The sequence below is a fragment of the Neurospora tetraspora genome (genome assembly GCF_033439725.1).
Source record: "Neurospora tetraspora strain CBS 560.94 chromosome Unknown B0H65scaffold_3, whole genome shotgun sequence".
In the NCBI taxonomy this organism is placed as follows: domain Eukaryota; kingdom Fungi; phylum Ascomycota; class Sordariomycetes; order Sordariales; family Sordariaceae; genus Neurospora; species Neurospora tetraspora.
The window spans coordinates 4409315-4947174 of record NW_026944385.1 but is presented as its reverse complement, the minus strand read 5'-3'; the positions used below and the strand labels follow the sequence as shown (position 1 = coordinate 4947174).

The window sequence follows — 537860 nt, the reverse complement described above, 5'->3', positions numbered from 1 at the left end:
CTTGAGTCCAGTCGTTTGCTTCGACTAGTTCTTGGATCCAGAGTTCGCCGATGCGCCGTTTTTCCTTTTCGGCGAGCGAGTGGTGGCTGCGCATGCCGTCGATGACGGAGGAGGTCTCGTCGTAAAAATCATCGCTTTGGGTTCGGTCGGGAGTTTCGGAACCGCCTAGTTCGGATGCCCGGTCAGTCGCAGATACAATCTCGGGATGTTCGTCGACCAATTCCCATGCTTGTCTGTACTGCTGGCGTTCTAGCAACCATCCAAGGTGATCGGCCAAGTCTCTCTTTGTTGCCAAGATGCAGTCGTACGGGCTGTGGATGAAGATCTTGATGCCTGGTTTGTTGAGGTTTGGATGGATAGCAGTACGGAGTCCGCCCTTCAATGCCGAGTTGATACTCCCCATGTAGTTGGACGGGGTCTCGTCGCTCTCCCTGCTCTTGATGCTGGCGCTTGAGCTGAAGAGGGACTTGGGGTTCAGCGCAACATTGAGTCCGGTCAGACCAACGTTGAGCATGTCGGTACCGAAGCCAGCCAAAGTCTCCAAGGTGCCTTTGCTGGCTGCAGTGGCGGCTACATTGCGAGCCGGAAGAACGCCGAGGTGGTAGTCACTAGCAGTCAAGCGTTCGAAGCGGCTGACGCTCAATCCGTCCTCGTCAACCTGGGCTTGGGAGGTAAGGTCGATGAGGCGTAGTTCTGGTGGTGGGTTGTTTTGTCTGCGCTTGATCCCTCCTGATGGCTGGCTTCCTCCAGATGCTATTGATGCGGTGTGTTTATGACCCGAGTCTTCGTCTTCGTCTGGTAAGCAGTATGCGAGCACTAGTAATAAGTTTTGGGTATACAGCGAGATGCCGGAAATGATGCAATCCATTCGAAGTCTGTAGCAATCTCGGGTCAGTTTGGTCAACAAGACGGCCAGAAAGCACACTCACAGCTTTACAATCTCTGCCCGTCCAGCGGACCTTTCCCCAGCGTGTTTGCCGACGCCCATGCCACCGGGATGAACGTGAATGAACCAGATTGTGCCTCCCCATCCTACAACCAATCTCTCAATCTTCTTCTCAGTCCTTTGGTGTTGTTGCTTCAAGATAGCAGCCGCAGGCGAAGCCGGCACCTCTTTTTGACCCTTGCCCGGTTCATCAGGCTCGATGGACTGCTCGTCAATCCACTCGGCACGGCCTTTCCAGACGCTGGCCATGGTATCCCACTCGTCTGTTTGCGGCCGATCAATGTGGCCGATTCGTTTCCATGCATCTTCTTGATCGGCACTTTCGAGATGGAGCTTCGTCCGCATGATTTTGATACCATGCTCATTCAACCAAACAACATATTTCCCCGACAGGGACCACTTGATGGTATTGATGGTACCCTCACCCGAGTGCAAAACGGTATCCTTGCCGGACCCTGCGCCCACCATGTTTCCGAGCCATCCTGCTGCCTGAGCAGCGGCTCCTGTCGTAGTGGCCGTACTCTTGCCCTGTGGCGCGCCGACAGTCAGGATGAGCTGTCCGGCTAGACCACCAGACAGATAGGTCCTGTCGTTCTTGTAATCGGGGGAGAGGGCGACGGCTTGTACAGGTCGGGCAAAGTTGCGGAGGGTGACGTCCTTGACATCGGTCAGAGACTGGACGCAGATGTTGCCGTCCATAGAGGATGTCGCGATGTGGATGCTGTTGGAGGGGGTGTTGGGGACTCCATGGGCTTGGGCGTCTCGTTTGCGAGCGGCGGAGGCGGGGTTAGTCTGGTGGTGGCTCTCGGCGGAGGCGCTTCCCGGGCGCAAAGGGCTGTTTGTCTGGGAGAAGACTCGGGTGAGAGGTTTCGGGTCGAAGGTAGGGAGAGGTGGTGGGTAGGGCGAGATGGAGAGGCTGGTGACGGAGGCGCCGTGGGCGTGGTAGACGCGTAGGGACTGGAAGGCGGGCAGTTGGAGAACGTGGATGTTGCCGTTATGCGTTCCTACTATCTGGACACAAGTCAGCAAGTGTTGATCATGATAGCCATGGGGTCCGTCTGTCTAACCATCTTGTCGCCAGCCGTCAAGAAGGCGCTTGTCGCGTCGCCATTGCGATACAGGGGCCCGAGGTGTTGGGTCAGTCGGGCATATTTGAGTCTTGGTTCCTCGTCCTCGTCCTCCTCGTCGTCGTCGTCTTCCTCGTCGTCATCCTCGGTTTCTTCATCCTGGCGGTCCCCATCGTCCTCAGACCCTTCCTCTAAATCTGTGCCCGTTCCCGTTCCTGTCGCCGTCGCCGTCGAGGGAGTCGTGGTGCCAATGGTGCTGCCAATGGATCGCTTGGGCCGCGCCCTGGGAGACGTCACGATGGTGGTGGCGGGCGTGGTGTCGGCCGTGGTGTTTGCCGTGGAAGAGTCGCCTGTCTCCGGCGGGACCTGCGTCATGTTGATTGGAGCCGGGTCTGCTGTATCATGGCGTAGAGGTAGCTATCTGATTGATCGCAAAGTTGTTGGGAAGTGTTGAGAATGGAGTTGCGCCTACTGTGGTAAGGCGCTATTCGTTGGGTTCCTAGGCCTGGGCTAGTCGTTCATCGCTGCTGCAAGTGTTGGTTGTCGCTGTCGGTCGGTTCCAGAGCCGGGGAACGGAGTGGAGGACCGCTACGTCAGTAAGGGCAGGTCCACAGGTGAGTGGTAAACGCTTATGCCAGAAGCTCACTCAAAGAGAAAGGCCTGGCATATTCGTTTAGCAAATGTGTCACTTGAGCGATCCGCAAGGGGTACAGCGCGCACAGACCATCCAAAGTCCAATCTGTGGAGAGCTGCAGGTGCGGGACAGTCGCGTCTCACAGCGCTATCAGACGCGATTTCCAGTGGTGTTGACGCTGCTGAGAGCGGTTGCCCTGCGCAATTGACAGGAGCTTCCATCCCACCTTGACTTCTCCTTCCAAACAAAACAAAAAGACAAATGCGCCAGCTTCGATCACAAACACCTCAGCCTGGACCCAGTCCGCACTCGGTTATGTGCCAATCCAGAAAATGGCTTGACTTTTCCTCTCCAGCAAACGACCAAGTGATTTGACGACAGACAGACATCATGGCGGCGGCCACTTCGCTGGGAGTTCACCAGCCCATCGGACTGCGACATGCCATTGACGAAGGCTTCCTCCCTCCGAACCCTCCCTCTTCGTCCTACACTTGGGAGATATTCGTCGACCGACAGCCTCACGCCGACTGCGAAGACGAGCTGTTGACCACCGATACCTGCGTCATCTGGTCCCGCGGCGGCATCTTTCGAAAGAGCTTCAGATTCGATATGGAGAACGAGAAAGTCACCCAGGCTCTCCTCACCTATTTCCCTACCTCGACAGACTCCCACCCCATCGTCAATGCTGCCTCTTCGCGGCCCGAGAAACCCACGACCGGAAACAAACCCGAGAAACATGACGCGAAGCCACTGCTCGCCCGAGCCCTCGTCGTTTTCCTCAAGACACAAGCCCACATCTACTTCCTCTCCGGAACCAGCCATGTCGTCCACATGCCCTTCGAGGTCGAGTCGGCCTGCGCCGCTCCAATTGGCGTCATCATTCAACGGAAACAGCGAGCGAACAACACCCTGCCCGTGACCTTGCGACTGCCCAAGGTTCCGCCGAACTCCTTCGTCTCGTCACAGCCCTCGTCCATCTTCAGCCATACCGGTGCCGAGTTCTCCATCGAAGGCCTTGGGCGACCCAAGGCGCTCCCCTTAAAGCTGAGCAGCACATTGGAAAACATGTGGCAGCCACCCATGGAGACCCCCGACAGTCCTTGGCCTCGTCTTGTGTGTCTGACAGATCCCTTGCTCGAAATCGGTTTGGTAGTCACCCATCCGGAAAAGCAAAAGACAAACAAGAGACGTCAAGGAGGTTCTCCCACTTCCAACTTCCTCAGTTCAGCCGAAGAGATTGTCCATGTCGAAGCAATCAAGATACCCGGCTATGCCTCTGCCTCACAAAGCGAAGCCTGCATTGCTGTTACCGTTAACAGAGAAAACAGCATGTACAGCGTCTGGCGCTTGACCTTTCTGGAAAATGAGGATCCCTTCATTGGCAAGAGGAAGAAGAAACCCGTCAAGTCGACTCGCAGACGCAGTTCCATGGCTCCTGGCATGCCTAGCGGTGCCAGCACCCCCGTCCACCCCTCCATCAGAGATAGCTTCGGTGCTCCTCTGCCCGGGAAGAAGCCTCGCAAAAGCGTCAGGATCGATGAGCGGGAAAAAGAAAAGGACAAGGGACGGGCGCTCGAGGGTGTTTTGAATTCTCTAGACCCCCAGAAAACTGATGACGCTGCCCGCAGACAGTCTCGTCGAGTAAGCTCTCTGTTGGCCAGAGCTGACTTGTCCGCATCCCAAGAGAGGGCGAGTTTCTCCGAGCAAACACTACATGCGGTGCATGGCGGTAGAAAGGGAGATTCACTAGGCAGTCAACGGACACGCATGAGCGGTGCCTACGGCGGTTTACATCTTGGCGGTTCCTTCAACCATGGTCTCAACAGCCTAGCCGAGGCACCTGTCGACTCTCTACTCGAGGAGCTCCGTGCTGGTGGTGACTTCGAGGGCTTCCACAATATGGGCTTGGATGATCATGAGTTCGAAGGACTAACCCACGAGATGCTCTTCACAAAGGTCCACAGTTTCCCCATGGACAACGCCAACGTCCGCTACTCCCTGGCCAACAAGCCAGTCAAGGCGCAGTCCAAAGTGTTCATCCTCGTCGGTCCTCCTACTGCTACTGACGAGCAGGGTCGTGTCCAGATTCTTCTTGGTATCCAGGATGTTGTCGACAAGAGATTGCAGCTCCTAACACTGCACGTTCCTCATCCCGTCCCGGGATCAACTGTTGAGCCAGCCACGTCAGGACTCTTCTCCAAGATTCCCATGGTCTTCAGCGAACTTCGAAGGGCGCAAAACGTCATTGACTCGTGCAAGATCTCAGATGGAAACGAGCAGACCATCCTCATTCTCTCCGAAGACAAGGCTGGTGGCAGAGAGCTGAGCTTGCAATCTCCATGGAGCCAGCTCACCACCGTGGATGCGACCCTCCTTCTGCTTGATCATGTCAGCAACCTCAGCTACTCGGGAACTCATAGAACAAGGACGGCATCGTTGGTCCCCAAGCCAGGCGGGATTCGCCTGTCCCAGATCCGCATTGATGCATTATGCCACAGTTCTCCCCGTGGAGTCATTGATCTACTAGATAAGGACGGCGCATTCCATCGCATCCGCCTCAAACTTTGTCCATCCTCTTCCCAGGTCCGCAAGGCCTTGGACGTTTGCAAAAGTGTACTTCCTTCTTCACATGCTGATCGACTGCTGGCCGGTTGGTGGCATACTACACAGTGGCTTCGAGTCTTGAACCGACAGGAAGTAACCACTCCCGACCGAGAATGGTCGTCCTTTGTCGTTCTGTTGCTGGCGAGTTTCATGGCCCTTGGGCATACGGACGAAATATCGTTGGCCAGGCTCGGCCGTGGCGTCCGTGTTTTTGAGCCGAACAGTAATTGGGAAGCCATGGAGTTATACGCCACCCCGGTGGCATCTGCCGATGCACCGTGGATGCGGAACAAGGGCTGGCAGTGGTTGCTGGAGGATGGCCTCCTTGACACTATCCCATCTAGCCAAGGCCCGCAGCCACTGAGCTTCATGGCCCGTCATGTCGAGCTTGCAAAAAGTTACATTGCATCTGCCGAAGGCATGGCAGCGTTTGGTGTTAATGGCTACCTCCCAACAGCCGTCGAGAGAGATCGCGACAGTCGCAATAAGGCAGCCTGGAGCATGATGCTTGCGCTTCACCTCCTCGTGGAAGAACAGACATTGAGTGTCTTGTCCCCTGAAGAAGTCTCGCCTGGTCAGAGTGATCTTAGGGCGCTACTCTGGCAGCTTGCGAGATGGCTTGGATGGCAGCAGTACGAGGAGCTCTACAGCCTTGGTCTACAGGCAGATCTGGGCACGGATGATTCAGGTATGTTGACTGATCCACGGCACAAGAATCCTTTGACTGACATGTTTGCAGCTTTTCTTGCCCAGTTGGCTATACCTCCACCCGTGTTCAACCCTTGTGTCTTAACCTGGATCCGGCAGCATTTCACCACCGATGATGGCCCCGATTTCCTGACGCTTCCTCAAGTCTACGCTACGGCCACCTCTGACGTTCGTGCAAGCAGTCCGAGGGAGGGGGCCTGGCGTAATATGACCCCACGCACCTTCATGTTCAAGAAGCTCTTTGAGCTCCTGAAAACAGCCAAGGACCGTTTCGAAGCAGTAGCAGCCATGCATACCGCTGGTTTCACCCCTCAAATCCTCGAGACGTTACCAGAAGCCATCTTGACGCCTTTACAAGACTTCATCTTTATCTGTCAGCCTAACCCTCCTCTGTCTTGGTCCACTGAGCTGCTCAAGCTGGTAAACCGCACCGACGTCAGCACCATTCTCAAGCAAGTCAAGATGTCGAAAGCGATAGGGTCGGAACTTCAGCCACCTTCACACACGGCGAAATGGGACTTTCGTATGCTGTGTCAGCATTTGGACGACTTACAAGAACATGGTGAGGAGACTGATGCCTCGGAGAGGCAACTGGTTGTTCGTACCCTGTTCAGGGAGGACAGGAGACTCAATGAGGCCCAGAATCTCTTGTCTTCGGGCAAGTCACGCGTGCTCCGGCTTGATCCTAAGCCAGAGTGGTCTGAGTCAGAGTACCTGGAGAAGCAAAAGGAGCTAGTTACCACTGTTGCGACCAGCACGCTTGCTATCCCACCTGGACGTGGCTTGCTGTACTACTCCTTGCGGTACCCGCTACTCACCCAAAAATATCACATCAGTGGTTTCAATCTTGCATGCATCATCCGGCCTACCAACAATACCGTCAGTGTTGACAAGAGTCAGTTCACTGAAGAAAAGATCAACTGGGCTTTCTTCCATCAGGGCGTTGCCGGCGGGCTTGCGATATCGCCACAAGCCAAAGCCATCGACACCTCTTGGATCCTCTACAACAAGCCCGGCCAGGACCTCAGCAACCGACACGCAGGCTTCTTGCTCGCGCTCGGTCTGAACGGTCACCTCAAGTCAGTGGCCAAGTGGGTGGCGTTTAAGTACCTTACCCCCAAGCACACCATGACTTCGATCGGGCTTCTCCTCGGTCTCGCCGCCTCGTACATCGGGACCATGGACTCTCTCATCACCAGACTGCTGTCTGTCCACGTCACTCGCATGCTCCCCCGAGGTGCGGCGGAACTGAACCTCTCCAAGCACACCCAAACCACTGGCATCATGGGCATCGGTCTGCTTTACTGCAACAGCCAACACCGGCGCATGAGCGAAATCATGATGTCGGAAATTGAGCACGTTGAAGACGGCGAGGAAGAAGACCCTCTCCGTGACGAATCTTACCGCCTCGCCGCCGGTTTCGCTTTAGGGTTCATCAACCTTGGCAAAGGCAATGACCTCAAAGGCCTGCGCGACATGCGCCTCACCGAGAAGCTGCTTACCATCGCCACGGCCACCAAGCGCGTCGAACTCGTGCACGTCCTGGACCGCTCCGCTGCCGCCGCTGTTGTTGCTGTTGCCTTGATCTTTATGAAATCGGAGGATCATATCGTGGCACGGAAGATCGACGTCCCTGACACCGTGCTGCAGTTTGACTACGTCCGTCCTGACATCCTACTCCTCCGCACAATGGCCAAGCATATCATCCTCTGGAAGGGCATCACACCTTCCTTCTCTTGGATAAAGACAGGGCTTCCACAGGAGTACCAATCTCGTCACCGCTTGACCTCCACCACTCGTCTACAAAGCAAGGACCTCCCCTTCTTTTCCATCCTCGCCGGTCTCTGTTTTGCTTTGGGCCTGCGGTTCGCCGGGTCAGGAAATATTCAGGTCCGCGATCTGCTGGTGCACTACCTCGATGAATTCATGCGCCTCGTCTCAATGCCAAAGAGCAACTTTGATGCGGAGCTTGCTCGCTCAAACGCGCGCATGTGCATGGACATGTTAGCCCTTTCCTGCGCGACGGTGATGGCGGGCACCGGCGATCTGGTGATTCTCCGCCGGCTCCGGGCGCTTCATGGGAGAGATGACAAGGAAACGACTTACGGGAGTCATATGGCTTGTCACATGGCTATCGGAGCCTTGTTCCTCGGTTACGGCACCGCTACCTTTGGGAACAGCGACCTGGCCGTCGCGGCGCTGATTGTTGCTTTCTATCCCATCTTTCCGGCAACGGTTCAGGATAACAGAGCTCACCTGCAAGCCTTCCGCCACTTTTGGGTGCTGGCAACAGACCCACGCTGCCTTGTAGCCAAGGATGGGGCCACTGGTCAGAGTCTGAACGTCCCTGTTCTCATCTCCCTTAGACGCAACAGTCCATCAGCCCGCGCCGCCGCGGCGAACTCTGCCATTGACTCTCTCTTCGAGTCCTCATCGGAGGGTGTCGTCATCCGCCGCCAAACCCCTTGCCTGTTACCACCCCTAGACGACGTCCTACGCGTCACGACGGATGCTGGGCAGCAGGGCTACTGGAACCTGACCATCGACTTCGAAACGAACCCCAGTTTGGTGGAACAGTTTAAGGAGAACCAGACCCTGTGTTTGAGGAGAAGGCCAGCGTTTGAGGCACCCTTTCCTGCTACTTTGCGTGCTTTGGGACGAGGGGTGGGTCCGCTTGCAGAAGATGGGCAGTCGAGGGATCCGTTTGAGTGGGTTTTTGGACTGAGTGCTGGTGCTGAGGGTAGTGAACTGGATGTCACGAGTGGCACGGGTGGCAATGCTGCCAGTGCTAATGGCCACGGCATGGGCAGCGAGCTTGGAGAGTTGGCAAAGCTGACCCACGCTGAAAGAGCAGTGGTCATGGACCGCCTCGGCTCCGGCGGCGGCGTTGGCGAAGGCGAAGGCGCCACGACCTTCGTCGATGCCCGTCTTGTGCTTGAAAATGATCTGACCGGAGGTGGCATGCCGAGCCGAGAGAAACTCCTGGGTCTCCGATTGTTGTTTGAATGGATGGAACGGCGGCAATCACTGGCTGTTCAGTCCCCTGCTTCTGCCGCTTTACCTGCGTTGGGTACATTGCCCGAAACACCGGCGGCGGATATTGCGACAGCGGGCCGGACAACTGGGAAGGGGAAGGCTAAAGCCCGAGCAGCACATGCAGGGCACGGACCCACGACCAGGAGCAAAGGCAAAGGGAAGAAGGCATCTGTCGAAGAGGAGAAGGATCATGGTTTGCCGAACTGGGATGAGTTGCGTGAGGGCTCTGGCTATGGAGTCGCGTTAGGGAATAGCTGGTGGATGAGGGATAGTGTCATTGAGGATTTGAAGGGAAGGGCTTGGTTGGTCGGGCGGGAGGGAGAGGCCTGATATTGATGAGTGATGGATATGATCATGAGTGATGAGTTATGGAATTATACCTGCTAGTGATGGGAGGTGGCATTGTGGGAGTGTTGTACCGTAAAATGATCCGGTTCCGTCGGAAAGATCGCAGTGTGCCGACGACGAACCAACTCGGACAAATTATCGTATAGCCCAAGTTTTAAACTAGCATCTACGGTAGTGGAAACATCGATGATGAGTTTAGGGGTACGGTACCTTGTATTGCTGTAAGTGAGTACCTCTAGAGTAAGCATTCTATTTGATGTATTTATCGTTCCTAACCTCCGCCGTCCACAATAGCCCTGTCCTTTGTATCTCTGCTACCGGTTATACCGTAGTACTAGCTTCGACTATAAACCTAGAGCTAGACACAGCCGATTCTACAACCTCCCCACCTTGATGGAAACAACAACTCCCCACCCCCCTACACTCTCCCATAACCCAAACTCGTTCTCCCTCCTAAACGTGACTTCCTCCGCCCTAACCGTCATAGTAATCCTATCTTCCTCCAGCATTGCACCATGCCTAACAGGCGTTATGACCCGCTCCGTCGGTGTTGGTGTCTGCGGCTCAGACTTGGAGGAAGATCTGCGGAAGAAGCTACCAAAGCCGGACTTCTTGGAGGAAGGGGAAGTCGGGGACTTGGGTGACTCGACGGCAGCTTGGACGGTTTTGCGGGCGAGGGTTGGCTCGGGACGAAGTAGCGAGGCGATTCGGCGAGCGAGAACGGGGGTAGCGAACCAGTTCCATGCTTCCTCGGGTCCCAACTGGGAGCGAGAAGAGGAGGAGGATGTCTCGGTCTCGAACCTGCCCCACTCTCCGAAACTGTAATCGCTCGGCCGGGCCGAGCCCGAGCCCGAACCCGAACCCTTCCCATCGCCCTTCCGGTCCACCGTCCTCCCCTTTTCGTCCGTCACAACTTGCTCAAGAGCAGCAGAAACACAAACAACCGTCACCACCTCCCCCTCCTGCCTTCGCTCTTTCTCCCCAACCAACTCCCACCCCTTATCATCCCTCGCTTCCCTCTTCCTCGCCAACTCTCTTCCCGTAGAGGTTTCCTCTCCCGAGGACTCCACCCCCGGTAATCCCTCCGTCGGCACCAGCACCAACTCGGCCAACTTCGGCGTCTTGGGCAAGTTCACGACATCTTCGATGAACCACTCGATGTGCGGTACACATTGCGCTACGAGAAAAGCGTCGCGGGAGGACTGGGCCGTGGAATGTGAGTGTTGAGCGGAACGGAGGCGTGATGGTAGGGTGCGGAGATGGGTGGTTAGAGGGGATTCGCCTGTTCGGATGGGGATCGGAACGGAGGAAGTGGTGGATTGAGAGGGGCCGGAGGGAGACCCGATGGCTTCGGTGTAGGAGGGTGGAGGGAGGAGGTCGGGCTGGGAAGACCCAACGTCGGGAAGATGAGGTGACTTGGACATCTTGATGGAATGTCGTTTTTTAATGGTGAACAGACAAAGTCTTGATGCCTTTTAGCCCGATATTCACTGAAATATGTTCGTGCGAACGTCAACCGGTTCGGTGCCGGCAACCCGGATCAGAGGTTGGTGCTTGGGAATCTGAGAAGGAGAACACAGGGCAGTCGAGGCGGAGCGATGGCGATATCACAGGGCTTTGCTCCTCGCTCGTGATTAGTAGTCTGATGCCCGATTTTCCAGGTTCAGCCTAGAGAACTTCTTGTCGATGAGATGTCGGCTTGTGATCTTGCCCCTGGGGCTGTGAAGTAGATTCAATAGGCTGGTTGTAGGTAGGGGAGAAATACACGACTGATCGTGAGTGGTTTGTGAATAAAGCCTGCAAACGAGAATGTCAATACTATCGACTGCCAAGATGATAAAGTCGTCCAAACACGGCAACCTTCCGGCTGGTTGTAGTGTAGAGGTAGTATTGATGTTGTCGTACCTGGTACAGGTCCAACGGTCTCAACTTATAAGCGAGACACAGCCACAATCTGGGCGGACGCCAATCCCAGTAAGGTTCTTTTTAGTGTTCTTTGCCCTTGTATTGACAGCGACTGCGCCCTAGAAGTGGTCACTGGACCGGGAACAGAACCCTTATGCCAAGAGCAAAAGGGGAAAGGGGGACGGATAAACGGCTTCAAGGTCGGTGTTGGTTCCAGGTAGGTAGATATCGGTGCCTTGGGAAATGCCCAGTCTGATGTTGGGCGGCAAATAGTGGCTGGTAGTCACCTCTAATCTCCTGTATGCGCCGGAGCCTGATTCGAATCGCTTTGCTGTCCGCAATTGCTACCGACGAGGTGGTGACTACCACAGTAGAAGTAATGAAGGTTCGAATCGGAGGTCTCGGTGAAGAGCTGAAATGCAGGTCGTTGTCCTTTGGGGGTAACCATTGCGGGGGACCGTCGGATTTAGAGGAACATTGGAAGGCACGCATGTGCGCACGGACCTCTAGGTTATGGTATTTAATCTATAATCGCGGTAAGAAACCGTTAATTAGTAGATTAATTAATTATATTCCTTTATTTATACCCCTAATGAACTTTTTATAGCAATCCAGTACGGATTGTATTGGCAATCTACCTAGGAGGCAGTATTATATTAATTGAGGGGGATACTTTAAAATGCGCTTTATTTAATTATTATTACGATTGAACAACGTACGAACCTACTGCGGTACGATACGAAGAGGCGCGGCTAGCGAAGGTTACCTAATAACGTAACGCGTTATTCGAATATATATAAATTATATTATTTTAATTATTTTATTATTCAGTAACTATTATTATTTATATTTAAACATAATTTCTACCAGAATATAATTCGAGACCGATAATTATACGATTATAACCGTTAGGTCCCCGAATTAATAATACAGTAAGTACGTATATACGGAGAGAATTTAATTTAGGTAAAGATTTGCCAATTCGGAAGAAAATTAAAGTAGAGAATTCATATTTACTTAGAAAATATATACTAAATTATCAATAAATTATTAATAAATTTTATATTATAATTATAATACTAAAAAGAATACTGGTTTACTATTCGATAAGTATATATAGAGTAATATATAATTAGAAAGGTATAGAACAGTTAGGTCTAGCTAATAAAATTCGGGTGCCCGTACTAAGATTTAATTATTTCTTCCTAATATATATATATCTTACTTACTTTACCTACTTAAATTATAATAATACAAATTCTAATAGTATATTAGAATAATCTACTCTTATTTATTACTTATATTTAGTTATATTTTATTCTATTATTTATTATATATATATATATATATATACATTGTATAATACGGCAAATTACGGATAGGTATATGTAATTATATAGACCCCAACGCTATACTATTTTTATTTTAGATTAATCGTTTTTAATAATTGCGTAATATAAGTTTCGATTTAATTACAATTTAAAAAGTAATTACCTAATTTTTATTTAATAGTATATTAATACTTTTTATTTATATATTAAATACGTTTATTATTATACCTATACTAGCGTCTAACTTATCCTTAACTTCATAACCCTTTACTCTTCTTATTGAACCCCTATACTTAATTATAAAGAAGTTTTCGGGTATATTTTTAGGCCTTTCTAAAGAGAACCCGGAAGAATATTTAGAAAATATTAAAACTTATATTAACTGGTTAATTATTATTACCTTAGAAGAAAAGATTCGTAAAAATTGTATCACGTTCTATAAAGGATTGCGAAGTACCGCAAAGGAGGGATAGTATCTTAAATTATTTAAAGCTAATTACAAATAAAAGCCGTTAAAAAAATAATTCTTAGTAAAATTTAAATTCTATATTATAGATTATAATTAGAAAATGAAATATTAAATTAATATATTTAGTTATAAAGTAAGCAAAATAATTTAAACTTATATAAATAGAGTTATTAAATTATTATATAAGTATAATAAATTATAGTTTAAAGAATTCCGCAATCGATTATATACCTGATTTATTAATAACCGCGACCCGATTAATATTAAATTATTAGAACGTGTCGGAAACCAATTCTATAGAGTAGGATAAATCGATTTAAGGTATTAATTAATTAAGAGGAATATTTTGAATAACGTACAGGAAATTATTATCGGTTACGATATTCGGCTAAATAATAAAGCGAACCCGTTTTTAAATAATTTTTAAGCTATAGAACTAATAGGCGCTAAATTAAATAATAGTAATCTTACTATAGACTAACTTTTTAAAGGCCCTTAATAAAATAATATTTCGTAAATAAATTCCAATAATTATATTTTAGCCGCCCTCCTATACTTTTAGATTGGGTAATTATATTTATGTATTATTCGGGCAATTATATTTCTCTTAAATATAATAATAATAGTAAATAAATTCCGCGATATTAGGATAGGCCTATATAACCCAATTATACCCTATACTACTCCTTATTCCGGGATACCCCGGAGGCGTATAATTTATGGCCGCTAATTAAATTCCCGTTGTTTAACGTAATTTAATAGGTATATTATTAGGTTTTGGACCGGCGGGCTAATATAACTAAATTAGGTATAATAATAATACTAATAATTAAAGTAAGGCTAATCTTAAAGTAGAATATAGTAATAATATAAAGAATAGTAATTATAATATAAAAGGATATTATTAACGGAAAAAGGCTGACTTTAAATATTTTAATTATTTAATACCCTATATTATCTATAAATATTTAATCCCCTTACAACTTAAATATAAATATAACGAAATCGCGGATTATATTATAATTAATAAGCTAATGTTAAGTTGTTTAAATTATAAGCCGGTGGATAAATAGGGTAATAAATTACAAACCGTAGCGATTTTGATTAAAAAAGTAGAAAAGATTTTAAATAAAGAAGAGGAAAAGACGGGAATAGGGGTAATAACAGTTATTAGTCGGGTTCCTACGGCGTTATTTATAGAATTAAATTTAAAGAGGAAACGAAATATAGAATTTACGGAAGAAGATATATGTATATATATAATATACCGTCGGAACTAATATATTATCTGGTACTAAAGGAGATTAACGTAAAATGGAAGGAAGAATTAGAAAAGGATAATAAATGGTTTAAATAAATATATAATAATACAAAAGGGGAACGAATACAATACGATATTATTCCAATCCGAAATATAGGCCCCGATTTTTATAATCCTTAGAATATAGGCGAATAAATAAAGAATTAAATAGTTAAACCGGACTAATCCTTTATATAAATATACGATCGAGCCCTATAAGTATACGCTAGAATAATTTAGGAATTCAGATTATAATAAGTAGTATATTAAGGATAGAAAGTTACGAAATATACTCGATTACTTATAATTAATAAAATAGGCTTAGATAAAGTCGTTAACGCAGAATAAAACGTAAAAAATTAATTGAAAGATATATCCCTAGGATATATTTAAAATTTTATAAAAAAAAGTGAAATTAGTAAATATGTAATAAATATAAGAACGTTAATAAATATAATTAATAAGAATACAGCTAACCGGTATAATATAATAATAAAAGGAATTAAAATACTTTATTGGATTATAATAGCAGATAGGCGTTCGGTCGTGATTAATAAATATATATATTTTCCTTTAATAATAAAGGGTATTATAGTAAGGTTATTATATATATAACCCCGGGAAAGAACCCTATTTACAATTTATTATTAAACGCTATTTAAATTTATTATATTGAAGGAATTATCGATATTTATTATCGGATTATTATTATACGAGGTAAAAATAGGATTAAAAAAATAGCAGTACTATTGGATAAATTAAGAAGGATTTAAGAGGTAGATAAGAGTAATGATAAGGATTTCGATAAAAACGACTACTAGGACGAAAAGGAAGATATTAAAGTCGATTCAGATTTAGCATATATATTATTAATAAATAAAATAAAAGTTATAATACAATATAAAGAAGAATATATTATAAAAAACGGGGAGTAAATTTAAATTTAGGATAGGTTTACAAACCCGAAAAATTAAAAATAACTATAATATTATATTTAATAGAATTAAGGAGGGCGAAAAAGATCTAATAATATATTACAGCGTATATAATTATAATAGTAATAATAGGAAGAATTTTATTAGAAACGGATTTATAAATTATAAATAAATTATTAAAGGTAGGAAAGTAGAAGCTAGGAGAAGGGTATATATTTAGGGAGCCGGGATTAATAGAGGATAGTTTTCTATATTAGGCACTACCGCTAATAACTCTAATAGAAAGAGGGGGAGCGATATTATAATAGTACGACCGTATATATTTACTTTCTTTAAATACGGAAATAAATTATTTTTATAATATTAATAATTTATTTATTTTCGACGATTATAAATAAATAGTATTAGTATTGGCGGGGAACGATAGGAGGTTGGTATTGGAAGTATTAACCGAAGAAAAGAATAGGATTTAATTTAAGAAATAGATATTTAATAAAGTATTAAATAGTAAATAGAAAGAAAAGATATACTTCGAAAAATAATACGAAGATAAAGAGGATCCGGATTAAAAATAGGGAAAAATAGTAAAATATAATAGAAAGGTAAATTAAATATATTTAGTACAGTTAATTACGGAAGGGTACGCAATAAATTAAGAGATCCGTAAGGACGTAGGATAAAAATCCGAAATTCGCAATATTATAATTGAATTAATAAAGGTAAGTTAAATAAAAATTAAAAAAAAAATAGTATAATCAGGAGATAAGTACGTAATTAATAAATAGAAAGAGAAGGTAGTACGGTTAATTTATATTTATTAAGATATTTTTATAATAGAATTAGCCGATATTAAAACGATAGATTTAATTTAGTATATAATTAATATTTTACTAAACATTATTCTTTATTAATTAAAATAATTAAAATATACACTAAGGATAAAAGAGTTTATTAGTCGGATTTTACTATAAATAGTGGCGGCAGGATAGATTATATTAAGTATTAATTCGTAGGGCGTTTATACAAAATTCTTTCTTAAAAATAACAGCGACCTACAGGTAGTTATAAATTATTGCCCAATTGATAGAGTAACAGTAAAATGCTAATAACTAATATATAATTAATTAGGACTTTCTAAATATATTACAATAAAAGAATATTACATTTTCTTTTAAGCGGACAGTATATACGGTTATTAGGGGGTACTAATAGCAAAAAGATATAAAAATAAGACTATTTTTATTATACTTAATAAGTAATATTAGAATTTAAAGATATTTTAAAGAATAATTAGCTCCCTATATATTTATTGTACGTTAATTAATATAAGTTTTAGGGTATAGTTAACGGAGAGTAGTTTTGAAGGATTAGTATTACTTAATTTATTTAGTTATTACCCCAAATAGGGGGTATTATTCGATTATTGTATTAACAATTATAATATATTAGTTATCGGATTTAATATAATATATAATTTCTTAAAATATTATTATTTCCTCCGAATTACATTTATCCTTATTAATATTTTACCAAAGAAGATTATTTTAATCGTTATTAAAATTATAATTATAAGCTTCGAATTAGAAAGAGGATAATAGCGATTTACTACGAAGTATTACGAACGGTTTACTAAGTAAGTAAAGCCGGAAAATTACCTTCAGAATAAGAAGGAATTGGTTATAACATTATATTTATTATTTTACTTACAGGAATATATTCTTAGACGAACAGATTATATTAATATATTAAAATAAATTTATATAAAATAAATATAAAAATAGATATAAAAAGGGAAATTATTTATCTAGCAGTAATAAATATTGTATAAATAGAATTAAGGACTAAAATAGGTTAAATCGTTTACATTCTTATATAACAAAATTTAGAATTATATTATTAAAACTATCCTCCTTAGAATATAATTCTATTTAAGTAATAATATATCAAATACGGGTACGGGAATAATGTTAATATAATTAGCAATAGCCTACGTAAGAATGGAGATTACAGATAAAAATATAAAAGATATTAATATTTTATTATTTATATTATATTTTTTATCAGACGCCGAAATACGGTACTATATAAGGGAAAGGGAAATATTACGTATATTCCGGGCCTTAGTTAAATATCGTCATATCCTCCTCGAATTTATGTACCTAATAATTATTTATATAAATTATAAAGACCTATTAAAAATATTAAATATTAAAAGGGATCTTACTAGTCGGATTATTTATTAAATTAATTAATTAAGCGAATATAATATCAAAATCCTTTATCGGCCCAGGAAATCGTAATTCATTAATATTATTAACGGTTTATTATAGTTATTTAAAAGGACGGTAAATACTCCGGAATATTATAATAAAGAGGTACTCCTATTTCAATAAATAAAAAAGGCGTTACTAATACATTTAACTCAATTATAACCCGTAATAAAGACCGAAAGAACAGCGTATATAACTATATTTTAAATTACCTTTAAATATATTAATAATTTAAATTAACGGTTATTTACTAAATTTTAATATACAAATATAATTACTTCCTTAATTTATAGTAAATCAGTATTAAATACTTTAACAAATATAGAGAAACGTAACGTTATTCGGAAATCGGTTAAATATCGGTTAATAGACGCCTATTTAGTTTATTTAGAAGGATAGGGAAATTAAAATTTATTAATATAATATATATTCTCGGATAAAGTGCCGATAATTATTTAATAAGTATATAATAATTTTAAATATTATTTAATTACTATTATTATACGACGGCTTCGATTAAAATATTAGTAGCCTAATCGATTAAAGGACATTATATTTTATATTTTAAAATACGTAACGTATATAGTAGTAAGTTCTAAATTACTTCGGACGGTATGATTTATACTAGTGTTATTATTAATTCCTTAATTAGTAGTTAAGATAAATTATACGGGCGCTATTATACTTAAAGGGAGAGGAGGTTAATTATATATTTATTTATAAATTTACTACTTTTTATAATTCTTTATTATTATGGTAATAGGATAATTAACGAACTTTGAAATTATTTAAATATAGAAACGGATAATTCTAATATTAGGATAATTAGAAGAAATCTATAGTAATAATAAAACGGTATTTTAGAAATTATAATATAAAAATAATTTATAAATTAATATATAGTTTTTAATTATATAGGTTAATAGAATTTTATATAAAATCATTAAAGGTAAAAATATATAAATAAGCTAAGGATTGAAATTATTAGGCTTTAGAGGATTGGTTATTAATATTAGAAAATTTAATAGAAAATTCTAATAGTTAAATACAAGAAGGTAATAAATATAGCCCATTATAATTATTATTAGGTTAATAGGTAGAATAATAATTAATAGTAATCAATCGGGCAATAAGGGGATTAATAATAATAAATATAAATAAGGTATTAAATTTTATAGGCAATAGTAAAGATTTAATTAAAGAGGATTTAGAGAGCTTACGTATAAAGGAAGTAAAAACGATCTACGAAAATTAGAATAAAAGTCGGGTAGATAGAATTAGGGACGTTATATTTAAAAACCTTTATATAATAGAGAATATAGTATAAGAATTAATTACAGGAATTCGGAATATAAAATTAGAATATATATATAAAAATGATAATTTAAAAAACTTAAATAATAAAACGAAAGTACTAGTATTTATATTAAAATGGACGGGGCTATAGGAAGTAATCGAAATAATATCATTAGTATCAGTAAAAGTAGTAAATTTAAATATAAGGAAGAAAGTACGAAAAGTTTATATAAATAATGCTAAATTATAAGAAGTAAATAAAGTAAAGGAGATAGATTTATTAAGGGAAATAAAATTATAATAGAATATAAAATTAGAAAAAGAGGTAAAGTAAGTAGAAGAAACAGTATTAATAATATTAAAAGAAATTAACTTATTTAAAGGATTAAAAATTATTAAAGAAAAGGGGCGTAAAAATAAGAAAACAAAGTTATAAATATTCAATAAAATAAATAATAGGAGGAGAAGGAGGTATAGAAAATAGGATGGAAAGAAAGAGGGGTAATAGGTATTTAGTACGATAAATAATAAGAGGAGGAAAGAGGAAGTTAGTTTTATTTTAGCGTACTATAATTTATCTCTTATACAGTTTTATTTTTTCTTTAAAATATTACTATCGATTAGCATTATTAATATTATTAGGGTACTTTTAAGTTAATTCTATTATTATATTATTATTTCGAATCGCTATACGTTTTAGGGTTATATATTACTTACGGCGATATACGAAATATTATAAGTAATTACTTTTTGATTATATTAGTTTTACTACTACGTTACACTCTTTTTATTATTACATACGGCAATATACGAAATACCACAGGTAATTACCCTTTAATTATATTAATTTTACTATTATATTACAATCGTCCTTTGCTATTTACAATAATATACAGTTTATTACAGATAATTATTAACTAATTTTATTAATAGACTACGAAAAATATAGAGGGATTCGACGTATATAGTAAATACATTTTTTAAGAACGCAATAACAACGATAATATAATCCTAAGAAATTTAGGCAATTCGATTATTTATACAGGTAACTTATATATTAATTAAACCATTATTCCAGCGCACGGGGAATTAATTTTAATTAAGGTTTTTAAAAAAGAAGAACTATATATATATTACTAATTATTATTATTAACTATATTAGAAAGGGAATATTTAGAACCGGGCCCGATTTGTAAATTGCGGTAATTTGCAGTATTATATATTAATAAGCGTATTCTATATATTATTTATATTACGTTGGAATATTATATTAGAGAAATTGATTTTCTCCTTTTGCGTTCGGGATAATTTTTATATAAAAAATATATTTCTTAGCAATATTATCTAGGTTTTTATTTTACTATTACAATTATAAATTATATTTATTTTTTTATATTAAGAATTTATATTATATATTTAAAGATTTTAAGGCCGAATAAATGTAATATACTATTATAGAATAGAATAACGATTTTTCCGCAATCCGAATACCTAGTATTAAAGTATAGGAATTAGTAGAAATTTCAACCCTTAACCCTAAAAAGAAATCGATAATTACTTTCCCAATATAAGCGTAACTAATTTATATAATTAAAGGGGATAGTACAGTAATAGTCCGCTAGGATTTAATCGGAGCGATAGAATTTATAGCAATAATCGAAGAATATTATAATTGCCGGGATTATGTTTAGTTAAATAAATACAGTAATATCGTTTACTAAAGACTAATATATACGGAATTAATTAAAATAATAAAAGTTGTAGTAAATTAATTACTTTATTAAATAAATAAATATCGAACCTTATTTATTAACAAATTTAAATCGCTTTTAAAAAGTAGTAATATAGACCAATTAAAATACATATTGAATAAGATTAACAGGGATTCGTAGAAATTAAGTACTACCTAATCTATAATTAATAGCGAAACGTATATAAATACAACTAGGAAACGGACAATTATTTTTATTATTAACAGTTTAAAATTATTATATATATTAGTTCGAATAATTAGAATTATTATTTAGTAGGTACTTAATATATTAGCGGGAATATTCGGAATTTTACTTAGTATTTTATTATTTAAGAAGATTTTCATTAAATTGGTATAATATTAATATACTACCCTTAAATATTAGCTTTATATATTTACTATATAGCTCGATTGGATTACTTAATTAATATTATTCTAATTAGGATAGTTTAATATTATTAAAATTTAAGATATATTAAGAATATAATTTACCATAGTATAATATTTGTAGTTAATTTAGTAGTAGAAGTATAGTCGATTATTCCGATTTTAATACTTCTAAAGATATTTAAGTATAATAATACAGTATTACGATCCAGTAGGAGTAAAGTATATATAGAGGGATAGAGATTAGTATATAATACAGTAGATAGATTTATTATTAATTTCTATAGTTAATAACCTGGGTATACGGTAGTACCCTTAGGAAGGAGGGGAGCCTTATAGAAGGCACGTATGTGCGTACGGACCTTTAGATTACAGTATTTAGTCTATAGTCGCGGTGAGAAACCGTTAGTTAGCAGACCAACCAATTACACTCTTTTGTTTATACCCCTAACGAACCTTTTGCAGGGATCCAGCACGGATTGCAACATTTTGCATGATATTTACTCAACGGGATACCGAAAGTCCTAAATAGCTGCAAATGGTAAGCCCGGAACCTACAAGAGAAAGTGGCAAGATCCAGGCCACGGCGGCACACAGTTGACCAGGACCGTCCCCGGGTTAGGTATGCCAAGGTGCCAAGGGCTGAGCCTCTACCAATTACAATCCAGCCCTTGTAGGCATGTTTTGTGAGCAGACCATTTCCCGGCGCTTTGTTCGAACATACTCTGTTACCCTACCTCGTGAAAAGGGCAGTGCAACACCGCGAACACCAACAACTCTTGGGCCAACCAACCGTGGCTTTGTGGACGAAATGGAAGAACCTTGTAGACAATCAGTTTGACGGTCACCGGCCTATACCCGATCAGGTACCGGACAAGTACCAGCATGGCCATCATTGAGCCACATGCGACTCCAAGGGCCAGGTATTCTTACTTGTAAGTATATTAATAGGGAGAGACTCTCCCATCTCACACTTCTTGGAAAACCTACCCAGCCCAAGTATCAAGCAGATACACACATTCAGACAAGATGGCCTCCTACAAGATTGCCGCTCCCGATGAGTACCTTGCCATCACTGGCATGGGTGTCAATACCCGTAAGTTCTATCTTGGCCTCTCCTATAATGCTCACGACGTCAGCATCTGACAAGTACCACCAGTCAAAATCACAAAGGCAGCATGGGTTTGGCCCTTCCAGCGCTGCATGCGCTTCAGCGTGCAACCCCACGACTACGCCATGAGCCTCCAGGCCATGACCAAAGAAAAGCTCCAATTTCTCCTCCCCGTCGTCTTCACCGTCGGTCCCGATGTCAACCAACGAGGTGCCAACATCCGACGACTCGGTGGTGGCGTTCATGATGAGCCAGGAAAGCCCGGCGATGAACATGACGTGGCCATGGCCGTCTCCGACTCGGTAGTTCGCCGGGAAGACCGGGGCGATGCCCTTATGAAGTTCGCCATGCTCTTGGCCGACTCAGGCCGCGACAAGGGCCCCAACAACCATGACTTCCTCGAGGGCATCGTCAAGGGCATCATCGAAGGTGAAGTCCGTGTGCTCGTCTCGGCCATGACCATGGAAGAGATCTTCTCGGAGCGTGAAGAATTCAAGCGTCGCATCTTCCGCAACATCCAATCCGAGCTTGACCAATTCGGCCTCAAGATTTATAACGCCAACGTCAAGGAGCTCAAGGACGCTCCCGGATCGACCTACTTCGCCTCGCTCTCGCAGAAGGCGCACGAGGGTGCAACCAACCAAGCCCGTATTGACGTCGCCGAGGCCCAGCTGCGCGGTAACGTCGGCACGCAGAAGCGCAAGGGCGAGGAAGCGCGCGAGATCGCCAAGATCCAGGGAGAACAAGACCGCGAGCTGGCCAAGATCCAAGCCGAGACGCAAGTCCAGAAGACGGAGCGGGACATTGAGAAGGCGACAGCCGAGGCCGTTCTCAAGACACGCAAAGTCGAGCTCGATCGGGACGTGCAAATCGCGGGTATCCAAGCCGCCCGCAAGACCGAGGCCGAGGATGAAGACCTCAAGCGTGAAGTGCAGATCAAGCGCGCCGCCGCCGAGATGGAGCGTCTCCGTGCCACGGACGTTGTCAAGGCGAGCATCGCCCGTGAAGCCAAGCAGCAAGCGGCCGACGCCAGGGCCTACGAGATCGAGAAGGAGGCCCAGGCCAACTTTGAGAAGGACAAGCAGGCCACCGAGGCCACCGCCTACAAGACCAAGGTCGGCGTGGACGTGAAGGTGTACCAGATCGAGGCAGAAGCCAAGGCCAACTTTGAAAAGGCCAAGCAGCACACCGAGGCGGGCGTGTATGAGACCAAGGTTGGTGCCGACGCGCAGTCGTATGCGGCCATCAAGCTGGCGGATGCAGAGCTCCAACAGAAGCTGAGGGCGGCGGAGGGTATGAGCGCCATGGCGGAGGCGTATGCCAAGATGAGCCACGCGTTTGGCGGTCCTCAGGGTCTGCTGCAGTACATGATGATCGAGAAGGGCACGTATGTCGAGCTGGCCAAGGCGAATGCTGAGGCTATCAGGGGATTGCAGCCCAAGATTAGCGTGTGGAACACGGGCGCCGAGGCGGGCTCGGGGGGCGAGCAGAGCAGCACGGCGACCATGAGGAACATCTACCAGATGCTGCCGCCGTTGATGACGACCATCAACGAGCAGACGGGGATCACGCTGCCAGAGTGGCAGTTTGGACGGATGGCTGGACAGATGTCGGAGGTGGAGAGACGGGGACAGGGACAGGGACCCAACGGGCAGAAGTAAGTAGAAATGTCCTTGGTTTGGCTTTTGTTGGGTAATGGATGATACCACGGTTGGGTTGGCTTTTTTCTTCTGTGGTCTACGTTGACCGTGTCTTGTCGCTTGAATCTTTTTCCTTGAAATGGTGAGACAGATAGACTCCTCGTCGGTTAGGGTGCCGAGGTGGAGTCCACCCTCTGGGGGCCTCGCTTACAGCCAAGCCAACCGACTCTCCTCGTTCTCGAAGGACGGCCCCACATGGCTGGCCCCCAGAGGCCGGGGTGGCCAATGCGTGCACCTAACCGACGAGTTACTACCTAACCTTAATGCTTAAATGTGTACCAATTTGGTGGGGATTGACCTTAAGTCTTTCTTGTTCCAATTCCGTTATTATCAATCTTTATACCGTACCAAACATTTCATTGTAGAGGTTCAGTTGGGTCAAGCATGACGGGAGATGAGGATGGCCTTCTGGAACCCGTGGTTGAGCATGATGTGCTGATGGTTGTCGTGAATGCGTGGCTGGAAACGGATGATTGATCAAGGCAGGATGTCAAATGAGGAGTCGGCGTGGTGGGGAACCTGGAAGAGCCCGACGGACACACTTCGGGGTAAGGTGGGGTTTCGCAGGCCATCAGCCAATCGGCGTCTGCGCTAACCCTACTAAGCGTTCCTTCCCCATGGGGGAGCACCACTTACAGCTCCTCCCCCGCAGTCAAAGATGGAGTCGATGGAATGGACCCCCTCCAGGCGTCTTTCTTACATGGACTTGTTGACCCCCAGGCCACGTTTTCCCGCTCCTGGAACTGTTGTTCTTGTTTGTCACAAACAGCACACTCCGTCTCAAGCCGGGCAGCAGCAAATCCCAAAAATCCCCCCAAATGCGTACCACCTCGCCGAACGAACACGAACTCAACCAACCACCATCACTTGCCACTGGTGATCAGTGCCTTTTTTTCCCCGCCTTCCACCCCGTGTTGTGGGGGTGCTTGGCAGTCCCGAACAAGAACAATCCCGGACAACCCCGGACAAACATGCAGAATCGGCCCGATGTTATAGGTCTATCGACGCCGCAGACACCAAGGTTCGCGAACGGCGGCAGTAACGGGATTGGTCATTGGCTTGTCAATTGGCCCCAACATGGAACTCAAATCCCCAGACAACGAGACTCAGTCTAGAATCAGTCTAGAATGAACGCAGCATGACGACAAGTCCAGTCGAGGCCGATGGGGAACCTTTCGATGTCTCGGGACTACGTCTACAGATTTGGCTAGACACCATTGACAGACAACATGTCCAGCCTGACGGGACCCCTATCATCACGAACAATGGTTCCATGCAACTATGGAACCAGCTAGACCAGCCTAACTCGTGGTAGGTTCCAGTCGCCGCTTCCTTTTCCCCATCCGCTGCCCTGATTTGTCCCGGTAGAAGATTTAACCGACTGAGACACAACATGGCTGACATCCCCTCTTTTCTCCAAGGTACAGGTGCAACAAGAGTCTGGATTTGTCTTTATTTATATTGCCACGAGGCCCTCGGTGTTCCCTTTGAACGGCACAGCATCCTTCAACCGATACTCTTTATCCCCAAGGCCCAACAACTTCCAATGCCCTGCCGGTGATTTGGAACTTCACTCTCCATTCTTCCAACCCGTGTTTCCTCGTCCGATACCTACCCCTACACGGACGAATAGTCCAGACAACAACGACAACCACCGAGACACACCGTGACACACCGTGACACTCGACACCATGTTCTCGAGAGAGTGGTGGAGGAAGCGCTCCTTGCGAGTGCGCGATGACAAGGTCACAAAGGCAGCCGAACTCTCCCTCCGAGAATCCCTCCTTCCCCTCTGCCTTGTCACCATCCTCTTCTTCCTCTGGGGTTTCAGCTATGGCCTGCTTGACACCCTGAACAAGCACTTCCAGGAGGTACTCCACATTACAAAGGGGAGATCTGCTGGTCTTCAAGCCGCTTACTTTGGGTATGTCTTCCTCTCCGTCACTACCGCAACCTCCGCTAACCACTCTTTCTTCCCCCAGTGCCTACCCCCTCGCCTCCCTCGGCCATGCCGCCTGGATCCTTCGCCGCTTCAGCTACCGTGCCGTCTTTATCTGGGGCCTCTTCCTCTATGGCCTCGGCGCCCTTCTCGCGATCCCATGCATCAAGGCCAAGTCCTTCGCCGGCTTCTGTGTTTGCATCTTCATTATCGGCAACGGCCTGGGCTCTCTCGAGACGGCCGCCAATCCGTACATCACTGTATGCGGGCCGCCCAGATATTCGGAAATCCGCATCAACTTCGCCCAAGCTTTCAACGGTATTGGTACCGTCGTAGCCCCTGTCCTCGGATCGTACGTCTTCTTCGGTTTCGACGACAATGTCGCCCTCCAGAACGTGCAGTGGGTGTACACGGCCATCGCCATCTTTGTCTTTATCCTTGCCATCATCTTCTACCTCATCGAACTGCCCGAGATCACCGACGCAGACATGCAGCACCAGGCTGCTGAAACCCATGCTGGCGATGCCGACCAGCCATTCAGAAAACAATACCGCCTCTTCCACGCTTCGTTTGCCCAGTTCTGCTACACAGGCGCGCAGATTGCCATCGCTGGTTACTTCATCAACTACGTGACGGAAACACGCAAGGACACCGACTCCGCCTTGGGAGCTCAATTCCTAGCTGGTGCCCAGGGGACCTTCGCCATAGGCCGCTTCGCCGGGGCAGCCATCATGCACTTCATCCGCCCGCGCAAGGTTTTCCTCCTCTTCCTCACTGCATGCATCATCTTCATCGCCCCTTCGATTACCCAGAGAGAAAACACGGGCATGTCCATGCTCTACGTCACCCTCTTCTTCGAGTCGATCTGCTTCCCCACCATCATGGCCCTAGGTATGCGCGGGCTCGGTAGGCATACCAAGCGCGGGTCAGGCTTCCTTGTCGCTGGTGTCTTTGGTGGCGCCGTGGTCCCCCCGCTGATGGGCGCCGTGGCGGATATGCATGATACGGCGATGAGTATGGTTGTTCCACTGGCCTTCTTTTCTGTGGCGTGGACGTATGCGCTTGCCGTCAACTTTTGGCCGTGGTATAGGGATACTTGCGATGCGTTTACTACGGCGGAGATTGGTGTGAGGGAGAGGGAGGATGGTGTTGTTGGCAAGTCGGTCGTGGACGAGGAGGAAGCCGTGGGGATGGAAAGGCAGACAGTCGGGGAGAAGGGGCTGTAGTGACGAGGCTAGTGAGGCTGACCCTTGAGTGTGGTTTGGATTTGTGTTGAAGAGTTGAAGATACCAGTGGAGAAGATGAATGGAGGCCGGCCCAAGAGAAAGGGACGGTTGGATAGACGCCCTGATGATCAATGAATATTATAACTGTTATACATACTTCTGCCTCTCACCACCGTGTTCTTGAAAGAGATAATGAGTGTTCTTGCATGTTACAACTCTTGACGGCATCATCCAATACCCGGGCAGTTATGGTTTGGGATGACAATCTGATAGGACGAAAGAGAATTGTGATCTTCCTTTCATCGGGCGCTACACCATACTACCTCTACCTTACCTTAGTAACTTGTAACTATATCCCTCCACCTACATTTACCATGGAATCACCCTAGAAATATCCCTTGCCATTCGAACTTCGGTGTTCCATCAACATGCTCATTCTCAGGTTGTTGGTTGAACATGTTATATGGATATCAATCACACCTGCTCGATCCTAAGCAGCACAGTGATTGCCAATAAAGTGCCACTTCTCATTTTTGAGGGTTTCTCACTGCCTGATCCCGAATTTCAAGCACAGATAACGATTATACGTGGATACACATGCAGTTCCCCGGAATATCTTCCATCGTCCATTCCTTGCACTCTGCTTCTCAGTACCGACATTGATCCTTTCTTGTCCATGCTTGCTCGTTCTCGTACAGTACCGATGCTCATGTTGTACAACTCGACCGGGAGTTATCCCGTAGTCCAGCAGCAGTTCCCCGTCACGAGGTAACGTATGCCGGAGACGAGCATCTCAAGCTCCTAACGGCATATGCGATAACTTGGAACCTAGAAGGTATTCCCGGATGACTAGTGCCTGTATAGGTATCCAGCGACTTTTGTCTCCGCCATTTTTAATGGGTTCAAGCTTCCCCCTTCCAACTACTGAGTTCTTCCTTCTCCGCAAGTTCCCCGTTTCCCGGTTTCCCCTGACTTTCATGATTGATCACTCCGTACGAAACAAGCAAACACCCCATTACCAAGCGACCGTTCGATCTCTTCCAAATTTAATTTCGGAACTTTCCATCCTCGTCTCTCTGCCTTGTTCTGTCACTTGCTGCTTTCCTCGCAGTATTTTGCGCTCTCATTTGCTCTTCCGGTTTCCCCGGTGCTGTTATCACGGCACTCTCCGGCGGCAGGCGGTCGTGGGCGGTGGCTGTGTGCTTGGGATGCAAGCCATCACTTGGAGAAACTTCTGGGGAAGAAGCAAACATACAGTGTCTGTATCGGTTTCTCCTTGTCACCAAGTCTTGGCAGTTATGTAAGTGGTAGAGGTATGGGAGCGTGCCGATTCGAGAAATGAGTACTCCAATAACATGTGAGATCCCGAGGATGCGGACATTTCCGCCTCTCACTTTCGGTCTATGTTGGTATTTTACTGTGCCATCGGCGAGGTCCTGTATCATGGAACATCGAGCATCGAACACTGGGCGCAGTGGAAAACGTGGTGTGGCGGACATGCTCCTTCCTTTGTTTGTTTGCTTCCCCCACATTTTGGTGAGTTTTGTGATTGCTTCCATGTTCGTGGCTGTTTAGACGCCATTCGAAACATCGTATCATCAGCCTTCAGACTTTGGCTCGAAATGATCAGTAATCGCAGCAGGGATAGTATCGGCTGGGGCATGACGGGACTGTCAGGACACTTGCTGCAAACTTCAAGCTCTGGTAGCTTCAATGGTGTGAAGGATGAAAGAGAAGCCTAACACAAAGCATCATCATATGGTGATCGACAAAAGAGAGACCACATGCAACAAAATAACATGCTTACCTAGGTAAGGATTGCTTATACCTTTTGAGGTAACCAGGGTGTGCAAAGATGATGGACGGAAGGAAGTAGAAGTTGGAACTATAGCACTATGAACAGCTTCTATGAAGGCAAGTTAAACTTCAAACAGCGAAGACTCCAAAGAACTCCATGTTGCGAACATGACCTCCTCTTGCTTCTTAAACACGATGTCCAACTGTACCTTAACCACCTGTCCAAAAAGTCGCTCAAGACATGAACAACTGAAAGTCAGAAACCCTCCGTCATCCAACCTTACGATACCATCATACACCTCCACCTGCTTCAAGTCTTACTTACACCTTACCAAAGAACTCCTTTCCCTCCTCCAATACCAATTCCCTCTTCCCCTCCCTAACCTTGTAACCCAGCTGGAAGTCAACCGGCTCCAAGATGACATGACTATTCGTCTTCTGCGTATCAATCGGCACCTCCTTGCCCGTCACCGGACATGTCTTGGGCGTAACGTCAAACGCCCAAAGAAGCGCCGCGCCAAAGACGAACATCTCGTCGTCGACAATGTTCTGCCCGAGACAGGTGCGCCGGCCCCAGCCGAAGGAGTGCATGGAGGATCCTTCGCGGAAGTTGGGGTAACGGGTGAGAGGGGCTTGGAAGCTTGGGTAGGCAGGGTCAAGGTAGCGGGCTGGGTTGTAAGTTTCTGGGTCTGGGTATTTCTGGGGGTTGCGGTTGATGGTCCTGGGTGGAAGTGTTAGTGATACTGGTTACATGGTAAAGAGGTGCAGGGAGACATACCATTCACAGGCTAGCACAATTGTGCCCTTCTTGATCTTCACGCCCCTAAACTCATCATCCCTCTCCGCCTGATGTGGAACGCCAAGTGGGACTCCACTCCTCCATCTGACCGTCTCCTTCAGGCAGGCTCTGAGGATGGGCAGCTTCTCAAAGTCTTTCATGGTCGGCATCCGGTTGCCGCAGACCTCGTCAATCTCTGCTTGCGCCTTGCGCTGCCACTCCGGGTGCAGAGCCATAGCCATCTGGAAGAACTTGAGCGGGCCAGAGATGGTGACGACGCCGACGAGGTTGAGGAAGCCGATCATGCAGGAGGCAAAGGTCTCGTCCTTTTCGGGTTGATCGAGTGGGTCTTTCTTCTCGTATGCCTCCTCAGTTGCTGTGGAAGAGGACTTCTCGGCGTTCTTGACATCTGGACCTGGGGCTCTAGCGGTGGCAGGCATCGATGGCGCCGTATCCTGCAGCATCTGCTCGAAGTACCTATAAGCCCAAGTATCACTTGGCAGCTCACCCTTCCTCATTCTTTCTTTAGCCTTCCTAAACAGGCCCAACCACCATTGCCTCAGCTCTGACTCTCTCTTGACTTCGTACTTGTACCATGGGTTAATGCTGGCTGGCAAGGACCACAACGGCGTCATGGTGTTGGTGATGGGCCCTGAAACAGACATGCAATGCAGCGTCTTGTCGGCGCTGTCCCCGTTCAGGCGGCCTTGCGTAGCGTCATCCCAGGCTAGGCGGCTCATGACACGACCACAGTACTCGCGCGTGTGGTCAAGGAAGCGATCCGGATCGAAAAGCAGCACGACCAGGAAGCGGCGCATCTCCGACTCAACGTGCCCGTAGAAATGGTGCTTGTAGGCAGCGGCCATGGCGGCGTGGGCCCATTTGCGTTGCGACTTCCAGGTGTCTATTCTCCCATCAATACATGTTCCATCATTACCTCAGGCAGTCAGGGGAAAGAGAACTCACCATGACGATCCATCAAAGCACTATAAACCACTCCCTCCTTGTGGCCAATCAAGCTCCGAATCTGCGGCCGTCCAGAGTAGATATGTCCCCGTTTCACCAAAAGCTCCTCGGCAATCTTCTCATCTGATATAATGAGGAAGGTGGCGTCCGGGACCGAGGTCGTGTAGATGGGGCCAAACTCGTCCGCCCACTCCTTGAACTTGAGCCAGAGTGAGAAGCGTGGCAGATCGTGAATGCGCCCGACAAGGGGGAACTGGCGCGGGCCGGGGAACTTGGCTTTGCTCCCCGAAGAGCCCACCAGGCCAGCCTTCTTACGCCATGATAGGATTTGCTGCACGACGGATATGAGGAGAGACGGGATGGCGAGGTAGAGAATTATGAGGGTGAGGTTGGATGTCTCCATGATGGGCTGAAAGAGATGACGGCCGATGGTAACTATGTGGGTAAGGTGGACGTTCCGTCCTGTCTTATGTGGACTGGTCTTGTTGTGTAGCTCACAAGTGTGAGGCGTCGAGTAGGGGGGGTGGCCAAGTCCAGTGCCTTTCTTTCACTGTGTTCTCTGTGGGTGAGATATGATCGATGGGATTGGGGCGCGCTTGGACTATAAGCGACGTAGCAAACAAAAAAAACCCGAGGGCTGAAGAAGAACGTCAGGCCGAATTAGGAAAAGAGTCGCGTGGGGATGGTGATGAAGTCGATGAAAGACAACAAGTCAACGACGACAGATACACTCTTGGTATGATTCCCCCTTTTGCTCAACCCGGAGAAGAAGTGGAAGAGAAAACCTAGGTCTAAAATGGGGGAGGGTCGGAGGCCGGGAGTAGCACGCTTAAATCTTTTCCATGCATTCCAGCCGCAAGACACACACGGAGACCGAGACATCTCTGTTCCAGCAGGGAGGGACACGAGAGGAAGTCGAGGACTGGGTGCGGGCCCAGCGGTGACAACTCACAACCCCTTCAGTCCAAACCGACTGCGGCGACTGGGCAAGGTCGTACACTACCTTCTAGATACGCCCCCCTTCCTCCTTTCCGCCTTTTCCTTCCATTGATCGTGACTGAGACCCTCCTTCGGCGTTGGCGCCATTTTAGAAGAGATTGGCTGCCTGCCGTCCAGTCGACAGTCGTTCGCTTGGAGTCAGACTTGGAGAGAGTCCGCCAGTCCGGAGTGATTCTTATCAGGCTGATCTAATACGATGGCAGCATGGCACAGGAGGTATCAAGAGTTCCTGGTTCGTGGGAAGCGAGTAGAGGTAGCTGGGTAGGATGGAGATAGCTGCGTAAGTACCGTACCAGGTATACGGGCATCTAAACGACCAACAAGGGGATATAGGTAATGTTCCAAATTGCTTGGCCACCGGACCGAAACCGCAAACGGTACGTGTCCGAGAGAATGCTTATTCAGCCTAAGTATATCTCCTCATCGCGGACAGGGCACCACGCTAGGAGCTTGCAGTGCAGGAACAGCAGTAACGAGCACAATGGCCGGGCACAGCTCGAAGCAGAGTTGGGCATTCCAGGGTAGGTGTAGGTATTGCCGCTTGCATCCATCCACCCCAACTGTTGTCGCCCATTCCCTGCACTATATGGACTACGAGAATGGGAGTACAAACAGTAAGGTACACAAAGCCAAGAGAGGATGGCTGAAGACTTCCATCGCTGAACGACATGAAGTCAAGACACTTGATAGTCGAGGAGTTGCCTTTTCGGGATCAAGCAGTCCAATCCGCTCTGAGGATTTGCTGCTCCCTGTTCCCAGTTTATGGACGCCACAGCCGCTCTGACAGCTTCGACATTGGACGAAGCTGCTGTCTAGGGAGAGTGTATGTCTAGGTCAAAATAGCAGGGAGCATGCGGCAGGAATATGACAGGGGCATCCCCGGGGTATGGGTCGGAGTGAAGTGAACAAGAGGATTATGTGTATTCCCGACGCAAAGAATTCCAAAGAAAGATGGAAACGTAGCCTGGTCCAAATGCCGTCTTTCGTCTTTCGGGAACAGGACGGCAGGACCACGTTTTGGGGAATGTCCGTAGCCTGGGGTGTGCGAGCTGTGTTGTTGGACGGCAAATGGTGCCAAAGGACCGAAGCGAATTAACTTGCACACCATGCACCCTTTTTAGGCGCAGCTATGATTCGCGCACACACGGGACAGCAACCCGCACGATCCTAATGCAACATAAATAAACGACCCGTAAAGCGGAAACAACCTCATGATACACTGCTATACAGAGGCCCCGGGACGTCATATCGATCCCAGCAACGGGGACAACGCCTCCCGGTCGGAGTTTACATAGCACATCTTTCAAGAACCTTGCGCTTACTTGCATGCTCGGTTAGCGTGCCTACTGAGGCTTCAAGCAGCGAGCGAAATCGATATCCCTGACTTCATTCGGGTGAGGCAAGGGAGACCCGGGCCCGAGGAGCCGAATGGGCCGTCCACGGAGGGGGGAGAACGGGGGGATGTGAGTGCAGGGCAGAATCAGCGGCTGAGATGAGAGCAGCAGGTCCAAAGATACGACAATGGCCATTATGAGTGAGGCTGCGCTGGCAGTCGTGGTTGGCTCAGGCGCCGCCCCAAGATAGTAGGTAGGAGTCTTCTTGATCGGACCGGTTTCAACGTGGACCACAATGAAGCTGACAAGCGATGGGGAGACCAACATAGGGCCAACAAATCATGTCATGGTGATGATCGCTTGATGGTCAGAGGTAGAAACTTCTGCACCCGAGATAGCAACGCGGTGTGACCATGGCATAGCGGAGGTGAGCTTGGCACTTCCCCCTTGCTCCCCCGTTTCCTCCGCTTGTTTTCTTTCTACCTTGAGAAGGTTTCAGTTCAACTGGGGCCTTTCAAGATCGAGGTAACTGCCGTGTTCAGGAACAAGTACCCTGATATGGGTCGGTGAAGCGTAGTGCGGCCATAAGCGGAGAACGACACGTGCCTTGCGTTGATGCGGAAGCAGTTTGGGTGAGCAGACCGGCAATCACACATTACAGTCCAAAGGCTTCCTGCTTTGGAGTGCTGCATTGACGTCGCCGGGATCTGTATGGCATCGTGACCACTTGGTGTGCTGTGCCGGGAGTGAAAAAGGGTGATTATGTTGCACTACATTGGGATTGCCCCGAAAGTCGGCATGATCTCAACGCCAGCTTGCTCACCAAAAAGCCACTGGCGTAGTATGTTTTCTTGGTGCAGTTGAATCAACGAAAATACCTGGTAATTGACCTGCTCCTGTGAGTTCAGCTCCGGATCATTGCACTTGGGCTGTTCTATTGGGGTTGAAGACTAGAAGGATGTGGTATGTATGGGTGGTCCCTGGCATACTTTGACAGCGAGACAGTTTCGAGCACAGCAGACTGTCGTCTAAGGGACAATGTGACTTTCCACAGCAGGTACCGTCGTCAATGGCGTTATGAGCGCGTATGGGTGCAGTGGGAAGGGGATGCTGGCCTTTGGCATCGTCCGTTACACAATGGCTTAAGCAGCGACCCTGTATGGGTGGAGACCGTCCACCTATCAAAGAGGCCGACGCCGACGTCGACAGGCCTTCTCGGGCTGGTATCCGTATCACGCACATGCAGCGAAGAGGCTTTGCGGTGGCGCCCCGTCTGCGTCTCCCATCGGGACCGAGAGATGCATCAAGGCCGAAGTACCTAGCGATATGAATGCCAGTGGAGGTGTTGATACCCAAGACCGCTGGTGGGGAATGAAATCAGAATCTGCTCTTCTTGGATTCAAGCCTCTATTGTTGTCGTCGTGACGATGGCTTTTCCCTTTGGAGGGCGACTTGCGGTTGTGATTGGAGGATTCTGGTCGCGGTACAACTCTTCAGCTTCTCGGTGGTGATGTGGGCGCGATTGGCTGCGGAGATGGTTACTGTTGGGGGGGGTACTTTTCCTCCTTGACTCAGGCATCGGGGAGTGATCTCGCATGATCTCAGCCATCCATGGACCATGGACCATGGACTACTGTGTAGACACCCAGGGACCAGGGAAACGGGGCGGGCCGCGCAGGGATGGATCATAGGGTGAGGGAGTGAGCACTGGGAGAGGTAACGTTAGCAAGGGCTCAGCCAGAAACTGTGAGAGAGTAGCCAGAGTAGCGAGAAAAGCCAGAGCAGTCAGAGCAGCCTCATGACGCAAATGGCCACTCATGCGGTGAGTTGTAAAGGGTCCCAGGTGGTACGTAGGAGCTGAGTATACCTCCTGGGAGTTTAGTGCTGACCAAGTTGATGGGTCGATATTCAGAACATGACGGGACATGTGAAGAAGCTGAGGGCGCGCATGGTGGATGTAACTCGAGATCCATTTAAGGAGCATGCCCCTGATCTCCTGAAGCTGTGTGGCTTTTCCCTGAGTTCCCTTAAGAGGTGGTTGTCGTTGTCTCCCTCTACCCGTGATGTTTGTCGATATCCGAAATTAAGTTGAAGACTGACGTCGAGACAGACAACAACACACAGAAAGAGCCGCAATCAGCAACGCAACCTCCACATTTTCCTTATCCAAGGCGCCGGTCAGGACGGGAACCGTTGTAGCGTTACCCATGGATTAGGAGTAGGCGCTTCCCTAGATTGGGGCATACAAGCATTGGTGTATGGGTGGACGCCCTTGTCTGACAGGATCCAGTCTCTGTCATCATCCGTCTCACGTGCACGCTGCTTGTCTGACGCTGACAACGTCCCAGTGCAATGGACCATGGTGTGATTTGGAAGACCAAGGGAAGCAATTGAGAAAGAAAGTAAACAGAGGGAAGGTTATCGTTCCACCGAGGGACCCCTCTGTGCTCCAGGGATGAAAGTCATGTCATGGCTTTGTTCGAGGTTAAGACATCCAGATGGAGTTTGATGAAAGATGGAAGGGGACGAGAACTGTTCTGGGCGGGAATTGTTAGTGGGATGGGGGGTTCGCTCTGCAACCTAGAATGCAGTAATGTACCCAAAAAGCCCCCTTTTGGGGCCAGCTGAGTTGCGAAAACAAATATTCAGCACTGCGTGAGCGTGTCAATGAGTTTTTTTTCTAGTGATTTCCTTGCTGAAAAGTGAGAAAACTTGGATGATTGTCAGAATGGAGATGTTGGGAGGTACTTCAGAGGGGATTTTGCTGTGAGGTGCTATTCCCTTTTGGGCCAGTTTCTTGGACCTGGATACCGCTCTCCAGTGGGATGGAAGAAGAAGTGCACAGGCCACTTTACCAAGGTGCTTCTTAAACGCTTATGCCAGGGCCTCGACGTTCCAGGCAGCAGAGTCGAGTGCCTGAGCCATGTAAGTGGAACTGATCCTCAAGAGTAAACGGTTTCGATAGCTTGAGAAGTATCAACTGATTGCTTCTTAAGCTCGTACAAGTCATTAAATAGATTCTTATCCTCCCGCCATGGTCGTGGGTCTGTGTTGGATGTGCCTTGCAGCGAACCTGTTTGTAAAGCTCTGGTATATGCGTTTAAGACTCGGGCGGGGCAGCTGACGGTACGTACCTTGGGTTACAGCTCCCAAGCGCGGGCTGGTTGGGTTGATGTCATTTCGTGATATCCTCGAACACGATCGCCAAACACAAAGTCAACAAAGTCAACAACATCCGCATCTGCCATCGCTGGCAGCATACACGCCCGGCCAGGATGACGACCACCCACGTGCTGTCGCTTCCCTTCCGGAAGTCGACCCAACTGTCACTATCGCGCGCCATCCAGCAGTACATCTCCAAGAAATACGACCAACACCCGGACATGTTCCGCCATGACCTCGACACCATCGATACTCTGCGCCGCGACGCCATCAACGTCCGAGAAGCCCACCCGAGTGGCATCAAGAAGCTCCAGACCTACGCCGCCCAGCTAGTGTGGATTGGCGGCAAGTTCCCCATCGATGTCGGCGCCGACTTCACGTGGTACCCGGCCCTGGGCTACCACACCGAACACCCTCTCGTCCAGAATAACCTCAAGTACGAGCTGATGAACGTCCTCTACAACCTCGCCGCCCTCTACTCCCAGCTGGCCATGGCTTCCAACCGCAACAGCACCGAAGGCCTCAAGACCGCTGCCAGCTGGTTCTCCCACGCCGCCGGCGTCCTCACCCACATCAAGACCCAAGTCCTGCCCGAGCTGCGCATGCCCAACCCGCCTGACGACATGGACGAAGCCACCCTCGAGTCCCTCACACAGCTCTTCCTCGCCGAGGCGCAAGAGTGCTACTGGCAGAAAGCCGTCATGGACGGGTACAAAGACGCCTCCATTGCCAAGCTAGCCGCCCGTGTATCCGACCTATACAACGAAGCCGGCGAGGCCGCTATGCGCAGCGAGGCCATCAGCTCGGCCTGGATCCACCACATGAGCGCCAAACACCACCACTTCGCCGCCGCCGCCCAGTTCCGCGCCGCCAACGATTGTCTCGAGCGGAAGCAATACGGCGAAGAGATCGCCCGGTTGCGGGACGCCCTCGCCTGCGTCAACGAAGGACTCAAAGAAACCCGAGGTGGCTACCTCAGCAAAGCCGTCGTCGAAGACCTGCAAGGCCTTAAGCGTCGCCTGGAAGAGGACCTCAAGCGCGCCGAGGTCGACAACGACCGCGTCTACCTGCACATCGTGCCGCCCAAGACCGAGCTCAAGCGTCTTGACCGCGCCAACATGGCCGTCGCCCGCGTGCCTCCCCAGGTGGCCAAGCCGTACGAGTTTCTGGGCGACCACAACGCCGAATTTGGGCCGGCTTTGTTCACCAAGCTCGTCCCCTTCGCCGTACACGTGGCCGTTTCCATTTACGAAGAGCGTCGCGACAGGCTTGTCAACAACTCCATCATTTCCGAGCTCGAGTCTATGACATCCAAACTTCACGAGATTCTTTCCTCTCTCAACCTCCCCGGTTCCTTGCAAGCCCTCGAAAAGCCGCTCGGCCTTCCCGGCACCTTGGTCCAACACGCCGACGAGATACGCCAAGCCGACGCCCTCTACCGCCTGCAGCAAGGCTTCACTGATATTGAAAAGCTCTGCTCTTCGGACCTAGCCATCTTCGAAGAAGGCCGGTCCCTCCTTCTCGCCGAAGAGGAGGAAGACTCTCGTCTCCGCCTCAAGTACGGTACCGAACGGTGGAACCGCCCGCAATCTCGCCAGGACCCGTCCCCCAATGGCGGGGCAAAACTCTGGCGACAGGCGCAAGATATCGAAGGTTACTTTGGCTCTTCGACAGCCTCGGACCAGGTAGTCCGCGAGAAGTTTAACGCCGTGAAGGACACACTCGCCATTCTTGCTGGGTCGGACCGATCAATAATGGATTTCATCCCCAACTCGCGACGGACGGACATCCCCGAGAGCTTGAAGCCGGCCCTCGGAAGGCTGCGAAGCGCCTACAACGACGTGCAGCGTCTCGAGTCCCGCCGGCGCAAGCGCGTCGAATCTTTGCGCGCCCGGTCTCGCGCAGACGACATCAAGCCTGACATTCTCGTCGAAGCCGCCCGCTTAGAACGCGCGTACCCAACCACCGCCATAGCAACAGCACACTTTGAAGACTTCTTCGAGAAACGCCTCGACCGGCTATACGAATCGGAGCTGGAGGCCGTGGAAAGGGATAAGCAAGAGCAGGAGAAGATCGTACAGGAGGTCAGGAGGGCAAATAAGGAGTTTGAGGCGCAAAAGAGGCAGGTGGATAGAGCGGGTGGGGGCAATGGAGAAAGAGAAAAGGCTCTCCAGAAGCTGGATGCGGCGTATTACAAGTACAAGGAGATTGTGAGCAATGTGGAGGTCGGGAGGAAGTTTTATAACGATTTGAGCCAGATTGTGGAGCAGTGGAGGGGGTTGGTTAGGGGGTGGGTGAGCGAGCGGAGGAGGGATGCGAGAAGTCTTGAAGAGTATGTTGCCTTTTCTTTTGGTCTACCCTTCTTCTTTGTTTCTTTTCCCGAGCGTGTCTCCCTCTTCACCTTTTGTTTCCGGCAAGCTAACCAAGTCTCAACAGGGAAATCAACATGCCCCCTCTGTCCTCCCTCAACATGCATCAACCATCTTTTTCGTTTCAACAACACCAACACCAACAACCACCACCACCACCACCGCAAATACCTTTCCCTGAACCCATCCAGGCTCATCAGCCAATAGTTGAACAAGCGCACATCCATAGCTGGGCAGACAACGTGCCACAACAACAGCCGAAGCCAGTAGCTCCTGGGGCGTGGGCACCAAACATGGGGATAAAATTCGGATCCCCTGGGGGTCAGGGGCAGCAGGCCCAACAAGAGCAGGGGCAACAAGGACCGGTAAACGCTACATGGGATCCTTCTCAGGGGATCCGGTTTGGGTAGCCGGTAGTTGTGTGCTAAGGTGAGTTGATGGGGATAGGAAAGGAGACGGAGATGGGTCAAAGTCGCTACCGTCCGCGACTGGAGTGCATGTTTGGGAATATCATTCGATGGGTTTGACACATCTAGTAAAGGCATAGCATAGCGGGATTGGAATTCACTGTATCTTTCTACGGACGGGAAAATGCAAGACTAATTGTGGTACTCAGCGCATCTACTCGATTTCAAATCCTTCTTTTGGACTTCGCTCTCTCGTGTATCAGGTCCATCCCAAAGTTAGAGCTTGGAGGGCGGTTTGTATGCAGACGACTGGGGGCAGGTTGAAGAACCGCAATCCTTCTTGATCCTCTGGACCTTGTACCAGTGGGAACCGCCACTACCGTTGCTGGGAACGAGAGTGCGGATTTCTTGGATGGTGCACCTTGATTGTTGTCAGTTTCACCGCACCGGCCGCCTTCCGACCTCCAAAACTTACATTGTGTCTGCGTGTTATGACTTGCTAAATTGACGAGTGGTTCCTTTACTGTTATCTTGTCGAAAAGCTTGTTGATGTGGATGGTGGGATTGGGAATGACTACCTTAGTATTACGTTCGCGGTCATTGCAGAGGATTTATACCATGATATGTCCATCATTATCCGCCACTCCTCCCACCGGTTCCCCCTCTTTTCGCGTTCCTTAATGCGTCATGCCTCATGACCGTCCTCGTAACTATCGCCTCGTAACTCGAAACAAGACCTGCGCTAGGGCAAACTGGAGGCATGGAGCTGTCAGTAAAGAACATGAAGCTCAGCAATTGCAGCAACAGCATCAATCCGAACAGCAATGTTTGCCTTGACTCCTCTCAAGAGAACCTCGAATACGTCAGGTTCTGTGTCTAGACCACCGATGTGTGTTGCGGTGAAATCTGGTAGGCGTTTGTCATCGGCATAACCCATAGAGAAGCATCAAGCAAATGACTCTTACCTTCACTTCACTCAACCGCTCGCCCAGTGCCAGCCCTTCTTTCCAGCGGAAGCATCGTGTTGAGTGGACTTGGACCTGCTCCAGCTTTGGCAAACTTCTCGGGTTCGAGTTTCAATGAGCTGAGAGAGGTGTCATGTACAACTTGAAGCCAAACCATCGTTGTTCCCATCTCATCTTCAGGTCAGACTCGGAAGAACGATGCATAAAGATTCGTTATTGGCAGGCGCAAACCTGGAAAGAATCAGCAACGATAAGAGTTAAGCAAGCAGGAGTGGAAGTTACTCCTCGCGTATAAAGACACTTCTCCTTCTCGAGCAACGATCAACTTCTTCTCAGCATCATTTACAGCAGCATCACTTCCACCCCACCACAGCCAGAACAACAACATTCGCTAAACGCATCACCAAGAATACCATTAACCTTAAACCAACAGCCAAAATGTCAGTCCACAACCCTCCTCCGTCCTGTCCCCTCTTTCCTCAACCCTCGTCCCCCAAGTTTCGAGAACAGACACTAACACTTTGACCTCCCCAACAGGTGCCACGAGGAAGAAGTCCGCGAAGTCGTCGCCACCTCCGGCAAGGATAACTGCAACACATGCACCAGAACCACCAAGGTCAAAAAGGACTGCGGCTCCAAGAGCTGCCCCCAGTCGTCGTCTTACGAGCCTCCCTCCAGCAGCTCGGATAAGAAGTAGGAAGAGACGCCGTCGCTGTTTAAGAGTGTTTGGGAGGAGTACAACCTGGACGTGAATCGAAAGCAACAACATAAACGCGGTGATGTGGGTTATGAGATTGATGATGGTCCGGAGACTCGTCTGGACAATAAGCGCCCCGCGCCCGCAGAGTTCACGGGTCAGGGTGGATCGAAGAAGGGTAAAAAGGAGGAATAAAGGAGGCGAGAGTAATGGGGGGGAGAAAGGGTATGAAGGGGATACGGACAAGGGGTTTCGGGGTGATGGAGGTGCCCATTTGAAGGAAGAAGCTATTTGGAACTAAAATCTAGATGGCGCGAGGAACTCTAGGGATGGGACACGGAGAACATGAAAGGAAACAAAGGGTGGCAGCGTTTATGTTTTTTTTTTTGGGTGGGTCAGCGCAAGTCGAGTTGGAACGGAAGACATATCATTGATGACAGCCTTAATCGAAGCAATGGTCAGCCTTCGAATCCATATTTGCCCCTCGGTTTTGACCTTTGTTCTTGATACTCACACTTGTTGGTGTAACAATGTTGGTTATAGGCGGGTGTTGGCTGTGGAAGATGGCGGTGGCCGGCCTGTTGGTTCTAAACATTGTATCGGGTCGTTGGCAGTGCGTGGGTGTGTAAAAAAGACGGCATCCCTGATGATGCCGTTGGACAACTGACCTACATCCAGTTAAACGCATCATGTTCTTTGATCAATGCTCGGTAGTCCCAACAGGAACCCTTTAGCGAGATATTTTGAGGAAGTATAAACGTCCATCGACCTCTACCGACTGGAAACTCAACCTTCGGAATCAGGAGTAACGCATCCGACCACACAACTAGCAGACTCACTCATAACACAATCAGGAGCCACTATTTCCTCCAGACAATCCTAGGCCACAAGTGCATTACCACAGACAACACATAACGATCAAAATGTAACGTTCTCAGGACCCTTGACACCGTATACGGGTTTAAAATTCCAGACCAAAGCAGAGCCATCCTGCCGTTTTCGAGACAATTCACTAACGCGGCCTCCACAGGTGTCAACAAATGGTAACCGATGAGGGGGGATCGAAATGATCGATTGCACTTCGCCCGACTGCCCGACATCTGTTCCATCCTCCGAGTCCTCGAATAGTCAGTAAGATATCGACAAGAAGATGAGGAGCAGCGAAAGGAGCAGCAACTGGAGCAGGAGGGGGGGCCACTGGGGCACTAAGCCAATCTATCTACACTGCCGCTGAACCCGACCTCACGCACACGAGGACGGGAGTCTTGAGCTTGAGGTTTCGATCGAAGCGGTGCCGAAGGGATATGCTGGATACAACTTGCCGACATGGTAGACTGCCTAAGGTAGCTATTGCAGGTGATCAATGGAATGGATGAGATCAAGGCCCTTCTTAGAAGGTTCCTAGAAGGTTTTATGCGCTGGTCGCAGGATGGATGTGATTTTCCTTTGTCGAGGGGCAGAGGCAGCTGAGGTTTTTGGGAACATCAACGGCAAAAATGTTCAGTTGCAACGGCTTGTTTCCAAGCAAATGTCTCTTCTTCCTGTTTTACTGAAGATCGGGACACTTGCTTGGAAAAATACAACTGAATCTGGTGGATCTTCGTCCCTTCCTTTGCTAGCCGTGACCGTCATGGTGATAACCGCAAAACCGAAGGAAAGAACCATCCCGTCCTCCCCCACATACATCCCCCACCTTCCAAAAAGTAGCAAAAAGACATACAACACCAGGGTATTCGACCGTCACCGACCCGACTACTAACCTGGCCCTCACTGGCTTATCTAGGGGAGAGCGGACGGGATCCCGAGTTTTGCCCAGTGGGTGTGGTCGTATGTGAATGCTGCTGATGCCCGTCGTCCAGATGATGGGAGAGGAACCATGGGATGGCTCTTATGAAGGGTGGTTCGTATTTAGCCCGTAGACAGGAACATATGCTTGATGTGCTATGGAATAACTTCAAGTTTGGCCCGACCGTCATCGACGAATGGGACTTTGGTCGTGTGTGATGACCGGCCGCAACTTGCAAGGAAGAAGCTAGCATTGAATGAACAATCACCGTATCCTCCAAAGAACAAAAAAAAAAATAAAACAGAGGTACGAAGACACGTAGTCCAACCAAGCCTTCTTACCTCATCATTCGCAGACTCCAGTCCCAATCCCCATTCCAAAACACCAACCCAAGCATCAGCGTGGCCCAATCGGCACCAACGGGGAGATACCTTAAGCAGTCAGCACACGTCCCCCGCAAATCGTATCAGCGATCACTATCATCACACACAAGCAGCATGCCCGAATAAGGTTGATCATACCTTGCAGGACTCTGCTTACTTCTGGTACATCGCAGATTTACGTCTGACAGACTCGGTCCCGAGAGGATGAGCCGTACGGACAACCCCAACTCGACTCCTACCGTCGAGCCGTGAGCCGTCGATCCATGTTGAGGCTGAAGCTGCGAGATACCGGCACAGAAGTTTAGCCGTCGTATCCGATGCTGTTGGTTGCTAGTACCATGACGACGGTAGTGCTTAGAGGTCTTGGTGTGCAATTCTGGGTGTTGTTGTATCAAGATGCCGGAGTGGTTGGTTATTGGTGGTGATGTCGTCGGGTGGTAAGCACGGGATGGTTCGGCTGGCTTTGGGTTGAGCTGTTACTGCACTAACAGCCCTGGCCGCAAACTGAAGAGAGTGGGTCCCACTTTCTGTTAGTGCACGATGCAAACCGTCCATGACTGCAGGAAGGAGCAGACAAGGTGAAATGTAACATATTGAACAGTTCCCAATAGTACAATTACAAGTAAACGTTTTGCTATGAGAATCATAACTCCTGTCCAAACAACCACAATAAACATTGTAATCTCAACCGGTACCTGTGAATATACCTTCATGTCCTGTGGATGATCTATCCTAATCCCAGCACATCTCATTTCCATTTCTATCCCAGTGCATCATCATCATTAGAAGGTATACTATTGTTAATCGACTTTCCTTCACTTCTCAATACTCACGACATGCTTACTCCGTCATATTAGGCAACCAAACAAGCTCCACCACGCCATCGAACCGGCTCATTGGCGTCGCGCCATCTGCCAGCTTCCACCTCCAGTCGTCGTGCTTGCGAACATAGATCTGTCTGACCTCCTTGACCTTTCTCCTTTCTCCCGTCGTCTTCTTCTTCTCCTCCTTCGCAACCCCATCTTGTCCCTCCTCACCTTGATCTCTCTTGTTCGCCCCCTCAGCACCCTTCTCCTCCTCATCCTCCCAGATAATCTCGGCCTCCTGCAAATCCCAGCTCAACTTCCTCCCCGTCTTGGCCAACCCCGCGCGCTGCGGTCCCCACTTGAAATCCAAGTTCCACCCCTTATAATCCGGCGCGGAGCGGAAAGTCCCCTCAAGCTGGTCGAAATCCAGATCGTCGGTGCCCTCAGGGTAATACGCCACTGAGAACCCGTTGCTGATGACGAAGTCGTCGGCGGTAAGGAAGCGCTGCATCATGCACTCCTCTCCGCAGAGGTGCGAGACCTTGGTGTAATGGAAGGGTAGAGCAGAATGCCAGCCTCCGCCGCGGTAGTGGTGCAGAGAAAGGGGTTGGATGCCCGACTCGTAGAACCCAGACGGATCACCGAGCATGTCCAGCTGCCAGAGCGAGTCCAAAAGGGTGAGGCGGACGGGTGAGTGTTCGTAGATGCACTTCCTCAGCAAAACATCACCCTGGGGGCCCCAGCCGGTGTTGGCTTCCTTGATCTTCTCGGCACTCTTGCACTGCGAAAGGTTCTCAGTGACGATGGCAGCAAGTGGGACGGAGAGGAAGACACCGGCGCCGCCAAAGGCTTGCTCTCCGTGGCGCATGACGTTGTTAGAGTCTTCGGAGAAGGTGCCGATGTACTTGGGCTTGGTGTGGTCGTAGGTTTCGAACTGGGCGATGAGAGCGTGCAACGAGGGGAAGAAGGTGTCGTCGTCGCAGGTCACGAGCCACTTCTTCTGGGGGCGCAGAGGGTGGTTGTACAACGTGGGAACGAGAGTCAGATAGCGGACGGCCATTTCGTCGGAGGGCGAGGAGCGGTAGACATCGACGTCGATGCCGACGGAGGTGAGCTGCTCGTGCACGTCGGCCATTTCCGAGTCGGAGGCGCCCATCAGCATCAGAAGGAGCTTCCCGCCGTTCGAGGAGCCGTTGTTGTCGGTTAGCCAGTACTTCCACTCGTTGGTCGGGTTCGTCTTTGGGTCAACGAAACGCTTGTAGGTGGTAGAGACGCCGAACATGAAGTCGGAGGCATTGGCGGTCGAGGGGTAGGGCGAGCGGGAGACGGGCACGACGAGAGGGGCCGGGCAGGCCTCGGGCTGGTAGTGCTTGTTGACGTCAACAACCTTAACGTGATCAAAGAGGAAGTCTTGGTCGAGCTTGGTAAGAGACTTGCGGGCGATGGGCTGACGCGAGACTTGGATGTAGCGGCGTGTGTACTCGAAGCGGTCTTGAAGCTTGTATTTCTTCTTCCATTCCCTCAAACGGTCCATGTCGTAGTCACAGTGCATGTTCCCGTGGGTGGAAACGTTTGCCAGATTGTTAGGATGATCTGGCTGGTGATTCCCAGTCATTTCGACCGGAGTATGGACACCGTCTCCTCCCCATCCTGATTGTTGGTGATTGCTACCGAGTGGTCGTTGAGAGGATACGGCTTCCTTGGCAGTATTGGCCGTCTTAAGGAATGCTGCCCGGAGGTCGATTTCTCCGCTTTGTTGTAGAAGTAGAGTGCCGAAAAGGGATATTGTGATGAAAAGGACGAGCGCCTTGGCGAGAGGGTTCCGCATGTTGAAGCACCGGTGGGGTGCTGGTATTATTGCCCCCATTTTGGACATGTGTGTCTGTCTATGTGGCTTGTGTATGTACGATATTGTGGTGTCAGAGGTCGACCGCGTGTTGCGGAAGACGCAACTAGTGATTAGAGAGGGTTCCCTAAGTCGTGTCTCGTCTCGAGGAGGAAAAGCGAGGGAAATGGTATGGTCTGAGACTGTCTGGCTCTCGTGGCGATGGCGGCCGGGCGGTCACGTATATCTCGGTGGTGGCCTTGAAACGAGAGTAATGGCCTGTAATCGAGTACAAGTGACGACTGTTTGTTTCCCGTGGCACGAATCCGGCGTGCTGCTTCCGTTGGTGGTAGTGTAGTTGCACGATGGAGGAAGCACAGGAGGGAAAACGAAGGACAGAAAGAGAAAAGTGGGAAACTGGGAGGACTGGGGCAAGCGAGTGTAAGTGGGAGGACTGACAGACAAAAAGGGGTAGAAGAAGAGAAGAGGAAACCCTTTCCCTTTTGTCACACAATGCCCGTTATGTTTGGGATATTTCCCGAAACAGTTTAGGTCTGCATCAGAAGGCAAGACATTCTGGAAAGATGGATGGGGAGAGAAAAAAACGGGGACTCCCTGGACATCAAGGTTAGGTTGGTGGAAATGGAAGGAAGGAGTGGAGACGTACCTGGGTCGGGTGGACGGGATGGAGTGGGGACTGCTACCTAGGAACATCTTCGCTTCTGGTTTCAGTCCGTTTGTTTTGTTTTGTTCAGGCTTAGGGTAGGGCTGGGGATTGGGGGTTGTTGGCGATGGGATCGGAAATGAAAATGTCACGATGCTATTTCCCGAGTCAATGCCTGGCGTCTGATACCTCATCGTGCACTGCAGATGTAATGTCCGAGCGGCAGTCTTTTGTTTGGGACATGGTATCTCAGCATCTGCCGTGCCTTCTTGAGCTTTGGATCTGGCTCAACTCAGCAGAAACTGCGTGTGTGTTTGGCCATCAACTCGGTCTGGTAAATTGATACTCAGGTCGTGGACAATGTTCCACGGTTGACCTGCCTCTGTTCATCTGACCGTGCTTGGCTTGTGTTCCCTGTCAAATGCTGTGGGATGAACTCGTAGTTTTGCTGCCCCTGGCGTCGTCTGAAAGTGCTCAAGTACGCTGCAGACACTGCAGACTCGAGATAACCCACCGATCCGATCTTGCGTGGGACAGACATGGACACAGAAGCTGTGAAGCAAGCCAATCCAGTCGCCCGAGTTCCTCACGTTCTCTTCGTGTCGGCCATCGAAATATCAATATCCGGACATGTTACCACTTCAGGTTGATTCATCCAGACAACGTCCACGTGTTTCTCGTCGTGTTGGAATTCCGTGACTAACCGACGGATTGGATCGACCACTTCCAGGGAATTCCATGTTTTGATAAGGAGATATGGAGAGATAACAACTACCGTAGTAGAATGTGAATGGCGGACAGAAAAGAGAAAGAAACGGTGATCAGGGCGACGTGGAACGCAGTGACGTTCGTGAACGGAGCCTCATCAACGCGCTAATTGGCCCGAGTGATAGCAGGAGTGGAGACGTCGACCCACCGTGCCCCTGCGCCACCGCTTGTCGGCTGTGGAACCCCCCTGTCACTGAACCCCCACTGCCGCTCACGCCGCTGCAGTGCAGTGCCGATGGCGCGCCTGCCATCTCGAGAATTCAGGGCGTCGTGCGCTATGTACAGCGGCAACCCGTGCAGATCGACATCGCTCCTTCCTTCTTCCCACAGAAGGAACGTGCCAGTGCCGAGCCATTGTCTTCGAGGTTCGCTGTTGCTTTTGTTTGGCTTTTGGGGAAATTGGGGAACGAAATTATTTCCAAGATGCAAGTTTTTTCTCGTCTTCAACCACAGACATGGAATCTCTTCCAGCTGAGGGCACATGCAGCAGACGCGCCATCAGGTCAGTGACAGCCGTGCCGCACAGCGTCGTTCGTATATCCATCCCACTGCAACATGTTTGGACCCGACACGACACCGCCAACCGTCAACTGCACATCTTTTTCTCTCCTATCCTGATGCTTCCGCGCAAGCCACGCAAATCCACGGATGATCAGTTGACTTGCCCTGGAAACGCTGTCACTGCCAACATCCAACCTCTCGTCAATCCCTCCACGAGCCATCCTCCAAGGCATTGGCTGCTGATCCCACGAGCCCGGCACTTTCTGTCTGTCGATTCGACTTGTCGTCTCCTTGCTTTCCAAGTGTTTCTCGAGATCAACGCGACAGCATCATCTACCGATCACTTTGAGTTATTCTTGCCCAAGAGGTTGTGTTCATTGAGTCGCTGACATGTGCTAACATCGCCAAGAACATCAAGCTTTCCCTGTCCCGATTGCCTTCCCGCGGCCCCGTTGCCCCCGAACAAACGACGCCCCTGGTCGCCCAACGGCTATCTCCGTTTACCAAAGAAAATAACACCAATTTCCGTTTCCCAGCGCATCCGACCAACAACCAAAAGTCACACCGAAGGAGTCCAGGCCCGCGCACCCTTCCCAAGTCATCAATCGGCCTATCCGCCTACCGTCACACGCTTCCAAGGTCACCTTGCTTGTGTCTTGTTACCTCCGAACAGTCTGGCGACCATGAGCATTGCACTCGGTGCCCGTCCCTCCATCTTCAAAACGGAGATAGCTATGGTAAACTCTTCGTGCTATTATTGGAATACCACACTGCAATTCCCTGATACGGGGTTGCTACCCAGGCCAAGGAAGCCCCTGGATCGACACGCAGATCACCATCAATAATACCGCACAGTGGAGGACCCTCTGTTTCAAATTGTTATGATTGCCCTCCGTTACAAGGCGTTCCAGAGGACGTCGCCTCCCGTTCCTAGACTCCGTTTCAGTCAAGCGGAGAATTCACAAAGACAAGATCACGAATAAGGCGCTGGAGGTATAAAAGGAGGACGACCCCTTTTTATCATCCATGCCAAATCCCAGTGCAGCTGACGCATGTTATACCCTTCAACTGTGGTTCCTTTCAATAACATCATATCCAACGAAACTTATCGCACCTGTCGCTGGCGATACAATCGTTTTCGGACAAAATGCACTTTAATGAAGAATCGGCAGCTCTCACGTCCTCGCCGGCATGGTGGTCGACGGACTACCTACAAGTCACAGGCTCATCTCCGAATCACACACAAACTCGAGAGCTCCCGGGATAGCGGCATATCCAACACCATTGTGCAGCCAAGCCACTGAGATGACTGTTTCGGACGTGGATCTTGATGTCTGCTCCCGTCGGCGTCCAGCGCTTGTCAAACGACGGAAGTCATGTATGTCTCGGGTACCTGCATGGTTTATTCTGGCTGATGGGAGATTTTCACGTCCATTCCGCGACTTGGAGGTGTTCTGAAGTGTCTTCAATGCGCATCGTCAAAGTCATGGCAAATGCCGTGATAAGTAATCAACACCAGCGAGCAAGTGCTCGTTTTGCGCTGGCCACTTCGATTCCTTTACTAACTCCGAAATATGCACCTCTATCCAAGAGTCTACAACCTGCCCCTTGTGCCATACATGCACATGTCGTTGGATCTCCATCACACCTACAAGTGAAGATCCAACCCAGGCCTAACATCCAGGAAAACAACCCTTGTCTCCGCGTCGTTATCATCGCCAGGGCGGTGCACCACGAATTCCCACCCGGAGCTGTTCACATGGGCCGCTTTTCCACTCCGGCTGATCAAGTCCAAGAAGCTATTCAGCGTCATCTTGGCCGCTTCTGACTCGTTGATGTCGAGAGTCCATTGCAGTGTTTTTACCCATGGTCTACCGCCCATCTCAATGTAGTCGTTGCGTCGTACGGCAGCGCAACTGTTATAATTGGCAGTGTTGAACCCGGAGCAGGAATGGCAAGGGATCATCCTCGGCTTCTCTCTTGGTGTCTGCGGTGAATCTGGCATTGCCTCCTGGCTCTTGAGTAAGTCGATGGGTTTGATAAGCTTGCATTTCTTGTTTGGAGGTTGAGCATGGTCCCGACCCAACCTGCAGTCGTCATCATCATCTTCTCGAGATCGTTTCCTCCCGGCCTGGCCTGCCGTCACAGCCCCAAACATGATGCTGCGTGTAGCTCCAGTTCCACCACCATCACTCTGTCGAGTTCGACCTTCGTTTTCCTCTTCTCGGCTCCCCTTTTCCGCAAAGGCATTCCTGATTTCCTCTTCCAATTGGGCCAAACTCTCCAACTCCAGCATAACAGCCTGATGATTTTCATCGTTCCCCATTCCCACCTCTATATCCGAATTTTTCAGGCATTTCGCATGGGATTTCTCGACAAGCGAATCCACCTGCGCTAGGTCCCATATACCCGAGCCTTCATACTGGTTCCATAATCGACGAGCCTGCCAGGTAGAGATGCCGATCGCGTCGTGTAGGATATTTATAGCGTTGTCCAGTGGGTTTGGAGACGGAAGGGAAATAATGGATCTCGTTGAAGGAGGCTTGAGGCAGAAGTAAGACATTTTGATGCCGGCACCATTCCCGGTACGATTGTGGGCCTCGCCCTGCGGGATCAGGGCAGGACATGGAGGGAGCGGGGAGGAGTAGCGGCTTGGACCGGTTGGGTCTTGCTGTTGGTGGCTAGGCTTCGAAGAGGCGGCATTGGCGATGGACGGGAAGTACAGAGAAAAGGGCATTGTAGGGGAAACATCGGAGCCGGAGGGATATGCTGTGGACAATGTTGGCGTGCTCCTGGTGTTGACAATATCTGAAAGGCGCCTCAGCACCAAGAGGGTCTGGACATCTTCGGGCAGTTCGGAAGGGGATGACTGTGCTGAGGGCATGGGCTTCGTGTGAGTGTCTTCTCCCCGTTGAACCCTTTCTTCTCTTTCGTCCTCTTCATCCTGGCCCTGACCGTAATCTTCTACACGTGTGCTCCTCACTTGCTCGGTCTCAACACCACCCAAAAGCTTTTCAAGGGCTTCATCCAATTCTTTCCCGAAGTCAGACCCACCGCCCAACAACACCTTCAACAACCTCATCGTCTCGCTTATCCCCCGCCGAATCAGTAACCCCCGAACTACCACTTGCTCCCGGAAGCAAGGCTGGCAGTAGACCGTCCCGCGGGCTGGCGGCCAAGGTGAGTAACGACCATGACATAGGGGGTAGAAAGCAGTTTTGATATTGGAAAGAGGTCGGGATGGGGTCTGGACCTGCGGCGTTTCCCCTTCTAGATTCACGGGTGGTATGGAATCTTGTCCTTTCGGCTCGAATATCAGCTCGGGCTTCGGGTCGTCGTTGCTAGTCTTCATGCTGGAGACGGAGTGGTCTAAGCCTGAGATGGGTTCGGACTCAAACTCGGAAGATTCCGAGTCGGCCGATGGTTTGTGTGTGCCATCAATGGCGAGTGTCCCAATTCTTCTTCTTCCCGTCTTCCTGCTTGCTGGCTGCTTTTCTGGTTTCACACTTTCTCTCGTTTCCTCGCTTGCTTCAACTGGACTCCCACAATCCAAGTCCTCCCTCGTGCCAGTCACAGGTCCAAATCCTGGGGAATTCCGGTTCACATTAGGCTGGTCTTTCTTCTTCTTCATCCCCTTCTTCCTCTTCTTGTTCTTGACGTCCAACTCAGAGGAGGAGTACTCAGAACTGTACCATTCATCGCTGTACTCGTCACTAGTGGTGTCCGATGGGCGGAAGGATTGGTCGCTGGTGTGTCGTCTGAGGATTCGGGGCCGTTTTCGCTTTTTGGTCATTGCGGAGGCGGATTTTGTTTCTTTTAGCATCAGTCTTATGACCTCGTGCTGCAGGTCGCTAACCGTCTGCAGGGTCTTGGGTGCTTTTGGCTGGGGATTTTTCCGTTTCTTTCTGTCTTTGCCCTCTTCCGAAGAGCTCCAACTGGAATCAGTATTGTTGCTGTCATCGTCCGTTGAGGTTGTCCCTGGCTTGTAGGAGGGATCATAGATGCGGGGAGGCTTGTGGCGGTTCCTCTGCTTGATCTTCCGCCTGCCGAACTTGGGAGGAAGGCATGGGCGTGCCTGGCATGGAAGGAGTTTCTCCTGGGGAATCACGTCGTTTTTGGGATTGTCGTCGAGGTGGGCATTGTCATCATTCTTGTCCTTCGGACCATCACCGCGCTCTCGCACGCGAACTTTTTTCCTTCTTTGTCTGCTCCCGCCATCGGTAGAGGTATACTCGTCACTGTACTCATCACTGTCGTCTTCTTCGTCTCTCGGTGGCTTATAAGACGGATCCCAAACGGACTTACCCTTTTTATTTATGGGCTTTTGCATTTCGTCACCATTCCCTTTTGTCAACATATCCCTCTTATCTTTCTCCGGTGATTTCTCCCGCTGTCTTTCCGCTACTCTGCCCCCCCTCTTCTTGACCTTCTTATTATTCTTGCCTAGTTTGAGTCTTTTCAGCGCTTCTACCCCTTCGTCAGACCCGTCATCTTCCTCATCGTCGTCGTCGAAACTGGATTCCTCGCTGTTCCTCGAAGGTCGATACGTTGGATCTTCTATGCGTTTGCGCTTGAGCGGGTTTGGGATCGGTGGCGGCGGTGGTGGTCGTGTTGGTCGTTGTGGTGACACACAGGTGAGACTAGAGGTAGTAACGGGTGAGAACTGTTCCTGCCCCTTGACTTGACCGAAGGCGGGGAGATCACCCGGCACGAAGTCCCAGTCTGAATCCTCCTCGGACTCGGAAGAAGACCATTTGTCCGGGCGATACGAGGGATCTTGTTTCACTGCTTTAGGTCGTTGTTTGTTCGCGGGCTTGCTTGCTCTGCCTGCTGGCTTCTTTACAACGGCGAATACGTTCAGCGTTGGTTTGCGAGGCCGAGCGTCTTCCGCTTTATCATCCACGACTAGCAGTTTCCGTACTCTGGCTTTGAGGTTTGTCCGGTCAAACCGCTCGTCTTTGCGAATTTGGGCCACCGCTACTTCGTCCTGAACTTGGGGCGCTTTAGCAGGCAACGTGGTCGTTGGCTTCGGTGGATCCGCCCAGAACCGTTTACCCGCTAGGAGTTGCTCCTTCCCTTTTCGTCGTCGCCGCCCTGTAGGGTTTGGAATTGGCGGTGGTGGAGGTGGAAGAGGCGGGACGCCATGGAAGAGGGAGGCAAAGTCAAGGCTGTTGGATGGCGACATTGCGTTGATGATGCTTTCAGGTATTCAGCTGCTTGTTTTGTTGCATGCTGACGTCCATGGGAGGTCAAAGCGACAAGTTGGCTTTATGCAAGATGGTAAAGGGTAAATGTCGTGAGGAAGTGGAAGTTTGGAACATGGAGGGAATGTGAGGGATTCGCAAAAACTTCCGCCCATCTTCCAAAGTGAGAACCCCGTCAGTTCGATGTCATTTTGTGTGAGTACATGGTACACTGGCGAGACTGGGTTCTTTGTCTACCTACGTGACCATTCTTTGAGGCCGATCACCACTGGTATAAAGGTAAATGCTCCTAGAGCCATTTCGGCGTTTCGCTTTGTCCGGGTATCATATCTGAAGGGGGAAAATCTGTGGCTCAACTCGTCATCGCGGCAAACAAAGAATGCCACAGCCACTACCGGCTTCGAGGACCATGCAAAAGCGAAGCATGAAGTAGGGAGTTGGACACTCTCAGTCGCTCATGTCACCTATAGGTAGAGGTAGCCTTCTTTTTCCACAATTACGACTTATCAAGCAGAGAATGGCGTTAACCTCACGTCTGCAAGTCAACAAATCGCATTCGAGCCCCCATGCAATTTGCAATGTGACCTTGATGTGACAACCACATCTCAATCGAAGGTAGGAGTGAACGAACGGAGTGCACATTGAGAGAAAGTTCAGGGTGACACATCAAGTCATCCGGCTAACTAAGCTCTGGCCAAAATAGCATCTCACATAGAACGTCATCGCGTGACTGATGGCACAACAGACGGGAACACGGGAACTTGGACTAGTACGAGGGTAGAGGGTATCGAAACTTCCATTAAGTGCAAAAAGATCATGGAAACTACAAGCTAAAGATAGGGAATGCTCAATTGCTCCATCCCGTAGGAACTAACTCAAGAGTAAGGGGTAAACTCATATGAAACGCAAGAAGGAACGTCCAAAATGGCCAAAGCAGCCCGGAAGAAAAGGCTCATCGTACTGCATCCGTAGTCCACGCCGACAAGAAGTCATGCCTCTACTGCTGGCGCTTATGATCACCCACATCAGGCCTGTACACACCATCCTCGGCATACGCAGGCGGCAACTCGTCCGTCACGCCATCAGTCTGGGGAGGATGCGCCGGATGCCCAGGGTACCCAGGCACGGCTGGAGCTGTTGACGAAGACGACCCGAACTCCTCATACGAAGGCGGGGGCGGTTCGGAACCATGAGCATGGGCCGCCTCAGCAGCAGCTTCGGCGGCCTTTGCGCGTGCAGCATCCGACGCCTGTGGCCCGGGAGCGGGCGGCACCACACCGGCAGTTCCTGTTGATGGGCCAGCCGAGTTGATGTCGAGACCGCGAACACCGGAGGTTACGCCACTAACTTCAGCCGGGCCGCTTTCGGTGTATGCAGAGGCAGGAGGAGGAGGGGCGTGGTAAGCGTCAGTTGGGTGCTGGTTCAGTGGGGAGAAGTGGCCGCGGGCACCGCCGCCGTATCCTTGGCCCTGAGGTGGCTGCTCAGAGAGGAGCTGGGGGTTGTAGAGGTAGCCTCCTGTTCCTGCGGGCGCTGGAGCGGGACCACCGGCTGGGCCACCGGGAGGCTTGCCAGGAGCGCAATAGCCCTCGGGAGACGGCTCAGACAGAAGCTGAGGTTGGTAGGGCTGCTGTCCCTGGCCTGGGTACGGCTGCTGAGGCTGCTGAGCAGGAGTAGGCTGGACGTGATGCTGCGGGATGTGTCCCTGGGGCATGTGTACCGTCTGCTGCTGCTGGCCCTGCTGGCCCTGCTGGCCCTGCTGGCCCTGCTGGCCCTGCTGACCCCTCCACCCCTCAGCACCCTTCAGAACCTCAAGAAGACCGTTGACTACGGGAGGAGCGGCCACCTCGCCCTTGAGGATCTGCTGAACGGTGACTTGTCTACCGTAGAATACGGCGTTGGCGTCCTTGCGCTCGGTGATGACAGTACCGTCCACTTGCACGCCGGCGTAAAAGCCGCGTGACTTGACGTAGCTGTAGACGGGCTTCTTGACGGCCTCGACGAAGGGGCTGGGCTTGCGGTTCTTGTTGGCTTGCTTGCCGGCCTCCTCTGGGTGGTCCGGGTCGAAGTCGGGATCAACAGGCGGGTTGGTGAACTGGGTGTTATCCGAGGAAAGGATGGGCTTGCCATCGGCCGTTGTTGGCCTCGACGAAGGCTTACCATCCTTACCCTTGCCCTTATCCGTCTTCTGCCCCTGTGGCACGCCCCAATCCAAAGCACCACCGGCGCCCCATGGCCCTGCGGTAACAGCCAGGTCGCTACCCAGGCTGAGACGGGTGCGGGTGAAAGCCTCGAGGGCCTCCTTGGAGTTGATGACGACCACGCAGTCGTAGATGTCGAGACCGACGACGAAGCCGGCGCCGATGCTGTGGACGTGGATGCCGGACGGAGGGGACCAGCTGCCGTCGGGGAGGCGAGCGATCAGGACGCCGGAGCCGCTGGCGCCCGTGACTTGGAAGCCGGCGCGGACGGTGGTGAAGATAGCCAAGCCCTGGGCCTTGGCGATGACCTTGGAAGGAATGGTGAGGAGAACACGCGACTTTTTCTTGGCGGTGGCTGCGTCAACGGGTTTTGTTTCGACGGGGGGCTTGGAGGCGGTTTCGGCGGCGGTAGGCTCGACTTTGTTGGCGACGGGGAAGGTGGTTTGAGGAGGGGCGGTGGTGGGAGCTGCGTCGCTGTAGATTCCGTCCTCTGCAAGTGATATGGTTAGCCGTTGATGATTGTAGGAAGTGTAGAGGAAGGTTGACATACTGCAGAAGCTCCTCAAGATACGGGCGGCCTTCTCGACCTCCTTATCCATTGGGCCTGGCAAGAAAGCCTCGGAGCCCATCTTGTTGGCTAGGGCGTTGATGGGAGCGGCGGCCTTGGTTCCCCATCCTGCGAGCTTCTGACCCCAGGAGAGCTTGACCTTTTCGTCTCCAGCCTTGCCAGACGAGGTAGGTCTAGGAGGGAACGGAGGCGGGTGTTCGTCGGTCGGGGTAACGCCGTAGATGTCTTCCTTGTTGGAATTCGGGGGAGGCGCATATTGGGGATGCGATGAGTTGTAGTCGGGAATGGGAATCTCGTCGGGATGGCGAGGTTGTTGGCTCTGAGGGGGAGCTTGTTGAGTTGCAATAGAGGAAGAGGGAGCTTGGCCGGGAGGAGGGCCGGGAGGAGGAGGGGGGAAGTACTGCGCTTCCAGCTTTCGTTTCTCGTCGTTTGCGCTCATCGTTATGTCGGTCGCGGTAGGTTCGAGTATAGGTCTACGGAAACGGGAACGTAATCGATGTCAAAGGAGGTGATATGGTGATGTTGTTATATCGTCGGTCGAGGATCAGTCGATGTTGTCAACGGCAGTTGTTGCGGGGTGTGTGTGACTGCGATAATGGAAGGAATACAGAAGGGGGCTTAGACGCTGTTGTCCACTGGAATTGTGGAATGGTTCAACACGGTTCAAACAAACAACACTCAAACTTGGTTGGATTTCCTGTTTGTTTTTATCTGAAACTGGATTACTCGAATTCGTAAGCTGTTGTGGCTTTGTCCTCGTCTTGACCGGTCTTTGCTATGCTTCTGTTGTTCTCGTGATGCCCGGATTCTGTTGCTGTCCATCAGGGTCCATGGCCATGATGTTGGCCGGGCTTGTTGTGGCGATAATTGTTAGTGCACAGCTCCCCGCTCTTATCAGACGACAGACGAACGCGTGGAGGTTGATGTCATTTCTGTGGCTGAGCAGTGGCTGCCTCCCTTTGTCATCCACAAACGGGGCTTGGCACAATGCCAGTCTTGGCCCGACCACAATTGCCTGCCGGTACTTTTCCTGGGTGGGTGTGACCTTCAATCCTCTCTTCATCGCGTTCAACCATCACATCTCATCTTCAACTCGACAAGTCAACGGCCGCAGCTGTGTGATATTCTCATCCACATCATGATTCAACACGAATCTTCGAAAATGACGACTATCGAGCAAAGTATTGACTCCCTAGAGGGGCCTCCACAAAGTGGCCACTGGATGTGAAGAGACAAAGAAAGACTGTATCAGTCGACTATTTTGCACATTCGATGGAAGCAACAGACCAGATGAAAGAACTCGTGAACGCCGTCGCCAAAGCTGGACACGGGGATCGCGGAGCCGAGTCTTCCTCACAGTCCACCTCACAGTCTTCTCATCCATGGACTTCAACCTTGAGCCGGACACTCAACCACAATTACTTCCTCGATCAAGTCAACATATGATGGCCGTTTCAATCCAGATGTGACCTCAATGGACGATACCCCGGCCTCATAGGTGGAATATTGACTCTCTCCGCGTGCTTTCCCCGCACATCTCCAGAGTACCATCCCGGCATCTATATCACGGTATAGTTGCCATCATATAGGGCCGCTTTCAGTTTTCCAGGTAGGTATAAACAGCGAAAAATCCCAGGCATGTTGACGGATGTTCAGTTGGCAATGGAACGCCATCACTGCTCAACATGAGGCTCATCACTATTCTCGCTGGCCTCGTCGGCTCCTCTCTCGCCGCCCCAACCAACCAACCCCACGGCGATGCTCTCGCCACTCGCGCCCCATGGCCCAACGGCCCCCTTGTAACCTCCGGACGCTGGATCCGCGATGCCTCCGGCACCAACCTGACCTATGCCGGTGTCAACTGGCCTGGGGCAGCCGACGTCATGATCCCCGAGGGTCTGCAGTACCAATCCATCGCAACCATCGCGTCCAAGATCAAGAGTCTCGGCATGAACGCCATCCGTTTGACCTTCGCCATCCAAATGGTCGACGAGATTTACTCCAACGGAGGGAAGGATATTACCCTACAAAAGGCCTTCACCCAGGCCCTCGGGTCGACAAACGGCCCCAAGGTGCTCAACCAGCTCCTGGCCAAGAACCCCCAGTTCACGGCGAGTACTACCAGGCTGCAGGTCTTCGATGCGGTGGCGGCTGAGTGCGCGAAGCAGCAGATCTTTGTCCATCTGGATAACCATATCTCCAAGGGCACGTGGTGCTGCTCGACTGACGATGGAAACAGTTGGTGGGGAGACACGTACTTTTCGGCGGCCAACTGGACGAGAGGTCTTGCGTATATGGCTAGCCATGTATGTCTGCCATGACCCCCTTTCCCTTCAATCTTAACTCCCATTGACACCATTTTGACATGCAGGGCAAGCAATGGACATCACTCATGTCCATCGGCCTCCGAAACGAACCGCGCGAGCCCACTTCAGGCGCGGCCAAATCAACCTACAACTGGCAAACCTGGTATACGTACATGAGACAAGGCGCCGAAGCCGTGCACTCCTCGAACCCGGACCTTCTCATCTTTTTGTCTGGCCTGTCCTTCGACACCTTCCTGACGCCCGTCGTCCGCGGCACCGCCTTGACCCCGGGAACCGGCAAGTTCAGCTTCAACGACTTCCCCGGCTATGCCAACAAACTCGTCCTTGAACTGCACAACTACGAGAACAGCGCCACCAACTGCAACAACCTGCAGAACAACTTGTACAACAATGGCTTTCAGGCGTTGACGAGTTCTGCAGTCAATCAGTTCCCGGTGGTAATGACTGAGTTTGGGTTCCAGATGGATGCGAGCACGTGGAAGGGAACGTATGCTAGCTGTTTGGCAAGCTATTTGCCCGCCCAAAAGGCTGGCTGGTTTATCTGGGTGCTGGCGGGCTCATATTACATCCGGTCTGGGACGCAGGATCACGACGAGGGATGGGGGCTGTTGACCCACGATTGGAGCGCATGGAGGAGTCCGAGTTATGTCAACGGGGCGTTGATTCCCATGGTCAAGAACACCCTCAGCTAGAGGCTCAGCTAAGCAGCAAATACACTCTGTCCCAGCCATCTCTCCGAGCTCACGCCTCCACCTTTTCCTCCTTGCCCTCCTCCTCAGCCTTACAAGGCTCCTCCTCCACGTATACATCCCAATCATACTTCCTCCCCACATGATCTTCCCTCAACTGCCTCTGTCCCCTTCCATACACCTTCTCTCTCGCCGTCCATGCCTCCGCTTCCTCAGGCTCCTGCTCCGCATAAAGGCCTCGTCTCCTCAACTCCGGCACCAACAACTCCACCACCTCTTCAAACGTTCCCGGAGTCGTCACATACGCAACATTGAACCCATCTATATCCGCCTCGCGAATCCACCGCTCCATCTCATCCGCCACCTGTTCCGCAGTCCCCACTGCCACCGGTCCCAGCCCGCCGATGGCCGCGCGCTCGGCTACCACGTGGGGTGTCCATTTGGGCACTTCTTCCGAGGGCGTGGTGAAGTTATCCAGAATCGACAAAATCTTGTTCTTCTCCTTCGAATCCGACGCCGAAATCTCCTGATCCAGATCCTTAAACTGGCTGATATCAATCCCCGTCCATCCAGCGAAGAGGACCAGTCCGCCGATGACGCTGGCGTTCTTGCGGGCTTCTTCGTACTTCTGCTGCGCTTCCTCTTCCGTGCGACCAACAATGGGAGTGAACGTTGCGAAGACCTTCAAACTAGCTGGATCGCGACCCTTCTCCTTCGCCAACTCCCTCAACTTCTTCACTTTCGGGGCTAAGACCGAGGGAGAATGGGAAGATACGAAGACTGCCTCTGCGTGGGTTGTGGCGAACTCGGATCCTGCTGAGGAGGTGCCGGCTTGGAAGAGGAAGGGGGTGCGTTGCGGGGAGGGGGGCACGATGTGCGGGGTGGAGAGCTGGAAGTATTTGCCGGAGTGGTTTATTTGGCGGACTTGGGAGGGGTCGGTGTAGGTGTCTAAGGACGGGTTGAGTTGGATGGCGGAGGGGGTCCAGGATGCGTTCCAGAGTCTGGGTTTGGCCACAAGTGTCAGTCAAAGCCTCCAGGAAAGACTGGGGGAAGGAAGGAGACAGAAAGGAGAAGGTCAAAAGGGAAGGAATGACAAAGGAGAGACCGGGATAGGTGTTTTGTCCTAAAAGAGAAGGAGAAGAGGGCAGAGAAAGGGTGTAACGTACTTGTACAACACCCTCAAGTACTCGTCAGCCTGCTCATATCTCTGGTCATGCTCTATCGGGTTTTCAAGACCAATTGCCTTGAAAGCGCTCTTCTTCCAGCTCGTCACGATGTTCCAACCGATTCGGCCTTTGGTCAAATGATCAAGCGTCGAAAACCGCTTCGCCAGCAAGAAGGGAGGCTCGAACGAGGTGGAAGCCGTGATGCCGAAAGCGAGATTCTTGGTTACGGCGGCCATTGCTGAGATGGGCTGTTCAGGACTGCTGTTAGCGGTGTCTCCTTCTCTAGGAAATCCCATGCTGCAATACCAGCGTTCATTATGGCCACCATGAAAAAAAGAGAAGAAAAAGAGGAAAAAAAATGGTAGTTGGTCAATGATACCCAAAGGTATCCCCTCGTCGGTCACAGCTCGACCTCGTTAGCCCAGGTAGACTAATGTTGCAGTCATATAGACTACAGGCGTGCCTGAGCGATAGTTGTGTCGAAAGCTGCCACCACGGGATTCGAACCCGTGGCCTTTTGAGCAGGAATAAGTATGGGTGTACTGGACGTAGCACCAACTGCCGCTCGACCAACTACCCGCTGTTGTTGGGAATCTACTTGGGACGGGAGCCTATCAGGGACGGAGGGTGCTGGTGCAGTGTGGTGCCTTGGGGGCTCCATTGGGTGCCCTTGACCAGACGCTGTCATCCGATGTTGGCAGAAATTTCGCCATCCTTCCCGTGATTTTATCACGTCTATCCTTCACCCTTTCCCTCTCCCTAACCCCCTTCTTCTCATTGATCTTCCACTTTCCACCAATGAACTCGACTTGAGAAAGAAACCACTTACAATAACAGGATCTCCCACCGGCCACTGCGCTCCCCTCCTCACACATTCATCCAAGCTGCCTTCGTACGTATCATATCCGCCATACGTATCCGCCAAGAAAAGCGCGTTGATGCCTCCCTTCTCCAAGAGTTTCGCCAGGTTGATCCAGTAGTCAAGCGACTCAAACTTGGTGGTGGAGCGGTCCGATGGGTTCTTCCATTGCCCTGGCGACAGATGGCCGGGGGTGAACATGTCGAAGGCGTTGAGGAGGATTTGTTTCTTTGGGGGTTGCGTGTCGCCATTGGCCGTGGGGTTTTCGTGAGTGTCTGCCATGTTGAGTGGTTGTGAGGGGACTGTGAGTGGTTCGTGGTGATCACAAAGCGTGAAAGTTCGAAGTTCAGGATGATGTTGACACTCAACTTCAACAGCAGTTGTCGTATCGTTGATGGCTCAGCTCTTTGAAGGGTTCATACCCCTCATATACCAGGCCGAACCCTTGCTCAGGCTCTTATCACCGCGATGTCACAACGGGATGTCGACATTGCGGCACCAATCCCTCGGATCACAGTCCCGTGCGGGGGTGCATGTTGTCATCAAGGGGTGGATGGCGCCATGCAGATGGTACCATTGCATCAGAAACACCATTCCCGGACGCGAAGCTCGCCATGTCACCGGTCATGGCCAAGACCGCTCACCTATGGATCTCTCGCTTCGTGTCATGGGCAGAGATTGATGTCCCTGGTGAAAATTGGTCGAGGCAGCACTCATCACAAAAGCATGAACGAGTGACGAGCACGGCTTGGAAGGTGCTTTCACTCTCTCGTATCACGGTGGACGGAAACACCCTGCTTCTCCCCGAAGTTTGTGCTGATTGATGAATGGGAAGTACAGCATCGTCACACAAGGACTGGGCTCGACGAGCTTCACAGGTTGCTGATCGAGTCAACTATCACCTCGTCGGATTATGGTCCGGACACAGTGAACCTTCACACAGACGGGAGTTTTTATGAGGCTCGCGATCGTGCTTCTGCTGATTCACCGACAGTCAAATCGCCAAACTCTCCGGATTATGTTCTATCTACAGTGCAGGCCACCTCTACAAGGCTGCGGCTCCTCTAGCGTGTCCTAACCACTCTTCTCCGGAGTCACGTTCACCTCCTCCTGTCCCTTCTCCGAATTGGATGCCGCCGTAGATCCGGTCTCCGCATTCTGCTCGGCATCAACCGGTTTACTATCAGAAACTGTTAGCCTGGCTCTCACAACTTGCTCTGGGGACACAACTTACTTGGACCTCTTCAAAGCAACATTCAAAAACTGAGCCGTAATGATCAAGCAAACGGCATTCGCCAAGACAAACGAGTATCCCTTCTTGAACTGGGGTGCCTCCTTGGTTGGGAACGTCAAAAGCTGCGTCCAAGCGGTCGTGCTCTGCGCCACCGTGTTCAGCAACACGATGGCAAACGACCTTTCTGCTGATGACTTCCCCATGACGGCATTAACCCAACCGTACAAAACCGCGGACATGGCCACGGACGAGTACGTCGTCATGAACGCGAACCAGAGCGCCGACTCGGGGACGTTCCAGATGACCAGGATGATGAGACCGATGATGTTCCAGATATGGGCAATCGTAATCGCCCACGCCGGTCCGACCACCAGATCCGAGATGAAGCAGATGAAGAGGACATAGAAGATGCCAATCGCCGGACTTATGGTTCCTAACTCGTTGACCTTGGACTGGCTGTAACGTCCCAGACTCTTCAACCAGAGCAAGTACCCTCCAGCCGAGTAGTTGATGCTCCCATTCCAGAAGAAGATATCCAGCAACATCAGCGCCCAAAACTTCCAATTGTTTGCCAGACTCTTCAGTGTCGACAGCTTGAACTTGGGGTGGACGACGGAATGTCCCACCCTCGCCAACCTCTCCTTTGCAATCTGCACATCCTCGTTCTTCAGGAACCACTTGTTCGGATGCTCCGGCGTGCCAGGCAAGATGAAGTAGCCAAGAATGCCAATAGGAATGGTAATCACCGCGCAAATGATATACATCCACCGCCACCCAGCCAGACCATTCACTCCCTCCAACCTCGCACTCGCCCCAGACTGAATCAGACCAGCTGTCAGCGTCCCGAGCGTCAATCCCGAGTAGAAAACCCCTCCACGTCTGCTAATCTCATCACCACGGTACCAGCTCCCAAAGATGTAATGCATAGCCGGGTAAAACGCAGCCTCAAACCAGCCGATCAGAAACCGGTAGGCGGCCATCTGGGCGAAGGAGTTGGCGCGGTATTGGGCCAGAGTGAAGAAACCCCAGGCAATGTCGAGGAAGGGAATCGTCCAGTGTATGGGCAGGTAGGTGAAGAGGAACATGAAGGGGATTTGGCCGACGACGGCGCCGACGGTGTAGAGCGTTTGCAGCTGGACGAGCTCGTTGCCGTGGAAACTGAGGTCTTCTTTGAGGCCGGCTACGTAGGCGTTGTCTGTGGAAGCGAGGAGCGGTGTCAGCTGGACTCCCTGTCCTTGGTGGGCTGGAAAGAAGAGAAAGAAGGAAGGACGCACTGAGGTTGGCCTGGTCAATGTACTTGATCCAGTAGGCAAGGAAGGCGTAGGGGACGATGAGCAGGTCGAGCTTCATGATGAGACGCCGCTCGCGAGGAGTGTCGCTGTCGGCGAACCATTTGATGTGGTACCATTTTCGTTTGACGGTGTCGAATTGGTGGTGGACCGCCATTGTGTTTGGTCAAGCTGTGCCCCTTCCGAACTCTGATGTCGAAGTAGGACGGACGGCAAGAGCGACTTGTCACCTTCAAAAGCAGAACGAGCGGGCACAAGGACATCAACAGGAAGGCTGGATGTGGTTCTCTTTAAACATACAAAAGAGTGTTACATCAATACCTGTCTACCACCCACGGATATGGTCTAGACGACACGCCAAGTCTTCCCGCCACGCAGGTTGATAACACCATAGCGTTGGGTGTGCACCGACGGGACGGACGACCCTGGAATCCTGGGATTGACTGATGGTGTGCAGCCTCGACCTGAAACTGCCGTACGCCCAGCCCGACGAACTGAATTGTGCAAAGAACCAAGTAATTGCGGCATTGAAAGAGCTGGTTACGAGACATTGTCGTCCTCAATCCAGATCAGGGCCAGCCACGTGAATTCCGTCGAGCTGGGACTTTGCTAGCCCTACAGAGACGTACCTCCGAAGGCACTCGCAAAACCTCGTGTTGCGATATCACCATCTTCTTCAGATCAACTACCATGTTCGCTTAAACCGTCACATACCCGAACTGCTCGTCGCCGCTCGAGTGTCTCGCCAAAAGCCAAGAAGCGAAGAGGCAGAGACAGCAAAGTGCCGGATTTGCAAGTTCAGGCGTGGGATGTCGCAAGCGCTAATCACCATCACGGACACTATCCTGCTTGGAGGAAGGAGCACTATCACATACAGCACTGGATAGGTGATAGGGTAGTACCCGTGGGTGTGAGCCTGGCTTATGTAAAGGAGGCTGGCCAGACTACACCCACTCTCTGCAAGAGAGTGGGTGTAGTCTGGCCAGCCTCCTTTATATAAGCCAGCCTCATACGCACGGGTACCGTTCCCAAACTCCATTCGAGAGTGGCTGAAGGAACAATCGTTGTCTGTTGACAGGGACGTTCCAGCCCCTGGAAGAAGAGTGGGGTGGGGGTCCGGGTTAGGGTTGACTGAAGCTTCCTTCCGGCTTTCTCTCCCTCACACTTGCCATGGACACTCGCCTTTGTTATCACCATCTTGACGGTTATCGCAATGCACCTCACTCGTAACTGCGAAAGCAATACCCAATAATGGTTCCGCCAATTTTCTAGTCTTTTCTCATCAAAGGCTTAGAGAAATCCGCTAACAAATGACACCTTAGCCAGCAACATCAATCAGGATAAGCCAAGTGGGTCCCCCATCCCTTCGCTAACAACAGTCCAGGGTACAAAAGATGGCGTCATCCAACCTCTATCTCACCTCAGACACGCGGCAGACGCGATCAGCATCCTTTCAGCCCTAGTTCAGCAACCAAAGCCACCACGACCACCGGTCTTCGGAGATCAATCAGTGGGGGTTACACGCACCCAGAAGCCCAGATTGACATGACCATCGACCCCGCGAATGGTGTTATGCTTGGAAGGCTTGACGTGCTTTTGGTGAACCTTCGGAATTGGGGGCGCACAACGGCAACTACAACCCGAGACGCGAATGAGACGGGAGATACGAGAAGGAGCAATACACCTCGGATACGGTACTACCAGACGCGGTGCATGGCGATAACGTGAAAGTGGGGGGGACTAGCCACGGAGCATTTTGGGACTAGCCAGCTAGCCTTTGCGTTGGCAAGAGGCCCGGGAGAGCCGGAGAGGGAAAGTGATGGCGACGAAGGAGTGTCGATAATGTGATGCCTTGTGGTGTGAGGGAGTGTTATGAGTGTCGTGTCTGCTCGAATCACTCACATATACTTGACTTATTGCGTTTGCGTGCTGTTTGCGCTTTGTTCGTTTGGATTACTGCTCGACTTTGCGGAGAAAGACGACGGAATCTTCGACATCCAGATTACTCACATTCACAATGGCAACAACAACAGAAGCGAACGTGAACGGTGAGGTCGTACCGGTAGTCGAAAAGCTGGGCGAACTCTCGGTGGCAGAACAAGAAGTCGTCACTTTCTCATCACCAAGCACAAGTGAGGCCAGCACTCCGGGCACACCAGAGACCTCAGTCAGCTCTCAACCTCAGTACAACTTCATCCCTTTTGAGCCACATCCGGGGTACCCCAAGTCTCGCATCAGCATTGTCAACAGGTTCATTGATCAACCACGAGAAGTCCGGGTTGCTGTGATCGGTGGTGGTCTTTCTGGCATTCTTGCTGGTGTTCTGCTTCCGGCCAAGGTCCCCAATATCAAGTTGACTATATATGAGAAGAACCATGACTTTGTGAGTAATTCCTTTACTTACCTTGAGCTCTTCTGCTTACACTGTACCAGGGAGGTACTTGGCTCGAAAATGTCTACCCCGGAGTGCGATGTGACATCCCTTCGCACGTCTACCAGTCAACCTTTGAGCCCAAGCTTGACTGGAGCGACCAATTCGCTGGCGGCGCCGAGATCCGTGACTACTGGCAAGGTGTAGCAAAGAAGTACAATGTCTACCAGTACGCACGCTTCCACACCAAAGTCGAAGGCCTGAACTGGAACGACTCCGAGTCCGTCTGGGAGGTAACCATCAAGAACCTTCAAACCGGCGAGACAACCACCGAAAAAGCCGACAGCGTCATCACTGCCATCGGTCGGTTCAACGCCTGGAAGCTTCCCGACTACCCCGGCATCGCTGACTACAAGGGCATCCTCCGACATGCCTCACACTGGGATTCATCCTTCGATCCATCCGGCAAGGCCGTAGCCGTCATCGGCAACGGCGCCAGCGGTATACAACTCGTCGCGAACCTCCAACCCTCCGTAGCGCGGCTGGACCACTACGCTCGAAACCCTACCTGGATTGCTGCCTCCTGGGCCGGCGACGTACGGCAAGCAGGACCCCAGCCCTACTCAGAGGAGCAGATCGCCCTGTTCAAGTCCGACCCAGACGCCTACCTGAAGTTCCGCAAGGATATGGAAGACAATTACTGGCGCCGCTTCAATGCCTTCTTCCGCGGCAGCAAAGATAGCACCGAGCTTCGCGAGCGCTTCACGCAAATCATGCACGAGCGGCTCGCCAAGAAGCCCGAGCTAATCGAGCACATCGCCCCCGACTTTTCTCCCAACTGCCGCCGCTTGACGCCCGGCCCCGGCTACCTCGAAGCCATCTCCGAGCCCAACGTGGAGTACATCCGCACACGCATCCGTCGCTTCACTGAAACCGGCATCGAAACCGAGGACGGCGTTGAGCGTAAGGTGGACGCCATCTTCTGCGCCACGGGCGCCAACGTCTCGCAGGTTATCCCCTTCCCCGTCGTTGCGAAGGGCAAGAACCTCCAGGATGCGTGGAATCCTGAGCTCAAAGGCAAGAGCGACGAGCACCACGGCTTTCCCTACACCTACCTCGGCGTGGCCACGCCCGGCTTTCCGAACCTGTTCTTCCTTCAGGGACCGCACGGTACGGGACCGAGCGGAACTGTCCCGCACAGCACTGAGACGCAGCTTACGCTGCTGGCGAAGATCCTACGGAAGGTGGGGAGGGAGGGCATCAAGAGCATTGTCCCTTCTAGAAAAGCAGCGGATGATTTCGTCGAGTACTCGGACGCATTCTTTTCCAGCACAGTCTTGACAGACAACTGCAGCTCTTGGTACAACGGCGGACGGCCGGGGGCGAGGATTCACGGTATTTGGCCCGGGTCAGCGGGGCATTTGACGGCGGTGAGGCAGAATCCCAGGTGGGAGGATTGGGAGTATGAGTATCTCGGGGAGACGGGAAATAGGTTTCAGTGGTACTTGGGTAATGGGTGGACGAGCAGGGAGGCGGATCCGCAGTCGGATATGACGCCGTACTTGAGGAGGCCGGGGGAGAAGGTGGAGTTGAGGGATGTGCATGAGAGTTGGTGGAATTTGCCATGATTGTCTCTACCGTAGTGGGAAAATGCGTTTTGTAACATGGCTTGTTTTCTAGACAAGCCATGTTTCTTTCAGGGGATAAGCGCTGTAATTTAGTGGATTTGTTTTTGGAGTTGGGTCGGGTCCGAAATTTGAAATTTCTCAAAGTCTCAAAGTCTCAAAGTCCTACCTTCCCCCAACCTCCAACATCCCCTTTATCAACGGAAAGAACCAGCCTTTTCCTTCAGAAACAACCAATTGGCTTAGTGGCCAAGCGGTTCTTGAAGTAGTTCTTCATTTCTTCGTACTCGTGACATGCTCCATTCGATTCCTGTTCGTGACCAATTTTTTGAAGCTATTCCGACAATGCCGACCTTCACCTTAGTAGTCCTTGAAAAGCCCACTAAAGTATAGAAGGTTATACCCTATACTTTTAACTTCTAGGGGCTTAGGAGACAATCCATGTTTGAAAAACAATTCTTGTTTTCTTTACAAGTATTGTCTCCTAGACAGGCCTTGTTACAACTCAGGGTCCCTTCTTTGTTGTGTTGCTTTTGGGAAAACAAGAAGCTTCAACTTTCTACGCGTCTGGAGAGGGGTACACTCCACGCACGCCCAAAAACTCCCCAGGTACGCCCTTCAAGTACACCCCCTTAAAACACTCAAGAAAAAGACTCCGTACTTCCATTTACATTGGCTTTTGTCTTCGATATACACTTTTCCGTCCATTCTCCAAGACGACATGACGTTATTCTAACTCATTTAGTCTTATTGAGGATGTGTAGAGGTACTAGATAGTACGCTTCATATTCGGTACATGTACTGTCGAAGCCAAGTATCAAGCCAAGAAACTGTTAGAGGCCAGGGGATCCACTGGGCGTGCACATGCCCAGTTGGGTTGGGATATACGGGATTTATCCAGATGCCAGAGCTTCGAGTCTGCAGAGCCAATCTTACACACATACACACAATCAAGCTACGTTAAACCTATATCGATTATTACCTATAATATTACAATTAAGAATTTTATTAATTTAACCGTTGAAACTATCGCCAATAATGACAACTGACTAAACGACTACCAATAATATCTATAATTAAAATTAATAGTATTATTCTCAATAGCCCTAAGTATTAGCCGGCCTAGGAAGATACTTTTATCTCTATAGCCTAAAACCTTAATCTCTAAAAGTATATCGATCCCAATAACTATATACTCTAGCTAACTAAGCCTATAAAGCCTAATATCGCCAACTATTAAGGAGAAGTCCCAATTAAAGAGATTAAGAAAATTAAAAGGATAAAGAATTTACCCTATTTACTACTACTAAATTTTACAACTCTTATTATAAGCGTGATTACTATAATTATATAATTGAAAAGTCGGATTGGCATGTAAAGGTTAAGACCTTTTCTAACTTAGGTACTAAGAAAATTATATTAAATTATTAAATATTTAAAATTATTAAAAATAATTACCGGGAGATTAATTTTATTAAATGTATTAATTTATATAAGTAGTATAATAATTTTAATAAATCTATTGCTTTTAACGACTGTAAAGTAAAAAAGTTCGCTCGGGCTAAATTTATTAATATTTTCAAACCCCCTAATAAAGCTAACCGTAATTAGTATAATTAGACCTTTTATTAGGAATTAACTATAGCTTTCTATATTATTAGAGGAATTATTAAAATAAATAATCTAAATTTATAGTTCCTAAAATTCTATATAATTATAAAATTAAGTCCTTATATTACCTACGTAAATAATTACTAATTTTAATATAATAAAGAGATTGAGAGAAACCTTAATTTTAAAATCTCTTTCCGTACTATAATTAAAAATTTTTATAAAGTAATAATAGCGAATATTACTTAAGGAAAAGGTTACGCCCCCTTATTTAAAAGTATTACGTTCGCAATTATATTAAATAGTAAACCTATTAAGGAAAATGTTCCTAGTAACGAATAAAACCCTAGCTCGGAAATAAAGGAACGGGGAAAGGTTATAAGTAAGAATAATAAATTTAGGAAAAATATTAATAAAAATAAGCGTACTTCTTCCTCGTCCCTACTAACGAATAAACGATTGTAACGATCCCCGTATAAACTCTATAAGTAACCGGGCTATAATTTAAATAAATATTACTATATTAAATTATAGTTAGTTTATAAACGCTAAGTCGAAAGTTTTATTATTAAAAAGCGCGCGTTCATTAATTTAAAAAAGGATAAAATATTTAAAGAGGCTGTTAATTATTTACGAACGTAGTAAGACGACGAAGATTAAAATAATTAATTCTATAAATGCCGGGTAGGTAAAAGTAATTTTTTAATACTTATAACGAAACGCGGCGTTATATACTTATTAAAAGATTCTATAATCTTTAATTTAAGTATAATAATATATATTTTTAATAAAATTAATCAGTTTAAAGACTTTACCCTATTAAATATTAGTAATTATATATAGGCTAGAAATAAGCGGATTCCTATCGAAGGGTATAATACTAGTATAATCATAATTTAAAACTATTACGCAAAGTGATGCTTCACAAGTAATGCTAACATAGAATGATAAAGTAAGCAACTAGTTATTGGATAGAACAATAATATGTAACGGTTAATAATAATCTTATTAAAGGAAATTAAATATAAGTACTATCGAAAGCCTTAACCTAGGACCTCGTATACGATTTTATAGAGTATAAGTAAAATAAACGTTAGGTTAATATAATATAAATTGATAATTTAATTAATTTTAACGAAGGTTAATAGGGAGAATATTCTTATATAATATATCCTACTCAATAAAATAATGTTACGTTCAATAGAGTATATATTAAAATAGAATAGAGTATTTAGGTACCTACCTAGAATATCCTATAATATCTCCCCTTTAATGAAAGGAAAAAAGTGTTTATTATCTACTAAAATTATTATTAAGTATAAAATAGAAAATGAGAATTATCGCTTTCCTTACTATTAATAAATTATCCTTTTTATATCCTATATAACATTTAATTACCGATAACTATTTCTAATAATTAAAATATTCTAATATAAAAACCGAAAGATAGTAAGTAAATAGCGTAAATAGTAAGGACGGTGGAAATCCTTAGTAATAATTATAATGAGACGAACGAGTATTAACGTTGTCATTATCCTTAAAATTATTTTTATTAAACTTAGGAAGATCTTAACGTATATACTTACGATTCAATAGAGAATTATCCTACCTTTAATTTTCTATAATACTATTAAGATATAGAGAGTAAGTAATTGGTATAGTATTGAAGCAATTAATAGAATAAGTAGTTATAGTACCGAATTTATTTATTATATTAATAAAATTAAGTATATTACGAAATAATACATTGTTAGAACGAACGATAGGAAAAGGAATAATATTAAGTATAATATTAGTATAGTGTATACGTATAGTAAATGTTAATAAAATAATGTAGCGGATATAAAGTTGTTAGAATTCGATAAGTTTTCGGCGTATATCCGATAATTCTACTTTTAATTACTCTACTACTTTTCCTTAGTAGAGGTTAGAATTTTTTTAAAAAACTCTTATATTTTTCGAGGGCGGTAGCGACGATATTAGGATTAGTATTTAGGTTATTTATTCTAACGGTAATCGGGACTTCCTTAATAATTTCTATTTTATAAACGATTTCAATTTTATATATAGGAAACTTATTTATAATAAATTTGGCTAGGGCTATTTAAATATAATATAGGTAGTTTAAGTAATTTAGTAAATTACTCATTTATTCGGGTAAATTAGTATTATAATTAAGGTATTAGATAGCTAATAAAGTAGCTTTTAATAGGATTTTATTAATAAAGGCGGGGTTATTATTATTACGTTTTTTTAGAACGCTATCAAGAGCGCTTTTGATATTATATACTAATTTACTTTATAAAAAGTTATATATATTTATAAATTCCTTCCTATAATTATTGGTATTTATTTTGTATATTTTAATAACTTTCTTAATATTTATACGTAAGTAATAATTAATTTCAATATTTAAACCCTAACAATTTTGATTGAATATACTAATTACGTTTTCGAAGGATAGGTAGGATTTACTTTTACTATTAGCTTTATTATAAATATTAATATTATTACGCGATTAAATAATATATAATATAATTTTACGCGCTTTTTTAAGTGTTATTTTAGCGTTAGATTTATTAGAAAGGATAGTCGGAATAATTATTATAGGAATTGGGCGTAGGATAGCGATAGCGTTATTAATTAAGAAATTTAATTCGCGTTATTCTTAAATTTCTAAAAGATTATAACCGTTAAAAGTAATAAAGCGGCTTATAAGGTTAATAGGTTTTAAAATAATATTACTAAAATAAATGTAATATTAAATTATATATAAAATATAGTGGATTTCCTCTATTTAATTATAATAAAAGGTAAAATTACTATGAACGATAGGAACGGTTAGAATAAACTCGAAAGTTTTTTCCGAGTACGAAAACTATATACGAATATTAGAATAGCCGAATAGGGTAGTAATTGAGTTTTACTAATTATTAAATTTATTATTAGGAATAAAGTCTTTGAAGATTAGTATTAATAATATAATTAATATAAAATGATATAAATTACCATTTAAGGCTTGTAAAATTGTTTGGTCGAGGTTAATCTGAACGTTGGTGTAATCGACTGTATATTATAAAATATAAAAAGGTAATTAATTATTATAAAGGGTATATAATAGTGGCCGTTATTAGCCTTTTTATTATTAATAATTAAAATACTATTTAATACGTAAGATTTAGTATTAGGGTAACGGTTAAATAAATTATAGGGGCCGGTAAAGTTACGTAAATCGGTAAAATGGTTAATAATATATTGAAGGCGAATATATTAAAAGAAATTGTATAAATATTCGATACTTATATTAATAATACGATAAGTAATAGAATTGAGGATTATAATATATAAATTATTAGTACTAAAATTAATAAATTTATAAGTATAATTAACTATAATATAGCGATTAGAGTACTTTATTATAAATATTAGCGCCGGGAAACGTTAGTTTAATTCTAAAATAAACGGAGTTAGTAAGCGATTTTGCGATAAGGTACGAAGGTTATTATTAGGGTCGCTATTATTATTAATTTAATTATTGAGACCGTTTATAGGCTCGTTGTTAAGAGGTGTTAAAGGTATTTTAATATCCTCTATATTAATAAGTAATATAATAAGTAATAGGTAGAGGGATAGGTTTGGCGAATAAGGGGGATTGTAAGGATAGGGTAAATTATAATGAGGTTAATAAAGTAGAAAAGAAATTTTGGAAGGAAAGAAGGATTTTGAATTATATAAAAAGTTATATATGTATTAATATTTTTCGATTCTATTCGAAATTATATTCCTAAATATTTACCGGGAGAATTATTTAACCTATACCATTATATTTACTTATACTTTAGCAATTTTACGTACTACTATTATTTTATTAGAATAAAATAGAAAAAAGAACGATAGAATTGTGAAAATAATGCAGTATATTATAAATTGACAATATTAATTAATAATTTTATTAAAACCGGGAATTTAATTGAATAATATTTTAGAAATTTTAATAAGTTAAAAACGAAAATTAAAGAAAGTAAAAACGAGGAAAGTTTATTAAAAGAAATATTCGTTTTTTCCCCCTGTATTATTAACAGATGTTTAATATTTTTACTAAATTTAATTTATAATTGCCTATTTTAATAATTAATATATTAAATTACTTTTTGACGAGTGCTTTAAAACGGAAATTCTAATAGGTACTTTATATCAAATTCTTTTACTTTTTCCTTCAAATTCCTTATAAATTCGGTATATAGTTCTTATATATTATTCTTATCCTAATATCTAATTCATTTACTAAAATACTTAATATCCGATAGACCCTAATTTCTAGCTACTAAATTTTCGATTTCCTATTCCTTTTAATTGTTAATTTTTATAGGTTTAAGAGGCGATACTTTACGGTTGAAGGGATCCGGACTTTAGGCGGGCTTATAAAAATAAGTTATTGAAATAATTGGATACGTACGTTAATTGTTGGGTAAATTAAACCTATAAGCTAGAAGGTTAATTTGTTTGAAAATTTTATAAGAACTTATACAATTTATGAATTATTTTTTCTTTAGGTTATTGGGTAAATGATAACCTTTATTTAGTTGTAGATAAATTTTGTTTTTAATTTCGAACGTAATTGGAGAATATTTAGCATTATAACGTTCTTTAGTAATTATATTAGCCCTATTAATAAGTTCGGCTATTTTAAATTAATATTTTTAATGTAGTGAAATTAATAATTTTGTAGTCGATGCCTTTTTTATATTTAGGACGAGAAGATTAAATATAGCTTAAAATTTAAATTTATATACTAACTCGTTAGGTAATAGTCCGATTATAGATTGGATAGTATTATTTAAATTATATTATAAGATTATTAATATTAATATTTAAGGAAGAGTATTAGTAGTATATTATATATAGATTGCTATTTCTATTATTTAGTTAATACGTTCCGATTATACATTAATTTAGGTATAATAAATTGTAAAGAAAAGTAAATTAATAATTAAAGCTTTGAAAATATTGTGCTAAATGCCGGAAACGGATTTGGAATTACGATTATTAATAATAGTAATTAGTAAATCCTAATTATAGCAATATATAATTTAGAATGGGATTTTGGCTTATTTACGTACGATATAGGTTGAGTAATTTATTAATAATAGTACTTTTTTATTAAATTTATAAGTAATATTATATATTATATTAAATTTATTAAAGTTAAGGATAGATTATATAGTATTAGTAGACTTAATAGTTAGTATATTAATAATAAGGTTTATAGTAATTATATAAAACGGGTACGAGAATATTCGAATAAGTATAAATTCGTTGAGAATTGGTTATTGATTGCGTTAATTTTAGTAATATATTTTGTAGTATTTAATGTATTCCCGAATTATTTATATTTTGCGTTATATATAAAATTAAAATAAATTGTCTATTTTTTTATCAATATTGAAATAATACTTTTTATTATATATTAATTCTAGTATTTTTATATATATAAGCGAAGGATATAAAAGTATCGTTCGTTTTAATAATTAATGTTGTAAAAATTTTTTATTTCGAATAGGTAAGGATTAGTAGGCAAATTAGGGTATTTATTGGAGCGGCGTATATAGAAATAGTCTAGAACGTTAGCCTTTTTAATTAATTAGAGAATTTTACTATATTTAAAGTTTGAAGGGTATATTTTAATTAATTATTGTTAAAAAGTAAGAGCGATAATTGGTAAAAAGTCCGAATATTTAGAGAAATTTTTATGTATAAGAAAGAAAAGGCGGTAAAACTTTTGAAATAGTTAAAATAGGATTAAATATTAATAAATTTATGAGAAGTATTATTATTATTAATTAGTTCGGTAATAAGTAATTTTAATAAGGCGTTGGGAATAATATTTAGGGGATTTAGGATATAAAAAATATTTAAGTTAAATTATAACGTTTAATTAATGTAACGGCACTGGCGGACTGGGTCTGGATGCCATGCACGAGGTGGCTACTGGAATGAGGTACATGGAGGATTCTGGGCATAGTACAGTCCAGGGGATGCGAGCTATTCAATTAGCTATACCAAGACTAGTTGCAAGGTAGATTCTAGTACGTATAGGGTTTACTATATAAGTAAAGGAGATGCGAGTAAAGGGATTGGCTAATAGCGACCCGTATATAGGTCCCGTTATTGCTTATATAACTAAGGTATTTATTTAAGTATATATACTTATACTTAATTCTCTTCCTCTTTTGTTTTCCCCATCTAAAATCTTCTATTATAAATAGAATTTTAATTTTACTTTCTACTTACCTATATTATACCCTTGTATTATTTTAGATTAACCTAATAATTACTTAGGAAAGTTAAATCCCAAACCGAATACGAAATTAAAAAGATTTATTATAACAATTTGAGGAACTAAATAATTATGATAATATAATAGTACTACTACGCCAAATACGTAATAGCGCTGGTAATTATAAAAGTACTGAATGGACTAATAACTACAATAACGACCGTTATAAAGAAACTTCTAACGATATTTCGGACAATAACTACCTCTTTAAAAAGGAAGGCGGAAATAGTAATAGAAAACGAAGCTCTAACTCTCTAAATCCTAACCCTAAATAAAAGGAAAATATAATTATGAAACTGATGCTTAAAAAGAAAATCACTATTAATAATAAGCGTAAACCCAACCTTATTATTAAAAATAACGCTTATAAGGCTGTATAATTTAATAAAGAACGCTATAATAGTTTTTACCTAAATAAAGAACACTCTTGCAATAAATCTATAATCCTTCGTAAAAAATCCTTATACCATATATATTATCAATTAAAATTACCTAATAAAATACTAGCCGACGTAATAATTAAAGCGGGGGATAATAATAATGAGCCCGAACTATCTTTCGACCTATTTAATTAATATATTACAATAGTAGTCGAAAATATTAAAATCTTCAATATTCGCCTAACCAAATATAAAATTATTAATAATTTAAAGTAAAAAATGAAAGAATTCGCTAAATTATTCATCCGCAACTCTATCCCTAATACCCCCTTCCAAATACTATTCCCCTCGGACCTCCCGTTTTCTAACTACTTAACTAAAAGAAATTTACTAAACTATACCGTAGAAACCCCTAATCTATATTCTAAGAATTTAAATTACTATCTATTATACATATAGCACAAAAGGAATAAGTATTAGAATTTTATTACCTCGTTTCCTAGTTAAATATTAAATTCAAAATTATTTACGATTAAGTCCCTATTTTAACTAACCGCTATAGTACTACTACCCCCGTTATAGTCTAATAATTAAAGAATTTCCTTATTAAAAAAGAAGAAACTATCGAAAGATTAAAAAATTTTATTACCGACCTAAACATTTATAAAGTTCTAGCCGCCCCGGCCGCCGTTCTAACTACTAATAAATAAAGAAATTAATTACCCTAAGTAAATTAAATTCCTTCCTAAAGGAAATATCAGTTATAAAGTAATAAAAAAGGATAAATAAAAATATAGAAAAGGATTTAATTTAATAACTTTTTTAGGAAGAGAACTTTTATTTATTTAATATACTTTAATTAATAATAGAATATTTTTATCTATATTTAATACTTTAATTAATATAAGAATAAATAATTATTCATTTATTAGTACCGTCTTTATAAAAGAATTAAGAGAACAATTATTATTAAGATTTACAAGTAATTTCCTAATTCGAGGGATCAATAATTACCAAGGAAAAATAAATTAGAATATTAAAGAAATTATTAGAACTGCTTTAAAAATTTAAAACCGAATTACCCCGCTCAACTACTTTATTATAATTAATATAATATATAATATTATTATCGGCTAGAAATAGCTCGACCTTTATAATATTTAAATAAATTATATAAGCCGCCGACTATTCTATCCCTTAGAATAGAACCCGGACCCTAACTAATTAAAATATTTTAAAATCTAAAGCTACCCCTCCGTAATCAACCCTATACATTAAAAAGACGCAAAATACTATAACGTATTAATAATTTAAAAAAACAAACGATAAATAAATAGTAAAAATAATAGCTAGACCACCCCCCGCCTTACGAATGGATATACCTTCTCCAAACCTATCCTTACAAATTAACTATTTTCCGACTATTATAAGAAAGAATTCAATTTAGAAATCCACAACTAATACTATTATAAAACCCGTTAATACTAAAAGTATATCGAAAAACGGTTTTTAGAATTAGAAGCCGTCTCAATTTCTAAATTTAAAACGGGGCCTATTATACCTACTAATTTCTAATATACCTACAATAATACAGGAAAATTAAATTACGTCCGCCCGTATTATTTCCTCTAAAACCCTACCGTAATTTTTAAAAAAACTAACCCTTTAAATAAAATAGAACGTAATTAAATTAACTTTATCTACTTTCTAATATTATTTTTAAAATTTAGGAAACTCTATTATTAAAGATAACCTACTAAAGGGAAATAGAGATCGGACACTTAAAATACTTACTAATTAAAATACAATAGTACGGATTAATATAAATATTATCCTACCTAAATATATATATTAAATAAAAATCTCTTTATACATTCTATTTAAAAAAATAACTAAACTGCTTATTCGACTAGTATTTTGGAAATTAACTAATTCATTTAATAAAACGAATTATTAACAATCCTCTTTAAAAACCTTTCCCCTACAACGAAAAGGAATTCTATAATAAAACCCTCTAAACGGTCCTTCCCAAATACTACAACAAAATCGAAATCTATAGTAAATACAATTCAAATACGTTACTTAAATATTAGCCGTACAATTATAAAGTCGAACTCAATAAAAGCCGCCGACTAAAGGAATTCGGTTATAGCCCTCTATATAAAATATCCTTTAACGAATTAGAAACTATACGTAAATATATTCTAGAAAACCTATTAAAGGAATTTATTAAAGGAAACTCCTCCCTATAAATAATATTTATATTATTTATTCAAAGAGTTAATAAAAGTCTCCATTTCTCCGTAAATTACTAAAAGTTCAACGCTATCACTCGAAAAGATCTATACCTATTATCGTTAATCGAAGAAATATTCGCTTAAATAATTAAAATATAATAATTGATAAAAATCAATATCTAACAAGCATTCTACCGTATTCATATAAAGCTAAAAAACAAAGAATTAACTATATTCCGTACCGGTATAAAGGCTTTTAAATACAAAGTACTACCGTTCAATCTTACTAATAGCCTGGCTAATTTCTAGAATTCCATTAATTCCGTCCTAAGTAAATATTTAAAAACCCTTTATACAATTTACAATAACGGTATCATTATCTATTTTAACACTTTAGAGGACTACTATTCTTATATTAAAAAGGTCTTTTACTAAGTAAAAAACATTAAATTTTAAACCGACTTTAAGAAGTATAAATTCTATATTATAAAGACCAAATTCTTAAAATTTATTATAGGACAAAACAGTATTTCCGTCGATTTAAAAAAAACAAAGGTTATTAAGGAGTAAGCTATACTCTCTAACTTAAAAAGAGTCCAATCTTTCTTAGGGTTCTATAACTTCTACCGAAAATTCATTAAAAACTATAATCGCATAGCGCATCCCCTTGCAAACTTAATACAAAAGGAAGAAACATTTATATAAATTAATAAATATTAAACTACTTTTAAAAAATTTAAAACACTATTCGTAGAACCTCCACTATTAAAATATTTATACTACAATACCAAAACGAAAATGGAAACAAATACTAACGACGGAATCCTAACGGGAATATTATCCCAACTATAAAAAAATACTAAAGAATAGTACCTAATTACTTTCTTTTCGGAAATTATATAAAGTACCGAATATAATTACCTTATTTATAATAAAAAATTGCTCGTTATTATTAAAACTCTCTAAACTTAGCGATTTAACTTTGTTAAATTATAATAGAATAAACTATTTACAATTATTATTAATTATTAAGCTTTTAAATATTTTAATACTAAGCGCCTCCTCAGCCTCCAACAAGCTAAATAGGTAGAATTCCTATTTTAATATTACTTCGAAATTACTTACTAACCTAGAATAAACAATACGGCCGCCGATACATTATTCCGGAAATTAGAAAATTTTAAAACCTAAAAAAATAAAAAGGACGTATACTATACGCTTTAAATATTTAAACTCGTAGAGGACGGAAAGGTTGAAATATCCGTAATCGCTACGATTTTAATAAATAAAAGGTTTTTAAAGGAATCGGTCCTAATTATAATATTAAATAAAGAAAACATAGAATTAAACTCTATAAAACTAGAAGGATACGAACTAATAAATACGCTTATAAAAATTAACTAAAAAAACGAATCCTTAGAAGAATATCGCGTCTACGCTTATAATTCTAACCTTAATTTTATAATATTAGCTAACGGACTCCTAATATACTAAAATCGCTTAATCGTCCCTAAATTTAATAACCTACATACACACATTATTAATAAAGCCTATTTAACGCTAACTACAGCCCACCTCGGAAGAAATAAAACCCGTATAGTCCTTAAAATATAATACTAATAGCTATATATAGCTAAAAATATCGATCACTTTGTCAAGAACTATATAATATATAAGGCTAATAAAATCCCTAAGGATAAAACGCCCGGCTTACTATACCCAATTCCCCCGCCCGCTAAAAAATAAACATTTATCGTTATAAATTTTGAAAAAATACTAAAAGATAAATATAATTTCAATAATACACTAATAATAATCGATTAATTATTAAAATCTTCTTAAATTACCTCGGACATAGAAAATACTACCGTTTGTAACGCCATTCAAATATACTATAAAGGACTATACCACATTTATAATATACTAAAGAAAGTAATTTCTAATTAAGGACTATAATTTATATCTACATTTATGAATAAAATATCTAAATTAAATAGAATAAGGTAAAAGCTAGCTACCGCGGAATATAATTAGACGGTAAACTAAATAAAAATTATAAATACTTATATTAACTAACGCCTTCGACCGTTTATTAACTACTATTAAAAGAATTAATCTAAAACTATCCTAACCCTAAACGCAATATAAAATAGCCTTCCCTAAAATAATATAAACTTATCTCCCAATACAATTATATTTAAATACCCGATAAGGATAGCTTTTAATTAAAAAGCCCGTACCTAAAATCCTAACTTCCTCTATACTAAATAATTAATTAAGGAATAAATGTAGAATTATACCTAATATATATATAATTATATTAAATTCGTAAGAGAAATAATACTAAAAGTATAAAATAATGAAAATTTTAAATTAATAAAAAACGAAGGGAGCCCGATTTCGAATTAAAAAATAGGATTATTATTATTAAGCGGCTCCAATCTATAATTACCCAACTTGATAATAAATTCAATTTCCCCAATATTGGTAACTATTATAAAATTATCGAAAAAATAAAATACTCCTACTGCCTAGAATTACTAAAGAATTAGAAGAGTACTAACGTTTTCTATATAGACCGTTTATAAAAAATATAATAATAACCCGCTCCCAAAATAAATACCCAAATACACCGGCTTAATTATAAATAAAGACGAAGACTCCGAATAGGAGGTTAATAAAATAACAGCTTCTAAAATTACTAACGGAAAATTCTTTTACTAAGCGGATTAAAGAAGCTAGGACCTAAACCTAGAATAATATTCCGCCTTTAATTTTAAATACGTACCGAAAATACTTTAAGACTTTTATAAAACCAACCCAGATACCCCAGGCCTACTATAATAATTAATAAATTAATTTAACAAAGATATAAAACAATACAACGACGACGAATACCTAGAAGCGGAAGGAGTAAAACGCTTACAGCATATTACGAGAAGGAAATAAGTACAATTTATAGCATTCTATACAAATATTTAATAAAATTCGCAAACGAATTTTTTATATAAGGGAGGGTAATATAATAGCATTAATAGACTGGATTTAGGTACTATATACGAAGTAACTACTAGAATAAAATATGTAGAGGATTCTAAGTATAGTACGGTCTAAAGGATACGAACTATTCAATTAACTATATTAAGATTGGTTATAAAATAGATCCTAGCACGTATAGGGTTTACTATACAAATAAAGGGAATACGAGTAAAGGGATTGGCTAATAGCGACCCGCATATGGGTCCCGCTATCGCTTGTACAACTAAGGTATTTATTTGGGTCTGCACGCTTGTACCTAATTCTCTTCCTCTTTTCTTTTCCCTATTTGAAATCTTCTGTCATAGATGGAATTTTAGCTTTGCCTTCGACTCACCCATACTGTCCCCTTGCAATTAATAGCGTTAGTAAATCTAGGGTTAATTTTAATTAAATTTATAATTTATAAAGAAGTATATATAATAATATTGGTAATAAAACTGTAATTGGTAATAATATTTATATATTATTCGTTAAATTTTATTTTATTCCTAAATTTCCGGATGGCTTAAATAATAAATATAATTTCTATTTCTATAGACATGTATTTCTTTTCGGCCGAAGTTATTAATTTTAATAGGAAGTAAACCGGTTTAATTATAATTAGGGGAATTTTATTTATATTAAGGATAGATTTATTGTCCTATAAGTATTTAAATTAAAAAACGTAAATTCTGTATATTATACCATTATTGTTAATTTTAATAAATAAAATTTCGCTTTTATTGTAATAGAATATATATATTTAATTATATAAATTTTCCTATATCTTGTGAAAAGTTTCGATCTCTTCCTTAGTTAGTATAAATTTAACCTTCGATGTATAAGCTTTTTTCATTTATTTTATTATTCCTAATTATAAATTTTCTAATTTGTATATTCTTTTAAATAATTCGGTTCTTTTATAGTTAAATAGTTCTTTTTTTAATAGTGAAATAAAGCATTCTTTATTTTAATTATTTAATTATCCCGAAGTAAATTTTAAGAGTATTTAAGGTATTAGGAAAATTAAATTTTTAGAAGGCTTTAATATAATTTTCGGTACGTTTATAATTTTCGTTATCAATAATATTATTAAGTAGTTATATAGAGGGGTAAACTATAAAAGATTTATTAGCGTTAATATAGATACGGTATTTATTAAGGAAGTTTGTTATAATATTAATATATTTTAAATATTTTTCTTTAGTATTATTGAAAATAATAATATTGTTAATATAGGTGCGAACGAAGGAATAATAATTGAAGAAAAATCGATTTATTAATTGTTATATAAAAGTGCGCAAGTCTTTAAAATTTATGAATATAATATTAAACTATTTAAAATCATGCGGGTTCATTACTATTATCTTAGTATAATATTTTATTAAAATAGGCAATTAATAGAAGAAACCGGCGGTATTAAAGATTAAAAATTCTTTTTGCTGACTATAATATTGATAATATCCTTTTAGTCGGGTAGCGGGTAAACATCTAGAATAGTAATATTATTTAGTAATTGTAAATTAATAATTATATAACTTTTATCGACGCTATTAACCTTCCGCTATATAATGAATATAAAGTAAATAATAGGCGTAGGCTATAATATAAATGCTATTTTCCTTTAAATATATATTTTAGTATATTCCTCATTGAAAAATCCGTAGTTTTTAGCTCTAAATACGTAAGCCCTAACGATTTTCTATTAATTTTACTATCCTTCGATGAAATTAATACGTATTTTATTCTCTTTGTTTATTGGAATAATGCTTCTATTTTTAAAAATATCGATGTATTTATTCAAGAAGCTCTTTAATTGCTAGGCAAAATCGGGATTATTATCATAAATATTAATATTTATTTTGGAGGGGATAGAATTAATATTATTAAATTTATTTAACGTATAAAACGGAACGTTAAAAGCCTTTTTTCGAATAGTAATTTCTTTATTATTTTTAGTAATTTTATCGATATATATAGTATATTATTTAAGAAAGAGGCTAATTTATATTTTAACGATTAGGTAGGTTATATTTAATATATTAAAAAATATAGTTTTTCATTAATTTTAGGCGAAGGATGTATAATTATACTGATTCGGGTACTTACGGGAATAAAAAGGTTATTATTAGGGTAATTGAAATAAAGAATTATTTTATATATTTTATTATTTACTATAGTATTTGATAAATTATAGAATTAGGCGTAGAAATTATACATAGGACCTTTATTTTAATAAGATTACTAATTATTAAATTGGGCATTATAATATATTTAGAAAGTATTTAATCAATTAACTATAAGGATAATATTTCTTTTAGCGAATATTTTAGTCATTAATATATTTTTTCCAATTTCTTCTCTTTTAAAAAAGACCTCTCCTTATACTTTTATACCAAAAATAGATTTAAGAGAATAAAGAACGGTATTAAAATTTATCTTTACGCTATAGCGGCGAAAAAAATCAGTTCCTAATAATATATTCAGACTAAGTTCTTTATTAATTAAAGTAAATATTTAGAAATAGCCGTCAATTATAACGCTGTTTACCTTTCCTTTTATATAGAAATTAAATTTAGTAATAGTATTAATAAATATTTTCAAATTAATTCCTTTTATAATATTCGGCGGGATTAATAAGTACCGAATATTAGGTAAAGATTTTTGAATAAACGTACGGTTTACTATAGTTAATAAATGAACGGAATTAAAATATATAGTAATTATGGGAATATTAGGGTTCGATTTAATACCTCTTTATAAATAGGATGTAACTTTCTTTAAATTTAATTTTCTATTTTATAAAGCGATATTTAGGATGATTTTAATTATTTACCCTTCTATAAAAGTAAATAAATAATATTACTTTTTATATTATACTTCTAATAATTTCAATTTCCGTCCGTCGGCTAATATTAATAATTTTAATATAATATTTACTTCCTTTACTTTACTAACCCAATTTAATATAGCCTAAAAGCTTTCGGTAGTTATTATTCGATTTTTAAACGAAGGATTAAATAATTTATTAAACGTTTGAATTAGCTCTAAGCGTTTAAGAAGTATTATAAAATTAGAATCGGATAATAAATTTAGTAATAGGAGTATAATGTAATCGTTAAAGTTAGTACTTTTAACAGGAATAGCGTCGATAATAATAGCCGGAATTAATAAAAATAAGGTTGGTAAAATAAAGGATAGTAGGATATCCGAAAATATAATATTAAAGGGAGTTAAAGAACCGGTAAAATGAATAGAAAATTTATTATTATATTTAATAATAGAAATCTTTATATTAAATATAATTATGTCTTGTTCGAAATTATTTATAAAGTAGTTACTTTCGTTCTATAAGTAATAAATTTTATTATTAATATTAAAACTATCTATAAAAACGGTTATAGAATTAACGTAAGTATAATAATTATTTTTAAAATAATAATACTTTTCGAATTTTTTACCCTAACGATAATTACGATTACTATTATTACCCAAACAATTACTATCGTATTTATTAAATTTATTATTAAACTTCTTAAATCCTTTATTATTAAAGTAAAGTTTCGTATTACCTTTCTTAATAAAATTATTATTATTAAATTGAAAGCTTCTGTTGAAAAAATGTTTATTACTATCCTTATTTCCCTAAAAATTAGAATAGATAGCCATTATAGCGTTATTCTCCGTTATATCGTTAGTATTATTAATACCGAAATGAATTAAATACGGACCTTTAGTAAAATTTAGGAATTTACTATAAATAACTAAAAAGGATTTTTAACGGTATTAATATATTGACCGATAGAATAACCTTTACTAAATTTAGCGTAGTAAAACCTTAATTTATAATATAAATTATTTTAAAAATAAGTATAAAATTAAAAATTAGTATTATTACCTTATAAATAAACATATTTAAATAATTCCGTAGAGAAATCGCGCAAAGCCTAATCGTTTTTTATATATATTTCGATAGTAAATTTATTCGTATCGAATTACTTTTATATTTAATTTAATTTAATACCGAAAATACAATATAAAGCGTTAGTAATATAGCTAAATTTACTATAAAATTATTACGTTCGGTATAAAATAGGGTATTAATCTACTAAGAGAGTATAATATTTTATAATAATTATTAAGAATTATTAATTATAATTTCGCGACGTTCGTTATAAATAGGCGAAGCGTTATTAATTATATTAGTAAATAAATAATAGTTAGTATAAATATTAATTTTACTATTAATATAGATTCTTTATTTCTTTTTATCGTTAAGGGCGTTAGAGAAGAGGGTTAGGGTTAAAGACCGCGCTTAGGTCGGCTATTGAATTAAATACTAATTAATAAGTATTTATAGGATTTAAAACCCCTATACTAATTTTATTATTATTATATAAATCGTGTATTTAATAAAAATAAAATCTTTCCTAGTAATAGTATTAAAGAAATTTATAATACCCTTAATATTTCCCTTAAAGATTTAGCTATATATTTAAGATATTTTTATTAAATAGATATTACGTAAATAAACGTCCTATAAATCGAAATTATACCTACTGTAAATAACGGAATTCCTAGCCCTATTATCTAAAACTTTCCTATCGAGACCGAAAATATACTAAGGGAAAAAGAGTAATTAAAGTGTCCAAAAATATAATTGTAAATAAGCCTAAAAATACTATAAGGATTTCTAAAGCTTTTATTATCGCCGCTTGTACAATCGTCGTCGGATTTCTAAAATACAATCTTAAACTTAAAGGATAAAAAAGAGGGCTATCTCCCTATACCTCCTAAAAGCCCAACCGCATTTCTAATAACCGACCTCTTTTATTCTAACGAAAATTTATAGCCAATTTTAAATCAATACCTTTACTAAGCTATATCGTTCTTATTTACAAAATGCAATCGATTAATAAAATTCTAGAGAAATAAAATCGTAAACTAAACCTTCTTAAAAGAAATAAAAAAGAGGAGTATCAATATCGACCCTAATTACAATCCTAAATCAAAAATAACGAAGGAAATTATTAACCGCTATAAAATAAAAAGTATATTAAAGACTTTCTATTGAATTAATTTCCTACCTCTTCCAAAGTACTATAATAGATTTAACTCTTATCCCTTTAGAAAAATCTTTAAAATTATTAAAAAAGAATACCTAAACGAATATAAAAATAAAAGATTTTAAAAATACATTACTATTAGGAAAATAGGAAATAACGAAATATTTATTTCAATATAAATATATATTTATAAATTCGACCAAAACGGCCGGTTTTTTAAATATGAACTACGTTTAATTATAAATTTAAAAATATCGTATATAAAATATACGTAGCAATTTTAACTATTAGGTCGTTTTATATCCTAATAACTATAGCCGCTTACTTCAATTTCGATTTAATTTAGTATAATATAAAGAACGCCTTTATTAATACTATATTTAATAAAGTAATATTTATAAGGGTTCCCCCTAAGTATATTAACAAAAATTAAATACTTTAATTATTACGTATATTATATAATCTATAAAAATCTCCCCTCCTCTAATAGGAGGAATTTCCTAAAACCTTCGTAATTATAAATATAAACCCTCTCCTTATAAAGCCTAACATCTTAATTAAAGATAATATATTCCTTTTTTTCTACGTTAATAAGATTATTATTACTTATAAATATAAAAATAAAGAAATCGCTATAACTAAAGGAATAATAACCGCTATAGAAAGGAAATATTAATTAATAGATAGAAAGCTACTAAAATAATTCCTAAATATTGAAATTATTCGAAACCGAGAAAAAAAGCTAATTTAACTATTACAACGCAATTATATCTAAAAAATCGCGGAGAAAGGTAATATATAAAGAAATTATTTTTTATGCCTATAATTAAGGAAGAATTCCTATTTTACTAAAATAGCGTAGCCCCGTACGAAATTTATGTATATTAAATTAAAATCAATTCAATTCTCTATATCGCTATTACGTTACGACTAAATATAGCCTTCCCAATTTCTAGATTCGCTCAATTCAATTTAAACCCTAATCTAGTATATTATATAATTATAAATAGAATACTCCTCTACCTTCTAATAACTTAGAATTATACCCTTCAATTAAATAGTAAAGACTGCTAAAACTTTTATATTATAATTAATTCTTTATTTACAAACAATTCTCTTAATCCAAAGAATTTATAAATATTTATATTTAAATTATTAATCGCTATTATTAATTAGTATATTAATAAGTATAATATAATTATAATTTTATTTATAAAAGTTAAATTACTATCCTTTAATTAAAGAATTAAAGAAATGATTTACGTCCGCCGTTTCTTTAATAAATTTACTTTAAGATTCGAAAATTAAAAGGCTACGCCTATAAACTATAATAATAAACAAACGATACGATTTATCATAAAGTAGGGAATTCGGTTCGTAACCAAACTCAAATATATTAATATATATAAATATTAATTAAAGTAAATATCAAAAAGGAAATTAGTAAACGTAATCTACGTACTTACTAAAAAGTAGATTGTGGATAGCTTTATAAAGAGCTTCCTTCCTATAATATATTTAAAATTTATAGAGCAATTAGGATTCGTAGAATTATAGCGGCTATAAATTCAATTGCGAAAGCTTAGTAGCAGAAATATCGCTATAGGCCGCCCGAAGGGTATAGAGGATTCTATAGAAGAGGATTTAAATAATAAATCGGTAAATATAATAGTAAATATAATAAAGTAAAATTCTTACGAATAAAAGTTTAAAAACTATTGTAACGAGGAAGTAATTTGGGAATAGTATTATTTCTAGCTAGTTTTAGGAGGATTTTAGGGCATTTTAGGGTATATCTAAGTAGATCTAACGTAGTTTGTATATTAGATTTAAGGGGGTGTGTTAGAGGCTAGGTGATCTATTAGGCGTGTACGTGCCCAATTGGGCTAGGATATACGGGATTTATCCAAATGCTAGAGCTTCGAGTCTACAGAGCCAGTCTTACACACATACACACAATCAAGCCACGTTGAACCCATATCGATTATTACCCATAATATCACAGAAACCGGCTCCTTCTCGGACAAGACACCCTTCTACCCAGGCACATCTCGAGTTCCAGGGTCCAGACAAACTTATGACCCCCAACAACAACACCATCACTCATCACTTTCACCAAATGCGGATCCCATTTGCAAATCACAGTTGTAATCCTGCAATCCACAATCTTCGAAGCACTCAAGCACGTTTTTGACCCAGTCTCTGGTGAAAGAGACGGAAAGGGTACTAGTCCTCACTATAGTAGAGTTAAACCCCTATTGCGTGCTCCCCTGGCATTTTTGCAACACGGTTGACCAACCCTTCTAGGGCGGATTGGCACCGTCCATGTCTGCCATTGTGAGCCGCGTATCTTGGCAAGCTGACCTCTCCGATTCCACGGAGACAGCACGGAGACGAACTGAACTGTAACATCAACCAGACCGGGACTTTCAGCGGTCTGCAACGTGAAGTCCACAATTCATAATCAGAGTGGGATTGTAGCTCATCGTTGGTGATGCAACATGGAGGGGCAGGATTTTCGTGCATGCCATGCATTATACGGCAGTGGAGGAAGGGGAGTAGGGAGGTGAAAGGAGGAAGGGATAAATACATTGGGATGTTTACATCTCAAGCTAGACCTTGGCTTTTGTCTTTACAGCATTGTGTCAGAGCTTTGATCCTCTTCGTCTGTCCCACAGACTTCCAACAGCAGGACGACCAGATACACAACGCCGACAAAATGGTGTCCTCCGGTCTCTCAGACGAGTTCCCTCCCGGCTTGCCGCACCGGGATATGAGTGAAGTCGAACCTCAAAAAGACCAGCCACATCCAGGTATGTCCAGTTGAAGCTCCATCTTTCTGTCTCTTCAGCATTGGAATGGAACACTAACACCGTCTTACAGTAAAATGGTACCGGTCATCAATGTTCAACATTACCATAGTCGGTCTCTGCAGTTTCTCCTGCCCTGGCATCTGGTCCGCCATGAACTCCCTCGGTGCAGGCGGAGCCGCTTCTCCTAATCTCATCAACGCCGCCAACGCCATCACTTTCTGTCTCATGGTACTCTCCAGCTACCTGTCCAGTGCGTTGATGTACTTTATTGGTGTCAGGGGTGCTTTGATCTTTGGCTGGTATATCCCTCCCCACATTTTCCCCAGTATCATCCCCTTTCTAACACACCCACAGCATCGGCTACGCCCCCTTCGCCGCCGGCCTCTATACCAACAACCGCTACGGCAACGAATGGCTTGTCCTCCTCGGTGCCGCCCTCTGCGGTATCTCGGCCGGCGTCTTCTGGGCCGCCGAAGCCTCCATCGCCATCGCCTACCCCGAGCCCTGGAACCGTGGCAAGGCTTTGGGCTACTGGCTCTCCTTCAAGCTATTCGCTCAGATGCTAGGCGGTGCCATCAACCTCGGTCTCAACGCCAGCAACGACCAAGCCGGCCAGGTGTCTTATACCGTGTTCTTAGTTTTCATCGCCATCCAAGCTACTGGCCCGTTTATCGGCTTCCTGCTCAACAGTCCCGACAAGGTAGAACGCAAGGACGGCAAGAAGGTGGACTTGACGATCACCCAGAATCCATGGTTGGAGATTAAGGCTACCACCAAGCTCTTCTTCACCAAGAAGTTCCTTCTCCTTCTCCTCTGGATCGGCAACGCCGTCTTCTCCGAGTCCGTCTTCTTCACCTACTTGGCCATGTGGTTCTCTGTCCGTTCGCGGGCTCTGGGGTCGTTGATGTCGGGCATTGTTCCCGTTATTGGCGGAAATATTCTGGGGTACTGGTTGGATCGGGATAGCATCTCGTTGAAGATCAGAAGCAGAGTGGCGTTCTGGACGCTGGTGATCATCCAGGGCGCGTGGTGGACGTGGGCGACGGTGTTGGTGACGAGGTTCAAGGAGACGAAGCCGACTTTTGATTGGACGACGCCTGGGTTTGGAGCGGCTTTTGGAGTGTTTGTGTTTCTGGCCATGGGCTTTCAACTCAACTATTTGTTTTTGTGAGTTTCCTCCCGGTTCTTTTTCTTCTTGGGTCTTGGGCTAACAGCATTGTGCTAGGTACTTCATCGTTCACAACATCGCCGAGAGCGATGAGGAGATTATCCGCTATGCTGCCCTCATCCGCGGTACTGAGTCCGCTTGGGAGGCTCTCAGCTACGGACTGGAGTCTTTGACTTTGTTCACTGAGGCTGGCGGTGTGTACATGAGCTTTGCCATCTGGGCAGTGGCCATCTACCCTGCTTGGCATCTGCTCAGACACTTCGGCGTTCATAGGCCTTTGGTTGGAGACGAATCATATCCGGCGATTATTGACCGAATGAATGAGAAGGGCGTCATTAGCTCGAAAACAAGTTCGGGTGATGAGGCAGGTAATGAAAAGACGGTAAAGGCTTGATGAGAGAGGATGCTACACAAAGATATCCCTAGACTAGGCAGTTCTCGTTGATATAATCTGTTCAAACGCAACATTTCGCTGCCAACCCAGTTTCATTCCACCTGTAATGCCTTGATCGTTCTTTGAAACCGGTACAATGCTTCTTGTAAGGTACCTCTACGTACGGGTCAAACGAAATCCCCGATGATGTGTGTATTTGCTGAAGGTACCTTACCTAGATAGGTATTCTATATCATGCACATTCCTTTCATCGAACACCGACCCCCAAGCTCTTTCACTTTGCACGAAGTGATGGTGACTCTTCCACCAAACGGTTCTACCATCACAAGCCAACGAACCTGAAGATGCGGTGCTTAAGGCTCACAGGTACAAAGCAGTTGATACCTCTATACTGACAAATATGGTATTCCAAACCTAGAGGTAGGTAACTTCTATGTACAAAGTACCCAAAAGAAATAAAGACTACCTAAAAGATCCCTGCAGTTTCCACTACAATTAAGCCCAAATCAAATGCCAATCCGTCCAGACCTTCACTTTCCTCTCAAGCCCCATCAGATCACGTTCACCCCAGCCTATTCAGCAACCCTAACTACCAATTTACCACCACTAATCTCTCCCCTCCTCATCCTATCCAGTCCTTTGTTGATACTCTCCAACCCTTGCTCAACGTCAATAATCTCTGGTGCCTTCACCAACCCCTCTGCCAACAGCCTCTCCAACCACTGACACAACGCCCCACCAACTTCGGGAACTTCATGAAACAGCTTGATCGGCACCGTATGGAACATGGTTCCCTCAGGTGCTTGCTGCTTCGGCAGACCAGTAAGACCAATCAAGTGCGCTCCCAGGAGGGTCTCTTCCTTGGGTGTACCCGGCGGGGAGGGTGGCGCCTCGCCGGCTGGTAGAGGAGGAGAGTCGATGTTATCGGGGGAAAGGGCGTGAAGCAGCGAAGTAGCAGATTCCCGACCGCGGGTGTCCACGCCAAAGCGGAGTTTGCCCTTGAGGTTCTGGCGGATGATCTGCACCGCCCTTTCAGGGTCGTGGCTGTCCACCAGCAAGTCAGCCTTCAGTACTTCATGGTTCGATAGCCTAAGGCCATGCTTCGCCTTATCCACTGTCGTCACGACCTTCAATCCCGCGAGCTTCGCCAACTGAATCGTCAGGTTGGCACTTGTTGAACTTCCACCCCATACCGCAACCCAATCCCCTGCTTTGGCCCTCTCATGAGAACGAATCCCGTCCAGGCATTCGGAGCGGATGTCCTCTGCTAGGGACTCCTGAGGTACGGATGAGCGGAGAAGTGAGAAGAGATCAGGGCCGGAGAGGATGGAGGAGAAGTCAACGCCCATGCACACGCCGAGGGAAAGGGCGGCAGCGACGAAGGCAACGCCGAGAGTGGAACCCTCTTCAGGGGAGAGGGAGGGTGGGATGCGGACGGTGTTGTAGTCGAAGGAGATGACGTATTGTTGGTAGGCGGCTTTGCGGAGGTCACGGTAGTCGGTGGAGATGGCAAGGACCTAAGGGGTGTTAGTGGTGCACCATGGGATGAGACCTTGACGGGATAAGACGATGGGGCGGGATGAAAGGTAAGGTAAGGGAGATGAAGGTGAGATGAAGATGGGATGAGATGAAAGCGACATACCCTATCCCGTGGCTTAAACCTCGACTCTTTCCTCGAAGTCTGAACAACTTCACCTGCCAACTCACGACCAGAGATGTATGGTAGTTCAGGGATGGCGAAGTTGAAGTCACTTCATGAGTGTTAGCAGTCATTTCCTCCCAAACATGGGACGATGTGAACCCACGGTGCCTTCCAATCAATGGGATTAAGCCCAATGGCCTGTGTCCTCACAAGAACATCGTGCTCCCCCTCTAATTGTGGGACGGGATAGTCCTCTGTGAGCTGGTATGGTTGCTTTGCCGCGTGCAGCAAGAGCACTGTCTGCTCCTCTGGTGTCGGTAGAGGCTCCATGTCTGTGGTACTCGTGCCGTTGATGCCGCTGCCGATGACAATGTCGTCTTCCGGTAGTTGCTCTTGCTGTTCAACGTGCTGTGCCTGCGGCTGTTGGACGTTTTTCGTAGGTGACGAGCTGTTTTTGCGGAGCTTCTGCAGGGACAAACGTTTGATGAAAGACATGATGTTGCTCAAGTCGCGGCTCAAGGTGCTTGCGTCATCCAGGGTCGAAGTGTAGCAATTGAGTAGTGTTTAAGTAGTGCGTCGGAGTACAGTACTGGTACCTGCGTGACTTCCGGCTCGTTGTTTCTGGTTTTTTGACTTGTTGTACTGTAGCAAACAACATGAAGGGTCGAAAGTTAAAAGAATTTATAAACCTTCTGAAACTGACGGGGAAATCGACGGCCCTGCCAGAAGGGAACTAGCCACCGATTGAACAAATCGAATCCAACACGAACACTCCGGACCATCTCCGTCGAGTGCCAGACAATTCGGTCTAGTGTTCAATTACGCCATCTCAGTCGGATTCGACTCAATTGATGTGTGCATCTCTTGGGAAGAGCCAAAGGCTGCCGTTGGGCAACCACCACAGCCCGTTGCCCACCTTGATTGCAGCTCTGCAGCTCAGGCAGTCTCACTCTGGTATGAAGGACAATGGACCCCCACTCTTGCTCTTGGTGCCATCATCGCCAACGGTAGAACGGGTACCGATAATCGGGAGCAGGGGCAAAAGCGCAAGGGGGGGCCGTGATGGCTGTCAATGTCCCGTCGGCAGCGCCAACATGAATCCCTCGGGTATCATTACAAAGATGCTATCGCCGTACAAGTGAGCCTAGCAAATCTGACAATGGGTTAGGGCGGGTTGCACAGTCCAATACTGGTTTTTTTGTTAGCTCGAGACCTTTGGTCAACTTCCCTAGGCCTTTTTACATTTAATTGATTCGTTTCGTTCCATGATCAAAGCGTAATCTCACCTTGAATATGCCTTGACGAATCTTATTAATGCCTTCTCGATCCGTACTTAGCCATTCAATTTGTCCTTATGAGGTTTGGGACAATTCGGGATGGATATCGTCCAATATACCAGGAGTACCAAGCTAACAAACAAACCAGCATTGGACTGTAGTGTCAGGAACAATGAAGCACTTGGCGAGAGGTCGGGGTTGCTGCCGTGCTGATGAGCACCATCCCCGCGTCAATCACGCAATCGCCACCACTCCCGGGCAACCGTTTTCGAGCACGACACCAGTAACGAACTCGGCAACACGGTAGCAATATCGACTATCACGACACTCTTTGACATCCTTGAGTGATTGATAGCGTCTTGGTAAAGCAGTTTGGGTGTCCCTTATAGTGGCGAATCGCCTTGGTCGTCGTCGTCATTGATCGTTTGTTGTGTTTGAATCTGGTGAAAGTCAACAAACCCCTTTTTCGGAAACCCTTGGCGACGACAGCTATCTCTGATTTCAGTGACTTCAACGACGTGCATCAATAGCCACTTGTGCGCAAAGTGAAACAAATCCTCACACTCCATTCACTGAGACCAGACACTTCAGCAGTCATGTCCAACCAAACAGGCGAGTCAGGCCAAACTAGGCCCAAGAAGAAGCTCATCATCAATGCCTTCGTCGAAATGTGTAAGTCGGCTATTCACTCCATGACCCACTCCGGCCTACTTGACCCCTTTTCCGCGCTGTAAATCATGGAGCAGGAAAACAAACAACACCTGGAACATGAAGCGGATGACCGGGTCGATGTGACTTCAACTTCACTTTGCCATCACTAACCCTGTATTCACCTTGAACACCAACGTCTACCATGAGACCAATCAACTGACATCCGCCAACAGGCTCCGGCCATCAATCCCCCGGCCTCTGGCGCCATCCCTCCGATCAGTCCCACAACTTCACTTCCGTCCAACACTGGGTCGAGCTCGCCAAACTTCTCGAATCCGCCAAATTCCACGGCATCTTCATCGCTGACGTCCTCGGCGGCTACGACGTCTACCGGAATTCCCTTATCCCCGCCATCGTCTCCGGCGCGCAATGGCCCGTCAACGAGCCCTTGTCGGTAGTCCCCGCCATGGCGGCCGCGACGAAATCCCTCGGCTTTGGCGTCACTGTTAGCACCAGCTACGAAGCGCCGTATCATTTGCACCGCCGCCTGGCGACGGTTGATCACTTGACCAACGGCAGATTGGGCTGGAACATTGTGACAAGTTACCTGGACAGCGCAGCGCGGAATATCGCTGGGCGAGAGAAGCAAGTGGCGCATGATGAGCGCTACGAACAAGCGGAGGAGTACCTGCGGGTGATGTACAAGCTCTTTGCGTCCTCGTGGCGGGACGACGCGGTTGTGCTGGATCGCGAGAAGGGAGTGTACACCGACCCGGAGGCTGTGAGGCAGATCAACCACGAGGGAAAGTTCTTTTCCGTTCCCGGGCCGGCGATTGTACAGCCCACTCCCCAAAGAGTGCCGCTTCTGTTGCAGGCTGGAACCTCCAAAGCCGGCAAGCTCTTCGCGGCGCAGCACGCCGAAGCCATATTTGTGAGCTCGCACGCGCCGCAGGTTTGTGCGAAGAATATTGCTGAGGTGAGGCAGTTGGCCCGGGAGAAGTTTGGAAGAGATGGGAACAAGATCAAGGTCTTGAGTCTGGTCACGCCGATTCTGGGTAGGACGGAAGAGGAAGCGAAGGAGAAGTTGGCCGATTACAGGAAGTATGCGAGCACGGAAGGTGCGTTGGCCTTGTTTGGGGGTTGGACGGGCATGGATTTGAGCAAGTATGGCGATGATGAGGAGTTGAGAGAGGTTGAGAGCAATGCTGTGAGGTGAGTTTGTTTCCTCCCGTTGAGAGGTGAGGTGAACGAAGTGTTAACTGGTTCAGGTCGACGGTGGACGCCTACGCCAGGTTCTCGCCGCCTGGCTCAAAGTGGACAAAGCACACCGTTGCAGAGCACGTTTCCATCGGTGGTAACGGTCCCATCATTGTCGGTACAGCAGAGCAGGTGGCTGATGGCCTTGAGGCCTGGATAAACGAGGCCGATGTTGATGGCTTCAACTTTGTAAGTGATCCTTCTCAGATATCCATGGACTGTACCAGAACTAACGCCCACTCAGGGATATGCCCTCTTCCCGGGGTCTTTCCAGGACATCATCGATCTTCTGCTGCCCGAGTTGCGGAAGCGTGGTCTCTTCTGGGACGACTATGCTGTCCCCGGCGGAACATACCGTGAGAACTTCTATGGTGCTCAAGGCCAGAAGTATCCGTTTGAGGAGCACATCGCGTCCAAGTACCAGTGGAAAGCCGGTGTACCATCTGAGGAGCACAAGATTCCGGAGTGAAAATCCAAGCCTAGCCGTTAACGACTTAACGTTGCCACGAAAAATGAAAGCAGCATGTGTTGAACCAGAACCCAGCTTCAGCCTTACAAAGGTGGATATCGTTCTTCCACATGGGACATCATGTAAATACCTAAGCCTGTGAACTTCACGTTCACTCCCTTCCTCACTTACTCTTAAATCAGTCAACTTCACCAAATCGTCTTCCTTCCCTTCGCCTCGCTTCAACAGCATGTATATCTTCAATCGGTCCAGAACCGCTTTTCCTGTTCAAGTGGGGATATCTCAGGTAACAGAAAAAGCTGTTCGATGTCTTGACAATGACGAAGGAGGACATCACTGTCCTCCGATGTACAAGTATTCGGTAACTCGTTGTTTATAAGGCGACGAATGACAACATCAGGGTCCTCGGATGTATTCTTCAGATACGCCCAGATTTCTCCCCGGGCGCGCGTGACTTTGGTAAATCTGAAACCGGCCTGGAGCTCCGTACGACTATACACCCATTCGTTATTAAAAATTGATAACCCGCCCTCGGTTTCTCCCATGTCTACAGCTGATTGCAAGGTCTCTTCCGACTGATGCATGGCTTGAATGGAGCGTTCCAGGTAGTCGATCCTTTCCACGGACAATGTTCTGTAATATGTGTTCGCCAAAACGTATTCCCGATATTCGAGCCTTTCTGTCGAACAAAGTGGCCGGAAATATGTCTTCGCCAAAACATATCCCCTCTCCGTTTCTTCTTGTTCCGTTGATCGATTTGGGATGGCCCGCATCGTGTGTTGACGCAGATAAGCCACAGCGTATGCCGTAAGAGGGTATCGAAGCACATCGAGAAGATCATCATTGATGGATATATCAACGGCCAGAATATGATCCAAGCAAACTTTTGCCCACACTTGGTAAGCGTCTCCAAGTTTTGACAACCCAGACCAGGTATACTTGTTACCGCTTTTTCCAAGCAGGTAGTCGCGAACAGATTCGTGGATGAACTGAACGGTTGGTTTGTTGGCATTGTACCACCAATAATATGGATATACTTTGCTGGGTCGCGTGACTTGTGCCAGTCCGCGGGAAGAACTGTTCACCCAGCGCTGCAAGGCTTCTGGGGACATGGGTGGCTTATTCCTGTCCCACCGCTGTAGAGGGCCTTGAGGTTCCTTTGCGCGCTGGATAGCAACAAACAGCTCGGCGGGCTCAAGAGCTTGTTCTGCACGCAAAACCAATTGGAAAAGGAGGACGAGTTCCTCGTTATCACCTTCATCATTGGCCAATACTTTCTCAAACACTGCATGTAAATCGGCAGGAATCTCGTCAAGCCGCTTTCGTAAGGCCAGAACATTCCCCCTGGCGTATTCTCGGTTTAGCATATGGACAACAAGCACGACCCACAAGAAGATGCCCGAATATTTCCGGAGAAGCTCGGCCTTGATCTCCGCCTGTGCTGCCCCAACGTAAAGCTTGGCCTCGATATACCGAGCTATGTCTTCGTCATGATTGTGTTGGAGTTCCAGAATTACATCGATTCCCTTCCGAGAAGTGACGGATGGATAATGCCGACTGGCGAAGCAAATCTTGAGGTCGATGTCCTGACTGTCGGCCAAGTCCGCCAGGTCTTCGAAAAAGGATACCATTTTCCGGACCTCGTCCTCCTCGCACTCATCCAATGCGTCGATCCAGATTTCGATAGCTTGACTTTGTGCCATTTGTATCGCTCGTGTAAGTGTTTGCGTAAGTGATGCGACGGTCCAGTTGTCCTTGAGTATATACTCGGACCCTGTATTGCCTAGATGGTCTAGGGAGGGCCAAAGGTTGTCCCTGCCATCCAACAAAGCGAACAGAAGCCCCCGATAGCAACCAATCGTGGACTTTTCCAGGTAGGCGCCTCTTGCATTGAAGAAGAATGATAACAATATGTTCGTGGATCCTCTGCAGTGTCTCGTTGAGTGCAGGTATTTCATCAGTGTCGACTTGCCCGTGCCTGGTTTCCCTTTGATCCACAGAAACCATGAACTTGGCGAGTGTCTTCCGGGTTTCTGCCAGTCAACATATTCCTGCTTTGACAGGAACCATTGGCAAGTATTTCCGTAAGTAGCTTCAATATTCATGGATCTTGCCCCAAGTTGATCAAATTTAAGGCTTTGTACCAGTTTCTGTCTCAAATCCCTCTTCTCGTTGGATTCGTCGCCCGGTTCCATAACTGATGCTGCGACTGGTATTGGAGCTGGCTGTGGCAATGGTGCTGTCAACTTTCTAGGTTGATCGCTCGTCTTGTTGAATGGTTCGGTTTGGTACGTCGTCATGTGCGTTGACAAAAGAGAATTCTTCGAGCGTAATGAGGACTGTCTGAGTCTGGAGTGATGGAGACAACTTGCGAATCTGAGAACCAGTTGGATGACGAATACCTTTGAGTATCTCTTGCAGACAGGCGGCCACTTTCTCATACTCAGGGTCACTCAAACCATAAAAGCGACACATATCCATGTGATTGTCACTTATTCGTCTTGGTGTTTCATTCACGGGTGGGCCTAGGCGAGACGAATGATCCTCAACAACCTGAACCTGGCATTAGCTTCAGCTGGGGAGAGGTGGGGGTCAGCCGCTTACCTTCCTGCTGAACAGACTTGACACCCCATACTCCTCCTGGAAAGTGTAGACGATCCAGCCTCGTTGTGCTGCGAGCGTCTTGAAGTCGTCCAAACTCAGTTGTTTCTGCAAGTTGTTCACGTTGGGCATCAGAGCGTCGACGATATGGACATTGACGTCGACGCCAAGTCGAAGAGCAGAGCCTGAGAGGAGACGATGGAAGGAACTTCGCGGATCAGCCCCTCGATGCGGCGTGCCAAAGAATATGATGGCGACAGTGGACCGGAAAATATCTTCGTAGCGGGCGGTACTGGCTTGATCATTCTGATGCTGACTGGCCAGAGTGAGGGCTTCTCTGACAACTAGCCCACCCAAACTGTGTGCGATGAAGACCAGCGGGCGAGATCCTTTTGCGTCTGACGGTCTCTTATCCCTCAATTGCTCCAAGAGTTCCCGAGCATGGTCTTGAACGGTGTTTTTGCTGATCTGGCCTTGAGAGAAATGTCGTATCTTGGCATCGTAGCCAAAAGTCATGACCCTGGCAGACGGTAGCGTTGTTGGGACCAGGTCCTTTGGCCAGAAGACGTCCGCTGTTTGTCCGCTGTTGTGAACATTGTGGCTCGGGGCATCGTTGTTTGCCTTTCTTCTTTTCTCGGCCTTCTTCTTGTCCAGGGTCCACGTCAACCTTGGATGACCGGTGAAGCCATGGATGAAGATGATGCTGTAAACCGCGTTAACAAATGTACCCCGAGCTACGGTTATTGATGGATGAGATTGGAGTGGCGGACTCACTCAAGCTCGGGCTTGATATCGCTCGGTTCAAAGAGCAGCGAGATACCCTGCGCTCTGACCATCGTTGCTGACTCCGGAAGAGCATAGCCTGGAGCTAGGTTGGGTATGTTAACGGGGCAGCGCTCGGGAGAGGCTTGATGTTATGATGGTATCCCCAAATGATTTCCATCTATGAAGACGGGCATGTTGAAGGTTGAAGGCCCGAAGCGGGGGCAACATCGTATCGATTGGGTTGTCAGCCACAGCAAGGTTACATCTGTCCTCGAATGGTTAGATGGATGTTGAGCTGCAGCTTGTACCGTGTGAACGTACCTGGAAACTGTAACGGCCAGGCCATTGGTCGTTGTGTGAGAAATGCGATCAACCGACTGGAGGCTTGAGTGTGGGATATTGATTGGAGGGGTGAGGAGAACGAAAAGGAAAGAGAGGAAACAGGGGGGAGGACTACAGTCCAATACTGGTTTGTTTGCTAGCTCGAGACCTCGGGTCTACCTCCCTAGGCGTTTTTATATCTAATTGATTCGTTTCGTTCCATAACCAAAGCGTAATCTTACCTTGAACAGGCTATTTCCGACATCTAATATGTCATATTGAATCTTATTAATCCCTTTCCGATCCGTACCTAGCCATTCATTATGTCCTTGTAAGATTTGTGACAGTTCGGGATAGATCTCGTCCAGTATGCTAGGAGTACCAAGCTAACAAACAAACCAGTACTAGATTGTACATCGTGCACAAGGCTTGGTCTTTGCTGATGGCCCTGACCAAAGGATGGTGAAGGGCAAGACGCTTTTCATTGAAGAAGCATAAGTACTTGAACGCAAAGAAGGTACATGGTCGAACAATTAGCAGGGGTGTAGTGGACGACTGGTAGACGACGGTTGCTTTGGACGGGCGTCATGTACGAAGATTGTCGAGGGAAAAGAATATCCGGATGGTTCGAGGAAGACGAAAGGAGAAGGATGATGAAAAGAGGGAAAGGATGAACACAGAGGAAGGAGTGAAAGTCTTTGTCCCGTGGAATAACCAGGGCTGGCTGTCATATGAAGAGTACCTACCTGAAAAGATGGTTGGTGAGTGGAGACCTTCATGCCGGAAAACGGAGGGAAGGAGGGAAGGACCATACCTCAACAGTTAATCGCCACAGCTTTTGTTGGTAGATCGTAGTTGCCATGGTAGAGACTACCGCGTGATGAATGATATTACGGAAGGGAAAGACAACCCGACTGATAAGCGAACAGAAAGCAATGAGCCATAACCATTTTGATACGCCTGATGAGAAGCCTGTAAAAAGAAAACACACACTAAAGAGGTATAATTACACCGGTTGTTGTCATGACGTGAAAACCTCCTTGTCCTGATTCCCTTGCTACCTCTACCACCCGAGTCCATTGCCCACGAGAAATAGCGACAAATCCCAAACGCTGATAGACAGACTATCAAGCAGAAGAAAACGGAAAAAAGGTCTATTCTTCGAAATGCATCGCTAACCCTTTTTGGATCTCCACTTTCTAATCCTCTCATTGCGCTGGAAAAAAGAAAGACTGGGAGGGAGGGGATCTATCCGAGACTCGCCCTGGCCAAGTTGAAGCCCAGACGCTGAAGCAGTTCGCCTGCCATGAAGCGGCGAGTTACCCTGACCATTTGATGTCCAGAGCGGTCCAATCGTCGGCGATAGTTTCGGTCACATATTCGACGAACACATCAGTGCCACCTCCTCGCCTTGCGATTGAGCCCCTGCCACATTAAATCCTCCCCAGTCCTCTCATCGTTTCTCTTTTCCTGCCGTGTCGACCCGGGTATCCTTTTGCCGCCACCATCAGTCAGCCCCCCACTGCCGCTATCATCAACCTCCTATCTGGCAACAGCAGCAGTCAGGACCTGCGTCCTGAAGAAACCGCCCTTGGTGCGCTCAATAACTTGCTGGTACACTGAGCTAGGGGGGTGGTTCATGACGACGGTGCCCTCCTTGTAGTCGATCTTGGCATCGAGGCGGGTGTCGCGAATGAGGTTGACGATCCACTTCTCGGCGTCGTCGTTGTTGAGACCCAGGCGGGCGCTAAGGTCCTTGAGCGAGATACGGGCGTGGATCTTGCAGTAGCTCTCGAAGATGAGGTGGCGGGCCGAGTCGACAAAGTCGTCGGCGTGGGCGAGCAGGAAGAAGTCGCTCCTAAGGACCTCCTCGGCGAGCACGAGCTGGTGCTGGGCCTCCTCAAAGTCAAAGTCGATGCACAGGGCGTGGACGAAGCGGGTGACGGGGTCCTGGTACTCGTAGGCCTCCTGCTTAACGATGCGAACAATGTCCTTCATCTGCTTCTGCTGGACACCAGCGTTCTTCGCGCGGCCGCGGTTGGTGATGACAGCGACGGTGAGGTAGCGGAGGATCCAGGGCGAGTTGGCCTGGATGGTGTTGATGAAGCCGGCGTTGAAGAAGAGGTCGAGGAGGGGCTCACGGGCCTTGTCGTAGTTGAAGAGGGGGAAGAGGGCCCAGTGGACGAGCTGGGTGCGGTGCTGGAGCTGAGCAAGGGGGTTGTTGGCGAGCCTGGTGTCGATGCTCTCGCGCACCTTTTGCAGCTCCTCCATGGCGGACTCCCAGCTCATGCTGAGGATCTCGCAGGCGAGACGACCCCATGTGGCGTACGAGACCTTGTCGTTGTCGGTGGAGAGGACGCGGAAGCGGTAGAGGAGCTCGGAGGCGTCGGCGTAGTTGCCGCACGAGTACTGGAGCTGGCCAAAGTCGTAGAGGGCGTTGACCATGTCGATGGTGACCTGCACACGGTATGGTTAGACATGTACAGCCATGTGCTGATGGATATAAGTAAGACGTACGTCGTGCTCCTTCTTCAAAAACTCCAAGTTGGCCACCTTGTCGGAGCGCAGGTTGTTGACGACATCGTCGCGCTGCAGCAGCTCGGTGATCTTGGCGGTCTCCTGCTCGTACTTCTCGAGCTGGTGGAAGACCTTTTGGCGGCGCTCGGCGTACTCGGCGGGGGGCTCCTTAAGGCCCTCGAGCTCGCAGTAGAGGTTGGCGACGTAGTCGGTCATGTTGGTCTTCTTGAGGAGGGCGTACTTGGCGGCGAGGATCTCGCGAGCCTTGTCGGTCTCATCTTCCTTAAGGCGGCCGGCGTTGAACTCGAGGAGGGGGAAGATCATGTGGCGGTCGAGATGGGGAGCGAGCTTGAGGACGAGGTCATAGTTGGCGGGCGCGGCGTCGCCGTTGGTGGCGGGGGATGTGGAAGCCATCTTGGATGTGTGTCTGTGACTGTGTATGGGTGGTGGTGATGATGTTGATGGTGGTGATGACAGACACGGAGTGGACGACAAGGTCAAGTCGGGTCGGGTCGAGTCGAGGCCTGGAGGGGGGGGGTATTACGGTGGGATAAGATAGGGCCGGGGGAGGGGGGAGGGTCGGTCGACTATCAGAAAGGAAGAGGAATATGGAAGGCCGTGTCTCCAGGTTGCCAGGTGCTTTCGATATGCGATCCGCCAAATTTCTCTTTGTGAACTCTGAAGAGTGGCCGTCCAGTGGTGGCCCGTCAATCTTTGGTGGGGTCGAAAATTGGGAAAATGCGGTTCAGTGACGAAAAGCACGGGCCATCAAATTGTGCCGCTGTGTTTTGGCTCAATTCACAATTGCAGCTGAATGCGGTGTCCGTTCTTTGCGGCACGGAGGGGTGGTTTTAGAGTACCACAAGGCCTGGAGCTTCAGCGAACTTTCAGCACTCCCGGCGCACATCCGGACGGCAGAGCAGGCGGGGACCCCCGGGCGGTCAATAATTCTGCCGATTACCGACCAAATTTCCAGACGGGAAAGACCGACCCGCCGCGCGGAGGACACGGCCCACGGGACGCGGGACCGATCCGACTCCAGCGAGCCAGCAATTGAACGCGAACCGAAACGGGGACCTCTCGGCCGCAGCGCAGGTCCAGTTCCTAACTCCAGATCCCAGCCAAGCCTATCAGATCCCGTTGCGACCGAACCCGGGCTCGATTCGACCTCCAACTTTCGCGACAGCCTTCCTTCATACTTTCTCAACCACAACCACACCACACCACACCACACCACACAACAAAACACAACAGCCATGTTCCGCCCAACCTTCCTCGGCCTCTCCCGGGCCATCGCCCAGCCCGCGACGACCCTCACCGTCCGCGCCGCCGTCCTTCCCGCCTTCCAACCCCGATTCTACTCCTCCTCCGCCGCCGCCGCATCGCACCCAACACCAACGACACCATCCCAGCAGCAGCAGCCCACCATCTCCACGCCCACACAACCCACACCTATCCAGACCCAGACCGCTGCGCCAACAGAATCGTCGAAACCCGTCGCGAAGCCCTACCTAGTAGGCCGCGCCTGGACCCAGCGCCTGCCCGTCTACCACCTGGCCAAGCGCGGTGGTAACAAGAAGCTCACGCAGATCAAGAAGGTGCAAGGTGATGGCCAGGCCTTGCGCAGAGATCTTGCGCAGTTCTTGGGGCTGGAGGAGAAGCTGGTGCGGGTGAAGGTGCCGACGGGACATTTGGAGGTTGATGTGAGTTTTGTTTTGCATTTTCTGTTTGCTACTACTATATGCGAGAGAGGGGGGAAGTATGACACAAGGAAGGGAGCGGGGAGATGGAATAGAAATCGGGAAAGAGATGGAAAGTGGGGGAGAGAGGCAAGGAAGGGAGAGGAGGAAGACAGGTAAATACTAGTGCAGAGGTTAGAGGTCAGGGGAAAATGGGCAAGAAAAAAAAGAGATGGGAGAACAGAGGAAAGGCGATCAGGGAAGCAAGAAGAGAGTAAAACTTGAAGCGGAAAAGAAGTGATGCTAACGGAATACAAAACAAAAACAGGGACACCGCAGAGAGGAGGTCGTCAAGTTCCTGAACGGCTTGGGCTTCTAAACAAAAAAGATGTTGCGGATAGACACACCTCTGGGGAGCGTTCAGCCACACACAGGTCAACATAACATGACGAGGATCAACCAGCCCATCATCGAGACCGAAAATCGAGTAGGAAACAGATCAATTGATGCTCAAGACAACGGGTTGGGGCGCGTGCTGGGGCCTATACCGGGGGGGTACTCCAATACTCCATGACCGGGACGAGTATTGCCGAGCAGACAAGACGCATACATGGGAGGGTTGTGGGTGTGGGCTTCCGAGGGCGACCTCCAAGGGGTAAATAGGAGGGGTTACTTGTACGATGGAGGAATATACCACATGTTTGTTGAGACAATGTATCACCAAGCGGGTTGTAAGGAACGGGTAATGGATATACAAAAGGCGGTCGAATGGTATATGTCTGTCTATACGAAGAAGAACCCTGTCGTCCAAGTTATGAGCTTGGGCGAGCAGGTTCATGTATGGTTGGAGGAGGCTTTGACGAGGCTTGGTTGGGGGAGAGTTCTCGATGTAAAAATACAACACAACGAATGCTACATTTCGCACAGTTCACGGCAGGTTCGCGACAAGTTAATAATGGCCAAGTGATACACAAAGCTCCGCTGGTTTGTATGTATGATCAAGCTGCCAACCCCTGTTTTAACTCTCTTCAACTCTTTAACTCTCTTCGCTTGCTTCATTGACCAAGACTTCGCAAAACTCCTAACCAGCCTATCCCATCCAAAGCCATAATATTTATTGACGAAAACAGACAGCCGCCTGCTCTCAAGACAGACAAAGCAAGGCAAAACTCCTCTATTATGTACGATTTTTCTTTCTCTGTTCTTCTTCGATTGGTTCCCACCCTATCCCCCACTCCTTTCCACTTGAGTTCTCGCTTCTCCCTGTTCCTCTTTCTTCACTTGCTTTTCCTTATCCATGTCACGTACCCGTCTCCCGTATCCATCTCATCGCCACGCGTCTTCCTCTTCCCGCCTCCTGCAGCTCCATTGGCATCTCATCTGCATCATGCACCTCATCCCAATCCCAACAGCATGCAACCCCCTTATAAAAGACCCCATCTCCGATCAAACCCCATCCATTCATTGACTTCCCCAAAGACTTTAAAAAAAAATAACTCACTCCCACAAACCACAAAAAGTAACCAAATCCTTCAACATGCCCTCCTTCCCCCATTCCGCCGCGCACATCTGCAGCGCTCCCAGCAACGTGTCCTTACCAGGCAGTACAGCACACGCCGGCAATCCATCTTGCCTCTGCCTTTCCCATCCTCCTTCCCATTGACTTTCCTCCCCTTCTATTCCTTCCATCCTATCCCCCATCGCTCCATTCCGATACCTGTTACCCGAAGGCGAATCCTTCGCAGCCTTCTCACCCAGCTTCCTCAGCATGCTAACGGCCAAGCTGACAATGTACACCAGATCCGCATCCCGCTTGTTATGTTGCTGGTTCGCACCGCCGCGCCCTGTAGGCCTGATGGGACCGACCGGTTGAGACTCGTATTGCATGCTGAGTTGACGAACGAGGTGGAAGAGATTTTGCACGAGGCCATTGCCGCAGGAGAGCCATACTCTGGCGACATTGACCCCACCGCTGGCAACAGCTGGTCCGTTTTCGGCTGCGTCGGCACCTGCTCCAGCTCCGACGGGACCGTCGGGGGTAATGGAGGCGAGAATGTCGGCAGCTAGAAGTCCTTGCATGAGGAACGGCTTCCTGACTTCGATTAAGGAAGGGATGTTGGCGGGGCGCGTGTTTGGAGCAGAAAGGTCTGGGATGGGCGAGATAGCGAGGGCGAAGGTGCGGGTTATCAGCAGGTCTGCTGGCGACGCTTGGCCTGGTGAGGGGGATTCGCTGGCGAAGATGGTTTTGTAGTACATCCTGTTCGGCTCGTCGCGGGCCAAGAGTTTGGCGAGCGAGTCGATTGCGTGTGGGAGGTATGGGTGAAGGGAGGGGTCGTAAGGCGTGAAGAAGAGGATTCCCGGGTCAGAATCGTTGCCGTCGGGTGAAGGAGACATGCTTGGAGCTGGCGAGGGAGCGAAAGCAAGGAGGAATTGGAGCAGGCAAAAGGCTTGTTCCCTCCCTGGCATCTCCACGCAGCGCGTGATGTTGGAGAGCAGGATGACCAGATCTTTCATAAAGTCCAGAGTGTTGACCTGCGTGCGGAGCAACATCTCGCGCGTGCCGAGGTAGCGGATGGCCATGCACAGGAAGCGGATGACGGACTCGTCGGCGAGACAGGCCTGATTCTCCTCGAGGAAAGAGAGGTTGCGTAGGATAGTGGTGATGGCTATTAGCCTGTCGGCGGCGTGGTCGAGCTCGTACTCTTGTGAGCCGAAGAGGGGGACGCTCCGGGGGGCGAATTTCTCGATGCGGCAGGCGCGGACGACATCCTCATAAGAGGTGATGGTAATCTCGTCGGAGGCTTCTTCCGAGTTTTCGGCTAGCAGATCAACTTGCTCCTCAGCGCATTCTATCAGTGTTTCTACCAGGTCGTCGCAGTGTCGAAGATCAAGCGGGAGATATGGCTGAGGAGGGTCTTGCTTGCCACTTTCTGGTGATGTGGCCGATAGCGTCCCCAGCACATCCAAGGCAAGCCGTACTTCGCCGTGGATGCCACTTTGGATGCTCTTGGTTAGAGCATGTACGTCGATGTTCCCTAGATCGGTAAGATGGGGAACGTCTGGCTTGAACTTCCTTAACTGTTCCGCAAAATGTTCTACCGAGCCAAGATCCACGCCGCCATATGTGGTAACTTCTCTCGAACAAGGTATATAGACCTCTGGATCACGGGTCGGCTTGGGGAACCCAGGCGCGGCCTCAACTCCCTGCCCTGGAATCGCCTGGTTCTCTGGGTGGGCAGACCCTGGCATCGACATGCTTCCAGCCTTGTTGTGAGCCGGCGACGGCATTGGAAACTCTTCTGCTGTTGGTGTAGGTTGTGAGCTCCTCGACAGGCTGTTACGCGGGTGGCCCATCGGACCGGCGTTCGCTTGTTGTTGTTGCCCGGGATGCGGCCCAGGAAAGCCATTGACATTCGGTTGTTGCGCAACTGGGGGCTTCATAGGTGGCTGTGGCCCGGCTGGCATCATCTGGTTTGGCGGCATCTGTGGCATCGGCTTCATGGGTTGAGCTTGCTGCATGTTTTGCGGATTGGGCATAATACCGGCCTGCCTGGCCCGCTGTTGTGCCGTCCACGCCTCTTCGAACTTTAGGATATTCCGTTCGTAAACAGTCTTGATATGTTGCGGCGCATTAGGCACCTGGTGGACAGGATACCCGAGCATCTGTGTGATTTGCGGCCAACCGTTCGACTGCGTCACGTTGCGATACCCTCCGAACTTGTGGTATACAAGCTGAAATAGGGAGGCCAAGTTTACTGGGCGACCTTCAACAACCGGGCTTATCTCCAATGGCATGTTTTTGCTGTTCATGAACGCCGTCAAGTTCTTGAGGAACGAATTGGGGTCCCCCCTTCCAACAGGTTGCTGCTGTGGGTGCTGTTGCTTTTGTTGAGCCATCCCCTGCTGGGGGCGCATTCCCGTGGGAACCATCTGTCCTCCTCTGGCAGCCATCAAGTTACGATGCGCCGCCTGAGCTCGCGCTTCAGCTTGAGCTTGTTGAACGTGAGCATGTTGCGCCTGAGCTTGAGCCGCATTGTGTGGTTGCATCATGTTCTGGCCGGCCATCTGTTGTTGCATTTGCATGTTTGCCTGTCGTTGAAGTTGCATCTGGTACATCAGCCGTTGCTGCTCCATGGCGTTTCTAGGCTGGGGCATTTGTTGCATATGTTGGGGGAACATCTGGGCTTGCATCTGGCCGGCCATCTGGCTAGGCATTTGTCCTGGCATTTGTCCCGGCATCTGGCCAACCATCTGACTCGGCATCTGACCGGCCATGTGCCCAGGCATCTGTCCTCCCATTTGGCCTCCCATTTGGCCTCCCATTTGGCCTCCCATTTGGCCTCCCATTTGACCTCCCATTTGACCTCCCATTTGACCTCCCATCTGCCCTGGCATCTGTCCTGGCATTTGTCCGCCCATCTGTCCGCCCATCTGTCCCGGTATTTGGCCGGGCATCTGACCGTGTAGCTGTCCCTGCATCTGTAGCTGTTGCGGCATCCCAGCCATCTGTTGCTGCATCATCTGGTTGGCCATGGGGTTCGGCGACGGGCTCGGTCGTGCTGACACTTGGGCTTGCGCGAACTGCTGGGGGTTGAAGTTTTGGGCGAAGTTCTGCTGCATGTAGTTGGGCTGAGGCGTGCCGCCGTGGTCGGACGGTATGGGCGAGTTCTGCGGGAACTGTTGCGCGGCGGGAGAGAAGGGATGTGGTGAGGCCGTGGCCACTCGCTGGGGGACGCTGCCGGGGCGCATCTGGTTGCTCATTATGGGCGAGGGCGTCGCATTCGCGGAGCCGTTCGGTTGCAGATGGGGATATGGATTCGGCTGCCCTGTCGGCTGCTGTTGAAAACCTTGAAACTGCGACTGCTGGGGAGTGTCGGCGCGTGAGGTCGGAATCATGCCGGGGGCCTGGCGCGGCGATTGGCCTATACTATCCTCCCTCGGCCGGGGGCGCTTGGAGGGGATGATGGGGTTCGTCTGGTACATGGCGTTGTTGAAGGCGGGCGAGGCATTACGCATGGGGCCGTTCTGCATGGCAAGCATCTGGGGGTTCGCAAACTGGGCGGGGTTGATGGTGTTTCCCGGGTTGACGTTGAACTGGGCGGCGACCTGGGGATTGGCAGCAGCCATGAAGGCGGCCGGGTCGATAACGCCGGCGGCAGCCATGTTGTTGGTCATGGCGGCCGGGTCGTTGAGGTTGACGTTGGCGTTGACATTGAGGTGGGGGTAGCCGTTGCCATTGTGGTTCTGGACTGCGGCATCGTTCATCCAGGAGCTCATGTCGGGTATGGTTGGAGCTGGAGCTGGGTTAGATGGATCGTGTGGTCGAGGTCGAGGTCGAGGTAGTCGAGGTGTGGGCGGCGGCGGCGGCGGTTAGTAGTGGCAAGTGTGGGAATCGGAACGGTCACCGTCGAACCCATCAGCTGTTACCGCGTGTTTTCCTTCGGTCAAGGGTCAGCAAGGCATATGCCAGGGCACCAGCATGGCCTAATGAGGAACTGATTGATGAGAATAGGGCGTGTAGTGACACGGCAGAGGCTTGTCGCGATGGAGCACTTCGGTCGCAGTCGCGTCGCGGGTTGGCGCTCTTTGCGTGGTCGGGAACGGGGACGGGGAACTGGGACTGGGAATGCGGACTGGGACTGCGGCGGACTGGCGAGCGAGAGACTGGGACTGACTGGCACTTGCTCCGGACTGGGTGCTTGGTCGCTTTGGGTGGGTGCGGTGCTTGGGTGCTTGGTGCTTGGGTGAGCGCAGTGGCAGCAACTGATTGATGGTGGTAGGAGACTGGAAGCAAGAGAGTGTCAAGTCGGTTTCTGGCTGGACAGAATCACGCCCGTGCGCTACAATGATCCCGTCACTTTTTGGGTCTTGTCGGCTCTGCTACCGTTCTTGACCTCTACTGAGACGGCAGGGGCAGTGCTGACTCGGAGTGCTGACTGCTGGCGGGAGACTGGCGAGCAGCTGACACGCAATATTTCGGGGATGCGCACCAGTTGTTTCTCCAATTCGGCAGCTGGCAGGAAGCTCTAAAAGGCTAAAATATGAGCCGAGTGCAACCACCGAGGAACACCAGACTGCTGCCATAAAGTGATTGTGAATATTGGATGAGATGACAGAAAGGGGAATCTCAGCGCTAGCTGGTTCACTTGATCAACAAGGGCTAGTTTTCGCACCCAAGAACCACTTGACAACTCTGAGAAATGTTTCTCTTCTTGGAACTTCATGTTGTCTTGACTCCTCTTCAGTGCTGTGTTTATCCATGGACGAGACAATAGCGAGGTCTGCAACTGAATGTTGCCAACCTTAACGCCTCGACTTGGCCGGACCTTGACCCGAAAGTTTCCATGCTTCAGAAAGCAGCAAGAAAATTGAAGGCACGAGATGTTGAGTTTGTAAGCGTCCACTTGGATTAAGTGAGGTTCTTAGGTGTCTCCAGAGACTCGGGTTGTGAAAGGGGGATGCAGAACTTGACGACTGGAACTGCTATCGGAAACCGATGTACAATGTGATGTTGAGTGTCCCTGATAGACCGTTGTGCTACTTTCAAACGAGCCGTGGAAGCGGACCAGAGGTATAGGGGCTAACAAACACAAAGTCTACACTATGTGATTGTTGAGCTCCAGTGCATGTATGCTGGGGTCAATCAGGAATATCCAATGCCAAAAGATCACAAGGCTGTAGCTCCGAAGCTGGTGGGCGTAGTTGACTCCGAAGCGATACGTAGACAGAAGGGATAGAAGTGATAATAACGAGACCAGAGTCTTACCTGCGGTCTGAAGGTTACCAGCAGATGGTGTGGGTATGGGGGGTTGCTCAAGCGCGGTCGCGGTTTGCTCTTCTATGGTCTGGTCGGTTGTATTCTTGATGGTGTCCAGCCAGCTGTCCGTCCAGGCTTACGACCGACGGAGGAAAAGCTGCGGTCAACGAAGTGAGTAGCAAGAAGATGCTGCTTCAGTGGTGAGTCTGGTCAGCCCCCCGACCAAGTCATTTCCAAGTTTCACAACAGGCTAGCGCAGCCATGTCAGCATAGCCAATCATAGCCAACGATAGTGACAGCTAGTGAGATACCTTAGTAAGCTGCAGGTGTTGGTGTGAACTCCCGTCCTTCACTAGCAGGGCCGTACCAACTTTTCTTCCTGTGAGCACGATGGCAACGAATGTCCCAGCTGTGACATCTTGCCTTCGATGTCCGGCAATGTCGAAACAAATCGCCTCATGGACATCCCGGACGACTGTCTTGAGCCGGTTGTCAGTATGTCGTAGCGACAGCCTCGTGGACATGGTGGATGTCGATGTCGAAACCCGTTGTTCTCTCTGGGTTATGGAGTTTTAACCATTATCTCATCCTTTGTTTGTCTTTTTCTGCTCGATTTCGACTCTAGGCTGCGGCAGTCCGGCATCCCTTTTTCTTCTGATGATAAACGTTCGAAACGTGAGGTCGAGGCCTTCTGGAAGCCAAAGTGTGGCCATGATGAGGAACTCGATGTTGAAGTGATGAATGCTGTCTGTCCATGGTGGTGCCTGGATTTCGTTACGGAAAGACATGATGTGGGTGTACTGTAGGGCGGAGGCAGTTCCGTTCATATCCGGTTGTCTTATCGCTGTTCGAGTTCCTCGTGTCAAGCTACAATGTCAGTAGAATGGGAAATGGACGTTCCTTTCCCAAGGAAAGGGTTCATTCCTCCTCTTTAATAGTCCTTTTTTCGCTGATTCTTCAAGTCGCTTGACCGCTGCAGCTGGCTCCGTCACGTCGTCTCTCCCGCTTGCCGTGCGCTTTGGTACATGCTGCGTACCCCACCAGCCACCAAGTTGAAGTCCGGCCGAACTGGATTTGGTGTCGACCGATCAACATGCCCGAATCGGGTTTCATGTCGAAGTTTCATTTCCATGCCAAATGACGTGGATTTGTTATTTGACTTTGGAAACCATCTCTCTTCGTGGTGAAAGTGAAGGTGGTCGCTTGATTGCGAATATCTGATCCGTTGGTGGCCTTTCAGTTGTGTGTCCTCATCCCTCCACATGGGCTCGATCAGTGGGCCAGGCGTTGGTGTTGGTGGACAAGGTACCTGGACTGGTCACCCGCATCACACTGCCGGATAGACAGCCATGGGGAGTTGGGCAGCCCACGCGACGCCATGTGCCTGATGGATTTTATCGCTTTTCCTGGCAAATCTCCGTGCTGTGATGGAAGTCATCGACCATGATGAATTCGGTTGGAAAACAGTTGTCGTTGTCGATGTGTCCTTCGCGGGTCTCCTTCGTATGAGATGTCGTTCATTGCAAATGCTCTCCGTGACCATCTGCACTAACAATTTCCAGTGGAAGAGGGTACATGGTTGGTGTTAACGGCGATGAAATTTATCGTCAATCAATCCACAACCATGGTCCGCACATATTCGAAAAGGGGAAATGATGGAAAGAAGTGTCTGAGGAAGCGATAAACAATGGAAAGAGGAGAAAGAAGTGATAGAAAGGTGGGCGATGGAGCCATTTAATGTTCTGCTGCTTTCGGTGGCAGAGTCACTCACCCCTTTCGCACCACGAGCAATGCCCGCCATGTGCGGGAGCTAAAAATCCCCGCCCCAGCACAGGGTCGGGCGGGAAGACATCTGCGAACATGCAATCCCCTCGTCATCTGCCCGACAGCTTTTGAATCGTCCCATTCCATTCTTCTTTTCCTGGTTTTCTTTTGATTCGTGTTCATCTGCTTTCAGCTTTCAGATCAACACACATAATGAGAAGCATCACATGGAGGCGCAAGTGAAACTGGGCAGTCTCCTCCAAGGCCGGGCAACACGCACACGCACATCGCCGGCGTACCTTGGGTTTGTGACCCAACAGGTACTTGAACCCGACACAATGGATACCTTGTCGCTTCATCGTCAAACTTGTTCAGAACATTCAGGAACCGCCATTCCAGATGATGTGGCCATTGTCGAGTCGAGTCAAATCCTATGACAACCAGAACTCACAAAAGCGATCGAAATATCTCAACATATTAACCGATATTGCTTGTTGAGGCACCCGATGGTGGTTCCCACTCACTAGCTTTTCATCTGAAAATTCCAGGCGCATTCTCGAACATCAAACAGAACGTAGTTTTCGAGGGTTTGATGTCCCACACTTGGCTGGAACATCAACTGGTCTGACGATACCGATACACAACCAGCATCTTCGCGGATATGAGCATTACCCAAGCTTTTCTGTGTGGCCATTCTCGAATCCGTCTATCTCACTGCCTTCCATTGTAGTTTCTCTTTTCCTACCTCTGGAATACGCAGTCATCTTCATATCGTTCCGCTTTGGGTCAGCTATGCACGACGTCTGTCCGACTTGTCCCACCACCCACGCACTTTAAGGTCATACAAGCGTTGTCGGAACTGTCTTGTGCCTCATGTTGAATTCCGGTGCGACTACTACGATTATTGTTTAAGGTACCTGGGGAAAGAAGCATGAAACTGGGCAGTGCCAGGTTGTTAGTGGCACGGGCAAGCTATACATGCATGTAAACACATGTGAGTAGTTGCTTAACTACAACAAAAGTGCAGTTTGAGCCCGGGGGTAAGCAAGTACTTTTCAGCCGAAACAGCATTGAGAGATAATGATGCTTCGACTTCAAGGGGTGGTCTTGGTCCAAGAAAAGAGACACATGTTGCGACGAAGAAAAGCCGTTATGATGGAAAGCCGATCAAGACATTCGCCAAATCAAAAGAAAGCACGATCAAGCCCGAATTGGAAGGCGCAAGTCCAACAGTGAATGAGATAAAGTATCCGTATGTGTATAAATGGTTCAATCAAACATACATATACAACGTACCTTTTTCCAAGATTCCTTGACTGCTTCGGCATGTTTCTCGTAATCCCGCAGACCCGGAGGGCCGGACCGGATAAGTGGGGTAGAGTCGGAGGTGTGGGGCCGGGACCGGCATACCTATCGACCAACATCCCGAACGCCGGGAAAACAGTCTCTGAGACCTTCTACCTACAGGTACAGTGCCCGGCCTCATGGCTAAAATGCCTGGAAGAGACCGAACAGTTATTCTTCCATTTAACGCTGTTCTTGACGGCTCTTCACTTACGGATGTTCCTACAATGAACTGTGTCTATGGTCTGTGCAACCTGCCATTCCTGGACCGATGAACAGCTCACAGTTCAAATGTTCAAGGATTACAACTTTGCAAAGGAAAAAAAGAAAATAAATATCAGCTCCGAGGTGCCTGGCTTTTGATTCCCATGCAGAATGAGGCATAACCTTTTGCGCATTTTGTTCCGCAACGAAGCAGCCAATTTCCATCCCCTTCACCCCTGCAATTTTCCGCTGCTCTGTCCGTCCAGACCCCAACGTCTTGGCGCCAACAACATCCAACGTCAAACTCAACGTCAACCCTTCTACTTGACATCAAAACCACGGTTTCCGATTTTCTCCAAAACTGCCACTCCTTTACAATCCAATCTCACAGCAAACCGGACCTTAACAGCATTTTCAACCAACATGCCCAAAAGGAAATCCACTCACGCCGAGCCTGAGCCTGAGCAGGCGACGCGTCGACGTTCTTCGCGGTTGAGCAAGGGTGTTGAGCCAAACGAGGAGGTTATGGCGCATGTGAAGGAAGAGAAACCTAAAGCAGCCATTACTGGGAAGAAGGGTGGTAGGAAACAAGCTACTGTCAAGGAAGAGGGGAAAGAGGAGAAAGTAGAGGTAGAGGTAAGAGTGGCACGGAAGAGCTGATGAGTCGCGTCGCGATCATTGCTCTCCTCATTTCACTTGAACCCAAGTTCACATGTTTCAACAACGCCAGATTTCATCTGACAATACTACATACAACCACCTTTACTCAATGACATTACCCATAACTAACCTTCCTCCTAGTCACAACCACCAACCAAGCGCTCCCGCACCACCAAACCCACCCCATCCGCTTCCCAACCCCCGGTGGCAGCCAAACCTCCCACCACCACCACAAGCCGGCAATACTGGCTCCTAAAAGCCGAACCCCAAACCCGTCTCGAAAACGGCCACGACGTGCGCTTCTCCATCGACGACCTCGCGTCTCGCACCTCCCCCGAACCCTGGGACGGCATCCGTAACTACTCAGCCCGCAACAACCTGCGCTCGATGCGTCGCGGCGACCTCGCCTTTTTTTATCACTCCAACTGCGCCAACCCGGGGATCGTAGGTGTCATGGAGATTGTCAAAGAGGCGGAGGAGGATTGGACGGCTGTTGACCCTGGCGCTGCGTACTTTGATGCGAAAGCCAAGATGGCCAAGGAACAGGGGAAAGAGAATCCGTGGAGTTTGGTGCATGTGGAGTTTAGGGAGAAGTTTAAGAGGGAGCTGGGGTTGAAGGAGTTGAGGGAGTGGGGAGAGAGGGGGGAGCCGTTGGAGGGGATGCAGTTGTTGAGGCAGAGTCGGTTGAGTGTGAGTCGGGTTGGTGAGGGGGAGTGGGAGTTTTTGATGGAGAAGGCTGGGGGGAAGACGGGGAGGGGGGATAAAGGGGAATGATAGGGCGATGGGAGAGGGGAAAGAGAAGGATGGGGAAAAAATGAGAAGAGGGAGTGAAGTTGTTGATACCCCTTTGGTGATGACGCATTTTGAGGCGTATTGGCATTAGGATAGAGTTCCGGATAACAAAATGGAATAACACAGTCACGAAACCAAGAGGAGCAACAAAACTGACTCGAGTGATAAACCAACCATATAATGCAAAAATCAACGACGAACTAATTACTCTTTCATGGGTATCATCAACCAATTCTACCTCTAAGCCTTCTCTTGTCCCAACTCCCCCTCCAACCCCTTCTTTGTAGCCTCCAACCCCTTCTTTGTAGCCTCCAACACCGTCCTGATCGCGGGATCCAAGCTCTCGATCTCCAGGATCTTGCTGGCCCAATCCACAATCTTTCCAGCAAGCGCCTTCTTCTCCTCCGTCTGCTCCGCGTACGCCTTGCGCAGCCTGGCCAACGACTCGCGCAGAGCCTTGGGGAACTCCGGCGTGTTGATATCCACGCCAATAAGCGGTTGCCTGATAAAGCAGCTCGCAGTGCACGCCGACTTGGGGAAGCTTTCCTCCATAGCGGACAACACGTGCTGGGTAATCTTGGATTGGCAAGAGACATGGCCAAAAGTGGCAAACATGTCGAAGAAGGCTTCGCATGCTACAGCGGCGTAGAACGGCTGCTTCTTGGCAATGTCGAAGATAGCCATTGGGATGGCGCCCGAGAGAGCGGGCGATTGTTCGAGCTTGCGGGTGGCTTCGGCGTCGAAGACGGGTTTCTTCTTCTTTTCGCCGGCATCGGGGTCGGGTAAGATGAGTTCGTCACCGTCGAGTTCGTCATCCTCGTCCGAGTCGTCCAGCGCGATGTGATCACCCTCGATCTCAGTCCCCTCAGTAGCCTTGATAGCTTCGATCGGGTTGACTCCCCTCCGCACTCCCTTCCCGCCCTTCTTGGCCTCTATCCTCGCCAACCACTCCATCTCGCATCTCGCATACTCCACCCACAGGCTAACCTCCCCAGTACAGAACCTGCACCCTCTTAGGAAATACGCCCTCGCCCTCTCCATATCGCCGTGCACCGCCGCATTGCGTCCCGCCATCGTCCACAGCACTGCGCTCCTCGGGTGCATACGGATAGCCTTGGTGATAACCCGGCGCCATCGCTTCGTGGCCTTGATCTCGGCGGCAAAGTCGAGGTAGGCGATCCAGAGCGGGATGCATCCGGGGTGTTTCATGACGGCGCGCTCGAAGATACCGAAGACACGGGCCTCGGAGGGGCGGGGGTTGGAACCACGGATCTTGAGACGTTTGCAGCGCTTGGCGCGGAGACGGTCCATCGAGCGTTCCCATTGGACGTAGGAGAGGAAGTCGGAGGGTTTGGTGCCCGGGGAGAGGACGAGATGCTCAAAGTCGGAGCGTTTGGTGACGAGGGAGCGGATTTCATCCTGTTGGTAGGGGGTGTTAGAGATGTCTAGACTGGGAGATAGAGAGGGGGTTTGGTAGAAATGGGCTAACTTTGTTGAAGATTTCCTTTTCCTCGAACTCGCGGAGCTGGGGAGCTGCCCGTTCGAGGTAGAAGCGTGCCTTTTCCGCGACGCTACCCATGATGTCGGATTAACTGTGACCGATCGTTGGGTGGTGACGTGGTGGTGGTGATCGTAGCAGAGTGCTGTCGTGGTAGTTGAAGTGCTTAAAGGCTGCCTGTTCCCGGTGTTGATGTGGCTGTCGATGTTATCTCGGTATCACCAAACAAAACAAATGGAGTTGCACTTTGCAGTTGTTGTCTGCAGTTGCACAGGCCGGGTGGGACAGAAACTTTTTAGTGGAGACCTGGAGACAAGGATGCTTCAATCGATTGCAGTGAGTGTTGCAGTTGCTCACCTTGCGTTCACCGAAACCGGTGGTCTGTGCTCTCTTGTGCAAGGTTACCCCACCCGCCACCACAATCCATGTTGCACTTGATTTCATGACTTTTTTTCCTCTTCCCGTCTCTTTCCTCTTTTTGTTGACGTGAGCGGCTTGGAATTTCTTGGAGAAGGTTGGGGTTTGTCTTGGCACTCCGGATCTTTCACACGATGCACCATTTCCGGAACGTGCCTCGGTTTTGGGGCCGTTGTGGTGGTCTCTGGCGCTGTTGCACACGGAAAGTTGAAGTGGTCCGAGTGCCCTGTCCGGGACTAGTGGTCTTGGCGGTACCCCGGCCATGTTGACCGAGTGTGGAAGTGACATTGGAGGATCCCGCTCATGGACTGGCTTATGAGCGGCACTAACAATTAATTCGCCAATCGACGGTCGTCAATCGTCCCCGGGCCCGTACCTTAATCGCCGGGCTGCCCGTTAGCGATTGACAGGGACCTGAATCGCGATCCTGCGCTTTGGCGTCTTGTCTCTTGTGTGGTTTTCTTTCCGAGGCAGTTTGTCATCGGATCTTTTTTTTTCTCTTTTCTCTCTTTTCTTTCTTCTTGCTTGCTGGCCATTGTCTCAACACTTTCCTTTCTGGCCTCACCCTCTTCGTGGCTCGTCATTGTGTTTACTCGATTGGCGATCAGAGGCCCTGACATGTTGTCCACCAAATCCCACTAACTCCGGATCCGACCCCTCCATTGCCAATCTTCTTAGAGAAACCAGCCAAAGTGGAAGTTGCGCGACAAGTCGAACCTCCAAGCCCGCGATATCTCCGCGACACAACAACTGCCAGTCTGCCACCATGGCGTCGTCCAAGTACAAGGACAAGGACACCGGCGTCGTGCTCTCCTTCAACGGCCAATGGATCAGCTGGACACACACTGTCGTTGCCTATGGTATGTCATTGTTTACTTGCGGTACTAGAGGCTATTCCCAGTATGCACGTCATATACTAACAACTCCAATGCGACACCAGCTGCCTTTCTTAGCGCCCTCATCATCGGATGCGCCCTCCACTACCACAAGATCGTGAAGAACGAGTGGTATGGCTACCCTGACGAGTGGTTTCCCTCCGTCTCTGCCACCATTGGCGACCGATATCCCGAACGATCCATCTTTATGATCTTTATCGCCATCACTTCCGGTACGCTCTACAATACAACTCCCCAAACCACACAATGCGCCTTGCGCCTCCATGCTAATGTCCGGCAGGTCCGAGATTCGCCCTTGTTGGACTCTGGTATCTCTTGACTGCCAAGCCCGGCCGTGTCCTCCCCAAAGCGATTGCGCTTTGCGGTGTCATCCGAACTCTTACTTGCGGCGGCTGGACCTACATCACCTCGACCGACGACCATGACTGGCACGATATCCTCATGATCTCGTACATTGTCTTTACGATCCCTTGGACCACCGGATGCATTGCGCTTAGCCCTCCGAACGCAAAGGCGATCAAGTACAGGAAGTGGATTGCCGGTAGCTTCTTTGGCTCCCTGGTTCCCTTGGTCTACTTCTTTATTCAGCACAAGGTCCACCGTGTGGCCGGAGGTATGTCACAGTTCCGAAGACACTCTTGCGACAAACGGAACACAATGCGCTAACCTTTGCGCCTATGCGCCGCACAGCCTACACCATCTACGCCTTCTTCGAGTGGTCCCTCATTCTCTTCGATGTTGCCTTTGATGCGGTAACTGCTTTGGACTTTGACACGTTCGAGCTGGTTGTCAAGGATGTCAAGGGCGCGAGCAAGGGGTACGTCCAATGGCTCCCACGATAAGCCTCCGTTCTCTCTGTTTTTGCGTGCTTCTGTACATACACCACGATGTGTGCAATGCCCAAACCAAAAAGACAAGCCAGATTCTAAAACCGACTTTCTGAATAGTGCCAACGCCTCGTCCGTTCTTACTGCCGTGCTTGAGAAGGAGTAAGCCAGCCATTGTCCCTTTCCTCTCCTCCCGTTCCCGTGTTTCAGCGCGATCCAGACACTAATTAGTATGGTACACAGGAAGGAGAAGGCCACTGCTGGCGTATACTCTGCAGGGTTCAACCTGGGCCACGCTCTCGACATTGCCGCCGATGTTTACCATGGCGTACGTACAATACCATATACCACAAGCCTTGAAGGAGTTCTGTCTGACATGGTTGTAGTTCGTCTTCTGGTCTACCCTGACCAGCTTGGGTCTTGTCATTTGGTGTAAGTCAAGGTTCAAATCTCCCTGCTCAGCCAAGCATACTGATCTTTGTAGACTTCCCTCTCTGGCACATGGGCATCTCTGGCTATGAAGCCCTCGTCATGACCACCATTGCCCCCATATTCCTCGGCATTCGGCCTTTGCGCTCTCTGGTTGTCAACAACCAACGCCTCTTCCATGTCCTCTCGCTTGCTGGGTTGGTGGCCTACAAGATTCACGACCCTGTCTATCGCCTCTTCACCGTCGGTTTCGGTGTCTTTATGGGCTGCCTTGCCTGGGCTGCTACTTGGTCTTCTGACTCTGTGCACCCTTCCAGACTCGAGAGCCGCGTCGTTGCCTGGCTCGCTGGTCTTCTCATGTCCTCTGTTGCCAAGTTTGCGTGGTACACCAACAACCCAATCTGGCCCGTCATGCACGCCGAGAACGGTGGGTGGAACGGTACCGGTCTTGTTCTTGCCGTCTTGGCTGTGCTCAGGTTCACTCGCAAGGCTCCCCTTAACAGCTGGGACATTAACGAGCAGAAGAATGGCTCTTCGCTCCTCTCCGCCTTTGGCATTGGTGGTCTCTTCTTCGCTATTCACTCCCTGCTCTCGGATACCAGCACCATGATCCTCTGGGTTTGGGGTGGCTTCCCTGTCCGTGGCCCCGTCTCCAACGTCCATGCCTACTACACCATTGCTGCCATGACCAGTGGTCTCCTCATTGGTGTCTTCAGGCCTGGCATGGTTACCAACTGGACCGCATACGGTGTTGCCTGCGTTGGTGCTGCTATGCTCACCTTGTATGAGCAGTGGTTCGGCTACTATGGCGCCTTGATCCTGACCACCTACCTCATGGCCATCGCCGTGCCCTTGATCAGCAAGGCTGCCAAGAAGAGCCCAGCTGTCACTTTTGGTGTCGGCTTCCTGTTCTACAACCTCCTTGTACTCTTCCACGTTTGGGTTGTCGCCTACGCTTTCGTCCCTGGTGGCCCCTACGTCCGCGAGCACACCGATTGGATCATGATCGCTACCATGCTCACTATCGGCGCCGGTGTTTTTGACCTTATCTCCGGACAAGCGAACCGCAAGTACGCTGCGACCACCGACCGTCGCAACTCTTCGTTCGGCCACCGCAAGTACCACGTTGGTATCCTCGGCCTCCTCAACATCCTTTTCCTCGTCGCCAACTTCCTCCGCTTCCCTTCGTATGACTACAAGCCTCACCATGCTGACGACCGCCTCTTCACGGCCGGCATTTGGACTATTCACTTCTCGCTCGACAACGATATGTGGTCTTCTGAGTACCGCATGCGCGACCTCATCAAGGAATTGGAAGTCGACGTCATCGGTCTTTTGGAATCTGATCTCCAGCGCATCATTATGGGTAACCGCGACACCACCCAGTTCCTCGCCGAAGATCTCGGCATGTACGTCGACTACGGCCCGGGTCCCAACAAGCACACGTGGGGCGCCGCTTTGCTCTCCAAGTTCCCCATTCTCAACTCCACCCACCATTTGCTTCCCTCCCCCGTGGGCGAGCTGGCCCCCGCGATTCACGCCACACTCGATGTCTACGGCTCCCTAGTGGACGTCTTCGTTTTCCACTCCGGTCAAGAAGAAGACCCCGAGGACCGCCGTCTCCAATCCGAATACCTTGCTAAGCTCATGGGCTCTATCCCCGCCGACCGGCCCGCCGTTCTGCTCTCTTACCTTGTCACCAAGCCCCTGGAAGGAAACTATAACACGTACGTCTCCGACGTCTCAGGCATGCACGACGTGGATTACACAGACTGGGACCGATGGTGCGAATATATCCTTTACAAGAACCTCCGCCGCACGGGCTACGCCCGCGTGAGCAGGTCAACCATTACAGATACGGAGTTGCAGGTCGCCAAGTTCGTGGTGCCCAAAGATGAGGGGGATAAGGGCAGGGTCTTGGCGGCGAGTGAGGAAGAGAGGGATAGGAGAGTGGAGGAACAGGATGTGCCGGAGGGGTGGAGGTTCCCGGCGTTATTTAGGGGAGAGGGTGTTAGGGGGCATCAATATCATGTTTTTGATGAGCCTAGGTATTATAATTTCTAGGGGAGGTGAAGGTAGAGCGTGAGGGTGAGAGATAGGAGTCAAGGGGGAGGGATCTGCTTGGGTTTGTCTTGGTTAGATAAGTGGACGTTGGGGTGGATCGGGAATGATTTGACGGGTTAATGATGGATGAAGACTCGAAGAAGTTGTAAGGAGATCTTGTAGTAATTGCATGTTATGGGTTTATGTGTTACCTATGGATCTGGTTTGGACCAATGGTTCCCTGTATTCTCGCCATGACTCCGGTCGGGTACCCCTTCTAACATCTCACAGGATCTCGTACGGTGTAACTTCCACTTCACAAGGAATTCCCTATCAAGGAAGTTGAAGCTGGTGTGCGGATTCTGGTCGCGGCTTACCGGTTGGACACGGCGACACTGCCAACTTCAGGCTCGAGGTATGTTCTTTCCTTCGCTACCTACCTCTATGCTGTCTCGCTGAGTTTCCCTTGTCGATGGAAGGAGCTGACTTCTTGGCTTGAGAACTGTAGCTGATATCGGGTCTCGGGCTCGTCCCCTACCAGGCCACTTGCCAGCACGCACGATTTCGGCGACAGAAAGTTGGCGCTCGCCCAAATCTCTGCAACCATTTCCGTCATCATCATCAAGTTTCTTCGCATGAGTGCTTCCAACCGGCCGCCGACCCGAACACCTCCGACTATTCGAATTGGCATGCTCATGGGATGTTCCTACAGTCTTCCCTCGAAGATGGTGCCCGCTTCCACACACTACATCTGCTTCCTCATGTTCCTGTCGCGGCATCCCGTCTCGATTGCGCTTCTCACAGCCGAGTCGTTGAGGTTACATCTACATCTACACGTCTGCGCCACACGCCCACATGTGGCGGCCTGTCGGATACCTTCCAATCGTCGGGAGTTAAGCCTCTACAAACTAATCCTCAAAGAGCGTGATGCAGATCGCTTACATGTCAGGCTCCCTTTCGGGCACGCTTCAATCAGGCTGGGACATTTCGTGGAAGGCGGGGAAGGTTCGCGGTTTTCAGGAGCAACCTTTTCGCATCGGCGTATCTCATCTCGATATTATCGTCGCTGGGACACAGCAATACCTCAGCGCGAGAAGTCGGGTCTCACTGTTTCGGCACGTGCCCTAGGATCTTCACAGACCAATGTTGGTGTGTTTGTTCGCTTCGTATTTCGAATGAGACCCATCCAGTATCACATCTCGCCCTGAGGACAGTAAGGACACCTTGAACCGTCTAATTGTCGACCGAGGATACATCGTCACTTCATCAGTGTGTGAGTCGCCACACTCGCAGTGAAATTAGGCCTTATCATGATCAAGACATTACTGAACGTAAGAAACATCCAGCAAAATTGAGCAGAGGTGGTGAGCTAACACACTTTCCAGGGGCGTATTGTACTCAGTGTCATTGGACTCCCAACCCCTACCGCTACCCGCATGCGTTGGGCCACTGAACCAAGATGGTTTATGATCGTGGTATAACTGTTCTTTATGAACCAACCAATACAGAAGTGGAGTATGTCAAGCACCTCTTGATCTTGTTGCTGCTCCTGTGCCCTTGTCAATACGGACCTAAGTGCTAACCAAATGCTGCATATAGTATCGTCTTTGTGCACGGGTTTACCGGCCGTCCCAAGTCGACCTGGACGCTCGATGCCGCAAAAGTCAAGAAACGGACCAAGACTAACCGAGGGAGACCTAGCGGTGCCGTTTTCTGGCCGCAAGATCTGCTCCCAGCCACTGTGCCGACCGCTAGGATCTTCACGTACGGATACGACACCAAAATTCGTCACTTCCTCCAGGGGCAGATAAGTAGAAACACGGTTCAAGATCATGCGTGGGACTTGTTATGCGGGTTGGAGGCCCAAAGAAGGTCATTTCAGGAAGAATCCCGTCCATTGGTGTTTGTCGCCCACAGCTTGGGCGGTGTGGTTGTTAGGGACGCTCTTAAACAAGCCAGCCATTGTCAAGCTACCCACCCTCACCACCACGCTCTCTTTCTCTCTACCATTTCAGTCATGTTCTTCGGCACCCCTCATCGAGGTGCCGATCCTCGGAGCGGCTTGCACCGCGTCATCTCAGCTTCTGCCATCGGGATTGGGATGAACGTTAACAGGCACATCATGGACACTCTGCTTCCAACCATCGGGAGAGCAACCGACGTCGACGACTTCAAGATGCTAGCATGGGAAGCAAAGTGGACCGTCTACTCATTCCAAGAAGAAACCGGCGTTGGCCTCCTTTTTGGTAAAAAGGTTTGCTTTCCCAGAATCCCAGCTGTCCCCATGCTTTTCCCAATTGTCCCCATGCTTTTCCCAGCTGTCATTATGCATCATCATCTTCTTTTACGAAGCTAATCTATTTCTCTTAGGTGGTCGAAGATAGTTCGTCTTACCTCGGCCCGCCTGTAGCCGAGACCATTCAGCACATCAGTGATAACCATATGGACATGTGTCGTTTCCATGGGCTGGAGGATCCAGGCTATCTCAAGGTTGCGGCAGCCTTTCAGCGGATCTTCGCCACTGACGATACTCGTGGGCTTCGCGTTCGCTCAACCCCTTCGCCACCTACTGGATTCTCAGGGTCATCAAGTAAAGGGCCTCACCCCACAAGATGCGCCCAGGCAACCCCTTCTCCGTCTGAACAACCTTCAGGTGCTTCCACTCGGCAACAGTTGCAGATCAACGTTGAAGATGTATTGTCTGAATACACACACCTGACACCTGGCAAGAAGACGTTGCACGATAAAAATCTGTTATCAGCTGGGCAAGAACAAATCCTTCGGTCGGTAAACACAACGCTTCACGCGCCCGCCACAATATACGCATCGTCCGATACCTCTCCATCATCATTGGATACAGAGTGCCAGATGGACATTCACCCGGAGGGCGAACCTAATATTGACCTGGCAATCATGAAAGAAATGAAATACCTGGAAGCCAAGAATAAGAAAATTGACCTGGAAACCAAGAAAAAATTGTTTGATATGCTCAAATTCGATGAGCTTGGAGCCAGAATGCATGACATACAACCCGCTTTCATGCAAACATGCCAGTGGTTTCTGGACAACCCACAGTATACCAAATGGAAAAGGGGCAATGAGGGGTTGTGTGACTCAGGTTTTCTTTGGATTAAGGGAAAGCCGGGTACAGGAAAATCGACGTTGATGAAGTATTTATACTCCATCCATTCCCGTCAATCGGACTGCACGGTTATTTCCTTCTTCTTTAACGCCAGAGGCGCGGAGCTAGAGAGGTCGACCCTTGGTTGCTATCGAACACTTCTATTCCTCTTGCTTGACGGCCGCGAGGAGGTCTGGAAAGCAATGGACCATATTGACAATGTAGGCCGCTCCTATATTGCGGCCAACGGATGGAAGATCGGATTTCTTACCGAGACAATCACAAACGCCGTGGAACTCGTGGCAAAACAACATCCCGTCGAATGTTGAATAGATGCCCTAGATGAGTGTCAGGATTCAGAGGTTGAACAGATGGTCTCTTTCTTCGAAGACCTGGATCAGTCTATGCTATCCAAGGGACTGCCCTTCAGGGTCTGTTTCGCATCACGGCACTATCCGACAGTCGTTCCGAAGAAGGCCATTGAGCTTGTGCTGGAAAAGGAAGAACATCATGCACTTGATATTTCCAAGTACATCGCAGCCAGACTTCGACTGGGGGATTCAATTCACAAATCGGAAATTCAAAGCAAACTGCAGGCAATGTCTTCCGGCATTTTCCTCTGGGTTGTATTGGTCATCCCGATTCTCAACCGGGAGTACGCCAGGGGGAAGATCTCAGCGTTGAGGAAGCGTCTTGATGAAATCCCCCCGGGTCTGGACGCTCTTTTCCATTCCATCTTGACTCGGGATGAAGATGATATACAAGAGCTACTTCGTTGCCTCCAATGGATTCTTTGCTCAATACGCCCACTCAAACCCTTGGAGTTATATACGGCCATCCAGCCCAGTGCCAACTCATACTCCAGTAGACATACCAAAGCAGTTGATCCACGTGGTTCTACTCGGGTAACTGCCCGCGAGGATGAAATGTCTATTGAAGATCTACAGCACTACGTGGACAGTGTCTCCAAAGGACTTGCAGAGGTAACCAGTTCCTCCACTGCTCCTGTTTAGTTCATACATGAGTCTGTTGGAGACTTCTTGTTGGGCAAAAGCGGTAGATCCGATCTTCTGTCGAGAATCAAAGGCTTTAATTTTGGCAATCCCGGAGACATTCACGAAACGCTTAAACAGGTTTGCTTGGGCATATCCTGGCAGCGTACTCGACAATATTCTCAGACGATCCTTCAGGATCTCTCAACTCATCAGCAGACCACATGTTGAAACTCGACATCAGAAACTACTCTTTCCTTTACTATGCTGTGACGAATGTTTTAGGTCATTCTGATCAGGCCTATCGCGGAGGTATCTCGCAAACGGCCTTTTTGGAAAACTTTCCAACCCGTGAGTGGACCTGCCTCTATAATGCCTTGGGCGACAAGGAAAAGCACTACGGATTTAAGATATTCCAGACTGTGCCCTCTATCCTCTACCTTCTCGCACAGTTCGACGCCCATCACTTGCTCCGAGATCATCCGGAACTTCACAAGCAATTCAGGGTTAGTTGCGGAGGCTGGAGATATCCTTGGATGGTCGCAGCTGAGTATCGCAATATTGAGTCACTTCGACACCTGGTCAACGCTACGGATGTAAGCCCTTCATCTCATCTTACTTCTCAAGAAGTCGGCTATTTGCTTGACGGAATGTGCCATTTTGTGGGCAAACCTGTCCAGCTCAAGGTTGAGGAAGCGGATGCTGTCACAGCTGCAAAACTCGCAGCGTTTGGTCATGGGCCCCTTCTGGAGAGCTTCCTTGTACAAGTTGGTTCACGACACTGCGAGTGCCAAGCAAGCCCGAAAGACTTCAAGACCGTAGCAAGACCTTGTCCTACAAAGATCAAAAGCATTGTAAACACTCGCTTGACAGAAGTCTTATTCCAATGGGACAGCCACTCCGCATTTCCGGACTTCACAAGGACCAGCTGCAGGCGCTTCAAAAGTCGCTTCAAAAGGACCAGCTGCTGGCCAGGGGACACCAGTGACAGCGGCTTCGAAAGTCGCTTCATACAAAGAACCGGCTGTACCGTCATTTTCTGGGCGCGTACTGCAGAAGCCATGGAAGTGCTTTTAGCTTACGGGGCCGATCCAAACGTCCAAGATGAAGAGGGCTGGACTGCAGTGCATACCGCGGTGCATCGTGAGCTTCTCAGGCATTGGAACATGATTGGGGTGTTGAAAGCCATCTGCTCAGTGCAACAAGTCAAGCTCAAGCTCCCATCATTAAGATGCTCCGTTGGATCAACCCTGGAGAACAGCAGCAGCCACACTCCAGGTGATTTGGATTGCTCGATTCAATCCCTTACCCCTCATTTCGATATTAACATCCGGGACAGAAAGGGCAGGACAGCTTTGTCTCTGGCAGCAGGAGATAGCAAAGCATTCGTCGCTAGTCACGTGGTCCAGCTATTGTTGGACACGTTTCCTAACATTGACATCAATCTACCAGATAATGCCTCCCGGTCTCCACTTACCCGGGCAGCCATCGGGGCCGATATAAGGACCGTTGAGGTCTTTTTGAGCCGCTACTCAGAGTCCGCTCTTCAGCATCTAAATATGCCAGACAGTGAAGGCCGGACTATCGTATCTCACGCAGCTGCTGCAAAAAGTGTTTGTAGCGTGTACGTTCTGCGTCTACTTCTTGCAAAGCTCCCTCAAATAGCTCTAGATACACCGGACAACAACGGCCGAACACCATTACGATGGGCGCTGGAGAGAAACCATGAAGTCCCGGGCAGCGAAACCCTGGAATGTATAAAGCTCCTGCTTGCCACAAAACAAGTTAACCCCTTTCATTTGGGTGAAGATGGAATTAGTCCTTTTGGTAGGGCAAAAGAGCTGCTTACCTCTATGGTTGACGGTTACGAAGAGAAACAGCCGGCTGCGGTCAAAAAGGAACTAGTGCTTGAAATGATCAACATAGCAGCGGATAAGGAGACAATGGGCAAGTTTCAGCTTGACGATAAAGATCTCGATCGAATTGAGGAAGAGATAGCAGAAGCCCGGACGCTGATCGAGGAATGGGATCTTGCAATCACGGAAGCGGAGCGTGCACGGGCAGAAGACGGAGAACAGAGCGAGTTGGATGAACCTTAGGTAGGGGAAGATAATGGAGCCAGGACTAATGGGATGAGAGGGCATGAAACATATGGTTCAAGCGAGATCGTAGGGGTACAAATTCTGTGTTTAGCGAGAGACTGGGATATTTGGCATAGGTTATCAGTCGTACAGTCCAATACTGGTTTGTTTGTTAGCTCGAGACCTCGGGTCAACTTCCCTTAGGCGTTTTTACATATAATTCATGTGTTTCGTTGTATGATTAAAGCCTGATTCATTTTGAATACCTCTGTGCTAATTTCGATGTTGAATATAACATGTTAAATCTTGTTAATACCTTGCGGATCCGTACCTAAGCATTTCCGATCCGTATTTAATTAGAGTAAACCTCGGCACACCTACCCCAAACCTACATACACTCAAATTCTAAAAAGAGTAGGCCCTGTACAGTTGATAATACTTAATATTGTAAAGCTCATTTTTACGTACTAAATTTCGTCTTCTCAATACACGCTAACATTACCACTAACGAACTCTAAAACTTAATCAAATTTTTTATACTTTTTTTAATATAGTTATTTACACCCCTTTTACACAATACATTTATACGTCGCACACACACCACTCAATACCCACCCCTATAACTACCCTCAACATATATAATCTTACTTAAATTAATTAATTTATGGGAAGAGGAGGTACGGCAAGGAGAGGCGCCCATTAAAATATCCTTTAAACTTTCGTCCCTTAATAATAATTTTAAATTTAATGACTAGCGCAGCGAATAAAGCGGTTAATCTATAGCATTTTATACTAAATACTATTAAAATATCACCAAATTTGAATAAGTTATAGGGAATTATATAGTTAGGTAACCCAATCAACAAAATGACTAAGGTGATAGACATTCAAAACGCGTAAGAATACGGCTAAAATACGATAGTTTATATAACAGCTAGTCTAGGGATTTTTTGGGTATATATAGGTTTAGGGTAGGTGTGCCGAGGTTTACTCTTTAATTACTTTAATACGTCCTTATAAGGTTTAGGAAAATTCGGGATAGATCTCGTCCAAAAGACTAGGAGTACCGAACTAACAAACAAACCAGCATTAGATTTATATAGCGTGAATATTAATGGAGACCAGCGTTGGACATTTGTAGAAAATACATTAGTGTAGCACATAGATGGTACCTAGCCAGCGGCTGGTTATAAATCAAATCAAAGGACATCGCGCCAGGACCTTATTGAACCATACGGAGGAGGTGATCACGTAAGACGACGGATGTAGTAGTAAATATCTTAATTAATTAAAGAGAGAGAAAGAGCAAAAGGAAAAGGAAGACAAGGTCCGACTTATATATAGGGTAAATATATATAGATCGTATCCACTTATACCAAAAATACCAAGAATTAGTAATAACTTCAATACTCCCTTTCAATCCAAATATAGATTGCCCTATAATAAAATAATAAGTAGAAAAAGGCCGAAAACGGCAAAAGTAAGGTTATTTACAAGTATTTCTCTCTCGCCCAACACAGTCAGCACTAATAAGACCCAATAGGAAAAAGGATTGCCGCCGTAAGGGTTGACATAAGGATGGTAATATAATAACAAGTATAATAAATTTTAAAAACGAAAATAAAAAAGTAAATAAAAGATAAAAAATGCAAGAACTTTTAATATAGAGGTCGTAAAACTATACAAGCAATACCAATCGATTCGTCTTAATATAACAGTCAAAATAAATATACTTATAAGGCCGTACGAAAGCTAAAAGGTATTAAGATAGCCGTAAATCGATTTTTAAAATTTCCTATACTAGGGAATTTCGTAGAAATTAGAAAATTGCGACTTAAGCTGTCGATTTATATATATACACCTAACTAGGGGGAATAGGATTTATAACTAAAAGATTAACTTAATATAAAAGTAATAAAAGATAAAATAGCAATATAGTAACTAACTATCAGGTATAGAAGGTCTAGTAAATATATATATACGGGGAAATAACTGGTTAAATATTACAAAAATATTAATAGGTCTTTAATAGTAATGATAGGGTAGAAGGTTCTAATAACCTTAACGCCTAACGGTACTATTTAAAGATACTTTAAAATAGAACCTTTATAAAAATATTAATAACTTATTCTTTAATAATTATATATTAGAAATTTACACTCCTAATAATTTACGCTTCCCCATACTATATTTCTTAAATACTAATATACTTCGTATAGGAATAGTATTATAAATTCTTCATTAGAATTATAGTATCCTAATTATTATAACGGATAATAATAATGAAATTAATTATAAAAAATAAATCTAATAGTAATCTCCTAAATTAAATCGCCTCTTTAACTACTTATATTTATATTATAACTTCTATTTTATAAAGTAATAAGGCGATAATTTATTAACGTTTAAATTATTAAATAATAGCTACACTACTAATATAAAATATATAACTATTTATAATCTGTTTAATAAAGGTATCGCCGCCCTAATCGGTATTTAAATAATTAATAAAAATAATAGAAGATAAGCTACAATAAATAAAATAAAAAGTAAAAATACTACAAAGGTATTTATAAATACGTTTTACGGCTAATATATAACTTAAAGTTAATTTAGCGAAATATTAACTATAAAAAGATATTACGAAAATAATATTCGGACGTATATTGAATATTACGTATATAAAGGAACCGATAGTATTAACGTACTAATATTTATTAGTATTAGAAATTTTAAAATCGTCGGTAGGCTTAAAATGTTTATAAATATTTATAGGGGTAAAGATAATACTATAATTTAATATACCGAAATTATTAAGTACTTTTTCGAAATAGGCCTTTTAATTAAATTTAAAAGTATAATTTAACTTATTACGGATTATAACTATATTTAAATAATACGAATATCGATTTATATTAATTATTTTAAATCGTTCGCTAAGGGTATTTTTTAAAGTTTAAATGTCGGATTTAAATAGGCCGGTAATAAATAAATTGTCGATATAAATAGCGATATAGGTAGTACCTTTATAAAAAATAACATTATCAATAGGTAGTAGAATAGAAGCGAAGCTATAGAGGAAGGTAGTAAATATATTATATTAAATACGTAAATTCTATTTTAAACTATGGAAAGCCTAATTTAATTTATATATTAAAATTTTATTACTATTAATAATACTGAGAGGTTATTCTACGTAGATTTCTTCCTTAATTAAATTATAGAAAAAAGTAATTTAAACGTCTATTTATTCCAATTCTAAATTAAAAGTAACAGCGAAGGCGAAAATAAATTTATAATTTATAAATCTTATAACCGAAGCGAATATTTTATTATAATTAATCCCTTCCCGCTATTTAAAGCTATAAATTACCTAATAAACCTTATAATAAAGGACTTTACTATTAAAACTAATTTTAAACTTATAAACTTACTTTCTAATTAAAAGCCGACGGCTAATATTATTAAAGACGAAAATTTAGATTTGGTTCTCGACGAATAATTAATATTCTACTTATATAGTAGCTTACTAATATTATTAATCTAATCGTTTTATAACCTTTTAATAATTTTTAAATTCGGGGGCAAATAGGGTAATAAGAGTAATAAAGGCTAATAAATCGATATTAATATACTTATTAATATTTTTTAATACTAATTATTATTTTTCGAAAATAGTAGGAACCGGGGGGTATAATTTAAAGTAACGATTAATAATACTACATTAATAATTAGGGTCGAAAAAACCTAGGTCGCCGCCGATATAAATAGTATTAAATATTAATATAAATAGTTCTAGTAAAGAGGGCTCTAATAAGGACAATTCTAATAAAGACGGCTAAAATAATCAAAATGGAAATTAAGATAACCGGTCCAAAAATAATAGAAAGAAAGATAATTAAAATAATGGTAACAATAGCGTAAGCGTATTAGAATTTCCCTCTAACTATATTAATAGAATTTTCTCTAAATTTAAAACCCTTTCTAAATAAAAAAATAAAAAATAAATAAACTAATAGTAAGAACGCTAATAAAAGTAGTAGCGGGGTAAATATAAATATTATTTATATAGGAGGCCTCAGGGGTATTAAAGAGAAATTTACGAGGGGTTTATTTAAATTTATTCCTAAATAGCCCTATACTAAATTAAATAAATTAGGAAAAGAAGCGTTTAAATCTATAAAAGAAATACAAAAATTAAACTCTGGCGCGTAAATAAAAGAAGGTAAATTAACTACTAATTCCGGGAGAAGGTTTAGCGAAATATGAATATACATTTTATTAATAATTTTATTATTAATTAAAATAACCTTATTTTTATTTATAAAAATAATATAATTTAATAAACCTTCGTAACCTAGTAACTTACTTCGGCCGGCTATAAGTATTAACTTCCTTAAGAAGTCTACATCGGGTAATTTATAATAATAAAGGGTACTAATAAATTTTAAATATAATAGATTAAATTTATAGCCGTTCTATATTTTAAATAGCATTTTATTAATAACCTTATGTAAATACCTATTCTTTAAATAAATAATTGTTTAGAAAAGGATCGGCTATAAATAACAGTTAAAACCGCTATCCTCTAAAACGGTAGTGAAGCACTCTTGCAAAATCCTATTAAAGCGCTCTAATATACTATTTTATTCGTACTAATTAATTATCGAATATATTAATTATATAAAACAGTTCGTATACTATAATTAAAATCGTTTACTAATATTTTCACTAGCCCGATTAAAATAAATATAATAAATTCTATATTCTAACTTATCGAATTCATTATACTATTACTCCACTACGCGAAAAATCTCATTCTTAATCTTAATAGCATAAACCTAAATATACTACATAAAATTGATTATAATAATAACCTAATACTATTATCCTTATAGACCCTTAAAATAAAAAGGGCTATAAATATCTATATAAATATATTTAAAGGGCCGACTCCCCTTACGTGCTAATTTCTTGTAAAGAATTTATTTTAAACGGCCCAATACGTATTTATTATAAAAATAAATATCGGGGATAAACTAAATACTAATAAATTAAACTATCAACGTTACTTAATCTTCTAATCTTCGAACCTTCTTATAATATTTCTATTCAAAAATACTGGGACAATAGACGAGGGGGTTAAAATCACTAATAATATTATACTTAAAATATATTACAATATAAATAATAAAGGCGTAACGCTAAATAATTGTTATAGGGCTAGCCTATAATATTCTCGCACTATATTAACTACTTCGTATACTATACTAAAATGGAGCAAAACCACACCACTAAAGAGGAGTAGCCCACTACAAAGATTTGTAGAAGGGAGTAGATCTAAGGATCGTAACAATCTTATTAGAATATTCGAATAAAAATCTTATACTATAGTTATTAACTACTAAAAAGGAAGTAGGAGGAAGTAAAACTTTACCCCTAAAACCTTCTTACTTTAGTAAGGAGTAGATTTAAAGGTTAATCTTTTAGAAGAAAGGGGTTACGAATATATTCAACAGGTTAATTTTAATTCGGGGCGAAATTCAAATATATTTTATAGGTCGAAATAATATTTAATTTAAATTACTTATCTTCTTTCCTTGATTCTCGGGAAAAGAATTCGTCCCTTTATTCCCGGGAAGCAATTATTCTACCCGTCAACCTTTAACTTATAATGGAAAATCTAATTAATCCGCTCCTCTCTAATTAAACCGCTCTATTCCTAATAACCCCTTTATACTATATTAAAAAAAAGAGAAAATGCTCTAAATTAAACTTCCCTTTGAATTTATATTTAAATCCTCCTAATAAATTCATCCTAAAATAAAATAACCGGCTCTTAATAAAAGATTATTGTAAGAAGTAAAAATATTCTTCTTAATATATATTAATAAATTTATTCCTCATTATTAATTCCTTCTTCATTCTACTTTATTTATTCTCTATTTCGGACAAAAACTTATAATCTCTAATCAAAAAATAATTTCCTAAATTAACATGTAGGATACAATTCATACAATAATTTCTTTTTCCTTTTCTCATTCACCAAAAGCCAAAAAAAATAGATTTAAAAAAGAAGAGGCGGTTTTCGAATAAGTAAAGTAAAGAAAGAACGAAAAAAATAGAAAAAATATTATATAAAAATTATCTTCCTTTCGTACAAATCTACTCTATACTATAATAATTTCTAATCTTCCCTTCGAAAATAAGTAAAGACCAATCGGCCACTTTCGTTAAAAATAATAAAAAGAATAATAAACAAATACGAAAAAAAAGGGGCAAATATTAATAAAAGGCATTAATATTTCAATTTTATAGCCTAAATTCGCTTCTACGTAAATATATATCCTCAAAAGGTTAATATATTAGGGCTGGAGCAAATCGGGAAATTCATATTACAGAACTAATAGGGACTTCCCTTAGCTAATAGCGCGAAAAACAAAAAAAATTCAAAGTAAAAATAATAAAAATAGTAAAACAATTCAACAAAGAAAATTAAAAAAGTAAAAATAATTAAAGAAAAGTAAGAAAAACTCAACGGTCGGTCGGTCGATTATTATTTTTCAATCGGGTACGGGGTTAAATACCCGAAGGTCTATCGCTCCGGGGGCTATATCCGGATACTAATATATTATTCCCCTTTATCGTTCCAACCCTTCCTTAAAATAAATATCTTAAGGTTTATTCGTCCAATTTATTATTTAAACCCTTCTTTAATAACCCTTCCTTAATAATAAATAAAGTTTCCATAAATATAAATTTCTTATTCATTTATCCTAAACTATAATCTAAATACCTAAAGGTTTACCTTTAAATAAAATCCCTTCAATTTAGGTATCCTTCAATACCTTTTCCTTCCTCCGCTAGTAGATACTAAACTTTATTACCCTCTTATCCCCAGTAGTACCCTATTCGTTCTTTACTATAATTGGGAAGTATAATATTTTCTTTAATAATTCTTTTAATATTAATCCTTCATTAGCTAATTTAAAATCTCCTTTACCTTCTCTATCTTCAAAAAAAATCCGTTCCTCACTAAGTAGGAATTTATCTACAATTAATATTATTCCGTCTTTAACTACGAATTTTTTAATCCTCTAAGTACTAACAGGTTTATTAATTAATATCCTATCTAAAATTACTATATAATACATATTCCCTCCTTAAAAAGTTTTATAAATTTAATAAAGACCTCTCCAATAATAAATTAACTTCCTTATAATATTTATATCTATTTAGTAAACGCTATTGTAAATTAACATTAAATTACCGATCTCAATTTAACTATTCTCAAACTTAATCTTCCTCTTATTATATTTATTCTACTAATTAATAGTAACTTCCTTCGTTATAATTACTTTCTTAACTACTTATATAAAATAATTCTTAATCTCCTTATATATTTTAATTACCGTAGCGATCGATTCCTTCCTAATCATTTGACAATTATCCTTTTTCTAATTTACAACGTACCAAGAAGGAAGGTTAAACTTAATAAAAGTAATAAAATTATATTTATATATTAACTAAACAGGAATATACCCGTAACTCCCCTTAATTATTATATAATTAGTAAATAAAACGTAAAATAAATATTTTCGCCAATTAATACCTTTCCCATTTATTATCTTCGCTAATAAAGAAATAATTATCGTATAGCCCTACTCATTCGCACTATTCGCCCTAAAAATATAAGGGGCTATAAAGTACTTAAAAGTTTAATATTTCTAAAATTTCCTTAATTTGCCCTTTAAATTCAAAACCGCTATTAATTAAAATTACTATTGAATATCCCTACCAAAAGAAAATTAATTTAAACAACTCATTAATTTTTTAAATTGTAACGTTTAATAATAAAGTAATTTTAATGTAACCGGTTAAATTATTTCAAAATTCAAAAAAAGGCATCCTCTTCCCATTAATTCCTAATAAATACTAAACATCTAAAATCTATTTCCTAAAAAACTAAACACTTAATCAAATTTACTAGTAACTATCTTCGAATTATTTAGAATTATATTTCTAGCAAACTAGCCAAGAATAAATTAATTCTTCTACTTCGGAATATATACTTTTTTAAATAATAATATTCAATAATACGCTAATATATTCCTTCCCGACCTCTATATCCAATCTTATTATAATAGCGGATTATAATTAACTACCTTTCCTTCGGAATATTAATAACCCTTTTAAAGTATTGAATTTTAGTATTTAAATGTAATTAAAAGATTCGTTTTTCAACCATAAATTTAATAGTATTATTATAAAATTAATGTCTTATAACAATTCCTTTTAAACGGGAAAAAATCTTATAAATTAAAGAATATTTAACAATCCCCTCCGACTATTTAACCTAATTACTAATAAAACTAAATCTAAGCTCGTCTATACTAATAATAAAAATAAAACAAATTTACGTATTTATAAAATTATTAATGTTTTCTTCGTATTCTTTTTCGTAGAGGTTAAAGGGGTTTAGAAGTTTATAAAATAGGCTATTAACTACAATATTCTTATTCTCTAGGATATACTTTATAATAAAATTAAAGATTTTAATCTAAGTAATCTACCATATTAATAGCGCCCCAAAAATATGCTAGCAATACTATAAAACTAATATATAAAAACTTAAGCATTATTTTCAATAACAAAATAAATCGCGAATAAATACCTTCTTAATCGCTTTAAAGCATAAAATAATCTTCGAAATTCTCTTTTAATAGTATTGTATCTTTTTTTGACTACAAACTAAATCCTACTCTTATAGTAATATAAATATCTTTTTCCGTCGGGGCTAATCTATTCCAAAATTACTCCCTATCTATCGATTAAAGTGTTAACTATAAAATAAATTGTATTATAATTCTTATTATCGTCGTAAATAATAATAACTAAAAATAGTATAATAATAACTAAAAACTATAAATATTGTATAGCGAACTATTTGTTCTCAATCTATTACTATTTAACCCCCTTCTTTATTAAAGTGTAAAAAAGAATTACAATAATACTAAAGCCTTTAATCCAAATCCTATAGTAATTAATAATACTAAAGAAGGCCCTAACCTACTCTAACTCTTTTCCTTTACAATTGTACTAATATTTATAATAAATCTACTTATTAATTTTAATAACTTTATTTATAATAAATATGTAACTATTAAATGTATAGAAATACCTTACTAATACAATTTCCTTCTAATACTACTAGGACTTAACCACAATAATTACCCATCCTACTAATTTAACGTTAACTAATACTTTATTAATATTTATAAAATACTCTAACATATATTTTCGCATTCCTTTAATACTAATCTACTCTTCGCTATAATCACTTCGAAATCCTTTAATATCAATATTATTAAAATAAAGTTAGTAAACATCTAAAATCAAATCGTAGAATATTTGGACTATAGCTCTTATAATTAAGTAATAGAATTAATACTTCTTTATAATAAAGTAATCATCCGGAAATAACCGATAAATATTAAAAAAATTATAAGGTCTCAGCTTATTTCGTCAAAAGGGATTTAATTATAACTAAAAAAAAAATCTAATAAGGATACTATCTTATAACCCCCAAAAGTTTTATTAAACTCTTTACAACCCGTATCACAGGGTAACATACCTATATAGTATGCACTTCTGATGTTCATTGGCAAGCGAACATCGTCCTATCTTTTATAGTTAGGTTTGGTTGTGTAGGTATATATATCCCACCCTATTATAGTATATTCGTTTAATACGGCAGGTTCAATTCCCAGTCAGAGTATTTCGAGGGCGGGTTTTTTCGTGTAGTTTCCGTCCCTTCGAGGCAAACATATTTAAGGTTCCCCCATTAACAAAAATGAGCGAGTAAGAACCTTGGAGACAATCGTATAGAAAGACAAATGCGACCGTAGCGACCGAATATCCTAATTAACCCCGTTGGAAAGGTGTACCCTCTAACAAGGCCGTACCTTTCAGATAATACTATATAGAACTTTATAATCGGTAATCGCCTCTTGACCAGTTTTTAGTATCGGCTTTTACAGAGCCTCTTTTAGGGGAAGGTAGTGTTATAAGGTAATATGCCTATATAGTATATATTTCCGATATTCGTTAGCAAGCGAACATCGTCCTATTTTTTATAGTTAGGTTTGGCTGTTTGGGCATGTACATCCCACCCTGTTATAACCTGGTAGCGGATTAATATCCTTCAAAATCACTTTATGAATATATTAAATATCGTTAATTCAGTACAAACCTCTATCTTTTTTCGTAACCAAAAACTCATTATTTTAATATACTATATAATTTTCTTCAAGGATCCCCTTTTTAACTCAATCTTTTAATAAATGGTACACTTTAATATAAAATATTTTAAGGATAAGAATAAATTTCATTTACCAAACATAATATAAGATAATACACATTTCTTAAGGGAGAATAATATTTAAATCTAATTTCCCATATTCAATAAAATCCCAAACGAAAACTTATTCCTAATTATAGAAAATATAAATAAATAATTTAATCTCCCCCGCATGGAAAATATCCTAGACCGTCCTAAATATAATTTGAAAATATTCCTCTATTAGCGTTGATCTCCCAATCAATTCTGTAAAGCGTAATATAATATAATAATCCTATTCAATACCATAATTTTTCAAAGCGGAAAAAATCCAATCCTATACTACTTCCAACTTTTTTACCTTCTAATTAAAGTCGCCTCCGGGCTTTAAACCATCCGAAATAATATTATCCACTAAATTTACCTTTCAAATTACCCTTTTATATATAATATAAATCTATACCTCTAATCTTCCTTTAAATATAGCAACCTTCCGCGGCGGTATAGCCAAAACCTTCGCAAACTCCCAAATTAATAACCTCTGCACCCAACACCTTATTTAATAGAATATAAAAACTACTTTTATAAATATACAATCTAAATTATCCCCTAATTTTTCTAAACTTCCTCCTTCTATATAATTATTATAAACCTAAATACCATCTTCTTTTAAAATAAACGGACCAAACCCGTTACTTCGTATAATTATTATCTAAACCTCTTATAAATAATAATATTTATATAATTCCTACTATAAAAATTCTAACAATTCCTCCGCAATAATATCCATCAATACAATAATCTACTTATCATTCTCTTTAAATTCTATCTACTAGGAGGATTCTACTCTTACCAAAATACCCCTTTTTACAACCCTCTATCTTAATAAATCTATAAAGGCTGTAACCACTATAAAAGAATTAAACTTACTACCTACTTTCCAATTTATTTTTCAAAACCTCGGAATTTATAACTAGAATAACGCGGATTACTATCCTATTAATTATAATAGCGGTATAATTCCTTCCCTCCTTATCGTATTTTATATAATATTAGCGTCCTAGAAGAAAAGAAACCCTTAAATAATTTCGTAATATAATAAAGTTTATTTAATAATAAAAAAATAAATCTCTTTACCCTTATCGAATAACTAAACTTTTTTACAAATCTTACTAAAAAATCCCTTCCTACTTCTATTACTATTAATATTAAAAATCTTAATAATTATATTCTAAAAGCCGAGCTCATTAACTAATACTTTATAAATAATATTATATTTAACTCTAACATTTAATAAAATAATAACCTTCTTACACCCTTTATATTTAATAAAAACGAAAAAGGTAAATAAAATTACGGAGCGAACAATATCCCTATTAACTAATTTAAACTTTTTAACGAATTTAATCTAATTTATTACTAGTGCTATCTCATCATTTAAAGAAATAATCCGGGTAAGAAGAAATTTCCTCTAATTATTAAAATTATTCTATTCTAGTATAAAACAAATCTCGTTAGTATAATCTAAGCGCCTAAACAATAATTCCATTTCTCTAATAAAAGCTTTTACTAAATTTATTATAATTTCTACTATAGTAACCTACTTATTAATACCTATATTATAAATTTAAACCCCTTTAGGAATGATAAATACGAATTTATTAGTTTTAATATCATTATTAAGGGTATCGCTACTGTAATATTCAAATTCCAACTTAAAGAAATTATCCTTACCATAAAAACTACTGGAAGATTATTGTACCTAATTATAAATAACTAAAGTATTAATAGCGCTATCCTTAATAATATCTTTAATAATAACTATAACTTTAATATTTATAAATTTAATTACTATAAAATATAATTCCTTTATTTTAACGAAATTGTTGTAAATTTTAGAATTTTTAATAAGGGACTAAGTTACGCAAACTTCCTTTATAAAAAAAAAACCTTTTGTAAATAATATTATTATTGGGTCTATTACTATTCGGGTTAGGGTAAATAAATTAATTTAGGCCTTATCCTCTAAAATAATTCCAAACTATTTTGGAACCTTCTTCAATACTTCTATAATAAACGGGCGAAATATAGGCACGAATAAGAAGGTAATAATAGAACCTACAACGGCATCTTCAATCCAGAGACTTTTTAATTCTCTAGCTATAATAATTACAATTTTTTAAGGAGGGCTAATCTCCTCCGTATCATTAATATCGGAATTTATCACTTTAATCACCCTAATAAACAAATTTATGTTCATTTTAACGGCCCTTATCTATATTATATAAATAATTACCATACGCATATAAACTTCTAACGAAAACTTATAAAGCTTAATAAAAACTCCTATTTAAATACTATTAATCGTAGTGAAAATAAATTTCCTTTTACAAATTTCTTCAACTTTAATTTAATTCTAACGCTATTTAACGCCCTCTAAATTTAGAAGTAATTCAAAATAAAGAACGAAAGTAAAGTTCTTAAAGTTATTCTACTATTATATATTGTATTCCTATCTCTTAAATTCACTATAATTAACGTATTCAAAATTTAAAGCCATTAAGGAATAAATTACTCTACCTAAACACCCTTCTCAAAAAACTTAGCGTATAATTTATTAAGTAAGAAATTATTATATTCCATCACCTTACCCTTATAAATGGCGGCTAATATAAATCTCTTCCGGTTAATAAGTTTAAAAATAATAATACCGTACTCGCAATCAATTTATTTTTCGTTACAATTATAAATAGAATAACCGAAGGTACCACACTAATAATATATTTATTAATACCCTCGTCCCTAATTACTTCTACTACTTTTACTACTATAAAAAACTAAGACCTAAAGAATATTAATTTAAATAATCAAATACCTAAATTAAATAGGCCAATAAGTAATAAATTACTAAAAGAAAATAAAAGGTTAATAAATAGGAAGAATACAAATAATATTATAAGTAATTATCAATACTTCTATACGGGCGGCTAAATTATTTATAACCTTCCTATTAAAGACTATAATAAATTTAATAAACGTAATAACTTTAATAATAATCCTTTTAGTAGAAATCTTAACAAATTTATTATTAAAAGATTCGGAAGAGGAATGCAAATTAATAACCTACTTACTCTTACCCTTACGTTCTTAATAATCATCTCCTCCTTACTACTACTAGAATTAAAAGAATTATTAGAATCGACTTTATCGAACTATTCAATAATAAATTTAATTAAATCCTAAAAGAATTCGTTCTATTCCATCATATACAAATCCTCCTACAATTTATACAAGAAAATAATAATTATATAGTAAATTTTAATATATAATTTCTTATAAAAATTTTTAATAACATTATAATTAATACTAATATAATTAAATGAAAACTAATAAGTAAGTAAAGCCGAATAAATAATTATAATGTCTACAATCTTAATCTTTTAATAAAGAACGTACTTAGTATAGAACTTCTTTAAAATAGTAAAAGTACTATCAATTTATTCGGAGTCCTTAACTTTATAAATAAATGTAAATTCTTTTTTAAATTCTTTCTAAATATAATTCCCTTTAAAGTTAAGGTATAAAAGAAACCGTTACCAACATCCTTAAACTCCCTCTTACACTATTAAACCTAAATAAAAATCTTAAATTAATCGTCGGTAAAATTGTAAATATTAACTTTATTTTCAAAGAACTCCAAATACTCAAAGACCTTTTTTACTATCGAATCTCTTCTTCGGGACGATATTTCGAACAAAAATAACATTATTAGTAAAAAAAAAATTAATAATATTAAGATTTATCTTAAGAGTATATGAAGTATCCTTAAAAGTATTAATAGTACTATTAAATATATTTATTAAAATGGTATTATTAATAATAAAAAGGAAATAGGAAGGAAGGTTATAAAGTAATTATTTAAAGTAATTATTAATATTAAAATAATAATTTAATAAAAACCTAATCTATTATCTTTTATTAATAAAATCTTCTTTATAAAAGTACTTCAATACCTATAATATCGTTATTTGAAAATCGGAATCTTATATCGGCGCTAATTATAAAAAATCTAATAAATAATGAAAAGGGTAAACTAAAATAATATTAATTACCTCTTCACTGATTAAATTCGCTTTACTAATTAACGTTTTAAATATTTCAGAAATAAAAAGTAAAATTTAAATTATTATAATAAAAATTTGAATAATAATTTTAACGAAACGGAAAACGAATTCTATATAAAGTAGGCAAATATTTAATTAATAAATATCCTCTAATAGTAAAGGGCGGATTTATACTCCTTAATAATTTTCATATTATATTTATACTAGTTCTTTGTTTAAAACTTTTATTTATATCTATTTAATTTAATTCTTTACTAATCTTTTATTATAATCAATCCTATTCTTATAATAGGGAGGGGTATTAATTTAATTTATTGAAAATAAAAGTCTAGAGTATTTTACTAACCGTGGCTAATAAATCGTAAATTAATCGAAAAAATAACGATCTATATACATCCAAAATTAAAATCTTTATTAAATCGAATAGAAAACTTCTTTACCGAAAAAACCGATTGATTATTTACTATTCGATTTTCGGCTCTTAAACTAACTTCCCGAAGGTTATAAAAATAATTTCCGCATTTACGAAAGGTCCCGGCTAGAAACTTCTCAAATTCGTATTAATTAATTAAATCAAGAATTTAAAATTTATTTTATCCTTATCACCATTTAAAATAGAATAAAACTATACTACTAAAGAAAAGCAGCCTACTATAAAAATTTATAGAAGGGAGCAAATCTAAAGATTATAATAATCTTATTAAAATATTCGAATAAAAATCTTATACCGTAGCTATTAACTACCAAAAGGAAAGTAAGGGGAAACAGAACTTCACCCCTAAAACGTTCTCACTTTAGTAAAGAATAGATCTAGAGGTTAATTTTTCAAAAGAAAGGGGTTACGAATATATTCAACAAATCAATCTTAATTCGGGGCGACGCTTAAATATATTCTATAGGTCGAAGTAATATCTACTAGGGTAACTAATTACTTAGGCGCTATATTAATCAGGAAGACCCTTAGCGGCCTCGGTTAAACTTTTATATTTTCGGCCTTACTAAAGCGACCTTAAATACCTCGTTTCTCTTTAATGTCCTGTTAGGTAGTTAGAAGCGTCCGTACTAATAATACTAATTACCGTACGGCGATTTACATTTATAATATACCTTACAATCCTATTAACCTTAACGATATTCGGGAATTATCGGTAGCAACCTTTAATTAAATAATTAAAAAATGTAAATTTTACATAATTTATATAATGAAAGCCTAAATAGCAGAGGATATTAAGAGGATAAAAAAAGAAGATAATATAAAAGAAGAAAGAACCGTCCTAAATTTTAAATATATTAGCAATAAATTAATCGAAAAAATAATAATAAAAAGATTAGTAAGAAGAAGAGGATAATATAAGTATTTATTCGGTAATAATTTTTATAGATAAATTAATAGCTTAATTAGAATTAGGCATAGGGAGACCTTTTACGCTATAAGAATCACTAATTCAGTATTGCTTATAGGGATAAAGGAGGACTTTCTGGGTTATAAAATTATTATTAACGAATAATTTATAATAGATAGCGTATTCTTAAATAAAATTATATCCGAAAATATAATAAAATTCTATGAAAAAGCTGGTAAACCGCTAGAAACCGACGAATAAATTAAAATAAACCTCGCTTTTTAATATTAGTATTATATTAAAATGTTTAAATAGGAAGGCGCCAAAATACTACCCCCGATACGTTCTTACAATTTTAAAATCGAGCTCCGCCTCGGAATTACCCCGCTAACGGTTCGAAGCCGCCTATTTAACCCTAACGAATTAAATATTATTGAAAATAGATTAAAAATAATTTAGTTAAGAAATTTATCCGGCTATTCTAATTTAAGGCCTCTTTTTTAATCTTATTCGGTAAAAAATTATGAGGTGGAGTCCGCGTTTATATCAATTATAGAGGTATTAATAATATAACCCTAAAATCCTACTACTTATTATTACTAATTAAAAAGACTCTCAACGTTATTTACTAGGCTAAAGTTTTTATTAAGCTCGACGTTAGTATTACTTTTAATTATATTCGTATTAAATAGGGTTATAAATGGTTAATTACTTTTATTACATAGTTCAATTTATTCGAATCCTTAATTATACTATTTAATTTATAAGGCGCGCTAAGCGCTTTCTAAAATTATATTAATAATACTTTATATAATATTCTTAATATTTGTATAATTATTTATTTCGATAACGTTTTTATTTGTTCTAATAATATTAAAAACTACGAACCATATATTAATAATATTTTTAATTACTTAATTCAGGTAGGCCTTAGTATTAATATTAATAAGTGCGAATTCTATACTATATATACGAAGTATTTAGATTTAATTATTACCCTGGGAAATATCGAAATAGACCTATAGAAAATTAAAACCGTTATTAAATAAGTAGTTCCGGAATTTAAAAAGTCTTTACAATCCTTCCTAAGGATTATAAATGCCTATCGATAATTTATATAAAATTTTTCTACTATAATTATACCGCTCTACGAATTTATTAAGAAAGACGACGCCTAAACCTAGAATAATAGTTACTAATCTACTTTCGAAATATTAAAAATAATTTTTATTAAGGGTCCCGTATTAAAAATCTACGATTAAATTAGAAAATAGTAATTAAAACGGATACGTCGAATTAAATTATAGGCGGCACCCTATACTACTATAGGAATAACGGCGTATTATACTTAATAATTTACTTTTTAATTAAATATATAATTTAAGAATATAATTATAATATTTATAATAAAGAATCCCTCGCTATCATTAAGGTATTAAAAGAATAAACGCCAGAATTCGAAGGAGCCTAATAACTTTTCGATATCCTAATAAATTATAAAAATCTATAGACCTTAATAACTAATAAAGAGTTTACTAAGTACTATATACGATAATCCTAATTTCTATCCTAGTTCAACTTCTTAATTAAATATACGCTGGGTTTTAAAAACCTCTGTCCAAAGGTACTAAATTACAAATTAAACGATTATCCTAATAATGTAAAAGACGATTAATTTACGGCTAAGAAACGCCTACTTTTAAACTCCTCCTAGTTCGAAAATGGTTACTTTTCTAACGAAGACCCTACTATAAATTTCTCTCTATACTTATTAGGTATAGACGATTGTAATAATGAATCGATTAATAATTTAATCCGTATTAACTATAAAATATTTATCTTCTTATAAGAATTCGTCTTTTATTTAACTGACGAAATAAAGTGCTAATAGTTACTAATTATTAAAAAGGTCTTTTACTACGCTTTTTCGGAATATTACGCTATAAATAATATTATAAAATAGTAAGATAGGGTAATTATCGACCCTTATAATAAGAGATTCTAATTCCAATTAATTAGCCGCTAATATAATTCTCTCGGCGCGGCCTACCTTAATTATAATATTATATATAAATTCTTATAATACGAATTCTATTAGGAAGGAATATATAATAATATAAGGACCTTCTATAAAATTATTTCCTTTACGTAACAAATAAAATCGTTAAAGTAGAGTTTAACCGGATATTTTAAATTTGTAACCGCCTTACTAATATTATAGAGAGACGTATTTATTAATTATATTACCCCGCTACTAAGAAGTACCTATATCGGTTAAACTTTTAAATATATTATTGTTATTATCGACTGATTAATTAAAATATAGTACTACATACCTATAGTAACTTTAGAAGCGGAAGAATTTACAGACTACTTTATCGATTATATTTATTCGATCTATAGCCTACTAAATAATATCCTATCCGATAGAGGTATCTAATTTATATTACGTTTTTAGGTTACCCTTTGTAAGAAATTATTAATTATCCGCAAATTAATTTTAATTTTCTACTCTTAAATTAATATTTAAATAGAATATATTAGTATAGAAATAAAATAATTCTTATAATTTTATACTAATTAAATATAAGCCGATTGGGTAAATAATTATTAATTGGAGAATTTGCTCAAAATAATACTATATTATCGTTAATGGGTATTTTTCCCTTCTTTACTAATTATAGCTACTACTTATAAATAAGTACCGAACTTCGTACCCCGCTACCTCCCGACCTCTCCTTAGCTTAATTAAAAGAGTATTATAAAATATTTGAATTAGTAGACCGTTTCGAATAAATTTAGGACTTCGTCGTCTAATAAATTTAGTAGACCTAAGAACGATGCGAAAATAATACTAATAAAAAATACGTCCATTTTCCTAAATATTACCCTAATAATATAATTTTATTAAATACAATAAATTTCATTAATAATCGGCTATATTTAAAATTCTATCCGAGATAGGAGGGCCCTTTCTACGTTACCCGAGCGGAGAATTATATAATATAGTTCGTATTCCCTGTTAATATAAAATACTTACTGGTATTCTACGTTTTTATAATATAATTATAGATTAGTAAAAGCCTTCCCGGTTAGAATACGTCCTTTAATATAAAAGTAAATAATAGGCGTATAATGATTAAAATAGATAATTATAAGGAATAAGAAGAATAGGATTTCGAAAACTTTATTAATTACATTCAATTCGGCAGTAATTATTATTAGTATTATTATATCGAATAGAAGGGTGATTATTAACTGACTTAGGAATTTCAGGATTATGTTATCGATTACGAAGAAATATTTTAGCGTTTTTACGACGAATTCTCCGATAAGCCTACGCTACTAAACGTAGAAACTATATTAATTAAACGTATTCTAATACCGGCTATTGCTCTAGTACCGGCTATTATTCCTGTACCTCCAGTACCCCCGAAACGCTGGTCTGCCCGCGTTATTTAACGAACCGAGACCGCCGTTGCCATTATTAATATTATTTAGCCGTTGTTTGATATGGTTATAATTACGATAGGGCCGGAGAATAAGCTTACGGTATATAAAGAATGGGGATTAGAAATAGCGTTTACAAGGATAGTGAAACGTTTAATAGATATTTAGTCTAGTCGAATACTAAAGACGGAATTTATAGATTATATTAAAATATTAGAGGATTATAAGAAGAGTTTAAAATAAATAATTTAGAATATTATTATATATATATATAAACTCGAAGCTACTAGAGCTTCTTTTAAGGCGGGATAGTATTATAGGGCTAGCTTATAATATTCTTATACTATATTAATTACTTCGTATACTATACTTAGAGTATAGTAGTTACGTATAGCTATATGTGTACGCGTATACGAACTAGCCTACTAGGGCTCTCGCCTATATAGCTAGTCCTCTACGCACACCTTCCTTTCCTCTCCTCTGTATAATAACGTATATCTTACCCTATACCCAACAATGCCTCGCCCCGTGATAATAATATAATTATTACTTCTACTAATAAGATTTAAAAAAAAATAATTTCATTAAAGTCTTTATTAAATATAATTATAATTTAAATATTCGGCGGGACTAAGTACTAAAACGCAGTAGTAAGGGAACAGGAATTAGAACAAAAAGAAGAGCGAGAAGAGGAATTATAATAGTAAAGCCCCAAAATTCTATAGAATTAAAGGGTAGAAATAGTACTAGATTTTAAACAAGGCCTAAAAAAATAGTAATAAAAATTTGTAATAAAAATATAATGAAAATTAAATTTTAGAAAAACTTATAAAAGATTTGAGGTACAATAGAAATGTCTTTTGAAAAATAAATAAAATCGTAATAATTAGAATAGCAGCGGGTAAATAGTAATTTTATAGGTCGCGGCCGGAAGTTATACCAATATACTTTATAATTTTATTAAAAATACTATATAAAGTAATCGCACCGAACTATAAATATAAATATAAATATCCGACTTATTAAGAGATTTATAAATTATTATAACGCGAAGTAGTAGCAAAATAGTAAATACTATAGCCGGCGAAGCAGCAGTAATAGTAAAATATATAAAATACTAACTAAATAGCGAAAACGAACGAAAGCGGTCTTCATTCAATAAATTGCACTTCTATTAATATAAAGGTGAATAAAATCTTATAATAGGTTAAAAATCGAATAATTTTAATAAAGATAATAGATTTTTATAAAATATAATAAATTCCGTAATAGTAAAGTATTAGGAAAAATCTAGTATATTTATAACGTAGTAAAATATCCCCGTATCTCAAATTACTAAGGTTTTTTCTATACATATAATATATACGGTAGTCCGTACATATAATCTATACGAGTACAGACTATATACATAACGGCTATAATCGATAGCGGTATTTACGCTTAGTAAGAAACGCAATCCTTTTGGAATACGAATAGTATCTTTTTTCTTAAAAAGAAAAAAGGTAATAAAGGGGGAAAAAGGGAAGGAAGGGGAGGTAGGCAAGGATTATAGACTTAGCTGTTATTTGCGGAACGCATAGCGTGTCCGGGCTTATAACCTATTAAACTATATAGAGGAGGTAATTACGTAAGACGACGGATGTAGTAGTAAATGTCTTAATTAATTGAAGAGAGAGAAAGAGCAAAGGGAAAAGGAAGACAAGGTCCGACTTATATACAGGGTAAGCATGTGTGGATCGTATCCACTTGTGCCAAGAATGCCAAGAACTGGTGATGGCTTCAACAGACCTTACCTAGCTAGACCCGGAGACAAATGCCTTTTTGCAAAGCCACCGGATCTGACAGACCATCGAGACGAGATCGCTGCTGGTAAACATGAGCAAATCAAGAACGTTCAGTTCTTAGAGCAGAGTCGAGAAAAGCAAGCTGAGCTGACAAGGCCATCGAGCTGACGAGCTCTGAATCCATTCCAGATCAGCTGCTTCCACATCACAATTTCTATCATGCAAATGTCATTACCCATCAAGCAAGCGCACATCTTTCACTCCCTCTCAACCGTCACGCTTTTCCTTGGTGAGAAGTGGGCTCCTTAGTCGGAAAGTGGACATAACACCTTGGACTTGGAGGCAACCCTCATGCTTGCGTTGGCGGCCAAGATCTTTCTCTATATATACATAGCAGCTTACCCCCAAAAAAGTGCGGTTAGGGTAGTAGTGCTTTTCGCGGGCGGTCCCCATATAAAACCCCGTACGTACTACCCAAATTATAACGTACGGCCCGAAAGTGCACTTTTCGCCCGCAAAAGAATTATTAGCCCTAATAGAGTTTCGTGCTTTTTCTATTAGTGTACTTTCCGTCCCCAAACTTCTTCACGTTCGCGTTCGCTCCGGGAAGGGCCGCGGCAGGTTTCCTGCCGCCCCGAACACTAGCCTCCATTTACATAATACATATCTATTTACACTTCCATTTGTACTTCTATTTACACTTTTATTTGATTTTTCATTTTCACTTTCATTTAAAGCTATTTATACCTCTATTTATATACTTATTTAGTTGGACTCTCTTCTGAGGGTAAATGTTTCTTTATTTACCTTCTAGCTATAGTCCATCCCAAAATCCAGCTCTGCACGGGCTATAACCCTGGATCTAGCCTTACACCCTCAGGGAAGGGTCGAGGACAGCTTGCTGGCCTCCCCGAACACTAGTATCTTCCACAACGACCAGACATCATCATGTTTTCGCGGCTTCCTTGCGGTGTTGAAATGGGTGGGTCTTGTCTCAGGGGTACGCCCACGAAGTAAACAAACAGAGGAGGCACCTAACGAAAGAAGGACAGCCAGTGCCATTCAGAGAAGTGCAAAACTCACCAATAAAGTCCACCACGAAGAAATTCAGGGTCTTTGAAGTAGATTGGTCTTCCTTCCGTTCGTCCCCCTTTCCCACTTGGCATAATGATGACCACCGGCGGCCGCTGCTGACCAGTGACAACCGCTTCGAAAACAAAGACCCTCGTGTAACCCTAACCCGGATCCAGGTTATGTCGTTCCTTTGGCTAGCATCCAGGCGCATCTCGCTGGCTCGCAAATCAGCAGCAAGGGATATGATGACGATGACCAAAGTGAAACCCGCCGACTGCCAAAGATAGGAAAGTTCAAAGGTGAAAAAAACGTTGGAAAACAGAAATGCAAGAGACGTGATTCGGTCTCTGGTCATCTCTCTTGCCTGGACCAGGATCGAGCTTGGCTGCGTTCACCCCTGGCGCCCATATGCCGCTCCTTCCTGTCCAATGGAAAGGCAAGGAATGGTCAGCATTCCTAACCGCACCCCAGGGTAAAGTGACATGGATCACCTTTCACAACACCTCCCAGCTTCTGATATCAAACGCCCTTTGCTGTTTCTTCTTTCGCCAGCTTGCAATTTCCATTTATTCATGATTCATCGAACCTTTCCTTCCCATCTCAAATACCAAAAACAGCCAAACACCAATTTCTACCATCGCAATTCACAAACCACAATCTCAACCAAAACATCACCGACCCGACCAACACTAACACCAACAACACCATGACCACATCACCAGAAACATCGCCACTCCTCGGCCCAAGACCCACAAGAACCGACCTCCCCCCCTCAGAATACGAACCACACAAATCCCGCCCCAGCTCAATCCGCAGCATGCGCTCCTGCCTCACCAGCTCCTCCGTCACTGCGGCCGGGCCCTGCCCGCGCCAACAACCGCCCTCCGGCTGCGACAGTGCATCCTCCTCCTCCTCCAAAAAATCCAACACCTTCGACGGTCTCTTCCGGGACATAATCCTCGGTTTCTCCGACGGCCTCACGGTCCCCTTCGCACTAACCGCCGGTCTTTCCACCCTCGGCAGCACCAAACTCGTCATCATGGGCGGCTTAGCCGAGTTGTTCTCCGGGATGATCAGCATGGGTCTGGGCGCTTACTTGGCCGGGGTAACGGAAAGACAGCACTGGGAGGCTGAGCACGCTAGGAAGGCGTGGGAGGTTTCGAACCTGCCGCAGTTGGAGCAGTCGGAAATCCTATCCATCCTCGAAGACGATTACGGTGTGTCACGCGTCACAGCCGCAGCGCTGGTGCAGGACCTCTGCCGAAAGGGAAACGAAGAGAATCTTGTCCGGTTTTTGATGGATCTCCAGCTGCGCATGATGGAACCGGATCTCAACCGGGCGTGGGTCAGTGCGGGCGTGATGGGCCTCAGTTATTTCGTTGGGGGACTGATTCCCATGGTGCCGTATTTCTTTATGGAGAGAGCGAGGGAGGCATTGTGGGTGTCGGTGGTTATTACGGCGTTGATCTTGCTTGGGTTTGGGTTTGTCAAGAATTGGGTGACGATTAGGACGAGGGAGGCGGGGGTGTGGGGGGCGGTGCAGACGTTGGTTATTGGGGCGTTGGCGGCGGGGACGAGTTATGCGATTGTGAGGTTGTTGGATTCGGAGCATTAAGGGAACACGGATGGGGGGATGGACTTGGGGATGGGATATCCATGGATGCGAGGACGTTGTTCATGATTGTACACGTATGGGTTCGGCGTTGAGGTCGGGTTTCGAGTCATCTGGTCATGTCGTTTGACAGCGGCGGCGTTCAAGGCGTTTGGAAGGAAAAGGTTGGGACAGACAAGGTCATGATATCAATGAGATGCAGTTCAACTTCAGTTGACAAATGCTTGTGATACTTATCCTCATGTTTTCCCCTCCATTTTCCCATGGCCTGGTGACACTGTTGACGGTCGGGACAGGAAGTTTCAAGATTAACAGTCGGGTTAGGGTTTGACATGGATGAAGTGTAAGTGTTAGTGGTGCTCCCAGGGGAAGCCGAGAAGGTCAGTGACGTTGGTGATGCTAGCAGGTAAGGCCACCCATCCATCTTCGCGATACCTAGAATCAACCTGATGGAAACTCGAATGTTTTGAATCCTGTATCTGACGAAGGAGCCGGAAAGGCGATGGTTAGCAGAAACACCATCATCAATTCGGATGCAACGACTCCCGACTGTCCCTTCATCTCCTGGCATCGACGTCAATGGCGCTAACATCGACCACTGAGAGCGCTGCGCACTGCACCGACCGACCGACCTGGCCAAGCCTGTTATCTGCGCTCCCGCGCCATCGCGTCGGATTCTTGAACAATTTCATTTCCATTCAATTCCGAGTTTGCGACCGGCCGACATGCCCACCGAGCGCCACGATCGATTTCAATCTCGAGCTACACCAGCCGCAATTCCTCGACACCTCCCGCGCCCCTGGCCATTGCGACCCCGCCATGTGCGACCGTTAGTACCCCGCGAAGTCGCCAAATCCCACGAGGTTACCGACCCGACAGTGACCTCGCCGCTTGCGCACCCCAACCGATGGCACCCCTCGGCCCGTCGGACACCGTCGCACGCCTTCCGTACTCCGAACCTCGTATCCCCAGAAAGCGATGATCTTGGCAGGAAATAATCGATGATCTCTCGCGGATCATGACTTTCGGTGTGGTGCTTGGAAGTCATGGAAGACGTCGAACGGCGTCCATGGAACACACAGAAGGCGGTCGATCATCAGCCCGAGAGACCGGTGGGGCAGCCGTTGCAGCGAACATCCCAGCGAAGTGTTTAGCGGCTGATGGGGGCCAATGAACGCCAATGACCGCCATCTCCAGTGGAAGATGGGGCCGGAACAGGGGGCGTGGAGACCGCCAATACGAACCGTGATTTCGACCGGGAGATGTGGTGTGGGAGGCTCGGCAGAGATCCGATGGACAGAATATTGAGTATCTTGATGGATCACCAAGCTGAGCCACAGATCAGCAACATGGATCAACACACTCCAACAGGAACAGACATCCAATCGCCCTGAAACAGAACCTATATTTCTGTCAGCGACCCCAGATTTCCATTCGTCTCACCTCATTCCGGCACCGCCTTTTCCACTTTCTCGACCACCACCACCACCATGGAAATGGAAGCGGTCAGCCCCCGTCCGCATGACCGGTCCTGCTTCCGTTGTATCCACCAGGTCAAAATGTCTATATGTAAACATCTCATCCCACCTCCGTCACCTTCCACAGCTACGGCCTCCCTAACCATCTCACCGTCTCAGCAACACTGACAGCCAAAATGAGCGCCTTCCTCGGTCTAATCCCCCAATACCCCAGTCCAACCCTGGAACCACCACCACCCTACGGCGGTGCATCCTCTCAACTCCGTCCCCTCCGCCACCGCCGACCTGCTTCTTCTCTCCCCAGCACTTACACCCCCTACCCACCAGACGCACCATGTCCGCCCAACCGCACCATGGTCCAGGGGTTCGAGTGGTACTGCCCGCCTGATTTCCAACACTGGCGGCGCCTGACGAAAATCATCCCCACGCTCGCCCAACTCGGCATCACCCAGATCTGGATCCCACCCGCTTGCAAAGCGTCATGGAAGACCGGCAACGGCTACGACATCTACGACTTGTACGATTTGGGTGAATTCGAGCAAAAGGGCTCTCGCAAGACGAAATGGGGCGGAAAGGAGGAACTCCAGCAATTAGTCGCCGTCGGTGCTCAATACGGCGTCTCGGTCCTCTTCGACGCCGTGCTCAACCACAAAGCCGCCGCGGACTTTAAGGAGCCAGTCCTCGCTCGACGAGTGGACCCCAAAGACCGACGGGTGGTGTTAGACAAAAAGCCTTCGGAGATCGAAGCCTGGACGGGTTATGATTTCCCCGGTCGCCAGGGGATGTACTCCCCGCTGCGCTGGTCAGCGCGACACTTCAAGGGAATCGACTACGACGACCTGCGCAAGGAGAACGCCGTCTGGAAGTTTGAAGGCAAAGAATGGTCAGAGGACGTAGACGAAGAAAACGGAAACTACGACTATCTAATGTTCGCAGACATCGATCACCAGCACCCCGAAGTGAAGCGGGATATCTTCCACTGGACATGGTGGCTCAAATCCCAACTGCCCCAACTCGGCGGTTTGCGGCTCGACGCCATCAAACACTACTCCTACTCCTTCGTCCGTGAACTCCTGGCGCACATCGACCGCCACGTCTCTCCCGGCCCACCCGGGAGCCCTGGAACCATGTTCATAGTAGGTGAATACTGGCGCGAAGACTCCGAGTTCTTAGCTCGCTACATCGAGTACATGCACCACCGCCTCTCGCTCTTCGACGTGCAACTCGTCTCCAACCTCTCCCGCATCTCTTTGGCCTCCGAACACCTCCAATCTTCCTCTTCTGCTCCAGGGATCACGTACGGCAGTCCCGACACCGACCTCCGTCTCCTCTTCGACGACACCTTATGCGTCTGGAAACCGCACAACACCGTCTCTTTCGTGGTCAACCACGACACGCAAAAGGGACAATCGCTGGAAACCCCCATCGCGCCCTTTTTCATGCCCCTCGCCTATTCTCTCATTTTACTCCGCGCCAACACAGGAATCCCCTGCGTCTTCTGGTCCGATCTATACGGCTCCTTTGGTGTTACCTCCACCTCCTGCCCATCCTCCGAAGACGCGCCAGAGTCAGAACCGACGCAGTTACCGGACCCACAGCACTGGAGACCGCCTATGTGCGGTGGGCAAGTCCTGCCGAAGTTGATGCTGGCGAGACGGTTGTGGGCGTATGGGACGCAGCACGATTACTTTGATCACCCGCATTGCGTTGGGTTTACGAGGACGGGTCATTATAGTCAGGCTGGCGGCGCGGGAGTGGCGTGCGTGATGGCCAATTGGTGGGAACATGCTAGTAAGAGGATGTATGTGGGCGTGGAACATGCGGGTGAGGTGTGGACGGATTTGCTCAAGTTTTGTCCGGGTGAGGTGGTCATTGATGGGGAAGGGTGGGGAGTGTTCCCTGTTGCGGCGAGGAGTGTGGCTGTTTGGGTTAGTAGGGAGGCTGAAGGGCGGGAGGGGGTTGATGCGTTTGAACTGTAAGTTGCACCGAAATTCCTTGGACGGGTTGATGATGCTAACACTAGGTATGATAGGGACTCCGATGTTTACGGTTTCAACAAGAGGCAGCAGGAGCAGGCGTATGAGAGTCAGAGGGGCCCAGCGGTGGAGGAGGAGCCAGAGGATTGGATGGTTGCTGCGAGGGGGGCGGCGGCCGAGTACTTGGCCATGACAGGATCTAATTAGACGTGGGTGGAGAGCCCGATTGGACATCGATGCCCTGGCGGTGTGATGTCTAGGCCAGTCGAGAGATGACTGCGGTGATGAACAGGCACTGGCTGCCACGTAGAGAAGTATCACAAGTGCATACGAGACATAGTCATAATGTAATGCTTATTACCAATACTGCAAGGAGGAGGTGAATGTTGAGGAAGGGGTAGTGGCAGTGGCGGTTAGGGTGTTGGTCAAGGTAATGGTCAAGGTAATGGTCAAGGTGACTGTGGGAACGGAGGACCTAGGGGCCTTGCGTTGGTCGTCTGTGGTCTTGTTCGAGGAGCTGCCAGCACCCAAATAGACTTCCCCCAGAATATCCTCAACCAACACCGTGCAGAGGTCTGCGGAAGCAGGGTAGTCATATATGTTGGAGCATCGAGTGTTGTCGGGGTTGGGTGAGCAGGCTCCTACGGGAGCGGCGGCGCTGTTGGGAGAAAAGTGGGCCGGGTCATCGGCGTACCTGTTGAAGTCATTGCCAGTATAGATTCCAGTTCCTTGAGGAAGTGCGGCAAGAGAGGAGGGCGGACGATAGAGGAATTTGGATGATGGGAGGGGAGTACAAACAGTGGAGGCGACTCACTAGACAACAGTACCCAGATATTAGCCCTCCTCTTGATCATCACGATTTTTGGGGATCTAGCATCTAGGTGTGGAAGAGCTCGAGGATGCGGAGGCCATCGGGGACCGAGACATCGTAGGGGCCGTTGTCAATCAGACTGGCGGTGTTGGTGTTGCTGGTGACACTTCGGATTGCGTGGGCGCTAGGGAGAGCAGAAACGCCGGGGAGGTCATGAATTCCCAACCAGCCAAGGATGACTGGAGTGCCTTGACGGTGAGCATCTCGATGGTGGTGATTAATGGTGCTGGTTGCAAGGGTACTTAATAGTGAAGATGGACGGAATGTACTGATCGAAATAAACTGAAGGAAAAAGACAGAAGAGAACAGAAGAAGTTGAAGCACGGCTGTGATGAACCTTGGAGAAACTCGAGCTACTAGTTGGTGTCATGGTGGGGAACGACTACTCCAACATTTCACCGATGAGGAAGAAGTCCGGGAAAGAACGGAGGAAGAGAGAAATCCGGTTGTTTCGGGTCACGTCAATAACTTGCCGATCAATATCTTAGCTGCTCAACCCCCTTTGACCGAACGGTAAAATTACTGTTTTTTTTTTTGGAACCGTGTATTCACAGTTTATTTCGTGTAAACGGTTGAAAATCCTTACGGTATTGTATCGCGACGGTTAGATATTTTAATTATAGAAATTTGTACCAGAAAGATATTTGCTCAGCCGTTTTGACATGGAAGCTGTTAAATGCCAGTTAAATAACGCTTTGAAATAAGTAAACTACCAAATTCTAGTTAGGAATCATAACCCTTGATACTTTCTACTGGTGATTTCTTGGGAACCGTAAGAAACTAATTAGTAATGGGGGAATAGTAAAAAACCAGTGGGGAAATTTGGGGTATTTCTACGAGTAAAAAGGAAAGAAGGAAAGGAGGAAAGAAAGTAAGAAAGTAAGAACGACAATAACTACCTTCCACTAGGCACTATAAGGTTTGCATTGGAGCGAAAACTTTGCACTTTTTCTTTTCTACCTTGCAACCAAAAACCAAGAAGCAATTGAGTTAGGAAGTTAGAGAATTAGGAAATTAGGGAGCCGGATAGCCCATTTACTAAGTTATTATTTTCTAAGTGGAAATTGCAGCTAAGTGGCATCGCGAAATCACTACTTTAGTAATAGATATTCAAGCTTTTTCTCTCTCTTTCTCTCTCTCTCCCCCCAAGTAATATAGTTAGTTAATTAAAACCATTTCTTCCAAAAGGAACTAATGCTAATACATTATTGTGACCGTAAATTTTACGTAAGTTAGCCGGGCTTCCAACTACCTGGCCCACTTCTAGAGCAAGCACGGTTTGCACTTTTTCACCATTCCTAGAAATCATTGTGAGTCTTTCAACACTATGCGTTATTACCGTGAATTAACCAAAACTTTCTATAAGAACTGTTCCCTAATATAAACCGTATATAAAATAATTACCGTAGTTCTTTAGTTATTTTTATTATACAGTATAACCCTGCAAACTGTGCCAGCACCGTGAGACCACGGTTAGGTCAGAGGGGGGCCCTTAGGTAAGATGGCCATGACTGCCCCAGTATGACAGAGGGAAGTTGCGAGTATTTATAACACGCCATTGGTTGAAAACATGTCTTAGATGCTCCCTGGAAGTTTGCCTGCCGAGTGGGCGCGCTTATCTTACCTTATCATCAATGCAATCGCCCACGACCCCGCGCCTGCCTTGAGCTCGGCTGTTGTTAACATCACCATCATCGTCCTTCGTCGTACCTGGCGCAAACGACAAAACACACCCATTCAAACCCTGCCCAATCTTGGAACCCTTTCTTGCATCCCCTTTACCAGTACTCACCTCAAGTTAGCTCCCGGGTCATTCGATACCACGGGCTTCCTGCCCCGGACCGTCGCCGCAATCCATATCACACCCCACCCGGCCACCCGCCGCCCTCGATCCCGAACGAATCCAAACCAGCCTGCCGTGCTGTCGGGACATACAGCTCGAATATGTGCCCGAATCCCTCCCGAATGCCCGAATTGGAAGATGGTCGACCAGATACGAAGACGAACCTATGCACACGAGGCGAGGCCCCGCTGAAGCGAAGGATGATACAAAATACGACCACAGGCAAGCTTGGATGGAAAGAGTAGGGGTGTACATTTGCACTGGTGAGGGGCGTTAAATTAGGATCGCCCTGGAAGTCCGTTATCGCCCTCCTCCTTCCCTTCCATACAACTATCTACTGCCCTCCTCGATCCGGGCAAGGTTCATGACGAGGGGCTTTGTTCCCTTGGTTTCCCAATCGCGCAGCAGGTGGTGTGGCGGTCCGGGTACCATAACCGCCCCTGGGGACCGAACAAATGGAGAAGAATGGGACACCATGTCGTGTGGGAGAGTGGTTTCCGGGGACGACAACTATTGGACATGAATGAAGGCCGAACGAAGCAGGGACGGGATGGGGTCACTCGTTACTACCTGTAGGGAACAACTAATCCAGCAGGGTCTCGCATTACACGATACTCTTCCCGAGAAAGTACAATCGGATGGCACAATAGCAATGGCGGAATCATCTCTTCATCTGCGAGAAAATGGAACTTCCACTCGTTGCATGTTGCAAGCCAAACACTTCACGTCCACGGTCCGCATGACCAGGGACATTTTCACCCTACTGGACTGGGCCCGAATAAATCAGAAGCAGACAACAGGTAAGTGCAATTGAATCTTCAAATTAACGACAGCGCTCAATGACAGTAACAAAAGAGCTGACACCCAAAACACGATTGCAGGCAAACACGATTCAGCATCCAACACAAACAAAAGTCCGCGTCCATGTTCCATCACGGTCGCTCGACTCAAACCCTCCTAGTGGCCCAACCTCACGTTCAATATGACATCCTACTCCTCGACCTCGATGATCAGAGGTCGTTGTCTTTTGTCCATCGAAGGCTTGACAGACGATGCAAACGGGGAACCCGGGTTACGCTCCGGCACTGGAATCGTGTCTTGCGAGCTTCTGCTGACTGATGTCGAAGACGAAGACCGACCACTATCACCGACAATCGACAGCCTTCCGAATCTAGTCGTCACATCATCCGAGTCATCCATCGCGCCCCTCGTCGAGATACTGTCCATGCTATCGGGAGAAGCCTGTGCTCCGAGGTGTGGGTTATAAGAAGTAGAGCTTCCCCCTCCGATGTAGCGGGTCTGGCTCGAGTTGGAATCGTGGTGCCTCCTCTCAGCCACATTCTCAGTAATAGTCCTCCGGATCATCTGCCTCAGTGTCGCCAGCATCTTCCAATGGATATTCTCTCTTGTCTTGTTTGCTTTAGCAACATTGACGCCGTCTTCGTCGCAGATATCCGGCGCGCGCCACTCATGGTAGATGTTACCATGACCATGGCGGAATTCGACTCCGCTCGGATGATTGTCGACATACAGTTTGCACAGACGGCAAGTAGGCTTGCTGCAGCCGATATAGCGATCATAGTCCGCCTCGGCAAAGAAGCGCAGCGGTAGGCCCCCGCGCTGTTCCTCAGTGAGGATTGAGTCGAGTAACACCAATTCAGCATGAACATAGGGCTTGCATTTACCCTTGGCGTACGCCTTGATCTTGTCTTCGATGTCTTTCCGCTGCTCTTTCGGGAGATTGGCAATGCATGCTTGAGCCATTTCCATTTCCGGAGGAAAGCGTTTTATGATACCATCAACGGAGCGACGAACACTCGGACAGTCAGTTCGAACGCTAGATGGAACAGCTACAACCTCGAAGTCTTCAAACAGCTCCCGGCGCCGACGCCGCATCGACATGAGCACCGTGACGGCAACAGTGTAGGAGTGAAGGCGGCCAAAGGCGTGCCGTAGCTCGCTCCATGGTGTCTTGGTGGTGGGGTCCCTGTCTGCCCGGGCCTTGTCGCGGATGAAGCCTTGGAAGGAAGAGTTGTAAAGCTGGTTGACGGTCTCCAGAAGCTCCCGCGCTTGGGTGACAACTGTCAATATCCTGTTAGCACGTTGACTGGGGGACAACCGTCTGTGAAGCTTGACCACTTACAGCTCTCTAGACTCGGTTCTTCTCCTGACGCTGACAACCAGGCAAATTTTCTCAGAGAGTTGATATCACGAGCAGCTTCCCGACCTGTATAGCCTGTATGACATGGTATTATTAGCAGGAGAAATTCTCTCCATGATACTAATGAGTGCTCTTACCTTCAGAGTTGTCCTCCTCTTCACATACTTTTGTGCAGTGATCCATCCTTTCCTGTTGGGTCAAGTTCTTGATGTACTGTTTGATCACAGGTCGGTTGAACGCTATGACCCTCTCAAGAACCGCCCCAAACACTCCGTTCAACTGGTCGTCAGGAGTGCTGCCCAGGATGTCCAGAATTTTGACGATGTACCTCTTGACATCTTCTAGCTCCTCGTTGGTCCGCTGGTTGGATGCAAACCGATACTCAATCTGGCCAGGCTGGAGGACAGCGAATGCTGTAACAGTCTTGCCTCTCAGCTCGCTGTCGCAGATCTGGCCGAGCTTGTCAACGAAGCATCGAAATGAGTTCCTCGAGGATTTTCCAATGTCGGATTCGAGGTCGGGCTCCGGTTCCTTGACGCTCTCCGCATGGTACTTGACTTCCTTCAAGGAGTGAAGCAAGAAAACGGCTTCGTAGAACTTGAGGCTGAGACCCGCGTCCAGCGGGACAACATCGAAGGGGAGATCGTCAGTTGACATGTTGTTAGGGCTTGGGGAGTATGGGTAAGGAATATTTCGTGTAAGTGCAGTCGCAACGAAAAGTTGAAGTGTTCTGGTGAACTGATGATTGGAACTAGGCTGAGTCAAGGAGGTGCAAGTTATCGAAGTGGAAGAAGCCGATCTCTTCGAGGGTTTTTAAACAATGGACATCGTTAGATCTCAAACCCTTGAACCAAGTCAATCTTCCCAAGCTCATGGTTTCGGAGGCATTCATCATGAGGCCTACAGCGTGGGCGCGACCGGTTTCGTCGAGATTCGATGGTGATCTCGTGTTCGTGAGGCCCACCGCCGCGGAAAAGACGAGCCAAGAGCATGCCTCCACGCACCGTCGCAGCCTGCGTGATGTGATTGACAACAAACAACAAGGCTCTTAGCCCCTTGGAGGTCGGAACAGGTCTATGCAAAGGTTAGAGGCCCTTTTGCTCAGTTCTTACGCAACAGCGCGAGTCCAAGAAGCAGTTTCGGTTGTTCGGAGACCTGGGTCGAATGGAGGCAGGCAGGTCGTGCATTGGAGGCATGCCATTCTTTATCTACTTTTACGCCTCACCTCGACGATTGAGAGCCTATCACAGTTTCAGTTGCCTCCCTCTGGGCCAATTGGAGGGCGTTGGAGGAGAGACTAGGTCACATCATTGGGCCAACATCATGGCTACACGCTACCAATCCCACTGCGCCAGTGGGAGCAAGGCCCCATCACCGTCGTGGGCCTCGTAGGCCTCTGGCAGATTTAGCCTTGTTGGCCATGTTGACGATGTAGGCAAAACACTTTTCCTGTTTGGGGTCTACGGTTGACGGTGGGCCGCGGTGCATTAATAGCAAGGGTTGAAGATAATGTCTCTACTGGAGGTTTCCAGCCTCGGGAAGCCATCATGGAACCAGTATTTGAACCAAGAGAGCTGCTAAGCAACGAAGCACAGTCTCGTCTGTTCCTCCCTGGCTTCCAGGGGTTCTTTATATCACCTTGTTACTCACACCGACGGAACTCTGCGTGGCTCCAACGGTGTTGAGGCCACCGGCAACCGGGGACACGACTTAGCGTTTTCAGCGTCAGCAACCTCGATATTGTCGGAACAGGAACGTCCTTGTTCGTCTACCGATCGTTCCGATCCCACCATCACATACACACACACACACACACACACAGTCAGAGTCAGATACAAGCGACGTTAACGACTCACTATTGCCATGCGCGACAACCATTCCAGGTCTGACCTCAACTTCTCAGTTGCCGAGGGCGGTTACAACTTCGACCCTTATTCCTGGGATGGCACTGTTGACAACACCGGCGACGGCTTGAGCTATTCCGATCCGGACAGTCCCTGGTCGTCCTTCGCTCCAGACACTCCTCTTGGCATTGGCATCGTGACCTCAGGAATGCCGTTGACTCCACAAGGATCAGTCCTTGGAATCGAAGTGGACCACCCTGAGGAAAACGAACAGTACAGCTTCCCCGTGCACGACAGCGCGGAGGACCTGACGGTCGACCCCAGTCACTTAGATATGGACCAATATCAAGCCACGTACGACACTGGAGCCCAGCATTCAGGCTCATATATCAATACTCAGGCCTGCTCTTATTTCCCTTTGCCTGGAGTTGGGCCTTCGGGCCCCCTTCCTATCTCTCACCAATACTCAACATATTCATTTGAACAACCCATTGAAGCCTATCAGGGCCCTGACATCCCTTTGACTGGAGACGTACAAGACCTCAACCAATACGGTCCGGCAGAAGTAGCAGGAGCCCACCCTCCACCCCGCTACGCTTCATCAGCATAGACGATGAATCCCGAGCAACCTGCGGTTGGAGACTTGGACCCGAATCTAGAAACAGACTCGGGGTTCCTTTTGAACAACACTGAAACCCTACAACTACCTCCGGAGCCAACATATGTCATTTCTGGGCAAGTTGGCTACACACACGGTCAAGAAAGTAATTCTTATCAACACTCGTTTCAACACCATTCTTCGGCCTTGCAACAGCAACAGTCACCACTGTCCCTACCACTTCAACTCTCCCAGGACGTACACATCGCAAACCACGAAGCTATGCGGCAATCTAGCGACCAGCAACAATCAGCGGAACAGTCAACTTTCGCCACCACTGCCACTGGCGAGTTCATATGCACCGACCCTGAATGCAAAACTAAGCCTGTCTTTAAGCGAAAATGCGATCTAACGTGCGTCCTTCTTCCCGTTCCGACACCTCTTCCTCGCCTTCTTTTCCATCCCTTCCTTTGCTTTGTCCCTAGTTGCTGACATGCCTTACAGCAAGCACCAAAACAACCACCGCCGACCCCGCAAATGTCCCATTGAAGGCTGCACCTACGGCGGCGCAGAACAAAAAGATCTCAACCGTCATTTGTGGTCGTATCACCCGGTGTATTCCCGAGAAAAGAATATTCCAAAGGAAGAAACGATGTGCGATTTCCCAGGTTGCGACTACAAGGGGAGAAAGGACAATGTGCGGAGGCACAAGGATACCGTCGGTCACCATCGGGAACAGCCTTGATCACTGCGAGCCTGTTGGGTTCCGAGTGATGAGGATTCTCTTTACGAGTCATGATTTTCCATTTCTCTTTATTTCCGCTTTTTCCCATTATTTTTCTGATAACAAAACCCGTGTTTCGTTGACTGTGTTCCGAAAGGGGCACAGATTTGGCATTGTTAGAGGAGTACCTTTTTTTCACCATTTGTTCCCTATCACTGAGTACGTACATTGCTATCTGTTCCAAAGTCAGAAACAGCACACAATCACTCGTCTCATTATCACAGCCAGAAGCAGTACAATGTTCATTGTTGCGTGCCGTCTATCATGTTCACCAATAGCTAGCTACCTTGACCCAGTGCGGTCCCGGGCTTCCGGCACAACTCGACAACCCACATCCTAGCATTCCACGGGCCTCTTGCAGCAGCGTTACACCACCCTACCCAGTTCCCGGCACTTTCTCCTTCACTCAACCAATGGCACAGGACAGTTCCCCAAGTAAGCACGAAAACAGTAGTCATAGAGTGCAGATTTGGTCCTCATAGAGTACAACTACAAAAAATGCCCAACTAACGTGCACCATTACTGGCACCACCAAAACCTCAAAGTATGCGCGCGCACGCGAACCGAATTGAGAAGAATTCTGACTCGAGCGATAAGAAAAACTTAGAATGTCCGACTCGAGCGACAAGGAAAACTCCGATCCCAAAGCTAACGAAGAGTAAAGATCGTTGGCGAAAGAGGATATCGATATTTTGATAGCGATAGATGGGTATTTTTTATCTAATTCTAAATTACCCTACTTTTCGCTGCCTAGGCACGCCAAGACAAGGGGTCAAAACCACTTTTTCAATACTAATATTTGCGCGAACACTTTGCACCTGCTTCATTCAATCGCGCTCTTGAAAAAAAGGGTAAAAGACCTTAGAGGAAGCTTTGGAGGTAAACGTCAAAAAGAAAGCGAAATTCTGACAGTTGTTTTGGTTGAAATGTCATTGTCCTGACTTAGAAACTTTGGCCTGCGGGTTGCACTCTATGAGGACCAAATCTGCACTCCATGACTACCGTTTTCGAAGTAAGCACGATGATGTGCAGACAGTCTGGGGACAAGTCTTGAGACCGTGCTGTGGACTCGTGGTCGGACTTTTGGGCCTCTTGCAGCATGGTGGGCTTGGCGTTGGTGTGCTAACGACGGAGGCCGGAAGTCGGGTCTTGGATGACGACGAACCTGTGTCTTCGGGGAAAAAGAATTTTGAAATGGATGGTTGGGTGCTTTGGTCGTTGACTTGGGCGAAATTCCGGATGGCCCTGTAGAAGGTAGGTAGGTTTCGCTCCCCGGTTGGGCCGGCTGTTCGGTCAAGATGTCCGCATGTCTCCGGCAGAGTGGAGACTGTAAGAACGTGCAAGTGGGGCCCGTCCGGGGTTCGTGTAACCTCTTCCGGAGTTCCGGGGGTGCCGTGGTGGGGCTTACGGTGTGGGTGGGGCCGGTGTGTACGTTCTCGGTTTCTTTTGAGCGTTACGCTGATAAGTGAGCAGACGCCACAAGTTCCGGAAGACCATCTTCAGGGCACGAACAGGCCCGAATCTGTCTTGGTGCACCTCTTCTCGCCCTATTGCCCATTCGTCAATCGGGCATGTTTCCAATCTTTTCATCGTCACGAGCAACCAAGCGTGAAAGAACTGGACAGCCGAAATCTCGAGCACAAAGCCAATCATGTCAACCGTGAGGTTCGAGTTGATCAGTCCAGGACCGGACGGATTGAGCTCCCTGCCGTTTCTGTCCACGTCAAAAAGCATCGGCAGCGTCATGACGAACATTGCTGTAACAAAAATTATGCTGACCACGAGAAATCCTAGCACCCCTTTGACGAAGTTGTCCAGTATCTTGATTTCCCTCTGTTGGTGGCCATATTATTTGCATGGTTAGCTAAGGTAATCTTTACCGAGCGATAGGATGCATGGGCACAACCGCCCGTAACAATCGGTGAAGGTCAAGTCAGAGCGGCTTACTTACACCTTGCACTTTTGCTCTTGTTGCATGTCTCTGGATCTCGAGCATGGACGAGAGCAGACTGGCCATGATCAGGTTGACCGACGCCAGCATGACAAGGCTAACGCCAAGCGATGCCGTTGTCGGACAGCTGCTAAGTATCCAAAGAATGGCAAAGCCAAACACAAGCAGGATGTCCCACAGCAGCGATAGCGCGCGCGCCCTCGGTGGGAAGGCTTTGGGAAAGAACTGTCTGACCATCCAAAGCGTGGGAATTGCCGTGAATAGCAGCGTTCCCCAGGTGAAGGTTTGAGTACCACCCCAAAGGTCCTTCATGTCGCTACGCTTCCATTCCACTTGGTATATGTTGCTTGCGGTTATTACAAAGGCGTCGTAGTCCCTTATTTGCTTGATGGTGAAAGTAAGGTGGAGGGTGGAACGGACGATGGCCCAGAGAGCGGCGTGGAGGATTAGCAAGTTGGTTGTGAGAATCTGACAGGGCTGGAATCTCTTGGCCGTTTTGCTGACACGGGTTTCCTCGAGAGTGTTGGGATTGCTCTTGTGCTTGAGTTGTTCCTTTTGAAAATGGCGTGCAATGCTAATTTGGCGATAGATGTAAAGGACGGTCAGTGTCGATCCAACAATGGCCAGCGAGTCACCAACGACGATGATCCATGGGCAGAAACCACTGGGATCTTCTAGGGCAAATGGTGACGCGGAAGCCATTGCTGCAGTTTGTGTCCAGGAAAGCAGAGGTATTTGGGCGTTGACATCGATGAGAAGCGGTCTCTGAGACCTGGGTTTGAGGTATGGATAACGGCTGCACGCCAAATACATTACGGCGAAAGTGATGGAGGCACGAAAAGGTTTCTGCTAACAAAGCCTTCCCATTTAGGACACCAACTGGGTTTAATCGGAACCAGTTCTGTTCGCTCACCGGCCCGAAAGGTTATATCACACAACGTGGTAGTACCTTCTAACTGCTGACCGGGGTAAACCATGGTTCTCCAATGGGATCTTCCGAGACCCCCAAATTCCAATGATGCAGAATTTCAAGTCGGAGCTCATGGACGGCGCATCAGTCTTACACCGACGAAGCAGCCAATAACCCCACGGTAGTTCATTATTGAAATTGCGGCACAGGTATCGTACACTCCATGTTCAAATTGGAAATAGGGCGCAGTCTCCAAGCGGCCCCTCGAAGTCCGTGTAGATCTATGGCAAAGCAAGTGGGGGATAATATCGGGCTTGTCCGCTCCCGACACCGGTAGAGGTGATAAGCCCAGATTACGCGCAATCATTCCCGCTCCAGGCCAACTTGAGAGCCGTTGGTAGCATGAAGATGCACGCTGGGAGCGTCTGGTGTGTGGCTGAGACTGCAGGTACCAATCCTCGACTCTCGTCGTCGCAGGTTGGAATGAGCTTTCAAGTTTTGAAGAGCGAGCGTCGGCTATGTTTTGTATCCGGGCATCCCATGTTGTGTTGAATCCGCTTGAGCTCCTAAACCCAGAGATTTTTACACCACCTTCACGGCGAACGCTTCGGAGACGATATTCACCCCAAGAAAGCCTTTCCTTCCCAATGAAGAGCTTCATTCCCTTTCCAGACTTTTCCATCCGTCTTTGCGGATCGCGAGGGACGTTAAAAATACTGTGTGTGCTGTCGTGGTTAATGCTATCTGTCAACATAGTTGTCAGTCTTATCCTGACAATCATGTCGAAACACCGGAGCCAAGACCGGAAGAGCGCGAGTGTGGTCATGATGGACGCTTCGTGCAAGAAGATCAACCGGGTGGATACGTCTGTCCACTTGCTTATGAACATATTTTCAGCTGCTCTTCTTGGAGCCACGGTCAGTCAGCATCATGCAGTCCGCGTTCCAGCCCAAACTGCAAAGCTTCATACGCTAACAAAATTCGCCGCTAAAGAACTTTGCCATGCAAGCATGGGCAGCCCCGACTCGTGTGGACATTGATAAAATACACAAAAGCGGCGGCACCGCTGACGTCGGTATCCTGTCCTTGAGAAATATGCTACATATCCGCCCCAAACGACTTATCATGTGGACAACTATGTTGGTTACTGTGTTGCCTCTCCACTTAGTCTACAACTCGGCCATATCGTCGACCACCTCTAGGCCAGCATACAATGTAGTGGTTGTCTCCCCAGAGTATTTAACGCATCCATTCGAGGTCTCGCAAGACTCAGTCTTTCCCGAGTTTGTTGGCCAGCAAAAAGACCACAACATAACCCACGGTATGCTGTTTGACCTTCGGGATACACAGCAATGGAGAGAGGTTAATGTCAAGTCCGTTTACAAGGATCTCAAAGGGAAGGTATCCTCTTACGGTGGCGTCGTGTTGGTCGCCGACCAAAAGTCTACGCGGGCCACCAGAAGTAAGACGTCGGAGCCCGTGTCTGGAATTCTGTATCACCGCCTTGAGCCAGCAAGTCTTTCCTCAGATACACAGGCATATTGGATGAAGGAAATCACTGTCATAGCGACAACCAAGACGACTACATGGGAGTCTTCACAACGCTCTTATTCGGGAACTGATGAGAATGAATTCATAGAGTGTATGTACCAAGAGAGGTGGGATCAGGTCGATACGCAAGGCTTCTTCTGGGGCCAATTATGCTTTTTTAATCCGTTGGATGCCCACTGTTACATCGACGATTATCGGGGAATAACAAATCGATCTAGCCCATCAACACCGGTCTTTAGAATTCAAGACAACATTTTCGTGAGACGGATCGATCCCAGATGCCGATTACTTGCAGAACCAGTCTTCTGGTGGTTGACAACCTTCTGTAACCTCGTCATTGCGGCCTGTCTCAGCTCAATGGCCTGGTTCTACAGATCAGCACCACTGGTCACCATCGGAGACCCGATCGACTCGTTCATAACCGAGCCTACGTCTCCAGACTCAAAGACAATTCCGATATCAAGCTGCACTTACCACCACACATCGTTCACAAACATCTTCCGGCCAGCACTTCCGCCGCGGGCATACAACCCCAAAGCAACGCCCTTGTGGAAATCAGTTTCCTTGACACGCTGGTCTCTAACCATGGCCTGGTTCCTCTATATAGTCTCCCAGTGTATCCTCCTCTTCAGTAAAGCTCTGAGCGCCGAAAACACATCAGCTCAACGCCTCAAGTCCTTTTTCACCTTCAACCTCAACTCTCTGGACTCCGACCACCTCCTCTACCACAGCGACGGCAGCGACATGGACATATTACCCCGCCGCTGGTGTTTCGTCCTGCTCGCCAATACGCCACAAATCTTTCTCTCACTGACTTACCTTTTCTTCAACAACATCTTGACCAAGATGGTCGCCGAACGGGAGTGGCACTCCTTCCATATCGGAACCGGGACGGGGACCGGAAGCGCAAAGAAGACATGGATTACATGGGGAAAAGAAAAACCAACAGCATCAAGCCCCAATACAAAGACGCTACGTACCTCCCAACCCCGCGGCTCCCAACGCTCCACCTTCTTCCTCAGCCTCCCCTACCGCTACGCCCTCCCCTTCGTCGTCGTTTCTGGTGTTATGCACTGGCTCATCAGCCAGTGCCTGTACTTCACCGAAGTGGATTTCATCGATTTGGACGGAACCACGTTGGACAAGTCAAATCCAACAACTACCACGCTCGGGTACTCGACCTGGGCCATGTTTTGGGTGATCGTGCTGGGGACGCTTTCGTGGGTGGCGATTTTGGGGTCGGCGGTTTTTGGGAAGTATCCGGCTGGTATGCCGATTATGGGGAGTTGTTCGGCGGTTATTGCTGCTGCTTGTCATGCTCCGCTGAGAGGGAGAGGAAGACGAGGCAGAGCGGGTGGTGATGGGGATGGGATGGAAGATGGAGGTGAGGAGGAAGGAGATACCTCGACGGATATCGCGGCGGGCCCGCTGTCGTGGGGAGTGATCAAGCAGGTTGTTGTCAGAGACGGAGTGGAGGTTGAGGAGAAGTGGCTGGGGTTTACGAGGGGAGAGGCAGAGGAGCCTGTTTTTGGGGAGGTTTATGGATAGCAGCGCGTCACCACTCTTGGGGGGACTTGCATTGTTGCGCATTTACTTGTAGGGCCCTAATCCGGAAAATGAGGGACACTCCGTGTAAGTGCCGAAAGAGGAAATTTGAAGCCATCGCCAGCCTTGGCGTTGTGGATACCTTTCAAGCACAAACATTCCCGTCCGTAACTGCTCTCAACCAATACCGTACCAAGATCTCGAATGTCGAAAACGATATTGGATCTTCCATACTTCCAAAAATGGAATTCTAAACCAGTCCAAGAATTACACTAACGCTATAGTGAGATTACATCTACCGGGAAGGTCTTAACCCAACATGGAATGTGTTTCTTCCACCCGCTTCACCAACCTGGGACCTCGATTGCCGAAAAAAAAAAAAAAGAAATAGGACACATCGGACAAAGGACCAAAAGATGCAGAGCATTTCCGCCGGCATCATCCTTCAACATTCTACCCACTGATAACTTGATCATTCCCTGAATAATTCAATCACAACTCCTCTTCCTCCTCCTCTTCCTCCTCCTCTTCCTCCTCCTCTTCCTCCTCCTTTTCCTTCTCCTCTTCTTCTTCATCATCTTCTGCGAACTGCACTCCTCTCTTCTGCAGCTCTTCCTGTAGCAAGGCCATTATACGCTCAGATGTGTTCTCCATAACCGTGTTGACAATCTGGAAGAAGGGAAAAGGAGGTGTCAGCTCATTGATCGACATCTTGGCGCATGCAAAAAACAGACAACCCCGAAAATACGTACCTTGTCAACGAGCTCACGTTTCGCCTCAACAAATTTGCACTTGTGCGGGATGGAAAAGCGCCGCAGCGCTTGGGACATGTCTGGCGATAGCTCGCACGTCTCAGGCTGACCGCAGACTTGGATGTCTTGATGTTCCTGTTGCAGAGGCTCAGAAAGTCCTACGCCCGAGTCTTTTCTGGTGATTGTTGTACCGGCCGGGTCATCAGAGGTGCTGTGGTCGGGATGTTGAAAGCATCCGGGTGGGAAGGCATCTGTTTGAGAGGACATGTGTCCTTCCTCACGGAAAACAGGGGGGCAGATGGACCAGAGAGGCATAAGGGTCTGATATGCTTGGGAAGATGACTGGAAGGAATCGCGAGTGCTGATGGAATGTCCCAGGTGGTGGTTGTGGCTAGAATTTGTTTTTATGAGCCCGGGGTTGTCCAGGGAGCATTGTGTTTCTGGGGAGGAAATCGCTGGGTGATCCTTGAACTCGCACGATTCCTGGTGGCATGCGGTGCTGGGTTGACCTACTCGGCCAGGCATGGTGGAAGCAGAATAAGGATCTGGTTAAGAAGCTGCGCAGTGTGCTATGGCGTCAGTTTTGGAAGTGCTGGAATAGAAAATTACATTCTCGTACCTGCGGGGGAAAAGAATCACAATGAAGTTGATGATACGGGTTCTCCAGAGTTAGGACGGCAACAGAAATACTAATGTATAGCAACGAATACAGCTGGGTTCCAATGGGTTGAGGGGGATATGACGAACTTTTGGAGGGCAAAGGATGAGCACCCAAGTGGAAACACAGAAAGAAGAACCAACAGACCGAGGATGCATGGAGTTACGTCTTTATAAAATTATTTTATGGGTCACAGGATAACCAATGTCGTTGGGCTGGGAGGCCAAAATGACTCCCCAGCACGCTCTATCATCAAATAACTATTGTGACCGTGTCGGTGCGTTGAAGCCGTTGCGGGGATCAGCCATGTATCCATACTTGTGTCGGGTACGTAGAGGTACCTAGTTAGCTTTACAACCCAAGCTGGCATATTGCCCATGAGACTGAGGGGGGGAAGGGAGGTCTTAAAAAAGCGATTGGAATGGTAGAAGACATGTTTTACGTCTTTGACACACCCTGGTAGATCAAAGGCTTGATGCTTCAAGGAAGCGCCAAAGTCCCTCTTCGTAGGGCTGAGTCCGGCTGACTGTGGGCTGATCACAAAGAAATCGGAAAAGTCGGAAGGTGTCAATACGTTGGTTGATGGTAGCTGCATGCCCGGCGTAGGTGCCGCCAACGATGGTGAGGCAGGCTTCAGTGACATTGGTCCCCTGTGCCGCGTCCCCACCGCGATGCACCTCTGTAATAAGCTCGGGGCTTCGACCTTGCATCCCGGCTTACACCTCCACAGTGGTGGACGGCCCTGCTACCGAGAACGAACGCCCCGAGTTACGAGGTATTGCGGAAGTGATCTCGCTTGCGGAAGACCTTAGGGAGTGATCCGTCGGCTTTTTTTGGACTTTCTCACCGGGAAAAAAGGTACTTCGGGTGAAAAAGTTGCACGGACCCTTTCTCACCGGATGCAAAGGAATGGGTTCTGGTGAGAATGGTGATCCCGTTGTTTTGGTATTCGAGGTGTTGAAATTGTAGGATATAGTGGTATAGCGCTATGCTACAGCGGGTTCAGTGGGTGGTGAGGATGGGTGAAAAGAAATGTCGAGTGTTGAACAACCTTTTCGTTGAAAAGCCGGGCATGCCCACTGGGCGACCTTCGATTTTGTATGGCCCCACACAGTCGTAGGGACGAAGGAAGGATGCCGGAGCTGTCGGACGCTCCCACATCATGGTGGTACGTACCTATGCAATTTTCGGTGACCAGGTCCAGCCGTCTCATTGGCCGCAAATTCCCGACTTACCCGTTGGGGATTGGAGGTCAGTTCCTGTCTGTGTTTCCCCAAATGCTATACTACACAGTCGCAATAACTGGCTCGTCTGTTTGAGGCAAGGAATGACGTGCAGCAAGTTGAGGCAGATGCTGGATTTTGGTTCAATGAGATTGGTGGTGATGGCTTTGAGCCAAATGATGCCCGCACAAATGGTGGCTTTGAGCCAGCTCAAAGCCAGCATCGGGTGGTACAAACATGGAATGTCGGCCGAATTTGGTAGGGTGGCGGTCTATTGCATGGCACCCATGACACTGCCCCTTTGAGCCTATCGGACCCGTCAACGAGCGGCTTCACCATTCCACCGCACCCTGCCACCGCGGCTCAAATGATGGCACATGGCATTGAAAAGGAGCTCACCCCGTTGCTCATACGTGAACGGTGACCTTTTCCTCACATCTTCCAAATGGCCGAACTCTTATCCTCCGCAATACGTGGCACTTCCTTGCGAAGTTTCGATTGCGTTCTTTGATTCATCACGGAAAACCTATCAACCGTTCGGGAGGACTCACCATCTCCCGTCTACAAATACATCTCCTACGCGCACCATTCAGCCCCATCCAGGGTGTTCACTTTTCGGCCCATACCGTCAACATGGTTTATCAGATGCTCTGGATCAGCTTTTCAACGAAGGTGCGCGTGTTCATGACGGATTGACGCACTGAGGTGGGCTCACCGTCCCGCAATATCAGATGTGTAGCAAGGGCAGTTACCCCGTCACCATTCGTTGTCCTCATTTATCACCCAATCGGACGTCATTTGCCAGAAGAGCAACTCAGTCACTCGACTATGTCCGAGTTTAGCGAGTTGGACTTCTGTGTGGCTGGCCCGGTACTCTAACCACCAGCACACCCCCGGGCAAACCAGCCTCACAATCTCACATGATACCCAAAGGCTCTTGGCGATATGGATCACAGTTGGGGTTGAACGTGAGAAGAGGATTGACTTTATTGAAGCACGACTGTCAAGGACAAAATGGTACGTCTCAAACAAAAGAAATGCCCCCCGGCCCTTAACCAACTGAGTCCGGAAGCCGCTAACAAATCAATCAGATTCCGACATGGTGGTGTTCTGCAATGCAATTGCGGCGTCTTGCAAGTTCCTAGCAATTTTGGTTTGCAATTCCTGAATAACATTTCGCGCCGCGATCCCCATCTGGCCATTGACGCTCTGCGTGTCCACATTCCCAACCAAGCGCAATTGATCCTGGAAGAGTGCAGCCGTCCGAGACGCCACCTCGTTGAGGGCGGGAGTCAATTCCTGTTACATCAACGGGAGTTAGCTCTGTCCTATTGACGAAAGCCGTCTGGTAGGTATTACTCACATTGAGGTTGTTGTTGATGCGTTGCTTCTTGAGCTTCGCCCATCGCTTCGTCACCACATTCGGCGTCACCGTCACGTTGAACGTGTGAAAGAGCTCCTCGGCGATTGCTGGAGATGTCTTCTTCTTAGGGTCAGAGCCGGTCTTCCGGCCCCAGAGAAGGGTATCTTGCTCAGAGCTCCACTCATGCGAGGTCATTTTGGGCTTTCTCCGGTGCGGATATACAGCGGCGGGGGGCCGCCCCACAGACGGTGTGGGCTGGCAGTTGGATTGAGGCTGGTCCGGCGGGGACGGAGCAATGAGCTGGTCGCATGGCTGTGGTGTGCCCACTGGGAAGGGCGAGAAGAGGACGGAGGGAGTCGAAGGCCCGGGGCGGCCGGCCTGAGATAGAATCCCAGATGTTGACCCTCCTGCGTGGTTTGTGTCCAAGGTATCCAGCTCGAATTGACGGTTATCGACGAAGTCCGGGAAGAAACCGCCACCGACAGCACTGGAACCTTCGCCAGGTCCCGACGAGTACTGTCCGTAAGATAGGCCATCGCCCTGTTGAGCGGAGAAGGACCAGTTGGCTTGAAAAACGGTCGCGAGCGACTGTACATGGCCAACAGCCCCAGTGAGGTAGCCTTGAAATTGCTCGGCAACGACATCGATTCCATCTCCAGGTCGCATGTAATCGCCGCCGTCCTGCGAATGTCTCTGGGTGGAATGGGTTTGCGACATTGTGAGAGCCTGTATCCCAATTAGACTTGTCACGAGTTTTGAATTGAAGTAGAGGTAGACAAAACAGATAGGGACAAGGTTCAGTGACAACTTCGAACTAAGGTGGACACTGATGATTCGAAAACGGTCTGATCTGAAGTTTTAAGGGCAAGGTCTCCGATGGGTTTGTTATTCACACCAAAGAAAAAAGGTGGTCTCAGGGGCTCTGCATTGGCTTGATCCTCGCTCAATGCTGGCTGTGAGCCTACAAGGGCAGTCGTGTCCAGTCAGGAATAGCTTCAAGAGACAAGGCGTCAAGTTTCCCACTTCAAGCCGTTATGAGATTGGACCAAAACTCCTCGCCATACCATGGAACCATCATCTGCTGTGAAGCTCCTCCGATTTTGTTTTCAGTAGAGGTAATCCAGCTGGATTATAATGCAGACCAGGGAAATTTTGCATAGGTCCCATAGCTCGGATAATAGATGGTAAATGGCTGCTGGGCCGTGAGCGCGAGTCCCTAATACGGGCGTTGAGGTTGGTCGCGTCGTTGACAACTCAGTAACGCGACCAACCTAACCATTTTAGTCCTAGCCTGTCAAGATCGGTCGAGATGGATAGTTTAAGGCACTCAAATACATCCGATATCTTACCCAACCCCCCTTCTGGCCCTGAGCCAGTGGACTTTGCTTGCACGGGACTTGCTGGTCATGTCCTGGATTTGGCATTTTATACGCCTCACAGGCTCACAGCCACAGGGCTTCTCGAAAGGCGTTCGCGCACCATGCACACCGCAGTGAAGCCAGGTTCCTACGGGTGAGGTACAACGCCAGGATAAAAGAGAAAAGGAGAGTGTTCAGGCCGACAATTGCTTGCCAATCGGATGCAGTGACATCCGTCAAATCCAGGAACAGGCCCTTAGGCTACTCCGAAGTGAGATCTGTATAGTTCCAAAGTGACAGCGAGGGGGCTGTGCCTCCGGTGAAAGGCTCAACTTCATCCGACCACTACACTGGGTGAGAGGATCAGAGCTCCATTCCCATACCCAAATTGCGAAAGTGAGTCCAAAATGCTGTTGACTGTCATTAGGTAGGTTAGAAAGTTGGGTCGCCTCCAAAGGACATATCCCACATCACGCTGTGCCTCTGCTTGATCGTTCAGGTCTCTGGATACCCTCTTATACCCCCAAAGAACACTAGCGGCAGAACAGATCAGACAGTTTTTGGGTTAGTGGGGACAAGTTCGGTGAAAATCCTGGCACAAAGCCTACAGGTGGTGGGCGTCCAAGCCTCGAGGACATGGTAGTCTAAGCCACCAAGGTTCCCTCCGAGAAAGGCGGTGAAGTCAAGAAGGAGCCTCGGCACACCTACCTCCTTCACCTACTCATCTACTCACCTCTTCACCTACTCACCTACTCACCTACTCACCTACTCACCTACTCACCTCTTCACCTACTCACCTCCTCACCGCACTTTCTCACCACTTACCACTTCTGGTGAACCCTTCCTCACCGGGACTACACCTCTTCCGAATCACTTCTTTTCACTTTATGACGGGATACCATAATCCAAATGGCTGCCAGCCCGCTCTTGCGTAGAGCTATACTGGCAGATTTTCACAAGAAGAGGGTAGTCCGGATGTCGGAGGCACCGGAAGAGCGTGTTATTGTCGAGTGCAAGCCGGCTCGGCAGGGGCCAATCGATTGATGAATAGAATGCAGAGCGCAAACAGCGAATAGGCAGTTCATATGAACGGTTGGGGCTGCGGGTACCGGGATCAATGGGTGGGAGCACGGCGTTGGATGGCGGTTGTTGTTGTTGTTGACATGAGGTTAGCCGGGCGCGTCTGGCGCGGCAAGGCGGCAACGGCGATGGTGGGGTAGTGGGGTAGTTATTAGAGAAGCGACGAGGGTGCGGCAGGCATTATCCTTGTGAGAACCTACCCTTTTGGGAGTACTTTAACCAATGGTGTCGCGTGCCTACTAACAATTTCTTGCGCCCCTTCCACTACCATTTTTCAATGGCTACAAGCTATGCCACCCCAGTGGGCGATCAATCGGTGTCCCTACAAATGAATTCTGTAGAATTTGTCTGTTAAACAAAAACCATAAACTTTTTTTTATCTTTCGCACTCTCGTTCTTACTTAGGTACTCAACTCATTATGGTGGCAAACCCGTTCAACATCAAGGGACAATTAAAAACAAACGTACACGATGCACACAAAGTTCTATGACCAACTGACCAAGCCCATGTGCACCCAGCACTAGCATCACATCCCCAAACATTAAATCTCATCAAGCTCCATACCTTATCTGATTCCACCTCCTCCCCAATGTCACTCTCTTCATCACCTTCCATATCCATCTCCAGGTCCGATTCCTGGTTTTGCATCTCCTTCCGAATCAGCGCGACAATCTTTGGAGCCGCATTTTCCATCACCTTGTTCACAACCTGCAAGTACGCACGTATTAGTTTCTCTCTTCGTGTGATGATGTGGCTCTGGTGGGGACGTACCACTTCAACAAGTTGCTCCTTGGTTTCCGCATAGCAGCAGTTATGCGGAATGGCGAAGCGTTGGAGAGTGTTGGACATTTCTGGCGAAATTTCACATCTGGCGGGGTTACTGCACGATCGATAGGGAGATGGCGATGGGGAGGGCGATGGTGAGGGTGACTGCTGATTTCCTATTGGGTTGATGTCCCCTCGATATCCCGATTGTTGATCTGCGGAGAGGTCGACACCTGAGTCCCGAGATGTGTGGATGTTGGCCTTTCTGTTTGCCGGAGACGCACTGGAGTTGTTCAAGTTGGCGTTGTTAGGAGCAGCGGCTAAGCTTCGTGACCCAATACTGGGCATGAGCTTTTGGCCCCCATATTGGCAATGTAGTTCTGGAAAAGCTCGTCAGGGTAATATCTGGCCTGGGGGCAAGCATGAGATGCGCAGCGGGTCCAGACGGTGGCGGGACTGGCGGCTCTGCGGATTCTCTATGTTGAGATCCAGAGTAAACCGGGAGTAGGGAGAGATAAAGGCCATACGTCGCCCAGGCATGGTTGACACCCCAATGCGCGAGCCGTCAAATAAACCCAAACAGAGCCGCCTTGCTCGAAAGCCAAAGCAAACAAGCCATTGAAGTCATGTCTCGCCAGTCTTTGGGATTACTCCATTTGGGTAGAACTTCGCACCTCCGCCCTCATACAGAGACATGAAACGACCGGTCTGATCCCCTCGCCTTTGGGTACCCGAAAAGATCGTATCGGAAGAGGAGAAGAGGCAAGCCAGGCGTCCGGCGTCATGAACAACCCTTCCTGAAGCAGTGTCGAAGACTGGAGGTTAGTAAAAGGTTTTGTTGCAAATATTGCAAAGATTCCGTTGTTTGAGGAGATCAAGAAATAGATGACTAGGTATGTACATACTTCTGTGTCAACTGCATTATCATACAGCTTCCGAAGCCTCTTTCCGACCACATTGGGGTTTCTGTCGACACCGAACTTATCCAGCAGCTCTGCAGAAATCTCTTGGTGTGGCGTCTTTCGTTTCTTGAGCATCAGGAGATAGTTGTCTTCCTCTTGAGTCCAATCATCTGAATTGGCCTTGGGCGGTTTGCGGTATCGGTTGGTAACAGGCAGCGGTGCCGAAGGTCCTGCCTGGGAGGATGAGCTGGAGGGTGCCGTTGGTGAGTCGTCAGGAACGTTTGAGAAGGAAGCCAGGGCAGGGCTGGCTTCGGTTGTCCAAGTATGCCAGTCCTCGGGTTGGCTTTGCCCAAAAGCCATGGAGTGGGGAAAATCCTTGGGGTTGAATAGAGTGCTTGCCGGATTTGCCTTCGGAAGAGGTGGGTAGGGGTCCAGCTCTGGATAATTCGGGGAACTCCACGAAGTTAAGGGCCCTTGGGGCTCGTACTTGTCGACATGAAGGTGATGGGAGGACGCTAGCTTCGAAGGACGGCATGCGGCGATGGGCATATGTAAGTCGACATGCCCCTGCGCCGTGTTCATGAAGCACAAATTGGTGCCATCATCTAAGGTGGGTCGTGGTATATGTACATGTAGGTTATACCAATCCAAGTCGTAGGGATGTTGAGGTTCACCAGTAGAACTCGGCGCATAGTTGATCTGATGTAGATTTGGGTCGTTGTCCAAGCGAAGATCATACTCCTGGGGCGTTGATTCCATTTGCGACAGGCGGCGTGGATGATTAATTCGTCTCCTTGATGTCCCAAAACCCCTTTTGGCTACCACCCGTTCTCGTGCTAGGCGAATGGACGGTTAAGGGGCAGATTCTCATTGACCAAATATTGGAAGCGCTGTCAATCGGCCGAAACAAACCGCAGCGGAATTATAGGGAGGGCATCTAGGCTAGAAAGGGGGCGTCTAGCCTTGACAATAAAACTAGGACTGTCTGGCTATCTAGGCTAGACACCAAGTCTAGGCTAGATGAAAAATGGAGGCATCTGATTGGCCGAGACGGTCTTATAAGGAGCAAAAGCCTAGCAACCACTACAGCAGTCGCTAGATAACTGCTGTGGTGGTTGACTTAGGCGGGTGGTTGACTTAGGCGGGTGGTTGACTTAGGCGGGTGGTTGACTTAGGCGGGTGGTTGACTTAGGCGGGTGGTTGAGGTTGGTGTCACTTGGGCGGGCGGGCGGGCGAGGCGGACTTCGACTTCGAAGTCCGAAATGATGCTATTCCCGTCGCGCGAAACTCTTCGCGCGAAAAAAGACGACCGCCAGCGGGATCGAACTGGCAGTCACAAGAAAGAAAGCGAACACAAGAACCATTGAGCCACTGGCCCAATTGAATGAGAGAGAGGTCCGTTGTTTCCATTGATGTAGTCGTTTCGAAGCCGGGGAAGGAACTACCGTCGCTCCAAATGAACTCCGAGAAGTTGGGAAGGAAGCATCACCCCCAAATGGACTTGGCCAATCAGAAGCCCCGTTCAACAAGCCTAGATTGAGCGTCTAGCCTAGACGATGCCATCTAGCCTAGATGCCCGCCCGGTTTTCCCGCTACGGAAGGTATGTATTAAATGTGATGAAGATACCTCTAGGCTTCAGTCGTTGTGGAAGGCTCTGAAGGTAGAGAGAAGTGGAGGTTGTGAATGCTTAGGAAGTTGTGTTATGGCCACGATGAAGCCAGGGTCCAATGGCAATTGATGAAGGGATGGGGGATGGTGGGGTGTCGATGTCCCTGTCGCTGTTGGCGTTGATGTTGATGCTGGTGTTGATGGTGATGTTGCCGTTCCTGTGCTGCAGTTGTTGCGGTTGTTGCTGCTGTTGTTGTTGTTGTTGTTGTTGTTGTTGTTGTTGTTGTTGTTGTTGTTGTTGTTGTTGTTGTTGTTGTTGTTGTTGTTGTTGTTGCTGTGAGGGCAGTGGCACATGGAGTGGTGAAGACTAATGAACCATTGAAGTGACTGGGAGTTAGGTAGTTAAGAAGAGATTTAAAGGATGGTCCTTTCACAAGACAGCTTCTGAGCTTTCACCTATCTCCTTCGTTCCTGCCCTAAACTGCCGCAAGGAAGGCAACCCCCCAAGCTCCAGTCCGACTCCCAGGCATATTCTAGCAAGGTGGACATCTAACCACCAGTGGGACTCGTTTCCGGAAGCAATGACGCCAGGCCGTGGAGTGAAGCTTGGCAATCCTCCGGGGGAAGGTAAACAAGTACATGGCAGTGAAGGCGTGTGTCTGAAGCTGCATTTCGAGGGCCAAAGCTTGTCAATGGGTTGGAAGCAAAGTGCACTTGTTATCGGATGTGTTAGCAAACTCGGTGTGTTTTAGGACTGTTGTTCCTGATGACAAAGTGAGGCGGCATGCTTCGGTAACCGTGACGCGTAAGACTCTGGACCTGGAGAGCGCCTTCCTACAGTACATCTTGGTGGGAGCAACACCTTTGGGGGCTGAAGCCTGAAGGCCTCAGAGCCCGTAATTTGAGCCACAGGCTTCTTTGACCAGTACCAGGTGTTGGACCACTGATGGCCTATCATGATTCACCGTCTGCCCCCAAACCTAACGCCTCTTGCTTTTTATCCCGTATCGCGCCTTGCTACGTGGCAAGTCATTCCGAAACTGTGCATGGCGCGAAGCCAGGCATAACTCCGGCGTTCGGCGTGGCGTCTAGCAATATGACATTGCCTTGGGCAGACATGGCGCTGCCAGTCAGCCCACCCATTCCTGGATTTGCATTTGCATTCCCGAAGGAAGCCCTGGAAATATTTGCGTTGACGAGTGTGACCCATGGGTTTTGACCGAGCTTTCAAGTGTAGGAAGAGATTGTAGTGTGAGGTAAACGCTGGCGTATGACAGGTGATCTGAATAGCCGCTGCCTATGGCATGAATGATGCGAGTAATGAAGTTTTGCTGAGTATACTTAAACACCCGCCCGCGGCCCGACTGACTTCATATTAGCATCGAAGTTTCAAGCCATCATCACCTGCCACGATCCAGAAACCAGAACCACCAATTTTGCCCCAGGTCCAAAAGTGAGCTTGCTCACTTGTTCGGCGTGCAGCTTCTGCTGATACCACTCAAGTACAGTCCCTCGTCACGCTTCATTCTCTGGCTTGTTTATTAACTTTTCCACAGCGCCTTCCTTATAAAAAACGCATTCCCATTATCATGCACCTTCCATCTGACCATCTCGAACGATGTGATCTGGGCTGTAGTGTTGAGGATAGCAAGACGGAGAAAGGGTTTACAGACCTTAGTGAGGTTATACCTTCGCAGCGAACATCTGGCCGGGTTCTCGAGCTTCACAAGAACCGTGAAGAATCTATAACTCAGCCGGACACATATACCCCATGTGGATTGACCAGGGAACAAAAACTTCCCTTGAGTGTTGCAGGAGGCACTCTCGCCTCTCCTCCCTCGCGGGTCAATCACGGTTGCGAATACTCCCAATTCGCTTCCTCGTTCGCGTACCCCTTCTCTGGCAACGCTTGCTTGCCTCCCTCAGCCCACTCATTATCACCAAACACCTTCTTCTCCAACCAATGCAGATACCCCAGACGAACTATGAGTCTTTCGCTTTGTCTGCATGGCAATGTCGCTGATCATAGGTTTCCGCCCAACGATGATCATATGGATGGGCACTGCGATGATATGGTCTTCTGGACCTTTGGCGAAGGTTGCGTTCAGGGTTACGTGCCAGCTTCCTCTCAATGCCATCAACGAGGACATATTCCTTTTCGTCCTGCCTCAGAGAGGGGCGCCACACCATTAGGTCCTAGCGACTCCCTGGCAAACTTCAACATGGGGCTTCTGCGGAGGGACCTCTCACAAGCATATCAACACGAAGATCCTCTGCTCGGCATCCCAACCACCGGTCATGGGAATAAGCCCTCCGCTATGCAGGACAAGGATGACTCTGGCCCGGGGAATCCTGATGAGCTGCCTTCGTTTGAGGTTGTAGGTGTATCCAACGAAGCTCCTCGTTCATTGAAGCTGACACTAGAGTACTCTCACCAGATGATGGCCAAGGTGCTCGAAAGCACATCGGACCAACTCCTCGCCTTGCTCCAGCAAGAGCTCGACAAGGACGAATCCGACATTGACAGCGAGTGAAACGCCCTCGCGAACTTTCTTTGCGTTTACGAAAAGACCATGTCGTGTTGCAAACTCGTGTAAAAGGTGAGGGGAGTCTAGAGCCGACCGCTAACTACAGTCATGCTGTAAGTTAACATCTTGTAAGTTGGAGTGATGGTTTGAGGTTGTGATCCGTTGGCCTTTTTGGAAATTTCGACCAGGTGATGCAGGTTTCTGTGGTAGTACGGGAGCGGAGTTTGAGTGACACGATCTCGAGTTCTCAGCCGCAAAGGTATTCATGGAGCGTTGGTTAGATGCATAGGTATAGGCGGGGGCGCTCAGTGGCCGTTTGAAATTGAACTGCACATTGCAAAATCAGTTGGAGTTCTCTCGTTATTTGTTCGCCATCCACAGGCAGTGCCGGCCCTTGTTGTGTATAAATCTCAGCCGTATCAGGCCCTTCGTCTGTATTCGGCGCCGCGGCAACTTCGGAATTTGCTCTGTAGAGTCATATCTGATTCGACTTGGTTCGGGGTCTTGGTAGTGCTAGGGAACGCGGTGTCGTATAGGCGATCCGGTCGTACTGTCGCGTGTATCTCGTAGCGTGAAGCGGAAGCTTTAGTCGTGCAAAGGGAATTGTTACGCGTTCTGGATGTCGTGGACCAGTGGCCCCAGCGCAGTTATAGTAGCGGTTCAAACGTTGCCACGGCGGAACGCGCTCAGGGCGGGACCGTCCCGGGGGTCCGTCTTGCAGAGCACGTCGAAGATGTCGAATCAGTCCTCGTTGGCAGAGGTCTGGCAATCGCACAGGACTACACTGTTTTGTGATGTGGGATCAGGGTCTGTCGAGTAGCAGAAGCCTCGTGTGGGAGGAAGGCCAAAGAGCTTGGTCATTCGCTGGCTGGTATGGCGCACGGATTCTCGGGTTTCGATTCGCGTATCGGACAGCGGTGACGATGATGTCGGGTTGGTGGTTTCTGGTTGATTGTTCAAACTTCACAAGATCTGGCGCTGGGTCTGGTCAGGGACGACTAAGCGCGTTCTTTCGGCAGGCAGCCATCGCCCATCCACATCATCACAAGCGATTACTTGCATATAATTCCCAAGGCCAATATGAACTCGATCAATTGACGAATGACTATTGTACCGTGATTCGCTGTTCAGGCCTTCTCCCCCTCCGGGAACCGCTCCGTGATCTTCACCCACAAGTCGGACTGGAAGAAGAGATTGACATTAAATTCGCGCCACGGGTTCTTGGGCTCCACGAGCTGGAGATCGAAGCGACGGAAGAACTAGTGTAAGGCAGGGGGCGCTGGTCAGTATCGGGACCACCAACGAGTACCTATATCAGAAGGTGGTGTAGTTGCTTACCTCGACGAACACCTTGCTCAACTCCATCAGCGCCACAGGCTTCCCCAAGCACGCCCACCTGCCATAGCCAAACACCATCTCGGTGACTTGCTGCATCTCCAGCCTCTTGGCCGGGTCGACATTCAGCCATCTCTCCGGGCGGAAGATCTCGGCATCGTCGCCAAAGACATCCTTCCTCTGGATCAGACCGCCGACGTTGTGGCCGACGCGAGTGCCCTCGGGAATGAACATGCCGTTGATGGTATCTCCGCCCTTGGGAGGTGACTTCATCAATAAACCCGAGAAAGGAGGTTGCATGCGCAGTCCTTCGTAGATGCATGCCTGTGTTGGTAAGAGGGGTTAGGGTTATTCGCCAGCCATCAAGGTTCTCAACCACTCGGACATACCTGCAAGTACTCCAACTGCTTCCCCTCCTCCGCTCTGACCGGACTTGAAATCTTGCCCTCCCTAACCGCCTTATCAATCTCCTCCTGCAACCGCACATACGCCTTCTTGCTCGTCGCCAAATGGAACATGGTCGACCTGATCGCCACCGTCGTCGTATCGCTACCCGCTCCAATCTGAAAAAGGACCTCAACCTCGCACGCCTGCTGCTCAATCCCATGTCTAACAAAGCTCCCCAACATATCCTTCCGATCCTCCGCCTTCTCGCCAAACCTCCTCGCCACAATCTCCCTCGCCATGCCCATCACCCTCCCCATGCCGTCGGCATCACTATGCTTCGGCCCAAACCACTGCAAAAACCACTTGGACATGAAGATCTTCCTCACCAGCGGGTGCTCCGCCATCAGCGCATTAACCGGCGCCGCCTTCCTGATCGTGCTCATCCACCCGAACAGGTCCGAGTCCGTCTCCAACGAGCCGAACTCCTTCCCGTACGCGATACGCGTGATCACGTCCAGCGTGAAGAACTGCATCACCTTAGCCAGGTCCATCTTCTTCAGCACGCCCCGTTCGTCGTCGGAGATGTAGCGGTCCTTGATGTAGCGAATCAACGTGCCGATTACCTCGTCGATATCACTTTCCAAGCCCGGGTTCTCACGCCCGCTATATCCGAAAGACAGGCGCGCTTTGAACAGATCGTGCGTCTTTGTGTCGGGCTCGTCGAACAGCGAACCACCGCGCGGGTCGAACGTCATGGCGCGGTACCAAATTGATCGGCCCCAGGCGGAGCGGGCGCCGTTCATGTGGCGGATGATGGCCGGGTCATCGGTGATGAGGTCTTGCGGGCCGATGCGAACAAGGGGGGATTGGTATTGCTGGTTGAGCCGGCTGTAGCCGTCGGCGTGGTGGCCGGAGAACCACACTTTCAGCATGAAGAGGGGGGAGAAGGAGCCGAGGAAGGGACCGGGGAAGTGGGAGAGACGGCGGTAGGTGATGATGGTGGAAACCAAGAGGTAGGTCACGAGGGAGACGGCCAAAATGGGTAGGGCGTAGGGCCCTTGGGCGATGGAAAGGAGTTCTTGGAGCATTTTGGCGATGGTAGTGCTTTCAGAGAGAGCCAAACTGCCAGATCAGACTGGGAGGGAACTTGAGCTCGAACTTGAACACAGTGTTGGCGATATAGGCTCGACTTTATACCATTATCCCATGGTGCACGACTCTAAAGGTAAGTTACACAGATTGCTGGGGGTGAAACGATAACGGTTGAAGCATCATTCAATCACAGGTCTCGGTTTTTGTTCCGTGGCCGTTGTGGCGTCTGCGGTGGAAGTGGATGAGTGAGACCCAGCCCTTGATACTGCTAGACTATCGGTGCACGACAGGACGGATTATTTTGCTGTGTCAATAATTGCTTCCAATGACGATAGCAAGCCTATATCTCCCTCGGCATAACCCCCTATTTGCGGCCGCCCAGTCCTACCCAACGCTTCCGAGTGCAACATTAGACACCAGTGGAAGTCGTCCTCCGTTGAAGTCGATAACGACTGTTGAAAGTACGCAGGCAATCCGTTCGGAAGTGCGGTACGTACCTCGCCTTAGATTGCTGATCGCACACGGAGGGACCGACGACCCCAAATTCAAAAGAAAAATGAAGAAAAAAAGAAATGTGTCCTGCCAGGAGTCGAACCTGGAACCTAGCACGCCTTCATGGCCTTAGTGGTGACACACCATCTGTTTCGGCCATTCCTCAGGCTTAGGATGACCACTTTCCAGGACGAAAGAGTGACCACGGAGACTCGTTTATATACCTCTTGCGAGATTGTATCATTGTGCGAAGCTTCTGGTTCTGGGAGGACATCAGCTTTCGCCGATTCCTCCTTGTCATTGCATCACACATGTCCTCTTCATCTCATCCCATCATGGCACCCTCATCGATCGTTCTTCTTTGCGACAAGCACTCTCTGTTACTACTGCCATTGGCATGCAGCTTTGTGGTCATCGTCATCAACGCTGCACCACCCCAATCCTGTCGTGGTCGACCGCTATTCCTCCATCATCTCCATCTCCATCTCCAACATCATCTCCATCTCCATCTCCAACACCATCACCTTTCCAACCTACTAACACCATCGCCATCACCACAATTATCACCTTCCATCATCACTTTCCTCCCTCCTCACTCGCTGCATCTCTACTGCCTCCTCCTTTTGCATCTCCATCAACCCCTCCCCTTCCTTTTCGACCTTCTGCTCCCGCTTCTATCCCCACTCCTCGCTCCCCTCGCCCCCATCCCTCACTCCCCTAAGAACCACCACCTTCCCTCTCCAAAAACCTCACCTTCACACCCGTCAACATACTCATAAAATACCTCTCCATGTCCTCCTCACCCGGCATATGTGTCACCTCGACCCGAAACTCCGCCACTAATCTCGGCACCACCTTCCAGAGAATCAGTTCGGCTAGATGGCGGCCGGGGCAAGTGCGTGCGCCGCCGCCGTAGGTGAGGTTTAGGTGGAGCATTTCTCTTAGTCTTTTCTTTTCGCTTTCTTCAGTCCATGTCGCGGACGTGGATGTGGATCCGGACTCAGACTCGGGTTCGGGCTCGGGCTCGGGGTCGGACTCGGAGTTGGGATTCGATGAGCCGGAGATGGAGCAGGAGCTGGAGGCAGACAACGAGGATAGCCACCGGCTCGGGTTATACACATCAGCGTCGACACCGAAGATTTCCTGATTTCGGTGGAGAGAAACGGGGTTACACCCCACCGTCGTCCCCTCCGGCACCCAGTGTCCATCCAGCACCACCCCTCCACCCTTCCCCCTTGGAACGGTCCTCGAAAGACTCATAGCAATAACCGGATGCAGTCTCTGCGCCTCTTTAATCGCCGCTAACGTATACGGCAGTTGTCTAGCCGTAGTATCAAACGGAACCGTCCCACTCCCACTTTCCTTCAGATGACTCCCAACCTCCTCCGCCACCCTCTCCTGAACAGCCTCGTGCGTCCCGATCATCGCCATACAAGCCGTCAAAGCCGAACAAAGCGTCTCGTGTCCGGCACCAAAGTTCGTCGTCGCCATTCGGCGGAGGTAGGTCTCCGTGAAGAGGTTAGGCTTGGATTTATGCAGCTGTATCAAATCTTCCAGTAAATCATTCGGCCTTGCAGCCTGCTTGGCGGGTTTGTTCTTCTTCGACTTCGACGGTTTCGCCCTCGGATCCAGCACCTCCCCCTTAAGCGCAGCCGCGATCCGCTTCGAACTCTTCTGATAAACCGGCGTAAAAAACGGCTTGAAGCCCTTCGGCGTGCTGAAAGTAACACCCCAAGCGTTGGAAAACCACCTCCCCACCCCCTTTCCCATCTTCCCCCTCACCCCCCCCTCCAAGAAACCAATCTTCGTAACCCCCGGAAAAAGTCCAAACAAACTCTTCCTCTTCCACCCCCTATACCCCTGCGCACTCGTCCCCCCATCATTTTTTTGTCGAATATACCCCGGCGACCAACCCAGCACCACAGCGCCCAAACATTCGACGGCGATGATGTGCATCCACTCCTTTAGATCGACTTCTTGTCCTTTGAGACTGCGCAGTTGGGCGATGGCTTGACCCAAAACGGCGTCGATTTGGGGTTCGAATTTGCGGAGGGAGGAGGTTTGGTAGAGCGGGCCGATGAGGCGGCGTTGGAGGCGGTAGCGAGACATAAAGCGCTCGGAGAGGAGGTCGAGGGTGTCGGGGAGGTGGACTTGGGGAGAGGGGGGGAACTTGAAGGGGTGGAGGGTGAGGGTGGGTTTGGTGAGAGCGGTTGAGACTGTGGTGGATTGGGGTTAGACTTCAAATTCTGGCCGGGGAGAAGGGTAGGAGAAGAGGGGGAGGGGGAAGAGGGGGAGGGGAGTGGCGGGACGTACGGTAAAAATCTGATTTCTCAAACCCACTTCCCGCACCTTTTAACCTCGTTAGCATCTAGTACACTAACAATGGGAAGGAAAAGGGAGCCTACTGTAAATACTCTTAAACGCCTCCTTGCTATCAAACCAGAGCTCATTAGGACCAACTCTCACCAAGGGTCCATACCGTTTGTGCAGAGTCTTGCCGAGCTGGTACATGCGGCCATTGCGGGCGTGGTAGGCGTGCCAGATGTTGGAGAGGGCGGCTAGACGAGGACCGGGAATACCGGCTAGGGGGTGTAGGAAGAGTCTGTAGATTGAGATGGCGAGGATGATGACGATTATGAGGAGGAGAAGTGATGCGGATGTCTTTAGGAGTAGTGAGACCGAAGTCGTGAGGACGGTTTGACATGTTGAGAGGGGCATTGTGATGAGTGATGGTGGTGGTCGTTGGGAGTATAAGTGGGTCTTGACTTATACGCAGGGATATAACACGACTAGGGGGATCGGCCCGTTGTTAGGAAGAGCGATGGCTGGTCCTCAGATCTGCTGTCAGGTTAAGCTATTCAGTCTCCCGCTGTCTTTAAATGAATAGTGGCGCTTCTGTCCGATAAATGAGTAACAATACGAGAGACGCCTATGCTACTTCAGCCGACGTCCAGCATATTTCTAGGTGTTGATGATCGATGTGCGGCGTCGGTGTGCTGCTAGCGTAGGGTGAAAACAGCTGACGGCAGCGGCAATTTGGAAGAAATTTTGCTGAAACATCGACGGCGACAAATTTTGGACATGGTCTGGATTGTTTCAGGGTTAGGGCTACATGAGCACGACCATGGTTGATGATATGCCTCCATCTTCATCAAAGCGAAATGTGAATGGGATGTATGGAACCGTACTATGTATTAGAGTAGCCTGCTAAGTGAAAGTAGTAAATGATCATCACAACATAAACCGTCATTATTTGGGTGCCTCCTCCTTTCTCCTCGAAATATCCTCCACGGAATATCGGCTTACTGAGGAGGTCCAAGGCTGAGGACATCCAGTCCATCCTTCAGTTGTGACTTGCTCGGCATCTTGTTAAGCTGCATCATCTGGGCGCACTGAGCCATGGCGGGATCCTTACCCATACTTGCCATGGCCACAACCGTCTCTCCCTTGGTGTAATAAGCCACCCACTTGCCCTGGTCAGGCTCGCCCTGGAGGACAAGGTCGTCCCATCCATGGTACGAGTTTCCACAGTAACGCAGCTGTGCACCAAGGGCACTCCAGAACACTGGGGTAAAGAACTCGGGCTGAAGGTTGGGGTGCACGATATGGTTGGCCACTGTGCGACCGGCGTTCTGAGCAACGTTGTAATGCTCAATACGGACGTACTTGCCGTCACCACCGGGGCCATGGTAGGGATAAGAGGCAATGTCACCAATGGCGTAAACATCTTTGAGCCCAACGACTGAAAAGTTCTCGTCAACCTTCAAGCTACCATCATCCTCAAGGCGGACAACGCTATTGTCATTGAGATACTCGGTAGCTGGCGAGACACCAACGCCGAGAATTACGATATCGGCATCAAGCTTGGTTCCGTCCTTGAGATGAACTGAGCCAACCTTGGAGGGGTCGGCTGTTGATGGCTCGGCCTTTTCGACGCCGGCCGACATGTAGAACTTGACACCCTTGGACTCAATGTTCTTCTTGACGATGGCGCCCACGCGCTCCCCGAGCACGCGCTCCAAGGGTTCCTTCTCCATTCCGATAATGGTCACATCATTTCCGTTGGACGTGCAAGCAGCGAGCTCCATGCCGATGAAGGAGGAACCGATGATGACAATTTTCTTGCCCTTCTCTCCAATAGCCTCGCTGATGTTCTTGGCGTCGCGGACATTGCGCAGAGTGAAGATGTTGCCCAAGACCTGGAAGCCCTGGAGAGGCAGAAGCTTGGGGGTGCCGCCGGTAGCAAGGACCAGTCTAGAGTAGGGGTATTGTTGACCCGACTTGGTCTTGACCGTTTTGCTGCCAAAGTCGACACCGACCACCTCGTCCTGGACAAAGTCGACGTCTCCGCTCTTGAACCATTCGGCATCGCGCCATTGCAGCTTGTTGAGGTCGGTCATGAGCGTCTTGCTGAGCTTGGGGCGGTCAATGGGCAAGTAGCCCTCGTTGGTGATCACGGTGACGGGCCCAGAGAAGCCCAGCTCGCGCAATCCTTCAACGGCAGCCAAAGCACCGGAGCCACCACCGACAACGACAACCTTGTCGGCCATGGGAGCTCCGGCAACCTTGCACTTGAACTTGGGCTTGCGATGGCCGGCCTTGATCATCTCGGCATCGCCGGTGATGTATACAGCGCCGTCGCGTTCGGTGGCCTTGAAGACAGGAAGAGCGTCGAGGGCGGGGGCGTTTTCGATATCGCCGGTTGTGGTGTTGAAGCAGGCTCCGTGCCAGGGACAAGTCAGCTTTCCGTTGTGGCCGAGAACACCCTTAGCCAAGGGGGCACTAGAGTAGCATTAGTGAATTGGATTCCAAGTCGCCAAGTCGTACATGCCGCAGGTTACATACCCGTAGTGAGTGCATCGTGGGCCGATGGCCTGTGTCTTGCCGGCGGCGTTGAGGAGGAGGACCTTTGCATCCAGACCCTCAACCTCGACCTCGTGCTTCTCGCCGGGTTGGAGGTCGAGAGAGGTGATGCCCTTGAGCTTGTATTCCTGCGCCATTGCGGTATGTGGTGTCGAAGAGAAGAGACGGAGGGTTTCTGGTTGTGTTGTCGTCGGAGTGCGCAAAAGAGAGGATCGGGTCGAGAGAAGTTGTCGCTGGCAGGCCGAGAGGGGTCGAGAGAGGGGTCGGGAGAGACGCGGCAGTGCGATCATGTCATCCGATGGCTGCAGTCCAACGCAAAGACCTGATATGGGGAAGACTGAAGAGCGGGAGAGGGTTAAAGGTGAAGAAGAGGGTTCAGATGGACTGTCCGATACGACGAGAGATGGGATCGGATCAACGAAAGACTGTAATCAAGGAGCCGTGATTGGTTGTCCGCGGTTGCTGTGTGCCATGAACATCACGTCATGCCCTCGGTGACAAGTGAACCTCTTCAGCGCGACATTGAGCTTGAAGCGAGCTCAGATGTGGGATGAAGGACGGGTGTCTTGTTTTTGGACTAACTGGAGGTACTTGGAGATGCACCTTGATGGCCATTCACAATTCACGGCCAGATGTGCAGATTGTGGATTACTCCGAGGTGAGAGTATGAATTACTATTAACATGCTGGGATTCATTTTATTCAAGACTTCGTTAGCTTTTGAGCTGATACCTGGACAAGATTGGAGTTGTTCTGTATCTCAGGGAAAGGCCTGTTTAATGTACCGATTGTTAGACGCTAGATATAGCTCCCGCTCCTAGCGCTGTAGCTCCCGTCTGCGGGGAACTGTCAGAGGCCAGGGGATCCACTGGGCGTGCACGTGCCCAGCTGGACTGGGATATGCGGGATTTTTACCCAGATGCCAGAGCTTCAAGTCTACAGAGCCAATCTTACACACATACATATAATTAAGCTACGTTGAACCTATATCGATTATTACTAATAATATTACAATTAAGAGTCTTATTAATTCGACCGTTAAAACTATCGCTAACAATGATAATTGACTAAACGATTGCTAATAATATCTACGACTAAAATTAATAGTATTACCCTTAATGGCCTTAGGGACTAGCTAGCCTAGGAAGATGCCTTTATTTTTATAGCCTAAGACTTAAGTTTCTAGAAATATATCGACCTAATTAACCGCGTTTTCTAGCCAACTCAACTAGCAAAACCCAATATCGCTAACTACTAGGGGGAAGTTCCTACTAGAGAAACTAGGGAAATTAAGAAGGATAGGGAAATTACTCTATTTATTGCTACTAAGCTTTACAATTTCTATTATAAGTACGATTATTATAATTATATAATTAAGAAATGAAATTAATATATAGAAGTTAAAACCTTCTTTAACTTAAGTATTAAGAAGATTATATTAAATTATCAAATATTTAAAATTATTAAAAATAATTACTAGGAAATTAATTTTATTAAATATATTAATTTATAGAAATAATACGATAATCTTAGTAAATTTACTACTTTTAACGACTATAAGGTAAAGAAGCTTGCCCGGGTTAAATTTATTAATATTCTTAAGCCCCTTAGCAAAACTAATTATAATTAGTATAATTAGATTTTTTATTAGGAAGCAACTATAGCCTTTTATGTTATTAAAAGAATTATTAGAATAAATAAACTAGATTTATAATTCCTAGAATTCTACATAGTTATAAGGTCGAATCCTTATATTGCTTAAGAAAATAATTATTAATTCTAATATAATAAAGAGATCGAAAGAAATTTTAATTTCAAAATTTCTTTCTGTATTATAATTAAAGATTTTCGTAAAATAATAATAGCGAATACTATTTAGGGAAAGGGTTGTACCCCTTTACTTAAGAATATTATATTCGTAGTTATATTAAATAATAAACCCGTTAAAGAGAACGCTTCTAGCGACGAATAAAACCTTAGCCCGGAGGTAGAAGGACAGAGAAAAACTATAAGTAAGAATAGTAAATTTAAGAAGAATATTAATAAGAATAAACGTATTTTATCTTCGTCCTTACTAGTAAATAAACGACTATAACGATCTCTATACAAATTCTATAAGTAGTCGGACTATAATTTAAATAAATATTATTATATTAGGTTATAATTGGCCTATAAAAGCTAAATCGAAAATCTTACTATTAAAAAACGCGCGTACGCTAATTTAAAAAAGGATAAAATATTTAAAGAAGATGTTAACCGTTTACAAACGTAGTAGGACAATAAAGATTAAAATAATTAATTTTATAGTCGCCGGGTAAATAAAAGTAATTTTTTAATACTTATAGCGAAATATAGCGCTATATACCTATCAAAAGACTTTATAATCTTCGATTTAAGTATAATAATATATATTTTTTAATAAGGTTAGCCGGGTCGAAAATTTTACCCCTTTAAATACTAATAATTATATATAGGCGGGAAATAAGCGGATTCCTATAGAGGGGTATAATATTATTATAATTATAATTTAAGACGATAATAGAAATAGAAAGCTCTAATTTCCTAACGTTATTTTAATACCGGATATAGCTTATAACCTTATCTCCTTAAAATAATTCGAAGATAAATAAATCTACTAGGACTATAAAAATAATTATTTATACTCCCACTTTACGGACTGCCTTACTTATTATATATTCTCTAAATATAAGTAATTCATTTTAGAATATATCCTTCTATAAAATAATGTTAACAAATTTCCTTTTACTATACAATATATAAATCTCTCTATCCTTACAGCTCACTGGACGCTAAAAAATCCGGGTAGGGTGTTAGTGCTATTCGCGGCCGGTCCCCATATAAAAATCCGCACGTACTATCTAATTATTATCGCACGGACTTTTCGGCACCGGATTCCTACGTAAAAAATTGTTAGCACTAACCTCTTAACTTACGTTCTATTAACGTACATCCACGCCAGCAAATTCTTCTCCCTTTGGCGTTCGCTCTGGGAAGGGCCGCAGCAAGTTTCCTGCCGCCCCAAACACTAGCCTCTATTTGCACCTCTATTTACACTTTTATTTACACTTCTATTTGTACCCTCCATTTGTACCCTCCTTTGGGTTTTTATTTAAGGGTAAAGGTTTCTTTATTTACCTTCCAGCTATAGTCTATCTTAGAATCTAGCTCTACATGGGCTACAACCCTGGATCCAGCCTTATACCCTCAGGGAAGGGGCGAGGACAATTTGCTGGCCTCCCCGAATACTAGTTATATTAAATAGAAGCCCTAAGAAGGTAAGCCCCTTCGTTAGTATTTTCGATTTAACTACGTAGAACCCGAAATTTTCAATTAAATTAACAAAGTAAGAATATAACGTACAATTTAAAGGACTGGATATAATATATTACGAATTATATATTAGGGCTAAATTAAAGCGCTAGGTATATAGAGAAATTCGTAATTACTTAGAGGGCCCTAGGTTATAATTAGCCATCGATTTCTTTTTTTATAAGGAAATGAAATTAGGGGGTTAAAGATATTTAAGTTTAATAATAATCGTAAATTAGTAATTTAAATTAGTCTAAATATATTATTTAAGTAATAGAAAAGCCGAATCTATTATTACGTATTTAGAAACCTTTTATATAAAGTTATAAATTTAATACTAGATTATACTTCGGGTAATTGAATATAACAACGAAATAATTAGTAATAAAAAGATTATTATTTAATTTACTATTAAGAAAATTAGTATTAAACCCTTAGCGCCTTATATATAAATTTAAAATGGCGGCGTAGAGCGTTTAGGGAGTATAGTTAAAATTAAGGGTACAATAATACAATTAAGTGCAAATTTTCCTTACGAACTATAAATAGAAATTACTAAAATAATTATATATTTATAGAATTTAATTCCTAAAGCGGAATATTATTAAAAATTTCCTTAAAACCGATTCGAAACGTACTACTAATTTAAAAATAGTATCGTTCTTCTATTCGACCCCTTCCCTATTATCATATATTTTAAAATATATAATTATAAAGCCTTTATTCTTATAATAGAAAGTATAAAAGAATAAAATAAATTAATAAAATTTAAAGACTGTACTTAGGTCAGTTATTTAATTAAATACTAATTAACGAATATTTATAGCATTTAGAATATCTATATTAATTCTATTATTATTATACGAAATATTATATTTGATAAAAATAAGGTCTTCCCTAGTAAAAATAGTCTTTCCCTGGACGGAGCCAAATCCCATGTGAGATAGTGAAGCGCCCACGAATCCACATCTCCGGTAACGGAACCACTTTTCCCGGCCACCACTCCCGGCCTCACGGAAGCTCATTGCTCTCAATGTCTCCGTCCTATTGCTCTCAATGCCTCTTATGCTCTTAATATCTCCCAATGCTCTCGATGCTTCCAATACTCTCAATGCTTCCAATGCTCTCAATGCCTCCAATACTCTCAATATCTCATTGCTCTCAAACTTACGCATTTGGCGGACTTAGTCATTTTGGGGACGGGGTTATTTTAGGGACTTGGTCATTTTGGAGGCTTGGTCATTTTTGGGAACTTCGTCATTTAGAACGACGGTCGCATTCGGGAATGGATGACCAAAACTACTAAAAAGCCCCATATCTCAACGACCATTGGACTGCACCAAAAGCCAAAGGTATCAAAATGATCAGAGAAAAGAGGCGAACATTTTGCACCTTGTTGCATTTTGATTCACTCAATGGTTAGAGAGCGGTATCGGTTGCAAGATATTTCGTGGCTTTTTCGAGCTACTATTGAAGCCGTGTCCTGCTTGGCACTGGAATTTCCCTTTTGGGTCTGCCAAGACGGGTATTTTTTTTGCATTCTGACCTGTAATAGACAGAATCGCCGCGCCTTTCGCGCTTCGATGTGGGGCCTATGGACCTACGACCTCTGGTGTGGAGAACCATGACACTTTTGGGCCCCGGACATCGAATCTTGTGAGGGCATGGGCGCTTCAATAATATTAAAAAAATTTATAATACCCTTAATATTTCCCGTAAAGAATTAGCTATATAATGAAAAGACTTTTATTAAATAAATATTATGTTAATAAAGATCCTATAAATCGAAGCTATACTTACTATAAATAACGGAATTCTTAGCCCCATTATTTAAAACTTTTTTACTAAAGCCGAAAATATATTAAGGGAAGAACAAGAATTAAGGTCTTTAGAAATATAATCGTAATCTAGATTTTTGAAAATGCTATAAATATTAAAAATACTATTAGGTCTAGAAATACCATAAAAGTCTTTAAAGCCTTTACTATTACCACCTGTACAATCGCTATCAGATTTTTAAAATACAGTTTTAAATTCGAAGGATAAAAAAGAAGGCTATTTCCTTACGCTTCCTAATAATCTAACTATATTTTTAATAACCGACTTTTCTCGCTCTAATAAAGAATTATAACCAATTATAAATTAATATTTTTATTAGGCCGCATTATTTTTATTTATAAAGGGCAATCGATTTATAGGCCTTTAAGGAGATAAAATCGTAAATTAAACCTTCCTAGAATAAATAAAAGAAAAGGGTATTAATATTACTCCCGGCTATAATTCTAAATTAAAAATAATAAAGAATATTATTAATTATTATAGAATAAAAAGTACGTTAAAAACCCTTTATCGAACTAATTTTCCACTTTTTTTAAAAATACTATAGTAATTTTAATTCTTATTCCTTTAAAGAATTCTTTAAAATTATAAAAAAGGAATACTTAAATAATCATAAGGATAAGAAGTTTTAAAAATAAGTTACTATCGAAGAAGTAGGAGATAACGAAATATTCGGTTTAATATAAATATATATTTATAAATTCAATTAAGAAGGCCGGTTTTTTAAATATAAAGTACGTTTGGTTGTACGTAGGAATTAGTAATTTAAGGATGGCGTACGTAAAACGTACGTAGCGATTTTAATAATTAAATCGTTCTATATCTCAATAGTTATAGCCATTTATATCAACTTGGATTTAATTTAGTACAATATAAAGAACGCTTTTATCAATACTATATTTAATAAAGTAATATTAATAAAGGCTCTCCCTAAATATATTAGGAAAGGTTAGGTATTTTAATTACTACGTACGCTATATAGTCTATAGAGATTTTCCCTCCTTTAGTAATAGGAATTTACTAAGACCCTTATAACTATAGGTATAAACCCTCTCCCTATAGAGCTTAATATTCTAATTAAAAATAATATATTCCTTTTTTTCTACGTTAACAATATCATTATTACTTATAAATATAGAGATAAGGAAATCGCTATAATTAGGGAAGTAGTAGCTACTATAGAGAGGAAGTATTTATTAACGAGTAGAAAGCTATTAAAATAATTTTTAAACATCGAAATTATTCGAAATTAAAAGAAGAGATTAATTTAATTATTATAGTGTAACTATATTTAAAAGATTATAAAGAAGGCTAAATATATTAAGAAATTATCTTCTATATTCATAGCCAAGGAAGAATTCTTACTTTATTCAAATAAGGTAGCCCAGTATAAAATTTACGCATATTAAATTAAAATTGGTTCGATTCTCTATATTGTTATTATATTATAATTAAACGTAACTTTCCCAGTCTCTAAACTTATTCGATTTAATTTAAATTTTAACTTAATATATTATACGATGATAAATCGAATATTACTCTACCTTCTTAAAATTTAAAATTACGCCCTTTAATTAAGTTTGTAAAGACTATTAAAACTTGTATATTATAATTAATTCTTTATTTATAAATAATTTTCTTAATTAAAAAGATTTATAAGCATTTATATTTAAACTTCTAAGCGCTATAATTAATTAACGAACTAATAAATAGAATATAATTACAACCTTATTTAAGAGGCCGAATTACTATCCTTTAATTAGAAAATTAAGGAGGCTATTTATATTCGCTATTTTTTTAACAAATTTACCCTAAGGTTTGAAAATTAAAAAGCTACGTTTATAAGCTATAATGATAAATAAATAATACGATTTATTATAAAGGGAAGAATTTAACTAGTAACTAAATTTAAATACATTAATATATATAAATACTAATTAAGGTAAATATAGGAAAGGAAATTAATAAATATAATTTACATACTAATTAAAAAGTAAATTATAAATAACTTTACTAAAAGCCTCCTTCCCATAATATATTTAAAATCTATAGAGTAACTAGGGCTCGTAGAGCTATAGCAGCTATAGATTTAATTGCGAGAATTTAATAGCGGAAATATCACTATAGGCTGTCCGAAAAGTATAGAGGATTTTATAAAGGAAGATTCGGACAACGAATTGGTAAATATAATAGTAAATAAAATAGGGTAAGACTTTTACGAGTAACAGTTTGAAAGTTACTATAACGAGGAAGTAATTGGGAATAGTATTATTTTTGGCTAGTTTTAGAAGAATTTCAGGGCATTTTAAGGCATTTTTAGGTAAATCTAGCGTAGTTTGTATATTAAATCTAAGGGAGTATATTAGAAGCCAGAGGATCTATTGGGCATATACGTGCCTATCTGGATTAGGATATACGAGATTTTTACCTAGATACTAGAGCTTTAAATTTGTAGAGCTAATTTTATACATATATATACAATCAAGCCACGTTGAACCTATATCGATCATTACTAGTAATATCATAGGAACTCCATCAGTTCCTGTCGATGCCGTCATTGCAGTGGATAGCACAACGCTGCAATCGAAGCAATCTGATTGGTTCAATTGATTTGTTTGATTTGTGTCGCGACCATCGTTTTCAACATGGTGCCTTCCATTTTCGACATGCAAACGAAACACTATGGAGGTTTCCTTCCCTGATGCTCATTTGTGACTTTGCAAAAAAATCTCTGCTCGACATCAACGTCTTGTCCTCCACGACAGCTCCCTCTCCCTCCATCCGCTTCTCCTCACGCTGCGCCATTTCTGTGTCCAGCCAATCTTCCATTTCCAAAGCCCTGCCTGACCTTGACCTCTAGACTTGGTCCATTCGTTCCATACCGTCAATTCCTAATGCTGAATAACCACCTTCAACCACTCTGATAATGTTTCCACGGCTGAGTTCTTCCATCCGATTCAATATTCGAACAACATTCGCTGACAGACATGGAAGTTCAGGTTTAGCCGTTTCAGCGATGCAGTGTAATCCGCCATGACTCCTCCACCTGCACATACCGATCGTGATATCGCCAGGAAGTTCCAAGCTCCAATATCGCTTCCATCATTGCTCCTTTAGTCAGGGCACCAAGTTCGAATTCGCTTTCATTATCTCGACCTTCAGGTCCCTATCAACCATTATGACTCGGGTCCACGTTACAGTCCTACGGCCAGCATGTTCTGGTCCATGAAACCCAACTCCATACTCCCTTCGCACTCGCAACACCCATCACAGCTTGCTCCCCTTATCCTGCCTCTTTGCCAACTCCCGCAACTCCTTGCGCAAAATCTTTCCACTCGGACTTTTGGGTATGGCATCGATAAACACCACTCCTCCCCGAAGCTTCTTGTGGTTGGCCACTTTGCTGGCAACCCAGTCCATGACCTCCTCAGCCTTGAGATTCGCATCGCCAGCCACGACATACGCCCTGTTCCAGCCTTGTTAGCTTCCGATATCCGGCATCATGTCCGATGCTGACGACGAGACACTTACCGAGGAACTTCAGTGTCTTCTCTTTCCACTCCAATCACCGCCGCATCGGCAATCTTGGCATGACTGACCAACAATGCCTCAAGCTCGGCCGGTGCGACTTGCATGGCCTTATACTTGATGAGTTCCTTCTTCCGGTCGACAATATAAAACATGCCGTCCTTAAAGAGCCCGATATCCCCAGAGCAGAACCAACCATCCACAAAGGCTTCCTTGTTGGCTGCATCGTTCTTATAATACCCCTTCGTTACAATCGGACCCTTGACCCAAAGCTCGCCCGCTTGCCCTGGTTCCACGTCCTTACCATCATCGTCAACAATCCGCGCCTGACAGTTCATCACCAGCATCGAAACACTCCCCGTTTCATCATCCATTCCACGCGGCATTACTGTTATTGACCCCGTCGTCTCGCTCAAACCCCACGTTTGACTCAGTTGCGCCTTGCCCTTCCCGATCTTCTTCCGAGCTGCCAGTTGGAGCTCCTTTCCCATGGGAGCTGCGCCCGTCACAGCCCACTCAAGCGAGTCCAGCTGATCTGTAACCAGAGGGCTTTTGGCAATAGCCAACCAGATGGGTGGTACCGTGGCCAAGGTCGTGATCTTGTACTTCTTGTTGTACTCGAGGAACTTGACAAAGTCAAAGCGAGGCATCCAGTACAAGGTCCCGCCCATATAGAAGCTGTTGACCAAATAGCCCTGGACACCTGCAATGTGTGCCGCCGGCAGGTGGGCGATGGTCCGGTAGTCCTTCGCGATATCCCGCCCCCTTGCCTTCTCATACTCCCGGATCGGATCAAGCACAAGACAGGCCTCGCTTACCATGTTGGTGTGCGAGAGCCTACACATCTTGGGTAAACCAGTGGTTCCGCTCGAGAAGAGAATGCAGACAATGCTGTTCTCGAGGGCTGTCGTGTCCGTGATACGTTGCCACTCCAGGGTTTTGGTCGAGATGGGAATGGGTTTCGGTCGCTCCAAGTCAGTGAGTTCAAGGTGCGGCTGTGATCCCAGAACAAGGACTCGAAAGCCAGGGAGGTTGGCCAGCTTGGCCGCGGCTGCAGCAATTTCCTTGGTGTCTTCATTGCACATAATGAGCTTTGCCCCGATCTGCTTGATCTGCCCAGCGAACTCGGTAGCCGTGGATGCCGGACTTGATGACGAGAAGATGCCGCCCGCCGCTATGGTCGAATAGAACAGACAGGGCAAGAGGAAGTGCCCCGACGAAATACACAACACCACATCCTTTTCCGGCCCGTCTTGACCAATGCCGTACCGTTGACGAAGAGTATAAGCCAAACGCTTGACCAAGTGCCGAAGCTGGGCTTTAGTGACCGCTTTGCTGGGATCAGCAGCGTCGGCATGAATCACAGTATCTTCCTTCGCTCCGCATGCCGGTGAGTCTGCAAAGGCGTCAGTAAGGTTCAAAGGCTATTGCTGACCACGGCGTCTTGGCCAGCATCATCCCACGAAGCGGGTGTATTACCGAAGAGGACAGACAACAGGTCAAGCTGTGGGAGGTCTCGCTGCTGCGATGTCTTATAGATGATGCCGGAAGATGTCCTCTCCACGATAGTCGTCATGATGTGTATCGTTCTGTCACTGTGCCAGCGAAAATAACAGAGGAAAACTTCAGATCCAACAGTTGAAGTCCAGTCTCCCGAAGAGCAACGTCTTATACCTGAGGGAGGTTACTCTTACCCCACTTAGACACCGCAAGAACAGAAAGGAGGTTGCCGGCAGGCCATGTGTCTAGCCATGCGCTTTACCGTTTTCGATGAAAGGGGCGTTCTTTGGACGACTTTGACAGCTTGTCGATCATCGAGGCGGCGAATGAGAGGTCATCCCAGCAATCTCTTTCCCCGCATACAACCTCGGCACTCTCGGAATGACTTCAAGCTTTCCTTTTCGTTCTTTGCTACACTAGCTACACAATATGTGCGACATGGTTTTGACACACTACTCCGAGACATGGGCGATTATTGCATCGCAGCCGCAACGCCCGAACCTGACCGCCCGTGTGCTACCCCTGGTCGTCATCCGAACGCCCGGTACTCCACTATCAACCACAAGCCGTTTACCACTGGTCGGGATCCGCATCCGCAAAAGTGTCGCCAATGGCAATCTCATCAAACCAAACCTGACGGAAGGGCTGAGAGCCAGAATAGCCGGAATCGTACCAAGCATTGGCGTAGAGACCGACACGGAACTGGAACCTCACGTCGGTGTCGAGAGTCGTCTTAATGTCGTGCTGCTCGACGACCTTGGTTCCATCATACCAGAGCTTGAAATAGCCGGTGCTGTCGCTGCTCCACTTGACCTGCATCACAATTTTGTGCCAGGCGCCGCCGGTGACATTGATGCCGGTGTCGAAAGGAGTGGTTGAGGGAGAGCAGAGTGTGCCACTCTTGACTCTGGTCATGAGGCGGTTTCCATTGACCCAGACCATGGTGGTGGGCGACCACTCATCGCAGCTGCTGGAGCCAAAGTTGCCGATGAATTGGGCAAGGTTATAGGACTGCGCGGGGCTCGACTGCCAGTCGCCCTGTAGACGGAACATGAAGCCGTAGAAGCGTGTCTCGCCCCGGGCGTACCCGTTGAGAGTCCGCACTTCAGCGTGGTAGCGGCCAGAGTACGAAGAGTCGTATGTCTGCTCGAACTTGAGGGCCGTGCTTCCCTCATAGACCACGTTGGTCACTTCGGAGATCTTGCCCTTGTTTTCGGTCTGTTGGCCATCCCAGCCGCTGAGGGTGCCGTGGTTGCTGAAGATCTGAGTTCCCTGGACGATGACGGGCGTCACGGCCGCGAGCGCGGCGATGAGCATATGTCGGATACCCATGTTGCTTTCAAGAGGAGAGGGCAGTTTCCGGGCGGGTCGGTATCGAAATGAGGAAGTGAGGTTGGATGATCAAGAAGCTTCTCCAGGAATTGACGGTCGGCTCATGGGAGTCTTATACTTTTTCAGAGCTTGACGCGAGCGGGGAAGTTTTCCGATCCTTCAACTCTCACCCGCAAGGACGTGAGTAAGACCCCTTCGCGGCAATCCAATCGCGGCCTTCCCACATTGGGTGCCTGGGAGGGGCGTCGATGGCGTCGCCTTCGCTTACTAAGGTCAAATGGGTAGGTGGTATCAACAACCTCGCCATCTGGTAAAGGGTTTTGCGGAATGGCGGAGACTGACGAGTGACGACAGTAGTCTGCAGTTGCTTCAGCGTCCGACGTCCGCGGTTTTCTCCCGTCACTCTTCCTTCTCAAGCACACACCCGCTCGGTTTCTACGTCCGGTTGCTGCATTTTTTTCTAATGCGTACCTTGTGAGGCTCCAGCAACAGAAGCCTTGGGAGTATCCTCACTATATGGGGATGCCCGCACGATACCTCTACATTTTGCTTGCTTTACCCTACTAGCGTACGGCCCCTCGTCAAGTCGCTGCATCGTCAACAGACCACAAGTCTGCAACAAATCTCGCAGTTCCACCAGTACAAGCGATGGTTCATCGGTCGCTTAGAAGGACGGATACTGGGAAACAAAGAACCATCACGAAGAAACCTAAGGTTCCGGTTTCACAGCCCAGACAGGCGGTTCGAAATTTATCTTCATTTCTTCGAAGATCAAAATCGCATCCAAGACATCATAAGCAGAAATTCCTTTAGTCCTATGCCGGCGTATGACATTGTACCTGTCCTACTACCTGTACAGATACCCAACACTCCACGAAGGTTCAAAGCCCAAGAACCATTCCCAGGCCGACGCAGAACTCCACATCCACCATCAAAAACCCAATCAAGGAACATGCTCCTTGACCTCAGATGAGCCGCCCAACTTGTTTTCGCTGGTGCTACGCCTGCCAAGTCCAGTAGTGTCATGCTCAGCGTGGTTGACCACCTTCTCGGCAGCGGCATTGGCTTGCCTCTGAAGGTCCTCGCCCTCGAACATGAATGTAAGCTCTTCGAGCGTCCGACCCATCGTCTCAGGGAACATGAAGTACACGAAGCAGACCTCAAATGCGAGCCAGACGCAGTACGAGATGAGGTACTTCCAGCCAACGTTCTTGAGACCGATGGGGTTGACGAAGGTGGTGAAGAAGCCGGCCAGACGACCAAAGAGCTGGAAGACGGCAATACCACGAGAGCGCTCGGCATAGGGCCAGACTTCCACCATGTAGGCTGCTTCGTGTTAGTGATATGGACCTCCGAAAGAGGAAGCCGGAGTTTAACTTACTGTAGGTCAGGGCGTTATAACCCATGTTATAGCAAGGCGAGTACATGTAGATGAAGAAGAGGGTGGCGATGTTAGCCCCGTTGTTGGGTTTTCCGATCTTTTTGCCTGTCATGGCGCGCTCCATGGAGATGGTCCACGCAATATAGCACAGCAGCAAGCTGATGGTGCAGGCCATGTACATGACACGACGTCTAATACGAGTGACAAGGAGCGAGACGGTCACACCGCAAATCAAACTCCAGCAGGCGATGGAAACGTTGATCTTTTGGATGAAGGTCGACTCCGTGTAGCCGATCATCTTGAGGAGATCGCCGAGGAAGTATGAGATGAGGGTGTTTCCGGACCACTGGGTGAAGAGACCGAGCATCGACGAGATGAGAAGACGCTTGCGCATACCCGAGGTTCTGAAGAGATCCGTCCACGAGCTCTTGGACACGGTTTCATATTCCAGACGAATGACGGCTTGCATCTGAGCAAATTCAGCGGCAACAAATTCCTCACCGCGCTCCATCTCTCCATGGTACTTCTTCAGAATGTCATGGGCTTCTTGAGAGCGGTCCTTGGTGATCAGCCAGCGGGGACTCTCCGGGATGAAACTGCGTAACGGGGTTTTCATGTCAGCGAATTTGTTCTTTCACCAACACGATCGGAAGTTTCAACAAGACCAATGACACGTACAAGACGAAGGCAAGCTGAAGCAGCGAAGGGCAAACCTGGAGAAGCGAGGGGATTCTCCAGCCCCAATTGCTCGCGATGTTGTTGGTTCCGAAGACAATGGCGGCAGCAACAATCTGACCGACGAAATATGACACGTTGAAGAGCGAGGTCAAGACAGGACGCTCTTTCGGGTAGGCAAGTTCGCCGATAAGAGAGGAGCCGGAGACGATGCAAGTGGGGATGCCGAAGCCGAGGATCATACGGGCGACGATGTACATGCCGACTGTTGACGGCGGTGTCAGCGGGATTCAGAGTCTGGTCGGTACCTAGGAGTAGGTAGGTGCTTACCATGTTGGGAGAAACCCTGAATGAGGGCGCCCACGATCATGGTGATTGAACCGAGAGCGATGGACCATCTTCGACCAAACCTATCGTTGATGATGGGGACCAGGGGAAGAGACAGAATGGCACCAAGAGAGTATGCTGCGCTGATGATGCCTTTGAGAGCTCCCTGCGGATCGTCGAAATCTGCGAATAAACTGTGGTTAGCCACCAATACCACATCTCTCCGTCCATCGACCGGGCTGACAGGCAGAACGAAGGTAAAAGATGAAGTCCAGGCAATCTTACACTTGATCCACGAATTCAAAATCTGGAGGGCGTTGATCATCTGGGAATCGAATCCCGACGTCAACTCGATGCCCATACATGTCGGGAAAAGCATGAAGTAGAGGAATCGAAGGTTGGGCTTCTTGTACCATGGGATCGGGTCCTCTTTCGCGAGGCGAGAGATGACGGGGTCGGAACCCCCAAAGTCACCACCTGCACCACCCATCTTGAGATTATGTCTGTCGATGTCGGTTCTTCTGCTACTGCTGGCAGGAAAGGAGGAGGTTTGGTGTGCGTTGCCAAAGGTTGGCGGATGGTTGGGAAAGCAAGAAGTAAAGGGGAGTCCAGCTGGATGGCAAGCTCGCGGGAATAGGCACGTCTATAAATTGCATCGAACCATGAACCGGCTTGCTGGATTCAATACTGTGGTCCAGCTATAGAGCACCAGGTGATAGGTTGCGACTCCGCGAACCCTGCAATATCGAACCGTCCGGAGGATTACCCCATTACCCCATCCTTGGGAGGATGTATCACGGTCCATGGATCACCGTATCCTTGGGGGCGCGCCTCGTGCGGGGAGGACAAAGAAAGCGGCATGCTGCATTCTGGATCAGGCTCAATGTGACGATGCCAGCAACCTCTTTCTGGACAAGTCGGAACCGCACTCAAGTTGGCGACGAGGAAGAACGGCCAAAATCCTCCAGTCATGATGGTTGTTCCCCCACACACCAAGTCTTCCCCAACCTTACTCTAACCTCTTCCGTCCCGTGTCGTTTGTTAAAGGTTTGTGGGGACCCCATGATTTAAAATGGGCCGCCGTTCTGGGGTAGCGTCCTGTACCGAACGCTTGGCATCTCATGGAGGTCTGGGGTAGGAAACTAAGAAGGCTGGCGGCCGAGCCAGCGGATTGGGTGACGGCAGGGAAAGGTGGGTGGGCTTCCCAGTCTTCAAATACCACATACCAAGCCGGGATCGAGGCTATTTGATCCGTTAGCGTCCTTCTGGATTGTTGATCACCACCCTTCTTTTCGAACCCGATCGGACATGCTCCCACATGTTGAAAGATGCGAGCCAATGCTGACATGAAACTGGCGAGGGCCAAGGAGGGGAGTCCGGGGAGCCAAGCCCAAAGATTGGGAATCCCATTTTTAACCTGTCAGCATCTACCTAACATCTTTCGGGGTTCGAGCAAAAATTCATGTGGCAAGAAAGAGCAGAAGGAAGGATCAGCAAAACGCGGTGAGACGGCGGGCCACCAGTCCAGAAGAACTCAACCGATCTGGATCTTTGACAAGAAATGTCTCGGTCCTGGACGTATTGCTTCCAGAGTCGATCGGATTGCGGTTCCACGCAGAAAAGCTTATCTGGTTTGTCTTTGCTCTTGCGGGAAAGTGAGCTGACAGTCTGACAGGCACACATTGCAATGACCTTGGTAAGTGAAATGGGAATCGACTGGCTTATATGACTGCCAAGTCTCGACACTATCCCGAATTCCCCGTTACGTCTATCCAGTCAGACAATTTTGGCCGTTCTGCTACTACACAATACTACCACGCCAACCACGCCGTACTTCGGCATCTTAACCGCCACTAGTGCATGCTCCCCAAATCATCCCCACCCCCATCTTTTTTAACATCTCGTTTCTCCGCGTTTTGTTTACCAACTTCAGACTGGACTGAACTGGACTGCCGGGACCGATGTTGATGGTCTTTGGCTTGGCTTTGTGCCCTTTCTCCGGGACCGAAGGGAAAGATGGGGGAAAAGCTGTGAGAGCTGATGAGTGATGACTGGTGGTTCACTCCGCCAAGAGGCTCAACCGCTCCAACGGTGATTAACTTCCCATCCTTTTTTATGCTTCCTTCCTCACCTGGGAAGATGGATGGGCAACCTAACCAACGGATAATATGGGTTTCATTTGCAACAATGCTATTGCATGCCCGCCCGCCCCAGTCCGGTTCTGCTGATCCAGCCGAGCAAGTCCTTAGCTCGAACCCAGGATTTGAGGACCGGCTGCAAGTCGCGAATTAAGCATGCTGTAGCTCGACCTGAAGACCTTGCAATGATCAATGGCCGGACAAAGTTGAAGTGCTAACTGATTGGATGGGACTGCGGGTTGAGATTATGTTGCACGACAGAAAGCACTAAGTTCGACCTGGCAAGCCCAACAACCCCGGGCTGGATCTCCCATAGTCCCATAGAGGTCGGAGTTCTCTAGAGGTGTGTGTGTACGCTACCTAACCCAGCTGTCGACTTACATGAACATGGTCAAGTAGCCGTGGTGCGAGTTTATCACCAGTCAGCTGTCACTGCACATGGTCACTTCACAGCTTCACAGTCATGATGATCCCATTTCACCACATATTTGCGAATCGAGACCAACAAAACCGCTTTCGCTGTCTTGCGGCTTGCCCCATGTTGGAAAAGAAACCGAAAGGGTCTTGGCCCTTGGCATTATATCACAACAAACTCACCATGTTCGCCTGGGTGAATACCTACTCTACCTATCTCTCGCCTTCGTACGAATCATCCAAACACATCGGGTCTGTTTTGGACCCCATCTCCTCTAATCCATCCACTAGATCATGTTGGTCGTCGTCCAGTTTATCGTTCCAAACCACCTCATGCTGCCTACATGCCAGGCCACCATGTATTGGACAATGAACGGATACTACACAACCCAAACCTCAGTGTAGTACACACATATGAACCCACCCATCACAGTCACGACAGACGGCAGTATAAGGTATGAACTCCAAAAGATCGTAGCAATGAGGTTAAAAGTTCCGTTCCAGCGGTTTGGTTGGGGATATTAACTCGCATGCTTTGTCTGTCAGTCTGTGTCACTGTGACACGAAACCTTGACAAACAACACATACTTTCTTTAATCGATGTCACACCTCTCTCTACCCTATGAAGTTGCGCGGGAAAGGGTAGAAATGTTGCGAGCCAAGAGGAAGCGAAGAAGGATTCACCAACCGGAGACACAATCCGCACTGCAGCTGAGGAGTTGTTGGAGGAGGAAGGACCAAGCAAGTGAATTTCATGAACTGTTGGTTCGAGAAGAAAGACCGGGAGTCAGAAGAATCGCCGGTGAGGGATGGGTGGGTGATGGACACGTGAGTCTTCCTCTACCTGACGAAAACTTCCATGGATGAAGAGCGACACGATGAGAACTGACACCCAAAGGTGTAATACAAGATTTGGCATCAAATGTCCCTGTCACTATCGGTCCAAGTCCCTGTCGAACCTCGGATGTAATGGGCGTTCGAGAATTGTTGCGCAATGCAGACATCTCGCCCACATGAGTAAAAATCAAGCAGTGGTACGTGTACATGAACAAATGAAGCTGAACAAAAGAAACCGTCATTCCTGCTCTAGAGGTATGTTCTTCACCCTCGTCTCCTTCTGTGTCTCCAAATTTTTCTTTCCTCATACCCGTATCCCACTTTGTCGTCCCTGAATGTTTACGTCCTCAAGGGAGCTTTTGTCTTTCCAAATCTCATTTCCCAATGTCATTCCCCCAACTGTTCTCATCCAACTACCCTCGCCACCTTCCCTCCATTTCATCACCCGCTCTTTTCAGAAGCATACGCTGGTTTACAGCTCAAGCCTTGACCTATCCCTTCCACGATGCCCTCGTATCTCTCTCTTTGAGCTTTACCACCTCGCCGTCCTAGCAGGGTAGGCAGGCATATCACTACCACGTCCCTCAACAGTCATCGTAACCTCTTGCGTCCTCATAATCGTTCCCGCAGGAGTGGGCGTGGCACGACCCGGAACACCAGGCCCTCCCCCATTCCCATTCCCATTGCCCTTTCCATGTCCACCCATCACCACCCCCGTCACCGTCCCCGCCGAAGACCGTGAGCATTCAATTCCATTACCCTTTTGCATGGCGTGAACCTGCATCTGTCCCTTGCCATCATGCCCATGCCCATGCCCATGCCCATGCCCTGCCTCCTGTCCGTTTGTCATCAAAATCAAAATACTCTCCTGACTCTCCGAGGCCTTCGCGTTATGACTATACCCATCCTCTCCTCCCACTTCGGTAGCAGAACAAGTATCCGACTCGGCCGGCGCCACGACAGTCCTTAGTAAATCATCGTCTGGGTACGCTACCTTTGATTTCGATCTCAAGGTATTGTTCTTGGACTTGTTGCCACTGCCGGCTTGGAGTTCCACGTCGGTGGACTTGGACAGTTGCTTGTGGGTGTGCCGGCCGTAGGCTCCACTGGACTTGTAGCCGCGTGACTGAGGGGTGCTGCAGAGGGTGCGCCGGCCCATGAGGACGTCGAGGAGCGGTTGGAGGAGGGGGATGCAGGAGGCGATTATTATGGTGCTGCCTTCGATGCTGTGAGGGTGGGAGGAGAGGTTAGTGATATAGACAGGAGGGAGCGGGACGGGGCGGATGGAGGTTGAAGATGGGGACTGCCTGGACGGTCACTGATCGGACCAGAGGGGAAAACGTGGAAGCGGGAGGAAGTGGTTCGAAGGGGTTTCAGATGGAATTGAAGCTTACAGGGACCAGATGACCAGATCAGTGGTATCCCAGGAGAAATCAGTCCCGGCCAGAGAGGGCAGACGAGTGGATTTGTAGATGGAGACGATTGCCGAGACGGACCCGATGCCCAGGGCGAAGCAGAGGGCGATCTTCTTCTTGTTGTTGATCTGCAGTTTGAAGAGGACGATGGTGGGGTAAACGGCGAGGTAAAGATCGGTAAGGCCGGAGAAACCTGTGGGCGGGAAAGGTGAGTTAAACATTGATCTCATCTGCTCTTCCTTCCCACGCCAATGGGAAGGGACGATCGCCATTACTTACATCCAGCAACCATCGAATACCTCACCAACAACCACGGACTCCAGCACTTTGCGTTGGTAATCGAAAAGTCCCATTGCGCCCGCGAAGGCGTGCACTGGGCAAACAAGATGACGGCGCAGCCAAGGATAGCCACCTGGCAAGTGCCGACCAGCACCCAGAGGAAAACACGGTGCCACCGGCTCGGGTTCAGTAGCCGCGTCAGCAGAGACACGACGGCGAACTTGGGGATGGTGAAGGCGAGAATGCTGGGCGTGAAGCTGAAGAAGGCCCATTTGATCATGTGCTGCTTTTCATCGAGGGTTAAGACGTCGAAGTGCTTGCCGAATCCATAGTGCACGGAGGCAATGGTCATGCCGACGCAGATCCATGCACATGCCTAGAGGTAGCAGGTGGGAGTGGTTAGCATTTGATGATGATGATGATGATTACTGACTGGCTGGCAGATGTTGGGGAAAAAGAGAGAGACTCACTGCTCCGAGGAGGATCAAACAATCATCCACCTCTAGCTTCCCCAGTATCCTCGTCCGCACAAAGAGACGAGCAAACACAAAGACGGTGCTGACGGCAACGATGGTGGTGATGATGGCGATGGCCTCTGGGCCCTTGTTGGCCTGGATGTACGCCTCAGACAGCCCTTGGTTTCCAGAGGCTGGCGGAGCTGATGCTGGGTCAGCCATGGCTGCACTGAGTACTGACTGGCTGTCTGTGTGTCAAGATGGTATTCGTCCTGTGGAAGTAAGACATTCTTATGTCATGCCACTTCCATCATGACATGACATTGATGGCTTCCACAAAAACGTCTTGGAAGTGCATGAGATGCCTGCATGAAGAGGCTTTTTGGAAGAAAGGCGTCCATGTGGCGTTTATTCGCCATTGTCAACTCTCATGCAATGATTTGATACAGATCAAATATCCAGCTTGCTTCTTCTGTTGTTGGTTGTCTCATGAAAATACCTTCTAGTCTGGATCTTTCGAGGATTCTCTTGCGAGGGTTGCGAGGATTGGATTCGGAACGAGGTTGGAGAGATTCAGCTTGTAACCTTAAACCCTTCTCACCATCAACCTGTAACCAACAATAGGTGTTGAGCCCCTGGCACCCGCAGGTGATTGAATGAAGACAAGGAGGCATGGAGGCGAGTCTGCGTGCAGTGGTGTCATCAAAAGCAACTCCGGCCCCCTTCCTACTCGCAGAACCAGAAACCGACAAACTCTGGGTCGATCTTACTTCTTCCAAATCACAATGCTACCTCGGTTCGACAACCCGTGCCTCTCTCCAACCGTCTGGAACCGATACCTTCCAGGTTCCTTGGTGCCCTGCTGAAGGGGTAAAGTCGAAATGCATATCAGGGCATCGCCGGGGACACGAGTACGATATAACCTTGACACGATGTCGTTGCTTTTCGAACCTCATCGGCATGAAAGACCACGTTCCGCGAGGTTTGAGACCTGCAGACCTCATGCAGCCCATCTACCGAATCACAACAGTCTTCGAACGGCGTGTTGTGTGAGTGGCTGGAGTCAAAATCCTCCGAAAATGGAAACGATTATAAGTGGTTGAGAGCACAGTCAAGCGAGCCTCCCTCTTGATAAACAATTCTCAGCTCTTATCACCACCCTTTTATCAACCCTAGGTCTGGATTGATTGATGCAATCCCAGGTCCGGATATTCGACACCTCCCAGGTTCACCTCCTTAACAATGGAGAATATTCCGCCGAATTTATTTCCACAGGGTGACCTGATGCCAGCCCTCCATCCGGCAACGATCCGCGGGCCGCGTTACATCATGGATTTCCATGACTGCACAATCGAATGTTGAGTGGCATGCAACACCGTTTTGTTTAGTGCCCCAGCCCTCATAAATACACTGTGCGTTAACGACATACCCGTTCGTTCGATTCGTTCCTCCGTGTTGTTGCAATGGGCTCGGGTCCTCGGTTACAATCACCGCGCTACACTTGCCTCATTGTTGACTTTGCGACTCTGTGTAGAAGGGGACCTTCTCCGTCACTGATCATTTGCTGGTTTGCTTTCGTCTCCTGCAGGTTCCTTCCAAGGGCAAGAACGGCCTTGGATTCAGGTTGCTTCGTTCATGCAGCTGAGTTCTAGGTTGCAAGAAACTCTCATCTCGATAAACGTGGTGCTTCTCCGTAGCATCGGTTCTCCTGCGTTTCTTTGAGTTGCGTGGCCGTGGTGTGGTCATCACCCAGTTCCAATTCGAGAAAACTGATGCACACCAGCACGGACATCAGGAACAACCCAAGCCTACGGCATCATGAATGATACCTTTTAATTGTAGACAAAGCATGCAAAGCGACATCCACTCTCTCCAACCCTCCCCCAGCGCCCCAGATCCTCAATCAAACCCGCAAAAAACGTGCTATTCCATGTTCGCCATGAGTTTGCGAACATTGACCCTGAGGGCCTGGTGTTTTCCCACATCCACACAGAAAACGCCATTAATCGCCAGCCATGCAAAAGTCTAGACTCTGCGACATCCGATTATGGAGATTGCTCCCAGTACCCCCCTCGGCTCGGCATGGCAGCCCCGTTTGGGATGGGAGATAGCGATACTGCGGGATGGACATGCCCACATGGCGGGGGTGGCATCCGCGTTATCTGAGGTAGCGTTTGAGTGTGGGCTCGCTACAACATCGACCTCTTGCGTTGCCATCCCCATCCCCATGCAATGGAGACAACATAAAGGTCCGGAGGGATCCAATTGCATGAAGATTGGTGTTCGGAAACCGGCAGCGAGCACCTTCTTATTCTGTTCATGATATATCCCCTTCCACATCCTCCCATCCTGAGAAGAAGGTTGACCTCTGAGCCCTTCCACTTCATCACCAACCATCCCATCCACTCGTTTCTTCCACCTCATTCAGTCACCCAAAGCACACGCAGTTGTCAGTGACACATCACACTACAACCTCCACAATGGCCGTCTCCGTCCAATCCCCCACCCGCGCCCGCACCACCGGTCACCGCACCAGGAAATCCACCTCCTCCGTCTCCGTTGCCCCCGTCTCAGGGCCTCAACCCATCGACTCATCCATCATCCACCAACCCAACGACCTCTCCTCGGTGCCCTCCCTCCTCTCCACCATCCTCACCCAAGGCATCGCGGCCGTCTCGTCCCCCTCCGACGACGCCACCCGGCTCGCCCTCCTCTCCTCCGCCCGCGCCTTGGTGCTGGCCCTCGAGAAGCCGCGCGAGACCATGATCCGCCAGTGCTGGGCTGACACGACTTGCTTCGCTGCCTTGTCCATCGGCGTGGACACGGGCGTGTGGGCGTACCTGGGACAGGACGATCGTCCCAAGACGGTGAGAGAGATTGCGAAGCACACGGGCTTTGAGGAGGCGTATTTGGGACGGTTGTTGATGCATGTAGCTGCCATGGGACATATTGTGGAGGTCGGGAAGGATGAGTATAAGCCGACGAACTTTTGTAAGGCGTTGGGAATTGATAGGTTGGGTGTCGCCTATCCTTTGTTGTGAGTTTCCTCCTCTTCTTCTTCTTCTCCCCTCCCTTTTCCGTTCTGTTGTTGAGAATGAGAGAGAGCATAAATTGACTGACGGGAAACAGCACCGGACCAGGTAACACCGGCGGTGTCTTCCGCTGCATCGCCTCCTTCCCCTCCTACCTCAAATCCACCAACCTCACCACCCCGACCTCCATCACCAACAGCAACACCCAGTTCGCCTTCAACACCACCAAGAACTTCTTCGAGCTGTGCCACGACCCGGCCTACGCGCCCATGGGCGCCCAGTTCAACACGCACATGGGGTCGTACGCGTTCGGCCGGCCCACGTGGGTGGACGAGGACTTTTACCCCGTTGAGGAGCACCTGCTTGAGGGCTTCGATGGTGAAGATGAGACAGCGGTGTTGTTGGTGGATATTGGTGGTAGTATCGGTCATGATTTGCAGAAATTTAGGGATGTGTTCCCGGAGGCGAAGGGAAGACTAGTGCTGCAGGATTTGGAGCCGGTGGTTGCGCAGGTAAAGGAGGGCGAGTTGGCTGAGAGTATTGAGAGGATGGCGTATGACTTTTTGACGGAGCAGCCGGTTAAGGGTGAGTTCTTCTGCTTCCATTCCTTGGTGGACTGTTCGATCGGACAGTGACACTAACGCAAAGATCATCATAGGAGCCCGCGCGTACTACATGCACTCGGTCCTGCACGACTGGCCGGATAAGCAGTGCATTCCCATCCTGGAGAACGTCAAGGCGGCCATGAAGCCGGGGTACTCGCGCTTGTTGATCAACGAGAACGTCATCCCTGACGTGGGCGCGAACTGGGAGAGCACTTCCTTGGATGTCATGATGTCGTGCTTGGTGTCGGCGAAGGAGAGGACAAAGGATGAATGGGTGCAGTTGTTGGAGCGCGATGCTGGGCTCAAGATCACCGGCTTTTACCCGGTTGGGAATGGTGTGGAGAGCATCATTGAGTGTGAGTTGCCAACAGAGGAGAGTGAGCTGCCGAAGGAGGAGAGTGAGTCGTCGACGGAGGAGTGTACCTGCGGTGCACCTGTTATAACCGTAGCAGGCGTGCTTTGACATCCGCCGTTGTTTGGCCCACTTGACCCACCAAGACCGTCGGGTGCCGTGTCCGATTCCGGTCTCCACGTACGGAATTGTGGGGCCGATCGCCCGGCGATTACGGGAGTGGTGCCACGCGTTGCGCTTCTCTTGTAGAAGACTGAATGACACCGTGACGCTTCTTTCCAGTGTGCCTTGGGCCGGCATCCCGTCAATCACTTATACTAGAGTTCAGTCCGCCACCAGCCAAGTCGTTGGCACTCCGGCTCGATTATGCCTGCCCAATCTCCGCTTTCAGTGTTCTTGATACTGCAACGGCCAGCCAAATCTCCATTCCTGTCACTCTTTTTCTTTGCTGTTGGCAAACCCGGTTCATTGATGGCCTTATGGCTTCCAAAAATTGGGGTCAATGGCTTCGTGAGTAAGTGGTAACCCAGCTTTCTCCCACGCGGTACGCTACCTTTTCTTTTTTTTTCACTGGGCGCATGGATTTTGTTTGCTTCGTTGTTCATTGCTCATAGTTGTCCAAGCAAGAGCCTTCCAGAAGCCTGGGAATCCTCGACCTTGTTTGGCTTTTTGAAGCTATTCTCAGTTCACCCCCTGACATTGACTGGTCGGGCTGTGGTTGAACAACACCAAGATGAGGTAGCCGGCATACGTATACTGTGGTATGACTATACGCCGCTCAAGGTGGTGGATGGGTTCGAGACTTTGAGTAAGGCGTCTTGACTTGATGCTTTTGTCCCTTGTCCTGGAGCCGGTATCTCGTCGTCGTGTCCATGGCAAACGTGCTTATTCTGTGTGTGTTTTGTTCGTTGCTGTTGACCGTAAGGGAATGAAGCATTTCTCCAATGAAATTCTGGGGGAATTCAGAAGTGGTGATGCAAATTTGAGAATGCGAAGAGCGTGGTGAGATGTTGCTTTTTCCGAGTGTCCAATGTGAGTTTCTGTTTGTGTTTTGATTGAAACCCAAATGATGACGTCTGGAGATACAGTGGGGAGTTGTTTACAGCGGCTCTCGGTGGACCGCTGTACTAACAGCAACGCTAGTATTTTTGGAGGGGATGAGTTATCGTGATAAGATAAGCGAGACACACCCTGATTCAGCACGTGAGCTCGCACAGCTGTTCGAGTTTAGCGTGTCCTTGGACCCCGCGTCGCGTTAACTTTACCTCTACACAATCCTAAAACTCCCAAAGTCAGTCAATTGTATCTCACCACCTTGTGACTTGTACCGATCCGATGCTCATTTCTGCCCATTCCTGCATCGGTTATCAGTTCTGCTTGGACCATCATTACGCCATTTGACGGGCCACTCCGGACCGCCCTTGCGCCCGCCGGCAGTTGAGGTTCAGCCAAGGTACTTACTTGCATCCACGCACTGCTTCCGTTCCGTGGTACAGCTGCATACCTGACTTACACGGACACTGCCCACAGCACCGTATACTTAGTCATTTTCGATCCATTTGCTCGACCATCTTCTCGATTTTTCCCCTACTCCTTCGGAAGAGTACACCTCGTCCTCTTCGCCTCGACATCACATCCTACCTCCGAACACATAACCCCCCCGAAACTCGACAGCCATGGCACCACCGCGACTGCCTGATCTGCCGACCGAGCTGATCTACCTCATCGCCGCCCATCTCCCCAAACCATGCGATCTCTCGGCGCTGGCCCGCACAAACCAACGGCTCTACTGCATCATTAACAACATCCTCTACACCGGAGCAGTCAAGCCCGGCAGCGACCCTCAACCCCTTCTCTGGGCTACCCGACATGGAGTCCCATCTACCGTGGACAAGGCCATTTGCGCCGGCGCCAAACCAGACTACCTCTTCGAGTTCGTTCTCTCCCGCAAGGCCTGGGAACTCGTCTGTATCCTCGAACGCGCCGCCGCCCCCAACCAGAACTCCGACTTTGACGATTGGAACTGGTCCTCTTCCTCCAACACCACCTACGCCAACCCTCAAACCCCGGAGCTCTACCGCGACCTTCACGATATAATAGGTACCATGCGCGCCCCGTGGGATCACCGCCCCAACCCGCCGCCCAACGTATACTCGAACGCCCTTCTCGACCTGTTCGAGAGCGAACACCCCGAAAATGCCCAAGATCACCATGGTTCCGACACTGAACCCCTTTCGGAGCCTGATGGTCCCTTGCCCTTTCCCCCTCCACCCGGAGGAGGCTATGTTGGCGCTTTTCTGGGTAACCTGTTTCAAGCCGTTCACAACCACAACCACAACCCGTTCAATGACGATGACGATGAAGACGACGAAGAGGATGACGATGACCTCATGGATGAAGACAGCGAGGTGGAGGAGTGGGTACACAATATACGCTCAAGGGGAATCACACGCCGTTGTGCCCCCATTCACATAGCTGCCAAAGAGGGCCATAACGCCGTCATCGAAAAGCTGCTGGAGCACGGTGCCAACATCCATCTCGAGGCAGAGTGGTACTGCTCCTGCCGGCCGCCCCTCTCGCTGTGGGAGACGCGCGAACTCGAGGCTGCCGGCACACTGCGCGAGAATCTGGAAGCTTCATACTGGCCTGCCATCCACCTAGCCATGTGTTTTTCCCGCTTCGACACTGCCAAGTTTCTTATTGAGCGCGGTGCCCTTAACAATATCCCCAAGGGTCATCTGGGTTTTACCGTCCTCCACCAGGCTGCTTCCATAGGAAACCTGGAAATGCTCAAGTACATTGTCGAAGCAGGCAAGGCCACCTGGCCCACGGTCGATGTCGAAGACGACATGGGGCTGACGCCTCTGTACTTTGCCTGTGCCAAGGGTCATTGGGACACCGTCGTCCCCTACCTGATTGAGAAGGGCGCCAACATAGACAAGGAGTTCGAGGTGGACCTGTGGGAATTTAAGGCCAAGACGACACTTCTCGGCGAAGCCTGCTACCTCGGCCATTACGATCGCGCCTTGAAGCTCATCGATCTGGGCGCACATGTCAAGCAGCAACTCGAGTTTAACCAGCTAACATTTGGCAGACGGCACCGTCTGGACGAAGCGGGTGACGAGGATGAGGAAGCTGGCGATGGCATCAAGAGGATCCCGCTTCTCCACGTATGCTGCACCTCCCCTCGACCAAAGGAGGATGATGGTTACTACTCGACCCCGTCACGGTCGACAGGCCTAAGACTGGCTAGAAACGAGGAGCCGACAGCCTTGGAACGCGTAGCCCTGATAGTCAAACTTCTGGCTGCTGGCACGCCTATTGACCAAACCTGGGACGACGGCAACGGAGAGACGCCTTTGTTCATGGCTGCGCAGTTTCACGTCACCTCAGCAGTCAGAGCTTTGTTGAAAGCTGGTGCGAATCCCCTTGTCCATGACAAAAATGGTCGAAATGCCTTGATGGCCGCACTTTATCACCCACTTGGTGAGGAGCCCTGGACCACGTTCGCCGAGTGCTTTCCATCGAGTACCCGTCCAGACAAAGCACCCGAGATTGTGCGCTTGCTTCTGGAGGCTGGCGTTCCTGTCAACCATCGGGACTCACAGGGACGTACCGCGTTGCACCTCGTCTTCCGCCCGAGGAGAGCTTACGAACTAGGAGCAGCAACCGACGCCATCTGCAGCATCGTCCGATTGCTGTTTGACGCCGGTATTGACCCATGCATCCGCGATAACGACTACACCCCCGTTATGAAGAACGCACTCAAATGGGATTACGGCCGCGCTGCTGATCTCCTGGTCCAATTCCACGGTCCCACCCTCGGCTCGCATTTGAGCCCCAGGGAGTTCCGGAAATACTATTTGATGATAGCCGAGGCCACCTCTCCCAGGCTCTACGCCACTTATGGAGCTCCTGAATCAGCCTCTTCATATGATTTGCTTCTCGATATCGACAGCTCTCATCACCTCACCTCCGACAAGACCCTTTTATTCGACCTGATCAAGAAAGGCTCTGACAACGGTGAATGCTTCACGGCAGCCGAAAAGCTTGCCAAGCGTGGCCTTCATCGCATGGACCTGACCCTCGACGAAAAGGTAAGATTGATGAAGAAAAGTGTTGACCATGACCTGCACAAGCTGCTGATAGAGGCTGTCAACGTCACCGTCCACGCCGTCGAGCCGTCCATCCTTCGGGACAAGGCCGTGCTCGAAGAAGCCCTGCTGCACATCCTCCGCCATCCCAGACGGCTACACTTTTCTGAACCGATGATCGCTCATCTAATCAACGCCGGCGCCGACCTCCACCGACCATGCCCTTACCAACTGGAAAAGAAAGAATCCGATACCACCACCACTTCCACTACCTACATGCCACCCCTCTACACCGCCATCCGCTACGGCCACGTCAAGGCCGTCAAGTACATGCTCTCCAAGCAGCCCATCCGCGGCAACCCCCACGCCCCGCTCAACCCCTACCTCCACCAGGCCGTCAACCTCGACCCGGCCATCAAGGAGAAATGGCCCATCACCAACCAGCAGGACGAGGCCAAGACGCGCAGCGACATGGTACGCGCCCTCGTCGAGGCCGGCGCCGACCCGGCCCTGCTGAACAGAAGCAAGGACACGGCCCTGTCAATGCTGCTCAAGGGCCTGGCCGCCGACCCAGATCGCAAAATGCTCAAGAGTCTGTGTCATCTGATCAAGCCGCTTAGTCGGGGGGTCGATATCAATGCGGAGAATAAGGAGGGGAGGAGTGCGGTGGAGTATCTAAAGGAGTTGATGGTTTTGAAGGAGGTGGATGAGAAGGATAAGGAGAGTACGAGTACGAGTACGAGTACGAGTACGAGTACGAGTACTAGTGAGGCGAAGGCCAAGGTGAAGAGGATTAATGAGGGGGTGAAGTTGTTGAAGTCGAGGGTGGAGTTGGTGAAGGATCCGGATGAGGAGAAGGGAGAGGGGAGGATGGTGATTAAGTGGTTGGTGCCCAAGGGGACGGGGAGAAATCCGTTGTGTCCGGTGCCTGCTCCTGCGAGGGAGAGGTATGGTTATATGTAAGGTAGGGAGGGGGTTGTGTGAGCTGGGTTGGGTTGGGTGTAATGGTTTGCGGAGGAGTTTGTTTTTGTTTTGTGCGATGGTATGTATGTATGTATGTATGTATCTTGTTATGTGTGTTCAATATGGTCGGGTATGGTCGGTATATATTGTTGTTATCAGAAGGAGACGGATAAAGCGCATCACATATTTTAGGGCATGATGGGATTTTGTAGAGGTAGCGTTGTGTTTTTCGCGTCGTGGGTCTTTCGTTGCTGACGATGTACATCATAGGAGAATTGAACTGTGGCTGGAAATGGTAGTGTTTCCAGCGGGGACTGAGACTGAGGCAGTGGTGCCCTGACTGATGAGCCTTGGCTGTGTGGCGGAAGGAACTCATGGCGTCGTGCCCCCAGGTTGTCGGTTTTCCGCGTACTTAAGCTGGGTCTTCGCCACTTTCTCGTCTTCTCAAAACTTACACCAATCAACCGTCAATCCAGCAAGTCAAGCATCATTCCCATCAACATGAACCGTTCCCTTTTCTACAGGTCTTCCCTTTTCATTCGCCGTGCATTATCGTCAGACCTCCAGCATGGACCTCTCAGCTCACGACGAATACAAATGCAGCATTGGGCTGGACCTGACGATTGGCCCGTCGTTGGTATGCCCACCACGAGACGGTGGCAGCCTGACTACCTGGATGGAGAAACGTGCATTTCGTGGCTTGGGATGACTGGCGTCGGTCGTTCCGCTCAAGTAATCTGGTCCCCGCTCTGATTTCAGCTGATAAGACTGCGCCTTCTTCTGATCATATCAACCCACAGGCGGCTCTGAACTTGACTTCATCCTTCTTCGCCACCTCACTTCACATTCATCACGAAAGTGCATTATAAACCAGACGCCCAGACGTGAACCGTCCGTCTCTGGAACGGCTACGACACCAGAATCACCACTCCAGTCCCCTCGGTGACGGCAACCACGGCACCTATCTACCATACTGCTTCAATCCGGAGCCGTCCCAACCTCTCAGTCATTCCTGGCATCATGGGGGGCAAGATAACTCGCGCTCGGCACGTTTGTGATGGCGAAGGACGCCTGTCGACCGCTTGTTGGCGATTCGTGGCCAAGATACCCTTCCTCCCCGTGAAAAACAAAGAAAAGAAAGAAGGTTCAGTGGATCTCTGTCAGCGCTGCAAAGAGCTTGATCTCGACGGCATCTTCAATGGTCCATGTCCCTCCACAGACAGCGAGATGGTTTTGTTTCTCGGCACACTCGATAAGGAATCTCCATGCGCATTATGTCGATTCTTCTACTCCATGCGACGGCCAAGCCTCACTGGTGAAACGACGGACTTATATCACCTACGGAAGTACAGCCTTGGCCATCTGTTAGACTCGTCAGAATTCCCGGGTGCCACGTGGGCTGTTGATTACGGTTGGGGATCCGATAATTGGGTGGCTGGTCGAGATTACCATTTGCTATCAAGAACGATGGTTGACAGCTCTAGGCCATTGTTTCTCCCACAATCTCCGTCGTCGGACTACTTTGCACAGATGAAGGCTGGGCCATACCCGCAACCGACATTGAAAGGTTTACCCGTCAACGAAACATCTGTCAACTATCCTTTACTGCGTGGCTGGATCAAGGAGTGTGGGAATCACCGAAATTGCTCTTACACTATCGGGTCTCACCACCTCCACGGACCACCAATACGTGCGATTGATTGCACAACTCGATTTATCGTGAATCTACGGCCTGGTGATAGATACATAGCACTTAGCTATGTTTGGGGTAACAAGCCGTTGCTTGAGAACAAAGGCAGTAGGTTTCTGCCAGCCAATGCCCCAAAGGTTATTGAGGATGCAATGGTTGTTATCAAAGAGCTTGGCCAGCAGTATCTTTGGGTCGACCAATTCTGCATCGATCAGCATGACGAGCAGGACAAGCATGCTCAAATCAGGAACATGGATCATATCTACGAAAGGTCTCATGCAACTATTGTAGCATTTTCCGGACATGATTCATCTTGTGGACTCCCCGGCGTTAGCAGCGTGCGGAGAAATACTCAACCTCGGTTCACATCTTCTATTTTGACATTACTAAGCTTCACGCCTAGCCTAACCCAACAATCTTTCGAAGCTTCGATTTGGATGAAAAGGGGGTGGACCTTTCAAGAAGCCCTCCTCTCACGGAGATTGCTTATCTTCACTCAAGAACAGGTATACTTCCACTGTTCGCTTGGGTGGTGGGTTGAAAGCAGCACTCCAAGACCTCGCATGATTTGCGGATTCAATAGGTCTGGCTTCATTGACGTCCCTTACCCGACCAGGCAAGCGATGCAATCCATTTCACCTTTGATCAGGTTGCCTTCTCGAAGATCCGGGCACCAAGTTCAAGTAAAGTCGGGACGTCTCCTTGAGCTTATCCAAAGATTTACGCAACGACAATTGAGCTTTCAACTCGACGCGCTGGATGCTGTCCGGGGCCTGCTTTCACGAGTCGATGCTCTTACCTATTGGGGGATCCCCGTCCACGAGCTCCCTCAAAGCTATAGAGCTATCTTTAACTTCCACGCTTCGGAGGTGAATGCTCTCTTTCTTCAATGTCTCTTTTGGATGCCCCTTCGTGCAGCTACGGGCACAGAATACATTGGCCGTCGTGAAGGATTTCCAACTTGGTCATGGCTCGGTTGGAGGACACCAGTCACTTTTCTAAAGTTCGACCGTGATAACTGCTACAGCGAAATTAAATCGGGTGTCAAAGTTGAACGCACCAGCGGTAAACTTGTCTCGCTGCCTAAACTTGATGAACTATCAGACGACGAGGTGTACCGCTCAAGAGTCCTTCCCGAAAAAACAACTTAGCTGTGGATGGAGGGGCTTTTTTTTTACGCTGGGCTTCCAACCTGGCAGCAGCGGTCATTGTGGTGAATTTCGCTTCTGCTTTGACCATCCACTGGGTTGCTCAGATCACCCATGCGAGTACAACACCCCAGTAAACTTTCGGTTGGATGTGAAGGGCTCTGAAGAGATATCAAAGAGAATGCTGAAGAGAAAGTGGGGTTGTCTCTTGATCTTCTCATATTACACGAGCATGCATCACTTCCTCGTCCTTGATGAAGAGGATGACGCCGCGTACTGTGTTGGTACACTTGGTCTCTGGGATAGGTCCGGGGACCTGCTTGAGAAGCTGAAGACACAAGTGCCGCATGCACAGAGAAAGATTAGACTGGGATAGGAAGTTTCATTGAACTTATACTTGTAAACATTTCAGTCCACTTCGAGCCGTTTACACAATCATCACTTCCGCCATGATACCTCTACCATACAGGGGGACTCAGCAGTGGCAAGAGAAAATCTAAACGACCTACCATTCCCCATCCTCAGCCAGCGCAATTCCAGTACTTCCAGCCATCGACCTTATTTCAGCAGGCAGATGTAGGTACGTAGAACTGCCGTCGCAGATACGGCGACTCAAAAAAGGCCCGTTGGTGACGATGGGTACCGGGCTCGGCACGGCACGGCACGGCACGGCACGGGACGGCACGGCACGGCACGGGACGGCACGGCACGGGACGGGTGGGGTAATACCAGCCGGGGAATCCCCGAACGGCCCGGAATGGCGGGGTATGGCGGGGTTCAAACGTACGTCAGCACTGCCCCGATGCCAAATATTTCTTCTTCACCTTCGACACAACATCAATCTGGCATCAAAATCGTGAATTGAACATCACCAACGTCACAACAACAGGGGAAAATGCCAAGTCAACTGATCAAAAACATGTAAAATTCCAAGCAAACGGACTCCGAAAAGCCAACCCAGTTACATGCCCTGCCGACAACTATCATCCAAAAAGGAAATGGTATCAAACTCCCCGTCGTCATCTCATCCATCATTTCATCTCCCGCATCCATTGTCCATTACTACCTCCCATCTACTCATCCCAAGTAACCTTCATCGTCACCGGGAACGGCGTCACAGCGCCCCAGTCCTCCCTGAGGTAGAAAGTCTGGCTAAGCTCCTCGTTCAACTCCCTCGTAATCTTCTTCAGCTGGCCCTGCGGCCCGGGAGCCCGACGGACGTTGCTCCGCTTGAACAAGCTGCGGAACATCTCCGTCAACGCGATCTGGCTGACCTCGTGGCCAAGGTACGAGTGCGTGCCGAAGAAGAAGATCTTGTAGGCGTCCAGCGGGCGGGACGGGTTGATGTCCTCGGGGCTGGGAAAGGTGGTTGGTGATTGGGCAGCGGATTTCTGTTTGTTCTTGTTAGTACCCTGCTCGATGGACAATTCAGTGGAAGGGGAAGGGAGAGAAGAAACTTACAACACTAACAAAAACCCTATCACCAGGTTGCACCCTCACCTCGCCACCATCCTCCTCCTTGATCGCATCCACGGCACTCGCCTGCCTGAACGCTCCCAGCGTGTTACCCGACAACCGAATCCCCTCCAGAACATACCCAAGCAACTGCGCATCCGCCTCCGCACTGGCCGGCTGCCTCGCCAGCTCCTGGATAGCAGCCAAATGCGGCTGACCCGCCTCGCCGAGATAAAAGTCCACAGCGCTCGCGAACCCCTCCGCGATGCTCGGCACGCTCGACGCAACAATGGGCAAGACCTGGCCGAAGGCGACATCAGACGCGCTCAGTCCGGCCTTGGACAACCGCTTGACGAGGTCGCTGCCGTAGGCAGTCAGCGGGTTATCGTTGCCGCTACCACCCAGCAGAGAGCCAAAGAAGGAAGTCTGGCTCTTGACGCCGGCCTCCAACGCGCCGCCGAGCTGCGTGGCCACCGTGCGGGCCGCGTCGCGCAGCTGGTACGTCTTGACGGGGTCGTGGTCGTAGAAGATGGCGGCGAAGATGACGGCTAGCACGGCGTACAGCTCGTGAGGGGTGTACAAGCCCTTGGCGTTGTTCTTGCCCTGGAGGGAAATGTCGAATACCGTGGCGGCGAACAGCGTGGGCACAATGTTGCCGACGTCGCGGACTAGGTCGACGAGCAGGTGGCCGCCGACGTTGTAGCTCTCGCCGGCCAGGAGGGCGTCGGTTGTTTGTTGGAAAAAGGCCTTGACTTGGCTCGCCCACTCGGCGCTGTACAGCTGCTCGTGGATGTCGCGGCGCTGGCTGTCGTGGGCGTCGGGGTTGTTGTTTAGGGGATGGCCGAGGATGGACTCGAGACCGGCGTGCCAGGACGACTTGTACGCGCCCTCCTTCTCGTTGTCGAGCACGTGCTTGGCGCCCGCGTACGTGGTCACCTGGTGCGGCTTGGCCTGGCGGCCGGGCCGGCTCCAGTCGAAGAGGTGGTCGCGCTTGAGGTCCTTGAGGATCTTCTCGTTCTCGGCGGGGGTGACCATGGGGTAGTGGGCATACACGGAGTTCTCCTTGAAGTGGTTGGGCAGGGCGCGCAAAAAGAGCTTGTAGAAGACGCACCCGTGGTTGACGTTCAGGTCGTACTGCACCTCGTTGTAGCCCCAGTTCGTCAGGTTGCGCGGGTTGTAGTCGACGGTGTGGTGGCGGTCGCCGCGGACGAGGCAGACGGCGTCCGACAGCACCACGCGCGAGATGGTGTAGGTCGGCGCGATGCCCACGCCGGGAACCATGGGCGACTTGTGCTCTTCGGCGACGATGCCGGGGTAGAGCTCGACGAAGTCGGGGTGGTCGTACAGCCGGCGGAGAGCCTCGGACACGCCGGGGTCCGAGTTGATGTCCTCGAAGGTCTCGTAGGGCTTGAGGCCGAAGTGCTTGCGGAACTCGTTCAGGCCGGCAAGGTTCCACTTGCGGCCTTGGATGATGCCGAGGATCTCGACGGCCCTCATGGAAGGGGGGACGTTTTTAGCGCCGAACGAACCGGCCGGATCTTCGATGGCCTCGGCAATGCACTCGGCGAGCTCATCATCGTCGATCTTGCCGTTGGCGTCTCGGGTGAAGTTGCCCTTGCGCTTGGGAATGGGCCGGTCTGCCGGGTCCGCAGGAATCCTACCCTCGAACTTGGAGAAGCCCATGATCAGCTCGTGGAAGTTAACGTCGCTGCCGGGCTTGCCGAAGAGCTCATAGTAGAACTCCTCGATCCAGGCCTCGTCCTTGGCAGAAATGCACGAGTGCCAGCGGTAGCAAAGGTTGAACTCGGCGGACACCACGTTACCGGTACCGCGCTCCGCACCCTCCTTGGTGCCAACGTCAATGCCGGTGTCGGCACGGGGATCCAGTGTCCAAGTAGTGTCGACACGGTTGAGGTTGACAATGTTGCGGACGTAGTCGAGCAGGGTGATGTTGATGTACAGGCCGGACGTGATCAGCCTGGCGGTCTGGAACAGGTCATTGTCGTACTTCTTCCACGCCGCCTCCGCCTTCTCGCCCTCGAGCTTGGGCGACGGCTTGTTGAACCGGCCGTCCTCGTTGATGGCAATCAGGTTGTCGCAGGTGTAGTTGTGGAAACGGTTGAAGAAGATGAGCAGGACGCTGACGCCGGGAGGCATGCCCAGCAAACGCTTGTCGGCGTAGCAATCGACCTTGAGCTTACCGTCCTTGAAGGTACGGATGGTGTCTTGCATCTCCTGGTTGCTGCCATAGAGGGGAGAAAGGTCGAGGTAGGAAGACGTCTTGGACTTGCTCATGTCGCGGTAGTCGGTCCAGAACAGATCGTGGATGATGATGCTAGCCCAGTACCAGAGGATGCTGGACACGTTGTTGGGGTGCGACTTGTACTCGGTGCGCTTCATGACCGAATCGAAGATGAGTTCAGGGTCGGGAAGAGCGCCCTGCCTAATGACGTTCGGCCTCACGGACCGCGCGTAGGTGTTGCCGGCAGCACCGAGCTGGGGAAACATGATGTTCTGCAATCCGGTGTTAGCAATCTGTCAGTTCTTACCACACAGGCGGTTGAGGACATACGTTGCAAGAACCATCGGCCTTCCTGTACTGGTACTCCTCACCAACGTATATCGAAGGGGGATGCTCGAGTGTGTACCACAGCTCACCCAAGAAGGCGTTGGTCAACTCCACTCGTAGCTTGGAGTTGCTGGGGAGGTTAGAGACCATCTGGATGACCTTCTCCATGATCATGGTCTTGTCATCTGTGATCTTCTCGCCCTTAATCTTGGCCACGACCATGTGCTTCAGGGTCTTGAAGTCTGAAAAAGGTTTCCATTGCGTTAGCATTCCTGATCCTTGGTCATGGTCTGCTGGCGAAGGCACAACTTACCTGCCCATCGAAGGGTCATCAAGTCACTGCTGAGCTTGCCCCACTTCTTGTTCTCGCTGAAGGTGCCCGCGCCTTGCTGGGTAGGCAGAGGCTGGACAGCGGACTGGATGGTCTGCCTGTGTCTCTCGAACGCATTCTCTACTCCTTGTCTGCTGGCGCCGGTAAAGGGGAGCTTCATTGAGGTAGGCCTGGGCTTGGCCATGCTAGCCGTCCTCTCAGCGTTGGGGTCAGGGCCGATGACGGTCTGGCTCTTGGCCGCCTTGCCATTGACGCCATTGCTGGCCGAGTGGCCATTTGTGCCGTTCTGGTAGCTGGACATTGTGGCTGGTGGTTGGAATTCAGGGTATAATGGAAAGCTACACAGAAAGAAGAATAGAGGTACAGGTAGGTATGCACCCGCCTTTCAGAGTGCACTGGGGACGGGAGAGGGGAAGAGAGGGAGCAATGAACCCGAGAAGAGGTCGGGAGAGAAGAGGGAAGAGGCGAGGATGATGATAACTGCAATGGAAAGCAGTGCAGTTCGCAGAGAAGAACGACGAACGCCAGCTGTTTCTGATGTCACACAGGTTCACGGCATATCTCTCTTTGTATCCCGAAGCTTTCCTGAGCAGTGAGCTCCCTCCCCTGCTTGCTCCAATGATGTCTCGCCATGATGGTTACTGGTGAATGGTCACGGAAAATCTCTGAAGGGGGGTTGGCTGCTCGGCTTGTCAACAAGTGCCACTATCTGCACGCGTTGTGGGGGGGTTTGTCTCATTGTCTCATTGCGGAGGTTCGTCCACCACGGCAGACTGTCCCTCCGTCCAATGTCCATGTCCATGATGTGTTGTGCTTGTTGAAGTTTGGCGACAAAGCTTAACAATCAAAGAGAGAGAATCCACTCGGGCCATTTCCACTCCACTGCGGCTGGAAGTGATCGGTCTGGTGTGCATGAGGGAACGACTCGCGACGGAAACCCGCCAGATACCGATTGGATGAAGATCATTGAAGGGATTGACGGGAAGTGCGGGAAGTGAACCTTCCAATTGGTAATCAAGTTGCTTGTCTTCGATTGCTTCTCTTCCATTGGACTTTTCTCTTGTCCATCCCACCACCTTGTGCACTCTGTCGGATGCCAGCATGCGGCTGGTACACTCTCGAGGTACAAGGCCACAATGAGGTGTTACCAGACGATTATTTCTTCCCGTAAGGAAAGTCAGCGTAACTTCGGGAGCCAGATAACTAGCAGAGGAACGGGATTGAGGTTCAACCAAAAGTTATCTCAGGTCCCTCAGATGCTAGGACCAGGGTTGGACGGTGAGGGGGTTCCATGTTCGATGGTCTAAAGTTTTCGACTTTTCGAGTCGTAATGAGGTCGGTCAGTGTCTCAGAGGAAAGGAAAAGAAGTCTTGGGATTGGACGGCTCGGGCAATGGTGCATCTAGCTTCCAGCTGTGCTACATGGTGCAGCAGATCCAAATAATGTCGATCAGTGGGGTTCTGGGGCCGAGCTATCGCAGCGAGCATCTGTGGGTGAAAGGGGAGAGGAGGAGGACAGCCAAAGAGGTTCGCGAGGTACGTAAACAAGGAGTCAGGGGGGTGAATCCCGGGATTTGTTTGGCGGCTCTGGGGGACCGCCCCCAGGAGCCCTCTTCTTGACCTTCAGTACCCTTTCCGCCTTTGGACCCTGGGAAATCGCTGGGGATCGTCAGTGCAGTCTCTGATCTCGGGCTACGACCTGACTACCGAGTGGCTACCGAGTTAGCGGCACGATGCTAGTACCCAGTTGGTTAAAGTCCTCATCCGGGAACTGGAGAACCAAGATTCAGCGTCCCCATTACGCTAACTCATCTGGTGATAGTGTGTGACATAGGGGGCGGGCCGGCGATCTTGCTAACCACCACCCATGGGCAAGGACAACTTTTTCTGATCCAGCGGCCTCTGAAACATGCCCAATCAACAAACCCCCTTTTGAAGCCAGGATACCCGCCCCAGCCGCCTATCTTGAACCTCAATGGTCCCTCTGTGCCGGGCGGTATGCCGAACGGAACTCGTCCGTCCCAATTCGGATCCCTTGCATGTCTGGATACCAGCTGAAGATAGCCAGGGCCGACGGGATTGGGGGGATTGGGTGATTTGGGTCGCCGTGATGCCCAAATTTTTTCACACTACCCTCCTTCACCTCCATAACTTTTTGTCACCGCTCTCCGCAACAATTGACGTCGTCGTACACACCCAATCAGTCCAATAGGGCCAGCATTCCGGGGGGCCCGAGAGCCGGAGCGCCCTCGGGGACTCTGTTCGTCACCGTGTCTCGGAGGGTTCGGAGGGTTCGCGGTCGAGCCTATGATCGTGGACAAGAAATGGAGATATCTGCAGGCGACCTGCGAGAGAGAGATATAATCCATGATCGCAATCCACGCCAAATCCACCCCATTGTCCCCATTGCCAATGATCGCCTTTTTGGATTGTCGGTCAGGATGTCATCGTACTCCATGGGCAACAACAGTGGCTGGTCCTGGGAAGGCGGGGGACGCAAAATTTGATCGTCCTCGATTATTCCCGGGACATGGCCAAGATTGTCCGAGTCTCATGGCTCCCCAGAACCCCCCAGGGCGACATCCATGGACCTTCCAACACGAGACAATGGCGGGAAGAGAAAAAAGTCGCATAATGCAACCGGAACTCACCGTGTTCGACCTTCTTCCCTTCCACTTGTAAGACGTACCCCTATAATGCCGTCCAAGACAAGAATTTTTCTCAAGTCGGATCTGGATTAGGTATGTGGCTGCTGTGGGAGGTAGTAGAACCAAAAGTACCCGGGTTCCGCATCCAATAAGGCGGAAATGTTCCCCGTTCCCATCAACACACACATACACCTCACGCTGTGAAACCTATCCCCCCCTCCCCTCTTTCCGGGTCCCGACAAACCTGAACACTTTGTCGAGTTCGAAGACTTCAGTTGTGTGTGTGCTCAGTCGTGCTTCTGTCACACAAGAAGATCCTAGGACTCAGGTGTAGGAAATCATGGATAAGTCCCACCTCTTCCCTGGCGAATATGAGCCACATCACCATGGTGGTCATGCTCATGGCCAAGGGCCCAATGAAACGGACCGGGCTTCGCCGTTCGACAACCACGAAGACTATTTTTCGACACATTTGCCATCGAGACCTGTGACACCGATAGGAATGGACAACAAAGATCCCAGGACCGGCCGGCATCACCGGCCGCGCAAGATTGTCTTGTGCTTTGATGGAACTGGCAACAAGTTCCAGGGCGATGACTCGGACAGCAACATCCTCAAGATTTACAGGATGCTAGACAGGACGGCTGATGACCAATGTAAGTTCCGTAACTGGATCGAGACCGAGAAAACGAATGTGACTGCTAACAATCACCTCCAGACCACTACTACCAACGTGAGTTTTCATAATAACCCACCAGTAAAACACAACACGATAGCTAACACCTCCCAAAGCTGGCATCGGCACCTACGTCGTCTCCACCAGCCTCACCCGCACCAGCACCGTCGCCCGCCTGCGCTCATGGTACCAAAAATCCAAAGACTCGGCCATCGGCACCTCCTTCGACCAGCACGTCGTGGGCGGCTACCGCTTCCTGATGCGCTTCTACCGCACCAACGACGAGATCTACATCTTCGGCTTCTCGCGCGGCGCCTACGTCGCCCGCTTCCTGGCCGAGATGCTCGACTACATCGGCCTGCTCTCGCACGGCAACGAGGAGATGGTGCGGTTCGCCTGGAAGGCCTTCTCGAACTGGCAAGCCCGTAGATCCGACGACTCGCCCGAGGGCGTGCAGAAGAAGAAGAAGATGTACGAGTTTCTCAAGGGGTTTCGTGAGACGTTCTCGAGACCCGTGAGGAGGATCAGGTTCTTGGGTCTGTTTGATACCGTCAATAGCGTGCCGCAGTTTGAGTCGGCGTGGATGGAGAGAAGCAAGTTTCCGTATACGGCGCGCACGTCGGCCAAGGTGGTCAGGCATGCGGTTAGTATTGATGAGAGGAGAGCGAAGTTTAGGCAGGACTTGATCTACCAGAGCGCGCACAGGAAGTATAAGGATCGCCATATGGCGAGGGAGAAGTTGCATGAGTTTCAGGAGAAGTACCGCGGCCGGAGCCACCCACACGCTCCTGCTGCTGAAGGTGCTGGAAAGAACCGTGGCAGGAGACCCAAGCTTGCGGTGCCTGAGCAGGAGCCAGCTCCTTACCGGACGCGCTCTCACTCGGTTCGTTCTCATCGGACGAATCGATCTGGAGTATCGGGTAGGGACGGCCCCATTCATGACGGTCACTCTGAGGTCTCCATCGGTCCTCACCCCGAGACTGATGATGACGGTGAAGATTTCGAAGAGTCGGAGGACGAGCACGAGCAAGACATTGACGAGGTCTGGTTCTCAGGCGGCCACGCCGATATTGGCGGCGGATGGAGTGTCGAAGAAGGCCAAAAGCCTGCATCACATATCCCTCTGTGCTGGATGGTCCGCGAAGCGATGCGAGCCGGCCTGCACTTCGACCCCGACAAGATCCAAGCCATGGGATGCGTCGACCTAATGGATGAGATGGGCATCGAACACGGCCCCGACACCAATGGCACTCAAAACGACCACATGAAGTCCGAACACCTCGGAGGCTCAGCAGCAACCAACGGCAACGGAATCGCCAAATCCTCATCAGGGGCAGGCTGCACATGCTCCCACGGCACTACCAACGGCAATCAGCAAGTCGACCCCAACACCATCCCCAACATCACCGTCCGCAGCCCCAGCACCCCCCGAATCTTCCAGCAATCCTCCTGGAAATTCGACTCCTTCTCCTCCAAGGACAAGGCCGACAAGGGCGGTGACAAGCCAACAAGCCCCACCAAAGACAAGGAACCAGCCCCCGACACCAATGCCAACGGCCCCGCCAGTCCGACGAAAGACAAAGAAGCAGTCGAAGACGGTCTAAAGTCTCCCACCACCAGCAACGGTGGTAGCTCCAACTCCAGCTCTTCTTCGTCAGACTCCTCATCCTCCTGCCCCCTGCACAACCCCTGGTCCTTCAAAGACATGATCCACGCCTGCCACACCGCGCGCATCCACGATTCCTTGTCTTTCGACTGCGGCCTCAGTTTTGGGTCAGTCCTAGCCTGGAAGATGATGGAGTACCTTCCCTTCCGGCGTCTCGATTTGAGTGAAGACGGCAGCTGGAAACCGATCCGCTGGCCGCTTCCCTGCGGCGAGGTGCGCGATATCCCTGAGAATGCGAGGGTGCATGGGAGTGTGATTAAACGGATGCAGATGTGCGATAGTTACAGGCCGGGAAATCTGATTATTGGTGGTGGAGGGAGGGGGGTGAGGGTGGCGGGGAAGGAACATGGGATTGGGGAGTGGGTTTGTGTCAAGGAGGAGGGGGATCCGGTTGGGGAGGTGTGGATGAAGAAGAGCGCGCTGGAGAAGGCGGCGAGGGAGGCGGCTGGGTTGGGGAGTGGAAGTGATAAAGAGAAGGAGGGAAAGAAGGATGACGGAAAGAAGAAGGAAAAGAAGGAAAAGAAGTAAGGTGGTCGTGCGCTTGGTAGCACCAGGGTTTTGTTCGCTTTTTGAGTTCAGGATACCAGTTTATTTGCTTGGATAGTTGATACCAATTTGACTTAATTTGACTATATGTACCTATGAGGATATGTTTTCTGTCAAAAAAGCTTGGATTTGTATCCTTTCCCATGTCCAAATGCCAAAGTTGAGGCCAACATTGAACCAGAGCATGTTCTTCACAGATCGTGTTTGCCGTCTCCCGATCTCGCCCTCAGCGTGCGTGACCCCGTGCTACTTCTCCAGCTAATCTCTCCCCTCTGCCCTCCTCCAACTCCTTATCAGTTGACCTAGACTCAGTCACTCAACCCCTCGGCCGCAAATCTAATCCACTCATCCATAGAGGCATTCGTCATTCCCGCAAGCCGTCTCATGAAAGCTTTCATCAGGTCCATCTCCGCCTGAACCGCGTTGAGATCCTCCTGCAGTTTCTTCAAGGAGGCGGCATGCTTGTTGCACTCCTCCATCAATGCAAGCCGTCTCATCAAAGCTTTCATCAGGTCCATCTCCGCCTGAACCGCTTTGAGATTCTCCTGCAGTTTCTTCAAGGCGGCGGCATGCTTGTTGAACTCCTCCGTCAATGCTAAGGCTTCTTTGGAGAACGCGTGGGCGAGCGAACCCAAAGCGTAGTTGTTGTTGCTTGCAATTGCGACAAGGTCATCTAAAGAGCGGCTAGAGCCCGTATTTGCAGCCAGCTCGGAACCGGGAGCTTCCTCGATGTCAACGGAGACTGGATCCGGTGAATGCTCAGCCTGCAGGTGGTCCTCAGGGCTCGAAGAAGGCGACGGAGTCGACATGACGGACTCGATAGGTCCAGGCGTAACATCGCGGCCAAGGGCAAAGCCGGAAGCATTGGAAGGGAATCCTCCGCATGGAACACTAAAGGCTCTGGCGCGGCTCATGTTCTCAAGCATATTCTCAAGCGTAGAACCGGCACTCTTTCTCTCGGAGCGACCTGTGTCGGTACATCCACGTCAGACACGCTTCAAGATAACAACTCGGAACAGTGAGATTCATGATCAGACTTACCTGACAAGCGATAGCCGGTGTGAAGACGAGCCTTGGAGACCTTCCACTGCTGCATATTGAGTAAGTGTTGAGCGGTTGGGGTTCGTTGAGGTAATTCTGAGGCAGGAATAAGGCTGGGGGTGAAGCTGATCGCGACACTTGCGGTGATGCAGATGATGATATTGATGTGATATCGATGGAGTAGTGGGCTCGACGGCGTTACTTTTCTGGCGATGAAGCCCCCCGTACCTGTTGCAGCGTGTGTGAGGTTATCCAGATGGCGAGTTTGCAGCGAGAGTTGAGGAGAATAGCTTCCTCGGATGCGAGGTAAATGCTATGGAATGAGCTCGCGCGTCACCCCTAGAAGAGTCGGGAAGGGTGGAATCTCTAGTGGTATAGATGGTGAGAGGTAGGCAATAGAGACTGCCCCCTGGGAGTGAGCGTTGCCAGTGATGCGGTAGAGGATGGGAATCGAGGGCGAGTTGGAGGTGGAGGTTGGGTTGTACCAGCCAGGTAGGATTGAGGAAGGAGTAAGAGAATGGAATCTGAGCACAAGGCGGAGGGAATTGAACGGAGAGAAAATATTGAATGGCAAATGGAAGAGATTAAAATGAAGCCATTCTTGTTTACCTCATCCCAACTTTGGTTTGTGGCCAGTTTTGGGATGAAAATGATCTGGAGTATGCAATACCTTGGCATTCTGGACATGTTCTGGAGACATTCACCCCGACCTCGACACGAAAACAACCGGCGCCTCACCAATCCCCTCAACCACTTCCTTCAACATCAACTTCTCAACCGGCGTCTTCCTAAACCTCAACACTTCCTGCACGCATCTCCTAAGATCCACGTCCTCCTCCGAAGACTCGTCGCACAACCCCCGCGCAGTGACAAACATCTCGAAAATCCGTCCCAGTCGTTTTGTCACCTCCTTGGAAGCTTCATCAACTAGAGCGTCAGAAGGAGCGGCGCAGCCGTCGTAAAGAAAAAGGCACTGGCGATATAGCAAAACCATCAAAGCGACTCTGGCGTACAAGATCGTAGCGATGAAAGCCAAACGCGGCAACTTGGCTTTGGAACAATCATCGAGCAGGACGGCGCCGGTTCGCAGGAAGGAGGCCACGGAGCGCTGCAGTTGGAGATCAGCGCCCGAACAGAACTGGTTTTGGTCCTCGCCCATCTTGACCGACAGTCTGAACTTGTCGCGGATTATTGCCTCCTGGACTTTGTGCTCGATCAGTCTCGCGCCTAGCAGCTTGAGTTCAGCGGGTAAAGCACTTGGTTTCTGGGCATCTGCCTGTGCCTGTGGTTGAGAGCTCCGATCGAGACTGAGTCCGTTCATGGCTGCCGTCAAGGAGTCATGAGCCATCATACGCTCTTGCGTCTGCTGGCAAAGAGCTAGCAGCTTGTGGCAACTCTCGTAGCGGTCTTGAGAAGGCGGTCCTTCGGACACTTCGCCATGGTCATCGGCTGCCAGCTTCTTCCCAAGAAAATGCTGCTTAGCGGTATCGACATCAGCAGCGTCGGCCGACTGTGTCAGCTGGCCATCGACAAACGCTAGCATGCGCTCAATGTCCCCCAAGCCCCAAGTAGATGGCTGGCAAATCTCGCACGTCTTGTGTTCCACGGTGACGCATTTCTCTTGGTCGTAACTGCGGCACAGCCAGCATGTGCCCTGACACTTGTGGTTACAGGGTAGCAACGCATTGCACCTTGCCTCACAGAGAAATTTGCTCGAGGACACGTCCGTGGAGCAGTCGACATTTACCGTATGGCCACAAGCTGGTGCCTGTTTGTCCACCTTGACGCGGCAGAGGACAGATTCCAGGTCCAAGAGCTGATAGCATAGGAGCTTGTCCTTGATATGGCCACACGGGAGTTTTGTGTCGTTGACGATCACCATACACTTTCCACACTCTTTTCCACAGGGTTTTGGGCAAACATGCTTACATGTTTTCCGAACTCTGGGACAAGGCTTCGGGCAGATGACGGCCTTGTGTAGCATCTCCGAATGACACTTGTTCGGGCAGGGATGGCCGCAGACTGGAAGCCGGTCGACGCAGTCAAGTGTACAACCTCCCTCGGGACTGACACTGGCAAAATCATCCGGTGATGTACAGTGTATCGGCGTGTTGGGATGCCGTGGGCAACAAAGAGGAATCGAAGGACCCGCCGCCTTCCTGGCTGAGATTTGCCGGTAGACATCCTTCCACATGTCCACAGCCGGAAACGTTGCCGCGTTCCCGATGAGATACATGCCGTGCTGAACTCGACTGAGAAGAACATTGATCCGGTTCTTCAGCTTCAGAAAGCCTACTTTGCTCTTCTTGTTGCTGCGGACAAGGGAGATGATGATGATCTTCGCCTGCTCGCCTTGAAAACCGTCAACCGTAGCAAGCCGTATGCCATCTGTCATCTGCATCTTGCCCGACGGTAACAGCGTTTGGGTTTGGATCTCGGAATCTCCGACCTTGTTCTTCTTGTCAAATCCTTGGGCAGCTAAGCGTTCTTCGTCTCTTTCGCTCAAGACAACCTCAAAATGCTCGTCAAGTGCTGCCTGAAGCTTGAGCAGCTGGCCTGCGTATGGCGTGAGAATGGCAATATCTTTACCTTCGTAGACTCCCTGCCGGACAAGATGACGGACAAGGGCGGTAGCCATCGCAACTTCCATGGAGTTAATATAAGACATGCCTTGAGCTGCATTCAGGCCAATGTCTTCGTAGTAACCATGATCCCACCAAAACAGTCTGTCCCGTAGGCCAACCACCATTGGACGGTTCTTGACGCGAGAGCCATCTTTAAGGTCTTTGTAAACGTTATTTCGGATGAGCGCAGAAATCTCAGGTGGCATGCGTTGCTGCTCGTTCAGCTGGATGACGGCGAGAGGCTTCATCCCAGGCTCACCGGTGACACGTCTCTCGAAAAGGCTGCGGTCAAGCTGGTAGTGCTTTCCAACCTTGGTCTCCATGCTGAACTGCAGAGAGTTCTGCACCAATGGGCGTAATTGCTGGTGATCGCCAATCTGGATGAGATGTTCGACTCCAGGTATGAACGCTGCCATCATGCGGGGCTCCATCACCTCAGCTGCCTCCTCGCAAATAATGACCTTAGGCTTCATTTTGCGAAGCATTTCGTTGTCATGAGCCAGCCTCGAGGTTGTCATCAAGACAATATCTGCCCTTCCGAGAATCCGACAGTTGATGTCAGCGTTGAGTCTCGCGAGATCCTGACGAAGGCTCCGAGCTTTGTCCAGATGCTTCATTAGAAGTTTGGTTTGCTCCTGGGCAAGCTGACCGAGCCAGTAATGGAGCAATGTCCACCGCTCATGGACTGCAAGCGAAAGGATGTTGGTCTCAGCTTTTACGATCAAGCGTGAGTGATTAGGAGCATTCGTCTTCGAGCCCTTGGCTGAATGTGCCGGCCTCTGCCCGAGCCAATTCATGATAGGGTCGCCAACGAGTGTAAACCCTTCGGCATCATCCGGTTTGAGTTGGCTGTAGATCCTGGGATATTTGCTCGAAAGGAAATTCTTCAAAAGCGGCCAGCCTGGTCGTCCTGCCATTGCTTGATGGATCGGACCAAGGCAGCTCCTGGCACGGGAAAGCGCCGTGTTAATTTGTGCAAGCACCCTGCCCTTTGCTTTCTTTTCCCCTTTGGTTGTCCTTTTCATTTTCACCAAATAGAAATTGTGTTTCTCCAACAGCTTCGACTTGCTGCGGCTTCCGACACGTATAACGTTGTTGATGCCGGCTTCAACGATATGCTCGCCGAATTGGTCCAAGGCATGGTTGGTCTCACAACTATTGAGGAATCTGAAGTTAGCAAGTGGCAACAGGTGAGGAGCCCGACATGAACCTGTATCTGACAAAAGACTTACACGATGAAAATGGGTGAAAGCTGGCAAGTCGTTTTGTGTTCCACCAAGACCTTGACAATTTGAAGACCGACATACGTCTTCCCTGTACCGGGCGGCCCCTGAATCTGGACAAATTCTTGGCTAAGCGCGGCGACTAGGGCTTGGGCTTGACTTGCATTGAGCCCGGTAGCACTCTGCAGTGCGGTCAAGTCCTTGCCCTTCGGGGATTTGTTCGGATCCAGTTTCAAGCCTATGGGTTGCTGCTCCTTGCTGATACAGTCAAGCCTGTACAGAAATCCCTGCTTCCGAGCATAGGCGGGTGGGGGAACTGTAAGATGCTGCTTAGCAGTCTTTGATGTCGGAATAATCCACTGTTGAAACGCCAAATCAGTATCCTTGGACATCCGTTGGATGTTCGTTAGCGTGGGTTCATAGGCCTGCGGAATGAGCCCACAGAGCTCAAAGAGATGTCCATGTGCTTGTGCAACATGTAGCTCGTTGAGTAGAGTCATGTCCTCCTCGGTCTCTCGGGCCAGCTTGACATGCACCGTAGGTCGCATTCCGGACATCCTTTCCTTGAACTTTGTCGATAGGTGCCTCTCCTTGTATTCATCCTCTCCGACAAGGTACAGCAGTCGTCTTCTCCCGCGATGGGACACCACCATGACAAGCAGTTTGCCCGGTTCAAGGCGTGAGGATTCCACCCACCATTTAGCCTGGTCTGTCCGTGACAGTTTCCGAAGGTGCGGGAGCTGCAGAAACGATATGGCACACGTTATACCGTTGTCCAGGCTAACGTCAACCTTCTGAATAATAGCCGCGGCATAAAAATGGGCTAGACCGTTATTTCCGAGTTCACAAGGATTTGGGTTGGTGCGGTTCTCGGCCGGACTGTAGGCCAGCTGCTCGCGAAGGAAATCTTTCACAGTCGAGAAGGTGTTGTGACGATAGAGCCGAAAAAGTGTGTCGATATAACGTTTTCTGACATCCTTGAGGAAACTCTCTTGTGTGAAGTCTGTTGTAGGCAGATACTCCAGCTGCTGGCTCATGATCTCTCCATACGTTGGTAAGATCTCAATATCAGCAATTGCTCGGCAATCGTTGTCGTGGCGGCCACCCGGCTTTGCTCCAGGGCTCGGGATAACTAGCTGTGGTTGTTTTGTGCGAAGAGGGGTCTGTTTGGCCTCGGTTGGGGTTTGTTGTGAATGGTTTGTATTTATGTCCCCAACGGGCGCCGGGGTACCGCGAGTGGTCGTCCCACCAATCTTGGGCGGTAATTCTGAGCCATGAGCGGCCCCAGCAGCCAGCAATGTATGCAGAACATCGCGAAGTGCATGTGAACGGTCGTCGTATTTGAGCGGTGGGTACCGGTCGAGCAGCTTCTTGAGCGCTTTGGCTGTCAAATAAACCAAACTGTGAATTTGTCCGACCTGCACACGGTCAAAGAGGCCGGTAAGTGTTGTCAACCACTCAATTCCTTCCACGCCGTCCTCTTCGCCAATGAGGGTATAGAGAATTGCAAGGTGGTTGCTGGGCGCGGTTGGATGGGCAACTAGTGAAGGGTGCGTAATGACTTTCAACAGGGCTTCGTAGAGTGCGAGTCTGTACCCCCAGTCGTCATGTTCCAGCGATGTAGATATCGTCCGGCCAAGAATGAATGGACCTCCTGTCTTGTCATCAACCAAGTCGGCGAGCATGCAGGCATGGAGCTCGCTACTATCCGTCTCGAGAAGTTTGTATCCTTCTGCCCAAATATGCTGAAGGCTGTTGGCGCCTGATTCTCGTAGCTTGCGACACTCGAGGGATTTCTTCCAGCGATTATACGCTGCTCTTTGTCGGTGATCGGGTGGCTGAGCGGCTTGCGTTTCGACAGGTCTCGTCTGATGAACGTGACTCTTGGGTTGTTGCGCTTGTGCCCGGTCATGTAAGGATTCCTGAGCTTCTATGACGGGAGTTTGTTGTTGCAATTGGGTCTTTGGGCGGCTCTTCTGTTTTGCTTTCGACATGGCTTGACTGGTAGGCTCGAGGTCGGCCAGGAATACTCAGACGTAAGATGAGAACTCCAAGGAAGCTGGACAACAGGAGTCAAGGGGCGACCTCAGCGAAGGGAAGAATTGAACAGAAAAAGAGGGGGAGATGGGCGTAGGAAAAGTAGACCGCATCGAGATGGGTATGAAGGGACGTTCGGAGTTCTGAAAGGTAAAGGACCAGCTACTTCACAGGCCATCCTCCACCACGGGTAGTCGGGTGCCAAGCAAAGTAGCAGTTTTCCGTTTGCTGTTCGCTGAGATTTTTCTCCATGAGGCGTTGTAGGCCTCAGTGCGTCGTCCACGTCGTGCAATGCCGCTCATGCTGCTGACGACAGACAGCGGCGTTAAAGAACTGCCATTCGTCGCCTGGTTCTTTATCCATCTTCGTATCTGGGTTGTTACGACTGCAAGAGGCCTGGAACTTGATGTCGTTGCTCGCCTGCTCGCCCAAGGACCGTAGGTAACTCGAGCACCAAATGATTGATAAAGGCCATTTGAAAAGCAAATGGAAGACGGTCTTTTGTACGCAGTGCTCGTGTGAGATTCCTCGACTCTGTTGACAATTTGTCAGGGCGTGTCAACTTTGGCCTCGCTGAAGACTTTGCCCGCGTTATTTTGTGCTGCGAATCGGGAAACATGTTGGAGGAAGTCACTGGCTATACATATGCAACTTTGTCGTCAAACGACTACCTATACTCTGATATCAGTCGGTGGTTTCACAGCCAACCGACCGGAATAAGGCATTGCAGCCCAGCGAACAAACTGAAAACACGCCGTCAGAAGTCAATGCCCAACCAAGCAGCTGTCTCGTTCGCAAGATGTGTAACATGGGGATTTGCAGGGACATGTTACACGGCAATTTGCAAACGGAAGCATGTACTCAGACCCTTTTCCAAACGGCATCCGCGAAAACTTTGGGATACTGACCCAAACTGTTCAATCATCCATTTAGTCCTGCGATGACGAGTCAAGACAAAAGAGTGGTCAAAAACGTGGGTATCACGTGCTAAGGCACGCTTTGTCAGATATTGACCACTGCGCCAAACACCCAAAAATTGGAGCTCCATCGAGGTGATGGAGTAGTGCCAGCTCTGAACCCCCTATATTCGACACGCTTCGCTACTTCACCTCAAGCCTCGAATTATCGATCGGGCCAGGCCGACTTGGCAGTGACAGGGCAAACTGCGGGGAAACAGGCATTCGGCGGCAAAGGTAAGCGAGGAAAGTTCAGCAAAATACAGGGGACCAGTATCAAAGACCAGAGCATATCGCTTCTCCTCTGGCCAATTGACCAGGTTCAATACTGGGTCGTGCCAACTTTGACGGGCGGGTGTGAAGCAAGACATTGAACGAAGACATCTCGATGGAATTGAGGTGGTGAAGATATCGCAGAACATTCTTTCGACTTCGAGTCCTCCCACACTTGATAACGGCGTGCTTTTGCTCCAATGGGACGCCTCCCCCACTCAAGTCATACACTCACGGACTCATTGACCTGTGCAGTCTTGGCGAAAGGGGGGGTTTGTGTACACAACAACGTTTTGAGATTTGGACCTTCGAAACGCAATAAGAAAATAAAAAACCTCAGCTAAACTTTCAGAGAAACTGTTGCGCTGATAGTTACAAGTACTCTGATTTCGAACGCACTTTCAGTTTTTATGCATCTCCTCATTTGGTGGAGATGCAAGCGAATGAAGTCTTCCTTGATCTTTCCGTTTCGAAGGTCCAAATCTCAAAAAGTTGTGGTGTGCACAATCCCACCCCTTTCGCCAAGACTGCACAGGTGAATGAGTCCGGGAACAGAAGACCCTGGAAAGAGCCCATTGACTGCGGGTGCTTGAACCATGTCTCGTCGATAAAACATGGTGTTAGCTCTGCAGCCGGAGTTACATCACCCCCGAGGTTGAAGGTGGCTGTCCGATCACGGCATCCCGAAAAGAGTATGTGGTACCGTGCAGCACAAGGAGGTCCAGGTCTTCTGACCTTCCCACCCCTCTTTTGCTCTCGCCAGCCGACGTCGATATCGGTGCCATCTCCCGCTGCCTGTAAACTGTAAAAACCTGGCGATAAACATCTGCTTTGTGTTTTGCAATTGGAGACACCATCATCCTTGACCGGCAAGCTCAATTGTGCCATATATCATTGACATGAACAACAATGCACAGGATGTGTCTGATAGCGACAGCAACTCCACGCTGTGTTCCGACGTGGGCGAAACATCACCTCTCTTGGAGTCGCAACCAACAAAGCCGTCGGATGTAGAAGAAGTATGGAAACCAGGGCCAGGATTCTGGTGGATTGAGATTGGTACGTAACCGCTTGGTTGGATAACAAGAGAAGAAGACACTGACCTTGCGTGGACAGCCTTGTGGGCCAACGTCTTCCTGTCGGGATTCGACACGACCATCACGGCGTCGACGTATGCCGCCATCAGCTCCGAGTTTGGTGCCGCAAACAACGCTGCCTGGTTGACGACATCGTACCTTATCACGAGTACTGCGTTCCAGCCGCTCTATGGTAGACTGTCAGATTTGTTCGGACGGCGCCTCTGCTTCTTTGTATCCACCGTAACGTTCATGGCTGGCTGCTTTGGGTGCTCCATGGCCCAAGACATGCTAACCCTCAACATCATGCGGGCCGTGGCCGGGTTTGGGGGAGGAGGGTTGATCACCATGGGTGAGCTGACCTTTTTTTTCTATTCGGCGCCTCGGAGAGCACTTGTTGACCACACCACTAGCGACTGTCATCAACTCGGACATGATTCCCTTTAAGCAGCGCGGTATGTACCAAGCGATGCAAAACATTCTCCATGGATTTGGGTCCGTGCTTGGGGCATCACTCGGGGGCACCATTGCCGAGACCATCGGATGGAGATGGTGCTTCTTGTCGCAGGTGCCCGTGTCGTTGGTAGCTGTCGTGGTCGGGTACTTTGTGCTGGAAAACCCGTTGCACCTGGTCGAGCTGACGGGCCCAAAGCGACATATCCGGTCTGCATTGCAATGTCTCGATCTGTCCGGGGCCACGCTGCTGGTTGTAGGACTCGTAGTCCAACTCTTGGGATTGAGCTTTGGGGGCAACGAGTATCCTTGGTCAAGCGTGCCGGTAGTCACCGCCCTGGTAACGAGTTGTGCGTTGTTGGTCGGGTTCATCGTGGTCGAGGCAAAGACCAAGGCAATGCCGATGATACCGTTGCGGATGCTGCAAGGCTGGCAACCATGTGCGGTGCAGTTGAGCAACATCTTTTCCGGCATGGCATCGTATGCTGTAAGTACCGAGTGCCTAGGTCGCTTTGACGGAAGATCTGCTAACCACCCCCTTTTCTCTCAGTATATGTTTATGATCCCGTTGTACTTCCAGGCCGTCCGGGGAGACTCGCCGTCCAAGGCAGGTCTGAGGCTCGTGATGCCGTCGTTAGCAACGCCGGTGGGCGGAGTGATGGCAGGGGCTCTGATGCAACGCGGGACACGTCTAAGCTATAACGTTCGGTTGGGAACAGCCATGACGCTGATCGGTAACATGCTCGCAGTGACCTTGGGGACGACGGGCGATCGACGAAAGGAATTCGTGTTCTTGGTACCGGCGACGCTGGGTCTTGGACTGACTCTTCCCAGTATTCTGTTTAGCTTTGTGTCTTTGTTTGAGCATCGAGGTAGGTTGCCCAGGTCTGGAGGAGAGGAGAGCTGCTAACTCGGAAGCAGATCAAGCGGTAGCAACGTCGACGGTGTATCTGATCCGGTCCATGGGCGCCATTTACGGTGTGACCATAACGTCGGCCATTGTGCAGAATGTCTTGATGGCGAGACTGTCGGCGACGCTGGGAGATGCGGCAACAGATGAGGTGAGTGTCGCCATGGTTCGATATTCTGTGGGAAGCAACGGTAACTAATGGTCAATGGCAATGAGTACTAGCTTGTCGCGAAGCTGCGCAAGTCGGTGTTTGCGCTGCGGGAACTGTCGCCCGAGTTGGAAAAGGCAGTCAGGGCCTTGTACGGGGACGCCTTGAGGATTTCGTTTCTGGCGTCGACTTCGTTTGCTCTGCTGGCATTCTTGTTCTCTTTCGCCATCAAGACGGGGAAATTGCAAAGAAAGACCTGATGGACGGCTGAAGGAAGGTGCGATAATTCTGCTCGAGTCCGTTCTTTGGTGGTCGCAGGTTGTTGAGGAAGGCGCAGGTAGCTGTACCAGACCAAAAATGACATGCTCGTTCTTTCCCAGTTCGATTGCTTAATTATTGCGTGATGTGCTCATATTGATGCAAGACGGCGCCGTTGACATGATGATCGCTGTGCTTGGAGGCCAGTTGCCAGCTCCAGCCAACCAGCGCTCAGACAGCTGCTGCCGGCTGTGGTTGTCTCCACACTCTTGTACTTTTGTACCTTTTTGCTCTCCAATGATCCAATCATCCAATCAGTCTGACATTCATTTTTACGACATCCATCATCATCAACTTGCCCAACATATGAGATCACGTTCACCAGTTCTCCAAGGCCTTCAGTCCTTTCTCACCATCCAACTGTGACCAGGTGGATGCCTAAGTTGGTTCTTAATTCTATCAATGAGGAAGGTGTCTATAGACTTGTCAGAGAAAGGCATCCGAGCCTCGGACTCAAAGGTCGATTGCAACATCAGCCCAGTCGCACAATCTTACTGGTCGAATAGTCTGACTTGCGAGGACTGAGTACGAGGAACATGATCCTGCGAAGCCTACAGTAACCATAGATCAAGTCCGACGAAGCCACTCAGACGCTCGTGCTCTCAACATGATAACAATCACAACATCCATGATCTCTCACAACAGTGTCTCACCTTCCAAGTTCAATCAAGCGCACAGCACCAGTTCGAGTTATCAGGACAAAGACTAAGAAACAACCACAATTCCATGGCTTAAAAAGGGAGGTGGTGAGATGCGTGTGAGAGGCGTTGGAAGAAGTCTTGGTCTACTGACCGGACGTGTTCATGGATTCACAGGGAGGAGACGCCGATGACTGAAGCTCGATGGTTGATACAGCCAGACCAAAGACTGAATAACGGGTATAAAGGCCATCCAAAGTTGCCTGAGAAAAGTCATGTCCAGCAGTTCCATTACCATCAACCTCATCAGTTCCAACTCCAACACCAGCCAAACTTCCACCAGCCAAGATGCAGTTCAGACTCTCCATCGCCGTCCTTCTCACCTTTGCTCAGCGCCATTGCCTCTCCCGTCCCGTCCGACGACCTCGCTACCAGAAACCCCGGAGCTGAGGCCGTCGACACTCTGCTCGAAAGGGGTATCTGCACTTGCCTTTGCGATCCCTGCAGTGGCCGATGCAGGCTCTGCGAGTCGGGCGTCTAGATAGAGAGAAGATGTCCTTCCACTTTGTAGGTGAGCATCCCATGACCCGTCTCGGTCCACTGCTCTTGCCCTGACTTGAGTGGACCCACTCCCCGTGTCTTGGGACTTCCACTTCCACTCTGCTGTTCTTGCCCCTTCCACTCTTGTTTTGCTGTGTTGGAATGAGGAAGAATTGAATCTAACTGCTCATTGGCTCGAATTTTAGATTGCAGATGGGATATGAAGGCCGTCGTTGAGTTAACCCAAAAGGTCAGGGTCAGAATTGGAATCGTTGGTCGAGTGACGAGTCTTGGCATCAGATATCTTCGGTGAAGAAGGGCTCAAGCCACTCTGCGATTGCAATTCAAACAAGACAGAAAAGAAACAATGGTCTTGTCTAACCCTTACTTTCGAACCTCAATTATCTTATCAACTTGCCGGACTTCGCCTTTTGATTCTGTCGTTGCCGTGTGGTCAATGGCATCTCGTCGCCGTGATCGTCGGCCGAGCCGATCAATTGGATCAGTGATGTCACACTTGCACCCCACCAATCTGATGTCAACAAATGCTGTGATACTCGTTCCTGAGAACCCCAACGGCCGTCCCAAAACCTCGGACGGAACTGTTACTCTTATTCTCAACCGCAACCCATCTCCAATTTTCTCCGAATTCTCGTCCTGTTACACAGTGCTTCTTGCTTCCATTCTCCGATCTACTACCACACTACCACACTGCCCGGCATCCTCAATCATCAACCACTTCGACGACCTACCTCTACTCTACTCGACTACCATAATCTGATGTCTACCATGTATTCCCGATCCCTCCAACACGCCCTGGTCCGGCCAGCGACGGCTACAATCCGAGCATCAAACCGACCAAGCATGCTCCTCCGATCCCTGAGCTCATCCCCCCCAACCATCAAGCAAATCCTCCAAACCCAAGATCATGCTCGAAGACAAGAATGCCTTTGGTTTCGTCCGCCATAACCCCCGACCTCCCAAGCCAAGGAAGGTCGGAGTCACGGAGATCAGAGGCCCGTATTACTCGGCCATGGGCAAGCGATATCTGCAGGATGTTCTTGAAACGTAAGCCACGATCGCAGCACCCCCGAACCGCTTGTAGGAGCGAAGAAGGCTAATAAGCTGCACAAAAGAATGGGATACCACATCGACCGACTCAAATTCGCCGGCGGCTCCTTCTCCCCTTTCCCCTTTTATTCCTCTTTCCCCCTTTTATCCCCTTACTTCCACTTCCAAAACCCTCACTAACCCCCACCCCTCCTTCTCCCAAAAACAGGGCGGCTGGATCGAACACATCCTCACCCAATCCCCCCCCCCCCCCAACACCGCCGCCTCGTCCTACCTCGCCCACTGCAAATCCCTCGGCTTCGGCGTCATCGAAAAATCTCCAGTCCACCGGCTTCCTCTCCCTCCCTCCCTGCCCGCCCGACGACATATTGGCTCCGACTAATCCACAAAGTGCACGCCGCCGGCCTTACGGCAAAACCCGAAATCGGCATCCAATTCGGACGCTTCCGTGTCGCCCCCCGCACCGAATTGGAAAGCATGGGTGTCATGCGACAGCGTCGGACCCGAGTAAGGTTGTGAATCTGTCCCAAGAGATTCATTGAGGAAGGAGGGGGGCGTGGAAAGGATCATTCATGATTGGGATGAGCGAGGGGATCACGGAGAATGTGTTGAAAAAAAAACAAATTGGCTGACGGATGTTGTGGTGCAGGCTATTTTGAGGGATTGGAGGTGCCTGCCGAAAAAGGTCATGTTTGAGGCTGCGGCGGATCCGAAGGTGTTTAATTGGTATGTGAGGGAGTTTGGGGACGGATGTTAATTATGTTTGTGGATCATTCGCTAGATTGTGCAGTTGAGTTGTTTGCGGGAGGGGATTTGGGGTATGGAGGATACGTTTGGGAAGGTTGTTTCTTTTCGGTGAGCGTCCTGAAGAGGAGAGATAGACGACGACGACGACGACGACGAATATTGAATTTCTACGTTAAACTGGACGGAAGAAAGAAAATGGAACCGCTTCACAGCAGTCAAAATGCAATCTCTGGCCTCTGCCTAGGAGCGCTGTGACAGCCAACTAGCCGAGTCTATCAGTCATCCAGCCCAAAAGCGGGACCTCTTGAAAACTCATTGTGCGCTCGCTCGTCCTCATCCTTTCCGTGAAGATCCTTCAGATAGTCCTTGAACTTGATCATCATATTGCACACCTCTTCAAAGTCTTCCTGATCGAGTGTCGGCACGTCATTCTCATCCTTGTCTTCTATCTGCATGAATCAAAAGTCGGCGAGGGCAACGGCTGTTTGGAAGGCTAGGTATCGAAGTAGACACGGTTAGCAGGTACTTGGCAAGCAGCAAAAGCTTGTGTAGTGTAACGTTGGTACTCAAAGGAATGGAAGAGAAAAACCGGATGTCACGACTCACCGTTTCGAATCTCTCGGCCGTTCCACGGCATGCTCGTGATATCCCTATCCTCCAACACGTAATCCTGTGCGCGTCGAGTGATTCGAAAATCGGTACGTTCGGAAGACAACTTCTTGAAGAACTGCCTCCAGATCTTCTTCCTGTCTTGGGGTGTTAGGCTCTTGTAGTGGATTACCACGTGAATGCGCGACATGAAGGCATCGTCGAATTGGCCGACTCGGTTGGTCGTCAGGAAGAGCACACCGCGGTAGTACTCGACGCATCTGAGGAACACTGAGAGCCAGTCATGGGTTAGCTGAAGAGTTGGAAGTCGAAAGATCCTTGTGGTTTCAGGCTTTCAGCCACGTGAAAGAAGCCTTGAGGTTGACATACCAGATACCAGGCTGTTGCGCTTGAGATCGGCCGTTACTCTCTTCTCTAGAAACACGTCGGCCTCGTCGATGAGCATGACTGCTCCCCATTTCTCTGCCAGCTGGAACCACTTCAGCAGCCTCTTTTCCATGCTGACATCTTCGGTTCCGATGTCTGCGCACGTGAGCGAGAGCAGCGGCCTCCCAGTGTACTCGGCGATGCATTCTAGAGTAAGCCGTGTGTTAGCGCAGATCAAAGACCCGACAGCGAGGGCCATCAAAGTTATCTACTAGGCAGTTAGACGGGGATTTGGGTGCTTGCCTGCGGTCTAGAGTCCCATATGTTAGCATTCTTGTTCTGCCAATGTGCCTGAGATGGCATCTCATCAGGTGAAGGGGCCTGGTATTACAAATGTTTTCCCAACGCCGGGGCTTCCGTGAAGTAGGAAGATTTGGCCTTCGCCTTTGTTCTCAATGTGGTCAGCTCTCCAAGCGGCCGCAGGAGCTCCAGGCCCTTTCGCATCACCAGAGTATTTCTGGATGAGAGCTTTGATCATGTTCTTCGTCTCCTCTTGGAGAACCAGCGTGTTGATTGCCGTCGTGTTCCTCTTGAGGTCCTTGCAGAAGCGCGCGTCAACCATCACTGACGTTTGCATAGTTGCTGTTAGCTGCTGACGCATGGATGAGAGAAATGAGTGAGTCCATGGGGTAAAAAGTGCACTTACGCCAGTTTCTAGATCTCAAGTCAAAGCCGAAGAGCCTTCGATTGCACAAGAGATATCTGTGCTCTGGATCTGGGACATGACTAGGCAATCTGAGATCCGATACCTCCAACTTATGAGGGTTCAAAAGGTCGTAATCGGTCCAAGGGAATCTCGGAGGTGGGTGCGGTCGGAATCCGTGACACTCTTCACAGGGGCACTTTGCTAAGCCACGGCCCATGTCGTCGATATCTCCAAGAACGGGGGGACGATGGAAGGTAGCCTCTCGTGAACTTTCCTTCTTCTTTCTGCCCTTGTCCGTCTCGGCCGTATCGTCTCCATTTTGAGAGGCATTACTGGCAAGGCTTGCGCTTTCAATGTTGTAATAGGAAGCAGTATCAACGTAGACGCGACCTTGGAACTATGTATCGAAGGTCAGAAGATTCTAAATGTCACGAATGATTGCAATGGCTTCACCTACCTCACGTTTCCTGTCGTCCAGCAGGCGACCGGAATATGAGACCTGTTTCCCACGAAGAAGCTCGAACCATCTTTTTCCATCTTTTATCAGTGCTTCCCGGAGCTTTCCCCCATCTTCCTCATCCTTGTATTTAGAAGGGATGATGTTGAGGTCGGTGATCCTGCGCTCTCCCTCAAAAGGGGGTAAGTACACACCTCGAGCTCTCCTTCCGACATAGCTCCCGTCGTAGTCCAGGTTCCATAGTCCTACTGTCCATCCTCTCGGGAGTGTGACTATCCTATCCTCGAGGATTTCTGTCCTGGCGTCATGATACTCACAATCAATGATGACAAAGGCTGCAAGACTCCCGTGCGACTCCAGATAAACGGTAATTCCCGGTTTGTATAGAAGCCACACCATGTCATAGGTACACATCCCTCTGGCATGACGGGCTTTCTCATCGGCGACCCCTTGGCCATTGATGTTCTCTACGAGCGCCAAGAGCCGTCGTAGATGTGGTTTTGCAAGTCGTGTGACGTTATCTTCATCCGGCTGCTCAATATACCTCTCGAAACCGTCCAAGTGAAGCCACACCAAATCGTTATGCCGGCCTAATTCCAGAGTCCTCCCTTGAAGATCCCGCGAAGGGTAATAGGGACCAGCTTTCGGATCGCTTGAATGAGAGCAGGAGACATAACCGTGACCAAGATCCTGCCAACGGCTACATCCACAAGTGGATTATCAAGAATCCCGTCTTTCTTGATTTGCTCAATCTCCCAATAGTCCCGATGTTTGTTGGCAAGTATGGAGGTTTCCAATACGGTCTCGACCCTGAGAGTAGGTTTTGTCTTGATTTGTGAGAGAACACCCTTCCTGGCCTCGTTGAGATCAAATGGCCCCTGCCACTGTTCAGAACAAATCGGCTGATGCTCTTCATCCACATATCGAACGTAGTACGAAAAGTTGTCCGATTCACTCTGGGCCGACTGTGTCTTGCCACTAGAGCTATTGCTTTTGTCGTCTTTTTTGAATGGGGGTGGACGCAATGATTGATCACATTTTGGACAATTCCAGAAGCCAAATGAGGTGAGTACTGCGTGAGATTGTCCAGTCCTTTTGCAGTAAAGATCAATGGAACCTTCGGCCGTCCAGCGTTCGTCTGAAGCTTCGCTCCCTGACACTGACTCTGAGTTGGCCTTGCGATCTTTGCCACTTGTCTGTGGGTTCACCAGGGAGGATTCCTGTGAAGTTTTGTTGGTATTGTCGGTGGCTGTGGTGGTGTTGGTACTTTCTCTGAAGGGCGTTTCCTGCGATGTGGCTACCGCCTTGGGTAAGGGGGGCAAGGCGCCAGCTTCCCCGGAATTTGGCGAAGAATACCCTGTTGGAGGTGCTGGTGTGATTAAGCCTTCTTTGGGCAGCGATGTGGAATCGGATACGGTCGTGGTGTCATTGCTGCCTCCGACGCCCATAGCTGGGGAAGTCACGACGGCTCGATCGTCGACGCTGGCAGGATCAGACGCCTGGTGAGCAACCGCAACACCAGCGGTTATGGAAGACACTGTGCAGAAGCGGTTCTCATCCGAGTTTGAACCGGATGAATGAACGAATGGCTCAGAATGACCCTTGGTGTTTGGTGGGTGACGGAAGTTGACCCAACAGGGAAAAACAGCGGACAGCCAGTTTCAGCAACAGAGTACAAGAAGTGATCATGGTCCATGAGCAAACTGAGAAGGCGGGGGTAGTAGACCTTCTTAGCCTTCATCATCTGGAGGAGCTTTTCCAGATACTTTGCCAATTCCAAAGAGATAGACGCGGGCAAGAACAGCTGCGAAATCCCAACATCTCGTCAGGCTGTCGCTGTAACCCTCTAGCATGCAACTTCCCGTCCCCATCACGCATCTGCACACTGTCACACCAGTATACTTGCTAGAAGGGCATGGGCACACATCAGGCTCCCAATTTTTCGATGTGGTGACCATGAGGTTGCCTCTTTCCTGCATCTAGCCCGTCTCAGCTTGACATACCCCGCGCGCTTAGATGATCCAGACCCAATCGTACGCGGGAAGGCTCGAGACAGTAACTGGATTGACCTCGAAACTAAAGAGGACGGGCAGAGCTCACCCGGAAACTCATGGTGCTTAAAGATGGCGGCGGCAAAGTAGCTCGTCGATAGAACACAGTGGACGGGCTCATAATACACAGTAACCCATGCGGCTGCGGCCTTTGGCGAGCTGGCCGATATTGGTGTTCTCCCAATATCGAAGGCAACCACGGGAAGTCCAGTGCTACCACGGCATGCTCGAGTATTGCGACGAGGCTGTGTATTCAAGACTGTTGACCGGTCCCAGCGCATGTAACAGTGGCTCACTCGAGATTGTCCCTGCAAGAGGTTAGCACAGGTGGTTACCTCGTTGCGCCCAAATCCCCGCTCATCATGAACAATGCACGTTGTGCATCCAAGCTTGATACATGCCAGCAACCATCTTATCATCAAGGCCATACCGGTTACCGACTTATCCATCCGACTTCCCACTCCATAACGGCAAAGGAGAAATGGCTCGTGCAAGCAAGGACATCTCGACCACGCTCGCAACCCTTCCAAATGCAGCAGTCTCGATCTCGTTGCCGGTCTTGAGCCGGGCAGGCGTGACTCCTGAGATATCGCCCTTGGTGCGCAGATTCAGTAACAAAGCCGTCGTTGAGCAACCGGATAGCATTCCAATCCAGGCCATGGGTGCTGTTGTGAGGAGAGAGACTGATGAGCAGAGGAACAACCAGCAGCGGCTCGTGGAATGGGGGAGGTGGCTTGATTTTGTAATGGGCTCAACGTAAGCTGCAAGCCCCTTCGGCGCTCATAGGAGTGAATAACCTGAACTAACAGGTCTTTGGCGTTCAGAGATGATGATGATGCCTTCCCAACTCTCGAAGTTCAGAGCAGGGACCTGATCGATACTTGGAGACGCCTCTCTAAGTCGCTTCCGGGAATGATGGACTTGTCGCCCCAGGGAACATGGATCCCGACAGTCTCGACACTCAAACAGGCGGTCGTGCAAGCTGAAAACACAATGAAGGCCAAAAAGCTGAATGGCTTTGGATTGCTGAAGGACCGCTTCCACAGCCTGGTTCAAACCCTTGATGACCACAAGTATATGTTTGCAATTATCCCACAAGGCGATAGATACGTAAGCCTCTTCACGGGAGTGGTTTCCTTCATTGCAAAGGTGAGCAGTCTTTCTCAGACTGATCTTCCGTCACACCTTAACCACACAAACGAGATGTAAGGACCATGGCTCATGTGAGTGGCAGGCATCGATAAATCACATCAAAATCGGCGAGGCGTTCTCGATAGCTCTTTCAGACGTAAGCAGCGACTTGAGTTACGTTAGAAAATCTGCAATGGTCTCAGATAGTCCCAAGATGAGAAAGCTGGTTGTAGACGTTTATGTCGAGGTCTTTAAGCTTCTCTGCCAAGCTTTGGGATGGTTTACAAGCAGAAGCCGCAGGACCATAGCTGCTTTCGATAGGAACTATTATGCCCGACATGTACAGCCGTTTGTCGACAGAATACAGAAGGCCATCCAGCGAATCCGAGACGAAGCGCACCTCGTGACGCATGAGGTCGTCCAGGAAATTAGGGATATGGGGCATGTGCTTTTGCAACGAACAGCTGGTCGCGAAAGCCGCATGGACAGCGAAGAGATGAGCCACGAAAAGCTCAGCCGAATGGGAGAGACACTCGGATTCTCAAGCGTGCGAACGCTGAGCTCAGTTGAGCAACAGGCAGCACATGGTGAGTCATTGCCCAAGAAGTCGTCCAGTTTCTCCACGGTGACCTTGACGTACCATATAAGTTCAAGTGCCTGACTCCCCACATCATGACAGAGAACAACGTACGCGCAGTTTTGCAGAACGCCCACCGTGTTAGCTTTTGCCAAAAGCCAGCGATGGAACCATCGGCGGGGACAATCCTGCTACAAGAAGCCGAAATCGCGCACCTTGCGAACAAAAATATCGATGCGATGCAGGTTGAAGGTGAGTGTCGCGGTAGGCGCAGGCCTCCTCGTGCCCGGCACAAATCTGACTTGAGGTCATCACAGACATAGAAGAGCCCTTGATGCATCGTAGCGACTTGGAGCAGCATGTTCCTGCTTTTCTCTCTCGCTATCTCGAGGACGGCAGATCCGATTTCTCTCGCAACCCCAGTGACGCGTTCTCTACGCTTCTTCCCAGCGAAGTTATCACCGAACTCCAGAAGTGGATCACTGCCCCCAAATCCAACACGGTATGGGTCGCAGGTCACCCCGTCTCGCCGTTTGGGTCGGGTCTCTCTGTCGCTGCGCTTCGGGTCTGCGAGATTGCGAAGGAGATACGCATCCCCTGCATATCCTTCATTTGCAAGCAGCGGTATTCGTTCGCTTCCTCGTTCTCTGCTATCCGCAAGAACGGAAGCACGGGTAAACTCGACCCCAAGGAAGCCGGTTTGATAGCCCTTTTTTACTCTGTCACTGCCCAACTGATATACCTCCTCCCAGACCAGCCCTTTCCAAGCAGCACGGTGTTAGAGAAGGATAACTTTGAGCGTCTAGATGGAACCATGGCCAGCGCTTCCACAGCAATGGAGATCATCAGGGAACTGGCAATCCATGCGCCGCCATCGCTGATATGGGTGCTCGACAATGTGCAGAACGCGGAAAGCACCATGACTTATGCACATCTGAAAACGTTTGTCGAGTTTTTGCGTGAGCAGGAGAGGAAGACTAACTCCGCGCACGAGGAGGGGAAGAAGCCGTTTTCCAAAGTTTGCTTCACGACGGATGGAAATTGTGTGCTGTTATCTCGCTTGTCTCACAGGGACAAAGGCATCAGGCAGATCGATGCGTCAAGAATGGCACAAAGAAGGCCGGGAAGGGTTCTGCCAGGCGGGGCAGACGTGGGACAATTGGGATGGAGTAGGCGCTGAGTCTTTCGATATTATGGAGGACGTTAAAGATCTGGGATTTTAGTAAAGGATTAGCGGCCAGTTCTTCGTGAGAAAGGTCTCTCAAGTCGGGGGATTGGATCGAGTACCTGCTAGCCTTTTATGTGCAAAGCCATTTCTTCTTCCAAGAGGTCCAATGGCCCGCCTCCCATGGTGTAGTCCGCATTTTGATGGCGCGAAATCTCTCGACGGTTGCGAGTTCGACACTGGGCGACGGGAAGGCTGGGCGCTATCAAGCGGGCATGACGACACTCGATGCTGGAAGGGCAAGGAGACGAAATATGCTGTTGTGTGCTTAGATGGAAAGAGGGTAAACTTGTAGTAGTGCGGTGACCTTGTGAAGATTGAGACGTAAGTGTTTCCGATGATGGGGAAAAATGATTGGTTCGCGGCTTGAGGAGGAGAAGAGGAAAAGGCGTGCCAGGCCTAGCTAAATCCAATATTCTGCCAATGGAAATTCCAGTCGGGGTGCACCTTCCACACGTTACAAGATGGAAAATTTTGGACGGGCGGAGGGTGTCGCGTCAAGCAATCAGCCCGCGCCGCTCGAGGCTGTCGCGACCGACAGGTAACACCTGCTGTTCAGTCAGGCCTGTGTACCCCGCAGGACTCGTCCCCAACCGACGACTATTTCGGTGGAAATAAATACGACAACGAACCACAGACTGGGCAGGGCAGATCAGAAATCGCGGTTGAATCGGCGTCCGGCCCAAAAAAAAAAAAAAAAAAAAAAGGTAAACGCAATTGACGATGATGCTCAAGGTAGAGAATGAAGGACGAAGAAAAACAAAAAAAAAAAAAAGCTCAGCTCCATAAGATCGGGAATCGAACTCACAACGAAGGAGGACTCAACCGACCAGATGGCAGACCTACGAAAATACCACGCATTTTCTGGACCCAGCGCCTTACCACGTAGGCTACTGGACCGTGGTGGAAGGTCTGCGTTTTCGTGCTTATATGGTCCCAGTACAGGTCCTGCAGCTGGAAAGCTGGGGCCCGTGCCCGTGTGTTCGGAACGAGCATTTTGAAGGACACCTACAGTACATGTCCATTGAACAGTTTCAATAAGTGTCAGAAACAAGCCAGAAGCGTCGAATCCGTTGAATCTGTTATTCCTGTCTACCTTCAATTCAGTCCACAAGAGCACCAAAGAGGACCTTGATGGCCGGATGACGTAACGCTTTCAAGCATCTATCCCTTATCGCTATCGATAAGCGATAAGAGCACCAGAACAAACGGCCGAACCTACCGCTTCTACTCATCCATAGCAGATATCCTCTTTTGGGGAAAGTCACAGCTTATGCGGGCAGTTTTAGCCCGCTCTTAGCTGCATATGCAGCATCTTTCCAACAGGATTCGCTCATAATCCTAGCATAATCCACAAAGCATATCTGTTATGGATGAGTAGTTGCGGTAACACCAAGAACCCCAAAAAGACGAAGCAAATTAGGTCAGGATGTGCGGCCCGACAACCCAAAACCGTCCCGGAAGCAATGGCTTGGCAAGATGAAAATGGGACATAGTAAACTTTCTGTCCCGTCGGCAGTCGGCATTGTTGACTGGCCGTGCTGGCGGCGGCGTTAGTGGGGGGGTCGTTCGGTGGGCATTTCACCGATTTCATGTCGGTTCACGATTCACGCTCCGACCGTTTTCACCAGTCTACGAATCCACGGTGGTAAGCAGAGGATAGAACATGAAATATTGAAAGATCATAAGAAATGGTATGTACTTTTCAAGAAGAAACAACAAAGGAGATATAGTACAAATCATGCATTGTCCAGCTTAACCTCATCCTCCCATCCCATCCCATCCTATCCACGCTCTCTACCCACTTCTGCCACTTTGCCACCAGAAACACCCGATAATCCCATTTACAACTCATCCTTAACCGCAGTCTTAACCTTATCCACGACCTCCTCCACCTGAGTCTTGAACTCCTCCACCTTCTCAACCTGAGTCTTGAACTGAGCAGCCTTCTCGCCCTTCTGCTGCTGCTCGACCTCGTCCTCGGGAACAGAGTCATCGACCTTGAGCACCTGGGCCTTGATAGTGAACTCCATCTCCCTCTTGCCCTCGGCCCTGTCGGCGCGGGTCTTGTCGACGGGGTAAGCGACGACGGCGCCGTCGGTTGGTTTGGCGGTGTACTTTGTGATGTCGGAGAGAGTTTCTGTACATAATCAATCATCAGCTTTCACGGTCCTCTCACCCAGCCAAAAAGTCAAAAGGGAAAAAAAGAAAGAAAAACCTACCCTCACACTCACTCCCCTCCGCCACCCAAAGCGGCGCATTCTCATAAACCGCTCCGGGAGCAAAGATAACCACCCTGCTTCCATCCCCCCTCCTCCACTCCTCCTCCTCTTCCTCTTCATTCTCCGGTTTCTTCTTCTCCCTCAAACTCGTCGCCGTCTCCACAATCTTCTCCCCCTTCTCCACATCCGCCTTCGCCAACACCGCAAACAACCCCTTCCCCTTTCCTGTCTCAGACCACTCCTCCTCCTCAATCCACCTCCTCACCTTCAACGGCACATCCACATACTCCATCATCAACATATTCCTATCATACCCATGCGGATCCACGCCGTCCCAAGAACCGGGGTACTGCCGGTTCGTAAAGACCTTGCGCAAAGCTTCGACCCAGGGGATTAAGCCCTGAGGAGGAAGCTCCTGCAGGTCGTCGAGGAGGTACTCGGTTGCGCGGAAGGTGCGCTGAGAAGAGCAGGTGGGGACGAAGCGGGTGGGGGACGAGGCTTCAGATTCCGAGGAGATGGTTATGCGCGTGTTGTTGGGGTCTGCGAAGGGGTTGCGCCACGGCCAGTTGGGTATGAGGTCTGGCTTGCCGGGGAGACGTTCGGCGTTTTCGGGGACGACGGGGCCGACGGCTGAGGCGACGGTGGCGAGGTAGGCGTAGGTTGCCGCGCTGAGGAGGGAGGTGGTCTTCATTTTTGTGGATTTGTATAGGGTGTTTTGGTGTGTGTGGTTTGGTGTTGGTGATGATGCTGTTGATCAGAGCTCACCAGTGGTCAAGACTCAGACAGGAAGGAAGAGAGAGGATTGGAAGTGACAGTAGAGGAGACAGAGAATGAGGACGGTCCATGGTCGGCTTTGTGGGCATTTTCTTTACCGCGTTCTGTCTTGATCTCTGGCAAAGTGCAATGTTGTCCTCCGGAGGGCTCTTCCGCATTTCCAAATTCGATCATGGCCCGAAGCCGTCGCCAAGGGGGGTTCCGAGGGGCTCGTGAGGGGAACATGAGGAGACATTTGGAGAATTCCAGGGGTCTTTTGGAGTCGCACCAGGGCGTTTTTGGGGATTTGGGGTCAATTGGGGAAGAGATGCGGAGATCACCAAGTGAGGTTGGTGGGGCTGCTAGACGGGACGACGTTCCATTGTGCGGGGAAATCTGGGGTCAGGAACAGGAACTTCTGGAAGACATCCGAACCGGAGTACGACAGCGGATATGTAGGGGTACACTCATCCGAAGAGGGCTCGGGGCAACCCATTCCGATTTTGGACATTCAATTGCTGGCCTTTCGCGGTTACAGTAATGTGTCAAGAATCTGTGATGGATCTCTGGACAATCATACCATGGTGATATTTCTGGAGGGCCTGAAATGGAAGAAAATCATGTTAAGCCGCCGCACGGCATCACAGATCTGTCTCCACATTGTTATTCCCTATTGACTCCCGTGGTTGCCTACGGATTATTACTGCGAGACACGGGGGTCTTCTTTTGAGACGACGAACGCGACCCAAGAGTCCCCGGGAAGGCCTTGATATTGGCCGCTGCAAGGATGGCCGCGATAGCTTCATCGTCACTGTCCTTTTGCGATTTGATGTCCTTCTGGTTCTTCGTGGGCCAGCCGGGCCACTCAGTGGGACGAGCAAACAGCCGTCTGTCATGCTCGTGACCATGCTCTTGCAGCTTCGCGGCACCGTAAGCTTCCCAGAGGGGATTGGCGCCCGAGACTCCTCGATACGAAATGTCTTCAATGTCCCACGGGCTCGCCCGTGCAAGAGGGTGGTGCTTGCCCTGAAACGTCGACATGGCTCCGAGATAGACCATGAATAATGCCTCGGCCAGAACGATAAGTTGCCGCAGATCCTCCGGATTCTTGGCGGGAGACTTGGAGGCCATGGGATTAGGAAGCCGCAAAAGAATGAAGGGGAACTTGGGCATTGTGAGGTTCAACGTGGCGTCCTGGATCCAGGTTGCACCCTTAGCACCTAGGGTTTTATGCCGGGCAAAATAATGGGTTACGAGACGCCGAACAAACCCTCCCCTGTGTGAAGCTGCTGAGCCTACATACAGGCTGGCGTCTTCGGTCTTGTAACTTTGGTTATGAGCTGGGCGCTCTATAAGGCCATAGACGCCCAGCTCAACCCCTGCGTTCTGTTCATTCACCTCGAGCCATGGAAGCTCCTTTAGCTTGGCGATGGTCGGCGGGTATGGACTAGCCAGGATTTCTCGAACAGGATCGGATAGGACGTCTACTATCTGGTCGATCCACTGGTTCGGCGTCTTTTTCTGCAAACCCGAGACCCATTCGGGATGGGGATAGCAGTCAAGAAGCGCGTCATAAATCGAGCGAAGCCGGCGTTTGATCTTGTTGCTGAGAAGCCTGCGTCGCTCCTCCGCTTGGTCGGTTCCCTGAACGTCATGATAAGCCGGACCCCAGTCGAACTTGCGAGTGTCGGATGGCAACGAAGGGTCCCGCTGGCGACACAGCTGAATAATGAGCTTCTTGTAGAATGCCACTTCGTCTAGGTCCACTTCATCCTTCCCCATCCGCTTAACCACCAAGGGAAGGGGATCTCCTCGGGTCCAACCCGACGCAAAAGTCTCGATGTCGACGGGCTTCCAAGGCCGAATCCATTTCTCGCGGTCGGGCAGCCAGATCCTGCCCTTTTGTACCGTGTATTGAACGAGAGCGTCGCTACCGTTATCTTTTCGTTTGCTCGCGGTGGCAGCTGGAGTCGAACTGAAGGATCGGATAGCATGCGAGTGCATGTATGCTGAGACGTATTGGGTACTAGAATCGTATTGGAGGGATTGTATCGTCTGCGGTCGAGATTCCGTGACGCGTGAACATTGTAGTACGATCAACGGGCGGCGGCAATATGTCGCCCGTCCTAGGACCCGGGAGGAGTGTCTCATGTCTTGTGCGGTCGGTGCTTTGTTGGATTTCGCGTTTCTAGTCGGTCTGGTGACATGGAATGCAAGTGGCCCGAGGGAGGAACTGGATGGTGGCCAGTGAGAGTCGCGAGAAGATGCTAATCGTCGGCAATCGCGCGCGGTCGTACGAGACGGGAGTGAACAGGTTGTTCAGGGAAAATCGGGTTGGTCGAGGAAGAAATGGAGCACCGTCGTCGATTGTAGTTGCAGGGTCGTGGAGCCGCCGAGTCGGGAATGATGGAGCCGGAAGATCGTGGGCCGGGAAATGGATCAATGGATCCAGTCGGAGTGGATTGGCCGTTGACGGTGATCGCACACTCCAACGGCGCCGGACGGGAATCTGTCCGGCCGAACTTTTGCGAGAATGCCGTCTGCCCCGCCGATATGTACGTACCTTTGATTGTGGCTGGTGCCTACCGCAAACCGACTGCTAGTGTGGCTGCGCCAGTGGCGTATTAATTTATCGGGTACTTGGGGATGGACGTATAGCTCAGGCGATCTCCTCCCTTGTTGGGACCCACCAAGGTTTTCTATATATAACCCTAACCCTATTTAAGTCTGCGTCCGTATATAAAGAATAGGATATTTAGAGCTACATTGTATTATTATATATTTATAAGAAATTGTATCTATATTAAGTATATCCGTTTATAATAGCTAAATAATTAGAGCGACACAGTAAAAGACCCAGAATGTATTGGGTATATTACGCTTACTTAATAGGATATTAACCGTTTAATAACTATTTATTACTACTATAAAATTATAAAATATAGCTAATATTTATTATTTAGTAATTTATTAATATAATACTATTGTTTGTAATATTTAGACTTCGGGTGTATTTTAGTATATATTATAGTAAGATCCTGAATATATTATAATAGAAATATCCGAGGTACTTTGGATATATTTTTATTTATAGGAAGTACTTTAAAAGTCCTATTATCTTACTATATAAAATACTTTGGATATAAATATTGCGAAATAAAATATTAAATTATAGGATAATTATATACAATATTCCTATTGCCTAATAGAGGTACATTATGCGTAAATTTATCAGCCGGTTTTATTAAATTATATATATCCCAAATCGAGTTTAAGGTATACGTAAAATATATATAAAGTATCTGTAAAGTATTTATAAAATATTTATAAAGTATTTATAAAAGCTTTATAGAGATTCGTATAATTATTAAATAATTTTAAAGTAATACTAAACTAAATTTTTATAAGGATAATAGTTATCCCTGTTTTTATTCTTATTTTTTTCTTTATTTTACCTATCCTATCCTTTTTAATTACTAATTACTATGAATAATTTAATACCGGGTAATATTTATTTTTGCTTTTCGTTTACTTTTTTTATAATTCTTTATTAATTATTATACTATTTAAATATATTTAAGGGTATCCTTTTAGGATTATTCGCCAAAGATTGGAATACCCTAATTGGTATATTTAGTTTAAGTTTCGACGTTATGGATTTTAAGAATATATAAGCTTTCGATAAGGTAATAATTCGAGATTTGAAAATTGAGGAAGAAAGTTTATAAATTCTTAGTAACGATTCCTTTAATATTAAAAATATACTTAAGTAACTACTATAGTTACTTTTAAACGAGGAGGTCGAAGAGATTCCCTACTAAGAAATCCGGTCGATAATTTACATTTCTTCCGATCCCAGCGAAGGGAATTATATTTTCTAACTCTAAACTAAATATATTCTTTATTTCTACGATTTCTTTAACTTTTTTAAAGATTAGAACTATAATTCGGGTATTATATATTATATATATTTAATGAAGGAAATAATGTTTAACGAAAAAATAAATTAGCGGAATTAAATAAAAATTTTATTAGGGTATTAAGTTCATTTTATCCGGGTTTTACTAATAAATTATTGATAAATTTAATAATATTTGGCTTCGGCCTATAGTAAAAACGAATATAAATTTGTCCGCGATTTAATTTTTAATTTAATAGAATTTTTATACGTTAAGAAAGAATATATAGGTATTAAGATTTATTTTCGTTGTAACCTTTATATGTAAAGAATAATTAATATAAATAAGAGTACGAACGGAATTTTAGAATTATAATATAAAGTATAAAAAGAATTCGTATAGAAGTACTACTTACAAAATAAAAACGGAAAGTAAATTATAGTATTATAATTTATCGAATTTATTTATAATTTTAAAAATACGAATTTATAAAAGGTAAAGTATAATACGCGCGAGGAGACTTATCGCTTAATCGCTTTTAAAAATATAGTAAATTCGCTTTTCTTAATATATTTATAAAATATATATTAATAAATATTATTATTTAAATAAAGCGGTAGTTGATATATATTATTAAGAACGAATATTAAAAAATAAAGTCCAAATTTTATTAAAGGAGGTATTTCTTTACCTCTTATAAGGATATTGCGAAGTATTATTAATAAAATATCATAAATAAAGCTTTCCGGAATTATAATAGAAGAGGGTATTTAATTATTAATAATTTCGAATATAAGGAGGCCGAAGACGATTTTTATACGGAAATTATATATAATAAATCGAAGAGAAAATATTATAATATATTTCCATTCCCGTATTTATTATTAGGGTTTATTAAATCCTTACTTTAAATTTAATTCGACCTTCGTAATACTTCATTAATATATTAATTCATATAGGAGTAAAGTATATTTTTAATTCCAAATAATTTATTAATAATTATTGTCCCCCTTATAGTATTCGCTTTAAAATTCTTACGTCGGTCGATTAAATTAAAATTCTATATTACGCCTCCTTTATTTGTAAGAAATATAATTATAGCCTTCCTATACTTAATAAAATCTTTAATATTTTTAAGAAGGGTATTATTAAATAAATTATAATAATTTACAATCGGATACTTTTTCCGGGTAAATCTTTTTATTTTTAAAGTTAAAAGGAGTAATTAATATATTTATCTATATTCAAATTTTATTAACGCTAGGGGGCTATATTATTAAAGGAGTTTACTAATGGATTTAATAACGAGGATTAAATTAGGGTTATAATTCGTAGGACGAAATTTATTTAGTACTTTTATAGTATCGATAAAGTAGCGTTCGCAATATCATATATAGGAGAATAATTCCGATATAAAGAAGTATATAAACTTATATAAAAGTATTAAAAACCTTTTAATAATCTTTTAATTACCTCCCCTTAATTATTTATTAATATTATTTTAGTATATTTAATATTTCTATTGGGAAGGGAAGTAATTTATATATATTTCCTTTTTCCCGGAATAATTTGAAAGATTTCGGGAAATCGAACATTTCGAAGTAAATATATTTCTTAAACGTATTTATAAACTATTCTTAGAAATTATATTTATATTTAAGAATCGGGCTTCTAAGTTAAATATAACCGCAACTCCTAATTAAAATATTTTTTACGCTTAAATTCATTTATTATAGCCTATATTTTTATATACATTTATATTAATTGTCGCTACTTACTTCTTTATTTTAAAGCTTTTAAAGAATTGTTTCGTATTTTCGAAAAGAAGTATAATATCCTATACAAATAGTTATATATATATACCCTAAAGAATATCCCAACGACTATCGTTAGAAAGTAATCGTTTCTAATATAAACTAGTAATAATTCAATAGTATATAGTAAATGTACTTTAATTTATATAATATTTATTAATATTAAATTAGCGTTTAGTACCTATTTATATAATAATAATTTCATTCGGAATATATTTGGAATATATAAAAGTACTATTTAATCTGTATTTTTATAAGGTATAAGGTATACTATAAATGTACCTTCTATAGTTATACTATTAAAAATCTTCCCTTTTATAGAAATAAACCGAATTATTATTTTATATTAAGAATTATAATATATAATTAGAAGTTTATTATCCACTTCTACGTAAATTATTACAATTTTATTAACCTGTTATTTACCTCTTTGTAAATATTTAGTTAATGGCTACTACTTTAGGAAACAATAACGCTAAAGATAGTTCTAAATTCTAAAATAAATTTGCTAATTAGGCCGAATATAAAATAGAATTAATTTAAGTAATTAGGTTTAACAAGAATATTTTATTAATAAATAAAAGAATTTGTAAAGGAGTTCCGCCGTATATTTAAATTAAGAAAGCGAATTACTAGATGTTTTATATTTATTGAAAAAGTTTGAATTTAATCGAAGCCTTCGCTATATATATAATTTTACCCGTTTCTATTAATTTAATATTTATTAACTTTTTTTTAATAGAAAGATTTTTAATTAAAGGCTTATTTTTCGGTATTATATTAATTTATATAGTATCTTTTATACTTAATTTAAACGGAAATATTATTATCGTTGGTAGAAAGCCGATTTAATTTCCGTTACTGACCTTATTACCGGTTAATTTATTCTAGCCCTATTAAAGAGTAAATTAGGTCTAAATAACGCTAAAATTATATAATAAGAATTAAAAACTTTAAAAGAAATAAGAAAGGAAAGGGTAAAACTATAAGAGAGTTTTTAAATGTTAAAGAACTAACTAAAGTAATAAATACGGCTTATCGTAACGAAGATTTGGGTAATTTTATCCTCCTTCTCAGTAACGGAAATACTAATTCTAATTTAAATTCTAATTTGGAATTCCCTTCTATTAGGATAATAACCCCCTCTACTAATAAAAGATTAATTATAATTAATACAAAATAATCCGTATATATCTATATTCCTTTGCAATATAACCGAAAGTAAATCTTCCTATACTGCGAATATAAAACGGTTCTATAATATAAAAAAGGAAGTAAACGAAATCCGTTAATTTATTATATAGAATTCGTTTAGTTCGCTTCTTAAAAGTAGATAAATAATACATTATTAACTTATTAATAACCGTTTATTAATATCCTTTATAGGTTACTATTTAGTAATTATGAAAAAATATATTTAAATTTTACTATAAAATTTATGCCGGAGGAAGTAATAAATAGAGCCTAGGCTACGCTTCGCTAATAGTTTCTAAAGGGTAAGGGGAAGGCTATTTCTATTAAATTCGACCCAGCTAAAGCCGATTATTAAGAGTATATGTTCGTATTAGAAATTAAAGTGAATAAAATAAATATCGAATCCTTTAAAAAATGGAAATAAATGTTAGAAGTAAAGTAGGAGGTTAAATAAATTGAATTAGAAATTAAATTCGTAGAAAATAGGAAATTAAAATTATTATTTTAATTTTAATTTTGAAGCAACGCTAAAGGGTACGATAATTCTAATTAATTTAGTAAATAAGGACGGGATAAAATTAACAAAAGTAACGCTCAAATAATCGGAAAAAAAAATTTATTAATTAAAGAAAATATAATTTTTATAAGAAGATAAATATAAATAAGCTTTATACTATGGAATATTAATTTTTATACTGGTACGAGAGTTATATTATTATAGTATAAATAAAGTATTTTTTAAGGTATATAAGGCGTTAATAAGATATTAGTGAGGCCGAAATAAATGGATGACGAAGTGGTATTTTAAGTATATAAAGTTTTAATTTTGGGTTAAGAATGCCGTAATAGACGGATAATGTTCTATATATATATAAAAATAAAAGTCCGGAAAAATATATAAAATTTCGGTAAATTACGTCCGGCGTTATTTTTATATATTATTAATGCGGCCTCCATTTCTACTTATCTTTAGCCGCTTACTAATTTATTTATTTTAATTTTTTTTTACTTATTACTAAAATTAATAAAATTAGAAGTATATAATATAGTAATTCTTAATTAATAGCTCGTCTTAGGGTGATAATTTAAATAAAATTAATATTCTAATTAATTAAAATAGCAAGTAAACTTTATACCTCCGCGATTTTATTCTTTACATAAATTATATTCATTATAAATACTAATACTAGCGTTGCTTTTTATTACTTTCTAATAGAATTATTATTAATTAAATATCTTTATTCGTTTTTTACTAAATTTTATTAATTTATATAATCGCTTACAATAAGTAATAAAGCAGACGGCTCAGCCTACGGCGGCTTAAATCCGTCCCCTTCCTTTTATACGTTCTTATACTTCGTAATATAATCTTCGTTATATTCATTTACTACCTTGTATTTAATTCGGTATAACTGGAGATATCGGCGATTCGTTACGGTATTCTTCTATTGTAGGGGACGTATTATATTCGGGCTAGATAATTGTTCATTAGCGGTAAATAATATATTAATTTAGTTAAGGATAGATTTATATTATTTCTATAACTAGGTTACTTTGTATAGGGCTCGGTTCGGTTCGGCTATCCGAAGAATTATCCGAATTTCCGAAAAAGGTAATAGGTTCTTTATTTTCGGAATTTCGAAAACTAATTTCCAAATCTAAATCGTTCTTAATTAATTTGGAATGAAGAGCGGGGATTATATTTATAATTTATATACGCTATATTAATAATTGCCCGTATTAATTAATTAATAAAGTAATTTATATAAGCTTATAATATAATATATTATTTTATCGATATAAAATCGTTATTACTATAAAATTAATATATACTTTATATATATTTATTTTCTTATTCGCGCTCTTTACGAATTTAATTGTAAGGATCCGTTCCTTAGGCTATTTATAGTCGAAATAGTATTATTTTTCGGAGTATTCTTTATTAATTAAAAGTATTTAATAAAACCGGTTATGGTATTCTATAAAATAAATTTTAATATTATATTAATATAAGTAAAATCGAATTTTATGTACGTTTCCCTTTTAAAGTAACTAAAGTAGAGGGTTTATTATAATAAAGCGAAGCGATCGGTTGGTTTGGAATATAATATATTTCGAAGTAATGATATAGTTATTAAATATTAAAGATCCGCTTATTAATATTATATATAATAATTTTTATTCCTTTAAAGGTTAGAAAATAATAAAACATTTCGCTATAAGGAACAATAATATAATTACCCTATCTAATATTAACGGCTTATTCGTAAAGGTTTATTAAATGGTCAAAAAGGCGAAAAGAATTTTTTATTTATATATATAATCTCTACCGGGTAACGTATAAAACGTTTGTCCGGTACTATACAAAGTTAGTAAATAGGCTAATATCTTTATTAATTATAATAAAAATAATATAGGAAGTAGAATGAGATAGGATATATGTAATTAATTAATACTATAGTCGGTGTAATTAATATTTTAAGAAAGACGGAAAGTTGAAAATAATCAAATACGAGGTAAAATATTAATTAAAGTGGAAAGGACAAGTAAGAAGATAACGGCGATAATAATATATAAATATAATATATTACGAATATAATATAGTATTTTAATAGTATTAATTAAAGGTTTGGAAAGGGTTTACAAATGGTTTATAGTAAATTAGTGGTAGTTTTGTAGAATATAAATATAATAATATTATTTCTCGTTATTACTAGCTATTCGCTACCTAAATTGATTAGAAGCTTAGAACGTAGTAATAATATTTTGATTAATTAAAACGTTTTTACAATTTTATAAAATATATATATTTTAATATATTAATTCCCTCTTATTATAATTTAGATTTATTAATATAATAAATTAATAATTGAATAAATATAATATATAAATTAAATTATAATATATATTATCCTTTTAGATATTATATAGGAATAATAAAAATATACGAACAAAAGCCTTTTTTATAATTAATATACAATAAAATATATTTAAAATAATGAAATTAAATTTGATTTTATTTAATATTTGTTAATATATTAGTACTACGATATATTATAAAATAGAAAATTACAATTTATATTTTAATTTTATTAAATATAAAATCTAATATATTATTTTCTTTTAACTCGTTTAAATAAATAAGCTGCTATTATAAAGTAGTTAAATAAACTAGAAAGAAGGTTAAGAAATACAGAATATAAGATAAAGAAACATATATATTATATTAAATATATATCAGAAGAATGTTTATGTTATTATTAAATAATTTTAAAATTAAAATAAAAAAAGAATTATCTTTATTTTTCACCTTTTAAATAACTAATAAGATAGATTTCACACTTGTTATTTAATAGAGGGCAAAAGTTTCTTTATAATATATTTTTATATAAAAGAAAAAAGAAAAGAAAACTTTTATTATTTTTTAATTTTAATAAAAACTTTTAAATAGTTACTAAGAAGTTACTTACCCTAAGCAAAACGGTAAGAAATACGACGTATAATGGAAATAAATACTTATATTATAATATTCATAACATTAAACTATGTATAACTTTTTAAAATTCTTTCTTTTAAAATTAAAAAGAACTAATTTTAGTTTTTGAACTTTAGAGAAACAAAAATACAAATCTTATATTCTCTATATATTTTGTATCTTAGATGGAGAAAAAAATGATTTTTTAATACAATTTGTTTACTTTAAAGAAATTTATAAGTTTTATTTCGGTTGGAAAAGTTTTTTTAAGTAGTTACTAAGAACTTACTTACCCTAAATAAAAGGGTAATTAATACGATATATAAAGAAAATAAATACTTATATTATAATATTGATGTTAAATTACATATAGCTTTTTAAAATTCTTTCTTTTAGAATTATAAAAGAATTAACTTTAGTTTTTTAACTTTAGAAGAATAAGAATATAAATTTTGTATTTTCTATCTTTTTTCTATCTTAAAAGGAGAAAAAAAGATTTTTTAATAATATTCTTTTACGTTAGAAAAACTTATAGGTTTTATTTTAATTAGAAAAGATTTTTTTTTAAATAGTTACTAAAAGGTTAGGTAGTACGGAAAAAGCAATGAAAAATATAAAATTTAAAAGAGGGAAATAATATTACTATTAAAGTATAACCTTGTACTATAATCGATCTAACTATTATTATTCAAATAAATAACCCTTTTATAACCTTTATATAACCCTTTATAAACTTTTCAATATCTATCTATTAAACCTTTAATAATTTAACGCTAAAACTTTACTATAATTTAAAAAATAATATTCTAAAATCTTATTGAATATGCTTTTACGTATCTTTGTTATTATCCTCCGGGTCGGAATAGGGTAAAGGAAAGTTACATTTAGTATAACGGTTATTAATATACGCCTTTAAATTACCCTTATTAGACTTAACGTTAAACAAAACCTACGCCGAATCCTAATTTTTATCTTTATAATTATAAGATATATAACCGGTTATATTAGTAGTAAAGATAGTATTATTTAAAATATTAAAATTTTAATTAAGTTACAATTTTTAACGTTAAAATTATAAATAGAACTTAAAGAAAAAACAAGTAAGAAAGTTAATTACGGTTTTTAAATAATTAAAAACTTTTAAATAACCCCCTATTAATAAGAAAGTAAGGGAACGAAAAAGGTAAGGAAATTTACGCGTAATTTATTTATAGCTGGTATAAATTTTACTATTATTTAGTAAAGGCTTTAGGTTTTCGTTATCCTTTTTAACGTTCTAGTATATAATATAAATATTATTAAATTAAGCGCCCTTTATATTCAATTTTAATCATTATTTATTTTCGTAAGTATATTTTATGTATTCAATAATACATTTATAAACTACCTTCTCGTTTTATTATTAGTATTTAATTATATTTTAATATAGGAAATTAATAATATCCTTCTTCGCTTTTATTATAGTATTAATTATATATTTATAAAATATTTATAAAGGGTTAACGGATAGTTAATAACCTGTTAGAAACCTCGGGCAAATTCCCCCCCCTCCCCCTTTTTTTTTATAATATAAAAATAATTCCCTACTAAAAATAAAAGACTTTAAATAGGGGTAATTCTAATATATATTCTTCGTAATAAAAATATTTAGGAAGGCTTTACGCTCTTAAGCGTATTCTATTTTATACTTCGCCGGGGAAAGTGCCGGCTCCGGGGCGGAATTAATATATTTGTTAAACGAAGTAACCTCCGTTATAATCTAATCGAAAAAATTTCAAGAAATTTATAGAATATTAAATTTAATTTCTATTAATAATTATTTTAATTAAAATCTTTTTTTAATAACCCTCTATTAACTTTCTAATAACCCTCCGGTAATTATCCAGTAACCCTTTAATAACCGCCCGGAAAATTTTTTAAAATATTAAATTTACTATTAATAATACGGATTTTATAGCGCTTAAAACGACTATTAATATTTATATTGAAAGATCCGTTCTTATATTTAATACTTAGGATAATTTAATAAATATCCTTATAGTATTTATATATTATATTTCTATCTTTGAAAGACCCTAATAACTGTAAAATTCGTTATTATTTTCGGCGAAGCGGTAGAAACGTTCGCCGAAGAAAGTTTTAACAATATGTATATTTTTACCGCCTTAAATTAAATTATAGTTAATAATTATTAAACCTTTAATAACGTTAGGAAAATAGTAATTTGTACTATAGGGATCGGCCTAAATATCGACGAAAATAAATAGCGTTGGAACGTTTTTAAGGCGCTATTTAAACGTTATATATTTATCGAAGGTAAGTTGTAAAAAGAATATTAATTTATATTTAGAAAAAAATTTAAAAAGATTTACTTTATAGAAACCTCGTATAAAAAATAAAAAAAGGGAAATTTCGTAGAAACTTCGCGTAAGAAATAAAGAAAGGTATTATAGAATATTCCAAGCAAGTAGTTAAATGCCCCACTCTATCTTAGGACACGCTCTAATGAACATAAGACTACTCTATCGAGTAGGATATATTATATAAAAGTACTCTCCCTATAAACCTCCGTCAAACTTAACTAGATTATTAATTTATATTATATTAACCTAACGTCTATTTTACTTATACTCTATAAAGTCGTATACGCAGTCCTAGGTTAAAGCTTTCGATAATACTTATCTTCAATTTCCTTTAATAAAGTTATCATTAATTGTTATATATTATTACTCTATCCTATGACTAATTATTTACTTTATTATTCTATATTAGTATCCCTTATAAAGTGTTACTTCGTATAATAAATAGTACTTATAATTTAATTTCAAACTAATTTCATTATTCTTTTATATCCTTTTTCGTTTTTTTCCTTTCGTAAAGGGGGAAATTCTATTTTCGTTTCATTAATTTTAATAATAATTTATTAAATCTAGTACTATTTATTCAACTTACCCTCTCAAACCAAATACTTACCCATCCTATTTAATTTTAAACCCCCTTTCTTTATAATTCTTTTATTATCCCTTTAAATCTTAAAATTAACCTTTACGATATTAAACGGCAATACTACTCTCTAAACGGCTTTTAACCTCTAAAAAGATAATCTAATACGTAAAGTATATTAAAATTTTAAATTTATAATAATTTAATCTTAACTTTATTATAAAGAACGTTTTAGCCCTCTAGCCGCCGAACTTTTTATTAAAACCGCCAAACTTCGCCTTAATATAGAAACCGGCCAAATCGAAATTTAAAAACATTAGGTCAATAAAGTAAATAACGATATTTATAATAAAATTTGAATCGTCAATATTAACGCGACTAATAAAGAAATCTAATAAATTCTACGCAAATATCGCAATTTTATTGCTAAATACCTTCTTAAGGGATATTAAACTTAGCCTTTCCTTAAAGAAAGAGATAGAGTTTCTATTAATTTAAAAAAAAGTATTAATAATAGTATATAATTAAGTTAAAAGCTAATAATAATAAAACTATTTAATACAAAATTAACGACGATACTATTAAAATAACCGCTAATATATTAATTCCCTCTAATGTTAACGGTTTTGTCGCTTCCAATTTTCAATCTTCGCCTAATAATGTTTCTAATACTATTAAAATAATTAACATACTGCCTCTTATAAATTCTATTTAAATTCTTATTTCTCTTTCTTTACTACTAATTCTAAATATTATTCCTAACGCTTTATTAAAATTATTTACTACTAAATTAATTAATAACGACGATATTTCTAACAAATTTACTAATATTTAGCCCTATTTTAACTATTTAGAAAATTTTATTACCTTCTCTTTCTTATATATAAATATTTTTCTAAATATTTAAACCGTTTTACTAATTATCACTCCTACTTTAGAAAAAATAATTAATTAAATATACCCTTCCGACTTTAAATACAGCAAAATTCTCCAATTAATCGAAAAAGTTAACGCCCTAAATTATATTTATATACACCACTCTAATAAGCGCCCTAACTTACCTGCTAATCCTTACTTATTCGAAGATAATCTTCTTTACTATATCGACTATTAAAACGAGCGACGTCTTTATATCCCTCGCTTGTATATATAGAAGATATTAGAATTAGTATACAATAAAAAGCATTATTTTGGTATTAATAAAATAATAGACGATTTATCTCAATTTTATACACAATATAAAACATATATAATTCGGAAGTATATTAAATACTACGAAATATACTGTTATAATTAATACAATCGGTAATCGATTCTAAACGGACTTCCACTTATTCGAATATTCCTACGCCTATTTTATACAATTACTATAAACTTCGTTACTAATATACCAACTATCAAATCCGCTAATACTATATAGTCTATCCTTAATTTTAATAAATTTAATATAATATATAGCTTTACTTATAAATTCAATAAGAAAATACTATTATTAATAAATTATTCAACTTATAGCACGTATAAATAAACTAAAATTTTACTCTAAATTTTGTATTACTATAATTAAAATTTACTGGGTACTATTATTGATAAACATAATCTTAAATTTATTTCTAATATTTAGTGCAATATTCTCGAAATTTTAATTATTTACTTACTCTTTTCTACAGTTCATTACGCCTAAATTAATAAATAATTAGAAGATATTAATTAAACGTTATAAATAATAATCCGTATATAATATATAACTAATACTCTTTCTTAAACGTTAATACTAATAACCCTATAATATAATTTAAATAATACTGTCCAATTTACAATTGGACTATCGCCTAACGAATTAATATATAAATTCAAACTTCAGACTATATTTAATCTTTTCGTCCTAATTATAAGAGAACCATTAACCGCAAAATCATTAATTTTACTATATTAAAAATATTAATTTAAAATTGCCCAATTTATCAATAGGGTTAATATAATTATTGAAAAACATTATAATACTAAATACGCTCCAATTACATTCGAAATTAAAAGTAAATTTATTTACAATTAAATAAAGATTATTATTTATCTAATAACTTAAAGAAGAAATAGTCTATAAACTGTATAAGCCCTTATAAAAGTCTCGAAAAAATTAGCCCTCTAACTTATAAATTTAACCTACCCGGCGATTAACGTATATATCTAATTATTTTAATAATTTACTTTTATAAACCCGCCTAAAGACCGGATCCCTTTAATTATAAAATACCGCCTGTTAAATTTCTAAAAATTAATAATTAAAAGGAATAGGAAATCGAAAGTTTAGTAATTAAGAATTAAAATCCGTTGGATATTAAATATTTAATTAAATAAATTAGATATTAAAAAAAATATATATATATAAGAATTACGTACCGAATTTATAAGGAATTCGAAGGAGAAAGTAAAAGAATTCAATATAAAATACCCGCTAAAATTTCCGTTCCGGGGCACTCGTAAGAAAATGATTTAGCGTATTAATTGTTAAAATAAGTAATTGTAAATTAAATTTAATAAGAGTACTAAAAAGTTTTTTTCAATAACGCGGAAAAAAAAGAAACGAATATTTCTTTTATCATATTTTCTTCATTTTTATTTTCTTTTAATTTTCACTTTTAACTTAATAAAAGTTTTAAAATATTATTTAATCAAACTCCTAGTTTTAATAAAGTTATTAACTAATATTACTAATTTATAATATATTATATTATTTCTATAGTTCTATCGCTTTCCTTTCTATTTTATTCTAATAAAATAATAGTAATATAAGAGAACGCTAAAGCTTAAATAAATATAATCGCACAAAATAAATAACTCTCCTGGCAAATAATTAAAAATATAATTTCGAATAAAGTCGAAAGGTCTTAGTACTTATATAACCTTTTATATAATTCAAAATCCTTCTTTCCTTCCAAAACTTCTTCTCTACTCTATCAACTTCATTACAACCTACCCTATCCTTACAATCCCCCTTATTCGCTAAATTTATCCCTTTACCTATTAATTATTATACTACTTATTAATATAGAGGATGTTAAAATACCTTTAATACTTCCTAGTAACGAACTTATAAATAATTTCAATAACTAGATCAACAATTACAACGACCCTAATAATAACCTTCGTACCCTATTGCAAAATCGCCCAATAACTCCCCTTACTTTAAAATTAAACTAATGTTTCCTAATATTAGTAATTATAACAAAATACTTTAATCGCTATACTATAACTAATAGCGCTTCTAAACTTATTAATTTTAAAACTAATAATCTATATATTATAATCCCCGATTTTATCGCTAATCGCATTACTAGTATAAATACCGAATATTTATATAATTTCTTCTAATATATTCGCCTTCAATATATTATTAACTATTTTACCAGCTTATACAACTTTAATAGCCCCTACAACTTATCTAACTATTACCCCAACACTAAATTTTATATACTAAATAATATCTTAATTGTTAATAACAAAAAGGCTAATAACGGTTACTACTATATACCCCTTATAATAATCAACTACTTTTTCGTACTTTATAATAACCAATTACTATTACTCCTCTACAATATAATCAATCGTACTGGCGTTTAAATTAACCTCGACTAAATAATTTTACAAACCCTAAATAATAACTTACACTATCTTACATCGGCTATATTATCGGCGCCAATCTGCGAAAACTTTATTCCTAATAATAAATTTAATAATTAGTAAAATTAGGTTATTACTTTATTTAATTACTTTAATATTTATATATAGCTCTCGTACTTAAAAAAAACCTTCGAGTTCATTCCGACCATTCCTATCGCCTATAATAACGCTATATTCTACCGTAGCTAAATAACAAAAATCTACTATACTTTATATATGATTCAATACTATATTAATCTTAATAATATTATTTCAAAATTTATTAACCCTATTAGCCGCCTTATTATTCTTAATAATTACAACTTTTTTAGAAATTTAGAAATAATATAAATTAAATTTTTTAATTAATAACGCTACTGCCGCTTTATACCTGACTCCTATTATAATTATCCTAACCGACCTATTCAATATATCCAACGCTAAAATAATACTTAAAAAAGCGTATAAAGCTACCCTATATATTATCCAATTGCGTAATAATATTAGTATTTATAACGAAGCTAACAATAAAAGTAAATCCTACCTATCCTTCGAAAATAAAATTAATATATTCAATAAAGATTACTAGGACTTAAATATCGAAATTAATTATAATCTACGCAAGGATATCAAAAAGATTATTGAAATATATATAATAAATATCAATAATTATAAAAGGGAATTCATAAGTACGTACAGCTTTTTATAAAATAAATTAATACGCAATACTAAAGGCGCCCTTAATAACGTTCTAAAGAAGTAGAATAATAACGACTCTACTTTTATCGACAAAATCCTATTAAAAGACACTTTACTAGCTATTTAATACTTTAATTATAGTACTAATCTACTCGAATAAATGAATAACTTACTAAATCGCGTAAAATATTTATACTATACTTAAATAACTCCAATTAAATTTACTATAAATAAATTTCCTATACATAAAATTAAAATCGTTCGTAAAGTAGAAATCGTTAAGGAAGTCCTAATTACCACTAAAATAAATAATTTAAATACTATTCCTAATATTGTTACTACCGGCTTCGAAAAGTATAAATATCTTTTAGAAAGCTCTAACCTCTATTAGGGAAAAATAATAAAATAATTGAAAATAGAATTATCGAATATACGCCAAAGATTTATCGAATTCTAAAGATTTTATATCCGCTGTACTCCTTTATTAGCGTCTACTATACGTATATATTATACTAATAACTATATTTAATATTATTCCTCTTTATAACGTTCGTTCTAATAATATATTACTTTATAATATACCTAACTTCATTAGTATATCGAACAAATTTAATATACTAACTACTTATTTTATTAATCGCTTTAATACTATACTAATTACTCGCTTTCCGCGTCCTAATAATATTATAAATAATAAAAGTAAAATAATTCCCTGCTTAATCGCAAACGCACGCATTAAAATCCTCCTAAATTTAATAAGAATAATTATAAAGATAACGATAATTTTAATACTCGTTCGTTTCGTTATAAGTATTATTAAGGATCTCCTCTGTCATTACTATCTATACTAACTACTCGCTATTATTCGGTTCTCGTATTAGAATATCTTAATTATCGGAAATAAATTTCGGTAATCAAAAGTTATATAGGATATAAAAAAGAGTATGTATTAATAGTAAAGAAAGCGATAATTCTTATTTTCTATTTTATATTTAATAATAATTTTAATAAATATTAAATACTCTTCTCCTTTCGTCGAAGGGGAAATATTATAAAATATTTTAAGCACATACCTAAATACCCCACTCTATCTTAATATATACTCTATTAAACGTAGGACTACTCTATCGAATAGGATATATTATATAAAAATACTCTCCCTATTAACCTCTGTCAAAATTAATTAAATTATCAATTTATATTATATTAACCTAACGTCTATTTTACATATATTCCATAAAATCGTATACGAAGTCCTAAGTTAAAGCTCTGAATAATACTTATTTTTAACTTCCTTTAACAAAATTATCGTTAACTATTACACACTATTATTCTATCTAGCAACCAATTACTCACTCTATCATTCTATATTAGCATCCCTTGTAAAGCATCGCTTCGCGTAACAAAAGGGAAACCTCGCGGAAATTTTGCGTAAGAAATAAAGAGAAGAAAAATTTATAGAAACTTCGCGTAAAAAATAAAAAAAGGGAAATTTTACGGAAATTTTATAGAAACTTTGTATAATTTATTCCTAAGTATTTTATAGTTACGGCGGATAAAAGTAATATCATATTTAAGGAGGAAAGGAAGAAGTAGAATTTAACTGGTCGCTTTTCATTTAAATACCCTAATTTAATGGGTTACTTTATTTGGGACCGACTCGGCGGGCAGTGTTACTTTTCTCCGCGGGCAGTACTATAGTAATCCCTAACCCTGTGATATTCCGTGTGGTTTTAAATATCCTCGTATTATTCTAGTGACATCTAGTAATAATTTCGTAGTATTGAACGTTTTATTATAATTTGATAAAATAAGATCTAAGCACTACAATTATATTTATACGTAAAATCTAACTATTTAACTCCTATTCATTCCCCTACTTTCTTTCTTAAAGGTTTTATCGTTCTACCGCTTCTAATTATAGTTAGCGTTGACGAAGGTGTTGATAAAGGTGTTGACGAACGTATTATAGTACGTTTTTTACGGGCAGGTTGTTTGTCAGAGCTTAATGAGATTAAGGGTGTAAGAGTTAGAGGAATTTCGTTATTTAAAATAGAAGAATTTAGTGAGGAGGGTTCCTATATTTTAATAGTAGAATTAATAATAGAAGCTTTATTAAACTTCTTTTTATCTGTACTAATTTTATTAACTATTTCGAATTAGGATTATTGTTGGCGGAATAATAGCTTTAATATCTAATTACTCTTTCCCCCCTTCTTTATTCCCTTCGTTATTGTTTTTTTAGTTGTTTTCCCCTTCCCTTTCCCTTTCTCCTTTCCTTTCCTAGACCCGTTATTAGGAATTTGCTATTCCTTGGGTAATGCGATTACGCTATTCTTCGGCCGCCTCTTAATTTTATTGGTTATTTTAGGGTCCTTAATATAAGAATTAGGATTATATTAATTCTAATATATATTAACATAATTGAAAAGGAAATAGAGGTAAAGGGGATATTATATATTAAAGGCGCTCGGATATAATAGCGATAATAGATATCTTAGCGGCCTAATTAGCTTTTGATTTTGAGCTTTATTAATATTTTATAATAGTAAGGGATACTATATTACTTTTAAATAATATAGTTATATTCCCCTAAATCGCATACTAGTCTTTTCCCTATATTCAAGGGTATTCTAAATAGGGTAATACGTAATTAATAATGTATAAAATTAAAATTACGGTATATAATTCGCTAGGGTAAATCTTTTAATATATGAAACCCTTTACTATTAATAAATTCGCTACGTATTTTAACGTTTTAATTAATTATATCTTTTTCCTATTAGTTACGCTCCTTTTTATATATAGCTTTAATTGAATTAATAAGAATAGAGAGATTATTCCTACAATTAATTAAGAAGTTCTTAATCCGGTAATTAATCGATTTATTAAGGGAAGTGACTATTAAACCGAAATTATAGTACTAGTAAGTATAATAGCGTGCCTACTAGTAGCGGTATAATATATACGTATCTTGTAAATATAGTAAGATCTTCTATTAATTAGAAAATTCATTAATTAACTGCTACTATAATTATATAAATGTTACCTTATTAAATATAAAGATTATTATTTTCCAAAGCTTAAAAAAGACTACGATAAGTATATTCGATGTTTAAGGACGAATTTAAACCGTATACGGCCGTTTGTAATATCGATTCGTTACTTTATTTAAAAGTAATAAGCTTTCGCTTATTTTTAAATGCTAAATTACTACCTTCATTAAGGGTACGATTCTACTTCCTCTTGACCTATAAAAGAACGTTATAATTAATACATAATATATAAATTTATTATTAAGCGTTTAGAAATACCAATATTAAAACTATTTTTAATTAGTTATGAAAATTTATAATAATAACTTTTAATTTAATTATTCTTACTTCATAATGTAGTTTATCGAACGCGTTAATTAACTAGGTAAATTTATTAACATTCTTATTATTGATAAGACCGAAAATAGTAGAGTAGATAGAATTAATATTCGTTACATTAGTAATAATAATAAGGGGGTAACTATAGTAATTAGTTTTATAAATATTATTTATACTGAAATACTGTAGGTAATTCCGCTATTGCTCTATATAAAATTTCTAAATCTATATAATATTAAGTAGTCAATTAGGGTTATTTTAGACTATTTAATAATGTAAAGTACTTCGGTTGTACCTAATATATTAAAATACTTAATAAAAGCCGCTATAGCTTCGAAATTATTGCGTTAATCCTTTTTAATAACTTAGCGCTAATTATTAATATCTTTCTATATAAATATAGTAGTTTTAAATTCCCGTTTAATAATAATTAAAATATCTTTTATCCTAATATTAAGTTGATAAAATAAGGTAGTTATTCTTTTAAATACTTTATTAATTCTTTTATAATATTATAGGTAAGTAGAAGTATATAGAGAGGGCGTATAGTTGTAAACGTAGTATTTTAAGTTAGTAGAAAGTCGATAGATCTATTACTAATCGTTCTCCTCGAAGGCAATCGCTATACCTATTTATTTATCATTATACTTACGACTTCTTATTTTTTTAAATTTGGCTGTAGAAGGACAAAATAAATTATAACGGTTATAAATTAAGCGGTAATACGTTAGCTTACTTTATCGATAATTAATTATTTGGGTGCGGTTAAAGGTTACGCTGTAAAGCCGTCCCTATTTATTAAGGGCATTTTATATATCTTTTATAGAACGAAGCAGTTGGGGTATAATATTTTCGGTGGTTGGGTTAGGAATATCTGATTGTTCGCTATTATTTAATCCCTTATTGTTATTAAAATCGATAGAATTATTATTGTTATTAGAGGGATTATTATAGCCTTATCATTAAGTAAAGGTAGGTATAGCGGGTATAGCGGGTATAGTAGGTATAGTAGGTATAGTAGGTATAGTAGGTATAATAAGCGATGTAGGAGTAAACTTATCTACGCTAGTAGTATATTATGAATTAGAATCGCTAGCGATTTTGATAGCGGATATTCTATTAAGAAGAAAAAAGTTAGTAAATAAATGGCTATATTACGACGAGTATACTAACGTTGAAATCGTGTTGATACGGTTTGTTTTCGTGGAGTTATAGTGGTTAGTTGACGGTTTTGTTGATTGCGTTGTAAAGAAATTGCGCAAGTAACTTCGCTTAGGATCTTATGATAGTTGCAAATCGCTAAGTTAAACGTATTAAATTTGGGTATATTAGAGTTAGAGATTACTATAGCACTGCCCGCGGAGTCTTATACAATAGAGTTAGTTATACGGGCAATGTTACTGCTCGCGTAGTCTTTTAACACTGCCCGCCGAGTCGGTCCCCTTTATTTATTTACTTCATATATTTTATCCGATATTTGATTTGAAATGTTATTAAAGTTCTTATTACCTTTCTTCCTATTTTTTTCCATCTCTAAAATCAACGATAATATTTCTTAAAGACCGTTACAATACTAAATTTATATATAATATATATATTAAGAAGATGTTTGTATATAGTTGTTTAATATGCGTTTAACCGCTTTTTTCATTTTATAGAATATATTTACGATATTTATAAGCGTAAGTCAGGTTGCAAGCGAGACCCACAAGGGGGGTCGCCTCAACTAGGCACCGCCTGGGGATTTTAATTAAGCAAACCGACTAAACTCGAACATCCCCTCTCACTGGCAACAAACTATTGCGTCTATAAAAACATAGAATAACCTAGCCGCGCCATTCACCGGTGTAAGCCATGAAATACCCGGACACATGGAGTTGTGAGGCTGAGCTGCCGCCCTTTTATCCAGCCCGGTTGACAAAGGCACCAGCCTGTTCTTTTAGTGGTCTGCTTCCAAGCACTAACAGAAATTGGCGTAGGCTTGCGCGAACTGTGTTAAGGTAGTCGCGTCACACAACCCAGCGCTGGAATTGTGCCAACCACCATCATACCTCTAGACTTCTGCCGTGCCCTGGTCTCGTAGAGTACTCGTCCTTCAACAGCCGCCTGGCTCCTAGTTCACTCTCCGATTTCCCTGCGATGACATATGGTGTTTGTTTGACGTCGAATGCTGACTATATCTCAAGGAGTCACCAACTCGGACCCAGTTGTGTTCGAGAATCACCGTTACCTAAACAAACCCCACCCCCCTGGTCCTCCTCGTTTGGGCTGACGATATGACCTATTCGCTGTTCCTTGAGTTCGTACAAAGGGAACCCTCGGACTTGCAAGTCCTACTATACTTTCACGGTCATGATCCTAGGTAAAAGACAGGATAAAATGGGTATAAAAGCACGCCCGGTTTTCTGCTTCGAAAGGTTCATACTGTAGTATTCATTCCTCATCAGCATCATCACCATCACATCCCACTCCATCAACATCTTCCAAACCTCCAGATCCCCAAGACCATACCTATCCACCATCCAAATACCCAAGATGAAGACCACCACCCTCCTCACCGCCCTCCTCACCACCATCTCCCCAGCCCTATCCGCCACTATCCCCGTCCCTGCCGCCAGAGACATCGCCCCAGTCCACGACGTCTCCGCCGACGGTCTCTACCGCATCATCGTCGATTCCGAAGGAAACACCCAGCAGACGGAATTCACTCCTTACGATGAGATTGCCAACTTGACCTCCTCCAACTCCATCCCAGGCTCCGGTTCCGGCTACGGCTCCGGCCTCGAGAAACGCAGAGAAGATTGCGGCCCCGGCTCAGTCAACGTCAACGATGCGGATGAGGCGAATAAGTGTCTGCTGGACGCTTTTAATCCGGGAGATGTGCACTTGAATAAGCATGCTTGGACCTACGTACGACTACGTTCTTCTGTCTTCTCTCCTTCCCTCCTTCCCTCCTTCTCCCCCTTTTGCCTGTCTTCACCATCCTTCCCTTCCCTTCCCTTCTCTTCCCTTCCCTTCTCTTCCCTACCTGGGTTAAGGTACGGTAACTGACGAATCATAACGCACATAGTGCGTCCGCCGCGACGTAGTCTCCTTCATCTGCCCCTACTCCAGCAACGGCTACAAGCCGCGCGACGCCATCCAGGCCACCATGTACCACGTCAAGCAAAAGTGCGGACCGAGCAAGATGGGGTACGCCCAGGTGTCGTACGGGTTACGCGCTCAAGAGCGATAACGTTTGTGATAAGGATTTTCATGTTGGGAACTAAGTGTTACCTTGGTTACCTAGGTAGGAGGACGGAGGAGACATAACGGAGGAGGGTGCGAGAGGGTGTGAGAGGGCTTTTTTGGTTGGCTTTTGTCTTCTTTGGAAAGGTTGCTAGAGGTGGTAAGGATGAAAACTCTGGTGGGATTGGACATGACGGTCGAGTTGGACTCGACGGCAGATGAATACAGTCGTTACTGTCCATATAAGAAAACACGTAGACAAGAAGAGTGCACATTCTATTTGTATTAGGATGCGGCAACGTCAGGATACAATAACAGGTCAACTAATGGGATCAAGAAAGCTATCATTGTTGTATCCAAAGCCTAGGTATGGTACAAATGAAGGAGAAACATCCCTTGACCATTAACAAACATGAGACCATTTTCGATATCCCTTCCCACATTAACCAACGTTAAGCGCCGCTCTCGTATAACCGGCTGATGTAGTATCCTACTTTTCTCTGTCTCCGCCCATTTTACTATTCCCGCTATCCCTCCCTCGTTTACCTACGTTAAGCACCGCTCTCTTTTTTCCGGGAGATACAATATCATACTCTCCTCTCTACCTCCGCCAATTTTCGTGAAATCCACGTATAACAGCGACATTTCATAACCGGCAACAGCTCCTCACATGATATGTCGAAGCCATTGCCAGTTCTTGATCAATGACTCGACATTCTCGCCCCATCTGTCACCATTTCAGTCCTCGAAACGGCTTTCCCGGACACGAATGATCAGACAGACTGTCGCTTCAAGCCTGCCCTGACCAGCGAAGTTTGATATCCAGGTATTCCCGCTAATCGTCTCAGTGCCTTGACACGACGGCATTGACACTATCCGGTACGTCCTGTGCCCACTCATGACTTGAACGTGAAATCGGGGAAGGCGCGGGAAGTGATTTTGGATCTGCTGACATTCATGGACCGATGCTTCTCGGCCCTCTGGAAGATGTAGTTCCCTCGTCGGTGTACGTGGGGAGGGACGGAACAGACTTGAGGGAATGAAGTGCGGGCGATGGAAGTTTTGACAGAGAAGTTGGCCTGGGAAGAGGAGAGTGATGGTGGGCAACAGCGTCATCAGGACGTTGAAGGATAGCGGTTTGTAGAGTCTTCGGAACACTATCAGTCTGAGGAGGAGAACCAGCCATGGGAGCTGTGGTACGGGCAACAGCCTCGCCCTCAGTTCTCTCAGTGGTCTTGGCTACTGGAGCAGTCTCGGGCTCAGCAGGACTTCCAGCAGTAGTCTTGTTATATGTGACCTCCGTGAGCGGGGTTTCTCGGAAATGGATACTCGGCCGCCATTTGCTGCTGTTTTTGGCCTTGAGACCTGGCGTCTGGTACATTTCGTCGACCTCCTCTAGAGACAGACCCTTCGTCTCAAAGATGTAAAAGTAGACGAAGGCGACGCAGAGCAGGCAGGCTGTACCCCAGATGAAGAAGATCTTGGACTGAAGGTTTGCGTTCCCTGGACCATAGTTGACGAGGTAAGGAGTCGAGTAAGCGATGGCCCAGTTGAACAACCACTGTTGTTGGGTCAGGAAGTTAGTGATATGAGTCTGGAGACGATGACGTGAAAGGACAAACATTGGGAGAAATAACTTACGTTTGTAGCTGTGCTGATGCTCAACATCTGCGACCGGTGCTTCAACGGGTACAACTCCGAAGTTACCACCCACGCCAAGGGGCCCCACGTTGCTGCGAAGGAGGCGATGAACATGCACACAAAAGCGATTGAAGCTTTTTGACCACCAGAGTTGAGCACGGTGATGACCCCGGAGGCAGTCTGGCCCGTTGTCGTTGTGCCGAGCGTAGCGACCATAAAGTGGCATATGCACATGGCTACACCACCCCACAAGAGCAACGGGCGGCGACCATACTTGTCGAAAACGAGGACAGCGGGAATAGTCGAGAGAAAGTTTACTGTGGCTAGGGTCACACTGATTATGAAAGGATTTTTTATGCCGGAGTTCTCGAAGAATTGAGTACCGTAGTAGAAAATAAAGTTGACCCCTATATAGATTTGAGAGTCAGAAAATGCCATGGTGGAACAGAGGAACAAAGGGAATCGGGAGACGGACCGGTAAGTTGCTGCAGGATTTGAAGTACCATGCCTGTGAGCATCCTCTTCAGCATACCCTTTCGGAAGCAGCCTAGGTAGCTGCTGTTGCCGAGTGACATTTCGTATAGGTAGTTCGCACGAATTTCTTCTATCTCCTCAATGATGGCGGAATTATTGGGCAGCAGCCGGCGAATTTTAGCCAAAGATCGGGTGGCACCGGTCATATCCCCACGCTTGATGCAGTACCTGGGAGTCTCAGGAAGGAAGTGCATTCCAATGATGAGAATGACCGAGAAGAGCCACTGGAGAGCAATGGGGATTCTGTAGGAACCGGTGTCGTCCCTCTTATGAGTACCGTTGTTGACGATGGCGGCGAGGAGGATGCCGATGGTGATTGCAAGTTGATATGCGCCCACGATCAATCCACGGATCCATTTGGGAGCGGTCTCGGATTGATAGAGCGGGACTATCACGGGAGCGGTATTAGCATAGCACGCCCATGTCGTTTGGGGTGGAAGAGAGCAAGGACTAGATAGAAAGGAAAAGGGATACATCACTCACCAAGAGCCGAAAGCAAGCCAACTCCAAGCCCGGCAAAGAATCTGCCAGCCACAAAGAGAGGGATGGCGACAGAAATCACTTGCATCAAGACGCCCAAGTTGAAGACCCAAGAGGATATGATGAGACTCCATCGCCGACCTATCTTATCCGCCAGCAAGGGAGAAGCCAAAGCACCGACAAAGGTACCAGCCGAAAGGATAGAGACAATAAGGGATTGTTGCGAGGGGCTAATGGTCAATTCCCCCTTGACATCTGTATAGCCAGTGGAGAAATTTTGCTGCCAGTATTTCATGGCAATGACGCCGTTGATGGTGCCGGTGTCATAGCCAAAAAGAAGACCAGTGAAGGCCACGAAGACGCCGATCAGGACAGAGAACCAGACCGATCCCTTTTCATCGGGAGGGCGCTGGAAGAGGGCCATGATGTTCAAAAAAGGGGTATGTGACTGTGCTAGACAAAAGAGACATTGAGTTGTGTTTGGAAGAGGAAGAGAGATCCAGAAGGATCTGTGGGAAGCGATCCGCTGAATCAAAGAAAGAAGTGATGATATTGTGGATGATTCAGAAAGAAAGCGCTACGGGAAGAGAAAGAAAGAAGGAAAAAATACTGGTGTGGTCTGGAAGTGAAAGTGGGCCAAGTGCCAGCCAACCTTACCAGGTGGCGGCGGCCCAACAGGATCATTATATATTCGCTACTCGGCTCGGGATGTGTGCTTTTTGTCCATATCCAACTCTGGGGCTTATACTGCATGGCATGGCATAATAACTGTTTACCTTGGCCAAGGTGTGGACATGCAACAGAGATGCAGCTCACTGACGGGAAGCATCCTTCAACAAGCCTGCCCGCCCCCAGGCTCCTCAAGACGGGAACTTGAGGCTCTCGAAAGCCAGAAGCGGTAGCCGTTAAGCCCGGGCTGGTCCAAAGGGGCACCAGATTGGGTATGGTATTGATGTGGTCAACCTCGAGGCTATCATCAAAGTGAAGGCTGAGGTGGGCAGTTCGGTTGGTTGATTTTCATCGTGCGGGGCCAGGAACTCGGCGCCGGTGCCATTCCGAGTCATTTTGGGACCGGGAGTCTTGGAAGTTGGCCGGTGCGGTGCTGCGGTGCTGCTGCGTGCCATCCGGCGTCTCGGGTCCGGATTTCCCCACTGCGCCAGGATACTTTGCTAACGCAATTACCAACATCCCTGTAGGGAATCTGTTAGCGCTGCATCTAAGTTGCTGCCACGCCCAAGGGACCCAAAACCAGGATAAAAGTCACAAGGTGCGTTACTCTACCTGCATCCAGCGTCCACGCATCCTGCGCTGAAATCCGGGTCTTTTGGTTACGGCGCTGCCTGAGGGCGGAAACTGATCGGGGTTTGGTGTCACGAGCAAGAGCCATTGCGTCCCAGCTGGAAGCAATCGCCAGTCGGTGGCTCTGTGCCCTGCAGGCGAATGTGAAACTGCCAACTGAAGGCTGAAAACTAAGTAAGAAATGCGATAGCGAGTTGGAGATGGAGAAGAAGAAGAGTCCCGTCACGTGTCGACTGGAAGATGCGAAAAACAGGACTGGAGTCGATTGCATCAATGTCAGTGGTGGGGGACGATTGCCTTGGAAGAAGTGGAAGACGGCCGGACGGAAAGCACCTCCACTCCCATCTTCCCCAGCGAACAGCAGCAGTCCCCCGCAAAACTAGGTAACCGGGCACCAAAAAGTCTGGGTTACTCCTTCCCAGAATCCCAGGTAATGACAAGCTGCGCAAGGAAGAATGCCAAGTTGAGAAAGACTTCCACTTGGGGTCCAGAATGGCTACAAAAGATGGGGGACTTGGTCATGAGGAGTGAGGCACCAATGTCAGTGAAGAAGAAAGGAAGGAGATGTCGGCCTGGTTGTCCGCACACTCAGTTGACTGGAGTCAATCAACTTTCACATTGGAAGCCCGCGGCAAATACGCTTTCCATCCAGATCTGAATTAACTTGTGCTCATAGGAAACAGCGCCGGGTACGAGCCTTAGAGCCGGTTTCTGGTGATCAGCACAACGGACGATACACCTCGGACTTGATGATGGCGTCGCCGCTTGCAATTGGCAGCTTCATTTCGTCAATGTATCGGTCGTACATTTAATACTACCCATGGGTCCAGACCGTTCGGTGACTTGTGGATGTTATATGAGCTGGGATTGCCTTATTAGCCGCAAGAAAGATCTCTGTGCTCCTGTATAGCGCCCCAATCAACCATGTTCCACGTTGTGCTACGGTTGGACCGGACAAGGACGGGATACAAGAGGTCAACAGCCTTCCCAGTTCCCATTGCTACCATTCCCTTTGCCCCTGGTGAAGTTGTTCCTGGATACCGCATCGGCAGAGACTACACCAAGTGGGTTACACTTCTTTTAACAGGCCAATGAACCAGAGATTCCTCGCTGCAAAGTTCTTACCGCTATACCGCTAATTCTCATTTAAATCGAATTTATCCCCCACACTATACTAGCCAGTTACATCTGGAGAGAGACCTTCATGGCGACGCCTCAACCGGGGGCATGCAGACCTCAGCAAACCACATAATTGGCCAGGACAGGGGGGGATATATCCGATTTGAATGAGAATTAGCGGTATGTTGTGCATCGTAGTGTCTCGGCACCGTGGACTCGTCGTGCCAGGTGGTTGGGCGTCGAGGATGGGTTGACTGTCATCGATATATCAGCTCTTCTCCCGTGCTCTTCTGAAAAGATAATCGACACCCAAGTTTCTTTCCTTGCCCGTCCTTGTGAGCTTGCAAGATGAGGTTCTCAACCCTGTTGTTCCTGGTTCTCCAGGCCGCTAGCACGTGCGTGGGACTCCCAAGCTCGAGTTCTCGGGACCCAGTCATTGTAAAAGCAACAGCAGAGCTAGACATCCTTGCTCGTTCGGCTCTCGAAAGGACCCTCAAAGCGGCCAAGGGAAGCCAGTGCACACCAGACAAGATCAAGATCAGAAGAGAATGGTAAGCCCCGAGAGCACCTACAAGCTCAAACACCGAGGGTCCTTTCGCTAACATCAGTCCAGGGGAACACTCGCCAAAGCAGAGAGGCTTCAGTACATCCAAGCCGTCCAATGTCTGCAGGCCAAACCCTCCCGATATCCCTCGTCACTAGCCCCTGGCGCCAAGTCCCGCTTCGATGACTTCGTCGTCACCCACATCAACCAGACCCAAACCGCCCACTACACCGGCAACTTCCTCGGCCTGCACCGCTACTTCACCGCGCTGTACGAGCAAGCCCTGCGCGAAGAATGCGGGTATCGCGGTACCCAACCCTACTGGGACTGGGCCAAGACCGCCGAGACCGCTCTCTCCGCCTCCCCCATCTTCGACGGTAGCGCGACCTCCATGTCCGGCAACGGCGTCTACATTCCTAACCAAGGAGACATCGTCCTCGGCGTTGAGGGAAGCGATCTGCCGCCTGTGTACCTCCCCGCAGGCACGGGCGGCGGCTGTGTTACTTCAGGTCCCTTTGTCAACATGACCGTCAACCTTGGCCCCATCGCCCTCGACGTTCCCGGCGGCGGACCGCAGGAATCGAACCCGGCTGGTCCATTCGCCTGGAACCCAAGATGTCTGCGCCGCGATCTAACCGATGCTGTCAACCAGCGCTTCGCCAACGCTTCCTCCATCGCACATCTCCTCTCCCAAGAAACGATTAACAACTTCCAGATGATCATGCAGGGCATCCCCGGGACAGGCGACATCGGCGTGCATGGCGGTGGGCATTATTCGCTGGGAGGAGACCCGGGTCGCGATGTGAGCACGTCACCTGGCGATCCGGCGTTTTATTTGCACCATGCCATGATTGATCGGGTGTGGTGGATGTGGCAGATGGTGGATGCGGAGAAGAGGGTGTATGGCGAGACGACGGCGGTTGCGGGGACGAGGACGTTCTTGAATATTCCTGAGAGCGGGGAGACGACGTTAGATGATGAGGTGGATTTTGGGTATGCGGCGGGGCCGAGGAGGAAGTTGAGGGAGTTGATGAGTGTGGTGGAAGGGCCGTTTTGTTATGTGTATGTGTGAGATTATGGGTATAAGATACGGAGTAGATGAGGGGGTTGTCGAGATCTTGACAGTCCGGAGAGAATTGATGAGCGATAAGGGCTTGGCTTGTGTAACGACTCCGTAACGAACTGTTCCTGGATTCTTTCCGGCTTCTTGTCGTGCCGAACCGAGTGCCAAATATTGCTGACTGCAGCTGGTGAGGGCTGCTGACAGTTGGTTTTACGGCAGGCAGAGTTGTCCCGATATCCGACACCTTAATGCGGCAAGAGCAATGCACTGAAAATGCACCCCGCATCACAAATCCTCTTCAGTCCTGTCTTCACTCTTCACTCTTCACTCTTCACTCTTCACTCTTCACTCTTCACTCAACCACGTCTCGTGGCATGCGCCGTCTTGCGAACATCGTCCTTCGCATTGCATTTTCTTTCTGCTACCTCCTGTTTATAATACCCGTACATCATGCGTCTGCTTTCCACCAAAGACTTCACTTTTCACGAATTCCCCGAAGATGCAGTCCCAACATACGCCATTCTATCCCACACATGGGACGGCAATGAAGTCACCCTTCAGGATATGCAACAGCCGAATGCGAGGAAAATCCTACAAAGCAGCAATCCTCCAAACAAATCTTGGAAGAAAATCAAAGACGCATGTTCTATGGCAAAAGGCTATCTCTACATCTGGATTGACAGCTGCTGCATCGACAAGACCAACAGCGCAGAGCTGCAAGAAGCCATCAACTCCATGTTCCGATGGTACCGCAACTCGAGTGTGTGTTTAGCCCTCCTGTCTGATGTGGACAAGTCACACTTTGACTTCAACGAAGAGCTACAGACCTACGCCACATTCTTTTGCCGCTGGTTCACCCGAGGTTGGACCCTACAGGAGCTCCTGGCGCCCGAAAGGTTGCTCTTCTTCGATGTCAACTGGAGGGAACTGGGCTCACGCTCCGAGTGGGCGAGCCACATCTCCAAAGCTACTGGTATCCATGTCAAGTTTCTTCTCGGCATCGAGCTGGATCCTTGCAAAACTTGGGACCTCGAAGCCGTCCTTCGAGACACCAGCGTTGCAACCAAGATGTCATGGGCCGCCGGGAGGCAGACAACGAGAGTCGAGGATGAGGCGTACTGCTTGCTCGGCTTGTTCGATATCCATATGCCAATGCTGTACGGCGAAGGAAGAAAGGCGTTTGCTCGGCTACAACAAGAGATCATGAAGTCTACCGATGACTGCACTCTGCTGGCCTGGGGTTACAATGAGCCGCTTCTTGGAGCCCCCGTCTCTGAGATCCCCTTCTGGTGTCGTTGTTGCCGTTGTGACCAGCACCGTCAGGAAAATCCTGGGCCCTTACCCGACAGACTCGACTTTAACCTGGGGCTTCCATCCGAACCACTCCGTCTCGGCTCTCACCTTCCAGCATGTGCTTATGCAGGTGTTACCTCTGGCCCTCAAGGCGGAGTACTGCTTCAAGACCAATTTTGTAGAGATCTCAACGGCCGAGTACTGCGTCAACGCCGACTTTGTAGAGATCTCAACGGCCATGATGCTGGCGGTCGCCCAAGGTCCCTGTTTGCGACATCCCCAAAGGACTTCAAATTCGCTGGCAACCTCGAGCCTTGCGGGATACCAGGACACCAGAGACCAACTTTTGCATTGAGCCAGCGTGGGCTAGACATCACTCTGCCTATTGTCAGAGACGAGTTACATCCGCATATCGTGTACGGTCTCCTGGCCTGCAGTACCAAGGTCAGGACAAAACAGCCCAGCCTAGTGGCCCTTCCTTTGATCCGCTCGTCCGTCATTGACGCCGCCTCAAAGGACCATGATGATGAGTATGTTCAAAGCCCCTTCTGTCTTCCCTGCAAAGTTCCTGTTTCCTTTGCCGAGAAAGCGGAGAAGATGAACATCTGCATCCGCCCTGAGGACCGCTACCGCCGATTATGGGATTCTGTTGGCTATCTGGAAAGGTCCTTGATATTCGACTTTGGACATCCGTTGGCAACTAAGAGGGGCGGAGGCACCCTTCGCCTAGAGCTGATGTACCCCCCTCAGCCACTGTGTAGCATGTACTTCACCCTTCTTCGCCATAGCTGTCCGTTACCAAGAGTTCCTTGTGCACCTTTCCATACGTTGGAGGAAAATTGGTGGTGGTGTCACCTGACTCGACCTCTTCCCCGGTTTCGCGTGTTGCCAGCCACAGGCCATCCCTGGGACGAAAATATTCATAACAAAGTACAATACACTCCAGACACCACCATTGCGGCTGTTGTCTTGAACTTTGACCCCTTTCCCGCTTACGCTGAAAGCCCGAATCAGACAAGAATGCTTCTGGTTGTGTCTTCCGATCTTTCCTGCCGAGTGAGAAAGCTGGGGCCCGACAAGGTCATCACCTTGCAAACTCTAATGACAATTGCCCATAAACCTGAGCTGGCAGGCCCGAAGCTAAAGTTCGAGTCCAGGGAAAGTGAAGAATGCGAATGGTGGAAGGAGGCACATGTTGTCTGCAAACTGCCCGATGGCATAGAGTTGTGCTTGCGCACGTGGTGGTAAAGGCAGAAAACGTACGAATCATTCACCGCAGGGAAACTGAAGATTGGATATGAACGGTGCTAACTTATCACGTTATACTGAGCGAAGCGCGGGATCAAGCCAAATCTGTTAAAAAGACAACGAAACAATGAAGCATTGGTGTCGAAAAGCATCGAGTTTTGTTCCATTTTGCGAAGAAAGGGTATTGCAAGCCATGCCACCAAGCCAAACCAGAAAACCCCCTTAGGGAAGGTAAGAATCACGTATGTACACCCACGCCTCGTCGTCTCCCCTGTTTAATAATACAACCAAAAGAATCTCACATCTCCGAGGGCTCACTGCATATTAGGGTATCACCTCCACTGTTAATCATCTCTCTTTTCTCATTCAGTACCTCGACCTCAAAACTTCATTACCACCTCCGTCTCCTTCTTCTCTTCCCCCTTCTCCTCATCTCCCCCATCCACTCTCTCACCAGACTCACCAGCACCACCAATCACCATCGACATGAGCACCGCCGGATCCCAGCCCTACTCAAAAGACCTCGGCTTCGTGTGTACCCCCAACGGATTCAAGTGCGGATTCGGAATCGGCGACGGCATCCTCTTCTCACTTCTAGTCTCAATAGTCCTTTCAACTCTCACTCCCCCATGCGGCGGGGGCATAGTTCTCCCCCTCTGATTCTCCACATCATCATCCATGACTCCCTTTTCCGATGACGCAAAGGGGTAACCATCGTTGTTATCCATATCGTCTTCGTCATCTATCCTCGCCAGTTCGCGATCAAAGTGGTCGACGCTCGGATGTCTGTTCATGGCTCGGTGTCCGTCGCTGGCAATGTGCGAAGTAACGCCCGTGTTACGACTGTTGTACCCGGGGTAGGGAACGGGAGGGAAGTTGGGCATGTTCATATTCATGTTCATCGCGTACTGGTACTGCGTGGTGTTGTGGATGCTAGGGCTAGGAAAGCCCGAGGAGTCGTTGTTGGTGGAGGAGATGGTTGAGCAAGTCGTCGTGAGGAGAGGTCGTTGGCTGGAGGACGCCGAGCTGGACGTCATGCGCTTGGACTTGGGCAAGCTGCCAATGCCAATGCCACAGCTGACGCCGCTGGCGATGGAGGAGAAGTTGGCTGTGTTGGTGGGAGGGATGATGCCATTGCCGCCTCCGTTTCCTTTGTCTTTGTGACCACCGCCGCCGCCGCCGCCGCCGCCGCCCGTAAGACTCAAATCGCTGAGCGGCATGCTGTTAGGTCCTGAACCCTCTAAAGAGTCAGGCATGTATCCCCTCGTAGCAATCCGTTGCGCGACGAGCGTGCCTAGCGGTAAGACGATAACAACAGAAGTCTGGGTGAGCGAACCGCTCTCGAACCCGCTCGCTGAATCGAGGAACTCCAGCCCGGCAAACAAGACGGGGATCAGCATCAGGATAGAGTTGGTGATGATCAACACGTCCATAGCCTTCAACCCCTTCATCGACGGCAAGATACTCCTGTTCGTCCACATGTGCATGACCAACCTGATCATGAACAGAAAAGTGAACCACGAAATAGACCCCGTCGTCAGCGCGAGGTACAGCTTCCGCACCCACCTATCGGGGAACGGGTCCGCGTAGAGGATGTTTTTGGCCTGGAAGATGCAGTTGACGAAGGACATAGCGACGGTTGCCAGAGACAAAAGACCAGAGACCAAAACGACGAGGGCCCGCCAGAGGGGAGTCCAGAGTTGCATCATGCTCCATGCTTGCACCATCAGCGCCGACAAGAGGAGTGCAGTCACGGGGATGCTGAGCACCGTGGCCGCTACGCTGATTTGCATGTCGCTTGCGGGAACGAACTGCCAGTCGCCTGAGTACAGAACATAGAAATCGGTCCAGTGGCTGGGATAGAAAAGCGCAAGCAAAACAACGCGGATCAGGTTGAGCAAGAGCGCCAGCAGGCTGATGATGGTGGGCAGCCGTTTGAAGCGGCGCCGGGGGGTCATGAGCAGCATGATGGCTAGCATGATGAAGGTGGCGCCGATCTGGGTGGCGTAGTTGATTGCCGAGGAAATCAGCATGCCGTTGAGCTGGTCGATGTCGGCGGTGGTTACGTTGAGGAGTTGGCCGTAGTTGTCAAACAAAAAGAGGAGTTGGTTCTCGAGGTGGTCGCGGTCGGGGGTGGGGATGGGGAGGACGAGGGTGGCGTGGGTGGAGTTGAGGGATTGGCTGATGCCGCTGTAGATGTCGTCGGCGGGGAGGGAGGCCATGGTGTTTGTTGATGGGTGCCCACGGGGGCGGTGAGTGGTTGCTGTGTGTTTTGTGTAGAACGGGTTCAAGGCTGGGAGGAGGTTAGTACTGGGCTTGGATGGTGATCCTTCTTCATTGGTTTTGTTTTGCACATACCGTATCTACACCGGTACAGGCCAAAGCAAGACAGGCCCTGGGTGGTGTGCTCGAGTGAAGCGAGCTTTGTATGGGGTAAGTTGACCAAGACCAGAAGCCCAAAGAGAAGAAGGTGTTGATTCTCCAGGTGAGTGCCGACGATGTTGTTAAATGAGTGACGATCCTTCACAGCCGTAAATGCAAAGTGACAGAGGTCGAAGGATTAGAGTTGATTAGTTTCGTTGATGAGAAAAGAAAAGTTCAGTAAGACAGGCTCCTGGCGATGTATTGGACTGGGTTTGGAGGAGTCAATTTCTTCGAGTTGTTGCAATTGTAGTCGCGGTACCTTCTACAACAGAAGAAGGAGGAGGACGATGGCCCATCTTCCCGCGATCAAAGTGTTCCTATTCTCTATCATGACCGACGGTTGAAGGCAACAAGAGGACCGGTACATCATATTGTTTGGCGGAAGTGAGTGAGTGCAAGTGGGGGGGATAATAGCACGGGTCGTGGGATGTGAGGTGTTGATAATATAAAGAACACCCAAATTGGTCTTATTGTGTTGGGAAATCCCATTGCAGGGTAAACGGGGGGTTTAGTACCAGGATAATTCAATTGAAGCTTGGGAATGAGGCCAGGGGCGTATTAGCATTGTTTGCTTCCGAGCCCTTGGTATTGTTGTCCAACATCTGCGTGCACTAGCCCCATTTTTTTCTGATTGCCCTTCAAGATCATGCAAGAGAATCCCAGGATCGCACGTGGTGACAGGTCAAGAGTGCGATGCAGTGCGAGATGGGATTGAAGATTCTGGGAGAGGGAGAGGGCAGTATAATATGAAGGCGGATTCGATGTTTGGGAAAAGTTGAGATGAAAAGATGTTGTGGAACCTCAGTACCGTCCGAAATCTTGGGTCGGTTTGCGGATTCCAACACCCGGATATTGCTGAGGCTGATGTTGGTGAACGTCACCGCTTTCGAAATTTGGGACATCCTCTTGCCCATTGACTTGCCATCAGTGATGCTTCCACTGTGTTGTAGGTGGTGATTGACTCAAAGGGTTCACATTGACCGGATCCTGGGGTGACCGTTCGTGGCCGAATAAGGGGGGCGAAGAGGGAGGCCTGGCCCGGGGTTCCAAGCTATTGCGTCACTGTATCCCTAAATATGCCTTCTAGCCTTCCGGGGAAGACAAAAAACACATCCCGCCGGCACCGAACTACCCCTTTCATTGGATTACGAACGAATCGGGTTGAAAGACTCACCATCCGGATTCTGAGTTATGAGTGACCGGAGTGTGACACAACCATGAGGTCCCCCCAGGGCCAAGGCAAACCCACGCTATGTCCAGCTAGCCCTTCGGCTACACTTCCGGGTACACATCCCTGCCAAGAGTCAGTCAGCATCCTCTCAAACCTCCTTCCTTCTTCTTGTTGATGAAACATCAGAAACGGGGAGTGGACAGAACACTTACGTCCTCCTCCTCAGCGGCACCTCTGCCCTAACCTTCTTCACCAGATCAAGATCAATAGTAGCCGTCGCAATGTCAGGCTCATCCTCCTTATCTCCCACGCTAGCCACAATCCTCCCCCAAGGATCAATGATCATGCTATGGCCATAGCTGACCCGCTTCTCGTTATGTCTGCCAACCTGTGCCGCAGCAATGACATACGACTGCGTCTCAATCGCCCGAGCCCTCAGAAGAATCTCCCAGTGTGCCTGGCCAGTGGGAACAGTGAAAGCAGAAGGGTAAGTAATGATCTCGGCTCCTTGCCGCCGGAGGGAGATGCCAATCTCCGGGAAACGTAGCTGAAGTCGTAAGGTATGTCCAGTCAGCCACATGCCGTGAACTTACATAGTGAAGTTGAGAAGTGAGAGGTAGGAGAGGGGATGAGAGAACTGACATCAAAGCATATAGTCGACGCCACCTTGCCAAAGGACGTCTCAAACGGCGGCTCAATCTTCATCCCGGGCTCTACGCTCTGGCTTTCCTTGATGACTGGCCCGCCCTTGATGTCCACGTCAAAGAGGTGGATCTTCTGGTACCGGTGCGCAATCTCGCCCTGCTCGTTGATCCAGAGGACTGTGTTCTTGACGCGCTGAGAGGTCTGGCTGGGTTCATGGACGCCGACGTGGATCGGCAGCTTTTCACGGCGGGCTTCCTCTTGGAGACCTAGGACAAACTCACTTTCGTGCACGGGCTTGACTAGGCTTAGGCTTTCTTCGGCTGATGAGGAGATGTAGTCTGTTGCTTCGGGGAGGAAGAGGGCCTAGCGATGCTGGTGTGGTCAGGATATGCACCCATGCACTCATCTTTATCAGACAAAAGATGACTGACCTTTGCACCAGCATTGACTGCTTTCTTGACAAGAATTTGGCATTGGCGGAGGTTGTTGGCCATGCTGGCCGTTGACGTCAACTGGCCAACCGCCTGGATTTGTTATCATGTCAGCAACATATCGTTATTGGGATGTTATCGACGTGACCATCGTGTCAAACAGAAGTTGCAGGAGACAAAAAAAACATACGACAAGAGCCATTTTGATGATCGTAATGCACTTTTATCTCGATTCCAAGCAGAAATGATGGATCCGGATGGTCGCGCAGGCGGATAAAGAGGAGTGTCGTGGATGAGTTTGACGACCGACTGTTGTTGCTGCGGGGTTTGTTTGACGCTATCGCGACTACCACAGTGGCAGTCGTGCAATGGCGTGTTGCAGTACAGTGGTGACGGTGATTGCACTAACAATTTTCGACCCTAACCCTGACACAGAGCAAAACACACCTCCAGGGGTTTGGGGGCCGAGGATATCCACACTTGCCACCAAAATCGGAAAAAAAATTCAGCAAAAAACAAACATCGAAATGATTATCTCGATCCACCCAGGGGTCGAACCTGGAACCTCCTGATTCGTAGTCAGACGCTCTGCCATTGAGCCAGCGGACCTTGTTGAGATCCTGAACAAGAAGTAGTATTGATATTGGCTCACTCTTCGAGACAGCATTCCCAATTCCGTCTACTTCACCACCACCCCAACCTCCTTCCACGCATCTAGAACCGCATCGATATCCTTCTGCTCAACAATTCCTTGCTTTAACAGCTTCTTAGCAGCTTTCACCGTGATGCTAGCCCATTCACCGATATTGCACTTCGTCTTCCCCAAATCATGGAGATACTTCAGCGCAGCATACCAGATCTTGCCCGGCTTCTCCCAAGAGTTCCCCCCTAACGCCTTCGCAACAAGGTAAAAAGCCTTGTTCAAGATCCCCATATTGGCGTAGATGTTTTTGACGTCTCTCTCGTCCGCAATCATCTTGTTCATGTGATCCACCTGCACATCCGCAATCCCCAACTCCTCAACCTTATACGCCGTCCCCGGCGCCTTGACAGACCTCAGCGCAAACCCCTGCAAATCCTTAAACTGCTCAGCAATAAGGTCTTCCCCAACCAGCCAGTCCGCATCGCCAACAGCCTGCCTCTTGTGCCACTGCTCGCACATGGTCCCAAACACATCAGCAAGGTGTTCATGCAGCGATCCGCTCTGCCCCGTCGTCTCCAGCTTCACGAGCGAGTGCACCATACCATGCGTCATCTCGTGCGCCACAATCTCTAGGCTGCCGACAAAGTTACCGAAGCAGCCGCCGTACCACTTAGTCGGCTGGTTGTTCTTCCAGGGGTCCGTGTCCCATCCGTCGCCAAAGATGAGTCCGGGGACGGAGCCTTCGTCCTTCTCGTCGCGCTCGTGCCACCATGCGTTGGGAAAGTAGAAGTCGTAGTGGACTATGCCGACGAGAGGGATGCCTTCGCCCAGGATGGCGTGGTTGCCAAACACCTCGCGGTAGAAGTCGCGCACGATGCCCATGTGGTCGTAGCATTGGTTGACTGCTGGGTCGCCTTGGCGCTCGAGGGCGGGTTCGCCTTCGGATCGCATCAGGACACCGGGGAAGTCCCAAGGGTGTTTGCAGAATTGGAGGTCGAAGACGCAGCGGGATTGCTCAACCGGTACTGAGTCAGGGAATTTGAGGTCATCTCGGGGGATGCGGATCGTCTCGCTCAGAGTGTTCTGATGATGGGTTAGTTCCATGCTTGACGTTACCCAGGGTTCACAAAAGGAAGACGTACCCCGTAGCCATCTCTGACCGCTTTGGTAGGAGTATAAGCCTCTTCAACAGGCTGTTCTACTTCGTTTGCCTGAATCTCGTCGAAGCTTTCGATGACGAGCTCATTTGACACCTCAAAGAGTGCCAAGTCCTCGCCTTCTGAGGCTTTCTTGCTGCTCCAAGAGTTGGCTACTTGGTAGCTTACATTGGCCTGCAAGTTGCTCTTCTTTGGCTTTCGTACATTGTTTGCAACGGCATGATTGTTTGTGGTGGGTGTGAAGATGTGATCTGGTATGAAGAAGCAGAGTGGTTGCGCCATTGTGAAAGCTATTATGGTCAATGGGTTGCGAGAGAATATGTCTTGGAGGTATCATCAACAGTGAACAGAAGATCCAAGACTGATACTTGGTGTTTTCCGAATTTGAGAGAGGTGTTGCGAAGGGAGAGGGGGGACTGGCGTCCTCTTCAAGATCTCTTGGGTTGCCATACAATGAAGCGCCAGAGTCGAACGCCGAAAAGCATCTTTGACTGTCTTTCTTGCGAATAGAATGATGTTCATGCTCTTGGGCCCCCAGGACGTTACTCCAATGAAGACTAAAGAACTGAGGCCGCGCGCGAGGTCCAAACTATTGATAGGAGTGGAGCTAGTTCGTAGGCTGTACTGCCCTGGTGTTCAGCTGAAAGACCACCAATGCAAGGGTATGGGTGCCAATCTGGGGAACCACGCACCGAGCTAGCATGGAAAGGCCAGCCACGTGGAGGAAGTCAACGGTCTGGACCGCCAAGCACTTCAGTTCCCGGCCGTATCTCAGGGTTCGATGACCAGATGCAAAGCCTACTGCAGCCTCAACGGCAGTTGCTACGACCTTCGCTTGCCATGCTGATTGGGAAATGCATCGGTCTGTTGCATCACCATTGACAGACTATCGATGCTTTGCTGGGCTGAGCTCTCTTTGGCGATAGCTGAAGGACGGATGGGGTATAGCGAACATCGAAGCCGAAGCTGAGCATGGGAATCGAACCATACCCAAGGGACGCAGGGCGGATTGTGTGCCAAAGTTGAGGCAGCCCGAGATGTTGATGATGGATGAATGGTGGTCAGTGGATGGGTATAAAGACCGTGATGTCCGGTCAGTCTCTGGTGTCATGACAGCAAGCTCATCACATCCTACCAACAGACCTCACATACATCCTACCAAGCCTTTCTTTGCCTCCCTTCAGTCACCATGGGTCGCCATTTCCAGAACGTCAGCCGTGTTCCGGCCGGTGAGCCGAACATCAACGATGCCCCTCGCAAGGTCTACATCGCCTCTCGCTTCGTCGGCGGCAAGCTCGGTGCTTGGACTCTCGGACTCATTGCCGACCTCATCAGCAGCGGCCACTATCTCGGCTCGATGCCCAGTCCCAACTACCACTGGTGCGTGCTAGTTGGTGATTACTACCATCAGCTTCAGGCCACCAAGCAGGACGGCAAGCACTGGAACTGGTACGACAACAACGTCAAGGACTGGACCGACAAGTGGGAGTTGTACGAGGTCGGCGAGACCAGGTTCAACGATAACGCCATTGCTTCAGCTGGTACGTATACTCCCTTATCAGCATCTTCTCCGCGGAATGCTAACTGTGGCCGCCATTAGGTATCCAAGCCATCCAGGACATGGACGAGGTCTACAGGCTGGTTGGCAACAACTGCCAAAAGTTCACGCTCAAGCTCCTCGATATCATTTGCGCCGATGGCCGTAAGAAGGTGTACACCAGCTACTCTCGTCACCAGCTCAAGGCCGGCTTCATCCCTGGCGAGCTGCTTGATGAGAGCAAGCCGGATGAGAAGGTCGAGGTTGAGGTGGCCTTTGTTGAGGACGGCTCGGCACATATTGATCTCTTGGACAAGGCCTTTGAGCTCATGGACGAGAAGACGCCAACGCTCGCAGAGGATGACAAGGTCAAGGAAATTGAGAAGGGCGAGGGCGCTGAGAAGAAGGAGTAAGAAGGAACATCCTGTGGAAGACTGCCCAAAGTGGTTCGCAGTGACGCAGGGAGTAGGCAGGTAGAAATGAATGAATCGGAATGGTAGTTTGAAGATCGGAACCAAAAGCCTTAGCTGAGGTTTCTAGTGTCCGTGCAACTTGAGAGGTGATAAAAGTCGCAGGTAGAATCTGTTGGAGTGTTAGCTTCTCCCAAAGGAGAAGGACCGGATCGTGAACTTGGCGAGGTGGGTGACGAGAGGGGTTTGCTTGTCGCTCAAACTGATGGACTGGAAAGGAGGGGAGTGTATAAAATGTTGCCCGAATCAGCTGCCAGGGTTCGTCTCGCTCTTTCCCTCTAGAAGCTCGAGATTATTGGAAGTAACGATGTCGAAGGTTCGGGGAAAGACACTGCCTGTTACGATTGGTACTGTAGACCCAATGGAATCGACGGCGCAAAGAAGCACTTTCCGCGGCAGCATTGGAAAGTCGAACGAGACCAAGAACCATTACCTTTTTCGCAATCTGTGCCCAATCACGATCCCTTTCTCACCCGCTTCCATCCACCTCATCCCTCCATCAAGGCGAGTCTGGCATCCCCTTATCGGCGACAGCTCGAGTCTACATCATACGATTGGCGGCGTTTAGTACTCCACCTCCAACATTCCCTTCCTTGAGATCGTTATTCCAATCCCTTCAATGCCCAACTCGAGTCCAGATCAATCTCCCACCTCGGCCGGCGGTGTGGAAGAACCAAGCTCACCGGTTCAGGCCGACTTCACCGACGCACAACTGAAGCCAGCTCCTCTCCGCTTGACGAGGAAGAGTAACTCGAGCGGCGGCCAAAGTGACAATAGCCTATCTCGAAGTACCTCATCAGCCACCTCAGGCAGAACTCCCAACGGTGCCAACCGGAACAACAGGGAGAGTCTCAACACCATCATCCACAGAGCTGCAACCCCATCTACCTTCCGAACAGCTCCCAGCCAAACCTCCCCCAAATTCGCCTCTTTGGTGTCCAAGTTTGAGATATTGGATGTCATGGGCAATGCTGACGCCGGAGCCTTGCGGCTTCCATCTCCAGAAAAGAACCAAAAGCCACCCAGGGTCCCAACAACACCAGAGGAAGCAGAGTTACAGCGTGCCACACAACGTCAAAGCCAGCATCAAACCGAAAACTGGTCAAGCCAGAAACACGTCCACATCTCCCTACCCAAATCGTCTCAGGCCCAGCGAGGAGCGCGTTCTCAGGGAGTGTCTTCTGATGCCAAAGTTCCCATTGCAAACGGACCAAAACATTGGGATCCGAGTAATGTTGCAGAGAGGCGAAAGCTCTTTGAGTCGGGAAGCACCGGTATGTTTACTGCCCCATCAACTGTTTCAAAATGCCTGTCTCCGGGATCAAAACTGACGGTTGTAGTGCCACGACCTTTTGATAGCCCAATTGTCACCCCAGTTGTCACCCGTACGGTTGCACGTGTCCCTTCACAGGGTGAACAGAAACGGGGTTCCGAGATCGTCAAGCCTGACCAGCCCTTCGCAATCTCGGCGCGGCGACCCGTTGCTGCTCAAGTCTCGGCTCCCGCTCTATCATCTCAACAGTCGGCAACAGAAGGCGTCGGACCAAAGAGAGAAAGAAGGAAGAGTGTTGCTGCCCTTCGAATGTCTTTCGAGCGCTCATCTCTGCCCGATCTCCAACCAGAAACACCAAGCTCTGCCCACCGGCCGTTCCGTCGGACGCTCACCCAAGGCCTATCGACAGCCACAGAAGTCCCCACACCGGTGACGCCCGGGCGAGGATCCAAGGATCCCATTACACCAACGAGGGTCAGAACCCTTCGTTCTTCAGAGGTCTTTGCTCAGACGTATCCTCGCCTAGGACAGGCGACAAACCAGCCTGTCCATGGAGGTGACAGTAATGCCTCATCGAGGCTGAAGCAAACACAGCTTCACAACACAGCTTCTCGCCTCGTCGGTTCGCATGATGGCAACGTTTCTGATGCTGAGGTGGACTCGCGAAGACCCGTCACCCGAAAGAACAGCGATACCCCAACAAGGGCATCAGCGCGTACTTCCACACGCCGTCCCAGCTCCCAGCACCCCTTGCTTCTTTCACGCACGCTCTCTGTCAAGATTACCACCGGACCCCAAACCATGGTAACCCTTCAGCAGCCGTGGGCGAGCCACTCAGCTTCAGGGTCCCTGCCCCTCCCCACCTCCCATAGCCACGGCTCTCTGGACCAGAGGAAGCTCAAGTCAGGCAGTTCCAGTGAGACTTCGGCATCAGCACCACTCGCCCCTGCGAACAGAGTCAAGGATCTGCAAAAGGTCTTTGACAACAACCCCACGGGTCCAGGCTCGGCGCCGTTCCTACCCTTCATCCAAAAGCGCAGGGCACAGACCTTGACCCTTCCAGTTCTCGTCAAGTCCACCCTTAGTGCACCCATCATGGTATCGACCACCGTGGCCGTGACAACCCGAAAAGCATCCCGTCGTTCCTCACAGCAACAACAGCAACATCAGAGCTCAGATGTGATTCCCGAGACCGCTAGCTCCACTGCCTCGAGCGTGGTACGCACACGCAAGCGGAGCAAGACTCTACCGTCGTCACTCGGTGGGTACCGGCGTAAGACTTCGGGTCCTGCTGCCGGTACTGGGTCCTCTTTGGGCTATACCAGCTACTTCCAGCGTAGGAAGATCAAGAAGCAGCAGAAGCAGAACATGAAGAGCGTTGGGGCCGGGGAAGATTCGCCAGTCAAGGAGCGTATCAGTCTCTTTGAGCAGCTCGGCGGCGGCGGCGGTCGCGGGGGCAGCAGCAGCCACGGTCACTCAAGGAACGGTGGCAACGGCTGTGGTAGCATAGTGGGTCTGCCGCTGTCGATGCACAGCAAGCGGAAGTCGTCGGAGACTACCAGTTCTTCTCAATCCCGCAGCGATCGTTCGTCTCAAGATACAGATCTGGCCGCCTTTGGTAGGAAGGGCCGTGGAAGTTCATCCTCTGGGAGCAAGGTGATGAGGGTGTTGTCTTTTGGCACGAGCGGAAATCGGGACAACGGCAACCGCAGCAGTAGAAATGGTAAGGCGCTTCGGGCTGCGGGGCGGAAAATCAGCAATGCCGTGTCGATGTCGATGTCGATGTCCAAGAGGAAAGATAGCGGAGACGGAGGTGAGGGCAAGGGGAAGAGCAAGCTGAAAGGGAGTGATGGAACCAAGGCGCAACCGCTCGTCATGAGTTCGACGAACAAGGAGACGGGCGAGTCGACGTTCTTTGTGAAAGGCGTGTTGTGGAAGGTGTCGGGCTCGCACGGGGATCTGGATCTCAATGTCGCGGTGACAGAGGGCCAAAGCAGTCCAGAGCGAGAGGAACGCAAGCGTGGTGAGTCGACCACAGAAACCACCACGACGTCGTTCCCGAGCACAAGAGCGTCTGCTTCTGGGTCTGGATCCGGGTCGTCGGGGTCGGCGGGGGCTATTGCTCGGCACCCCGTCTTACAGCACTGGCCGCACCTGGACAAGGTCAACCGGACAGTACCACACCATCCACATGACCGTAAAAGCTATGGGTTTCTGTCGCTTGAGGATGACAATGTAGCCCCGGAATGGTCTCGAGGCCTGGACGATGATGACCCCTTTCTTCAACCGACGCGGCAACCTGAAGTTGTCACCGGCAGCAGCAGCAAGATCAAGAAGAGCGCAACGGCACCGAATGATGTCGGCATCATGGGCCGGAAGCGAGGCTTTCTCCCCACCAGAAGATCTCATGGTGATGTTGTCGAAGCTGCCCGCGGTCCCTCTACTTCCCTGAGGAAGAGCTTCACCATGGCTGTGCTGCCTCGGCTCTCGAGCGGCAACAGCAGCAATGATGACCATAGCCAGGATGGTGAAGGGAAGCAGAAGGGTAACAAGTTGACCAAGGAAAAAGGAAAGGAAGTAAGAACGACATCGTTCCCACCCTCCTTGGTCGATCATGTGCAATCCCGTCGGCAATCGAGCATCTCTTGGGGGCAGAGAGCAGCAGCCGCTGCGTTCGGAATCGGTCAGAGGTTGAAGGAACGTAAAGGAAGCGGCCGGTCGTCGTCACTGTTGGGGAAGGGTGTTGAGGCTGGTGCGGGCACTGGTACCGGTGGGAACAGTAGTGCCAATAGTGACATTACTGCCTCTGCCGCCACCACCACCGCCGCCGTGGCTGTTCCCATTCCCATCAGTACTATTACCACAGAGTCGCTGCGTCATGACGAGTAGGACGTTGTGGTGGCGACGCCCAAGGGTGGGCTGCAACATCCGAGGCCGACGCGGGTGTTGAGCTTGAGGAGGATCGAGAGTTTTAGTGGTGTTGAAGGTAAAAGGAGGCTTCAGGTTGAAGGAGTGAGTGTGAAGGATCGAATGTTAGGGTTATCATGTGATGGTTCGGAATCGGTGGCGGCCGCTGGGGCTGGAAAAGCTGGGAAAGCGAGCAGTGTTGCTCGTGGGAAGTTGTGAAGGTTGTAAAAGTCAGTCAGGTATAGAGTAGTTGCCTATGGTAGGCATTGTTAGTGCAGCGGGCAGACGTTTCTGGTTTGTTGTTGTTGGATCATGTTTATTGGGCCCTTTCTGTGTTTTTTTGCTCGGCCCTCAGATGTATGTTAGGCTAGAAGGACGGCTGTAATGTGATGGTTAGTTGTGATGATTGTTAGAAAAAGAATAGTTGATTCATCTTCTTGGGTCTCCGTCGGTGTAACAACTCTGCTGAACGGCAAGTAAGCACCCACGATCCAAAACAGGCACCCAGAAAGGGAGGGTTTGTTGGTCATGATCGTCCATTCATCTACATCGTTACTCTACCTTGTCTTCCATCATCTTCACTGTTACTGACTCAACCCCATCCCATCCCCAATCTTCTTCACCAAAGCCTTCTTCAAATACCACTCCCTCGCCAAGCCTCTCACCATCTTCGCATGCGTCCCCGGCGCAATCCTCCCCCTCTCCACCGCCCGTCCCAGCATAAATATCGCATCCGCCAACGCCCTCTCCTCCGCCACCAGCTCATAAAGCTGGTTGCCCACCACCGTCGGCGCAACCAGCAGTTCATCAATATCCGGCTCTTTTAGTGTTTTGGAATTCTCAATCACACTATCCGCTTTCCTCAAACTCTCTTGTAGAATCGCAGTGTTGGAATTCAAAAGTGCAGATAGCTGCGAAAGCTGGGCGTACTCGGCTTGTAAAGTGTTGGCTGCTTGGTTCATGGCTGCCCGCTGGGCCTGCAGGCCGGCGAGGGAGGAGTCGTTTTGAGCGCGGGCGTGGTGCCGGTGGGTGTGGAGGGTGGTCGCTAGCTGGTGGAGCAGGGCGTCTTTTTCGGGGTTGGGAGGAGGGGGAGGGGGCGGTGCGCCGGGAGTTTGTGCGGTGGTTGTTGTGTTGGCGCCGGCGCCGGGGGTTGAGGAGGGAGGGGAGGCGGGGCCGTCGTCGTCTAGGAGGTCTGGGGGAGAAGGGGGCTTGGGTTGTGGTTGTGGTGGGAGGTGGTGTTGTTGTTGTTGTTGTGGTGGTGGTAAGGCTTGAGGTGGGTGCTGTTGTTGCTGCCAGGTGGGTGGTGGTGGAGGGGAGTTGTAGTGTTGCGGGGGGTGTTGTTGGAGGGTGGACATCCTTCGTGGATCCATGGGAGAGAATGGAGGTTGTGGTGGTGCCTGGTTATGTGGAAGGGGGGCGGGCCCCAGAGGAGGTGATTGGTATGGCGCGCCAGGCTGCTGCTGTTGTTGTGCTGTCGGGTGAGGAGGTAGAGGCGGAGGAGCATCGTAGCGAGAGGCACCTGGTCTGGGGGATTGTGTCACGGGTGCTCCAGGACCGCCGTATTGGCTCGTAGGTCTGCCGGGATGTGGGGGATGGGGAGGCAGCGGAGGAGCGGCGGCGTAAGATGGTGCCGGAGAGGGCTGATGCGGTATGGGACCAGCAGCAGGGGCGCCGGGCTTCGGTGGTGGAGGCGGAGGCCTTGCCGCATCTTGTTGAACCGGAGATCGTACTGGAACCGGTGACCTCGCGGCCAGTTCTTGGGGAAGTGGTGGTACTGGTGGTGGTGTAGGTGCTGCTGGCGCTTGTGGTGGCTGTGGCTGTTGCTGCTGCTGGGGTGGAGGGGACCGGACCTGCCCCTGAGGAGGTTGACGGGCAATGACTGGAGGCTCTTTGGCAAAAACATCCCGCAGGATAGCCAGGAAGTCGAGAATGGTGGACTTGTTCCAATACGTCGACCAGCCGGCAAGGTAGGGATGATAGACCTGACCCTGGGGATCAACGTGTTGGCCGGGCCGGACCATGATGTTCTCGGTCGGGGTCACGTAGACCAAGGGGGCATCTCGAGGATAGGCGTGGGGAACCCATAGTGAGATTGGGAAACGGTATGTGGTGCCGCGAAAGACGACGGGGAGTGTTCCCGACAGGTGGACGAGGAGGGCGGATGCGCCGTTGGGGAAGGCTGTGATAAGAGCACATGGTCAGACAACAGTTGGGATGGTATAGCGTCGACGGAGAGCAGCGTACTGTGTACATCGGTTCGCGGAGAGAGCGATGGGTAGTGGGAGAGCACTTGGGCTACATCGTTGTATGTGCGGTTGACATCGTGATATTCCTGAGTCAGAGCAGTCAGTCAATAGGTTGGCTTCAACTTCCGGAGAGGAGGTGGTGGTGGTAGCGGACATACACTGGTCAACACGCTGTAGAGCCAGTTCAGGATATGTTGTTGGACAACCATCTTGTCCGAATCCTCTAAATTGACCAAACTTCCGGATTATGTCAATGTCGCTATCGTCGCATTTCGAAGTGTGGATTGTCTCTTTGGTGGTTGTTGTTGTTGGTGCTGGAGGAGGTTGCCGTGGCTCGTCAGGCGTTGGCCAAGCCCGGTCGGCATCTTTCTTGGCGGCATGACGAGCTGCGTCTGCGATCATCGATCATGAAGGAGCTTGGACCACGCGAGGAGCTCCCTGCCAACTCCTCGGTGGACCGGCGCGGCTTGTGGAGTTCATGGCGGGGTCAGTGCATGCCCCGCCAAAGCCGCCCGTTGGATTGATCAATTGGGGACCTTGAAGACTCGCTAGTCCACTTTATTTTTTCATCGTCGAGATCCATGAATGACATTAGGAACATTAGGAACGGCAATCCAACCGCCACTGCTTTCTGGCTGTCTGGCCATTGGTTCTTTTTGACTGCTTTTCTTCCAAAGGATCTCTGACGGGTATTGAAGGATGACGACCACGACCACGACCATTTGAGCACTGTTGACGAAATGCGGCAAAGCCTTCAAGGTATCGTACGACGGTATGTCGCGTGCCATCTAATCCTTTCATAGATTGGCTGCCTTACCAATAATGGCTTCGAAGAGCACCCATGATTCTTTTGTCATGCGTGGTTCTTGTTACCTCGGGGAAGGGTAACTTTTCAACTTCACCTCCATTGTTATGTCATAACCCCAGGCTCCAGGGTTCATGGCAACATGTTTCAACGCCTTGACCAACTCGAAACAAACGTCTGTTCGCTTCAACATTTCCAAGCAGCTCTCAAGGTTGTTCACGGACGGAACTCGGCGTGGGATGATTATCAATCCTCCGTGCATAGCCGGAATATCTGACATCCTCTTTCATGCCCGTCTCGTACTCGGCACTCACTCTTTCATCCTTCCGCAGTCGGAGCTTTGATGATGCCACTCTCAGTACCATTGGGATGCTTGAATGCGCGAGATATTTCCCAATATTCCCTGTCCATTCTCCCCGTTCTTGCCCGTCCCTTTCGTCCCATTGACCATCATGCCACCGGCCAACCCCCGGCTCCACCCTCTGATCAAAGCCCCCGATTGGGATTTCCAAGCGATGGGTGTGATATTACTGGTAATAATCGATATGGGTTCAACGTGGCTTGATTGTGTGTATGTGTGTAAGACTGGCTCTGTAGATTTAAAGCTCTAGCATTTGGGTAAAAATCCCGCATGTCCCAATCCAGCTGGGCACGTACACACCCAGTAGATCTCTTGGCCTTTGATACACCCCCTTAGATCTAGTATATAAACTACGCCAAATCTACCCAAAAAAATGCCCTAAAATCCTTCCAAAATTGGCCAGAAATAATACTATTCCCAAATTATTTTCTCGTTATGGTAATTTTCAAACTATTATCCGTAAAAATCTTACCCTATTATACTTATCGTTACACTTACTAATTCGTTATCCGAATCCTCCTCTATAAAATCCTCTATACCTTTTAGGCGGCCTGCAGTGATATCTCCGCTACTAAATTTTCGTAATGAAATTTATAATTATTATAGTTCTACGAATCCTAATTACTCTATAAATTTCAAATATACTGCGGGGAAGAGGCTCTTGGTAAAACTATTTGTAATTTATTCTTTAGTAGGTATATATATTATATTTACTAGTTTCCTCTTTTATATTTATTTTAATTAGTATTTATATATATCGATTTATTTGAATTTGGTTACGAACCAAATTCCCTCTTTTACGATAAATTATATTGTTTATTTATTATTATAACCTATAGGCGTAGCCTCTTAATTTTCGAACCTTAGGGTAAATTTATTAAAGAGACGGCAGGCGTAAATAGCCTCCTTAGTTCCCTAGTTAAAGGATAATAATTCGGCCTCTATAAACAAGGTTATAATTATATTTTATGTATTAGTTCGCTAATTAATTATAGCGCCTAGGAATTTAAGTATAAATGCCTATAAATTCTTTCGATTAAAACAATTATTTATAAATAAGGAATTAATTATAATATAGAAGTTTTAATGGGTTTTATTATTTAATTGAAAAATATAATTTTAAAGTATAAGAAGGTAAAGTAATATTCGGTCTATAGCCGTATAATGTGTTAAATTGGGATTTGAATTGAATCGAATAAATTTAGAGATTAGGAAAATTATATCTAGTTGCAATGTAATAGCAATATAAAAAATTGAACCGATTTTAATTTAATACGTATAAATCTCGTACGAGGTTACATTATTTTAATAAAGTAGGAATTCTTCTCTTACTATAAGCGTAGAATGTAATTTTTTAATACGTTTAACCTTCTTCATAATCTTTTAAATATAGTTGCATTATAATAATTAAATTAATTTCTTCTCTCGGTTTCGAATAATTTTAATACTTAGGAATTATTTTAATAGTTCTCTACCCATTAACTAATATTTCTTCTCTATAATAATTACTACCTCCTTAGTTATAGCGATCTCTTTATTTCTATATTTATAAATAATAATATCATTATCGATATAGAAGAACAGGAATATATTGTTTTTAATTAGGATATTAAGTTCTATAAGGAGCGGATTTATACTTATAATTACGAAGGTTTTAATAAATTCTTATTACTAGAGGAAGGGGGATTTTTATAGGCTATATAGTGTACGTAGTAGTTGGAGTACTTAGCCTTTCTTAATATATTTAGGGGGAGCCCTTATAAATATTACTTTATCGAATATAATATTAATAAAAATATTCTTTATATTGTATTAGGTTAGGTCGAAATTAAATTAGGCAGCTATAATTATTAGGATATAAAATAATTTAATTATTAGGATTACTACGTACATTTTCCGTACGCTATCCTTTGATTGCTAGTCCTTACGTACTATTAAATGTATTTTATATTTGAAGAACCGGCCGTTTTAGTTAAATTTGTAAGTATATATTTATATCAAACCGAATATTTCGTTATCTTTCATTTTCTTAATATTGATTTATTTTTAGGATTTCTTATCTTTATATTCGTTTAAATATTCCATTTCTATATTTTTAAAGACTTCCCAAAAAGAATAAGAATTGAAATTATTATAGTATTTTAGAATAGGTAGAAAGTTAATTTAATAAAGGGTCTTCAATATATTCTTCATTCTATAGCAGTTAATAATTTCTTTTATTATTTTTAATTTAGGATTGTAGCTGGGATTAATATCGATACCCTTCTGTTTTATTTATTCTTGGAAAATTTAATCTACGACTTTATTTCCCTAAAGGCCTATAAGTTAATTACCTTTTATAAATAAGAACGACGCGGCCTAATAAAAGTATTAATCTATAGTTAGCTATAATTTTTAATTAAAATAAGAGAAGTTAATTATTAAAAACGTAGTTAAGCTATTAGGAGGGGTAGGGAAATAACTCTCATCTTTATCCTTCGAATTTAAAACTATACTCTAAAAATCCGATAGCGATTATACGGGCGGCGATAGTAATAGTTCTAAAGACCCCTATAGTAATTCTAAAACTTATAGGACTTTTAAATATCTAAATTACGTTTATATTTCTAGAGACATTAATTCCTCCTCTTCCCCTAATATATTTTCAATCTTAGTAGGAAAATCTTAGATAACGGGGCCAGGAACTCTATTATTTGCAGTAGGTATAGTTTCGACCTATAGGACGTTTATTTACGCGATATTTATTTAATAAAGGTCTTTTAATTATATAATTAATTTTTTATGGGAAATATTAAAATTATTATGGATTTTCTTAACGTTATTAGTAGGGAAGACCTCGTTTTTATTAAATATAACCTTTCGTATAATACTAATAGAATTAATTAGTATAGGGATTCTAAATCTTATAGATATTTATTAATTAATATCGAATTAAATAGCCAACCTAAATATAATAATGATCTTATTCACGCTTGACTATCTAATTTAACAAGTCGCCTTATTTAAGTATGTGGTCCTTCGTCGTTCAAAACCGAGCGGAAAAACCGTATATCCGCCGCCGAATACCAGATGAAAACCTCCCGCATCTTTATATCTAATATTTATCTTCATTTATCTAAGCCTTCCTTCAAAGTTTTCTAATTGCTAGCGTCTCCAACCCCACCCTTTCTTTACCGCCTAAATACGTCTTATTATTTGGGTAGTATTTTAGGGGGAGGGAAGAAGGGTCTTACGGATTTCGATTGGCGTTCTTAAGGTCTTCTTTCAGCCCGAGGGCCCTAATTTTGAGGCGAGGGTAAATATTACCCTACTTGCTTAAGGAATCGTACACTAATTGGGCGGATAGTTATTATATTATCGGACGAAGTAATTGCTTTTCGAAGGGTGGAGAATTCGACCTAAAATCTACCTTCGCAGTGGAGGAGTAGCGGAGCCCCGTCGAGGAAGAAATTTTTTAAGCGCTAAATCGCTTTATCCTAGGGTTTTAAACTAGGGAGAGCCCTACAAATTTAGCTACGTACTTCGGGTGGGGGAGAAATTCCGAGGCCGGTCTTGGGAGAACCCGAAAACTAAGACCAAATGGAAGAGAGGGGAGTAGGATTCGAACCTACGACCTCACAGAAACAACCGCAAGGTAAACCAAGCTCAGATCTTTCCAACTGAGCTATCTCCCCCTGACCTAAATATAGTCCTTAAACTTCATTAATTTATTCTATTCTTTTATAATTTCTATTGTAAAAATAAAAGCATTATAACTATATATTTTAAAGTATATAATAATAGGGGAGGGGTTTAATAGAAGAACGATATTATTTTTAAATTAGTAGTACGTTTCAAATCAGTTTTAGGGAAACTTCTAGTAATATTCCGCCTTAGAGGTTAGGTTATATAAATATACAATTACTTTAATAATTTCTATTTATAATTGGTAAGGAAGATTTATATTTAATTGTATTATTGTACCTTTAATTTTAATTATACCCCCTAAGCGTTCTACGCTGCCGTTTTAAATTTATATATAAGGTGCTAAAGGTTTAATATTAGTCCCTTTAGTAGTAAATTAAGTAGTAATCTTCTTACTACTAATTATTTTATTATTATAGTCGATTACTTAAAGTATAATTTGGTATTAAATTTATAACCCGGTATAGAAGGATTTTAAATACGTAATAATAGATTCGGCTTTTCTATTGCCTAAATAATATATTTAAACTAATTTAAATTACCGGTTTACAATTACTATTAAATTTGAATATTTTAGCCCCCTACCTTTATTTTTCTATAAAAGAAGAAATTGATAGCTAATTATAATTCAAGGCCCTCTAAGTAATTACGAATTTCTTTATATACTTAATGCTTTAATTTAGCTTTAGTATATAATTTGTAGTATATTATATCTAATCCCTTAAATTATACATTATACTTTTACTTTATTAATTTAATTAAAATTTCGGGTCCCGGGTAGCCAAATCGAAAATATTAAGAAAAGGGTTTACCCTTTTGGGGCTTCCGCTTAATATAATTTGCATACTATATAGTAAAAGAAGATTCGTTAACGCTATTTTATAAAAGGATATATTTTAAAATAAATTATTTATATTTAAAAAAAAATATAATCAATAAAAGAGTTCGTAAAGCGGGACCGTAAATAATCATTCTTATAATTCTAATAGATTTATTTATTTTCGAATTATTTTAAAGAGACGAGGTTATAAACTATACCCGGTACTAGAGCGATATTAGGGAATTAGAATTCTTTATTGCTATTATTGTCCTAAATTGTAATTATAATAATATTATACCCCTCTATAGGAATCCGCTTATTTCCTGCCTATATATAATTATTAGTATTTAAAGGGGTAAAGTCTTTAAAGCGATTAATTTTATTAAAGATATATATTATTATGTTTAAATTAAGGATTATAGAATCTCTTAATAAGTATATATCGTTACGTTTCATTATAGGTATTAAAAAACTATTTTTATTTACCCAGCGATTATAGAATTAATTATTTTAATCCTTATCGTTCCATTTTATTTATAGACAGTTAACGGCCTTTTTAAACATTTTATCCTTTTTTAAATTAGCGAGCGCGCGCTTCTTAATAGTAGGACTTTCGATTTAATTTTCGAAGGCTAATTATAACCTAACGTAATAATATTTATCCAAATTTTAGTCCGGCTACTTATAGAATCTATATAGGGATTAGTATAATTATTTATTTATTAATAAAGATAAAAAGGAGGTATACTTATTCTTATTAATATTCTTCCTAAATTTACTATTCTTATTTATAGCCTCTCTCCGTCCCTCTATTTCTGGGCTAGGGTTTTATTCGTTATTAGGAATATCTTCTTTAACGGGCTTATTATTTAACGTAATTACAAATATAGTACCTTTAAATAAAGGAGCGCGACCCTTTTTTTAAGTAATATTTATTATTATTACTTTACGAAAATCCTTAGCTATAGTATGAAAAGAGATTTTAAAATTAGAATTTCTTTCGATCTCTTTATTATATTAAAGTTAGTAATTATTTACCTAAGCGGTATAAAGATTCGACCATATAATTATATAGAATTCTAAGAATTATAAGTTCAGTTTATTTATTCTAATAATTCCTTTAATAATATAAAAGGCTATAGCTGCCTCCTATTAAAAGGTTTAATTATATTAATTATAATTACCTTTATTAGGAGGCTTAAAAATATTAATAAATTTAGCCCGGGCGAATTTCTTTACTTAATAATCGTTAAAAGCGGTAGATTTATTAAGATTATTGTACTATTTGTATAAATTAGTACGTTTAGTAAAATTAGTTTCGCGGTAATTATCCCTAATAATTTTAAATATTTAGCGATTTAGCGTAGTTTTCTTAGTACCCAAATTAGAAAAGGTTTTAATTTCTATACGCTAATCTAATTTTTTAATTATATAATTATAGTAGTCGCGCTTATAATAGAAACTATATTGTTTAACGGTAATTGATAGGGTAGTTTCCTTATCTTTTTTAGCTTCCTTAATTTTTCTAACTAGAATTAACCCTTAGTAATTAGCGATATTAGGTTCTACTAATTCGGTTAGCTAGGGAATGCGGTTATCCGGGTCGATATATTTTTAGAGACCTAGGTTTTGGGCTATAGAGATAAAGGTATCTTCCTAAGCTGGCCAATTTTTAGGGCCGTTGAAAATAACGCTATTAATTTTAATCGTAAATACTATTAATAATCATTTAATCAGTTATCGTTACTGGCGATAGCTTCAATGGTCAAATTAATAAGACTTTTAATTATAATATTACTAGTAATAATTAATATGTGTTCAACGTGGCTGATTGTGTATATGTGTATAAGACTAGCTCTGTAGATTTGAAGCTCTGGCATCTAGGTAAAAATCTCGTATATCCTAGTCTCATTTACTCAGCCACCTACGTATAGCCCTTGCGTCTCTTTATACCTACGGGTCCAAATAGTTGTAACATCCCCACCACACTCACCCACCCACCAATCCTAATGTCACACCATTTGGACCCACAAGCCAGCTGGGCACGTGCATACCTAGTGGATCCACTGGCCTCTGACAATGTTACAAGTACCTTTTACATATATTACACACCGAAAAGGTACTTGTCTGACACTGCTTTCCTCTGCCAACAAGTACAAAAAGAACAAAGCTTCCACTTTTATTTCTATCCGACCTTTTGTCTTTCTTCTTCTCACCACCATCTTCACCACCATCGAGGTACATGCGACACGCTACACAGAATATCGCACGGCTGAGGAGTATTACAGAGAACATTCTGTATACTCCTTGCGTCAGGTCTTTTTAGTTCCTTTACAAGAACCATCATCACCACCAATTCATAACATCATCACCTAGGCTTTATCCCTAGAGTATCACCTAAGCAACAGACTTCTTGTTTACCATCACCACCAAAACATATAAGTCATGTTTCCTCCTATCCCCATCCTGGCCGACTATGGAATCTCTCCAACCCATGGCTTCCTCCCCGACGTCCTGCCGTTGACGAGACTCCCGGATCCCTACTACAACAAGTGGGAGGCCATTGCCGCCAACCTACAGGCTCTCATCCTCAGCAAGCGACTTCGCGGAGTCGTTGATCGTCTCCCTGTGCTCGACACCATCGGTCTGGAACACGACGCAGAATGGCGCAGAGCCTACTCGCTGCTGTCCTTCATGGCCCACGGCTACATCTGGAGCGGTGATAGCCCCAGTGACCGTCTGCCACCTTCCATTGCAGTCCCCCTGCTCAAGATCTCGGAACATCTTGAGGTGCCGCCCGTCGCCACCTACGCAGCCGTCTGTCTTTGGAACTTCAAGCCTCTCTTCATGGATGAAGACATCGACAACCTCGAGAACCTCGCCACCCTCAGCACCTTCACCGGCGCCATCGACGAGTCATGGTTCTACCTGGTCTCGGTCGCCATGGAGGCCCGTGGAGCGCCCATCATCCCGCTCATGCTGACTGCCATTGCCGCAGCTCGCGAGGGTGATGCCGAAACCGTCACTCGCTGTCTGCACACGTTTGCCGAACGTCTTGACGATCTCACCACCCTCTTGCAGCGCATGCACGAGAGTTGCGACCCCAAGATCTTCTATGACCGCATTCGCCCTTTCCTCGCCGGTTCCAAAAACATGGCCGATGCCGGATTACCTCATGGCGTCATCTATGAGGACGGGTCCGGAAAGGAGGAGTACCGTCAGTACGCCGGAGGCAGTAATGCCCAGAGCAGTTTGATCCAATTCTTCGATATCGTCTTGGGCATCGAACACCGCCCCACGGGCGAAAAGCGCGGCCGGCCCCAGGACCAAGGCGAGGGCCATGCCCCGGCCCCCAAGCACAACTTCTTGTTGGAGATGCGCAAGTACATGCCCGGTCCTCATGCCCGCTTCCTCAACGATGTGCAGTCGGTGGCCAACATCCGCGAGTTTGTCGAGGACCACCGCGACGACCGCCCGCTGTGCATTGCCTACGACGCCTGCTTGGCCATGCTGCGTGCTCTCCGCGACAAGCACATTGCCATTGTGACTCGGTACATTGTCCTGCCCAGCAGGGAAGTGCGCACTCGCAGCCGCAGCCGCAGTCCCGAGGCTGTCCGGCGCAAGGTCAACCTGGCGACCGCGTCCCGCCAGGGTCCTCCCGGAATTGCCTTGGACACCAGGAGTGGTGATGGAAAGAAGGATAACCTCAAGGGCACCGGTGGAACGGCGCTCATTTCTTTCCTTAAGCAGGCCCGCGACGAGACGGGAGAGCCGGCCGTGGAGGCGTGGACTCACCGGTTCATGAGTCGTGTGATTCGTACCGAGGGCCAGGGCGACTTCTTTGCTGGAAAGGCTGAAGAGGGCGCCGGCCTGCTGCAGGTCGCGCCCCAGGCCGAGGAGGCTGTCCTGCCCGGTTTGGCCGGTTCTTGGACCATGGATGACGATGTCGGTGGTATTTGCTACTACTGATCGTTATTTAGTCTCCGGGTCATCCGGAGGAAAAGGGTGTCTGTCGATGGGATTCCAAGTTTACCTTATCTCTAGCGCTCCAGACTATTATACCCTTGATGATCTTCTTGCGTCACGATTGAAGTTGCATTGAAAGTCTTTGTGTAACAGCGTCATGTGGTCATGATCGCACATTGATCGCCGAGGTGCATACGATTTGATTCAAACACACTCCAGTATGTAAATTCTTTTGCTTTTGGTAACACTCATCCATTCATCAATGTCACCTATTCTCGACGCTGTTCGGCCCCCGGATCCATCTCGCACCGACTTTCCAACCGTCCCCGAGATGCGCATTGAGCCGCTTGGCCCGCTTCCCACTTCCCGCTTGGCCCAGCGTCGCTCCTGTTTTGTGTCACAACGGGGAATCGAACGAGAGTGTCACTGTTGGAAACCGACGAAGCGTCCCAACCGGAAGAAACCAGAACAATGCCAACCGGAATAAATTGCGCGTCCAATCTATTCCATAAGTGCCGGATATAAATTGCACCGTTGCAAACGTTTTTGATGATGTTTCCCGATCGGTACAGCCAGCCAGATCTGCCACCCCGCCCGAGGAAGTTGTAAAAAGTGGTTACGGTGGCCAATTGGTTGAGACGAGACCACTGCTCTTCACATGAATCAAGGGATTCATTCGGATGGATGGATGTCATTCATGTGCATATGCCATTGCGGACGGACTTGAGTAGTTGAACTGGTTGGCCGGTTGGATAATATCCCGAGTTACTACGGATCAATATCAGGTTTAATAGGGATGAGAATGGAAGTTTAAACGGGAGAACTTGGTTGCAGCTGGACACTCATTGTCTTTGAACCCGGTGTGGTGAACATGCAATGAATCAAGGTATTCGGATATATGGATTGCATGTGCATATGTCTGCGGACTTAAGTAAATGAACTGGTCGGTCGGTTGGATAATATGTGAGATTATATCAGGTTTAGGGATGAGAATGTGGAAGTTTGGGAGAACTTGATTGAGAGAATGCGGCGTCTTGGTGTGGTAATGCGGATGGACATAAAAGCTGCTGCTGCTCCTCCGACCGTTCATGATCTGGTACTTACAAGAGGCGACAGACACTCCCATCAAAAACCACCACCACCACCATAGCCGCCATCCACGTATTGACACCAGCAACCATCAACATGTTCTTCCCTAAACTCATCCTCTCCGCTCTCGCCCTGGCATCGGCAGCCCTAGCCAGCCCAGTCGAGCTCGCTGAGCGGCAGACTACGCCTCAAAAGCTTCGCATCAGTACTTCACCCCTTCCCTTTCTTTCACCATTCCCTTTCCCCTTCCTTTCCCCTCTCCCTTTCCCCTCTCCCTTTCCCCTCTCCCTCCTCCTCCTCCTCATCCCCCTCCCACCCCTTCCTTCATCCTTCTTGTCTTCAGTCCCCCAACTAACCCCCTCCCCTTCCCACCCAGTGCCCCTAGGCGACTCCATAACCGAAATCACCTGCTGGCGCGCCCTAGTCTGGGACCAACTCGCCGCCGCCAATTTTTCGGGGTCCGTCCAATACGTCGGCTCCCAAAACTCCAACACGCAGAACTGCAAGCCGGCCACGGGGGCCAACTGGGACCAGCACCACGAGGGGCATTCGGGCTGGCTGGCCGTCGACATTGCGAATAATTATTTGGAAGGGTGGCTGAAGAAGACGCCTACTGACATAGTTATGTTCATGTTGGGGACGAATGATGTGACGAGGGGGAAGAGTACTAGCGAGGTGATGGCGGCGTATGGGAAGATGGTGGGGATTATGAGGGGGAGTAATCCACGCATAAAAATCATCGTGAGTGTTTCAGTTCCTTACTTGGCAAAAAGGGAAAAAAGGGAAAAAAGGGAGAGAGGTGATGGAGGTGATGGAAGTTGTAAGGGGAGGGAAGAAGTGGTGATGAGGCTAACGAAAGAAAAAAAAACAGGTCGACCAAATAATCCCCCTCTCCTTCAACAACGCCGCCATCCAGGCTATCAACGCCCAGATCCCCGCGTGGGCAGCGAAACTCAACACCACCGAGTCGCCGATTGTTGTTGCGGATTGTTATACGGGCTTCAAGACGTCGGATTTGAGGGATGGAGTGCATCCGAGTGCGAGCGGGGATAAGATCATTGCTAGTCGGGTGGGGCCGTTGTTGTTGGATTTGGTGAGGCAGTCACTGGGGAAGTAAGTGATAGGGAGAGTGAGGGGGTGGGTGAGGAGGAGAAGATGGAAGGATTGGGGTGTGGAAGATGTATGGTCGGTGTGTATGGACGGAATGTATGGATGAAGGGAAAGGATGGATTGTCGACGGTGGTATAACGATGGAGATGTGCGATGAAGCGATTCTAAGAATCAATCAAACTCGCGTATGCTTCATCGGTATTTGAAACACATTGTGCGTCGGTCTCCAGGTTGTCCCGTCGGAATTGATCGATAGACAAAAAAGAAAGAAAAAAGAAAATATCGAAGAGACGGGGGAAAGAGGGAAAGAGGGAAAGAATGACCGCGCAGGAAAGTTCATGGGATGACACCGCAATGGAAACCCGGTAATGTTTTGTAAACTTACCCAGGCGGTATTGTTCGTCCACGCCTTTCGTCTGTCTCGTCAAGTTAAGCATCTCCGGATTACCTGAGTTATGATACTCTCGGAACCTGAATGGAACAGATAAATTTGATATTTTAGCGACTCTTGTCAGACGCTCAAAGAACCAGAAACATGCCTGTCACCGTGGTTGTTGATGAAAGGAGTTTCACGATGTAAGAAACCCATTGTCTGGAGTGGGGCTGTCACGGATTACGGATTACAAGAACCTAAAGACAAGGCAATAGCCCACGCCAGCTCAAGACCTCACTCAACTGGGATATTTTGTAACACCGCTACTTGCTGCTGAAAAGAGCATGGAATATCATATGCGATAGTTATGATTCGGCAACAAAGCATCAAGAGCTGTTTGACCTGTCCAAACTGGCGAGAACTTCTCTCAGGAATACTTTGGGGGCGACGTATCTGGGTTAGGGTTGACTGCGTGTTCCTGAATTCCATTTCCATTAACATTTTGGGTTATCTTATCGCTTATCAGAAGCTTATCCGCGTACCTGACGCGCCGGAAGAGGGGAATTGACCATTGCTGCGACTGCTCGTCCCAGTGGTTCCTACACTGCGGCGTGTGTCTGTTGCAGGCGCAAACCCGACGCTTCACATCGCAGGAAGCATCTGATCCATCCATCCCACCATCCCACGCCGGCGCATGTTGTTCCCCTCGCTGTTCCCCTCTCGTTCCTCCAATCTGCATCGCGTTCAGTGGCAGTCCCCCCTCCTCCTCTTCCTTCCCTCCCCGCCCCGCCTGTTCTGCCTGCTTTCTCCTCTGCATCGCCGGCCTTCCTTGTCCTTGCCGGCTTCTTTGAACGCCCACGACGCGAGGATTGGACCACCGGGGTTGCGCTGCCTGTCGACGAGACGCCGAAAGAGAAACAAAACGAAAAGTGAGACATCGCAAAAAGAGACCAACAAAGACGAATACCACGACAACGAGTTATCGGTATATCCTCCGGCACGTTTCTTAGACGACTTCTTTCGCAGTCGCAGGCTCAGGATCTTGGTCAACTCCCATCAACGCTTTAAAGCCCAGCGCCCGGCACTTCAATCTCGCCATCGCAAGCCCAAGACATCCCGTTTGCGAACAGAACAACAACAAGAAGAAAAAGAACAATTCCGTCACAAAAAGCTTCTCGAACTCGTTGGCAACAAGCTCCTCAGTCTCAACATCAACATACCCGTCAAGATGCCGGCGCCAAAGAGGAAGATGGAACCCGAGACCAAATACTACGCCGTGCGCGCTGGTGTCAAGCCCGGCGTTTACACCAGCTGGACCCTTTGCCAGCAGCAGATCACTGGCTTCAAGGGTGCCCAGTTCAAGTCCTTCACGAGCTACGAGGAGGCTTCCGCATTCGCCGCTGGTCGGCCCGTCGCCTCTGCCACCTCGAGTACATCACCTACCAAGTTCTACGGCGTCGCAGTTGGTCGCACGCCCGGCGTCTACACAGACTGGTCCATTGCCCAGCAGGAAGTGGTGGGCTGGAAGAACCCCAAATACAAAAAGTTCGAGACCCGCGCCGAGGCCGAGGAATTCGTGCGTCAATGGAGTGGCAAGCCCTCCTCCAAAGCCGCCAAGGTACCACAGGTGGACGAGACTGATGACCTGGAAGTCATTGCCATCGAAGCGCCGGCGAAGAGCTCTAGGAAAGCTAGGAAAACCGGTGCTACGCAGACTGCTCACGAGGCGCAGGAAGCCCTTGATGCTAGCAAGCCCGTCATCATCTACACGGACGGCAGCGCCAGAGGCAACGGCAAGGTCGGCGCCATGGCGGGGGTGGGTGTCTACTTCTGCGGTGGTTTCAGGGAGTAAGTCGGCAGTCTGGCAGTGGCGATGGTTCGTTTACTAACACGTCTTCTCAACAGAAACATCTCCGAGAGACTCCAAGGGCCCGTCCAAACAAACCAACGCGCCGAGTTGACCGCCGTCCTCCGAGCACTGGAATCCATTCCGGACACCCAGAATTGCGAGCTCCGAACCGACAGTCAGTATACCATTAATTGTGTGACGTCGTGGTACAAAAACTGGATGAAGAACGGCTGGAGGAACTCCAAGGGAGAGGATGTCTCCAACCAGGATTTGATTGTGGCCATCCGCAAAAAGATCGACGCTCGCGATGGGAGGGCCGCCGAGACCAAGTTCGTCTGGGTTAAGGGGCACGGGACGGACGAAGGCAACATCGCTGCGGATATGCTGGCAGTCCAGGGCGCGGCAAAGATGTTCTGATGATACCCATTTCTTATTTTCGCTTCTTGTTTTGTTTGCAGTTGATGGCGCCATGGTAGGCAGGAATCCTGGTCTCGTTAGCAAGGCCATGGTATACATACTGAAGCCATGGTTCTCTCGGATGGGTGGTTGACGGCATATGTACAGCTTATCGTATTTCATGATCTGGGATGTGTTAATATGGTGTTATGGTACTGGCCGGGGGTAGTCAATAACTTTCCAATTGACTCTGCTCAGGACACCACCGGTTCTCTTTCGTCCACCATGTCGGAACGTGATGCGCATGGGACAAGGCACGCGACCGCAGAGGGCAACAAGGTTGTCGCGTCCAGTTTTAAGACGACAAATCATCTTTCTTGATCAACTAATTAACGGGTGATTCTGTAGGTCCGTGACCCCAGCCGGACGTTGTGCCATAGTGACCTTCGAGAGTCAAATCGCCCATGGAGTCCATCTCCGGTGCGCTCGGTGTCTTCTCCTCCTCAGCACACCGCCATGGCCGTCACCGATACGTCATATGCCAACAACCCTTTGCGCATACGAACCTAGTCCGCCAAAAGGGTGAGAAAAAGAGGTATAAGGAAATCTTTGGGTGTTTATCCTACACCCTCGCACACCTCGATAGTTCCCACGATCTCAGTTTCCTACCGTGACTGCGAAACTTCCAAAACACTCTCGAAACCTTTCGTAACCAAAACAACAACTCAAGCAATTAATAATAACAAACAAACACCGTCACGATGCCGACCTCTACCCTCGCTCGTGTCGTTCACAGAACTGTCCTCCGGCCAGTTGGCGTCCGCGCCACTGCCACTGCCAACACCAGCCGGCACTTCTTCCTCCCCACCACCGTGATCCCCATCCAGCGCTCGCCGCCGCACTATCAACAGCGGTTCGCCACCGCCGACAGTTCCGGTCGTGGCAAACGTGGTGGGACTGGAAAAACTACCGGGACCGAGACCCTCGCCGCTGACATCGACGCCGATCTCGACTACCCGATTGAGATGGATGAGAAGTATAGCACCACTTCGTGGTCTGATGCTTCTGGGACTACCAAGTCTGCGTCTGCGTCTGCGGCGCCTTCTTCGTCCACGGCGAAAACGGCGAGTGAGATGGGGAGTGAGAGCAAAACTGCTGGCGATGCGAAGGTTGGTGGGGGGAGTAGGACGGATAATACTATTTTGTAAGTCTTTTTGGGTCCCCTCCTATTATCCCCTCCCATCATCCCATCCTTTAGTTTCATTCAGTACACAGTAACAACGACAATGAATGGAATGGACCGCTAACAACCAAACCCCTCCCCCCTTCCCTTCCCTCCCCCCCGGTGGGTTGGGTTGGGTCTTTTGGGTACTTGACAAAAAATATAGCTACCTGGCAATGGGACTCATCGGTCTAACTGGCGCTTACATCGTACTTAAGCCCAACCCGTCGGCCAGCGTTGAGCCGCGCGTTGACGCGAGAAGCAGCTCCTCCCATCTTCAGCACGATTCCCCGGCCCACCGTCCTTTGAACAGCAAGACGGAGAAGATGATTGGCAGGGGTGGTTGATTGATCACTTTGAGCCTTAAGGAAGTTTGCGAGAGTTTGCGAGAGCTTGCGAGAGCTCTCGGAAGTAGTTGGGATTGTGTTGTGGGGTTGGATGGATGGACTTGTGTGGTTGTGGGACTGGGTGGGGGTTGATTGATGGATTGAAACTTGGATTAATGGAAACAAACTTGATGGATTTTGGTGGTGGTGGTGATTGTTGATTGGTGATATCGCGGCATTGTCTTTGGGATTTGTGATGGGGGAAGAACTACCGGATGGAAAATTTGTACGATGAGTGTATAGATTTATGAATGGGGTGGTGGCACATGATTAATGAGGGTACGGGTTTGGTTGACTACGTCGTCGGCCTGGGTTGTACGATGGATGTGTAGGTTAGAGGTAGTTGTTGGACTTGATGTAAATTGAACGGTCTGGTGTTGAGTATGATGCTATGAGATTTGGCCGGTGATTCTATGGTGATTGATTCTGATGCAGCAAAAAGTTCGGATTGAAAGAGCATCGTGACCAACAAACGAGAAATAAAAGCCAGGAAAGTGACGAAATGAAGGGAAGACCATGATGGGATGGAATGCAAAAAAAGAAAAAAACAACAAAAAAGAAACTCCGGTACGGGGAATCGAACCCCGAGCTTCGCGGTGAAAACGCGATATGTTAACCGTTACACTATACCGGACTTTGTTGAAAGATCGGATGGAAGCTGGCCTTATGTATCCCACCTTGTATCCGCTTTCAGGGATGAGCTCGACCCCGACTGGACGGCGGAAACACTGAATGGGTGAAAGGTCACCGAATACCGTCATGTTTATGAGCAAAAATCTTGTTTTAAATCCCACATGTTCTCGTTAGAAGCCCTCAATGGTATGGCCATAACTGAAAACTTGATGCAACCCGCGACCACTGAGTAATCGTGCAGTGTCTCTGGCCTCTGCACCTGCCATAATCCCCCTGGAAAACCCCCATCAATGATCCATGTTAATGACATCTGTGACATTAGGAAGGTGCTCTTCGCCCAAGGTTTCCATCTGCAGAGAATAGTTTAGCTGGGGCTGGCACGTCTTTTCCTCTTCAACCAAACAAGCCGCCAATAAAGCAACTTCTCAATCACTGCTCCCATTCGTCTCACATCCATTACGCACCCTTTGATGGCTGCCATATTTGCAACTGCACCTGCCTTGTTAGCAGAGAAACGCAACACCAAGGGATGAGATGCTGTGGACCCTGAATGTGTGATGTTATTTCTATGTTATGTTGAAAGAGCCCAGAGAGAATTGGTTATGAAGCCCAATTGCACGGGGATTTTCGCCCAAGTTCCTTTTTCCTACCTACTTTCCATCTTTTGGTACCAAAATGCATCTAGCTCCTCCCCTTCTAACATCCAAAGCCTCGCAACATGCATCTACCAGGACGTAGGTATGCTCTCAGCAACGCCACGATTTACGACGAGAGCCCCGAGCCTAGAGAGCCTCACCATCATCTGAGCACATCCTCTGTACTGTCTGCCAGGCGAGCCTCTCCGTTCAACTCTGTAACCAATCATCCAGCTTGTTGGTTGCTCCTACTCCGTCGCTTAAAACCAAAATCGGCGAGGCAGCATCAACCTACATTAGGTACGTAGTTCATGGTTATTGGTTAGAGCGAGCCTCAAGCTTCCGCGTTTATTGCCACTGGACTGATGGTGTGCATAGTAGGTAGGATCGGCTACCTAGAGCACGCCTAGCATGCAGCCAGCTTACCCACCTCTAGTCTAGAGGTACCTTAGATATTGGGCACTGACACCAACGCCTAACCTCCCGCCCACGATGATGGCACGGCAGAAAGCCGCGATTACGTCCCTTTTGCCCCGGTTTCCTCGATGACAATACCAACGAACACCATAATAACTGCCGCATACGCTAGCGTGGCCGCGAACACCCCATCGACAGCTTCCAAGTAAAGCGAAATAGAGAAACCAAAAGCCGTGATACACGCCGTCGCAACACCCAAATGAATAAAAAGGTTCCTTTGCAGAGCAAGAATCCACATGGGCGCAATGAGGAAGGCACCACCGATCAACGCAGCACCAATTCTTGTCCAGTACGCCCGCTTCCAGGCCCTCGTCCGTGTGCTAATCAGTGCAGCGGCTGGTTTGTTGGTGTTGTCGCGCTCCCAGGGGCCGGTGGAGGTTGCGTGTTGCGTGAGAAGGTTGGCTAGTTGAGCGGGTGTTTCGTGCTGCGGGCGTGGTTTGTGCTTCGGGGGTGGGGCTAGGAAGTCTTCGGGCATCTTGTAGCCCTCGGCGGTCATGGCTGACTCGAGGAATATCTTGTCGTAAAGCCGTTGGCTGGTGGCGATGAAGGGGTCGTCGGACGCGTTGGCGTACTTTCCCATGTACTCGTGGTCCTTGACTGCTTGGACTGTGCATCGGGACCTGTTAAAATTTTGCTTCCAATGGGCGCCTTTGTGAGGCTTTGGATCAAATTTTTCAAGTCACACTTACTGTATTCTTTCATCACTTGCCCGATCTGCTCAGCTTTGCCTCCCGACCTCCACTCTGAATCGTGCAAATGTGCGGAAACAGCCAAGTTGACGAGTTTGCTGTGCAGATACTGGATGTGTATCCTTTGCAAGTCGCCAAAGTGAATCCGGTAACCGAAGTTTGCACTCATCAGGCTCTCCTTTCTACCCGTCGCCAATCCAGACATCTTGTCAATATAACCGAGTGCTCCAGGTCGTTGTCGTGATATAAGCTTTACAAGATTCTGCTGATATAGCTCTTTCCGCATGTCCTGCCATATATGATGATACTTGTCCTCGCGCTGCTCCTCGAGTCCATTGCCTTGGGATGGGTCCTGTCCCGGGGATGTTGCGGCTTCAGCACTTTTTGGACTGCTCTCAGGCCAATTGTTGGTTTGTACCTTATGCTTCCCATGTAGTGAACGTTGTGTTCGAGTATCATGGCCAGATTTGAAAGGTGAGTGGTGTTGAGGGGATCCGACAGTCGTAGGTCGTGTCCGTACGGGAACATCTTCTTCTTCCAGTTCCGCTGAACTTCCGAATGAGGTGCTTCTTCGCGGTATCTTCTGACATTTCGGTGCTGTATCGACAGACTCACTGGCTCCAACGTGCTGAGAACTGGCTATCCTGGCAGCGTCGGGAGTATTTGGTCGGCTGTGGACCTCAACAGCCACCATCACAACGCTCCCAAGTGAAGAACTTTCCCCTTGTCCTTCAGCATCTACCGACATCCTTGTTTCACATGGCTGCCGCTGGGGTACAGTATGGAAATCATGACCGCCAAGCATTGAGCAAGAAACTGCAGTTGCTTGATGCTTCCCGAGTGGACCACTGCAAGATGTCGTATTCTCGAGATCTGAAACGGAAGACTTGCGGTCAGCCCGATAATAACTGAAGCTCATCAGAATGCTGTTACGTGCGGTTGACTCGGCAAACGAAAATGAAAACCAGCTGCAAACTGCCAAGGGCTTCAATTTGTGGTTACCTACCTTATGTTTTGATATGATCAAATTTGATCAGGACGTTTCGAAATCCAATCTCAAAAGTGGTTGGTCTATGTCTAGGTGTCTCATATCGGGCAAGTCCAGTCGAGAAGTATGAATGGCGTAGTGTTCTGCATTGGTGATTGGGGCTGTGCCTCAACTGCGCTGCACGTTAACGTACTTCCTATAGGGTGCTTGTGTAGGCAACCCGAATCTTACCCTAGAAGCGCCAATGTGGCCAATCAAGTTTTGACATTCTCATTATATCTTCCCCTTCTGGGTTTTTTTTCCCCAACAGAGGGCATCATGCGGTCAGCCTGCGCCGTGCGGCTGAAGTTCTTCCCGACTCCTGCGATTTTGATGCCCAAACACATCAGGCTGTGGGAGGTATATGGGGTATAGCTAGAAGTATGCCGCATACTGCTTGAGCATCTCATATCCCTGTCTCGTTGTGAGTTGTTGCTGTCGCAAGCGAGCTTTTGTTCTCACCTCTTCAACCATCACCTTACATACCCACAAGTTTGACGGCTGGCGGCCTTCAGTTGAATGTCATTGTAGTCTATCCACGCGAAGACAGCATTATAAGGAGACACTGATCAGCTCAGAGATCAGATTTCGAAGGTAACTCTACTGATGTTCCCCCAACTTTAGGAGACTCACAAGCACCATGCAACGACTGCTAACTCGCCTTTCACACATCTGCAGGTACTACCTATCCGACGCCCGCTATGCTTAATATCGATGACACCCGGCGTGCCGTTACGGTGACGACGCTGAACTGGAAGTTCTTCCCTGCAGCTCCATTGGAGAAGTCTAGAGCGGGAACATACGATCTCGGTATCGCCTACGAAGTGCCACCCGATTATTTGCAGAGCACTGAAGGGCGAAGCATTGCTGCGCTCCAACGTCGTCACCTCCAGCGTGTACTTGACAAATTGACGGGAACACTGGGATGGAGGATCGAGGAGTGGGTGGGCGCTGACACCACCGTGATCAGAGGCATTAATCTCATCAATGTCAAGGTCACGAAGCGTGCTGAGTCCTCAGGAAAGGCCCGAATCGTGGCTTATAAACTTCATTTCAAGTCCTCCACAGAAGCGCATGCCCTTGTGGATTTGGTTGGATTCGGAAGTTGGCACACGTCGCCCACGGAAGACTATTGCATTAAGATGCCAAATAGTATACGGGATGATACTGAGGAGTGGCATGAATATGTCAGGACCACGAGGGACAGAAAAATCGCGTCAGTTGAGAAGACTAATCATCCCGGTTTGACGTTGAGAAGACGTGTTGATGAGCTCTGAATGTCGTGATGTTGAATGATGATTCTGGTTGGGAGCGGACACCAATCTTGGCAATTCAGCATGGTGGATTGCGCCAAGGCCGGTTGGATTTGTGTGGTCAGGGACAGTCGTTTAAATACAGGAGACAGTCGTTTTAACGGGCCCGAGAAAGATGATCTCAATCGAATCGTAGGGATCCCGAAACAAAGCCTTGAGGTTGTATCGCCCGCATAACGATCTGAAGACAATCAATTCGTGCACTCCATTCATGCCGCCGAGACATTGATGGCGACTGGAGTACCACGACCCTGCAGATCGCCGTCGCTCCGCTCGCAAGCCGATTGGTTAGCGGTTTGGACGTTGCTTGGCGGGGATTGGAGCGGTTCATTGGGCACTGAGACCAACGCCTAACCTCCACGATGATGATGGCATTATTCTCTTCACTTCACAAACGCATCTCTGCTGCAGGATTGCAACCAGGAAAGCACTGAACAAAAGGTTGATAGCCGCGGCTTCTTCATTTTACCCATTGATCAAATTCAAGCCTCCATTCACATTGTATCCAAAGTTCTCGTTGAGTGTCCGCGGTGAGTAGGTGTTCGTCACCGGCCAGCCCGCTCTCCACACCGCACCTTGCGTTTGCTACGTAGTTTGCGTTTGTCAAGCATATCCCAACCAGCATCATCCTAACCAGCCAACATGTGTTTCGCACGCTACAACATCATATGCTAACTCGATTCTCCCAAGCCTCAAACTCCTTCTTTCGGCATCTTCCTTTCTTCCACAGCGTCACATCCATCCACATCCACAGCCACTTCCAGCGCCCAGCGCCGCTGCACCCACTACTCGTCCACGCCATCGCCAGCCACTCCGGCAGTCCCCTCGTGCCGTGCGCAGCCACTTCACAACCCAAGTTCACCAGTCACCAACAAGATGCCGACCCTAATCCTAGACCTCTTCAAAATCACCCTCCCCCATCACCCCGGCGGCCGCCGCCACCTCGGCATCAACTACCTCGTCCCCTCCACCGCCGGCGACCGGGAGCGCATCAACCTCGCCTCTCTCCGACGACAGCACGTCGCAAGCATGCAGTCGCGGCTCCCAACCCCACCCCCTTCCTCTTCAAGGGATGCCCATGCCCATGCCCTCGGCCTGGAAACCTGGGACGACGGCACCGTCGAGCTGCGCGGGTTCCCCATCGAGGATATTTTGGTGGTGCGCATGGTCAACAAGATGACGGGCGAGACGGACACGAGTTACGAGTTGCACTTTGAGTATGTGTTTGATGCGGAACGGGTGGCGGATGTACTTGGGTTGGCGGCGGGACCGCCGGTGGAAAAAGATGAGGGACCTGGGGGGTGGAGGGGGTGGGTGGTTACGGTGCCTAAGAGGGTGCATCATCGGAGTCAGATGTGGGAGAGGTGTATGGAGCGGGAGCAGAGGTTGGGGGATCGGGACCGGGAGAGGGAGAGGGATAGGGATAGGGACCTGAGGGATAGGGAGCGGAAGAGGTTGGGGGATCGGGATAGGGACCTGAGGGATAGGGAAAGGGATCGGGAGAGGGAGAGGGATATGAGGGATAGGGATGGAGGCTTCAGGGAGGTGGAGAAGAGGTCGATGATACCGATCCCGGTTCAGCCGCCGAGGGAGGGGGAGAGGAGGTCGATGATACCGGTACCGGTTCAGCCGCCGCATCCGGAACCGCCGAGATTGAAGGTCAGGAAGAGTCAGAGGTTTTGAGAGGGGAGACGGGGAGTTGATGATGGGATTATGAAGTTATGAGGGTCATGTGTGGTATGCGGGAGGGATTTCTGGGAGAGATAGGAGCCGCAAAGGCTGATTCGGGACTTGGGATTGGAATGATTGGAGCATTTAGTGCTGGTGGGATTTATGGCCTGCGTGCCTGTCTGTTGGAATCGGTTTCTCGTTATTGTTGCTTTGGGGGGAAAGAACTGAAAGGCTCTATCTGGGATTAATTACATCAGCAAGTGTCATGTCTTCCACCTGCTTTCTTCGCTCCCTCCTCCGCTAACTCCTTCTCCAGCTGTTCTACCTCGGCTATCAACATCTCTCTTTGCTCCGTGAGCGTCTCAATCCGGACTTTGGCCATCTCCAGCAAACTGGCCTTGTTGATACCCCGTCCCTTTCGGCATTTCTTGACAAGAGTTGGTGAAGAGCTGGAGTCCCTGGTGGTGGTGTTGTTGTTGTTGTTGCTGTCATCGTCTGGCTCTTGGGACTCCCTGTCTCCATTGTCATCTTCCCCGTCTCGGCTCTGCTGTGACAAGAGTGCCTGCAAATTATCAAACTGCTCGTTGAGTTTGTTTCGATATCTCCTCCCAATGCTGTTGTGGCGCTCTCTGACGTTGACGTCTTCCTCAGCTTCAGTTTTGTTAGGTCCAGGCCCCTCGGACTCTTCCGGGCGCCGTGTCTCGCCAGTTGTCTCGGTTAAAAAGTCTTGGAACCTGATTGGCGACGATATTGTCATGGTTGTAGGGTTTGGGGAAGCGGTGTACCGAAAGTCTCCGCTGGAGGCGCCACTGGTAGATGGAGGTTCAAGGTCAGTCTTGGCTGTCTTGGCATTGGTGTTGTGATGCTGGCTTTGGTGTTGAAACTCCGCCGAGTTGGACCCTGTGTCTTCGATCCGACGTCGTTTGGTTGCTGGTGAGTCAGGGTCCATCTTTGAGTTGGATATAAAGCTGATGTGTCCATGAACTAGTCCTCTCTTCCGGCTGGAGGTCAGGCCTCTTTCATATCTACAAGTCTCATCTTGTCTTGAAGTCCACCTGGATTCATCGCCGAGACAATCCAATCCTCCAACCACCACCCTATCACGAGGTTGTTGTAGATCGTGGGGGGATCATGATCTTTACCCCTTGTTTCCGGGTGAGCGCGCCGTCCCGAATGTCGGTTTCCGTTCCTGGAACCCCTGAATGAAGGACCCCTGAGAGCGACGATCAATACACACTTTTCCTCTAAATCCGATTCCCGGATATTGCATGACGTCGTAATGGTGCCTGAAATCAGGTGATTGTCCAGCAACATGTCAATAGTTTCTTTTGCTTATAAGCTCTAGGCCACATCCTCATAGCAATTGTCTCACCTCAACTCCACGGGTGGCGTTTCCCATTACAAACCGCTACCATCACTGGCTAACCACAGTCTATAACAGCATATCCATCGATATACGTCGCAGACTCATCGAGATCGCGATTCATTCGCGGCTATTTGTACGGCAACCGCATCCGAAAGCTGAGAATTGCCGGCAGTTGCGTGTAGTTCCGGCTCGACTCGACCCTGCTCTTCTCCTCGTCCTCTTCCGAGAATGCCGGCTCTTCCATAGCATCCATGACAAGACCGGCCCGGAAGAAGGTGGTGAAGAGTTCATCCATTGGACGGTGAAAGTATAGCTGAGTTAGTTTGGTTAGCTCGCTGGCTGGCGATACTCCGGTCTCATCTCGGTGCCAGAAACGGTTTGGGCCAAGTCAACAACTCACCTGTCGCTTCGGTTGTCCAGGAATGGCAATCCCCTTGTAAGGTGGAACATGGAGGTAGTTCTTGATGACTTTGGTTCTGACGACTTCGAGGTCACCGGTCTCCCCGTCGTACCGGAGATCGACATTGCGAGATGCCCCGGAAGTCATGAAAACGGGATGAAGAACGGTTGCGACGAAGCTAGATGGGAAGGTGTCAGTCATTGAGCCATCGGTTGTAATCTCAAACAGCTCAAATAAGGCTGACATACACTCCATTGGGCTTCAAGAGCCTTGGAAGTGCTCGAACTAGTGGTTCAAGTGTGGAAACATCCATAATGGCCATGTTCATGAGGACAATGTCGAACTTGTCCTCGAACTGTTGGTCACCAAAGAGCGGTATTAGCAATGAGCATACGGGTGTCCCAGAAGGTTAAAAACATACATAGGCATCTATCAAAACGTCGAAGTCCTCTGTCCGTGTGACATCCAAGTTCCAGAAGCGAACATTCTCACTCCAGTCTTTTCCTCTCGTCCAGTTCCTGGCTATTTGGAGCATGTTTTCGCTTCCGTCAGTTGCGTACACTTTAGCCCCGTGCTTGGCCAACCATCGAGCGCAAAGTCCGTTTCCTGTTGCGAGGTCAAGCGCAAGGCAGGGCTTTTGCCCGTGTTGTCGTTTGAGATGATCGCCTAGCAACCGACGGAGAGATGGCTCCTGCAGCTTCTGCCAGTAGATGTTGCCATCTTTGCCAATCGAATCGTCCCAGAAGCTTGCATTGGTTTCCCAAGAGTCAAGAGACACGTCGTTCAATTCCTTTGCCGAGGACATTGTGACTTGGGAGTTCTGTCTACCAGGTCGAAGAGTAGAAGAGTGTGAGTCTTGGTTAGAACACACCGGAGAGTTGTTGCCTACACCGTAGAGTTTTATCGACGGAAGTTGTCGTCCCCAACCCATAGCTCAACTCGGCGAGCTGACCGAGCTGACTCACACCGAGGCAATGACACTTCTTGGCACATGTGCATGCTGCAATGCTACACGAGATTACCTTTACGGGAATAAGAAGGCAGATCTGTGATACTCAAGACTACCTCTAGTACCGAAAAGCACAATTCTGTATAACCCCTGAAGACAAGACATCAAAGCAACTCTCCATCTTCTCCCCTAAATATACCTTGACACAAAACACACCTCACCTGCTCTCGAAAACCACAACAACAACCTATCAACCCACGTTGACTCCAACATCCAAACCCTCAACCCATCCCCACCGCTTCAATCAAGCAACATAAACCAACGCCTTCCCACTCTTCTCAAACTGCTGCTGCACCATCCACTTAACCCTCACCCCCCCTTCATCCTTCTTCCGTTCGCCCTCAACCCAACAATTCACGCTTCCCACCGACCCCAGCCTTCCATGCCTCTGCTTCTGCAACCAAGTTCCCAAATAAAACTTGAGTTCCTCCACCCCCCACTTGAACTGCTCTATCTTCTTCCCACCACTGATCTCCCCATCCTTGACCATCTTAAACGCACAACTCTTATAGTTAATCAGGATGATCCCCTTCTCCAGATCAGCGATGTCAAACGTCCAGGACCCGCGGCGCTTGGTGTCGTTGATCAGGTCGACGATGTGACCGCAGTCGGAGGCGAGGGGGGCCTTGTTGTCATACGACAGCAAAGGTTGGGGTTGCTCGACGAGATCATAGGGGCAGAAGTCGGGTTGTTTTGCGGGGGGAGTGATGGAGGTGTAGGTACCGCTGTCGGTGCGGCGTTTGGCGATGAGGTCACCGTCGGAGGAGGTGGTGGAGGTGAAGTTTAGGGACTGGTTCCAGTCCAGATCGGAGGAGGAGTTGGCGGAGTCCCGGGTCTTGAAGTTGTCATCAACGGAAATACCACTAGTAGTGCCTCGGGAGACGGGGGAAATGACGGCTGCGGAGGCAAGGCCGATGAGAGCGAGTTGCGCCAGCGAGTGCATGATGAAGGTAAGGTAGAAATGTTGCAATGGTTGCTGTTGTCTAGAAGTACTGGTATGTGAAGAAGTGAAATTTGTGGTGAGAGGCAGCTAGCTGATCGGGTTTAGTCCGACAAGGATGTAGGTAGTCAACTCTCAAGTCTGAAGGAAGGAAGTCGTGCAGCACGAGACGAGTTATCACTTTCCGGGCAGTTTTGAAGAGAAGAAGACTACCTGCCTTTAAACTCAGGGGCAAGTTACTCAACCGTGGTTGCCGCTTTCACGATTTTTTTCTTTCGCCTAATTCTTACGTCTGTTTGAAGTAAACAAAGGAGCCAGGGTTTTTTTTTAACTCCCCTGTTCGTCCCTGCATGTGGCTGCTGGGTAACGGGCCCATCAAGCACCTTTGGGCCTCCTTTCACCCTTTAAGCCGCCGTGCAAGGATCTACTTTGAGTACCACGTCAATTCCGCAACAAAGACAGAACTACTTGAATGTTAACACGATATTGGTGATACCGCCGGCAATGCCGCCACGAACTCGGTCACCATCGACGCCACACCGTTTGTTGGTTGACTTTGAAGGCAAGGATGTCGTTTATATATAGTACTTGCTTCTTTATATTTGGAATGCCTCTAACCAACTTGACAATCCTATAGAACATTCATCTAAACGCCCCGGTTTCCCATCGCCATCACCGTCCGGTCTGCAAACACATGATCAATGATCATTCCCATCTGACTCTTCGATCATCGTAACGCTCGCCTTCCCAAGCCGAGTCTACTATCATCTGCGCTTTGCACCTTCTCTTCCTTCCATCACCTCAAACCCACGCACCTCGCTTCCCTTTCACCTTCTTCCCCTCTATAGTCCGCCTCCCAAGTATCCACCTTCCCCTTCCCTTTACCTGCACTAACCATCCAGCCCACCCCCGTGCCTCCCTCCCGGTCTCCATCCGAGGCATCCAGTTCCCGATCTCCTTCCTCCTGACCGGAACTCCCTCTTTCCACTTGACCGTCCCCTCCCTGAACCCCCTTTCCTTCATCCCCTTCAGCTTCAACACCAACCCGCCCGCCACCACGGGACTCATCAACCACTTTAACCCCGTCCTATCAACATTGACCTTGAGCATCTCCGGCGCCAGTGTCACCCATTTGTCCAGCGCCCTCCAAGCCCAGTTATCCCAGGCAACCATTCTTGTCCAGAGAGCTGAGAGGCCAACGACTTTTGCGGCGCGAGGGCGGCGGAGGGATTGGTAGGCGCGGAAGGTCTCGACCAAGTCTTCCGAACTTGGTTGAACCATCATCGGCTTTGGCGTAGGCCAGAGAGATTGTTCTGCTTCCACCCCCCCTCCCCCTTCCACCCCGGCCTCACTTCTTGCTCCAGCCCCAACCCTTTTCCTTGCCCTAGCTCTGATATCATCCAGCATAGAGCAAACCCCATTAACCAACCCAACAACATCCTGCACCCCCTCATTCAACCCCAGCCCCGCATTCGGCGTCATCTTATGCGCCGCATCACCCGCCAGCACTATCCTCCCATCTCTTGTGTCGTACCAATCCCCCTCTATCACTCCCTCCTCCAAATCAGACATGTGCGACCAGGTGACTTGTGACCAGATGTCTTGGACTGTGTAATCGGGAGTTGGGTGGTGATGGGATAGGGAGGTAACGAAGGAGTGTGCGTCGTGGGGGGTGTAGTGTGTTCTTTTTCTGGTGGTGCCTTTGGTAGGGGTAGAGGAGGGAAGGCGGGCGCAGAAGAAGAAGAAGAGCATGTTGCAGGAGGGAGGGCCGACGATTAGTTGGAAGGTGAAGTGCGGGCCGTGGGTTTCGTAGAGGGTTTCCGGGGTTAGGAGAGGGAAGGGGTGGGAGCTGGGGGAGAGGAGGACGTGGCCGTAGATGCCTCTGTAAGTGGATTTTAGACCTGGGGGGAGGAGCTGGTCATGGTCTTTATCTCCGTTTGAGGTTGGGGAAAGGATGGTATCTGGTGTCGAGCTTGGGTTCTTTCTCCTCAGCGTGAAAAGAGTGAACGGGTTGAACTTGAAGGCTCTTGTAATCCGTTTCCGAAGTGATGGCCTCGTGGTTGTCTCCTTCTCACTTCCACTTATGACAGACTCGTTCATCAGTCTCCGAACGGCGCTGTAAACGCCATCCGCTCCGAGCACGATAGACCCTTGATGTTTGGTCCCATCGGCGCAGATGACCGTGACTCCCGTCTCATGCTTGAAGATGCCTGTAACTTCCTTCTGGGTTTGGACTTTGTTCTCTCTGTCAGGGAGGCGATCGTAAAGAATCTCGAGAAGCTTGGCCCGGTGGAAAAGCATCCAGTGGTGTCCGTGTCTGTCTCACAACAACCTCTCAGTAAGCCAACCCCAGATACATCCCACAGCTAAGGGTAGGTACTAACAGTTTCTGAATAGCCGCATTCATATCGCACTTGCTCAACACCCTCCGATCCGGAAGCAAGTTGCACTTGTACTTCACCGGAATATAGGCCGCCATAGCTCCGTCTAAGAGGCCCAGCTGGTCAAGGACTCTGGCGCTTTGTGGCCATAAGGCCACGGATGAGCCGGCGTTGAGGTCCAGTGCCTCTCGACGCTCGAGGATCTTGAAGTCGATGCCTGCTCGGGAGAAACAATGGCCTGCTATGAGGCCTACGGGCCCGCCGCCGACGATGATTACTTTGAAGTTAGACATGCTGTGCTGGATGTCTAGTCGTTCAAAGCAAAGGTCACTCCGTGAAAGGAGAGCGCCCTGCGGGATACATATCTTCACTTCATTGAGTCCTTTGGCCCCATAGTCGTCAACCAGCTACTTTGGCTCTGAGAAGAGGCGCATATCCTCACAATAATCCTCCAAGCTTGAAAATACCAGGCACAGCAGGCACAGCAGGCTCAGCGGCCGCTCGATGACTGGATTTGAACTGGATATCGTTGATAAGCAGCGTTGTGAAAGAGACATAAGCATCAATGATTCCCTCAACCAAACTTTCTGGATGTGCGCAGCACGCAACCTATGCCTTCGCACGTCAGATATCGTCAAATCGAGCAATCGTCTGCTTCTTTACAGCCTTATCTACAGCCCTCACTCTCCAGTCAGTGAACTTCTCAGTGAGATATCATGGCGCAGTTCTCTAGGCGTTGTTCGAATCCGGCAATATCTTATGGCGTCGGTGCCAGCACCAATGGGGGTGTAAGCTGATCATCAGCTGCTGATGATCTGATCAGGCCTCAACCATATCTCCAGAGGTACTCGCATGAACTCCATCGCCTCAAATTTTCCCCTTTCGCCGTCGAGGTCGCATCAGTAGAGATATAAGCCGCAGAGAGGCATTATCATTGACCGCGTGAACGATGATGGGATCAGCCAAGCCAATATTCCTACAAACAGCCAATAATGACATCCAGCTTTGGCTTACCTCTACCAGTAGAGGAACAGCAGGTGGCAGGAGGTATAAGCAATGGAAGTCTCGAAGAACGAAAAGATAAGCACAAGATAAGCAAGAGCGGCGCAATATGACCACCGTAAAGGCATATTTGAGGCACGTAAATAAGAGACCGATGATCCGGACTGCGAATTGCTTATGTGCCAGGTGTCTTCTCAAGAGAACCATCAGCGGAATTTCCATCCAAAAGAAACACCGCAGAATAATGACAAAAAAATGATATGACCGAGCCTCTTTGCAAAAACTTAGGATGCTGTCAGGTGGATAGTAATCTCTCTTCCTCCCAGCCATCCTCAGGAATTCCGCCAACCTACCTAGAGGTACCTTATGAAGTGAGGCATGAGGTAATCGGGTACACTTGAAATGTTCATGTCATGCTGTTAAGCCCACGTCGCTGTGTCTGCCAAACCCGGGGGACTTCCCTAACACCTGCGCATTGGAGTGACTCCACTTGGCATGCACCTGGAACTGCCAGACGCTGTATGTACCCCGCGAGCCGCTAAACGAGGTGCTCCTTGCGATTTCGATCGTGTGGATATGAGTGAAAGAAATGGAATGGAATGGTAGGAGGGTGAAGAAGATGGGGCAGAAGTGGATGAAATACTGATGAAGATGGTGGTTGGAAGTTGGCAGGAAGATGTTGAGGGCTGCGTCTGGCGGGATGAACGTCGATTGACATTGGATGCAAGTGGCCTGTGCTTTTGCCTACAGAAAATGTTCACATTGGCAAGCCTAGGTCAGCATTTTATTGCCGTCTTTTTTGTAGACATTGAAGTTGTTAGTACGCATAACACCTCATTGGTCGGAAATCACAACCAGGCGCTCCAAATGCAAATGGACTGCACTGAGGCACGCCAATATCAGAGGTGCGGAGGGACAGAACAGCGACCAGCCAGAATCCCAGATCTGAATTGAATCCTCGTCTAGCGAATAACGCTGATATCGCAAAAGTAAGGTATAAAGGAAATCCACCTCTCAAACAATGTCACCACAAGGAGGTGCCGGCGACCGGTAAGTCCGGGGCACCGCTACCGTCCATATCCATTATTGGTTGACCCGAACCCCGACGAAACAAAAGAAACAAGCAAGCAAATGCCCCTTCCCCTTCATTGGCCTTAGGCCTTCACTATGTCTAGACCACCACCTCAATCAAGTTAGATGGCGGTAGCAAATGAAGCTGCGGATCTTATTATCCATATTGCCGGGCTCGCATTTTTTAAGGTCTAAAAACGCGGACGGGACCACCGTCTTCAAGTCGGCGAAACCCGGGAAATAAGCGTCGTATAATCCGCAGCCGTCGCCGGTGGGATCCTGGCAGTTTTCAGTCCTGTATTAAGAAACAAGTTCAGTCGATGCTCAGGTTTCTTTTATGAAGGGGAGGTACGTACACGTAGTATCGGCAGAACGACTTCTCGAGAGGTTGAATAGAGGAGACGAGCCCCCTAATGCTGTCGTCGAGGCGAACTATATATATATATATATATATATAACGGCTCATCTTGTTAGTGACTAGGTATCTTGCTACAGTTATCAAATAGAAAACGGGTTTATGAATTCGGACCCTGACCTGACGTACCGCACATGCCGCGCGTCAAGCCCGCCGCGCTGGAAAAGGTCTGGCAATATCCACCGAAGTTGACGTCCACGCAAACTTTGGAACCGAATGTAGAGGTACTATCATAGCGGGTAACGAGGTCGTTAGCACCTTTAACGGCCGAGGGAAGGGCTGCGGCGACCTTGAAAGTGGCCAAGGTAGTAAAGAACGAAAGGAGCTGCATGACTAATGGTTGGATAATGAGGTGGAATGAGTCGTTGTTTTGTTGTGTCTGTGGGTGAAGGTGAGGTGTTGAGAGCTGCAGGTCTGGCGGGATGAGCATTAATTGACATTGGCTACGTAACGCTGCTCTTGTATAAGAAAGGAATGAAATAATGCCGGGATAGGCAGGGTGTAAACCGTGTAAGTCAAAAAAGGGTGTGCGAAGATAAAGGGGAGGGTGCGGGAAGTTACGCTCTTTATTACCTACCTTACTATATGGACCGAAATTGTTAGTACGAATAACACCACCAGGCGCCTTTAATAGATTGCACTGTACTACGACGACAATAACACTGAAAAGGGAAAAGAACAGCGACCGCACAGAAATCCTTGAATTGAATCCTCGTCTAGCGAGTGATAATAATATCGCAAAAAGCATGAAAGAAATCCCCCTCTCAAACAGAATGGCCGGGTTCCACTAAACAATGGCGACGACGAACCGCGAACGGGAAGTCCGGGACATCGTCCATTGTTAACCCGCGCAAAGCCCGAAACATGAAACAAGCAAATACCTATCCCTTCCCCTTCATGAACATTGGGCCTTTATTAGACCTCACTCACTCTTTCCATGACCTCCCATGTGCACCTGGAGCATATCAGAAAGGACGGCACTTGAAGCTAGCAATCTTCTTGTCCATGTTACCCCCGCATTTGTGATTCGAATTGGTCGGGCTCACCGTCGTCAAGTTGTCGATAGGGGAAGTGGCGTCGTAGTGTCCGCAGAGGTCGGAGGTAAGATCCGTACAGTTGTCGGTCAGGTAGTAAGTGCACCACGACTTCTCGAGAGGTTGAATCGAGGAGACCCCGTTGGTTCGGAGGTAAGGATCGACGGCAACTATATATGTAAGAAAAAGGTACAGCGTGTTAGTGACTGCCTTGCCATTAAACATCAGGAGTACTTGTTGAAGGAAGGGCTGGGAAATTCGACGTACTGCACTGGTCGGCCTTCAGGCCATCGGCCACGTTGGTAATGGTCTCGCAGTTTCCAGCGAAGTTGATGTCGGTGCAAAGCTTGGAACCGAGTAGACCATCGCGGGCAAGGAGGTCGTTAGCAGCCTTGACGGCGGAGGGAAGCGCGGAGGCGACCTTGAAGGCGGCCAAGGCAGTGAGGACCGAGATGAGCTGCATGATGTCTGGCTGGATGAGACGGTTGATGAGTTGTGGTTTTGTTGTGGGTGTGTGAAGGTGTAATCCTGTTGTTTTGAGTGCTGATGATGGCTGTGCTGGGGAGAGAGAAAGACGATTCAAGTCGAGACTTTATGCCACTCATATAGAACATCATGACAATGCCTTGAATCGCTTCTTTTTGTTGATAACACGATTTGCTCAACCGCCGACTTCCTTAATGTTGGGTGCTGTGTCAAACAAGATTGAGTGGCGTTTGTTTCCATTCTGCGGGAGATATCAGGGGACGGCCGGGCTGGGGACAAACGATGCTTTCAGGTTGGTTTACTGTACAAAGAGTATCAGCCGTTGGACCGTTGGGTCTTGGAGCCGTTAATCTTGTCATTATGTTCAGATGAAGTTATATGACTTCAAGCACCGGCGGAAAATTCTGGTCATGTAAAGTTGTAAGAGGTCTCAAACCAGATGGGCCGCACGGCATGCCAGGCATGAGCATGGGAATTCCAGGAGTCGCACAAACATCATCGCGGAGTCTAGACTCTACTTCAGCAAATGATAAAGGGTCGGGAGAGGCCATAACCCTGCACACTCTGGGCATATTGCAGTAAGGATTATACAAAATATAATCCAAATCCTTGAAGAATATCCCAGGTCCCTGTTTCCCGATGAGCCGTGGTTCATGTCCCATGGCTTTCCCCACGATCTGTGAGTTTGCCTGCCGTGCCTATCACCTATCACCGTCATGTTGACCGCCCGCGGTTGGTGACCCGTTTCACAAGAGGCGGAAGCTGTTCAGAGTCCCTTGGTCTTGCCGGATTTCTGAAACATGATGCATCCAGCTGGATTGGTGAGCCGTGACAGGACCTATCCTGTACTTTCCACATGAGAGAGCGGGAAGGATTCCGAACATGAGCCTGGGCAACGGTTTGTGAAACATGAATGTTTGCAAGATTCCGCCTAGCTGTGGGAAAAAAAAATGATAGGAGACAGGAGACAGGATTGGAACAAGTGAACATGGAAGGGAAGACATAGCAGGAGCATTGCCGGACTGGAAACCTGGAGCTGGACAACCTACCCTCATTTTTGAACCTCGACAAAGATCTCCAGACTTCCAACTTCGGATCCTGATCATTACCTTATATTAATAGCCGCCACCAACGGCGGCAACGAAACGACAGCCATCCAAAGCAGAGGCAGGATCAGTGTTGATGGTGGTGATGACAGGACCGATGGCATATCTCGGATGTCGTTGGCGTTAACGCCCAACGGCCCCAGATAGCGAGCAACAGGCGCCAAGCACGGTGCCAAGCCCGGGGGCTTAGCGCATCAGCTTTCCGATCAACACCGGTAAATCGCATCGCGATAGGCCTGTTAGGCCTGTTAGCGATGTTCTCGTCAGCATCCCGTCGTGATCGACAAGGAAACAGATCATCCAGACCGATGACGGAAGGTGTTGGGTGGTTCCATTCGGACTCCCGGCATCTCGGATTCGAAAACATCATGATGGCTGCCGTAAGCACTAGCTGCCAGTAAGCCAGAGATCTTCGCAGATGAATGCGAGGTGGGCTGACGCTGACGGGTCAAGATATAAAAGCAATGACGTATCCCGTACCACCCGGGCCGGGCAGCTTATGTCTGAACATCATCACCACCAGCGGCAGCATCACCATTCCCCAGTACACTGTTTGCTTCATCATGTTCCCTCCAGGTCTGCTAAAAGCCTGCTTCCTCAGCAGCGCATTGCTGCTAGCCACAGCCACAGCGACCTCCGGCCTAGCCCAAGAACCAATCTCCAACCTCCTCCCCCAACAAGACCGAATCACCACCTCCAACGACTCCTCAAACTGCCGCTGCATCCCAGGCGACGCCTGCTGGCCCTCCCCCACAGAATGGTCTCGCTTCAACCAGACCGTAGGCGGCCGACTAATCGCCACCGTCCCCCTCGGGTCCGTTTGCTACTCGAGCGATGAACGGTACGACAAAGCCAAGTGCGCCCAGCTGCGCTCGGACTGGCACCTCACTGCTACGCACTACCGCGACTCAGCGAGCGTGATGAACCAGTTTTTTGCGCACGGTCCTGGTCCTGACGGAGGGCAGTGTGATCCGTTTGATGGTGATTCTTCTCCATCTGGGCAGGAGAGGAACCACGAAAAATGCAGCATCGGATCCCTCGTCACCTACTCCCTCAACGCCTCCTCCGCCTCCTCCGCCTCCGCCGCCACCGACTTCATCTCCACCCTCTCCTTCGCCCACCAGCACAACATCCGGCTAGTAATCCGCAACACCGGACACGATTACCTCGGTAAATCCACCGGCGCCGGTAGCCTGGCGCTATGGACGCATTATCTCAAGGACATTGACTTCTTCGATTTCGATAACACCCACGAAGCCGAACAGCAAGGAAGTGTTGCCTACAAGGGCAAAGCAGCAAAGTTGGCAGCCGGCGTGCAAGTCTCCGAAGCCTTTGCTGCCGCCAAAGCCCACGGCCTGGTTCTACACGGCGGTAACTGCGAGAGCGTCGGCGTGGTAGGCGGGTACACCCAGGGAGGCGGGCACTCGGTGCTGTCGTCTGCGATTGGGTTGGGGGCGGATCAAGTCCTTGAGTGGGAGGTTGTTATCCCCCCCTCCTCTGCCACTGGGCACCCCGAGCCCCGGCTGGTAAAAGCCACGCCGTTCAACGAGCACGCGGATCTCTACTGGGCGCTGTCTGGCGGCGGGGGAGGAACTTTCGGAGCGGTTGTGTCCGTTACTGTTAAGGCGTGGGAAGATTTTGAGACGGCTGGGGCTATGTTGATGTTTAGTGCCAATAGCCTGGAAGATAGGGGGATCTTTGTTAAGGGCGTGCAGGCTTGGTTGGAGGGGTTGCCGGGGATTGTGGATATTGGGGCTGGGGCTATTTGGTTCTTGCTGAAGGATGTGTTGGCTGTGTCGCCGGTTCTGGCGCCGGGGGTGAAGGCGAAAGAGTTGGAAGAGGCGTTTAAGCCGGTTATGGAGAAGCTTGATGGGTTGGGGATTCCGTATGGTATGTTGTTGTCACTTCATGTGTGAGCCCGATGTGCTGAGGTGAAGGCGTGCTAACGAAATGGCTACGATGCAGCTTCATCGTTCACTGACTTCCCATCCTTTCACGATGCCGTTGCGGCCATGGTCGCTCAACAGAACGTCACCGACGCCAATATGGGTGGACGTTTGATCCCTCGATCCTTGGTAACGGAAAAGGAGGGCGCCGAGAAGCTGACGGAAGCGTTGGACGCCATCGCCAGTGCGGACGGTACTGTGGCTGGTATTTCGGTCAACATCGAGAGGGGGCGGAAGTTGTCAAAGGCGTATCCCAACTCAGTCAACCCGTTGTTCGAGTCGGCGATTCAGATTGGCGTGTTTGGACTGTGAGTATTCCGTGCCCACCTATGCAAGCCCCTTCCGCAAAGACAAGTACTGACAGTGTGAAACACGTAGTCCATACAACCACCTCAACTTCTCCGCCAACATCGACGCCCAGGACAAGATCACCAACGTTTTCGGCGCCGCTCTTGAGAAAGTCACTCCTGGTGGCGGCGCTTATCTCAACGAAGGCGATCCGCATCAGCCGGACTGGCAGACCACCTTCTACGGAGAGAACTATGAGAGGCTGCTTGCCATCAAGAACAAGTACGATCCGGAAGGGTTGCTGTACGCGTTGACAGCGGTGGGAAGTGAGAAGTGGGTGCAGAAGGAGGATGGGAGACTTTGTCGGGCTTAGTTGATGCTCTTTCCATGGTCACACCTAATCAAGTAGCTGTCCGAGATCTTTTCCAAGTCAATGAGGAACATGTAGAATGAAAGGGGATCATCTTTCGGCCGGAAGTCCTGCTCCCGTCATGTATGTAAACTCTTGAGACACAGAGTAAAGAGTAACACCACGCCAGGGCGCTCACAGACCGACTTCAATCGTCCGACCAAGTCTCCACGCTCTACAACAACCACATCACATAGTATTGACTTCACGTACCATTGGAATGTAAAAGCCATTGGGCACAACTACATCCGGTAAATGGCGTCCGCGGCGTCTGCGGCGTTTATCCTCGACCAGTCGTCCTGTTTCCATCCCGTGCCTGGAGCTGTTATCCCGGACGCCACAAGTCACCCCGCGAGAAAGAAGCAAAGAGAGACAAAAGAAAGAAAGTCATGCGCCCTCTTGCTTGGATTACCGTAACCGTTACGACGTTACCGCTCTGCCGCCTTACCGTGCCAACATGTCAACGTCGTGTCTCACCACGCCGTGAACTGTGTATTCTGTTGGTGCTGACGCAAGATATTGATTGTGTTCTTAATGGTCTGAGTGGCCCTGACAGCGCGAATGCCCCCCCTAAAGCTCCAGTAGGCTCAGCTGATGAAGGGTAGGGCACCTACCCACCTCCAGGCTCAAAAAGCGGCAGGCCAAATGAGAAAGACCACCACAGGGGTAATCAACAAAGACGAAAAAGGGAAGACGATGTAGCCAAGATGACAAGCTTGTTGAAGATCGGGAGGGATACCAGAAAGCCGCAGGATCTGTACTCTGTACAGTGTGATGAACAGCGGATATGGGCTCGATCGTGACTTGAGCTGACACCCCGCGGCCGGAGATAGTGTTGGCTGTCGAGGGTAGTTCAACAATCCGAGGTTCTCGGAAAAGAAGAAGTCGAGAAGCCAACGAAAATTTATCGAGCTGAGCCTCTGCCAGACTTGCCTCTGCCAGACTTGCCTCTGCCACATATGCGCCTGCAGGCAACCTCATAAAATGTCTTTCACAGGGCGTCGCGTGTCCTTGTAGGAAGAAGGTTGATGTAAGCTGGCATCGATGTAACTCAACACCAACATCACAAGTCCAACGCTGGGAAGTAGATGCCGAAGGGGCTTCATACTGGTCCTCTGTACGAAGCTGGTCGATATTTGGTGTGGGATGACCTGTCCAGACTTTGTATCCCTCCACACATCGACACGAGTCCTTTATCCATGATGCCCTTCTCAACTTGATCACACACTGGCCCAACTGCAGTCCTCTTCACACCCATCATCTTTACCTTGACCAAAGCGGTAACAGGCCCGAGCCGCGAAGCTTGGTTGAACCTCGGAAGCTCCAAAAGCAGGATGATGAACTGCGTATTGGGGTCAGAATGGGCCGTCGGGGCCATTGGCGTCATCTTGTCAGCCGTGGAGTTGCTTAGCTGGACGGGCCGCGTGATACTGTAGAGATAGTCGTACGCTTTGCCGCGGTTCGACCTCCGAAGGTCCTTCAACTGTAAGGACTGTACAGTATCGATGTTAGGAAGGGAAGAAGTGAAGCTCCTGGGAATGCTCGAGAACAGCCCCGTACACGACCAGAGAGGGGTCAACTACGGCCGATGGATCTCCGCAGCAACCTCAATGATGGCTTGCATAAAAGCAAGCCCTTATCTCAACCTTTTCTTGTGATCCTTCCGTCACCGCACAATAGATACTGCCGAACCCCAACCACCAGCCCACCATGTCCACCTCCACCCAGCCCTACAAGCAAGACCCCATAGCAATCATTGGCTTCGCCTGCCGCCTTCCCGGAGGAAACCACTCACCAAGCAAGCTATGGGATTTCCTGGAGCAAGGAAAGGTCGCCTCAAACAAAGTGCCCAAGTCGCGTTTCAACATGGATGCCCACTACGATGGGAGCCACAAGCCCGGGACTATGAGGCCCCCTGGTGGTACGTCCCCATCCTATCCCCTCCATAGCATGCCCGGGATAAAGGGAAATTGCTGACACCCATGCCCCTATACCAGGCATGTTTCTCTCCGAATCCATCCCCCTCGACCACTTCGACGCCTCCTTCTTCTCCCTAAGCGGCCAAGACGCCACAGCCCTCGACCCCAACCAGCGCCAACTCCTCGAAGTAGTCTATGAGGGTCTCGAGAACGCCGGTGTCCCTCTCGAAGCAATCGATGGAGCACCAGTGGCTTGTTTCGTCGCTTCCTTCGTCTCCGACTACGGGGACATGCAAAACCGCGATCCCGAAGATTTTCCCGCTAACATCAGTATCGGCGTCGGTCGAGCGATTCAGGCTAATAGGATCAGCCACTTTCTCAATCTCAAGGGACCTAGTGTTACTCTTGACACGGGATGCTCGGGAAGTTTGGTTGGGCTGGATATGGCTGTGCGAGCGGTGCAGACGCAGCAGGCTGATGCGGCTATTGTGGCTAGCTCGAATTTGTATCTTAATCCTGATCATGTTGTTGATAATAGGGGTACGATGGGCAAGGCTCATAGTCCTTCTGGGTTGTGTCATACGTTTGATGCACTGGCTGATGGGTACATCAAGGCGGAAGGTGTGGGGTGTGTCATTATCAAGAGGTTGAGTGATGCTGTTCGAGACCGGGATCCTATCCGGGCAATTGTCCTCGGGACGGCAACGAATAGTAACGGGCGGACGAACGGTATCTCTAGCCCCAGCGCTGAAGCCCAGGCCGCGGCCATCCGTGCAGCTTACCAGAACGCCGGAATAACCGACCTCAACGACACTCAATACCTGGAGTGCCATGGCACGGGTACACCAGCTGGCGACCCAACCGAAGTCCGAGGTGTCGGTCATGCCTTTGCTGCAACCCGCGACCCAGACAGGCCTCTAATCATCGGCTCCATCAAAGGCAATGTCGGCCACTCTGAGCCTGTGGCGGGTCTGTCAGGATTGATCAAGACCATCCTCGCCATCGAACACTCGGTCATCCCAGGAAACCCGTTATTCGTCACTCCTAACCCCCATATCGACTTTTTGGGCAACAAAGTCAAGGTCTCGAGGACTGCTCTCCCCTGGCCTGATACCGAGCGCAAGCCCAAGCGTGCCTCGATCAACTCTTTCGGATACGGGGGCGCGAATGCCCATGCCATTATTCAGGAGGCGGACATCGAACTTCGGGCTCACCATGTTAACTCCATCTCCTATGCCAATGAGGGCATTTCTTCGGGCACCGAAGAAATCGTTGAGTTGGACAAGCCATACACCATCGTACTATCAGTCAACGACGCATCTTCCCTGAAGAACAACATCCAGTCTCTCGTCAACCACCTCGGTGACCCACGCGCGAAGCTGAGCTTGGCTGATCTAGCCTACACTCTCTCAGACCGCCGTACCCGCCTGTGGCATCGTGCCTTCGTCACCACTCGAACCACCAAGATCGAGGCCAGCGACTTCACCATCGGGAAAAAGGCCGACAAGATCCCCAAAATCGGCTTCGTCTTCACAGGCCAAGGCGCCCAGTGGCCTCAGATGGGTAAACAACTGCTCGAGTTTTTCCCTTGGACTAGGTCAATCCTCGAGGAGCTGGACACTGTCCTGCAGGGCGTCCCCAATCCTCCCAAGTGGTCCCTTGTTGAGGAACTTACAGAGCCGAGATCTGCCGAGCATGTCCGTAAGCCGGAGTTCTCCCAGCCCCTGGTGACTGCCCTCCAGCTTTGCATCATCGCTCTCCTTGAGTCATGGGGTATTAAGCCTTCTAGTGTTGTCGGCCATAGCTCGGGTGAGATTGCCGCCGCCTACACTGCTGGCTTCCTTGGCCGCGCTGGTGCCATCAAGACAGCCTTTTACAGGGGATGGGCGACTGTCAACCAGAATGGCAAGGCCGAGCCAGATGTCGGTATGCTGGCGGTGGGTCTTGGTGTTGAAGGTGTCGCTCCCTTCTTGGAGAAACACCAGGGAAAGGCTTGGATTGCCTGCTATAACAGTCCACAAAGCTTGACTATTTCAGGCAAAAAGGATGCCCTCATTAAGCTTGCTGATGAGATCAAGGGGTCAGGCAGCTTTGCTCGGCTTCTCCAAGTTGATCTGGCGTACCACTCCCAGCTCATGGGTGAGTTCGGCGATGCGTATGAGGATCTTCTGACCAATGATCAGGACTTCTCAGTTCTTGACAGTCCTTCGTCATCTAGCGTTACCATGTTTTCGTCGGTCACGGCACAGAAACTGACCGACGCCTCCCCTACCAATGCGCTATATTGGAAGACGAACATGATCTCTCCCGTCCGCTTCAACGAGGCCCTTACGGCCATGGCCAAGCAGGCTGGTGATGAGTCTCCCGACTTCCTGATAGAGATTGGCCCTTCCGGCGCCCTGGCTGGTCCCATCTCCCAGGTGCTCAAGTCCCTACCAAATGCCGGAGAAATATCATACTGCGCCGCTTGGGCTCGGGGTGACAACGCCGCCAAAGCATTACACGATGTTGCCGGTCGTCTTTTCGTCGCTGGCTTCCCCATCAGCCTGTCCCATGTCAACCAATATGACGATACCAAGGTCCGAACAGTTGTCGACCTTCCCAACTACAGCTGGAACCACTCCGTCAAGTACTGGCACGAGAACGCAACCAGCAGGGACTGGCGGTTCAGAAAATTTGCCCACCACGACCTCATCGGAAGCAAGATCTTGGGTACACCATGGCAATGCCCCATATGGCGCAAGCACCTCCGCTTAGAGGATGTCCCCTGGCTTCGTGATCACCAGATAGGTCTGGATGTGTTGATGCCTGGCGCCGGCCTTGTGACGATGGCAGTAGAGGCCATGTACCAGAAACACTGCTCATTGAACCCAGAGAAAGCGGTTCCAGCAGCCAATGAGTTGGCCTACCAGCTGCGCCACATCCACTTCGACCGCGCCCTGGTTGTCGAAGAGAACAAGACTTGCACCATCCTGTTGACCCTTACTGCGGTACCTGATAACAAGGAGTGGGATGAGTTTCGAATTTCGACTTCGAGTGATGATGTGAATATCCTTCATTGTTGGGGCCGCATTCGCGTCATCGATGCCCTCAAGGACAAGATCAGCGGAACTAACCTTGAGCCTCTGGACAACCCTACGTCTTTCAGCCCATGGTACAAGGCCCTGAGCGAGGCCAACGTCTTCTTTGGGCCGTCGTTCAGGAAGGTTCTCAGCCTGGAGGCTACCAGTGGGGAACATAGCTGCCGTGCGCTGGTTGACTTGACCCCGCCCCTGTCCAGGTATGAGCCGGCAAGCTACTTCCCCATCCACCCTGCACCCTTCGATGCTTCGTTCCAAGTTGGGGCGCCGCCCAATGTCCTGAATGAACGAAGCCTGATCAACGATGTAGTGGTGCCGGGTACGATTGACGAGGTGATACTCAACCGCGTCCCCAAGGACTTCAAGGTTGGCCTTGCCATAGCCAAGTCCGGCTGCAAGCCCGGTGGCTACAAGGACGAAACCAAGGGAACTTCTTGTGATATTTCCCTACATGACCCTGAGACGGGTTCCCTCTATTTCCAGGCAAGGGGAATGACTTATGTCAAGATTGACGTGGAGAGGCAGCCCGATCCGCACACCTTCGACTTTGTGTCATGGAAGCCTGACATTTCGCTCCTCACACAAGATCAACTCATGTATCTGGACCCCGAGGATGTTGGCCAGGCTTTCAAGGTTGATGCAGTCATTGACCTCATCGCCCACAAGAAGCCATTGCTCAGGGTTCTTGAGGTCAACCTTGACGAAGCTGATACCTCCAGCTTGTGGTTTTCTCCAACAGACATGTCAAGCAGATTGGCATGCTCTGGTTACGGTTTGGCCACCACTCGTTCCACAACAATGGCTGCCTTGAAAGCGGAGCTTGGATGCCACAAGGACGCTGCATTCCACTTGATCAGCCCCGACAAGAAGGCCCTGGGTCTGGTAGAGAGAAGAAGGTACGATCTTGTGATCGTCAAGTCGCACACAAAGTCTGGGGTCCCAGTCAAAGACATCATGGCTAACATCAAGCCCATTCTTCGTGAGGATGCGTTTGTGTTGATAGCGGACGCACCGACCAGCAACACGTCTACTGCGACTGACAGCGGCTATGAGACTTCCGATGGGGGCTTGGTTGGCGATTCTGATGCATCTAGTAGCCTTGGCTCTTCTTCCGGAGACTCAAGCTCCGAGGATGGGAATGATCATGCCAGTTCCGTCTCTTCTGCACCCATGAGCCGCGTTGAGGCCAGAAAGCTTTTGGATTCCACTGCTGAAAGCTTTTGGAGCCGGAGGAAGCAGCTGGATCAGTTGGCTAGTCAAGGATTTGAGAACATCCTTGAAGTCACCGACAGTGGCAATGTGCACTACCTGTGTAAAAACAAGAACGATCCACAGCCCACTAGCGATAAAGAGCGGCATGGAGGGATCACAGAGCTCCCACGACATCTGACAGTTGTCGGATTTAAAAGCTCCAGCCGTCCCCTTCCACCGAGCCTTCACGAGAAACTCGAGTACTCAGGTTGGACTGTGACGCATCAAAGCGCGTCAGCACTGGATACCCTTGCAGCTCCCAACACCACTGTCTTTTTGGTCCTCGATGAGCTCTCCAGTCCAGTACTCGCTCATGCTTCTGGTCGACAGTGGGAAAGTTTCAAGAGGCTGGTTGCGTCTGGAAACCCGGTTGTCTGGGTCACCAAGGGTTCACAGTACCAGGTTACTGACCCTGACAACGCTTTGGCGCATGGCCTGTTTCGTGTTGTTCGCCGAGAAGACACCACGGCCAGGCTGACCACCCTTGATGTGCAATCTGCTACCAGCCTCGCTACTGCCTGGGTTGTAGACAAGGTTCTCGAGTTGGTCAGAGCCAACAAGGCAGAGACAGAGTATGCTGAGCGTCATGGTGTGGTCTACGTGCAAAGGTTGATGCCTGATGAAAAGGCGAATGCTTTCAGGCAAAGCGAGACAGAGGAAGCGCCGACGGTCGTTAAGGGTTTCCATAAGCATGAGAACACGGTTCAACTTGAGACTGGCCGGAGTGGCAAGTCGTCGGTGACTTGGGTTGAGCAGTGTGCCAGTGAGAAGCCGGTGGAAAAGGGATCAATCGAGGTGGAGGTATGGGCTATTGGCGTCAATACGCAGGATGTTGCCATGATAAAGGGCTTTGGGGCTGGGACCAAGAAGGTGGCCGGATGTGAGTGCGCTGGAATTGTCAGAAGACTCGGTGCTGGTGTGACCAAGTTCAAAGTTGGTGATCGCGTTGCGGTCATGACCAGCTTCATCTATGCCAATCGCCTAACCACTTCTGCCGAGCGAGCCGTCAGAATTCCGGACTGGATGAGCTTTGAGGATGCAGCGACCATTCCTTTGGCATACGCAACCGCCATACACTCGATGATCAATCTTGGAAATCTTCAACAGGGCCAGTCTGTGCTGATTCACTCTGCAACGGGTTGTATTGGTCTTGCTGCGATCCAACTTGCTAAGGACAGGAAGGCCAGTCCTATTCTCGCTGTTGTCGAAGATTCCGAGCAACAGGCGTTCCTGTCGGAGACCTTTGGTATTCCACAGCACCACATTTTTGAGTCCTCTTTCACAGCCAAGTTGGCAGAGAAGATTATGGGAGAGACCGGTGGCCGTGGCGTGGATCTCGTTCTGAACTCGGCTAGAGGCGAGCTGCTCGATGCTTCGTGGAATATTCTTGCAGATGGCGGCAGTATGATTGACGTTGGCAAGCATGATGCCACCAAACCAGTGACATTGGCAATGGGACCATTTTACCGCAACTGCTCCTTTCGGACTGTGAACTTTTTTTCCACCGGGAAAGTCGAAGATTTGCTCGTGCAGAAACTCTTGCAAGAGGTTTTTGCTGTGGTTGAGGCGGGCCACGTTGGACCTATTCATCCGATTACCAGATATGGGTTCGATGATGTATCTGCCGCTCTGGACTGCGTTCGTCGCGGTCAGCTTAGTGGCAGGGTAGGCATCAGCAGCCATGGCGATATTCGAGTACCAGTTCGTCCCGTTTTGCGGACTTTGCAGCTAAGAGAAGACGCTTCTTACCTGATCATTGGTGGTCTCAAGGGCCTGTGTGGCTCACTCGCAATCCACATGGCTCGACACGGAGCGAAACATATCATCAGTTGCAGTCGTAGCGGTACTTCGGACGCCGTCTCAACTCGTATCATCAAGGGATGCGATGCCTACGGCTGTGCCGTGACCGAAGCCAAGGGCGATGTTGCCAGCCCGAGCTTTGTCCGGTCCTTGTTCAAGCAGTATAGACGTGGTTGGCGAATAGCAGGTATCATCCAGGGAGCCATGGTTCTTCGTGACAAGACCTATGAGACCATGACGGTTGAGGATTTCCGCCAGGTTCTGGAGGCCAAGGTCAAGGGGACGTGGAATCTGCACAAAGCTGCGCTAGAACAGGGCATGACCCTCGACTTCTTCACCATGCTTTCGTCGGTGTCTGGTATCATTGGCAACAAAGGGCAGGCCAATTACGCGGCTGCCAACACGTTCCTGGATGCCTTTGCCAGTTACCGGCGTGGGTTGGGATTGCGGGCCAACTCGGTGGACCTTGGTGCCATAGAGGATGTCGGATATCTCGCCGAGCAAGGAGCTGGTCTCGAAGCCCGGTTTGACAAGCAGCAGTGGACGCCCATCGGGGAAAGAGTCCTTCGTCGTATCCTGACATGTTCAATCTTGCAGCAAGACGCCGTCTGTCCTCTCAATCCTGCCTCTATATCACAACTAATCACCGGCATTGCGTTCCCTCTGCCTCTCGATGAGTCGTCGGATATCGTGAGTGATCCAAGGTTCGGATATCTCTTCAGCAGCAGTAATAGTGCTGTTTCGGAAGATGACTTGAAGCGAAGAGGGAGCGACCATGGGACGGTTGATCAAGCTCTGCAGGAGTTCAAAGCACTTGTGGCAGACGGGGCGGATAGCGCGGCGCTGGTCAAGGCATGCGTGGATGTCATGTCGAGGCAGCTTTCAAGGCTTCTGCGGCTGGAGACCGACATGGAAAGCGGGAAGCCGCTGAGTGCATACGGTCTCGATTCGATGTCAGCGGTGGAGTTGAGAAGCTGGGTCAGAGGAAGGATTGGGGCCGAGGTCAGCACGTTGGACATAACAAATGCGCGGTCGTTGATTGCTCTGTGCGAGAAGGTGGTTGAAAGGTTGGCGGGTTGAGATGAAGGCTTAACAATTTCTATTCCAATCAATGTGTCGTAAAAATAATGCACTAACGCGGGTGCTATGACCCCGCTGTGACGGACTATGCCAGAGCACGCAACGAATCCAGCGCGAGGCGGCAACGATGACAAGAGATGGGTGGGAATGGAAACTTGCATATCAGGAAGAAGGAAGGAGATAGGAGAGGTGTCTCACCCGGTCGTGGTGTGGAAAAGGAAAGAAGGGGAAGACAAAAAAAGTTGCAATTGTCGGGACCGACACGCCCTGCAGAGTGCCAAGCCCACATGACTACGGTGGCCCAAGTGTTGGCTATATTCAATTGAAAATTGGTCTAAGCTCTTAATTATAACTATTTATCGGAAAAATTATTAATATTCCATATACAAACGTATATATACTCTTCCTTGCTAAATTAATTACTTTCTTTTTATACTTTTATACTTTAATATTGTACAACTAGTACGTACACTTCCCTACCACTCCCCTCTTAACGGCCGAATACATTATACTTTACCCAAAGTAGTTTGGCGGCGTTTGTACGCACTATTACTACGCTAGGTAGGCTACTAAATACTCTTTTAAGAAGGAATTAAAGGAGAAGAAGATAAAGAAGGAGGAGGTAGAGGAGGTATAGGTTCTTTAAACGGAAGATAAGAAAGATAATATTATAAATAAAATAACGTTTAATAAATTGGAAGAAATGGAAGATATTTTTGTCTCTAACATTAAATAGCGTAGAATAATTAAGGCGATTTTGCTATAGAAGCGCAAGAGGGGAATATAATTGTACTATATTAATAATGTTTAAACATATTTAATATACGGGAAATTCTAACTTTATTTTACTACGAACTTTATTTTAATTTATATATATATATATGTTATTTCTATACGAATAGTATGTTCCGTCTTAGTATTTAATATCTAATAATTACCTTTAATTAGGAATAATCGTATTTGATAAATAATAAACGCTTCTTATATTAGACAATTAAATAATACTTTTAATTCAATTAATTTATACGTACTATATAGAATTAAAACAATTATTTTTAATATACTATAATATGAAATGATTTATTCATATAAGTTAGTTATTTATAAAATAATTAAAAGATTTACTAATATATTTATAATATTTAATATAAACCTTTAAAGACCTTTTTTTAAGAAATTACATTTTTAATTTCTTTAAAAGTATAAAAGAAATTCTTATTAATAATAATATAAATTATAAATTTAAAATAGATTATAGAAATATTTTTATAATTATTTATATTATTTTTATTAAACGTAGCCGAATAATATAATTTAAGAAAACTATTAAATAATTGTTTAATTTTTAATTTTAATATTTAATTAACATTATCTGATAATCTAATGAATTGAATCCTTTTAATAATAATATTTGGAATATTAAGTATACTTCTATTTACTATTTAACTATTTTCGAGAATTTTATTAATAAATTTATTATTTTCGACTTTTAAAATTATAGAAGAAATATTAAAACTGTTATATTTCTTTATTTTCTTAAAACTTTTGGGAACCTTATTTGAATAAAGAAAAATATACCTAATATACTTATAATTAAATTTCTTATAATAAATATAGGAATTGACCTTTTTAATTACTTTTAAAATTTAAAAAGAATTAGAATTCTTATTATAAGATTCAAACACTTTATTATTATTCAATGTATTAATAAAATAAATATTATTACAATTAGAATCTTTACGCTTAAATTCCTTTAATAAAGACGAAACTAGTATTTTTAAAGTATAAACTTTAAAATCCTTTTTGAATTTTTAAATTATAGAGAAAAATTAATATTTAAATCCTTATTCCAAATTGAATAAAATTTAAAATATAAAGATTTAAAGAGGTAATTCGATTTCCTTGACATTCAATTTATTAATTATTACTTTAATTTTATTTAAATATATTTCTATATCTTATTAAAAAATAAAGGTAAAGAATTCCTTAATAATAAAAATCTCTGAAATTGAACCTTTAAAACTATATAAATCCTTTAAATTCTATTAAATTAAAAGCGCTAAGGCTTTATATTATTTATAATAAAAAGAACCGTTCTATATTATTAATTATAATTTAACGAGGGCCCTTTTATTATTTTTAGTTTTTTTTAAAAAATCTTTCTTTAAATTTCTATAAAGGTAGAATAAACTTGAATTCTTATAACCTAAAGAATATAATTTTTGTTAACGTGTGGCTAGTACTGTGCCTTGTAACTGCCTTGTACTACCTTGTAGTATAGAAGGCTAGTTGAACTATTCCTTCTACGGAATCAGTTGACTCAGTCCCCACAGAATGTACTAGAATACAAGAGGTTTTGCCACTGTATTCTAGAGTCTTATAACTTAGCTAGCATTTCTTCCAGACTGATTTGTCATCACAGGATTCAACAGAAGCTTCTAGATGCTTAGTGTCCATGTATATAGAGACCTCTCCTCTCCTTCAGTTCGTCACTCCTTAAGCAAGCAAGCACAAGTCAAGCAATACAATATAGTCTTTTCTCACAGTGCAGAGTCCACTGTAATCTTCTGTCTTGAGAGCAGAGTCCTCTCTAAGACCTCTTTTACAACATCCTTTTATTGTACTTGCAACTACGCTGCTTCCTTCAGCATTGCTGTCGTACTTCCTACCGCTTCCGCTCCGCTCTGCTACAAGTGCATAGTTCACTGTAGCAACCTTGTACTGGTGCTATCATTATAGGCCAGTCAGGGCACCGCAGGAAACAATTTTTAATACCCTTAAATTAAAGAACCTTATTAATAACGAAGCTAATTATATTAAATTATTTATATATGTATATATATAAATATTCGAATAAATATATAATTATTTATTATAATAATAATCTTTATTATTTAAAAAGAATTAATATATATAATTTATAAGAATTATAAAACGAAAGTTTTAAAAATAATCATTCTTAATATTAATAATGCGGGAGCAGTAGGGTATATAAGAATATAAATTATAAAGAATAATACCCTCTAAAAAAGTTAATTGTAAGGGCACAATATAGGTGAGTCGAAGGCAAAACTAAGATTCCATTTATAGCAAAAGATTTCAAATAGGGAAAAGAAAAGAAGAAGAGAACTAAGTACAAGCGTACAGACCCAAATAAATACCCTAGTTGCACAAGCGACAGCGGGACCCACATACGAGTCGCTATCAGCCAATCCCTTCACTCGCATCCCCTTTACCTATATAGCAAACCCTATACGTACTAGGATCTACCCTATAGCTAGTCTTGGCATAGCCAATTGAAGGGTTCGTATCCCTTAGACCGTACTATACTTAGAATCCTCTATATATCTCATTCCAGCACCCTCGTAAATTACTTTCGTATATAGCACCCAAACCCAATCCGCTAGCGCTGTCACATTAATAAGAACGACTATTTTGAAATAAAATTAATTATCACGTGGCAAGGCGACAGTTAAGGGGTAGGTTAGATATATATAACTGTATGAAGAGAAGAAGAGGGAGAAGTATCACAGGGCTAGCCTATAATGTAATCGCACTACACTATTTATATATATACTATACTAAAATTAGTACTATAGCCTAGAACTATACACTCACGTACTAATTACATATCCTAATTACGTATAGCCTTACGTACGCGTATACGGACTAGCCTACTAGGCTCCCGCCTATATACCTAATTCTCTACGTATATTTCTCCTTCTTTGCCTCGTATAAAAATATATATCTTACTCTACTCCTAATAGTGCCCTTTCGCCCTGTAATAATTTATTATACTTTACTATTGTATTATACGTATTGATTTAAAGGAAGAGTAGTTATAATTAATTTTAATCGTTACAATATCGCTAATTTAGTATTATCGATTCGTAGTTAAAATTCGTCCCTATATAATTAAAACTTGGTATTACAATCCTAGCTTCGAATTAAGTAAACTACTTAACTAAATATTACTATTAAATAATTCGTATTCTCTTTTTCCTTTTTATTTACCCGGCGTATTAATCTAATGATTAATATTTACCGATATCGTTTTATATACTCCTTCGGTAACTAATAATTCTTTTACTATTACCGTAATCGGCGCTTTCGCTATTTTAAATTTAATTAATCAAGAATATTATTCTAACGTTGCCTAAACCTTTGAATTCTTTAATACTTAAGCGGTTTAAATCGATATTATTATTAAATACGCATTTAATTTCGCTTAATTCCCTATTTTTCAAATAGTTTTTAAGGCTTTTAACTGCCTTCTCTATAATAATATTATCGCCGCCCGTATTTAGGTCTAAGAGGTATAGGAAAAATTTGAAATTTATAAAGCTAAATTCGCTACTACCTAATACGATATTAAATATTGCAATATTAATATTATTATAATTTAAATTTAAATCCTCTTCTATATATAAAATGTAATTAGAAATTATAATAAAGCTATTTATAACCTTCGTAATAACTACGCTAACGAATTTATTACTATCCGTAATACTTATTTTAACGTTATTAATACCCTTAATAATAATATTATCGCTCTAAAATAAAAATTCGCTGACTTCCGCACAAATTCGAAAAAGGCGTATAAAAAATAATACGATAAATATTTTAAGTACATTAACAATTTTCATTAATATTTTATCGCCGCTTCTAAGGCTAAACCCGTCCTCGAACTTGAAGTTATCCTACTTACTAATAAAGACCCTAACGACGATAAAAACCCTGAGGACCCTAAAATAATAACCTCTAATAATAATAATAGTTATAAATTAGTATTACGTATTATTATATCCCTTACTTTTAATAGTAAAGGTACTTCTATTAAACATATCATTAAATATTACGCCTAGCGCCTCTATATTAAATTAACCTAAATTAATAAATTAAAAACTTTTATTACCGAATATATTAAATTCTTATTAATTGCCCGCTCGATTGAAGGCCTTCCTTTCGAAGCTATTGAAATCGAATTTAATAAAATCCTTACTAGCGAACCCGTTAAATAGAATATTACCTTCGAATTATTCGATAAATTTAATAAAAAATATAATAACGTTAACGTTATCGTCTACTCCCGTTGCGAATTAGAAAAACTAAAAATAATTAAAGGAATAAAATAGTAAGACTTCGAAGAGGAATTTACCCTCCTTATTAACCGCTACGGTTTCGATAATAATATAAAGGTTTATTACCTTCGTTAAAAACTTAACAAATATATTTATACTACCCTTATTTATTAGAACGATTAGCCTGCTAATAGTAAATATAAAGAATAACTTATTAAAGCCCGTAATTTAGTTAAGAACCTAAAGGATAAAAATTGGTATAAGAAAAATGCTAACCCCTTCTATAAAATTAGTATTATTATTAGTATTAACACTTTTATTTTCGAACTTAATATTAATTAAAGTAGTAACGCTATAAGTTTTAACGCTATATCCGTTTCCGATATCTAAGTTTTTTCATATAATTAATCATAAAGTTTTTAAATTCTATATAAAAAACGGAATATATACCCGCTATAGTAAGAAGGGTTACTTTTCGGCCGAATACCACTTTCGTATTAATTTTAAGAAGGAAATTAAACCTTCCAACCGTAATAAGAATAAAAATAAGAATAAAGATAATAATAATAATAATAATAATACCGGTAATAGTGGTACCAGCGGCTAATAGCCCGCTTAGGGTTAATAAAGTTACGATTAATAACGCTCCTATAACGGCGGCAGCTATTAAATTAATATTATAAGCGCTACCCTAACTATAAACGTTCTAATTCTTAATACCCCCGGCCCCGGCGATTACTACTACCCGGTTCCTATTTACTAATTTAACTTCGTCGGTCTCGTTATAAATAATAAGAACGGTTCTATTTATAGTTAGGAAAATGTATGGCCTCCTAATTAAATTACGGTTAGAGGCCCTAATCTATAGGATAAGGAGGAGCAAGATAAGGGCCTATCCTTATATAGTTAAATACTATAAAAATAAATACATTTTTAATAACTAATTATTATAAATACCCTAATTTATTAAATCTTTCTATTTTCTTATTTTATAAACCATATAAATTATACTATTCTACTTTAATTAATAGTAATTATACTAGTCTTAAATTTATTAACCGCTCTTTCGTCTATTGTTATTAATTCTTTTATTTTAAATTAGCGACCCTTAAACTTTTTTATCTCGCTAATAGCTATACTAAAAGTAATATTACCTACTTCTCTAAATTAACAATATAAGCAGGCGTTTACTATAAAATTATCGACCTATTTATTTACAACCTAATAAAAAATAACCTTCTTATTTTAAGCTATTTTTAATTAATTTACTATATTCCTAATATCGATTAACTTAGTAATTCCCTCTATTTCGGCCCCGCCTACGAATAATTTAATTACTTCTCCTATAAAGCTCTAATTTATTTTCATTACACTCCGTTAATTAAATAGTACGCCCTTTCAATATCTCCGACTAGTATAACCAATACGTACCTTACTTATAAAAAACCTTTTTATAAAAAGGTCCTTAACAAGAGGGAACCGGAATTATTATAATTATTATAATTGGAGTCTGTACGCCGCCTCTCTATCTCTACAATTATAAGAAGGGCCGCTTACTAATAATTCGATTACTTTAAAAACCGGATTATTAATTAATCAGGGATTATACTTATTAGTGGGACCTTTAATAATTTAAGTCAAATACTAATATTTACCGCTATACTATTTTAAATTAGCCCCCGCGTTTTTCTAATTCCCTATTGAATAATTAAAGGGGTCCGTACTGGTAATATTAATTACCGTATACTAATTAAATTCTATAATATTTTTAAAAGCCCTATTAACCCTAATGATATTAAGGAACTATCTATACCGAATTTTAACTAATTAGCCGAAAAATACAAATTATAAATTATCCCTACGATTCGAACTAATATAGAGGAGAATATTAAAAAAATAATTAAAGAGGATAAAATAAAGGAGGAGGGAGGAACCTTAAACTTTAGAAATATTAATAATAATTTAATAAAAAATATAATAAAAGAAATATGAGGAAGAAGAGGTTAAAAGTATAAATAATTCTTTAATAATTATTATTATTAATAAATCGACACTTTAATTAGTAAGGAAAACGAGGATACGCTACGGGCGATAAAAATAACTAATTTTATTTACCTTATTAGTAAGGATAAAGACTTCCCCCACTACAAAAAGTTTATTAATAATTATTTTATAATTAATAACGTTTTTGATAACAAAATTATATTAGAAGATATTACTGAATTTTATGAGAAAGCCGATAAACCTCCTAAGACTGACGCCCAAATCCAAATTAAATTCCCTAAATAATATTAATATTATACTATTACTTTTCGATAGAAAGGATTTAAAATTGTACTTTCTAACTATTCCTACGATTTTAAATTTAAATTCCGCTTAAAAGCCACACCCCTAATAGCCCGCGGCCGACCTTTCAACCTTAACGAATTAAAGGTTATTAAAAAATAAATTAATAACAATTTTAAAAAGAAGTTTATTAAACCTTTGTAATTAAAAACTATTATTTTAATACTATTTATAAAGAAGCCGGGCGGAAGAATCCATATCTATATTAATTATAGAAGTATTAATAATATGATTTTGAAATCCCGCTACCTACTCCCGTTTATTAAAGAAATACTAAACGTAATTTATCGTATTAAAATATTTACTAAATTCGACGTTATTACCACCTTTAATCGCATTACATTAAATAAGGCTACAAATAATTAACCGTTTTTATTATACAATTCGGCCTCTTTAAATCCCTAATAATACTATTTAGACTATAGGGCGCCCTGGGAATGTTCTAAAACTATATTAATAATATTCTATATAATATTTTTAATATTTATAGAATTACTTACTTCGATAATATTTTTATTTATTCTAATAACGTCCGGGACTATAAGTACTATATTGATAATACTTTCGACTAATTAACTTAAATAAGCCTTAACGTCGATATCAACAAATACGAATTTTATATAATACGTACAAAATACTTAAGATTAATTATTACCCTAGGGGGCATTGAAATAGACCTAAAAAAAGTAAAAGCTATTACTAAATAGGTAATTCTAAAGTCTAAAAAATCTTTATAATCCTTTTTAAACTTCGCGAATTTCTATAGGCATTTTATAAAAGTTTTTCGATTATAGCGACCTTACTTTATAAACTTACTAAGAAAAATACCGTATAAATTTAAAACGACGCTTATTAATAACCTTTTAAAATACTAAAGAAAATTTTTATAAAAGGACCTGTGCTCAAAATTTATAATGAGACTAAAAAGACGGTCTTAGAAATAAATATTTCTAAATGAATTATAGGAAGTACCTTCTCCTAATATAAAAACGACGGAATCCTTTACTTAATAACCTACTTTTTAACGAAATATACGTCCTAAGAATATAATTATAATATTTATAATAAAGATTTACTCGCTATTATTAATGTATTGGAAGAATGGGGGCTAGAATTCGAAAAGGTTTAATATCCTTTTAATATCCTAATAAATTATAAAAACCTATAAACCTTTATAATTAATAAATCACTTACTCAACGCTATATATAGTAGTCCTAATTCTTATTTCGTTTGAACTTTCTAATTAAATATATACCGAACTCTAAGAACCTCCGCCTAAACGTACTAAGCCGCAAGCTAAACGACTGCCTTAATAACGTAGAAAACGATAGATTCGTAGTACGTAAGCAAGCTTTATTAGACCCCTTATAATTCGAATACAATTATTTCGAAGACCCCGCGGCTAATTTCTCCCTTTATTTATCAAGTATAAATAACCTCGATAATAAATCGACTAATAATTTAATCCGAATAAATTATAAAGTTTTAATTTTCCTATAAGAATTAGTCTTTTATTTAATAAACGAAGTAAAATGTTAATAGCTATTTTTTATCAGGTTTTCTTTAAATATTACATTATTAATAATATTATAAAATAGTAAGATAGAAATATTATTGACCCTTATAATAAGGAAGTCTAATTCTAACTAATTAATTACTAATATAACTCCCTAGGCGCGGGCTACCCTAATTATAACGCTACTTATAAACTCCTATAATACGAATTCTATTAGGAGGGTATATATAACGACGTAAAAATCTTCTATAAGGGATATCTTCCCTATATAAAAACTAAATTAATAAAACAAAATTCCGCTAATTATTTTAAGCCCGTAACTATATTTTTAATATTATGGAAGGATATTATAATTAATTATATTACCCCGCTACCGAATAATACTTACTTCGATTAAACCTTTAAATATATTGTTATTATTATTGACCGCTTAATTAAAATATAGTACTATATCATAACGGTAACTTTAAAGGCGGAAGAATTCGTAAATTACTTTATCGATTATATTATTTTGATTTACGGCCTACTAAATAACGTACTATTAAATAAAGGTACCTAATTTATATTACGTTTCTAATCCACCCTCTATAAGAAATTATTAATTATCCGTAAATTAACGTCCGCTTTCTACCCCTAAACCAATACCCAAACCGAACAGATTAACGTAAAAATGGAATAATTCTTACAATTTTATATTAATTAGGCGTAGACGGACTAAGCTAAATAATTACTAATTACGGAGTTTATTAATAATAATGCTATATCTTTATTAACGGGTATTTTACCCTTCTTCGCTAATTATAATTATTACCCGAAAATAAATACCGAACCTTATATATTACTTCCCCTAAATTTATTACCGGCCTAATTAAAAGAATATTATAAAGTGTTGAAATTATTAGACTACTTCTAAAAATCGAAGACTTTATAATTTAATAAATTTAATATATATAATAACGATATCAAAATAATGCTAATAAATAATACGTCGATTTCTTTAAATATCGCCCCAGTGATTTAATTTTATTAAATATAATAGACCTTGCCAACAGGCGCCTATATTTAAAATTTTACCCTTAATAGGAAGGCCCCTTCTATATTACGCGTACTAAAAGCTATATAATATATTTCGTATTCCCGACGAATATAAAATATTAATTAATATTCTATATATTTATAATATAACTATAAATCGGAAAAGGTTTTCCCGGCTAGAATACGTTATTAAATATAAAGGCGAACGACGGCCGGGTTATAATCAAAACTGATAATTATAAGGAATAGGAGGAATAGAACTTCGAGAAAATTATTAATTATACCCAATTCGGCGGCAATTCTCGCTAGTACTATCGAATTAAATAGAAAGGTAATAACTAACTAACTTAGGAACATAAAAATTACGTTATCGATTACAAAGAGATATTCTAACACTTCTATAACGAATCCCCTAACTTACCTATACCCCCGGATATCTAAAATATACTAATATTTCAAACCCTAACTATTAATCAAAATAACCTAACGCTAATACCGGCACCGGCCGCTCTAAGGGCCCCGCGGCGGCGCTCCGCCCACCTTATTCAACGAAAAACTACCACCGCCATAACTATACTAATATTATACCTACTTAATAGTACCTTAAGTAAATACGAAATTAAAGGTTTAAAAGTAACCTTCGCAAGTATTTTAAAAAGATTAATAAATATTTAATTTAAATATATACTAAGAGCTTACTTCGTAAATTACAATGAGGAGGGTTTTAAGGTCGACCCGGGCGTACTACTAGAGGAATTAACGATAGAGGAGAAGGCTAAATTGGAATTATTAAAGTAATAAAAGTATTAGTTCACATATATATAGATTTTTTTTTTGCTCTATGAACTTCTTTTGAAAGGGGATAGTATTATAAGGCTAGCCTATAATGTAGTTGTACTACACTATCTATATATATACTATATTAGAATTAATACTATAGTCCAAAGCTATGTACTTACGCACTGGTTACATATTCCAATTACGTGCAGCCTTACGTGCGCGTGCACGGACTAGCCTGCTGGGCTCCCGCCCATATAGCCAGTCCTCTATGCACACTTCCCTTTCTCTCCCTCGTACAACAACGTATATCTTGCCCTACCCCTAACGGTGCCCTCTCGCCCTATAATAAGAAGTATATAGAGGTTTAGCGATATAAGGTAGGGCTAAACCATACCTAGAGCTAGACTTGCACGTACACATATACGTAATATACTATTAGCCAATAGTATAGTAGTAATAGTACGGCACGAAGCTCGACTACTAATAGCGGGAGCCATGCATGTGCAAGGCACAGTCATAGGTAATCCTATAATATTAATATATCTTATAATAATCGTTATTTTATCAGGCATATCCGAGCCCAGTAAGTAATTATTTACTGGAAGGGGTAGGTCTATAACCTTTACTACTAGAAATCTATATAAATATATCGGTCCGGTATTAATTAACGAAGGTAATTCTAAAAAATATTTTTATAATTTTAAAAACTTAATTATATATATTTATATATTTGTATAAATAATAATTTACCTTTTAAAAGAAAACCCAATTAGAAAATCTATATTTTTATTAAAAATGAGTAAATATAAGAATTAGACTATTTATTAAAAGGTTATCTTTTTAAACGCTTTTATATATATTTTCTATATATATATATTATAAATCTTTTAAGGAATATAATTAAATAAAGAATAGAAAATAAATTGCTAATAATCTTTGATCTTTAAGTGGCTATATAGAAATATAGAGCTTTATTTATACGAGTCCGTACTAGGTATCTTATAAGGGAATTTAAATTAGTTTGGGACATTACGACCAATTGCCTCCGATATATATCAATTAATTCTAATTATACTCCCGGGAAAATCATATTCAAATATAGCAAGAGGTCGCCCGTTCTTTAATATAACTACGAAGTATTAATTACTTATTAAATAAATTATACAATACTTTAAAGCCTTACTATATATTACTTTTTTATAATAGTTCGTACATATACTAACTTCCGCCCTTATATAGACTTTATCTTTCAAGCATACACAAATAAATTTTCCCGCAATAATATTTTAAAAGGTTTAGGAAAACAATTTAATACTATAATAAATACTTTAATGCTAGGCCGTTTCTTTAAAACTTTAGAAATTATGCTTTAACGGGGATTAAACATTCTTCCTACCAATGAATTTTGCGAATAGATTAAAATAATCTATTTCGAATTACAAGTAACCGATAAAGAATTATTAATTTTACTCTAAAACCGTAATTTTATAATTTCTTTATATAGTTTATAAATACTATAAAAACGGTTGAATATCTTTCGAAAATATACGCTTAAAATTCGTTAAAAGAAACTCAATAAAGTATACGCTATTTTTAATAGAATAAAATATTCGGACAAAGTTTTTTTTATTTAAAAATTAAGTAAACGGGAATTATAATATTATTTTGCGAAGTTTTTCAACATTTATGTACTTCAGGAATTATTATTTTCTTATTTCAAAGACTATTTCCCGTACGTAATGTAATATAAGAGAAATTAGACTTTCTATAATGCTATAAGGGCGGGTAGATTATATTTAATCTGAATTATATATAGTATATTAATATTTATTTAAAATCATGCGAATTTAGTATTAAAATATATATGGGTATTAATATATATTTCTACTACGTCCTATAATTCTATATTGATATATTTATAACGATAGCGATGTTTATTTTTTATTATTAAATAGAAATTATTAGGAAATATAAATTTATATTAATATAAATACGATTTAATTATAGGAATAAAGTTAATATAGTAGTAAGTAGATTCTATTATATTGTAATCGGGAATAAAATTTAACGGATTTTAAAACCCTAGCGGATAGCCCTAAATTTAATCGTTATTTTTAAGCCAGATACTAGTAAGGAAAACCTTCCTACTTAATATAATATAGTAAAAAAGAACTAAATATTACTAATATATAGTCCGGAACGACCGTTCAATATATAAAATATTTTCCTCCGAAGAAAAAGTACTAATAACTAATATATTAAAAGTTAATAAAAGTAATCATACAATAGCCGAACGCTTTTTTAAATGGTAAATTTCCCCCGATTACGTATAATCGGCTTTAATTTAACGGTAGTAAAGTTATTTTAAAAAATTTCAAATTTATAAATGCGTAGGCGTTTATTAAAGGTAAAAATTATATAGCATTACTATATACCTTTATACTCCGGATTCGAACCGAATTTTAAAATTTTATAGAATATTAGAACTAATATATTATCCGGCCTTAATATAATCGCCGTTATATTATATTTAGAAGATTAGTAATTTTATATTATAAGTATGATAAGGTTAAAACTTTTAATTACTGGTATAAAATAGATTAGACGTAATATATATATTTAAAGGATATTATTCAGTAAGACAATTTTGAAATCGACCGATATTTACCTTAAGAGATAATGGCATTATACACTTTAATTATAGAAGATTTCGTCCTATACGTTTAAAATACTTAAAATTAATTATTCTAATAATGATATAATTATTTTCGGGATTAATTAAAGGAATATAGGCTAATACGGAAGATTCCGGCCGTATATTTTATAAAATTATTAACGGGTAGCTTCGATAAGGTAAAGGAATGAATTAAATAAGGGGGAGGAGATACAAATAGGATAATAGAAATATTAGAGGGCGGAATTAATAGAATCGAAAGTAGTAATAAATATTAAAGTAATTAATATCGAAATTAAAAATAATTAAGTACTTTTAGAATTAATTGACCGTTAGTATTATAAAAGATATTATCGATATATAAGTAAATTAAAATAATAGTATCATTTAATAAATAGTAAAGGGTATTTACATATTTATATTGTTTAGGTGTAAATAATATTTTTATAATATAAAATCAAAAGGTCCGTACTTATATATATTAATATTCCCGTTATGAATAAAATATGTTAATAAAGTTTCGTAAAGATTACCGATTTATATTTACGAAAATAGGAATATATAAATTAAAAAAGAAAAAAACGAAAAAAAAGCTAAAAGGAAAAAAGAATTTATAAACGTAATTCGAATTTGGAAGTTTAACAATATATTTTTTTATATATACTATTCAATTACTAAATTTTTAAATTTTACGCTCTATTTAAATATATATAAAATATATATTTAATTATTCTAGTTTATTAAATTCTATTTTAAAAGTCTAAATTTTATAATATTAATAAGTAGAAAAAATAATATTCTTTACAATTTTAATACTTTACTTATATTCTAATATATTTAATATAAATATTGTAAAACAGCGAGGAATATAAGGTTTAAATAAATATAAAATATTAATTCTATTATTATTATAAAGATCGTCCGTAAATAAAAAAACAAAGTTAATATTTTAAAAGTCTACTATTTGCGATTATGAACTGAAAGCGTTAGGGGTACTTCGGCCGGGGTAGGCGTAGAATTAGAACTATCGGAACGGATTAGTTACGAACTTCTTCGGCCCCTTATAAAGTACGCGGGAATTTCTTCGGTATCGGCTAAATTAATAAAATCTTCTTTATCTAAGATAAAATAATCCAATATAATAATATCACTATTTACTAACCCCTGCTTATTATCTTCTATATTATTTTCTTTTTAGAGCCTAGCTTACTATTAGGAAGAGGAGGGAATATCCTTATATTCCACTTCTTCTTTTAAATTAAATTCTTTCTTTACGCTTATACTTTAATTAATACTACCCCCTATTTAATTTAGTACTCTTATTTAATTTTTAGCGCTTGTATTATATTAGGCTCTGCTTTTATACTTAATTCCTTTTTAATACCCGGCTGCGTTCTCGTCCCTAATTCCATTTTAATACCCGATTCTTTCTTAATAGCCAGTTCCCTCTTAACGCCCGGTTCCTTCTTAATACCCGGCTCCTACTTAATGTTTCTTTTTAAAATTAATATCCGTTTAAAAGTAGGAGAAGAAGCGGAGTTCTCGTTACGTAGAGAAACGGCCTACTTTCGCGTACGCTTTAACATTATTACTTTATAAATAGCGTCGGGGTTGGCGGAATTATTATTATCCCTTATAATAATAATTTAGATAAGAGTAACTATTACAGGCTAGTTTCTTTTCGCTTTATTTATAATCTCTACCTTTTTTTTAAACTTATTAAAATTAATCGGCTTTCATAGTTCTATACAAAAGTTAATAAACTATACTTTATTATTATTTAAAAAAGGGTCGGTACTAACAAATTTAAACTTATTAATATCAGTATCCTTAGGGGCCTTCTTATTAAATATATACTATTCGCCAATTTAATAAATAAAATAGAAGTAATTATCGAATAGCCTCTCAATTAAAATATAGGGTTTAATATAAATATAAATAAAATATTATAGGAGCTTATCGTTTACAATAGGCCCCTTCTTACCCTTTTAATATTTAATATATTTTAAATACTAATTGAAAATAATTAATCGAATATTTTAAAGCGAAGTTTTTTTAATTAAGGAAACGGTTTATTAACAGTAAATTATACTAATTTCTATAATTTCGCTAAGAGAAATATTTTCTATAGCCGTCGGGACGGAAATAGTAGGGATAATAAATATTCGTTTTTTAGTACAATTAGTATAAGGAACGATAGTAATATTAATTTAGGTAAATGGAGGTAGACGGGTAAGGGTATTTATTAAGGAGTTTAAATCTATAACCAAAGCAGTTTCCAGCATATTAAAAAATATTATTTTAATGACGAGCGGTTAATTATAATCGGTATATATTAGCTATATTAAATAGTCAACTAAAATGTCCGAATAGCGAACGTTAATTTCAGGGTAGCGTACGGAAGATATTAGAGTAGAAGTACTTAGGGGTTGTAGTGCGGTTCGGTGGTGGGACCTTTTGTCAACCCTTACTCATTAAGTAGAGGGAAAAAATATTCTACGACAAACTTTTAATTTAGGACATCTGAAATATTAGCGTGCACCATAGAAAACTGTTAGTGGGAAGATGCAACTACCCTTAAACTACACTACTATTTTCTAAAAATCTGGCAAAATTTGGGAAAAATAATAAGGCTCTAATAGAGGTATCCTCAAAGTTGCATCAATTTTGAACGAGTCGTTGGCGAGAAATCTCCATGTTGTATACTTCGTTGCCGTTGAAGCGTAATTTAGCTCGGCGGTTTCGCGATACCAAAAATGACAATGTTTGGTGTCGATACAAAGTCTAGAAGCCACCGTTCGCCTAGTTTAGAAGATAATTTTTTGAAACTTTAAGGGAGTATTCTTTATACCCCTTCCTTGCTTCCGGACTTTTGCCAGAATTTTAGAAAATTAGTGGATGTGGTTATCATCGTTAGATCTTCGCACTAATAGTTTTATATAGTGCACGCTAATATTTCAGATATCCCAAATTAAAAGTTTGTCCCAGAATATTTTTCCCCCTACTTAATGAGAGGGGGTTGACAAAAGGTTTCCAAGCCGCCCGCCCAACCCCCAAGTAGGTTACGTAAATACTATAAAACTATGAAGTTAAATAATGGGTAGTAGGTAAACGTTTAGGAGGGTAATAAGAGATATAGAAGGGTGGTACTTGTTGAGAAAAAACTAAAAAGAATTAAATTTAATTGGAGGTAGTTAGTCTCTCCTTTAAATGTTAAAAACTATTTTGGTAGTAAGTATTATGGTATGGCTTGATGGCCAACCGGGGGTATAAGCATGGCACGCCCTTTAGGATAGGTATAAGAGTTTTAAATTAAATTATTTATATAAATATTAAATATATATTTTGTTTAATAGATAGGTTGTATAAAGATATATATTATTTGTTCAATTAAATAAAATCGAATAAATTGAATTAAATATTCGCAATTGAAATTCTACTTTATATATAATTCTAACCTTTATAAAAAGTATATAAAGAATTTAAATTATATTAAACGGCTTAAAATCAAACTGTAGTGTATATAATTTAATTAAGGTAAATTAAGACCTTTATTAATAAGGGAACTATTTATTCTTTTAATTTTGAAACCTTTTAAAATTTAAAAATAATCTTTTTATTTCTTTTTGATTTACGGAATTAAAAGAATTATCTTTATAATTCTTAGAAGACGAAATACGCAACCTTATAATTATATTATTTATAAAATAATTAAATAATTTAAAAAATCTATAAGAAGGAAACTTCTTTAAAAGAAAAAAGGATTTTATAATAATTAAATATTATATGGTTATATTCTAACTAATCTATTATTTAGTATAATAATTATATATTAAATATCTTTATTAAATAACCGTTAACCGTTCTTTTTACTTTTAAAGATTTTGACTTTATATTTTTATATTTACGTTCAATAATTTTTGGAATCGATTTATAATATAAATATTTTTACTACCGGAATTTAATATACCTTTAATTACAATTTTATATAATCCCTTAGGAAAGAAGTATTTAAATATTTTTGTTAAGTATTAAATATAGTTTTTTAATTTTATTATAGAATTCCTCAAATTCTTATAAGGTTTAAAATATTATTCAATTACAAGTAATTTAAAAACCTAATACTAATAATAATGAAGATTATGCTCTTTATTAAAACGGTCAAATAAATATATTTTAATGAAATTAATAATAAATTCATAAAATATATAACTTTCAAAAGAATAAAACCTTTTAAAGGAAATATATTTAAATAGCGTTCTATTTCTACCTTTAATATAATTTAGGAATCTAACGGACTTTAGTACTAGAGGGTTTGAATTATAGTTATTAAATAAAAGTTCTTAAAACTTTTATTATTAATTTAATATTTAAATCAGGTAAGGCCCTAGTTTTTAGCTTTTTATTTTCTTTTTATTATTATCATTTTAAATATAATAAATATAAAACGTTTTATACATTTTATAGTCCTTAATAGAATAAAAAAGTCTTTTAAAAGTAATTATTTAAATGTATAAAATACGTTTGAACCCTAACTATATAATTACTTTTAATTTATTACTCAGCGTTTAACGTATTTTAGCTTTATGCTTTACAATTTCAACGCGAACCCAAACTAAAATCCTCTTTAAATCCTTAACTTTATAGCTACGAATAATTTTAGTAAAAAAGGTGACCTTACTTTACTTTTTCTTCTCTTCAGCTTTCTCAAAAGCTAAAAAGAATATGAATAAATAAATATAATAATTAAAAAAGAATAAAAATATAATATACCCTTGCGCAAAGAAAACTTTTTACCCTCGCTTTTATAATAATAATTAATATAAGTACTCTTATTAATAAATTTGCTGCCGGAAACGTAATTGGCGAAAGGATTATAGTTATTAATAATTATATACTTAGTATAGGGGCTTATATTAGTCTTAGCGCTAAAAAGATGACGGGCCAAGCCGATAAATTGTTCGGGGCGGTCTTACTTTAAAACCGAAGTAATTAGCTCTCCCTTCACTTAATATCCCTTAAAACTTAGGCAGCGGATAATAATCTATATTTTTTTATTAAATTTAATTACTTTTAATATTGATTAATTAATTTAAATAGGTATTTTTACTTAGTTTATAACTAAAACGGTATAAGCTTCATTAATATTATAATCGACCAATTTCTTAATAACGAAGCAAAGACATTTTTCGTTACATTAATTACTATTTAATTTTTTAAATATTTTATTATTATTTATATTTTAGGTAATGGATTTACCCTTAAAAATATAGGGCTAGAGTTTTATAATAATATTGCTTTCTTTATTAACGGATATACTTTCCTTCTTTAACGTTAATTTAAAATAAATATACGTTAGTCTTATATATAATATACGCTTACAAATTAATTTTACTATATTACAATTATCAATAAGTAATAAGTTATTATTATAATAAAAGTATTTATATATATTAAAGTATATAGAGAAGCGGAGTTATATACAATGTAAAATGGATTTGATTGCTAAACTGAATCTACGCTAATACGCCTGGGCATATACCTAGTGCCTATAGTTGACACGGGCCATTTTCTGACCAAACTTTTTCAATTGAGCATAGCCAACACTTGGGCCACCGTACATAACCCACCATGGGGAAGGTACCTTTAACGATACAGATAGATAGAAGGTGCGCACCTGTACGTAGAAAGAGGCCACTCATTACGACGATGGCCAGAAAGAACGAGCTCGAGTCAAGGAACCTCCCTAGGAAGGAAGGAGGCTAGTACTACGAAGGAAGGAAGGCATTGGATTTGGTCAACGAAGGCCCCCAAGCAGCCCAATAAGCACAGGTACCCGGACGCCGGTAGAGGTACATGCCTTCCACGGCACTTCTGAACCACACCTACCCGTGTCTACCCGTGCCTCCCCATTTCGCGTCCAACTTCCTCTTTTTCAACTTCCACTTGACATTCCCGACTTCCAACAGTCAGTCAGCCATCGAAGTTGGGTAGAGCACCGCAATGCTGTACACGCCACAACATACACAACGCCCAGCGTGGCGGCTTCCTTTTTCCTCGGGTCCCGACTGTCTTTACCTCGCTGGCTGATGTAGCATACAGATGCCTTTTTCTGGCTTCCTGTTACCGGGAATCTGCCACCAACCAAGCAAGCTAAAGAAAGGCAGTAACAATGCTCATCGGCACCTATAAAACCAGGATGGAATCCAAATCCGAGGAGCGAGTTGACGTGGGAGACACACAGACACACCAAAGAACACATCTACAGTCAACTATCGAATCGTGATACCATCCCGCCCACCATGCCGTCTGTCCTGTCCAAACAAGAAGAAATTTGCCAAACCCATTCGAGGTGTTGGCAAGCAGGAGGTACAGGTGAGTCACAACATGCCCAGTATCTCGATGATCGTTGTGATATACTGACATTCAGTCAAGAAACGGCCGCCGGTTGTGACTTGCCAACCATCGCCTACGATCCAGAAAAGCAATTTCCCATTACACATAGCGTCATAGTCCTCCACGATCTACCCGGCAACAACGATATGCTTGAACGCTTTGCACGAGAGATTTTCAACAAAGATGCCGAGTTGACTCAAGTCACTCGACCCGATAGCCTTCGCCGCAATTTCCCAACTTTCAGATGGATCTTTGCGGCTAGAACCCAAGAAGCCCGTACGATCCTAGGTCACAGAGAAGAGATGCGACCCCGATGGGCTCGCCATACCCCATTACCCGATGTGATGATTGTTTTTGATTCCGTTCTTGCAATTGTCGAGGCAGAAGAAGTTCGATATTCTGCAGCCAAAGTTCCCAATCCTAGGTCGCGCATATTCTTAGCAGGATTGGGCAATGGCTTTAATATCGCTTCGAAGTTATTCTTTCGTGAACCTCAAGCAGTGGGGGGCCTAGGTGGCCTAATTGGCCTCGCCGGCATCTTCTGGATGCCCAATTTACCATATTTGATGGCGGTTGCTCGTGACTTCGGGCCCGATTCGGACAATGACAACGAAAAGTGCCGCCAGTTCTTAAAAGCTCTTCGGGCCTTATATCGTGGAAGACAGTCACATCAAAGTCAAAATACCGCCAGCACTGAGGCGACGAGTCAAGATCATGTTAGCCTTGTACGGAAATTGAGAGAAACGCCCATCTTCCTGGCGTATGACCCATACTTAGACGGGATCGACATCAAGGAGGCCGTGTGGATGAGCATGTTACTGCAGCATGTCCTCCGCTTCAAACAAGTTCAGTATCACGACTACACTCCGGAAACAGCCCCAGGGCATTTGACGGACACGCTCTGGCAGCGGATGCTGGCTGATATTGTGGCTTTCCTTAAAAGTCGGAGTACTCAACCTTCTTAGAGGTAACCTTCTCATGCTGCAGGCAACATGGGAGGACGAGAAATTTTGAATTAGCCGGCTGACTGGTCACAAAACTTGACTGGATTTCAAAGGAATGACCACGACATGGCGATTCGGGGAGGACGGAAAGGAGGATAAAACAGCATGGGTTGAGTATGTTCCAAGTTGTCTTACACAAATAGCGGCACAGAAGCATCACACCATCAGAGCAAGAAGCGAATTAGGCAGAAGGAATATGTATTTTCAATAACACTGAACGCAGTCAGTCCACAACGCCATGGCCACAGCCCAAATTATCCCAACGCCTTTTGATGCCCTTTTCCCATCCTATCAGATTCGTTCCTATTTTCCCTTCTTTGCAAATTCGAGACTTATCAAGACTTCTCAACACCCTTTCTCCCTTCCTATGTGTTCCATTTCTGAACTGCCACCTGCCACTCGTCTTCGTTAGCCATCCTGTCCACCATTCTTCGCACAAGGAAGTTCACCACTAACCTCAATTGATCCCCTTGAGTCTACCAATCACCCCACTTAGCGGCTGGAGTAATACGACGAACCGCCACCGCCCGAGTAGCTAGACGAGCCACCGCCACCGCCCGAGTAGCTGGACGAACCACGTCCCGAAGAAGAGCCACCAGAGTACCCGGAGCTACCACCACCAGACGAAGAGCCACCACCGCCGCCGCCGGAGGAGGAGTAGTAAGACGGAGGATTAGACCCCGAGTAGCCAGACTGGCCGCTCGTAGAAGAAGAGTAGTAGGAATGGCCGGCGCCGCCGCTAGTCGCGGTGTAACTGGGCGTGTCGGGGCCGTAGTTGTTCGGGTTAGGGATGTAGCCGGAGTAACCACCACCACCACCGCCACCGCCGCCGGAGGTAGAGGAGTAGTAAGACGGAGGAGCACCGCCGCCGCCGGAGCCGGAGGAGGAGTAGTAGGACGGAGGCTCAGAGCCGGAGTAGCCAGACTGGCCGGAGGTAGAAGAGGTGTAGTAGGACCCTCCGCTGCCGCCAGAGGTCACGGTGTAAGTGGGGGTTTCGCTGCCGTAGCCAGCCGTCGGGATGTAGTCGTTGCTGGAGGAGCCGCCGCCGCCGCCGCCGCCGGAGGAAGAGGAGTAGGTACCGCCGCCGCCTCCGGAAGAGAAGTAAGTGCCGCTGCGGCCGCTGGAGGAGTAGCGGGATGAGGAAGAGCGTCTGCCTGAGTATGACATCTTGGTGATGTTTTGGGGTTTGAGTTAGTTTGTGTGTGTGTTTGGGTTGTTTGTTGTTGTTGCCTTTGCTTGATCGGTCGGTTTCCGGTCTCGTTGTTGCGGGTGTCTGGGGAGGAAGAATGGAGGAGGAAGATGGTTAGGATGTTGTTCTTTTATGGGTTCCTCGTGGAAGGAATTACTCGAATATTTTCATGGCCACAGGCCATTCAGTGTCCGGTGGTTCGTCACGGTTGAGGTTCGCCATGGTGGTGAGTGGTGATGGTGGTTGGCATAGCCTCTTCACTGTACCCGAACATCATGGTTGCGGCCGGGGAACAAACGGGGAGAGCAGTCACGATACTCTGGCCATGGTGTTGAATGGGATGGTGGTTGATAGGACCTGTTTACCGCGTCCACGAGATCGTGGTTGCAGCCGGCAACAAACGGGGCAAGCAGTCACGCTCCTACATCGTGAAGGTCGACGATTCCAAGTGAAGGGATAACGAGGGTGAAGTTTCATCGTGGAGAAGATAAGCCTTCACAATATCCCCAAGTCTGTTCAATCCGATCGCACATTTTCGCTCACCGCCCGCCTACGCAAAGGCTCCTCCGTTTGAGGACGGGGTGAAGGGTCAGAAAGAGTCATCCAAACAGTTCAGGAACGAACAATATAACGGACACCACACGCCTGACGACCTGTTCACCGGTTGCCCGAGCATTGTGGTTGCGACTGGGTACCTTAACAAACGGGAAAAAGAATTCACGATACTCCCGCCATCCTCAACGTTGTTGAATGGAAGTGGAGGGACAAAGAGGTTGAGGTGTCACCGGGGAGAACATAGAGGTAAGGTTTCTATGATGTCCTCCAGGTCGACACTCACTAACATACCGGGACGGGGCCCCCAGCTTTCCAGCGGCAGGATCTTATTCACCGGGACTATATAACCCCAAAGTTCAGCACCCTCCAACAACTCCCAGTAGCCGACGTGGTAGGTGTGCTGGTAGCCAGAAAATGCGTGGTATTTTCGTAGGCATGCAGCTGGCCTTGAGTTCGACTCCAGGCTTGGGCAGCTCAGCTTTTTGCTTTTTTTTATTGTTTTATTTGCTGCTTCGGCCTTTTTTCCCCTTTGCTTTTAACAACGTTAATCGCCTTCATCGTTTTGCCCTGGAAGTCTACAGGTAGTCAGCGGAGACTTTTGACCCTCTCCGTCAGGTCATCAAAAGGGGTTCACGATTTTTTCCACGACCTTCAGTTTACTGCCTACCAACGCCCTGGGACTCCTAGGAGATGAAGGCTAGGTCTACCCTAAAAGGACCAGACAGTTACTTGCAATAGTGTATTATCTTATGCACATGCATCATGGTGAGGACGAGTTTAACTTCTCACCCTATCCTCGAAGGATCATGTGCCTCTATGCTTTCTCCTTCTCAGTCTCCAGGTTCAGGCATAAATTGGAGCAGCTTTAGGCTCAGGCGAATACCTCCCTACTTGATATGGCATCGAACCTTGAACTCATCTACATTTTGTTAAACGACACGAGCCATCCGGATAGCAATTATAGACGGAAGCCTACAGGTATCCAACATCATTGATGGATCTCTCTTGGACTAGAGGGCAAAACGATGTGTAGATGTGTGTGTGCTATAGAGAGAAGACTAGAGTAGAAGGGGAAAAGAAGTGTGGAGGGCTAAAATATAGAAAGGGTGTAAGGGCATGGACCCACACGACAAGGGAGGGGTGGGGACATGAACGCACCCGACGACAATCTCCGGGGCTTGGGGACTCGAGCTACGGTCCTACTTCAGCAATCAACACATCAATAGAGGTATGGAGCAAACAATAGACCAGGGCCAACGTAGGCCGTTGTGGTGACTTCCACAAACTCTACGGTATGGTGATCAGATATCAGCGATCATACCTTGCTCCGTACTTTCACAAAAAACTTTCAGCAATTGAACTAAACATAAACACCTCAACCTAGGTAGTTTGACACATCTACATCCCGTCGGCAGGTGGTACATGTCCACCCTCAACCCCCTTCCCGCCCTCCTCCTCAGCACGCCCATGCCCTCCATGCCCTCCATGCTCATGCCCATGTCCCATCCCCATAGCCCCCCCACTAGGCCCTCCGTTCCTCCACTCATCCTCCACCACCGTTCCGGGAGCAGGCTCAACTTTCAGACTCCCATTAAACCTCTCGCTCACCCACTCCCTAATCTTCCCGAAGTCGCGACACGTATGCGGGCGATCAGAGTCGATATAGTTCTGCCCCAGCGCCTTGTAGTACCGCGACGGGATGGGCGTCAGGTCGGCATTACACAAAACGGTTTGCCGGAGGTGGTCGAGACAGTGGTCCCTGTGTAAGGCGCCGTGGATGTCGCTGTCTACGGGGTAGTGATCGGGGTAGAAGGCTTTGCGGATGTGGTCGAGGCAGTGGAGGGTGTGCATTACTTCTAGGCTGTTGGGTGCATGTTAGAGGAGGGGGTTGAGTACATGTAAGTGGAAGGCGAGGGAGGAAAAGGAATGGGGCTGGGAGAGAAGGGCAGGGAAAGGAGGAGGTAAAGGGAAGGGGGATGGGGACATGGAAGGAAGGGTAAGGTAAGAGATGGAAAGAAGAAAGGGATAACTCACGCAGCCACATACCCCCCATGCTTAGGGCTCCAAAACTCCTTGTATTCATCCCCCCAAGCGCTTTTCGCTTCCTCTTCCGTCAAGAGGAAGAACCGGCCTTTTCCACGCGAGCAACGAACCAGTCAGCAAGGGAGCCAAAAGAGGATTGATTCATGGCAGTGAGTGACCTACCCCAGTGCAACAAAGCCCAATTATGATCAATCTCCCTCCTCGGCGTGCCCACATACGCCTCATGAGCCTCGCCATCATTTGGGCCAGGTACATACTCCGTGCCGTCCTCTTTGAACCGGGGACTCCCGCCGAAGTCTACTGTTTTGACTTTTATCAGGTGTTTGGCGGCATCTGTTTTTTTTTTTTTTGTTTCCATTAGTATCAGTATCAGACAACTACCCTCCCCAATATCAAGAGCCAGAAGACGGTGAACGGGGAAACTCACCAAGTTCATTCCTAAACCCCTTCGCGAAACTCCCCTGCTTCCTCACGGCGTGTAGTTCGGCGGTTAACCAGGTCGTTGTGCAGGCGAAGAAGAGAGACATAAAAATCCAGAAGCTTAGGGCTTTGCTGGGCCAGAGAGATGCCCCCCGTCGTTGGCCTTCCTTTTCTTGCTGGGGTTTAAGGGGTTCGCCATCTTCGGCTTGGGGGAGGCTGAAGTAGGGCTTGGATTTTGATGAGAAGGAGGGGAGGAAGGTGATGTTCATTGTGTGAGATCTTGGGGCTTATTCCCCGTTGTTGCTCCAGTCCGCGCTGTTACTTCAGTGTGCTGATGATGGAAGGGGAAAGTGAAGTGGAGGGAAAGGGCGGGTGCAACTGGGACGGAAGCAGCGGATGGTGATGGTGCGATGCCGGACGAACGTTGAACTGGTTCCTGCCAAATTCCTGGTATAACAGTCCTTGGGCTTTCTCACAATTGCATCCGGCCATTGACGACCTGATCGGCCCATGTCCTCGCTTCATTTGGCGTTTGCGCGCGTTACGACTTGGGCTTGGAGCGTTTACTCGACCTGACGCGGCGGATGACGGATCTGCGCTTCGCCGTAGCCATTTGGCGCCGGCGCCTACCTCTACGTAACGCATCGCGGACACTCGCCAACCGCAACACCACGAATCCTCTCAATGCAGACACTTCGAGTTCACATCTTCTTCGCTCTACCCAACATCTGATTCACCTATGCAAAAAAACTACCTACCTTACTGATACCGATAACACAACTCCCCACTCTCCGTACTCATCGCCCTCTCCACTTGCACATCCTCCGTAAACCCTCCATACAGCAACACATCCTTGACACTCGCCTCTCCCGGTGTCGAGTTGAACATGTGTTTCCCGCTGTACTCTCTCAGTCGAACCTCCGGGTTTTCCCATTGCCAGCGCCACCACATTCTGTCTAGGGAGGCGTGGTGGACGTAGAATAGGGGATCTGGCATATTTCGTTAGCACTCCTTCTTTACCCTTTAGCCAGCCTAGAACCAAGCAAACGTGAAAGAAACAAAGGAACAAACCATTAGCAGCAGTCATAGCCCTAAAATCCCCTCCAACCCCCTGATGCAATCCATTATGCAGTCTCTCCTCCACCCTCTTCCCAAACTCCTCGTACCCCTCCGTCCTCAGTATCATACCGATCGCTTCCGGTTTAAACTGCTCCCCGGAGATTTGGCCCGTCACGTTGCGCTTGGGGTCGTTGAACCCTCTGGACAAACAGTGCGTGACGTAGGTGTGATTGTAGATGATGGGTCTTAGGTCGGCGAAGGGCCCGTCTAGAACGCAATGGCCGTCGCCTACGCTGGTAAGACCGGAGGAAGTGTGGGAGGATGGCGAGGAAGGGGAGCCATCGGATCCGAAGCCGGTCGTGGGGGAGAAGATGGAGGAAGAAGAGAGGGAGAGGTGGTCTAGGGACCAATCCCAGTAGCTGCAATCATGGCAGAGGAAAGGTCAGGTCAGTATTTGAGTATTTGAGTATTTGTCTGTGTGGGAGAACCGAGAAGGAAACGAAAAAACTTACGGTATAGCACCCCTCCTAGGAAACCCACACTTATCCTTGAGGATATTCTCAAAGACATGCAGCGTCCATCGATGCCACGGTAGAAAAGATGCCGAGCGATGACCTGTTTTTGTCCCTTCCGTTGTCAGCTCTTCACTTCCAGAATCCAGTATCCCTTTTTTCCCAGGCACGTCGTGTTGGTACGCCAACAGAATGTGAGAACGGGTAAACATACACCAAGACCCAATCCCCCCATGCAAAATCGAAAAGTCATCGTAAACAGTCCGATTATTCTCTCCATCCCACTCCGACGGCGTTCTCGCCAGACAATGGATGGCGTCCACGAACTCGTTTCTTTCCGTCTCCGTCAGCGATCGCCATTCGCGTCGTGTGGCGATGTGTTTGCATGCCCCTGGTTTGCTGTTGCTGTTACTGCTAGGCTTCCCCTGCCAGAAACTGGCAAGCGGCGGTGGATGGTCAGGGACAAAGAACGGGAAAAGAATGAACCAGATTACTAGGCTGATCCAGGCTAGGGTGGTGATGAAGAGGTAGGCTGTTAGGAGGTGTTGTTTTAGCCTAAGGTAGGTAGTGAAGAGGAGTTAGCTGGTGGTCTGGTCATATTTGTGGTTGAGATGTAAGCAAAAGATGGAAGGGAGTGACCTACGTCGTGCGTTCAACCGGCTTTTCTTCTGACTCTGAGGAGGAGGAGGAGGAGGAGGAGGTTTGGCTTTCGGTGTCGTCTACTGGCGTGTATCGAGGCTCTCGCCGCCATTCTCTATATGCGATTTGAAGTGATTCGAACATCACCGGCGACGGATGAGGATGTGGGAATAGCTTCACTTCTTTTGCGGTCTGCCGGGCGTGCTGTTTCCGTGTGAGGTCGGTGGTCGGGCAAACGGAAGGGAAGCAAACAGCGCTGTCAGAAATTCAGGTCAACCCCTAAACCCGCTAAAACGTCCTGAATAGCGCACTGCAGCGCACTACAGCGCTCAACCCGCTGAGCTTTGGGCCTGCGCAGTTGGGACGGAAAGTGGAGCCCGCGCTCAAAACATATGGGTCCCAAGGCGCCTCCTTCCCTTTGCGCCAAAATGGTGTTATGCTATTGGCTGGATTTGAGAACGCAACGCTACCTTGGCAGCGGCCGCAGCGGAGATGCGCCTAACAATTTCCGCTCCAGAGTCCAGACTGTCCAGATGTCATCCGAACTTTCGGACGAACTGGAAGCTGCCCACTGTAGGTACACTGGCCGTGAATGTCTCCTCTGCTCCCGTTGCCCTGGCTTCCACTTCGTGTGTATGCCGGAAAATCTCACAGGCAGTCGTTCATTCACTCCTCTTTTTCGTTTCTGCAGAACCATACCTAACAAACCATTATTGTACGTCAACCCGAAAAGGATGAAGAATATCGTCGCTGTTTTCGTTGCAGCGGTCTTGTTGCTGCCCTTTGCAGCGGCTTTGCCAATGCCAATGCCAATGCCCGCCCCAGCCGATGTATGTCATTGTCCACCAGCCAGCCGGATCCCATGGAGCTGTTTGTTGTCGTGGACAATTGGGACTGACTGACTGTATTCTGGCCATCCAGGGATTCGTACCACAGGAATTGCAAGATAGCGCTGTAAGTTTGACGTGTGTTTCCCCTTGAACTTCTTGAACCATGGTAGCTGATACTCTTGCGTGCCGTTGTAGTGTACGTAATATCTCGGAGATAACCAACCCATGGAGTTCTTTCTTTTGTTGTTAGCTGACGATTCGACCTAATGACTGACTTGCCGTTACGATTAGAGTAAGTATCTCTCTTCTTTTAGCCCAGGAGAGATTGAAAGAAATGGCAAAGCTGACGGGTATCATCAGCAACTTGGCGGACTTGCATGAGTTTGACAAATGATGGACGAGATGGCATCGTGGCACACAAGAGGGTCTTCTAGTCTGTAGGTATGGAAGAACAGAAGTCATTAGATCGAGCATCTCGTTGGATAATGCAAGTTGATGGTAATAACGAACAAGACTAGCATGATGAAATGACAGAGGTATTGATATCATCGGTAAATCCCCAATCCCCAAAAAAGACAGGCTCCATACTCCGTAATCCCTTCCCGCTATAATCCTTCTCACCCTCCTCTTTCCCAATCTCTTCCTCCCGTCGTCTCCCTTTCCATAGTCGTCTCCCTTCCCGTCCTCCTCCTTCCCTTCTTCCTCCCTTCCTCCTCCTTCCCTTTCACCACCTTCCCTTCCTTTCCCGAGTCCTCTTCCATCCTCTCAGCCCCTTCCCAACAACCACCCACTCAAACCACCCCCTCCCGATCCGTAACCCTCCTCCCCTCCGCCCACCCCTTCAAAGCCCCATAATCCTTACACAAATGCACCGCCCCTGTCCCATCCGTCGCTTTGAGGTCCGGATGATTCAGATCTTGCCCTTCCAGCGCCGTGTCGCCGCAGCAGACAATGGACTGGCGGAGGTAGCGGAAGCAGTGGTCTATGTGGTTGTGGTTGGTGTGACTTGCTTTGGGCTTTGCTTGGTCGTGGTCATTATGAGAGGAATGGTGGCCGTCTCGTCGCGCGTTGTCGCGGTGGTGATTGGTGGATGTCGGGTGTCTGGGCTCAGAGAGGGCGTTGTAGGATTGCATTATTGTGTGCTGAGCGGGTGGGGGTGTTAGTAGGTGTGTTTTTGTTGGGGGGGAGATGGAGCGTGGGAGACGGAACTTGGAAGGATGGAAGAATGGAAGATGGAGAGAAGGAAAGGGTACTTACCAGGCAGTGAAGCTGGTGGAAGACACTGATGGAGTAGACGGCTTGGTCTTGGAAATCGATGGGTTGTGGGAGGGTGTATTGGGAGGGGTTGCCGACGGCTATGAAGCCGTTTCCAGCTGTAGTTGAATCGTGTTAGCCGCGCTTGTTTTGGAGAAGAGCATAGCAACAAGGACTTATAGCAAGAGGAGATATTGCGTACCAGGCATATAAGACCGCCAGTTCTCTTCGGTAGCATTTGCTGAAGCCTCCGTCATATGATCTGAAGTAGCCAGCGGATCTTTTCCAAAGGCCACGGGCTTGACTTCGACTGTGTCATGGACGATGATAAAGGGGTTGTCAGTCTAGAGTACCTTCCGCCATCTCCAAAGATAGAAGGAGGGAATATGTAACTCACACTCCGGCACCAAACCATTCAGTTCACCAGCCAGGTTCAACACTTTCTTCTTCCCCGTGTCGTCGGTATTCCCATTGTGAGAACCGCGCGCGTGAACAATAATACCTCTACCCGCAATGGCAAACCCTCCAAGAAGCAAGGCTGTGACAGTAAAGACGGGAACGAGAAGTTTGGACAATCGTGACCATGACCGAGAAGTATGATGTCTCCGGCCCGACTTGCCATTGAGTCTTCGGCTGGCGATGTGTTGAAGACGGTTCGAAGTGGCGCTTAGAAGACCGACATCTTCTTCCCCTTCCTCTCCATGTTCTTCTTCTTCTTCGGGTTTGTACGGCGGCAGGCTTGGTGACATGGAAAAGTCTGAGCTGCTGGAGCGAGAGGAGGGGCCCATGATGGTTGCACAGTGGTACTGAAGATGTTGTGAAAGATGTTGTTGAATGATGGTTGTGTGAGGTCAGAATTGAGGAGCAAAGGTAGTAGGAATTTGTCTTACATTCTTGGAATACCCGGGCAGCCTTTAGTTTCCTGGGCCACCCCGGCGCTGTGGAATGTGATAAGTTCTTCTGGAACATGCCGCTCGTTTACCGGAATGGGTGGATGGGTTATGGAACGCGGTTCGTTAATTTGCGCCAGATGCGCGTCACGATCCATGCGGCTGATAAAGTAGAGGTACAATGTAGGGTATCGATAAACAAACTTCTCTGCTATCTGCCTAGGTACCTAGATTATATTTCTAAGGGAGACATCAGCGGGTAACCACGCGCAAAGGTTGGTAGTACCTATCCAAGCAGTTACCAGACAAAAAAACCACCCAATACCACAGAAAAGCCAGGGATTTACATACGTCCAAAAGCACCCGAAACCAGCGCAAGCCAAAGATACCTCTACAGTACTCCCTACAACTACTCCAACTCAAACTCAGCCCACCAAACATCCATACACCTCACCTTCTCCATCCCGCTCCTCTCCATCTCCTCATACGCCCTCCTAACCTCCTCAATCACCCCCAGTATCTCCTCCTCCCTCTCCTTCGCAAACTCCTCCTCCTTGACCCTCGCCTCAAACCTCACTCCCCTCACATACCTCGTCTCAAAGTGTCCCTCCTGATACTCCTCCTTGGGCGTGAATTTCCCTTCCCTACCCACCCTAAACCCAGCCGCTTTGGCCGCATTGGTGATGGACTCGACATCGGGCGCAGCGCGGATATTCAGCGGCGGCTCTCTGTTCTTAGAGGAGATGTGACCGAGCTGCTGGTTTTCCTGCTGCTGCTGCTGCTCCTTTTTGTTGAGGACATCATCCGCTTCGGACTTGTAAGCGTGGTAAAGCGCTTGCGCCTTGGCGGCGAGGATGTGCGGCGTCTGGCTTTCTGGGAAGGAAGTTTTCTTCTGGTCGTACTCGGCAACGTAGACCTTGCCAATGCCGGCGCCGGCTAGTTCGCTGAACAGAGAGGCGACGGACTCGGGGGAGGGGAAGTAGAAGAGGCTGTGGCAGGCTGTGGCGGCGTCGAACCTCGAGGATGAAGAGGACTTGAAGAAGGTAGCGGCGTCGACTTGGTTCTGGAAGGCGAGGCGGTCACCGAGAGGAGATTGGAGGATCTTCTCCTGGGACTCGGAGATGGTGAGCGGGGTGCCGTAGTCCGGGGGAGCGGTGTCGATGCCGGTGACGTGGGAACTTGGACCGAGTTCCAGGGCCAGAGCGAGGGAGGAGTCGCCTTGGCCGCAGCCGATGTCCAGGACGCGACTACCGGGTGCGATGGACCATGCTGAGAGGATGGAGAGACGCTGGCGGAAGCGGGGGATGTGGACGAGCGATTCCAAGGACTGGTCGTGGGGGAAGCAGGTGAGGAGGGTGGTGATCTTGGACTCCTCGGAGTCCGTTTCTTGGATGGCCATTGTGTTGGCCGGGATGGAGATGGTTGGGTATTCGATTTGGAGAAGAGAAGGAGGAGGTGTGGGAAGGTAGAATGGTGTGTAGCACCCCGTTTCTGTCCAAGATCTTGTAAGTAGTAGTAGTAGTAGTAGCTACAAGAATCATGCGATCGTTGGAAAAATGGACCGCCTTTTTCTGGGCGGCGTAGGCGTCTAACGCGAATCGTAAACTTTATGTGATAGCAGCCAATATCGGCTTGGATCGAACCAGAAACGCTCGTTTACACGACAGGCGCCGAATAAGAGATTGTTTTGGATTGGACAACGGTCCTTGTTGTCCTCCATAGACAGTACGGGACGTTCCGCGGACCGGGACGCTGCCGGGACGCGCTACCGTGTCCGCTAATCCCCTAAAATGGCGCCAAATCCGAAGCGCTACAGCGGAAGAAGAGATAGGCAGCTAACACCAAACAGAGCCTGGCTGGTAAAGCACAAGGACATGTCAGTGATATTGCAACCATGCTGAGATTTTAGGATAGACTCACCTGGAAAGGGGACACGAAAATAGTCCTTGTAGTCTTGTAGAAGCTCATTCAACAGTCATCGTGTTGATATCTCCCAGTAAGCGTCTCACCCAAGACCTAACTGCAATTACTGACCCCTCCCCCTAGACTATGGCAACGGACGGCATACGACAGTGGTGTAGCAACTTGATGGCAACATTGAAGATGCCAGAGCCAAGGCCAAGGAATCCAAGATATGACCCTGGCCAGCTAGGCGAAGACAGCGAAGATGATGAACAAGCACAGCTCAACCGACAGAGCCTCAAGCGGTGCGAATATGAGACTGGTGATGAAAAGCCCTCGGCAAAGAGACGCTTCTGGCCGTGGATATTGTTGTTGCTAGCAGCAGTTACTGGAACGGCACTTCTCACTCACATCTTGACTCGTCGCTCCGTCTGCCATGTCCCTCCCACAAGACATCAGTCATCCCACTCCCCATCCACACATCATGGACACGGACATAGTGCAGACACCAAACCGAGCCATAAAGGCGAAGTGAAGGAGTGCGGAACTTCGCCCGAGGAGGCTCAAGCCAGAGGCTGTGTGTTTGAACAACAGTTACCTGCCTGGGTTCCCAGAGCCTGCGCGTTTCCAGACGTTGTCGAGGAGTACAAGGACAACTTTGGAGACATGATGACCGACTGGACTTGGTACTGGGACCGCAACACCACCATGCAAGTTCCTCCGGAGGCAGTGCCGGATTTGCAGGCGGGCAACTTTTCGGTGATCTATACCAAGTACCAGACTTCTCACGATTTGCATTGTCTCTACTGCTCTCGTAAGATTATATATGCGCTGAGCAAGGGGATCAACATGATGGATGCCCGGTGTCACCAGTTCTATCATGGAGGTATGTCAGCATTTTGGTCCAGTCTCAGACATTCGGTGCAGATACTAACCACTGCTCTCTAGCGCATTGCGTACAACATATTGGAAATTCTTTGATCATGGCTGAGAGAGGAGAAAAGAAAAAGATGCAGACTTGGGTTTATCCACTCATGTATCATAACTGTGTGCCACTGACTTCCACTCAAGAGTCGTGAGGATGTCGCGGAGGGAAAATTGCGGGCCGGACTGGAGGTTGAGACAGAAGTGGGGTCCAGATGGATCCGATGAAGCAGGAATCTATAGCGGCCTTATAGCGCATTTACAGGGCCATGTGTGCTGGAGCAGATATGTTAGAATGAAGGAGGCCCGAGCGTTTGAATACTCGAAAGCACGTCCTTCATCCAACCAACTGCCCTTTCCACGTCCCTCCAGCAACCAAGTCCAGATCCAGATGTCAACATTGAAACCTAAGAATTATTCATGCTCAGTTAAATACGTTCCCAGGCAAGTCCAACGGCGGATAGCACTTGTCCACCGCGACCGCATCATTCCCCCACCAGTGCGGCATGGTCACATTGGGCAAGTCAACCACCAAGATCATGGCCATCTGCACCAGTTGCGCACCACAGTCTAACCCAGCCCCGAGCAGATAGTTGTACTTGCGGAACCACACCGGGTGGTATCTGTACACGTATCCCATGAACACGACCGCCACCAGCACCGATGTCGTCAGGTTCGTCGTGGGGTAGATGGGAAACAGCGTCGCCCCGTTCAGCATCACCACCGGGTTGACCATACTCTCGACCTTCCACTTGGGCCTCGCTCTGTGTACAACCCATAACAACATCACCGCTAGCGGTCCCACAATAAATCCCCAGTACACCCATCGATACGGCGACTCGTTCCCAAAGAACACCTGCGGACCAAGCACGCCCCAGATAACCGACAGCGAAAAGAAGTTCTTCGTCTTCAAAGCGTTCCACGTCCCCGACACCACCTCGCCCGTCAGCTTCCTCCCTTGCGTATCGATGATCAGCCTCATACAAGCCCAGTTGACAAACGGGCCCAGCAAAGTCCCATACACCTGCGCCACGAACAGCTCGCGCTCGGGGATCTTCATGTAGAAGCCGAACTTGATGTCGCTGACCAGGTTGAGGCATTGCTCGAGGATCTGCCGGCCGTACACGGTGCAGGTGAGCACGGCGATGGGTTTACCGGGGAAAAGGAACCCAGCCAGCAGCTCGGAGAGGTAGTCCATGCCGATTTGCACGTTGGTGAAGCCGAAGAGTATGCCGCTGGGAAAGGTAAAGAGGGCAGAGATGGTCGTGATAAGGAGGAGGCCCCACCAGGGGAGCTGCATGTCACCGCCCGAGAGCTGGGCGACGGCAATGACAAAGCAGGAAAGGAGGAGGGCGAGATACCACCAGTGAGGTACGCGGGGGAGGTGGGCGGTTAGTTTGAGGTAGGGGTCATCAAATTCCGCCCGGTGTTGAACATTCTTCTTTTGCTTGCGGTCCTTCTTTGCGAAGGGGTTGCTGATGGTTTGCAGCGAGCTTCGAAGCGTCTCCCAAGATTGACGCCCGTGAAAGACGACAGCGTACGTCAACACCGCCGTCGACGCAGCGAAGCCCCAGAAGAAGTGCATCGCGTAACTGAACGACCAATACGGCGGGGAATACTCCTCCAACGCTGTCCGGTTCAACTCGTACGTTGGCGTCAAAATCCGCGAGACATTGTACCGATTCCCCTCTGAATCCCAAGTCCCCGAGCTCATCGGCGCAAACTGCTGAGCCCCATTGACATCGAAGAAGTACGCCAGGGGATACAACACCCAAATGACCACCGCCGCTCCCACAAACCGATTCATCGTCGCCCACAACGGCGTATAAAGCGGGCTCAAAAACGAAGCATAATTCCAATCCAACGAAAAGTCCAACAACCCAAACCCATACGTCCCGCTCCCCAACACAAACGCCTTCCAATACATACCCCATCCCATCCAACAGACGACCGGCAGCGAAGCCAACAAGGGCATCACAAACCCGGGAAGCCACTGGTACACAAACGCCGCCGCCGCCACCACGCAAAAGAACCACAGCGACTTCTTGGTCACGGACGGGTGCCGGTGCATAGCATTGAACAGCGCCACGTTCGGCAAAACGCCGGGGTAGTACATCCCCGGGGGGCGGACCAACACGTCCCGGTACAGACCGGCGAAGCCGTACCCCATCAGCTGCGTGGTCATGAGAAACAAGATGGCCCACCACCCGCTCATGCGCTTGTTGTAGTAGAGCTCCATGGCGGAGAGCGGACCGAGGCCGTAGGCGGTGTAGGTGCTGCCCCAGTAGGAGACAATGACGAGGGCGTGTTCTTTGGTGTTCCACGGTCCGGGGTTGAGGTTGAATGAGAGTTGCTTGCCAACAACTGGCAAAGTGAGGGTGTACTCCTTGGAAGGGAGGTGGCACGCCATAAGGGCGCCCATCCCCCACGAGAGAAGCTGGACGACGTAGCCGGAGAGGCGGACGGAGTAGGGCTTGAAGTAGTAGACGGAGGAGACGGAGCAGCCGATGATGACCCACATGGTGGAGAGGATCCAGAAGCGGATGGTGAGGAGGGGCTCGCTGGGGTGGGTTGTTAGTGTTTGGTCGTGAGGGGGAGTGGGAGAGATACTTACGTCTCGTCGTTGTGCAGGTCGACGGTTTTTGCTACGAGGGGGATGGGATAGTTCTTGAGACGAGGATCGATTACGTCGTCATTGTCGGTTGGACGGTGCCCGGTCTCGGTTTCGTCTTGATCATGGTCCGTCCCTTGACGGGAAGTGGAAGAGGATGACCATGGGTGGTCTTTGATGAAGGCATCAGACTCTGAACCCAGTTCGGTTGGAGCGATGATCAAGTCATCCTCCTCCTCCTCAAGATCCTCTGCAAGCAGCGAGCTGCTGCCAACGTCTCGATCCATGCCTTGAGTTTGAAGTTGTCGTCAGGCTCCTGGCGGGAAGGAAACGGTCAGGGTTAGGGGTAAGTGCTTAGGGGCTCAGTGTTCCGGGGATCCCATAACCTGCTGTGTCATATCCTTTGGTTCAGGCAAACAATATTTCCCACAATCAAGTTCCATAGGAGGGCCTTCATCACCCACCTTTGGAGACAAGGTATTCAATGCGTGCTGTGCGTAAGTCTGGTGGGCTCGCTGTGTGCCTGTTTGGTTGGCTCGCTGTGCGAAGCGCATGTTCCCAAAAGGGAAATTTGGCGCAACCACAACGCCAGCGCTAGATACATACGATCATCCACCAACGACGACCAGATTTCGACAGTAGGCACTCCGAAATGTCAATCTATGCTTGCTACCATAGCGAATCTCCTCTGTTTATAGCATCTTGAACCGATTCCAAGCAATCTTGCACCACATCACCAAACCTAGCCGGCTTGCCCTTCTTCAGCTTCAATTTCGGTATCCAGTTTACAAGATGAACATCTTCAAAAAGTCATTCACAGCAAGCAGGGACCATGAAGAAGTGAAGTATGATCCCGTCGAGGACTCCGAAAATGGCACACCAAACCGATCGAACTCCCCCAGCTCTCTCTGGTCGGCGGGTTTTGCCAAACGACAACGTTCAATACTATCACATCCCGCTGTTGTCGTCTCCCAAGCTGTAATCATCACACTACTCGCCGTATACGCATTCGTGGTTTCACGAAAAAGTCCAACCGATGTTACGTGTGCGAGGCAGTTGGCACCTTATTGTGAGTCTCTACTACCACGCCCAACTACCATGACTACCTCTTCCACTCCCGAGTCCCTACCGGTAGAGGAAGAAGAGGAAGATGTACAACACCGACAACGAGAATGAAATGCTAACGCTCTCAACCAGCGCCCTACCTAGAAACCGACGACTTGCGATATGTAGAGTTCACAGACCAAAACCACCTCATGCAGCCCTCGCCTTATCGCGGACACCCAACTCCTGAGGTGGAGGAGGCCTGGCTGAAGTTATGGCGTAGTGAGTACTTCTTTACTTCCCTTTGGATTGATGGAAGACGATGCCGATAACGGACCTTCTACTCTACTACCAGTGCCAACAATCCACTTCCCCGAATCCAAAATGCCCCTCCTCAACAAAACCCCCGCCAGCAACTACGCCCACGTGTCCGAAAAGTACGGCGGCGGGATGATGGGCTTTTTGGATGTTTTTCATCAGTTGCACTGTCTGAACCTCGTCCGCCAATATACCTACCGCGACGAGTACGACTACAGCAACGTGACGGCCTTCCGGGCGCCGCAGGAGGTGGTCAGGGGCCACATTGATCACTGCATTGAGACAATCCGGAAGGCCATCATGTGCACGGCGGATGTGACGCCCGTGGTGTTTTTGAATGACCCGAGCAGGAGGGGGGGAAGTAAGAGTGATTTCAATATCAAGAAGAAGTGTAGGGATTTTGAGAGGATTAAGGAGTGGGTGGGGGGGAATATGGGGTTGGCGGAGTGAGGTTGTAAGCGGGGGGGAAGGGGAGGATGGTGATTAAGCTGGAGTGGAAGGGTGGGGGTATGTGGTTTTGGGAAGGAAGGAAGTAGTTAGTAAGGTATATACACAGGGAAGTAGTGAGTGCGCTGGTGAGATGGATCATCAAGAGAAATAATTCCAGCACGATGCGTTTATTTCTCTGACTCAGTCTGTGTGTCCTTGATGTTGTGATCTAGAGCCCACAAGAGCGACCAATCTGACTTAGACGGTAGGCATACCCAAGCCCGGGCAGATAAATGAAAGAAAAGAAATGTAAAAAGCAGGAAGCAAGGACCCTTTCATTTACCTACCTATATTCAGGCCTCTGCCTACCTAAGGTACCTGTACCTCTACGAGGTCCCTTCTCCCCTTGTGTTCTTGTCTCCGAGCCCCCAACACACCCCCTTTCCCCAGAGTCCCCAAACATCACCTCCCTCGCTACCTCCCACATCTTCGCCGGCCTGAACATCATTTCCATCGTAAAGAACCTTCTACACTCCGCTGGCTCGTAGATTAATTGCGCCGGGACTGTGCCTGTACTCGTCCCCTTCCTCTTATCCTTCCCATTGCCCTCTTCACTGTCCTCTTCGTCTCCGTCAAGGTAATACAAATCCCTAAAATTCACCCCTCCCTCTCCCCGCCAGCCCATTCTCAGCGGAAACCCCCTTCTTTCCTTTCCTTCCCCCTTTCCTCCCGCGAGATTCGCAACTTCCAAGTCCGTATCCGGATTAGCAGGCGCTAATTCGTTCAACCTCTCTAGTTCCTCACCCGTCAACACCGGCCGCCGACCAGAAACAGTGGAATTCACCGCTAACTCAATAGCCCTCGAAACATGCCGGTAGATGGTGCCAAGGGACCAGTACTGCCCTCCTTTTACGCCTCCCACCGCTTGCATCGGCGCGTGTCGAGGACGGCCGCCGAAGACGAGGGTGCGGACTCCGCCTTGACGGCGGAGGAGAGAGACGAGGAGGGCGCAGGTGGAGGCGCATTGGCCGTTTGTTATCTGACGGACGGCGGGTGTTAGTTGGGGAAAACCTGTGGAGGAAGAGATAAGGGAATGGGGGTGGGTAATGGGAGAAGGAAAGGGGGAAAAAAGGGATGGAAAAGGGAAAGCGGATGGGGACTGGGAGAATGGAATAGGGGGAAAGGGAAACTTACAACAACAATATCCTCCGCAGCAAACGGTCTCCCAGCCTTGCTCATCTCTGCAAAAGGCCCATAACCATATATCGGCTCAGTCGCCGTAGAAACCACCTCCAAATCAAAATGCCCCAACAACCTCGACACATTCCCGCCCCCCTGCACCTCTACAGGCCCAAACAACCCCTCCCACTCCCCCCCAAACCTCCGCTTCTGATCCGGTCCCACAGCCGCGCTCGCCACAAAAGGCGGATCAATCGGTACCTCTCCCGGATCTTTGACATCCCTATAAACCTCACTATACACCTTCCCAACAAGATTAACCAATTCCGTCGCGCGAAACCTTGTAGCCGTGCGAATAGCCTGATCAGGGAAAAGGATTTTAAAGATATTAAAACCAGGTATTACATCCCCCCCAGTATTCCCGGTCAAGTCCAGGATCAACTTGGTCTTGTTGTCTTGCCTCGCAGCGCGGGTGAGGAAGTCTAGAGCAGTTTGAGAAAAATTGATTCCTCCTGTATGCCGGAAGGTAGGGATTTGTAAGACCGCGGTGTCGTTCTCTGGATTCTGGAGGTAATACCCCCGTATCGAGTCCTGCTCGTTACGCACCACAGGATCGGGATAGACCCCTTCCGTGCTCGGCGGTGGTCCATCTCCATTTACATGTCGAGGTGGTGGAAGTGATGGATCGGAATTGAAACTCATCAGCGAGGGCACGTAGTCAGGCAAGCACGCTGCTTTGAACAGCGTTTCCCCGTCGGTGTAATTCATGGGTCCATTTGTGCTGGGCCAGATGGCGGTTGTGTTCACTTCAACCGTCGTTCCATTGTGGAATTTGAGGAGATATCGCGCAGCTCCCGTCCAAAGACCTTGGTAGCTTTGCCAGCCGCCTCCCGTAAAAAAGCCGGTGAATTGGTTGGCGGGGGAGGGAAACAGGTGGTTGTAGCGGGCGTCGGGGTCGTGGTATTCGAAGGTGAGGGCGAGATGGGCTTGGAGGAAGTAAGCGGCGTCGATGGAGTTGATCTCGACTAGGTGGGATACTGCGTTTGGGAATCCGGAACGTAGCAATTTCACGTCGCCCCATGTGTAGATACGGGGTAGCTCAAGTCCGTCTGGTGAGATGGAGACCAGTGGCGGGCTGCGGTGGAAGCGGAAGACTTGGTGGGAACAGAGATGAATTTCTAGGTGGCCTTCGTTTGCGCGGTGGATGAGGTGCTTGATGTCGTTGTCGAACTCGTATTGGCTTTTGTAGGTGCTGGTTTCGGCTTTCTTTCTGATCTTGTCAAAGCCTTTGAGAAGATCGATGGAGGGTGTCTTGTAGCCAGATGGCGGATCTATCAAATGTTATTGGGTGTTCACTCAAAATTCGTTTCTCAAGGACTCACGTTTGAGAGTATCCAGCGTTGACTGGAACTGAAGGTATTTCAGATATTCATCCAGAAATTGCACTGCCCGCTCAGAGTCAAAGGGCATGGACATGAGACAGTCATATGCCGTCTGTCCTGGGATGTTGGACAAGTCTCCATTACCCCCATTCTTGGTCCAAAGCTCATAGGAGTGGGCTACCTGTGAGCAAGCAGTGCTTGTATCATGTGTGTCTGGCGTAGTAGTAGGCTGCGCAGCTAGGACTGATGCCAGGGCTAATAGAATGGGGAAAAACATCATGAAGATATTGAGCCATGTGTGTCTGTTGGAGAAGGTGCCGAGCTGGATAAGGCCCGAGGGAGCTGACAGTTCACAGCTATGCAATCTGTGGCCAAGTCTGTTAGTGAGAAAGACCTGTATACACCTGTGATAGGTACCTATACTAACACTTACAGCAACTGGGAGCATTTACTTCCTCACAGAGCCCGACGCGACACCCGAGAGCTCAACCATCCCCTCAGAAGCATCCACGGCAAGAACCGCGATGCTGTATCTTCACACCAGCGACAATTCCGGACGGCGATCCGCTCCCCTCAGAAGAGCGCAAGTGGACGGGAGCTTCGTCGTGGTTTTGGCGCGAAGCGATGAAGTGGCGCCAAGGGAGGAGCGCCGACTGCGCCAACGAAGACAGACGGCGCTGACGATCCGATAGCGAACCGCCACGAAACCCGGCGATGGCGGCAGATTGGGCGCCGGGCGGTCAACCTGCCTCGAACGAAGCGTCCCGCCCGGGCGACAGACAACTGTGCGCGCCCTGGACCGGAAGTCCCGCTACGGCCATTAGTTGCCGCTGGAATTGCCTCGAGGGGTAACCACCAAGCCGTTGCTGGTTACCTAGGTGATCTCCCTACTTGTCAGGAGTCTACCTAGTTTTCCCACGGCGACCTGAGCGGAGACGACCTGATAGCTCCCGTTGAACAGACACTCAACCACAACGACCACGACCAACCCTAAACCATGGACCACTACAGAGACGACCAAAGCAGCACCACCGTCCGATCCTCCGGTTCTGGCTCCCACATCGTCGACGACGACATGGAAGAAAAGGAAAACCTCCTCGAGTCCAACCCTCCACGCACCACCCCTGGGCAGCAAAAGAGGGAAAAGAGGAGCAGCAGACTCGCGATTCTTAGTCTCCCGTGTACTACTTTGTTCCTTGCCTTGTCCAACATCCTTTTGCTAGCAGCCTTGGTGGCTGTTACTTTGCGGTGGCCGATAACAACAACAACACCAGCACCATCAGGAACCGAACACCCAACCGGGCCGCTGAAGAAATTCCCAGAACAACCGCCCTGGGAACCCCAAGTAGATTTCCGAACCGAAATCTTCCGCTTCCAGACTATCTATGGAGCGGAACCAAGTGAGGAGGTTGATCAGGCTTGGACTGCTATGATTCCTAGTATGTTTTTACCCCCTTTTACAGTTCAGTCTTTGTGACTGTGGAAAATGATACTGGTTCTGACCACATGTTTGGTAAAACAAAACAGAAGGCAAAGGCTTCATCGTCCTCCCCAACGAGACAGCCGACGCGTTACCAGATGATCTTCCAAGGCTGGATAAATCCAAAAAGGAACAACATGCCATGGTTTCTGTTTTTCATCAGCTGCACTGCTTGGTATGTCTTCCCCTTCCCTCACTCATCCTCATATGACCCCAGCCAGCACTTCCACCCTCCTCCGGCTCCCCTACTGAATACGGCCCTTCCAAACCCCTCTCTGTCCATCCCCTCCCCTCCCCGGCCTCTTGTCTACACACAATTCCAAGCCAACTAACAAGCACAAAAAGTACATGACCCGAGCAGGCTACTTCGCCGCCAAATCCGGCTCTCTCGACGAAGTCAACACCCCGCATCTGATGCACTGCTGGGACTATCTCCGGCAAGGCATCATGTGCAATGCCGACACCACTCTCGAATGGATCACCCCGCCCGACGAGACGGGCAGCACGGGGTGGGGGTATCAGCACACCTGCAAAGACTTTGGGGCCGTGTTTGAGTGGGCTGAGCGCCATCGGTTTAGGGAGTGGAAGGTTATTCATTAGTAGGTAGTGTATGTAGTTAAGGGAAAATGGAGGATGGGAGGAAGCAGGAGGGAGGGATGGGTGTAGGTAGGTAGTGTGGTAGCTTGCGGTTGAGGTTAGGTTTAGATGTTTGGTGCCTGCCAAGACGGTAGTTAGGTTGCGCTGAATGGGGGACACATGGGTTGGGTACCTGCACGATCGTACCTACTTGCGGGAGGGAACACGCAGGGGGGTGGATTTTTTCTTTTGTTTTTCGAGGGAAAATGAATAGGATAGCTTGTGCGAATAGTTACCTTACCTTTACCTCCATCTCTCTCTCTCTGTGCCACCTCTTGAGCCCCAAGTCCCAAGTCCCGACCGAGCCATAGTGTAGAACCGGAATTCGAATCGACCGAAATCTCCGGACTCTTGTGTTTTGTCCCTTGTCTCACTTCCTCTCGTCTTCTTTCGTGAAAGTAACGTGGTAGCACTTTCCACTGCCAGGTGGTGATATCAGCCTCAAGTATCTACAATGCATTGTCATCACACATCCTCATGTTGTGCCCGACAAAAACACCACGCATTCTTCGATATTCCCTACATACATTTTCACCGCTACTTTCTCCCGTCCCTCCCTCTCCCCCTCTTTAGCCTCAGGCCCCCTCGGGTATAGAAGGTCTCTCTGGGCTTGATCGAAAGTGGAATTGATGATTTGTTCTGCATGATATCGATGCAAGATACAAAATGCAACACTCCAAATGTAGAAATCGTAAGCGACAGTGGGGATCGGGCACACTGGTAGGGACAGTGACCTGTACAAAGGGTCCTTGTGGGTCGAGGTGTGCGGAATTAAGTCCGAACACACTTACACGACAACACACCAGAAAGTGTTCGGTCTTGTTTTCGCACACCTCGTGGGTGTAGTGTAGGTGTTTCCCATCTCCAGCTGTGACGTCCCCACAGACTTTTCCGCAACGGGCCGGGGGACCCGCTTTCCGGCATATCAAGATCGGGACCCCCGTAACCCCGTTCGGCTCCGGCTGGGCATCGCTTGGTAAGCTTGGCGATTCCCGCGGCATCTAGGTACCACACCGTCATCGCACAAAACCAGAGTTACATACTGTACCTGCGATCTTCCATCCTTCATTGCCATCACGTAAACTACCGAAGCACAACATGCGGGGTCTAGCAACTCTAGCACACGAATTAGCACACCACCGCATGAAATACCGAGACATGCTTCCATTCCTTCTGTTGCACATGAAATTGGTTATTCCGCAGGTTAAACCCGACACTGATGCAGGCTTAGTTGCCGCCATTGGAATGGTGGCGTGGATGGCGGGTAAACCCCGTGGGGCCCGCGCCAGTTGTATGACGACAAGTCGTAGCCAACCTGGACTACCCATGATCGAGACTCGAATGTGATGCTGTGAAAATGCTTGTTGTCGTGGGTAGTAGATAGGGTTGGTCAAACTGGAGGGGAAGGAATTCGGTTACCGCTTTTGCCGAGACACATGTTTCGTGTGGGTTGAACAAGTGTTTCAACGACAATGAGGGGAACACGACGGGCGGATGTGATATTGGTTGTCCTGATTGTAGACTGTAGGTGTTATCGCAATTCGGGAATTCCACTTGAAGCGACCTTTCGTATATCTACTTAGCTCGGTCGGCGAGCCTATCCCACCACTATCCCGAAGAGTGGTGCTACAGATCTTCAGCATATTCAAATTCGTGAGGTCATTGTTGATAAGTATACTGTGAGTTACTTGCATCCCCGCTCTGGAAATGGATAACGATGGCGTGAAGATGCATCTTTAGTCTCATTAGTAGTCTGGCAAGTTGCGCGTCAGCCGTAGCTAGACAATACATACTAATGAATGGGTCCTGGGGGTTGTTATCAACTTGTCTCAGAGCCTCCTCCACTTAACCCGACACCGGGCTTTGGTCCCCTCCTATCCCCAGGCCGGACCTGAATCTAACAGATTGGCTCGGCATCTAGCCGTCCCAAGACCGGAACCCGGCCAATGAGACGAGAAGATCGCCCGCCCGGATCTACAGATGTGCGCTTGCGATCTCGGTGGTTTCCATACATGGTATCGGGACCTCGGGGGGGCTAGACTGCACAGGTTAGAGGATGACGTCCTTGTTCTTTTCCAGAAGGGACGCGTAGTGTGTACACCATAGTGTACATTCACCTTGACTCTTACACCAGGCGGGAATTGGCCATGATCCTGCGGGTCGCCGACTGTGAAGCTTAGTGGTTACCTGTTAGCGTCACCCAACAGCGATCTCCGAAGACCTGCTTGGTGAAACAAGCCGCACGAGGACTTGTACAACTGTTTGGTTGGGCATCGAACTCGCCTTGATCACGTCCTCCATCACTATGCATGACGTGAGTTCCATTGTTAGGAGCCTCCCGTGTTTTTTTCTAGCCATCCGCCCGCCCGGAAAACCCAAACTGAACCTCTTCGACTTTCCCATCAAGGATCCCTTGCCTTTCGAGAAACCTATCGGGAAATCTCTGCCGTCCATGGTGAGGGGAGTTACCATTCCGGAAGGTCTTATGGTATTCCCAGCTTTCAGCTGTGCTGCAATGTCGATCACTAGCGCTGAGGATCCGGTCTTGGCGGCCTCGGATTCTCATCTAGGTGGTTGATGCTCTCCATCGCTGCTGCTGCAATTCGCATCTCCCTGCTTGTATGTCATGTCAACAAATCACTGTTCCGATGTTGACCGTAGATTCCACTCTGTGCTTCCAGGGCCTCCATGTTGAGACAGGTAAAGGGTCGTCGGAATGAGACTGAAAAAAGGCATGAGAGTGCCATTCGCTTTTCTCCCCCATCGTGAGAGTGACACTTGGGACACTTGTCATTGTCGTTCACTCATCCTATTCAGCTTCTCCGTCTTACCCTACCCATTAATATCCCGTCCTCAAACCTGTCTTGGTCTCAAAATGCTAGCTCCGTTACACCAGGTTGAAGCCCTTCCCATCCACTTCGCAAGCCGTCACTCGTCAACTGCCACCATTAGCAACATCTCAACAACAAGCTGACTGGGTAATCTCACGCTTACGGTTGCTCAAATTGTCCTTCTTCCTTCTCCAATGCCGTCAGGACAACGCAGTAAAAGTGGATGTTGGACTTGTCGTCTGCGCCGCAAAAAGTGCCTCGAAGGAGGACCACCCTGTTCAAATTGCGAATCTCGAGGCATCTTTTGCCATGGCTACGGTCCCAAACCCAACTGGAAAGATAGAGGAGACATGGAAAGGGAAGAGGCGAACAGGCTTCAACTCCAAACACGAAGACGTCGAAGATCAACGGCCACCCAAAGCCATGCCTCTCACCCATCCGTGTCCGAATCGTCGACATCTTCCGGGGGCACTATCGACATCGGTAGCCCTCCCATCCCGGCCGCTGAACCACCTTCGCTGTCGCCGTTCTTGTCGTCCGACTTTTCGTTCCCGTTGTCCCCTTCTTCGGGGCATGAACGGAACGCAGCGATAGAGTTCGAATTTCTCGATGCCCTAACGATAGCCCCCGACTCCCTTACTGCCTCTTACAACGACAATATCTGGGCGACTCATGGCCACACGGATGCAGCCCTGGTCGACATTTCACCCTTGGAGCCCACAGCGCTACAGCGTCTTCCTGGAGTTTCGGAACACTCCAAGCAACCATCAGAAATGCCAACACCGCTCAGTCTCTCCTGTTTGGGCGACAGTGGCACTGGTTCGGGGATGCATGGTCCCCCAACTTCAGAGAATGATATCGAGTTGGTCATGCACTTCATCGGCGAGACGTGTCCGTTACAACACGGCTCGTATCGTTCATCATCAGCAACACAGAGGAGTTGGGCACTCTTCCTGCTGATGAGGTCACCGACATTTTATCACACTTCCCTCAGCATGAGCGCCTATCACAAGTCTCTGACCCTTGCCGGACATAGTGATGCTCACGCTACAGCAGTCCATGACTACCAATCGCACAGGGCGCAAGCCTTGGACAGCTTTTGTGATCTTATGGACCCTAATCGGCAACGTTCGGGGGGAGTGTTTGGCGAAAGCTTGATATGCTCGGTACAGCTTGCCCTGTTGGAGGTGAGTAAGATTAGCCGCTGACCAAGCGTAAGGTTTCTAGGTTGTTGTTGTTGACTTTTACCCCAGGCTCTAGGGAAAAACATGCAAAGCTGTCACTCGTACCTCTCTTCGGCAGTCCAAATCCTCCTCGACGACCTGCGCCAGGCCTCAACGTGTGATAGCGGGACCAACACACCATCTCTAGCTCAGTCCCAGCAACAGCAACTCCCGCTCAGTCTTCCATTAGGCACCAGCAGCCCAATGCCACCTGGCCCGTCTCCCATGGAACAAACAGCTCTCTCCTTCTTTCGTGCCATCCTGATCTGGAATGACATCCTCTCGTCCTCCTCCCTCAAGAAGGTTCCTTCTGCGGCCGCCTCCTACCGGGACCTCCTCACCTCTTCTCCCTCTTTCTGTGCTTCTTTCCAGTCCACCACGGGCTGTGAATCATGGATCCTTGTAGCGATAATGGACGCCACTGCCCTCGAGGTATGGAAGAGAGACCAGGAGAACCAAGGCAACCTAAGTATAAGAGAGCTGGTCAACCGCGCCTCCAGGCTGGAGAATACAGTCGAAGAAGGAATTAAGCGTCTGGAAGGGAGCGGTAGCAACAACGGTCTCCAAAGCTTGGTCTTTTCTTACGCCTTGCTTACTCACTTGCACTCCATTGTGTCCGGACCACTGGCAAGCGTGCCTGAGATAAGCGAGAGTATTGAGCGTTCCATTGCGGTGTGGAAGAGGATTCCCGAGTCTATAAGCCCAAGGAGCTTGGCTTGGCCATATTGCGTTTGCGCGAGTCTGGCAACAAGGGAGCAAAGGGAAGTATTCAGAGAATTCTTGGTCCCTGGCCGGTTGTCAAGTGTTGACTCGACGCTGGGAAGCTTGAGAGAGTTGAAAGCTGTTGTTGAAGAATGCTGGAGGCAAGTTGATGGGGTTAAAAGAGGATCAGATTTCATGTCTGGGGAGAGTAATGGCGGTGAAAGAGATCGGTCGCTTTCATCCTCGTCGGTGAAGGTCGATTGGAGGGAAGTTATGCAGCAGTCGAATTTGGGGTTGTTGTTTACTTGAGTTGCTGTAAGATTTGTTCCCAGAGACCATTGGGTCAGTTGTCTGGGACCTTTGTGAAAAGAAGGAAGACACCCCAGTGGGCAGTCGGACTTGATAGCATTTTTGACAAATGCAACAGAGTACAAACCAATCTCTCCGGATGCGGGAAAATGTCTAGATGCGCGCTGGGGACTCTGATCCTTTAAGCTCAAGGACCAGAGGCTTCCCCGTCGAGCCAGTGTAGATATCGAAATGATTACTGGCGAGTCGCTGACCGCTCCAGCTGGTTGGTGAGCAAACCGGTGTGTGAACTCCGGCAATAAGGAAACCAACATAAAGGCGGACAGTTTGCTTCCGGTTCTGCGTCTTCTGCTCTATGGCCCTAGGTGACTAGGATAACATAATCACACCGAAAACATTTGCTTTCACTTCCGCTCATCAACCAGACTTTCCAGATGATTCATTATGCGCTTGTCAAGACTCGGGATGCCATATTTTGAGTGCCTTGGGGCACTGCTTCACTCCCAGCCAATTTTCGACGAGGCTAGCGCTTGACAAATTAGAAGGGTAGTGTCGTTCTTGACTCGGAGAAGAGTCTTTACGACGGTAATGATGGATAAGGCGCTACTGACACCCTCAAAGAAACAAGGAAATAGGACTGTAACGCCCTCCGACTTGACGAGGTGGTGAAACCAAACTGATCCCAGGTTCCTCTCTGTAACAGTCTCGAAATTTCGAGTGCCTTTCCGCCGTAGCTGTTTCTTAGAGCGAGGCGCTGGCCTACTGGGCCTTATCGCGAAAATCCATAGAAGCGCGGCGCAAGCTTGAGCTGCGCCAAAGGCGAGGAAAGGGGGCAAGCGAAAAAGAAGTAACAAATGCACCAAACGGACGTCATGACCCTGTTTACAAAAAAGTCTCCACCAGAATATACCTTGGATCGTCAATACGGGAATATGGAAAGTATCAGATATGCGGTGTCGTAGGTAGGAGTGTAGTGGAAGCGATGTCCGCAAGAATGAATCGCGTTAAACGCTGGTGTGAGTGCCCGAACTTTCAGGCGCGGTTCAAATCCCTGCTCACGACATGCGCCGTGAAGCTTGACGGATACAGCTTTTGGTAATTGACCGTCGAAGCGGATCTGGCGAGCGATACGTTTGTGTGGCGCTTGTCGTTGGGTTCGGTTCACTGGATCGACAACATGTTGGCCGAAACGCCTTCGTGCGCGGAGCATCTTGAAGCAAGCCGAAGTGACTCTTGGAGGCGCCACTATGCGGATAGTATGGTCGCAGTAGGCAAAGACTGAAGGAGGTTTCTTTGGGTATAAGTGACCAGGGAATCGTCTTCACAATCTGGTCGTCAGTGATCACTCAGTCACACACGCCTTATCACCAGACTAAGGACAGACACCTACAACTTACCACGACATTCAGACTCTCCCCACACAATCTCGAGTCGTTACGCAACCGTCACCATGAAGTACTCGAGTTCCGTCCTGATCGCAGCTTTCTGCGTTAGCGTCCTTGCCGCTCCTGCTGCTAAGGTCAGTTTTCACAATAAGAGCACCGTGATTTGATGTTCCATGTTGCTAACCTGAGAGGGTGAATAGCGTTCATCCGTCGAGGATTATGTTATCCCCATCGACAAGAGGTCCTCGGTTGAGGACTACGTGATTCCCATCGACAAGAGGTCCTCGGTTGAGGACTACGTGATTCCCATCGACAAGAGGTCCTCGGTTGAGGACTACGTGATTCCCATCGACAAGAGGTCCTCGGTTGAGGACTACGTGATTCCCATCGACAAGAGGTCCTCGGTTGAGGACTACGTGATTCCCATCGACAAGAGGTCCTCGGTTGAGGACTACGTGATTCCCATCGACAAGAGGTCCTCGGTTGAGGACTACGTGATTCCCATCGACAAGAGGTCCTCGGTTGAGGACTACGTGATTCCCATCGACAAGAGGTCCTCGGTTGAGGACTACGTGATTCCCATCGACAAGAGGTCCTCGGTTGAGGACTACGTGATTCCCATCGACAAGAGGTCCTCGGTTGAGGACTACGTGATTCCCATCGACAAGCGTTCGTCGGTCGAGGACTACGTGATCCCCATCGACAAGCGTGGTTCTGTTGAGGACTACGTGATCCTCATCGACAAGCGTTCGTCGGTCGAGGACTACGTGATCCCCATCGACAAGAGGTCCTCGGTTGAGGACTACGTGATCCCCATTGACAAGCGCCACGGTGCCGTCGAGGACTACGTAATCCCCATCGACAAGCGTGGTTCTGTTGAGGACTACGTGATCCCCATCGACAAGCGTTCGTCGGTCGAGGATTACGTGATCCCGATTGACAAGCGTAGCTCCGTCGAGGACTATGTCATCCCCATCGACAAGCGTTCGTCCGTCGAGGATTATGTTATCCCCATCGATAAGCGTGGTTCGGTTGAGGACTACGTGATCCCCATCGACAAGGCCTAAGCGACCGCCTGGGAGAGGTCAGCACAAGGAGCTTTGGCGAGAGATCAGGGTGGGAGATGGGACGAGATGGGATGCTTGGAGGATTGGGACTTGGATTCTCTCTGGTGATTGTTTGGGTCTGGGAAATGGTGGAAAGGACAGTGACAGAACGTGTTATGACTTGTGATGACCAATTTTGGACTGTGAAGGTTTTGGACTTAAGATCTGGCGTTTTGACGTACCTTCGCTCGTTTAGCTAGGAATCTGAAGACAGTGATACTTTGTCTGATGTGGTTGCTTTGCTGCCTTTCAGGTGCCGACACAGGCATGGCTGGCTGAATGTGAATGTGATAAGGAGACGAAGCGGAAGCAACGAGAATTCGAGAGTTGACAAGAACAGGCAAGCACTGCAGTTTTCACTGATAAGAAAGCATCGGCAGGTGGGATGTCCAACGCCAATCGCGCTTGCCTGCAGCTACTTACATCACCAGGGCACTTGCATTTACATACACGGCACAGGAAGGCACGGCAGGCAACAATGACAGAGCTGGCACTGAGAAAAAAAAAGAGAATTGCATTGCAATGGAAAGAGCAACCTAAAAATGACGACCTCTGAAAAAGAAAAAAAAAACTAATCCGCCAGCCGAACGAATGGACTTCCCTTCTGAGACTTCAACACCCTCACTGCCTCGGTGTCCTTCACTACCCGCTCTCCCAATCTCCACAGTTCCCTTTTCCTGGCCTCTGGAACAAGTTTGGCCCATTGCTCGGCTTCCGCATCTCTTCTCTTCCTCTCCATCCACCTCTCCTTGTCCTCCTCAGTCCAGCGTGGCGGGAAATAATCGTCCAATCCCTTCTAGCGATTGTACTTTGGCGACTCACCAGGACCACGTCCATAAGAGGATGTTCCCCAGTTCTCTGGTACCGTTGGTAAGTCTTCACCAAGACCCCGGCGGCGACGGCGACGCGTGTTGGCGGTGGGAGCAGAGGGATGTTGTTGCGAATACGGATCGCCAGTTGGGTTCATGCGGTAGGAAGGGACTCGGTATACGCGATGGGCAGGATCCCCATTCTTCGACTCTGGAGCATGATAGCTGCTGGATTCCGACTCGGGAATGGTCACGACCGTTGGAGGAGGAGGATAGGATCGAGGATATGAAGCCTTGGGGCGAGTGGGGGTTGGTACAGCAGAAGGCGAAGCAAATTCGACCCCTGAAGGCCGTTCGCTTCTCCAAGAACATCTTTCTTGATATGCTTGACGAGATGGACTTGGCCATCCGTTAACGTCCGCTATGATCTCGGCCGTGTTCTTCTTCGGATATTTTCTCTTCGGCAACGTTTGTCCGCGATTGGAACCGCTGGCAGAACGGGAGTGACTAGAAGGCGGCGGCGGCGGAACGGAGCCGTTCCCCAAGTTCAGTCCCAGGAATGATTTCCACAAGGGTACTGGTGCTGGCTGGCTCTTTATTTTCACTCCCTCTTCTTCTGTCTTCACCTTTCGCTCAGGCTCTTGGTTATCAGTAGCCGGGTTGTTTCTCAGTGGCAGTCTTGCCCTCACTTCTTCTAACAGATCACCCAGTATTTGCGACATCCGTCCTCGATCATCACCGGCTGCAATCTCAGCGGCAGCAGAAGGAGGAGTTGGACCAGGTGGTTTTCTGTGTGAGTAAGAATTCCCTTTTTCCTGTTTAACGTACCTTTCTCCATTGATGATAATCTCATTCCCCCTTTCCCAATCACTTCCACCTCCCTGTATCCCCTCTTCCTTCCTATCCCTTCTAAACCTGTCCCAACTCTCTCTTTCCCTCCTCGCCTGCCTCTCCAATTCCGTCTCCTTCATCGTCTTATGTTGTACATTACTCTGACTCTGGGTGGATCCCGCCTAAGGATTCCCACGCATGGAGCGCATGTAGCGTTCATAGACGCTCTCGTACTCATCGTTGAGGTAGTCCGGTTTTGGAAGACGCCCAGGGTACCGTTCCCTAAAGCTCGAATTGAGCACATCACGATGCCTTCTTTCCTCCTCGCGCTCCATCGCTTCCTGGACGTCATACGGTAGCTTCGATATCTCCTCCATCTTGGCGTCCAATCGCTCGATATACGCTCTGTTCCCGGTCTGGAGCTCCACGGCATGATATCCATCATCATCGTCTCGGTTCTTGCCCTTGCCCTTGTCCTTGCTAGTGCCGCGCTTCTCCACGCTGTACTTGTGCTTCTTGCGGTCTTCCCTGACTAACGCGGCGCCGGCGGCCCACATCAACCAGGCCGGAACATCACGCTGGGGAGAGTGCTCGCCTTCCTTGACGCGCTTGCGGACCAAGACGTCCTTTTCTTCTCCTTCTTCGCGCTTGACCTTGCCCTTGGGCCCGTCGAGCACGCGGGAATAATTGTCCGAGTGTGGCGGGACATGGTAATCTCGCGGGGGGGATCTGCGAGGGGATCTGGACCGCTCGTGATGACGGTGATGGTAGTCGTCGTTGTCGGGGGGAGGGCTGTCCGGGTCCCGCTCTCTTTTGAGATGGGTGCGGTGGCTGGGCATTTTGTTGTGCCTTAGTTGTTGTTCTTTACGTAGTTGCTGAGAGATGGGGAAAGCTTTCTGGGCAAAGGGGTTTGTTCTGGAGAACTGCCTGGGTTTGCAGGAAGAGTGAGAAAAACAGAATGGGAGTTCGGGGAAGAGTCAGTTGGACCTCACTCCTTTATAGATAGGACTTTGTGGTGGCAAATGAAATAATATTTTTTTGGTCATTTTGGACGGTATCCTTTGTCAATCAATAACCTGCCTACGCAATTATGGAAAGGAAGTGGTTCGGGTTTGAAAGTGGTGAGTGAATACGCAGGTCAGTATTGGTAGAAAGAACAAAGACAAGGTCCAGTGTCTGGCGTTGGTACAAAGAAAAGCACTTTGAGCCACGCGCCGGCACAATAACAAAGTCAGCATGGCTCGGACTAACAAAGTCAGCATGGCTCGGACTAACAAAGTCAGGACGGGAGACATCAGCACAAAAAGAGTCTCGTCTCGTCTCGGATGATGAACTGGCTCACACACAGCCCACAGGTGAAGGTTCAGGTTCATAATCCCAAAGCGCCTACATGGATGGGTACAATACAAGCGACAGTCCTCGAACCGCGCGATCTCCCGTCCCGTCCTGACAATTTCTCGTACCGGCGTCCGCCGTCCAGCGAGAATGAACGAACGAACGAACGAACGAACGGACGGACGAAACCAAGGCTGGCTCAGTCAAGGTCTCAACGTCAATGAATAAGGTAAGTCACAACAAACCTGTTCATCTCATCCTAACAATAAATGACCTTCACCATCACCATGACCCGCGCCCATTCGAATATGGATTTCCCACAGAAAAGCTAAGTAAGCTAGGTTCCTTCAACTTCCAAAATAGTCTTCCAAATATTCCAGGATTTTGTGGAGTCTTGCCGTCGCGGTGAAACAGATTTCCTCCGGTCTGAGGTGTTGAAAGTGGTCATTTTGAATGACTGAACAGTGATCAGAGAGGAAGTCTGTGAGGAGTAATAAAGGAGTGGCCGTTTGACCTACCGGTAGTCGATAAGAGGAAGCACGCACAGGCCTGTATTAGTGGGACTGAATAAGATGGGGTCTTATCAGATGGCCTGCAAAATTAGCTGCACCCGAGTTAACACAGTAACGGCTATCTTTTACACACGAACCAACAACCGACGTCCGAATCCAAGAAACACCAAACACAGGAATCTAGGAATAAGTGCATCGAGAGGAGGACATGACGACGGCACAAAGAATTAACGCGGTGCTCATGCATACTTATTCTGTTAATCACACCGCTCATCTGGACAGACCGATCTCTAACTTTGCTCGTATCAATGGCATTTCAACTCATTTCAAACAATGCAGTTTCGGCATCGACTTGCTCGTGTCTTTTATTTCCCTTCTCTCAAGACAGCCTTCTCTGGATCCTCCGGACGCGGCAGCGCACCCAAATCCCTCCACTTCTCAAGGTCCTCCAGCGCCTTTTTGAACCACAACAAGGACTTTTTGTAATGGTGTCTTTGAACCCAACGAGCCCAATTATCCGCCCGACTAGCCTCCATCCAAGCAATCCGCCAACGCAGCTCTCTGCTGTACAGCAGTACCCGATCAGCCTCCTAAAGCTTAGGAGCATTCTGGCCCCGCCCCTCCTGCTTCAGGTCGAACCGATCCAGGTTCATCACCTTGTGCCAAGCCGCCACAAAGTCGCGCTTGAACTTCTCCTCGCCGTCCACCGCAGCATACACCTCCGCAAGCGCACGAAGCTCAGCGTGTGATCCAAAGATGAGGTCCGCCCTGGTGGCAGTCCACTTCTTGTCGTGTGTCTTGCGGTCGTAGCCGATGAAAACCTCGCCCTCGTTATCCGCAGCCTTCCATGCCGTGTTGGTGTCCAACAGGTTGACAAAGAAGTCGTTGGTAAGCTTGCCGGGAGTCTTGGTCAACACACCGTGGGATCCGCCATCATAGTTGGCCTCTAGCACACGGAGACCACCAATGAGGGCAGTGAGCTCAGGGGCCGAGAGAGTGAGCAGCGAGGCACGGTCAATGAGGAACTGCTCAGTGCGTACGCGCTGGGTGCCCTTGCCGTAGTTGCGGAAGCCGTCGGCGTAAGGCTCGAGGTGAGTGAACGAGTGCACATCGGTTTGCTCCTGAGTGGCGTCGTTGCGGCCTGGGGTGAAAGGGACCATCAAGCCAGAAGCCTGCTCAAGGGCGGCGACACCACCGAGGACAATGAGATCAGCCAAGGAGACCTTCTTGCCGCTGGAACTGTCGTTGAACTTTTGCTGCACAGACTCGAGAGCAGAAATGACTTCGCGGAGCGTAGAAGGATCGTTGACCTTCCACTCGTTTTGGGGAGCGAGACGGATACGGGCTCCATTGGCACCACCGCGCTTGTCAGAGCCACGGAAGGTGGAGGCTGAGGACCAGGCAACGAAGATCAGCTTCTTTGGAGCGACACCGGTGGCCAGAATCTCCTTCTTCAAGGCCGTGATATCGTTATCATCAATGACCTGGTAGTCTACGGGAGGGATGTAGTCTTCCCAAGGTAGGACCTCAGAGGGGACCTCGGGACCGATCCAGCGAGTACGCGGGCCCATGTCACGGTGAAGAAGCTTGAACCAAGCGCGGGCAAAAGCATCGGCGAACTTGTCTGGGTTAGCGAGGAAATCGCGGCAGATCTTGTCATAGGCGGGATCCATGCGCAGGGCTATATCGCTCGTCAACATGGTCGGGAGCTTCTTCTTGTTGGGGTCGTAGGCATCTGGGATGCTGGGCTCGGCGTTCTTGGCCACCCACTGGTTGGCACCAGCAGGGCTCTTTGTCGGCTCCCAGTCAAACTTGTAGAGGTATTCAAGGTAGCCCATGCCCCACTTGGTAGGAGTCGGTGTCCAAGTGACTTCAAGACCACTGGTGATGGTGTCGGGACCCTTGCCCTGACCAAAGCTGTTGGCCCAGCCGAGACCTTGTTGCTCGATGGGAGCGGCCTCGGGCTCCTTGCCGACGTGATGAGTGGGACCAGCACCGTGGGTCTTGCCAAAGGTATGACCACCAGCAATCAGAGCGACAGTCTCTTCGTCGTTCATAGCCATGCGGCCAAAGGTGACACGGATATCCTTGGCTGAGCCAACGGGGTCGGGAATGCCGTCAGGGCCTTCGGGGTTGACGTAGATGAGGCCCATGTGGGCGGAGGCAAGGGGTTCCTGCAGGTCACGGTTGTGGATGTCCTTGTGCTGTTTCTTGGACTCGTCACCTTGGACGACACCATGTCCCTTGTGGCCTTCCTGACCCTCGGCGTAACGGTCCTCGTTGCCCAGCCATGTAGTCTCGGAACCCCAGTATGTAGACTCGTCAGCCTCCCAGGTGTCGGGACGGCCACCGGCAAAGCCAAAGGTCTTGAAGCCCATGGACTCGAGGGCCACGTTGCCGGTAAGAAGGAGCAAGTCGGCCCACGAGATCTTGTTGCCGTACTTTTGCTTGATGGGCCACAGGAGACGACGGGCCTTGTCGAGAGAGACGTTGTCGGGCCAGCTGTTGAGAGGAGCAAAGCGCTGCTGACCCTCACCACCGCCTCCACGGCCATCCGTGACACGGTAGGTACCGGCGCTGTGCCATGCCATGCGGATGAAGAGACCGCCATAGTGGCCGAAATCAGCAGGCCACCAGTCTTTCGAGTCGGTCATGAGGTCAGTGAGGTCCTTCTTGAGGCCTTCATAGTCGAGGCTCTTGAAGGCAGCGGCATAGTCGAAGTCTTTGTCGAGGGGGTTGGTGACGGGGGTATGTTGGCGGAGGATGTTGAGCCTAAGCTGGCCGGGCCACCAGTCGTAGTTCCTGGTGCCACCACCACCGATGTTGGACTTGCGGACGGGGCACTCGGACATGTTGGTCGATCCCATGTTGTGTTTTGATCTTTCGAGACAGGATATCAATTCCAAGTTGAAGCTCTTTGCTGACGTGGGAGCTGAACAGACGAGGAGGTGAGATGAACGGGGATGGGAATAGAGAAGAAACAGAAGACAGAAGACAGATGATATCGGAGAGAGGAAGCTCCGGTATTAGTACCAAAGCGAGGGGTTTGGTGGTGGAGGGTGGGTGGGAAGGCGAGGTTGACATGAAATCGCAGAGAAGGAACACAAAGGAATTATTCTACCCCGCCCCCCGCTTGTCCCCCATCACTGCGCCTGTCTCTGGAGTGTGAGCTTCTCGGATCATGATTCGGTTGCTCCATCCATCCCCGGCTTCCATCGCGGTGAACCCCCAGGGACGGGATACCTCGTACTGTAAGTACGTAAGGTAACGTACTTACAACATACTCAGATCTATCTCGCCCTTGGCTTCGGCTGATGCCATCCAAATTGTTGTTCTTTTTTTTTGTGAACACTCCAGACGACGATCATATCGGGAAGATGTTGGGCATCTTCAACCCCTTCAAAATCCCTTTTCTTTCCTGGCCGCTTGATCCATCTCAAAGAGATGCTTGGAAGTGTACTGTACTTGTATTGACAACTTGAAAATGGAAGATTGCTCGACCCCGCACAGCAAACACAAGGGATGGCAACTGCAACTGGAGGCAAGCAGGATGGATAGAAACGGATAGAAAAGGTGGTACAGCTGCATGAACGCAATCTGCATTGATTGTTGTTTCCCTTCCTCTGATTGGCAGGTGGGAAATGTAACTCGCCTCGGAGTATTCTGCCCTTTCCATTTTGGTTAACATGGAATCTTGACGAACCTCACGACCCTCTCCAGGCAACCACGGCGGTGAGAACCTTGAGGGCTTGCAAGTTGAACGGGAATAGAATCAAGGCCTGGATTTATGGCTGGTAGAGATGGGAGTCATGTGAAGTCGCGTTAGCTAGTACATGAAAATCGCGTTGCTCGAACTTGAGCGCCAGAAATGCCAAGAGGGGTGGGAGAAACATATCGAAGATGGAAGTCAACGGGGGAGGCAACCCTTCATTGTGCTCTCTCGCCATCCAATTACCAATATTGCGTGCTGGAATCTTCGGCCTACAACCGTGATTGTTCCCGCCGGCTGTTCTTTGCTCCCGGTGTTCGTTGTTGCTGGTGTGTCGTGGTGGTGTCTTCAGAGTCGCACATGTAACCCCGTCCCTTCTACTCAGACCTATGATGATTGCCCGAGGCTGGTTCATCTTGCCCCCTTCGGTTCTTGCCATGAATGTTCTTGACTTCTTGTGTCCCTCAAGGTGTCCGGGCTTGCTTGCCCCCCTCCACCTCACTTGGGGAGAGAACCGGGAGAGATCGAGGTCTCGGCCACCTCCCCCGCCCTGGAGCTTTCCCCTGCATTCACGGTGGGATTGGATGCGTGTAAATCGCCCCACCGGCTAATCTCTCTACGGGACAAGTCATGCACGCCTTACAGCTTGTACAGCTAGGGGTCTTGTGAAATCGAGATGATTCCAGGTTGTTCACCAGACTTTGCATATCTACAACTCAAAGCGTACTTGTTGTATAGAAACGACTGGGAGGATAGCGTCCCATGCTTCGGAGGAGTATACCTGAAGATAGAGGCCATGGCCGACCCAGTGTCTGTTGTCACTAGTCGTCAATGAGTCTACAATCCAATCGCATCTCAGTGAGAACCTCTTTGGACATCTCGGCCAGCGCGTCAGCTAGACTAATGTAGAGTAACCAAAACATCCAAGCCAACAGCTTTCAAAAATCAGGCAGCAGCCGCGACCTTCTACATATGGCGCAGTCTTCTCTGCAAAGGGATCTTTAAAGAGCGAGCTCGGGTTAACAACAGCCCAGACTGCCAGTCGAGGCATGATGATTACTTACCAATTCGATTTGGATCTCTGAAACCATCAACACGGTTCATGATAATCTGCGATGAGCATCGTAGCGGTTGGGGAGATTGAGGTGGTGAGTCACTCATCCGTCCGCTAGCAAAGTGGCAAGATCCGCCTCAGTCTTTCAGTGAACAATTCGGGTATTTGTTGTCAGCAGTCATCCCTTCTTTTGTGCGCGCAGGCTCGGCAAAGACCTCATTAAGATCCTTTGTTAGCCGGGGCGACAAGATGCGATTGATGACAGTGGCGCCTCTCCATCTCTGGAAGGATCGGAGTATGGTAAACGGTTACCAAATGTCTACTCAGTCCACAGACATGGGAATCGTCGTCACGCCACCTCCATCTTCCAGGATTTCTCCCAGCTTGACAAGTGTGTTCTCATACACCGTGGCAACATTCATGTGCAACAGCTCGTCTTCGTCATCATCGTCATCATCGAAATCGTTCATGTCGTCTGTATCGTCGTCTGGCTTTGGGGTCTGGATACCCTGACCCCCAGTATCGCCGTCTAGATCCTCGTCGGCTGGCTCTTTCGACATGACCTCGACTACCAACACACGAGTGCGCTCAAGCACGCTCTTGCAGCGGATCATGTCTGTCCGGGACAGGCCGGCTCTGAGGCCGTTTTCGAAGCCCGGTAGTGTCTCTTTGGTGTCGATGTCGTAGCCGAACAGTAGGCTGGCGAAGCAGTGGTCGAGTTTTCGTAGTAGCGAGAATGTGGCTGTAGGAGAAGGAGGGAAGCCCTCGAGCCAGGTGGTCAACTCGCTCGCGATGTTAAGGAGGTAGGGAATTTGTAGGCTGGCTAAAGGAAAGTTAGTGCCTGATAATAATGCATCGGCAATAAGGCTGTGTAAGTGTTGCACTTACGAGTACCGGATAACCAGAGGATATTTATAACGTCGTCCACGTCTTTGCACAATTCAGCCATGGACTTGTAGCCGGTGATTTCGTCGCTGGGATCGGGGATCGCAAAGTGCTTGACGTATCGGCGACTGATGTGTAGCATTTTGTCGGAAACATAGTTGCGGACTTTATCCTCCTTGATGGATCCGGGGCGAAGAGAAGTTCGGCGTGGATGTGGAAGGTTTGAGACGGCGGCCGCTGATGCTGAACTGGGCGCTGGGGATGGTAACGAATGTGAAGGGATCGCGGTAGGCACAAAGCCCCCGGGAGCTGGCGCTGTCGGGGAGCTGGGGTTTTCGTTTTCAGCCATTAGTGTACGACGTATCGGAGACAATTGGCGATGCGAAGAAATTAAAGTAGGCGTCGGAAGGACAAGGTGGGATGATAATTATTGGGATGGTATGCGACAGTAAGAGTTGCGATGGTAGAAGGTGACAGTGGTGAGAAGTTGAGGGTTCAGTGGCAGATGCACATGACAATGGATGACATGACGAATGGATCCAGCCCCGACAAATGGCGGGGGGGGGTGGGGCCTGCACTGAAGCTCCACAGCTTACAGGGCTACGGCCGGGCTTGCCTGCCCGCCGGGAGCACTGCAAGGGGAGCCAGTCAACACCGGTGACTGAAGGTTAAATCCTTTCCACATCACGGTCGTTGCTTGACATGAGAAGATTAACCTTGGGACAATCATACTAATCCATGAGTTCCAAGCCATCATTGTTCATGCTGAAAAGATGGCTTTTCTGGTGAAGCTCTGTGTAAGTGATAACAGCCAATGACGGTGCCAAGCATCCTCGGATAAGAAGAGCAGTGGCACGTGCCATCCTTGTCACTCTACCTCTGCCTGCCTGGAAGTCCAAAATTTCCATTCGACGTTCCAGTCCGCGATTGCGAGTCCCGTCACGGCGTCACGGTCCCTCAGTTTCCAACTCCATCAACCGATAGCCCGTTATCGCGACAACTCCCAGACACTCAATCACCATGCCTTCCGCCAGATACATCGAGCGCCCCGGTGGCAGCCGCAAGTCCAAGGGCTTCATTCGCTCCACTTACGATTCCCTCACCTCTGCTGAGAACGCTTCCGTCGTCCGCAGCATCGCCTTCTTCGGCGTGAGTGTCCTCCTCAACCCGGCCCCGGCCCCCCGGTCCCGTCCGGTCCATGGTCCAAAGTCTTTCATTTATAGCCTGATAATACTAACACATCTCTCCAACCTTAGGCTACCGTCGCTTTCCTCTCCAGCTCCTGGGGCGAGGTCCTTGTTGTGTTCGTATACCCCAGACTCTCGTGGTTCTGTCGGGTCAATGTGTATCCTAACCGTCGATGACCATACAGGCAATAAATGCACACTCCGTCGCCTCTCCTCCACGCGACACCGACTTAGACTCCGACTCCGAGTTCGACCCGCTGTACTACTCTAATACCCACGAGCCCGAGTGCCCCAGATGGCGGAAGCGAATGCGGATTCATGGATCACAGTCCACACGACAGACTCTTGTATGATATGGGATAGACGAACAAAATGAACGGGTGTGTTTGGTTGCGCCGACGAGCCAGTCATGAAACAGCGACGGCACAGAGAAATGCGATATGATGGACAAACAATGGCGTTGACGGACGACGGTTTCACCTCTTCAATCCCGACTTGCGATTATGCGATGCGATACGATGCGATGCCACTGCCTTCTTTGCTCGACTGTTGGTCGGTTGGTCGATCAATGTCTGTGAAAAAAAGGACATGGGTCAGTGGTTTAAATGAATCCTGTCTTCGATTCTTGTCATTGACTGGCCCGGATCGTTGGATGTTGGTCTCCGCGGATCACTGCCGTGTGGTCCGACGACAATCGGGTTATATATTGCACACAAACATCATGGCTACCAACATACCCAACGTCAAGCCACACCGTTTCATAGTGTTGGAGGTGTCTAACCGTGATGCATGCTGTTCCTTCCATTGTTTCATGTCTAATGTCTCGGGGGTACTACGTTCAGCTAAAAGACTTCTTTCTTCCCGTCGCCCTCGCTGATATCTATCTCTCTCAACCTCCAGCCGAGTTTACTTAACTCCCACCTTCTTTCTTCTCCCCTCGCAACGGAACCATCTTCCTAGACACTCACTCACATCCACTCCTTATACCAACCCAGTTCAACAGTCCAAGATGATCCTCCTCACCAGCCTCGTCGTCTGGCTAACATGCCTGTTCACTGCCACATCCGCCCAGCAACCCACTGACTGTATCAAACCCCAACCTACCTCCCAAGCCTTCTTCGTCATGGGCTGCGGTAAGCCCATCACCGTCGACCGTCTCGACCCCATCGTCTCCCCCGGCCGCCCCTCTCAGCACTTACACACAGTAATGGGCGGTTCCGCCTTCGATTTCGACCTAGACTACAACAAAACCCAAACCTCCAACCGCACCACCTGCTCCGTGTCCAAAGATCTATCCAACTACTGGGTTCCCACCGTTTATTTCCACGACAAGAAAAACCACACTTTCACCGCCGTCGAGCAGGTGGGCGGCATCAACGTCTACTACCAAGAACGCATGGACTGGACCGATTACTGCGCCGGCCAAGAGCTGCTGGCGTTCCCCAAGGGGTTCAAGATGATCGCGGGCGACACTACCCGCCGCGCCTTCAACTCTTCTAGGGTTGAAGACGGAGCAGTCGAGTTCATCTGCCTCCTCACCAACAACGAACCCGGCCTGCCCCCCTTCTCCGGCTTTCCCAACCGCACTTGCGACGGCGGCTTGCAAATCCGCATTCGCTTCCCATCTTGCTGGGACGGTGTCGGACTCGGCACTTTCTCTTCTTCTTCTTCTTCCTCCCCCAATTCAAATTCAAATTCAAATTCAACAGGAACAGCGAGCGCGTACAACAACACCCACGTCACATACCCCTCCCGCCTCGACACCGGCACCTGCCCGCCCACCCACCGCTACCGCATCCCGGCGTTGCTGTACGAAATGACGTGGGCGGTAGACGCCTTCAACCACCTCCGCACCCCCGGCGATCAGCCGTTTGTCTTCTCCAACGGCGACAAGACAGGGTACGGATACCATGCGGATTTTTTCAACGGGTGGGATGTGGATTTGTTGCAGAAAGCGATTAGAGACCCCAGCTGTGGGAACGAGACGGGGGGACGGATCGAGAGGTGTGGCTCTTTCAGGGAGTTTTTGCAGAGTAATGAGGTGCAGAATCAGATTGAGGGGTTGGAGCAGAAGGTGGAGGGGGAGTGGAAGGGGGTTTTGGAGGGGGGGGAGTTGCCGGGGGGTGTGAGGGTTGGTGAGTGAGGGCTGATAAGTTAGGAGTGAGTCTGTCCAGAATCCAGATGATCGGTGTAATGAACAGAAGAAGGATGCATGAGCAGCGCGTCAATCACTTTGTGCGGTCATGTCATGCATGTCCTTTATGTCCCTTCCAAAACAACGAGAAACCAGTGGGTGGTAAAGGGATGATAGGTTGTGTGGTGGAGGAAGAAAAAATCACATGCCATTTACGTTACCCCGAATAGTTCAGCAAAAATGCTGGGTTGATCACAATATCCTAACGGTAACACTCATCTTGGAAAATACCTATTTGGATTTGGGTGGGTGGCAGTTGCCCGGTTGGCTTATCCAAACCGGAAGACCGTTATTGCACTAACTGCAATAGCGCCAGTTCTGCGCAGCATCTGATAAGGACACATCTCATCCAGGTCCCGGAACGCAGGCCTACTTTCTATTTCTGACCAGGCCAAGCGGTCGCTCCTCAGTCACTCCTCAAAAAGCTCGTGCGTTTTTCCTTTCTTATCACTCATCACTCGAGTTCCATCATGGCTTCTCAAATCCAAGGTGAATGATCTCCACGAAGTGCGTTTCTTCATTGCACCACGCCGCAACTTAACAAAGGAATCTGCCAGCGCTGTGCCCCCTATCGTCTTGATTCATATGCCACAACCAACAGGTGTACGTTGGAACCGGTTCCTATGCATAGGGCTTCCAATAAAGAATCCGACAAAGGATGAGCCATTTTTGGGTTCTAACCAACAAGCAGACCTCACAGCGTACGTCCATCAACGACAATGGAGATTTGCCAAGCAAGAGTATCGACCATCGACATATAGTAACGCCGTACCAGGTCTTAAAGCCGTCTTTCCGATGCCCGAGGCCTCACCAACTATATCACGCGAATCCACCCCACTGGTAAACATGAATGGATATAATGCCTTGGTTGTTGGCGTTGGATGATGCTCAACACTTTGAGATGGGTCATTACACAGATCCGGAGATGGATACACAAAGCGCTTGGTGAGTACTCTACCGAAACCAACCTCAACCCTTTCGACTTATACGTGTATCTAACACTGTAAGTAGATAGATGTTGGAGCAGAATCCAAAAGAAACACCGGTCATGTGCGGTTGGAAAGACTCAGGGCTCCACCATGGAGAAAGAATCGTGACGCCGTGATGGGGCCATCGACTGAATCTTCCGGCGAATCCACCTTTGGTCAAAGCAGATGTTTGATCAGGAGTGATGGCATCAAGAGAGCCAACGTGGTGTTGGCTTCAACACAAGAGATGCGGCGGTTCGTTAAGTTGACCGGCGCCATGGCTCATTCTTCGACTTGGTTGGAGGTATAAATCGACAAGATGCCGCCGTTCATTCCTTGAATCGATATCAGCTTCATCACAACTTTGAATCTCAGCAATCTTTACCCATTTTTGCTCAACCTCAGTTGAAACTACTCGTACCACATAAGCCAACAACTCTGCCAAAATGGCGCCCGGTCGTCTCCGTCGCGACGATTCCAACTCAGCTAGCGACGCGGATGATGTCTCACCGCGTCTATTGCGCGGCCACGACCTTGTGTCCGACACCCCCAATGCAGCAACCCAATGCAAACTCACGGTCTATTTCCCTCCGCCATCTGTAGTCAGCCTCGACGGCAAGATCGGCCACGTGGTTGTCAAGCTTGACCCAGCGCCGTTGCGTTGGCATGGAATCCAAGGCATCCTCACTCTACTTAGGGCAAAGCCAGACGAAGATGACATTCTCGAGGACACTCTCATGGCAGCGGGAGAATGGAAGGCGCATCGCAAGAGGGACGACAGCCAGCAATGCGACCAAATCGGGCCCTGCATCTTAAACCAGGGCCTACAGGAAGTAGCTCCGTACCCCGTGCCCACAGGCTACAATGCTCATCCTTTCTATTTTGTTTTTCAGGATGTGCAGATTTTTAATCCCCAAAACTTCCATGGCCCGCCCATTAAGATGAAGTTCAAGGTTAAAGTGGAGGGTTGCAACACCGGTGTCCCGGTAGAAGATGCGTCGGTTTGCCTTGTGGAGTGTGATACTATGTCGTCGGTGTGGATTTCTGAGGATAAGAATATCACGAAGGAGCAACGGGAATGTGAGTTTCTTGTTCCTTGAGTCATATCCCTCCCGCCCACTTGCTGGTGACAATACTGACAAGTTGTGTGTCTGCCCTCCGCCATGAATAGATACGAAGGAAGAGTACGAAAAGCTCAAAGATCTCCATTTTGATGTTGGAAGTGGAACGTGGGTCAAACTCGACTCTAACAAGGACGATTCAAACTGGGTCTGGAGATCCACTTAGCCGGGGAAGGCTCGGATACAAGTACTGCCTGATCGTTCTGCGTACGGCGGAACCGTCGAGAACACCGGAAAGTGTTCGTCTGAAGGTATTTGGAGACGATTTTGACACGGCAGGGCCGGCTGGTCCGGCTAGGTTATCGTCGTGTGGACGGGATGAAGGAATGGAGCCTCTACTCACTTCGTGGGATATTACCTAGAGGTGACAGTGTCTTCGTCCTGCCATACGATAGAAGCCTCCCCGAATGGATAGGAACTGGGGCTGGATAGTCAACGCAATTGCTTTTTTTCAATGGTTTTATTTGTTCTCGTTAAGTTCACGTCTTGCTCGGTGATAGGCCCACAGTGTCTGACGATGGCCCTTGGCACTTGCTAAGGCTGTTAGACCACTAACAATTACTCCATAGGGGCGGCTGTTGTGATGATAGGATCGCATCTTACTCGCCTTCCAATTATGATCTACCTGCCAAGATGGGGAAAAACAACTTGAGCCCTGAACGAAGCACTCTTCCTCTAATCCAGCACGAGAAAGACAGTCCCAAAAGGAGATTCAACACCAGAATACCATATGCGAACACTCCACAATCAACCCAGAAATTCACCGTTCAATGCCCCAAAAACCCTCCAAACGCCGTCGCCGCCTTCCCATCTACGCAGTAAGCACTGAAACCCCCGTCCCCTCGTGTCCTTCCTTCCTTCCCTTCCTTCCGCAACTTCCACTCCACCACCCCGCCCAAGCTCAGCTCATACCTAGGTACCCGTAACGTGGCATTTCCACCTTCCACCCGGCTATCACCTCTCTCTCTCTCTTCTCAACATCCTCCGCTCTCCTCCAGTCACTCATCCTCCCTACCTCAAACGCCCTCATACCCCCTTAATTAAACCCATCAAACAACCACCCCAACACCCTCCCCGTTTTGTCCGTTTCCTTAATACTCCCATGCCCCCACTCCCTAAAAGGACAAACAACCAACTCACACCCCCCAATCATCCCCGCCGCTTGCTTCGACAGCTCCAAATCGACGTACATATCCTCTTGGTACGCCACCGCCCTCACCTTTACCCCCCTTTCCCTGTTCTTGTTCAAGGAAGAAAGGTCATACAAAGCAGGCCAATCCCCCTTCCGCGCCAAAATATCGGCTGCACCCAGAAAGGGCACGATAGCCGAACCGCCGAGAGAGGAGAGAGTGGGGGAGGGGTGGAGGGTTTCGCCTGTGAAGTACATCTTCTCCTTATCCCCCTTCCTCTTTGATGGGATAGTGGTAGAAGATGAGGAAGGGGAAGAGGAAGTGTTAAGCCACGAAAACCCACCCGATGGATGGAAAAGCGCGACTTCGGTTGCGGCCCAGTTCGATGCTTGGCGGGTGAGAGGGCAAGTGGAGGAGCAGTAGATGGCTTCGTGCAGGAGGGCGTAGAGAGGGCGGCGGTGGAGGGCGAAGGATTCGAGGTGGGTGTAGATGGTTAGTGTTGCGCTGGAGATTCCCTTGGATGAGTTGAGGTCGGAGATGAGGCGTGTTATTAGGTTGTGGAGTTTTTGGTAGGGGAGTGGGATTTCTGGTGTTAGGGAGGTATCTGGAAGGGATGAGAGGGATGTGAAGCTGGTGGAGGAAGATCGGTACGAGGCGCTAAGTGGTGGTGTGCCTGAAATATGGGTGGTGCTGGATGCCAAAGAGCTCTTGCTGGGGTTAATGGTGAGAGCACCGATGGAACTGGCGAGGGATGGCCGTTCGTATTCTTCTTCGTCCATATCCCGGTCCCTGCGAACAACAGGCGCAGACCCGAACGTCCTCCCCAGCGTCATGAAAGTCTGGTAAGTCAGATAACACCCTTTCCGCTCTCCATTCTCTCCATAAAGTTCGTACCCTCTGAACGGCTGTCCGTCGACCCCCTTCTGCATCGGCGCTTTACCTCGCAAATGCTCGACGATAGTCCTAACATGCTCTTGATCTTCCGGGAAGTACTCATTGAAGTAGTCCTCGTTCCGCTTGACGATGTGGGAATAGGTCTTCTCGTATACCTCCCGTGGCGTCTTGCCTAGTGGTGGCATTCCGGCGCTGATGTATACGGCTTCTAGGGATTGCGGTAGGAAGGAGAGGTAGGTGGTGGCGACCCATCCGCCGAAAGACTGGCCTAGGAGTGTCCACTTGATTTTGGTAGGAAGTTCTTTTTCGAGACACAGTCGGATAGCTTCGAGATCGCGAACGATGTTGTCCTGTCGGAACTTGGCGAGGTAGTTGGCTTTGTCTTGATCCGACATTCGCATGACCTTGTTCTTGGCTGCTGAGTCGGAGAATAAGGGGCTGAGGCCGGTTCCTCGGTAGTGGACGTAGAGGACTTGGTAGCCTCTGTCTATACAGAACTTGTTCAGCTCGGGGACCCTGTCGGAGGGATTTCCGTCTCCGGGACCGCCGCAGAGGTAGAGGATGATGGGCTTTTGGGGGGATATTGGACTACTGAGAACATCTGGAGTGGTGGGCTTGGGGTCGGGAAAGCTGTCTACAAGTTCTGCATGCAGTTTCAGGGCATCTTTCTGCGAGCTGTGATGATGATGATGGTCTAATGGCACTTCAAACTCCAATTTCCTGAAGATATGGCCATCCTTGTTGACATGACGTGGTTTGGTCCATGTCCCGTTGAGGAGCACAGCGGGTTTGATCCCGGTCCACAAAGACTCGGTTGAAGGTTCCTGACGGCTACTACCCATGTTGACGGCCGTCCCACAACAGGCATCCGAAAGCGGAAGTTTGTTATTGTGTCTTCCTTGCCTCAGGGGTACAGCCGATGATGTGTCGTATTCTCGGTAATCGGTGGTGTGGTTGGGGCCCTGGCCCGATCGGTTTCCTTCCGAATAGGGGTCCTTCGTCACCACTCCCACTGTGACAGATCCAGATCGCAACGATACCGGGACCACGGGCGTGGTAACGGGGACTGGAATGTAGGGCTGAGTGGTAGGGTAGAGCTTCGGTTTTGCGCACTGTGGGTATAATATGGCTGCTTCTTGGAGTAATAGGGACAAGTTCTGATAGTCGATATCGAAAGTCGTGGGAAGGTTGTGGCCTCCGGGCTCGTCGTATCGTTGAACAGCCCACGGAGACATCATGATGTCTTGGGGCTTATGTAGCCCTTCACCATCCAAGGTCGCCATGGTGAACTCGACGACTGTTGGGTGAACAGATAGCGGAAGTCAAGGTTCGTTGGGGATCAAAGGTTCGTCAGGTTGTTCACTCGGTCCAACTGTCAACAATGAAAGACTTTGAAGCGGCAGGATCTGATAAGCCACCAACAGAGTGAACGAGTTTTTACACAGCAAAATTTGGAGAACAACAATGAGGCCCGGCAGCCACGAAGTCTTCAACACGGGAAGGACGTTATCAAGTACTGAAAGATGTTGATCACGCTAGTCGGAGGTGCAATTTCATCGGTATCATTGTCCTATGGCAGAGCCACCAACAAGGACAGAAGGATGAAGCGGAACAAAGCACCTTGATCCATGTTGGATTTGTACCGTACAGTGCTAGTGTTCAGATATCAAGCCCCCATCGACCATCGTCGGCTCTTTGAACGCGCCAACCAAACCCACGGTTTGTTCGGTTCCCAATGGCATAACCAAAACCACGACGAACAAGGGTTCCATTCCGTAATTCCCTCGGTCTGCGAAAGAAGGCGACCGGGAACATGGAAGACAGGTACTGTTCCACCGACATGCACCACGTGGTTGGACCAAGGCAATAACATCCCAGTTGGCCCGACGCCAAAGCCCGTCTTTCACCCTTGTCAGTCAAAAGTCTGTGCGACCCATCACATTGGATCGCATTGGATTTAGCTGCAACTTTGATGGGTACCACACCCGAGGATGTGGATGAAGGGGACACTGGGGGATACAGCCCATGTAACCACGGTAATTGGAGGCGGGTTGTTGTTGATCAAGACAAACAAGATAAAAAGCCTGTCACGAACCTACCATATTTCTTCCACTTGTCCGGTTGGACTGAACAAAGGGAATCATCGCCCTCGGAGAAAGTACCAACTCCCCGACTCCCATCTTACATATCAAGCCACTAGCACACTGTGATGTGATTAGATCTCCTACAGTACACACCTGACTGGACGTCGTCATTGACTCATTGTCTTGAACTTCTCATGTTATTTTAGCCAATAAACCACCCCGGCAGCACCCTGAATTCGGCTTGCCAACCATTAACCAAACAGTGCCCTCCCACCACTTTCCTACCTTACCTATCAAACCCCTATCCGCCCGTAGCATGTCGTGTAACAACGCCCGCCGTGCTTTGTGCTTGGACGCCTCCCCCGAAATATCCGAGCACATGGCTTCCATCGCACATCGAAGCACCGTGCCCACGCGAACCATGGGACATGCGAACATCTGTGTGCTGCCGGTGTGGTTCACAATCCGTGTTGGTTCCCCAGTCTCCTACCAGACTCTGGCCCTGGACTTCGGCATTTCCTTCCATTGTTCCATGCCACACCGAAAAAGCATGACCATCCCCAGGAAATTCCGACCCGGAAACCATGGGTTTGGTTGATTAGCGAAAAACAGGGAGAGATTGTAGGGTCGTAATGTGGAAAAGCGCCACACGCACGGAGAGAAATGCACCGTTTTTGGGTGTGTGGGTGTGGGATGACGATCTTAGCGGAGTGGGTGTGGTGGGAGGATTGTGAAGATGGAGAACGGCATTGGACTGCAGATGTGTCTCAGTTTGAGACAGTGAGGCCTAAACTCTGGAGTAAACTGCTCCTTTCTGACCGACCGACTGACTGACTCGGTCAGCCGTCACTAGGCGTGTTGAGCCTGATGCACTGCGGATAAGAAAATAGTACGGGTTAGCAACTCGGTCAAGAAATGACAAGGCATCCTGAATCCTCGAGATACGTTCGGCTTACCAGATACTCATCGAGACCACTTGACCCAAGTCCGGGGTCACCGAAGTTGATGATTGCCTCTTCCTTCACCTCCATTCCTGCCTCTCCCTGATTGCGATTCCAATCATCTGTTTCAATATCCGCATCTGCCGTCCATCCAACTTCAAATCCCGGACGCAGAGAAATCGCCCCACCCTTATCCTTCCGCTTAACCGTTCTGCAAGAGAGTACCGCCAGATCAACATGTAGCTGCCAGTTATAGACCTCATCACCAATGCGTTTCCCAGGCATTTGGCAACAAAGTTTGTAAAGCCAGGCCAGCTGAAGCTTCTGCGCCGGAATCAGGTCTGCGGACGGGTCGAAGTCCTTTGTGCCAGATAACTGTTTCTTCAGGATGTAATATACCGTCCGGTGGATGCCATTCGGCTTGTCGTCGTCAGCGTTCCGGACTCTGTTGCGCCATGTGGTGAGTCCGTCGAGGAATTCCTTCTCGTAATCGTTGAGAATATTGACTGCGTTCACGGCCGTATTTTGATCTGCCATTTTGACTATGGGAAAACGTAGTTGGTAGACTAAACCGATGCGGTAGCCGGAGGTCAGAGGATGTGCGTCGACGTAGGCGCTACCGCCGCTTAATCTGCATGTACTTGGTTAGTACACATCAATGAAAAACGAATGTTCAGGACACTCACGTAGCAATGAGGCATGGCTCCGCCTTTGGATCAAAGTAATGGCACCTGTTCTCGCAACTGAACGCAAACTCGCCGCCTTCGTAATCGAGACCGGCTAGAATGACCATCAGTCTACCGGCAAGATACTTGTCTTCCTCGGGTTTAGGGCTGGTGATGGTTTACCCGATTAGTTATGTCCATAAAGCGAATGTGTCGGATAAGGGAACTTACAAGTCGTAGTTCGGAAACAAAGTTTTTTCCCCCCATACCCACATATACTCCAGCTCTGGTTTGAACCTGACTTTAGGTATCGTCCCAAGAACATCTAAGGCCTCTTCCGCCAGCCTCTGGATATACTTGTCCCATTGCCCGCCTTCATCACCGCCATCATCACAATCATCGTCGTCAAAACCACCACCATCAACAACCGTGATATGGCCTTTGTATGTTGGCGCTTGTTCCTGTTTTGACCCTTGTGTCTTGGGCTTTCCTTTCGTGGCTTTCTTTTTGGTCTTGGGCTTTGCCTTGGTCGTCTTCTCTTCCCTCCTTGCACTCATAAAGAAGGTACAGTCCCGCTTTAGGTTGGCATACTCCCAACCGTAGTCCTTCTTGTAGATCCCCTGTGCCACACTAAGGAGCCTGCCAAGGGCTTCTTGGTCGTCCCGCAAGTTCCGCGTGTCGAAGTCGTACTCCTTCCCGTCAGTGTCGTAAACCTTGAAGGCCACATGTTGTATGTCGTTCGGCTGGTCGAGCGTTCTGCAGTAGACGAAGTGCTTTGATGGAATGTTTTGAATCAACTCCTTGACTGTGTTGTAGATTCCAGCGTTCTCTTCTTCATCGGCCGATGGCAGGGTTTCCGTCGTGGAGTCGTTGTTTCCTTCCTCATCGATTAACGTGACTTCCTGCTCGGCGTGTTCTTCTGCAGGTGCAGGTGGATCTGTGTCTGCACCTACATTTGCATCCGCAGAATCTCCAGTAGTCCCTTCCTCATCCTCCAACTCTTCACTCTCGTCTTCATCCTCTCCTTCCTCCTCATCCTCTCCTTCCTCCTCATTCTCTTCTTCCTCTTCACCTCCTGCCTCGCCACCTGCCCATTCTCGTTCAATATCTTCTGGCTCATACTCTTCCTCCTCTTCCTCATCCTCCTCATTATCCTCAATTGCACTCCCTGGCGACTTGAGTCCATCCCACTCCGCATCGCCCCCTTCCTCAACACCCGACTGACCGCCATCGCCGTCTTCTTCTCCCCTCTCACTTTCGGGAATCATATCCGTATCTTCGCCATCCTCCTCCACATTCTCCCAACTTTCTTCAAGCTCCACATCCTCCTGAGGTGAGCCATCCAGCGTTTGGTAATCGTTGTCCACATCATGCATCGTAACATTTCCTTCCCGATCCATTTGGACACTCCCATCATCCATGTCAAGACTATCGATCTCGTCATCGAGCTCTTCCTGTCCATCCTCGTCGTCGTCGTTATCCTCCATCGGAACATCTCCCTCTCGATCAGTCTGGACACTCCCATTTTCTATGTCGAGATCATCAACGTCATCAGTAGCTTCTTCCGGTCCCGCTTCCTCCTCCTCCTCCTCCTCCACCACCTCCTCCTTCTCCGTCTCCTTCTGTCTCTTTCGTCGTTCCCTAATCTCTTCCTCTTCCTCTTCCTCTTCCATTTCCCGCTCTTCATTTCTCTCCTTTATTGGCCGCTTCTGCGGGAGCTTCCGCCCTTCCAGCTTCTTTTGGTGCTGATTTTGCTCCTCTTCCCCTTCACCTTCATCAACCATCTCCATCTCCACTTCCTCCTCCCGCCCCCGCCCCAAATCCACTGAGTTGCTCCTCCGTCTAGTCTTCTCTGCTTCCCTCATCATTGCTGCTAGCTTTGGCCCTGAAAGCTGGGACTCCTTCGCTTTTCTTGAGCGGCTACCTCTGGGAAACGGTACGGAAGCCGGCTGTTCAGTAGACAGGGGCATATCCATCGGCAATTGTGAGTTGGATCTCTCTGCAGAAAGAGCAGCAAGCTTTCTAGCATCCGTTTTCTTTGTCTTTCGCACGGAGACATCCTTTCTTAGTGAGGTATTTGGGCCTGACTTGGAAAGTATGCCCCTGGGCTTGCTGGAAGTAGAAGCCAACGCCGAAGCTGCATTGCGGGAACTGAGACCTGGGGAAGCTTGCGCAGTTCTTAAAGGGGCGGAAGCAGATTTTGGCGCTTTGCTACTGGAGGTAGGTAGCTCATTTGGGGGCCTTTCTAGTCTGGGGGCGGAGGCGACGGGCCGCTTTATCGGCTTGTGCAGTGCGAGTGTCTGCTTCTTGCGTGAACTGGTTGGAGCCATGGCTTGTATCTCTCTGGCGCAGGACTTTGAGCGATGGTTAACCAAGACTGGAGGTGATGTCTCTGGGAAGATTGATGACGGGATGATGATACGGTATCTAACCAGAAACTCCTCGTGGTCAGAACCTATGGTTCTTATATTTAATATGTGTCCTGTCTTCTTGATCACTGATAGTCGCTGGACTTTGATCTGTAGAGACAAGGACTGACAAGCGGTGGAATAGTCAAATAACTCACAACTTAAGGTACCGTTGTTCAGCTCGTTGTTGTCATTGATGACTCTTTCCGAATCGCTGTCCACTTGAAGAACGCGACCTTTTGCTTCAAGTTCATGTTGATAATGCCAGGAGCTCTAGCACCATCTGGAGCCATCTTGGTCCCTGAAACCCATCAGCTTTGGTGGAGTTTCTTTTAGATCGCACTTGAGCAGTTAAATCCTAAGACGTGTGTTTATGAGCTAGGAAACATTGGCATCTGCTTCCATTAAAAGAGTCAGTCAATACTGTTCGTCAAAGACGACGAGCATCTGGATGGTTTCTGTTTTTGGAGTTGCTGAAAGGGAAGTTCATAGTAGTTGTCCTTCTTCAATGAGATGTTTCCTTAACTGCAATACTGCAGATTAGATTGTGTCACTGATAGAGTGATAACATGATTTCGATGCCTTCCTACTTGCCGCCTTTGGATCGGTCGACAAGACAACTAACAAAAGCAACACGAAGAACTCACCACGCATTGCTTGAACTTCCGATGTAAGCCTACAACATCCTCAAACATCAGCGCAACAAGACTCTAGCACTCTACTTCCTCAATAGGAACCCTTTCATCACTTCAATGACGCGAACTCTACCCATGGCGATGGGATACCTACTAGACAATGCCAGAGCAATCACAATGGCGATGTTCTTCTAAAGATACCTGAAATGGCATGAAGCACGGTGATAAGAAGGAACCTAAGGTCTTCTAGGCTCATTAAGGCTTGGGTGTGGTTTGAACTCCAGCCCCCAGTGGAAAACCTCGTTACCGCATGTCCTTGGATACTCGGTAAAAGCATGCCTACGCCAGGTGCCATCTGGTGCGAACAAGACGTGGCGATGGGGATGGAGATGGGGGAAGAGGGGTGAGCGGGGCGTAAGCTAAATAGAAGTCTTTTCCAGGATGGGATTGTCTATCTCCAGGCCACGCATCTCCGCTTGCGGTTCTCTAGTCAGACATCGAACAAATTTTGGACAACGTGATTTCATATGCTATGGAGATGATGTTTACTCCCACCTCAATCCTGCGCAGTCACTCACGTCCACATGCTTGCACACGATTGTATTAGTTTTGGGATCATGGGATGTAGACCATGTTTTTCCCCCCCCTTTTTTTTACTAGCATATGGAAAATAACATCAATGGATCTAAATGAACCAGGATAATGATAAATTAGGATTACGTTAAAACACTCTCCCCATTCACACGCCATCGAGAAGCACTTACTATTCTTTTCTCTCTTATAGACCATAGATTGCTGAAGTGTCCCAAATTCATGATCCCGGCTGAATGGATATCGACGTTGGCCAGATCCTGCCCCTCTATTCTCGATTCCCGCCTCTCTCCCTGCGTCCACCTGGCAATATGGCCATATGGTTACGGCCTAGCCGGTGCCAGTGGTCCATCCATCTCGAAAGGACTCTAGTTTTTCTGCCCCGTACTTTGGGTTTGGCGTGAAGACATGGTAGCAGATATGCATGGCTCAGAGGCGGCCATTCAAAAGAAGACGGCTTTGCTGTGTGCTTGTTATTTTGGAAGACATGCCGTGAGCTTCATGTTTGGAGGAACGATTGGTGACATTGTTGTTGGAGTGGGATGTTTGGTGTGGGAAGAGGAAGGGACATGGCGAATGCAAATGGCAGAAGTACAAAGGAATTGGCCAAGCAAAGGCCGTGGTAACTCTCAACTTCACCTAACAATTCTTGCTGTGATAGACCTTCACTCAAAGTATTTTCATACACAAGTGCATGCGGAAAGATACTTCTGATTGAGTGCATGCGCCTCTACATTGTTGGTTGCTGTTATCCACTGCAATTCACTGGACGAAACCGGGATCAGTGACCTAAGCCGCCAACAACCGGCCGTGCTCAGGGTCAAGTGGCATTCCTCATCTTGTCTTGATGAATCGGATCGAGATCTCTCTGTTGGATTTATCTCACATTTAAAAGGATGCTTCCTCCGACAGACTGAAACTTGGATGCAAAGGGACACCTTCTAAAAAGTAAACAAAGACCACCAACAGACCACTTCAGGTTCAAATGACGTCATCCCGCCATTAACCGTACATTACCCCACGATCGACTGATCCCCGCGTCCCGTCTTTGGTTGGACACATCAGATTTCTTGTCTGAATGGGGAAACACAGGCTTTTTCAACCTTTCACCACTCTTTCCCACCATCCATTCCATCCATATTTCCGTCTCGGTGGTATCCATGATTGACCTGCGGGCAGGTCTTGTCTCAACCGATCAGCGGTCATAACCTCATCGTTAACAGAGACATCCGAACACACTCACTTACAATGTCACACAAATCCGTCAGGTCTGTCAACTCGTGGACCTCCCAAGAACGCCGCGAAGCAGAGGCACAAGTCGTCGCCGAACATCTGCCCGCTGGCTACACCGCCGAATTCGACGCCGAACACAACAGCCAAGCCCAAAACCCCCAAGATGGGCCCTATGAAGCGACAACACAGTCACAGACCAACACGGTCTCAACCGGCGGCGGCGAGGGGTCCTCCTCTACACGGACTCGCTCGACAACACCAACCCCAGACGGAGTAGAGAGCACCGCCGCCTCCTCCCTAAAACTCCAAGGAGGAGACATCCACCGCGACCTCTTCAAGATCGACGCCTCAGCCAAAATACAACAGCTCCACCGACGAGCCAACACCTTCCACACTCCGCGAGAATTCGAGCAAAACCCCGATGTGCCAATGACCGTAGCCGACCAGCTCGCTCCCGGCGGCGCCCGCCGCGCCTTCTTACACCAGAAACACGGCGGCAACGACTTCCTAGCCGCCCGCATGCCCATCACCCGCAACTTCGTCGAGTTCCTCGACCTCTACGGCAGCTTCGCCGGCGAAGACCTCGCCGATTCCGACGAAGAAGCCATCGAAGAGGAAGAGGAAGAAGCCCGCATAGGCGAAACCACGGCTCTCCTCGGCCACCGGCGCCCCTCTACCCGTAGTATTCGAGTCCCCAAAGCCCGCCCCCACACGGCCGGCACCACCAAGACCTTCTTCACGCTGATTAAAGCCTTCGTCGGCACCGGCATCATGTTCCTCCCCAAAGCCTTTGCCAACGGCGGCCTTTTGTTCTCCTCTCTCGCCATGGTTTTCGTCTCGGCGGTAACCATGATCGCCTTCCACCTTTTGTTGCAGTGCACACACCACCACGGCGGCGGCTACGGCGAGATCGGCGCCGCCATCGCGGGCGAGCGCATGCGTACCTTAATCCTGGCCTCCATCACCCTTTCGCAACTCGGCTTTGTGTGTGCAGGCATCGTTTTCGTAGCCGAGAACTTGACGTCCTTCCTCAACGCCGTCACGTCTGGCTCCCAAGCGCCATTATCTTCGGTAGCACTAATCGCCATCCAAGTAGCCCTCCTCGTCCCGCTCGCCTGGATCCGCAACATCTCCAAGCTCGGTCCCGCCGCTCTGCTCGCAGACGCATGCATCCTCATCGGCGTCAGCTACATCTACCAATTCGACTTCCGCTCTCTAGCCTCGAACGGAATCCACAAGTCCGTAGTCCTGTTCAACCCCGAACGTTATACACTGATGATCGGCTCCGCCATCTTTACCTTTGAGGGAATCGGCTTGATCCTGCCGATCCAGAGCTCCATGGCGCAGCCGCAGCGGTTTGAGTGGTTGCTGGCTGTGGTGATGGTGATCATCACCGTGGTGTTTACGAGCGTTGGTGCACTCTCCTACGCGACATTTGGGACGGATACGCAAATAGAGATCATCAACAACTTCCCGCAGGACAGCAAGTTGGTCAATGCTGTGCAGTTCCTCTACTCGGTCGCTGTGCTGGTGGGCACGCCCGTGCAGCTGTTCCCGGCGCTGAGGATCATCGAGGGCAAAGTCTTTGGGCCGCATCGGTCGGGAAAGAGGAGTCTGAGGACCAAGTGGATCAAGAATATGTTCCGGTTGGGGCTGTTGGTGCTTTGTGGAGTGGTGTCGGTGTTGGGAACGGGCAATCTGGATAAGTTTGTTGCGTTGATCGGGAGCACGGCGTGCGTGCCGCTGGTGTATGTGTATCCGGCGTATCTGCATTATAAGGGCGTGGCGACCGGGAGGTGGGCCAAGGTGGGGGATGTGGTGATGATGGTTCTGGGAATGGTTTGCATGGTGTATACGACGGCGGTGACGGTTTATTATAGTTTTATGTGAGGGGATGGTGTTGGGGGTCTGACTTAGCTTACATGGAGTTCTCGGGTTGGACTTATGGACGGTTCTTGAGTTCGGGAGGGAGAGAGGAAAAAATGGCGGGCTTTGAACTGTGAATTTGCGGCGGTCCAATCGGTGAGAATACCTAGGGTTCATGTCTGTCATATTGTTAAAAGCGCAAGAGAAATAAAGCACTGATGTCTTCAAGGAAACAATCGTAGCACGATATTTGCCGTTTATTCTTGATTCTTCAGAAGACTGAGTCGGAAACAAACTAAAGAGTCTACCTATCCACGACTCCGGCCCAGCTCTGGATTACCACACAACAGTGAACACATCGGGTCAGAGACCATCGACGCACCTGTGCTGTTCACCATCAACACCATGGTATAGTTTTCGCGTTATGAGTAACCATATCAACCGCGATCCTCGGCTCCTTCTCCAGCAAGCTTGTCCACATCTTCAAGTTTCGGCTCCCAGCCATCGTATGTATATCATAGTCGCAAAGATATTTGCGAGCAAAGCACGCAATCATCGATCTCATCCCTTCATGTGCGTCCGGGTGTATCTCTTCATCCCAGAACCGGCGTCCCTGATGGTAGATAAACCCAATCACGTCCACTACCTCACGGCATATCTTTTCTTCTAGGCCAAGACAGTCGCCAGGGGTAGAACGCCGCATCAGTACTTGGAAGGCGGTCCGTAAGTGTTTGTAGGCTACAACCACGAGCCATTGAATCTTGTGGAACTTGGCGAAAGCCCAGATCTGAGCATATTGTCGATACACTGATGCAGGGCTTGGTGTCTGCACAAAGGGGCTGCTCTCGTAAATCCAAAAGGCATCTTGGTTTATTCTCCTGGCTTCGCTGTATCTTTGGTGTTTGCGCAGGATATCTTGTTCTGGGAAAGACATAATCTGGATTTTGTAATCACCCGTGTATGCGTATTGCACAAACAGGTTAAAAATGTCTTCGTCGATGAAGTTGCTCCAGTCGACCGGCTTGGCGTTCACACCTCCACGGCCGGAATTTTTATGTTCAGAAAGGATGCCATGAAGGGGGTCGGATAGGCTGGCGATGAGAGACTTGCTGAGATGGTATTCTCTTTTTGAAGGGCCAATGAGGAATTTGACGAGAAGAGGGGAGCATACGCTTTAAGGTGAAAGGACGTTGTTAACACACGCCTTCGTGCGAGCGGGCATTTAGGAAGGAATATGAGATTTGACTTACAGCTGGAGATCCCTATCTAACAGCCCACGAATTCCAGTATCGAGTGGGCTCCACCAAAGGCGCGTAAGGTTTCCTGCCATCATGTCGTTGGATCCTGTGGTCAATCGGGACTGATGCTTTGGCGATTAACGAGGAAAATGAAAGGGGCGGTGACACTGGTTAATATCCAGCACAACTTAAGGACGGAGCTGCTAAACGGACACTTCAGGTAGCCATACATACCTGCTCATCTTTGGGCGAAAACGGACCATCACTCACGAGGCCAATGAATAACGGGCCTCTAGCAGGCCATGAATCCGACCCGAGCGGCCGTGCAAACGGCAATATCGATCTGTGTGCACATGAACAAACATCCGTTTGTCCATACCGACGGCAGCGTCTCCAAACAACCTTGGCTTACGAAACGTACAATGCGGCCTCTGGCATATGAATCTCCTCGACCTAGGTATTGCCGGTTTGCTCGGCTAGACTGACTGCCGGCCAGCGGCGTGGAATCGATCGAAATAGCGTTCCGGCATCCGATCAAGCACAGGGACGAATGATTGACGAACAACATCTCTGGTAGTATGCGAAGAGAAAGTTGTAAGATGGATCCCGTCGCATGTGGCCGAAAGATTCTTGTTGGCTTTGGCCCTCGATGGGCCAGTCCAAAGAACGATGCCAACGAAGGCCGTCATCATGCTGGAAGCACGTCAAGGAAAACCCCACGAAGTGTACATAAACCATATGTTGAGGAGACTCGAGACGGGAAGATAGAATGGAAGATCCGGGAAGAAACTTACCGGGGAAACAGATGGACCATAGTCCATCCCGAACCTTCGAACTTCCATGGTCGGTCGAGCGAGGCGACACTGCGCTGTCCGGTTCATTCTGTTATGAGAGAGAACTGCTTGATGAGTGATTTGGTGGGAGGTGAGAAGCATCTTTCTTGAGGCTGCCAGGCCAGGTCTGAAAAAGTATCAGGCGAGTACATGAAAGACGTGGGCTGGGTGGGTTGCACTTTCCCAGTGTCACAGGTGTCTTGGGATGAGTTTTTCGTAACTGAACTTTAGGTAGGTAAGTACCTCTGGACTTCAAGAGCTTGTCTTGGAACGAGGAAGGAAGGACCCAAAACTTGGACACATGATCAATCGATGTGGCTCCGGGTAGCTCACTATGGTGGAAGGTACGGTCTCGAGATTGGCAGGTGGCACTCCATACACTATCCCATCCCGTCCTGTCTGCCAATGTGTGCCCGGCTCGTTCACCACGAAGAACCTCCCGTCTTGGAACCGAGGAAAACGAAGTTGAAATCATGATACACTGAGGTGATGGATGTCAAACACTCTCGTCGGTTGCCGCGTTCCTTACCTACCTACCAGCTGTATCAGCACCGGCACCAGTACCGATAGTCCGGCACCCACCGGCAAGCGTGCACTCACTATCCCGTCCCGTAGTAGCCCAGGCGCTGCCCCTGGACCTTCCACTTGGGCCTTATACTTATAAGGTCCCGCTTCAGCACCCCTCAGTAACTTCAAGTTCCCTCGCTAATACCTTAAACGTTCCCTCGTGGTCAAGCGGTATGTGGCGGAGCCAGATAAACATTGCTCGTTGCGTTGGTAACGGTGGTACAGTTTTCGTAGGCGTGTCTTGAGTGGACGGGTTCGAATCCTGCTGCTCATGGGCCGCTGAGCTTTTTGTTTTTGTTTTTGGTCTTTTTTTTTGCACACTACCTACCTCTACACTTGTACTATTTCTCTCGATCTGTGTGGAAAGAAAAGGGCATGAAAAGTAAGTAGAGATACCTAGTCATCTCCCTGCATTGGTTGCCTTCCCTCGGCCGCAGCTTCTAGTTCCACCCCTTGTCCTCTCTTCCTTCCCTCCTTTTCACCTCCCGTCTTCCTCCACCCTCCTGCCCCTGATCCTCCCGTCCTTCTTTCACCTCATCTTACCGGCTGCTCCTCAACATCACGTCATCGCTTTCCATATCTGCCTGTTGCCCTGGAAGCATCGCTCTTAACAGTTTCGTGCCAAACAATCGCCTTCTTCGCCCCGATCTTTCTGGTTTCCTTCTTGGGCAGTGATAGTTGAGATCTAGCATCATCGCAGATGCAGCAGATTTATCACCGTTGTCTGTTAGGGCACTAACAGAGCTTCCACTTCCCCTGGCTCAACTCGGTAGTCGCACACACACCCTTGAGACACTGTGGAATTACCGCGCAACGACAGATGGGATGAGACTTTTAGTTAATCGAGATATGTTGTCAAGTAAGCCGCCGTCGATGACCCGAACGCAAGTAATTTCTGTGATGTCGTGGTGCTGTTGTTTTTCTCCATCGTCGAGAGCGCCAGCTTCCATGTTTTTCCGTCATGCCCGGTCCGGTCCCCTTTCGCGCACTATCACCCATGGGCCGAAAAACGTAGCCAGACGGGGGCACAAGCTTCAACCATATGCTCATTCACATTTGCCATTTCTAAATGGGGTATCTATCTACCTACTTTTCCAACTCTAACCTCTCTCTTCTCTCCTTTTACCTCTCTCACATCATCCAAGTAGCCGTCCAGTGCTGAGTGTGATTCACGGATATCCAACGTTCTCCAACACCAACCAACCCAACCTTCCATGCCTCACCAAACACCTCACCACCACTATACCCTCATGCACCATAAAAATACTTCATAAGTATACCTATCCCAATCATTAACATTACCATCTCACTTTCATATCCAAGAATCATTATCCACCTCAATCCTTCTTCCCCAAGGATCCCTCTACCGGCACCGGCTTCTTGACGTCGCCAGGAATTGTGGAGGAAGAAGTCGTGGGCGCGACATCCTCGCCAATCTGCTCCGTAGGCGGACCGGCATAGTTCTTGTGGCCCCAGGTGATGTACCACGCCAGAGAAATGGAGGTGAAGCCGACGAAGACGACGGGGGCGTAGTTGACGGTGCCGGCGGTGACGGGGAGGTAGGCGGGCATGCAGAAGAGGGGGACTGCGAAGAAGGACCAGGCTATTTTTCACGGGAGTTAGTTATCGCCCAGATAAAAAGGGGCGCTTAAAGGGAGGAAAACTTACCAAGAGCAACAATATTGCAAAACCACCCCAACTTGCCCAACGGGAACTTGGCGTCCACGACATGCTTCCGCTTCTCAATCATCGACACGGCAATCGGCACCGCGTACGAGATGGTCAGGCAAATGACACCAGCACCACTGAAGGCGTTGAAAGCCGCCGACGAACCAAAGTAAATGACGCCCAGAAAGATCTGGATAACCATGGACAACATCATCGCGTTGAGCGGCAAGTCCAAGCCAGTATGCACCTGCTTCCACCACTTGGCTCCGGGAATCGCACCGTCGCGAGCGAACGCCCAGGTGCAGCGGGAGGCGGCGGTGGTGCAGGCGGTGCCGCAGAGGATAGCCAAGACCATCAGGGGAATAAGCAAGCAAATGGCTCCGACGGAAGAGCCGACAGCGGACTTGAGGATGGTGGGGACGGGCTGGCCGGACGGCAGAGCCACCAGCATGGCGATGTCGGGGAGGACGAACATGAGCGGGATCATGAAGACCAGGCCGCCGATGGCGTTGATGACGATGGTGATGACCATGGCCTTGGGCACCTGGGTGGCCGGGCGCTGGACTTCCTCGCACATGGAGATGATCATGCCAGTGGAGGAGGTGGCGTAGCCGGCGTGCAGGAGACCGACGCAAAAGGCCCAGCCCTTGGGCCAGCCTGAGGTGGGCTCGAAGTGGCCGAGGGCGTAGGCGCCGGAGCGGCGGCCTTCCTTGGCGACGACGAGGATGGTGACAAGGATGCAGATGAGTCCGACGAAGGTCCAGACGATGGCGAAGGTCTGTGGTTGAGGTTAGAAACTTTTTTCAATGCAAAGGACGGCAAAACTTACATCCAAAAGAGGCAGGATCTTGTTGCCCAGGGCCGAGATGGCGTTACACAGCAACGTGATAGCCAAGAACACCAAGAAGATCTGGTACGTTTCCGCCTGCCAAATATCGCTGCCGTCCTCTTTTTGAAAGACATTGACACAGGCGACGAAAAACAGAGCAGTACCAAAGTTAACAGCCAAAGTAATGATGATGTTGCCAACAACATACGCCCATCCGCAAATGTAGGCCGACACTCTCCGAAATTTCGCCGGGGCAATCATGAAAGTCTGGTAGTAGACACCGCCAGCCGTAGGGTAAACCGAGGTGATTTCGCCGAGAGAAGCAGCAACACAGAGAATAATCGAACTGACAATGACCCAGCCCCAGATGACAACAACGGGCCCGCCGTTCTGCAGCGGGTAGTATATGGTGGTGGCCAGCCCGTAAGGGATCGAGGCGAGGACGAAGGACATGAAGGCGACGTGCCACGTTGAGCGGGTGCGCGCCAACTCGGCCTTGTAGCCGAGGGCGTTGAGGAGGTCATCGCCGTCACTGGCCGAAGTCGTCTCACCACTGAGGTCGTGGCTGCGCGGACGAAGAACTTCGGGCGGCCTGGCGGCATAGCTGCCGCTCGCTTTGGCCGTTGTACTCATGGCACGGGGAGCTGCAACGGCGGGACGGGACTGAATATGCTTCCTGTGACGTCAATCGGTGGCCGGTGTTGCAGGTCGCAGGTCGCAGGTCGCAAGTCGCACTGAGTCGGACACTGGATTCTCGTCAAGCCGGATGCAGTGGACGGTGATGGATGACAGGTGTTGTCGTCGTCGTCGTCGATTGGCAGTGCGACTTGTCACCGTCAATGTCTCCCAGAGAGGCGGATAAGAATGCTAGGTAATGGGTGGTCGTCGTAAAAGTCGGATGATATGGAATTAGGATCGAGACGGGATGATAGGCAGAATAGGTATTTATGAGGTTCGGATGATGGGCGTTCCCAAACATTTATTTGTCCGTGCAGTCGGGTGCGGCATGCAGGATGAGGTGGTGCTGCTTGCAGGCCTGAAGCGACCCTCGCGAGTGCCCTGCAGCGACCCCTGTTTAGCTCTTCTTCAGCTTAGGTTCCACTTCCCTCTTTCTGTGGTGTGCATCGTGGCATCCAATGGAAGTGGAATCTTTGGACCCGAATCTTTTTGCAATCTGTGGGGTAATCTTTCGTTTCTCACCCCATCATAATTCTTGCGCTTTCCCCCACGGGCTTTTCTGTTTCTTGACCCTTTTGGTCCAATTATCCCGCTCCCCACGAGGTTGCCGTGCAGACGGTGCAGTCGACCCCTGCTAGTTGCCATGATTCGCTTTACCCCCCATACGTCAGTCTTACCCGTTTATAAGTCAATGGCAGTGAGTTGGTCAACTCCATCTCCTCTTGACCATATCAAATATCAGAATCCGATTCTGAAAGGCTTTCAAGTCCAAAAGTCTTCAACAAGCGATTTGTCACCCATTCTGCCCATTCTCTCCATGTCCCCCGGTGCCCCGGTGGGCTGATACCATCACCGCGTTCCGCAACATCGCCAGCATTGTTAGCATCAGCTCACGCATGTGATGATGCTATTCCGCATGGGGCTTATCAGAGCACCAAACTTCGTGCTAGCCCGCTGCTTCTGGTAATTCGTGCGCTCATCCTCCATTTTCGCCAGTTTCCGATTCTTTTTCTCTGGGACAACTGCAATACTAACGGCTTTTCACTTTTACCTCAGCTGTACACTACGGCAGATCGGTCGGTCGGTTGTCCGTTCCTGGTTCCCCGGACGGACCCCGATAGTAGAAGGACTTCCGTTGTGTCTTGCCGTCTCGAACTTGTCTTGATTTGGATTTTGTCTCGGCCGAGAAATTTGGTGTTTCAGTTGCAGAGTTTTTCGACTTCCATTCTATCGAGTGTTACTACATTCATTTGAGGATTTGTTATCTGGGCACGTGTTAGGCAACCAACGGCCAACAAAACCATCATGTTTTTGTAAGTTTTGTTCCAGATGGACCGCTAGGTCTGGCCTTGTTGAAAAGCATGAGGCGAGCATTAAGCGCTGCAGCCGCTGTAGATGACCTGTGGTGAAATGGAGTTCCCCTTGATAGAGAAAACAGAAGGAAAAGAATTGTCTAGAATCTCACCTGTGTTCCAAAATCCACCAATTTTGCGTTATCCATCTCCATTCTCTGCTTGCGAATCTGCTTGACCTCCGTAGGCGCTCCGTAGGCGCAGAGCAAATTTGCCCACAATCTCGGGGTCACGGAGAAATGGACAAGCCCATGGGCCTCCACCTTTCCTAGCCTTCCCCGACTTTTTTGTCCACTTTTTATGGAACTTTGCGGAAGTTTGTGGAGACCGGACCAGGACGGAAACAAGCAAGCGAGAAGCTTTTGTTGCTCGGGGATTATCCTCGTCTTGGGAGATGGGGGAGCCTGGTAGTACTGGTGCTAGTTATCAATGTCAGGAACAAAAACCACACCATGACGGTGTTCTTTGACATGTGATAGTCGTTGAGAAAAAAACTAAAACGTGAATGGTGCTGCCTGGAGAGCTCAACGACTATCACATGTCAAAAGAACTCTCATACTGAACTCAACAAAGTTGGTGCCGTTGAGGATTGGGGCTGTGTGGTTATTCTGTTTAGGTTTTTTGTATCGTGCCGCCCGGTTCACCGGATGTGAAGTCAAGAGATAACAAAAGGCCATATTCGTCTGCATCGGCGGCGCATGTCGTAACAATTTTTAGTCAGGGCAGCACGTTGTTGTCCTTAACCACCACGCTCATTTCTGGAACGAACTGCTTCGATCGCGGGTGCTCAGCATAATGGTCGAGACGAGGAGGAGTTCTTGGTCGCAAAAGACATGGCTTGATGGGTTTATGTGGCACGTTGGCGGATCATCGGCTTTCTGTGGGTTGAGCGAAGAACAAGGAAGTTTGGGAAAAGTTGAAGAACAACGACTGACAGTGGAAGTGATAGTAGCCTGGAAATACTTGTAAATGAGCGATGTCTCAAGGCACGTGCAATATGCTTGACGCGTGCTTCGGTCCTTCCCGTTCCCGTCCCGTCCCTCCATCGATCCGAACCTGTGCGTATGTACGTCCATGCGGGAGCATTGAACCCTTTGACAAGTGGACAGAGAGGAGAAAAAGACCCGAGAGGATCTGTAGAACATCGTCTTGATGCTGCACCCGACATCACTCGCCTTGGCTGTTTATATGTACCCAGGAGTGGCACCTGAAGATCAAGGCGTGTTACCTTACGCAGGGTGGTAGGCCAAGGGTAGATATCATATGCGTTGAATTCGTATCTTCGTTAATGTAAGCATGTACACATCTCCTTATTCCCGCTCAACTCCGATACCACTTGGACCAACTCCTCGCCTGTCCCGCTACTGAATAACTGCATGTAACCCCTGCTGTGATTTACACCCGCTTGAAGAAGTAGACATAAGCAGTCTTCTTCATCTCCTCAACATCCACCACCTTGACTACCTTCTCATCGTTGAAGAGGACCCATGAGGTCTCGTCCTCACTGAGCTTCTTGCGGATGAACGCGACATAGTGTCTACATGTTCATGGTTAGCAAACTGCTGTGCCAAGTTTGAAATGGTAAAAGACTCACCCAGCATGAATACTCGTTCCCTTGTGGCACACAATCGACTGCAACTGGAACTTGGCCGGCAACTCACTGCTGCCCGCCTCCTTCTTCGGTCCCTCATTGGCAGCCGGTGCCTCCTCAACAGCATCCGCACCATCATCATCAGGATGGCTGAACAGCCACTCGATGGCCCTTTCTACATCACCACCCGTCTCCTTCAGTGCCTTCACAGCCCTCGGTCCAGACAATCCCATCGACTCAAGCATGGCCAACTTCTCCGGGTCAGCTGCGCCAGCACCTCCCGAAGCCGCACCACCACTGCTGCCGCTGAGGTCCAAAGGCACATCAATATCGGGGTCGTCCATGTGACCAAACAGCCACTCCATGGCAGCGTTGGCATCAGAGTTACCCGTGGCGTGTAGCGCCTTCTCGCCCCGGACTCTGGGGAATCCCATGGCCTCGAGCATGGCAAGCGCCTCTGCGTTAGGGACAAATGCAGGAACGTTGCTCTTGGCCGACTCATCTTCAGGCAAGGCTTCTTCGTCAGGCTGCTGACCCTTGGAAAGGTATTCGTCTAGCTCAAAGGGCTCGTCATCAACAATGACGGGAACATCAATCTTGACGGGGACCCAGTTAACAACAGCCATCTTACGAGCATTAACAACGAGGACATCCGGGAAGGTCTTGAAGCCTTGGCGCTTGGTAAACCCATCCTTGCTTCCGCAGCCCGCACAGGTCAGCTCGACAACCTCGGAGGCAGTCAGATTATCAAGACACTGCTTGAGCGTAACAGGCTTGTACTTGGGCTCTTGACCCTCCTCCTCGGGTGGGAGCTTCTCCATGGGCACATCAATGAAGACGCTGTCCTGCTCATTGCTACTGTAGCGGACCTTCTTGCAGTTGAGGCACTGCAGACGCTGCTCCATGACGAAGCGCATGGGCTGGGTAGGATCACCGAGCTCTGCTGGGTGCTTGGATCTGGTAATGAGCTTGATCAAATGCTGCAAAAGCTCAAAGGCGTCTTGCTGCCGCATGGTCGAGAACTCCTCATGGCCACGACCCATGAGGTGCTTGAACATGGAAGGCTGGAGACCCTTTTGGTGAGGGACGTTGGGAGTGTGCTCAGAGGCAAAGACATCGGAGTCTGACTTGGAGTACCGGCCGGAGAGTAGACCGTCACCGAGCTTGCGAAGCTGTGTTTCGAGATCCTCGGCGGGATCTGATACGCTGGGTAGAGAGCCGAGCTTGTCGCCGTAATACCGTTGCTGGAAAGAGGGCAGGTCGTACAGACACTGGAGGATACTGGCAAGGTAGCAACTGTTTCCAAGGTTCTTGAGACCTGTCAAGCCAGGGCCAAAGACAGGCGTCAACTCCTTGCCGTCCTCAGTAGTCATGGAGAACTCCCATCGCAAGTTTTGCTCGATCTGCATCTCTGTCAAACTCTTTTCCGTCTTTTCGCGCTCGGCAAGGATAATGCCCCAGTTGGCCAAGTGAGCGCCCAGGTTATCATCGATACGCTCTTCGTCGCAGTTGTAGCAGTATACATCGGCCGTTCCCTCGGGGGTGATTGAGCCGAGCTTGACAGCGACGCCGTGCTTGGTCTCGGTCGCGTGAGCCAAACCGTGAGAGTTTCCGCTAACACCACCGAATTGGGCGCGGCCACAGCCAAGGTTTCCGCATTCCAAGCACAACCAAAGGTTTTCGTTGAGGTCGCACTTGGAGCAGTGGCCAAGATGCTGAGATTCAATCTTGCGGGGCTCTCCTTGTTGCATTGTCAAGATGTGTTCGCAAGTCGTGAGCTCTTGTTCCCAAGCCTTGACCTCCTCCTTGCGCGAGAACGTGTTGGCCTTCATGACGGCGTCGATGACGGGGGCAATGGTGGCATCTTCCTTGTCCAAGTTGTCGATTCCACAGTCCAAGCACTTGACTGTGAGTGTTGTATCGTAGCGATCGCTTTCGGTTTCGGCCGCGATGGCGAGCTTGGACATCTTAAGAGGAGGCTCATTGCGCTCGATGATCTTGCGGGTTCGGCGAATGTTGAGGACGAGAGGGTGGTTTCGAGAGGTGGCGTGAAGCTTTGCGTGGTTCCGGTCGCCAGCGCAGCCGCCGTTAAAGCACTTTAAGCAGACATCCAGACCAGCTGGGTCGTCCTATACACAGAGAGGTGGTTAGTTACGCTGGACATAGTAGGCATAGCGAGGGAAGAGTAGGATAGAGTACGGACAATAGAATCGAAGCATTGGGTACAATCCTCACGATAGACGTTGTCGGTAGGCGACGGCTTCGCGAGGTCTGTCAAAGTGGGAGTCAGCTATACATACTGTTCAGAGCTGAGCTGTGAGCTCCATGATGGAATAGAAGCTGAGCTGAGCTCCAAATAGTAAACAAGACTTACTTGCGGACCCGACGTGGGGGCACGACATGTTGGGTGGTTTCGTGATGGTATTTCGAAGATTGTGTAGCACCAGGAAGGAATCGAATTGTTGGATGAAGTCTATCGCAGAGTTGTATGGCAGAAGAGAAGATGGAAGAACCGTGGAGGAGGAAGCTGTAGCTGCGTGAGGTATGATGTTGTGGGGTAACTTTACGCGGCAGGCACAGCAACCACTCCCAGGCAACCGCGCTTCAGTGGCTCGTGGCTCATGGCACGCAGTGACAGTGGCCTCCCCGCCTGTCGCCCTCGGCTGCCGCCTTCCATTTGAACCCCGCTGTTTCATGGATTGTGACAGCAGGGATGATGTGCAGTCTGGGGAAGGTTGAGCAGGGATTGGTGCTTGCCTATCGGTGGTGGACGATTTGTTATGCAGCTCTTAACATTGTGGCACGTAATACAGTAGCAAGTCAGATAGGGCTTGTTAAGAAGGGGTCCTTTTCCAGTTTGTCATCAAAAACACAGAGCTTTGATACGCAATAACCATCAGTGCCATGAAGCAAAGAAAGAGATGGAAAGTCATAATTCTTGAATAAGACACAAAGGGAACACTATTGTAAGTATTTCCATTTGTCATCGCGTGGAAAAGAGGTCCAAGTGATCTTCCAGAATTCTGAGAGAATGGCCAAATTGCGAGTCGTGGATTCGGTGTTCCGTAATCTGATCATCTTATCTCCGCGGTATTGTGGAGCCCAAGACTGTCTTGGCGCTCTTTATCCAACCGACTAAGCCGACGTCGGAATGACGCCCCCATGTCAGTGACAGCGCGTCTTGTCACTGACCTAACACAGACCTGACCCGTAGCCTGCTTAAGATGCCCCGCTTTTGTTAGCCAGAGCTTTGGCCAACCCCTCTTTTCGTGTCCCAAGTGCGGCAAGTCGAGTCGCCCCCTTGTCATCATCGACTTTTGGTGACCAAGTGCCGCAAACCCGCAAATCCGCAGCCAAATCCGCAAATCCCGGCAACTTTTAACCAAGTCCGCCAACCTCTTTATCTCGGCCACTTCCACTTTGCCATCACAACTCCCGATATCCTACGGAAACAACCAAACAAAACAAAACAAACCCGTCATCAACAAAACATCACAATCAACACATCCGCAACCATGTTTTCCAGATCCGTTCGTACTCTTTCCGGCCGCGTCCTCGCCAACGCCGTCCGCCCTACCGTCATCCCGGCTGCGCGCCAGATTGCGCCCGCCCTCGCCGTCGCCGCCAGGAGGTCTTACCACGAGAAGGTCCTTGACCGTGAGTATTCCCACCTCGGCCACTCATTCGCGCCCTATCTCCCCATGGATATGGGATACTGCCAGACAAAAACAGATGCTGACATGTCTCAATATCAGACTACTCGCGCCCTCGCAACGTTGGTACCCTCGACAAGAAGGACAAGTCTGTCGGCGAAGGCCTCGTCGGCGCCCCCGCCTGCGGTGATGTCATGCGTCTTCACATCAAGGTCGACCCCGAGACTGGAGTCATCAGCGACGTCAAGTTCAAGACTTTCGGCTGCGGTTCTGCCATGTGAGTATCATCTCCTTCCACTGATAACCACAGAAGCCTCGGGAAGCCATGGGAGCCAAGAAAAATATCCGAAGGAGACCGGCGATACGATATCGACACCGCACAACAATCATATGAAACGCGACCGACAACGAAACAATTCTATCGATTTACAGTTCCAATTACAACACTTCCATTCAGGATAAGCAGGGAGACTTGGCATTGGAGAGTCGAAAACCTCCGAGCCGGTACACCCAAGCTCCGGCGCTGCTCGCGTACCCACACGAATAAGCGACCTCTCCCCGTGCCTCTCTCAACGCCTTCGACAAACGAATGGCGACAATCCACCACGCTCCATGTCGAACCGACCTACTCGGATCCAGTACCTACGATTCTACAAAATGACAACATCTCGTTACATTGGCTTCCCAAGGCTTCAGTGTCACCATGACATTCCAAACGCAGCTTACTAACTCCCTCCAGCGCCTCTTCCAGCTACGTCACCGAGCTCGTCCGCGGCATGACCCTCGAGCAGGCCTCCAAGGTTAAGAACACGGAGATTGCCAAGGAACTCGTAAGTCCCCTCTAGCAGTCCAGTCCAGTCTAGACTTTTCTTCTGTACCATGTTCCCATGCTCCCGTGCACTCTGAACTAACCGTGTCACCCAACACCCACAGTGCCTCCCCCCTGTCAAGTTGCACTGCAGCATGCTTGCTGAGGATGCCATCAAGGCCGCCATCAAGGACTACCGCACCAAGAACCCCCAGGCCATGCCCACCAACCTCGCTGGCACCGGCGCCAAGTTCGAGACTGCCCACGCCTAAATTTGTCACCTACTGACAAGCCACCTTGGGAGGATGATAATGGGGGTTGTATGTTGAAGAAAGCTAAAAGTGGATTTTGCGCCAAGAGCCGCAAACCTTGAAAAGGTCGGCCATGCATGCGTCGTTGGGTTTGTCGTCTCTTTTTTTGGCGGGGTTCATTAAGGGATTATCACATCATCCATTAGCGGAGTCTTTCGGAGTTTTGGATTGATTTTGGTGGGTTGTTGTTTCTTTCCTGTTGTTGTTGTTGTATGTTCAACACCACAACCACTTTTTTTTGGCTGGTTTGTTGCTGGTTGCGTTGTTGTAACGGAGAAAAGCAAGCTTTATTCTTCTTTCTAAACCTTCTATCCTGTTATACCACAACCTCATTGTCCCCATCTGTATGTTTATTACGCCTTATGCATATGGTATATATCAACATACAATGCACCCACTCCATTGAGTTGAAGATGTGTTTGACACCGCGAGTTGTTCTGTCTTTTTCTTCCTGATCGAAGGTTCCATTGGATGCTATCCCAAGGGGTGGGTTTTCCATTCGTCAACGATAAAAGGCGGTTCTCACCCCAAGCCCGACAGTCTACCTCTCCTCTTCCCCAGCCCTAACTCACAAGTCAATCTAAAGGGCAACGAGCTACCAACCCAGCTGAAACATTACCACCACTTCCACCCACCTTTCCAACGTTTGACATAATGGACAACCTCTCATCCCCATCCTCCGGCCTCTCCGCCCTCCGCTCCCAGCTTTCCAGCGACCTGGAAGACCAACTCGACATCGAGTCGGCCCTTCGCTCCTCCCAAAAAAAGATTAAGAAATTGAGAAAGCAACTCGAGGCGGTAAGCAGCGGCGTTGAGCAGATGCGCGAGAATTACACAACATTGAAGGGGGCGTTGTTGGCGCTTGATAGGAAGGTGAAGGTGGAGAGTGAGAAGAGTCGGTTGTTGATTGGGGCGGGGTTGAGGAGGGAGAGGAGGAGGAAGGAGAGAGAGGTAGTGGAAGGGGGGGATGAGGGGGAGGGCGAGAAGGAAGAGGAGGAGGAGGAGGACGGGGGAGATGGAGGGGATGATGGAGGGGATGATGGAGGGAATGATGGAGGGGGTGATGAAGAGGGTGAGGGCGATGAGGAGGAAGGGGAGGAAGAAGATAAGAAGAGAAAACGCAAAGATTCTAGTGAATCGAATCCTTCGACCGAGTCGGCAAGTTCTTCTATAAGCGTGGAGGATACCACCCTCCGCGCAGTAGAGAGAATCATGCCCCTGCAGTCGGAGGAGGGCAACCAGGAAGATACGATCGAAAACACCGAAGGAGGAAGTAGTATGAGTCGGCAAGGGAATAAGAAAATCCACAAGGCTAAAAGAGAGGCGAAGAGGGTCAGGATCATCAGTCCTGAATCTGAATCGGAGGAGGATGATAAAAAAACGGAAACCGAAAGCAAATGCGAAGAAGAATTGCCCGACGACGGGGGAGAAATGGATTTTGATCAGGAGCTGCAAGTCAAGGTTATACTCCTGGAGCAACGGTTGAAGAGGTATGAGCAGGGTATGAATAAGAGGGTCCAGAAATTGGAGGAGGATATGAAAGAGGGGTTGGAGTGGTTGCAGAGCGATATGAATGAGAAGTTCCAGAGGGAGGAGAATGATAGGAATGAGGTGGTCGAGGAGGTGGAGGAGAATATGAATAAGAGAGTCGTGAAGTTGGAGAACCGGATGAGCTGGAACGAATGGATTGGGGAGACGATTGCTTACGGAGGAGGTGACACAGAAGATGAAGAACAAGAGGAGGACGGCGATGAGGAGGACAGCGATGAGGAGGACGGCGAGGAGGAGGACGGCGATGGTGAGGAACAGGTTGACGATGATGAAAATGAAGAGGAGGAGGAGGAGGATGATGAAGACAATGAAGAGAACGACAACGGCGACGACGACGACGACGACGGAAACCTACCTTCACCAACAGCCCATCACCCCACTACCGGTGGAAAGCAGCCCATGAAGACAATTCCAGAGGGCTATGGAGCGGGAGATACCCCTTTTGACGAGTGGTATCCTAGATATTCATCACAGGCGACTCTTCTCAACAGTGACCAGGCTGAAGGGGGAGGAGGCGAGGAGGATGAGCCCAGCCCAGAGCAGCCTGGGGAGGAGGAGGATGACAGAGAGATGGGGAATATTCAAAGTGAGGGTGTTGACGAGGTGAAGGAGGAGGAGGCTGTCGATGGAGAGGAAGTCGAGAAGGGGGTCAAAGAGAATAGGACGAAGGAGGATATTGCTCAGAACGAAGCTACTACGTCTTAGTGCTTCCAAGGAGGAAGATACCATGGATGATGACGATGGCAGATCGTAAAGTAAGACATGACAGAGGATGTTCGGGAGCGCGTCAATAGTAGGGAGCGTGTAAATGATGCTTGATGAAGTAAAGGGGCAGGAAGAAAGGAAGATATCAGGCAATGATTATACGGACCGCATATGCTTCCACAAGGATCAGAAATCCCCCAGAGGATGTAGATGTCGGAGGAAATGAGCGTGTACACTATGACAGCTGAGATCCGAGAAACATTTCACGATGTGACTTTTTCCACATAGCAGAGTAGACACCTCATACTTTACCTGTCAAAAAAAGTCCCGTATATTTCCTGTGGCTCTATAATCAAAGAGTGTCTTGGAAGTGTCAGGGAGTGTGTACCCGGTGTCTACCGGCCTGTAATATGTTGGCGCACTAACGGAATTACTGTCAGACTCGCGGCTGCTACGATAGGGTTATATCTCAGGCTTGCAAGTTTGGGATGTCGAAGTCGGACACCCGATTTGACTGGCTGGACCCGGCAGGAGTGCTCAATTCTGCACCCTCAGAGCCAAATTGCGGATTTGAAAAAGAGAAAGGAATAAACATATCGGATCTAGTCAGAATATCTAGAGATCAACTTTACTGTTGTGTGACACTAGTGTTCGTGGAGGCCAGCAAGCTGTCCTCGACCCTTCCCTGAGGGTGTAAGGCTGGATCCAGGGTTGTGGCCCGTGTAGAGCTGGATTCTGGGATGGATTGCAGCTGGAAGGTAAATAAAGAAACCTTTACCCTCAGATGAAAGTCCAACTAAATGAGGGTGAAAATGGAGGTGCAGATGGCTTTAAACGAAAGTGAAAACGAAAAACCAAATAGAAGTGCAAATGGAGGTACAAATAGAGGTGTAAATGGAGGCTAGTGTTCGGGGCGGCAGGAAACCTGCCGCGGCCCTTCCCGGAGCGAACGCGAAGTTTGGGGACAAAGAGTGCACTAACAGAAAAAGCGCGAAACTCTGTTAGGCCTAACAATTCTTTTGCAGGCGAAAAGTGCACTTTCGGGCCGTGCGTTATGATTTGGATAGTGCGTGCGGGGTTTTGTATGGGGACCGCCCGCGAAAACCACTAACACCCTATCCGGATTTTTTAGCGTCCGGTGAGCTGTAAGGATAGAGAGATTGACCATCCATCCTGGGTGACGTCGCTCGATCACCGTTAGTCAGCACTTGGCGACAGAAAGATGAGGAAAGGGTATGACATCTGACAAGCCTCGGAAATGAGTTTAGTAAACATCAAAGTCTGATGACCAAGTACCATTCTGTAAGATTCTAATGAATCGAAGAGTCCGACCTCTCAGGAGTTATAGTGCGAGGTCTGTCGTCGTTAACACCGAAGTAACATAGATGCCAAGACATCGGCGTTGTGGTGTTCCGAACACCGGGTGAAACACCAAAACACCAGGGGGGCGTTCACCACTTCTCCACAATCTTGAACGCTAGAACCGAGGCCAGAAGCTTATTTCCACCTTCAACATTTGTCAGCTAGCAAAGGGAGGCTCCATAACCCATTATTACCCATTATGTAAGCTTATACTTGGGGGTAAGCGATGGAGAGGGGTTGGCATAAGGTTCCACCCAAGCCATCGCTTACCCCCAAGTAAACACAATGTAAGTTGGGTACGAAACGTGTACGAAACTACCTGAACGGTATGGCAGCCGCCCGTGCCTGGGTGAGGAATACGATCTGCTTGATCTGGGAGTACACGTGTTCGGTGTTTCGAACGGTTTGGAGTGTTACGGAAGCCAGGTAGAGTTATGCAAAGGGGACAGATAGATGCAGACCTCTTAACGCCGAATCTCATCAGATATAAAGTCCAAGGACCATCCTCGTTGTTCAGTGCTTTACCTTTCTCTGTAGACATCTTCACTCACCTTCATACCTTTCAACCGACTCAACACCAAAACATCATCACCATCACAATGGCGGACCTCAAGCCCATCAAGCTCTACGGCCACACCGGCCCCAACCCTCCCAAGGTGTACATGCTCCTCGCCGAGCTCGGCCTTCCCATCGACCTGGACCACATCCAAATCTCCGAAGCCAAGAGCCCCGAGTTCGTCAAGAACGTCAACCCCAACGGCCGCCTGCCCGCCATCCAGGACCCCAACACGGGCCTCACCCTCTGGGAGTCCGGCGCGATCCTCGAGTACCTGACCGAGACCTACGACAAGGAGCACAAGCTCAGCTTCGCCCCCGGCACCAACGACTTCTACCTCGCCCGCCAGTGGCTCTACTTCCAGACCACGGGCCAGGGCCCCTACTACGGCCAGGTCGCGTGGTTCAAGAGATACCACCCGGAGCCGGTGCCCAGCGCTGTCGAGAGATATGTCAAGGAGTTGAACCGCGTGACCTCTGTCATGGAGGGCCACTTGCAGACGCAGAAGGAGCAGTACGGTACTGAGGAGCCGTGGTTTGTGGGCAACAAGTTCAGCTATATCGATATTGCGTTTTTGCCTTGGCAGCACATTATCACTCTCCTTGCGAGCAAGGAGGAGTATGATGAGGAGAAGTACCCGTTGGTTCACGGCTGGTTGGAGAGGTTGAGGGCGAGGCCGTTGATTAAGGACGCTTTGGATGTCATCCTTACTGGTCGTAAGAAGGAGGAGTAAGGAAGGGCTTCCATTGGGGGAGTAGCTTGAGAGGATGATGGTGTATTTGTATGTTTGAGCGAAGCCTGCTGGATATATATTTCAGATGGTTGGATATAAATGGTATCATTTTCCTAAAAAAAAAAAACCGAGTAGCTGCTGGGTTGGTGATGTTTGAGTCAATCTGAGAATCAAAGATGCCTCCTTGTTCTGTTATGGTCAGTTGGAGTGTCAAGCGTCTACACGAGATTTCGTGCAACCGGCATAGGTACGGGGTGCACTAGGGGACCTGTCGCATGATACATATTAATCCGAGTAAGCAAGACTTCATGGTATCAAAGTTAAAGCATTCGACCAAGTGACTTTGAGTCTCGATATGAAAAGTTGAAGAAGAGAGGTGATGGATGTTGTATGTTTTGGTGTTGATGACAACATCCTACACCACAACACCAAGATGCCTGCCGGGCCGGGTTGTAGCGGTAAAACTTCGGGCCTTGGCACTGCCCCTCCAAAAGTCCACGCCAAGTCCACTGTTTGGACTCTGGAGCTCCCTGACAACGGGCAAACGCCCCAAAGTAAACAATCCCACCAGCCATCCCCGGTCCATCTTCCTGTCATCGCCAACTCCGATTCCAATTGCCAGCCCGTCCCTCTTCAACACCGTCACGATCCCCCGACTGCCCGAACCAATCCCCCTTCGTCTTCATTCTACACAGAAACTAGACCAATCTAGCGACACAATGTCTTCCAAGGCCCCCGAAAAGGAAAAGGACAAGGACAAGTCCAAGGTGCACCGACTGTCGCTCAAGGGAAGCGCAAAGCTCGTTGCCGAGTTTGTAAGTCCTGCGCAGCTCCCTGACTCCTCTGTCGATGCGATCGCATAACTAATAATGGCCCGATCTTGACAGTTTCAATACTCCATCCATACCATTCTGTATGCCAACCATGCCGTTCTCGATCGACCTCCGAACCCCGTTGACTAACCCGTCGCAACCAGTTTCCAACGAGGCGTCTACCCAGCCGAAGACTTCACGACCGTCAAGAAATATGGCCTGAACATGCTCGTCTCGGCCGACGACCAGGTCCGCGCATACATCAAGAAGATCATGTCCCAGCTGGACAAGTGGATGGTGGGCGGCAAGATCTCCAAGCTGGTCATTGTCATCACGGACAAGGACACCGGCGAGCACGTCGAGAGGTGGCAGTTTGATGTCAGTACTCCCTGTCCCCCTCCTTCAGACTGACATCCAGCTAATCTATGGCCTACAGGTCCAAATATTCTCCAAAGCCGCCCAATCCAAATCCAAATCCCAACCCGGTTCCTCTTCCACCGACGACAACCAAAATCATTCTCCCAACGAAAACGCTGCCGCCTCCAACACCGCCTCAGCTCCCGCACCCTCACTTGACAAGACCGAAGCCGAAATCCAAGCCGAGATCGCCGCCATATTCCGCCAGATCACCGCCTCCGTCACCTTCCTGCCCCAGCTCAGCGGCGACTGCACCTTTAACGTGCTCGTGTACGCCGACGCCGACAGCGACGTGCCCGTCGAATGGGGTGACAGCGACGCCAAAGAGATTGTCAACGGCGAGCGCGTGCAGCTAAGGGGGTTCAGCACGACGAACCATCGGGTTGACACGCTGGTCAGTTATCGCCTGGCGGATTAAGGTGGTTTGAGTGGCTGACTACCTAGTGGCTGTAATGATTAATGTGTATTTGGGCGTTTTGAGCTTGGAGTGGGAAATGGATGGGTAGGTAGGTATTCGCGCATATGGCTTTTCATTTCGATTGAAGCATTTTGCTGGCGTGGGAGTTTCCGCGGATAGGCGTTGGAGAGGGAAGCAGGTCATGATATCATGGAGATGAATTTACTGTTGTTTACCTTTTGTTCCAACCCCCCTTTGTGTGTCTGACAAGGGTTCTTGAAGGTCTCAAGATGCTAACAGCACATAATGTCACCTTACTGACTCTCATGAGATCAAGCAAAACCATAATGGTAAGTTCAGTGTTATTCATTAATCTATCCCTCATCATCTACCCTATTCGTTACCATTACTCATTAACCAAGTAATGACCTAGATATCTTTATACCGCCCGAGCCATAACCCATTTTTGACACCAATTCACTCTCGTTGTTTAGAGCTGGGCAACAGCAGCAAGGACGAGAGGGACGACAGCGCCGAGGCCAGCGACGAGGCTGCCAGCAGATAGAAGAGTCCTCAGCGTCGGTGGCGGTAGGCGCAGCGGCGGAAGCAGTTCAGTTGGCTATCCTCAATCTTTGAGCAATCGGCTACGCGGTGGGAGCACGTGTGTCTCCAGCGCTGTTCTGGACGGGCTGCCCGCTTCCCCGATGCGCTGAGGAAACATCTCCCCGCCGGGGCGGGCGAATATCGAGTATATCTGCTCGAGCATTTATACCCAGCTCGGGTTATCCCGTGGGCACGGATATTAGGAAGGGGATTTTGTGGGCCTATGCGGATGCGCAGAGATATATGGATGGTTATTACGTCTACGTGCGCCCTGGCGGTCGGGTGGATTTGTGTTTTTTGTGAAGGGATAGCACGGTTAAGGATCGGAAGCAGGTAGGGGGAATGTTGCTTGAGTTTCCAACAAGAGGGCGGAGGGAGCGAGGGGGAGAGAGCTTGAAAAGGGGGGGAATGATAAAAGAGATCGTCGAGTGATGCAGTGTAACATGAACCTCCGATGCGACATGGAGACCTCGGACTCTCGTACTTGCATTGTTTGGTCTTCCTATCAGGAACCAGTGATGCCTTCCTTCGCTGCATGTCAGACTTGTTGGTTGCCAACATCATCAGTAAAGCGAGCTTGTTTACTACTCTTCGGTTCTTAAGACGACACCTCGCGATCTCAATGAGGACACGGAATAGTGCAGCTCTCTCAACCTCTGCAAACTACCGTCAAGATGATCACACTCGGGCATCTCACCCTGACAGCTATCGCCATCATCCTCACCTCTCACCTCCCGCTCGTCCCCACGACCACCACAAACTCATCCGGACCACCCCAAGCCCACACTCTCAACGGCACTTACACCGGCCTTCACCTCCCCTTCTTCTCTCAAGACCTCTTTCTCGGCATTCCATACGCCCAATCCACCGCCGACACCAACCGCTTCCGCCCTCCACAATCCCTCAACACAAGCTGGTCCGGCTCCCACTCAGCAACCACCTACTCCCCCGCCTGCCCCGATCATGCGCCCCCGTCACCAATCGACAACGACACTCTCCACGGCATGTCCGAGGACTGCCTATCCATTAACATCGTCCGGGCATCAGGAGAGCAAAAGCCACTACCAGTCGTCCTCTGGATCCACGGCGGCTCCTACCAATTCGGCACTTCCGGTCTACCGCGCTACAACCTGAGTTTCATCGTCCAGCGGTCCGTGGAGATGGGCAAGCCGATACTGGCGGCTAGCATCAACTACCGCAAGTCTTCGTGGGGACTGCTGTTCTCTCAGGAAATCATGGGTAGTGGGAACACGAACCTGGCGCTGAGGGATATGATCAAGGCGCTGGAGTGGGTGCAGGAGAACATCGCCGGCTTCGGCGGGGATCCAGGACGGGTGACGATCTGGGGCGAAAGCAGCGGGAGTTTTGCCGTTGGTCAGTTGGTGGTTGCTTATGGGGGGAGGTTGGGGGGTCCTGCCAGTGCACCAGGCAAGGGTGACGGGAAAGGAAAAGAGAAAGGGAAAGGGAAAGGCACCGGCAAGCCGCTCTTCCACGCAACAATCCAAGAATCCGGCTCCGCCACCACAGCCTGGTACAACGGTACCGAACGCTACCAGCCCATCTACGACCTCTTAGTCCAGCGAGCCAACTGCTCCGAAGCCATCGACACCCTCGCCTGTCTACGCACCATCCCTTATCCGGATCTCTACCCCCTCATGAGCCCTTACACGCTCATAACCGACGGCGGACCGGGCTTCTACCCCATCATCGACGGCGACCTGCTTCCCGCCTTCCCCTCCTTCCTCCTAGCCCAAGGCCGCTTTGCGAGCGACATCCCGCACTTGCTGGGTACTAACTCGGATGAAGGCACGGACAACGCGCCGCGCTGGGGAATTTCCACCGACGAACAGATTTTTGCCTTGGTGCGGAACCAATCCGGCTTCAACTTTCCCGAATCCACGGTCCAACAAATCCTAGACCTCTACCCCGACGACCCGGCCAAGGGAATCCCGCTTGACACGGGTAACACGACCTTCCAAGAAACGAGCAAAAGAGGCAAGCAATATAAACGCGCCGCTGCCATACTAGGCGACGTCTTTTACCACTCCCCCCGCTTGTTCGATGCCCGACACTACTCTTTCTACCACGGCAGCAGCCCCAACAGCACGTTTGTGTACCGGTTCAACACCCGCCCTTGGCTTTCTCAGGTTAACTTGCAGTACCAAGGCCTGTTGGCAGCAACAAACGAGGTGAACGTCACCTGCGAGCCACAAGCTGCCGGATCGTTTGGAAAGGGGGAGACGAGATGCGGAGCGCTGGCTCCGGCGGCGGATGGAGTCACGCACGCGACGGAGTTGGCTTTTGTCTTTCAGCATCCAGAGTTTTTGGGGCCGTGGAAGGGGTATTGGGGGTTGAGTGATGTGATGACGGAGTTTTGGCTTAACTTTGTTAGTGACGGGACGCCTAATGGGGATCAGAATAGGGACAGGAAGGAGGTGGTAGTGTGGCCGGCGTATGGGAGTGGTGATGGTGAGGAAGGTGTGGATTTGGTGCTGCAGACTGAGGAGCAGGGAGGGTTGGTGGTTGAGAGGGATACGTGGAGGTTAGAGGGCCGGGAGCTTTTGGGGAGGTGGGCTAGGAGGAGGAATGTTTGAGGTTGTGTCCGTTACCTTCAACCGATGATCGTTTCGTGCCACACTAGTTCAAGCTTGAATAAGAAGCGCGAAACGAGATTCATCCCCGTCACGCTGGCCGGTATTTCTCGGTCATGGACCAAACGTCAACACCATGATATAATCTACAACTTTAACGGAGTCATTGATGTTGGCCAACGTTATGAAGAGCCTTTATTAACAAAAGTCTCGTCCATCTCTCGTTACTCAGTAATCGCATAGTGTCTAGAGAGTATATTCCAACGTGACTGATGTCCGCTGCGTTAGTCCACTAACTGATTGACCGCTTACATCGCTAGGAGATTTGATAATGACTTATCTTCATCACCGCAGATCCACTAACGAACAACAAATGGCAACATGGGCTTTTTGTTCATGTGGAAACCCCTAGGTGGCAAAGAGCAATGTGGTACAGAGAAACGTCTTGACATTCATAAACATTAACTACATACAGCTGAAAATTTCCACCAGGTATCTTTTATCTTTTTCCATCCCATGCAAAACCGAACCAACAAGCATTGCCCAACCCAGATATTACGTAGAACTAAACATTGGAAGGACGATCTAGCGTTTCCATTTCACAGTATGTCCTGGTGTTGATGCCGTTAAAGTTTTATTAGCGGAAACGACTGGGATGTGACGATGCCCAAAGAGTACCATAGTTTCGAACCCCCAGCACGTCTTAAAAGAAGAAGAAGAAACCACTTCACCTCGATATAGAACTTCGAGTCCATCAGTACCTGCCTCGCACTTCCCTCACTAAAAACACCATAGACATTCATCCAAATAATCCTTTCCTACCTCGTGGCAGCACTGACAGACAGGGAGGAACTGGACGATAACATCCTCCAAGACAAGCCCTCCTCAATCAGCTTCCACTTTCCATTGATACCACACACAGTACCCGTTATTCAACTCACTCAGTCTCTTAAGAGCCGCAGGTATGCGACAGTCAGTGCCAGGCACCTAGGTCCAGCCAGCTGTGTCTGTCCGTCCGTCTGTCATGGCATCGACAGCAGCAGCAGCAGCGGCAGTCGCAGAGAGAGAGAAAAAAAAAAAAAAAAAAGAAGTAGAAAAAAAGAAATGGTCACGCTAGCATCATTCGAACCCGCGACCTCCTCTCCCTCTCCCCATCCATCTCCTCCATCTGTCTCCGAGAAAGGTACAAAAAAATACCTCTTCTCTTCCCTCCTAATGCCAAAAAAAGAAAAAAAAAAAAAAAAGAAAAAGAAAAGAATGACCAACAACCCATCCTCAATCAAGCAGCAGCACACATCGGTTAACCGTCGAAACACACCCTTTATTGTTTATTAGTTGTGCAATTGCCTACCTACCTTCTTCTGTCGCTGCAGATACTAACAGATCCTTGATAGTCAAGAACGCGGTCTAACGATGTGGAACTGCTCTTTGGGTTAAGTTACTTGAATGTACATCATCGTTGCCCGAACCGACAGGTATCTTTTTTTCGGAGGAGGAGGAGGTTTGAGGTGTTGCGACGGTAGACTAGACCGTTGCGCCATTTGACTGACCGAGCGGTTGTTGGTGAAAGTAGGTGCCGTTTAGGGAGCTTATATTGCTTGTTAGAGGGTTGGAGTGGGAAGGTGCCTGGATGGGATGCGATGGGATGGGATGGGATGAAAGGTTGGTATTTTTGCTGGTTCAGGTGCCTGACACTGTCGTAGGTAGGTATGCGTGCTCGCTCCTAAGAGACTGACTGACTGGGTTGAATAACAGGTATGGAAAGTGGGAGCCGACTGAGGACTTGTTGTTGTTGGAGGATGGTATCGTCGAGTTGGATCGTTTGTCGATGAGGTTATCTAGGATAGGTAGTGAAGGAGGAAAGCATGACAGTATCTCACCTCTCTTGAGCCACCAGGCGATCCAACATCGTACAGCATTCCATTGGCCCAGGTCAAGACGAAGTTATTTGTTCAAATCTTTGAAAATTCGTCATTCATCAGTCCTAAGGTATATCAAACTTCCGTCATCCATCCATCCATCCATCCAGAAGTGCCGCTTCAAAAGCAGGAAAGAGATAAGCCATTATGGCAGCCACACCATAAAGAGGGAAACCACCAAACATCCTTTTCCCTCGTTGCAGTCCTCCCATCCATCATCGTCGCATCGTTTGCTCGTCCAAGTCATCATGTAGTATCCTTCGGTTTTCCCAGCGCGCCCCCAATCATAGAGGTAATGTATCCTCCATCCCACCATGTCGTGCGCCACCAATTCACATCCCTCGAACTTCGTCAATGCCAAATCAAACCGAACCTTGTCGTAGCGGTCAACCGCACCGTGGAAGCGTGCATCCATCTCAAATCAGCCCTCCCCCCATAGTATACACCCCACCCGCCATCGGCGTCGCACACATCCTCGCATCCCACTTCCAGTCGCCCTTCCAATCGCCTCTTTCACAGCCCTCGCCACAACAACATAGAGCCGGACCGGGTCTCCAACAACATGAAGCATCGAAAGCTTCGCGGCACCGAGTGGAAGCATCAGCAGCAGCTTTCACGATAAGGGCGGTAGGGGCGGTAATGCAGCAGTCTCTCTAAAAGGTCTTGCTAAACCCGCAGTTGAGTCCGCAGCAGTTGAAGTGCTTGCCGATGGTCATCCAGCCGCCTCTGAGTCCCACTCCCACTTCCTGCTCTTCGGAGTCCTGGACGTCGAGGGTTTGGGAGGGGGACTGGGATTGGGGTTGGGCGGTGGGGAGCATGGGGTTTGATTTCTGTTGCGTGGAATTAGCATATTTCGAATGCGCTTTCTTCTTCTAACGCTCGGTTCATCGCGAGGAACACCTCGGTTTGCGTACGGTGCGACGGGAAGGTGAGGGTGCCTGTTGATGTGGTGCTGGTATGCTAATGGGAATTGGGAGGAAGACTTACGGGCTGTTCAGAAATAACAGCAGCAGCGGGCGCCGCTGGAAGGGAGGAGGCCTCCATCGTTGGTTGCGCGTTGGTGGTAGTAGTAGCGACCATTTTGCTGTCTTGTCTAGGTCTGCCTGACTTCTTCTTGTAGTGCAGTGGTTCAAAGTCGAATTCGACGGCGTAGGTAATCGCAGGTCGCAGGTCGCAGACAAAGGTAGAGAGAGATATTCGGTTGATAGGTGTCCAGAGGAAGTTTCGTAGATGTTCGTAGATCTCGTAGGTGTTGGTAGGTGACTGGATTTACAGCGTAGTCTCGTTATTAAGGTGGCTGGTCGTAAGGTCAGGTAGGTTGTAAGATCAAGGACCGAAAAGGTGACGGTATCGGCAGTTGAAATAAAGTTTAAACCTAGCTGAGGACTCCAGTTGACTCCAGTCCCCCGGGGGCCACTCAATATCCAAACAGGTACCCGCGTGCTACAAGAAGTGGCGTAGACGCGCGCTTTCGTCGCAACATATGGCAAGGGCAAACAGCGAGCGGTCTGGAACTCGCGCAAGAGACCTGGAGTTCCAGGTACAGGGGCATTGGGGCAGTGCTGGCCAAGGAAACGAAACGTTGTTGAACCCTATCACCAGTGACGAAGTGACGATCCCCCGGACTGGTGACGATACCTCTAAAGCGCCAAAGTGGGGCATCCCGACCTCTTTCAGCTGATGTCTTGTTTCATCCTGTTTTTGTTCGTTTTTATAACCACAGCGAATCATATTCGATCTTTGGAATGGAATCACTGTTGCATCACAGCCACCAGAGACGCTTGCCCCTGCGTTGTCTGCTTGTCAGTACATGTGCGAGTTCTTACACCACCTCGACCATAACCACCTCACTTTCATGAACCTCCGAACGTGGGAGAACAAAGCATTATAACACTGTTTCATTCCATTTTTCTGTCTATTCTCATATCTGTTCCGGATAGAAAAGGGTTTCGCTCAACCTTCAACCTCCCATGACACCAATCAACGCAACATCAATGGACTTCGTTCTTCTACCCATCCATTCCCCGCCGTCGCCGCCACCGCCAAAAACAAGATAAGATCCCATGTCGGCATCCAGTCACATAGCATCCCATGCTGCCCATGATACCGATATAGCAAAGCAAAGCAACCCCACTTTTACCACATCATAAAACCGACAATAGTGTGCGTTAGAGATAGATGGTAATTAAAAGATAAGATGTGCGTGTGTGTTCGAGACCGTAACGCAACAATTAGCTCATAGCATGGCTAGACATTACGGTACCGTCATTAGAAAGAAATGTACAAGAAAAAAGGGTAGTGGTGGGAATATGGATAAGGTAGCCAAAATTGGGTATAGATTCCGGGGACCTTGTGGACGAGGTTTTGGGGGTGTTTCCTTCGCTGGTGTTTGTCGTTCTGTTGGTTTATTCATATCCGGCACCGCGTTGCCAAGGACTGTCGCAAGTTAGCTAACTGAACATGGTACATGATTCATTCCCATCAAACGTACCTCGCTGTGTTGTGCGGTTTCTCTTCTGAAATCCGCCCTCCCGGCAGACTCGAGGCCGAATCCGTCATTGGACTCGGCGTCTGAATGCTTCCGCTCGGCCTATGTCGCACAAACGGCTCATCCTTCCTGAGGGACGGGTCGTTGCTCCAACGCCCGGAATACCTGTTGGAGTGGATATGCGGGTTGCCAGTGTTGCTATCGGCCGTCCCTGGACGGTTCAGCGGGTTACTGGGGCCCGATACCTCCGAATCGTCATCCTCAAAGCTCAAGGGAGACTTGGTATAAAGCTTGCTCTCGCCACGCGCCGTGACACCCAGTGCCTCGAGTTCCGACTGAGTGTGGAGCTGCGGGTTCGACTTCATGAAAGAGGTGCGGTCGTCGTTCATGAACTGGTAGCGGGTATCCGGGTTGTTGTGGAACAGCGTCATCGAGGTGGTGATGATAAGCATGAGAAGGAGGATCAAACAAACAACGGCGTTGGCGATCCAGAGAACCACGCCCACCACACCAATAACCAAGGGCGGGAAGTCGAAAACGTCCGTCAAAAGGAAGAGGAGGATGGCGTTGAGGAAGTTCATGGCGCAAATGGAGATATTGAAGGTGTTGGTGCTCTTGTCCATCCACGGGCGCATGACGGTAGCGGTAATGAGCGCCCCACCTTCAATGATAAGAAGCGCAATAGCCTGGAGGGTGCCATTGGCCTGAGCAAAGGCAATGAACATGCCCTTGATGACGATGTAGAAGAGGATAGGCACGATGAAGTAGTAGCCTGAAGCGCGGAACTGCACATACAGGAAACCCCACTTGTTCAAGGCCTGAGGGTCCGAGAACAGGATGTAGGCGGGATTCCTGTGAAGGGCAATCGAACGGCGGGCAATCCGAATAACCCTCCAAGCCGCCCAAAGAAGGGTAGCCAGGAGACCAAAGAAGAAGAAGACGGCCAAGGCCATTTCCGCAGGAGAGTCATTTTGGGTAAACTCCCACATGCACATAACGGTGACCTGCGGGAACCCAACAAGTCCAACTCTGTAAAGGATGCCTAACGGAATTGTCAGTAAACGGAAATCAACCTTGATGATAAAGGCAACTCACCCTTGAGAACAGTAATCCAACCCGCGCGGAAATCGGAGAAGGCGTCGCCTTTAACCCAACCCATCTTGGCAAAAAGCTCTAGTCCGACCTTGAACAGAATGACCAGGATTGCAGTGAACACCACAAAGATGTAGAAGAAGGTCAAACTGGTCATGAACAAGTTGGTTGACTCGATCTTACCGCGGAACGCAACTCGCTGGATACCGTAGACGATGTAACTGCCGAAAGAAGTCTGGACGTTGGCTCGCTTTGCAATTCTGCTGCCGATATGAGCTGCGGCACGAGGCAACATAGCGGTCGCCCGTTTGAAAAGGTTGATAGCGGGATCGACGTATTCGGCTGGTAGCGCACGCTTCACCTTCTCGACCTGGACGGACACGGTCTCGAGCGAGTTAAGCACGGTGGACGCGGTACCACCAGTAGCCCGCTGATACCATGTGAGGATATCCTGGATGAACTGGACTCTGATGATACCCATACTCCATACGAAATCCTGGGTCCAAGCTCGCACAGCAGGAGGAAGATGGACACCGCAGAGACCAATCATGGCCTGGGCCTGGAAGTATCCATAGAGCGACAGCGTGTTGGAAGCCACATGGGAGGCAGCGTTAGCGTATCCGAGACCAGAGAGCAGGACAGAGGACATGATGCCCAAGAAGACAACAGCCCAGGTGGCCCATTTGACGCCGATAAGATCGACTACACAAGGCCGAGTCAGCACTTTTCCTGCATATTATGGGGGCAACCCTAACCTACCAGTCATGCCGTTGGAGACGTTGGCCTCGATGCAGGCAACAGTTTCTCCAGCCATTTCTCCGTCCGTCATGTTGACATAGACCTTAACCGTGGCATCCAAGTCGGGGAAGGTGTAGGCGATTCCCGGAATTCTATCCTTGACCTCCGGGCCGAGCTCCAGTCTGAAGGGATTGCCCATCTTGCCCGCGTTCATGGGGCACAAACCGCCCAGGCCAATGCCGATATTGCACGGGTCAAGAACCTCGTGCATGATTTGGTAGCCGTAGGCCAAGATACGGATGTCGAAAACAACGTAGCCCTGGATGGACGAGGTGGCAAGCATGTTGATGTTGACTGTTCCGTTGTCGGGGAAGAAGGAGACATCGAAGAGACTGGCCGTGAAGCCCGAGTTTTCCTGGCAGGCGTTGAGCGAGTTTGAATGTAGCTCCCTATCGCGAGCGAAAGAGGGGGCGACCAGCGTCGCGAGTGATGCGAGGACCGCAAGCGGTCGTGCTGACCAAAGTTTCATGTCGTCGGCGGTTTGTGGTTTTCGTCGTACTCTAATCCGTTTTATGTTTCCCAAATTCCCAACTCAAAATTAACGTTGATAGTCGATCAAAGTCCAAGTAGTCGATTGTTTGTTTCGGTTTTTACAAATCCAACATTATCGTACTGAACCACCCAACTCGTAATCGGAACTCGGAGATTAATTTGCACAAACGACAGCGGTATGGTATCAAGCGGATGTGAAATTCGTAACGTATCAGTATCGGATCGTGTCTGGCGATTGAGAGCGACGCACGAAACGGGTATTGTCGTCGGGATTTGCGTGGTGGTGAGAAGACTGTTGGTTATACGGAGCGACAGGAGGGAGGAGGAGAGCAAGTGACGAGAACTCGGACGAGTTGGCGGGGAGGCAGGAAATCAAGTTTTGTTGGAATCAAACCAGTAGCGAGTGAAATCTGCCAACAATCGATGGAAAAGGCACGGTGTTGGTGCTGTTGACCCCTTTCGACAATGTCGATATGGTGTTTTTCGATGTTGTGTGTTGTTTCCGGCAAAGGGAACAAGACCAGCGTCGAGATGGAAGCGAAGGTGCTCACGTCCACGATGGATCCGATGTGGATTCCTTGGAAGTTGTGAACAACTGAAGTGAACAACTGGAACTGCGGTCCTGGAAATGGAACGCGCGGCGGGTGCAGTGGGACAGACTGGACAGTGGACAGCGCAGTGAGCAACAGTGGTTGGATCACCGTTGGAGTGGGCAGGAGTGGGTAAGAGTGGGCAAATGTACAAGTCAATTGGGCAGTGGATGTGCGGTGGCCCGGAGAGAACTGGAAGCTGCATCCCAGTGCGACCCGGTGCGGTCCTCCTTACCGTGGGGAAAAGAACAGGCCAATTTCATGCCAAGAGTCCAGAGGAATCCATTCTTGGGAGGTTGGCGGGCTGGCCGGATGCGTGAGAATCTGCAATGGCAGCTGAATCGAGCAATGCTGCCAAGTGCCAAGCTCTCTTTGAGCCAGTTCTTTCACTCCACTTGGCACCCGACCCGGTCATTTTGTTTTTTTTTGCTTTTCAATTTTGTTCCCAGCAATGCGTCCTTGTTCAGTTGTCACGACGAGCATGATACGAACGATGCCACAGTCAGCGTGTTCCGAGCTTATGTTCCTCGGACTGGAATGCTTGGACATGCCCAAAGGAGTCGCACTATCGGTCACCTACCGGACACATTGATACGGGAAACGGCAACAAGGAAAATGTGGCTGTGTTATCGTGAGCTTCAAAAGCGGAAAAGCCCTGAAATGAAAATGACATTGGCAACTGGTCCTCAAGGCTTGGCATTGGAAATCCGCAAGTGGATGAGATCACACAGTGGGTTCAGGGCCTTTGTGGATCCGGTCAATCCAGTCAATCCACGTGTGGTTGGCCAACCAGACGCGGGGAGCACGGACAGATCTACCAAAAAAGGGAAAGCGACGGTGCTGAGGGCGATCCCGATGACGAACTCAGGGGCGCCATTTCACTCCGGAGTCTTCGTTGTCAGTTGATCGCGTCGCCGCTGCCCCGACTCGACCATTTTGTTTCGTTTGTCTCTGCGTTCCGTTGCAAGCGGATCGCCCACTACCTTGTCGCCGGTATCGATATTGGAACTGTAGTCTTTCCGATTCCGATCAAGACAAGCCCAAAGCCAATATTGCCGAACACAACACTACCACATGTGAAGCCGGTTACTTTCACGATCCGTGAAGGATCCGGAGCCTTTTTACCGAATAATATCACGGTTGCCTACTGCGACTTCACAACCAACACGAGGTCGTGCTCAGCCGACATGCCGGAACGCCTGCAGGTACAAACTCCAAGTGGAATTGCATTCGAAACCGCCGACGGAGAATATTGGGGTATCACTCACAAACACTCTAGGACAAGCGAGTTGAAAAACACAATGTCGATATACTATCCTCATTTGTATCCTTTTCTATACCATTTATCGCCATTAACTCTTCAAAAACCAGAGCGCTCTGTTGTTACAAGATTTCCCGGGCTTCCTCCTTCATCCCTCCAGCGTCCTGCCATCTTACACATGGGCCGCCGCCGGTTTAGCGCCGTATGCCCACGCGCATAGTCGCATCGGCTGCTGATGCATCACAGGCTGACAGGCACCAACAGCCCTATAATCAACCCCCCCTATCCCTTTAACGGTGAAAATGTGTCATTTTAGCGTCATGCAAGTTTGAGCCAATCGGTGGTCCTCATTTTCCTGCAGGATACCTCTCGGGCTCGCAAGTACCCCGAAGACCCCAGCCTTGGTAGCATTTACTAACGATGTAGGCGGAGTGCTTAGCGGACAAGCCACGTCACCAAGTCTTCCAGGTATCTTGCGGGGCGCGCTACAATGACACATTTTCACCGTTAAAGGGATTCACCACCTCCGTCTCCTTCATCATGATCCAGCATCCAAAGCCAGTGTTTTGGGTCGTCAATCTTAGTCACCAACATCACATATTCTCCCCTTCTCTCAATCTCCTCCCTTCCTCCACTTCCTTTCCCAGCACGATGACAATCTGCCCTTCCCAAGAGTTTGGTATTCCATCCAAGGCGCAGCGCCCGCCCAGTCGCTCACAGCCGCGCCGCAGCTTACCCGTGCAAGTGTGCTACCTCGGAAGGCAGACAGACAAACGGGCCAAGCATCCCGCTCAGCGTGACAGCTGTGTGTCTCGTGTGTGTGTCGCACTCATTCGTCGCAAATAGGTTGATAGAACTGGTGTGACGGACGGAGGGTGCTGACACATGATTCCGAATTTCCCCCTCTTTCCCCCCCGTACCCGGATGGAGGGCGGCAGGGTGCCAGGGCGTGTCGGTCGTGGTCTGGATTTTCCCGTCTCTTCAAGGTAGATTCCCCGCTTTCGACCACTGCATCCCGTTACCTGGCCCTAGATATACAGGCCTCCGGGCCTGTTATAATTTCAAGCCTAGACTTCGTAGTGGTATTCGAATGGCAGTCGCATATCGTCCTCGCATTGAAACTGCTCATCCTCAGCCCTGACCAACAGTAGCATCCTGTCTCCTCAGCGTAGGAATAGTCGAAAACTGCGACGAAGACATCATGCTGCGTCTTGAAGACGATGCCGAGCCCATGGAGCGCTGTGATTCCGACATGCTCGACTGAGAGGTCGTCGCGTACTCCTCGTTAGGCGGGGTGAGCAGACGATGGTAGGAGGGAGGATAGGGCATCCTGTGGCGGGGGTAGCCGCGGCGGCTGTTCAGACTGAGACTGGCGTCGCTTTGTTGGCTGTAGTTGGGTTGGCTTTCGCTTTGACTTTGGCTACCCTGGTTTTGATCTTGTTGATGTTGGTGTTGCATGATGATGGGATCGCGGTATAGCATGTTTGAGTGTTGTGTTATAGTTGGGTATTTTTGAGTGTTCTTCGAAACTTGATGCGTGCAAAGTAGAATGATGATAATGTCCGAGAAGTTGAGGTTATCTCATCGTTACTTCAACAAAAGGTCCTGTAAAACGGAACTTTCAGCAGCAAAAAGGCAAACCTTTATGCGACCGCCCATCTCTTATACCAGCTGCGGTGAGTTTCATTTGCGAGTACAATGAGAATGTCCCAAAGTGGCGATCGACCATGACGCCCTCCAGGCGGCGGTTGGTTGGTGGTCGTACCCCTACACGACTGAGACCACACCCATTCATTGTGATTTGTGCCCAGACAGACCTATTAGGCCCAGGCCGCCAACGCCCATCCCCGTACGGCACCAGCTGATTTGATGCGGCGGTACCTCTAGGCTGTAGGCGGTAGGCGGAGCGGTGAAATTCCCATTTGACACCTCACTCGGCACTCCATGGCTTTGTTACAGACATCCTAATTCGGAGACAACCAATTGTTTGATAGGGCGAGAATACCCGAAGTTCCGTTGTGTGGCAAACCGGGGACTACGGGGCCTCGCGGGGTCTACGGCGGCGGGGGGTCGGGTTCGTGGATGGAACAAACAAAGCCCTGGGACAATCTGAATGGGATTCTTTTCTTCACAAGGGTTCAAGTTGTGCCGTTACGTTCGTTTATGCGCTGGCACCTCACCTGAGCTCACAACTACCAGTCGTGATCACAAGGCCATCATGATACTAAGGCGGAAAGAAGATTTGGAGATCGGCGATATCGGGTTGTGAGGTTAGAGACATCCATCCAATCCATCCATCCATTTCAGTCTCAACCAGTTTCATCTATCCATCCATTCGGATGAACCGCTGCGAACTGCCGCCCACTGCCCACTGTCCATCACCCTCCTCCTGTCCTCTGAATGGTCCTGAGAAAAGACAAGACAAGACAAGACAAGACAAAGGCCACTTCCAGAACGTTAGACCCAAATACTGTTCTGTTCATATGATTTCATTCTGTTTCAGGAGAAGTCTCAAGCAAGTCTCAACTGGGCACCATCCCATCGGCTTCGGCTTGTAACAACTGCTGGAAACCACTGGGTCGGGAAGGCAATATCTTCAGCGCTAACTATTGGAGGCCTTAAACCAGGTGATTGGTGGAGATTGCAGCCTAATGATTTTACCGGGATCTTGGAACAGAAAGAGATGTCCATGTGGAAATGTGAAAATATGTCGGTTTAGGCTTCCGAGGGCTTCTTCGACTACCTACCTCTAGAGGTAGCCAAGCCTCATTTTCCTGTACCTGACGTTAGAAGTAAGGTACTGCGGTAAGGCAAGCAAGCAGGGCTGTGCCACGGACTGCCTAGGCCGAGCCGTCGAGGTTGACTGATGTATGGTTTTCATTTGGAATCATCGTGATTAGAGTTAGGCATCGCAGAAGCATCGCGATTTTGAATCAGTGCTTATTTGATTAGGCCGCTGAGCCGAGTCATACATAGTCTCTGTATCGAATGTGTTGAGGGAGATGGTTATCCACGGGAGTTGGGTTTGATTGTTGTACAAGTGCGCCTGAGGAGGTCAGCTCAGTGACTCAACAACCACCTCTACAGAGACGAGGAATTCGTTGAGTCGATCTTGATGTATTCGATTTGGGTGGTCCATCATTCGCCTCAACTGCTTGTACTGCGTAGTGAGATAGATGATGCCGCAGTTGATGGGTTGGGCTCTACCCAGTGGGAGAGATGGAGTAGAGGGAACTCGAAGGTTCCTTGGATTCATGACGGCTTGGATTTGCTTTGGCTTCCATGTGACAGCCGTTCGCCTGTGTTCCCGTCCCGCCAGCAGCTCTGGTCGCGGGGCCCGGAGGCAATCCCGAACATTCTCTCAAAACGAAACAGCCGAGAACCAGCTCCGAAGTCCCGGAGCCGCACTGCCGAATACAGTCCGTATGGAAAGAGCCATCACTTGCGGTCGTTGTCCAATTCATCAGTGGATGTATCCGGTCTGCGGCTCTGTCTTCAAAATGATGATGACCTCAAATTCGATATTGCCCGACAAGTGATGAACAGAAAAAGGGGACCAGCAACCCCTGGAAATTGCCCCTAATCTCTCCGATTACAGTGGGTTCAACGACCTCCACAGCGAGCAGGGCTGCCACGTGGCACCGCAGCGGGACGGGTGGAGTCTCTTCTGTTGGACGACCAACAAGCTGTCAAATCGTCATTTCCTCAACTGAAGCCAGATTCAGACTTGTCCATCTCATTCCAACTCATGATGCCCCTGACTTGAGGCTCATCAACCTCCCGTCAACATCCCAAATCCGCACGGCAACATGGCCGACCTCAAAGAGCCACCACCACCAACAACCACCACCCGCGCCCTCCGCGGCGCCTCCCTCCTCATCCTCCTCCAAATCCTCTCCCGCGCCCTGACCTTCATCGCCAACCAAATCCTGCTACGCTTCCTAACCGCTTCCCTTCTGGGCGTCTCCACCCAGTTAGAAGTATACTACCTCTCCGTCATCTTTTTCGCTCGGGAATCCCTAAGGGTAGCCATCCAGCGACAAGACACCGTTGCTTTATCCGCTTCTCTATCCTCCACCCCTTCCGACGAAACCGCAACAACTCCTTCCGGAACCGCCAAAGATGGGAAAGATGGAGCAGCTGGGAGGGATGGGAGTGATGGCAGCGCAAACGCAAAAGCAACGCAAGCAGTAATCAACCTCTCCCACCTCTCCCTCGCTCTCTCCCTCCCTCTCTCGTTTCTCTTCGGCCACCTCTACCTCTCCTCGCTTTCCCCCCTCACCATCGCCTCCACGCCCTTTCTTGTCCCCAGTCTGTACCTCTACGGCCTGGCCGCCATCCTGGAGTTATTGTCGGAGCCCTGCTTCGCGGTGATGCAGATCCGGTTTCAATTTGGCACACGCGCGGCGGCGGAGAGCGTGGCTACCTTTTTGCGGTGCGCGGTCACGCTGGGGACGGCGGTCTGGGGGGCGATGGTGGCCCAAAAAGAGATGGGGACGTTGCCGTTTGCTGTTGGGCAGGTTACTTATGCGGTGGGACTGTTGGGGGTTTATTTGTGGAAGGGGTGGGGGTTGGGGAGGAGGGAGGGGTTTTCGTTGTTGCCGAGACTGTTGTCTGGAGGTGAGAAGAAGCAGCGGGAGCTGGAGAAGGAGAAGAGGACGGGGGATGGGAAGGAAGAAGAGACGATGAAGGGGAAGGGGAAGGGGGGAGGGGGAGGGAAAAAGGACGACTTCGTCCTAGGCTACTTCTACCGCCCCACCCTCGACCTAGCCTCCAGCATGATGGCGCAAAGCGTGGTCAAGCACATCCTCACGCAGGGCGACACTTTTCTGGTTAGCATCCTGTCTACGCCCACGGCGCAGGGGGTTTACGCGCTGGCGAATAACTATGGCGGGTTGTTAGCCAGACTGGTGTTTCAGCCGGTTGAGGAGAGTAGTAGGAGTTATTTTAGTCGGTTGTTGGCTGACTCTACTACTACTCCTCCTTCCTCTACCACTCCTGCTACCTCTTCCACCTCTTCTCCCACCTCTCCCACCTCTTCCTCATCCACCACTTCCCCATCTACCACCTCCCCTTCCACCTCCTCCTCTCCCAAGCATCCCTCCCCCTCCCAACAGGCCCTATCCCAAGCCTCCACAGCCCTCACCACCCTCCTCCACTCCTACCTCCTCTTCTCCCTCCCCCTCCTAGTCTTCGGCCCACCCGCCTCCTCCCCCCTCCTAACCCTGATAGCCGGCCGCCGCTGGACCTCATCTACCTCATCCCCCTCCAGCCCCTCCAGCCCCACCTCCCCTACAACTACCGACAGCGCCCCCGCCACTTTAGCCCTCTACATGTATTACATCCCCCTCCTAGCGCTCAACGGGATCCTAGAAGCTTTCGTCTCGTCCGTCGCTTCCGAGTCGCAGGTCCATCGGCAATCACTTTTCATGACGGCTTTTTCGTTAGTGTTTGCTGGGACCGGGTATCTGACGCTGAAAGTGTGGGGGATGGGGGCTAGGGGACTTGTGTTGGCGAATGCGGTGAATATGGTTTGTCGGATTGGGTGGTGTTGGGGGTTTGTTAGTAAGTGGATTAAGGAGCGGAGTTTGAGGGATGGGACTGGGAAGGGGGATGAGGGGAAGGATGGGGCTGGGGGGAAGGAGGATGGGGAGAATGTGAGGTTTGGAGTGTTGGAGGTGTTGCCGAAGCCGGGAGCGGTGGCGGCTGCGGTTGTTGCTAGGAGCGTTGTTGGGAGGGTTGTGGGAGGAAGTCAGGAGGTGATAGGTGCGAAGGAGGCGGTTTGGGAGTTGCTCAAGATTGCGGGGGTGGCGGTGCCTTTTGTTGTTGCTGTGTGAGTGTTCCCTTTTCTTCTTGTTTTTCTCGTTCTCGTTTGATGAATTGGTTGGGTCACGGTTCAGATGCTGTGGCTCAATCATATATCATTCATTCAACTTTCAATCAGTGGAATATAAGCTAACACGACGAGAAACCACAGGGCCATCGCCGAAAGGGAATTCTTGTTGAGCGGGTATCGCGCCCTTCAGGGTAAGAGACAACAACAGAAGTCTTGAAAAATGACTAAATAGACAGGTAGACAGAGATAGAAAAAAGACGCCCAATGAAATTTTTGTTCCGAAAGAATAACAGAAATGGCTCCAATGTTCACATATGGTGGTATCTACATAATCTCTTTAATCGAACGTGATCTTGGTCGCCTTCTTGTTCGGGTCTACGTCCTTGTAGAAAGAGCCATAAGCATCGTGGGCCTTCTTCTTGACGGTGGTGCCGAACTTGAGGAGTTCCTCGGGAACGGGCTGCTTGGCGGCTCTGAGGATGTTGACGAGGCTGGAAGAGAAATATGGTTAGCATGGGAATATTGTATGCAGAAAAAGAAAAATCAGGGAACTCACGATCCAGAGTGGGCCTTGTCGTGCTCGGTGAAAAGAGTAATAGCCTTGCCAAGCTTGCCGGCACGACCGGTACGACCGATACGGTGGACGTAGTCCTCGATGGTCAAGGGGAACTGCAATTTGTTAGCACTTGGTCATTGAACTGTAAACTTAACGGGATAACTCACAGTAACGTTGATGACGAGCTTGACCTCGGGAATATCCAGACCACGGGCAGCAACATCAGTGGCAACCAAGACGGTAGTAGAACCGGACTTGAACGCCTCCAAACTGCGTGTGCGCTGATCCTGCCTCAAGTCACCGTGAATGCTAGCCACCTTGATGCCCTTGCGGTCCAGGAACTGCTCAACGCGGACGGCCTCCTTCTTGTAAAGGCAGAAGACCAATATCCTGTCGTTCTTCTGGCTGCCCTTCTGAGCCTCCTTGAGAAGCTCGTACAGCCTGAACTCCTTGCCGCGGGGATCGACAACCTCGACCTTTTGCTCGATACGGCTGTTGGCCTGGAGCTCGATGTTGCCGTTACCCTCGCCGTCGCCGCCGGCACGTGTCCTGTGGCCGATGGTGACCTGGGCGGGGTTGATCATGTAGCTCTCGGCGAGCTTCTGGATGTCCAAGGGCCAGGTGGCCGTGAACATGAGCGTCTGGCGCTGCTCCTTGGGCGGGCAGCCGCTCAGGATGAGCTTGATGTCCTCGGAGAAACCGCGGTCGAGCATGCGATCGGCCTCGTCGAGGACGGCGAAGCTGACGTTGGCCAGCGAGATGGAGCCCTCGGACAAAAAGTCCTTGAGACGGCCGGGGGTGGCGGTGATGATGTCGACACCGTTGTTCTTGTAGAGGAGGTTGCGCTGCTCGTTCTTGTCGGAGCCACCGAAGATGCACACGGCCGACAGACCGACCATGGAGGCGAGGCCGGAGAGGGCGGCGTGCGTCTGCATGGCGAGTTCGCGGGTGGGCGAGACGATGACGGCGCGGGGATGGGCGGTGCGGTCGCGGCTGTTGAACTTGGGCTTGGGGCGCGAGGCCAGGGACTCGACGCAGGGCAGGGAGAAGGCCATGGTCTTGCCGGAACCGGTCTCGGCGATACCAATGACATCACGGCCGGACAGCGAGAAGGGCCAGGAAGCGGCCTGGATGGGGGTCGGGTTCGTGTAGGCCGCGAAGGGGTTCTTGGAGAGGAGGTTGGACTGAGGAAGCTGGGAGAAGTTCATGATAGGGCGGAGGTTGCTGGAGGAAGGATCCTTGATGACAATCTCCTTCTCCTTGAGGAAGGCCTCGATGTCGGATTCGGGGAGAGCGCTGAGGGCGTCGACCTGCTTGTAGGTGTAGACGCCGTTGGTAGACGCGGCGGGAGTGGTGGTGCCGTTGGTGGTCGCCTTGGATGCGCTGGTTGACTCCTCGGTCGTAGACTCGTCAGACTTCTTGGCCTTCTTGTCCTTCTTCTCCTTTTTCTCCTTCTTGTCCTTGTTTTTCTTCTTCTCCTTCTTGTCGGCTACGGGCTCGGCGGCGGCGGCGGCGTCGGCATCGGGCATGGAGACATCGGCGGACTCGGTGGCTGGCTGTTCGGAATCCTCCTTCTTTTCCTTCTTGGACTTCTTGTCCTTCTTCTCCTTCTTGTCTTTCTTATCCTTCTTTTCCTTCTTCTCCTTCTTCACCTCGCCGTCGACATTGACGTCGTCGGTCTTGACCTTTTTGGCGAGACGGGCATCCTTCTCCTCGCCCTCGCTCCGGGAGTGCTTCTTGGTGGAAGACATGGTAGTAGAGTTGAGATCGCACTCGCACAGAAAGCGATTGGCGAAAGGTGATGGATGGGCGATTGTCGAATAACAACCCTCGCTACAATCCAGAATCACAAGAGAGAAGGGTCCAAGGGAAGCCAAAAGGGTGTCGCTCTGTTATTGCCAAACTGCGACGGCTGGGAAAATTTCCTTATCGATAAGCTTCGTCAGTGTCATGACCCCTGTAAGTGCATCTGTACCTGGCCCGTCTAAACCCCACAGCTCCACCTTGTCCAGCAGCCCTGTGAAAAGAACTGCAGGTTGTCATGAATTCAGCTTGCAATTACATGGTCCAAATTTAAGAAAAGGGACGATTTCGTCATGTTAAAGATACGGTTGCGATCAGGAGACATAGCGGATTACTCTACGAATTGTTTTGCTGTCAGAACTGGAGCTTTTTTTGCTTTGTCTAGTTTAGGTTGGTCAGCACAGAAGAACACTGTGGTGTTTCCGGCTCTGCGGGGGGATTTAATTACTGGAACCCCCCGCTGCAGGCCTCTGTTCTCCCACCTGAACTCTAACGTTTTACCAAACTCCAACAAATGCTTGCGTGAATACATACCGCTTTTTCTCACTCCCGTCGGATTTATCCACCCCTGTCCCACTAGTCCTACTCAAGTTTAGGAGTTGTGCTGTCCTGCCATCCGCTACGAGTCACCCGCATGCTGGAACTTGCCAGTCGTCTTGAGTGGCCTCGCTAAGTCTGTCAGCCCCATCTGCTACGTTGGCGCTCCGGCATGCAGGTCCTTTCCCCGATCTACCACTAGACCGTATGTGGGAAGGATAAATCCGACGGGAATGAGAATTAGCGGTAGTTCCATCTCCCACAATAATTTCCACATCCTGATGGCACATTGCGAGCCCAACCACAAAGACTGAAGCATCGTACGAGCGAATTTGAACGAAAGAAATCGCGAAGAAATTGACGAGGATGACGAGCACGCGGACGAGCACGATGACGATGACGACGACGATGTTGGTGATGGGAAACACCACCCATGCCCCACGACGGTTGTCTTTCGTCCCTCAACTGCCTACCGACCAAGCCGCCGTATTCTACGTTTGATATGCCTCTGGCTGATTGGTGCATACCGTTGGCATATTCCATGTCCTGGCTACGACACCAAAACCAGCAAATCGCCCGAAATGTCGCCCAAAATATTTTCTGCTTCTGGTGCTAGCTAGACACGTCTCCGTCTCCAGAAAACGACATCTGGCAACGGCAAATGTGCTAGCACGGTGATACCACGAACCAGCTAGCTGGTGATGGTACCTGGAGGAGCAACAGCGGAAACAACGCAGCAATCTGACGACAATGGAAAAATAAAAATAAAAACACTCGGATGTCGAGAAACGAGAATGTGTTTGGGCAACTGGGACCAACACAAAGATGGATCACGGCGGATTGGATGTCTATCCATAGATGGTCTCGAATCCTCGGGGTTCTCCTTGCAACCTTCTCGGAGCGCTGGCGATTTGGATACAGTTTCCCCTGCGTCATGATCTCCCATTTTGCCAGTTACTCTGTCACTCTACGATAAAACAACGAAAGTGCGCCGTATCGATTGCATTCAACCAGGGCCATGACATATCAGGGACTCTTCTCGGTCCTGGCCAGTTCTTGACGAGACTTCAACCTTGCCCGGCTTCCGTTGCGTTCCCTTGTCAGGGGATACTCGCAGGAAACAACATCATCAACCTGCGCTGTGCTCAACGTCATTGTTGGGCCCCTTTGTTCTCCGTTCTGAGGCTCTACTCGTCATTCTCGGAATGCAGCAAGGCTCCTGACAGGGCTGCAAGGCTTTTGACAGAGCTACAAGGCTTTCCGACAACGCCTTGAGCGCTGACCGAGTGTTGGTCGGCCGCGCAAGATCTGACTGTGCTACATTTTCGCCCCTTGTCAGGCCTTTTGCCAGTCGCCGCCGGATATCTGTGAAGAGGACCAGATGCGATCTTTGCGTTGAAGCTTCTGCAACCGGGTAGCCCTTCTGCATACGTCTGTCTCGCGGTGGAAGAAGTGGTGGCCAAAGACTGAAGGGCTTTGATTCAGAAATCAACGCGCTGGGCTTCATTTTTTGCGACACAATTCTCCGTGGCTTGAGGTGTCAGAGCAGAGATGGACTGTTCCTTACCGAATCGGCTTGGTACCTGCGCATGCGGGCAGGTCGAGAGACGAGAGTGTCCAATCCTCGATTTACCCCTGGCATGACCATGCAACAAAGCACTCCCGGTGATTCAAAGAGCTTGTTTATGGGTTCAGGGGAAGCTGAAACAACATCTCGTACCAAACGGACAATTCTTACTCAAGGATGTTTTCAGGCCCTGTCAAAATTGGCCGTATTGGATCCACAGTCTGGAGGACCCGAGACCAAAATCTTCTTCACCCGTTGCTCCGACAGTTTCGAGTTTAAGCCATCGTACTCCGGCTCCAGAGGACACTTCGAAGAGTGTGGTTTCAGTCACATCTCTGCATTTGAAGACTGGGACCAGCCACCAGTTGCCTTTTCAAGGGGATAAACCAGAGTGATGAATTGTTCGTTTCTTACGGAACTATATGGACATTTAAATTACCACCCTCCATCACACCATGCTCGATCAGAACAGCCTCGAAAGCAGTCCAGAAGCAAGAAGGTCCGGATTCTCGACACTTTTGGACTGCTTGGTCACAAAGGCCACAGACACTGCTCGTTTTCTCAGTCCAGGAGCGCAACCAGCTCGAGCTGAGGCAATGTCGTGTTACTCGTGATGCCTCGCCGGTGTGCTGTTTATCAAACGCTACGTTAACCGTCCTGATCGCCATTGTAACGATACCAACACTGCCTGCGGCCATCTGCTATACAGTCGGCAAATGATTATTTCCTGAGGAAATCAGGTCACACCGAAACGGGCAAATATCTGCCAGCAGCCAAAGAAGCAGGACTCCAAGTGAAACTTGCCCTGGAGAGTGATGGGCATGGGGAATGGCACATTTGCCTAGACTGCCGTACTTGCCCGTTATTGTCAGGTTCACCTTTTCCCCGCTGCACCATGGCCTTGTGATGCTCCATATCCCGGCTTCGTTGTCATCTTTGGGTTCTTTGTGTGATTTCCTGGATAGCTTTCCAGCATGGTCACATCTCAAGATACAGTCACTTCAAAAGGCGCCACTACACATTTCGACTTCGAGAAGTAGGCCCAAGACCATCAAAACAAACACACGATGCAAGAAAAAGGGGAAGAAGCGCACGAGCACCAGCTACGGATTGCTTGACAAGCAAGAACACACACAAAAAAAAAGAGAGAAAAAAAACGAAGAAAAACAGGAGGAAAACATACAGAGCATTCAAGGAACAAACCCCTAAGTAAGGTGAGAAACCGCCGGGTAAAAAAGTACCGCCGATGATGTGAAACCGGATTTCCGTTCGTCCTCGGAGGAAGATGGATCAGGAAATGCATCAACAATTATTCTCAGGGGCATATATATATACGCGCAATCTTCGGAGTCCGACATCACACAGGCGCCGGCGTACTTGCCACGAAGCCAACTTGCTTCAGTTAAGACCGTCACTAAATGACCTGTCGAAGCAAAGCTCGCGAATTTTTGTTTTCTCCTCTTGATCCCCGTTCCATCCCCGCTCCGCCTCTTCACTCAGGCGGTCCTGCACTGAGTCAAAGTTCCAACAGAATCACGTTGCAATACCCTTTCCCAATTCCTTCCTCACGTTTCATGTCTCCCTGCACCTTTCACTTTTTATTTCCGGGGTCGTTTTTCCCCTGTTGTGGTCCACAACTGTACCTCTCTTCCCAACACACGGACCCTGTTGAGCATAGCTCCTGAGACGGAAACCACACGAGCATCAATGGAGTGATGTCAAACACTCAGGCATGGGCGAAACCAGAAAGGACACGAGAAAAACATGGAGGAGTGGTTCAAACACGGTCCTATCATGATCAACAGTCTTGAATAACAAGGGCTTGCTGTCGTGGTTGTCGACTGCATCGTCCCCTTTGTTGTTGAGCAACCACTTTCCGATTAAAGCTCACTCATCGCCGACAACTTCTGGATCATCCGTATGACTATACGGAAGGTCATCACCATCACCATCCCGAATGAACAACGGCCTCTCACTCACTCGCCCGCTCGAACTTATCTCTCATCTCACCATATCGACTCCGCAGGGTTGTTCAAGGTTGTCAAACAATCCATCCCGCTTTTGCACTCTTCGCCTTCGTCCCTCATTCTTTTCTGGATTACAACGGTCATTAGGAGAAAATCAGAAAGGACATGAGAAAAACACGGAGGAGCGGATCAAAACCGGTCCTATCATGATCAACATCATTGCATGACAAGCGTTTGCTGTCATAGCTGTCGACTTCCTTGTCCCGGTTGTTGTTGAGACACTGATCTCCGATCTCACCATCTCGACTCCGAAGCGACTCCGAAGGGTTGTTTGAGGTTGTCAGACAATCCATCCCGCTTGCGGACTCTTCATCTTCATCCTCATCGTCATCTGGATGAGAATGATAATCGTCATCGTCATCGAAGAATCAGTGGCCTGTCCTCCCTCGCTCCCCTCATCTCACCATCTCAACTCCGAAAGGTGGTCTGACGTTCTCACACAATCCATCACGCTTTTGGATACTTCGCCTGCATCCTTATTCTCATGCTGGATGACGATTTTTATCATTGCCATCGATATGAGCATCGGCATCTCACAAGCTCACTCACACTTATTCTTATCTCACCACCCTGACCCTGAAGAGTTGTTGTCAAACAACCCATCCCGCTCTGGACCTATCGCCTTTCATCCTTATTCTCCTCTTGATAACAATACTTTATCATTGCCATCGCAGTGAGCAACTGGGTCTCGCTTGCTCACTCACGCTTATGCTTATCTCACCACTCCGACTCCGAAGGTTGTTGTGAAACAATCCCATCGCTCCCAGACTCTTCATATTCATTCTTATTCTCATCTGGATGATGAAGTTCGTCATGGCCGTCATCGCAAAGGATCAACGCGACTCTATGCTCATCATCCTGGGTCCCCGTCAAATACCCAACTAGTGTCAGAAAATATAAGCCGATGAGAGATGTTTAGCACTTGGGAAAGGGTGATGAACAATGTCAAGGCCGATATGTGATCGGGAATGACTCTGGCCTCTTTTTGTCAATCGCTTCGTTGGACACTCCAACTATACAGGGGTACTCGGCCTTGCTCGCTTGAGAACTCTGTTAACCACCTTGAGAACCAGACAATCAAGAAGGAAAGAAGAAGGGGAGATCATTCAGATCACGATAAGAGCAGCAAACTGGGCTATCCTCGGAGGGATTCCGAGCAACGGCTGCGTCGCAATGGACGGAATGGTCATAACTTTCATCATCCCACTACAATCGACATGACCTGACATACGAAAGTACACGGGGCCAGTCAGTCGCGTCAGTCCTAGTGAAGACCTCAGCGCAAGGACGAAGACGACGAGTGCGTAATTGACAGACGAAACCATACATACCGCCACGTCCACAAAGCTGCCTGTCACTCGTCCCTGGGGGTAGAGCCATCGGATGCACCAACGGGTCAAAAATGGTTGAAAAATGACTTTGGTCTCTTCTTCTCGGTCACTTCACCAGACGCTCCAACTATCCACTCGGGCTTGCTCGCTTGAAGAACCCTGGCAACCACTGGGAGTAAATAAAAGCAAGAAGAGAAAGGGGAAAAGTAACCATCAAGATTACAAGAAGCAAAATGAACCGTTCTTGGGGAGATTCAAGCGATGGCTACGTCGTAATGGAGAGGACGGTTAGAACTTTCATCATCATCCTACAACTAACGTGCTCTGACATAGGAAATTGCAGTCGCGAACTTCCGGGCTCACCGTGTGTGTTAACAACGCATCGCTCATCTGCTAGCATCCCATCTAGCCGCCGTGTGTCGTCCTCTTGCTCTCTCCAAATGCCGTCCCACCCCAGTCCGAAAACGATATCACAATTTCAGTTGTCGGTAATGACGGCAGGATAGTTGTTGTATCCGCCTTCCGACCTGGCTTTCGACCATCGATGCTCCCTGGAGAATGGTCAGCCGTTGTCGATTAGACCACAGAGCGATTCACCGTCAGAGGGAACAGGTCCCAGCTCGTCAGGTCTGAGCAGCATTTCCTTGAACTCAGTTGTCTTTTTTCTTCTTGAAGGACGGAGTTCTGTTAGCACGGCTTTGAGAATCGGAACTTTGTGGCATGGAACTTACCAGGTCTTGTCCCTGTTCCTCGACTTTCTCTTTCCGAGGCTGAGAGGTTATGTTTTCGTCCCATGGGCTTTTCGTCTCTCATGGATCCCACCTTTTTCTTTTCCTCTTCCCGTCTTCTTTCCGGATTTCTTCTTTCTTTGCTTTTCCCTTCCTGTTGTTTTCTTTCGTCCTATTCGAGTCCTTCTATAGCCCATTAGCACCTATATCTCCACGAACAGCCCAAGCATCAGGACGGAGGCAGGTATCGTGGCCGCTGTTCATCCTCACCAGTTCGCGGAGGCAGCGCGTCACTTTCCTCGAACTCGATTTTCTTTTCTTCTTGGAGGATGGAGTTCTGTTAGCACGGCTTCTGAGGGTTAGAACTTTGTGGCATGGATCTTACCGAGTTTTGGGTCAGTTTCCTCGACCTCCCGTTCATGAAGCAAGGGCAATCTCGTCACACTATTGTGGTGTTTTGCCAACCCTCTTTGTTCGTTGTCTTTTCAGCTCATGCAGATTCTTCCTCTCTTTTTCATACCCATCCCCTTCCTCGTCATCCTACCCATGGTCATACTCCCTGTCGTCGTCATATTCCCTGTCGTACCTCCCCGCACCTGGGAAGTAACCCGATATAGCGCTGGCCTCCTTCTGGCCTCTCTTCCTGCTTCAAGTCCTTTGCAGCACCTACTGGCGCCTATTCTCCCAAAGCAGCCCAATCAATAGGGAAGAGGTAAGCATCGGGGGTGTTGCCATGCCCTACCAACCACGAAGACGGAGCGTCAGCTCCCCAAGGTTGCCGATGCTATTGTCACTGCCGTTACTGTTGCTGTCATCAGCTGTCCTTTCCCTTCCGTGGACCCATTGCCGACGTCGGTTTCGAGTCAGGCACGCTTAGCGCAAGCGGACTCTTCACGTTTGGCAGGGTCGAGCAAGGCCGGGCAAGGCTGCGAGTCCCGCGTCGGCTGGCGAACTGCTGTTCCACGTCCACATCGACGCCCACGAGCTGGCTGGCCGCCGTTATCGCCAACGATGTCCCGTGAAGCCCAGATATTGCGCAGGCACATTGTCGCCTCCCGAGGAAACTGTACGCTAGGAAGTGCTCGTCTTTCTGGCCGTCGTCTTCCTGGCCGCCGTCTTCCTGGTGCTCGTCGTCCTGGTGCTCGTCGTCCTGGTGCTCGTCGTCCTGGTCGTTGTCGTCTGCCGTTCTTTTCTATCGCTACCATCGACCCGTTGCTGGCTGTTTAGGTCAGGCGCGATTGACCCAAGCGAGCCATCCACGTTGGGCAAGGCTAGGCAAGGCTGTGGGTTCCGCGTCGGATGATGAACTGCACGTCCACGCCCACGTCCATGTCCACCTCAGCGAGCTGGCTAGTCGCCGTGCTCGTCAGCGATGTCGCACGCGGATGCCGCGCAAACACGCCGTCGCCTACTCAGTAGACAGTAATACGACGGGAGGTGCTCGCCGTCAACGTCGTCGTCGTCATTGTCGTTGTCGCCGTCCATTTGGTCGAGGATCGCCGACAATTCCCCTCGCCCGCATTATATCTGTCAGTCAGCTTCTTTCATCTCTTGTTATTCTTAATTCTAGGGGGGCGGTCTCTCACCTCACTTCCATCCCATCCCACTCGCTTCGTTGGTCTTCTTCATCGCGTCCCAGATCGAGGCATTGTTCGGCTCCCTCTGTCACATGACCGTCAGCTCTGCTTCCGATTGTTCATGGCATGCGAGGGAAGGGCATGGACGATGGAAGTAGCGGACATGGTGTGTCAAGTCGTGACAAGTTCTTGGTCCAGGGATTATCATCTGTCGGCTATCTTCCTCCCCTCCCTGTCAATCTCAGCTTCAGAGTGCCGCCGGTCTCTCGCCTCACCTCCATTCCATCCTATTCGCCTCGTCGGTCCTCTCCATCACATTCCGGATCCAAGCATGGTTTCGTCGCCCTGCTACATGTTCGTCAGCTCTGCTTCCAGTTGTTGGCGGATGTTATGGGAGGGCATGGACCATGGGAATACCGGATTAAGTGTTGCTGTACCACGAAGCCCAGGGCCCAGTTTTCCTTCCTCGTCCCGTCTAGGAGACCGTCCTCTCCCGTACCCAGGGCATGTCTGCCTCGCAGTCTCGCGACTTCCCCATCTGGATGGAAGGAAGATAAGGGTGTCGACCTCCGATGCAACAACTTCCACGTCAAGCTCTGCCTCGAGCTCTACCTGATGGCTGGCGAGCGCGTCATGGTGTGCAACTCTGCCTTCAACATCTCCAACAGCGCCCTTCTCGTGGTGTTGATATACCATGAAGCCCAGGGTCTCTACACCGGCTGGTGTTCTGTCAAAGTTGGCATGGGCTGGCGCTTGGAGTTCCGATACGGCGATCTGTGTGGCCAGCGACTTTCGAGCAGTCTTCGTGACGCTCGCTTGTGGGCTGCTTCGATCGCCGCTTCCACCCCACATTGAAGTCGTCTTGCTCTTTGTGTTCTCGCTTGTCTTCTGACAGTGAGCTGGGGAACCAATCGTCGCGGTGGCTAGCTGCTGTCGCCGTGGTCAGGCATGGTCATGGTTCGGGGCACGATGTTGGTGGTCCAGATAAGGGCATGTCGCTTTCGGTCCCGGTGCTGGTTCTGGTGCTGGTTCTGGTCTGGCACCCTAGCGCCGCCGTGTTGTGACCTTCGATAAGGAAAGAGCTAAGGAAAGAGCGATCATGTGTGCGGCTGTAGCTCGTATCATGTCTCGTCAGTGCGAGACTGCCGTATGAGATGCCGTCGGGAAGGTGCCCGCCTGCGGTGTTGTACCTCCTCGGCGCCCGGGTGCTCTGCCCCCGGACAACGGTGGGGTCGTTCGTCACGCTCATCAGGGTCAGGAGTTCTTTCGCGGTTACGGATCGATGCTCGGAGATACCACAGTGCCAGGCCTCCCGTTGGCTACCGCGCTGCACGAGAAGGGGCCCCGCCTTCCCCTGCCTCCCCGCGCTGTTCATCGGTCGTCCGATATGGCTTGGGTTTACGCTCGATGATAGATAGCCGGATCGCCGAGCCTTATCCGCTAGCTCTAAAGCCGGCGCAACTCGCTTCGACAACGGACGACCGATGAGGATGCACGACAGGCCGACGACATCTACGAGACGAGATACGCACGCAGACGATGACCAAGGACCCGAAGCTCGCCAGACTGGCTTCTCGGGAGCCAGCTCAGCATTGCGTTGGCCCCGAGGGCAGATTAGATACGGACGAAGCGGTCGCAAACGATGTCGAGCATGAGAACGATGATAAGGACGAGGACCTCAGGCAAACAGCCACGGACCCAGGGCTGAGCCCCTATACGCCACAAAGACAGCATACGAGTTGCCAAGGACTTGCCAAGTCTACTGACCAGACGTCTGGTCGCAGTTGTGCCAGCTGCCCGTCGGTAGGGCTTGTGGTGGTCCTGGCAAGATCTCTAGAGCTTTGGTAACCTGTGGTCCCGTGTGGTCATGGTCGAAACATCTTGCAGCACTGCTTTTCAGGTGGTGTCAGGGGGGAGGGACGTCTTTGTCCTGTTGGCCTGAGCACTGCGTGCCCTTGTCGTCGTGCTTCCTGGTCCTTACCCCTAGGCGTACTGGGAGAGAAGTGGTGGGGGCCACGGGTGATGTGGGGCTCAGCACGTTGTGGTTGGCAGAGGTCTTTACTGTACTGGTCCATCACAATTCACGATTCACGATGGAGCTTAGACTGTGCTATTGGTCCCCTGCGGGGGCGTCTCAGAATCCCTTCCGGGTCCCGCTCTCCACAGAAGGACCCGACGGTATGGCACGACCCGACGGGCATGGCACGTGTGGGGGTAAAGCTCCAGGATAATGGGATAGGGGACATCGTGGAGGTTGACAGCTGGAGGCCGGACGCAGTCGACCGACGAGGGCTCACTGGAGGATAGTACGTTGACACCTGTTCTCAGGTGTCCACAGTGCTTGCCCATCGTACGCCCTTCGGCTTAGAGAGGGGGATCATTACCAACGGACATGTCCATCTGTTCTCCCATTACCTCCTCGGTCTTAAGCACATGTACCTTCCTCGCCGTCGTCTTCCACCTTCTTTCGCCCTCTGTGTGTCTACCGGCAGCTCCTTACCTCCGCGGGCTCAAGCATGGGTTTCGTCATTGGCGTCGTCTCCCAATTTCTATCGACCTCTGTACATCCAGCAAGGCAGCTCGTTATCTTCCTGCCTCAAGCTCGCCACACTCTCATCGTCACCCCATGCCTCAAAAACGAAACACCTCGCATTGAACTCCGGTATCTGCTGGCCTCAACCACTGACTCACAACAAGCCGCCTCGCATCGGACTTCAGTATCTGATGATCAGCCCGCGTTCCAAAGATCCGTCTTGAACACGTTCATCAAAAGCACCAGCAGGAAGCAGACACCGCCACGGTCTGCAACTTCGCTAACAGGGCATGCCACGGTTTATACCAGGAGACAGCAGCGAGATGTTAGGGACAAACCCTGAAGACTGCTGCGGTCAGAAAACATCATGGATAGCAACAGATGCACAGGAACAAAACCTGACGACTGCTGCACACCAAGAATATCGTAGATAGCAATAGATGTGTCCGTTGATAGCGTGCGTTTTGCATGTTCTATTCCGAAATGACTGGCTTGTGCCAAAAGACCGCCTATATATTCCCCCTCCTAATGCCCAATCCTCGACCTCTCTTCTTCTTTCTCTTCCCATCATCTCACAGTGGACAGCACTTGCTACCATCTCTCCAAATTCGCTAATCAATCATCATTCAACACATTATCTTCAAAACAAAATGTTCAACAAACCCGTCTTACACATTGCCGATGAGGCCACGACCCCGGCCCCTGAGCCGGCTGTCCAGCAGAAACGGCCACGGGGCAGGCCTCGTTCCAACCCTAATGATCCGAAGTGGCTTATTCCCAAGCCTGAGGGTCGGCCTCCGACGGCGAAGAACCCCCTTCCCAAGCCCGATGCGGAGTTCCGGGAGACCTATTACGACCGCAAGAAGCGGAAGGCTTCCGAGGAGTTACCCGTTCGCCTCGCCGCTCTACGAGGAAGAGAAACACGGTGAACGAAAGTCTCGATCTGGCGAAGCTGGTGGGAGAAGGTATGTTCCATTCATTTGCTTCTATTGCAACTGCCACTTTCACAACGCCAGTATCTGCAACAGCCCGTTTCCGTTTCCTTCGTTGTCTTCTTGTTTATGGTGATTGTTTCTATTATCGTCCATCTTTGCATTGCCCATCATCGTCTTCCATCATCGTCTTCCATCATCTAGCCATTAGCACGGGCAACCATCATCTTCATCGTCTTCGTCTCCAATTATCTTTGTCGTCATCCGCATCACTCGCTAACCCCTTAAAGCCCTTGAAGAAGATCCCGAGCCCCAAGACAACGCCCGGGCTCGTGCCACGCAAGAACCGACGCCCCCTCCCTCCCTCCCGACGTCCGGCGAATCGTCGCCCAAGAATTCGATTGTTGTCCAGCACCACCATCACAACGACAACAACAACAAGAACAACAACGACGAGAGATTTGGTCGAGGCTATCGCGCCTCTCGCCTCCCGACGCCTCCCGACTCGTCTTCCGACCACGACGACGACAACAAAAGGGGCAGAATGGGTCCACACCCTAGCCATCCGATCCTCCCAACGCCTTCACCCTCGCCTCCGAAGGCGGCCCGCGTCCCTGGCTCCGTCCTTGCCCGCCCTGCTCCCGTGCCGGAGGCTGCTCCCGTGCCGGCTCGCATCCACGCCCCTGTCCCCCCTGCTCCTGCTCCCGCAGTCCGGGCTCCGGCCGTGGCCCCCGTCTTGGCCCGTGCCGCTCCCACGCCTCTCCTCGCTGTCCTTCCGCCTCCCGTTGCCCCCGTCGGCGTGCTCCCCGCCGCGGACGACCCACTCGATATCGGCGCCGCCTTCATTGGCGAGATGGACGCCTTCATCGATGACCACATCCAGCCCTTCCATCTCCCACCCGCCCATGTCAACCCATGGGACCAGAACGCGTGGCTCCAACCGGGCCCGTTTAACGTCTGGGCGCAACCGGAGCGCCATTTTTTCCGCGAGGCCATGGCTGCCCACCCCAGGGGCGGAATGTGCCCGGCTTGCATGGCTAGATACGGAAACGGCTTCGATGTTTTGGAGGAGTGGTTGCCTGCTGGGCACCCTGCTGCGGGACCCTGCTGCTGGGCATGGCCTGGTAATCAGTACATGGGTGCCCAGTAGGCGACTGGAGGCAGGGGGACTTTTTTTCTTTTTTTCTTTCTTTTGTGTCGACCTCGTGTCTTGACCTCAACTGTTTTGTGATGTTGAGTGTTGCTTACCTACCTTAGAAAGCCGGGGTCTGATGATGAACTATGTACTCGTCCGAGTATTTCTGAGGACTTTGGCTTCTTTGGTTTGGTAGTGTCTGTCTGTTTCTGTTTTTGTTGTTCGTTGTTTGGTTTTGAGTCTTGGATTGCATAGTGGTTTCTTACCGGACCAGGTCGAGCATATGAATGCTGGTACCGAGTTTTTTTATGGAGTGGCGTGTCGTTGCTTATTGTTGTCGTTCATAGTTTGGAGACAGTCTTTTTGGGCATAACATATCGGAGTAGTGATGGATATTGGGTACAATTGGGTTCTTCATGGGACTTTGGCTTAGGTCCGGGAATTTTCTTTATTTATTTTCTGGTGTATCGGTAGGGCTTGTAGTGCATGAGCGATGGTCTGGTATTTTTGGTACGGAGCAGGCCTAGCGATGCTTTCTTGGTGTTTTCGTTTCTTTCGTCGTCGTCGGTCAAAGATGACAGCACTGTTTTGTCTTTCACGAATCAAGGGGCTATTGTGTCGTCGTCCAACGATGACAGCACTGTTTGTCTTACAAAATCATGGGGTTGTTCATGGTCGTCGTCGAACGACGTCAGCACTGTCTCCACAGTCCACACAAATCAAGAGGGGTGTTTTTGGCACGTGATCGTCCACGCTGCTTCTCCACTGTCGCTAACCGCCTTTGGAATGGTGGTGATCGACAAAGCGTGCACGTTCCCCTGCTAAGAAAACCCCGAAGCGAAGCAAAGCGGTCTCGCGCGGTCTTCCTCTTGCCGTGATTCAGCGGCACTTTGAGTACCTACCTAGCAAACGAATACAGTTGGTGCTCTTCTCAAAAACTTATTGGATCTAGTGTGAATCCCTCGAAGAACGATAAATGTCTTGAATGCAACCACACAGCTGCCGCCGCCACGAATATCGGGGGTTTTTGGTGTGGTGATTGAACGTATCGAGACTTCCGCCGAGTCCTAGCTTGTGACGTAAAGGTATGGAGGAGAGTCGAAGGGAAAGGAGGGAGGGTATTAGCGGTTTGTTTACGTGATGTCGGGGATTGAAAGGCGGAAAAGGAGGAGGAGAAGAAGAAGAAGAAGAGTGGAAGAGACATTTGGCATTCAAAGCGGGACGTGAAACCAAGGTAAAGATTCGGCCTGGTGGTGTTGATGGAAGACATTTGCTGATGATGGATCGATTTAAAGAGGCGAGTGACAGTTTGTATCAACCGTCGAGACGGAGCAACGGATTAGGAACGAGTGCGGACCGGGCCGTGACAGCCGTTCGTGGAGCATTCCAGAATCAGATCGCAATCTTAACAAACATCAGATGGAAGGTCTCTCAAGTTCAAGTTAACGAGTCAATGTCACTCTCCAGACTCCAGACAACAAACAGTCTTTCAGATCCCTTGGGCTAGCGGAAACGACAGTTGAAATTTCATAACAAACTGAACCAACTACCAACCAACCAAAACTGGTGTTTCTGCATCAATAGAAAGGATACATCTCTTCCCACAAACACTTTCATCATCATTTCATGTACTCCAAACGCGATCAATGCCCTAGATAAAGAAAGACCGCACCAGTACCAAGCCAACCTGTCCGTCTCACGGGGACTCAGCAATGATCGCTGTTTCCATTTCCGCCGTCCTTGCACTGGCCAGCACCGCAGAACGCCTGATAGGTAATCTCGCCATTAGGTCCTCCGGTACAATAGAACAAGGCGTCGTGAACGTGCGCATCATCGGTCGGCTGCCCTTTGGCCTTTAGGGCGGCGACGATTTGGTCGTAGTAGTTTCCTGTGTGCATCCATTGTCAGCTTGGGTAGGGGCGTTTGTCGAGGATGCAGTTACTCGGGTTTGTTAAGAGAGGCAGAGAGAGGGCGAGGAGAGGGCGAGGAGAGGCAGAGAGGGTGGAAGGGAGAGAGTACACACCTTTACGCAAAAGAACTGTTCCGCAGTAGAACAGACCTGGCTTGCAGTTATCAGCGCTCACGAGGGCACTGAAACTGGCGGCCATGGTGAAGAGGAGTGCGCGGGAGATGGCGACCATAGTGGCTCTTGTAGGTTTTATGTCTGGTTCAGTAGAGCTGAGTGATTGTAGAATAGTCTGAGTGGACGAGGCAATGATGCTGATTGCGATGATGGCCAAATCGACTTGTTGTTGGGACCTGGAGGGCTCTTATATACTCCTCGAGAAAGGACCTAGATTGTCGGGTGCATCGACAAGTTAGGAGCTTCTCCGCGGCATCGCTACAAGTGCCCTGGTAAGCAATGTACGCATTCACGTTCTGGTCCTCGTCCGTTGATCGTATGTTAGAATCATCTCCATTTATCTCACCGGTCGGGATTTGGTGTTGAATGTAAGCTTTTCGAGGTACTGCATGTGTGCCAAGAATCTTGGCCTTTCGACGTACTCGGATCCCATATATAAAGAGTCTACACGTCGACCGAATGAAGACAAAGTCCGGATTGCATTTAAACCCAAGACGCAAGCACATATTAAAGTCGAAAAAAGTGTCTCCTCACCTGCAAAGATCATCTATCTCCATTTGGATCATCTCCGTGAAAAGAGCAGAGATTCGAGAACAACTTAATGTGTGGAGATTCAACAATCTACACACCTGATACATCCTCCCGTCCTCGAAAGAGCAACGGAATGCACCGTCGCGCCACACAAAGAACAAGAAGTCAGGAGAACTTCCCATGAGAAAGTTAAGGCAAGGATGATCTTGTTATCGTGTATATCCAGGTAGGTAGGTAAATAGTTGTGTTAATTGACAAAGGTATCATTGTATGTAGGTATGTGCAAAGGGTTGTAAAAAAAAAAGCAAAGCTTCCACCAGATATCCAACTTCCTGTTCGTCTCTGCGTAGCAGGGAGGACAGGAGTGATGTGCATTAGAACTCCAAGCGCCAGGACCGAATTCTGCCGGCCTTTTCCTCCTCCTTCCCCTTTCTTCTTCTTCAATGATGGCGAGCCTGGTCAACATGCCAAAACAGTCGTGTTATCCGCACCAGACGTCTGGTTCCAAGAAGTTTGGTTCCAGCTCTGCCCCCCATTCCACGACGTCCCGCTCCCCGACGTCCCATTTCCCGATGTCGAGTTGGAGCTCTGCAAACCGTTTTGCATAGCATTCTAAGCCTCCAAAACAGCCACATACTCCACCTCCATCATATTCCCATACCCATCCGCCGTGTTCGCATCCGGCTGCCCCGGCCAATCGCCACCGACCGCCAGATTGAGGATAATAAACAACGGACTCCTCGCCAACGTCGCCCAAACGCCCTCATCATTGATATCGCTGCCCATAAGCGTCCCATACACCTTCCCATCCAACAACCAACTAATCTTCTCCGCCCTCCAATCCCCACCAGCATTCGTGCGATCAATCGACAAGCTCCAAGTATGCCATCCATAATCCGGCAGAAGCACGGTATGAGGAACACCCATGGGCTCGTTACACGGCCCACCCACGGCTTCGCCGTTCGCGCCGCCGCCGCAGTGCGCGGTCCCGTACCCCGTCAACAGACCGTTGATGGTCTCCATGATGTCGAGCTCGCCGCAGGCCGGCCAGGAGGTGCCGTGGTGGATGGCGTCGCCGAGCATCCAGAAGGCGGGCCAGAGGCCCTTCTTTTGGGAGGTGGCGAGGTCGCCGAAGCGGATGGAGGCTTCGACGAGGGTGGTGCGGTTGGCGGATGGGGTGAAGGTTGCTTGGGATTCGAGACGGCCCGAGCTCCATTTGCCGGTGGCGTCTTTGCGGGGGACGAATTGGACGGTGGAACCGCCGGAGAGTTGGACGTTCTGGTTGGAGGTGGTGTAGGCTTGGAGTTCGTTGTTGGTGTCGGTGCTGAGGGTTTGTTAGTATGGTTGATGGAGAATTGAGGGATGGATAGGAGCTTACTTGAGGGCGTAGTTCCACTTGGAGTAGCTCGGGGGAGCGCCGGCTTCACCCGTGAATTCGTCGGACCAGATGACTTTGTAGCCTGGGTAGGCGGGAACGGCACCAGCCGAGGCGAGGGAGAAGAAGGTGAAGAGGGAGGCGGTGGCGGTGGCGGCGGAGAAATGCATTTTGAGTGATGTCTCTTGGTTGTCCTTATTTAAGATATGTTTCGTTATGTTGATCGAAAAGGTGGTGATGACAAGAACGTATGATCGATTGATTCGATGTGGTGTAGTAGTAGTAGCAGTGAAAGTGAAAAAATCCGATTCGATAGACTTGCTATGAAGGAGTGTCGAAGGTATCGTGATGTTGTATAAATTTTGCAACAACGTCAAGCAGTGTAGAGAAGGTAATGGTTCACTAGGAACACTGTTGGAAAGAATGTATAATAGCAAGTTCGAAAAGGAAACAAATACCAGACCGGGCAGGTAGAGAGAGTGGAAAAGTCCCAAAATGGGATGCGTTAGAAAAGAACGGAAACGAAATATCTTGACGATGATGTGAGAGGGCGGAAAACAAGGCACAGCAGACGGGAGAGCATGAAGAGATATATAGATTCTGCATCGAGGTGGTCACCCCCTGCCTGGGTGACTGACCCCTGCTTATAGGACGCGATGGCAGTCCATGGACCAGAATAGGAACCCATTGGTGACTACAATAGGATATCGCAGCATCGGTACCTGATCTGACCGGATGGGATGGCAGGAGTGGGTACCTGATGGGACGGGGGGATGGCGGATAGCGGAGCATTGCCCAAGTGGGTGAATGTGAATGGGCAACAATAGGAACGAGTGAACGACGACGATTTGGAAGCGAGGGTTGTCCTAGGCGAGAGCGAGGCTCAGCCATTGATTGGGAGAGTAACAAGGATGAAACACCAAGGAAAACGGGGGTTAATTGGTAGCATTCAACAGGGCGCCGATGTCCAGTCGATGGCTTGGAGCTTAGTGGTGTTTGAGAAGTCTAGAATCTTTCCGGGGCTCGCGTGGATGTGCCGGCAGCCAGGGGAATCAGTGGGGGTCTGGGGGTGAAAAGTGACGAGCTCGCGGTCGATTCATCCAGACTTGGACTTTTTGTAATGAGTGGAGAATGAGTCCTGCTATTAACAGACGGGCCCTTGTTGATATCGGGGCAACATCGCGTTAGGACAAAGTCTCGACGTGTAGATCCGCTCCCGCGGCAAAAGCTGGTGAAGCTGGCGTGTTCCTTTGTTCGCTGGGCGCTCGGTAGTCAGCCAAGTCTTCTCGGCAGTCACCGATTTGCTGGTGTTGTTTGGATAATTTGGACTAAAACAAGCGCGAGCCATGGGGCACATGCCCGGGTGTTAGTGTTGCTATGTATGGCGTCGGCGGCAAGAGAAGCGCTAGGTACTTCACCGATTCACCGTGGTCTTGACGCTCGCTAGCTTGACGCTAATCGCGGTGACTGAGGTGAGCGCTTCATGATAGCTTCTTTCATTTGTTTCCAACGCTAAAAGCCGAGGGCGCGATGGATCATTCATGTTGACCTTGAATGCGAAGAGGCAAAAGGAGAAAACCCAAAATCGTGAATGGAGCGATAGGCTCAAGGGGTCCTGTCACGTCCCCACTCACTCACTAACCATGCACGGGCCACTTGTGAAGCTTTCCATCCAATCAAGTTCCGCCGAGCTCCAATCCACTAAATCCGTACCTGCGCAAGCCTCTCACACCACGGCCATCTGAAACAGGCTAACAGCCGAGAGGGGACAACTCTTAAGGGTTTATGCGTCCACGGCGCCCTGTCATTGTCGATTGCTTCTTCCCGTCGTTGTACAACTATACGATCAAGGCACGAATGCATCATGACAGCAACCCAAGCTCTGCCTGTCAACGGCAGTTGAGCTGGTACAACACTTGATGCCAGGGCAGCTTCTTGCCTTGCACAACAGAGGCAGCGCATCGCAGCCTTTGGTGAGCCTCCTGGAACGACGGACCCTTGATCATACGGCCCTGACGGACGACGCGGACTGAATGAACTATCCGGAGCTCTCCTAGCCACACTCCAGCCTGCCCGAACAACCGGTTCATATCCCCATCGACATGACCTGTTCTTGAAGCTGTCCACTCATGTGCAAGTCCCAGGCCGGCGGCGATAGTGACAACCAAGGGTGGACGCTGTCGCTATCATTACATCAAAGCCGTCATCAAGCTGTTGTCGAACCAATCGATCACCGCGGATGCCTTCCGTTGTCGAAGAGCACAAAATCGTTTGCAATAGTTTCTGTCAGTACATTAATTAGTACCTCTACTCATTTTACTTTTGCAGATTCAAATTGTCACAAGGAGATAATGTACAAAAGAGGCAAGGCGAATTCCCGACAACAATTAAGGGAGGCAAAGAAAGAAAGACGTCACGGAAAAGAGGGGGGAAAAAGAAAAGAAAAAAAAGAAAAAACCACGAGTGAGAAATATGAGATAACAACCATGAGAAAACAGGAGGCGAAAAAACATGAAAAAAAAATGTGATTCGATGGTCAATCGTGCGACGTGGGCCTGATTCGAACAGACGCTCCCGAAGGAACAAGATTTCTAGTCTTGCGCATTAGACCACTCTGCCACCACGCCTAGTGATTGTTGTTGTAGGTCAGCAAGGATTTAGCGCTTATTAGTGTCCTACAGAATGGGCCCATGGATCCGCTGTAGAGACGTCGCCAGCGGCCTCATTTTTCAACCCACGATCAACAACGGAAAGCCAATGCCTTTTATTTTGTCTAATATCTGTTAGTAAGTCTTATAGATATGTAAAATCCCAAGTTCCTGCTTGGGTCAAGATTGGTAGCCCACCATTGCGAAACCTACCCCCCAAAGCCAGGTGCACCTACGCCGCTAAGACGACCATTGTCCATTACTCTAACGATGACCCTGCCCAGACTCCAAAAACCACCCTGATTATTGACCTCCATTCATCCTTTTGGTTAAATTTCCTTACTCAGCAGTGAACCACCCACCAAGCTCAAACCTCTTCTCATCATACATGCATGTCCTCCTCGCATCCGGGTCCAACGCTCCCGCTAGACATCTAACCAGCCGCTTCATGTCCACCGGCTTGGGCATCCAGCCGTCGAATCCAGCTTCTTTGCACCGCTGCTCTTGACCGCGACGAAGCATACCCGAGACTGCAAATATGGGAGTCCTCCCACAACATTGCACGACGCGCGACGGCGTGGGGTGGCTGTACTCGTGATCTCGGATCATGCGGATGGAGGCGAAACCGTCTACTACTGGCATCTGAGGACACATGGCGGGTTAGTCAGAGTCCTTGGTCTCAAAAAGGGGCAGAAAAGAGACTCACGTTTATGTCCATGAGGACAAAGTCTACGGTGGAACGATTGGGGGCAAACAGGTTGAAGCATTCCTGACCATCGCGGCTGACCAAAACACGATGGCCCAGCTTGGTGAGACGTCTTTCTAGAATCTGCACGTTGATGATGTTGTCGTCGGCCACAATGACGGTGTAATGATGAGGACTCGGAGTCTGGAAGTCCTTCGGCGATGTATCGGCGGCGCTCGAGCCCGGGCGTATGATGGGGGGAGATGGCCTTGAGTCACCAAAGGTAGACGACCTCGAGTCTCTAAAGGTACCAAAGGTACGGTCGGATGGAACGCTGCTGCCCTCTCCGAACATCAAAGGTCCAGGCATCGTCAGCACCGGCAACGGGGATGCATCCCGACGTGAGGCTATCGATGAACACCGGGATGATACCACAAATGGAATCTCGAGGGTGAAGGTCGACCCGCGTCCCTTAGTTGACTTCACTTTCAGTTGTCCATTCCGCTGCTTCACAAAACGAGCTATGAATACCAATCCGACGCCAACGCGAAGCACATTACCCCGGTGAGCATGTGTTTTCGAGTTTGCCTCGTCAAAATCTTCATCGGGAACCTGCTCGAACTCCTGAAACATATCATCCAGCTCCCGCTCTGAGAACCCAGGGCCAGCATCCGTGATGGAAATGTGTATCACGGTATTCTTCGGATTCATAACCGTCTCATGCCATTTGACAACGATCTGGCCATTTGTAGTATGCTGGATTGCGTTGGCGACAAGGATGGATATGCTTCGTTGCAAACTTGTCGGATCCCCACGGACGTACTGCGTTGGTCCTGTAGATGGGATCATGATGACTTCAATACCCTTCTCTTGACCAAGCCGCCTTAGGGGATACAGCGCCTCTTCCAAGCAATGTGGAAGATGGAATGGTTCGTCCAGCAATGGGACGGATCCTGTTATGTTACCGGTCAGGCTCAGAAGATCATCAATGACATAGATCAAAGATTTTGACGCAGTGTATGAAGTTGTTAGGACCTGCTTTGTGCCATCATCCAGATGTCTTTCCAAGGCCATCTCAAGACAGTTTATGACGGCATTCAAAGGATTTCGTACTAGAAGAAGAACGCGTTAGCTGGGCGATCTGGAACACATGGATGTCTGGTTCCTACCTTGGTGTGATGCATCGTGCAAGAGTAGTCGCTTAAGTCGGGTATCATTGATGGCTGTCTCCTTCTCCCTCCAAACTTGTATGAAGCTGCCGTAGAGCAGCTGAGCCATTGCTGCCAAATTGGCTGGGAACTGGTGTTAGCGGAATTGGCAGATACTCGGTGGGAGGAGTGTAACCGTACTGTGTTCTATTGACCAGGCCTTGCTCGTGCCGTCAACCACCTCTGTCCATTTCTTGAAGCTATTTCGAGGCTCCAATCTGCCTATCTTGCCCGCAAACGAAGGCTTTCCTGCCCAATGTACTTCTCGGACCTGGTTTTTGCGGTAAAACACCACACAGTCATCTGTGGTGCTTGACAAAGGTATGTAGAGGACGCCTGCGATGGCTTTGAACCCGGAGGGGAAGTGGAGATCTTTAAAGTCGTCTCTGATGTTGTGTGAAAATAGTATCGTGCGCGATCCCCTAAAGAAGAGGTATTTCAAAAGCGTTATGGCTTCGGTATAGGAAGATAGCCGTCCAATAGTCCTGGCCTCCCCCTCGATGACCAGAAAGCCGCAGTCGCAATCGAAGAGGTTCAGTAGCTCGTGGGAAGAAGAAGTAATACACTCGTCCGGACTTCCCCTCCCTCTTAGTGTTTCAATAATTCGATGGGCCTGTAGCCTTTCTGAGTTGAGCAGCTTCTGAAGGCACGTAGACGCCGCCAATCCAACAAAGAATGATAACTCTCGGATCGAGAAAGGCACTCGGGTTGCAGCCGGTCCGTACGAGTGGCAGACAATGAGCCCCCAAAGCTTGCCATCAGACTCGAGAGACATGGACATGGACGACCGTACCCCCATATTGGACAGATACTTGAGGTGCACAGGTGAAATTGCGCGTAGGTAAGCATGAATTAAATCGAGTGGAACCTCCATGTCACTGACATCTCTGCCAATGAGCCTCGATGTTCTCTGGCTCCTGTCAAACAATACGCGAACCTTGTTGATCATGTAAAGCTTCCGGGCCTGCGGCGGTATGTCACTTGCGGGAAAGTGCAATCCCCTGTAGACATCATTGCTTGCTTTCGGATCCATGAGCTCAGCGACGACGGTGCCGTTATAATCCCGGTCGAACTGATAGACCATCACACGGTGGAAGCGGGTGACCTCCTTGACTATCGAAACGATGGTCTCAAGGAGATCAGGCAGGGTTGCTGCCTCGGAAAATCGCGTTTGTATCTTTGTAGCCATGCCAATAACCTCAACTGAGGACGTACTTGGGTCGAAGCCCTTGGAGAACAGCTCTGGATTTGGGAATACCGGTTGGACCTTGGATTGCATACTGCAGGCTGTGGCAAAATCCAAGTGGTCGCTACCGAGAGTGTCGATAGGGTTTTCCGGATCAGACATTGCTGGAGTTGCCAACGGATGCATCGAGTAATCTGGCTTTTAATTAGAGGGGCCCGTCTCATGCGATGATTTCCTGCTTCCTTATTACGCACCTTGCAACTCGAACTCGCAGATGAACAGATCAGTGTCTCCCCCTAAATAGTGCGCGGCACACCAACACGGAATCAGCCGACCATCTGGATCGGAAAACGAGAAAGCGAAGACGACAGGTTCTTGTTCCTTCTTGGTGCTATCGTATCCTTGACGGATGTGACGTAGCTGGACATCGAACAGATGACGCTGAAAGATGGGCATAACCTGGTAGAAGCTGTCGAGGGAAAGAAGCTCGGAGGGCTGGTAATGACAGACGAAACTGCTGTTCTCGCTGCAAATTCTGGGGAGGTATCTAGAAGGTCCAGCAACTCGTTCATCGACAAGTTTTAGTGCAACAAGCATGCCGTAAGACTGAATAGCGCCAGGTATGTGAATCGGTTCCTCATCGCAAGTAGTAAATGCGCGGCGGGTTTTCTGGATGACACCATGGGATCCGTCGGCCAGGATAGCATACTCGAAGGTTTCGGAGAGCAGCGAGTCATCTCCGCCATTGCCTTTCTTGAACGGTGGTAGGCATGTAGAACTATGAGAAGATGCAGCTGCTGAACTGCCTTGATGATTGGCTTGCTGGTCAGTTGTTGAAGGTACTGGTTCGCAATGAGGTCCATCGGGCGATGGCGGAGATAGATGTTGATCGGAAAGCTGCTGGGTAACAGGAACGACGGAAAGAATACTATCTGTGTCTGTTAGGGGATTTTAGCATTAGACTTGCTCGAACGGATATAGGTGAAGGCACATGGCGTTATGGAGTCTTACGTACCGGATACGTTCCGAAGAAAGGGGGAACTTTCAAGAATGGATAGCCGTATGGGGAATACTCGTTCTATGGGCTGTGACATTGGGTCCATGACATGGAACTTTTGGACTGGGCAGATCAGTTGTGTAAACGGCAAGAAGAGGAGAAAAAGGGATAACAAGAAAGGTCAAGGGACTAAATGTCCAATGTAGTCGGATATGTTGTGCCCAGACAAGTGATTCAAAGGGCTATTCGCGGTTCCAGGTAGATTGGACCAAGCCAGAGTCCCGTGAGGAAGATCAAGGATCAAGCTGGGTGGCAGAAGGGCGGAGAATGGAAGAACACATGTTCAATCGCGAGACATTCAGGACATGGGGCCCCACGATCGAGGTGAAATGCACAGAGAAGAGACATGACACCGAAAACCCCAAATAACACATAATAGTCCGAGGTGGACAAGTGGTGACAAGTCTGTCTGAGAAAAAAGTGACCAAATGGCCCGACAATATCCGAAAATTACTGTGCAATAGTCGACGTTGGGCTTGCTGTTTGTCTTTTCTGTTGTGGCCGACTGCTACTAGTAGTGATGGGTCGGGGTTTGGTGGTTGCCGGGCGTCCGAGATCCTCGACGGCCGCGATGAGGTTGGGCTATCGTGGGACATGGTGTGTTCGCTCGGCGTGTGAAGACGGTCCTTACACAGACATCAAGGGTCGTGGATGTAGGGTCTGGACTCCATCGCTGCAGCGTTCAACGGCGTCTGTCACACCCGACCATCCTCCACATTGAGAAGCACAACATGGTGATGAGAAAGGATAATAAGCGGAAAGGACCGGCCGAGTGGTACAGGTGTATGACTGCACGCTTTGGACGGCGTCTCGAGCAGGGGCGCCGAGGAGATAGACGGTCGATGGTGTCAACGCGAATCGGTGGTGGCGACTTGGCGACGGTCGACTTAGCGTGGCCTTCGAGAAATGAGATTTAATTGATGATGGTTTGATATTCAGAATGCCCTGTCGTTGACTCTTCCTCGACGATGCTCGCTGTGGCGTCGACTCGTGCTCGAACTAGCCGGCGCAAGCTGAGGTGGTCGGGTTGAAATTTGGATTCCAAACCCGCGCGCACAAAACCTTTTCTGGATTGAATCGACGAAGTCGCAAATGCCAATCACTCTTTCCATGTTTGCGGTGTCTTTGTCGTTGTCCAGCTTGGAGTTCATTCACACATGAGGAAGGCACGATTGGACGCGTCGCGCGGCCACCGGCAGGCAGCAGAGCCATCATGGTCACACGGCTTCGTAGGTCTACAATTGAGGGGAACAGTTCGACCATCACAATTGCCCATAATTTCCATGCCGCCGTGGCTGTTCTGCCATCTTTCGCCTTGAGCATCAAACTCGCCATGAAGTATGAAATGGGGATAGAGTCAACCGCCAACGCCAAGAATGTCGTGATGCTCCTTAGTAAGCACCATTGTGGCACCCCCCATCTCCGACACCCTCGGCACCCTTTACTAACTCCACAGAGGAACGATTAGGGAAACGATGACATTCAGATTCAATACCGACTATTCCACGATCCAATCATCGACAACAAAATTGAGCAACCTAAACATCCTGTCGACCTCCTGCATCTTTCAGCCCTACTCTATGCCGAAGAGCGAAGCGACCCAAGCATTGTCGCGAACGGCTCATGCCAAGCGATGACGAGCGGAAGGCATATAAAGATCCGTTATGGCCCACGCGACGATGAATTCAAATCTGGGACGTCTCGATTGCTCCATGAGTCCTCGCCCTTAGCCGGCGACCGCTTCCCTGAGCCATCATGAGAACTCGAATAACACATGCCCTTTTACTGGCGCAATCTATAACCACAGCTGTCACCACGCAAGCTAGGGACAATACGTATGACTACATCGTGGTGGGTGGTGGTGTATCTGGTCTGGTTGTCGCCAATCGCTTGACTGAGGATAAGAACGGTAAGAACAGTTCCTTATCGTGGATTGATCGACCACTAACTTGCCCTAGTATCCGTTCTTGTAATCGAAAGAGGCTACTTCGACGACAAACCTGAAGCAATCGTCCCTTACTACGCCAACAGTCTGGATCTAGATGTCCTCATCAGTCCGACATCCGCCCCCAATCCCCAGCTCAACAATGACACTTTCTCCGTGGCTGTCCCGGCCGTTGTCGGTGGTGGCTCCGTGGTCAATGGCATGGGATATCTCCGAGGAAGCAAGGAAGATTACGACGCTTGGGAAGCCCTAGGAAATCCGGGATGGGGCTGGGACGGTCTGTTGCCTTACTTCCGCAAGAGCACGACTTTCACTCCTCCCACGTCTGATGCCGTGAGAGAGTTCAACACCACATGAGATCCTTCCGCTTATGACAACGGCCCGTTGCACGCCCACATTCCGAGCTTCCAATATCCCGACATCGCTACCATCTGGGATGCTTTCCGTAGCCAAGACGATGTTCCGGTGCGAGCGGGCGGAAACGCCGGGGACGGCCCAGGCGCATATTGGTTACCCTCCACCATTGACGGTCGTGGTATGACCCGTTCGACCGCTCGCAAAGCATACTACGATCCTGTCAACACTACCCGTCCGAACCTGCACCTCTTAACAGGCCATACAGCCAGAGAGATTCTCTTTACCGGCAGCGCCCCAAGTCCCACCGCTAACGGTGTCCGCATCGTCTCTCGAGCCAATAACTCAACCCGCCAAGTTTACGCCCGCAAAGAAGTCATCCTCGCCGCCGGCGCCATCCAAACCCCTCAACTTCTTCAAGCTAGCGGCATCGGTCCATCCAGCGTCCTCAAAGCAGCCGGCATCCGGGTCAAGAAAGACCTCCCAGCCGTAGGCGCCAACCTCCAAGACCACGCAACCACCATCCTCATCTTCTCCCTAACCAACCAATCCTTCCCCAACCCCGACACCATCACCACCAACACCACCTACTTCGCCGCCATCTGGGCCGAATACCTCGCCAATCTCACCGGTCCCATCTCCGCCGCCCCCGCCTCAAGCGCGATCCTCTTCGGTCTTCCCCATCTCAACTCCTCTGCTGCCGCCTCCGTCACATCCACCAAACTCCTCTCCCAATCCTCTACCCTCACCTACCTCCCCTCCAACGCTCCCTCCTCGCCAAATCTTTTGTCTCTCCCAACTCCTCCATCGTAGCCCACTCCCTCCCCGGCAACGGGTTTACGCCCGCCCCACTCCTCAAGCCTCTCTCCCGCGGTACCGTCACCCTCGACCCCTCTGACCCCTTTGGATTACCAGTAGTCCAGTACAACACGCTCCAGAACCCGATTGATGCGGATAACGTCCTAGCCATCATCCGGCGCGCGTGCGAGTTTTGGCGTTCTCCTGCTCTTGTCGAGCGTTTCGGTCCTATTACCGAAGTCAGTCCCGGGGCGGAGTTCCAGACTGACCAGGAGATCTTGGCAGAGTTAAAGAGGAACCACGCCCTCTTCTGGCCTAGTCTCGCCCACCCGTCTGGGACGTGCGCGATGATGTCTGAGCGGTTGGGCGGGTGCGTGGATGCGGAATTGAAGGTTTACGGAGTGAAGGGGTTGAGGGTCGTGGATGCGAGTGTCATGCCGTTGATTGTGGGTGGGGGGTTGCAGGCGACTGTCTATGCTGTGGCGGAGAGGGGGGCGGATTTGATTAGGGGGAGGAAGCCGCTGAAGGTGCGTAGGAATGAGAAGGAGACCGAGGAGGTGGATGAGACGGAAGATGGTACGGAAGCGGGGGTTGATGGGACTGATGATAATGATGGTTCAGGAAATGGTGAACCGAGCGCGAACAGACTGGGTGGTTTTACCTGGGGCTTTCCACGGAGACGGGCTTGATGTGATAAAGCTTCTTATGGAAGATAACCCGATGAATGAACAATTACTTCACTTCTTATGTACCGACAAAAGAGAAAACCTACCCACAATAGGTACACCTCTCCCTACACGCACATACATTCTATCACTATGGCCGCCACAAAAGTCAGCTACAGTCTTCGTAGCTAGGTATTCAAAATTGGTAGAGGGAGAGTCGTCTATTCGATCAGTCTGTCACCAGGGTGTTTCTAAATAATAAATCTTTGAAAGTAGGTGCTTCCAATCTTCGAGTGACATATATGCATTCGCTGCGCCAGTTTTGGTAATTGACAATGATGAGGTGTCCAAGAAGGCTCCGGACGAGGTGAATATTCGCAAAAGCGCTAGATAGGAGAAAAAGAAGTTATATGAGTTTATTTTGGCGCTCAGAATTGTTTCATTGTATCGGAAAAACCCCAAAGACATTGGAAGTGTACGTGCCTGTAGGAAGAAGTATATGTGTGGGTAGGTAGGTTTTCTCCTATAAAAGTAAGGTAGCTTGCTTGTTCTGAAACTAGGTAAACTGCTCGAAGCAACTGTCCGAAGTCTTGGTTGCAAAAAAATCGCATACAAACATCATTCACGTTTCGCATCGGTGATTGTCCAGAAGAACGGAAACCATGAACTTGAAAAAAAGATCATCATTTATCAACGGAACCTTCCTGCTTTCCCTTCTTCCATCCTTGTTTTTCTCCGTAGCACTAGAGGTAGGTACTCGCAACAAAAACAGCTTGGTGCTTTCCCGCCTACCTACTCGTGCCTGTTCGGCCGTCGTCTCGACTTATCCACCCTGCCGTTTTGTTCCATCCGCAACCCCATAAACGTGCGCGACCGACAATGAATTGCTGAATGGGTATTGAATCTCCTTTCCATCCATTCCCCTTTCCTTTTTCCTTCCTCCTCCCTTCCCCTTCCCCTTCCCCTTCCCCCCCCTTTCCTTGAATTCCCTCTTCTTAACCCTTTCCTCCTCAATCAAAATTCCTCGCGGGGTCTCTCTACCGGTTTTTTTTTTTTTTTTTTTTTTTTTTTTTTTTTTTTTTTTTTTTTTGAGAGATCGGGAATCCAGGTCACTCAGTCCGGCAAAACAGTGCTAAAAACGTCTCTTCGCTTCCTCCCATTCCAAACTCTCCGTCCCTTTCAGTTCTTGCTTTGTGGCATTTTCTTGCTGCTTTCTTTCCCGTCGGTTCAGGCCTTTCAGCCATCTCACACTTCGTTCCTCCCAGTCCTTTCACAGCCAGCCAGAAAGAAGTCAACATTTCCCCGGACGAATGTGGAGTGAAACAACAAGAGGTGACGGGGTATGATATGACATGTTATGATGTGGTGACCGAACCAGCGGGGGACAAGTACAGGACCGGATGATGGAAAGGTAAATTGACGAAATTGAGCGAAAAATGCAAATGTGTATTAAGGCGTGCTGAGCTTTGTTGTCATTGTTGTTGCGTGTGTACCGACTGTACTGTACTGTTGAAGACACATCCAACAATGCGTCCGGCGTTGTACGTTGCAACTAAAGTATACCACCATTCATTACCACCAAAAGCCCGATCCAAACCAAAAACATGCACAAGAAACCAACTAGTTTTGAAAGAGCAAAAGCCAGCCACCTGCAGCCAAAACACCTCAAGGAGATGGAAACATCGAACATAAATACCATTTACATTGATTGCATTGCGTGCGTAAGAACCAATTGAATTTGATCCCGTCTCATACGACCTGGTGATACCTAAGATTTGGTGCAAGTGCGGAGAAAATAAAGGAAAATCGCATGGCGTGAATAAAAAGTTTTAAGTAACACAAAAAAACACAAGCTGACGAACGAAAATCCGTCAAAGAAGGTAGTAGTGGTAACCAGGCCTGATATAAAACAGCATGCAAGCAATAAGTCAAAAGAGAAGGGAAACATGAAAAAAGAGATTGAAAGCAAAGTTGATAGAGTAACAAAAAGACGAGAATACCAAAGTGTCCCGGGCCCCCATTTACGAGTCCCTCAAATGACTGGCAAAATGGGTGGTATAAATATCGACCCCGGTTCCAATCCGCCATATCCTGTCCCCATAAGAAAACCTCTAGAATGTCCAGAGAAGCCTTGAAGAGAGATGACGACACAAGAATGTCAACCAATCATGCTGACCCTTCGTGAGCGTTGAATCATTCAAGAAACAACGAATAGATCATATTCTTCGTTCCTCCGTTTTTTTGCGAGCACGTCGCTTCCACCAGAATCATCGCCAACGAGCGAAATTAGAGAAAAAGCGGTAAGTTGTCCCGAAGAGCGTGTAAGGCCGGACGCAATTCAGGGGAAAAAATACCAAGTAATACCCAGAAGCAAGAAGCCAAGCCAGCTCCAAAGCCGCGACTCATCGTCTCCATGAACGCCTCAATGCATGTGTCCATAACGAAATAATGCGCCTGCCGATGCCAGAAACCCCGGCCCGCACGGAGTCAGGGAGAACCAGAAGGTAAGGCGGAATTCTACTCCGTCGTGCCGATCTCGTTGCCATCCAGAAACACGCCGGCATTGAAGTCGAAAGCCTCTCCGCCGTTGTCATTATCATGCAAGAAGGAGTCGAAATCAAAGTCGTTCAGAACATCGTTTGACGTGAGTGGGTTGGCAAACTCAACATCGAAGTTCTGCAGCTTGCTTGTTAGCACCCCCCGCTGGACAGTGAACAAGGGTTCCGGACTTACCATCATTGGCTCGGCGAAATTGTTGTTCTGGGCCGGGTCGGGGTGTGGCGGAGCAGCGACCTGAGGGACAGAGGGCGGCGGCACCGGGGCCGCAGGCTGTCCGTTCTGTACAACCTGGTTTCCTACTTGGTTCTTACCAAAGCTAGCTGGGTTGACTGGGGTAATCGGGGTGGCCGGCGCGGGAGGCTCTTGCGGCTGGTCGGCGTCTGCAGCAGGTGTAGCACCTGCGTTAAGGTTCTGATTGGACTTCTTCTGCGTCGCAGCCTAAACCGGATCAGAATCGCAATTCAACAGAGCGTGAGGGATTGGTTAAAGAGGGGGGATTCCGTACCTTATTCTTAGCATTCTTGGTCTCCTTCTTCTTGGGTGCCGGCTTGTTGCCCTGGTTGGGGGTTGGAGGGGCAGCGTTGGTGACTTGAGGAGATGACGTTGCGTTCCTCGAATTGGCAGCGTTGGTCATCGCTGCCGCCGTTGGGGGAGCAGAAGGAGGAGGCATAGCTCTCTGCTGCGCTGGTCCCTGAGCCTGCTGAGCTTGAGGAGGCTGACCAACCATCTGGCCATTCGGTCCAGGCTGCTGCCATTGCATATTAGGGCCCCCTTGATTTTGCTGCTGTTGGGCCGCCTGTTGCTGCTGCGCTTGTTGGGCTTGTTGCTGTTGTTGTTGCGCCTGCTGCTGAGCCTGCTGTTGCATTTGTGCTTGGCGCTGCTGTTGGGCAGCCACCATCTGTGGGTTCATCTGGCCATTGAAGGGCTGTCCTGGGTGTGAGCTCGGTGGACGCATACCGCCTCCCATCTGATTGCCCATGTTCATGTTCATGCCGTAATGGGGCTGTCCTCCGTTGGGATCCATGTTGCCGGCCATGAAGTTCATGGGATTCGGGGAACTGCGGTTCTGGGCGCCATCCGGAAGAGGGGAACCCATGTTTTGGGGGTTGTTCATTTGCTGGTTGGCACGCTTCATCTGCTCCGAAGGGTTAGGTGATGCTCCATTGCGCTGTCCAGGTGGCGAGTTGCCCTGGAAGCCTTGAGGATTCGGTCCCTGAGGTCCTCCCGGGCCGCCAGGTCCGCCTGGACCGTTGGGGCCTTCAGGTCGTGGCATCCCATCCTGCTCCTGTCGAGCCATCATGAGGCGCTTCTTGTTCTGTTGCTCCAGGAGCATCAGCTGCATCTGGTAGTCCTGAAGGGCGTGGTTACTTGACCCATTCTGACCGTTACCAGGCCCAGCTCGCATGTTTCCGCCGCCCATCTCCTGGTTGTAAAACTGGTTGATGTTCTGGCCATCGGGTCCCTGCGGCAGCATAGGAGAGCCCTGGTTTTGCGGACCACCAGCATTCGCCATCGGGTTGGTGGGCATCTGTTTACCGTGGTGCTGCTGGAGGTTAGCGGCGTACGCTTTGAGCTGATGAGAGTTTGGATTGGCATTGATCAAGGCCTGGAGTTGGTTAGGAGTTAACGAGTTTGGGCGGATTTGGTTGATGAAAAATGCTTGTGCTGAATTGGGGCCACCTCCTACCTGCTGCTGGCCTGGCATGCCTTGCATCTGTCTGCCATTTTGCACCATGACACCCGCGTTGGGGTTGAAGGAGGCCCCCTCGAGACGTGGCCGCTTGGATGGAGACGGCGCGTTGTCTGCCGATCCTGGCGACGCCGCCCTCACTCGGTTTCCGTCCATATCAGAAGGATCTCGCTGCATTTGAGCAGCTTTCTGTGCCTGAAGCATCTGCATGGCTTGGGGACTGGGAAGTGAACAAGGGTCAGTTTTGAACAAACCACATGGAGGAGGGGGTATGGAACCTACTTTTGGCTGTTCGCCATGGCTGCCCGTTGCAGCTGGTTCCCGGGCTTCATCATGCCGCCCATACCATTCATGTTCCTCATCATTTGCTGTTGATATTGGACGTGGGCGTTGTAGTCAGGACGCATTTGCCGCAGCATCTGTTCCTGTCGCATGCGGGACTGGTTCTAGGGTCGCTGTTAGCTAGGGAACGAATTACCATATCAGAGAAGGCAATTCTTACCTGGTTGTGTTGCACGTATTGGTTCACAAGAGCAGGGCCCTTGCTCTTTTGGCTGTTGAACATGTCCCAGAACAGTGAGAACCAGTCGAGCAGAAAGCTGGTGTTGCTTGTCGAAGAATTGGGAATAGCAGCTGGGGGGAGGTCATCGGGACGCTTTTGGTCCAGGTTGTCCTTCGAGTCGGTATCCATGGGATCGTCACCCAGACCATTCAAGTTCTGACCAGGGCTCGCAGATTTGTCCGTCTTGATCTGAGGGTTGTTTTGTAGGATTGTGCGGGCACAGTCGTACATGCCTTGGCGGATGAAGTAGTCGTAGATGTAGGTCTCGAGCAACGCACGGCCGCCATCGATAGTTCCAGTCCCAAACTGCATTTGCTGCTGCTGCTGCTGTTGTTGCTGTTGCGGTTGGGGTTGTGGGGGCTGCTGGGGACGAACAGGCATTGCGCCATTATTCATCATGGGCATAGGGGCGCCGCCAACGGGACCGCCCATGGCGTTCATCTGAGCCATGTTACCTATGTTGTTCATGTTCATGGCTGATGATTTCGTGCAGACGACGGTCTGCCGGGCGAGAAGCGGAATTCGCGGGGGTTGAAAGCAATGAAGTCAGGTCGTGTGTGTAACGACGGGAGCCTGAGAGCATTAAGAAGGGTTAGTTTCTAGGTTCATGTTTTATGAAAGGGTTCGGCGCGGAAGGGCAGAGCTTGCCACCAAGTGCCTACAAATGCCACGGCCGCGCGGTGCGCTTAGACCCGGCAGGCGGTGGACGTGTATCGAGATTGGGGTAAAATGATGGCAAGGTGATTGCCGGGTGACATATCAATGGTGTCGAAAAGGTGATGCGGTGGCAGCAGGAAAATACTCTTTGGCGCCGACACCGACGGCAACGATGACGATGGCACGGCACGCGTTGGGGGGCAGAAGAAGGACAGACAGGGGCAGGCTGGTAAGAGAGTTGTCAAGTACCTTGATACAGGCGGGGGGGCCTGGGGTGTTGGCGCAGCAAGTAGCGTGTCGGTGCCAATTAGACGGATGTTAGACAGGGCGAGAAAAAAGTACGGCTGCCGGGAGGGCGAAATAGTCTAGAAGTATGTTCTAGTTTGAAAGTCGAGTGAGGTGCAGGCGGGAGCAATTGCAGCGACCGAATCGGGGGCTGGGCGACCGCGGTGAGATGTTCCGGGGTTGAAGGTAGTGTGTGGCCGGAGATGGACGTGGGTGGGTGCGGCGATGAATGGTCTGTCTCTGTTTCACGATCCTTTTGCTGGGTGAGCTTCTGCGTGCGTGGTGAGAAAAAGGTCAGAGAGACGAGGCGTTGGGTCGGTTTGGAGAAAAATATATGGGCGTGGATGGTTTTATAAAAGAAGCGATGCAAGGCCGCGGAAACGGGCTTATTATATTTGCATGTAGACTTCTACTGCAAGCCTCAGGTCCGTAGATGTACCGGCGCACTGGCACTCGAGCACGCCAGATGGGAGAACGGGGAGGTTCAAGCAGTAGCGTAGGTAGGTAGGTATGGTACCTTTTGAGATCGCGTTTGACGAGCGATATCTCCGATGTCCCGTTCAAGGCCGATGCTCGGTGTCGAAGGCGAGGTGCAAAGTCGAAGCAGCCGAATCTCCGTCAAGGCTGGATCTTGAAAGATCGCGACGGCGGCGATGGTAGGTGGTGATGGTGCTGCTGCTGAGTTCCAAGAGAATGGTGGGCGTCGGGGAACGGCAAGGCTTCAGTTGCGCGTGGGTGCACTCCCGCTTTCCAAGGATCCAACAGCCTTAGCCTTGGTGCCGATTATTTGCCAGTCGTTCCACCGGAGAATGTGTGGCGGTATATGTGGTGTCGTGGTGTAGAGAGAGTGTGGTCGTGGTCGTAGTCGCCGCCTGGTTGCGAGGAGTGGACGTCGAGGTTAGGGGCAAGGTGGTGGTGATGGTATGGTGATCCGGTCCACGTCGCAACAGGAAAGCGTGCGGTGCCAAGTAGTCGTAGGGATGGAGGAGGAAATGGGGGACGGGGTCCGGCAAGGCACAGTGGACGGTGGTCCTCTTCAGGCTCAGGCGGCGGGCTCTCGCTGGTCTCGGGGCCGGCGACCGTGGTTCCTCTTGTGGGCCAATCCGCTCAATCTCGCTGGTGATCGGGACAAGGGCGATTGGGACATCAAAGTGGCATGCCGCAAAGAGGAGGATTCCCGACACGAAACAAGACGGTCGGAGGAGGCAGAAGAGAAGGAGGAAAATGGGGGACGGGGGTTGGGGTGTTTGGGACTTTTTTTGCCGGCTGCGCTGCCTTCTTCTGCTCAGTGCTCACGCCAAATCGTTTGGAGGGGAAGTGGAAGCAGCCGAGCCAGGAGCCTGGGGGGTGATGGGTGATTGGGGAACCGCGAGTTGGGAGACCGAGCTTCACAAGCCTGCGCAGTCCGGAGCACGCAATCGCACCACCAGTCGTCTTGGCCTGCGTATTTCTCAGACCGTCTCACGTGATGCCTCGTTATTCAGGCATTTCAGGCACTCTTGCAGCTGGAATATGCACCTATGCAGCAAATGACGGCTTGGCGCCCCTGTATCTGCCACCAAATCTGCCTACTTTGGGATATTACGCTTCCACCGTTCTAACCGTGGAATATTCATGAGATGACAGTAGAGTGCGAGAGCCTCAGACATGGCAGCTCAACCAAGGTGTTACAGTGAATATCTGGTTGGATTAAATCTGACAACTTTTCCTTTTCCGGCCTTCATCGACGGTCTTAGTTTGGCGGCACGCTGTCGTTGGTCGTGTGTTTTTGAACCAACTGGACATGCCTGGTGCATGTCGTCAACTCGTACCCTTTCCGAAAGCTCCGGAATCCCCAGGCTTCCAATGTGGCCCCCAGCCATAATCCCAACCCATTCCCTCTGACATGAGTTAACTAGTAGCATGCGCAAGTGAGATGACTAGCAGGTTGCCATCCACATGGCATGCGACGCGAAAGAGTCCATGGCGTTGGACAAGGTGATCAAGACTTTGATGCCACGTTTGGCAGGGATCCGGCACGAAATGGTTGGCAAAGAAGATGTTGGGCACCTCCGACTCTCGTCTCCGGGTTTCTTTTCGCTAGACAGTCATGGCGAGAATTGAAGCCCGACTACTCCGTCTTGGGGAACTCATCGGTGAGATGAATCATTGATTACTTGAGATCACCGGATGGTCATCGAGATCGATTACCGCAGTCACATCTTGTGTGTATTCCCCGAGCTCAGCTGTACCTGATCAGTAAACAGATAGGAGGTTGGACTGCACTGTACGGCAGACAGCCCCGTCCCGATTCTTCCATGATTCCAAAACTTCCATATCTTCGCTCTGTGACACCCGAGGATATGGATCTGCCCAGAATGCATTCAACGCGCATGAAGCTTGGCTGCCGAATAACGTCGATGACTGCGACACATCCTTCAGTATATCGCCAATGCCGAAGGTTTGTCCATCACTTGAGAAATCATGGACTCGTAGTCTATGAGAAGAAGTGTGAATTAACTTCCCTTGCAAGGCGGTGATATCATCTCCCAAGAGGCGACATCGCGATAAGCATTGGCGTTGTGGGCTCCAAATCTCCACAGGGTCTTGCGCGCCGCGCTAACAACAACAGCAGGCGATCTGCCGGGTGTGGCAGATCCAACGCCAACGCCAACAACGGGCGCCAACCCTCAACGGACCCTAACCCGGGGGTGCAGCTGGGGATAATACAAAGAGTGGCCACTGTTGAGTCCGTCACTTTCTCACAAGCCCGATTAATCAATGTGTGATAATTTGACATCAGAGTTCCCACGTGGGCTTCAGCCCATTTCCATATCAAAGCTGTGCAATCGAAACAAAGTGGTACCAGACGCATCGTCGAGATTGCTGCCCTCACGAGCCTCAATAAATCTGTCATGTCGCGATGCGCCGCTGCCGCAGGCAATCTCCAGGGGTCCCGTTAGTGCTGCCTGTCACGGCTTCTGGTCGGTGGGGACCACAGCTTCGGGAGTGCCAAATGGAAGTCTCAGGGTGTCAGGGTTGTGGCTGTCAGACTTTGATCTGCTCGTCAGGGTTGCAGCAGACGGGATGTCAGACCGATTAATACCAACCATTCCTTCTTGGGATTCCCGAAGCATCAATCCTTAACAGAATGTGGTGCTATTCTCACTAACATCTGTTAGCAAACCCAGTAGTCGGGATCATGTACACTCTGATCCTTCGGCCCACCTGTCATCCATCATCCTGCCTCGTTTTCTTCACAGTTCCATTCATTGGCAATCAACCCAGGCGTGCCAGGCAAAGTGTCGTAGGTGGCGAACAACCTATCTCTTTTTTTCTCCCCTTCTCTCGAAATGATAAGCCCTCAGCGCACCACAAGTTAATGCAGCGTCCCTTGCATTAGTTACGACGGAAATACACTACACGCTACAGCCGGGGGCGTCGTCGTGGATTTGCTTGGATCGCGCTGGGGATCTTGCGGCTTGCTTTTCGCAGAAAGCCTCATTGCGGCTCCTGCGTTCCTAAACAGACAAAACTTCAAGAGGTACCGGCATGAAATTTCACACTTCAACCCCCGCCAAATGTCTAGAAATTACACCTAATTCCCAACTCTAGGGAAAATGACGCCAAGTCATGTCATGGACCTTCACTCTAGGAAATGGAGGGGCAAGCAATGCCACAATTACTAAAGGTAAGCGTGAACTGCTGGCACTGCCCTACCGACGGGAGCCACCAGACGAGCCTACCATGGCCGCCATGACATGATCTACGGCGCCATGCAGCAAGCGGTTCTCCTCTCCCGCCCGGTCTTATTCAGCCCAGCGGGCCACCGGGCCAGCGAACAAGCAAGCCCGCGATCCACACAGTTGCAATCTGTTCGCGAAAAGGGAAAGGGAAATTAAAGGAACTGGCGGCTGGCTTGACGCCGTTAGACGCGGCAGAGCGGGAAGGATCAATTGAAAGGACCACAACAAGCGACGTTTGGGAAGGGCGGATGGGCACGGGCCACATCGTTGGCTGCTGTAAGATTACCCCTTCAATCGATGCCCCGAGTTTCACATCTCTTTCCGTTCTACATACCTCATCGATGGCAATCACGCCCGAAAGCGCGGACGCATCTTGATATCGCCCTCAGTTCTCCTCAACACCGCATCACAACCCGAAACAAACTTAACAAACTTCCCGTTCCTTTCCGATTCCGACAATTTTCTCCGAACGAAAAACCAGGGCGGCAGATCGACGACTTTTCCAAGACATCAACCTCGAAAATCTGCAACAAAAGTTCGAGACATTCTTCAGCAAAACTGGATTAAACGAGACAAAAAGACCCCGCGATCGCTGCTGATTACCAACCATACCCTGAAAGATCCCGATCAGCCCCGGCTTGGTTTTGTAGGGTTCATCGGCTGTCGGGCAGGGGTCGCATGTCGCATGGGTAGGAGGGTTAGGGTTTGATGACAATTACCCCTGAATTGGTGACGATGAGGTCGTTCGATGACACGGGAACGACAAAACACGATGAGTGAGAATGTGGGAGTGGATGGTGCTTAACATGTTTTTCCGTCTTCAGATTTATGTTTAATGTGGGTTTTACTCATTCAAAACTTCACAAGGGAAAATCATCGCCGAGTGTCCGCACAGCGTTCTCACCCGCACCTGCCCGGACACAGCATGCCGGACAAAGCAGGGCAGGTACCAACAACAACCAACAACCAACAGGTCAAACACCAATGAATCCTCGCACGCCACCAACATATCATATCACACATATCCAACCAGATACCTTCTATCTCAAATCAGATTTGCCCTTCTGACTACTACCAAGCTAGCATCAATTTCCCCCCTTCCCTTCCTCTCCCACCTTCCAGCTTTCCCCCCTTCCCCACGCTTTTCACCATTCTCATCTACCCACCCATTCCTATTTACACCCACACTCACACCTCTCCCTATTCAACCCCCTCAACTCCTCTACCCTCTCCCTCGGGATCATCTCCTGGTGCAAGTATCGCGTCGACACCCTTTCCCCCTCGCGATCACCGGGCAGGGGGCTCTGGAAGCCCCAGTGGGATTTCACTCCCAATGCCTCGGCTTGACTGATGCGGGAGAGACCCCGTTCGAGTTCTTGGATATTGACCATTGTCAGGTGCTTATCGGACTTCAAATCTTCGGCGCCCGGAGTGGCTTTGTAAATCGGTAACTTCTCAATGAGGCGTGTGATGTGAAAGATCATATCATTGATGAGTCTGCTTTCTTTACGGGATCGCTTCCACTCCTGGAGTCTGGCCTTGTTCGTGGAGGCTTCGGGGTCATCCTCATCTTCGGAATCATCCCGCTCCTCGAGCTCCTCCGTCAGAGTAACAGGGTGCTTCTTAAAATCAGGGTAGACATCAATAGTGAGAATCAGCTGGCAATCCGGCTTGCTTTCTCCGTTGTGTTTGTACTGTGGCGTCGGGGATTTCTGAACGTGAGTGAGGATCGCGGGGTTGGTTTGGAAAGGGAGAGGAAATGCAAAGTCGGAGTTTAGGGGCTTGACATCGGAGTCTGAGTCTTCGGGAAACTCCAGAGGCGTTTTGGGCCAAGATACGAGGCCTGTGCGGTAGAAGCCGTCTTTGTCGATTGCTTTGGAGCCTTTGGTAGGGTTAACCGCGTCTGGGCGGAGGATGTAGATGAAGAAGTGGATTTTGCGGTGCTCTTGCTGTTGGTGGTGAGAGAATTTTCATGTTGTTTCTCGGGATCATTGGGGTTCGGGCCTTGGCAGTCTGTGCAGTGAATGCTCAGAGTGAGGTTGTAAGCTGTAATTCCCCTCCCGCCGTCATTCTTACGGGTTACCTGTCGTTTCGTTAATCACAAACTCACATTGACAGTAAACCTGAGATACTTTGCTTACCACTTTCGAGGAGACGGGCTTGGACTCCTCGGCAGAGGTAGTCTCGTGAGCTTCAGCAGCCAACATGATGGCAGTGGTACGGGTATGTAGGTGTGTGGCTCTTTCCCTCCTGTGTTGCGTTTTTTGCGTATTTCGACGTTGTGCTGTTTCCGGGGAAGGAAGGACCTGCCATGCTCAACACAACCAACGACGGCGCTTGCCAACCGTTATAAAGCAAAAAGCTACGCCCAAGATTGCTCGCCTTGCCGGTTCAGATGGGCTCCCCAGGTGTGCAAATTGGCAAAGATGTTGGTGATTTGACCTCATATGGATACCAACCTAAGAACGGGCGGTTAACTGCCATTGCGTTGGTTCCTACTGATCAAGGTCTCGCAGGGAGCTACTTCGTATTTATCTACAATGGATCAGCCGCAACCAACTATCACTCCCCAACCAACCGTGCTTCTTTCCGTTCCTCAAAGGCCGGTCAGTACCTAGGTACCAACCCCATCGGTTTCATTTTTTTTTCTCGGTATCTGCATCACATGAACTAGCTCGCATCATCCTACCAAACCAAAATCGGCTACACAGTAGAACCATTGAAATCCCGGTCCAGGTCAAACCTTCTACTTCTCACAAAGATCCACAAAAACAAACTTGTTCAACTCCCATCCAGCCTTGTATCCAATTCCACTCCTTTCAAATTCCTTCATCAGATCGATTAGGCGCCCTCGGTTTGACTTGTCATCCATGCGGAAAGGCATCGGATCCCGCTCCATGAACTCCTGGATGATGTCCTGCGCAACCCTACCGTCCCTTCCCTTGATACGACAGAGTTCTCCCCTCAGCTGGAATTTATAGAACAAATTCAGTTGCCGCGTATGCAGGTAGTTGAGCGTATTAAGCCTCCACTGGTAGTCTTCCGCGTTGAGATTCATATCCTTGAGGTAAGACTCGTCAATGTACACCCATCTCGAGTCTCTGGGCTGCTTCCCGTTACGCCAACATGGCTTTGCCGGGTCCCGACATGGAGGGGGGCAGAGAGAGCACAAAGTTTCGAGTGCAAGAGTGTGGCCCGGAAACTTGCCATCCATTCATGTGTTAGCAAGTTTCAAGCAGAGGTTCACGCTGTCTAGGTAGGCAGACTCACCGAGGATGCCAGTGCCGAACTAGGTTTTGAAGCTAACGGCGTGGTAGAGGCAATTTGCCGAGGTTTTTTTCGCCATCCAAATCCCATCTTGTTCTCAAGGGCACGGTAACTTGGGTCTAGCGTCCAGGTGGGTTTGCGCTTCTCTGGTGTCGGTAAGAGGCTGCTTGACTTGTGCTGGGCAATACGGGTCGGCCCAGCGCTGTATTTATGAAGAAAGGTGCTGGTTAAATGCAAAGACACCGGATACTCCCAGGATAAGCGCCATGTTCATCTCTCGAATTCATCAGGTGCACCGGTATGATCTAGCTGTAGTCTTCAGCGCTTGAGTTGCTAGGTTATTAGGTCTGGGGTCAGTGATACAGTGCTGACCTGTCAGTATTTGCAAGGCGAGCGGGATGTTGGTAGAGCAATGCCTTCTGCTTTATTCTGGAATGGATGATGAGTTAAAGGGGAAAGGTCGGCTGATAGAAGCCATCGTATCTCTAGAATTGTGTTGGTTCGAGATGGTGTTGACCGGCGTGAACAAAGCCGGCTGGTTGGGACTGGAGTTGTCTCACCCGTCTGGTCTCTGTCTTCTCATGTTATCCTGATTTTTTTCACTTCTTGCAGGCAGGAACACGAGGAGCGTTGGGTAAACCATTAGCCACAAAGCGAGGGCGTTGAATAACCTCAACGTATTGAACACGCTGACTGCAGCTTGAGTGTCCCTACTGATCAAGCAACACAGTATGGCCATCCAAACAAGCCCTTGGATTTAAAGTCATTGGACGCGAGGTTCGGGTCATCGAACCGTTCAACTTCCATGGTATTCAATCACGGCTCAGCGGCATTGCTTCTGCTTTGCTATCTGCTTGAGACAATCTGACCAAGTTCCAGCTCAATTTAAGTTATTGCATTCAGCAAGACCGGCGCTACACAAAGCTACTCAGAGGAGTCCTTCAGAAAGGAACACCTAAGAACATGGGAAGAAGGGAAGAAAGAAACAGTGAAAAATGCAGTAAGGAAATGGAAACCACGCCACTGGTGTGAAAGACATTGTACCAGTTCTGGGTAAGGTAGAGGTAGGTAATCATGAAAACATATCATGGTCCCGGTTTTTCGCTCTTGGTCAACTCCTCCACTCGAGGGTCATCCTCCTTCACCGGCTCCAAAGTAGGATTTCCACCTGCTATGTCATCCATCAAGACCCCCAAATCAAGTGACCGTGGGCCAACCCAAACCTCAGACTTCGCTGTCATTGCGTGCTGCAAAATCACGCCTTGGGCCCAGGACTCGCCACCGGTACCTGCGCACAAACCGACCTTCACCTCAAATAGAGGTGGTCGATCGTTCTCGGCCCCCTTCTCGGCCGCCTTCTCGGCCCCCTTCTCGGCCGCCTTCTCGGCCCCCTTCTCGGCTTCCTTCCCGGCCAACTTCTCGGCTTCCTTCTTGCTAATGGGCTCGACTAGGTGTTTCCCCCAGCCATCACGATGTTCCACGAGGGCATCAGAGTAAATGTGCGCGTTTTCGATACGGAAGTCCTTGATCATTTGCTGGCACCCATGGTCGGCCTTAGTGGTTGTGCAAGTAACCATAATGCGCAAATTGTGAAGCTCGGGAACTGGACCCTGCTTATACGATCTATCAGCGCTGAGATGAGGAGATGGCGGAGTCATGACGAGCAACTTACCCTCGAAAGTTTGCATCCCATGATGTCTTGAATAAATGGTAGGGGAAAGGATGAGTTTGGATAATGTTTGTCGTCCTCTCGTGCTAGTGGAGATCGGCTTGTGTTTTCCCGCCGTCGAATTCGTCGTCTTGTGATGCTCAGGATGATAATTATGATGTGGAATACTAAGGTAAATCGTCGAGGACGTACCAAGTCAAGCATTATAAGCCAACTAGTGGGATATTAACCAACCTGCTCTCCGTGCCCGGTTTCGCCGTTTGAATTTTAGCGGGGGCATTGCTCCAACAGATCATTCGGCGGAGTGGTGCCGTTGTCGGTGAGGCTGGCGTGTACCAACAATGGACGACCGGCGAGTGACTACATATAATGTAGATGTTTTCCCTTGTTGCTGCCAAGTGACAAAGCACCCTATGGTATCGCTTAAGCGCTGACCTAACAGACTGTTGGGTGTAGCGAGGAATGAACAAAAAGAGTCGGACTTGATGAGTCGATTCCTGGCCTTTGACAGGTCGTCGGGCGTGCAGCCTGTTGGGAACCACATCTTTTTCGGAAAAACAGCAGGTGACTGTGGTCTTTGATGACAAAATCCCTGGTGAGTGTAACTGTCTGGTTGCTCAGACTCCCATGTTTGCAGGTTCGAGAACATGAGATAGTTTTAGGGCGAATTTCAGGTACAGGCACGTTGGGGGTAGTGGCATAGAGTTGCGTTACATATCTGCTTCCTCCATGCGGACCATGACAGCCATGTTGGATTTTCTGATACTTGCACACAAAAATGCCTTCTCTCATCAAAATCCGCCGTAGAGCCCAATTTCCTGTTATTCCGTTTAGATCCTTGAAAAAAACCTTCTGAACTGAAGTGAAAACCCAGAATAACCAAGTATGCCATTCATCCTCCGAGTTACCATACATGACTAGCGGTGCCTCACGTCCGGCGCAAGGCTCGCACAAGGGAAGCATCTCAGGGCCGAATCATACCTCTAAATCGAAATAAAAGAGATGTGTATCGGACTCATGTTTCCCGCGGGAGACTTTCGGGACTTTCATCTTCACTTCCTTGTACACCTTGAAAGGATTTAGATGGCCTGTCTCGCGCGCCTCGCCTGTTTCCATTGCCTTACGGACAATAACCTCGGCGGGAGCCAATCTTTTTCCTGGGAGGCAGAATCTACCCCGAAACTCAACTTTTCCCACACCTCCACATGATTCGCGGATGTAGCAAGTGTAGTTCCCCAACGCTTTTAGGCCCTCCTCTTCGCAAAGTGGGATGAAATCGACCATCTTGCACAAAAACACCTTTGGAAGCATCCAATCGCAAGGTTTCTCTGCGTTATTGTTCGCACAGGTGTTGCAGAGAATGCGTACGTATAGGGTGTAAGACAGCGTTCCATCGATCTTGGTGTCAGAAGGTTGATCAGGGGCATTCTACAGGTATGCTCAATGTTAGCGTACTTAGATAACAATGATTTGAGGGAGGTGACTTGCCTCCTCCACAGACGTTGAGTGACCGCAATCCATTGTGGCTTCGCAGCAAAAGTGCTATGTTGGATGGTCGAGATAAACTTTCGTTCAGAGCCTGTGACCCCACAGCTTGGAACCGGAGTTGTTCGTCAATGAAGTGTACTGGTTTGATCTCCACAAGTAGACCGATGAGAGCGCACCGGGTCATTATAACCAGGGGTAGCCAACAGACTGCTGTTCATAATTGCACTCCTAACTTGTTGCATCAGAAGAACGTCTTCGTTGGCAGTTTTAGCGCGTATATGTTGAAGGACGGGCGAGTGACTAGGTACCTTGTTAGTGATCAGGTGCTTGGAGATCGCCATATGCGTTTTTCTACTTTATTTCACGTTAGCACCGTATGGAAGATGTTTTGTCTCCTTGCTTTGCCTGGAGAACGGTTGGTACCGTATTGTTTAAGCGCTGACCTAACGGGTTGTTGGGTGTAGCGTTGAATCAAGAAAGAAAAATTGCTGCCTTGAGGCGGAGCACAAGGGGTGTGTGGCTCGTTGGATCTTGGTTTGCCTTGAGCTATAATGACAGCGGCACGCATAACTGATAACGACGACCCATAAAGTTTGACGCTGGATTGATCCCAAGTGATTGAGTCTCGAACCCGATAAGGAATGCCTTCCATGTAGAATTGTTTTCTCAATCATGCTTCTGTACCGGCCTTTCGCTTGTATCCTGGAGGGCCGGAATTGGTCGAGAGATCTAATCTGGAGCTCAAATGATCGATTTAACAGATAATGTCGTAGAAGCAAAAACAGCTACTGAACATAGATCAAAGTTGTCCATGGAAAGTTTATTGGTGGAGCCATCGTGGATGATATAGAAGATTGAATTGTTGGGAAGTTGGCAAGGACTGCTTGGCGTACTTGCACATGCAGCGCAAATACAGGATCGTACCTCCCCTTGAATTACGTTCCCGGACTCAACCGCCTGTGCAGTCTTGGCGGGAGGGTGCAAGTGGCTTTCTTTGATGTCCGGGTGTTGGGATCACGACAGTGACGGAGGTTCATGAGGAAGAAAAGGACGAATGCATTCCACTACGCACTATGATGAGCCTTGAGTAGGCCTAGCATGACGTTTTTCAGTGATGACCCATTGTGCGTTTACATGAACCGAGACGAGAATCCTTCCTAAGAAAAAAGAGGAAGAAAGAGAAAACCCCGAGATACACTCCACTGCTATCCTTCAACCTCCGCCTGTCCCGCCCTTGCGTCCAGCACAAAACATGGCCATACAAGTGCGCCTATCGCTAAACATACTTGAGAGTGAAGCGAATCAGACCCTCCGCAGTAGTATGGTCTTCGATGTCAAAGTCGACACCGAGTTCTAGCTGCTCAAGACCACCGACAAAAGACAAAAAATTCTTTTTATGAACGGGATCAGTGCCTCCCAAAAAGCCCGTGATGAAATTGAATAAACCTTCTCTCGACTTTCTCGCCTCACAAGAGTCCCAAAGCAGCTCAATTACTCTGTTCTCTTCTTTGACACTCTCGAGATACTTCTTCAAAGCCGTCCAACCTGCCGATTTCGGACCACCTTGCTGCGCCAAAGATTGTAGACTCCCTCTGTGAATAAGAGCAGTCAGGCCCTTCATCCATTTGGTATGTGGCAGTTCCCAATACTCGGTATTTGGTTGAGCCTTGTTACAGTGGGTGCACCGGGCTCGCACGAGTGCATTGTATAGGATTATCGCGGTTGTGGGATCCACGGAAGGTCTCTGGAATTGGAAAGCCGGATGTACTGGGATTTCAGGAATGAGTTCAGAGTTATCCACCACTTCGCGTTTGTTCCTCTGTAGGATCATTATTGTTAGCGAGGCCACCTTGGAGAATGTGACTGGAAAATGAATAACCTTTAATTTATGTAAGAAGGGCATTGTAGGTGGCTAGGTAAGGTAGTCTCGCTAGTGGTATCTTCGTAGACAAAATATGTCCTTTATCTCGGGTCTTGTTTCTCTTCGATTCTGAATCAGAACTGTGGGTGTATGGGATGACCGGATGAGTTGAAGCAAAACCGGTGAGAGCGCAGTGGCTCATTATAATCCCACAGGCGGTCGAACTCGCTGCTCGCCATGTTCGCATTCACTGCTCCAGCCGCGCTCATGTGAACTGCTCCAACATATTATTTTGGTGTGAGGTTGGTGTTGTTGGCAATATCGGCGCATACGGTTGACGATCATGTTGGTGATTGAAAAGTTGGGGAGCGCCAACGACATTTTTCTACTTGGTCTTTTGTAGCTTCGTGTAGTAGAGCGTTGGGCCAAACCAAGTCGTGAGAGGGACAAAGAAACCGTTCTTGGGTACTTCTGTGTACCTATGTAACCGCCCGGACTCGGTTCCGACTGGAAGCGGCAAATGGGTTTCTTTGATGTCTGGTACTTGGGACGGGAGTCGGGCCTCGAGCTGGGCTCGGAGATGCTGCCTCTGCCTACCCCTAGAGGTACACATCAGGCTTAGAGTTCGGTAATGAAGCTGTTCATTCGTTCCTTCACCACATTCTCCAAATCTCCCAAGTCAGTCGTAAATAGGTATCACAGAACTCGCTCGACCGTCCTTCAGTATATCATGGATTTCGCAAAGAGGGTGGGGGATAGGCGCTTCGTGCCCTCACGAGTAGCATCCTCAGGCCCCCTTGCTCAGATCCGCTCAGCTGGCAGATATTGCCTCTCACCATAACGCGAGGATCTTCTTCTGTCTGAACTTTGCTAAGAAATCCCACAAATGCTACTAGTTGCCACGAATCATAAGGGGCTGCTTCAATCTCCTGCTTCTATTTCCACTAGACCATCCCCTTGTACCATCATAACTTGATAGCTAGATCTTCGTCCTAAGCCCAGAAACCAAAAGAAAGAAGACATAGGAAAAAGGAAGAGAAGGGAGACCATAATCAAGATGAAAACAAGACATCGCGCTAGCTTCGTGAAGTGTAGATGTCCTAAAAGACACCCACATTGTTGACCGCAAGTAGCCATCGATCGTCAGCATCCTCAGCATCACCGGCATCATCTTCCTCCGGCCACAGAGTTGGATGAATGTTTTCCAATTTAAGCCCCTTCATTAGCTTAGAAATATCCCTTGATTGTGTTCCATCCTGCTGGGTTTCAACATTCTTGACAAAGTCGTCAAGGAGTGCCTTGGCAGGAGTGAAGTCGCCATCCTTCTTGTCGCACAAATCGATGCACAGTTCAACATATGGTTCAACTGGACTATCGGCGTTCTTGGCAAGGTGCGCGGCTAAGTATTTTCCCCAGCCATGACGATGTTTCTCGAGGTCCTTCTCGTAGATGTGCGCCTTGTGCTTGTCAACACCAAAGCGTCCCCAGGAACTTGTATATTTTTTACACGGGTCACTACATTTATGGCCGTTTCGACAACTAAGTGTGACCCACAAGTAGTGACGCTTTAGCTGTCAGCAGTGAACTTGTTAACAAAGTCGGGACATTTACAGTGAACAACTTACTTTCTGTGGTGTCGACGCACCGCACCCCATGATGTCTCTAGTTGGACGATGGTAGTCGCAAGGATGAGTGCTCTCGTGCTTATGGCCTCGCGTGTCAGAGGGAGTTGGCTCGTGATGTGTCTTGCCGGTCGAGTATCTTGCCGGTCGAGCTTTTAGTCCTGGTGATTCTCGAAGCTGTGAAGTTGACCTTGATGCGAACCCGGTGAGGGCATATCAGGTCCGTTATAAACTAACCAGCTGATAACTGCACTGCTCGCCATGCCCCTCCCCATTGTTCCAATTCCGTGGAAGGCTCCAACGAACTGGTCAAATTAGGGGTGCCGTTGTTGCTGATGCCGGCGCATAGGTACGGATATTGAAAGAGGGCGAGTAACTGCTCGTCAGACTGCTCACTGATTCTGAGTGCATGGTTTCAGCCGTCCTGCGTTCTGTCGTGAGGATAGCGTTGTTGGTGACTTCGGTACATGTCGATACTGAAAGACGGGTGTGCAATCGCCATCGCGTTGGTTGTGTGTTGGTACTCGAAACCGAGCAAAGCGCTAACTATATTTTTCTACTTCTCCTCCGCTCTCTTTTATGGGGGTGTTATATAACATGGCGTTGGCGAGGACAGTAGCGGATGGTGGGAAAGGTGAGGTCGCGAGACGGACGAAGGAACCCTCTTCGAGTAAGCGCCCGGACTCGTGGTTCTGACAGCGACTAGAAACGGTACCTGGCTTTCTTTGACGCGGTGGTACTCAACCGTTAAATATGTGCCGATGCGGTCACTTGAGCCGCATCTAATTGAACTACCGATGACAGGGGCTAAGATCTGTCAGATAAAGATCTGACGTAGGGGGCTGCCGTTGACCGAGATTCGGAGAGTTCGCATACATGATGGTTGACATGATACACGCCGAAGCTATGAGACAAGGTCAGTCACTAACGTTTTCATTGTCCATTGAAAGAATTTGGGGCGATGATGGAACTTTCCAAAGCGGTTGGCGGGTAGTTGGTTGTTGGTGTGCTTGTGGTTGGTGGTTTGCGGTCCATTTTTGGCACACCCCCTTTCCAGTCCTATCGATCTATACACGGTAAGACAGTCCCAACACGTAGCCCACGATGCTCCTACTGTAGTCGAATAGTCTGGGCACCGCTATATCGCTTGATTTGGGGCCAGTGGTTCGTGTTCAAGGGTGATGCGAGCTGGGCCTGGAAGAAGAGGTATATGTATCGCTATCATTTGTAAACATTATAAGCCATTGCCTGATTTCGCTCGGGATTGGCGACTGAACGGACGCCCCAATTCCATCCTTCTAGAGCATGATACGCTCGTATATTAATGCTCATATCCTTCTTTTATCATGGTTGTTGAATGTGTTCCCCATATTCCTCATTCACGTCCCGATCCGCAGCTTAATGGTTGGTTTGTGGAACCGAATGGGAGACTCCTGTGGACCGAGCTCCATATCCTCGAAGATATCCTCTCGTGGGGGCAGGATTTGTCCATCGGTCATCCCAGGTAGTTCCTGCTTCTCATCCGTCTCGTCTCCTTGTTTAGTGCAGGTCTCCGTCAGGGACGTCAGGAAAGACAAAAGAGCCTCTGCCGTTACTTCGTCTGACTTCGCCGTGTCAACGCTTTTGGGCAAGATTTCGTGAGTGTCGACCTCCTCATCTACTTCTGTGCTCGCATCCTCATGGACCAACTCCTAGTTGTTGTTCGATTGTACGCTCTCCTAGTCGTCCTCGGGAGGAAGCTCATCGTCGATATAGCGTACGAGAGTGACGCGCATCTCGGTCGTATCGTTGCCCCTGAGCACGTCGCTGATGAAGTGGGTCTCGACTTGCATTTGTACCATTTCGAGAGCGCCTCGTAGTACACCGCAGAGGATATTCGAGAACCAGAGCTGTTCTTGAGCCCGGCCGTCATCGGGAAGTTCGACAAAGTCGGCGAGAGGGTTTTCGTCGAAAACGAGGGAGAATTGCTTGTTGTCGCTCGTCCAGTTTGTGATTGTCGGGGTGACGTTGAGGAATATCTTGAATCCGACCTGTGGCACGTAGTGTTAGCGATAGGCAATGTGATCTTGACAACAGTGAGGACTTGCCTTAGCGATCATCTCTGCGGTTTCACGAAAGTTGGAGCACCGGCGCATCGTGTTAGACTTGGCCAGGTAGTCCTCGATCAGACGGAGACCAATGTTATATCCCATCTTATCCAGCTGCTTGTTGACTTCGGCATAGTCATTCTCGAAGTCCTTGCATATCTGCGCAACTATGGTTCCGTACGTGAGGACGACTAGTTCGGCGTTAACTTTTTCGATCCTCGTCCTGCCTGGCAGTTAGCACTGCGAGGGCATCTTGTTGCCGAGGGGTCAGGGGCGATCATACTTCCAGATCCTGTGGAGTAACAACCAGCCGTTAGCAAACAAGAACAAAGACGTCTACTGTACCCTGACTTACTCTTCCCCTAGACGGGATGCTTTGCTTGCTGACATTGTGAACGCTGGGGGTTAGAAGCTCGGGGAGCCTCTATAGGACTAGATCGTTCTCATAAAACAATACGAGTCAAGTGGGGGTAATCGGTAGGCAGATCCGTCCGTTGGAAGAGTTGGTAACGAAAGACAAAATGATGAGCGATGATGTTGTTTTGAGGCGGTGGGATTGTGCCGCGAGATGGAAGACGGGATGGAACTTGGGGACCTCGATGGAAGCTGGAGTGGAAGCCGCGGGCGACTGCCCCGCTGACAGTGATCTGGCTGCGCCGGGGCAGGCACCACAGGCACTGGAGCTTTGGGCAATCGCAAGGGTTCGACAGCGGGAGCTGGGGCCCCACCCATCATCGTAGATCCACCCGTTCAGCCTTCTAGCCTGATCAGGCTTAGCCTTACAGCGGCTCCAGGTGTCGCAGCAGGGAACTGACGTGAAGTCAAAATCCCCAACTCGCGACGGAGAGCGGGCAATCAAAAATCCACTTGACGTATCGCCAACTCCAATTGCTCCTCTGACATCAACTTGTCTGTCATAACCATTCCGACTATTGTACGACACCCTCGAATACCATACTTCCGACCCGTCAGCCATGTCCGCCGAAAAGAGACCTGCTTCCGATGACCCCAGCAGGGGTCAGCTCGTCAAGAGACCCAACCTGGGCTCGAGTCGCGCCCTCACGAGGACCAGCGCGACTGGTGACAGCGGTGCCCTTATTCAGACAGCTCCCCGTACGAGCAGCCTCCAGGCTCCGGTAATGGAGCTGTCCGGCCACTCGGGCGAGATCTTTGCGGCCAAGTTCGACCCTACTGGCAACCTCATAGCTTCCGGTTCCATGGACCGGTCGATTAGTACGTCCAACTTACATCAGCTCTGGCCATTGACAGTTGGGTACAGCTACTAACAACGGCCTTACTACAGTGCTCTGGAGAACCTACGGCGACTGCGAAAACTACGGCATCCTCAACGGCCACAAGGGTGCCATCCTCGACCTCCAATGGTCGCGCGACTCCGAGATCCTCTTCTCCGCCTCCGCCGACATGCACCTCGCCAGCTGGGACCTCACATCAGGCACAAGGATACGGCGCTACGTCGGACACGAAGAAATCGTCAACTCGCTCGATATCTCCAGACGCGGCGAGGACCTACTCATCAGCGGTAGCGACGACGGGACGATTGGCATCTGGGACCCGCGAACCAAGAACGCCGCCGACTACATCGAGACCGACTTCCCCATAACTGCCGTGGCCATCTCGGAGGCCGGTAACGAGATCTACTCCGGAGGAATCGACAACGATATCAAGGTGTGGGACGTGAGGAAGAAGGCGGTCGTATACTCGATGATCGGACACCAAGATACTGTCACCACATTGCGAGTGTCGCCGGATTCGCAACAACTTCTCTCGTACGCCATGGATTCGACAGCGAGGACATGGGATATCAGGCCGTTTGCTCCTGCGGATAGGCACATTCGCACGTTTGATGGCGCGCCGCTTGGTATGGAGCAGAACCTCATCAAGGGAAGCTGGGATAAGGATGGCAAGAAGATCGCCGTGGGTGCTGGTGATGGTACCGTGGTTATCTGGGGTAGTGACACTGGCAAGCTTTTGTACAAGCTGCCGGGTCACAAGGGAACGGTCAATGTGGCGGAGTTTTCTCCGGGCACTGACCCTCTCAGTAAGTTCATTGTTGTCTGGTTATCATTTGCAGTCACTAACCTGGTTATAGTTCTTTCTGCGTCGTCCGATAGGACCATGCTGCTCGGCGAGCTGAAGTGAGGAACGAACATGTGCATGGGGGTTTCAGCGAGCTCACAAGGCTCTCCACAGCGAGCAGTTACGGCCAAGGTTCAGCCGTGCCCCTAGGAATTCTATCATCCGGGCAGTCCAAGGCAACAATCAGCGTATGCTGTAAAAGTGCGCAAGTCATGGCCCAAAACTGTCTGCTGGCAGGGTATATCGGACTGAGCCGGGTAACTGGAGGGGAAGAGTCTGTATTTGGATAAGGGTACGACGCTGGTGGTTCAGCGCACCCGGTAATGTCACAAAAGGAACAGGTCGACGGACGCATGGCGTAAGGTGTTATTTACAAGGTGCATTCATTCACAACTAGATACCCAGCCTGAATGGAACTCGAAGAATCAAGACTTGAGCCGGTGGGTATAAAGCATTGCTCATCAAAGAGTCCTTTTTCGTGGGAGACAACAGAGGGCCGAATCACCTGGCAATGTGAGATTGTCGCCATCGTTGACATTAATCAACCCGAGGGGCGGCGAGGTCTACGGGAGCGCAAGTACTACACTTTTTGATCACAACCAATGCCGCCATCTACATCCTCTCATCAACTTCCCTCGGTTCACCGCGCCGATACCAACCCATATATAAACCCAACTACTAGAACCACCCATCTTCCATCGCCCATGTTTTAGCCCCCAAGGCTCTCAGTCTGCCCATCAACCAATCTGAAACGGCCCTTGGCAATCCCCATGATGCGCCTGAAACGCCTCACAGCCCTGACGGTCGGGCCCAAGCTTGGCCTCATGGAGGCTTCTCAGCCAATCATTTGCCGCTCCGCTTACCCCTTTCTGACGCTTTCAGGGGTTCTTCATTGGATGGTCTTGGCTTACAGAGGTTGAGAGAAGTCGAGAAGTCGCAACAAATCATTTTGAGGAGAGGGGAGGGATGTCAAACTGGTGGGTGTGAATGGCAGCTGCAGATGTACGCTGTAAGGTACCGTTTCTGCTGTTGTGATGCACATGCAGCACCATTTTATCACGATTCTTGACAGAACTTCAACTTCCAATGAACGCTCTCAACACGCTTCCCGAATACTTGGTTGGTTTATACGTCTTCTTCAGCTCGACCTGTCGTACAACCCAAGCCAACCCTTGAGGTCCAGTCCAGGGACTCGGAAACTGATACAAAGCTTATTGTCCCTCGAGACCATCCGTCCGTCGACCATCCCGTCAACCATGGTTCCATGAGGCCCTGGGAATGGTCCATGCAAGGGGAAGGCGTCACATCCGCTTCCACTTTTTACCCTACTGCTTTGCCTCTCTTGTCCTCCTCCTCCTAAAAAGCTTTCACTCAACAGTTGATTCGATCAGCGCGATCGCCCTCTTCTTCTTGTGCCTTTTTATATGTTCCTTACCCCTGCATGAGCTGGCCCGTCACCTTTCCGTTTCGTCATACCCAAAAGCCTGTCATCCATAGGCCGTTAAGCACAGCCTTGTAATCGGTTCTGTGATCCGTCCCACACCCACATGGGAATGGGGCCCACGAGTGTCGTTGTTTCTATCCCTCGTGAAACAAAGCACATGGTTCGCTGTCGAAGATTGTCCGGATTTGGATTTGGGTCTTAGTGTGTTTACCACGTCAACTGTCCGGTCGTCGACATCCGCCCACTCTCTTCCTCTCTTGTGTTTTTTCCCGAGTCACTTCCTTGACGTTGTGCAACCCACACCACCCAGTCATCGGGCTGGTCACACAAAGCTGTCAACCTAGCTGGCTAGGATAGGAGCTTTCACAGCTGTCACACACCACACACTCTTTTTAGTCCAGCTATACCCCATACCCCAGGTTCCCGTACCGTCACCTCCCTCACGGGCCGCCTTCTTTGCTCGTTTCAACTTTTCTCTACCTACTCTCTGCTCTCCTTTCATTCTTCCTCCATTCTCTTCCTACCTTACTCACGTCGCCTTCGTGCTTCGAAAAAAAAAAAAAGTGCAGTGTTGCTATTCACTCCCTTGGTAGCACCGAAATCAATCACCAAGCTTACTGCCTTACCTTACCTTATCATTCCCTTCATCTTTCGAATCTGGAATTCGAAAAGAGACCTTTGGCAACATCCACTTCTTCATTGGAATTTTGGATATCCGTGCGACGACGACGAAGCGACAAAGAGAGACGAAATACAGGCCTGGAGCCGGAGATTTTTTGTTTAAGTGATACCCAGAGAGATAGGCGGAGAGTTTTGTTTAGACAACGACGATACGAGGTTACGGACCACACGAACAGACACGATTACAGCATGAACCGGGAGTAACGCGCACGATCCTTACCTTACCTATCTTACCTACTTGACGAACCAGCTCAGGCCAGCTAGAGCCCAACTCATCAGCACTCACCCGTTCATTCACCATCGCGACAACTTTAACCGCGCCACACTCACCACTTACCTTACCCAATCCACTGAGATCCAAAATGGACCGCTTCAACTTCCTCCCTCAAGGTCTCCGGCGGAACAACCCTGCCGACAGCGCCGCCAACGCCGCGGCTGCTTCCACAGCCCCAACAGGCACAACCGACCACCCCCAAACTCAACCGCAACCAGCCCCCCTCCCAGCAGTCTACAACCGAAACCAAAACCCCTACACCTACTCCGACTCCGTCTCCTCTTTATCCTCTGACGACGAGTATGAGAACGAAGATCTCTACGAAGACGAAGTTTACTCCGTTTCTTCACGGTCCTCTCGTGATTCCGTTGCTCCGAGGAGTAGGCAACAGCAGCGAGGGGGACAACCAAATTATCCGTCTAGCAGCACTCTCAACCGCTCCCACGATAACATGGGAAACAGCATGGGAAACAACAACCAAGACGACCTCTACTGCGACCTCGAAGCCCAACTAGGCATCCACCCCGCCCTTCGCATCCCACCCGGTCCCGGTCCCGGTCCCGGAGTTGGGCCAGGAGCAGGAAACGGTGTCCCAGCTAACTTCCCCCCACCACCTCCCATCCCCCAAGAAGAAATGACTGAGGTTGAACGCCGCTCCTCCTCGCGCTTCTTTCTTCCTAGGATGTCCTTCCGCTTTTTAGGGGGCGGTAGGCCTCGGCCGGCCAGCAGTCATTACTCCGGTGATGGTCTGCCTCCTGCTACGGAGGTTAACTTCCCTGTATCCCCCAAGTCACCGGCCTTTAGGATTGGTGAGCAGCAGTTGCCGAGTACGCGGTTGCATGTCCCTGGTGTGGAGAGGACTTGGAGTAGGGGGAGTAATGGGCCGCCTACGAGGGATGGATCTTCCCAAGGAAGGGGGAACGGGAGGACGGTGCGAGTAACTGAGCCCAGGAGGACAGCTACGAGACGGCATCGGAGTGAGAGGGATGGGGAGCGTAGTGAGCGTCGTAGGGAGGGTAGTGGCAGGTCGAGGTCCGGTCGTTCTGGCTCGGGAGCTGGGACTGGATCGGGTTCTGGTTCGAGACATGCCGCCTCTGGTCATCGGAGTCGGAGTCATCGCTCGAGGAGAGATCCCGGCCGGTCGACGACGACAGGGGGACATAGGGATGCGCGTGATGAGGAGAGGAGGCGGAGGAGGAAAAAGAAGAGTAGTAGCTCGAGACGGCAGGAAGGTTCCGGATCGGGATCGGGATCGCATTCGAGGTCGGCGACGACGACCACCTCCGGCGGAGGAGGGTCCTCGGAACGGAGGAGGAAAAGAGCACCCCCGCCGAAACACTTCCTCTTCTGCTTCCCGTGGGTGAAGTCGCGGACGAAGCGGATGCTTATTCTGCGGTCTTTTGTTTCGGGGATGTTTCTGGCTTGTTTGCTCATCGTCTGTAAGTTCCTCTTTCTCTCCCCTCTCCCTTACCATTTGATGTTTGAGTCCAACCATGCTAACAATTTCCAGACCTCGCCCTCGCCGTCACCCACACCGTCGACGGCAGCGAATTCACCATCGCCATGATCCTCGTCGTCGTCTTGGGAGCCATCGTCTTCTGCCACAGTGTCGTCCGCCTCATAATGCTGGCATTCAAAGGCGGACGCAGCAAGCGCGGAGACTTGGAAAGTGGTCAGGCCCATCACGGACTGGATATCCATGCGCCCGCAGGGCCATACGCCATCCCACCTACACCGATCCGCGTCGTGTTGGCGCGTGATGAGGAGGCTGCTGGCATTCCAAGTGATGCGGCTGTGTCGAAACCGCCCGAGTATGGACAGTGGCGGGAGTCTGTGGTGAGTTTGGCTCCTTTTTCGTTCGTTCTGTTTTCCAAACAGATTGCTGACATTTTCCAAAATTTCCAGAGAGTCGATCCCAACCGCATCTACTGGATGCGCAACGAGGCAGTCACTCCCGCGCTTCCAAACGAGGAGCAAGCCGGTTCGGAGGGCGCCCGGTCCAGGGCTGGCAGCAGAGACGGCCCAGCTACAAACCCGGGAACCCTCCGCCGGCCTCCGTCGTACAGCTCCGATGATGGTGTTAGCTATGTGGTTGAGGCGCAACCGCGATCCATCGCACCGGCCACTGATGTACCACCGACCGGCGGCAGGGCTGGAAGGCGGTTGGCATGAGGAAACATGTAAAAACAAAAGATTCGGATTAGGGTTGGATATGTGATTTAGGCAAGTGTTGGCGTTGTATGAGAAACGATTACATGCTCCAACGAGTTCCAGGTCATTCATGGAGGTGTTGGTGAAGCCTCGACTTGGTAAACATGTCCATCGCAAACCGCGAGTGCTCACGATGTTGATAGAAGTCTGTGATTGGTTGCTTCCGCTTGCTCGGTCGTATTATGTAAGCTGGCCGTACACTTGTCGCGGCAACAATACCCCAAAGGCATGGTGGTGGTTGCCTCAGGCGCTGCTTTGCGAGTCATTTCCCACTTGGTAGGACTTCCCATATGCCTCCCCCATCGAATTCCGTAGGAAGGATCCCGTAGTATCTTTGGCGGATTCATTACCAATCGCCCTGTGACCGCGGCGCCCTGCATGTCGGTTACACAGCTGAGCTTAATATCACAGACAAGACTGACAGGGATGGTTTCCCCAGCTGTCCAGGACCTGCAGCGGGGGGTGGTCGTACGGGGACGGAATGGTGGCCCATGTGAATGTTTGCGAGTAAAGAGTAAATATGACACTGCCGTGGGTAAGATGCTGTGCCTATCTTGAGAGGGCTCACTGCTGATTTTGTCCAAATATTTCCCAGGGCTCTAGCGGAAAAGGGAAGCTTCCGTGTCAGATGTCGCAATGGGCGCGTGGGTGCCATATGATGAGACGGAGTGATGGGGCTTGGCATGTTCCTGCGATTGTGCCGTACGTACCAGAAAGAGGGGGGTCTAGCGAACAGAGGCAGAAGGAACGATGTGGGGGTGAGCGGACGAGTGCGTGCGGGCAGAGTGGAGCTTGCCAAGAACTCATCGAGTTTTTTTAGCGTGTGGTTTATCTGACTGTTTCGTCGTCTGGAACGGAAAGAGCATGATTACCCGTGATGATGATGATGGTGCTTGGGGGACGTGCTTGTGAATTTGGTTGTGATGGCAGTCATGGCTGAGAGTTTCTCTCTCTCGATACTCAACTCATCATCTGAAGAGACAGCAAAAAGAGTTGGACGGGACAGGACAGGATATAGGAAATTACTGAGCATTAAGCTGAAAGATAAAAGCAAGTAAGTGGAAAGCGATAGGTAGAGCGTCAGGTCCACTCATCTCTCCGAGTCGTCAACCACAGTTATTTTAGTCATCATGAACAAGCCCACACCCACGGGCACTTGGGGGGGTGGGTAACGGGGGGCATCGGAAACGACCGTACATACTCCACTTTTATTTATGAAAAAGTACCGGCCGTACCCGTTGTGTAATTACCGTAATTTACAGACATATGACCAACATATAACTAATATATGTTCGATTCATAAGATATTCACACGCGGGGGCCTCTCACCGGCCCCCTGCACCCCCGGAGCTAACCCTAACCCTAACTAACCCTAACTAACCCTGACTAACCCTAAACTAACCCTAACACTAACCTCTAAATCCGCGCGCGAAATGAAGATTTCGGTAATTTACGGTCTGTCCAGAAAAGGTACTAAAAGCTACCTGTCACGTGATAAGACCCTCTTTTTGTGATGCCCCCCGTGACAGTACCCGCACTGGGGCAGTCCCACGGGGAAACCGTGGCTGAAAGTGAGAGACGCCTTCCCCAAAGCACAAGGCAAGGGGCCCGGGGTACCTCATTGATACTTTGCCTCTAACCACTAGTCTGGTTGAGACCCATGTTTAAGGTAACGTTGGGGGAGGGAGGCGGGGGAGCAACAGAGGTTCCTTTCAAGTCTCTTTCAGTGCGGCCTTTCCATGCTCAGTCGGGCTGGTGCTGGCCAAGAAGCGCAGACGCACTGGAGAGGCTCCAGTCCTGATCCAGCAGCAGCGGGCGGCCGTGGCCCAGTCGTCCAAGTCGTCCTACTTGTTCCGTGCTTTCCGCCCCTCTTTCTCTTTCTTTTTCCTCCAGCATCGCTCCTTGAAATAACATCACCAGCACAGGGTACGCTCGCTCCCGGTTCTTCTCTTGGTTCTTTTTGGTGTTGAAGTTGTGTCGCAGGTTGTCAGAGAGTCTCCGAGTTCTTGTTTGGGTAGCTGTCTTCTTTTATCAAAGGTCAGTCATCTCTCTTCTATCCTGTCACGGCGCGTTGCGATGCCTTCAAGTTGCCTTGCCGCCATCCTCGAGTCCTTGTGGTGCCCGCCCTCCCTTGTGGTACTGCCCGTCAAGCGCGTTGACGACGACGACGACATCAACAAGAAAACAAAGACGAAATCAAGCCGATCAACATACGCAAACAACCAGCTTTGCCCTCGCTCTGGTTGTTGTCGCAAATCATGCAAGCACCTATGCATACCAAAACGACGGTCCAACCCCACTTTACCGCGCATTATCGCATCATCGGCTAGCACCTTTGTATCGAGCATGACTGCGCCTTGAGGGTTGAACGTCTGCGTTGCCGTTATACGCCACCACAACCACAGTCCGGCATGGGAATATACCTAAATCAAAGTCACGCAAGGCTCTGCTTTGGATCGCCCCAAGTACGCCCCAAGTAGCTGTTATGGTTACCTCGGCTGTCGGTGGCTTCAGTTCAGCGCATCCAACCATCCGGGCGGGCGTCGAATCGGCAACTGTACCGTAACGGGCAGCGGTGCGACCTACACACAACCATCTGCGTGCACTGATCAGCGCCGGGTCGGACTTGAACCCTTCCTCCTGCGAGACCTATGTACAACGATAAGGGCTGGGCGCGGGGCAGAGAAACTGGGCCAAAAGGCTACCTGTCGAGATGCTGCCAGAGCACTATTTCAACGGGAGTCAGATCTTTTCTAACATGACAACTTCACAGACCCTTTATATATACATCAACCATCACCATGTCTTCTCTCTCTCGTCGCGCGTGCTACAAGTGTGGTGAGCTTGGCCACCACGCTGAGGCCTGCTCTTCTCCCCACAGACTCTGCTACAACTGTAAGTTATAGACTTCTGGGCTCTTCCCGTCCCGCCTTCTGAACACGTACTAACACTACTGTGACACAGGCAAGCAGCCCAGTACGCACATTTCTCCGCCCCTGATTGGTAGCCCTATATCGTGATTCTCTAACCTCCCACCGACAGACCACGAGTCCAGCGAATGCCCTCTTCCTCGCAGCACCGAGGCCAAGCAGTGCTACCACTGCCAGGGTCTCGGCCACGTCCAGGCTGACTGCCCTACTCTCCGCATTAGCGGTGCGGGTTCTACCAGCCGCTGCTACAACTGCGGCCAGCCCGGCCACTACATGGTACGAAGCTCTTGATCTCTGGTGATCCATCGTATGGCCCTCTGACCTTGTTTTCTTCCCACAGCGCGCCTGCCCCAACCCTCCCACTGGCATCCCCCGCGGTGCTCCCGTTGGCCGCGGCGGCTTCGGCGGTTTCGGCCGTGGTGGCTTCGCTGGCGGTGCTCGCCCCGCTACCTGCTACAAGTGCGGTGGCCCTAACCACTTTGCCCGCGACTGCCAGGCTCAGGCCATGAAGTGCTACGCCTGCGGCAAGCTCGGTCACATCTCCCGCGATTGCACCGCTCCCAACGGCGGTCCTCTCAACACTGCCGGCAAGACCTGCTACCAGTGCAGCGAGACCGGCCACATCTCGCGTGACTGCCCCAACAAGCCCCACACCAACGGCGAGATTAAGCAGGACGACCTGAACGCTGGCCACGGTGGCCCGGGTCTCGCTGCTGCCCCCGTTCCCCCCGTTGCCCCTGTTGCTTAGGCAGCCGAACAGACCAACGGTGACGGCGGAGCTCACACCAGCGGTGACAGCAGCCCTCACACCAACGGTGACGGCCATGTTGCAGCGAACGGGTTCTCGCACTAGCCATCATCATTACCAACTTGTTTTATTCCTTTCTTAATACGCTTATGTATGCCTTTACGAACGAATGCAGCGGTCAAAATCTCGGCGTCCACGGTTCTCGATATATACACCATCGGCTTCATGCTCTTTCAGCACAGAGACACGACGGCACGGAAAACAAAACTTTCAAAAATGGAACGTTTCCTCCACTTTTATGTCAGCTCACGTAGGCACTTCACGGCACGGTTTTTAACCTCTCACTTGGACACAACTTCATGATACCCCGAAATTGACGAAGCGGTGTGGGTCGACAAGATCAGGCCACTGCGGAGGATGATCTCGTCGTCAGTAGGTTGTTGGAAGGTGGCCCATGTTTGGAGGGGCGAGGGCTGGCTCGTTCGAGGTCCTGTTGGTGGAAACGGCCAGCTCGGAGAAATTCAAAAAGAGAGAGCAGAGCTTGAGGATGGAAGGCAGCAGGTTTAAAAGCAAAAGCCCGATGTGTGTGTGTTATCTTGGGTTACTCATGGGCTTAGGCGAAGAGATGTCAAATCTATACGTATCAAACTTCTTGGCGCTGATATTGTGTGTGTGTGTGTGTCGTGTGTGATGATGAGGGCGCAGAAGGTCGAAGCGTTTGCTGAAGAGGAGAAATTATGGGTAGCCGAGAAGCATAAGAGGATTGGGTTTGACATGCGTTCGATATGTCGATTACAATGCTGCTGCTGTCTTTCGAGGCGTGGTCGGTTGTCGTAGGTGGTGTGCAATTAGAGAAACAAGTCACGTCTCATGCCCTTAGGGAGGCGGAAGTAGGCGTTAAATACAACAAGATGTTAAAGTAACAAGAAAACCTCAGTTGAAACACGTCGGTAAGACCAGAGCGTAGTTGACGGATTCGAGGACAACTTACTCGCGGTTGATTATCTTGATGTCTATTCACCTTGGTATTCTGCATCTTATAACCTCGCAGGATGAGAATGATGGGCAACAAAGCAGGAACAAAACTATTGGGCATGAGTGGATGAATTGGATACTCGTAGCTTGATGGTATCAGAAACGGGCCCATACTTGCTCGTCGTCTATCGTAGTAGCACAACACCAGCTCTCCTAGCAAGGAGAGTTTAGGAAAAAAAAAAAAAGGAAACAAAGCAGGAGAGGAGAAAGAAAGAGGCCGTCGTCCATCAGTCGCTATTTACAAGGAGCTCAAATGCAAAAATGTTAAAAAAAAATAAAAAAAAAGAGAAGTTGCTTGTTGAATGCCCCCACGCGGGATTGAACCGCGGACCTCATCATATCGCAGATTGGAATACGAGTGATGCGCTCTACCACTGAGCTATACGGGCTTCGTTATTTACAGTGTTTGAAACACGTAACTAAGTACCCCACCCCAGTCAATTGTCTGCTCAATCACCATAAACGGAGCATCCGGTAGGCAACGGGAAGTCAATCAACCTCACTTTCACAAGCGAACAACTCACAACTTTCCAATATCTGTTCTTCTGCGCTTCGCACCCTCACTTCATACTACCTTCACACCACACGCCGCATCTACCGATTCCGTTTCAGCTGCAATTTCTTCACACAGAATGAAATGGCATGCACAACCGGCCGGTCCTGTTGAGGTGAATGATTTATGTTGCTTGCTCAAAGCCTCACCCGCCCGCCCGCTGGGCCCTCCCTAGCAGCGAGTCGCGGCATCGTTACTTTACTTGCTCTTTCCCGTATGGAAGGAAGGATCAAATGCACCTAGCAGCGGAAAGTGTCGGTTGCAGTGGTGATTTGTGGACTTCAAGTGGAGGCTCGGCTCAAATGGAAGGAACGCTTTTTTAAATCTCAAGGGACTTAGTTGGTTCCCGTTCCTCTCCCTGTTTTTTTGAAGCGCAGCCCGTTCTTCTTCATCATCGATCCATTCTCTTTCTCTCTCACTGATTTGTTTCACCAGTCGTTTCTCTCATTCTGCCTGTTCCACCTTTGCTTCTTCCCCACCAACAAACATATTAACATGAGCAGGAACTCTGAGTCGATCTGGTTAAGTCTTTCTCTCTCTCTCTTATTCCTGCTTTCGCGCCCTGCGACAGGATTATGCCGGAGCCGCCGTGGGCGAAGCGGATGCGGAAGTCGCCGACTGCGTTGCCGATGTAGTAGGGTACGGAGCCGAGGTGGGCGAGGAGGGGTTTTAAGGAGGGCTGGACGAGGTAGGTGTCGTCGTCGACGAGGAGGTACCACTTCTTGTTCGGGAACTTGGAGTAGGCGAGTCCGGAGATGGACTGGTGGGAGGGGCGTAATTCGAGATGTGCTTGCTGTTGTTGTTGATGGATATACATCTCTGGGGGTTCGTTGGCGCGCTTACCTCTCGGCTTCCGACTGCCCATGAAGAAGGCAAGCCTACCTAGCAACAACGACGGAAGTGAGGGGAGTAGGTGGTAATATCCTCTTGACACAAAACACTGGCACATCCAAGGGGGGGAAGGATCAAGAGCGTCCCTACGGCATCGCGAGTTCCTCATTCTCAATAACTCCGTCCGTTTCCCATCACTAACTGTGTCCTTGCCAGATATACAAAGGTTGAACAATCAAATTCTTCCTGCTGGATTTCCAAGCAATGCTCGTGGTCTCATTCAGGGGTGGCCAGTGTCAAGACAGATGGCAAGAGAGATTGCTCATGTGGTAGTCCTTCCTTCTTTCCTCATCTCGCACAAGGGCGGCTTCCATGTTATCTCTCGAGCTTGCTTCGTGGTTCTTCTTTCGGGTTCGCGCACTCAAGTCGAGTACTTAAAGTCTGCCAATACCCTCCGTCTCAACGATCGGCTCCCTCTGGACAACCGTCAACACGTCTTATTATCATCAACTGCCTACCTAGAGCTACCAGTACCACATCTTGCTTACAGTCTCTTCATTTTCTCCGGCAGTGATAGCCAATATCAGTTTCACAACGACCCAAGTATTTCACCGGCACTGGCAGCGCTCAAGCGTCGGGCTTTGTCATCTCATCAACTCTTTCCCACGAGACACAGTGCCATCCCAAATAGACCAGCGGCAGACACGACTGGACGACAGACACATCGACCGGACGACAGACCACCCAGATTCAATCTATGGACGAGACCCTTCGCCCGCCCCAATCCCCGACCCCGCGCAAGCCATGCGTCTGGCTCGGAGAGACAAGGACCGCCGGCGCAAAAGAGGAGGAGAGGAGGAGCAGAAGAACGAAATCGAGGAGGAAGGAAAGGAGGATGAGAAGGAGAGAAGGAAGAAGGAGAAGAAGGACAGCAAGAAGAAGAGAAGAGAAGAGAAGACGAGGCTGAGGGAGAAAGAAAGAGAAGAAGCAACAGCAACAACAACAACAGCAACAACAACAACAGCAACAACAACAACAACAACAACAACAACAACAACAACAACAACAACAACAACAACAACAACAACAACAACAACAACAACAACAACAACAACAACAACAACAACAACAACAACAACAACAACAACAGCAGAACCAACAGTAAAGAGGCCGGCGGCATGGAAGCATCAATTCAGCATAATGATTGTGTTCGTCTTGGTGGCTTTTATTGTTTTGTTGCTGCGGAAATATTCTCTTATCTGAGCGCATGTTTCCTCGCGGGGGTGGGCTTTTTTGGAAGAAGAATGAAGATGCAGCGTTAAAAACAACAGAGGAGTAGCGAGGCATGATTACGTTATCATGCACACGACGCCGTTCTCCTCCACCCCGACATTGAATATTCCGGCCCGCCCCGCCAACGCGAGACTCCCCGAATACTCGCACGCTCTCCCCGAAGGCGAAGTTAGGCTGGCCGTGGCGGTAGTAGAAGATGAAGGTCTTCCTGCTCCCCGTGGCAGTCTAAGGCGAGCTCTTCAAAGTTGGTTTACTCACGTGTCTTGGTCCAAAGAGGATCCTTGTGGGCTGGTAGCGATCACAAAGAGGTTGTGGCTGTGGTTTGTGTGGGTGTGGGGGGTGGTGAGTGGTGCGTGGAGGAATTGGGTTGGGAGGTGGTAGGCGTGGTGAGGAAGACACTGCGATGTTGGCGTTTGTTACTGGTCATACTGTGTTTTGAGATGGGGTTGTCTCGCCTTTTCTTGGTGGTTGTGGTTGGCGAAGGGTTGACTTTGGGGGAGGAGGATGACAATTTGGTTATTTGGCTTTGGAGGTTTGGTTCAAGTTATTTTCATATGCTCTTGGTTGAGGTATGCTTCTAACTTTAAGGGATATTCTGGGGTTGTGGAGAAGACATCCTTCACTATCAGCGGATAGGCAGCATCAATGCCATATAGCGTTTTAGTCCTTTTGGCAACTCAATGTTCGAGGTCAGTTCAATCAACCAGGGCTGCCTTATCTCGTCTAATACCACAGGTAGGTATGTAACCCATCCTGAAAATCAATATCTCCCCCTCCCACTACTCATAAAACCCGATCAATCTTCAACGTTCCCCCCTTCCCATCCAGACTCCCCTCCTCCGCACTCAGCCTAACCTTCACATTCCTACTCTCCCTCTTCTTCGCCTCCAAACTCCTCAAATCCTCAAACCGTTCCCTCGCGTCCCCATCCAAGCCATGGAACAACATCGCCAACGCGCTCGTCTTCCACAAGCTCGCCCCGCTTCTTTTCGTCTCCCAAGCCGCCAATCCCAAGAAAAACGCCGCGAGGATCACGGCAGTCACAGGCAGCGCCACAAACCCCCACCGCACGGAAACAAAGGTTTCGTAGCTCAAAGAGGTGCCGTTGATGGGCACGGCGGTCAGTGTCCTAAATGTCGAAGTCAAAGAGACGGCGAGGTCGGACATGAGCATCTCGAGTCCCTTTGGCGCAGCAGGAGAGGAAGGAGAGGAAGAGGAAGGGGAGGAGGGATATTCGTAGTAGTTCCAGTAAAAGGCTTGGACGATGTCGGTGTCGAAGAAAGTTTCTCCCGAGGAGATGCCGACTGTTAGGTTTACTACTACGTTTCCGCTGGTATTGGGAAGGTCGGAGATGGTCTGGTTGATGTAAGTGGGATTACGGGAGGCCGTGCCGTTGGCGAATAAACGGGAAAACCAGGATTGCATGGCTAAGATCGATTCCATGGACATGGAGTAGAGGAGGGAGGAGTTGGTGGGGGATTGGATGGTTAGAGGGTCTAGGCTGTTGATGCTGCTGGAGAGGGAGGACAGAGAGGGGACGGTGTCGTTGGTTATTGGTGAGGATAAGTGGGATTCGTGGAGGAAGCCGTTGGTGATGTTGGAGGCCAAAGTTTGGAGGCAGACGGTTAAAGTACATTGTGTTGCCCAGGGGGAGAGCACGCCGGGACCGGTGGCGTTGGTCTCGGTGCCCATGAAGATTAATTTCATTATGGTGCTGTAGGTGGCGTCGCCTGTGGAAGAGCCGGGGAAGAGAGAGGTCATGCCGAAGACCTCGGCTGAGGAGTTCAGTTTGGCGGCGCCGGAGGGGAGCTTCCAGCCGCAGTCATCTGTGTTGGTTATGCCAGGGGGGCAGTACCGCGTCATGTACTCGGACATGTCGACGCACTTGTGACAGACGCCCAGCGTCTCGATGGGCGGGAACGTGCAGTTGCCTGTGGAACATTGGAACGGCAAACCCATCCAGGGCCGGCCGTCCTCGGCGAACAAGCCTTTGTACACGGCCGCCTTGATGGGCAGGATGGGAACGAAGGCTTGGCTGAGTGATTCCTTGCCGTGCAGCGCGAGGCCGTACGTTTCGGTGCGGTAGTTAACTGCCCCGGACGGGGTCTCGACCATTCGCGTGGGAAAAGTGGCGATCTGCTGAGCAAAAGGGCTGAGAAACAGCGCGATGACCATCACCACGGCACCAAAACTACCCGCGAACCCGCCCCGCGCGCGGAAGAGCATGTTGACGGCCCCAAAGGCGCCGCGGCTCGCGTCGTCGTAGAGCTCCATGTCGCTTAGCGGGGCCCGGCCTTGCTTGAAGCGAATCCATTTGAGCTGTCCCAGCCCGCCTGATAGCGGGACGCTCATGCTGGCTGTGGCGACGGTGGCTAGGATGGCGATGACGGCGTTCAGAGTGATCCAGTGCGGCCAGGAGGGTAGCGGTTGGCCGTCGTAGGTGGCTAGGACGGCGATGATGGAGGCGACGGCGCCTAGGGCGACGAACATGCTGATGGTTTCGTAGGTCCAGGTGCCGTTTTTGGAGAAGATGGCTGAGAGTTTGCCGTCGGATTTTCCGGAGGAGCTTGTGCTCATGGCAAATTGCCGGTTGGCATCATGATTTCGTTGTTTCTCCCAGGAGGCTGGGGAGGCGGACATGGGAGAGACGGAGAAGGTTGTTGGTTGTTTGGGGGGGAACATGAAGCCTTCTTGGGTGAGGTATTGGCCTTCGAGTGGTACTTGTTGGATCTGAGGGTTTTGATAGTCGCCATTGCTATACTGGTAGTCATAATATTGCTGCTGGTCGGCGTATAGAGGCTGTTGGGCCGGGTGTATTTGGTCTGGTTGTTGAGGAACGGCGCCAGCGTTGGCATGTAGGTCGTTGGTGTTGACATATTGGAAGGGCTGGTTATTGTTGAAATCTCCTGCTTGAGGCTCTATGGCCGCTGTGAGAGGAGTCGTGCTGTCTGCGCTTATTACGCGCTCATGGCGAACTGGTTGATACGCCATGGTTTCGGAGTGTTGTTGTTAAGAGGAGGAGGAGGAGAGGTGAAGAGGCACAACACTTGGCAACCTCTCGTGGGACAAGACTCCCAATATCAAACAAACGTTGCCTATGGAAGGTATAGGCTGAACCGAATAGTATCAAGTAACAGAAGAAAGAGAAACATTCTCTCAAGAGAACGTTGGGGGACGGCAGACCAGACCATGGTTTTGTATCCCATCCGCCCCCAAGTGATGGTGAACAGGCACCAAAGAAAAAGAAATTCTGCATCTTGGCAAGTGGTGTCTTGTAACGTCGATATGGCTTCACTCTTTTCGTCCCTTTGCTGTCACCCACCCCTCCACCAGTAGGCCACCAGTCGAAGGACTCAAAGGGACGTTGTCGCTCGGAAGGGAAGGTTGATATCCCGTTACGCTTGACCCCCGCAACAGAGTGGTATCCAGTGGTATCCAAGACTTGAATAAAACGAAAAAAAAAGATGGTGTGCCCGATAGGCCGACGATAGCTTCCCGGTTCTGAGTTCTTACCTTACCATTCAACGAGTCCAACCCAACTGCGCGTAAGACGGAAGTTAGTGCGATGTGGTGACCAAACTTTGAGGCTCGCGAAAAAGATGGTGGTAAGAAAAAACCAGAATTTGAGCAAAGCTGCCCGTGGCGAGAGCCAAATCGGACTGCCGCAAACTGCGCCCCGCAGGTGCATTCAGGCTGCATCGTGGCTGCATCGCACGAAGGCTTCCATTCCTTTTCTTATGTGATCATGCAGCATGGTTCGGGCCGGCCACCCAAGCGGGAGAACGAACGACCGTGCCAAGTCCAGGGCTGAAGATAGCGGCAAATCCTCATGATGTTGAGGTTATCGTCGGCTGTTAAACGAGATAAAAAGTTAACGGAATCAAGAACACCGTCGGTGATCTGGCGATCGGGCTTTTTGCGGATTTGGAGGTTTTGAAATGGGTAAACCCCGTCGCCAAATTCAAACTCTCGAATGCCCTCGCCTTTTTCCTTGAAAGATTGAGGCTGTCAAGTATTAATCACAGCCTGGCTGGTGCAACCTACCGCCTCTACCGTCCTACCCCATCCCCGGGCATCCTACCCATCATCCTCAACACCACAATCAATGCGGCTAGGCCAGCCACTCACACAACCTCATATCCAGTCCGCCGGCATCAACGCCGCACCTTGCCTTGGGCTGACGACATCATCGCACTACCGACCGGTGCGATCGACCGGCCATGTTCCTCCGTCGGCTCTTTTTCGCCTCTGATGTGCTGTTGTGCTGCTGTGCAACTGGAAGATACTCTCTACCTACGTGGTAAGAGTGTAACACAGCGTCTGTTCTTCTTCGGATCCCTCGCGGATTGTAGAGGTAGGTGTTGGGGGCGGATTGGAAGCTGTTTGTAGTTGTTCGTAGGGCTGGCTGTGAATGATACGAGCCTTTTCTCCTCGCTGCTGTATGGGGAATAGAGCTGAGCAGTGAGCAGGCGAGTCTTACGCCACGAAGAACACCCGTGAAGCTGCAGCATTGCTAAGGTAGTTGTCTTCAACGTTTTCAAGCCGACGGTGATTACCTATCATTCGGTCCAGACTACCTTACTTAGGATCCAGTATGTTTGGTGGTGATGGTGGTTGTTGTTGTAAGAAAGAAAAAAAATCATGATTGGATCATTTTGCCGAGAACACAGTTAAAGGATCGGATCTGGTAAAGAGCTAAGAGCTATTTATAGCTCTAGACGCCGCCGATTGGCTTGAAAAGAGAAACTCAAAGCCTCGAAGCGGTCGTACAATTTCATTAACGTGTTAACTGTTGATCTTCATACTTATTATGTAGCATGTACCCATAAGCAAGATGTCAAAGGAGATAACGAGTGCATCGATCAGGTTTGTATATAAAGTTCATCATTTCGAGCAATGCGTGAATCTCCTAGGTAGCTTCCACCTGCTATGATCACTGCTTCAAAATCATCACCTATGCTAGACCCCAGAACGAAGCCCCAGAAACGAAGCTACTAGAGGTACTTCCATGCCAATGCTAACTTCCAGAGCCTGCCCGGTTTTCATCATTTGATGCAAATGTGATATAGCTCAATAGCTCAGCTGCCTGCCTTTACCATCTAGACTTAAATCGCAGGTTAAGCCAGCGAGGCTTCTTCCAGTCATCCCAGGTGATATAGCCGTATGATACCATCAATGTATCTCAGTCAACTTTTTCCTGCGCCTTAAGACTTTTTGGTCCATGTCTCCATCTATAACCTGTACAAGTAATATCCACCATATGACCATATGGAATGGAGTTATATGACCATCCATCCACTCCAGTCACATCCGAGATACTTTATCTCAAAATGGTGTGTGTGACAAATGATGCTAGTAGGTAGCAAAAAAGACAGCAACTGCTCCTCCAATAACCCCCTGCCTCCAGTCATCTAAGCCCTCCCTCTCAAAGCCTGGCCGCTTGTCCCTAAGCAGCAACCGTAACACTCGAAGCCGTAGCCGCCGCCTTCTCCCTCTGCTCCATGGCCATGGTAAAGATGCGCTGCCAAACCTCCAGCCAGCGCTCATGCTGCGCCGTCGGCAGCTTGCCGGGATTCTTGAAGCTGCGGGCCATCATCTCCTTGAGTCTGGTCCTCAGCATCTTGACCACCAACATGGTCTTCCAGTCGGACACGGCAAAGCGGGCGCGGTTGCCGTCGAGGACGAGCACGCCCGAGTACATGTCGGCGCGGACGTCACCGCAGAGGAGGGCGACGGCGAAGGGGTCGACGGCGGTGGTTTCGTGGGCGTTGTAGACGCTTCTGTTAATCATGTTAGCATCGGTTTTGAAAAGGACAAGAATGACACGTACCCCTTGGTTTGCATGATATTGTAATAACTCAACCACCGCAGCTCGTTATGGCCCTTGTTCACACTGCTAGGATGCAAGCTGATGTTCTGGTTGTTGCCCACGTTGCGCAGGCCCTTGCTGCCGGGCACATCCCTCACCAGCAGCTTCGGGTAGAAACTCCACGCGATCACCGACTGAGCAATCAAGTCGTTGTCGCTGTTGATATTGACCCGCTGAGGTACCTCATAGAAGGTTTGGTACCGACGTTTTCCACCAAACCGGAGCCTGTTAAGCACCTGTCTCTCTTCAGTGGTTAGCTGCAGGAAGCCAGAGTCGGCAACCGACACGAGCAGTTGGCCCTTGAGATCCTCAATGTTCGCTAGAGTCTGGGGCGAGAGGAAGTTCTTCCGGCAGTACTGGAACTCGGCACCACCACTGGTTGACGACTGACAGACACGCTTCCAAGACTGGTAGGCGTTGTACACAGTAAGAAGATCAGAGTCACCCTTGCGGAAGCCCATGCGGACCGTGTTGGCTTGTTGACGCTGTCCAAACGGAGCAACGAATGGAGACTTGGACGAAAGGATAGCAGCCACGGTAAGAGCCATGTCGAGACACTTGAAGATGGCCCCGAGAAGAATGAGCTTGCCCAGGAACACGTCAAGCGGCAAGCGGGCCAGCTGAAGACCGAGCGGCGTGAGCTCTTCCGATGAGGCTGTAAGCGCACGAACATCGACAAGGGCATCGATGGCACGACGAATGTTCTTGGCCGAAGGTGGGTCGAGCGCCTCGCCCAGAGTCTGTTCAATACCACCAATCTTGCAAATCTTGACGCGAATAGCGAGATCCTGCAGAGAAAGACGCAGCATTTCGGGAGTTTGCTGGTCGCTCATAATGTTGTCATGGCGATGTTTTGTGAACATGTGGAAGCAGAGACCCTCCTGGACACGACCGGCACGACCACGACGCTGCTTGGCGTTGGCCCGCGAGATGAAGGTATCAATAAGTCGGGACAGCTGTCTCCGTTCGTCGAATCTCATCTCACGATGCTTGCCAGTGTCAATGACACAGGTGACATCGGGAATGGTAATACCCGTCTCAGCAATGTTGGTAGCCAGGACGATCTTCCTCAAGCCAGGAGGAGGGACGAGGAAGGCAGCTTCCTGGTCCTCGGTAGCAATAGTGGAGTGCAACGGGTAAACCAGCCAGTGATCGGCAAAGGCCTTGTCGCCGAGCAGCATGTCGTTGAGTGTCCTGATCTCAGCAATACCAGGCAAGAAGACCAGGATGGCTTTGCTGAAATCGACGTAGTCAGGATGGTTTGCAATCGTAGAAATCAGCTGGACGATTAGATCAAAGTCGATCTGGTACTCGTCAATCTGTGCCAGCGTATTGCGAGTTCTGACAGAGTAATTCTTGAGCGACTGAATCAGCTCAGGCTTGGAAGATGTATCAACCTCGGCATCCGCCTCGTCATCAAGCTCAGTGAGTTTCGATGCCACGGGATTCCGCTGATCGAGGGTATATCCGGTCAACTCGACAGCATCTTCTAGGTAGGCAACCTTGACGGGGAAGGTCCTGCCGGGAACATTTAGGACTGGCGCTCCGCCAAGGTAGTTCGAGAAACGCTCAGCATCAACGGTGGCTGACATGAGAACCACCTTGAGATCCTTTCTCCGAGCGAGCAACTTCTTGAGAACGATCAAGAGGAAATCGCTGTCGATAGAACGTTCGTGTACCTCATCGAGAACCAAATGGGTGATCTCGTTGAGGTCATTGGAACCCTCCAACATACGCATGACGATACCAGTGGTAGCATAGACAAGGCGAGTCTCCCTGGAGGTGTTTGCCTCGAGACGGATCGAATAACCCACCAAAGACCGAGGTGTTCCAACATCACCTCTACCCTCGCCAATTTCCTCGCTGACTCTCTTGGCCAGAGAGATGGCCGAGATACGACGAGGTTCTGTGCAGTAAATCTTGCAGTTTCTGCCCTTCAAGAGCTGATCCTCAAGGAGGAAAGCGGGGACCTGCGTACTCTTTCCGCAACCAGTCTCACCGCAGATGATAACCACCTGTTCTCTCTCGACAGTGTCGACAACTTGTTGCCGGAACTGCCACATGGGAAGCTGCATGCGAGACACCAACATCTGCTGAAACCTAGGCGTGCTGGCCTTTTGCAACCAGATCCTCTGGTAATACTCGGGGTCCTGGGCGTTGCGCTTTGCCCGCTCTTGGTCTGATTCCGAGTCTGTCTGATTCCGGGATTGGCCACGACCCTTGAAAGCACCCTGGATGATGACACCGTCCTCCAATTCCTGATCCATCCGCTTCCGAACTAGATCGCGCAAGTGTTTCACGACCGCGCGGTCTGCCTCGTCAGCCTTGCTCTTCCTGGCTTCGGCCATTTCTGACCAAAGATCCTTCCAGGCGACAGGCAGCCTCATGGCCACCTTTTCTTCCTTGGCTGAAGAGCTAAAGATGAGGAACAAGGCGATAGTTGCAATGTATGCCTCGGACTGCTTTGCATCAGGCGTGGCAATGGACTCCATCTTGAACACAAACTGGGTGGGCGTCGTGAAGACCTCGATGTCGTCCGAGTCCGGAGGAGCGGGGATCTCCTGGGGCTTAGACCAGAGAATCTTGACAGCGTGTCTGCTGGCAAAGGAAATATCCGACAAAACATGATACGAGATCTTGACAGAATTGTCCCTAGATCGACAAGCCTCTTCTAGGGCACGCATTGGGCTCACGCCAGTCCATTTTCCAAAGTCCCTGATCTGAATCTTGGAACCATCGGCATTGTTCATGACGGTGTTTGTCTTTCCGGTTGTGGGATCAACCTCATTTACGGGAAGACTGGCAAACAGACAGGCAAGAGCCTCGTCATCATCCTCGGGATTCTCGGCAAGAAGTTCTGCGGCCATGCGCTCAGCTTCAGCAGCAACGTCGTCCACCTCGGTTGAAGCAGGAGTTTCCTCTTGGGACTGCTTCTTTTCCTCTTGTTCCTCCTCCACTTTCTTCTTCTTGTTGGCCGCATAGTCCTTTTCCAAATCAATCTTCTTGTCTCTCCATTGTTGCTCAGCAACATACTTGTCGAACAGAATATCCTTTTCGACTCGCTCGATCTTGGCCAGCAGAAGGGCCTCTTCGGGATCACTCGGGTTTGCCTCGGCCTTGCCCTTTTTGCCCTTTGCGGTGTCCAGGCGGGGACGTTGGATTTCGAAGAGTTTGGTCTTGGTTTCGAGATAAAAGGGGAGCAACTGATCGGGCTCAATGTATTCGTCGAAAACCACCTTTGATCGTTTCGGGGAGGGTGCACGCGATGACCGGGAGGTTTGGGCGTTCTTGGCCTTCTTGCCGCGCGGGCCTAGCTCGGGAAGCTGAGGGGTGACTGCGCCCGAAGGGAGAGGAGTTTCTGAGGGAGTGTCTGCCAGAAGTTTGTTAGATCAATGGCAGAAGAGATGCGGATTTTGGCGCCCACGTACCTGTCTGGGACTTCTTTGCGCGTCCACTGTAATCAGGGAGCTCCTCCTTGGAACACTCTCTTGCTAGCCAGTCCAGGACTTCGTCAAGACCCCAAATGGAATCACTCTTTACGGTGGAGGGAATATTGGGAGCAATGTCCAAGACGAACTGCAATGCGGGCTGTATCTTTTCTTGCGGGAAGTCGGCGCCCTCGAGGGTCTGCTGGAGGGTCCATAGCTTGATGGTGAGGTCCTCCTCTGGGGGCAATCTGCTAGATGCGCCCTCGGAGGTAAGACTGGAGGCGGCAAAGCGACTTTCAGCCTGGATAAGGTCCAGGACATGGTCCATCAACTCTTGGGGTAGCCACTTTTTCGCATTGACGGAGTCGGCCTGACCTCGTAGCAGACGTCTGTCGGTCTCGAGACGGGTCTTTTGGCGCAGCGCATCTCGGCGCACCTTGGGCGCATATTTCTCGACCAACAACTGTAACTCGGATTCTTGCAACTGGCGCTCGAACTCTTCTGGGCTCAGGGTCTTTTCTGGCGCAGCCTTGGCGGCTTCTGTGGGAGCGGTAGTTCCGTTCGTCGCGGGGGCATCTTTGGATGCTTGGGCACTGGTCTTGGTGGTATCATTGTTGTTGGGTTTCGCCGGCGCAAGGTCTTCGGCGACCTCTCTGGGCTTTGAAGGAAGGGACGTGGTAGCGAAACCACGGGCTGGGTTGGCCGCGGGCTTCTTGGACTTTTTCTTGCCAGCCATGGTGCTGCAAGTTCGTTCTCGGTATAGTCTCTTTTAGGTGTCTGGTGTCGGCAGGTGGGCGTTTATGTAGTTCAGTTTATGGCAAAGGCGGTGGTAGTAACCCGATAGGAGACTCGATCGATGACAAGAAGGTAAGGTATAACAGTCGTAGAGATGGCCCAAATAGTAGTTGGTTTACTATGCAAGGAGAGAAAGGGTCAGGTAGCGCGAGAACATGGAGGACAATGGCATGACTCGGAGTCGCCCCAGACTCGGGTCGGTACCTGGTTTCTAGAGGCGGACCTTGAAGATGCTCCGCGCAAGGGCTGTTGCGAGGGATGTAATGGAGTAACTCGGAAAAGTGAGGCTGTTGAGATATCTGGTTTCAATTTGTACCTGGATCTGCGGTGATCTGGTGAGAGTAAGGTTGAGCCCAACCTGATCTTGAAGCTTGCCGTCTTGACTGTTTGGGTTGTTATGATAACAAAGTACCGGCTGTGATAAAAGTGACAGCGACAGGACTGACGCAGTCACCTCGGTCACTGTCCACAGTGGTCCCCAGTCCCGCTGTCGTCGGTCCCTCGTTAGCGCAGCCCACCGTGGGAGCTTCCTCTTGGCTGGCAGTGGCTGGGCAGAAAAATATCGACCGCCTGCTGTTTTCAGAGAGCCGACCCCGCTATGTCCATCAGACAGCGACTTGTTAGAGTGAGATAATTCGACAGTGTCCAAGTATCTCGGCGCGTGCCTGACAGGGAGGTGAGGAAGAGGGGGACTGTCTGTAGAATGCAGGTAGTTGAACAGAGTATTGGGAAAGGAAATGACGAAAGAAAAAGTCGGAGAGAAATCAGGTCCAGTTTAGTTCGACGTCAGATTTTTGACAGATAAAGTTACTTGCTTTG

At 47.7% G+C, this 537860-nt stretch overlaps 136 protein-coding genes, 4 non-coding genes and 1 pseudogene across 141 annotated transcripts in view; 62 read left to right on the top strand and 79 right to left on the bottom strand.

The window, feature by feature from the left end:
- Positions 1 to 2581, bottom strand: part of B0H65DRAFT_179214 (uncharacterized protein) — a 4418-nt gene extending 1837 nt beyond the window's left edge. The window contains exons 1-3 of the mRNA XM_062821486.1: positions 2014 to 2581; positions 930 to 1957; positions 1 to 875 (exon numbers count right to left, since the gene is read on the bottom strand). The exon at positions 1 to 875 is cut by the window's left edge and continues 845 nt beyond it. Coding sequence (XP_062683651.1) covers positions 1 to 875; positions 930 to 1957; positions 2014 to 2388 — 2278 coding nt within the window. The 5' untranslated portion in view covers positions 2389 to 2581. The remainder of the gene's footprint in view (positions 876 to 929; positions 1958 to 2013) is intronic.
- A 294-nt stretch (positions 2582 to 2875) lies between these two features.
- Positions 2876 to 9543, top strand: B0H65DRAFT_463741 (putative APC1 protein). Its single transcript, XM_062826719.1, has 2 exons — positions 2876 to 5939; positions 5991 to 9543. The coding sequence occupies exons 1-2, from the start codon at positions 3038 to 3040 to the stop codon at positions 9323 to 9325; spliced, it is 6237 nt and encodes a 2078-aa protein (XP_062683650.1). The 5' UTR covers positions 2876 to 3037; the 3' UTR covers positions 9326 to 9543.
- Positions 9535 to 11051, bottom strand: B0H65DRAFT_179192 (uncharacterized protein). The gene has a single exon (XM_062821485.1). It carries the CDS (start codon positions 10765 to 10767, stop codon positions 9718 to 9720), a length of 1050 nt encoding a protein of 349 aa, XP_062683649.1. The 5' UTR covers positions 10768 to 11051; the 3' UTR covers positions 9535 to 9717.
- A 10967-nt stretch (positions 11052 to 22018) lies between these two features.
- B0H65DRAFT_423780 (uncharacterized protein) lies at positions 22019 to 23761 on the top strand (the record flags this gene model as incomplete). Its single annotated transcript, XM_062824478.1, has 2 exons — positions 22019 to 22085; positions 22149 to 23761. The coding sequence occupies 2 exons, from the start codon at positions 22019 to 22021 to the stop codon at positions 23759 to 23761; spliced, it is 1680 nt and encodes a 559-aa protein (XP_062683648.1).
- Positions 23762 to 25491: 1730 nt separating this feature from the next.
- On the top strand, positions 25492 to 26965 carry B0H65DRAFT_508433 (major facilitator superfamily domain-containing protein; the record flags this gene model as incomplete). Its single annotated transcript, XM_062828220.1, has 2 exons — positions 25492 to 25724; positions 25783 to 26965. The coding sequence occupies 2 exons, from the start codon at positions 25492 to 25494 to the stop codon at positions 26963 to 26965; spliced, it is 1416 nt and encodes a 471-aa protein (XP_062683647.1).
- A 2080-nt stretch (positions 26966 to 29045) lies between these two features.
- Positions 29046 to 31105, bottom strand: B0H65DRAFT_178936 (cytochrome P450). The gene is made up of 3 exons (XM_062821484.1): positions 30507 to 31105; positions 29541 to 30444; positions 29046 to 29483 (listed from the first exon to the last, which is right to left on the bottom strand). The coding sequence occupies exons 1-3, from the start codon at positions 30907 to 30909 to the stop codon at positions 29084 to 29086; spliced, it is 1707 nt and encodes a 568-aa protein (XP_062683646.1). The 5' UTR covers positions 30910 to 31105; the 3' UTR covers positions 29046 to 29083.
- Positions 31106 to 31771: 666 nt separating this feature from the next.
- On the top strand, positions 31772 to 32311 carry B0H65DRAFT_178934 (uncharacterized protein). Its single transcript, XM_062821483.1, has one exon. The coding sequence runs from the start codon at positions 31987 to 31989 to the stop codon at positions 32287 to 32289; it is 303 nt and encodes a 100-aa protein (XP_062683645.1). The 5' UTR covers positions 31772 to 31986; the 3' UTR covers positions 32290 to 32311.
- A 1892-nt stretch (positions 32312 to 34203) lies between these two features.
- Positions 34204 to 34914, bottom strand: B0H65DRAFT_178929 (uncharacterized protein). The gene is made up of 2 exons (XM_062821482.1): positions 34729 to 34914; positions 34204 to 34546 (listed from the first exon to the last, which is right to left on the bottom strand). The coding sequence occupies exons 1-2, from the start codon at positions 34810 to 34812 to the stop codon at positions 34247 to 34249; spliced, it is 384 nt and encodes a 127-aa protein (XP_062683644.1). The 5' UTR covers positions 34813 to 34914; the 3' UTR covers positions 34204 to 34246.
- A 919-nt stretch (positions 34915 to 35833) lies between these two features.
- Positions 35834 to 40763, top strand: B0H65DRAFT_588334 (BRO1-like domain-containing protein). Its single transcript, XM_062831000.1, has 3 exons — positions 35834 to 38333; positions 38438 to 38776; positions 40280 to 40763. Exons 1-3 carry the CDS (start codon positions 36115 to 36117, stop codon positions 40437 to 40439), a joined length of 2718 nt encoding a protein of 905 aa, XP_062683643.1. The 5' UTR covers positions 35834 to 36114; the 3' UTR covers positions 40440 to 40763.
- A 2542-nt stretch (positions 40764 to 43305) lies between these two features.
- On the bottom strand, positions 43306 to 45538 carry B0H65DRAFT_178807 (uncharacterized protein). Its single transcript, XM_062821481.1, has one exon. The coding sequence runs from the start codon at positions 45288 to 45290 to the stop codon at positions 43449 to 43451; it is 1842 nt and encodes a 613-aa protein (XP_062683642.1). The 5' UTR covers positions 45291 to 45538; the 3' UTR covers positions 43306 to 43448.
- Positions 45539 to 46210: 672 nt separating this feature from the next.
- B0H65DRAFT_178805 (uncharacterized protein) lies at positions 46211 to 46695 on the top strand. The gene has a single exon (XM_062821480.1). It carries the CDS (start codon positions 46325 to 46327, stop codon positions 46604 to 46606), a length of 282 nt encoding a protein of 93 aa, XP_062683641.1. The 5' UTR covers positions 46211 to 46324; the 3' UTR covers positions 46607 to 46695.
- A 1854-nt stretch (positions 46696 to 48549) lies between these two features.
- Positions 48550 to 52458, bottom strand: B0H65DRAFT_178794 (uncharacterized protein). The gene is made up of 2 exons (XM_062821479.1): positions 48749 to 52458; position 48550 (listed from the first exon to the last, which is right to left on the bottom strand). Exon 1 carries the CDS (start codon positions 52355 to 52357, stop codon positions 48821 to 48823), a length of 3537 nt encoding a protein of 1178 aa, XP_062683640.1. The 5' UTR covers positions 52358 to 52458; the 3' UTR covers position 48550; positions 48749 to 48820.
- A 653-nt stretch (positions 52459 to 53111) lies between these two features.
- B0H65DRAFT_178754 (uncharacterized protein) lies at positions 53112 to 55749 on the bottom strand. Its single transcript, XM_062821478.1, has 2 exons — positions 55125 to 55749; positions 53112 to 55064 (listed from the first exon to the last, which is right to left on the bottom strand). The coding sequence occupies exons 1-2, from the start codon at positions 55579 to 55581 to the stop codon at positions 53374 to 53376; spliced, it is 2148 nt and encodes a 715-aa protein (XP_062683639.1). The 5' UTR covers positions 55582 to 55749; the 3' UTR covers positions 53112 to 53373.
- A 928-nt stretch (positions 55750 to 56677) lies between these two features.
- Positions 56678 to 58186, top strand: B0H65DRAFT_178536 (glycoside hydrolase superfamily). The gene is made up of 2 exons (XM_062821476.1): positions 56678 to 57448; positions 57514 to 58186. Exons 1-2 carry the CDS (start codon positions 56828 to 56830, stop codon positions 58159 to 58161), a joined length of 1269 nt encoding a protein of 422 aa, XP_062683638.1. The 5' UTR covers positions 56678 to 56827; the 3' UTR covers positions 58162 to 58186.
- Positions 58187 to 58210: 24 nt separating this feature from the next.
- On the bottom strand, positions 58211 to 60465 carry B0H65DRAFT_523597 (luciferase-like domain-containing protein; the record flags this gene model as incomplete). Its single annotated transcript, XM_062828801.1, has 3 exons — positions 58211 to 59159; positions 59325 to 59572; positions 60154 to 60465. The coding sequence occupies 3 exons, from the start codon at positions 60463 to 60465 to the stop codon at positions 58211 to 58213; spliced, it is 1509 nt and encodes a 502-aa protein (XP_062683637.1).
- Positions 60466 to 61257: 792 nt separating this feature from the next.
- B0H65DRAFT_424034 (major facilitator superfamily domain-containing protein) lies at positions 61258 to 62863 on the bottom strand (the record flags this gene model as incomplete). The annotated part of the gene is made up of 3 exons (XM_062824490.1): positions 61258 to 61363; positions 61418 to 62612; positions 62692 to 62863. 3 exons carry the CDS (start codon positions 62861 to 62863, stop codon positions 61258 to 61260), a joined length of 1473 nt encoding a protein of 490 aa, XP_062683636.1.
- A 1716-nt stretch (positions 62864 to 64579) lies between these two features.
- On the top strand, positions 64580 to 66924 carry B0H65DRAFT_178545 (uncharacterized protein). The gene is made up of 2 exons (XM_062821477.1): positions 64580 to 65089; positions 65140 to 66924. The coding sequence occupies exons 1-2, from the start codon at positions 64724 to 64726 to the stop codon at positions 66703 to 66705; spliced, it is 1932 nt and encodes a 643-aa protein (XP_062683635.1). The 5' UTR covers positions 64580 to 64723; the 3' UTR covers positions 66706 to 66924.
- Positions 66925 to 88070: 21146 nt separating this feature from the next.
- Positions 88071 to 89726, top strand: B0H65DRAFT_423148 (major facilitator superfamily domain-containing protein; the record flags this gene model as incomplete). The annotated part of the gene is made up of 4 exons (XM_062824438.1): positions 88071 to 88164; positions 88235 to 88463; positions 88519 to 89331; positions 89390 to 89726. The coding sequence occupies 4 exons, from the start codon at positions 88071 to 88073 to the stop codon at positions 89724 to 89726; spliced, it is 1473 nt and encodes a 490-aa protein (XP_062683634.1).
- A 572-nt stretch (positions 89727 to 90298) lies between these two features.
- B0H65DRAFT_423026 (chaperonin 10-like protein) lies at positions 90299 to 91863 on the bottom strand (the record flags this gene model as incomplete). Its single annotated transcript, XM_062824432.1, has 3 exons — positions 90299 to 91243; positions 91369 to 91477; positions 91532 to 91863. 3 exons carry the CDS (start codon positions 91861 to 91863, stop codon positions 90299 to 90301), a joined length of 1386 nt encoding a protein of 461 aa, XP_062683633.1.
- Positions 91864 to 93241: 1378 nt separating this feature from the next.
- B0H65DRAFT_422714 (Nitrilotriacetate monooxygenase component A/pristinamycin IIA synthase subunit A) lies at positions 93242 to 95022 on the top strand (the record flags this gene model as incomplete). Its single annotated transcript, XM_062824415.1, has 4 exons — positions 93242 to 93317; positions 93530 to 94508; positions 94565 to 94742; positions 94798 to 95022. The coding sequence occupies 4 exons, from the start codon at positions 93242 to 93244 to the stop codon at positions 95020 to 95022; spliced, it is 1458 nt and encodes a 485-aa protein (XP_062683632.1).
- Positions 95023 to 95261: 239 nt separating this feature from the next.
- On the bottom strand, positions 95262 to 99571 carry B0H65DRAFT_539053 (uncharacterized protein; the record flags this gene model as incomplete). The annotated part of the gene is made up of 7 exons (XM_062829106.1): positions 95262 to 97289; positions 97627 to 98326; positions 98398 to 98530; positions 98710 to 98716; positions 98952 to 98974; positions 99020 to 99095; positions 99524 to 99571. The coding sequence occupies 7 exons, from the start codon at positions 99569 to 99571 to the stop codon at positions 95262 to 95264; spliced, it is 3015 nt and encodes a 1004-aa protein (XP_062683631.1).
- Positions 99572 to 100086: 515 nt separating this feature from the next.
- On the bottom strand, positions 100087 to 101840 carry B0H65DRAFT_178397 (eIF3 subunit 6 N terminal domain-containing protein). The gene is made up of 2 exons (XM_062821475.1): positions 101227 to 101840; positions 100087 to 101166 (listed from the first exon to the last, which is right to left on the bottom strand). The coding sequence occupies exons 1-2, from the start codon at positions 101638 to 101640 to the stop codon at positions 100252 to 100254; spliced, it is 1329 nt and encodes a 442-aa protein (XP_062683630.1). The 5' UTR covers positions 101641 to 101840; the 3' UTR covers positions 100087 to 100251.
- Positions 101841 to 102482: 642 nt separating this feature from the next.
- Positions 102483 to 103284, top strand: B0H65DRAFT_424021 (mitochondrial large subunit ribosomal protein-domain-containing protein; the record flags this gene model as incomplete). The annotated part of the gene is made up of 2 exons (XM_062824489.1): positions 102483 to 102929; positions 103234 to 103284. 2 exons carry the CDS (start codon positions 102483 to 102485, stop codon positions 103282 to 103284), a joined length of 498 nt encoding a protein of 165 aa, XP_062683629.1.
- Positions 103285 to 103869: 585 nt separating this feature from the next.
- On the bottom strand, positions 103870 to 107220 carry B0H65DRAFT_463699 (uncharacterized protein). The gene is made up of 2 exons (XM_062826718.1): positions 104706 to 107220; positions 103870 to 104424 (listed from the first exon to the last, which is right to left on the bottom strand). The coding sequence occupies exons 1-2, from the start codon at positions 107214 to 107216 to the stop codon at positions 104206 to 104208; spliced, it is 2730 nt and encodes a 909-aa protein (XP_062683628.1). The 5' UTR covers positions 107217 to 107220; the 3' UTR covers positions 103870 to 104205.
- A 6029-nt stretch (positions 107221 to 113249) lies between these two features.
- Positions 113250 to 114581, top strand: B0H65DRAFT_523572 (EVE domain-containing protein). The gene is made up of 2 exons (XM_062828800.1): positions 113250 to 113610; positions 113776 to 114581. Exons 1-2 carry the CDS (start codon positions 113398 to 113400, stop codon positions 114406 to 114408), a joined length of 846 nt encoding a protein of 281 aa, XP_062683627.1. The 5' UTR covers positions 113250 to 113397; the 3' UTR covers positions 114409 to 114581.
- Position 114582: 1 nt separating this feature from the next.
- On the bottom strand, positions 114583 to 116410 carry B0H65DRAFT_463690 (U3 small nucleolar RNA-associated protein 6-domain-containing protein). The gene is made up of 2 exons (XM_062826717.1): positions 115916 to 116410; positions 114583 to 115845 (listed from the first exon to the last, which is right to left on the bottom strand). The coding sequence occupies exons 1-2, from the start codon at positions 116003 to 116005 to the stop codon at positions 114667 to 114669; spliced, it is 1269 nt and encodes a 422-aa protein (XP_062683626.1). The 5' UTR covers positions 116006 to 116410; the 3' UTR covers positions 114583 to 114666.
- A 697-nt stretch (positions 116411 to 117107) lies between these two features.
- On the top strand, positions 117108 to 120557 carry B0H65DRAFT_422294 (Frag1/DRAM/Sfk1 family-domain-containing protein; the record flags this gene model as incomplete). The annotated part of the gene is made up of 8 exons (XM_062824394.1): positions 117108 to 117201; positions 117282 to 117449; positions 117518 to 117850; positions 117928 to 118054; positions 118185 to 118226; positions 118308 to 118392; positions 118451 to 118496; positions 118549 to 120557. The coding sequence occupies 8 exons, from the start codon at positions 117108 to 117110 to the stop codon at positions 120555 to 120557; spliced, it is 2904 nt and encodes a 967-aa protein (XP_062683625.1).
- Positions 120558 to 121803: 1246 nt separating this feature from the next.
- On the top strand, positions 121804 to 124195 carry B0H65DRAFT_178226 (uncharacterized protein). The gene is made up of 4 exons (XM_062821474.1): positions 121804 to 121867; positions 121922 to 122051; positions 122136 to 122790; positions 122907 to 124195. Exons 2-4 carry the CDS (start codon positions 121996 to 121998, stop codon positions 123984 to 123986), a joined length of 1791 nt encoding a protein of 596 aa, XP_062683624.1. The 5' UTR covers positions 121804 to 121867; positions 121922 to 121995; the 3' UTR covers positions 123987 to 124195.
- A 1776-nt stretch (positions 124196 to 125971) lies between these two features.
- B0H65DRAFT_412463 (ankyrin repeat-containing domain protein) lies at positions 125972 to 126382 on the top strand (the record flags this gene model as incomplete). The annotated part of the gene is made up of 1 exon (XM_062823847.1): positions 125972 to 126382. A coding segment is annotated over one exon (411 nt), but the record flags the coding sequence as incomplete, so codon positions are not given.
- A 22973-nt stretch (positions 126383 to 149355) lies between these two features.
- Positions 149356 to 150529, top strand: B0H65DRAFT_178212 (VIT family-domain-containing protein). Its single transcript, XM_062821473.1, has one exon. The coding sequence runs from the start codon at positions 149551 to 149553 to the stop codon at positions 150457 to 150459; it is 909 nt and encodes a 302-aa protein (XP_062683622.1). The 5' UTR covers positions 149356 to 149550; the 3' UTR covers positions 150460 to 150529.
- A 1581-nt stretch (positions 150530 to 152110) lies between these two features.
- B0H65DRAFT_548309 (glycoside hydrolase superfamily) lies at positions 152111 to 154117 on the top strand (the record flags this gene model as incomplete). The annotated part of the gene is made up of 2 exons (XM_062829570.1): positions 152111 to 153909; positions 153967 to 154117. The coding sequence occupies 2 exons, from the start codon at positions 152111 to 152113 to the stop codon at positions 154115 to 154117; spliced, it is 1950 nt and encodes a 649-aa protein (XP_062683621.1).
- A 3497-nt stretch (positions 154118 to 157614) lies between these two features.
- Positions 157615 to 159442, bottom strand: B0H65DRAFT_424044 (uncharacterized protein; the record flags this gene model as incomplete). Its single annotated transcript, XM_062824491.1, has 3 exons — positions 157615 to 158642; positions 158768 to 158851; positions 158923 to 159442. 3 exons carry the CDS (start codon positions 159440 to 159442, stop codon positions 157615 to 157617), a joined length of 1632 nt encoding a protein of 543 aa, XP_062683620.1.
- A 279-nt stretch (positions 159443 to 159721) lies between these two features.
- B0H65DRAFT_557671 (uncharacterized protein) lies at positions 159722 to 161239 on the top strand (the record flags this gene model as incomplete). The annotated part of the gene is made up of 3 exons (XM_062830083.1): positions 159722 to 159734; positions 160343 to 160426; positions 160689 to 161239. The coding sequence occupies 3 exons, from the start codon at positions 159722 to 159724 to the stop codon at positions 161237 to 161239; spliced, it is 648 nt and encodes a 215-aa protein (XP_062683619.1).
- Positions 161240 to 161509: 270 nt separating this feature from the next.
- Positions 161510 to 161972, top strand: B0H65DRAFT_508404 (uncharacterized protein; the record flags this gene model as incomplete). Its single annotated transcript, XM_062828219.1, has 2 exons — positions 161510 to 161640; positions 161732 to 161972. The coding sequence occupies 2 exons, from the start codon at positions 161510 to 161512 to the stop codon at positions 161970 to 161972; spliced, it is 372 nt and encodes a 123-aa protein (XP_062683618.1).
- A 1972-nt stretch (positions 161973 to 163944) lies between these two features.
- B0H65DRAFT_424724 (uncharacterized protein) lies at positions 163945 to 165239 on the bottom strand (the record flags this gene model as incomplete). The annotated part of the gene is made up of 2 exons (XM_062824526.1): positions 163945 to 164666; positions 165029 to 165239. 2 exons carry the CDS (start codon positions 165237 to 165239, stop codon positions 163945 to 163947), a joined length of 933 nt encoding a protein of 310 aa, XP_062683617.1.
- Positions 165240 to 166195: 956 nt separating this feature from the next.
- On the top strand, positions 166196 to 167971 carry B0H65DRAFT_508402 (uncharacterized protein; the record flags this gene model as incomplete). Its single annotated transcript, XM_062828218.1, has 2 exons — positions 166196 to 167272; positions 167393 to 167971. 2 exons carry the CDS (start codon positions 166196 to 166198, stop codon positions 167969 to 167971), a joined length of 1656 nt encoding a protein of 551 aa, XP_062683616.1.
- Positions 167972 to 168460: 489 nt separating this feature from the next.
- B0H65DRAFT_422258 (uncharacterized protein) lies at positions 168461 to 168987 on the bottom strand (the record flags this gene model as incomplete). Its single annotated transcript, XM_062824392.1, has 2 exons — positions 168461 to 168637; positions 168721 to 168987. The coding sequence occupies 2 exons, from the start codon at positions 168985 to 168987 to the stop codon at positions 168461 to 168463; spliced, it is 444 nt and encodes a 147-aa protein (XP_062683615.1).
- A 5799-nt stretch (positions 168988 to 174786) lies between these two features.
- Positions 174787 to 175557, bottom strand: B0H65DRAFT_523543 (uncharacterized protein). Its single transcript, XM_062828799.1, has one exon. It carries the CDS (start codon positions 175514 to 175516, stop codon positions 174812 to 174814), a length of 705 nt encoding a protein of 234 aa, XP_062683614.1. The 5' UTR covers positions 175517 to 175557; the 3' UTR covers positions 174787 to 174811.
- Positions 175558 to 177758: 2201 nt separating this feature from the next.
- On the bottom strand, positions 177759 to 178637 carry B0H65DRAFT_442032 (uncharacterized protein; the record flags this gene model as incomplete). Its single annotated transcript, XM_062825559.1, has 2 exons — positions 177759 to 178046; positions 178542 to 178637. 2 exons carry the CDS (start codon positions 178635 to 178637, stop codon positions 177759 to 177761), a joined length of 384 nt encoding a protein of 127 aa, XP_062683613.1.
- A 525-nt stretch (positions 178638 to 179162) lies between these two features.
- Positions 179163 to 180535, top strand: B0H65DRAFT_463653 (uncharacterized protein). The gene has a single exon (XM_062826716.1). It carries the CDS (start codon positions 179269 to 179271, stop codon positions 180211 to 180213), a length of 945 nt encoding a protein of 314 aa, XP_062683612.1. The 5' UTR covers positions 179163 to 179268; the 3' UTR covers positions 180214 to 180535.
- Positions 180536 to 181130: 595 nt separating this feature from the next.
- Positions 181131 to 183086, bottom strand: B0H65DRAFT_463651 (cytochrome P450). Its single transcript, XM_062826715.1, has 3 exons — positions 181932 to 183086; positions 181546 to 181866; positions 181131 to 181466 (listed from the first exon to the last, which is right to left on the bottom strand). Exons 1-3 carry the CDS (start codon positions 183015 to 183017, stop codon positions 181335 to 181337), a joined length of 1539 nt encoding a protein of 512 aa, XP_062683611.1. The 5' UTR covers positions 183018 to 183086; the 3' UTR covers positions 181131 to 181334.
- Positions 183087 to 184222: 1136 nt separating this feature from the next.
- B0H65DRAFT_572510 (cytochrome P450) lies at positions 184223 to 186472 on the bottom strand. Its single transcript, XM_062830515.1, has 3 exons — positions 185919 to 186472; positions 185827 to 185862; positions 184223 to 185729 (listed from the first exon to the last, which is right to left on the bottom strand). Exons 1-3 carry the CDS (start codon positions 186229 to 186231, stop codon positions 184231 to 184233), a joined length of 1848 nt encoding a protein of 615 aa, XP_062683610.1. The 5' UTR covers positions 186232 to 186472; the 3' UTR covers positions 184223 to 184230.
- A 142-nt stretch (positions 186473 to 186614) lies between these two features.
- B0H65DRAFT_463645 (uncharacterized protein) lies at positions 186615 to 189049 on the bottom strand. Its single transcript, XM_062826714.1, has 2 exons — positions 188359 to 189049; positions 186615 to 188295 (listed from the first exon to the last, which is right to left on the bottom strand). Exons 1-2 carry the CDS (start codon positions 188664 to 188666, stop codon positions 186816 to 186818), a joined length of 1788 nt encoding a protein of 595 aa, XP_062683609.1. The 5' UTR covers positions 188667 to 189049; the 3' UTR covers positions 186615 to 186815.
- A 7655-nt stretch (positions 189050 to 196704) lies between these two features.
- On the bottom strand, positions 196705 to 198895 carry B0H65DRAFT_177986 (uncharacterized protein). The gene is made up of 3 exons (XM_062821472.1): positions 198552 to 198895; positions 197076 to 198468; positions 196705 to 197010 (listed from the first exon to the last, which is right to left on the bottom strand). Exons 1-3 carry the CDS (start codon positions 198646 to 198648, stop codon positions 196812 to 196814), a joined length of 1689 nt encoding a protein of 562 aa, XP_062683608.1. The 5' UTR covers positions 198649 to 198895; the 3' UTR covers positions 196705 to 196811.
- Positions 198896 to 199142: 247 nt separating this feature from the next.
- B0H65DRAFT_422472 (polysaccharide lyase) lies at positions 199143 to 199904 on the bottom strand (the record flags this gene model as incomplete). The annotated part of the gene is made up of 1 exon (XM_062824404.1): positions 199143 to 199904. One exon carries the CDS (start codon positions 199902 to 199904, stop codon positions 199143 to 199145), a length of 762 nt encoding a protein of 253 aa, XP_062683607.1.
- A 943-nt stretch (positions 199905 to 200847) lies between these two features.
- Positions 200848 to 202777, bottom strand: B0H65DRAFT_424862 (general substrate transporter; the record flags this gene model as incomplete). The annotated part of the gene is made up of 5 exons (XM_062824535.1): positions 200848 to 201230; positions 201286 to 201881; positions 201964 to 202225; positions 202291 to 202470; positions 202573 to 202777. 5 exons carry the CDS (start codon positions 202775 to 202777, stop codon positions 200848 to 200850), a joined length of 1626 nt encoding a protein of 541 aa, XP_062683606.1.
- Positions 202778 to 206096: 3319 nt separating this feature from the next.
- On the bottom strand, positions 206097 to 208272 carry B0H65DRAFT_177686 (uncharacterized protein). The gene is made up of 4 exons (XM_062821471.1): positions 207841 to 208272; positions 207371 to 207746; positions 207071 to 207284; positions 206097 to 206902 (listed from the first exon to the last, which is right to left on the bottom strand). The coding sequence occupies exons 1-4, from the start codon at positions 208045 to 208047 to the stop codon at positions 206209 to 206211; spliced, it is 1491 nt and encodes a 496-aa protein (XP_062683605.1). The 5' UTR covers positions 208048 to 208272; the 3' UTR covers positions 206097 to 206208.
- A 1808-nt stretch (positions 208273 to 210080) lies between these two features.
- B0H65DRAFT_177608 (S-adenosyl-L-methionine-dependent methyltransferase) lies at positions 210081 to 212028 on the top strand. The gene is made up of 3 exons (XM_062821469.1): positions 210081 to 210862; positions 210955 to 211442; positions 211516 to 212028. The coding sequence occupies exons 1-3, from the start codon at positions 210306 to 210308 to the stop codon at positions 211923 to 211925; spliced, it is 1455 nt and encodes a 484-aa protein (XP_062683604.1). The 5' UTR covers positions 210081 to 210305; the 3' UTR covers positions 211926 to 212028.
- Positions 212029 to 213090: 1062 nt separating this feature from the next.
- On the top strand, positions 213091 to 217122 carry B0H65DRAFT_177570 (ankyrin repeat-containing domain protein). Its single transcript, XM_062821467.1, has one exon. It carries the CDS (start codon positions 213491 to 213493, stop codon positions 216869 to 216871), a length of 3381 nt encoding a protein of 1126 aa, XP_062683603.1. The 5' UTR covers positions 213091 to 213490; the 3' UTR covers positions 216872 to 217122.
- Positions 217123 to 217633: 511 nt separating this feature from the next.
- B0H65DRAFT_177584 (heterokaryon incompatibility protein-domain-containing protein) lies at positions 217634 to 219723 on the top strand. Its single transcript, XM_062821468.1, has one exon. It carries the CDS (start codon positions 217892 to 217894, stop codon positions 219710 to 219712), a length of 1821 nt encoding a protein of 606 aa, XP_062683602.1. The 5' UTR covers positions 217634 to 217891; the 3' UTR covers positions 219713 to 219723.
- A 1059-nt stretch (positions 219724 to 220782) lies between these two features.
- B0H65DRAFT_548291 (heme peroxidase) lies at positions 220783 to 224365 on the bottom strand (the record flags this gene model as incomplete). Its single annotated transcript, XM_062829569.1, has 4 exons — positions 220783 to 221100; positions 221171 to 223678; positions 223737 to 223975; positions 224047 to 224365. 4 exons carry the CDS (start codon positions 224363 to 224365, stop codon positions 220783 to 220785), a joined length of 3384 nt encoding a protein of 1127 aa, XP_062683601.1.
- Positions 224366 to 226864: 2499 nt separating this feature from the next.
- B0H65DRAFT_572482 (uncharacterized protein) lies at positions 226865 to 229354 on the top strand (the record flags this gene model as incomplete). Its single annotated transcript, XM_062830514.1, has 3 exons — positions 226865 to 227444; positions 227488 to 229303; positions 229335 to 229354. The coding sequence occupies exons 1-3, from the start codon at positions 227052 to 227054 to the stop codon at positions 229352 to 229354; spliced, it is 2229 nt and encodes a 742-aa protein (XP_062683600.1). The 5' UTR covers positions 226865 to 227051.
- Positions 229355 to 229884: 530 nt separating this feature from the next.
- B0H65DRAFT_177544 (uncharacterized protein) lies at positions 229885 to 231017 on the bottom strand. The gene is made up of 2 exons (XM_062821466.1): positions 230641 to 231017; positions 229885 to 230566 (listed from the first exon to the last, which is right to left on the bottom strand). The coding sequence occupies exons 1-2, from the start codon at positions 230693 to 230695 to the stop codon at positions 229908 to 229910; spliced, it is 714 nt and encodes a 237-aa protein (XP_062683599.1). The 5' UTR covers positions 230696 to 231017; the 3' UTR covers positions 229885 to 229907.
- A 323-nt stretch (positions 231018 to 231340) lies between these two features.
- B0H65DRAFT_422396 (uncharacterized protein) lies at positions 231341 to 236481 on the bottom strand (the record flags this gene model as incomplete). Its single annotated transcript, XM_062824401.1, has 2 exons — positions 231341 to 234419; positions 234497 to 236481. 2 exons carry the CDS (start codon positions 236479 to 236481, stop codon positions 231341 to 231343), a joined length of 5064 nt encoding a protein of 1687 aa, XP_062683598.1.
- Positions 236482 to 238277: 1796 nt separating this feature from the next.
- B0H65DRAFT_177510 (major facilitator superfamily domain-containing protein) lies at positions 238278 to 240759 on the top strand. The gene is made up of 6 exons (XM_062821465.1): positions 238278 to 238812; positions 238870 to 239181; positions 239243 to 239769; positions 239833 to 240154; positions 240204 to 240343; positions 240415 to 240759. Exons 1-6 carry the CDS (start codon positions 238653 to 238655, stop codon positions 240598 to 240600), a joined length of 1647 nt encoding a protein of 548 aa, XP_062683597.1. The 5' UTR covers positions 238278 to 238652; the 3' UTR covers positions 240601 to 240759.
- Positions 240760 to 241325: 566 nt separating this feature from the next.
- Positions 241326 to 242108, top strand: B0H65DRAFT_177486 (uncharacterized protein). Its single transcript, XM_062821464.1, has 2 exons — positions 241326 to 241867; positions 242043 to 242108. The coding sequence occupies exon 1, from the start codon at positions 241487 to 241489 to the stop codon at positions 241835 to 241837; it is 351 nt and encodes a 116-aa protein (XP_062683596.1). The 5' UTR covers positions 241326 to 241486; the 3' UTR covers positions 241838 to 241867; positions 242043 to 242108.
- Positions 242109 to 242764: 656 nt separating this feature from the next.
- Positions 242765 to 243289, top strand: B0H65DRAFT_548286 (uncharacterized protein; the record flags this gene model as incomplete). Its single annotated transcript, XM_062829568.1, has 2 exons — positions 242765 to 242893; positions 243116 to 243289. 2 exons carry the CDS (start codon positions 242765 to 242767, stop codon positions 243287 to 243289), a joined length of 303 nt encoding a protein of 100 aa, XP_062683595.1.
- A 640-nt stretch (positions 243290 to 243929) lies between these two features.
- Positions 243930 to 247240, bottom strand: B0H65DRAFT_508388 (P-loop containing nucleoside triphosphate hydrolase protein; the record flags this gene model as incomplete). Its single annotated transcript, XM_062828217.1, has 8 exons — positions 243930 to 244099; positions 244261 to 244533; positions 244633 to 244822; positions 245021 to 245253; positions 245336 to 245732; positions 245793 to 246444; positions 246465 to 246967; positions 247001 to 247240. 8 exons carry the CDS (start codon positions 247238 to 247240, stop codon positions 243930 to 243932), a joined length of 2658 nt encoding a protein of 885 aa, XP_062683594.1.
- A 1084-nt stretch (positions 247241 to 248324) lies between these two features.
- Positions 248325 to 250731, top strand: B0H65DRAFT_423001 (uncharacterized protein; the record flags this gene model as incomplete). Its single annotated transcript, XM_062824430.1, has 5 exons — positions 248325 to 248599; positions 248668 to 248992; positions 249078 to 249561; positions 249750 to 249858; positions 249897 to 250731. 5 exons carry the CDS (start codon positions 248325 to 248327, stop codon positions 250729 to 250731), a joined length of 2028 nt encoding a protein of 675 aa, XP_062683593.1.
- Positions 250732 to 252450: 1719 nt separating this feature from the next.
- Positions 252451 to 254036, bottom strand: B0H65DRAFT_177416 (uncharacterized protein). Its single transcript, XM_062821463.1, has 2 exons — positions 252999 to 254036; positions 252451 to 252916 (listed from the first exon to the last, which is right to left on the bottom strand). Exons 1-2 carry the CDS (start codon positions 253687 to 253689, stop codon positions 252621 to 252623), a joined length of 987 nt encoding a protein of 328 aa, XP_062683592.1. The 5' UTR covers positions 253690 to 254036; the 3' UTR covers positions 252451 to 252620.
- Positions 254037 to 256046, bottom strand: B0H65DRAFT_177415 (uncharacterized protein). Its single transcript, XM_062821462.1, has 2 exons — positions 254332 to 256046; positions 254037 to 254274 (listed from the first exon to the last, which is right to left on the bottom strand). Exon 1 carries the CDS (start codon positions 255900 to 255902, stop codon positions 254442 to 254444), a length of 1461 nt encoding a protein of 486 aa, XP_062683591.1. The 5' UTR covers positions 255903 to 256046; the 3' UTR covers positions 254037 to 254274; positions 254332 to 254441.
- A 21298-nt stretch (positions 256047 to 277344) lies between these two features.
- Positions 277345 to 278044, top strand: B0H65DRAFT_442012 (uncharacterized protein; the record flags this gene model as incomplete). The annotated part of the gene is made up of 2 exons (XM_062825558.1): positions 277345 to 277719; positions 277880 to 278044. The coding sequence occupies 2 exons, from the start codon at positions 277345 to 277347 to the stop codon at positions 278042 to 278044; spliced, it is 540 nt and encodes a 179-aa protein (XP_062683590.1).
- Positions 278045 to 278599: 555 nt separating this feature from the next.
- On the bottom strand, positions 278600 to 281116 carry B0H65DRAFT_523499 (uncharacterized protein; the record flags this gene model as incomplete). Its single annotated transcript, XM_062828798.1, has 4 exons — positions 278600 to 279598; positions 279679 to 280085; positions 280154 to 280600; positions 280696 to 281116. The coding sequence occupies 4 exons, from the start codon at positions 281114 to 281116 to the stop codon at positions 278993 to 278995; spliced, it is 1881 nt and encodes a 626-aa protein (XP_062683589.1). The 3' UTR covers positions 278600 to 278992.
- Positions 281117 to 283458: 2342 nt separating this feature from the next.
- B0H65DRAFT_442010 (uncharacterized protein) lies at positions 283459 to 287258 on the top strand (the record flags this gene model as incomplete). Its single annotated transcript, XM_062825557.1, has 3 exons — positions 283459 to 283661; positions 283724 to 284647; positions 285401 to 287258. The coding sequence occupies 3 exons, from the start codon at positions 283459 to 283461 to the stop codon at positions 287256 to 287258; spliced, it is 2985 nt and encodes a 994-aa protein (XP_062683588.1).
- A 254-nt stretch (positions 287259 to 287512) lies between these two features.
- B0H65DRAFT_177341 (pheromone receptor 2) lies at positions 287513 to 289935 on the bottom strand. Its single transcript, XM_062821461.1, has 2 exons — positions 289617 to 289935; positions 287513 to 289551 (listed from the first exon to the last, which is right to left on the bottom strand). The coding sequence occupies exon 2, from the start codon at positions 289478 to 289480 to the stop codon at positions 287768 to 287770; it is 1713 nt and encodes a 570-aa protein (XP_062683587.1). The 5' UTR covers positions 289481 to 289551; positions 289617 to 289935; the 3' UTR covers positions 287513 to 287767.
- A 1019-nt stretch (positions 289936 to 290954) lies between these two features.
- On the bottom strand, positions 290955 to 292131 carry B0H65DRAFT_548274 (carbon-nitrogen hydrolase; the record flags this gene model as incomplete). Its single annotated transcript, XM_062829567.1, has 5 exons — positions 290955 to 290976; positions 291066 to 291400; positions 291496 to 291861; positions 291930 to 292022; positions 292120 to 292131. 5 exons carry the CDS (start codon positions 292129 to 292131, stop codon positions 290955 to 290957), a joined length of 828 nt encoding a protein of 275 aa, XP_062683586.1.
- Positions 292132 to 292466: 335 nt separating this feature from the next.
- B0H65DRAFT_t184 lies at positions 292467 to 292538 on the bottom strand. The gene has a single exon. It is a non-coding gene; the product is annotated as a tRNA-Arg (tRNA).
- Positions 292520 to 294453, bottom strand: B0H65DRAFT_523484 (uncharacterized protein). Its single transcript, XM_062828797.1, has 2 exons — positions 293715 to 294453; positions 292520 to 293655 (listed from the first exon to the last, which is right to left on the bottom strand). The coding sequence occupies exons 1-2, from the start codon at positions 294009 to 294011 to the stop codon at positions 292609 to 292611; spliced, it is 1344 nt and encodes a 447-aa protein (XP_062683585.1). The 5' UTR covers positions 294012 to 294453; the 3' UTR covers positions 292520 to 292608.
- Positions 294454 to 294918: 465 nt separating this feature from the next.
- On the top strand, positions 294919 to 295679 carry B0H65DRAFT_424624 (PPPDE putative peptidase domain-containing protein; the record flags this gene model as incomplete). The annotated part of the gene is made up of 2 exons (XM_062824521.1): positions 294919 to 295270; positions 295330 to 295679. The coding sequence occupies 2 exons, from the start codon at positions 294919 to 294921 to the stop codon at positions 295677 to 295679; spliced, it is 702 nt and encodes a 233-aa protein (XP_062683584.1).
- A 676-nt stretch (positions 295680 to 296355) lies between these two features.
- On the top strand, positions 296356 to 299898 carry B0H65DRAFT_523479 (uncharacterized protein; the record flags this gene model as incomplete). Its single annotated transcript, XM_062828796.1, has 2 exons — positions 296356 to 297047; positions 297096 to 299898. The coding sequence occupies 2 exons, from the start codon at positions 296356 to 296358 to the stop codon at positions 299896 to 299898; spliced, it is 3495 nt and encodes a 1164-aa protein (XP_062683583.1).
- A 535-nt stretch (positions 299899 to 300433) lies between these two features.
- Positions 300434 to 302487, bottom strand: B0H65DRAFT_523477 (UEV domain-containing protein). Its single transcript, XM_062828795.1, has 3 exons — positions 302321 to 302487; positions 302161 to 302248; positions 300434 to 302095 (listed from the first exon to the last, which is right to left on the bottom strand). The coding sequence occupies exons 1-3, from the start codon at positions 302369 to 302371 to the stop codon at positions 300501 to 300503; spliced, it is 1734 nt and encodes a 577-aa protein (XP_062683582.1). The 5' UTR covers positions 302372 to 302487; the 3' UTR covers positions 300434 to 300500.
- A 4427-nt stretch (positions 302488 to 306914) lies between these two features.
- Positions 306915 to 307002, bottom strand: B0H65DRAFT_t183 (annotated as a pseudogene). Its single transcript has one exon. The product of its transcript is annotated as a tRNA-OTHER (tRNA).
- Positions 307003 to 310193: 3191 nt separating this feature from the next.
- Positions 310194 to 311934, top strand: B0H65DRAFT_177283 (Indoleamine 2,3-dioxygenase). The gene has a single exon (XM_062821460.1). The coding sequence runs from the start codon at positions 310278 to 310280 to the stop codon at positions 311799 to 311801; it is 1524 nt and encodes a 507-aa protein (XP_062683581.1). The 5' UTR covers positions 310194 to 310277; the 3' UTR covers positions 311802 to 311934.
- Positions 311935 to 312983: 1049 nt separating this feature from the next.
- Positions 312984 to 314004, top strand: B0H65DRAFT_422997 (SGNH hydrolase; the record flags this gene model as incomplete). Its single annotated transcript, XM_062824429.1, has 3 exons — positions 312984 to 313092; positions 313264 to 313628; positions 313747 to 314004. 3 exons carry the CDS (start codon positions 312984 to 312986, stop codon positions 314002 to 314004), a joined length of 732 nt encoding a protein of 243 aa, XP_062683580.1.
- Positions 314005 to 314962: 958 nt separating this feature from the next.
- B0H65DRAFT_463560 (uncharacterized protein) lies at positions 314963 to 317043 on the top strand. Its single transcript, XM_062826712.1, has 2 exons — positions 314963 to 316218; positions 316276 to 317043. Exons 1-2 carry the CDS (start codon positions 315065 to 315067, stop codon positions 316634 to 316636), a joined length of 1515 nt encoding a protein of 504 aa, XP_062683579.1. The 5' UTR covers positions 314963 to 315064; the 3' UTR covers positions 316637 to 317043.
- A 40-nt stretch (positions 317044 to 317083) lies between these two features.
- B0H65DRAFT_463558 (uncharacterized protein) lies at positions 317084 to 318605 on the top strand. Its single transcript, XM_062826711.1, has 2 exons — positions 317084 to 317819; positions 318004 to 318605. Exons 1-2 carry the CDS (start codon positions 317377 to 317379, stop codon positions 318182 to 318184), a joined length of 624 nt encoding a protein of 207 aa, XP_062683578.1. The 5' UTR covers positions 317084 to 317376; the 3' UTR covers positions 318185 to 318605.
- Positions 318606 to 318785: 180 nt separating this feature from the next.
- B0H65DRAFT_t182 lies at positions 318786 to 318857 on the bottom strand. Its single transcript has one exon. It is a non-coding gene; the product is annotated as a tRNA-Glu (tRNA).
- Positions 318858 to 320008: 1151 nt separating this feature from the next.
- Positions 320009 to 321405, bottom strand: B0H65DRAFT_442000 (uncharacterized protein; the record flags this gene model as incomplete). The annotated part of the gene is made up of 2 exons (XM_062825556.1): positions 320009 to 320574; positions 320658 to 321405. The coding sequence occupies 2 exons, from the start codon at positions 321403 to 321405 to the stop codon at positions 320009 to 320011; spliced, it is 1314 nt and encodes a 437-aa protein (XP_062683577.1).
- Positions 321406 to 322007: 602 nt separating this feature from the next.
- B0H65DRAFT_463552 (uncharacterized protein) lies at positions 322008 to 323389 on the top strand. The gene is made up of 2 exons (XM_062826710.1): positions 322008 to 322278; positions 322363 to 323389. The coding sequence occupies exon 2, from the start codon at positions 322386 to 322388 to the stop codon at positions 322959 to 322961; it is 576 nt and encodes a 191-aa protein (XP_062683576.1). The 5' UTR covers positions 322008 to 322278; positions 322363 to 322385; the 3' UTR covers positions 322962 to 323389.
- A 484-nt stretch (positions 323390 to 323873) lies between these two features.
- On the top strand, positions 323874 to 324680 carry B0H65DRAFT_424346 (uncharacterized protein; the record flags this gene model as incomplete). The annotated part of the gene is made up of 2 exons (XM_062824505.1): positions 323874 to 324307; positions 324518 to 324680. 2 exons carry the CDS (start codon positions 323874 to 323876, stop codon positions 324678 to 324680), a joined length of 597 nt encoding a protein of 198 aa, XP_062683575.1.
- Positions 324681 to 324800: 120 nt separating this feature from the next.
- On the bottom strand, positions 324801 to 326027 carry B0H65DRAFT_177135 (uncharacterized protein). Its single transcript, XM_062821458.1, has one exon. It carries the CDS (start codon positions 325615 to 325617, stop codon positions 324922 to 324924), a length of 696 nt encoding a protein of 231 aa, XP_062683574.1. The 5' UTR covers positions 325618 to 326027; the 3' UTR covers positions 324801 to 324921.
- On the bottom strand, positions 325890 to 327323 carry B0H65DRAFT_177066 (S-adenosyl-L-methionine-dependent methyltransferase). The gene is made up of 4 exons (XM_062821456.1): positions 326856 to 327323; positions 326683 to 326789; positions 326435 to 326612; positions 325890 to 326347 (listed from the first exon to the last, which is right to left on the bottom strand). The coding sequence occupies exons 1-4, from the start codon at positions 327237 to 327239 to the stop codon at positions 326162 to 326164; spliced, it is 855 nt and encodes a 284-aa protein (XP_062683573.1). The 5' UTR covers positions 327240 to 327323; the 3' UTR covers positions 325890 to 326161.
- A 134-nt stretch (positions 327324 to 327457) lies between these two features.
- Positions 327458 to 328702, bottom strand: B0H65DRAFT_463541 (uncharacterized protein). Its single transcript, XM_062826709.1, has one exon. It carries the CDS (start codon positions 328384 to 328386, stop codon positions 327688 to 327690), a length of 699 nt encoding a protein of 232 aa, XP_062683572.1. The 5' UTR covers positions 328387 to 328702; the 3' UTR covers positions 327458 to 327687.
- A 244-nt stretch (positions 328703 to 328946) lies between these two features.
- B0H65DRAFT_523457 (FAD binding domain-containing protein) lies at positions 328947 to 331057 on the bottom strand (the record flags this gene model as incomplete). The annotated part of the gene is made up of 4 exons (XM_062828794.1): positions 328947 to 329670; positions 329755 to 330314; positions 330465 to 330700; positions 330768 to 331057. 4 exons carry the CDS (start codon positions 331055 to 331057, stop codon positions 329185 to 329187), a joined length of 1572 nt encoding a protein of 523 aa, XP_062683571.1. The 3' UTR covers positions 328947 to 329184.
- A 145-nt stretch (positions 331058 to 331202) lies between these two features.
- On the bottom strand, positions 331203 to 332417 carry B0H65DRAFT_539007 (uncharacterized protein; the record flags this gene model as incomplete). Its single annotated transcript, XM_062829105.1, has 3 exons — positions 332130 to 332417; positions 331779 to 331930; positions 331203 to 331351 (listed from the first exon to the last, which is right to left on the bottom strand). The coding sequence occupies exons 1-3, from the start codon at positions 332174 to 332176 to the stop codon at positions 331203 to 331205; spliced, it is 348 nt and encodes a 115-aa protein (XP_062683570.1). The 5' UTR covers positions 332177 to 332417.
- Positions 332418 to 332954: 537 nt separating this feature from the next.
- Positions 332955 to 333583, bottom strand: B0H65DRAFT_441995 (uncharacterized protein; the record flags this gene model as incomplete). The annotated part of the gene is made up of 3 exons (XM_062825555.1): positions 332955 to 333132; positions 333194 to 333269; positions 333382 to 333583. The coding sequence occupies 3 exons, from the start codon at positions 333581 to 333583 to the stop codon at positions 332955 to 332957; spliced, it is 456 nt and encodes a 151-aa protein (XP_062683569.1).
- Positions 333584 to 333950: 367 nt separating this feature from the next.
- Positions 333951 to 334749, bottom strand: B0H65DRAFT_523453 (uncharacterized protein; the record flags this gene model as incomplete). Its single annotated transcript, XM_062828793.1, has 2 exons — positions 333951 to 334456; positions 334554 to 334749. 2 exons carry the CDS (start codon positions 334747 to 334749, stop codon positions 334218 to 334220), a joined length of 435 nt encoding a protein of 144 aa, XP_062683568.1. The 3' UTR covers positions 333951 to 334217.
- Positions 334750 to 336441: 1692 nt separating this feature from the next.
- On the top strand, positions 336442 to 338485 carry B0H65DRAFT_422974 (uncharacterized protein; the record flags this gene model as incomplete). The annotated part of the gene is made up of 3 exons (XM_062824428.1): positions 336442 to 337768; positions 337844 to 338132; positions 338203 to 338485. The coding sequence occupies 3 exons, from the start codon at positions 336442 to 336444 to the stop codon at positions 338483 to 338485; spliced, it is 1899 nt and encodes a 632-aa protein (XP_062683567.1).
- Positions 338486 to 339806: 1321 nt separating this feature from the next.
- Positions 339807 to 347842, top strand: B0H65DRAFT_572426 (putative polyketide synthase). Its single transcript, XM_062830513.1, has 3 exons — positions 339807 to 340442; positions 340519 to 345502; positions 346430 to 347842. Exons 1-3 carry the CDS (start codon positions 340232 to 340234, stop codon positions 347649 to 347651), a joined length of 6417 nt encoding a protein of 2138 aa, XP_062683566.1. The 5' UTR covers positions 339807 to 340231; the 3' UTR covers positions 347652 to 347842.
- Positions 347843 to 367023: 19181 nt separating this feature from the next.
- On the top strand, positions 367024 to 368530 carry B0H65DRAFT_177004 (uncharacterized protein). The gene is made up of 2 exons (XM_062821454.1): positions 367024 to 367459; positions 367520 to 368530. Exons 1-2 carry the CDS (start codon positions 367387 to 367389, stop codon positions 368443 to 368445), a joined length of 999 nt encoding a protein of 332 aa, XP_062683565.1. The 5' UTR covers positions 367024 to 367386; the 3' UTR covers positions 368446 to 368530.
- Positions 368531 to 368958: 428 nt separating this feature from the next.
- Positions 368959 to 369747, bottom strand: B0H65DRAFT_177010 (uncharacterized protein). Its single transcript, XM_062821455.1, has one exon. It carries the CDS (start codon positions 369649 to 369651, stop codon positions 368977 to 368979), a length of 675 nt encoding a protein of 224 aa, XP_062683564.1. The 5' UTR covers positions 369652 to 369747; the 3' UTR covers positions 368959 to 368976.
- A 1879-nt stretch (positions 369748 to 371626) lies between these two features.
- On the bottom strand, positions 371627 to 372960 carry B0H65DRAFT_424695 (uncharacterized protein; the record flags this gene model as incomplete). Its single annotated transcript, XM_062824523.1, has 4 exons — positions 371627 to 372089; positions 372263 to 372359; positions 372434 to 372604; positions 372699 to 372960. The coding sequence occupies 4 exons, from the start codon at positions 372958 to 372960 to the stop codon at positions 371627 to 371629; spliced, it is 993 nt and encodes a 330-aa protein (XP_062683563.1).
- A 272-nt stretch (positions 372961 to 373232) lies between these two features.
- B0H65DRAFT_572414 (uncharacterized protein) lies at positions 373233 to 375045 on the bottom strand (the record flags this gene model as incomplete). The annotated part of the gene is made up of 6 exons (XM_062830512.1): positions 373233 to 373408; positions 373489 to 373680; positions 373763 to 374169; positions 374263 to 374365; positions 374477 to 374687; positions 374920 to 375045. 6 exons carry the CDS (start codon positions 375043 to 375045, stop codon positions 373233 to 373235), a joined length of 1215 nt encoding a protein of 404 aa, XP_062683562.1.
- Positions 375046 to 375293: 248 nt separating this feature from the next.
- On the top strand, positions 375294 to 376125 carry B0H65DRAFT_441989 (uncharacterized protein; the record flags this gene model as incomplete). Its single annotated transcript, XM_062825554.1, has 5 exons — positions 375294 to 375478; positions 375593 to 375731; positions 375823 to 375855; position 376023; positions 376046 to 376125. The coding sequence occupies 5 exons, from the start codon at positions 375294 to 375296 to the stop codon at positions 376123 to 376125; spliced, it is 438 nt and encodes a 145-aa protein (XP_062683561.1).
- A 397-nt stretch (positions 376126 to 376522) lies between these two features.
- Positions 376523 to 377800, bottom strand: B0H65DRAFT_572406 (uncharacterized protein; the record flags this gene model as incomplete). Its single annotated transcript, XM_062830511.1, has 4 exons — positions 377383 to 377800; positions 377188 to 377295; positions 376989 to 377104; positions 376523 to 376873 (listed from the first exon to the last, which is right to left on the bottom strand). The coding sequence occupies exons 1-4, from the start codon at positions 377771 to 377773 to the stop codon at positions 376523 to 376525; spliced, it is 966 nt and encodes a 321-aa protein (XP_062683560.1). The 5' UTR covers positions 377774 to 377800.
- A 484-nt stretch (positions 377801 to 378284) lies between these two features.
- Positions 378285 to 379274, bottom strand: B0H65DRAFT_423563 (uncharacterized protein; the record flags this gene model as incomplete). The annotated part of the gene is made up of 1 exon (XM_062824466.1): positions 378285 to 379274. The coding sequence occupies one exon, from the start codon at positions 379272 to 379274 to the stop codon at positions 378285 to 378287; it is 990 nt and encodes a 329-aa protein (XP_062683559.1).
- A 650-nt stretch (positions 379275 to 379924) lies between these two features.
- Positions 379925 to 380856, top strand: B0H65DRAFT_572403 (uncharacterized protein; the record flags this gene model as incomplete). Its single annotated transcript, XM_062830510.1, has 2 exons — positions 379925 to 380663; positions 380726 to 380856. 2 exons carry the CDS (start codon positions 379925 to 379927, stop codon positions 380854 to 380856), a joined length of 870 nt encoding a protein of 289 aa, XP_062683558.1.
- Positions 380857 to 381125: 269 nt separating this feature from the next.
- B0H65DRAFT_523442 (OPT oligopeptide transporter protein-domain-containing protein) lies at positions 381126 to 388112 on the bottom strand (the record flags this gene model as incomplete). Its single annotated transcript, XM_062828792.1, has 7 exons — positions 381126 to 383262; positions 383316 to 383601; positions 384177 to 384257; positions 384526 to 384618; positions 385488 to 386142; positions 386298 to 387613; positions 387665 to 388112. The coding sequence occupies 7 exons, from the start codon at positions 388110 to 388112 to the stop codon at positions 381126 to 381128; spliced, it is 5016 nt and encodes a 1671-aa protein (XP_062683557.1).
- A 549-nt stretch (positions 388113 to 388661) lies between these two features.
- On the top strand, positions 388662 to 389744 carry B0H65DRAFT_572398 (uncharacterized protein; the record flags this gene model as incomplete). The annotated part of the gene is made up of 3 exons (XM_062830509.1): positions 388662 to 389103; positions 389192 to 389319; positions 389490 to 389744. The coding sequence occupies 3 exons, from the start codon at positions 388662 to 388664 to the stop codon at positions 389742 to 389744; spliced, it is 825 nt and encodes a 274-aa protein (XP_062683556.1).
- A 3061-nt stretch (positions 389745 to 392805) lies between these two features.
- Positions 392806 to 394845, top strand: B0H65DRAFT_523440 (fungal-specific transcription factor domain-containing protein; the record flags this gene model as incomplete). The annotated part of the gene is made up of 2 exons (XM_062828791.1): positions 392806 to 393798; positions 393865 to 394845. The coding sequence occupies 2 exons, from the start codon at positions 392806 to 392808 to the stop codon at positions 394843 to 394845; spliced, it is 1974 nt and encodes a 657-aa protein (XP_062683555.1).
- Positions 394846 to 396295: 1450 nt separating this feature from the next.
- Positions 396296 to 397297, top strand: B0H65DRAFT_508355 (uncharacterized protein; the record flags this gene model as incomplete). Its single annotated transcript, XM_062828215.1, has 2 exons — positions 396296 to 396364; positions 396665 to 397297. 2 exons carry the CDS (start codon positions 396296 to 396298, stop codon positions 397295 to 397297), a joined length of 702 nt encoding a protein of 233 aa, XP_062683554.1.
- A 621-nt stretch (positions 397298 to 397918) lies between these two features.
- B0H65DRAFT_572380 (uncharacterized protein) lies at positions 397919 to 399150 on the bottom strand. The gene has a single exon (XM_062830508.1). It carries the CDS (start codon positions 399114 to 399116, stop codon positions 398133 to 398135), a length of 984 nt encoding a protein of 327 aa, XP_062683553.1. The 5' UTR covers positions 399117 to 399150; the 3' UTR covers positions 397919 to 398132.
- Positions 399150 to 400007, bottom strand: B0H65DRAFT_176734 (uncharacterized protein). The gene has a single exon (XM_062821451.1). The coding sequence runs from the start codon at positions 399813 to 399815 to the stop codon at positions 399159 to 399161; it is 657 nt and encodes a 218-aa protein (XP_062683552.1). The 5' UTR covers positions 399816 to 400007; the 3' UTR covers positions 399150 to 399158.
- Position 400008: 1 nt separating this feature from the next.
- B0H65DRAFT_176733 (uncharacterized protein) lies at positions 400009 to 400440 on the bottom strand. Its single transcript, XM_062821450.1, has one exon. The coding sequence runs from the start codon at positions 400347 to 400349 to the stop codon at positions 400065 to 400067; it is 285 nt and encodes a 94-aa protein (XP_062683551.1). The 5' UTR covers positions 400350 to 400440; the 3' UTR covers positions 400009 to 400064.
- Positions 400441 to 401349: 909 nt separating this feature from the next.
- On the bottom strand, positions 401350 to 403956 carry B0H65DRAFT_176754 (peroxidase/catalase 2). The gene has a single exon (XM_062821453.1). The coding sequence runs from the start codon at positions 403688 to 403690 to the stop codon at positions 401414 to 401416; it is 2277 nt and encodes a 758-aa protein (XP_062683550.1). The 5' UTR covers positions 403691 to 403956; the 3' UTR covers positions 401350 to 401413.
- A 1845-nt stretch (positions 403957 to 405801) lies between these two features.
- Positions 405802 to 407154, bottom strand: B0H65DRAFT_176749 (uncharacterized protein). Its single transcript, XM_062821452.1, has 2 exons — positions 406475 to 407154; positions 405802 to 406409 (listed from the first exon to the last, which is right to left on the bottom strand). Exons 1-2 carry the CDS (start codon positions 406818 to 406820, stop codon positions 405910 to 405912), a joined length of 846 nt encoding a protein of 281 aa, XP_062683549.1. The 5' UTR covers positions 406821 to 407154; the 3' UTR covers positions 405802 to 405909.
- A 1144-nt stretch (positions 407155 to 408298) lies between these two features.
- B0H65DRAFT_176612 (uncharacterized protein) lies at positions 408299 to 409899 on the top strand. Its single transcript, XM_062821448.1, has one exon. The coding sequence runs from the start codon at positions 408668 to 408670 to the stop codon at positions 409799 to 409801; it is 1134 nt and encodes a 377-aa protein (XP_062683548.1). The 5' UTR covers positions 408299 to 408667; the 3' UTR covers positions 409802 to 409899.
- A 978-nt stretch (positions 409900 to 410877) lies between these two features.
- On the top strand, positions 410878 to 412496 carry B0H65DRAFT_176606 (uncharacterized protein). The gene is made up of 2 exons (XM_062821447.1): positions 410878 to 411900; positions 411992 to 412496. Exons 1-2 carry the CDS (start codon positions 411267 to 411269, stop codon positions 412105 to 412107), a joined length of 750 nt encoding a protein of 249 aa, XP_062683547.1. The 5' UTR covers positions 410878 to 411266; the 3' UTR covers positions 412108 to 412496.
- Positions 412497 to 412532: 36 nt separating this feature from the next.
- Positions 412533 to 415515, bottom strand: B0H65DRAFT_463513 (uncharacterized protein). Its single transcript, XM_062826708.1, has 2 exons — positions 412858 to 415515; positions 412533 to 412759 (listed from the first exon to the last, which is right to left on the bottom strand). Exon 1 carries the CDS (start codon positions 415246 to 415248, stop codon positions 412978 to 412980), a length of 2271 nt encoding a protein of 756 aa, XP_062683546.1. The 5' UTR covers positions 415249 to 415515; the 3' UTR covers positions 412533 to 412759; positions 412858 to 412977.
- A 1373-nt stretch (positions 415516 to 416888) lies between these two features.
- Positions 416889 to 419985, bottom strand: B0H65DRAFT_508350 (uncharacterized protein; the record flags this gene model as incomplete). The annotated part of the gene is given in 5 exon segments (XM_062828214.1): positions 416889 to 416921; positions 417075 to 417621; positions 417677 to 417823; positions 417887 to 419414; positions 419427 to 419985. The coding sequence occupies 5 exon segments, from the start codon at positions 419983 to 419985 to the stop codon at positions 416889 to 416891; spliced, it is 2814 nt and encodes a 937-aa protein (XP_062683545.1).
- Positions 419986 to 422438: 2453 nt separating this feature from the next.
- Positions 422439 to 424678, top strand: B0H65DRAFT_463510 (transmembrane amino acid transporter protein-domain-containing protein). The gene has a single exon (XM_062826707.1). The coding sequence runs from the start codon at positions 422538 to 422540 to the stop codon at positions 424410 to 424412; it is 1875 nt and encodes a 624-aa protein (XP_062683544.1). The 5' UTR covers positions 422439 to 422537; the 3' UTR covers positions 424413 to 424678.
- A 28-nt stretch (positions 424679 to 424706) lies between these two features.
- B0H65DRAFT_572368 (uncharacterized protein) lies at positions 424707 to 425718 on the bottom strand (the record flags this gene model as incomplete). The annotated part of the gene is made up of 2 exons (XM_062830507.1): positions 424707 to 425560; positions 425639 to 425718. 2 exons carry the CDS (start codon positions 425716 to 425718, stop codon positions 424786 to 424788), a joined length of 855 nt encoding a protein of 284 aa, XP_062683543.1. The 3' UTR covers positions 424707 to 424785.
- A 2343-nt stretch (positions 425719 to 428061) lies between these two features.
- On the bottom strand, positions 428062 to 430631 carry B0H65DRAFT_538991 (amino acid/polyamine transporter I). The gene is made up of 3 exons (XM_062829104.1): positions 429524 to 430631; positions 428695 to 429472; positions 428062 to 428629 (listed from the first exon to the last, which is right to left on the bottom strand). The coding sequence occupies exons 1-3, from the start codon at positions 430154 to 430156 to the stop codon at positions 428364 to 428366; spliced, it is 1677 nt and encodes a 558-aa protein (XP_062683542.1). The 5' UTR covers positions 430157 to 430631; the 3' UTR covers positions 428062 to 428363.
- Positions 430632 to 432806: 2175 nt separating this feature from the next.
- On the bottom strand, positions 432807 to 435820 carry B0H65DRAFT_463502 (uncharacterized protein). Its single transcript, XM_062826706.1, has 4 exons — positions 435519 to 435820; positions 435348 to 435415; positions 433148 to 435273; positions 432807 to 433090 (listed from the first exon to the last, which is right to left on the bottom strand). Exons 1-4 carry the CDS (start codon positions 435544 to 435546, stop codon positions 432949 to 432951), a joined length of 2364 nt encoding a protein of 787 aa, XP_062683541.1. The 5' UTR covers positions 435547 to 435820; the 3' UTR covers positions 432807 to 432948.
- Positions 435821 to 436472: 652 nt separating this feature from the next.
- B0H65DRAFT_463500 (iron sulfur cluster assembly protein 1, mitochondrial precursor) lies at positions 436473 to 438317 on the top strand. The gene is made up of 4 exons (XM_062826705.1): positions 436473 to 436801; positions 436900 to 437074; positions 437537 to 437627; positions 437731 to 438317. The coding sequence occupies exons 1-4, from the start codon at positions 436660 to 436662 to the stop codon at positions 437875 to 437877; spliced, it is 555 nt and encodes a 184-aa protein (XP_062683540.1). The 5' UTR covers positions 436473 to 436659; the 3' UTR covers positions 437878 to 438317.
- A 153-nt stretch (positions 438318 to 438470) lies between these two features.
- On the top strand, positions 438471 to 440456 carry B0H65DRAFT_176524 (uncharacterized protein). Its single transcript, XM_062821446.1, has one exon. It carries the CDS (start codon positions 438571 to 438573, stop codon positions 440170 to 440172), a length of 1602 nt encoding a protein of 533 aa, XP_062683539.1. The 5' UTR covers positions 438471 to 438570; the 3' UTR covers positions 440173 to 440456.
- Positions 440457 to 441733: 1277 nt separating this feature from the next.
- B0H65DRAFT_463496 (glutathione S-transferase) lies at positions 441734 to 443214 on the top strand. The gene has a single exon (XM_062826704.1). The coding sequence runs from the start codon at positions 441969 to 441971 to the stop codon at positions 442821 to 442823; it is 855 nt and encodes a 284-aa protein (XP_062683538.1). The 5' UTR covers positions 441734 to 441968; the 3' UTR covers positions 442824 to 443214.
- A 149-nt stretch (positions 443215 to 443363) lies between these two features.
- B0H65DRAFT_176480 (mitotic spindle checkpoint component MAD2) lies at positions 443364 to 444605 on the top strand. The gene is made up of 4 exons (XM_062821445.1): positions 443364 to 443638; positions 443711 to 443736; positions 443800 to 444013; positions 444072 to 444605. The coding sequence occupies exons 1-4, from the start codon at positions 443543 to 443545 to the stop codon at positions 444468 to 444470; spliced, it is 735 nt and encodes a 244-aa protein (XP_062683537.1). The 5' UTR covers positions 443364 to 443542; the 3' UTR covers positions 444471 to 444605.
- A 906-nt stretch (positions 444606 to 445511) lies between these two features.
- On the top strand, positions 445512 to 447882 carry B0H65DRAFT_463490 (Alpha/Beta hydrolase protein). The gene has a single exon (XM_062826703.1). It carries the CDS (start codon positions 445727 to 445729, stop codon positions 447644 to 447646), a length of 1920 nt encoding a protein of 639 aa, XP_062683536.1. The 5' UTR covers positions 445512 to 445726; the 3' UTR covers positions 447647 to 447882.
- A 2133-nt stretch (positions 447883 to 450015) lies between these two features.
- B0H65DRAFT_176446 (uncharacterized protein) lies at positions 450016 to 450823 on the bottom strand. The gene is made up of 2 exons (XM_062821444.1): positions 450550 to 450823; positions 450016 to 450392 (listed from the first exon to the last, which is right to left on the bottom strand). The coding sequence occupies exons 1-2, from the start codon at positions 450640 to 450642 to the stop codon at positions 450216 to 450218; spliced, it is 270 nt and encodes an 89-aa protein (XP_062683535.1). The 5' UTR covers positions 450643 to 450823; the 3' UTR covers positions 450016 to 450215.
- An 807-nt stretch (positions 450824 to 451630) lies between these two features.
- Positions 451631 to 454606, bottom strand: B0H65DRAFT_176413 (uncharacterized protein). Its single transcript, XM_062821443.1, has 4 exons — positions 453902 to 454606; positions 453146 to 453844; positions 452054 to 453092; positions 451631 to 451998 (listed from the first exon to the last, which is right to left on the bottom strand). The coding sequence occupies exons 1-4, from the start codon at positions 454407 to 454409 to the stop codon at positions 451968 to 451970; spliced, it is 2277 nt and encodes a 758-aa protein (XP_062683534.1). The 5' UTR covers positions 454410 to 454606; the 3' UTR covers positions 451631 to 451967.
- Positions 454607 to 457414: 2808 nt separating this feature from the next.
- Positions 457415 to 457765, bottom strand: B0H65DRAFT_441964 (uncharacterized protein; the record flags this gene model as incomplete). Its single annotated transcript, XM_062825553.1, has 1 exon — positions 457415 to 457765. The coding sequence occupies one exon, from the start codon at positions 457763 to 457765 to the stop codon at positions 457415 to 457417; it is 351 nt and encodes a 116-aa protein (XP_062683533.1).
- Positions 457766 to 459979: 2214 nt separating this feature from the next.
- Positions 459980 to 462382, top strand: B0H65DRAFT_176198 (Rft protein-domain-containing protein). The gene is made up of 2 exons (XM_062821442.1): positions 459980 to 462116; positions 462261 to 462382. The coding sequence occupies exons 1-2, from the start codon at positions 460093 to 460095 to the stop codon at positions 462334 to 462336; spliced, it is 2100 nt and encodes a 699-aa protein (XP_062683532.1). The 5' UTR covers positions 459980 to 460092; the 3' UTR covers positions 462337 to 462382.
- Positions 462383 to 462456: 74 nt separating this feature from the next.
- On the bottom strand, positions 462457 to 464426 carry B0H65DRAFT_423357 (ATP-dependent RNA helicase dbp-3; the record flags this gene model as incomplete). The annotated part of the gene is made up of 3 exons (XM_062824448.1): positions 462457 to 462610; positions 462676 to 462788; positions 462843 to 464426. The coding sequence occupies 3 exons, from the start codon at positions 464424 to 464426 to the stop codon at positions 462457 to 462459; spliced, it is 1851 nt and encodes a 616-aa protein (XP_062683531.1).
- Positions 464427 to 472386: 7960 nt separating this feature from the next.
- On the top strand, positions 472387 to 473100 carry B0H65DRAFT_548223 (uncharacterized protein; the record flags this gene model as incomplete). The annotated part of the gene is made up of 1 exon (XM_062829566.1): positions 472387 to 473100. One exon carries the CDS (start codon positions 472387 to 472389, stop codon positions 473098 to 473100), a length of 714 nt encoding a protein of 237 aa, XP_062683530.1.
- A 5451-nt stretch (positions 473101 to 478551) lies between these two features.
- B0H65DRAFT_424589 (uncharacterized protein) lies at positions 478552 to 478986 on the bottom strand (the record flags this gene model as incomplete). Its single annotated transcript, XM_062824518.1, has 2 exons — positions 478552 to 478733; positions 478869 to 478986. 2 exons carry the CDS (start codon positions 478984 to 478986, stop codon positions 478552 to 478554), a joined length of 300 nt encoding a protein of 99 aa, XP_062683529.1.
- Positions 478987 to 479856: 870 nt separating this feature from the next.
- On the bottom strand, positions 479857 to 481120 carry B0H65DRAFT_176108 (concanavalin A-like lectin/glucanase domain-containing protein). Its single transcript, XM_062821441.1, has 2 exons — positions 480838 to 481120; positions 479857 to 480783 (listed from the first exon to the last, which is right to left on the bottom strand). Exons 1-2 carry the CDS (start codon positions 481002 to 481004, stop codon positions 480072 to 480074), a joined length of 879 nt encoding a protein of 292 aa, XP_062683528.1. The 5' UTR covers positions 481005 to 481120; the 3' UTR covers positions 479857 to 480071.
- A 2259-nt stretch (positions 481121 to 483379) lies between these two features.
- On the bottom strand, positions 483380 to 483461 carry B0H65DRAFT_t181. The gene has a single exon. It is a non-coding gene; the product is annotated as a tRNA-Ser (tRNA).
- Positions 483462 to 483637: 176 nt separating this feature from the next.
- B0H65DRAFT_176004 (phytochrome-2) lies at positions 483638 to 487757 on the bottom strand. Its single transcript, XM_062821440.1, has 6 exons — positions 487577 to 487757; positions 486816 to 487499; positions 485517 to 486755; positions 485337 to 485459; positions 484189 to 485279; positions 483638 to 484124 (listed from the first exon to the last, which is right to left on the bottom strand). Exons 1-6 carry the CDS (start codon positions 487662 to 487664, stop codon positions 483822 to 483824), a joined length of 3528 nt encoding a protein of 1175 aa, XP_062683527.1. The 5' UTR covers positions 487665 to 487757; the 3' UTR covers positions 483638 to 483821.
- Positions 487758 to 489373: 1616 nt separating this feature from the next.
- B0H65DRAFT_508336 (uncharacterized protein) lies at positions 489374 to 490835 on the top strand (the record flags this gene model as incomplete). The annotated part of the gene is made up of 4 exons (XM_062828213.1): positions 489374 to 489527; positions 489577 to 489904; positions 489968 to 490705; positions 490778 to 490835. 4 exons carry the CDS (start codon positions 489374 to 489376, stop codon positions 490833 to 490835), a joined length of 1278 nt encoding a protein of 425 aa, XP_062683526.1.
- Positions 490769 to 491592, top strand: B0H65DRAFT_492459 (uncharacterized protein). Its single transcript, XM_062827753.1, has one exon. It carries the CDS (start codon positions 491063 to 491065, stop codon positions 491402 to 491404), a length of 342 nt encoding a protein of 113 aa, XP_062683525.1. The 5' UTR covers positions 490769 to 491062; the 3' UTR covers positions 491405 to 491592.
- Positions 491593 to 493897: 2305 nt separating this feature from the next.
- Positions 493898 to 496659, bottom strand: B0H65DRAFT_422310 (uncharacterized protein; the record flags this gene model as incomplete). Its single annotated transcript, XM_062824396.1, has 5 exons — positions 493898 to 494083; positions 494114 to 494377; positions 494445 to 495849; positions 495912 to 496075; positions 496132 to 496659. 5 exons carry the CDS (start codon positions 496657 to 496659, stop codon positions 493898 to 493900), a joined length of 2547 nt encoding a protein of 848 aa, XP_062683524.1.
- A 1698-nt stretch (positions 496660 to 498357) lies between these two features.
- On the top strand, positions 498358 to 500877 carry B0H65DRAFT_441955 (uncharacterized protein; the record flags this gene model as incomplete). The annotated part of the gene is made up of 4 exons (XM_062825552.1): positions 498358 to 498480; positions 499380 to 499573; positions 499916 to 500070; positions 500804 to 500877. 4 exons carry the CDS (start codon positions 498358 to 498360, stop codon positions 500875 to 500877), a joined length of 546 nt encoding a protein of 181 aa, XP_062683523.1.
- A 1183-nt stretch (positions 500878 to 502060) lies between these two features.
- Positions 502061 to 502750, bottom strand: B0H65DRAFT_396000 (uncharacterized protein; the record flags this gene model as incomplete). The annotated part of the gene is made up of 1 exon (XM_062823769.1): positions 502061 to 502750. A coding segment is annotated over one exon (690 nt), but the record flags the coding sequence as incomplete, so codon positions are not given.
- Positions 502751 to 505034: 2284 nt separating this feature from the next.
- On the bottom strand, positions 505035 to 505929 carry B0H65DRAFT_572324 (uncharacterized protein; the record flags this gene model as incomplete). The annotated part of the gene is made up of 2 exons (XM_062830506.1): positions 505035 to 505735; positions 505798 to 505929. Coding segments are annotated over 2 exons (657 nt in total), but the record flags the coding sequence as incomplete, so codon positions are not given.
- Positions 505930 to 512483: 6554 nt separating this feature from the next.
- On the bottom strand, positions 512484 to 513242 carry B0H65DRAFT_508334 (NO signaling/Golgi transport ligand-binding domain-containing protein; the record flags this gene model as incomplete). Its single annotated transcript, XM_062828212.1, has 3 exons — positions 512484 to 512795; positions 512853 to 513075; positions 513208 to 513242. The coding sequence occupies 3 exons, from the start codon at positions 513240 to 513242 to the stop codon at positions 512484 to 512486; spliced, it is 570 nt and encodes a 189-aa protein (XP_062683520.1).
- A 403-nt stretch (positions 513243 to 513645) lies between these two features.
- B0H65DRAFT_175781 (WD40-repeat-containing domain protein) lies at positions 513646 to 515041 on the top strand. Its single transcript, XM_062821439.1, has 2 exons — positions 513646 to 514085; positions 514156 to 515041. Exons 1-2 carry the CDS (start codon positions 513827 to 513829, stop codon positions 515010 to 515012), a joined length of 1116 nt encoding a protein of 371 aa, XP_062683519.1. The 5' UTR covers positions 513646 to 513826; the 3' UTR covers positions 515013 to 515041.
- A 2125-nt stretch (positions 515042 to 517166) lies between these two features.
- On the top strand, positions 517167 to 519732 carry B0H65DRAFT_175762 (uncharacterized protein). The gene is made up of 3 exons (XM_062821438.1): positions 517167 to 518787; positions 518859 to 519184; positions 519254 to 519732. The coding sequence occupies exons 1-3, from the start codon at positions 517437 to 517439 to the stop codon at positions 519518 to 519520; spliced, it is 1944 nt and encodes a 647-aa protein (XP_062683518.1). The 5' UTR covers positions 517167 to 517436; the 3' UTR covers positions 519521 to 519732.
- A 4843-nt stretch (positions 519733 to 524575) lies between these two features.
- On the bottom strand, positions 524576 to 524661 carry B0H65DRAFT_t180. Its single transcript has one exon. It is a non-coding gene; the product is annotated as a tRNA-Thr (tRNA).
- Positions 524662 to 525157: 496 nt separating this feature from the next.
- On the bottom strand, positions 525158 to 526115 carry B0H65DRAFT_175646 (uncharacterized protein). The gene has a single exon (XM_062821437.1). It carries the CDS (start codon positions 525823 to 525825, stop codon positions 525316 to 525318), a length of 510 nt encoding a protein of 169 aa, XP_062683517.1. The 5' UTR covers positions 525826 to 526115; the 3' UTR covers positions 525158 to 525315.
- A 1385-nt stretch (positions 526116 to 527500) lies between these two features.
- B0H65DRAFT_175644 (uncharacterized protein) lies at positions 527501 to 530090 on the bottom strand. Its single transcript, XM_062821436.1, has one exon. It carries the CDS (start codon positions 529938 to 529940, stop codon positions 527733 to 527735), a length of 2208 nt encoding a protein of 735 aa, XP_062683516.1. The 5' UTR covers positions 529941 to 530090; the 3' UTR covers positions 527501 to 527732.
- Positions 530091 to 537860: the final 7770 nt, after the last annotated feature.

What these genes read in the sequence shown, in the direction of transcription:
- B0H65DRAFT_463741 (XM_062826719.1), top strand. Translation starts at nt 3,038, where the DNA reads ATGGCGGCGGCCACTTCGCTGGGAGTTCACCAGCCCATCGGACTGCGA. An exon ending in TCTGGGCACGGATGATTCAG is followed by an intron (nt 5,940 to 5,990) that starts GTATGTTGACTG and finishes ACATGTTTGCAG; the next exon opens with CTTTTCTTGCCCAGTTGGCT.
- B0H65DRAFT_179192 (XM_062821485.1), bottom strand. Translation starts at nt 10,767, where the DNA reads ATGTCCAAGTCACCTCATCTTCCCGACGTTGGGTCTTCCCAGCCCGAC.
- B0H65DRAFT_178936 (XM_062821484.1), bottom strand. Translation starts at nt 30,909, where the DNA reads ATGGAGACATCCAACCTCACCCTCATAATTCTCTACCTCGCCATCCCG. An exon ending in TGCTTTGATGGATCGTCATG is followed by an intron (nt 30,445 to 30,506) that starts GTGAGTTCTCTT and finishes ATGGGAGAATAG; the next exon opens with ACACCTGGAAGTCGCAACGC. An exon ending in ATTGTGCTAGCCTGTGAATG is followed by an intron (nt 29,484 to 29,540) that starts GTATGTCTCCCT and finishes ACTTCCACCCAG; the next exon opens with GACCATCAACCGCAACCCCC.
- B0H65DRAFT_178934 (XM_062821483.1), top strand. Translation starts at nt 31,987, where the DNA reads ATGGCCGGGCACAGCTCGAAGCAGAGTTGGGCATTCCAGGGTAGGTGT.
- B0H65DRAFT_178929 (XM_062821482.1), bottom strand. Translation starts at nt 34,812, where the DNA reads ATGGATCTCGAGTTACATCCACCATGCGCGCCCTCAGCTTCTTCACAT. An exon ending in AATATCGACCCATCAACTTG is followed by an intron (nt 34,547 to 34,728) that starts GTCAGCACTAAA and finishes TACCTCTCCCAG; the next exon opens with TGCTCACTCCCTCACCCTAT.
- B0H65DRAFT_588334 (XM_062831000.1), top strand. Translation starts at nt 36,115, where the DNA reads ATGACGACCACCCACGTGCTGTCGCTTCCCTTCCGGAAGTCGACCCAA. An exon ending in GATGCGAGAAGTCTTGAAGA is followed by an intron (nt 38,334 to 38,437) that starts GTATGTTGCCTT and finishes AAGTCTCAACAG; the next exon opens with GGAAATCAACATGCCCCCTC. An exon ending in TCTCAGGGGATCCGGTTTGG is followed by an intron (nt 38,777 to 40,279) that starts GTAGCCGGTAGT and finishes CCTCCCCAACAG; the next exon opens with GTGCCACGAGGAAGAAGTCC.
- B0H65DRAFT_178807 (XM_062821481.1), bottom strand. Translation starts at nt 45,290, where the DNA reads ATGTCCAAAATGGGGGCAATAATACCAGCACCCCACCGGTGCTTCAAC.
- B0H65DRAFT_178805 (XM_062821480.1), top strand. Translation starts at nt 46,325, where the DNA reads ATGCTGTGGGATGAACTCGTAGTTTTGCTGCCCCTGGCGTCGTCTGAA.
- B0H65DRAFT_178794 (XM_062821479.1), bottom strand. Translation starts at nt 52,357, where the DNA reads ATGTCGCCATCCAACAGCCTTGACTTTGCCTCCCTCTTCCATGGCGTC.
- B0H65DRAFT_178754 (XM_062821478.1), bottom strand. Translation starts at nt 55,581, where the DNA reads ATGAGCGCAAACGACGAGAAACGAAAGCTGGAAGCGCAGTACTTCCCC. An exon ending in TATCTTGAGGAGCTTCTGCA is followed by an intron (nt 55,065 to 55,124) that starts GTATGTCAACCT and finishes TATCACTTGCAG; the next exon opens with AGGACGGAATCTACAGCGAC.
- B0H65DRAFT_178536 (XM_062821476.1), top strand. Translation starts at nt 56,828, where the DNA reads ATGAGGCTCATCACTATTCTCGCTGGCCTCGTCGGCTCCTCTCTCGCC. An exon ending in TTGCGTATATGGCTAGCCAT is followed by an intron (nt 57,449 to 57,513) that starts GTATGTCTGCCA and finishes TTTGACATGCAG; the next exon opens with GGCAAGCAATGGACATCACT.
- B0H65DRAFT_178545 (XM_062821477.1), top strand. Translation starts at nt 64,724, where the DNA reads ATGGCAACAACAACAGAAGCGAACGTGAACGGTGAGGTCGTACCGGTA. An exon ending in ATGAGAAGAACCATGACTTT is followed by an intron (nt 65,090 to 65,139) that starts GTGAGTAATTCC and finishes ACACTGTACCAG; the next exon opens with GGAGGTACTTGGCTCGAAAA.
- B0H65DRAFT_178397 (XM_062821475.1), bottom strand. Translation starts at nt 101,640, where the DNA reads ATGGCTTCCACATCCCCCGCCACCAACGGCGACGCCGCGCCCGCCAAC. An exon ending in TTTTGAAGAAGGAGCACGAC is followed by an intron (nt 101,167 to 101,226) that starts GTACGTCTTACT and finishes TACCGTGTGCAG; the next exon opens with GTCACCATCGACATGGTCAA.
- B0H65DRAFT_463699 (XM_062826718.1), bottom strand. Translation starts at nt 107,216, where the DNA reads ATGGGAGGCCAAATGGGAGGACAGATGCCTGGGCACATGGCCGGTCAG. An exon ending in ATAACAAGCGGGATGCGGAT is followed by an intron (nt 104,425 to 104,705) that starts CTGGTGTACATT and finishes GGATTTGGTTAC; the next exon opens with TTTTTGTGGTTTGTGGGAGT.
- B0H65DRAFT_523572 (XM_062828800.1), top strand. Translation starts at nt 113,398, where the DNA reads ATGCCCAAAAGGAAATCCACTCACGCCGAGCCTGAGCCTGAGCAGGCG. An exon ending in AGGAGAAAGTAGAGGTAGAG is followed by an intron (nt 113,611 to 113,775) that starts GTAAGAGTGGCA and finishes CCTTCCTCCTAG; the next exon opens with TCACAACCACCAACCAAGCG.
- B0H65DRAFT_463690 (XM_062826717.1), bottom strand. Translation starts at nt 116,005, where the DNA reads ATGGGTAGCGTCGCGGAAAAGGCACGCTTCTACCTCGAACGGGCAGCT. An exon ending in AAAAGGAAATCTTCAACAAA is followed by an intron (nt 115,846 to 115,915) that starts GTTAGCCCATTT and finishes CCCTACCAACAG; the next exon opens with GATGAAATCCGCTCCCTCGT.
- B0H65DRAFT_178226 (XM_062821474.1), top strand. Translation starts at nt 121,996, where the DNA reads ATGGTTTATGATCGTGGTATAACTGTTCTTTATGAACCAACCAATACA. An exon ending in CCAACCAATACAGAAGTGGA is followed by an intron (nt 122,052 to 122,135) that starts GTATGTCAAGCA and finishes TGCTGCATATAG; the next exon opens with TATCGTCTTTGTGCACGGGT. An exon ending in GCCTCCTTTTTGGTAAAAAG is followed by an intron (nt 122,791 to 122,906) that starts GTTTGCTTTCCC and finishes TATTTCTCTTAG; the next exon opens with GTGGTCGAAGATAGTTCGTC.
- B0H65DRAFT_178212 (XM_062821473.1), top strand. Translation starts at nt 149,551, where the DNA reads ATGACCACATCACCAGAAACATCGCCACTCCTCGGCCCAAGACCCACA.
- B0H65DRAFT_523543 (XM_062828799.1), bottom strand. Translation starts at nt 175,516, where the DNA reads ATGCCCAGTATTGGGTCACGAAGCTTAGCCGCTGCTCCTAACAACGCC.
- B0H65DRAFT_463653 (XM_062826716.1), top strand. Translation starts at nt 179,269, where the DNA reads ATGCACCTTCCATCTGACCATCTCGAACGATGTGATCTGGGCTGTAGT.
- B0H65DRAFT_463651 (XM_062826715.1), bottom strand. Translation starts at nt 183,017, where the DNA reads ATGCTCCAAGAACTCCTTTCCATCGCCCAAGGGCCCTACGCCCTACCC. An exon ending in AGCAGTTGGAGTACTTGCAG is followed by an intron (nt 181,867 to 181,931) that starts GTATGTCCGAGT and finishes TTACCAACACAG; the next exon opens with GCATGCATCTACGAAGGACT. An exon ending in TGAGCAAGGTGTTCGTCGAG is followed by an intron (nt 181,467 to 181,545) that starts GTAAGCAACTAC and finishes GCCTTACACTAG; the next exon opens with TTCTTCCGTCGCTTCGATCT.
- B0H65DRAFT_572510 (XM_062830515.1), bottom strand. Translation starts at nt 186,231, where the DNA reads ATGCCCCTCTCAACATGTCAAACCGTCCTCACGACTTCGGTCTCACTA. An exon ending in GGCGTTTAAGAGTATTTACA is followed by an intron (nt 185,863 to 185,918) that starts GTAGGCTCCCTT and finishes CGAGGTTAAAAG; the next exon opens with GTGCGGGAAGTGGGTTTGAG. An exon ending in TGAGAAATCAGATTTTTACC is followed by an intron (nt 185,730 to 185,826) that starts GTACGTCCCGCC and finishes AATCCACCACAG; the next exon opens with TCTCAACCGCTCTCACCAAA.
- B0H65DRAFT_463645 (XM_062826714.1), bottom strand. Translation starts at nt 188,666, where the DNA reads ATGATCGCACTGCCGCGTCTCTCCCGACCCCTCTCTCGACCCCTCTCG. An exon ending in CCACGATGCACTCACTACGG is followed by an intron (nt 188,296 to 188,358) that starts GTATGTAACCTG and finishes ATGCTACTCTAG; the next exon opens with TGCCCCCTTGGCTAAGGGTG.
- B0H65DRAFT_177986 (XM_062821472.1), bottom strand. Translation starts at nt 198,648, where the DNA reads ATGACGACTATCGTGGAGAGGACATCTTCCGGCATCATCTATAAGACA. An exon ending in CCTGTTGTCTGTCCTCTTCG is followed by an intron (nt 198,469 to 198,551) that starts GTAATACACCCG and finishes ACGCCTTTGCAG; the next exon opens with ACTCACCGGCATGCGGAGCG. An exon ending in GAAGACACTGAAGTTCCTCG is followed by an intron (nt 197,011 to 197,075) that starts GTAAGTGTCTCG and finishes AGGCTGGAACAG; the next exon opens with GGCGTATGTCGTGGCTGGCG.
- B0H65DRAFT_177686 (XM_062821471.1), bottom strand. Translation starts at nt 208,047, where the DNA reads ATGGCTGACCCAGCATCAGCTCCGCCAGCCTCTGGAAACCAAGGGCTG. An exon ending in GTTTGATCCTCCTCGGAGCA is followed by an intron (nt 207,747 to 207,840) that starts GTGAGTCTCTCT and finishes TGCTACCTCTAG; the next exon opens with GCATGTGCATGGATCTGCGT. An exon ending in GATCTGGTCATCTGGTCCCT is followed by an intron (nt 206,903 to 207,070) that starts GTAAGCTTCAAT and finishes CCACCCTCACAG; the next exon opens with CATCGAAGGCAGCACCATAA.
- B0H65DRAFT_177608 (XM_062821469.1), top strand. Translation starts at nt 210,306, where the DNA reads ATGGCCGTCTCCGTCCAATCCCCCACCCGCGCCCGCACCACCGGTCAC. An exon ending in GGTGTCGCCTATCCTTTGTT is followed by an intron (nt 210,863 to 210,954) that starts GTGAGTTTCCTC and finishes GACGGGAAACAG; the next exon opens with CACCGGACCAGGTAACACCG. An exon ending in GACGGAGCAGCCGGTTAAGG is followed by an intron (nt 211,443 to 211,515) that starts GTGAGTTCTTCT and finishes AGATCATCATAG; the next exon opens with GAGCCCGCGCGTACTACATG.
- B0H65DRAFT_177570 (XM_062821467.1), top strand. Translation starts at nt 213,491, where the DNA reads ATGGCACCACCGCGACTGCCTGATCTGCCGACCGAGCTGATCTACCTC.
- B0H65DRAFT_177584 (XM_062821468.1), top strand. Translation starts at nt 217,892, where the DNA reads ATGGGGGGCAAGATAACTCGCGCTCGGCACGTTTGTGATGGCGAAGGA.
- B0H65DRAFT_177544 (XM_062821466.1), bottom strand. Translation starts at nt 230,695, where the DNA reads ATGCAGCAGTGGAAGGTCTCCAAGGCTCGTCTTCACACCGGCTATCGC. An exon ending in CACCGGCTATCGCTTGTCAG is followed by an intron (nt 230,567 to 230,640) that starts GTAAGTCTGATC and finishes GTACCGACACAG; the next exon opens with GTCGCTCCGAGAGAAAGAGT.
- B0H65DRAFT_177510 (XM_062821465.1), top strand. Translation starts at nt 238,653, where the DNA reads ATGAACAACAATGCACAGGATGTGTCTGATAGCGACAGCAACTCCACG. An exon ending in CCGGCATGGCATCGTATGCT is followed by an intron (nt 239,770 to 239,832) that starts GTAAGTACCGAG and finishes CTTTTCTCTCAG; the next exon opens with TATATGTTTATGATCCCGTT. An exon ending in GTCTTTGTTTGAGCATCGAG is followed by an intron (nt 240,155 to 240,203) that starts GTAGGTTGCCCA and finishes ACTCGGAAGCAG; the next exon opens with ATCAAGCGGTAGCAACGTCG.
- B0H65DRAFT_177486 (XM_062821464.1), top strand. Translation starts at nt 241,487, where the DNA reads ATGACTGAAGCTCGATGGTTGATACAGCCAGACCAAAGACTGAATAAC.
- B0H65DRAFT_177416 (XM_062821463.1), bottom strand. Translation starts at nt 253,689, where the DNA reads ATGAAGACCACCTCCCTCCTCAGCGCGGCAACCTACGCCTACCTCGCC. An exon ending in GGAGGGGAGTGAGTGTGAGG is followed by an intron (nt 252,917 to 252,998) that starts GTAGGTTTTTCT and finishes GATTATGTACAG; the next exon opens with AAACTCTCTCCGACATCACA.
- B0H65DRAFT_177415 (XM_062821462.1), bottom strand. Translation starts at nt 255,902, where the DNA reads ATGAGACACTCCTCCCGGGTCCTAGGACGGGCGACATATTGCCGCCGC.
- B0H65DRAFT_177341 (XM_062821461.1), bottom strand. Translation starts at nt 289,480, where the DNA reads ATGGCCTCCCTCCCCGCCGACGACATCTACAGCGGCATCAGCCAATCC.
- B0H65DRAFT_523484 (XM_062828797.1), bottom strand. Translation starts at nt 294,011, where the DNA reads ATGGCGCAACCACTCTGCTTCTTCATACCAGATCACATCTTCACACCC. An exon ending in CGGTCAGAGATGGCTACGGG is followed by an intron (nt 293,656 to 293,714) that starts GTACGTCTTCCT and finishes ACCCATCATCAG; the next exon opens with AACACTCTGAGCGAGACGAT.
- B0H65DRAFT_523477 (XM_062828795.1), bottom strand. Translation starts at nt 302,371, where the DNA reads ATGGTTGTCCAACAACATATCCTGAACTGGCTCTACAGCGTGTTGACC. An exon ending in TCTACAGCGTGTTGACCAGT is followed by an intron (nt 302,249 to 302,320) that starts GTATGTCCGCTA and finishes GCTCTGACTCAG; the next exon opens with GAATATCACGATGTCAACCG. An exon ending in TCCGCGAACCGATGTACACA is followed by an intron (nt 302,096 to 302,160) that starts GTACGCTGCTCT and finishes CTCTTATCACAG; the next exon opens with CCTTCCCCAACGGCGCATCC.
- B0H65DRAFT_177283 (XM_062821460.1), top strand. Translation starts at nt 310,278, where the DNA reads ATGTTTCCTCCTATCCCCATCCTGGCCGACTATGGAATCTCTCCAACC.
- B0H65DRAFT_463560 (XM_062826712.1), top strand. Translation starts at nt 315,065, where the DNA reads ATGTTGTTCCCCTCGCTGTTCCCCTCTCGTTCCTCCAATCTGCATCGC. An exon ending in TTCTGCGGTGGTTTCAGGGA is followed by an intron (nt 316,219 to 316,275) that starts GTAAGTCGGCAG and finishes TCTTCTCAACAG; the next exon opens with AAACATCTCCGAGAGACTCC.
- B0H65DRAFT_463558 (XM_062826711.1), top strand. Translation starts at nt 317,377, where the DNA reads ATGCCGACCTCTACCCTCGCTCGTGTCGTTCACAGAACTGTCCTCCGG. An exon ending in AGGACGGATAATACTATTTT is followed by an intron (nt 317,820 to 318,003) that starts GTAAGTCTTTTT and finishes CAAAAAATATAG; the next exon opens with CTACCTGGCAATGGGACTCA.
- B0H65DRAFT_463552 (XM_062826710.1), top strand. Translation starts at nt 322,386, where the DNA reads ATGCTTAATATCGATGACACCCGGCGTGCCGTTACGGTGACGACGCTG.
- B0H65DRAFT_177135 (XM_062821458.1), bottom strand. Translation starts at nt 325,617, where the DNA reads ATGGACCCTGACTCACCAGCAACCAAACGACGTCGGATCGAAGACACA.
- B0H65DRAFT_177066 (XM_062821456.1), bottom strand. Translation starts at nt 327,239, where the DNA reads ATGTCCTCGGCAAAGGAATTGAACGACGTGTCTCTTGACTCTTGGGAA. An exon ending in ACGTTTTGATAGATGCCTAT is followed by an intron (nt 326,790 to 326,855) that starts GTATGTTTTTAA and finishes GGTGACCAACAG; the next exon opens with TTCGAGGACAAGTTCGACAT. An exon ending in CTCTTGAAGCCCAATGGAGT is followed by an intron (nt 326,613 to 326,682) that starts GTATGTCAGCCT and finishes CTTCCCATCTAG; the next exon opens with CTTCGTCGCAACCGTTCTTC.
- B0H65DRAFT_463541 (XM_062826709.1), bottom strand. Translation starts at nt 328,386, where the DNA reads ATGCACTCGCTGGCGCAACTCGCTCTCATCGGCCTTGCCTCCGCAGCC.
- B0H65DRAFT_572426 (XM_062830513.1), top strand. Translation starts at nt 340,232, where the DNA reads ATGTCCACCTCCACCCAGCCCTACAAGCAAGACCCCATAGCAATCATT. An exon ending in GACTATGAGGCCCCCTGGTG is followed by an intron (nt 340,443 to 340,518) that starts GTACGTCCCCAT and finishes CCCCTATACCAG; the next exon opens with GCATGTTTCTCTCCGAATCC. An exon ending in GAGACTGGCCGGAGTGGCAA is followed by an intron (nt 345,503 to 346,429) that starts GTCGTCGGTGAC and finishes CGGTCAGCTTAG; the next exon opens with TGGCAGGGTAGGCATCAGCA.
- B0H65DRAFT_177004 (XM_062821454.1), top strand. Translation starts at nt 367,387, where the DNA reads ATGCCGTCTGTCCTGTCCAAACAAGAAGAAATTTGCCAAACCCATTCG. An exon ending in TTGGCAAGCAGGAGGTACAG is followed by an intron (nt 367,460 to 367,519) that starts GTGAGTCACAAC and finishes CATTCAGTCAAG; the next exon opens with AAACGGCCGCCGGTTGTGAC.
- B0H65DRAFT_177010 (XM_062821455.1), bottom strand. Translation starts at nt 369,651, where the DNA reads ATGTCATACTCAGGCAGACGCTCTTCCTCATCCCGCTACTCCTCCAGC.
- B0H65DRAFT_572380 (XM_062830508.1), bottom strand. Translation starts at nt 399,116, where the DNA reads ATGAAGGAGACGGAATTGGAGAGGCAGGCGAGGAGGGAAAGAGAGAGT.
- B0H65DRAFT_176734 (XM_062821451.1), bottom strand. Translation starts at nt 399,815, where the DNA reads ATGCCCAGCCACCGCACCCATCTCAAAAGAGAGCGGGACCCGGACAGC.
- B0H65DRAFT_176733 (XM_062821450.1), bottom strand. Translation starts at nt 400,349, where the DNA reads ATGAACCTGAACCTTCACCTGTGGGCTGTGTGTGAGCCAGTTCATCAT.
- B0H65DRAFT_176754 (XM_062821453.1), bottom strand. Translation starts at nt 403,690, where the DNA reads ATGGGATCGACCAACATGTCCGAGTGCCCCGTCCGCAAGTCCAACATC.
- B0H65DRAFT_176749 (XM_062821452.1), bottom strand. Translation starts at nt 406,820, where the DNA reads ATGGCTGAAAACGAAAACCCCAGCTCCCCGACAGCGCCAGCTCCCGGG. An exon ending in CCTCTGGTTATCCGGTACTC is followed by an intron (nt 406,410 to 406,474) that starts GTAAGTGCAACA and finishes ACTTTCCTTTAG; the next exon opens with CCAGCCTACAAATTCCCTAC.
- B0H65DRAFT_176612 (XM_062821448.1), top strand. Translation starts at nt 408,668, where the DNA reads ATGATCCTCCTCACCAGCCTCGTCGTCTGGCTAACATGCCTGTTCACT.
- B0H65DRAFT_176606 (XM_062821447.1), top strand. Translation starts at nt 411,267, where the DNA reads ATGGCGCCCGGTCGTCTCCGTCGCGACGATTCCAACTCAGCTAGCGAC. An exon ending in CACGAAGGAGCAACGGGAAT is followed by an intron (nt 411,901 to 411,991) that starts GTGAGTTTCTTG and finishes CGCCATGAATAG; the next exon opens with ATACGAAGGAAGAGTACGAA.
- B0H65DRAFT_463513 (XM_062826708.1), bottom strand. Translation starts at nt 415,248, where the DNA reads ATGGCGACCTTGGATGGTGAAGGGCTACATAAGCCCCAAGACATCATG.
- B0H65DRAFT_463510 (XM_062826707.1), top strand. Translation starts at nt 422,538, where the DNA reads ATGTCACACAAATCCGTCAGGTCTGTCAACTCGTGGACCTCCCAAGAA.
- B0H65DRAFT_538991 (XM_062829104.1), bottom strand. Translation starts at nt 430,156, where the DNA reads ATGAGTACAACGGCCAAAGCGAGCGGCAGCTATGCCGCCAGGCCGCCC. An exon ending in AGATCCTGCCTCTTTTGGAT is followed by an intron (nt 429,473 to 429,523) that starts GTAAGTTTTGCC and finishes CCTCAACCACAG; the next exon opens with ACCTTCGCCATCGTCTGGAC. An exon ending in TTGCAATATTGTTGCTCTTG is followed by an intron (nt 428,630 to 428,694) that starts GTAAGTTTTCCT and finishes CGTGAAAAATAG; the next exon opens with CCTGGTCCTTCTTCGCAGTC.
- B0H65DRAFT_463502 (XM_062826706.1), bottom strand. Translation starts at nt 435,546, where the DNA reads ATGTCGTGCCCCCACGTCGGGTCCGCAA. An exon ending in CCCCCACGTCGGGTCCGCAA is followed by an intron (nt 435,416 to 435,518) that starts GTAAGTCTTGTT and finishes CCACTTTGACAG; the next exon opens with ACCTCGCGAAGCCGTCGCCT. An exon ending in GGAACGAGTATTCATGCTGG is followed by an intron (nt 433,091 to 433,147) that starts GTGAGTCTTTTA and finishes ATGAACATGTAG; the next exon opens with ACACTATGTCGCGTTCATCC.
- B0H65DRAFT_463500 (XM_062826705.1), top strand. Translation starts at nt 436,660, where the DNA reads ATGTTTTCCAGATCCGTTCGTACTCTTTCCGGCCGCGTCCTCGCCAAC. An exon ending in CCACGAGAAGGTCCTTGACC is followed by an intron (nt 436,802 to 436,899) that starts GTGAGTATTCCC and finishes TCTCAATATCAG; the next exon opens with ACTACTCGCGCCCTCGCAAC. An exon ending in CGGAGATTGCCAAGGAACTC is followed by an intron (nt 437,628 to 437,730) that starts GTAAGTCCCCTC and finishes CAACACCCACAG; the next exon opens with TGCCTCCCCCCTGTCAAGTT.
- B0H65DRAFT_176524 (XM_062821446.1), top strand. Translation starts at nt 438,571, where the DNA reads ATGGACAACCTCTCATCCCCATCCTCCGGCCTCTCCGCCCTCCGCTCC.
- B0H65DRAFT_463496 (XM_062826704.1), top strand. Translation starts at nt 441,969, where the DNA reads ATGCAAAGGGGACAGATAGATGCAGACCTCTTAACGCCGAATCTCATC.
- B0H65DRAFT_176480 (XM_062821445.1), top strand. Translation starts at nt 443,543, where the DNA reads ATGTCTTCCAAGGCCCCCGAAAAGGAAAAGGACAAGGACAAGTCCAAG. An exon ending in CAAAGCTCGTTGCCGAGTTT is followed by an intron (nt 443,639 to 443,710) that starts GTAAGTCCTGCG and finishes CGATCTTGACAG; the next exon opens with TTTCAATACTCCATCCATAC. An exon ending in TACTCCATCCATACCATTCT is followed by an intron (nt 443,737 to 443,799) that starts GTATGCCAACCA and finishes CGTCGCAACCAG; the next exon opens with TTTCCAACGAGGCGTCTACC.
- B0H65DRAFT_463490 (XM_062826703.1), top strand. Translation starts at nt 445,727, where the DNA reads ATGATCACACTCGGGCATCTCACCCTGACAGCTATCGCCATCATCCTC.
- B0H65DRAFT_176446 (XM_062821444.1), bottom strand. Translation starts at nt 450,642, where the DNA reads ATGGTCGCTACTACTACCACCAACGCGCAACCAACGATGGAGGCCTCC. An exon ending in CTGTTATTTCTGAACAGCCC is followed by an intron (nt 450,393 to 450,549) that starts GTAAGTCTTCCT and finishes TCCACGCAACAG; the next exon opens with AAATCAAACCCCATGCTCCC.
- B0H65DRAFT_176413 (XM_062821443.1), bottom strand. Translation starts at nt 454,409, where the DNA reads ATGAAACTTTGGTCAGCACGACCGCTTGCGGTCCTCGCATCACTCGCG. An exon ending in TTGGATTACTGTTCTCAAGG is followed by an intron (nt 453,093 to 453,145) that starts GTGAGTTGCCTT and finishes CAATTCCGTTAG; the next exon opens with GCATCCTTTACAGAGTTGGA. An exon ending in AAACCGCACAACACAGCGAG is followed by an intron (nt 451,999 to 452,053) that starts GTACGTTTGATG and finishes AACTTGCGACAG; the next exon opens with TCCTTGGCAACGCGGTGCCG.
- B0H65DRAFT_176198 (XM_062821442.1), top strand. Translation starts at nt 460,093, where the DNA reads ATGGCCGACCTCAAAGAGCCACCACCACCAACAACCACCACCCGCGCC. An exon ending in GTGCCTTTTGTTGTTGCTGT is followed by an intron (nt 462,117 to 462,260) that starts GTGAGTGTTCCC and finishes GAGAAACCACAG; the next exon opens with GGCCATCGCCGAAAGGGAAT.
- B0H65DRAFT_176108 (XM_062821441.1), bottom strand. Translation starts at nt 481,004, where the DNA reads ATGCATTTCTCCGCCGCCACCGCCACCGCCTCCCTCTTCACCTTCTTC. An exon ending in AAGTGGAACTACGCCCTCAA is followed by an intron (nt 480,784 to 480,837) that starts GTAAGCTCCTAT and finishes ACAAACCCTCAG; the next exon opens with CACCGACACCAACAACGAAC.
- B0H65DRAFT_176004 (XM_062821440.1), bottom strand. Translation starts at nt 487,664, where the DNA reads ATGGACCCAATGTCACAGCCCATAGAACGAGTATTCCCCATACGGCTA. An exon ending in CTTTCTTCGGAACGTATCCG is followed by an intron (nt 487,500 to 487,576) that starts GTACGTAAGACT and finishes ATCCCCTAACAG; the next exon opens with ACACAGATAGTATTCTTTCC. An exon ending in GCACGATGCATCACACCAAG is followed by an intron (nt 485,280 to 485,336) that starts GTAGGAACCAGA and finishes TTCTTCTTCTAG; the next exon opens with TACGAAATCCTTTGAATGCC.
- B0H65DRAFT_492459 (XM_062827753.1), top strand. Translation starts at nt 491,063, where the DNA reads ATGATGTCTGAGCGGTTGGGCGGGTGCGTGGATGCGGAATTGAAGGTT.
- B0H65DRAFT_175781 (XM_062821439.1), top strand. Translation starts at nt 513,827, where the DNA reads ATGTCCGCCGAAAAGAGACCTGCTTCCGATGACCCCAGCAGGGGTCAG. An exon ending in TTCCATGGACCGGTCGATTA is followed by an intron (nt 514,086 to 514,155) that starts GTACGTCCAACT and finishes GCCTTACTACAG; the next exon opens with TGCTCTGGAGAACCTACGGC.
- B0H65DRAFT_175762 (XM_062821438.1), top strand. Translation starts at nt 517,437, where the DNA reads ATGGACCGCTTCAACTTCCTCCCTCAAGGTCTCCGGCGGAACAACCCT. An exon ending in GGCTTGTTTGCTCATCGTCT is followed by an intron (nt 518,788 to 518,858) that starts GTAAGTTCCTCT and finishes AACAATTTCCAG; the next exon opens with ACCTCGCCCTCGCCGTCACC. An exon ending in GACAGTGGCGGGAGTCTGTG is followed by an intron (nt 519,185 to 519,253) that starts GTGAGTTTGGCT and finishes CAAAATTTCCAG; the next exon opens with AGAGTCGATCCCAACCGCAT.
- B0H65DRAFT_175646 (XM_062821437.1), bottom strand. Translation starts at nt 525,825, where the DNA reads ATGAGGAACTCGCGATGCCGTAGGGACGCTCTTGATCCTTCCCCCCCT.
- B0H65DRAFT_175644 (XM_062821436.1), bottom strand. Translation starts at nt 529,940, where the DNA reads ATGGCGTATCAACCAGTTCGCCATGAGCGCGTAATAAGCGCAGACAGC.